General features: G+C 52.2%; 84 protein-coding genes across 84 annotated transcripts; 46 read left to right on the forward strand and 38 right to left on the reverse strand.

Moving 5' to 3' along the window:
* Positions 1-5,965: 5,965 nt before the first annotated feature.
* Positions 5,966-6,390, forward strand: COCSUDRAFT_58784 (hypothetical protein; the record flags this gene model as incomplete). The annotated part of the gene is made up of 2 exons (XM_005650730.1): positions 5,966-6,136; positions 6,367-6,390. 2 exons carry the CDS (start codon positions 5,966-5,968, stop codon positions 6,388-6,390), a joined length of 195 nt encoding a protein of 64 aa, XP_005650787.1.
* A 481-nt stretch (positions 6,391-6,871) lies between these two features.
* Positions 6,872-12,193, reverse strand: COCSUDRAFT_39389 (hypothetical protein; the record flags this gene model as incomplete). The annotated part of the gene is made up of 12 exons (XM_005650731.1): positions 6,872-6,934; positions 7,239-7,349; positions 7,663-7,779; positions 7,946-8,027; positions 8,319-8,401; positions 8,604-8,655; positions 9,055-9,182; positions 9,875-9,965; positions 10,546-10,706; positions 11,159-11,308; positions 11,710-11,810; positions 11,995-12,193. The coding sequence occupies 12 exons, from the start codon at positions 12,191-12,193 to the stop codon at positions 6,872-6,874; spliced, it is 1,338 nt and encodes a 445-aa protein (XP_005650788.1).
* A 297-nt stretch (positions 12,194-12,490) lies between these two features.
* Positions 12,491-14,481, forward strand: COCSUDRAFT_39390 (ThiJ/PfpI domain-containing protein; the record flags this gene model as incomplete). The annotated part of the gene is made up of 6 exons (XM_005650732.1): positions 12,491-12,594; positions 12,776-12,930; positions 13,064-13,186; positions 13,392-13,573; positions 13,892-13,975; positions 14,329-14,481. 6 exons carry the CDS (start codon positions 12,491-12,493, stop codon positions 14,479-14,481), a joined length of 801 nt encoding a protein of 266 aa, XP_005650789.1.
* An 8,835-nt stretch (positions 14,482-23,316) lies between these two features.
* COCSUDRAFT_26915 (pyruvate dehydrogenase) lies at positions 23,317-28,066 on the forward strand (the record flags this gene model as incomplete). Its single annotated transcript, XM_005650733.1, has 12 exons — positions 23,317-23,418; positions 23,618-23,698; positions 23,866-23,985; positions 24,254-24,437; positions 24,666-24,745; positions 24,926-25,039; positions 25,267-25,430; positions 25,636-25,831; positions 26,133-26,348; positions 26,610-26,792; positions 27,117-27,227; positions 27,553-28,066. The coding sequence occupies 12 exons, from the start codon at positions 23,317-23,319 to the stop codon at positions 27,739-27,741; spliced, it is 1,740 nt and encodes a 579-aa protein (XP_005650790.1). The 3' UTR covers positions 27,742-28,066.
* Positions 28,067-28,357: 291 nt separating this feature from the next.
* On the reverse strand, positions 28,358-30,944 carry COCSUDRAFT_39392 (PMSR-domain-containing protein; the record flags this gene model as incomplete). Its single annotated transcript, XM_005650734.1, has 6 exons — positions 28,358-28,504; positions 28,785-28,976; positions 29,268-29,444; positions 29,717-29,925; positions 30,201-30,375; positions 30,939-30,944. 6 exons carry the CDS (start codon positions 30,942-30,944, stop codon positions 28,358-28,360), a joined length of 906 nt encoding a protein of 301 aa, XP_005650791.1.
* Positions 30,945-31,279: 335 nt separating this feature from the next.
* COCSUDRAFT_21583 (hypothetical protein) lies at positions 31,280-34,065 on the forward strand. Its single transcript, XM_005650735.1, has 6 exons — positions 31,280-31,409; positions 31,635-31,856; positions 32,095-32,192; positions 32,520-32,695; positions 32,999-33,159; positions 33,449-34,065. The coding sequence occupies exons 2-6, from the start codon at positions 31,741-31,743 to the stop codon at positions 33,543-33,545; spliced, it is 648 nt and encodes a 215-aa protein (XP_005650792.1). The 5' UTR covers positions 31,280-31,409; positions 31,635-31,740; the 3' UTR covers positions 33,546-34,065.
* An 11-nt stretch (positions 34,066-34,076) lies between these two features.
* On the reverse strand, positions 34,077-37,302 carry COCSUDRAFT_26921 (HAD-like protein; the record flags this gene model as incomplete). The annotated part of the gene is made up of 6 exons (XM_005650736.1): positions 34,077-34,927; positions 35,210-35,374; positions 35,756-35,959; positions 36,240-36,395; positions 36,690-36,833; positions 37,171-37,302. The coding sequence occupies 6 exons, from the start codon at positions 37,300-37,302 to the stop codon at positions 34,841-34,843; spliced, it is 888 nt and encodes a 295-aa protein (XP_005650793.1). The 3' UTR covers positions 34,077-34,840.
* Positions 37,303-38,596: 1,294 nt separating this feature from the next.
* COCSUDRAFT_58791 (hypothetical protein) lies at positions 38,597-39,838 on the forward strand (the record flags this gene model as incomplete). The annotated part of the gene is made up of 4 exons (XM_005650737.1): positions 38,597-38,796; positions 38,884-38,930; positions 39,156-39,386; positions 39,675-39,838. The coding sequence occupies 4 exons, from the start codon at positions 38,597-38,599 to the stop codon at positions 39,836-39,838; spliced, it is 642 nt and encodes a 213-aa protein (XP_005650794.1).
* A 1,566-nt stretch (positions 39,839-41,404) lies between these two features.
* COCSUDRAFT_58792 (hypothetical protein) lies at positions 41,405-42,656 on the forward strand (the record flags this gene model as incomplete). Its single annotated transcript, XM_005650738.1, has 3 exons — positions 41,405-41,636; positions 41,947-42,177; positions 42,508-42,656. 3 exons carry the CDS (start codon positions 41,405-41,407, stop codon positions 42,654-42,656), a joined length of 612 nt encoding a protein of 203 aa, XP_005650795.1.
* A 516-nt stretch (positions 42,657-43,172) lies between these two features.
* On the reverse strand, positions 43,173-44,662 carry COCSUDRAFT_32118 (hypothetical protein). The gene is made up of 4 exons (XM_005650739.1): positions 44,617-44,662; positions 44,327-44,381; positions 44,014-44,198; positions 43,173-43,860 (listed from the first exon to the last, which is right to left on the reverse strand). Exons 1-4 carry the CDS (start codon positions 44,620-44,622, stop codon positions 43,816-43,818), a joined length of 291 nt encoding a protein of 96 aa, XP_005650796.1. The 5' UTR covers positions 44,623-44,662; the 3' UTR covers positions 43,173-43,815.
* An 856-nt stretch (positions 44,663-45,518) lies between these two features.
* COCSUDRAFT_46011 (hypothetical protein) lies at positions 45,519-51,117 on the forward strand (the record flags this gene model as incomplete). The annotated part of the gene is made up of 13 exons (XM_005650740.1): positions 45,519-45,590; positions 45,853-45,931; positions 46,083-46,255; positions 46,601-46,678; positions 47,118-47,271; positions 47,587-47,683; positions 47,798-47,921; positions 48,175-48,240; positions 48,634-48,804; positions 49,070-49,147; positions 49,415-49,509; positions 49,823-50,033; positions 50,262-51,117. 13 exons carry the CDS (start codon positions 45,519-45,521, stop codon positions 50,484-50,486), a joined length of 1,623 nt encoding a protein of 540 aa, XP_005650797.1. The 3' UTR covers positions 50,487-51,117.
* A 2,514-nt stretch (positions 51,118-53,631) lies between these two features.
* COCSUDRAFT_32119 (hypothetical protein) lies at positions 53,632-56,880 on the reverse strand. Its single transcript, XM_005650741.1, has 4 exons — positions 56,855-56,880; positions 56,070-56,654; positions 55,366-55,566; positions 53,632-54,928 (listed from the first exon to the last, which is right to left on the reverse strand). Exons 2-4 carry the CDS (start codon positions 56,493-56,495, stop codon positions 54,818-54,820), a joined length of 738 nt encoding a protein of 245 aa, XP_005650798.1. The 5' UTR covers positions 56,496-56,654; positions 56,855-56,880; the 3' UTR covers positions 53,632-54,817.
* Positions 56,881-57,390: 510 nt separating this feature from the next.
* On the forward strand, positions 57,391-60,080 carry COCSUDRAFT_64407 (hypothetical protein). Its single transcript, XM_005650742.1, has 6 exons — positions 57,391-57,619; positions 57,777-57,899; positions 58,083-58,218; positions 58,505-58,707; positions 59,055-59,339; positions 59,662-60,080. Exons 1-6 carry the CDS (start codon positions 57,461-57,463, stop codon positions 59,896-59,898), a joined length of 1,143 nt encoding a protein of 380 aa, XP_005650799.1. The 5' UTR covers positions 57,391-57,460; the 3' UTR covers positions 59,899-60,080.
* Positions 60,081-61,744: 1,664 nt separating this feature from the next.
* Positions 61,745-66,603, reverse strand: COCSUDRAFT_52284 (hypothetical protein). Its single transcript, XM_005650743.1, has 10 exons — positions 66,268-66,603; positions 66,063-66,130; positions 65,866-65,888; positions 65,641-65,757; positions 65,040-65,200; positions 64,491-64,614; positions 63,945-64,059; positions 63,337-63,598; positions 62,699-62,826; positions 61,745-62,046 (listed from the first exon to the last, which is right to left on the reverse strand). The coding sequence occupies exons 1-10, from the start codon at positions 66,504-66,506 to the stop codon at positions 61,949-61,951; spliced, it is 1,335 nt and encodes a 444-aa protein (XP_005650800.1). The 5' UTR covers positions 66,507-66,603; the 3' UTR covers positions 61,745-61,948.
* Positions 66,604-66,834: 231 nt separating this feature from the next.
* On the forward strand, positions 66,835-71,751 carry COCSUDRAFT_12339 (putative endosomal protein; the record flags this gene model as incomplete). The annotated part of the gene is made up of 13 exons (XM_005650744.1): positions 66,835-66,968; positions 67,118-67,232; positions 67,307-67,426; positions 67,709-67,915; positions 68,187-68,333; positions 68,793-68,913; positions 69,181-69,287; positions 69,619-69,876; positions 70,193-70,332; positions 70,494-70,558; positions 70,660-70,727; positions 71,238-71,385; positions 71,558-71,751. 13 exons carry the CDS (start codon positions 66,835-66,837, stop codon positions 71,749-71,751), a joined length of 1,824 nt encoding a protein of 607 aa, XP_005650801.1.
* Positions 71,752-71,787: 36 nt separating this feature from the next.
* On the forward strand, positions 71,788-71,997 carry COCSUDRAFT_12421 (hypothetical protein; the record flags this gene model as incomplete). Its single annotated transcript, XM_005650745.1, has 1 exon — positions 71,788-71,997. The coding sequence occupies one exon, from the start codon at positions 71,788-71,790 to the stop codon at positions 71,995-71,997; it is 210 nt and encodes a 69-aa protein (XP_005650802.1).
* Positions 71,998-72,794: 797 nt separating this feature from the next.
* Positions 72,795-84,526, reverse strand: COCSUDRAFT_52285 (Adaptor protein complex AP-2 alpha subunit; the record flags this gene model as incomplete). Its single annotated transcript, XM_005650746.1, has 23 exons — positions 72,795-73,194; positions 73,660-73,838; positions 74,352-74,538; positions 75,313-75,483; positions 75,928-76,085; positions 76,359-76,728; positions 77,177-77,321; positions 77,645-77,742; positions 78,043-78,201; positions 78,745-78,868; positions 79,076-79,155; positions 79,654-79,789; positions 80,391-80,505; positions 81,131-81,335; positions 82,371-82,530; positions 82,792-82,868; positions 83,307-83,426; positions 83,596-83,648; positions 83,761-83,860; positions 83,972-84,023; positions 84,108-84,213; positions 84,301-84,412; positions 84,494-84,526. 23 exons carry the CDS (start codon positions 84,524-84,526, stop codon positions 73,063-73,065), a joined length of 3,072 nt encoding a protein of 1,023 aa, XP_005650803.1. The 3' UTR covers positions 72,795-73,062.
* Positions 84,527-84,852: 326 nt separating this feature from the next.
* COCSUDRAFT_64410 (hypothetical protein) lies at positions 84,853-87,506 on the forward strand (the record flags this gene model as incomplete). Its single annotated transcript, XM_005650747.1, has 7 exons — positions 84,853-85,164; positions 85,291-85,388; positions 85,522-85,588; positions 85,763-85,900; positions 86,083-86,465; positions 86,737-87,050; positions 87,335-87,506. The coding sequence occupies exons 1-7, from the start codon at positions 85,050-85,052 to the stop codon at positions 87,504-87,506; spliced, it is 1,287 nt and encodes a 428-aa protein (XP_005650804.1). The 5' UTR covers positions 84,853-85,049.
* Positions 87,507-87,652: 146 nt separating this feature from the next.
* COCSUDRAFT_58803 (CCT-domain-containing protein) lies at positions 87,653-88,890 on the forward strand (the record flags this gene model as incomplete). The annotated part of the gene is made up of 4 exons (XM_005650748.1): positions 87,653-87,664; positions 87,906-88,013; positions 88,231-88,410; positions 88,690-88,890. The coding sequence occupies 4 exons, from the start codon at positions 87,653-87,655 to the stop codon at positions 88,888-88,890; spliced, it is 501 nt and encodes a 166-aa protein (XP_005650805.1).
* A 1,549-nt stretch (positions 88,891-90,439) lies between these two features.
* Positions 90,440-95,559, forward strand: COCSUDRAFT_64411 (hypothetical protein). Its single transcript, XM_005650749.1, has 8 exons — positions 90,440-90,530; positions 90,898-91,459; positions 91,818-92,024; positions 92,389-92,487; positions 92,747-92,920; positions 93,347-93,442; positions 93,894-94,031; positions 94,334-95,559. The coding sequence occupies exons 2-8, from the start codon at positions 90,932-90,934 to the stop codon at positions 94,523-94,525; spliced, it is 1,434 nt and encodes a 477-aa protein (XP_005650806.1). The 5' UTR covers positions 90,440-90,530; positions 90,898-90,931; the 3' UTR covers positions 94,526-95,559.
* A 1,240-nt stretch (positions 95,560-96,799) lies between these two features.
* COCSUDRAFT_64412 (hypothetical protein) lies at positions 96,800-110,509 on the forward strand (the record flags this gene model as incomplete). Its single annotated transcript, XM_005650750.1, has 21 exons — positions 96,800-96,806; positions 97,072-97,247; positions 97,772-97,949; positions 98,514-98,738; positions 99,310-99,423; positions 99,780-99,913; positions 100,172-100,248; positions 100,628-100,790; positions 101,964-102,116; positions 102,656-102,851; positions 103,191-103,360; positions 104,011-104,094; positions 104,473-104,702; positions 105,256-105,383; positions 105,854-105,972; positions 106,775-106,999; positions 107,515-107,676; positions 108,191-108,388; positions 108,848-108,950; positions 109,368-109,543; positions 109,757-110,509. 21 exons carry the CDS (start codon positions 96,800-96,802, stop codon positions 109,877-109,879), a joined length of 3,141 nt encoding a protein of 1,046 aa, XP_005650807.1. The 3' UTR covers positions 109,880-110,509.
* A 3,041-nt stretch (positions 110,510-113,550) lies between these two features.
* COCSUDRAFT_32122 (hypothetical protein) lies at positions 113,551-120,014 on the forward strand. The gene is made up of 11 exons (XM_005650751.1): positions 113,551-113,648; positions 114,110-114,255; positions 114,564-114,716; positions 115,272-115,397; positions 115,493-115,588; positions 116,041-116,169; positions 116,645-116,797; positions 117,050-117,195; positions 117,866-117,992; positions 118,526-118,680; positions 119,117-120,014. The coding sequence occupies exons 2-11, from the start codon at positions 114,175-114,177 to the stop codon at positions 119,244-119,246; spliced, it is 1,296 nt and encodes a 431-aa protein (XP_005650808.1). The 5' UTR covers positions 113,551-113,648; positions 114,110-114,174; the 3' UTR covers positions 119,247-120,014.
* A 248-nt stretch (positions 120,015-120,262) lies between these two features.
* COCSUDRAFT_64414 (hypothetical protein) lies at positions 120,263-125,421 on the reverse strand (the record flags this gene model as incomplete). The annotated part of the gene is made up of 9 exons (XM_005650752.1): positions 120,263-121,016; positions 121,232-121,356; positions 121,680-121,902; positions 122,137-122,306; positions 122,571-122,753; positions 123,207-123,297; positions 123,751-124,221; positions 124,530-124,628; positions 125,206-125,421. The coding sequence occupies 9 exons, from the start codon at positions 125,419-125,421 to the stop codon at positions 120,675-120,677; spliced, it is 1,920 nt and encodes a 639-aa protein (XP_005650809.1). The 3' UTR covers positions 120,263-120,674.
* Positions 125,422-125,495: 74 nt separating this feature from the next.
* COCSUDRAFT_58808 (hypothetical protein) lies at positions 125,496-128,025 on the reverse strand (the record flags this gene model as incomplete). The annotated part of the gene is made up of 6 exons (XM_005650753.1): positions 125,496-125,995; positions 126,128-126,250; positions 126,403-126,601; positions 126,840-126,948; positions 127,222-127,702; positions 127,863-128,025. 6 exons carry the CDS (start codon positions 128,023-128,025, stop codon positions 125,496-125,498), a joined length of 1,575 nt encoding a protein of 524 aa, XP_005650810.1.
* A 2,640-nt stretch (positions 128,026-130,665) lies between these two features.
* On the reverse strand, positions 130,666-136,802 carry COCSUDRAFT_39407 (hypothetical protein; the record flags this gene model as incomplete). The annotated part of the gene is made up of 9 exons (XM_005650754.1): positions 130,666-130,809; positions 131,224-131,420; positions 132,055-132,135; positions 133,042-133,250; positions 134,336-134,460; positions 135,372-135,518; positions 135,747-135,939; positions 136,371-136,462; positions 136,545-136,802. The coding sequence occupies 9 exons, from the start codon at positions 136,800-136,802 to the stop codon at positions 130,666-130,668; spliced, it is 1,446 nt and encodes a 481-aa protein (XP_005650811.1).
* Positions 136,803-137,473: 671 nt separating this feature from the next.
* COCSUDRAFT_58811 (hypothetical protein) lies at positions 137,474-141,460 on the forward strand (the record flags this gene model as incomplete). Its single annotated transcript, XM_005650755.1, has 7 exons — positions 137,474-137,492; positions 137,716-137,873; positions 138,159-138,269; positions 138,629-138,793; positions 139,459-139,684; positions 139,954-140,163; positions 141,318-141,460. 7 exons carry the CDS (start codon positions 137,474-137,476, stop codon positions 141,458-141,460), a joined length of 1,032 nt encoding a protein of 343 aa, XP_005650812.1.
* A 1,248-nt stretch (positions 141,461-142,708) lies between these two features.
* Positions 142,709-155,820, forward strand: COCSUDRAFT_58812 (hypothetical protein; the record flags this gene model as incomplete). The annotated part of the gene is made up of 23 exons (XM_005650756.1): positions 142,709-142,886; positions 143,188-143,320; positions 143,620-144,411; positions 144,681-144,789; positions 145,145-145,343; positions 145,795-145,917; positions 146,485-146,587; positions 147,644-147,798; positions 148,346-148,457; positions 148,887-149,067; positions 149,411-150,283; positions 150,501-150,709; positions 150,904-151,142; positions 151,385-151,473; positions 151,863-152,000; positions 152,567-152,656; positions 152,902-153,022; positions 153,253-153,443; positions 154,018-154,062; positions 154,226-154,306; positions 154,549-154,813; positions 154,997-155,154; positions 155,428-155,820. 23 exons carry the CDS (start codon positions 142,709-142,711, stop codon positions 155,818-155,820), a joined length of 4,977 nt encoding a protein of 1,658 aa, XP_005650813.1.
* A 3,717-nt stretch (positions 155,821-159,537) lies between these two features.
* Positions 159,538-160,201, reverse strand: COCSUDRAFT_58813 (hypothetical protein; the record flags this gene model as incomplete). The annotated part of the gene is made up of 2 exons (XM_005650757.1): positions 159,538-159,905; positions 160,108-160,201. 2 exons carry the CDS (start codon positions 160,199-160,201, stop codon positions 159,538-159,540), a joined length of 462 nt encoding a protein of 153 aa, XP_005650814.1.
* Positions 160,202-161,409: 1,208 nt separating this feature from the next.
* On the reverse strand, positions 161,410-163,357 carry COCSUDRAFT_35003 (DUF1014-domain-containing protein; the record flags this gene model as incomplete). The annotated part of the gene is made up of 5 exons (XM_005650758.1): positions 161,410-161,566; positions 162,248-162,390; positions 162,728-162,820; positions 162,931-163,050; positions 163,190-163,357. 5 exons carry the CDS (start codon positions 163,355-163,357, stop codon positions 161,410-161,412), a joined length of 681 nt encoding a protein of 226 aa, XP_005650815.1.
* An 811-nt stretch (positions 163,358-164,168) lies between these two features.
* COCSUDRAFT_12080 (DnaJ-domain-containing protein) lies at positions 164,169-167,524 on the reverse strand (the record flags this gene model as incomplete). The annotated part of the gene is made up of 7 exons (XM_005650759.1): positions 164,169-164,303; positions 164,740-164,833; positions 165,243-165,441; positions 165,866-165,945; positions 166,370-166,497; positions 166,918-167,064; positions 167,420-167,524. Coding segments are annotated over 7 exons (888 nt in total), but the record flags the coding sequence as incomplete, so codon positions are not given.
* A 1,201-nt stretch (positions 167,525-168,725) lies between these two features.
* Positions 168,726-169,735, reverse strand: COCSUDRAFT_32123 (hypothetical protein). Its single transcript, XM_005650760.1, has 3 exons — positions 169,408-169,735; positions 169,179-169,283; positions 168,726-169,068 (listed from the first exon to the last, which is right to left on the reverse strand). The coding sequence occupies exons 1-3, from the start codon at positions 169,560-169,562 to the stop codon at positions 168,975-168,977; spliced, it is 354 nt and encodes a 117-aa protein (XP_005650817.1). The 5' UTR covers positions 169,563-169,735; the 3' UTR covers positions 168,726-168,974.
* Positions 169,730-171,268, forward strand: COCSUDRAFT_26933 (hypothetical protein). The gene is made up of 4 exons (XM_005650761.1): positions 169,730-169,841; positions 170,072-170,187; positions 170,561-170,637; positions 170,917-171,268. The coding sequence occupies exons 1-4, from the start codon at positions 169,802-169,804 to the stop codon at positions 171,089-171,091; spliced, it is 408 nt and encodes a 135-aa protein (XP_005650818.1). The 5' UTR covers positions 169,730-169,801; the 3' UTR covers positions 171,092-171,268.
* A 68-nt stretch (positions 171,269-171,336) lies between these two features.
* COCSUDRAFT_26936 (hypothetical protein) lies at positions 171,337-175,187 on the reverse strand. Its single transcript, XM_005650762.1, has 8 exons — positions 174,846-175,187; positions 174,443-174,651; positions 173,996-174,106; positions 173,493-173,590; positions 173,031-173,165; positions 172,540-172,692; positions 171,942-172,185; positions 171,337-171,640 (listed from the first exon to the last, which is right to left on the reverse strand). Exons 1-8 carry the CDS (start codon positions 174,953-174,955, stop codon positions 171,516-171,518), a joined length of 1,185 nt encoding a protein of 394 aa, XP_005650819.1. The 5' UTR covers positions 174,956-175,187; the 3' UTR covers positions 171,337-171,515.
* A 242-nt stretch (positions 175,188-175,429) lies between these two features.
* COCSUDRAFT_58817 (hypothetical protein) lies at positions 175,430-176,621 on the forward strand (the record flags this gene model as incomplete). The annotated part of the gene is made up of 3 exons (XM_005650763.1): positions 175,430-175,558; positions 175,787-175,982; positions 176,449-176,621. The coding sequence occupies 3 exons, from the start codon at positions 175,430-175,432 to the stop codon at positions 176,619-176,621; spliced, it is 498 nt and encodes a 165-aa protein (XP_005650820.1).
* Positions 176,622-177,042: 421 nt separating this feature from the next.
* Positions 177,043-182,783, reverse strand: COCSUDRAFT_26939 (hypothetical protein). Its single transcript, XM_005650764.1, has 9 exons — positions 182,460-182,783; positions 181,547-181,838; positions 181,059-181,226; positions 180,510-180,677; positions 179,983-180,123; positions 179,531-179,676; positions 179,051-179,177; positions 178,367-178,465; positions 177,043-177,817 (listed from the first exon to the last, which is right to left on the reverse strand). The coding sequence occupies exons 1-9, from the start codon at positions 182,750-182,752 to the stop codon at positions 177,677-177,679; spliced, it is 1,575 nt and encodes a 524-aa protein (XP_005650821.1). The 5' UTR covers positions 182,753-182,783; the 3' UTR covers positions 177,043-177,676.
* Positions 182,784-184,532: 1,749 nt separating this feature from the next.
* On the forward strand, positions 184,533-190,068 carry COCSUDRAFT_58819 (hypothetical protein; the record flags this gene model as incomplete). Its single annotated transcript, XM_005650765.1, has 11 exons — positions 184,533-184,563; positions 184,718-184,905; positions 185,107-185,160; positions 185,314-185,412; positions 185,853-185,957; positions 186,260-186,479; positions 188,188-188,375; positions 188,660-188,713; positions 188,907-189,005; positions 189,350-189,454; positions 189,832-190,068. The coding sequence occupies 11 exons, from the start codon at positions 184,533-184,535 to the stop codon at positions 190,066-190,068; spliced, it is 1,380 nt and encodes a 459-aa protein (XP_005650822.1).
* Positions 190,069-191,136: 1,068 nt separating this feature from the next.
* Positions 191,137-192,264, forward strand: COCSUDRAFT_58820 (hypothetical protein; the record flags this gene model as incomplete). Its single annotated transcript, XM_005650766.1, has 4 exons — positions 191,137-191,151; positions 191,364-191,441; positions 191,714-191,824; positions 192,199-192,264. 4 exons carry the CDS (start codon positions 191,137-191,139, stop codon positions 192,262-192,264), a joined length of 270 nt encoding a protein of 89 aa, XP_005650823.1.
* Positions 192,265-193,514: 1,250 nt separating this feature from the next.
* On the forward strand, positions 193,515-195,014 carry COCSUDRAFT_58821 (hypothetical protein; the record flags this gene model as incomplete). Its single annotated transcript, XM_005650767.1, has 4 exons — positions 193,515-193,610; positions 193,864-193,965; positions 194,311-194,527; positions 194,863-195,014. The coding sequence occupies 4 exons, from the start codon at positions 193,515-193,517 to the stop codon at positions 195,012-195,014; spliced, it is 567 nt and encodes a 188-aa protein (XP_005650824.1).
* Positions 195,015-195,941: 927 nt separating this feature from the next.
* Positions 195,942-198,774, reverse strand: COCSUDRAFT_21604 (DNA-binding protein). Its single transcript, XM_005650768.1, has 7 exons — positions 198,565-198,774; positions 198,130-198,260; positions 197,827-197,947; positions 197,446-197,509; positions 197,140-197,237; positions 196,658-196,724; positions 195,942-196,324 (listed from the first exon to the last, which is right to left on the reverse strand). Exons 1-7 carry the CDS (start codon positions 198,654-198,656, stop codon positions 196,274-196,276), a joined length of 624 nt encoding a protein of 207 aa, XP_005650825.1. The 5' UTR covers positions 198,657-198,774; the 3' UTR covers positions 195,942-196,273.
* A 501-nt stretch (positions 198,775-199,275) lies between these two features.
* On the reverse strand, positions 199,276-208,938 carry COCSUDRAFT_12506 (Clavaminate synthase-like protein; the record flags this gene model as incomplete). Its single annotated transcript, XM_005650769.1, has 17 exons — positions 199,276-199,680; positions 199,942-200,036; positions 200,246-200,403; positions 200,697-200,781; positions 200,968-201,047; positions 201,214-201,319; positions 201,594-201,798; positions 202,038-202,193; positions 202,581-202,711; positions 203,147-203,368; positions 203,612-203,887; positions 204,082-204,363; positions 207,691-207,832; positions 208,101-208,276; positions 208,449-208,497; positions 208,537-208,705; positions 208,847-208,938. Coding segments are annotated over 17 exons (2,829 nt in total), but the record flags the coding sequence as incomplete, so codon positions are not given.
* A 1,357-nt stretch (positions 208,939-210,295) lies between these two features.
* On the reverse strand, positions 210,296-214,484 carry COCSUDRAFT_32127 (hypersensitive-induced response protein). The gene is made up of 13 exons (XM_005650770.1): positions 214,463-214,484; positions 214,115-214,154; positions 213,910-213,975; positions 213,750-213,798; positions 213,581-213,632; positions 213,373-213,433; positions 213,151-213,231; positions 212,951-212,995; positions 212,630-212,713; positions 212,021-212,166; positions 211,415-211,538; positions 211,012-211,119; positions 210,296-210,769 (listed from the first exon to the last, which is right to left on the reverse strand). Exons 2-13 carry the CDS (start codon positions 214,115-214,117, stop codon positions 210,710-210,712), a joined length of 879 nt encoding a protein of 292 aa, XP_005650827.1. The 5' UTR covers positions 214,118-214,154; positions 214,463-214,484; the 3' UTR covers positions 210,296-210,709.
* A 1,808-nt stretch (positions 214,485-216,292) lies between these two features.
* On the forward strand, positions 216,293-220,760 carry COCSUDRAFT_12194 (FAD/NAD(P)-binding domain-containing protein; the record flags this gene model as incomplete). The annotated part of the gene is made up of 10 exons (XM_005650771.1): positions 216,293-216,397; positions 216,657-216,771; positions 217,029-217,211; positions 217,540-217,715; positions 218,114-218,357; positions 218,717-218,817; positions 219,033-219,233; positions 219,728-219,890; positions 220,167-220,325; positions 220,648-220,760. Coding segments are annotated over 10 exons (1,560 nt in total), but the record flags the coding sequence as incomplete, so codon positions are not given.
* A 1,055-nt stretch (positions 220,761-221,815) lies between these two features.
* Positions 221,816-223,240, reverse strand: COCSUDRAFT_58826 (hypothetical protein; the record flags this gene model as incomplete). The annotated part of the gene is made up of 1 exon (XM_005650772.1): positions 221,816-223,240. One exon carries the CDS (start codon positions 223,238-223,240, stop codon positions 221,816-221,818), a length of 1,425 nt encoding a protein of 474 aa, XP_005650829.1.
* Positions 223,241-224,574: 1,334 nt separating this feature from the next.
* Positions 224,575-226,068, reverse strand: COCSUDRAFT_39420 (hypothetical protein; the record flags this gene model as incomplete). The annotated part of the gene is made up of 4 exons (XM_005650773.1): positions 224,575-224,787; positions 225,154-225,253; positions 225,657-225,803; positions 225,971-226,068. The coding sequence occupies 4 exons, from the start codon at positions 226,066-226,068 to the stop codon at positions 224,575-224,577; spliced, it is 558 nt and encodes a 185-aa protein (XP_005650830.1).
* A 1,959-nt stretch (positions 226,069-228,027) lies between these two features.
* Positions 228,028-234,621, forward strand: COCSUDRAFT_12244 (hypothetical protein; the record flags this gene model as incomplete). Its single annotated transcript, XM_005650774.1, has 13 exons — positions 228,028-228,231; positions 228,547-228,707; positions 229,017-229,197; positions 229,582-229,720; positions 230,092-230,177; positions 230,691-230,885; positions 231,329-231,442; positions 231,674-231,789; positions 232,100-232,225; positions 232,431-232,500; positions 232,735-232,860; positions 233,696-233,839; positions 234,349-234,621. Coding segments are annotated over 13 exons (1,935 nt in total), but the record flags the coding sequence as incomplete, so codon positions are not given.
* A 5,136-nt stretch (positions 234,622-239,757) lies between these two features.
* Positions 239,758-304,832, reverse strand: COCSUDRAFT_12377 (gamma heavy chain subunit of outer-arm dynein; the record flags this gene model as incomplete). Its single annotated transcript, XM_005650775.1, has 92 exons — positions 239,758-239,916; positions 240,575-240,841; positions 241,505-241,713; positions 242,357-242,522; positions 242,747-242,860; positions 243,407-243,490; positions 243,868-243,963; positions 244,524-244,685; positions 245,373-245,537; positions 246,287-246,463; positions 247,097-247,275; positions 247,932-248,082; positions 248,370-248,454; positions 249,418-249,527; positions 249,897-249,974; positions 250,572-250,760; positions 251,994-252,149; positions 252,438-252,503; positions 252,965-253,123; positions 253,980-254,132; positions 254,585-254,719; positions 255,527-255,694; positions 255,952-256,136; positions 256,743-256,911; positions 257,388-257,579; positions 258,410-258,571; positions 258,845-258,893; positions 259,549-259,724; positions 260,206-260,355; positions 260,868-261,027; positions 261,360-261,460; positions 261,709-261,805; positions 262,317-262,455; positions 263,115-263,257; positions 263,651-263,771; positions 264,800-264,999; positions 265,345-265,500; positions 265,931-266,136; positions 267,183-267,338; positions 267,980-268,124; positions 268,923-269,017; positions 269,457-269,567; positions 270,095-270,241; positions 271,056-271,250; positions 271,964-272,219; positions 272,571-272,629; positions 273,409-273,600; positions 273,954-274,138; positions 274,776-274,995; positions 275,391-275,550; positions 276,345-276,520; positions 277,385-277,588; positions 277,888-277,889; positions 278,014-278,249; positions 278,586-278,658; positions 279,220-279,360; positions 280,117-280,291; positions 280,811-280,992; positions 281,972-282,050; positions 282,561-282,822; positions 283,255-283,397; positions 284,275-284,403; positions 285,596-285,807; positions 286,353-286,488; position 286,538; positions 286,896-287,027; positions 287,613-287,734; positions 288,150-288,308; positions 289,223-289,330; positions 290,111-290,188; positions 290,540-290,635; positions 290,975-291,163; positions 291,545-291,691; positions 292,326-292,424; positions 292,759-292,938; positions 293,348-293,486; positions 294,413-294,603; positions 295,152-295,304; positions 295,883-296,043; positions 296,564-296,679; positions 297,431-297,496; positions 298,372-298,529; positions 299,240-299,386; positions 299,902-300,060; positions 300,425-300,535; positions 300,897-301,125; positions 301,699-301,856; positions 302,284-302,451; positions 302,785-303,015; positions 303,935-304,148; positions 304,447-304,575; positions 304,753-304,832. Coding segments are annotated over 92 exons (13,626 nt in total), but the record flags the coding sequence as incomplete, so codon positions are not given.
* Positions 304,833-306,389: 1,557 nt separating this feature from the next.
* COCSUDRAFT_12451 (hypothetical protein) lies at positions 306,390-310,582 on the forward strand (the record flags this gene model as incomplete). The annotated part of the gene is made up of 9 exons (XM_005650776.1): positions 306,390-306,456; positions 306,863-306,978; positions 307,379-307,546; positions 308,223-308,383; positions 308,772-308,865; positions 309,350-309,481; positions 309,708-309,764; positions 310,028-310,158; positions 310,372-310,582. Coding segments are annotated over 9 exons (1,137 nt in total), but the record flags the coding sequence as incomplete, so codon positions are not given.
* A 1,052-nt stretch (positions 310,583-311,634) lies between these two features.
* Positions 311,635-314,293, forward strand: COCSUDRAFT_35012 (hypothetical protein; the record flags this gene model as incomplete). Its single annotated transcript, XM_005650777.1, has 6 exons — positions 311,635-311,739; positions 312,143-312,313; positions 312,659-312,927; positions 313,245-313,352; positions 313,609-313,745; positions 314,121-314,293. 6 exons carry the CDS (start codon positions 311,635-311,637, stop codon positions 314,291-314,293), a joined length of 963 nt encoding a protein of 320 aa, XP_005650834.1.
* A 135-nt stretch (positions 314,294-314,428) lies between these two features.
* COCSUDRAFT_21612 (transcription factor Tfb4) lies at positions 314,429-317,392 on the reverse strand. Its single transcript, XM_005650778.1, has 9 exons — positions 317,137-317,392; positions 316,937-317,055; positions 316,705-316,784; positions 316,303-316,436; positions 315,746-315,936; positions 315,366-315,497; positions 315,070-315,162; positions 314,874-314,927; positions 314,429-314,722 (listed from the first exon to the last, which is right to left on the reverse strand). Exons 1-9 carry the CDS (start codon positions 317,156-317,158, stop codon positions 314,630-314,632), a joined length of 918 nt encoding a protein of 305 aa, XP_005650835.1. The 5' UTR covers positions 317,159-317,392; the 3' UTR covers positions 314,429-314,629.
* A 1,898-nt stretch (positions 317,393-319,290) lies between these two features.
* Positions 319,291-320,923, forward strand: COCSUDRAFT_21614 (Fcf2-domain-containing protein; the record flags this gene model as incomplete). The annotated part of the gene is made up of 3 exons (XM_005650779.1): positions 319,291-319,364; positions 319,606-319,784; positions 320,194-320,923. The coding sequence occupies 3 exons, from the start codon at positions 319,294-319,296 to the stop codon at positions 320,376-320,378; spliced, it is 435 nt and encodes a 144-aa protein (XP_005650836.1). The 3' UTR covers positions 320,379-320,923.
* A 2,082-nt stretch (positions 320,924-323,005) lies between these two features.
* On the forward strand, positions 323,006-326,512 carry COCSUDRAFT_46027 (hypothetical protein; the record flags this gene model as incomplete). The annotated part of the gene is made up of 9 exons (XM_005650780.1): positions 323,006-323,157; positions 323,337-323,411; positions 323,593-323,706; positions 323,907-324,191; positions 324,613-324,735; positions 325,011-325,074; positions 325,431-325,582; positions 325,867-325,990; positions 326,340-326,512. The coding sequence occupies exons 1-9, from the start codon at positions 323,116-323,118 to the stop codon at positions 326,510-326,512; spliced, it is 1,152 nt and encodes a 383-aa protein (XP_005650837.1). The 5' UTR covers positions 323,006-323,115.
* A 170-nt stretch (positions 326,513-326,682) lies between these two features.
* On the forward strand, positions 326,683-332,116 carry COCSUDRAFT_35014 (dihydroxy-acid dehydratase; the record flags this gene model as incomplete). Its single annotated transcript, XM_005650781.1, has 11 exons — positions 326,683-326,748; positions 327,357-327,464; positions 327,761-327,985; positions 328,309-328,483; positions 328,915-329,119; positions 329,430-329,679; positions 330,204-330,279; positions 330,472-330,575; positions 330,883-331,026; positions 331,343-331,546; positions 331,925-332,116. 11 exons carry the CDS (start codon positions 326,683-326,685, stop codon positions 332,114-332,116), a joined length of 1,749 nt encoding a protein of 582 aa, XP_005650838.1.
* Positions 332,117-332,578: 462 nt separating this feature from the next.
* Positions 332,579-336,427, forward strand: COCSUDRAFT_26953 (hypothetical protein; the record flags this gene model as incomplete). The annotated part of the gene is made up of 11 exons (XM_005650782.1): positions 332,579-332,710; positions 332,823-332,910; positions 333,057-333,178; positions 333,377-333,500; positions 333,809-333,928; positions 334,140-334,254; positions 334,538-334,672; positions 334,890-334,994; positions 335,235-335,391; positions 335,628-335,784; positions 336,248-336,427. Exons 1-11 carry the CDS (start codon positions 332,610-332,612, stop codon positions 336,425-336,427), a joined length of 1,404 nt encoding a protein of 467 aa, XP_005650839.1. The 5' UTR covers positions 332,579-332,609.
* Positions 336,428-341,019: 4,592 nt separating this feature from the next.
* COCSUDRAFT_58836 (hypothetical protein) lies at positions 341,020-342,176 on the forward strand (the record flags this gene model as incomplete). The annotated part of the gene is made up of 3 exons (XM_005650783.1): positions 341,020-341,079; positions 341,342-341,653; positions 341,937-342,176. 3 exons carry the CDS (start codon positions 341,020-341,022, stop codon positions 342,174-342,176), a joined length of 612 nt encoding a protein of 203 aa, XP_005650840.1.
* A 5,153-nt stretch (positions 342,177-347,329) lies between these two features.
* COCSUDRAFT_39428 (hypothetical protein) lies at positions 347,330-350,979 on the reverse strand (the record flags this gene model as incomplete). Its single annotated transcript, XM_005650784.1, has 7 exons — positions 347,330-347,428; positions 347,695-347,889; positions 348,497-348,616; positions 349,118-349,211; positions 349,537-349,673; positions 350,300-350,396; positions 350,828-350,979. The coding sequence occupies 7 exons, from the start codon at positions 350,977-350,979 to the stop codon at positions 347,330-347,332; spliced, it is 894 nt and encodes a 297-aa protein (XP_005650841.1).
* Positions 350,980-351,742: 763 nt separating this feature from the next.
* On the reverse strand, positions 351,743-353,276 carry COCSUDRAFT_52292 (hypothetical protein). The gene is made up of 4 exons (XM_005650785.1): positions 352,929-353,276; positions 352,748-352,786; positions 352,507-352,586; positions 351,743-352,272 (listed from the first exon to the last, which is right to left on the reverse strand). The coding sequence occupies exons 1-4, from the start codon at positions 353,196-353,198 to the stop codon at positions 352,230-352,232; spliced, it is 432 nt and encodes a 143-aa protein (XP_005650842.1). The 5' UTR covers positions 353,199-353,276; the 3' UTR covers positions 351,743-352,229.
* Positions 353,277-353,469: 193 nt separating this feature from the next.
* Positions 353,470-361,970, forward strand: COCSUDRAFT_46029 (peptidase C19, ubiquitin carboxyl-terminal hydrolase 2; the record flags this gene model as incomplete). The annotated part of the gene is made up of 16 exons (XM_005650786.1): positions 353,470-353,738; positions 354,039-354,138; positions 354,304-354,398; positions 354,537-354,645; positions 355,064-355,185; positions 355,572-355,676; positions 356,230-356,467; positions 357,041-357,250; positions 357,584-357,767; positions 358,189-358,506; positions 358,780-358,934; positions 359,579-359,766; positions 360,087-360,289; positions 360,546-361,080; positions 361,269-361,472; positions 361,827-361,970. The coding sequence occupies exons 1-16, from the start codon at positions 353,631-353,633 to the stop codon at positions 361,968-361,970; spliced, it is 3,018 nt and encodes a 1,005-aa protein (XP_005650843.1). The 5' UTR covers positions 353,470-353,630.
* Positions 361,971-362,336: 366 nt separating this feature from the next.
* COCSUDRAFT_52293 (hypothetical protein) lies at positions 362,337-364,721 on the reverse strand. Its single transcript, XM_005650787.1, has 6 exons — positions 364,634-364,721; positions 364,274-364,428; positions 364,005-364,100; positions 363,578-363,711; positions 363,191-363,389; positions 362,337-363,050 (listed from the first exon to the last, which is right to left on the reverse strand). The coding sequence occupies exons 1-4, from the start codon at positions 364,692-364,694 to the stop codon at positions 363,595-363,597; spliced, it is 429 nt and encodes a 142-aa protein (XP_005650844.1). The 5' UTR covers positions 364,695-364,721; the 3' UTR covers positions 362,337-363,050; positions 363,191-363,389; positions 363,578-363,594.
* A 2,222-nt stretch (positions 364,722-366,943) lies between these two features.
* On the forward strand, positions 366,944-368,915 carry COCSUDRAFT_58841 (hypothetical protein; the record flags this gene model as incomplete). The annotated part of the gene is made up of 4 exons (XM_005650788.1): positions 366,944-366,950; positions 367,230-367,975; positions 368,085-368,297; positions 368,463-368,915. 4 exons carry the CDS (start codon positions 366,944-366,946, stop codon positions 368,913-368,915), a joined length of 1,419 nt encoding a protein of 472 aa, XP_005650845.1.
* A 599-nt stretch (positions 368,916-369,514) lies between these two features.
* On the forward strand, positions 369,515-372,841 carry COCSUDRAFT_58842 (hypothetical protein; the record flags this gene model as incomplete). Its single annotated transcript, XM_005650789.1, has 7 exons — positions 369,515-369,532; positions 369,846-369,938; positions 370,158-370,354; positions 371,051-371,230; positions 371,282-371,372; positions 371,857-372,094; positions 372,684-372,841. 7 exons carry the CDS (start codon positions 369,515-369,517, stop codon positions 372,839-372,841), a joined length of 975 nt encoding a protein of 324 aa, XP_005650846.1.
* Positions 372,842-372,863: 22 nt separating this feature from the next.
* COCSUDRAFT_58843 (hypothetical protein) lies at positions 372,864-377,800 on the forward strand (the record flags this gene model as incomplete). The annotated part of the gene is made up of 9 exons (XM_005650790.1): positions 372,864-372,930; positions 373,227-373,450; positions 373,836-374,149; positions 374,430-374,584; positions 375,228-375,415; positions 375,737-375,939; positions 376,196-376,730; positions 376,918-377,121; positions 377,657-377,800. The coding sequence occupies 9 exons, from the start codon at positions 372,864-372,866 to the stop codon at positions 377,798-377,800; spliced, it is 2,034 nt and encodes a 677-aa protein (XP_005650847.1).
* Positions 377,801-378,116: 316 nt separating this feature from the next.
* COCSUDRAFT_52294 (cytochrome P450) lies at positions 378,117-388,953 on the forward strand (the record flags this gene model as incomplete). Its single annotated transcript, XM_005650791.1, has 10 exons — positions 378,117-378,469; positions 378,571-378,665; positions 378,778-378,931; positions 379,196-379,335; positions 379,727-379,982; positions 380,252-380,522; positions 380,895-380,989; positions 381,389-381,465; positions 381,520-381,709; positions 388,933-388,953. Exons 1-10 carry the CDS (start codon positions 378,335-378,337, stop codon positions 388,951-388,953), a joined length of 1,434 nt encoding a protein of 477 aa, XP_005650848.1. The 5' UTR covers positions 378,117-378,334.
* On the reverse strand, positions 382,584-389,908 carry COCSUDRAFT_83568 (hypothetical protein; the record flags this gene model as incomplete). The annotated part of the gene is made up of 14 exons (XM_005651496.1): positions 382,584-382,724; positions 383,192-383,290; positions 383,993-384,190; positions 384,577-384,708; positions 385,029-385,232; positions 385,688-385,906; positions 386,448-386,652; positions 387,160-387,307; positions 387,645-387,739; positions 388,291-388,475; positions 388,700-388,780; positions 389,106-389,236; positions 389,491-389,641; positions 389,804-389,908. The coding sequence occupies 14 exons, from the start codon at positions 389,906-389,908 to the stop codon at positions 382,584-382,586; spliced, it is 2,094 nt and encodes a 697-aa protein (XP_005651553.1).
* Positions 389,909-390,600: 692 nt separating this feature from the next.
* On the forward strand, positions 390,601-407,187 carry COCSUDRAFT_58846 (hypothetical protein; the record flags this gene model as incomplete). The annotated part of the gene is made up of 31 exons (XM_005650792.1): positions 390,601-390,726; positions 391,008-391,232; positions 391,632-391,792; positions 391,997-392,058; positions 392,261-392,996; positions 393,187-393,510; positions 393,745-393,919; positions 394,291-394,447; positions 395,250-395,377; positions 395,594-395,746; positions 396,084-396,269; positions 396,576-396,779; positions 397,163-397,406; positions 397,718-397,866; positions 398,434-398,554; positions 398,919-399,088; positions 399,423-399,624; positions 399,895-399,987; positions 400,123-400,169; positions 400,568-400,705; positions 401,091-401,217; positions 401,715-401,880; positions 402,379-402,463; positions 402,732-402,938; positions 403,234-403,517; positions 403,769-404,153; positions 404,465-404,623; positions 404,859-405,308; positions 405,655-405,836; positions 406,099-406,253; positions 406,574-407,187. 31 exons carry the CDS (start codon positions 390,601-390,603, stop codon positions 407,185-407,187), a joined length of 6,615 nt encoding a protein of 2,204 aa, XP_005650849.1.
* Positions 407,188-409,205: 2,018 nt separating this feature from the next.
* Positions 409,206-409,541, forward strand: COCSUDRAFT_58847 (hypothetical protein; the record flags this gene model as incomplete). Its single annotated transcript, XM_005650793.1, has 1 exon — positions 409,206-409,541. One exon carries the CDS (start codon positions 409,206-409,208, stop codon positions 409,539-409,541), a length of 336 nt encoding a protein of 111 aa, XP_005650850.1.
* A 340-nt stretch (positions 409,542-409,881) lies between these two features.
* Positions 409,882-413,475, reverse strand: COCSUDRAFT_26959 (class I glutamine amidotransferase-like protein; the record flags this gene model as incomplete). Its single annotated transcript, XM_005650794.1, has 7 exons — positions 409,882-410,484; positions 410,985-411,057; positions 411,673-411,756; positions 412,278-412,459; positions 412,816-412,896; positions 412,993-413,147; positions 413,396-413,475. 7 exons carry the CDS (start codon positions 413,473-413,475, stop codon positions 410,405-410,407), a joined length of 735 nt encoding a protein of 244 aa, XP_005650851.1. The 3' UTR covers positions 409,882-410,404.
* A 1,031-nt stretch (positions 413,476-414,506) lies between these two features.
* COCSUDRAFT_21624 (glycoside hydrolase) lies at positions 414,507-420,134 on the reverse strand (the record flags this gene model as incomplete). Its single annotated transcript, XM_005650795.1, has 13 exons — positions 419,937-420,134; positions 419,309-419,474; positions 418,907-419,015; positions 418,465-418,642; positions 417,834-418,002; positions 417,332-417,427; positions 416,849-416,981; positions 416,557-416,605; positions 416,266-416,331; positions 415,936-416,040; positions 415,431-415,626; positions 414,925-415,057; positions 414,507-414,606 (listed from the first exon to the last, which is right to left on the reverse strand). Coding segments are annotated over exons 1-13 (1,635 nt in total), but the record flags the coding sequence as incomplete, so codon positions are not given.
* A 1,629-nt stretch (positions 420,135-421,763) lies between these two features.
* On the reverse strand, positions 421,764-422,960 carry COCSUDRAFT_12315 (hypothetical protein; the record flags this gene model as incomplete). The annotated part of the gene is made up of 3 exons (XM_005650796.1): positions 421,764-421,989; positions 422,534-422,664; positions 422,880-422,960. Coding segments are annotated over 3 exons (438 nt in total), but the record flags the coding sequence as incomplete, so codon positions are not given.
* A 1,110-nt stretch (positions 422,961-424,070) lies between these two features.
* On the forward strand, positions 424,071-425,163 carry COCSUDRAFT_26964 (ubiquitin-fold modifier 1). Its single transcript, XM_005650797.1, has 5 exons — positions 424,071-424,175; positions 424,318-424,374; positions 424,466-424,523; positions 424,633-424,672; positions 424,777-425,163. Coding segments are annotated over exons 1-5 (279 nt in total). The 5' UTR covers positions 424,071-424,173; the 3' UTR covers positions 424,899-425,163.
* Positions 425,164-425,531: 368 nt separating this feature from the next.
* Positions 425,532-434,905, reverse strand: COCSUDRAFT_58850 (hypothetical protein; the record flags this gene model as incomplete). Its single annotated transcript, XM_005650798.1, has 22 exons — positions 425,532-425,572; positions 425,764-425,938; positions 426,196-426,305; positions 426,596-426,767; positions 427,160-427,294; positions 427,612-427,840; positions 428,111-428,298; positions 428,543-428,687; positions 429,203-429,389; positions 429,838-430,072; positions 430,361-430,633; positions 430,919-431,017; positions 431,349-431,527; positions 431,759-431,984; positions 432,150-432,317; positions 432,593-432,721; positions 433,107-433,224; positions 433,615-433,819; positions 434,113-434,206; positions 434,337-434,430; positions 434,573-434,646; positions 434,798-434,905. The coding sequence occupies 22 exons, from the start codon at positions 434,903-434,905 to the stop codon at positions 425,532-425,534; spliced, it is 3,384 nt and encodes a 1,127-aa protein (XP_005650855.1).
* Positions 434,906-435,893: 988 nt separating this feature from the next.
* COCSUDRAFT_58851 (TRAUB-domain-containing protein) lies at positions 435,894-439,102 on the forward strand (the record flags this gene model as incomplete). Its single annotated transcript, XM_005650799.1, has 9 exons — positions 435,894-435,955; positions 436,067-436,198; positions 436,376-436,485; positions 436,700-436,899; positions 437,205-437,463; positions 437,672-437,826; positions 438,004-438,099; positions 438,476-438,640; positions 438,917-439,102. 9 exons carry the CDS (start codon positions 435,894-435,896, stop codon positions 439,100-439,102), a joined length of 1,365 nt encoding a protein of 454 aa, XP_005650856.1.
* Positions 439,103-442,403: 3,301 nt separating this feature from the next.
* On the forward strand, positions 442,404-446,702 carry COCSUDRAFT_52298 (hypothetical protein). Its single transcript, XM_005650800.1, has 8 exons — positions 442,404-442,614; positions 442,976-443,139; positions 443,271-443,401; positions 443,674-443,848; positions 444,275-444,378; positions 444,687-444,796; positions 445,311-445,535; positions 446,329-446,702. The coding sequence occupies exons 1-8, from the start codon at positions 442,444-442,446 to the stop codon at positions 446,476-446,478; spliced, it is 1,230 nt and encodes a 409-aa protein (XP_005650857.1). The 5' UTR covers positions 442,404-442,443; the 3' UTR covers positions 446,479-446,702.
* COCSUDRAFT_52299 (DUF778-domain-containing protein) lies at positions 446,701-448,920 on the reverse strand. The gene is made up of 5 exons (XM_005650801.1): positions 448,682-448,920; positions 448,432-448,589; positions 448,060-448,171; positions 447,790-447,915; positions 446,701-447,567 (listed from the first exon to the last, which is right to left on the reverse strand). Exons 1-5 carry the CDS (start codon positions 448,718-448,720, stop codon positions 447,355-447,357), a joined length of 648 nt encoding a protein of 215 aa, XP_005650858.1. The 5' UTR covers positions 448,721-448,920; the 3' UTR covers positions 446,701-447,354.
* Positions 448,921-456,733: 7,813 nt separating this feature from the next.
* Positions 456,734-460,136, forward strand: COCSUDRAFT_11899 (hypothetical protein; the record flags this gene model as incomplete). Its single annotated transcript, XM_005650802.1, has 9 exons — positions 456,734-457,063; positions 457,523-457,609; positions 457,734-457,885; positions 458,023-458,130; positions 458,497-458,622; positions 458,817-458,961; positions 459,080-459,223; positions 459,489-459,632; positions 459,942-460,136. The coding sequence occupies 9 exons, from the start codon at positions 456,734-456,736 to the stop codon at positions 460,134-460,136; spliced, it is 1,431 nt and encodes a 476-aa protein (XP_005650859.1).
* A 1,367-nt stretch (positions 460,137-461,503) lies between these two features.
* Positions 461,504-463,549, forward strand: COCSUDRAFT_35026 (organellar elongation factor P; the record flags this gene model as incomplete). The annotated part of the gene is made up of 6 exons (XM_005650803.1): positions 461,504-461,538; positions 462,000-462,076; positions 462,242-462,408; positions 462,714-462,909; positions 463,219-463,262; positions 463,466-463,549. The coding sequence occupies 6 exons, from the start codon at positions 461,504-461,506 to the stop codon at positions 463,547-463,549; spliced, it is 603 nt and encodes a 200-aa protein (XP_005650860.1).
* A 1,658-nt stretch (positions 463,550-465,207) lies between these two features.
* On the reverse strand, positions 465,208-466,838 carry COCSUDRAFT_46035 (hypothetical protein; the record flags this gene model as incomplete). Its single annotated transcript, XM_005650804.1, has 1 exon — positions 465,208-466,838. Exon 1 carries the CDS (start codon positions 466,057-466,059, stop codon positions 465,208-465,210), a length of 852 nt encoding a protein of 283 aa, XP_005650861.1. The 5' UTR covers positions 466,060-466,838.
* Positions 466,839-466,938: 100 nt separating this feature from the next.
* COCSUDRAFT_64433 (very-long-chain 3-ketoacyl-CoA synthase) lies at positions 466,939-473,547 on the reverse strand. Its single transcript, XM_005650805.1, has 12 exons — positions 473,412-473,547; positions 473,002-473,111; positions 472,561-472,638; positions 471,995-472,159; positions 471,569-471,650; positions 471,209-471,324; positions 470,690-470,857; positions 470,127-470,263; positions 469,514-469,603; positions 469,155-469,281; positions 468,612-468,827; positions 466,939-468,256 (listed from the first exon to the last, which is right to left on the reverse strand). The coding sequence occupies exons 2-12, from the start codon at positions 473,107-473,109 to the stop codon at positions 468,137-468,139; spliced, it is 1,407 nt and encodes a 468-aa protein (XP_005650862.1). The 5' UTR covers positions 473,110-473,111; positions 473,412-473,547; the 3' UTR covers positions 466,939-468,136.
* A 551-nt stretch (positions 473,548-474,098) lies between these two features.
* On the reverse strand, positions 474,099-477,701 carry COCSUDRAFT_64434 (flagellar associated protein). The gene is made up of 10 exons (XM_005650806.1): positions 477,477-477,701; positions 477,125-477,235; positions 476,881-476,990; positions 476,546-476,701; positions 476,163-476,312; positions 475,879-476,011; positions 475,555-475,668; positions 475,142-475,273; positions 474,735-474,860; positions 474,099-474,427 (listed from the first exon to the last, which is right to left on the reverse strand). Exons 1-10 carry the CDS (start codon positions 477,546-477,548, stop codon positions 474,353-474,355), a joined length of 1,179 nt encoding a protein of 392 aa, XP_005650863.1. The 5' UTR covers positions 477,549-477,701; the 3' UTR covers positions 474,099-474,352.
* A 941-nt stretch (positions 477,702-478,642) lies between these two features.
* Positions 478,643-484,292, forward strand: COCSUDRAFT_12515 (PDT-domain-containing protein; the record flags this gene model as incomplete). The annotated part of the gene is made up of 5 exons (XM_005650807.1): positions 478,643-478,917; positions 479,240-479,455; positions 479,832-479,997; positions 483,569-483,710; positions 484,135-484,292. The coding sequence occupies 5 exons, from the start codon at positions 478,643-478,645 to the stop codon at positions 484,290-484,292; spliced, it is 957 nt and encodes a 318-aa protein (XP_005650864.1).
* Positions 484,293-485,121: 829 nt separating this feature from the next.
* On the reverse strand, positions 485,122-486,402 carry COCSUDRAFT_64435 (hypothetical protein; the record flags this gene model as incomplete). Its single annotated transcript, XM_005650808.1, has 4 exons — positions 486,175-486,402; positions 485,861-486,094; positions 485,565-485,711; positions 485,122-485,345 (listed from the first exon to the last, which is right to left on the reverse strand). The coding sequence occupies exons 1-4, from the start codon at positions 486,269-486,271 to the stop codon at positions 485,122-485,124; spliced, it is 702 nt and encodes a 233-aa protein (XP_005650865.1). The 5' UTR covers positions 486,272-486,402.
* Positions 486,403-491,312: 4,910 nt separating this feature from the next.
* Positions 491,313-495,755, reverse strand: COCSUDRAFT_58860 (hypothetical protein; the record flags this gene model as incomplete). Its single annotated transcript, XM_005650809.1, has 12 exons — positions 491,313-491,500; positions 491,800-491,960; positions 492,134-492,293; positions 492,503-492,798; positions 493,054-493,202; positions 493,461-493,562; positions 493,836-493,985; positions 494,120-494,281; positions 494,616-494,762; positions 495,178-495,372; positions 495,518-495,586; positions 495,714-495,755. The coding sequence occupies 12 exons, from the start codon at positions 495,753-495,755 to the stop codon at positions 491,313-491,315; spliced, it is 1,821 nt and encodes a 606-aa protein (XP_005650866.1).
* A 3,517-nt stretch (positions 495,756-499,272) lies between these two features.
* On the forward strand, positions 499,273-504,929 carry COCSUDRAFT_39444 (hypothetical protein; the record flags this gene model as incomplete). The annotated part of the gene is made up of 15 exons (XM_005650810.1): positions 499,273-499,376; positions 499,513-499,667; positions 499,813-499,898; positions 500,042-500,486; positions 500,588-500,730; positions 501,185-501,286; positions 501,485-501,887; positions 501,972-502,102; positions 502,204-502,496; positions 502,597-502,688; positions 502,814-502,946; positions 503,257-503,356; positions 503,681-503,770; positions 504,067-504,204; positions 504,729-504,929. The coding sequence occupies 15 exons, from the start codon at positions 499,273-499,275 to the stop codon at positions 504,927-504,929; spliced, it is 2,616 nt and encodes an 871-aa protein (XP_005650867.1).
* An 801-nt stretch (positions 504,930-505,730) lies between these two features.
* Positions 505,731-508,774, forward strand: COCSUDRAFT_64436 (Metallo-hydrolase/oxidoreductase). Its single transcript, XM_005650811.1, has 4 exons — positions 505,731-506,112; positions 506,235-506,453; positions 506,672-506,788; positions 507,033-508,774. Exons 1-4 carry the CDS (start codon positions 505,884-505,886, stop codon positions 507,284-507,286), a joined length of 819 nt encoding a protein of 272 aa, XP_005650868.1. The 5' UTR covers positions 505,731-505,883; the 3' UTR covers positions 507,287-508,774.
* COCSUDRAFT_58863 (hypothetical protein) lies at positions 508,639-511,396 on the reverse strand (the record flags this gene model as incomplete). The annotated part of the gene is made up of 6 exons (XM_005650812.1): positions 508,639-508,791; positions 509,090-509,281; positions 509,764-509,930; positions 510,307-510,508; positions 510,869-510,979; positions 511,229-511,396. The coding sequence occupies 6 exons, from the start codon at positions 511,394-511,396 to the stop codon at positions 508,639-508,641; spliced, it is 993 nt and encodes a 330-aa protein (XP_005650869.1).
* Between the last annotated feature and the right edge of the window lie 7,316 nt (positions 511,397-518,712).

Here is a 518,712-nt window from a genome sequence, read left to right on the forward strand (position 1 = left end):
CAGTATATAAACAAATTTACAGGCTCAGCCCAGCTGAGAAGGATGAAGTTCAGAAACAGGTCACAGACCTTCTGAGCAAAGGATTAATCAGGCCTTCTACTTCACCATTTGGCAGTCCTATTCTTTTTGTCAAGAAAAAAGATGGTACATTACGAATGGTCATCGATTACTGGTCGCTGAATAAAATAACTATTAAAAATCGATATCCACTGCCAAGGATTGATGATCTTTTCGATCGTCTTCATGGTTCTAAATATTTTAGTAGCCTGGATTTAATGTCAGGTTACCATCAGATCAAGATCAAGGACTCTGATGTTCCTAAAACCGCATTCAGGACACCGGTGGGCCATTATGAGTTCTTAGTATTACCTTTTGGACTCTCAAATGCCCCTGCCACTTTTCAGTCGATTATGAACAGAATCTTTGCTGATCTGGATTTTGTCATCGTTTATCTCGATGACATCCTGATTTTTAGCAAAACTTTAGAAGAACATGAGGAACACGTTAAAATTGTGCTGGACGTGTTGAGGAAAGAGCAATTGATTGCTAAGCTGTCAAAGTGCTCCTTCTTTCAAACCAGCCTGCCTTTTCTGGGTCATATAATTAGTGCCGAGGGCATCTCAGTAGACCCTAAAAAGACAGAGGTAGTCAGGGAATGGCCCAAGCCAGCCAGCACTCATAATGTGCAGCAATTTTTAGGCCTTGCTAATTATTTCATTGATTTTGTCCAGGGTTATTCAAAGCTGGCTGCCCCTCTCACTGACTTGACTTCCAAAAACAGACCTTTCAAGTGGGGTGATCAGGAACAGGACGCCTTCGATGGGCTAAAGTATGCTCTAACGCATGCACCTTGTTTGGCATTGCCAGATTTCTCAAAGCCATTTGAGATTGTCTCAGATGCTTCAGGATTTGGTATTGGTGCAGTACTAATGCAGGAAAAGAGACCCATTTCTTATTACAGTAGGAAATTATCTGAGTCCGAGACGCGCTACGGCACCAGTGATAAGGAACTTCTGGCTGCTTATATGGCACTCGTCCATTTCAGGCCATATGTAGAAGGCAGACCCTTCAAATTAATTACAGATCACAAACCCAATACAGGAACCTTTAGGACTATGACTCGCATGCAGATCAAATGGTCTACACATTTAAAAGACTATGAGGACAACATGCAGTATGTCTATCAACCAGGCAGGACAAATGTTGCCGATCCCTTGAGTCGCAACCCATCTTTTTTGTCTGCACTGTTGACACGTCGGGCTAATCGCTTGTCACAGCCCGCTTCACCGGCACCTCTGCCAATAGGCCCACCTGCTACTTCTGAGGGGGAGGGAACACTGACAAATTTTGCTGAGCCTAAATTGCCTCCACCTCCACAGATTTCTCCAGAGTTGGAACAGCAGATTATAGATGGCTATAAGGCAGACCCATGGTTTGAGGACACTAAGAATATAAGTGAGCTAGTACAGCAGGGTGACTTCTGGTTCCGTAATGAAGCCTTAGTCATCCCTAATAACAAGGACCTTAAAAACTCTATCTTGTATGAGTTTCATGATATTCCTTCTGCTGGCCATGTTGGTGCAGAAAAAACACACCATGCTGTAAGCAGACATTTTTGGTGGCCCCGCATCCGCAAGGAAGTTAAGGAATATGTGCAGGCATGTGAAAAATGTCAAAGAAATAAAACAGTTCCACAAAGAGCTGCAGGTCTCCTGCAGCCTCTAGAGATACCAGCCCAGAAGTGGACTGACATTAGCATGGACTTCATAGTCCAGTTGCCCAGGACTAGAAATGGATTTGATGCCATTTTGGTGGTAGTAGACAGGTGCACTAAAATGTGTCACTTCATTCCTACCAAAACTACAATTGATGCTGAAGGCACTGCCAGGCTATTTGTTGATAATATTTTCAGGTTGCATGGTATGCCTGACAGTATTGTTTCTGATAGGGACCCCCGGTTCACAGGAAAGTTCATGAGGACCCTTTGTGAAATATTAGGAATTAAACAGAGAATGTCTACAGCCTTTCACCCTCAGACTGATGGTCAGACTGAGAGGATGAATAAGGTACTGGAGGACATGTTAAGGCATTTTGTAGGACCAGATCAGGATGACTGGGACATATTCCTAAGTCAGTGCGAGTTTGCTGTAAATAACTCGTGCCATGAAGGCATGAAGACTACCCCATTCATGTTGAATTGTGGGTTTCACCCTAAAGTGGCTTTAGTAAGCCATTCTCGAGGACTTGATATTGCAGGAAATCCAACTGCAGAAAGGATGAATAAGGACATGCAGCAGGCATTAAATAATGCCAGAGACTGTCTCAGGCAGGCTCAGGACAGGTACAAGGCTTATGCAGATAAACGCAGGCGAGAAGTAGAATTTGAAATTGGAGACAAGGTACTTCTGAGCACTAAAAATATTAAATTCAGAGGTAAGAGTGTCTCCAAGCTGATGCCCAAATATATGGGGCCCTATGAAATTATTAAGAGGGTTGGAAAGGTAGCTTATACACTAAAGTTGCCAGCCTCTTCAAAGATCTTTCCAACATTTCATGTTGCTTTGTTGAAGCCCTAGCACAGTGACCCTAGCAGAGGGCAACAAGAACCTGACCCCTTTGATCTTGATAATGATGATGTCTTCAAGGTAGAGAAAATCCTTGACCATCAGGATAAAAAGGTGCCAGGCAAAGCAAAAAACAGGACCAAGAGATTCTTTCTCATACGATGGGAAGGCTACCCGCCCAGTGAAGACACTTGGGAGCCTGAATCTCATCTTCACGATTGTGGAGATGCAATAGAGGAATACTGGAGGTCAGTAGCTTCCAGGGGACGCCCTGTTGTAGCACAGACTGACTGACGGTACAGGTACACAGGCCTCAGGTACAGGCTACCGGTTTCAGGACGTCCATTGCGGACAGCACCCCAGTTGTTCTGGAGTAGTGCAAGTTTCTGAGTGCATTGCAGCAGAAACATTACAGGATCTAGGTCATAGGTGTATTGATTGCTTTGCATCAGTATATCTCTCAGGAATATGCATGCATAGGATTGACAGAGTTCAGTACTAGGTCTTCAGGGTGTTACCATCCTTCCTTCTGAGGGGGAGGGATGTCACAGATCACTGAGCTACTACCTTGTGTGTTTATGATATGCACAGTGCAGCCTATATAGGTTGTGACCATGTGTCCGCTCGAATGAAGCCCGAGCGGACCAATTGTGAGGGCGACTATTAATGTAATAAGTTCACACCCAAAGACCTAGACAGTGACAGTGTGGGCCCCATTGCATGCCTCTCCACCATACCATAGGCCCCATCCCAAGAAGCTAGAGCCAACCCTATGCAAACCCTAGCTTGAAACCATGTTTGAGGCCTTATAGAGAGCCAAGGAGGTCGAATTTTCAAGTTAGGACTTCATAGGCGTGATCAGCACATCAAAATTGCCCAAGATCACCCTTAAAACCGGGGTCCATTTTTGGACACCCCAAACCCAAAACACTAGGTGTAAACGCTAAACGCTAAACCCTAAAACCCTAAACCCTAAATGTTGGTTGAGGAATGGGAATCCTAGGGGCGGCACGCGGCGGCAACAAGAAGTGGTCTGCCATGCATGTGTAGGCAAGCCATATTGTGTGAGGCTAGAGTGCTTGACTTGGGACTCCCAAGGGGCCAACACGGAGGTCGCGCGGCTGTCACGGAAGCGGCGGAGGTGGAGGTGAGTGCGGCGTCGCCCCCGGGTGCAATAATATTCTTGCACGAGATTGCGGGAGATGTGGGGAGACACATTTCATAGTCCCATGCAGAAGGCCATGTTATGGGTTGCCATGGGTGTCCCAGAATTTTTGGAGATGGGTGTGAATTTAAATAAGGGTTGCAGTGGCTTGCAGCAAATTGCAATGTCTAGCATGGGCCTTGTGCTGACCCATGGTGTGCCATGTGCAGTGGGAACAATTGGTAGGAGGGAGCAAGTTGTGCACAGGGTGTGTCAAGGCCATGGAAGCTCCAGAATGCCCTCCTGTGGGTCCCTTGAGCCTTTGTCATGAGAGCGACTTGCTGCAGCATGCCTAGGCTGAGTGTTGCCAAGAGTTGCCAAGTGTTGCCAACAAAATTGCCAACATGGGAAAGTGAAACATGGGGATATGAGCCATTGGGAACCAAGCCCTTGTTGCCACCACCTCACATCCCCTCAAGGGGCATACATACAACTTAGCTAGAGGGTGCATGACATTGCACACCTTGTTTGCCTTGGCATGGTGCCCTTTGAAACATGGCAAACCCCAACCTCCCTGAAAAAAAATAAAAATAAAAAAATAAAAAAAAAAAATATAAAACTGGGTTGAGGCCCAAGTCAAAGATGATAGTCGGGGCCAAGCATGAACCCTGCGATGAATATTTATGATGGTCAGATGATAGTCAGTGATGTTTAGGGTTGAGGGCCAAGTCAAAGATGATAGTCGGGGCCAAGCATTAACACTGATCTGAAGATTTATGATGGTCAGATGAAAGTGAGTGATGTATAGGGTAGGAGGCCAAGTCAAAGATGCATTTATAGAGAGCTACTCATGAACCCTGAGATGAAGATTTGTGATGATGATAGTCAGTGATGTTTAGGGTTGAGGGCCAAGTCAAAGATGATAGTCGGGGCCAAGCATGAACCCTGCGATAAAGATTTATGATGGTTAGATGATAGTCAGTGATGTTTAGGGTTGAGGGCCAAGTCAAAGACGATAGTCGGGGCTTAAGCATGAACTCCGAGATGAAGATTTATGATGGTCAGATGATTGTTAGTGATGTTTAGGGTTGAGGGCCAAGTCAAAGATGATGGGAACCCTTAGATGATTATTGCTGATGGCCTGTTGATAGTCTGTGATGTTTTAGGGTTTAGAGCCAAGTCAAAAATGATAGTCGGGGCCAAACAAGAACCTTCATATGAAGATTTATGATGATCGGATGATAGTCAATGACAGTGTTAGGGTTCAGGGCCATGTCAAAATGATTGTCAAGTCCAGTTCAAACCCATATGAAGAAGATTTATGCTGATTATAGAGCTCCTGAGGTTTTGTGGTGGTCTTGTTAAGGTTTAATTCAAGAATTTGCATTTGGAGTAGCTTGGTATGTCTCCTGACATACGATGAATGCTTTTGTGAATGTTGAGCTTCAACTGATAACGCTGAACTGGAATATTAGAGATCTGGGACGATGTTGTGTGACATCCCTCCCCCTTTAATTAATTTGCTCTAGGATCTTGTTTGACACCACCACTCTGATGCTAATCTCATCATGATCTTATATTCTCAGCTCTTGACTTTTGATCTCTCACAGATCCACAACTTTCTTAGGATCTCAGCTCTGAATTCTACTCTTTCTCAAATCCACAAGTCTGCTGGGATATCCCGATCGATCTCAGCTCCGAAATTTTTGCTCTGGGTTCTCAGCTCTACCTCAGATCCACACATGTCTTTTGTTCTTCGGCTATGGCGTCTCGGCTCTATCTCAACTTCTGCTCTGATCTGTTACGTGACATGCTCCATCGATTTGGTCCCATCTCAGATCTCAGAGTCTGGTTGCCAGTATGCATATGCTGGGATGTCTGGTCTGGTTGGAAGGCCTTGGGGGGTTACCATCTCTCACTGGATACTTTCTGATGGTGTGCTGATGGGATTGCGGTGCATGCACAGCCTGTGGCCGGTGATGAACTACCCCACTTGGTCAAACCGGGTCATGCAGAGGTCTCAGCCTTGTGTGAATGCCTAATCAGGTGTCGCAGCTTGGGGCGGGAGTGAGAGACTCCAAGGCACACCTGGTCGCAAGAGGCTAGGTGTGCTTCAACTAACCTTTGCCAATCTCGTATATGTGTCAATTAGCAGTTCTGAGCGGGGCATTCTATTCCATGACATTTCAATCAGGGTTTTTTGTAGACACATAAAGCATGCGCTTCAAGTGCAGCGCTTGCCAAAATCTAAGGGTGGATGAAGAGTGAGGCTGGTGCATTAGGTGAGGGTGAGCCACTGCCGCTCAGCCCGGCCGACCCGGCGTCGGGCATTCTGGAGGCGCTGCTGGCGGTGGAGGACGAGAGGGAACGCCTGGAACTGCTGCTAAGCGCGTTCGAGCCCCCTGCAGAGGGGGAATTGTTGCCCGAGGTCACGCCTGGAGTGATGCATCTCAAGAGTTGGGGTCTGGTACTGCTTCTCGCTCAAAGACTCTATTGAGTAGTCCTGATTTTTGTTCTGGGAGATAACATAACATAACATTCTGGGCGACAATGGATAATTGCACTGGGTCCCTATTTGGCGCACCATGTGGTTCTAGGAACAGACATCACTGATCAATCAAAAGCAGAGAAGCACAAAGTGTGCTGGTGGGTGTGCAGTTTTGGCTTGGCAAGTCCATGTGAATCACACGATGTGATGACGGGAAAATTTTGAAACAGCATTGCTAGTGTTACTTCTGCTACTGCTTAAAGTTCATTGCAATGTGCTATATGCCTTACAAGAGCTGGCAAGTACTGTATCAAGGCATGACTACAACTGCTCTCTGTAAGAAGAATGACTACTTCTGCAATGAGTCGCCTCAAAACATGCGAGTGGCTAGTCATTCTTGCATGGCGCCATACAATATGCCAGGCGACGACGTCTAGCAAGACAATGCATATCGAGGAAATATTCACCTCTGGCCACAATATCTCTTGCCAGATTTGCCACAAATCATCACTCTGTACAACCCCGGCAGATCACTGTGGCCGCTTCAAGAATCCCTTATGTACTCGTCAGGATTCCCAGCCGATACTCTTTGCAGAGCGCTCGAGTATGCATGTGATGTTGGCTGCAAGAGCGGTATCTGCTGCTGAGGGTGGTATGGATGCTGCAGGGCTGTGCTCAGTCCTCCCCATCGTGCTCAATGTCCTGCAGTGGCCGTGGTGTCAGCTGCTCGCCCGCCCGCTGCATGCAGAGACCGTTATTTAAATCAGCGATGATATGCAAATTGTGCAGATGTGCACTGAGCTGGTCTCAATACATATGCTGCATTTACGCTAACACTGTGCACAGCCTGCTCGGTTGACTCTGAGCACGCCATGTACAGGGCTCGAGCTGACACATGCAACCGACAAACGTTGTATGCTGTCAAGCAAGCTGAACAATGCACGCTGGGAGAAACTAGTGAACACAGCGCAGAGGCGCATAGTTCCTGTATGCAGACTAGAGGGATTCTAGCACAGGTAGCAATGTTGGAGGGGGCGCGCACCTCGCGCTCAGTGGAGACCAGCGGCGCCTCCAGCTTCTCGGTGACGTCCACCACGAGGCGTTCCTCCTCCGCACCCGCCTCACGCGTGCGCTTCCAGATCTCCACCTCTTTCTGCACAGCAGACAGTGCATAATAAGCATGCCGTATAAGCAGTAGCAAAATCTCACGGAGCAAGCTTTTGTCTGGCCAAACTCATCAGTTAGGTACACTGCAGGATCATCCAGGAGCATGCACCAAAACCCAAATGCAGAGTCTGCTCTGGTGTTGTGTGGGCAAGCCACAGGGCAACAATTGTCTTCCAGAGCAAATTGTTGCCATCTGGGGGGGCATTGACAGCAGTGCTAAAACAAAGGAAGACAAGTATGCTGCAGTGCTTTGGTGACATCCAGAGTATCACTGAGGCTGAACACACGACAGGAATCACCTGTGCAGCCTCCTGCGCAGCCTTCTTGGCCTCATCCCACTCATGCGCCAGCTTGATAGACTCGTTGCGCTTCTGCTCCGCCTCCCTCTTGAGCGACTCCGCAATCTTCATGTTGCGCTGTACACAGCACCGAGCATGCATCAGACATTTTGCTCTTCCCTTGTCGCAATTCATCACTTTGGATCAGACATTAGCTCGTAGCAGCTGGCTTGCAGAAATAATGCAGTCTGCTAAGCTTCCAGGAAAGAACGCAAAAGGGCAGGGTTAGTCAGCAATGACTCACCGCAACCACAGCGTCTGCGGTCTCGTGCTCACTGACTGCGGCGCTGTACTCCTGCGCCAGCTGGTTGATCTGTGCGCGGATCCTGTGCACAGCAGCAAATTTTCAGGTCCGGCCGGAAGCCCACTCGGCCAGATTACAATACATTCCTATCTATATACAGCACACTTTGAATCTTCTGGAGCCTGAAAAATTGAATCTGAGGAGCTATGGTTGGCACATGCTCTAAATATGACAGGGTGCATTCCGAGCAAGCGACAGGCATGAAACCCAGACATTGACGAGGGTGCCCTCCCACAGGAGCAAGATTGTATTACTAGACGGACACGGCTGCAAAGTACTGCAGGCATGGAACAATTGAAATGGGGAAGCGTACCTGTTCAGGTCGTCCAGCTTCTCTTCCAGCGCCTTCTGCTTCTCGTTGAGAATCTCCACCAGGTTGCGAACCTCGACGCTCACCTGTTAGGCACGCATGCAGCTCGAAACTATGCTTAATAATGCCCTCACAGCGATGCGAGCTGTCGAGGTGTCCAAACATGGGCTGTCTCTTTTCAAAGGACAAGAAACAGATAATCCTCGGGTGTTTATTTGTACCACGTCAAGCTGACATATGCAGAGTCACATGCAGTTACCCGTTTCAGACTCGAGGGCAGCTGCACACCTGGTCAGCGCGCATCTCAGCCTCGCCAGCCTCCCGGCGCACTGTCTCAATCCTGTCAGCAACAAGCAGAGAGGGTTCAGAGGTGAAGGGAGGGCTTGGCAACAACATCCAGGAGGGCCATGACTGATGCCCAAAACTCAAGAGACTCCCACCTGTCTAGCACCTCTGTGCACAAACAAAGTAAATGGTCTGGTATGACCAAAGGTCCATCAAGGACGATCCCAGACGGTCCAGGCCCTTCCCAGGACGATCCTGCCAGGGGTGTCAAGCCCTGACCCCGCTGCCTACATTGCCAACAGGCAGTGCTCTCCCATAGGAGAAGTATGTGGCTCTCATGGCAGCACTCAGAAAAAAGCCTTCATCTAGTACAGCACAGGGAACTACAGACTACCTCGTGCACCCTGAGTAGCGCTGACACAGTCAGTTTGAGCTGAAACAAGGGAGTGCTCACCGTGCCAGCAGGCGCTCGAGGTCATTCAGTTCGGCGCGTTTGATGCGCGCGGCTTTGGTGACCACCTTGGCCTCCTGCATCTTGCTCTCGCGGTCGTACTGCACCTTCTTCAGGTCGTCCTCAGCCGCCTGCGCGGCGCAGCCATGCCTAATATAATACACGGATTGTTATTTACTATTACTAGACGCGTTTTCTACCATGAGGCAAGGTGCGTCTTGCAGACAAGCCGCAGTTAAAGGCTGTCATAACCCTACCCCCAGATGAACGCGCCAGATTCAAGCAAGACCCAAACAATTGTGGGCACGGTGCTCAGCACTTGGACAGACCCTGCCCAGCCGGGGCCAATGTGTAAGATACTGCAACGTCCAGTTCCGTTCCGTTCCGAAGTGCCATGCATGATCTTTCCAGCTGCCTCCATCCAAGCAGGTTTTGACAGCGCCCAAGGGCACCCCAAGGGACTGGCCAAAATGATTCAGGCCTGTGGGCAAGATTTTATGGCAGCCTTGGGAATAGCTGAGAATTGAAATTTGCTTCTGGGCAATGTCACGAAGCCACATGGCTTTTAGAAGGGGCACCTTACAATTTTAGAATTGGGCCTTGTCCAGGCCAGATTCAAGGTAGAATGTGCATCTTCCTCTTGGAAAATTCAGGAATGTCCCGGAGTCTGAGCTACTACCGAGGCAGCGCCCTTGACCCTACAAGCTGAGATTTTGGACCCTGTCAAACCCTGCCTCCAAGTGAAAGGTGATGCATGTGCAGCAGGGTTTCAGGAGCACTTGATATCTTGCAAGGATTAGTGGCTGAGCAAGCGTGCCTGCACTTCGCGCGTGCGCTCGATGACATCGGCTTTGGCGTCCGCCAGCTCCTCCTTGATGCGGATGACTGCAAGCCGTGCCTTGCCAGGCGTGTCCCTGCACACAGCATAATTTATCTCGTGCCAGCGCCTTATCAGAGAGTGGTCAGCATGTGCTGCAGAGCCCCTGTGGTATGGCATGCAGACATGCGATGACAGGGGTGCTCAGCACTCGGTGCTAGCCCATGCAAGTGTGACCTGTGAGTGCGCCGCAGGTACTTGTCTTTAATTGATACTTGCATAATATAATTGCAGAAAAGGTAGACCTGTCAAGTCCTGGAATGATTTTGTCAGACAGGACCTGGCTTCTCTTGGTTTATCTCTGACCTGGTGGAGGAAAGCCCAAGATAGAGAGGTTGGAAGGCTGTCATAGAAACGCTGCTGCAACGCATCTGATCCTCATGGACTGGAAAGGCATGTAATAATAATAATGATAATAACAATATCCTTGTCCGGATCCTACAGCCTGATGTTTGTGCAATCTTACTCTACAGTGACAGCCTTCACCTGCAGCCTGTCAAAGGACGAACCTTGCCTCTGGCATGTGAATCGTGTAACTGTAACGATACCTCTACATCCCCATAAGTGCTCCAGGTGCAACAGCCGGATTGGTAGCAGAGGGAGGGAACGCTGCCGACCTGGCCTCATTGCGTGCCTCGACCTCCAGTTGGCGCGCATTGTCGGACTCGCGCTTCAGCCGGTTGCTGAGCGACGCCTTGTGCGTGGCTTCCTCCAGTCTCTCCTGCACAATCTTGCCCAGCGCCTCCGCCTCGTGGATGGCGCCCTGAGTCTTGACCCACTGCACAGCCACAAACTCAGGTAAGAATGAGACACGTCCTTAGGTGGCGCAGCACGTTTGGACAGGGCCTCTATACAGGGCAGAATTCAGGGTTGCATATATATCACCCTTTAATGTCTGTGGGCAATCTCACAAATCCATGTCTTGCCCAGCAAAGGGCACGGCAATTTGGCAAAAATGTTCTAGGCGGACAAGAATGGCGCCTCAGAACCCTGAAATCACAGGGGGGATGCCCCCTGGGATGGCAAGCCTTGGGCCACAGGGATGCACAGATTCTCATAGCGTGCTAAGCATGGCCTGACCTCACATTGCTGATCTCTCATCTGCGCCAGCAGCAGCACGTTTCTGCTCTCTGCTCTAGATTTGAAGGAGAACTTTATGGTATTGCGCATCAAAGCTCCCAGCTGGGAGACAGGTGAAGTAAGCAGCAGGACTGGCATGCAAGCGCTCACCCATTTCTGGACAACCTGGGTGGTCCCCGCTGGCTCAGCGGGCGCCGTGACGATGTAGCGGTCGGCCGGGGGCGTGGCGCGCTGCAGACGCTCGCGCACCTCCTTCTCAGCGTACGCCGTCAGGTAGTCGCGGCTTGGCTCCGAGCTCACCTGCAAATAGCTGCATGCACCCTTTCTTCTCAGCTCCTTAATATATAACGAATCATCTCTGTCCCTTCATGGAGCACCAAGAACGCCTTTCTTTTGCGTCCTAATGGCGACACAGCAATAACTTGGACTCGAGGAAAGCCTTTAGCAATGACAGGAGCGGGATAGGGCACACCTCTCACCCACGGGGCGGGGTGTCTGGGGGAAGCCACTGGGCGCAATGTCAATGTCCTGCACAAAGATCAGATGTCAGCACTGACACTACTGTTGAGACACAGTGCCTTCCAGAATGTCTCAATGTTTGGTCATTTGTTTTGTACAGTCCTGTGTATAAGGTTGCAAGATCAAAGCTGAAGAGGCCTTGCAGCTATGTTGTTGTGGCCTCCTTGACTGCTGGCACGCACCGGGTCGTTCTTCTCATACAGGTACTTCCTCTCTATGCGCGCCAGGCCCCTGCTGCCCGGAGTGCGTGGTGTGATAGTCACAACGCCCTGCCGCGGAAAGCCTGCACCATATCAACCAGGTTCTTCAGTTGCCTGGGACTAATTCTCCACCCTCCAAGAAAGGATCCTTGCAGACAACAGCAGCCAGCTCTGGTGCTGTTCTTTACGCCTTGCACAATGGCTGTTGTGCAGCACAGGTGCTGTTGCGACGAAAAGAATTCTGGTCGAGTCTCAAGGACTGCGTACCAGAAGGATAAGGTGGGACCCCAGTCTCGTAGCGGGGCTCCTGCTCAGCAAGCTCCTTGCGGATCTGTTGGGTGATCGAGCGATCGGTCAGTGCGCCTTCTCCAAGGATCCTGGGCGACTCACGCGTGAGCGGAAAGCCCGCTGGGAACGGCGCGTGGTGCATGGGTGGGTCGAGGTTTCTCAAAGTCGCTGTCGCCATCGTTCGCCTGTGTCCTTGCTCTCTGCCCAGTTGCAAATGGACTTTCGGCACCCTTCTCTGCAATCAGGAAGTAAACAGTTTCTGCAATATTCGTCAAATGACACAGTCGACGTGAGGTCGGAGATGATTATGTTCGTCCAAGGAATGACTGGACTGCTGCATGAGTGGATTTTGAATCAAGAGAATCTCTGTTCAAGTGCACATTTTCAAGTTGCTGCTTTCCATCGATCGATAAACGAGTTCTTTTCTGAGAGTTGGGCAGGACAGCACCTTTGCGAGGCAGCTGCAGGAGACGCCATGGGCCGGCCAGTCTTTTCAACCCGCGGGGGCAGCGACAGTATCTTGATAGTGGCGACCTCAGAGACAACACTAGGCGAGACGCTGATTCCAACAGGCGCATGGTGAGATGCAGCACTCTAATATAGCGGTTTCTAAGAAGCTGAAGTCAAGGGTCTGTCTGAGGAGTTTCTCGACTGAATTCTGTGCTTTGGACCTATAATAGGCATGGCAAGTCAGTTCCAGTGCTGCAGTGTGGCCCCTAAAGCAGCTTCGTCTGACAAGGACACTTTGGTGCTGTTCCAGGGCAGAGACAATTGCAGAGCCGTACTACACCTTCAGGCGCAAGGGGTACAGGGTGGTCATGGCCTCCATCCGCGGCGGCCCCATCCCCATCGACCCAGCCTCAGTCGCCCCCCAGAACGTCAAGACCCACACCGTCAAGCTCTTTCTTGCTGACCGTGCGCCCCGCTCCATCATGCAGAGATTGGGCCACATGATACAATGAAATTGTCATGCAGTGGCAGGCATAATTCTATTGTGCAGAGAACTCCCGTTCAGGGGTCAACCTAACTGCATGGTGGTGTGGTGCAGCTGAGGCGCAACGCCTGATGCATCACTCCCTGCCGGTGGCGCTGGTTGACTCCCAGGACTACGGCGCAATCTTCATCTCAGGCATGCTCCTTTGTTTTCTTTCTTTGAGCTGTAGAATACCATGTGTTTTACATCAGCATTACAGTCGTTCTCGCTGTGAGGTACCTGCGCATGCAAAGAATAACGGCAGCAGATTGTCTCTCAAAGATATTGCCAGCGCTTCATGACAGGTGTGGAGGAGGCAGTGATACTGGTGGACCACAACGTCTGCTAAGATGGTCCTGCACGGGAAACATGGATGACCTCAGCGTGCATGCATGTCATGCAGGCGGGCATGGCATCGCGTGGGATGGCCCCTTCAACAAGGAGCTGCGGCGGCTGGTGGAGGAGGCGTACGCGACCGGCAAGATCATCGCCGCGGTAGACCATGGCCCCGCCGCCATCGTGCACGCCAGGAACATCAAGCTGGGGGACCCGCGCGAGGGAACGCCCCTCGTCTTCCGCAAGGACGTGCGCGCACCTTCCGCCACCTGCTGCCCTGCTGCTTCTGAGTCTAGCATTGGTTTATCGGATCTCAGCGGCAGGGCTTGGGGTGGTCCATTTGTGCTCCCACAGCTTCTGACGGTGTATGAGCCCCTTGCGTTTTGCTCCTCCTGCAGTGAGATGCACATGCTGACTTGCAAGAGGCTACGCACATCGGTCGGGTTGTGACTTCTAGCGGAGCGCTCAGAGGGCTTCACAGCCAAGGGGACGGAAAAGGGCACGGTGAGGACATGACAGTTGAATAACAGTTGGCAGTGAGTGAACAGTACTTGTCCTGTTGTGCAGGTGACGGGCTTCAGCAACACAGAAGAGGAGGCTGTCAGGCGCGCAGCGCTGGTGCCATTCCTGCTGGAGGACCGCATCCGCGATGTGCGCAATCCTGCCCTCCTTGTGCAGCGAACTAGACAAGAATGCCCGTACTTGGACCTGCATCAGCTCTTCCAGCTCTGCACATGGCCTGGGTGAACATGAGATCACCTGTGAAAGCCCACAGTGAGCAGAATCATCACTGCTTTGAAGACCTCTCAGCTCTGCACATTGCCTGAATTTCTGTAGATTGGATGTTACTTGGTTCTGGCGAGTTCATTACAGGATTGGATATCTGGCAGCCTTTACTGCAGCTTGTCTGCAGACGCACCTTATTTTTGGCAGGAAAAGCGTTTGACGATGATGATGATGATGACAGTACAAATCCCTTGAAGCTGCTTAATTCTCGTGCACAGGAGGATGGCATCTACGTGCGCGCGCTGCGCGATTTTGACCCGTACGCGGTGCGCACCGGCCAGCTCATCACCGGCCAGAATTGGCAGAGCTCCAAGGCCACCGCCGACCTGGTCGTGGACGCGCTGTCATTCGGCGTCCGCAACATGCCCTGAGCCCAGCCGTTTCAGGGACTCCTCCAACAGAATATGACCCACAGAATTTAACGCGTCAGGAGGGATGACGTCGAGTCAGGCTGTGTCAGTCCTCCCACACGTCTTGTACTACTGCTGTATGTGTCCAATGCATGCGTTGACAAGGGCTGCTCAAATGAGGCTTGCAAGTCCAATTGGCTGGTTCATGGAAGCCCGGCCGGCCGCGGCGCACATGCACCTGAGTGCAATTTTGGGAATTTCAAGTAATGGGTCCTGCCTGCCCTTCTCACAACCTGCTATGCCCCTCCCTCGCAGCCTCAATAGGCATGGCGGCCATGTCGAACGTCAGTCCAGTGTGTTGACTCCCACGTGGGAGCTGCTTTCAGTGTTGGCGACTGTGAAGGTTGTTGCTGCAAGAAGCATACGACTGATGCTCTGGCGACCCACTCAGTGCTTTCCTCAATGGGTTAGTGACTTTTGCTGCTGTGCAGTTCAAAGCGATTGGCTCACAGGATTGGGGTTATTGTCAAAAGGTGGCTTGTGTCCTTTGTTGAAAGCTATTGGAGCACCATATAATGCATGTGGATAGTCTCTGGATTTTGGTATGTGTTTGATTGAATGCAAGGACTTATTGTGCACGGGTGTCAGGCCATTGTTCACGGGATTGGTGTGATGACAAAATAATGTTAGGGGCTAATTGAAGGCCCGCAGGTGCAATCTCATCTGTGTTTGATTGGTGTGCTTTTTCAAACGGGGCTTGCCTGAATGTTGCTGACAGCTAGACTGTCCGATTACTGGTGTACGCGCCAAAATGGCAGGGGGTTTGGAATGCTCTTTCTGCGTGACTCTCGGTCCTAATGGATACTACATGTGAATTCTGGGTAAACTCTCAGGCGGCTTTTTTGTCAATGTGGGTGTCTCCGACAGGAGTGTCACAGGACCCCATGGCTGAATCACGGCATCATGTTCATTGCATACTACTGTGCATGCATGCACCTGCTTGCATACAAGCCATAGGACAAGTGACCTCGCCGGCTGTCTCCGAGGAGGAGAGAGCAAAGCAGATGCATAATAGTGTGCAGAGCATATGTCACATGCACATGGATGAGAACCGCGCGGTTATTGGTTTGAACTCTGAGCTCGGCGCCGACAGACCGATTAGCATGCATGCCGCGCAGCGCTGCCAGCAGAAACACTGTCAAGACCACTCAAAGACGTATTGAACAATGCAGCAGAAATATATATATATATACAGCCAAGGGGTGTAGATGAAACGATATTTACGCCACTCTCCCAGGTCCGATCCCCAGGAAAAACACTGGGACTTTTTTCGGAGCTATCTCCGGGTACATTCGGCGATGCGACCGCTCCTGAGACACCCGCATCGGCGCTGTCGATATCCGTCCCGAAGTTTCGAGCCACTCATAAAGATTATTATATTTAGAGGATCTCCAAGAGGGGAAAAACGGTGCACTACAACCGCGTCACGCTACAAAATATGTGACAGCAATGCAACAATAAATGGCCCTATCTTCAGCATGCATGGGAAGGTGCTTTGTGTGCCAGGCTGAGCTGGAGGGGCCATGTGGCGGATTCGGTGACGTTACTTGCGAGTCGGGCTCGACGATGGGTGTGTTCGTGCTGTACTCTGCGGCCCCGCGATCGCCCAGTAAGCTACCGTAATAGTGAGCATGCACGATATCATGGGCACTGTGCTGTTTTCAGCTGCACATGCGCCCAGTATCGGATAGCTTCCAACAACCTCGTTGGATTTGGATCATTGGACTATTGGCTCCAACGCAGGCGGGTACAGTACAAAGAGAGCGCAATAAAGGCACAGCAGATCCCCAAAAGTACTTTTCACCACTTAGTTGTCAATTTGCACAGCAAGACCGCGACAGGACCTAGCACAGAAGCGGTCAGGTGTGACGCAAGCTGCCGCCATCCGTGCTGTGGGAGCTGGGCAGCAAATGCTGTCAGCAACTGTCAACAGGCTGTTGCAGCGGCCTTTTCAGCTGAAAGTCGGAGTCGCGGCTGTCGTGGCCGGGACAGCGGGAGTGCTCTCGATCTACGGATGCTCCAGTGTCTGGGCGCAGGGGCTTTTAGGGTGGTTGGCGGTTGAAGCGATATTCTACGGAGTACAGTGCTGGCGGTACGCTCTCTCATTGTTCTAGCTTGTTTCGATGTTTTTGAAGGTAGTGGGCGGCTCTTAGAAGGGGATTGGTCGCTGTCAGGAAGGGATGTGGGGAATGGTCCTTTCAGTATACAACCTTCTGTCCATTGTTCCCTGTCTTCTAAATAGTGAGTACTGGGTGATGGGACTCCCACGAAAGGTTTTGGATCATGCTATCTGTACAAAGCTGCCTCGTCATGGCCTTTGGGAGATAGTAGGGGAGCCTTTAGGCTTAAAAGGCCACTCTTGGATCGCACGTGGATATACGTTGTTTCACGACTTTGTCACATATCAATCATCTCTGGCATAAGTCACCAAAGGACACCTTTGTCTGCTGGGTATCCATCCCCTTTTCTTCATACCGAAGGGATCTTTCCTGATTGACAGAGTCAGGCAAGATCAGTATCATCCAATCACCAGGAAGCGGGCCCATTGGGGTTCCATCCTGTGAGTCCTGGCGCCATTTGGGTTGACGAGCCCCCTGCTCTGACTGAGGACTGCTTGTCAAACTTCCCTCAGGACGTTTTGTGAAGCCGCACAGGCAGCAATAAAAGCACCCTGCCACTTTCCCACTGTACGCAAGTTGTATTGATGGCGTGTCTTTTGGCGCTTGCAGGTATGGCCACACGAGCAGGAATGTGATCACGGATGCGGCCATCGATCCGGCATTCCAGGGAGTGGTGGAGAAGAGGCTGTTGGAGCTCGGCAGCATCTTTGGCATAGACGATTTCTTGTCGGGCTGGTTCCATGGGGCGCCGTTTGACGAGATCTTGCGCGGCAATGTGCTCGACTTCATTGCCTACGGCTTCTACTGCAAGCGCGTGGCCGACTTGACACCGGAGGTGTGTGGCCAGTCTCAGAGATTATCAGAATTGCGTTGAGCCATTGCTGCTTCATCATGAGCACCTTGATTGGCGCTGCAAGCCGCCCTGTCAGCGACAGAGGGTTGTCTCAACATGTCAGGGTCCTGGAGGTCTATTTTTGCACCGCATGTACTTGCTCAGCTCAACTTCTGCTTTGCCCATGTTCTGGCGTACGGGCGCATGACAAGATACAACACTGGTGCAGCAACTGGAGCGATCTGAGCGGTACATTGACCTCATTGAGGTCAAGTTCGATGTCAAGTTCGAGCTGGGCCGCAATACTAGCATCGAGTTCATGGCGCACCTGTGGGAGCCGCTGCGCTGGATCCACAAGCCGCTGGTGCTGTTCCTGGGCGCAGAGATGATGCTTATCGCCACCGACGCGCTGCTCTACGCGCAGGGCTTCCGCTCATACCGCCAGCAGGTGACATGCCGCTTGGATGCACATTCACACCAATGCCCCTTCTCATATGGGCAGATAAGACCTGAGCTTAGGGATGTGTGTGGTCGCAACTGAAATAACAGTGATGACCTCATTTGGAGTCTTCAACAATTTCGGGCGAGTTGCACGAGCCTCTTTGAGGTTTTTGCAATTGTGTACACATCGTTACTCACATGATTGAGCTTTCCTGGTGATCTCTTCCGGCGTCTGTAGGATGAAGCGGGCGGAGAAAGTTCAGGGATTTGTGTGGTGTGCTGCAGGGGATGCGCTACTGGGTGCTGCAGCCGCTGGTGGTGCGCAAGGGCCTGGCCGCCCCAGCAGCAGCCGGCACTGGCAGTGGCAGCGGAAGCGCCAACGGCAGCAGCCGCAGCAGCGCATCAGGCAGCAGCGGCGGTGGCTCCAGTCGATGCGCCTCCCCTGCGCCGTTGTCATTTCCCACCGGGGCTGGACTTCCAGAGAAGTTGGTCAGCCCTCGCACCGGGGCACCCCTCACCGATGGGGTGGTCCCCCAGACCGCCTCGTCTCCTGTGGCGAGAGTTGCGCAGACCCTGCGGCGGCTCATTGGCAACCGCGAGGCTGACCTGGAGGTGCTGCTCTCTCCCTCTAGCTGTGACAAGGAGAGTGTTGCATAGCTCCATGTTTCCTAATGGCACAAGGGGCGTGCCGATTTGGAGTGTGCCAAGCAAAGTAACATGTCAGGTGGGAGTCGACCTGCTGTTCTTGCAAGTGTGTGAGGATTGTTCTTAATTGCAGGTGTGGGACTCGGTTTCGTCGCTGCCCATCCCGCGCCTTAACAGGGAGACGCCCGAGAATTCACCCATTTTCTTCATCCACGGCGTCGGCTTTGGCCTGGTGAGTCAACCCTATATCGTGCAACCCTTGGTTTCTCCTTGCAGGCTGTCCTTCTGAGTGGCAGCAAGAAATGTGCAAAAGTAGTCACCACCCTTTGGCTGCGTATAGCGATCTTCTGCTTTAGGGCCGCTGAACCTGCATGCCGCCATTTATTTTCTAAGTATGACAGATTCATCTCTTCTTCCTGTGTGCAGACGCCGTACCTGCACTTTGTGGCGGAGCTGACGCGCGCGTTCCCTACCCGGCCAATCATCCTGCTGGAGGCGCGCCACGTCAGCGTCTGCCTCTCCTGGCGTGCCTTCTCCACCGATGTCATGGCTGACGCGGCCATGCACATCCTGAAGAGGTGCCTTTTTCGGGCTTGTGAGCAGAATGGCACTGTTGCTACTGGTGCTTATGTTGCCCTGTACTTTTTATCCAAGATATGCATTGATTATGCCCTCATTCTTCATGTTGCATTTACCTGGGCATCCAGTCCTTGTGTGCTGCAAAATTTCAGACCCCTTTCTCAATCCGTGAAGAAGGTTTCATGGGCATTTTTGAGATATCTGAAGTCCTCTCCTAATACTTATGTTTGTTTGCATGCAGGCATGGTTTCAGCCAGGCGGCGTTTGTTGGGCACAGCTACGGCACCTTTGTGCTCAGCCGCATCATTCAACGGCACGGGCATTCCGTGCAGTCCATGGTGCGCTCAATTGCCACCTGAATGTCCTCAACACCCAGAAATGAGCAGGCAGCGCAAGGCTTCTGAGCCTGCCACCCACCTCAAGTGCCCCTGCCAATCACCTTCTGATATTGACGAGTGGGGCTTGCCAGGGACTGGCTCAAATGGCACGCCATGTGTGTTGCAGGTGCTGATGGATCCAGTGTGCATGCTGACGATCTACCCGCAGCTGCTGCAGAATTTCGTGTACAAAAAGCCACGCATGGTCGCCAACGTGCTCGGCCTCGTCGACTCGCTGCGCTTTGTCTTCTCGCGCGACCTCCTGGTTGCTGAGGTATGGCCGAGCATTGACTGTGTCTGTTGCTCTTAGCCCGTCCAAAGTGTACAAAATGTAGAAGTGCGCACGATGTAAAATTATATAATCTGAACTGCTTTACATGTGACCTTTGTAGAGCGGAGGTGGGCCAACGATTTCTCGTATCATCTCCTGAGTGCTTGCTGGTAATTTATTGGTTCCCGCGAGTCATGAGCATGAGATTCCTTCTTACTTTTCAAGAATAGTAGAAGTGCTGACACGCACAATGTGGTGTGGTGCAGTCTTTCTGCCGCAAGTTTGTGTGGCACCGGGAGTGCCTGTGGCCTGAGGAGCTGCCAGAGCCGTGCCTGCTGGTGCTGGCCGCAGAGGACGACCTGGTGCCCTCCAAGCTGCTGCGTCAGCTGCTGCAGTCCATCAACCACCCCTGCGAGGTATGATTCCTGTTCTTTTCCGCCACTAGAAGCCAGATTGCCTCTGGGTGGGGCACTCTATCACAGCCTGAAAGCAGGAACAGACAGGCCTGGTGTTGGCAGAGGAGTACTACAGATGTTCGAGTATTGAGAGACAAGACGTATAGAGAGAAACCATAAAATTAGCATTCCCTACACCCAGACAGTAGCACATGCCCCTCTTAGAGCCTGCAGTTGGTTCATGTCTTCCTTTACCCCTTGTGACGGTATTCATGCATGGTAGCGTGCTGCCTACGTCTTTCCCTCCATGTATATATGTGGCCCAAAGCATTTGCGGTGATCCACCTCTCACCAAGTGCTTGATCTTTAGCTGTTTGATGTGTTGATTGCAGGTGATGTATCACCCACAGTTGGGCCACGGCGGGTTCCTGCTGAGCAATAAGTGGAGGCGCCAGATTGTTACCCAGATCAAGGTCATTGTTGCCACTGGGGCCGACATGTCCACAAAGAGCCAGTCCACATGAGGGGTGCCTTTGGCAACTCCTCTGGGATAAGATTCTGCACATGCATTTCCTATGTCACTCTTGGCAGGACTGCCAGCATTGGAACGGACGAGTGCGCAGGCATTTGTTTCTGCAGACACATTGCTCAGGTCTGGGTTAGTCGACAGCTACATCCTCTTCTGAGCGCTTTCCGAGGCTGTCGCTGCTTGCTCCCTCAATTGTGTGAATCTGCAGATTGACCCCGGCAGAGTTCTTCCCTCACCAAGGGAGATTCCATCAGCCCATACAGCTCTCAATAGAGCTTGCTGAGTCCCCAATGCCCACTTTTGGAAGTTGCAGACTGATGCTGTCTGCGGACTGTTGCGGCCAACCTTTTAGAATGTCTGAGCTGAATAGAGGCCAACCACCTGAACCAGATGAACAACCATGGAACCGAAGAAGCGTTTGAGGAGTCTTTTTGCAAAGAAATGGGTATTTTGGAGCAGCCCATGCCTTGCTCTTCTGCTTTATCTGGTTGTTGTTTTGACGGATTGTGCAAGGGAGAGTTTCCATGCCAGGCTTGAAGCAAGCGTAGCCTTAAGATGCTACATTCAGATCCTGAATGCAGCCGATCCGGCAGAAACTTTTGGGCGCCAGGATTGACTTCAGCTGCTATGCCATGATAGAGCTCCAGTGCTGCTTTGGATGTGGAACCTGTAGGATTACAGCGATGTGCAGGGTGGTGCAGCTGATGCTTTGCTGGGTAAACCTGTTCTGGATTTTCCAATGTGCCTCGGCATGCACCTGTTTTGGAGATCCCTTCCTCTGAAGATTTACGTGTGAGCTATGGTTTAGTCAGAACAGCTGCTGTGGCGGCGATGCTAGATGCGTATAGCATGGTTTCCGTTGAGTTTCTTTTCTGCTGCAGATGAGTCATTTGCCACAATTATTGGTGCTCTAGGAACCTGCTCGCAGATTCACCTGCACAGGCAGACAGGTACATTCAATAGCATTGCTCCTGTATTATGATGGATACTGCGCTTGCCCTCAGTAGACTGGTATTGGGGGCTCTACAGTGTTGGTGCCTTAGAAGTGCGCTAGATCAGGGCTGTGCCCAGTAAAAGGTTTTCCAAGTTCTTAAGGACAGGTTGAGGAGCTGCTACCACTATTGGGAGCAGGGCTTGGCAGAAACGATGTGAATAGACGGAAGTGATTTGATGGAATGGAGTGCTCTAAGAAGAGACCACCTACGTCAGCGATTTAGATGCTGTTGTGGAATATGATGGAACCTCTGCGCAGACCAGAGGACATCATGTGATTTGTGAAATGCTTTGTACTATTGTGCAGATGCTGCTCCCACGCAAATTTGTGGTGATCACCATGATGTTATATTCATTGATCAATATATATTGGAGGCCAGTCAAGGCTGTGCGTATATAGGACAAGTGGTGCATACTCCGATGCCCTCCCTGGCACACTTTGGAACACTGAAATGACCGAAGCAGATCATGTTGATGGACATTCAATGCAAGTTGCAGAATATGGCCTGTGCTGATGTAACCAGTCTGTGCAACCTTGAATCTGTACTGCTGAATGCTCATGCCTCCAAATATTGCTAATCAAAATCGAGACCGTTGCCTTGTTGCACCAGCCCTGGCATCAAATTATATCTGCAGGCATTACCTCAACAGCCATGCAAGCATTTCTTGGAATTTCCTGGGCCAGTTGGTCAATTGTAGCCTGCCTTTCTGGGAAGCCCAGGCGTTGGTGGTCTTCTCTTGTGAATGTTCACATTGCTGACAGCCCTCCCCCGAACATTACAAGTGAAAGACGCGATCAGGAGAGCTCTTCCGGCCTACGTTACGACAGGCAAGGCCACTGGCTCTTGGGATGATCTGTGGCAGCCTACCCTAAATCACTTTACAGACAAATTTACCGTTGTGAAAGACTCTTTATATGTTCGTTGGATCCTTAAAATGTCATTTGGCTCGCACTGTTGGAGTTAGGCATGTCCGCATGTAACTCAACGTCTGACCTACAGGGTCAGAAAATTCATAAAGGATCTTCTCACGGGGCGATCAAGCCTTTCTGCCGATTCATTGACCAAAATCACTTCTTGCAGGCATGTGCTGCAAAGAGAGAGCGTACGGTCCTAAAGCTTATCGGTAGGTGGTTGGTGGGCTCGTTCTGTTAGATGCAAATGCTGTAGTTCACCCATGAGACAGAGGTCCGTTTTAACTTGGCTGTGGAGAAGATCAAAATCTTTGCAGATGCATGTCCTTCGCAAAGGTGCCTGGAGAATTGAAGGATCTTGCATTTATGCTTTCATGATGCTGCAGGTGAGAAGGGTCTCCACTAACCAGGATGGGGCTGACAAGGCGTTGTGCGGTGCTCCTCGCCCGCACAGCGTTGCAGAGAAACTACAGTACGAGTGGAACGGCATCATGGATCAGCGGTGAGGCAGCAGGCCTGCTATGGGTGGCCCTTCATCCTAGCATCCTTCTTTACAGCGTACCACTGAACCAGCTGTTCCTACTGTTGTTTAGAGTTCCCTGTTCTGACTGAGGGTTAATTCGACTGCAGGCATGGGCTGTGCATCCGTATTGGAAGGCAGCATGTTGCCTGGGAGCCTTCACAGGAGCACAGGCGCTCAGATGCGATGCACATCGCTCTTGTTTCACAGGGCTTTCGCATCCGGTGGACTTCCACCCCATACCGTGATGGAAATGCCCGCCTTGTCACCAACCATGTCACAGGTGAGCACTGGTCCTCCTTCTGGACATCAGGACGAACCTGCAGAGAGTCCCGTCCCTCCAAGGCTGTGACCAATCATCACCTTGTCGTTGCATTGCCAGAAAACACTACAATGCAAAATGCACCAAGTGTTTGCCTAGTCATCAAGCAGACATTGCCATGCCTGGAAAGCTTATATGAGGGATCTTGCACTGGGGCCAGGGAAATATAGCTGAGTGGAAGAAGAAGGAAGGGGAGGAGTTCGCTGCTGGCGATGTGCTGTGCGAAGTGGAGACAGACAAGGTGAGCCTGTGAATAGAACGAACAGGGGAGAAGCAGCACAGCCATGGTGGCGTGGAAGTCCTGCAAAGGAATGAGATTCTGAGGCATTGGAACAAGCAATGTGTGAGTCTTGCAAGGGGAATATGCTCTTCTTGTGGCCTCCCACAAAAGAAAGGGTGTGTGCACAGGCGACAATGGACTGGGAGGCGCAGGATGAGGGAGTCTTGGCTAAGATTCTGGCCCCGGACGGGACAAAGGACATTGCTGTGGGAACACCTGTAGCTGTCATCGTTGACGATGCCGGCGATGTAAGTTCTCTCTGCCTCTCCCTTCACAATAACCTCCGAGCCGGTCTTGCCTTGCTGACATGCCTGAGATGTTGCCCCGTCATCACATGCGTAAAATTTGCCATGATTTAGCACAAAGGGCACAACACTGAGACGCAGTGGCCTCAGCTCTTCGTTTCCCTGTGCATGCTTGTACAAGTCAATCCAGTGCCTTTGGACAAGTCAATGGAGTGAGCATGTACTTGAATCTTGAGGATTTGCATCATATGTCTTGATGACTGCACAACAGGTGGCGGCCTTCAAGGACTTCACGCCAGGCTCGGGTGCATTAGCAGCACCCGCGGCGGCGGCGCAGGAGGAGCCTGAAGAGGAAGAGGAGGATGACGCACCTGCTGAGTCATCTGGCGGCTCCGGCAACTACCCTCCCCACACTGTCATGGGATTGCCGGCACTGTCCCCTACCATGTCGCAAGGTAAGCGCAGTGTTGCACTCCTGCCCTAGTGTTATTATCTCAGCAGGCTAGAGATTGTGGAGTTCTTGATGGTACCTTTCTTGCCATGCCGGTCTTGCTTTTGACCCGGTGTGCCTTCTTCATCGAGGTTGCAGCTGCTGGCTGGTGAGCAAAGAACAGTGTGCCTTGAGAGGTGACTAACATTGTTGAAGCGGAAAATAGTGACAAGATGTCTTGGTGAGCTGGCAGGGAACATCGCGGAGTGGAAAAAGAAGGCGGGCGATGAGGTGGCAGCTGGCGACAGCATAGCAGAGGTGGAGACCGACAAGGTGCGCTGCACAACACTCACTGCAGCTTGCGCCGCCTCTAGTGTGTCCCTTTTTCCCCAAAGGAAGCAAGAAATGTAAGAGTGGGCCTTGGCCCTTAATTGCCACAAGTGCGTACCTGAGGCTGCTTTTCCAAACAAACTATGAGCCAATCTGAATCACATTTCCTGGAATATGGTGCAGGCAACGATGGACTGGGAGAGTCAGGATGACGGCTACATTGCAAAACTGCTCGTGCCGGATGGCGCCAAGGACATCCCTGTCGGCTCCCCAGTGGCTGTCTTTGTGGAGGACCAGGTTCGTCACTGTCACTCACCTGGGTTGCCCTGAATGTGTCAACAAAGATTATGACCTCTAGGAAACCTTTTGAACAGCAGCTCCTGCATGACACAGACCTGATCATGTGCTTTACACACATCTTCCTTTCCGATGAGGACAGGCAGTAGAATGCCAGGCACTATGTTGCTGTGGTATATATCTAGCGGTTACCAGCCCTTTCCTGATATCTTGTATGCTTGGAACAGGACGCCATTGCTGCCTTCAAAGATTTCACTGCAGAGGATGCAGCTGGTGCTGGCGCGCCCAAGAAGGCGCCCAAGAAGGAGAAGCCTGCCAAGAAGGCAGCACCTGCGCCATCACCTGCACCCTCAGAGCCCAAGAAGGCCGCTGCACCACCCACTCCGAAGCCGTCCTCTGGTGCGCGCTGCTCTCTCGTGCCGCAGAGTTGTAAATTTCTGCGACTTCCCTGCCTTGAACCCCAAGAAGTGTATCCTAAATTTTGGCTCCGTGTCCGCACTCGTTCAAGGAGAGTTGATAGATCAATTTGCAGCATGTACCTGTACGCAATAGGCAGTTCATTTTTCACCCAAAATTATAATCCATAGCTGAGGGAGAGGGACTGCATGGGCAGGCGGGCGGGTTGTGGCGAGCCCATATGCGCGCAAGCTGGCGCGCGACGCGGGCGTGGACATTGCGCAGGCGTCCGGCAGCGGCCCCAACGGCGGCATTGTGGCAAGGGATGTGCAGCAGCTCATCTCCAGCGGTGGTGGCAAGCCCTCGGCCGCAGCCGCCCCTGCCCCCGGAGGGGAGGTGCGCGCTGATCCCTGACCTAGCCTACATCATGCAATGCACGCATTCTTACGCACCCCACTCCAATATGATTGCCAATCATTGAGAGGCTGCTTGTTGCTGCAACCTTTCGTTAAGGGTTCTCGCTGGTACTTACTTTGCCTGTTTCACCCAAATCAAAGACACTGATGAAACATTGTCAGCAGGATCCTCTGGTCGAGGTCTTCAGGATAGGGTACAACATAGAGCATGCTGCTTTACCCATTTGCTGCTATGTGGAAGCCCGCCTCTTTTGCGCTCACGCTATCGCATGCATGCACAGGCCGAGGGTGACTACACGGATGTCCCCAACAGCCAGATCAGGCGCATCACAGCGCAGCGGCTGCTGGAGTCCAAGACGACCATCCCGCACTACTACCTCACCGTCGACCTCAACGCCGACCGCCTCATAAAACTGCGCGCTCAGCTCAATGAAGCCCTTGCACCCTCCGGCGGAAAAATCTCCGTCAACGATTTCATCATCAAGGCTTCCGCTCTGGTGTGCTGCACCTTTTTTCTCCATCCATGCACCTACCCCTGATCTTGGGAAGACCCTGCATTGAGTTTGATGCTCTCCTGCTGGGAAGCTCCTCTAGCATGGGGCCCTGGCCCCTGTTCAGATGGCATAAATTTTGTGCAAGAAGTGGCGCGCTTGCTTAAGAGCATACCTGACGCAGGGCACCCGTGGGGTAGCAGAGGTTACTATTCTGCCATGAGGCATGTCACGGCAGCGATGACAATTTGCTGTGAGCTATTGCAGGCGCTGCGCAAGGTCCCGGATGTGAACGCCTCTTGGAACACAGACTTCATCCGCGTGTACCACAATGTGGATGTGAGCGTGGCGGTGCAGACGCCTAATGGCCTCATGGTGCCTGTCGTGCGCGACGCAGACATCCTCGGACTGGCAGAGATCTCTGCCACTGTGAAGGAGCTGGCCGCCAAGGTGAGCTTTTCTCAAAACATGAGCGTGACAATTAGCTCTCGAAGCGGTGCTAGGAAATGATGTTGTCATATGGTTGACCTGGGGGACAGGTCAAAGTACCCTAGATTTGAGCGTTTGGTCAATGTAGCTCTGACGGCCTCAATTCTAGCTCAGTGTCTTTTGATATTAGCAGCTGCATATAAATTTGCAAAACTTGCTTTTCAGATCCATGAGAAACTAGTGCGTTGCAGCAGCGTTTCTGTGAGAGCCTTCCTGCCTTCTATATCTTGGGCAACCGCAGATATACATGTGTGGTTGAGCCAACCGTGGATTCTGTGCGCACAGGCAAAGGCGGGCAAGCTGAAGCCGGCTGAGTTTACAGGTGGCACCTTCTCAGTGAGTAACCTGGGTATGTACGGCATCGACGAGTTTGCCGCCATCATCAATCCTCCCCAGGTACATTCGCAAACTACTTGTCCAGTGACATGTGAAGACTGCATCCCACTCACTGACCCCAGTCTAGAGGCCAAAGAGACCAGCAGCTGGAAATTTTTGTGCGGCGTGGTTTTTTCAGGGTGCGCTCTTGACAAGCTGTGCAAGTGTTCTAAGTGCATGCCTGCTGGCCCTGCATGGGGCAACCTTCCTACAGGCGTGTGTAATTCTGTCATGCCTGGGTGCAAGTCTCAAGATTACCACAGAAGTAAGCCTGCCTGCTTCGGCCTGGCTGTACGAATCTCTCTTGAATGGGGTCAATCAAGATGCGCTCTTCTATGGTGCGCAGTCCGCGATCTTGGCGGTGGGAGCTACAAAGAACAAAGTGGTGGCGCAAGCGGGCGGCGGCTTTGGTGAGTCAGCGGTAATGAGCGTCACCATGAGCTGCGACCACCGGGTAGTGGATGGCGCCCTTGGGGCTCAGTGGCTGCAGGCCTTCCGTGGCTACATTGAGGACCCAGCCACCATGCTGCTCTAAGTCTGCCCTGCAGCATTTGCAGCGCTTTTTCCAGGCTGACTCGTGAGCGAATGGTTGCAAATTATTCAGACATCAGTCTTGCGCTAGACAGTCTGCCAGAACGACGCCCGCTGTCAAGATTCATAGACCCATGTCCTGTGAGTGAAGGAATATCTGAAGCATGGTTGACTTGCAGTGAAGTGCAATATATTGATAGTAGGCACAAGCTTGAGGGCGTTTAAAAGGGTTACCTTATATACGATATTGAGTTGGAAGTCAAACGCAGAAAATGATGTGTTTTGTCTGTGCCAAAGTCCAAAGTTATGTAAAACAATCTTCTGGTATCAAATGGCTTGCCATGTGGCATGCATGCTTGGCCAATAGCTGCTTCGCACATTGCCACTACAATGCATCTCCAAGAGCCTTACAAGCTTGGCAGTCCAAATCCAATTGATAACGTTCAGCTCTCAAATCAGGAACCCTTCTCTATATGCAATGAGAGTACCCAACGTTATTAACATGCATCAAAGCTGCAAAGAATTCCGTCTCTGTACAGCGGGAAAAGATCTATGCAAGACACCCAGGAAAATAGCGCAGAAAAACAGAGAATACATGCTTGGATTAAGAGCTGCAAAACTCAGCCATAGCAGCGGATGGGGTCATCGCAGCCCTTGGAGGGGTCTTGAGGCCGCCCAAACCTGCCCCCCTTGGCCAGGTACTCCTGATGATAGTCTTCTGCTGCCCAGTAATTCTGCACCTCCTCTACTTCTGTTGCAATTGCTGCCTGCACAAGCAATCCCCGTATTTTCCTTTCCTGATGAGACACCCTCATGCCCGAGATCCAAATTTACGCATTGTTGGTTTGTGCAAAAAGTGTCACCAAAGGAGCTCTGCTTCTGGGCTGCAACAGCACCATCCTAAACATGATGTGCTTATCAATCACTGCGGCATGCAATATCTTCCCTTGTGCGAGCTCAACGGGCATGCATGGACTCCAGCATGCTTGATGGCGGACTTGCATCTTTGCAAGCATGAAAGCGGCCGCCGCAGATCAAAGCTCGCACCTTTAAATCTTCTGCAATCTTGCTCTTGGAAGCCTCTGCAATCTGCAGCTGCTCCTCATTGTGGGCATAAATTCCTGTCCGATACTGCGTCCCCCGGTCTCCCCCCTGCCCGTTCACCTGTGTGGGGTCTATCTGCTTCCAGAATGCCTCCAGAAGGTCCTCATATGACACCAGGCCTGAGTCATACGTCACCTGTGCAAAGAAACAGCAGCTCTCATGATAATTTCCATTACTCTGAAAAATTGGGCCATCATTGAGACATGACGATGTCACTAGGCAGCAGAAACAAGCATCTGAAGATATGCACAGGCAGTAAGCATAAGGGATCCTGTCTTTTCACAAGGAGACCAAGGAAGTCAGCAGTTCATAATCAATATTTCCAAACACCAAGTACCATATATCTTGTTTCTTCACTTTACGTTCAATCTTCTTTAGTATCCGTGGAATGTATCTTCGAGGCTGACAAGTACGACTGACGCACACCTGGACAGCTTCCGTGTGGCCGGTGTCTCCGCTGCAGACGTCCTCGTAGGTGGGGTTCTCTGTTTGGCCCTGCGAGTAGCCGACCTCTGTGGCCACCACGCCAGGGATCCGCTGGAACATCAGCTCCGGGCCCCAGAAGCAGCCAGCAGCAAAAGTTGCCTTGTGCAGATGAGACGCCTGCGCGCATGACAGCACCAGAGCATCAGATATCATCCTAGCAGTGCAAATCAAACAACAATTAGCCACGGCCTGACCAGCAAGCACGCATGCATATGCATAGCAGCTCCAAAGGCATCAGGGAGCAGTGCCCACAGAAAGCAAGCCCACTCTCCGTGCGAGTCATTGTAGCGCCTGTGGGACTTCTTGAATGTTCCCCGATTCCCACACACATGCAACACTGCGGCTGAAGGGCAGGAAGATATGAACAAGCAAGTACATGTTTGTGGCACCTTTGTGAGTTTGACCAGCTCCACTTCAAAGGTGAGGGCTTTGCCGGCCATGGGCGGGTTGAAGTCCAGGGTGAGCGCATCGCTGGTCATCTCCTTGACCACTGCGCTTGCCCCATTAGACAGGCGCACGTTGTCACCCGCCTTGAAGGAGGCCCCTTCCGGCAGCTGCGAAGTGGGGATGCTCGTAGTAAGCTCTGAACGCCACTCGCCTGCACCACCATGTGAATTTCAGAGACCTATCCCAGATGGGCAGTTTGATGTCTCCTTTACAGACACTCGCAGTGATTTATCCTTGCCTCTGTCTTGCAAAGTGCCTGTAAGACTCTCTGCTAAACGGCCTTCGCACCCAGGATCGCGATAAGGATGTGTGATTTGCAAGATATTTTTTCCAGAGCATGACACCAAGTAAGTAGCTAATGGACACATTTGCAAGGACGCACAGACACGCAGGCAGAAAAATGTAAATCAAACGTAAAAGACTCACCATAGGCGTTCTCTGGTGGCACACGTTCCTTGCGCCGCTCGCCCTTGGACAGGCCAATGACGGCGTCATCAAAGCCGCGGATGACTTTGCCGCTGCCCACTATGAAGCCCAGCGGCTCGCGCTCGTGGGAGCTGTCAAAGACAGTGCCGTCGTCCAGAGTGCCCTCGTAGTGCACCTACACAGCCATGTGTCTTGTGTCTTTCCAGCCATGATGGCATCCAGACATATGTAGGATAACCCAGCCCCGTTGTGGTCAGGCATTCCCTGTGCAACAGACCAGACCTGCTCCCAGTTGCAAAAAAGCCTGTGTGGCTCTGCCAAGAGGCCATGTGATTAATTGAACTCAAGGATGATGCATGCAAGGGCTTTTCCTCTTGGATGTAAGCTCTTTCTGAGGGGTAAAGTCGGCCAGTGCTGGCAGATCACTTGCATGTAACTAATGGCAGATGTCAGCAATAGAGCACACCAGCACATAGTCGTGAGGGGCCGCCACATTCTGGGTCACAAGAATGTCCAATGCCGTGGAGGCAAGTGCAGTACGTGATCTGCCTGCCGGCCTCCGTGGTGCACTGAAAGAGCTGCAGTGCTCTGCACGATCGCTCTTGCTCGCAGCAAAGTTGCATCGCCTTCAGACACAATGAAGGTTCGATAAAGAAGTTTACGCTTTGCAAACTTTACACATGTGTATGCCTGCTGTCTTGCCCATGCAGATCAAAGTAAAAAATCTTGAGGACCCACCTGCATTGTTGCCTCACTGGCCTTCTCGCCAAAGTTTTACTTTTAAAGGCTGCCAATTGTGGGATAGCAAGCCGAGCAGGCTCCCTGACCAGGGTATCCGGGCAAGACAGAGACATCGCTGCTTTGATTCGCCTTGTGAGGGCAGAAAATATGTAATGTGCGAAGAAGAAAATTCTGATTGGTCACAAATGAAGTCAAATGCAAGCTTCCCTTCTCAACTCGCAAGCAGAGACAGCTAGTTTGAAAGGAATTGCTCTCAGTGCACCAGCTTCCGGCTAGATCGCTGTACAGCTACATGTAGGGCCTGCAGGCAGCTGCTGCCTCTTCCACTTAGGGTTCCCCTCTCCTCTCAGACTTTCTTGTGAGAAGATCATCATTTTTTCTTTCATTTGCAATCTTTTGGCTGAAATACAATATCTCATAGGTGAGCAGCGACTGCAGGTGCTAGGGCTCAGGTGTCGGCTGTGCAAGGTGGGTGCACAGTGCTATCCTCACATCCTTGCTGCCATTTCCATGTAGCCTGCTAGTTTTCGATCCTCTTGTTGCATATCGATACATTTGCGGTCGAGTTCTTAAGGCAGAGATGCAATCAGTGCCCTGGTCGTTACGGATCATGTGGTCCTTCATGTGCCTTCCTAAGAGACATCACATAAATAGCCTCGACACGGACCAGTGACATCACTGTGCCACTGACAGGACCTCAACGTTCGGCGAGCGACTGTATATCACGGGCGCAGCGCCATTCGCTGGGAACGTGTAGGTTGCTGAAGAGGAAAGGCAGCAGGGAGAATCAGCTCCCTTCATGTCAGGAGCCCTGAAGATCTTGGGTAACAGCCTTCGCAATGTTTGGACGGCCTACGAGCACCAGCTGCACTCGCACCCTGTCAGGACACAGGCCATCACAAGTGGAGCCCTTTGGTCAGTGCCCTGGGGCCTGCAGGACCAGCATGGCTCACATTCTACTTGCATGCTTTCTGCTCTCCTATCGGAATTTCACAGCAGCCACCTTGCCGCATCTGCATGCTATAGTGACTGCTGCACTTCTGTGCTTTTCGTGATCTGTACCTTTGCACTGCCATGCATGGCTGCCGCGTAGTACACTTTTTGTATTAGATTTGCATGGTGGCATGGTAAAGTACCAAGAATACACCTGCAGGGCCCTCGGGGACGTCTTCAGCCAGAAGATAGAGGGGCGCAAGAAGATTGACTTCAAGCGCTCGCTGGTCACGGCAGGCTATGGCGCCGTCTTCATAGGTGAGCATACTTCCTGTTCCTTTCTGCATCTCCATGCCAGGAGACAGTCCAATGTTTCTGTCTGCATTGCAGCAACTGCGTTCTTTCCTGTGCATGCAACATCCCAGACATCACGGGGATTCTTCCTTGCTCTGCTTAGTGCAGCTTCTGCGCGCTGCAAGTCACTTCTGCTTTTATCTGTGGGGCTCTGCTCAGGAGCAGAGCCCCGGCAGTCCTCATTCTAGATACTTGCTGGGCATCCCGGCTCCCAGATTATTGACCATGCGGATGGCATGCTTATGATGCCATGCAGCAGGAGATGACTAATTGCTGATGTCACGCGCACAGGGCCTGTGGGCCACGGCTGGTATGTGGCGCTGGACAAATTTGCGCGCGCGCGGTTTCGCATCGGCTCGCCGGCATTCATCGCGACCAAGGTTGTCCTGGACGAGGGCCTTTTTGGGCCCATCCACGTGCTGGGATTCTTCGCTTACATGACCCTTGCTGAGGGCGGCTCTTGGGAGGTCTGTACACCCCTTTTGCCCCTTCTTTGTGAAAGTATTCCGTATTCTGGGGATTGTAGGTCCCCTCAAAGCAACACTTGCTTGTGCTGCCTGCCTCTGCGCTGCAGCAGTACCATCGCCTGGAATGCATGCACTCGGGTAAATTGAATAGGAGTGCAAGGTATAGAAGAGAACACGGACATCTGTAGGAATGAAAGGTGTTGGAGAGCTGCAAAGCAAGAAATCAGCAGTCTAGATTGTGTGGCAGGCACAAAAGACTGTTTGGAATGATGAGTTCACTGTGCGTTTATCCATTGTATGCAGGATGTGAAGAGGAAGTGCAAAAACGACTTCTGGAGCGCGTACGCTGCGGAGCTTGTTTTCTGGCCGGCCTTCCAGGCGGTGAATTTCTGGAAGGTGCCTGTGCGACATCAGCTGCTGGCTGTCAACCTGGCATGCCTGCTGGACGCCACCTTCCTCTGCTGGTGCGACCAACCTCTCTGCATGCAGGACTCAGGAGATATGTACCCCTGAGTTGCTGTGCAAATTGTCCTCAGTCACATGCGGTAGATTGAGAGAAGATCTGAGGGAGATGTGCATGTGCCTGACCACCCTTAATCAAATCATCCAGAGACAAATTATGCCAACAGGTCTCAAGGCACAGTCAGGGATTACCATGTCTGCTTGCAAAGCCGCATAACGAATGACTCAAAACATGATCATGCGCCCATGTGTCCGTGCATGCAAGTAAGAGGGGCTTGCTCCCGCATGCAGGATACAGCAACAGGACGACTGGACAAAGATTCTTCCAGGGTGGCGAGGGAAGGAGGCGACCACCAAGAAGTTGCAGGATGCTGTGTCATCAACTTAAAGCCCTGCAACTTCCTCATCTTACCTGCAGTAATAATACGTAGAATTGTGAACCTAAGCATGCTGGACCCCTGTGCATAGTAGCGGGCTCACCGTTCTTTACAATGGTCTGATTGATGCTGAGTTCTGTCTATAGGAAATGCAGGGCATGAACAATGTGCTGTGAGCCACGAAACCTCGATGAGTAGTCGAGAAGTCATATGCATGCATGCGCGTGGAAAAGAGATAGACAGTGCCAGTGTATGATCCTAGATTGGGAATCTCTGGTTGCTTGCAACTGCAATTGCTTTGTAGGGAGGAACAGCCAGTCCTATGACTATGTCTGCGGATTCTACAGTGCGAAATGGAGCGGGCCATTTGATACTGTAGCTATGAGCGCTTACTAAGTATGAGTTATCAATGGAACATATGTGAGAGCTTTAGAACTATCACAGCCAGTGTTTTACAAGAGAGACATTGCGGGTAAATGGTGCCATGGTCTTGTCAAAATAATGCAACAGGGCAACAAGCAATTGAACACAGACAGAGTGATACAGTGACTGTATTACACTGTGCACTTGCACACTTATTCTGCAAATGAGGGCACAAGAAAGTCACCCTGAAAAGCCTGGGCCCTAGCGCTCTCGACATAAAAATGGCAGCTTTGAAAATGAAGGCATTTGCTTCCCAGAACCTCAGGTCTTTCGCAAATCCTCTTTAGTACAAAAAGATATAAAAGTCCCTGACCTGCGCTATTAATTCCCTCCCTTAGCGCTCGCGCTTTCTGTTTTACACATGTGCTCACCAATGCTATCTAAATCCTAATGCAGGCTGGATAATTTCCGAGGCTGCAACCCCGACCTGGCCAAAGTAAGCAAAGTCTGCAACCTGGACTCCATACTCTACAAGGGGGCATTAGTACAGAGTGGCAAGGGCGCTGAGCAGACCCCATCATGGTACAAGAGTAGCCCCCAAGCCTTTAATCATTTGTATTCGTCCGAGCACCGCCCGCCTCGCGCACGGGTAAGAATGGTCCGGCACTACCAAATCCCTAGTTGCGTCAAACACTCATTTCCGCGATCAACTATAACACTGTTGCATCAAATCTTCCACTCAATCACAAGCGCATGCCTCTTGGCAACAGGCAGCTGGACAGGACACCTTCAGGGCAGCGACCTGCTCTTCTCCGTATATCCTTACAAGGCTATGCTATACTAATAGCAATGACAACCATTGCAGATTGGCTGACCGACCTGTGCGCTGCACTCTGCCCTCTCAGCCAGGCAAAGCTTCTGCATCTCAGCACCTTTGACGGTGTCACTGCGGCCAGTAGTCCATGGTCATGGTGGGACGTGAGATTGCCGGCTCCTCTTCCAGCTCAGGCTCCAATTCTGGCTCATCACTCTGCGAAAAACCCACCACACTCTCTTTCAGCACAACTTCCTCTTGAGAAGACTAGTCAGGACAACATCCATGCCCAAGAGACATACAACTAGGACATTACAAAGTACAACAGATTGGAATTCACGTCTGCGTCCCCTAAGCTCTTGTTCAGGAAAGACTACACAAGTTGACAACCCACCCCGAGAGACTCAGATTGAGTCAACATCCTGCAAAACAAAGAGTGACTTGCTTTCCTGCAGAGCAAGCCGGATTAGAGGTGAGGGCTGCACTATGAGTGCGCACCTGGGCCTCGACGCTCTCCTCGTCGCTGAAGAGCTGCTTCAGGTTGATGAAGGACAGCTCATCCAGCCCGCGCACCACCAGGTCGGCTGCTCCCAGCTCGTACAGCGGCTTGCGCCCCGCCACCACCACCGCGCGCATGCCGCACTCCCGGGCCGCCTCCACGCTCTGCAGGCAGCACGCGCACAGTTCACCTTCAAGCTCTGACAAGGCGTTTACAGCCTCCTCAACAGCCACAAAAAGGTGCCATCTATTGAGTGCTTTTAGCAAACCTGACAATTAATATTGTACCGGCTTCCAGATAGGCCAAAATGCCAGCCATCAGTTGGGTTACTCCCAGCGGTGCCATCGTGTATTTTAGAGCACGATTGTCAAAGGCAAGATCATAACCATCCTTTGGGGACTGCTGCATGCCGCCAAGTGGGCAACTTGAGGCAGACTCGAGCAAAAGACATAAGCAGTCCTTCACAGAAAAGCTGCCATTGAAAATAGGCATTGGCAATAGCAATAGGCATAGCAGAACGCAGGACATTGGTTTAGCTTCTGCACCTGGTTAGAATTGCCGACCACAACGCAGCGAACAGTGGGGCGGCCCAGCTGCTGCGCGGCGAAGAGGTACGCCTCCGGATCCGGGCGCCCCCGGTACACGTCATCGCCTGTCACCACGGTCTGGAACGCGTGTTTAAGCCCGGTGGCGGCCAGCGCCGATTGCATGCGCGCCTCCGGTGCCGATGACACCACTCCCGCCGGCACCTGTCAACCATCCATCGTAGGCATCAAATGCTCCATCACCTTTGTTTCAACAAAGTTCTGCCACTGGAGTCTCAAATCGCATCTTGACATCGGGCACAAATCTCCTCACAGTGCTGTACCAGTCCCCAAGTCGTCTTGTTCAACTTTTCAGCAGCAGCTCTGTGAGCACAAGAAGCAGTCAAGCCTTGCTGCTCGTCTCTCTTCAGACTCAAAAATGGTCAGATACATACTGAGAATGCCTTGGCATACAAGGCCATGGCACATACGGGAGGAGGCTCACATTGTGCTTGACGAGGGTTTCCAGGAAGAGGGGCACGCCGGGCACAACAGGCGGCTTGTGGTTGCCGGCCAGCGCAGCGTACAGCTCCTCCTTGCGAGCGCACAGCCGCCGCACCTCCATCGGTGCGCGCGACCAGCAGAACACCTCCTGCACCACCTGCGCAGTGAAAGGAAGGACATGTCACAAGCGAGAGCATCAGAAGCTCAAGACAGGTGGTGCATGTCCAAATGCGACATGTAGCACAATTCATGCAGTAGAACAGCTGCAAGATGCGCCAACAGGACAAGGTATGAGCAAGCACGCGCTGCAGTTGCTGAAGAGGGATGCGGTTGCTTGCGCACACACATTGTGCTGAAGATTGTAAGAAGCCAACTGAGAAGCCTTCGGACTGGCTCCTGAAAATGCAGGGACGATGATGAGAGGCATGTGGGGCTGGCAGGAAGGACGGACCTGCTCGTTCTTCATACCATCTGCACGCTTCAGTGCGAACTGCAAGGGCCTCGACTTGCCCTCCTCATCTGCTAGCTGCAGCCAAGCTTTGATGTGCAGGTCCGAAGTGTCCTCCACAACAACGCCATCGAATTCAACCACCACCTGTTCAGACACACAAAGTGATCAGGCGATACTTCAACAACACAGAAAAAGATCACCCAAAAAACTACAGAGACTGAGGAAGGGAATGACAAGTAGGAACAATCACATAGGTAGCTCCATTTGAACGACATGCTAGGCCAAATAAGCGGGATTTGCCGCGCACAGGAACGGTCAAGTTGTGCAGATGCTGACACAGCTTCTTGTCCAATATTGCTGACTTTCTGCTTGTTTTGACATGCACGCATCCGCAATCAACCCACGCGGCAGTATCTTCATGTGACAGTATACCCTGTGATGCCCAAGCTTCTCCAGGCCAAATTGACTGGAGTGTGCTTACCCCGAACCAGCCTGTGCTCAAACGTTCCTGTCGCGCGAGAGGATTGTGCAAGCTGGGATCGTCCGCGACATTCTCGACGGCCCGCGGCAGTGGCTTCAAAACTACACGCTCGCTGTCCTCTCCCGTGGGCATTGGCAGGCTGGCGGGCAACGCTGCCAAGCTGCTTATTACTGAGTTCACTGACCTTCTGTTGTGGGGCCCACCGATTCCAGCTGTGTACGCGTGCTCCAGGCCATTGCGATACGCAACAGGCCTCTCTGCGGTTGTCAAACGAAAGTCCACGCTGATGCTGGTCGCGGTGCTCTCCTGATGCTGGAGATTCCCGAAGTGCAACCTTCCAGAGGGAGATGGCCCAACTTGAGCAGGGGCCGCCCTATGGTGCCGGCTGTGATGCTGCCGGTAGTGCGTGGGACCGCCTTGGGTGAGGACAGACCCGGTCTGCATGACTTCTACCGCCTCAAAACGTTGACGAGGCAAAAGTAATATCTAACGAGCTTAAGCGCAATTTACAAGCAAGGTCTTCCTCTCAGGGCCTTAAAGATCCTTTTTATGAAGATTCTATCTGCTGGGTCAGCAAATTGGCGCAATGAAGAGTGTCGGAGCGCCCAAAATGATGGAAACTGCCACGACCAGAGAAAACATCTGCATCACGTTATTGCTTGGCACGTGTAAAAAACCTGCTCGCACGTGATACGATCGGGCCTTCTTCTCCACGCTGCTGAAGCTTTGGCGCAGGCACTGACACAATTCTTGCTCCTGTGGATTTGTTGCTAGCTGTATACTGGGTGCTGAGAAGTGGAGATCCATCCAAGCCCCCATCAGAATTTACCATCACTTGATGCTCGAACTTAACTAGGGGCCACAACATGCAGTGGAAGCTTCTCACACTTGCAAGCATCCTTATTGCACTCCTGGGGGTTGCCCTGTACTCCAGACTGCAAGCTGTTGATCCGAGCTATGTACCACAGGGCACCCAAAATACTGGCTTTGATGAGGTTGCACCTGACCTTTACCGACTCGGTAGGACATGGACAGTGCTCCAAAAGATTTTGGAGATTCACATCTCGGTATTTCTGATAAGAAGCGGCAAAGACTACATTCTGGTCGACGCCGGAGTCCCAAACACAAACTACACAGACCTGCTTGTGGAAGGCGTCAGGGCTGCCACCAAGAATGGGAATTTGCGTATAATTCTTCGTAAGTGTCTGTTTTTCCCATTCCATCACTTCTACTTGTAGGGATGAATCGTTTATTACTGTGATTGTCTCATTTAAGTACTGCAGATCAGGCATCGGTTGTCCAGTGCAGTGAGATCTTCTCGCAAATGGGCAGCTGCATTCGGGCCAACACCATTCAATCATGACATGCAATGATACGCCGTCCGGTAAACGGAGCAACATGTTCTGCTGCAGTGACCCACGGACACATGGACCATGTGGGCAGCCTGCCAGCGCTGCTTGAAGCCTTCCCTCAGGCTCAGGTGGCGATGCACATCTTGGAGGCGCCCTATGCTGTCGGCGGCGTCAGCTATGCAGCGGTGCCTGCCGACAACTGGGCATACACCATCATGCACCGCCTTGCCCCTGACACCCACCTGCATCTGCCGGTGCACCGCCTGCTGTTCCTGTCAGGCATGTCTTTCTGCCATGTTATTTTGCTCCTGTATATCAATTAGACCACAGAGCAGCACAGACGAAGGCGCGGTGCATTCAGTGCCCTGAAAGAAGACAGGACGCGCCTAGAGCTCACCAGCTTTCTTTGTAGGTCCAAAAAGTCGATGTGGCCTGAAAATCTCGGTGGTTGCCATGACCAAGACGAATTCAATATGCCAACATAGCAGCAGAGGAGGGTCTTGCATGCTTTGTGTTGCTGAAAATTTAGGTCAAGCAACAAACAACGCTGCTGTTGTGAATGTTCATTGTTGATACCTATAAGCCACTGTATTCCAACCATGCATAAATGTATTTTTTGTGCATGCGGCGCAGGCGAGCGTGGAGATGTGTCAGAGGCAAAGGGGGCGGCGGGACAGGCGCCAGCGTGGGTGCCGCCTGCGGGTCTGCTGGAGTATGTGCACGTTCCAGGCCATTCCCCTGGTCACGTGGCGTTCCTGCACCGGCCCTCCTCCAGCCTCCTGCCCGCTGATGTCATCGTGAATATCGGTGGCGGTGGCTACTTCGGATTACATACCCCTCCAAAGCTCGGACTGCCTCCTGCAGGTGCACCTGGCTCATCTCTTCAGATATCTGTGTCCCCTGAAGTAGCTGCTGCACCAGGTTGTGAATGATATCAGCATCACAATGTTGTTCCTGATATCATTCACAACATTGGGATCTTTCCCTTTGGTACTGCACAAGGAAATCAAAATTGCCTCGGTCTTCTGCATATCTGTTGTGGGAACGTTCTGCTTGGTCCCTGATTTCCAGGTTGCTTTGGGCATCGGGGATCCTGCACGTGGCATCCGCCTAACATCTGGCTGATCTAACTGGGCTACTATTGGTTTGCAGGCAGCACGTACAACTTGACGCAGGAGGCGTCGGACTGGCGAGCGCTTGCAGAGCTCGATTTTGCCACGGCATACCCCTCCCACGATGTGGGGACTGGCGTGCCCAAGGCCGCGATTGTGACGTTTGCGAAGAAGCTTGCTAGCCCTGCAACTTTGATCTCCTGAAATTTTGTGAAGTAAGGACGGCCTGATGCTGCCATTTCTGGGTGCTTATATGCGGTCAGAAGTAATATCCTAGATGGAAGTCCAGTAGAAAAAGGGATTCACTAGGAACAGATCTGTATGGCTTGGGGTAACCTTCGGGCCTGTTGTAGACTAGTTTCCTCTCAGTTTGCAGCTTTTCTCAGCCTCAAAGGAGGTTTGTTTCAGAGGAGCTATAGAGATTTCTGCAGGTCATCCCAAACCGTCCGCTGTAGACTTTGCAGCGCCCATGGTATGTTTGCGCATCCCCACTGAGCCGCTGCGCATTCTTGCGGCTTGCTGTAGCTCGTCAGATCTGTCTCAATAGGTTCGGAGCTGAGTCAGTTTCCTCGTGTATAGGCCTTAGTTTCATTGCTGAAGCAGAATGCAGAACGGGAATCCAAACACTCTGAACAGGTCTCCTTGAGAAGGAGGGAACAGCCTGCAGCTGCCTCCATGGCATATACATGCTTACTAGAAGAAGTAGGTGAAGTTGATATCTGTTGTTCGCTACCTGTACGCCTGGTGACTGTGTAAATTCATGGGTGTGGTCTTTGATGCCAGAGCTTTTTGTGCCAATAGCATCACCCTGCTATGCGCATGCGCAAAGGTGCACGTGATGACAGGTGCAGAGCCGCGGAGCTGCTCTCCGAGAGCTCGGGTCGAGCTCTCGAGAGTCCAGGCATGCCCAGTCTGCGCAGCTGCATCCAGCTGATAAAGACACAAGGCCTGCAGCTACTCATTGCCTATGCCCAATCCATCATCGCTTTTGCATTTTCTGGACATCAGTTGATCATGGTTTGTGGCAAATCTGATCCAGGTCCAAAGTGGAAGCTTCCGTGAAGCGGGTATGAACTCTTGAGATCACATGTGTGCCGTGCTTGCACGTGCGACTCTCTGGACGTCCACCTCACATCGCCGCAGTTCTAGGCCCAGCAGTGTTGCTCAATTAATGTCGGAAGCCTGGGCGATCCGTAATTGACAATTGCCGTGTGAGTGAAGGCCCAACCCTGTTTCTTGGATACATCAGATCTCGTTGTTTGGTCTTGACAATATGAACGGGAAGATCCTGACCATCCTGAGCGTGGCAATTGCAATTTTCGGATTTCTTTTGTATGGACTACTCCAATCTGCCGATGAGAAACATGTCCCACAGGGCACCCAGAACACCAGTTTTGACGAGATTGCCCCGGACCTTTACCGCCTCGGTAGGACGTGGGAATTAGTGAAAAAGTATCTGGAAGTGCACATCTCTGTGTTCTTGATCAAGAGTGGCAAGGACTTCATCCTGGTTGATACCGGAGTCCCAGGGACGAACTACACAGACCTCATCATAAGAAGCGTTAGGGCTGCCACCGAGCACGGGAAATTACGCATGATCCTTCGTGAGTCCCTCTTCAATTAATGTTAGATTTCTAAACCCATTGTCTGCTGCGAAATCTGTGATCCAGTGTCGTAAATCGTTCAGGAAATCCTCAGGCATGTCAACGGCTCAGTCGCGTACGTCACGAGATCCCCATTGTATTATTACCGATCAAATGCACCCACACAATGTCTGAAGCTCCAACATCTTTTGCTGCAGTCACCCATGGGCACCAGGACCATGTGGGAACTCTGCCAGCGCTGCTTGAAGCCTTCCCCACGGCTCAGGTGGCAATGCACATCCTGGAGGCGCCCTATGCTGGCGGCGGTGCCAGCTATTGGAAGGTGCCCACCGACAACTGGTCATATGCCGTCCTTCGCCGCCTCCTCCCTGACACCAACCTGCACCTGCCAAAGGAGCGTCTGCTCTTTCTGTCAGGCAAGCACATGTTCAGCCATTGCCCCCTTGATCAACACATGTCAACAGCTAACAAACGAGCTGCATGTGATCCATGCACCGCCTTGCATTGTCCATGCACTGCCTTGTATTGTTGCCCTTGAAATGTGGCCAGGCAAATCGGCTGCAAGGACAGCACGCCCAGAAGCACAACGGTCGGACTATCCAGCTGCTTTGGCCCGCGCGTTTCAGTATAGCCACGAGAGAATTTGACTGAGCATATAGTATATTCAAAATACCAAGCATCAACCTTGCCTTGGTGCGCATGGCGCAGGCGAGAGTGGGGATGTGGCAGATGCAAAGGGGCCAGCGGGGAAAACGCCAGAATGGGTGCCGCCCAGAGGGCTACTGGAGTATGTGCTTGTGCCAGGCCATTCCCCAGGCCAGATTGCCCTCCTGCACCGGCCGTCATCCAGCCTCCTGCCCGCTGATGTCATCACCAATTTGGGCGGCATCAGCCTCTTTGGAAAACCTGTCCCTGCTGCTCTGGGATTCCCTCCTCCAGGTGCTCAGTACAGCCCTGTCTCCTTTTGCACACACTTCCTCATCATTTTCTCTCTCAAAATCGGTGCTGCCCAAGCAGGCATATGCATATTGTAGCAAGGACACCCAGCTGTTCGTTTGCATCCGCTGCACCTGAGGTCACACTGGATCTCATAATCTTCTCGATTACTTCCTATCTCTGCAAGTTGCATGTGAAGGGGCCCATCCAGTTTGACAGAGGTGTATAGCTGATCTGTTTTGAGAAAGTTTCTAATGGAGAGGATGCTTGCACCTGAGACCAAAGGAAGGCAGGTGCAAGGCAATCTCACAGGTGGTCTTTGTGGCGTCGCAGGCAGCTCCCATAACTGGACGCAGCATGCGCTGGACTGGCGAGCACTTGCGCGGCTCGATTTCAAAACCGCATTTCCTTCACACGATATCCAGACCGGCGTGCCCAAGGCCGCAGTTGTGGAGTTTGCTGAGAAGCTGGCCAGAAGCTGATACGCTGGAGCACACTTTGAAGTCATTATTCCTCACTGCGCCGCAATGCAGTCAGAAATAGTATGCAACGGCGGATGCCTGACACAGAATGTACAGGTACAAACTGCAATGGAACTGCTGGTTCAGAATCTTGAGATGAACTTTTGAACACTTGAAATTATGAAGTGAACTCCTTTTGAATTGGTGAGCATTTCGCCTGTGAAATGCCTTAATGTCCCTTGGTGAGCTTTGTCTTTCCTTCACTGAGTACTATCAATGCAACATTGGATCGCTTGCCATCAGCTTGGCTGCCTAAGAGCTTCTTAGATTCACTGTTCATGTACTGGCAGACATTGTAATATGCAGTGGTATCTAAAAACTGTTGTTTGGCTGCTGAGTGCGCTTTGTTTAGGACCTTTGAGAGTCCTCATTGTGCATGCTGGCATGCATGGTAGTTGCCATAAATTATTTTACTGAGGATGTTTGTAACTCACTGTGAAAGGCTCGGTTACGGAATCAGCATTAGGGGGGAGGTCTCACTTCAAATGTACTTACACATACATGTACTTCTCCGGAACCATGGCAGCACCTCAAGGATTGGGCCTACACATGTGCTTAGCCACATATGAATCTGATGCTATGCTGGTGAAAGAGCAACATTCCCATACAGTGTCACATATAACCCTCTTTGTATAGCAGGTTCAAAAGCGTAATGAAGCTGTGAACTGCTTGTAAGCAGCTTCCCTGTCACTGAGCTCTCCCTCAGTCACCTCAGGCAAATACCGGTATACTGCCTCTGGCTCTGAAAACGCTTGCAGTCCTGGCGTAAACAAAATTGGTACTTCTGGCAGGAATAGGCACCAGAGCCAAAAACCCCATAAATCAGAACATTGCAGTACTTCAAAGAAACCCATTTCAATAATTCTCGTTCAAAAGCAGCACAAGCGATTGCAAATTTGGGCGTGGTAGTGGGAGTTTTCGCAGCGTTTGGAGACCATCATGTGGATGATCCACATAAGTTCCATTTTTGGCGATTGATACAAAATCAATAAAGTACAGCCCCATGCTGATAAGAGCCGAGGACCCAGACACGCAGCTCAAAGCCAACACCACCTGTCAGTGTCATGGCGTCCTTATATTTTTGTATTTTATACTAGGTACACAGCGCTGCCAAGGCGGTCTATCCATGCATATTTATGCCCGCTGTCATCTGCAGCACACAGAACTGCCGCTCTTGATGGTAGACCAATTGCAGATGTAACAAAGGTTGAAGATAATACTTTTATTACCTAAGCCAACATGTGGTGCGACAGCTACGCATGCGCATGCATGCATACGACCCTTTGGACGTTGCAATTGCTTGAGGGGAAAGCCTCACCAGTTGTTTCCGCAGTTCCTGAGCAATTCTGTTTAGGATGGCTCCCTGGCCGACGCCTGCCAGGCCAGCAAATGCGCCGCTCCAAAATTCAGAGTGCGCTTTCTGGTCTCTGTAGACATACTTTGACCAAGCCCACGCCCCTGCTGCAATCCCTAGACTGTATGCCACTAATGCCAGCTCCGCATCTGCAATCAGTCCACTTAATGTTGAGGAAGATCAATCGTATTCTACTTGAGATATACTGCAAGTGTTGAGTCAAATCAGAAGCACTGGAACTCTGCAGGGATGACTGCAAGGGAGCTAGGTGCTGCACCGTCTGGGATAGGCTTGACGTTGCGTTTCGATTCAGTCCTGACTTGTTGTAAGCCCTGTGAAATAGCCAAATTGTTCTTATGCAAAGAAACTTCCCAAATTCGGTTTGCACAGTCATGAACAATGGGGCAAGGGCAGTGACAAACTATAACTCGTGAATTGCACAACACTTAGTTTACTCTTCTTGACAAGGTGCCTGCAATAAAGACTGTTTCTGCTTGTGACTTCTCTATCAAGCGATCGCAAACTACAATGGTAGTGCAAGATGCACAAATGTAGAAGTGCGATCACCATCATGGCTGATGTCTCGGCCGATGGGGGGTCCACGATGCTCCTCTTGATATAAATAAGAATGACAGTGAATGTTCACAACGCTCGAAAGCAAGCAGGTGCCGGAAGGTTCGCGCTGGGGGGAAGTTGCCAGGTGTGCACCAGCCAAATCTGGCAGCCCTGAGTCTGAACTTTCCTAGCGATGAATGTCGACTGTGTTGTGCATCTTCCCGACCGAAAAGTTGCTGGCAAGGGCGGCTTTCTAGCTTTTGACTGGCAAAAACATAGGATATTAACAGAGGTACATTAGCTGCTGGGCTCGAAATGCGAAGGTCGGTCGTGCGATCTCAGGCAACGAACTCTGTTCTGTGATTCCGACGGGAGCGCACAGGCGCGATGCGCACGACGTGATATCTTCCTATTGCATGGAAAGATCCCACGATTGTGCTGGTGAGCGTAACGACACCATCAGATGCCAAGCACAGACGTACTGTTTTGCTGTACCGTGCTCAGGATAACAGCTGTTTGACGTTTGAAGCACATTGTGGGGTCCTTACCTTACAAGATATGCAATACCGTATCTTTGTCACAGCAATCGGTGTCAACGAATTTTCATCCAGTGCAAGATTTTGCATGAAACCTACCCCAGACGATGTCTTGTGTTGCACGCATAAAATGGCTTCTTCCAGCAAATTGGATATCTGCGCCAGCAGAAGTGCTGTAAAATGAAATCAAATACCATCGCAGGTGCGAGTCGGAGCACCGGGGACGTGCATCTCAAAAACAGAGGCAAGGCCAGGCATCCCCAGACCAGGGATGTGCACGCCCGCGCTGGGCACGTGAAGGGGCAGCCATTGAAAGTGCAGCTGCCTCCATGCTTGGCTTCGCCCGAAGACTCACCCGTGGCAAGCACCAGTCAGCCAATGTCTGTAGTGGAGGCCTTTAGTGGCGCCACAGTGCTGGTCACTGGTGGCACCGGATACCTCGGCAGCCTGGTGAGATGCCGAGCCCCCTTCTCTTCCGCTCCTCAACGCAGTGAAATTATTATAATCACCTCCAGAAAAGCTGTTCTAACAACGAGCAAAAAAGCGTATACTTAAGTGTTGTACAGTGGGTGGAAATTTTTTGCAATCTGCCCTGCAGCTGCCAGTCAGTGCAGTGCACTCACAAGGTCCACTAAAGCAGCGAATATGTCATAAAATCAGATGAACAACTTCTGATTGTCTGACTGCTGACCATCAGCGCGAATGCTTTCAGGTGATTGAACAGCTTCTCAGAGCAATACCGGGCGTGAAGCGAATATATGTAATGATCCGAAGTAAACGAGGCGTTGCTGGTGAGTAAGCACTGCTATGCCTAAATCGTACTCGAAGCTTTGCTGGTGCCAAAAACTGTGTTTCCCTGATTCACAACCCTTCCAATTTTTAGGCGTCACACACAAGAAGCTACACAGGGATTACTGGTGACAGTGTCATTTTGGTGCACAGCCGAGGCGCGCCTGAATAAATTGCTGGAGCGGTCTATGTGGCATTTGCATAAGGAAGATGGCCGCATAGCATCGGAGACTGCTGCAAAGTTGACAGTCATCCCGGGGGACCTTCTCCTGCCGCACTGCGGCGTCAGCGGCCCAAACAGGCGAGCGCTGACCTCAGCCAACTATGTGACATCAGCAGGCAGCATTGAGAGCTAGAAGTCTGCAACGCATTGAAACTTCCCTTGCCCTTTGCATGGGATTCGGCTGCATTGATAGGCAGATCCATGCAGGAAGAACATATCGCAGAAGGAACGAACGCGCGCAAAACCTGACGTGCGAGGGAAAGGTTGCATGGCATTTGCTCAGTGCAATCGTCTGCTCAATAAGCCATGCAGCCAGCATGTCTGTGCAGTATGAAAGAATAATGCATTGCTGATTGCGTTACAGCAGAAACACAGTTGGATGATGTAAGTGTATGAAATGCTCGCCTGAAGTGAGATACTTCTTTGCAGGAGGCGGCTGGCTCGGGAGGTGGATTATGTGATCCACTGCGCGGCGTCCATCTGCTTCGAGGAACACATTCACACGCTGCTCGCTAACAACTACCAGGTGGACATTTTTGCCTGCCATACACTCTTGGGCACCTCTTGCATTGCCTTTGACAGCCAGCAAGTCACATGCGTTCTCTTCGGTTGGCATGCGCCAGTAATGCTGAGCAGTAGTCAGTACTTTTATGGTGCTCCTTGCCAATTTCTCATTGCAGACGCTGCTGAACAGCAGTCACGGGCAAGTTTACTGTCCAAAAAGGTGGAGTGCGAAATTCAATGTGCAGGTCATTATTCCACCTAAATTGGGCCCCGGCTGGTGGGGGGCGGTAGAAGTACCGAGCACCATGCCCACGGTTGATTGGGTCTTGCTTGGACCTTGCAAGTTTAAAAAGGGGCAGGATATTGGCAGCCTTTACATGCAGCCTATCTGCTGACGCACCTTGCCTCTGGCAGGGAATGCGTGTAATAATAATAGTGATAACAAAAATAACAATGTGCAGGCGACAAGGAATGTGGCGGATCTAGCGGCGGCTGCGGGGAAGCTGCGTGCATTCGTGCACCTGTCGACAGCGTATGTCAACTGCGACCGGCCGCACGGCAGCCACGTCGAAGAAACACTGTACCCCTTTGACCTGTCAGCCTGCCGGCCCAGAGGTGGAATATTTCATTCGGAAAACCCTGTTCTAGCTCAGGGGTTGAGAGCAGGGGGCTGCAGCATGCTTGCTTAAATCTGCAAGGCGCACCCATATGCAAGATATAGGCAGCCTACAACAACAGCTTGTGTCATATTGCATCTTGCCTGTTAGCAGGAGGGCATGTTTAACTGCAGATATGTCAACAATGGTATATGAGGATCTTTCATGCAGCGATGTTTATCGCTGGCGGAGTTGTGTAATTGTTTACTTGTGCAGCACTCAGCTCAACGCAAAAGTTCAGTAGTGAGAATAAAAAAGTTTGCGTGCTTTGCAGGCAGCAGTGCAGGCAGCAGCATGGACGGCGACAGCAGCTGCAGCAGCAGTGGCTCGGAGAGCAGCAGTGAAGGAGGCCACAGCAACAGAAGTAGCCGGTGGGGCTTTAATCAGAGCTGGTGGGGAGTTGGCACAAGTTGGAGCATCCGGGATTTGCTTGGCATCAGCTACAGGGGCAGAACTAATGAGGGCGGTGAAAAGAGTAGCCTCAGGATGGAGGAGAGGGGGGCAAGCCCCTGGAGTTGTGTGGGGGACCCAGAGGGGGGCACCCTGGATGATGTGGAAGCGCTGGCGGCCGAGCTGATGGCGCTGTCACCCGAGGCTGCCGCGAAGCGGGTGAGTGCCAGTAAAATCAAAGTCTGCTTTCATGTAGGTTGAGAAAGAGCGAACCTGCAGCTCAGCTTGAGCCGCTTGATTGATTTGATAAGTCAGTGGGTGTCCTCTCAGCATCCTAAACTATTTTCCTGTTGGATTTTCATTGTCCAACTCCATGTGGCACCCTCTCTTCTAGAAGTAAAGCGTGTCTGGAGCTTGGAGTTTATTAACAAAGCATACATATTATTGAGCTCACTGTGCTATCGTCATTCAGGTGGCAGAGTGTCTGAGGGCCACCAACATGCCGAATGCCTACTTCTTCACCAAGCGCATGGCTGAGGTGCCTCTTCAGACCCACTTTTACTGGGGTTTAGATAAGCAGTCCACGCAGTGTTGCCTTCTTGTCCTCAGTGCAATTGTATTTTCTGGGTCAGGGTCTGTGAAGGCCCGTAACTTGCACTGCATGAAATGACAGAATGCCTGATATGTTTCTGTTTAACACCTTGGAAGGTGCTGGCACAAGAGGTAGACCTGTCAAATCCTGGAATGATTGTGTCTGGATTCTTTTGGTTTATCGCTTTGCTGCTGGAGGAAAGCCCGCAGTAGAGAAGGTTGAAAGGCTGTCAAAGAACGCAGCTGCGACGCACCTGATCCTCGTGATTTGGAAAGGCGTGTGGTAGTCATAAATGAAAAGAAAATGACAATGATGTGGCTGAAGTCTACGTTGGTGCAGGTATTGATCTCGGCGCGCCATACGGCGGAGTTCCCTGTGGCCATCGTGCGCCCCTCGCTCGTAGGCTGCACCGCACGGTCCCCCCACCCCGGCTACTTTGGCAACAACGCCGGGCCGACCTCCATCGCGCTCGCATTCGCGCTGGGCATAGCTACATTCACATCGCACAAGGTGGGCATCTGCACTGTGTCCTCCTTCAAAGAATATGTTGTCTATGACTGGAATCAGGACGTCTTGTGCAAGGTGGCTCTCAATTGTGCAAGTGCGTGCCGGTAAGGTGGGACTATAGGCATGGCCCATGAAGGCAGCGGATAGTTTGCATGGCTATCTATATATGCTCAAGACCATGCCGGAATCACCAATCCTGGGCCATTGTAGCTTAGTCATTGTGTACATCCTTGCGGTCACATTGGCTAACTCTTCTTGATTGGCGCAGGCTGCCTCGGTCTTTGACGTGATCCCTGGGGACGTCTGTTCATCCATCGTCCTGGCCTCCGCCGCGGCTGTCTCCCAGGTGTGACGACAACTCTGCAGCAGATTAGATTGCTGAAAAATAATATAATGTTTTATTATTATTATTATTCTCTGAGCAGGACGGCTGCATGCACCTGGCCCCAATATACGTGCACTTGGCGGTTTGCGCAAAATAGTAAGAACTGCTAATAGCTGCAACACTTATCTCTTCTGGTACAGGGTATTAGGGAGAATTGTCAGACGCAGCACTGACCTGGACAGACCTTTGGGCACTTTTAGTTGAAGTCCATCTGTGTCTGCTGTGCAGAAAGAGAACCAGGGGCCTGCGCCGATGGTGGTGCATGCCTGCTCCTCAACCACCAATCCTGAGACGCTGTACGGCTGGTGGAACATGGGCTACCGGTGAGGCCCCCTTCTCTGTCTTTCTGTCTGTGGCAAACTTATATTTAATTACTGGGACTGGGCAGTGAAGACAGCAATTCCTTGAGATATAGCATTGCAGTGGGTGCCATAATTACAGGCTGCTCGTGTTTGCTGCACAGCGATCTTAGATGAGAGTGAATGATAGATTGTATCTGACCAGCTGAATCTGTTCAAAGGTGAAAGACTGTGCCAACGATCATGATGAACTTCATGCAGGGCTGAAGGGGTGGTGTTTTGGTTGTCCAGATAAGTTTTTGAGGAAAATGAGCAAAGAAAAAGGGTGTTTGATCAGGTACTGGTCGGCCAGCCCGCCGCCGGTGCGGCTGACGCTCGGGAATTACCCGAGCATGGACTGCCGGCGGCCGCCAGTGGGCATACCCGATGACTCACTCATCTTCAAATTGTGCACAGCAACGGCTCAAGCCAAGTTCTGGGTCATTTCTGCGGCGCTCCGGCTGGCAGGCTACGGCGCGCTGTCATCCAAGCTGTGGTCTGGCTGGCAGGTGCTGACTCACCTGCTGGGATAGTCAAGACTCTGCTCAGACCTGCAGTTCAAGGGAGTGAGACTTGCAAAAGTTGTTCACACCACACGGGTCAAGTCGCCTTTTGATAGCATGCAGAGCAACGATCAAAGGCATCTCAAGTTGCTTCTTCGGTGCATTCTGCCAGAGACATCAGTGCCGTGAAGTTTATGCATGAGCCTTGCATAACATACCTCCCCATTTGCGCAGGCGTGGCGCACCTACAACCGGAGCGCGCTGGACTTCAACCTGTTTTTCTGTTCGGCGATGAGTCAGCGGCTGGAGCGGCACCTGCCAGCATGTGAGCGCAGCACGTTCCCGCTGACATGGCGCGCTGGCGAGGATGCATGGGCCCCTTACTTGCGCAGCCACTTTGACCAGATCAGGCATCACCACTTCCAGCAACCCGGCTACGCGCCAGCCCTCAAAGGCTAGAGTAGTGGTAAAACTGAGGGATGCGAGCAAGCACATAAACGTAGTCAGACGCTTTGATTTTTGACGGGCAGATGCAAATGCATGCACGATAGTCAATGTAGACACCAAGTGAGAGAGTGCAAAATGATGAGGTGTACTCTGCCTGCTCGCTTGTGCAGAGATGCTCCATGCCCCCAATTTTGACATTGGCAAATATGTATCGGTACTTTCTTATTTGCAGACCTGGAGCATGATGGATTCTTACTAAATACGTGGAAGGCATTGCTGCATGCACACCCTGGCACAGTTATAAGATATTTGACGCAAATCTAGCGGTTGCCAAAATGTGTGACTGTAGTTTTAGCTCGGGACTCTTATCTAAGCTTACTCTTACAGTTCAGCAAGCTTCTTGCCTCAGCAGAGGAGATTGTTTTCTGTCACGAAATGACTTCTGCTTTGGCTGATTTGACCTTGATCTTAAGTTCATGTTAATGGCGTTAATGCCCGAGTGCAGACGCTCTGAGGACCCCATATCAGGGAACACATCAGCTCTTACAGAGTCGTAGAGGTCAAAGCCGTTAGCTGGAAGTCTTTGAGGCATAGGGCATCAGGCGCGCAACAAGATCCTTCTTGGTACCAGAGATGTGCAGCTTGCGTGATTTGCACATCCGCCTCAGCTGCTGCTTTGAAGCCTCCTCAACCGCCTGCATCCATATTACCACTTTAAACTCGAATTTGACATCACACCTTTTGGCCAGCATCTCCCACAAGTGGCTTTGTTTACGGAGGTCCATCAAACTGGCTGGATACTTTGATCCAAGAAGGTCCGTGGGAGGATCAGGCATACCACATACCTGTTGCGTCAGGTCTACCCTCTTGTATTTGAGGTTGAATGTCTTTGCAATGCACTCGAGTGCATCCACTTCGTCAGGCATCAGGGGGCAAGTGTGCAATGTTATTTCCCAATCCCATCGATCCGAAACTGGCGTGTCCATATGACACAGCGTTGAGTACATAGCGTCCAACCTGCGCACAGCCAACTATTGCTCCAAGTCAGACCATGCTTAATTTAAATCTCATAAAGTTTGCGCACAGCATTGGCCGCTGCCAGCATGTCAATTACATATGGTGAAACAAGTAGGTTTTGCCCACACTCCGCAGTTCACAATACAATTTCTGCGAAAGCTCAGTTGGTCAGGCTTGTAAAAGTCATGTACCTGGCAGCAACACGCTCCGGCTCCCACTTTGCATGTTGGACTAGGGATTCGCTCAGGCCATAGATTGAAAAGAGGACATACTCCCACACAACTTCTCCCTCGCTCTTGCCCTTTTGCTTCCATTCTCTGATTTGTGTTGGTAAATATGGGAGTCTGTAAGCCTCCTGAACGTGCTCTGCAAGCCGCAACACTGCTGTGAGCTGTGCTCAGCCAACCGAACTGGCCACACACCATTGTCAACTTGAAGACGTACCGTATTGCACACTGCTGCTGCTGGAGCTGATGATAAGATAGTTGTTATTACCGCTTTACTGTTCCTCAGGACCAGAAACTTCAAGCAAGACATATGCTGCTGCTTTCCAATCTTCTCGGTTCTTGCATCCTCTCCACCATTCATACTATGTAGGCATGACGTACGTCGCGATCAGTGTATCAAGATATTTTCGGACATAACTTCCAACTCTAGAAGGGCCTGCCCCTAGCCGCATTCCCCGGCATCGTTCTGAACATCTTTTGTAAGGCTGAGCTGGATGTACGCACCCATTATCCCGCGCATGTGCAGGCGGGAACACGAGCGCATACATGTCATGCTGACGCGTTGAAGGATGCCACCAGTTTGCACCATCTTCAATTGAGTCTCCAGGACCTTCTTCTGTTCTTGCAGGACCTCCATTTCTGTACTGGAGATCTGCAGGGAAACATGAATCACCGCACAGTGTTCAAAACAGATGATGCAGTGTATCGTGTAGCAAGCAAGCATCAATTCCCAAGGGCTGAGCATGCATGACCTTGCCTACACATCCAAAAAGAGTGACTTGCCTGTGAATCCTTGCCCCGCATCATGTCTATGGCTTTGCAAGCTATGATTCTCAGATCTCCGCTCAAAAGCGCTGCCACCATGCAGGGCGGGAGTCCTCCTCCTTTGAGAACCTCCTGAAAGTTCAAAGGTGAATACAGCTGTCGCACATAGGAGGTAAAGGCCAAGCAGAACAAGCGGGGTCCTTGGATAGCAGTGGCAGTATGTCACCTCGTCGATTGGTGCCCAGAATTTGCTATCAATATCAGGCCTCGATTCCGTGCTCGAGTCCCCCGAAGAGGCACATCGTCTTTGCTTAGGCAAGATGCTGCTTGGAGCATTATCCAGAAGCCTTCTCTTGACGATAGCAATTTTGGGAACTATTACAAACGCCAGTAATCTTCGATGCATTCTAAGGAGGGCAGCTTTTGATGTTCACGTAGCAACTGTCGAGGAGTTAAGAACGAAGGAAGTCGACTGGCTACAACCTCATGTATCGCTGACTCAAGCTGGCTGCAACTTGCAGCTTTGTGAATGGACGGTTCAAACAAACTAGCGTAAAAAGAAATGTTTGCTTTTCCAACTTGGCTTTTGGTTAGGGAGCATCTGTAGGAGAGAAGGCAGGAAATTATCAGCTTCATGGTCGTGCCACAATCCTCGAACGAGTAAAATGCCATCGATCTGCAGGTGTTCCCTGATGCGCAGCCTGACCCTCTCAAGCTGATGTTGACATAACCTGCTGGTTAAGTCGTGCATAGTTGCACGACACCTGACACGCGTGTCAGGTGTCGGAGTGTCGCGAACGTTCGCAAACGCGTGTCCAAATTTTGGCCATTTCCGACACCGCTCCGACACCGGGTTACGTAAGGGTTACGTTTGACCGTTTCTGACCGTTTTTGGCCGCTTGGACGCCGGGAAATGACCCAACAACACCCCAAACACATATAACATGCTTGTAAAGGTGTTTAGAGACATTTCCGATGTGTTTTGATGCGTTGTCGGGTCCGGAAACAGCTTTTTGAGGTTCCGTCAGCCTTAGTAACCTGTAGTCATCACCCAATTGCATGGTTACTAACGTCCTCAGGTCTGGACACGCGTGTCGCGGTGTCGCGGTGTCGCGAACGTTCGCAAACGCGTGTCCAAAATTTGACCAGCCGTGTCGTGCAACTATGAAGTCGTGCATCATGATTGCTTCAAATATGTGCTTCAGTGAATGTCTTTTCAAGTGCAGCATTCATGATCATCACGGTTGAGTGGGTCAAGGAAACAATGACTCTAGATCTGGAGTGTGCTTTTAGCTAAGCTCTGGAACACAAGCTTTGGAAGCAACCATTGAAGAGACAAGTCAAGTGGCACTTTTCATACTTCTCTGTGTCCTACCAAGCCTCAGCATCTTACCTGCGCTGTGCACACCTGACAAGCAGGTCAAGCATGAAGTCACTGCTCAGACATAATTGAGTCCATGTCCAAAAGCAGGGACAGCTGCAGTGCAGGCGTTGATGCCAAGCATTTTTGTGATAACTTTGACACCATCGACACCACAAGTTTAAAAACACTTGAGCTTTCAGCTGCAGCAATCAGGACCAAGGACACTTACAAGTTCACACCAGCTGTGTTCGATCTCAAGCATCAGGAGTAGTAGAAGGTCTTCCACAACTCATCTATGTGGCTCAGCAAGACCACGTGCGCATGAAGAAAATGTATGCACCCATCAGACAGAACTTATTGGCTTGTAGCCTGCAGAAATTACAGTACATTTTCACCAGCCTGCTCGCCACATGTGTACAGGCTGCAACAGCATTTGGTATACCCCCTTTCCTTGCCTTACTCTTTGACACTACCCTTTAATGCGCAGTGCTGAAGTGCTGCAGGTCTCTAATCAAATCAACAGGGGTCGGGTCGCTTCTGGGCTCAAAATGTCGCAAAACCCAGCCACTGCATGCATTGACAGGAATGTGTTCTGCTGCCTATACACTGCAAAATGCAGGGCTGTCGCTGCTCTAACATACACGTTCTGCTGGCATCTTGAACCTTGCACAGTAAGATGGCAACTGGAACATCATGCCAGCATCAATGTACACATCCCTGTGCCACCCCATCCAAGCTGCTCTCTCCATTCCCATCACTTGATATTGCTCCTTTCCTTTCACAATAATTGCTATGAAAATCACAGGCCACTCTTAGCCACTGTTGCTTAAATCCTCACCTATTTTCAAATAACCCCTCACAGCAAAACCATGCTGCCTCACTGCAGCTGCCAATTGTCACAATTGAAATCGTTGCAGCTGCAGTGCACAGCAGGACGAAGCCACGCGTGGTCCAGAAGCTACTGGAAGCTGCTAGATGCTGTAGTCCAAAACTGGCGTCTTGCGCTCGGCCCAGTCAGCAATCGCGCGCGCAGGGCCGCTCACTGCATTGTTCGCCATGGGCGCTCTCAAATAGCCATGGCTCTGCGCAGCAGCACAGGACACACTAGAGCAGATGGCAATTCAAAAGCGAAGCAAAGTAACCTTCATTACTAAAGGCCAAATCTTGAGCGTGCTGGAATGCCAAGAGATATAACTGAGCAGCCTGCCCGCAGTGCTCTCTGCACAATAGGGCCAATCCGATCCTTCAGGTGGCCGCAATGGCAGGAAGACAAGCCAGTGTCATCGCATTCACCCAATTACAACGGCTTCACCTTCCTCCATTTTGCCCACACACAGCTGGCTATGCACCGGTTTGCAACAGATGCGTCAATGCTTTGATCCTGCTTGGGAGAGCACAGACCTTGCCTTGCGCTGCTTAGATACTGTGGATCATTTCTGCAGGCAAGCCCATTCTCATTCTCTTAAATCGATGGATGCATCAATGCTTTGTGGGGCTACACGACTTGGATCTGGCGCACCTCCAGGTAGGTAAGAATGGTGCGCGCCATGGACTCGGGGCACTGCGGCCGGCCGTCGGCGCTGCAGGCCTCGAGGGTGATCTCCGGGTTTTCAGGGGCCTCATAGGGGTCGTCGATGCCGGTGAAACCCTTGATCTTGCCCGCACGCGCCAGCTTGTACAGCCCCTTTGCATCCCTCGCCTCACACATCTCCAGAGGAATCTGCGCAGCAATTCAGTATTTATTTCATAGATATCAACACTATAAAGGTACTGATTATACCACGCGTGTCCTGCCAGAGGCAAGGTGAGTCTGCAGAGAAGCTGCAGGTAGAGGCTGCCATATTTCCTGCCCCTTTATAGACTTGCCAGATCCAAGCAAGACCCGAACAACTGTAGGCACGGTGCTCGATAGTCATACCCGGTCCCCGGCAGCCGGTGCACCAGCAAGCTTGCCTGACATTGGGCGCTGGGTGAGATTGACCTGACATTTTGTAGTAAACGAGCCTTGAATATGCACTGCAGCAAGAATACTCACTGCCTACAGCCTGGCAGTGAACTGCCCACAGGACAGTGCACAAGCATTCGATACACGCATGCCCAGACACACAGAAGCTTTCATTTGTGGCGGTGTGGCATGGATCAGACACATCAGAAGGGCGGGGATTTAGGACAGGACTGCTGGAGAAGTTGCTTTGCCGCAAATGGAGAGGGCTGGATGTGCACCTTCAGGTACACCTCAATGAAGTCCCTGGGGCCCAGCCGTGCGCGCACGTTGTCCCTGTCTCGACTGTAGGGGGAGATGAAGCTGGCCAGGGCTATGAGGCCGCTGTCCACGAAGAGCTTGGTCACCTCGCCCACCCTCCTGATGTTCTCTGCTCGATCCTCCTCACAGAAGCCCAAGTTGCAGTTGAGGCCGTGGCGGATGTTGTCACCGTCCAGCAGCGTCGTCAGAACGCCACGGTTGAAGAGGGCATGTTCCAGGGTACACGCCACTGTCGACTTGCCCGATCCACTCAAACCAGTGAACCAGATGACGCAGCCTCGCTGCTGCAGGGCCCTCTCTTTCGCCTCTCGCCGCACAGCTCCTTCTTGCCAGGTGATGTGCTGATCCTTGCCGCACACTGCCTGGGCTGCTATGCTGTTACACATGCTCCTGACCTGCGCCCTCCGTAGCCCGCGGGTCGCAAGTCGGAACATCAGTGGCTTGGTACTGCTCGCATCCCTTGATCTTACATTTCTTGAGAATCCGTAACATGTCCAGGACGCGCGATCACACGATGTTGTGGGCCCTATCAACATTTCTGACACCTGCAGAACAGCAAGCAAATCCTCAGTACAAAATGCTCGCAATCCAGGCATACAGTTTCGTCTGAAAAGCAGTCACACATTCCTTAGCTACAAAATATACTTGTAGGAGTGTGTATATCGTTGGTGATTGATTGACTGGTCGCACAGGTGGGACAGCCCTTTCCCCTGTGTTGTAACTGGTCTAGGAACAGTAAACTCACCCTGAGGCATCTGGACACACCATTGCAGCTATTGCTACTCTTCTGTGCAAGAAACCAGTTCCAGAGAAGCTCTGCTGCAAATAACGGAGCTTCAAACCCAATTTTACCGGGTTGGAAGCACGTGCGTGTTGCTGCGGACTTGCTGGCTCCACGAGAGGAAGCGAGACAACGCAAGAAAGCTTGCTGCCTTCCGTTATGCTCGATACCAGACCATATGCCTCAATGTACCTGCTAGAATGTTCTACTATCGCTTCCGGTCAACAGGGGTATCGAAGGACAGGACATCCCACCTGGCACAACAGCTGCACATGTCCTCGCTTGCAATTGGTCGGCTGCTTGTTCTCCTTGTGTCATACACGGACGAGTATCTAGCGTGTGTGCAGACCTGGCTTGCTGGAGCTGAAGATTCGCAAAGTTCAACAACGCGCGGCATCTTCGGTTGTCATGTGATAGAAAGCGTTCTGCAGAGGCGTTTCTGACTGCAAGTTCAAGCCAAATAGTGCACTGAATGGTGCAGAAACCAAATTCACAGGACAGTCTCAAAGAAGTCCACTTATCGCTGCATGTGTGGTATATAGCTTCCCTTCTTTAGGTCTGTGTATCGAAATGACTACAGATAGACCTCCAGATCGCCTGCTCCCTTCCCCACAGTGGCCGCAGTCCTATGGGAGCGTGTACAGAGACTGCATTCCTAATGCATTGATGAGCGACATCCTAAATGATGCTCCTGCTGTGGCCAATTGTCCCAATTTCTGGACGCCAAAGGTACAGCATCCTGAGGTCTTGATCTGGATCAGCCCGTGCCAGAAGGGTGAATAGAAGAGTCTGTACCTCCAAAGTGGGAAGTACATGTATCAAAGATCCTATGAGATTGCCAATAACCTATCAGGATGTGCTCACCAAAGCTGCTCTGTACTGCCAGGCTAATGTAGAGGCGGCAGGGCAAGCTTGCACTGCATGCGAGGCAGCTATCAGCATCCTCTACGAGAAGGTCATGCGGCATTGGCTGCCACATGACTGGGCTGGTGCCGAGTGGTGGGTGCAAGTGCGCTATCATCAACCATATCAGCCCCGCACCAATGTATGTGTATATGTGTGCAGTTGTACACATTGGCATGCCTCTATCCAACATTCATCAACTACATTGCTTGACAGCGTGCTGCTGTCTAAGCAAAGATGGCGACATGGTCAGTTTGTGCCCCATTATGGTAACGGTGTGGCCTGGCAGGTGTACGAGAGAGGCAAAGGGCTAGCGTTTCACTTTGACAAGGACGAGCATCTCTTCAAGGAGGACCGCCGAATGGTGCACCCGATGCTCTCCTCCATCCTGTACCTCACTGGCAGCACCTTCCCTAAACGCCTAGGTGACCAATAATCCCTTTGTGTCCAGATGGAGTTTCCTGCACTTTCCCGCCCACACCTAGACCTACCAGTATTCCCACAGCCTCTTGTTACTTGCTATCTGGTCGCACCATCACGCAACAGCATGCTTGTAATCTCCAACATCTTTTCTTCCTTGCTGATCTTGACATGCAACTCTAGTGCTCTCAACTCCCCTTGGATATTTTCTCCAACCCCGACATGCACCTTATATTTCTCTGATCTGACCCTGGCATGCAATCTGAACCGTTACTCGGATCTGTGCACCAGGGCCGACAGTGGTGGTGGACCAGAGATTTGACAACGCCAAAATGCGCGCGTGCCCTGATGATCCACAGCGGTGCGCCATGATATATCCGCGCCGCGGCGCTTTCGCGGTATTTGACGGTGGTCTCGGCCACGGCGTTCTCGGCAGCGCGGCCCCTGACCTGCGCGCGACGCTGCTCATCAATTGGTGGCCGCACCAGCCGCAGGTGCAGCAACAGCAGTTTGTCACTCCAAATAGTTAGGGTCCTGTTTGCCAGGATGTTTTTGCCGAAAGGGATCTGAAGACGCGGCACCTAGTCTCGCAGCAATATGTTGCCTCACCGGATGTGATTTGTTCACAAGGCACCTGACGCTTTCCAGCCTTCTGAGTTGGAAGGGGGGGCAGCACCCTTGGGCAGTGCTTTTATGCGACCATGCACTTTACTAGTCTGGTGGGATGCTTGTCCCTGGCCTGGCATGTCCGCACAGGGTGTGGTAGCTACAGCACAAGAATTTCGCTCATGTATCCTCGCTCAATGTGTCACTGCTAACTCATGCCCTCCCAGATGTGCAGGGAGTGAATGCCATTACACCAAAGGAGGCCTCCGAGCACTCGCTCTCCATCAAGCGCTGGCCCTGCAGCACGAGCAGCACAGCGTCCAGTGGAGCCATCCCTGCGACAGCTGGCAATCTTCCTCTCCAGCAGCTGTCGCTCGGGGGCAGCCAGCTACCCACTGCAGAACCTGCAAGCCAAGCAGCACAGGCAGGAGCGCAGAGTGCTGTGCCGGGCCGCCCAGACGGCAGTAGCAGTTCAAGTGCGGCCGGGAGCAGTGCAGGGGAGCAGGGCAGTGAGAGAGGGGTGAGCAAAGGTGCACCAGAAACGGGGAGGAGTGAAGTGGGCAGTGGCAGGGAGAGGGACGGCAGCAAAGCAGACTTGAGTGTACTGCCTGCACAGCCGCTCCCCGTCTTGAAGCTTCCTGCGGCACACAATGCCTCTGGCGTCGTATCGGTGGGGTCCCTTTCAGCTGTCTACAAATGGACATGCTGCAGCCATGAAACAGCAAGTAATGGCGGCATTGTCCGCGATAAACATTCGCCATTGTCTGCAATCTTCTGAAGTTTCACAATACTGCCATGGTTTGACGAGAATACTGAGTGTTGCTCCAATTGCATGATTACAGGTGGATGGTTTGCTGTACAGCAAAGGCCTTTCACTGGTGGGCTCTAGTGCGGTCAGCTCTGTGGCGATTGACCACTCTGGCTGGGCGCTGTATCCTCTGGGTGATGAAGCACAAGAGGAGCAGGAAGAAGGAGAGGCTCCCATGCAGACAGCAGCCGTGTTTGTGCCGCTCCACATGATGCCATCCCCCTCTTCGTCATCAGCATCTGGCTCAGACCGCGAGGAAGAGGGTGCATGAGTCACTCATGATGAGTGTGAGCCACACTGTGAGCACATGGTAGCCACATGTGAAACGTTTTAAAGGAGGGCATGATGTTTGCTTTGACTAGTACCATGGGTTTTGTAGTTGTTATGGAGTATTAATCTGAAGCCTCCACGGTGCGATGCCAGGTGCATGCTCACTAAATCTAAAAAGTTGCTAAATAAACAAGCGTGACTTCACTTTTCTTCAAGCTCCATGCCCCATCCAATGTACTGATTAGAATCTGATCCCTGATCTAGAGAAGGATTGCGTCATACTTCGGGGTAGGCCACCTTTGTGCTGACTCATCATACCTGCTCACTGCCAACTCTTGACAAGACATTGCTGCTACCTCCTATAGTAGGTCACAGCCTTCCAAGTTATTGTAGAGCACCATCAGCTCATGCTTGGACAGAGATATATGAGGTACGCAGAGTTCCCTCTGACCACAGAGGTGTGACAGGTGCTGCAATCCTGCCAAATCAATTTCCGGGCAATCGGCCACTTAATATCTGTGCATGCGCTGAGCCGCGCCCAGCCACAGGGTCTGCAACATCTGCAACTGATTGATAAATGCAAGCACCTCTGCGGAGTATGTATGGCTTGCAAGTATGAGGTGCTTGAAGTGTTGACCGAGCGCCACAGGCAGTGCGATCCTGTGCTTGATGGAGAGAATGCGCAACACAGGAGCCTCTGCTACCAAATGATTCAAGAGCGCGGCCGCCGTTGGGTGTCCTTTGTGCATGCCTGAAAATTTGAGATACTTCAGGAATGGCAAGCTTGCAGCTGCAGCGTACTGGGCCAGGACGCGTCTTTGACATTCCATGCAAATTCCAATCGTCTGGCCTGATCCCAGCGTTGTTTTTGCAGCCAGGACCCAGCTGGATCCGTCTCAACACTTACTCTGATGGCGTTCAGCTGCACAGAGCTCGTTGCACGGCATGTCCCGCTGACTCTAGCCCATTGCTTGATGTCACGACCATCATCAGAGATACACTCCACTCTGGGAACGAGGATGAGCCTCTGTGAGCCCCCAAGACGACCCAAGAGCCCCCAGGGATGGGGGCATGTTGGGGGATTTGAGCCCCCAACAGCCCCCATGCATCGCTATCAGAAGGGGGCTGTTGGGGCCTCATGAGGGCTGCAGAGTGCTATTGGGGCCACATAGGGGCTAACCCGTGTTCCCAGAGTGCTCGGCTATTTGCTTGCAGAAGAAAATTGGTCAGACTGGGTAGTGCCAGTGCCATAGTTGCACGACACGGCTGGTCAAAATTTGGACACGCGTTTGCGAACGTTCGCGACACCACGACACCGCGACACGCGTGTCCAGACCTGAGGACGTTAGTAACCATTTAATCGGGTGATGACTACAGGTTACTAAGGCTGACGGAACCTCAAAAAGCTGTTTCCGGACCCGACAACGCATCAAAACACATCGGAGTTGTCTCTAAACACCTTTACAAGCATGTTATATGTGTTTGGGGTGTTGTTGGGTCATTTCCCGGCGTCCAAGCGGCCAAAAACGGTCAGAAACGGTCAAATGTAACCCTTACGTAACCCGGTGTCGGAGCGGTGTCGGAAATGGCCAAAATTTGGACACCCGTTTGCGAACGTTCGCGACACTCCGACACCTGACACGCGTGTCAGGTGTCGTGCAACTATGGCCAGTGCTATTCCACAACTAGTGAAAAGGCTCTCCATGCAAAGTCGTGTAACCTTTGGCTATCTACGATGCGGCCTGAGATCACGCGCGCGCGCATGCAAATTCAAACTTAGAAATGCCCCTGCATTTGCAAAACAGTGAGCTCTGTATTGGCCCACATCCTCTGAAAGGGAACAACTTGCAACAAGCACCTTCAGCTTACACAGCAGCAGCACAGTATACATGGTTGACTTCTTCATATGTCACTATTGCAATAAATCAAGGACGCGGCTTCATGAGACTTTACATCAATTTTCCAACAGAAGAACGGCAAGATTGCCTCACACAGTTCAAACATCAGCAAATGAGAGGATGCTCGTAGGGGCCACTTGCTGGGTGCTGCAATCATTGCTTCTGCAAGCTGAAGCCTGGGGAGCCGGATGAGTTGGTGTCAAAGGGAGCCCAAGCATCTGCATCGCCAAATAGGGGCGCCACTGACGGACCTGAATTCCACACACATGAAATCCTGCTCAGAGAATTGATTCTTAGTCCGCCCAACCTAGACACCTGACCATCCAAATCAACGGGCCGTGGAACCTGTTGGGGTCTGTGGTGCACGACGTTGACCTCAGCCCCCGATTGGTTTTAAACCTGGGGCCCGATCCCTCGGTTGGCCACCAGGGGTGCTTTACGGTAGCGTTCCGTGCCCCTGAGAAAATGGGGCCAAAGAGATATGGGCCGCCCAAATTTTCAATCGAGCTGCAACAATGAGGGGCTGGGGAGCTCAAAACAACAAGAGAATCACAGATAAGGTGCGATTGGACCTGGGAACGCTTAAATAAAGCTCCTATGCGCGGACCACTCAGTTCAGAAGTTTGAGCACTGATCACCAGGAGAGCTCCGGACAGACAACCATCAGAGTCATGGGACGACCATCAATCTCAGATCCGAAAATGTCTATTGCATGTTCTCACTTTATTGTGACATGCTTATTCTGCCAGAGGCAAAGTGCACCTGCAAACAGGCTGTTCGGGCTGCCATCTATCCTACCCCTTGATGCACTGGCCAAATCCAAGAGAGACCCAGTCAATCGTGGGCGCTATTAATAAAAGGGTCTCCTAGAGCAGTCTGTCAATGACTTTCAGGAGGGGGCACCTGCTGCGCGTGTGCTCCTGCTGGGCTCAGGCTTGCTCTCATTCCTGGGCGATGTGCTGCTGGGCTGCTGCGGGCTCTGCTGCTGCTTGGTCCCACTGTCCCCACTGCTGTCACTGCCAGACGAGGGCCTGCGCATGCACGCATGCAAAGCCTTGAGTGTGTTCTTAACTCCAGCACTTGTGCAAGCTACAACCCTTGGGTGAAACCCGCTTTGCGGGCAATGCGCGCATGGCCCTACAGAACGTCAGTGGGAATTCCCATGTAACACCTGTGCCACAAAGACACATTTGCCAGTTTCAGCTATGCCGCCAGACGTGGGCAGTCAAGACATGCAAAGCAACACTCGCACAAAAGCGGTGCACCAAAAGTATCATCGGCCAAGAGAATATGCACCTATAACTCTACTGCTGTTTTGTGGTGCTGCTTCAAGCTGCCGCCGGTGCCGTCTCAAGTGCCTCTCATATTTACCCACACTTCAGGGGTTGAATTTCAGGTTCGACATAGGCAGGGCTGACTGATCTGACTACGGCATCAACACGGCTAGTTGATATGTTATATGACATCAGCACGACTGACTAATGAAAATATGAAATCAGCGCGGATGACTAATGAAGAGTCGACATTAGCGGTGCGCGCACCCCGGCGGCAAGGACCGGTTCTGCGCGGCGACGGTCTTGTAGATGGACATGGCCTGCGCGACCATGCCGGCCGGGTCGTTGGCGGCAGCCGGCAGGAGCAGGGTGTTGCCTTCTTTGGCGATGTTCGAAAACGCGTTCAAATACTGCTCCGCCACACGCAGCGCGGCTGCCTCTGAGCCGCCCGGGCCGGTGACGGCCTCCGATACGATCGCGATGCCCTTGGCCGTCGCGTCCGCGCGCCGGTAGATCGCCTCGGCCTCACCTATGCGCGTCGGATGGCGGCTCAGCACATATACAGATTCGAAAATTCATCATCAAAAATGGAATTCATGAAAGATAATATGGTTGCGCTGCTGACCAGGGTGGTGGTTTTGTTTGGGAAATCACAGGGAGTTGCTTAGGAGGCTTCTGCTTGCAGAGGAGTGCAGCTCAGCGAGAGCTCATCCTCAATCGTGCAGTTCTTGTTTGGCTTCAACTGACATCCTTGGCACATGACAGTCATGTCGATGCAAAGCACCCCAGCCTATTTGTCATTCCCAGGGACACAGTGGAGGTTTCTTCCTGCGCTGTGAGGTATTTTGCCAGAGCACGATGGCAGGGCATCGCACCTGTGGCGCGGTTGATGGCGTCTGTGCGCGCGGCCTCTGACTTGAGTATGATGGTCTCCTTCTCTCCCTCCGCCTGGTTGATCTTGGCCTGCTTGGTTCCCTCGCTCTCCAAGATCTGCACTCGCCACACTGCAAGCTCAGACATGAGACTTGTTGCCATGCACACGATTGACCCAAGATTGTGCCTGCAGGTCCTCATTGCAGACACCCTCATTACACACTCAAGCCCCTCAAAAGTCTCTGAGTATCATCAACGGAAGTGTGCAGACCCAATTTTCATGGATGTACAGTACATACATGCAACACATACGCCAGCCCAAAACCTCCAAACAGCTTGACATTGACAGGGCTCCTCAGACCACCCTCACCCAAATGCAGCACATGTAATCTGGACTCAATGACAGAAGTGGTCCATGACCAGCATGCATGCACTAAACGCTGATCACATGCATGACCAGATAGCAACAGCTATAAACCTCTGAAAGTGTTCACAGGTCGCACTGAAAGGCTGTCATGACGGCATAGGACGGAATGGCAGGTGCTTGCCTGCGCGCGCTTCCTGCGCTCTGCCTCGGCCTGCAGCTCCATGGCAGCCTTCACCCCTGGGGGCGGCGAGATATCCCGGATCTCGTACCGCATGCACTGAAGGCCCCAGTCAGTCGCCGCCTCCCTGCACCCCAGCCACAGCCCCTTCAATATTTCAATTGAGTTTTGAAATTCCCAGCATGCTCCAACTCCTGTGCATCGTCTGCATTCATAAGAGCTCACTGACGCCAAATCTCATCAAGCTGCTTTGCTGCGCGCACGCCTCATGACTGCTCATCTAAGCCATGCCAGCTTCGCCCTCAACCGTACAGACTGCCAACGTTCTGGAGACACAACTTCGACCTCTGATTTCAGCTGACGCAGAATTTCTTTTCCATCAAGTGCAAGTGAGCGCAACATCTACTTCCCCATCACAAAGTCTTAGTCTATAACGTAATTGAACATTTTCACTCTCCACCACCGCTCTTCCACATCCTGTTTTCTCTTCAGTATTCCCTAGCTCCATTGTGTCTAGGTGGAATTCAAAACTGGGGGTGCATGCATGCGCACTGGATGGATCTGACGATGTTCTGGTTGAGCACGGCGCGCTCCTCGAATGTCTTGTCCAGCGTTATCTTGCCCAGCTCGCTGCGCATGGTTGTCTGCGCCAGTTGCACTACCGCAAAATACGCGTCCTCCACCCCGTACGACGCGCGCACCGGGTCTATTACCTGCGCCAACAAGGTTCAATGCGTTGGCATGATCCACGAGGCATGCACGTGCTGGGAGAACAACACATTGGACGCGGCATGCTTCCTGCCCTAATTTTTGGACCACTGCTCCCTTTGTGGGCAGAGGTGGCAGAGCGGCATTAGTCACCGACAGCCTGTATCATTTAGCAAGGCCCGTCCTGCTTGATGTGGTCGGATAGGGATCCTACAATTGCTGGCACCGGCCGCTTTGAGGCAAGCATGGCTGCATGCGCATGAAGCAGCTGAGATGGAGCAGCTTCCTCGGACCTGGGACCTTGTTACTGTATTGCTTGGTAAATCGGCATGCCTGGGAGCTAACGTCCAATGACCAAGCCTGTGCTGTCACGGTGTCAGGGGAGGCTGGAGCAGACTTTGGGCTAAGTGAACAGCATAGCAGGTGTCACTTTGGAGGGCAGTACCTTGACAAAGAGGACGCCATCGATCATGAGGCTGACGTTGTCCTTGGTGATTGCGCTCTGGTTAGGGATGGTAATCGCCATCTCCTTGAGGCTGTGCACATACGCAATCTGGTCCACCTGCACGAGAAGGATGACCCCTGTAAACCTGCCTGAGACCCAAGGAAAAGCGTGCAAAATGTTCAATTCTCTAAACAGATGCCCCAGGTGTGAATTTGGATGTCTCACCAGTGGGATGAGGAGGTGGATTCCTGCGCAGGAGACACACACATGCCATCAGCTAGCTGCTTCGTGAATAAACTCCGTGCTTCATCAGAATTTCTCGCAAGTAGCTGTCCAGCGATGGTGTACTGAGCAGGAGATATCAAGGATACAGGGCATCTACTCGTGTGCAGCAGTCTGCAGTATGTTGTGCGGACATTTACCTGGAGTCAATGTCTTGCAGTACTTTCCAAAACGCTCCACGACGAAGGCGGTCTGCTGCGGCACGATCCTGCAATGCTACAGTTGCTTGGCAGCTAGTTCTGGGATTACTACAGCTGTATTTGACTGTGCTTGTCCACATTGTGTCGTTTCAGGCCCTATACAAATGCAGCAACTGATCCACCAGGGAGCCTCTGTCTTGCTTACCGAATACCATAGTTGATTGGAGGCACCCTGGATCGGGTGTTTGGGTCCACCAGACCTCTGTATCCTGACCCGCTTGCAAAATTCGCTCTTGAGGATGCTGTCAGAGCAGCAGTAGGCGGAAAAGAGGCTGCAATTCCAGGATGCAAGAGATTCTGAGTTTGTGAGAGAAGAGAGGACCCCAATGCCCGCTGTGCCCCTCTCAAGCCCCGCAAGGAATGCCTCGCGATGCTGGCCTGCATGCTTAAGTGTCCAGATCGATCTACTCTCTAGGGCCTTTTGAACTTCTGATCCTTGGTCATGCACGAAGTCAACAAGTTAAGGTCGTGACAGAGTGTCATCCTCAGGCGAATTGCATCCCAACTCGTCGAAACGCACACCTCAGCACTTGATGACGTTTTGCCACGTGAGGATGCAGGCAACTTTCTTGGCGCGAGCTTCATTGCGGAACCAATCTTACAACGCTCTTTGGATGCCATACTGCCAAAATTTGAAAGAAAGCAGCAGATCAAGGAGCAGTCATTATGATAATCTGGGCGAACTTTACCTGAGCATTTCCAACACATCAAGATGAGAAGCTTCTCAAAATTACTTACTGTGCTGGTCTTTGCATCTATACGACTGGCATTATGTGGTCGAGCGTACATGGAGGGGGACAGAGTCAAACTGTACGCGAATAAAGTTGGCCCCTTCAGTAATCCCAGGTGATGCACCATCCTTTGCAGGACCAGGCAGTACTTGCAATCCCATCAGGCTCTGCATGAAACGAGAAACCAATCTATGACAATTTATGCTAGATTCGTGCTGCATCAAGCTCTTTCTGCTCGTCTAATGCAACTATGGTGCCTTGCAGCGAGACCTATCAATATTACGACTTGCCTTTCTGCAGACCACCTGATGGTCTTGAACACAAGCTTGAGACATTGGGAGAGGCGCGAACAAGGCTGATCTCCAGATGTGCCACCATTGTGCCATGCGCATGATGTATGCTGTTGATTGGATGTTGTGTCTCAGGCACTGTATTAACATTAGCCTGCCACAGGTGGTGGATGGTAACAGGCTGATTGTGACCCCTTACGATCTCAGCTTCAGGAGGGCGCAGGAGCATGCGGTGCTGTGCACCAAGAACTTTGACAAGAAGGAGGTGCAGCAGTTCAGGAAGGTGCGTTCATACAGGCCGCTTTGCTAGTCCAGACATCATCAGCATTGTTGCCCAGAGATGCTTTGCATGTGTGATGGTCGGGCAGCAGACATGCAACTGCTGTGCCCCATCTGCACTCAAAGCAGATATGCGCCCAGCAGATGCTGATGCTGCAATCCATGCGCGCATGCATTTGGCAATATTCCTTGCACGTTGTGCTCTGCCGCCCTTGACGAACCTGTATGTCCAACAATGCCATGACCAACAATGCTTGTGTGAGATTCTGCGTCACTGCAACTGCAGGCAATTAGGGAGGACTACTACTTCCAAATGTACTACGATGACCTGCCGATCTGGGGATTCATTGGGAAATTGGAGAAGGAGGTGGTTAGCAACAGCCCAGGCGACTCTCACCTGAAGCACTACCTATTCACCCACGTGCATTTTGACATCGCCTACAACGGGCAGCGCATTGTGGAGATCAATGTGTCCACCGACCCCGCCCAAGTGGTGAGCCCTTTTACACAGGGCTGAGATCCATGTGTAGAAATAAAACATGTCAAACAGCTTATGCACTTGATCAGTCTTGCATTGGCTCATCGCCCATCTCATCCAAAGCTTCGAGTAGTCTTTACCCGTTTACGGGGCGCCAGTCACTGCTCTGAGGGAACCATGATGCATATCAATCCAATCTGGGGTGTGACATTTATGGCAGTCAGGTCTTCTTTCACCCAAATAGACAACTTACAAAGGCGGACTATAAGCAGTCGGATGTGAACAGGTGGACCTGTCTGAGGGTGTGGTAAGTGATGACTCAGCGGTGCCTGCGGAGTTCACCTACAGCGTGAAGTGGCACGAGTCGGACATCCCCTATGAGAAGCGCATGGACAAGTACCGTCGCTACTCCTTCCTGCCTCAGCACCTGGAGGTCAGCTGTGTTCTTTGCCAACCTCTTACTTTGGAGTGGACGCAAGATGCCGTCAGACCATGTGTTCAAGATGCATGGATTGTCCAGCATGTTCAAACATCACACCTCTTGCACCAGGCAATACGCTCTTTGGGCACCTCTCCCCTTGAGAAAGGGGCCGGATGCCCTTGAGGCCTGTATTCCATTCTTGCATTGGCCCAGCAGTTTCAGACATCTCACCTCTGGCATCAAGCTTGGCGCCTACTTGGGGAATATCCAGTGTCTGACTTGACAGAACATGGTTGCCAGGAAGCTGAGATGCTTGATCAAGATGCATGCAAGCTGCTTGTACTTGCTTTGCCTAAGGAACAAAGATTGAGAGCTTCCTTGGGCTTGTGAGATGCTCTGCATCTGTACAAAATGTGTGAGTTGAACGCATGATCTAGATTCCCTGAGGGTCAGATGTTGGCTGTGTTTCAGATTCACTGGTTCTCCATCATCAACAGCTGCGTGACGGTGGTGCTGCTCACTGGGTTCCTGGCCACCATCCTCATGCGCGTGCTCAAAAACGACTTCATCAAGTACACGCGCGACGATGAAGGTGCCTCTCTCCTCTGCCTGAATCCTGCAGCTGCCTTTGCTTTCCTTTGTCCAATGCCCACCCACTGCCTCCAGTATTTACAATCATTGCCATGTTGCCAGCATTCTGTATGCAAATTAGATCGCCGAGCTGCCATGAAACTTAGCCATGCTTTGAGTGTCCTATTCTGTCCTTGCAGCCTTATTTTTGTGGCTAGTGTCCGGCTTTGCAGCACAGCAGGCCATAGCACTAGACTTTGGTGACTAAGTCTGAAAGTCCTGGGTGCAGTGCTAGAAGACATGGAAGAGAGCGGTTGGAAGAACATTCACAGCGAGGTGTTCCGCTTCCCGCCCAACAAAAATCTCTTCTGCGCCCTAGTCGGCAGCGGCTATCAGGTGCCCTTTCTTTGCCCTGTTCACACACACAAGTTTATGCCAAGCATCTTGACAGGAACCGTCTTGTGATCACTGCAATCGTCATTCGCCTGGATCATTCTTGGGCGTCTGTTCCTTGGGCACGTGCATGACGTAATCCAAGCTTGCTGCATTAAATTTCTGGGAGTATGTGCGGTTGCGCACAGCAGCTGAATCAATTATCTAGTTCATGGCATGCAGCACACCTGTTGCGCTGCCTCTGCCTCCCAGCTGCGTGAGCATATTCTGATCTCTGATCTTACCCGAACAGACGGCTGGAGATTATGCCCGGAATTGTTGTTTTGCTGTTCAGCTGGTGGCGCTGTCAATCTTCATCTTTGGGCTGGCTTGCGTGGGGGTGTTCTACCCCTACAACCGAGGAGGCCTGTACACGGCGCTCATAGTGCTATACGCGCTGACTGCCGGCATTGCCGGGTACACAGCCGGGAGCTACTACAAACAGATGGAGGGGGCCGCCTGGGTCAGAAACATCCTGCTGACGTCCGTGGTCTTCTGCGGTCCGCTGTTCCTCATGTTCTGCGTCAACAACACTGTCGCCATTGTCTACCGGGTGGGTTCTCTTTTTAATGCTTGGGAACAGCAGCCTTCAAGCTTGTGGGTACTGAAGGCACATGGCACTTGCTTATTGTCATGACAGAAATTAGTGTCTCTCGTGGTTGTGTCTGCCGGCCACACAGTGCCAAAATTGCCAGCCCGAGCTGTGCCGCTGCGCAGCTGGCAAGAAGTGCTAGAATTTGCATCTTTTGTCACAGGGTGTCCATGTGCCTATGTAATCTCAGTGTCCTGTTCTGGGATGAGCATTGATAGAGTCCCATGCTTGTGACTGCAATGGCTTGAATAATGACTAATAACGTGGTATGGTGCAGTCCACGGCGGCGTTGCCTTTCGGCACTATTGTGATTATTACCCTCATATGGGCGTTGATCACAATCCCCCTGACCATCCTTGGTGGCATCATCGGCAAGAACACGCGCACAGAATTCAAGGCCCCCTGCCGTACCAACAAGTGCGCATCTTCGATCTTCTTAGTGGCTGTGATGTCCTGATGCTTCCAGTATGATATCGAAGCAGGCTTTGAATTTCATTGCTTATTGATGTGGGTCATGCAAAGCAGGTTTAGGCTTGGTCATGCAAGCAAGGCTGAGAACGGGGATTGTGCTGATGCAGATATCCAAGGGAGATCCCAGAGCTTCCATGGTACAGGAACGCCATCCCACAGATGGTCATGGCAGGTGAGAAAAATTTACATGCAGTGCAACGCAGAATTATCCTGAACAATAGACTATGCAGAACTTGACTTCGTTTTCAAGAGTGGTGCATTCATTCTACGCAGGTTTCCTGCCCTTCAGCGCCATCTACATCGAGCTGTACTACATCTTTGCCAGCGTCTGGGGCCATAAGGTAAGAATCACACTGCTGCCTTTCAAACCTTTGATTTTTTGAAATATTAACTCTTCACCAGGTCACAGCCAGCCAAAAGTCTGCACCCAGCATGAGTGCATTATGATCAATGACGATACTCTTTGTAAGCTTCCCAAATCACAAACATTTGAAGCAGCAGAGCACATTTGAGATCTCGAATTGACCCCTTCTTATGTCTGAAGTTTGCTTCGTGTAGAGGTCATGGCATGCTGTAGTAGTCATTCTAAAACCCGCAATAAATAACTATTTTGGCAAGAATTTTTTTGGGTGGATGAATCCAGACCCTTTCTCCCAAACTCCAAAACCTCTGATAATTTTGAGACCAGATTCAGAATGCTCTCGACAAGCCCAATCCGCTGGAGCAAGGCACTTGCATACTTGATAACACGAAGACCCCTAAAAGTTGCTTCGAAAATTCTCCCGCTTCCGCGAGGGTGCAGATTTTAGAATGACTTCTACAGTGTAATCCGATGGGCTGCATGCGCGCAGGTGTACACGATCTACTCGATCCTGTTCATAGTGTTCCTGATCCTGCTGGTGGTGACTGCGTTCATCACAGTGGCGCTGACCTACTTCCAGCTGGCCCTGGAGGACCACCGCTGGTGGTGGCGCTCCTTCATGTGCGGCGGCTCCACAGGTGCGCACCCACTCTTTCTCTTATATACATGTTTATCCTCATCGTTTTAAAAGGGCTAAGTGTTCTGCAATCTGACGCGGGACGAGTGCACTTTAGATTGCGAGGCAGCCCTTTCTCCCCACTTAGCCCTCCCTGTCACGTTGCATGAGTGGGCACTACTGTGGGTGTTCAGGGCTGTTCATCTACGGCTACTGCTTCTACTACTACCTGGCGCGCAGCGACATGGGCGGCTGGATGCAGACCAGCTTCTTCTTCGGCTACATGGCCTGCGTCTGCCTCGCCTTCTTCATCATGCTCGGCACCATCGGCTGGCGCGCTTCGCTCCTCTTTGTGCGCCACATATACCGCGCGATCAAGTGCGAGTGAGGCGGCGTTTTTCTGGCAACGCGGCGCCCGGAAATGATGGCATTTGACACGGTGTTGCCTCAACTCATAGGGGGGAGCTTCCTTGTTTACAATGGCAAGATATATGCCCCAGTAAAGGTCTCCGAAGAGATGACTGGTCACAAGTTCCGGGGGTTTGCAACTACCCGGAAAGGGCCCACTCACCAGCTCACTGGGACTCTGACTAGCCTCGGCCTCAAAGCTGATGGCCTTCGATCCTGGCCGTGATCCTGAAGCCTGACCCCCACTGGAGTGTCTGGCGAGGGCGGGCGGATGAGAGAGATGGACAGAACCAGAAACCGTGTGTTGTTGGTGATGACAGGGGCTCTTTTGACGGAGACTCTTGACAGGGACTGTAAACATCAATTCTAGAGACAACTGTGTGAGATAACAAGCTTTCAGTCAGAAGGAAGTTTAGGCTTGTGCGCGCAGCAGGAATGACCAAGGCTTTTCTGTGAATTTGCCCTGGCTGCAGAAGAAGAGTGAAACGCTTTTATGACCAACGAGAGTGGATGCCACATTTTGACGATGTAGCACCTGTGCAATCTCAAAAAGGAATCGGACCTAAACATGACACATCCGGAATGATGACCTGTACAGAGATATCGATACGCTTGAAGATGATGGCTTCAATTGATCAAGTTGAACGATGTTCAGTGAGATTACAGTAATGTTATGGGGATTGTACAGCTTCAACATTATTGAGATGGCTGGCCAGATCTGCATGCTTGCCACTGGCAGTCACCCAAGAGAGCATCTGCAACGGCGATTTTGTGCTCTTAAGATCTTCGTGTATGTTGATTGATAAATAAGATTGTATCATACGATGACATGAAGGCAGAGTCTTTGAACTAGCGGGGCATCGATGCTGGCCAACAATGTAAGTGATCTTGACTTGATTTGGCAGCTTTTGTCACAGAAGTATAGTTTGAACACATTGGTGTGAAGCCACATGAGAGCAGCGATACAAGTCATTCGCTGAGCAAATGTAATCAAGACAAATCAGCTTGAACACCGTCGAGCTTCACAGTCTGTGCGATCTTACAATGCCACATGGCCCCCGGTAACACGATCACCGTAACAATGCCGCGACCCCACAGTTATACACGCTCGAAGCCCCTCAGGCCTACAAGTTCTTTTAAGCGTCGCTGCTAAGCTTGAGAACCGCTGCTAAAGCTCACAAGATGCATTGCAACATCTGCACGCATGCATAGCGGCAACATAATCGTTGCGGGCACTATTCTTCTTATCACAGGAGTTCCCAACACACGGCTCACACAAACATCCTGACACTCATAGCTTGGCAAGCAGCTGGCAGATGATGTCCTTGAGGGAAGAGGTGGTGTTGCCGTCGGTGGATGCCACGGTGACCTGAAATTGCAGCCGCTGCAACTTCTCCACCTCAACGCGCACCATCACCGGCACCTGCACAGAAAGCTCTCGGTTCTCCAAACACCGTCTGCAAAATATAAAGTCAATATCCTGAGAGCGCCCCACACCTGAGTAGACATGCTGCACCCTCATTGTGGACGCAGCAATCCTGCAAAGTGCAATGGCAGCATGCAAGGTGGCTATTGCTGGCAAATTCAAGCATCAGCACTTTGCGAGACGTGTTTAGTGGCAAATAAGCACGCGGACTTTCATATCCGGAGTTTGGTCCAAGATAGTGCATACTTTTCCTCTGTATCCTCGCACCACAGCAAACTCGAGGCGGTTCCACATGCTGCGCCTGGCTGCAAAAATTCCTATTTCATGCTCAATAAAAATAGTGTGCACCATCTGGAGGCGGTGTAAGCCCCAGAAGGATCCGCCAGCTCCTTGTGGTTGGTTGCAGCTCTTTTTAGCCTCTGTTTCAGGCTCCAATTTGAAAGAAGGAAGGAAGCGGCGCGCCTGCTGCGGCTGGCCGCCTGGGGCCGTGTAGGAGAAGGTTGCAACGGCGACGAGGTTTTCCGCGTCGGGGTCGATGCCGGACTGCACACCCAAATTCAGCGATGACAGCAGAGCCTCCAGCGGCGCGCGCGTGACGGGAGTGATGCGCGAAACCCGCTCGCCCATCTTCAGCGGCGGCCCTGCGAGCAAGGTGTGCACACGAGTCTCAAGCAACATGCATCGGAAGAAGAACCAGCACTCTGACTGGGGCGTGCAGGCCGGTCAAGGCACGGTGCATGCGGTGCAAAAGATGGCAGAGACTCGGCCGTGCTAGCGTAAGTGGCTTGGATGCCGCTCTTGCAGTGCGCGCAAAACAGCAAGCGCCAAGGAGGCCCAATACTGTTAGCAGTCATTGGCTTGCAGTACTTGCTATTGCAATAGCACAAGCCTTCCTGGGCATTGGCAAGCCCCCTTTGTGCTAGTGACACATACATTGCTTCAGATCCAACAGAACAAGACTTCTAGCTGAAGAGGAAAGAACATTTGGAACAGGTGCAGTTCATTGTTGAACCTTCCAGTCAGCCGCCAATATTTCATGCAACTTTCTTGTCTCTGGACATACCGCATAGACATTGGTCGACATGAAGTTTGGACAGTGGATCTCCAAATGCCCGCCTCCGCCAGACACAGACATAAGGCGTCAATCGGCGCACCTTCGACGGCGCGCCAGCGTTGAAAGAAGGCCTCCTTGGCCACGGGGGCGTCGGGCGGCGTGCAGAACTTGGGCGCGACTATGGGCAAAGCCAGGTTCTGGCTGACACTGCGGCCGCCCAGGCTGTAGCCGACCTGCGCGCGCGGACCCGCCAGGAAGGGGGCGATGCACGCCACCATCAGTGGCACCTGCGCGCATGTGCCGGCACGGTTACTCATCCCTTGACTGTTCCGAGCGGACATTTGCCTGGCAAAAATCAACCTGTTGAGGGAGCGGGCGCAAATGCCCGGGCTGAACACGCAACCAAGGACTCAGGCTTTTTCGGTCAGCCTGCTTCCCAAGAAGGACCGTGTGAGGCGCTGCAGCCGCAGCCAGGTTGCCTTTTTGCATAGCCAATGACACGCAGCGGCTGGCGTTTGCCTCTGTATCATTGGCTTATTAAGAGGAAGGCCACTTGAATGCGGCCTGCCTGTTGCCAGGACTAGAGTTCATTGCATGCCCTGTGCTGTGCAAATGCATCACCCAAGGTGCCCTCACAGCCACCAAGTTGCCAAGCGTGCACGTTGCCAATGGCGACACAGAAGATCGCTTTGCCTGTGTCCCACTGGCTACGCGCAAAAGCTGGCAACCGGGATGCGACCTGTCGCACCGCCTACTACTAGAATGCCACCTCTTTTCATTGCATGCTCTGTGTTGTGCAAATGCGTATCTTACTCTACAGCACAACTGGGGTTATAGTCATTGCTGCAGACATCTTAAAACAAAATTAGGCTTGCCATTTTCTTGACGGACTGCAGGCACATGAGACATTTGAGGATGGGCAATGACAGACTGCCTACAAGACCAATGAGCCTCAGGTGGCTCCTAAAAGGCCCTAAAATGCTATTACAATAAGTAGTTATTACAATGATGATAAAGATAATACTGTATGGAAAATAGAATCGGCTGCACAGAGCGCGCACCTGGATCTGCTTCTTGGGCTCCAGCAGCGGGGGGACCGCGCCCTGCTGGAAGGCAAACTGGCCGGCGGGGGGAACCACAAAGATGAGTCGCTCCAGGGCAGACGCGCTCTTGTTGCCGAAGAAGAACATGAGCTGCCCCTGCGACCCCTGGTACTGCGCCTTCACACCCACCTGCACCGCGCATGTATGCACATTTTATTGGCGTACTTTCTGACGTGCTGATGGTAATGTGCTACACAAAACATCTGCATGTGCATTGATTAAATACGCATTTTCTTACCAGCGCATTTTCTAATTTTATTTTTCTAAAAAGAAAAGGCTTGCAAGGCGGCTGAGGCAATGTTTCAAGAGAAAGTGCATGCATCTCGCCGGGCATTCTCCCCCCACAACACTCCAGATCAAATAATGGATTGTGTGACTTGCAAAGAACACAACACAAGGCAAAATTACCAGCTGTTTGTCAAGAAGCTACCACCAACGATGCTGCTGCTTCTACTGAGGGACTAAACGCCAAAGAGATCGGTGGAGCTGCAACGAATCTGATGGCACCACAGGATTTGCTTGTAGCATTGCGTTTAAGAGATGTGTCAACAAAATGTCAAGACATGAGCGCGCCTGCAGGTTGGAGTCTTCGTACAGGACACCGGAGGCGGAGGTGCAAAGCTTTCGGAACCAGGCGCCGATGTCGCCGAGGGGCCGCGTGTCCGGGGGGGCGCCGCCCATCAGCGCATGCGCGTCGCCGCTGACACTGAATGGGTCGTACGCAGAAGGCGCTGCCGCAGCCATAAAAAATAACAATTAGTCGGGATGTTGGGGTCCAATCCTGCTCTGAATGAAGATCCAATCCGAGAACATCTGCAGCAGAGATCTTTTGACAATGGGAGCAACATGCATGTTCAAACTCCTCGTGACAGGGTATACATGACGATCTCCTGCGGAAGCATCTCTCCACATGTGTACCCCATCACAAGTTGATCTGAACATGCGCAGACTTCCCAAAATCACGAGCAGCTGTTTGTGACACTGCAGAAAGCAGATGGCCCTACCTGGCTTTGGCGGCTCAGCCTGCTGCGCAGCCGACAGGCTGAGCAGGTCCTCCAGGGGGTCCCGCGCCGGCGCCTGCGCCGCAGGCGCCGATGCCGGTGCCGGGCCGGCCGCGGCCGCTGCCACGGCCGGCGGCGCCGGCACGTGGCCATTCCCGTTGGCATACGGGGCGGCTGCCGCAGGCGGGGCGGCTGGGGCGCCGTTGTCGAGGCCGATGAAGTCGGCGGCGCCGTTAGAGGCGGCGCGCTCGTGCAGCGAGAGGGCACCCACGCCGGCCGCGGCGGCTGCGCCGCCGTCAGCCGTGGCGCGGTCCTCGCTGCCGTCTTCCTGCAGCCAGGCCGGCTGGTGCGCCACCTCGTCCACATCGTCACCCTGCACGCCAGCAGTGACGTGAGTGACAAAGAAGGAGTACTTCTTCAGACATGACTAAGCACCAGGTACTCTATCAGCTTACACGCATGTCAAACAGTCCTCTTCGCATTGACAGCCATACAAAAGGTTGAAATCCGACGTTCAAATGGTGGTCGTATGTACATCGTCAAGACGGTACTATGACCACATACAACCGGTGATTGCGACCACATGCCGCGGCAATGGTGAAGGCCTCAACCCAGACGCTGCGCGCGATGATTCCAATGTGGTTCTAGATGGTGGTGAGGCATGACTTGGACCAGGTCAGGTCATGGGTGGCCATGCATGAGATCAGCAGCCCTTGCAGGAAAGCACCACCTCTACATGCATGGCCTGATGTGCTAACATGGGCTACGGGGGATGAAAGGCATTTCAAGGCAGATTACGAGAGTCAGCGGGCAGGCCGCACCTCGCGCTCGGCCATGCGGCGCAGGAGGAGCGACTTACGCTTCTCCCAGGGCGGCATGGCGGTCACATTCGCGCGCGCCAGCTCTGGCTGCCTCTCCAGGCTCAGGTACTCCACCGCACGCTGCTGCAGCTCCACATCCATGTACCTACGCCCATGCGTCTCCGTGTGAATATGATAGTGACCATGGGCAGTCGACGTGCCGTACTTTGTATGCTTGAGCTGCAGACGAAGAGCAACTTCTCCCAGACTCTAGCAGTTCAAATGGAGCGGGATCTGCCTGCAGCAACAAAGGCAAGATTGAGAAGTTGAGCAAGCAATGCATACTATGTGTGCTCGTGGGCTCGTCAGACTTTGCAGGCATGCACTGGCAGACAGGCATGCCTGCCTGTCCGCAGCCAATCATGCAAGTACCTAGTGATCTGAGACTCAAATCCCGCGTCACGGATGGGGATGGGAATTTGAACTCACTTGGAGTATCTGTTGAAGACCTCCTCGGCCAGCGCCTTCAGGTTGGCGTCGCCCGGGTCAGCGATCAGGAACTTCAGGTATGTCGTCAGCAGCAGCCCCTGCAGCCGGACGTATACCAAAATCGGGCACAATGACTTCGCCATATGACAGCAAAGACAATTGCATGAGGACTATGAAAACTACTCATGACAGGCAGATGACCACAGGTCACATCGTCGAGGCTCCTCTGTTACCACCCATGAGAAGACCAATCAATATAAGTAAGAGAGCAGACACCAAGATACAAACTGTGTCCATCTGATTTGCTGGAAATGGGAGGCTAGAGAGCGCCAACTCTCGACTCAATCTCCTTGAATTGTGTCCTACTTACATAATGAGCGTGAGAAGGGCAAGCCCACCTTGGTCTCGCTGCTGACGGACAGGAAGCGCTCGTGCAGCAGCGCAAACTGCACATGAGTGGGCACCTCTGGCACCAGCCGCCCATACTCGCCAAGCACATAGCCCGCGCAGCTCACCAGCGCGTCGTGGGACGCGCCATCCTGCAGCGACTCCAGCACCTGCGCGCATGTGCCGATAAGCCGTTATGGCACGCGCACGCATGCTGACTGCACGTCAATGCATGGGCGCACATGCCGACAACATGTTGCGGCGGCGGAGGTTAGAAAGCATGAGTCCTGGGTGTGCCATGCACTAGAGCAGGCAGGCCAGTTGGGTGGTGGAACAGTGAGGCAAAGAGAGACATGGCTGTGGGGTGAATCGAATTGCAATGAAAAGTTAAGGCACTTAGTGCTCAAGAGATGCCCAAAAGGACCCGCCACAGATAATCCGCGATGGGCTCCAGATATTTTGCCACATCTGAGAGATAGTAGCCCTATTGTTCGTGTTGAGCTTGGCCGCTTCATGCCCATCATTTCGACAGCTGCCCGGTGCTGGATAGCTTTCAATGCCCAAAAGCACATGGTTGATGCCTAACTCTAGACAATGCACGAATGCCATAGGGTGCTTGGAGCAGTCGACCAAATGGGCCTCAGCCCCCCTCATGCTTCTGAACTCATCAGGCTCCAGAATGACAGCTCTGTTCAGGCATGCAAAGTGCCCACCTTGCGGGCGGCGTACTCGTGGAGGGCGGGGTAGTTAGTGATGAGCTGGACGGTGGAGTGCCAGATGTCCTTGCTCGCCAGCTCACCCGCGCGCTCTATCAGCTTCAGCATCGAGTCCACGTACCTGCAACAGCGGCCGGTTCTGATAGTTGAATTTAAGTAAGCAGTGCACGCATGACAGACAGTGCGGGCGCAGGAGCAAGAACAAAGGGCTCCTTTGCAGTGTGAGTTGTTGGTAAGCACCGGTGCCAGAATACTCCGGGACGTTATCTGATCCCAAGGAAGGGGTCATCGTTAATAAGGTTGATGTACTTAAGTAGCATGCGCGCACCAGTGCAGGTCGGGGTAGAAGCGCTCGGCCAGAACCGCCGTCTTCAGCACCAGCTCCTCCCTCATGCCAAACTCCGCGCCCTGCGCAAGTTTCCGTGGTCCTATTAGAGGTAATCAAACCATTGCGCCATGTTTTGATCAATAAACATCCATGTTCCATGCATGCCCATCAGCGCTGGCTTGGCAGTATATTTGAGGTTTAGGTTTCAGGGTTGCCAAAAATGCAGTTGGTACTCGTTCTGGGCAAGAGAAACTTCTGCTGCAATGGGCACGTGGAAGAAGCCGCACAACTGTGCTCGTTTCAAGCTGGCTGATCCCACATCAGTCTCTGGAGCTTGAAGTCCCAGCAAGTGTTGAAGGAAAGCCGTGAGCACCACAACGGGACGAAGGTGGTATTTCAATGGTACAATAATGCCCACAGTTGATCCTGTCTTGCTTGGATCTGGCGAGTCCATCAAGGGGTAGGATTGGAAAGCCTTCACTGCAGCTTGTCTGCAGACGCACCTTGCTTCTGGCAGGAAAGCGTGTAGTGATAATAACATTAATAATAAGAATGGCCATAGAAAGAGGGGCCCTGACCTGGAGGTAGGTGAGCAGCTCCCCCACGATTTCGCGCACGTTGCCGGAGTTGCACATGGCAAAGAGCAGGTCAAGCGCGCGGCGGCGGATGGAGATGTCCGCGTCCTGCAGGCTGTTTATTATGCTCTGCCGGTGCCTGCCACACCACACCATATTATTAACATTTTAGTACACGCTCTCCTGCCATAAGGCAAGGAACGTCCTACTTGCCTGCAGACAAGCTGCAGTTAAAGGCTGCCACAATCCTACCCCTTGTTGGACTCGCCAGATCCAAGCAAGACACGATCAACCATGGGCACGGTGCTAAGGATTGTACCGCCGGGGCCATGGCCCACCTTTCATCATGCATAATTCGCCATGCATGCAACACAGTGGCCAACATCCCATGGGCAATGCTGGCTGATCTTATGGAAGACCAAGCCACACTAGACCGACCTTATGTGAGCTAGTATGAGGTCTTGTGCCCGATGCATGCAATGGCGCAACCTCCGCGTGGGAGGCATTGCCTTGATTGGTATCTTCGCTCTCTTTGAAGATTTGGAAAGGGGGGCAGGGCATGGCAGGAATTGGGAATTACTTGCTTATTGATTGTGTTGGTTGGATTGAAAGATCCTAATTCTAGAGCTGACTTTGGCCGTCTCAGCTCTCTGGTGCAGATTCGAGGTACAGAGGAGAGAAGGCATGATGGGATGGGTCACCTGAAGACTAAAAGAACAAGGTATGGAGAGGGGAGTCACCTATTTATGGTGTCTGCGACAGCTGGCACCTCTGCCAGGCGCACCATGTTCTCCAGGCCCAGGTACTTGATGTTGGGCTCGCGCACGCTGATGAACTTGCCCAGCATTGCCACGCCTGCACCGTCAGTACAGGCAGAGTATTTCAGCCAGGTCTTTATCTTTGGACCAGACACCAAGATGGGGATGTACTATAGTAGACGGGCGCGCCCTTTGCGTTCACCAGCGAGCTTGCCAGCTCCTTTAACATCAGAGTGTCATGCAAGCAGGGGCCTGTCCTGCAAGTGGTGACAAGCACGGGAAGCGTAGCCTGGCAGGGGGCCTCTTTGGGTTGTTGGACCTTCTGCAACCACGCCTGACGTATGGAGGAGTCAGATCTTTTTGCAGATGAAACATACCTCACGTCCGTGGCTTCATACCCCAAACTTGTGCACACCAAGGGCACATCCCCGTGTACATTCCTGAAAACCAGGAAGATATGCACTTCCAACACCCCGGCTGTGAAACTCATGAGAGACAGTGCCCCATTTGAAGGTCATCTGAGGCCGTCACGTCCAAAGATAAATGAGCAACAAAGGGGCATGCCCGGAATAATTTGAACTTTCAACTTCCAGAGCCGTAATCTGACACTCTATCCAATTGAGTTACGAGCACATGTGCCTGCTTGTGCTGCGCTTGCGCCAGGTTGCAATGCACGGCCTTGCTCCGCACGGATGGCCCTGGAACCCCCCAGATGTACCCACCTGCAGTGAGCAGCTCGGGGTCGGCCTCCAGCGCCAGAGCGAGGGCGATGGCCTCGAAGACGATGGCGTGCTGTGCGTTGTTCTTGTTGACGTTCTTGGCCACCTCGCTGCCGGTGATGACGCGGCGCAGCACCTCGTTCAGCGCGCGGCCCACAGCCGGGTCCTCGGGCGGCGGGAAGTACTGCAGCACGCGCAGGCACTTCACCTGCGGCGCACATATCATTATCATTATCATTATTGTTATTACTATTATCATCATTATTATTACTATTATTATTATTATCATTATTATTATTATTATTATTATTATTATTATTATTTTTATTTTTATTTTTATTTTTATTTCTATTATTATTATTATTATTATTATTATTATTATTATATAGAGACCTGTTGGGAGCCACCTGAGGCTCATTGGTCTTTGGGCAGTCTACAACTGCCTATCATCATGTCATACAGTTCTCATGTGTCTGCACTCTGTCAAAAACTTTGCAACTCTTAGCACATAGTCTGCACATAGCAAGACAGACGTCAGCCTGTTACGAAACTGGCAATGTCTCTGCAAAAGGCGTGTACATCTGAGTTCAAAGGGTGATCTGCAACGAGAAAGGTCCATTTTGTCGTAGATTGGTCAAATGGGAAAGCTACTGATGAAGCTGAACATGCAGCACAATTGGCTTCACAGCGCCATGCTATGCAGGTAAGAGCCTTGTGTGACCATTTGGATGCTGCTGGTACATCCGATCTGCTCTAGACAGATCTTTTGGAGTATGACTGGCCTAGCTACAGAGTGGGCCAACGCAGGGGCACTACAGCACTGCACATGAGAAGAGACAAAAGAAATAATGCAGGTCACCAATTGGCATGCATGGCATTCGGTGTCCCCAGCAGCGAGTGCCTGTTTTCCAAGCTCTGTATCGCCCTCTCTCATACCTTGCTAACCCCTGGCTTGAAGACCAATTCCAAAAACAATGTTGTTCAAGAACACCAAGTGCTAAAATCAGCGTTGAGTGCAACTCAGAAAATGTCTTCCACCACGCACCAACATACACAGACACATCACAGCCTAGAGGCGGGTCGATCAGAATGTGGGCGCTGGATGAAACCTGGACATCCCTTGTGTTTGTCAATTACTTGACGTCACCAGCTAACTAGTCATGTCCAGCTCTTTTGACAACTCCAGTAACAAAATAACCCCGCTTCTCAGAATTGTGTCGGGGGTCCAGGGAGGCTTCGTCACCTGCAGCCAGGGGGAGGGAATGCCGTAGTAGGCGTACTCCGGGGGCACAGACGCGCGGTCGGGCAACACGGTGCGGCCGGCCGAGTCGCGCTCCTTCTCCGGGTTCAGCCGCACCAGCAGCTTCACTATGCGCGGAACCAGTGACTCGTACCCCTCGTAGCTGCGCGGCAGTTACGATACGTAAGCATTTCACCCTTTTCAAGCGTTCATGGCAGCCAAGTTTGGCCTGTTGGCCCACTGCATAACTCAACCACCGTCACGATGAGCGCAGGATTGTCCTGCTGCTGGACTGCATAACCTCCATGATGAGTGCTTCAATGCCGAATTCTGGGGATTGCAGGACCTTTCAAAACCACCTTCAAGGGCCAGGCGGGATCCAGCAGCACTTTAAAACTCCATGCGAGTTTTGTATTGGTCGTACCTGCGCGATACAATCCCCAGGAGCAGCGTCACCAGCGACAGCAGTACGCCCAGATCACGCTCCTCCAGCAGCGCCGCCTGCGCCAACACCGACAGTGCTTACTTTGGTGCTTGGATGGGTGAATTCTAGGGTGACATGAGTTCATGTTTGCCAGGCGACACTTCCACCGACTGCTTTGGCGCTTGAATGACTAGGGTCTGAGATGACACAACAAATGGTGCCCTGTGCCACAGACACGGAGACATGCTGCTATGCCGCTTAATCAAGTTGTTCGAGATGGGTTGGACTAGCATGGTATGGAAAGCAGTCGATGCCTAGGGATGTTGACAACATGCAGAAGGACGCCATGCCTTCATTGCTCGTTTTCAGTATTTATCCGGACCTATGCATTTTAAGCACCGAGGCACACGTAGTCACAGGTTTACTGATTATTGGTGGCCATTCCTGGCCTGACACATGTCAGTATGGGTGTCACTGCATGACTAGAATGGATTGTAGAGTTTAGGGATGCGCACCAGCTTCACTGACCACAGCTCCGGCGGCATGAGCTCTGCCTCGGGTGGAGACTTCCTGATCAGGCGCAGGAGGCACGTGGCTGCCTTCTTGCGCACTATCGGCCGCACCGCCCCGTTTGTCTGCACCCATGACACCCCCTTCACTCCACCGATTTTTAAATATTGCACCGGCAGCATTGAAGTCTTCCCAAGGGGACCAACAAAGCTGTGCATGCTTTGCAAGGGGCTTCTGCTCGCAGGTCTCATGACCAGCTGCCCCTCAATGTACGGCAGTGGCAGGGAGACTCACCAGCAGGTTCATCACATCGGTGGTGAGGAGGGATGCCATCTCCTGGCCTCCGACTGCAGCAAGAGATGGTTTCAGTCGCAGCATGCAGCAGGCGAAGTTGTGCAGAGACAGCCAGTATTCACTGAAGCGATCACCAATGCCAAGGGGAATAGTGTGGATGCGCACCATTGCCCACAAAGCCTAGCGCCAAGCACTGGAAGGCCTCATTCCTCGAGATGAGGTCATTTCGCACTGAGTTGATAATCAGCCGCAGAAACTCGTCTTTCTGCACCAATCAAGACACCCATCATTGCATTGCCATAAGCTGCAAAAGATTTTTGAGCGCACAACACACAGATGCAGAAATTGAAGTGAGGATGGAGGACCTTTGGCGCACCTCATTGAGGAGGATTGCACACGCCATGTAACCCACTTGCTTTTCTGCATATCTGGACGACACAGTCACGCTCAGCCCTTGCATGTACAACAAAGGGAATACCTGGGCATGAAGAGATGGGCAAAGTCGAACTTACTTCGTTGCAGGAATAAGGTCTGCCGCCTGCTTATGCCCAAACTCCACCTCGTACCCCAGCATGAATATGTACAGGAGCTTCCAAACGTATTTCTTCCTGTCGTATTCTGCACAAGAAGGGAACCTCAACGCGTCTTGTCACACATCCAAGGTGCAGAGCATCAGCCTGTGCAGGTCGAATTTTAAGCTCCTACCTGTGATTGCGTTCCCGGACGCAAACTTCTTCCTTATTTTCCCAAGCTCCTTATCAACCCGTGTCTTCTCCTGTTCCTTGCTCTGACAGTTCCTGATGTCCGCTATGAACACCTGCAATGCGGGCAATCGTCGTCATGGATCAGGCAGAAGACATAAAATACATCGCATGCACTCACATAGCACAAACAGTACCTGGAGCCCACGCATGTTGACGAGCTTGGCCATCTTGACCAGCTCCTGGGAAGATCCGCTGGTCTAGGCCACACTATCGCGCACAGAGAATGTCGGGTAATGGCTTAGGACCCCAGAAATGGATATCGTTCCGGCAACGAGGCCAGCCTCGAACGCCAGGTGTGATAAACGCACAATGATGCATTCTTGACTACTTTTTTTTAAATTGAACGCCGTCTGACAACGTGGACAGAAAATGCATGCCCTTGCACGGGTTAATTCACTGGGGCACCCGTGACTTGGCCGCAAAGTTAGATTTGCCCGAGATCTTCTGCTCAAAGTATCTGCGGAGGGCAAATGCAATCAGCTGGCCCATCTCACTTTGAACCTGCAAAAGCAGCCAGGCCTGTACCCCAGCAGCAAGCAGACGCGGTTGATTTGCAGCCGTGCACCTCAAGGCCACTGGTACATCCAGCAGGCCCCTGGTGATATCTAGGCGCGCTACAATTTTGGACGACGTCTTGTCTCGAGGGAGAATCTACGCTGGTTATCTGTTACCGCCTTGAGCAACTTCAGAATGGAGGTTTTGACGGAGCGCACCCGCAGCTTTTCTCCTCACGTACTCCTTGCCGAAGATGACGATTTGACACTGCGGATCGTGGAGCAGCTGCTGAAGCAGTGCAACTACAGAGGTGATTAGTGATAGTTTCTTGCATGCGTAAGGTATTTTTCGTACGTGCATCGCACTGTGTGCTGCCCAGAGTTGCCGCACCCGCAAGACGCGTGCCCACCGCTGACCGTGTCATGATCCCTTGCAGTCACGGTGGCAAGGAATGGCCAGGAAGCTCTGGATATCCTGCAGCACAATGACAAGCATTGTTTCGACCTGATTCTGACAGACATAATGATGCCAAAGGTGTGCGACGCTCCCCTTCGTCTGCAGAAGGGTCCGCTTGACAGATGTGTGAACCCTCCTCTTGGGGTTGTATCATTCCCGAACGAGCTCAAAATTATTACATGCCTCAATCCAAAATTTCTTGTGCTGGCAGGTGGACGGCATGGATTTGGTTTGTGAGGTGAACCAGCGCAAAGTTTGGAGCCATCTGCCAGTCATAGGTATGCCAAGGGGGCAAAGCTCTCGAGCATTCTGCGGCGCTGTAATGGCCCAGGGCAAGCTGTTAATATTTTGCGTACAATAGTGAAAGAATGGGGCCTTTGTTGCCTTCTCCTTTTCTAGCCGCCACCTACAGGTCATGTTGCTAAAAGCCTTGGTTGTCTCGTATATTGCAGTCATGTCGAGCGAGCAGAGCCAGGAGGCCATCTGCAAGGCCTTCACTGTGGGCGCCGCAGACTACCTCATCAAACCCATCAGGAAGAATGAGGTCGCCACGCTGTGGCACCACATCTGGCGCAAGGTCATGGCCGCAGGTGATTCCGATGATCATTCATGCTAATTATAGTTGGAGTGCCATGCGCCAGGACAATGTAGTCTGCAAGACTGCTATGTGACTGGGTCGCGTTCCATCATGATAGTTGCATGTCTACCAAAGAAGCGCGGTGTGATCGTCCTGTTGAACTGTGACCTAAAAAGGCACTGTTCCATTGTGCAGGAACAGAGAACCTGGAAGGCCATGCAGCGGGGTGGATCAGTGCAAAGTACCGCCACGATGTGCTGTCAGCCGCATCGCTGGACGCAGCCAGCATACCTCAGCAGTGTGCCACAGGCACCGCTGAGTGCGACGCACAGAGAGCAGCCCTGCCGCCCAAGAAGCGGCCGCGGCTGTTGCATGACTGTGGCAGCTCAGCGGTGCAGACAGCAGTCATGTCTGCCATGAGTCAGCCTCAGGCATCAGTCATGGAAGCTAGCACAGCGGCGCCGCTAGAAGCCACCCTGAAGCGCGCGGAGAGTGAAGCCTCAGACAGCGGCGCCAGTGAGGGAGGGCAGCTGCGTGGGAGCAGCTACCAGGAGGCTTGGGCCGGCGAAGCCATGCAGGTGCAGTCCTCTTTTCATCTGGTGCCAAGTTCTGTTATTGAAATGCACTGCTGGCCGCCGGTGCAAGAAGTGCACAATGAACTTCTGGGACGTTGATCCCACTCCCTAGCCAGTGGCAGCCCGTGTGGGGTGTGAGAATTCAGGACTGATATTGCTATTGCGCAAGCAGTCGGCATGACAAACCTGAAGTACCGGCATGCCTCTCAAGCTGGGCCAATATATGTGCAAGGTGTCGGTGTCAGCTTCAGTTAGCTTCTGCTTAATCCCACAGGTGTCCTTCGTGCGCCCACATGAGGCGCCGGTTTTCGGCAGCAACGCGGGCGCGGCGCGCGGCGGGTGGAATTTCCTGCCGCGCATACTCTCGGCCCCTAGCATCCTGGCAGTGGAGCGCCTGCACTGCGCGCAGCTGGACACTTCCACCGCAGCCACCAGCGGCCACAAGCGGCTGTGCATGGAGGACAATGGTTGCGATCGTCGGGAGGCCGTGTGCGCAGTCAGCGATGACTCAGGCGCCAGTGAGATGACCGGGGATGCTGCCGCGCTGACGGACGGCGCCGCAAGTGCCGCGGCGTTCCCTCTCAACGGGTGCGCCTGTTCTGGCCACTTGATTTGCGCAGCATTGGGTGCAAAAACGGTGTCATATTGCATAACCATTATTGCATGGGCAATGCTCAGGATGCCTGCCAGGCGGTACAGCATGCGGATATCAAAAACATGGCAGCACATAGTGCTGGGATGATGTCCTGTTGGGGCGGAAGTCCCGTCACGCAGTCTTGAGGCTCTCAGGCGCTAAATTATGGCAGGGGACCTGCGTGACGACATCATCCAACGGGGTGAAGAGCATTGAGTCGTTTATTATTGGCGTGCAGGTGTGAATCACTGGGAGTGAGTAGTCGCATGGTGGTGTCAGTTGACCTGGAGATTGCGCCCCTCAACCTGGCCCCCTGGCCCTCCACTGCCGGTCCCCTCGTTGTGGAGGGTCCTCCAAGCAGCACCGCCGGTTCCACAGACCTGGGCCAGATGCAGGCGCGCTCCTACTAGGCCTGTTTTCTTTGCTTTTTTGGGTGCAGGCCATCAGACGCTGATTGACGCTGTTCATTCTGGGGCTCTAGTGCAATGACTTGAGAGTAAGTTGTGGATCATATCAGTCTAAGCTGGGGCCTGACCAATCCACCTCTATGTTTTGAATGCTTTCAAGTGTAATTGCGTGACAAATCAAAAAAATTGTCCTGGCTGGCGGGGGGCGGGATAAGTTCTGAGCACCGTTCACGGCTGGATAAATTCGAGTCTTGCTTGGATCTGGCGAGTTTGGATCTGGCGAGTCAAGGGGTAGGATTATGGCAGCCTTGAACGGTAGCTTGTCTGCAGGACGCACCTTGCCTGTTGGCAGGAAAATTAATTAATTTTAAATACCACTACTAATGATAATATGACGTGCAGGCTGACGAGGCGGCAGCTGCCCTGTGCGTGCTGGCGCGCTCTTTCACTGCTGTGGTGCCACGGCCATGCGCCCGCGGCAGTGCTAATCCGTTGCCCGCACCTGCTGCGGTATCTTTCCTGGCCTCTTGCCTGTGTCGTTTATGTTTGTTCTGTTCTCCAGAAGGATCTACTGACTTGGACGCTTGCAGTTCTTTACTTGCATTGCACCAGTGCTATTACCGCTGCGGGCTGGTTACTGACATGAGCCCTATTTAAATGCTGCGGCACTTGGCCGTGTTATGCCCAATGCACGAGGGCTGACGGGCGATGGATTTGTGTCGAGCAGGAGTTGAAGCAGAAGCTGGCGGCATCTGGTGAGAGCGCTGCGGCCAGGGCAGGAGGCGGCACCAACATTGTAATGGGCGCGCCGAACATCGTGGTTACTCCCAAGCAGCAGTTGCAGCAGCAGTTACAGCAGCACTCCTTCTGCCGGGCCCTCAAGGTCGCCACTGATCTGCATGCAGAGGTGAGGTTATCAGATTTGGACAGTGTATTCGCTAGGCTTTGTCCGTCTGGTCAGTGTGGAAAGCAACGCTGCTGTGACTTCTCTGCGTTACATATTTGCCGCTCACTTGTCCCACAAATTAGTTTTTGCTTTCTTTGGCGCCAGCAATCACTCTGATCTAAAAATGTGTCGATGGTCATTGAGCCTTTCTTGCAACCTCATGTTGCACAAGGGCTTGAATGCAACGTGTTCTTCCTGTGACCTATTCACAAACTCACTCGAGAGTGTGATTTTGTGCAGATGGTGACTAAGGGCGACCCGGCCACCTGGGCGGCCAACCGCAAGGCAGCTCTGGAGAAGCTGCGCGAGAAGAAGAAGCTGCGCAACTTCAAGAAGAAGGTCCGCTACGAGAGCCGCCGCCGCCTCGCCGAATCCCGGCCGCGCGTGCGCGGCCAATTTGTCAAGGCATCTGTGATCGCCGCTGCCTGCCCCGCAAGCTAGATGAGCTACAGAACACCTGTGCCGGGGGATGTTTGGATTGCCGACGACCTCCTGTTTAGACAGCGAGGTAGCCCTTGGTCCTTGCTGGCGCTGACAGCTGACTTTGTTGTATGTGCTCTTGGTGAAAGCAGTGAGTAGCAGACCCCATTGTAGGTAGCAAGGTGCGCTGCCGTCACTGTGAGGTCAAGGGTGTGTCTCCTAAAAGGGTTGCGCCTTTTGTGCTTGAATTGGATTACTTGCATGCTGAAAGGCTTGGTACCAGCACCATACGCGCATTTGAGTGCGCACAATTTTGAAATGGGGAGCAGGGGTGGTCGAGACTTGACACTGGAGACTTTTTAGGTTGCACACTATGTGAGAGAGCTCCTGGGTATTGTCTTATCGCAGGTCCTGTTGCAATTGTTTGAGCCTGTTGTGAAGGTATTTGTTTTGGCAGGTGTCGACCTGCAGTGAGCAATGGTGATTGTGCTGCTGAGTAAATTTATTTGTAAAGGTGGCTCATATCTGGGGCAGGGTCGTTGGGTGGCACAGGAGTCTTTGTGCGGGTCAGTAAGAATGACGGCGCGTTTTTTTCGATTATTGACTAGATGACATGCTTTGAGATTGTCTTGTCAGGAACGATGTGCCTTTTGGAGAAAACTGAGTGTGCTGTTGGTGGCGCTGTGTATATTATGACACCGCCTGCCTTTCTGATGTTGACCGTTTGCTCTCGGTCAAGCTTGGTATGTTTCAAGCACCTTTTGCAAGGGACAGGCTTGCGGCCCTCGAGCAGACCTTTCTTGGAGGACCTTGTTTCGGTGGCGGTTTGGTGCCCGACTCAGGGCCCGGGCCCAAGGTGCTGCAGGGCAGGGTGCATTTTGAGAGCCTGATTAAGAACATGTTCAGGAGACAAAACGTGCTGCGGGCTGCTTTTAAGGTGTGGTGAGGGCTGGCGTTCGTACTCAACAGTGGTCCAGAGAAGAGCTTGTCAAACCTGCATGCCTTACTTCTAAAATGTGTGTAACCTATCCGAGCTCTAGCCACCAAGGCTTGTGACTGTCGATCAATTGATGCAATTGCAGTTGATGCGTTTGAATCTGAGGCAATGCCGGAATGCGATTATGATCACGGGTTAATGAGGGCGTGGGCACATAGATGTAGGTACACATATTGTACCGGTGTTTCGTGTTACCCTGAGAGCACTAGCTAGCAACCACTGCCGGCCAGACGCGGCGGTACTGGGGCAACTTGCTTGAAGCCAGATCTGCATTCTAGAATTCATGCATGCAGCTGCAGCGGCTGGAGCCAGTATCCGCACGCTGCCACTGCATGATGACAGGATCATTGAAACCAGGACACACTCTGGTGTCTGGTCAGGTGTGGCGGTCCAGTCATGTACCACACCCGTGGATATCAAACCTGCGGCTCGTCTTCCATCGGCTCAGCAGGCGCACGTGCATTTCTCCACGTGACGGGTCGTCGAAGCCTCAAATCCCTGCCCGAATCTGAGCACTTTTGGGCGCATTTTCGCTCGAAGCTTCCAGAACGAGAGAGGCAGAACCAAAAGGCAGACAGGAGCACCCTCACGCGCACACCTCCTGCTGAAGCACCCAGTCTCCCGGGGTCTCTGGTGCGCCTGCGGCTGTCGCTACTTGTCTCAGGTGAGTCTGCACCTCCGGGTCCTGCACCTTCTGAAACCCCAGAATACGTGTCTCCTGCCTGCACATGGGCTCTGCGCATATGCATGTGCACGTAACAGAGAAGCTTGTGAGTTTCTGAGCTTGTTTCAATTGCGAGCTTGCACAATTTGTTGATTTTTCTATCAGCAGAAGCAGGCCATTTGGTCAGGAAACCGTGGGTGCTGTGCTGCAATGTTGCAGATCCTGGCAAAGCATTGCGATGAGCAATGTAAAAATATAATATCTTAATTATAAATTGCGAAATTTGTTGGGGAGGCGATGAGGTTTTCGAAAAGCCCTGCCCCGGCATGATGCCTTGTCTGAAACACCTTGGACTGCCCCTGTGCAGGCTCTCCGAGGGCCACGCGAATCCAAGCATATCAATGCTCGTGAGAAGAACCACCAAGGCCTCCAATCCTCCCAACCCCTCCAAGTTGACGACGACGCCGCTGGATAGGGAACCTGCACTCAAGCGCGCGCCCGTACCGTTACTGCCAGTGGTTCTACTTATATGCTGTGGAGTGGCCGCATCTCGGCTGCTGCCAGGCACCGCTCCTGGTGGCTTGCTGACCTCCACGCCCGCGGACATCTTGCCTCGTCCGTCGCCCGTCGAGCTCTCGCTTGCGGAGCAAAGTTCGAGCCTCGCTGCCGGTGGCACACTGCAGCCAGAGCTGCAGAGCTTGCTGCAGGGAGATCTGCGATGCCGGAGCTGGTGCCTCGACAGGGCGGATCCTTCGGCGTCCCCCCGCAGCCGTCCCCCGCAGATCGACACCTGCTTCGCCCGGTGCCTGGCGCATCCTGAAGTGATGGGCTTCCTGCCCGCATTGGAGGCTTCCGGCGCCCTCCCAGAACCCTCCGGCCGCAAAGTGCTCTTTGCAGCGTGGTATGCAGAGGGCGAGCGCGGAGCAGAGGTGGGCCTCGAACCCTCTTGCTCTTGATGGCTGATTTGTTGTGTAGTACAGCTGCGTTTGCATGCATTCCGCTTGTGCTTGTGATGTATATGAAGTTTTGTAGAGCTCACTTGCACGTTTTCATGCAGACATTTTGGAGCAGGGTTCTTCCTGCGTCCGCTGATAAAAAGACTGGTCTGTGCCCATCTGCTATCCTGCCTTGCGCCTGCCAGTGACAACGCACCAGACTCGTCGAGTGCTGCAATGCATTATCTTACTTGCTCTGATGCATATGCCTTTTCCATGATGCATGCATGTAGAAGAGTCTAGCATGCGTGCGCTGACCTCAAAGTGACTCAGCAAGCCTCTTCCTGCGCAGGGCCATGACAAGGACCAGCTGTCCAAGCCGGACACCAGTTTCATCTCAACGCTGCGCCGGTCTCACCCGGGGTGCACAGTTGCAGTGCTGACTGATCAGGCCACGCAGATCGATTTGCCAGCTGATGTGCGCCTGTTCAGGTTCACAATTGATCGCTCCAAGCTTGGCCGCAACCCCTACGCCAACTACTACCAGTACCTCGCCCAGGTGCGCGCAATATGCAGCTTGAGGATCTCCTCCCTGATCAGCACAGATGCATAAAGTAGAATGCAAAGTGCAGAAGGAAGTGCACCCTATTGCACCCTCGTTGCACCCTTTGACGCCACTTCACCTCATCTCAGGCGGATCCGCAAGATAATCATGTCTTGTGCATGCGGTGCTGCAAAAGTCCCAACAGCTGCAGTGGCTTCTGATGCAGCAGCAGCCTGTGATTCAGCACTGAGGCAATGAGCTTGTAGCTCATTTTCGAGGTGCTGGAAATTAGCGCAGCAAAGACAGGCTGCATTGATGACATTTTCAGTCACATGCACAACGTGAAGCTGACAGCGCGCTGTGTACTGTTGTAATGCAGATTGCATTTATGAAGCAGCTGGCGGCAGAGGGCCTGGAGCATTCCACTGACGTTGTCTTCCTGGACATGGATGCACTCGTGGTTGACTCCATTGCAGAGGTGAGCTCCCCATCCTCTGCCAGATATGTCGCTTTCATGGCCTCCTCACAGCATCCTTGACTTTGGGGAGGCATGCACATTCCACCTGGGATAGGGGAAGAGAGAGGAAAACGTTTTAAAAAACACGCATGTCCCCCTGGGTAGCCAATCGTGCTGTGGGTGGTCATGTGCCCTGATGTTCCAAGCCGCATGCACCATTCACGGTAATTAAGGATCTGACACGCATGCGCTGAGGGTGGATTTGTGCTGTGGTGTGCAGGTCTTTGGCCAGGGCGCGCAGTTTGACTACGGGCTGACGCTATCGGACGCCACGGACATGCCGGTAAACATCGGCATCCAGTTTGTGCCGCGCGGCCGCTACGGCAGCGCCATTGCCTTCCTGCAGGACGTCATTGCCATCTACCCCTTCAACTCCACCTTCACTGCCGGCCAGGTACACTTTGGCAGCCTGTAAACCCAGAAATTTCCCCTGGACTTTCCTGTAGAGGTGCATGTATGGACATATTCACCCTGCAAGAAGCCATATCTGCCCCCAGTGGTTTCTTCTGATGTACATATCGTACTCTGAGGCTGTCACTGTGCTGCGAAGCAGCCTCTCAACCACTATCCTGCCTTTCTTCTCCAGCGGATGAGGTTACCCTCTGCGAAGAACTGTGCGGGATAGGAGTCAAGATGCTGCTAGTGCCCAGTGCAAGCAAGGTTGTAGGAGTAGCACACAATAGGCAAGTGCATGTGTGATTTAGTGGTAAGCTGTCACCATCAAAATTTTAAACCGAGATGCCCAAATTTTGCGGCGTTCAGGCAGAAATGGCGTTCTTATATAGTGGACTGACATGCATGTGTTTTTACTTGTGCACAGGAGGCTCTGACGGACCTGCTGGGCTTCAAGGATGATCCGGAGGAGGTGCTTTCTCGCGTTAACATCAGCGTGCAGGAGGGACGCACCTGCCAGCAGGTGTGTACTTGCCTTAAGTCTCCTGACAGTTTGGAGGCAAGCTTCTGGATCTGCCTGGTCTTGGCATACTCCAGTATCCCATTTTGCATTGCCTTTTCAGATTGAGGGGCTAAGATTACTGCATTGATGAACCCTTCTGGAGAAACTTCTGCCCTTTCTACTTTGCCTGCATCAGCTTGTAACAAGGGGTGGAATGATTTGTGGCGATTTGAACAACCCGGTGATAGCGTGCCTAGAACAGTTGCAGCAGAAATGGGATAGATACCAATTTCTAACGTCAGTGCCTGTACAAGCTGGCAAGCAACCAAACAGACAAGTTCACACATGACCAAAAAAATTAACTCGCAATTGTCCCAGTTGTTGGTCAAATTGGGCCTTGGACTTGCCCTTGCCCCTTGCACTTGACCCTTGTCAAGCGATTCAGCCTTTGAGGGATCACACATGTGTGCAGGTTGGCGGCAGGACGGTGTGCCTGTTCACGTGCATGCGCTACAACTACTGCCACGTGGACCAAAGCTGCTGCACCGACCCGGCCCGCCTGCCAGTTTCTCTTACCTCATTTGACGACCTGGCAGCCGCCCGCGTCAAGGTGAGATGTTCTCCTGCTACAGGGGAACCGATGCTCCTTTGAGCTCTTTCTTTCCTTTCATGGGCCGGCAAATATGTTGTGTGCTTGAAGCTTACAAAGCGTTGGTCGCTTTGTTTGTGATTTGCTTCGTAGTGCTTGCTGGCGTGTGGTGGCACAGCAGGGCAGATTGTTGAACGGTCCTGGGCATCACGTTTGCTGTCTAGCCCAGTGCCATGGAAGCAGTGCATAAATATTCAAAACTACAGTAAATTCGGCAAGTGATGGCGTGATTAGTAACTGACAAAATGTGTTTGCGCGGGCAGGTGCTGCACTTTGTGGGCCACAGGAAGAAAGCACTGCCACTGGTGCACAGGGCCTTCATGGCTGGAGGGGCCGAGGGCGCCTACAAGGCACTGTCCATACTGCCGCATGCGCTGTCAGACTATGACAAAATCGACCTGGCTGCCCTCGAAAAGACCCTGCTCGGCCCCTCACAGCCGCTGGCCGATCTTTGACGGTCCTTGGGGATGACTCGCTGCTGCTTTGAATGCATGTACCCCAAAGCCTGAGATTGCCAAGGGTCTCAGTAACTACAATGCGTATCTGAATGAGGAAAGCAATGCCCTGACTGAGGGTAAGGCAGTAGGGGATTCAGTGGAAAAGGGCGACGCCAAGATAGGGAATGAAGTGCCGATGCCTTGGTAAGACAAGGCGAATGATGTAGTAGTTGTTGGGTATGCTTCAATACACGATAGTGCATGTTTGCAGAACAATGGCTTTGAGGAGCTTGTCGCCTCCAAAGGAGCTTGCTGCGGCTGCTTCTGAGTCAGAAGCAGCCAATATCGGGAGCCCCAAAGATTCTTTTAGTTTGCGGGGCTGCGCCCTAACTTTTGCTGACTGCTTGCGTTTGACTTACACTGCGCGCACTGCATTCTCCACTTATTTATTTCCATCCCAAAAGCTAGGCACTAATTGCTCTGTGCAGGCTTTATTGCTGCTCTATGTTTTGCACTTTGACAGAGCCCCTGTGCGGCGATATGCCATTTACTGTTTGTGGTAGGGGTCTTCAGGTTTAGTGTGTGAGGAACTGTTCATGGGGCGGAGAAGCAGTCAAAGACTGGAGAGGGACAGCCGGTCATTAGATGCATGCATCCGGTGGCTGGCATGTCAGTGTCTTTGAATTTGCCTGCACGGTCAGGATAGGACGAGTCCATTCATTCGCTTGGCAGTGTGCAGCCAAGCTGAACGAGAGGTACATGCAAACACTGGAAATCAATGTTAGACTCTGCGATTTGAGGACCAAGCTGCTTTGGATTGGCAGAGATATTGGATTGAGAGGATCGTTTCTAAGCAAGGCAGAACTTCCTAACTGCCCTGTGGCACTGCATGGAAGAAAACGGGCTGCAGTGACCGCATGTTTCCCATGACCAAGCGGCTAATGGGAGCATGCATGATCAGTGGCTCACTGTGCTTCTCGTTGTCAGGACTTGTAGGTACCATTTTTCTGGCCCTGTTTAGACTGTACTACTTGTAATCAAGAATTACAACGACGGCTGGGTTCATATCTAAGGGCATGCTGTCTTTAGCGCATCATGAAGCTGCAGCATCAATTTGTGACACCCTTATCTTTGAGTGTGGCGACCATTGTCTCCACTGCTATGCCATGACAAGCACCTCATGCAGATGCTTAAGCTCGGGCTCTGATCATGCAGAAAGTTGATGCATGTCAATGCCAGCTGGTCTCGGCTACAGCTAGCTAGCATCATTCACCCGGCTAGCAGCTTAAGAGCTAGAATTTAAGAATCAAATCTAAGAATCGACTGAAACCCCGATATTGCACGTGCAGCACCGCGCATTGTTGCCGGGGCAAGCATAAGCCAGCAGGCCTAGGCCTTCACTATCAACAGACGTGGCCATTTAAGATTTGGCTGTCGCGACTGTCGGCTGTCGATCGACAGCTAGACATATGTACATCTAGCTAAAGGGTCTACAGACAGATCTGCAGCATGGAGTCTTGATTGATCAAACGCATGACAGAAAGAGGGAGAGGGACTACATCATACCAGCACACAGCACTAAAGCTTAAGTATTGCCTGCTTGTTTAGAAAATGCCAGCTGCATGATCCAACGGTTGGATCTGGGAAAAGCCTCACGTGACAAGTTTGCCAAATTATGCCGCATGCAGATACTGCCAAAACTGTTTCGCCTCAACGATCTAGAAGATGGCCAGGCCAGAGGTCACTTCCGTCAAAAGTGAGGTCAAATAGCGGATTTTATTTCTCCGAAGCTTCTTAACCATGTGCTTGATAGTCGGCGATGTGCGTACCTACAGTGTAGGCTGTGTGTCTTGATTGCAATGCGCTTTGGCGCGACAACGTTCGTCCTCCTGTGCTTCTTGGTCGGTGTTCATGCTATTAGCTTCCTAGAGCCTCCCGAACCAGGAGCTTGTGACATCCATGGGCCCAGGAAGGACTGCGGTACGCGGTCGTTTGCTAAATGCACTGTACCATGCCATGGCCCTGACACATACTTATCACGGTCTTGCGGCCATTTGTATGATTACAAATGATCTCATCTGGCTTGGAACTGATCTTTGCAGTTGCATCCTCTCTATGAAGGGACCTCTTTGCGCGAACGCGGTCCCTCCCAAGCCCTAGTCCCATCCTGTAACTGACATTGGCCACGTCCTCTGTGTGCCTTGGAATCTAACGAACTCTGCATTATACTATTCCTGCTGCTATCCTAGCCAAACCCTCGCGCTTTTGGACCATCTTAGCGTGCGAATAGACATGGGCAGTAGGCGCCACAATACCTTCTCCTCAGCTGCAGCCGCTGGCCATAATCATGTCATTACTGCCTGGGGCGAAACTGCAAACTGCACTGCCTTGCACATGATCTGTGCTGTCCAGCCGATTGCAATGTGCACTCTTTTGAGCACGATCTGCGCTGTCCAGTCAACTGATTGCCCAAGCGGGTAGCAGTATGGCGCCGGAAAGGGGCTGGCGGATTGCTGTTCATACAGTGTAGCCGGCTGTGATCAGATGTGCGCGTCGCTGCGCAGGTTACGCGGGCATTGACAAGAAGGCATGCGAGGGCAGAAGTTGCTGCTGGCACCCGTTCATCGACGTGGACAACAAGGGAGGCCCCAGGCTGGAGCAGCCCTCCTGCTTCTTCACAAACACAGCACAGAATGCCTACGCCGTGACCGATGTCAATGAGACCGCCGCCGGCGTTGAGGTGCGCTGCTGCCAAGTTTTTTCTATGTCCGATCGCTTGCGCCCCTTTGGATCCAGACCGTGACATGCTCAAAGAGTCGCACTGTGCACGGTCCCAAATCTCCTTCTCTTAATTGCCAAGATGTGCGGGTGGTCATGCAGTCATGGGAACCTTGCTCGGTGTCATCAAGGCCGCCTCCAGACAGGCACCAAGCTGTGTGTGTACCTGTCCATAACAGGAGCACGAGACAGGCACTGGATCAATTAAGAGCTTGAGACAGGCTATACTCGGCTCAGTTGTCAGCTCTGGGTTGCTGTGGTACCGATTATAAGAGTAGTGTAGGGCAAGGGACCGTTCTCTTAGTAATTCATATTATGAACTGCTCTGATTCCGTAATAGGATTTCAGCTCCAAGACTGGGCTTAATGTTGTGCAAGCCCTAACACCATCGGTCATATTGACAAGACATCCTGTGAAATGAAAGGAGCTCATCCTTTGCACCCTTATCTTGCTTGACAATAGACAGCCTAGGCATGTTTCTCTCAGGCGCTGCTGGAGCTGAGGAAGGAGGCCTCCCCGGAGCTGGGAGTAGACTTGAAATACCTGAAGCTGGAAGCGGACACTCGCATCCCGGACATTCTGCGCGTTCGCATCACCGACCCCCATGACAAACGCTGGGAGGTTCCCCGCGAGCTGCTGGCGCAGACACCCGAGGAGGTCGCAGGTAGACATCTCATTTATCATCTGTGTTTTCAGCGAAATGGATGCTTGATAGGCTTTAGGGGGCTCTCAATGTGTAAAGGATGAATCCTTGCCGTCGACATAAACGAAATATCGTTAGCTCACAAATTCACCTGAGGCTCAAGAGGGCAGGACAATGGCACAAATAAAAGTACCAAGTGCTGGCATTAGCAGATGTCCTGAACTGACAGCATCTATTTGATTGTTGACTGCACGCTATGCTCTATGACGTCGTGTACAGTGCGATGACCTGCCGAGAGAGGCTGTGTCTGCTGGCGCGATGGCATGCTGAAGTCCACAACAGCAATCAAAGCTGACTTCTGACGTGTCGTCATGTCCTCAGACACAATCCAGAGTCTTGCAGGCTCAGGCCTCATGTGCCTTGGTGGAACGGCACACCTTATAGCCAAGTGGGATAGCCTCAAAGATCTCATATGCATACAGAGAAACCATGCTGGCATACCTGGGCAGGGGCAACAAAGTTGCCTACTCACTTTACCGTACAACGTGCACAGGCATGATAAGAATGTATCCTGCTGGTGCGCAGACGCCAACTCCAAGGCGGAGCCGCACAAGTACCGCTTCGACTACACGCCGGAGCCCTTCAGCTTTGAGGTTACGCGCACGGGGCCTGCCGCCGCCCCGGGCGAGCCTGCACTCTGGAACACTACCGGGCTTCGCATGCTGTACAAGGATCAGTACCTGGAGCTGACCTCATGGGTTCCTCCCACTTCCACCATCTACGGGCTCGGCGAGCGCATCTCCTCCAGCGGTGCGCGCCCCTTTTTTGCCCCTGATCAGGGGTGAATAACAGTGTTATAGGGGTATACTTACTACCGGTGTTTGGAATCACCCACAAGACCTGGGACATCCTTCATCTATGGGCTCGGCGAGCGCATTTCATCCAGCGGTGCGCCCTTTTTTACGCCCCTGACCAGGGGATTTGCAATCACGAGAAGTACATTACAGGTAGAAGGTGAGGACTGTTGTATTTGCCCTGCATACAAATCTGTGCAAGCACATGCTCCCACATTGCATACCTCTGGCAATGATTTCGCTGCCTTTCAGACTGCACAAGCGGGTGACTTCTTCGGTGGGGGCCTCCTGTGGAAACAGGACATGCAGATTCAATGTAGGGTGCAAGATGTCGACACACATGATCAAGTTGCCACAGCAGCCTGCCAGGCAGGGTGAATGCGAAGACGTCTGCTTTTCGAGGATGTATGTGAGACCTGAGGATGCGCCGAGTCTTTTCTCTATGCTCAGATTGTCACATGCCCCTATTGTAATGTGAATGAGGGGCCGTAACGATGAATTGAAGCGTGCGCGCTTTTACGGTGCAGGGCTGAAGGTGGGCCGTAACGGGCGGCCGCTGGCGATGTGGAACCGCGATTGTACGGACTACCCGGACCTCAACCTCTACGGCTCCCACCCATTTGTGCTCGAAGTTCGCGAGGGTGCGAACCCTAAACCATACTCACTTGTTTGTTTACGTACTGGATCTCGTCCATGTGTGCTCAGACCAGGATTTCTGGAGCTTCCAATTTTTGGGCAGGGCATCTATGCATGCTCATTGTTTTCTAGGCACCAAAAGCATCGCAGCAGTGCCAGCGACGGCCGTGATGTAATGCTGACAGGTGGGAAGGACATCTAACACGCATGCCCGTTTTTGTTCTGCTTGCAGAGCGGTATGGTTATGAATCTGGTGTTATATTAAGGCATGCATGCGTAGCAGCAAGAAAGTGACCGCAGAGGCATGCATACGGCCAGGTCGTGCACAGTAGAGGTGAATGTTTGAAGTGCGTGACTGCAGACGGGAGCGCGCATGGAATGTTACTCTTCAACTCGAACGGAATGGATGCGGTGGTTACTGAGGACAAGGTCAGCTGGCGCGTCACCGGGGGCGTCCTTGACATCTTCATCTTCCCAGGGCCTAACCCCATGCAGGTATATCTCCCCTTTTCTTAGCACAATGTATTACTGATCCCCCCTGATGCGCATTCCGCATAGCTACCACAAAGCAGATAGCCTTGAAGCGTCCTGACTGGGCCGTCACAACTCAGTTCCTGGCTGAGCGACTGCATCACGAGGCTGCATGTGGATATCTCTGGGCATCTCTAGAGCTGCCCCACGGGTTTCAGACACCCTGCATCAGGCCCTTAAAGAGTGTCCTTTGTCCGACACGGTACCACTGCATGTGTGCAGGTCCTGGAGCAATACACCCGGCTGTTTGGCCGCCCCGCCATGCCCCCGCTCTGGGCGCTCGGATTCCACCAATCGAAGTGCGCACCCCTCTCTTGAATTTTGATCAGATGTGCCATTTCCCTGCCAGCACACATATCAATCCCAAACTGCGGCGAAGTAAGCAGCAAGTGGAAGTGTGTCCTGTGCTGCTAATGCCCGGGTTCTCCGACGCGGCTGCATCACTTTCTTGCATGTCGGGGGCAATGCAGAGGGCAATATGCCCACGAGCCCAAACAAAAGGCATGCACTGGTGGTTGCTGTATGTCGACGAAACCACTCCATTGAAACATCATTGAGGGAAAGAAATTGGTTGCATGCTTGACCCCTGTCTCCCCCAGGCTTCATCAGGGTGTCTGTTTCATTGTACTTTTATCTAATCTAAATCACTCAAACTTGACAGCATATGGCGGGGTGCAGGTACGGCTATGCATCCATATGGGAGATGCAAGAAGTTGTGGACAACTACACGGCGGCGGATATTCCCCTTGACACCATGTGGGGGGATATTGACTACATGGAGCACCAGCGAGACTTTACCTTCGACCCAGTCAACTTCCCCCTGCCAGCTGTGCAGGCGCGCGTCTTTTCATCACAACCTCTTGTCAAACCCTACCCAGGGGGTAGTAAAGACTATTTTGTATGTTTTAGTACCCCTGCCGCCAGCCGGCGCAACCCTTCATGGCCCGCAATCTAGCACCGAGGGTTGCATTGCCCCTATTCCTTACCAGTACTACCGCTTTATCCGTCAAGGATGGCAAAATCAACACCGAGGACTACTTTTCCCCATGGTCAGTCCTGGCCTTCTACAGCGCTACCCTTGAAGGGTGGCAAAACAAGAAGAGGGCTGAAGAGCCCCTTGAGAGACTCTTGCACGTTCCCGTCAAGGTCTGGAGCAGGACAATTCATCTGCATAACTTGCCATCTGGTTGTGCCTCGCTCCGAAACTCTTGGCGTGATTTCCATGTGTGTTGCCCTGCTCTGGGTCTTATTTTGTGCATGAGCCTGTCGAAAAATTGCGACACGCGTGAGATACAGACATGTGGCCATGAAGGCGCACCTTTCTGTCCCCCCCTGCCTCTTGACATGGTTCTGTGTCATTGGGATGATGGGTACGGCTGTATCGCCCCTTCAAAAACTCCTGCATGTCCCTCGTAGCTTTTTAGATACGCTTTCCTACAAACGTATACTATGTGGTTGCGTCTGGTTAGTAACCGGTGGGGTAGATAAGCCATAGAGGATACGAACCGGAAGTGCATATCTTGATTTTCTGGCACTGTGTTGTTGGGTTCGTGTATATACCGTGTGATCTATTGAGTATACGTTAAAAGGCGTCGATTGATAGGTATTTTCACACGTAAACGTGATTTATGGACGTGGATCGAAGTGGTCGTCCTCTGAGGGTGAATATGTATCGATATCTGCACGTATCTATCTAGCAAACCTCTAAAGCGTATCCATTGCCGAATTTTCGGGACTTGTCAGAGCACTGAAAGCAAGACAAACCCAAACCACTTGGGGACTGGGCCATAGGAAGCACAATCTGCATCGGTCTTCAAACGTGCAGTTTTGTGGCAAAATATCTATTGTGCAAGGGATGCATACCTCTTTGCTGCCACTAGGAGTACTTCATGATTTGCACTGTGCCAATTGCTGCAATTTCAGCAAGTTGTTTTGTGAGCGCCTCAAAATGCAAGCACACCTTTGGATGTCGTGCAGCACACAGATTTGCCGACAGTAATGTGTGAGCATGCAGGAGTTTGTAGAGCGCCTGCACAACAACAGCCAGCGCTTCGTGCCAATTCTGGACCCGGGCATCCCCCTGCTGCCGGGCTTTCCCGCCTACGAGGACGGCCTCAAGCGCGGCATCTTCATCACTGATGTCACTGGCCAGCCCTACATCGCTGAGGTGGGCCAGATTCCCACCTTTGCCCGGTCTGTTGCACTTAATTTTGGCTGTTGCATGCTGCGTTCTTTCCATGCATGAATGGTTTCCTTGTGTCCGCTGATGTCACCGGCCAGCCTCGTATCGCTGAGGTGCCCAAATTGACCTTCTCTGCGCATCATTTCTTCTTCTATGTGCTCCGTAAACATCAAGTTGTGCTTGCGCACGCGCTGGCGCATCGTGTTCAGCGCCCTGGCATTTATGGCGGAAGAACCTTGCGATGAAACTTTGTGCATGGCCTGAAGTTGGTGTGCATGCATGCATCTGTTTGATCTGGACCAGAATATCTGGCTGACCAGAGTGTCCACCTTGCTGATGTACCCAGATTTCAAATTAATACTGGGTACACGGCACACGTAGTCACCATGGTCAGCCATGCACAGTGACATAATCTTCAAAAAGTACGGGAGCCTTGCCTCTCTCACAAAGATGCATGTCTCAATGGGTCTAAGTGCAGACCTAGTGAGCAGCATTCATGCTTACTAATTCCCACACTTGCGCAGGTCTGGCCTGGGGCGGTGCATTTCCCCGACTTTATAAACCCTGAGGGGCAGGCGTGGTGGTTGGATCACATCCGCGATTTCCACGCGTTGGTGCCCTTTGATGGGCTCTGGGTGGACATGAATGAGGTGTCCAACTTCTGCACCGGCCACGTGTGCGAGCTGCCGCCCGATGGCATCTTGGATTTCGTCGATCCCAGTGCGCCTCCTGTCTGCCTGCTTTGTCACGCTTCTGATTACTATTGGGGCTTGCTCAAAGGGTTCAATTCAATCCCCTTGGTTGTGGGCATTGCCTGACAGCAGAGGTGAGCTGGCTGTGCTATGAAATTATTTCCGCTTGAGGCGCCGATAGTTTGTTATAAGTAGGTGTGTGCGCTTTTCTTTGCATACCTGCAAAAGCAAGTCCTTGGGAAATTCTTCACATGCAAGCCCCAATGGGCAGACTCCCTTAATGTGTTGCATTTCTCCTGGTGCGCAGCCATACTTCTGCAGTGAGACATTTGGATAACCCAATTCAGAGTTTTGTGCTCTGCCACAGGCGTGGGAAAGCCATTCTTCACGTTCGGGACGGAGCCGCCGGCGTGCCGCCTGCAATGCTGGTCGCTAGAGCCATACCTCAAGCAATGGCTGCTTCAGGAGCAGTCGACGCGAAACATGCCGGGCAGCATAAACGGCAATGCAAAGAAGGGCGCCTTCATCGGCTCCCTGGTGCGCACTCGCCCGTCCACCCTCTGCCCGGGTGCTATAAGTATTCTTAAACGCTCTGGCTGAGAAGCTGATGTGGCACAGCACCTGCCGCTGCAGCTCGCATTTAAGGCATATTACCGCATTTCATTTTCCAGCACTGATGTGAGCAGTTTGTCGCATTTAATTTTGGGGATGATGGTGACCCTGATTATTATCATAACACACTTGTTCCAGCCCTCAGGGCTAGTTCCCTTGCAGCAACCACTCATCAAATCCCTCCAGCCTTCCCTGTCTTGGCGCTCTCTCCACCAGGAATGCTTTGGTATCTTGTTTAGTCATGAATATCAGGCTTCAGGGATTGTCATGATCCCTTCCCTTTTCTTTTTGCTCATGGCAGTGCTTGAGTGAAAGGCATGCCTGGGTTTAGTTTGAAGCCAATGTGCTCCAACCAGCAAGGCCTCGTCGATAGCCACGCGCATCGAACTCTTTGCCTCTCGAGAGTAGCCTTCTTTGACCTCTGACATTATGGAGTCTGCCATCGTAAGCCACCCCAGACGAGGCAGAAGCAGGCTTCATGAAATAAGAAAATCAGAGAGAAAATGCTGCTTGTGCGATAATGAAATCAGAGAGAAAATGCTGCTTGTGCGAGCGGTGTCACTTTGCGCTTGCAGGTGAAGGGTGTGGCTGAAACTGTTGGGACACGCGCCTGGCAGGAGCCCGAGCTGGAGCGCGCTGCCTGGGAGATTTTCCTGAAGGTCAGTTGCAAACTTCTTTGCTGGGCGTATTCAATTAACATGAAGTACCTCGAACAAGACATCGAAATTGGGGTTGACGTCTTCTCGGGTGGGCTTGACCCTGTTGAATGTGTGAGCCAGCATCTCAATGGCACTTGCTCTTTGGTAGGACATGGGAGCGTGTCTGGAGGGCCATTAACATTCAAGCTATTCTTCAGCTGTGCCCCTAGACACATCCTTTACCCTCTACCCAGTTGGAGCTTGCTTCTTCTCCTGGCAGTTGTTTGACGAGCTGTAATATTTAGATGGCATTGCTGCGGACACTTGTACAGGGCCCTTGGGCAGTATTGCAATAGATGATATTTAAGGGTGCTGACCAGACTAGTGGTTCCACCCCAGGTGGATGCGCCGCCCTACTCGATCGCAAACAACAACGTCCGGCTGCCGCTTAGCTTCCGTACAATGCCCGTTACGGCCCGCCACTACGACGGCTCCCTGCAGTACAACACCCATAATCTTTACGGACTGAGCCAGGCGGCCGCCACTGCCCGCGCGCTGCACACCCTGCACGACGGCGCCAAGCGGCCATTTGTGCTCACGAGGCGCGTTACCAATCTCTGCTCTCGCTTGTCTCTCAGCATTAGCCTTGGGGGTGCACCGTGTGGGCGGAACGCAATGTCAGCATGTGGTTTTGAGGCCGTCATGTCACCGAATATGCCAGCTGTAGGCGCGCTGTTTCAAATGTCCTAGGTATGAAAATTCATCTGTTAGTGGGCATGTCAGTATTGGAGGTCTTCTCTGGTGCATGTCAAGTAGCGCCCCTTCTAGGTGCCCACCTGAAGAGTAACATCCAGAGGTTGTTTTGATGACATTTGAGACTTGATGCCATCGTGCGCGAGCTGCTTTTCGCTTGATGTTGCCCGGTGTGTTGACAGTGGCCAAGGTCAGAGTTGGAAATCCCAAGAAGCGTACGTTTTTGGAACTCCAATGTCTGAAACCGGCCACTTTTTGCTGAAGTCCCTGAATACCTAAATCCCAGCATGGTAGCATTCATGCCAGCACATGAAATTCAGGGGTCGTGGGTTTGAAGCAGATACACCCACTTCTAAAAGAATGGGAACATCACAGGGGTTGTGCTCTGCTTTTAATGATATCTGAGGTACATGCTGCTGATGCGCACAGGTCTACCTTTGTGGGATCTGGGGGCTATGCGGCGCACTGGACGGGGGACAACGCCGCCACGTGGGATGACCTGAGATGGTCTGTAGTGGGAGTGCTGGAGGCCGGCATCTTGGGCATGCCCATGGCAGGTGGGCAGCAAATTTTCCCTTCCTATTTCACGATAGGAAAGAGTGATTTCTTGCGTGGAGGAAAGTCTGCTCATCTGGCTGTCGAGACCGTCAGTGTCTGAGTGCAGGCTCGAGGTTGTATGCCCAGACAGAATGCGTATCTGCGGGCTCGCAGGCACCTCTGGGCAGGGGTGGAGAGGGGGTTAGCAAGGGCATTTGTGTAATATAATGAGAGGGAGTGCCGGGGTGTCGTCATGCAGAAGTGATCACTCTTTCAGCTGGCAGGCCACCTTGCTGCTCGTCTTATGCAGCTCGTTGCCATCAGGGCACCCAACAAGTCTCAGCCTGCATGCCTGCGGGGCTTTGCACCGCTCCTGCGGGCTCTTTTCCTTTTCAATGCAGGACAATGCAGGCGCTGTGCAGTACTGCACAGCCATCCTGGTGGCAGTCCTTGATGCCCATTGAGATTCCTGGTGTGTCAATCTGTGTAGGGGCGGACATCTGCGGGTTCCTGGGCATTACCACGGAGGAGCTCTGCGCTCGGTGGATTAGCGCCGGTGCCTTCTACCCCTTCGCGCGATCCCACTCCGATCTCACCTCCGGTTACCAGGTGCGCACACGTTCGAATCTCAAGCTCGCTCTTTTTTGCCGTTCCTTTCCTTTCCTTTCTGAGACCTTCTTGTGCTCCCCACCATTGCTGTACGAAGCTGCTGCACAATGGGACTCTGCTGCATGTGCAGCATGCCAAAGAAAGCATGGAATCAAAGCACGCGTAACGAGAGAGCGTCATTGGAAGCCAGAGTGGCCATTGCTGCTTGGCTCACATTGGCTGATGATTTTTAGGAGCCTACAGGGCATCTAGGTTCGGGCGTTGATGTCACTGTGTGGTGTTTGGGTTCCGTCATGATGGGCATGCATGCGTGCCAATCATGCATGCACAGCCTGAACAGGACCTGCAAAGCATGGCATTTGATCTGGCTGCCCCTAAAGTTGTACAGGAGCTTAAACATGAGAAGCCCATGCCTTGCAGCGCAACAAAGCAGAAAAGCAATTGAATTTGCTTTGTCTAGGCGCATGCATGCTTGCAAAGGCCTAAATAGGCAACTGTGTGACATGCCTGCTCCTTCACCTGTCTCACGCAAGGCACTGGCACTGACAACAAAGGACAAGCATCAGTTCATCTTTATTGGCTGAAGGCAATTGCGCAATATTATCGAGCAACTGACCCAAGCATCAAACATGTTCAGAATGGCTGAATGCAATTTAATTGAGCAACTGACCCAAGCATCAGATCATCTTTGGATTGGCTGAATGCAATGTTACTGGGTGACTGACCCAAGCTTCAGATCATCTTCTGATTGGCTTGATCCAATGTAAATGAGCGACTGATGGAGAGTTTAACGCACGTGCAGGAACTCTACCGCTGGCCGAAAGTGACGGAGGCCGGCCGCAATGCGCTGGGATTGCGATATCAGCTCCTGCCGTACCTCTACACCGCGTTTCGTCACACCGCCGGGCACGGCTGCCCGCTCGCGCGGCCGCTCTTCTTCGGGTGGCCGCAGGACGCCACCGCACGCGACGTTGATTCGCAGTGGCTCATGGGCGATTCCGTGCTAGTAACCCCCGTGCTGGATGAGGTGGGTGCGGCTTGATTTATGGGAAAGCTGGGATATGCAGCTTCCACCACTGTGAGACCGTGATACTGCAGCAAGATTGGTCAAAGTGCATTTCAGGTCTTCATGCCTTCTAGGGCAATAGAGGACTGCACTTCCAAAATCTGGCGCCCTTGCTGATCCTGCGAGGCCAGGTCTGTTGGTCGGCAGTGTGGCTGCTACAAAGGTAGCCGCTTAACACCAACATTGCTACCGATAGATATGGCTTCACCCGATCAGCTGTAGCGCCAAATTGTGCGAAGATCACACTGCCTGAAGAGAGCGCTCATTCCTCTGGAACTCTTTTTTTTTCCATCAGACTGAGCCAGGCACACCTGTCCGCTGTTGCCATCGTTGTGATTCATTTCTATTGTCCTGACCTGTAATGGGATTGCCTTATCGTGGTCGGAATAGGTACTCCCCACTATTCCTTACTTCAAGGCAAGACTCCAAGAGCGGACATGGCTTGTTTAATCACCCTCGCCCTTCCTTGCGCGCAGGGGGCGGAAAGCGTGCAGGGCTATTTCCCCCAGGGTGTATGGTACGACATTTCCGACGAGACTCCGGTCGACGCATCTACCGCCGGCCGCTTTGTGCGCCTGCCCGCCCCTCTCACCCACCTGCCGGTGCACGTTCTCGGCGGCGCTGTAGTTCCAATGCAGGTGTGTCTCAATTGCATTCACTGATTGAATAAAATTTGGTTGCTACTGAGTTCTCTCGCGCTCATTTGGAAGCAGGTTTTAGTATAGGAACCTGAGCTTGCTCAGCTTGTGGAAAGGGCATGTAGAGAGACATGGGAGGGGGGTAATGCATGGGGTCTTGCATACCTTGGAAGGTGTAAGGTGGAACTCAGAAGACATAATAACGGATGGAAAATGGAAATCCCCGGCATCTGGATTAGTCTCAGTGCCAGTGGAATGCTTCCAAAATAAGGGATATCCTTGCACAGCAGAGCTGAGGGTCAACATAAAGAATTTCAATAGATTTCGGGACATTCAGCAGCTATTGACGTGACAAATGTCTCTGCAGGTATTGCATAGGACGCGCTCATGACCATGGCTGCACCAACAAGCTGCGGCTGTTTAAAGTGGTGCATCTGCACATTCTCTGCAATGAAGCTGCGCCTGTGAACCACGAGCTACACAACATTGAGATGTGTGAGTGTGATTCTCGCAGGAGGCCAGGATGACTACGGCTGAGACCTTGCAAACGCCGCTGACGTTGCTGGTGGCGTTCCCCCGGCTGCCGATGCAGGGGGCCCCCCGGGAGGCGCTGCGCTGTGGCCCGGCGCCCCCCGACAGCGCCGCCCTCGGGGGAACCGCCAGCAGATCACTCGTGGCTTGGGGCCAGCTCTACACGGACAGGGGGGACCAGGTGGGGGACCGTGTGCTCTCATAGCTTCCCCACCTCCTAAGCACAGTGCACGGTGAAGCTATTGAAGCGGCACCAGGGTGTTAAGTGCAATGCGTGGTTTGGGTGTATTGTGAGGCGGCCACAGTGTTGCATGCATTGAGGGGATATGATGGGAAGGGCGCCTATCATCTCTATGTGTTTGGGCGTCTGAGCCTCAAGGCCCAACTGTGAACATGTGATCGCTGTCCATTCCTTTGGTCAGAAATCGTGGCTTCTGGGTAACATGGTTCTTTTTGAATGTCTTTCACCCATTTGCAACAAAGCCCTTGACCGAGAAGGTCGCCAAGTGCACAGCTGCTCTGATGGGACGTGCCAGTCTAGCAAAGGAAGCTTTGTTGAGCAAAGATGATCTTGTGCGCAAGGGAAGCACTTAAAAAGTACAAACATTGTATGATGAAAGAGAGGGAATGCTGCGCGCAGGTGCTGGACGTGGCGGGCGGCGTGGACTCCGGGTTCATCAATTTCCGGGCCAAGGCGCAGCCGGACGGCACCGGCATCCTCTCCGGCACTTTCAGCGCCGACGGTGAGAATTTTCCAAAGACCCCTTACAACCTAGCTATCTCCCTTCCATTTCGCTCAGACGCGGTGGTGAGCAAATCGCCTGCAGAAGTCACAAAGCACCTTGGACCTTGTTCTTCCGCATGCCAAGTGCCAGGCGCATGTCGGCTAGACAACCTGCCCGCAACAGGAGCTGCAGGCTGTCCTTGAAGTTTCCCTGTGGTTTTTAAATGCAATTTTCCTTACCTGTGTGTGCGGAGGAGGTCAGCTCTGCTTTGTTACTGTCAGGCTAACAAATAAAGCTGCACAGCAGATACTTTTGAGTCTCGCTGCGCATGCAAGGATCCTCCCAGCAGCACAGCCGAAACCCCCCTCCTTCCCGTGCTGAACGGCTATCTGCTCGCAGAATTGCTGAGATGATGTTATAACGTGCGCTGCGCAGGAGAGTGGGATGAGGCGCACCAGGGTGAGTGCGCGGAGGGGCTGCCCTGGCCGCTGCTGGACCGAGTACGTGTTTTGGGCCTGCCCGGCCGCATCGACCCGGCATCGATTATATTCGAGACCCTTGCCCCCGGCAAGATCCACCCCGCCACCACCCAGAAGCTGTCGCCCTCCCAGGTGCGCTAGGGGGGTCTTGATGGTTTTGTTTACAGAGTGTGTGTCAACTGTGAAGGAAGGCATCAGGCAGCCACAGGAACCTCAACCCAGCAGCCAGCAATTTCAGAGCAAAGAGAAATGCAGTCCTCATTGCAGAGCGAGCGCATGTGAAGGAAGTGTAAGCACTGATGGCTAAACGGCACAAATGACTCACCCCCGCTGTGTGTGCGCCAGGTCTCGCAGGAGGAGGGGCGGATCGGCCAGGTGGACATCACAGGGCTCAGTCTTGAGCTTGATTGCCCCCTCGGCTTCAGGCTACTCTGGATGCTGGAGAAGCCTCACAACGATGAGCTCTGATAGCAGCCGCACCTAGGCCTGCAGAGCAGCCTGGAAAGGACACATGAGACAGCATGAAGAATGAGCCGGCAGCATGGAAAATGTGAAAAATGCAATTGAGGGAGCAGTAGCCGATGCGTCGCAAGCACCAAAGCAGTGTTGAGCGCCCTCAGAATCGGATGCGGAACATCACAGGACAGTTGCTGGGTTGAGGAATTTGGCAGCATTGTAGACACGGACCCGCTGACAGGAACCCTGTCAGCGGGTCATTGTTTCCAATGGGAAACCAATGGGAAACCAAAAATTGCAGAGTAGCCTGCATCCACAGTAATGAAGGGATACACATGACATCAAATACCCTTGAGCCCTCTTAGAGCGCCATCATTGCTGACATGGGGAGGGGTTCTAGAGATTGGACTCACATTTGTTGTGAATTGCATGTGGCACTGCATGCAGACCATTTGGATGCTCGTTCAGAACATCCTGCTAGCAGAATTGGCTTTGTGTTGCGTTGTCATTGGTGGGTCCAGAAACAATGTGTTTCATTGTGTGTGCAGAGAAGCCTGCATAACGGACAAACATGCATGGTCCGTCTGAAGGTGAAGTATAATATTAAGAAACTCGCGGAACTTTAAAAATTTACTTTATAAAGGGCTGATACCCACATTTACAATTGCCAAAAGCTTGCTCTGCTATACAGAGGTCATAATTGCTGCATTTCTTGCCACAGCGTTGCACCCTCGACATGCCTGCAACTCACAGCTTCTGACATTTGTATAAGTTGCCACAAATGCATCCAAACAGTGCCAGCTGTTCTGGTCATGTCAATGGACCCTTTGTGTATCAAACGTCTGTACACTGTCAGACAACCAGTTCGTTTAGACCTCCCGCAGTGCTTCCCAGGCATCCAGCATGTGAGGCCTGGTGTCCAGATCATGCATTATTCTGTGTCAAGCATGCCAACGTTGATCTCACGCCAGCTCAACGGCTTTGAGATCCCTTTCAGCACAAACAATGCTATTATGCCGCTGAGCTTCGGACTGCCTGGAGGGTGCAACACCGGTAATGGGCCCAGAAAAGGACCCTGTGCACCACCGGCTGCACGCTTGTTCAAGCTCACTAGATTCAGCTGCAAGCATTCATGAATCGTGGAAGATATCTACTTCCAGAGCTGCTCGCCAGACTAAGTCCCTTAAGACTCGCTGGCACCTGGCACAATCCTTAGCAGCCGATGAGAAGGGCATCTTTCAAGCAAGGCAGCGCCGACAGATTTAGCAAAGCCAACGAGCAACGTCTGACAGGATCATGCAACATCAACCGCACGTGCGATCTCAGAGCATGCAGTGGCAGCTTCTTCATGCTAGCAGAAAGATTGGCACGGCGAAATAAGGTGCTTACAGACGGAGCCTGCTGCCCATACTTGAGGAAACCTTGGGGAGTGTTCTGATGCTCCACTCTGCTCTGATCCAATGTGAGCACCTCTAGCTGGTATGCATGCATGTCTTTCTCCCAAGTCAGGACCGCGCAGGAGCAGTTAAGGCTCTTCGGGGCGGGCGGCAGCACCCCAACATCTACTGTGAACCTCTTGGCAGTGATCATAAGATGCGTCAGCTTCTTTAGAGCGGCAAAGGGCCATCTGGCCGGGGCACGCTCCAGGGTGATGCAGCAGCTGACAAGGTCCGCCAGCGGCGGAAAAGAAATGGTACACGGGCGTGACTATTGTAATTTCCAGGGAATTTACGTCCGGGCAAGTCTGCCACAACGCATCAAACACACTTTGCGTAAAATTCTTCACAAGCCAATGGGAGGACTTGAGCCTTACAGCATGAACGTGAACGTGAACGCCATATCGCCGAAACCAGTCTCCCAGCTGCATGCAGGCATCGCTGGGTTCTGGTTTGGACGTAAGACTGTCCAGATCAAGGTCTTCGCCCACTGAAAAGATGCTTGTGCTGAGGAAAGACGCCGCGCGCCACTGGCGGCACACGCAGGCTGCTCTGGCCGTTTGCTCGCTGGTGTGATAATCATAAATAAGTGCCAGAATGTTGTCTTGCAGATGTACCACTAAATCTCCAGTGACACAGAACTCACAAAATAATGAGGTTCATCACCCGCAGAAGCAGAGGCATGACTTTGATGAAGGAACGCTTCAAATGTATGCTGTATGAATGTATGTATTGTATGAATGCTTCACAGGAAGTGTGCGTCTCAAGGGCTCACCTGGACTACTTCTGCTGCGTTTGGAAAGTGATTCTTTGTTTGCCATTCCTTTTGTCACGACAACGCCATTCTTGAATTTTACACTGAAGCGGCTAAATGGAGGTCTCGATTTCCAGCCCTTATCTACAGGGGAGTATGGATTACTCACCTGATGAACAATTGAACACTGCCTGGCTTGAAACCCCGTGTCAGATTTGGCTTGCTGCCTTGCGACCTGTGACATGCATATGCATATGCACGTTCACTCCTGGCATTTCCAGAGGTGTGGGCAGAGGAAGTATTGTGTGCAATGCATGTAAGAAATAATCCAGGAGCTGTGGGCCTCCTTGCACATGCGACCAGATTTCGCATCTGGGTGGTCACACGCATGCATGCTTGCGGCTTGCATGTACGGCAATGTCTCTACAGGGTAGGCATCTTCACCCAAGGAAGCCATCATTACCTTCCTCACTGCTCAAGCCTCTACTGTGACTTCCATTTTCAATTTCCTGACGACAATCCAGCACCTGACACATTACCGCTGCATGGTCAATGCATATGCAGGAGCAGGAGACAGGAGCCAGAGAAGGGGTCTGCGAACGCCTGTGCTACTGACAGGCCTAGCTCACACACATGAGATTCTCGGTGAGGAGCAGAACTGCATGAGCTGTTTTTCTAAAGGATATATCAATTCCTCCAAGAACAGCCAGCACCTGATGCAGGTGCTTTTTGCCACAGCAGGAGGTGGCAAATCTCAGAGGTGCCCTTGCTCAGTAATGGTGTTGATTGGGATATTAAAGCAATAGAAGGAGCGGAGATCACCTCATGCTTCAATGGAGACGTCGAATCGCCGTTCTTCTGGACTGAACCAGCGCCCCCTATTGAAAGACAGCTGGGAGAAGGTCTGGTATATTTTTGTTCCAAGTACCTGATCAATCGGCAAAATCATTATTGATACGTAAGGAAACAATCGAAGCGTGAAGGAGCTGTCTGAGCTCGAGAATTGGCTATCAAAGGCAAAGCTGGTGGCTTCAATATTGAACATCAACGGCGCTTTCCGGAGTTGTATCTGCTGCAGCTCACTTGTCTACAGGCTCCCTGGCGTCAAGACGGTTCCTTCTGCAGGTGGCAGAAGCGTGTTGTCTACACGAGCCACCGGAAGCCAGGCGGATTCGGGATGCGCTGCTTTGACTTACCATGCTACACCGACGAAGCCGCTGTTCATGAGATCGCGAGTTGGTTCTCCAAGTTGCTCGATTGGAGACATAGTGAAGAATGGTGCTTATTCGCGCATTGCGGCGAGCTTTCGAGCCGTGTCGTGAATCTTGGGCACGATGCATGCGCCCAATACACCAACGACCCCAGCTGGTTACGGGAAATGCCAGAGAACACCCTTTTTCGAGATGACTGGATGGCCCTACATCTCTCGAACACGAGCGTGGAGGACAATTGAAGCTGAAAATCCCTGAAGGGTCTTGTTCCTGGTAGATGATGTGACTTTGCCGTAGCCGAGGGGGCCGTCAACCGCCGACTTCAGTCGAAGAGCCAACCAAACCTTGGAACGTAGGTTCGCGCACAAGCGTCAGGCTAGGTGCGTTCCGTGTGGTGTGGATTGCAATCCTGGTTGATTGTTATTGAGAAATCCTTAAGTTGATGAACTGGATCCTGCGATATCCCTCCCAAGTGCCTCCACTTGTCACCCGGGACAAGCACGATGTCCATCGGGCTTCCTACAGCGCTGTGAAGCTGCGGCTTCCATCATATGTTGCCTGTGATATCGAAAGGTGGCTAAAAATATAATTATAGCTAGTTGACATTGCAAACACAGTTCACTGGGGACCTGCCAGCCTCTTAAATTGATTGGGAGGGTTGCACACTTGTGGTGGACTGGCCACATGGACATCTCATTTAACATCAGAAGTATCTGTATCTGCAGCGCTCATGATAACGTCTCGGATGTCCAAGCAAGAGAAAAATTCCACCAATACAACCAACACCATTGCACACAAGGTAGATCAAGGCTGTGGTTGAGTGCACCCTCCTTTGCTGCAGGCGAGATGTGCGTTCCAAGCACTCCGGGCATCACTCCTGCATCTACAGTAGTCTGTGATGGCAAGATGATTGCGCATGTGGAGACTGCTGCTTGGCCTGCAGAGGAGCCTGCCATTAAATGGCGCACTGCTCTCCCCGAGCCGCAGGTGTGCATTCTTCTCTCAGAGAGTTTATCCCCATCACATCCTTTCGTCGTGCCTGAGTTGGAAAGCATCTGCAGCAATTAGCCAACTCCATTCAACGGCAGGCATTGCTGCTTTTGGTAATCTCGGGCACGCTGGCAGCACCGAGCAACGGCAGAGATCGTTAGCTCATTACACAATTGCTTCCCGCATGGGGAGTTTCCGTCCTCTGGTGTTTTAAGCACATGTCATAAGCTTTGGTGATCCAAAGACTGATGCACTACAGAGTCAATCGTGTGATCGTGGCTGACCACCTGTGGAACATGATGCAGGAGCCTCTGAGGCCATTCAGCCTCTGGCAGGCATTGAAGGATCTCATCGGCAAGGATATACTGGATGCCCCACTGCCGATTGGGCAGTACTGCCCCCTGACTGAGCTGCAGTTCCGCGCAGAAGAACTGGAATACACTGAACTGCTGGATCAGGTAGTATCTCCTCACCATCGCATCACAATCCTACTATTTGCGCGTCAATTCTGAGTCCGCAGCCTGAAAAGAATTCGGCTAGAGCAATTGATGCGAGCAGGTTTGACGGAAGTGTCAATGGGAGCTGAGTGCAGGTGTAAGGCTTGCAGCAGGGGTCATGTCCCGATCTTCAGCTAAATAGAAGCCTGTGATTAGTCATGCTTGTCTCTAGGGTCTTTTGCTATTCAACGGGGTAATCAAATCAACATATGGTCGGGGGGGCAACTGGCGGCCTCAATGCCAGCAGTGGTTTTCCAGAAGGCATTGAAGGATAGATTAGGCATCACTGCGTAGCCCTGTAATTTTATGTGTGCCCCGGCTGGCACGGGTCAACACAAATAGCCCGTAAGCCCGCGCCCACGGTTGACTGGGTCTCGCCTGGATCTGGCGGGGCCCATCAAGGGGTAGCATATGTGGCAGCCTTTGCATGCAGCTTCTCTGCAGCCGCACCTTACCTATGGCAGCGCATATTATGATCTTTATTCATAGTAATAATAACAGCCTCCCATGGCGCAGGCAGCAGAGCTGCCTAAGGGCAGCATGGAGCGGCTGCTGCTAGTGGCAGCGTTCGCGCAAATCGGATTCTCAGCCGGCCTCCGTCCTTACAAGTGCATGAACCCTGTGATGGGCGAGACTTTCGAGGTGGCTCACCTTTTCTCCCTGACTCTCATAGCCTGCACACAGCATCCCTGCGTAGGTTCCAAATGTCGGAGAGTGACTGAGAGTTATGTGATCAGATTGTGAGGCCTGAGAAGGGCATGCGGGCAGTCATGGAGGCTGTGCACCAGGACTTCAGGGGATCCACTCGCATTATCAACGCCTGGCACGCCCAGGTGCGAGTCTTCGGCCCTGCAGACAGATGTTGTGAAATTTCTGAACGAATGTGAATTGTGGATTAAGATTTCAAAAGCGCTAAGGCGTGTTGGAGGGCTGCAGAAAGACCTGCAACTGGACTGAGGCATCCAGTCCCCAAAGCACCTGCACTAGACCATTCAGATTGGTCTGATTCTTGCACTGAATCAGATAAGTGTTTGTTAGTTTCTTCTGGCATGCGTCAGCTCGCTGCATGCTGATCTATTACCAAATCAATAACGCAGATACCGATCATATCGAGCCTGGACAGTCCAGGGCTGCTGCAACCCTTGAGTATAGCAGTATTTGGCTCTGCATGTTATGAAAGAACCGGCCATGGGACACCACATTTTTCTTATTTATTTATTTTTTACTCATTAATTTACTCAACTCTTACAAATCAATTACTCATGGCAAAAGAACCCCTCTGCAGGGGGCTCAGTGGGAACTCTCTGGAGAGGATGAGCCACGAGTCCGCTTCTGGGGATCGTCCGTGGATATTCATCTGAACTGGACAGATGTACTCACCTTCTCAGATGGCGACACCTACTCCTGGCGCAAGGTGTGCTCATTTTGAAAATTATTCCATTTTTTCATTTCTTTTTCATTTTTTTCATTTATTTTTGTCGTGCATGCCGTGCCTATCTGCCGTGCAGTCCTCTCAACAAACCCCTAACCTAAAAGTAAGTGAGGATCTCTAATTAAGTGATATTTTCATCTGTAAGGGAGCGGGGCTGCTGGAAAGCTGGAATGCATTCCAGAGTGCGCACTTAGATCTCTGCCGTCAGCACGTGTGTCGGTCACTGTCCTGATAAGGCTCTTGCATTTATTCTGAAATCCATGCTTCCTTTTGCCCAGATGTTTCAAGAACCAAAAGGCTGCACTTGCTGTCCCGCTAAACCGACCTGCAGCAAGTGCTACAATGCAATACTTCAAGTGCGACGCGCCAGTGCAGTTCCTTTCATGGCAGTGTCATTTCAACAAAGGCAGAATTTTTCAGATCCATTACCAACCTGCTGACTGTGCGCTGTGTCCAGGGGACCTCCAATATCAGCGGCCTCATCAGCGGCAACCTGGTCATTACCCACAAAGGAGTCTTGTCAATCACCAGCCACACAAGTGGTGCTACCGTGCATTTGACCTTCAAGGAACCCGGCATGTTCAGCGGAAAGAATGCCCTCAAGCATGAAGTGCGTGACTCGTCCTACGGAGTTTTGAAGAGCCTGCACAGTCAGCTTGCGTGTGTGTCCTAGATTAGAGTTGGGACAGAGTACATTCAGAGTGAAAAACATGCAAGGCTTGTGCGTCAGAGCTACGATTTGAAGCTGTAATTCAGGCTCTTCATATTTCGCCTGCATGCATGCATGCAGCCAGGAACTCTGCTTAGCAGGACACGGCCAGGCGGCATGGCAAGTCTGCATGTGTTTCTGTGCTGAGTGCAGATGACAGGAGTAGTGGAACTGAATGGGAAGAAACTGCCGGCGCCAACCATCAGCGGTCATTTTGACCAGAAGCTGGTCGCCAACATGGCTAATGGATCCACAAAAACACTGTGGGAAAAGAGATACCCACAGGGCGGCCTTGGCAGGTGCTTTCCACTTCCTGTTATAGCAGCAATTTCAAAATAGAATCTTAAATGCTCAGTTCACGGAGTTGAATGAAGCTGTTGCAAGCAGAGGGCGGCCGTTCAGCTTTGCATGCAAGTACGCTTGAATTTGAAAGCAAGCACTTTGCGTGAAGGGCAGCTCCATATCAATGCAATTTCTGATGTCTTCTGGAGTTCAAGAGCGGAGGCATATTGTCCTTGTTGATCTGGAAGCCCTCAAATCAACCAGGCACCTGTTCAAGGCGTTGGCAGGGGACTAATGATTCTGACTGGCTTTGAGAGCCCATGAGATATTGATAATTGCTGCATTTGATGCAGTCTGTTGAGGGCTAGTCAATGTTGCTCTGTATATGTGGTTTGACTGTATTTGTGTTCAACCTTTGCTTAAAAATACCGTAGCCACCAAAAGTGGCTAAAACAGGAGTGTGAATGGTGCATATACAATAAGGGCCCCGGCTGGCGAGGGGCAATATAAATAATGAGCACCATGCCCACAGTTGATTGGGTCTTGCTTGTATCTGGCCAGTCCAATAAGGGGTAGGATTATGGCGGCCTTCAACTGCAGCTTGTCTGCAGGACGCACCTTGCCTCTTGGCAGGAAAAGCGTGTAATAATAAGAATAATAAATAAGTAGCCCTGCGCGCGTGTGCAGGTGCCAATTCTCCGAGTGGACCGCGTCTCTGAACGAAATCCCGGTTGGTCAACGCAAGCGGCTGCCGGCGTCGGACGCGAGGCTGCGGCCGGACATTCGCGCGCTCGAAGACGGCCGCTACGGCCAGGTGCGCGCAGCTTCCGTGCCCTGTTTCGGATGCATTAGTACTCGCCTGTTCTGGTGCTGCATTAGTACTGTAGTCGCCTGTTGTGCACTACTTAAGTGATCGCCTGTTTTGGCTATGGCCTCTCCTGGCTGCATTACACAATAAGCCCACATTTGCTGCTGCCTGTATCGGCAACCTACTCGGTTGCAAGTCCTACGGCAAGTTCCGGGCTGCACTGTCGGCTCTCTGTTGTCGCTGCAGCAGGAAAAGGCCGCAGCAGAGCTACCTCTACAGGGCAGCACTGTGCCAGGATGCCCTCTTTTCTGGGGTTATCTACATTATAACACCATCCTGCACCTTGTTTTCACGACACCTCAGAGCTCGTCCCTGAGTTCTTGTGACAAGTGCTGCACTTTTGGTACCGGGTAGCTGAGAGGAGTGCCCCCAGCAGGACCTTGTCTTCTGCAGGAAGGTGAACCTGCTAAATTTCTACTCTTCAATTGCTTCAGCTGAAGGCAGCGAGTTGCGCCGTAAATCGAAATTATCTGGCGTAGGCGGACAGCCTCAAACGGGAGCTGACCGCGCGCATCAAAAAGAAGGTCCTGGACGAGGCGAAGAAGGGAACGCCGCTGCAGCCGCGCTGGTTTGCGTTGACAGAGCCCGGCGCGCTGACATCAGGATTGACCACCGGCACTGTGCAGCGCTACAAGTGAGTCACCCATCAGTCACCTTATGAATTGGTCACTTCATCGTCACCTCATGAGTCACTGCCTTGAGAGTCACACATGCAAAGGATGTAATTTGTACCACACTGCAGTGTTACTGTGGCGTCTGCATTGGAACTTCCAGTTTGGGAGATCCCAAGTGTATGAAAGAATACTATCAAATGAGTTTTGTCGCGGAGAGCTCTTAAGAGGAGCTTGCAAGGGAGCTATTCTGTGCGCGGTTAGGACGATTTTAGGCCTTTATTTTTTTTAAGGATTCCCACATGGCAGCAGTAATTATCTGGCAACGCTGCTAGCCACCTCCTGTCACAAGAGGAACATGCAGAGACCAGCAGAGCACAGCAGCATCAGCAAGGATGTGTATCTTCCTCGCAATGATCCTGCTGCAGGTTTTGCCGAGACAGCAGAGTGTGCATGCAGGTTCACCGGCGAGTACTGGAAGGCACGGCGCAATGGCAGCTGGGACAACGTCCCTGATCTCTTCGAGTGGAGGATCAAAATTCGGAGCGATGCCACAGGCTCAAGGAGAACTCTATTGGCCGTAGAATGATAGATGAATAGCCGCAGTATTGCAAACTTCACCTCACGGCAGTGGCTCTGCGGGATGGGCTTCAGAACAACACTCGGGCTTCAGAACAAAGCTCTGGAGTGGGATCCAATTTTGGCACGTTCAGAAGCTACATCAGATGCAAGCAGCCTTTCAAGGGTGTGCACGGCGAGTAGGAAATGGGTAGGACTGTGAGCAGAGCAGATCCTTTCAAGTGCATATATGCGGCTCAGCGCTGCACAGCGGCTGCAACTGATGAAGTTGACAGCCAGCTGAGCGGCAGCTACAGAAGGAGTTATTCCCAGGCGCTCCTTAGCTTAGAACTGCACTGGAAGTACTCAGGAGAATGCCTATCCAAATTGGCACGGTACAGGGCAGCAGATGCTTGTTGTGGGGCTGTGGCGGGACCATTCTTGTTGCTTGCCGCAGGCAGTGTCACAATATGAGGTTGAACATACTTGCCCCACTTTGCAACACCCAGTTGTTATGGAATCTACAGCTGCTGACATAAGATAGCTGGGGCCCGAAGCAAATCATTGAACTTGAGTCAAGGGTTGGGTTGCAGGCAGGCTGCCAAAGCATTCTGTGGCCACAGGTTAGTGGGAGGCCATATTCTCCATCTGTGATGGTCTTTGGACCTTTTCCATCTTTCATCAAGATGAACGAGCTTTACACTACTTTGACAAGCAATGAGAGTTCTTTAAAGCCGTGCAACACCTCCAGATGAGGGCCAGTCTGCTGTGGCTGGTGTAACGCCCAATCCATCGTATCATCTCTCGACAGCGTGGATCATGCCAAGAAAATGCGCATATGCAGCAAGCGCAAAGAGTACACATGGCTTCTTGGGAGGGAACGCGCTCGTGTGGCATGCAGATCATCATGCATGCAAATTTTGCATGCAAGGCCAGTCCTGCCGTTACTGGTGCCTCGCAGTTGCAAAGTGACCCGCATATCTCATCATTATTCTTGTAAGAGAGCCCAGCATATTTTAAGTAGCTGCATACCATAAACACAAAGACTTCACAATTTGTTGACGTTTACAGCCGTTAACGGCGTCGCGGCCGAATCTGGAACCACTTGATGAACGAAATATTGCAATGGAATTGCAATTGCATGACAGTTCGTAGCCATTGATCAACGTGTAACCATTGCATTGCTCAGCTGAAAAAGCAAACGTCTGCTACACACAGAATCAGAGTGCCTACTAAGAATAATCAATTTTTACCTAAAAGAAAGGGCAAGGCTGAGGTCACCCTTCAAAAATGCCTTCTGGGCATGTGCTTGTCCACGCATACTACTCTTCAAAAAGGCAACCACACAAGCCGTAGAAAAATACACTCCCCGAGGCGGTCACCACAAAACCAGCCAAAACAAAAGGATTTCACTGTACAGTTTGCAGCCCAAAAGCATCCCTTCAGCGTGGCCTGCTGCTCAATCCGAATCACTCAGATCAATAACATCCCCCATGTTTCTGCCTGACACCAAACCTCCTGGCACATATCCCCTGCTAGCCCCCTCCTCTCGCTGCGCCTCCCCGGCAGAACCGCCATCGCCCGCTGCTCTCTGCTGGTCCCGTGAGGCACCGCCATTCCCTCCCGAGATCCTTCTTTGGCGCTCAGGCTCACCCAGTGTGTCTGCCGGCTGCTGATCCGCAGGAAGGCCCGCGCCGGGCGCTGGTGCAAAGTGCTCTTCTGGCTCGCTTGTGAGCCGAGGCCGGCTCTGACCCAAGGCGGCAGCGATCGCAGCTTCAACATCCGCCTCGGAAAATCCTGCCTGTTTGACAACCCAATATTGCGGAAGGTCACGTGACAGCGCAATTGGCTACATGAAACACGAAGGACTTGATGGTCCAGGGCCAGAGCACGAAAGGCCAGGATTAGGTGACTAAGATGAGGTGTTTGTCTTTTTGCTGTGCTGCACCGTGCAGTATCACTTCTGGAGAAAAGCATGGATGCCGCAGGGCGCTAATGTTGGGGACGCGCCTGAACAGGCTGGCCGCCATCTGGCGCTGAGCTGGCGGCCGGAGCCGGCTGCAGCCGCGCGCCCGGGTCGGCTGAGGGGAAGCTGCTGCGGCCGCGCTCGGCAGCTTCAGCCGGTTGCAGGGAGCCAGGACCTGCACACAGTGACAGCATGGAAATTCTTAGGAGCCCTCATTTTGCAGATACGAAGGGGTTTAAGCATTCAGGAGCGCTTTCGCCCAACACAAGCCCGAACAACAAATCCAGCTTTGCCGGCAAGCAGCTAAAGATTGCATGACACAGCCGTACTTCCCGATACAGGCAAAAGCAGGACTGCGCTGTGATGCATCACGCAACCCGGCAGATTCCCACATCTCAATGTTGATGCTGACATAACCCCCCGCAGGCTCCTTGATCATGCGTCGGCATCAGCAGAGCGTTTGTACCTCATGCGAAAATACTTTTGAGAAGGCTGCACCTGCTTGTGCAGCGCTGTCTGCACGAGACAGCGCATGCAGGCGACCTTCCAAGTCTGTGATATACGCTATCGCATGCAACTGCAGCTTGTCCCTTGCGTGCAGGGAATGCTTCAAGTCGCCCGTCACAGCCGCCAGTTGCACTTCCAGCTGACTCACTTTTGCCTCTGCGGCCGTGCGGCGCTTCTCGCTGTCCTGTAGCATTACGGTGAGCCAAGTCTGTGCCTGCAGCCATCGACAACCCTTTTCCAGTGTGTAGCTCGGAGAGCCGTCATTTCCCTCAAACGCGCCAAATGATTAGCTCTCTGCTGAGTTTCAGTCAGGAGATCCACCCTTGCAAAATGCCCTGAACCCCTCGCGCAGCATCTCTATACATGCTTCAAAAGCAGCTGTATGTTAAAGCCTTGAAAAATAAAAAACGTGCCTAGCGTCTCAGGGAAGGGTGAGTACACTGCACACCTGCACAAGCACCTCGAGAGCTGCATCAGAAGCGGTGGCCGCCAGCTGCGGCTGTGCCGGTGTGGCCTGCCATTGGGCGAATGCAGCAGGTTGTGGTATCAAAGGGGCCGGCAGAGAGGCTGCTCCGGCCGAGCCACTCGCATCTCTCCCTGGGGAATAGGTTCTCTGCCCTGCGCAAGCAGCCGAGTGTATATTACTTGTTGCTGCTGATTGGGGCATTGGGAAACGCTTGATAGGCGGGGGTCTTCCAGTGTTACACAAACCCGCTGTCTGCTAGGTGCTCAAAATATTCTGTCCTGGTGGGCTCTGCATTCCTTGAGGATGATTCCCAAGTGCACAGAACATCAGGCAGCAAGTAAAGAATGCACCAAAAAGTGGACTTCACAAGCAGCGACGTCTCAGTGCTGTGTTGACTGCCAGCAGAGCAGATGTACCTGGTATTGGCTGAGGCTCTGCAGTGAAACTTGTGGGAGCCTTTTGTGATTGCCCCGGTGCCGGTGTGGGGTGCGGTGTTTGTGGCTGGGAGATTGCAGCGGGGTATGGTATCAATGGGCGCTGGTGAGAGGCTGCTCTGGCGGCGCCAGTTCCACTTCCACCAAAGGAGGAAACTGTCCTTCCTGCAGGAAAGGCCAAGCAGTCCACGTTGCAGACCGGACGTTTTCAACAATGGTAGGCATGCATGCCAAGCACAGGCTTTGGAGGTGACATCATCTTTATCACATGCCTGCAGACCCTCTCACATACAACACAGGCGCCCCTCTCTGTGGCTGCCTTCACACATCTCCAAAAGGACGCCTGCCAAAAGGTGCACGGCTTGCGCAAAAACAGAACAAGAGGCAGTGCGCCATTTGGAGGCATGGAGGCATGGACATCGGCTGGAACCAAACTATTGAACAACACATCTGCTGGTTGCCGAACGAAGGTCATGCATGTGAGCTTCATTCCTTCAGGATCTTGTGTACCTCAAGCCATCACACTGCCGGTGATACTGCCTTGAGTTGTACACCTTCAAAATTAGCGCAAATGGTGATTTGACAGCACTGTTTTACCTGTCAGTGCTGCAGAATTACCTGGGATGAGTCGCACAGATTCTGCCTGGGCCGGTCCACTGGAGGTCTTTACATTGGAGCGCCCCAAGGAAATCACTTGCCCCTTAGAGACCTGCATGTCACAAGCAAGCACGGCCCTTCAACCTGGTGCAGTGTCGCTGAGACTGCAGAGACACGTGTTGGGAAGGCAAGCAAGAAAAGACAGGGAAATGAGGGCTCTTGTTTTGCGCAGCAGAAATAGCCATCAGACAACTTGGGAACAAATGCTGTGAGTAATGCGCCATGACCAGGCGGTGTTATCCTTGCTATTATTATAGTTATTATTCTCTTATTGCTATTATTATTTTTATCTTATATTATCACACGGTTTTCCCTGCCAAAAGGCAAGGTGCTTCCTGCAGACAAGCTGCAGTTGAAGGCCGCCACAATCCTACCCCTTGTTGGACTCGCCAGATCCAAGCAAGACCCAAACAACCGTGGGCACGGTGCTCAGTCCCCTTGCGGTACAACATGCAAATTGAAATTGAAACCCCAAATATGAACTTTGGTTTGAATCAAGGCGCACCATCGCAACACCATCTCCGGCGGTCCCGTCCATCCTCGCAATTTTGGCGGCCGGCTCCGCGGCGGCCGTGTCGGCCGGCCGCTTGCCCGCGGCGGGCGCCCGCTGCGCCGTATCCTCGGCAGCTTGCGCTGTTTCCGCCCTATGCCCCGGGGTTCGAAACACAAGGGAGCGGGGACTTGGATATCCCTGTGCGGCTTCCGCCCCTTGCCCTGGGGGTGGACACCCTAGCGCGGAAGACCCTATGACTCCCCGTGCGGCTTCCGCCCCCTGCCCCGGGGGTGAAAACACAAGGGAGCTGGGCCGTGCAAATTCGAGTAGATCCACTGGCGCCACCTGTTGCATCGAGGGCCCACTTTGCAGCGCCGCGGCCGCGGCCGGCAGAAGCTGCCCTGCAGGCTGTGGGTGGCGCGCGCTTGAATTCGAATTCAAATTGAAGTGCTGCGGTGCTGCCAATGGCTCAGGCCTCTGTGCCTGCAGATGCAGTGCCACAAGTTATAAGTCAGCCGCGGCTTTGAGCCTCATAAACTATAAAAAAACAGTTGTTGTGCTTTGAATGGACTGCCGCATCATGTAGAGGGTTTATGATTACACCCCCTAACCCTTAGAAATCAATATTATATACGCCCAGGAATGTCTTTGTCACACTGCAACGGCCAATCTTTTACTAGCAAGAGGCCTCCATTCACACAAGTAAAGTGTTGCTGAGCTGAAGCAAGCAGAAGTTTTGTGGGCCAATTAATGTGGACGTCTGACAGGGGAGGATGGAGCAAAGTGCGCACCTGCTGGCATGTTTGCTGAAATTGGCTGAGAAGCTTGGGGCCCACAATGCTCCTGAATTTGATGTTCCACAGATGCTTCTCCTCCGGTGTTCGGCAGACCTGCTCAAAGAAGAGCAATGGCAAGTTCACGTGAGAGAGTAGTTATTTTGCTCTTGCAGTACTGCTAAGCCTGCTTCGCACTGCCAATAAGAAATTGCTCCATGCAGGGCTCTGCTCAACGCAGTATTTAGGAATTCAATTCAGGCCTAAACTCTGCATATATCGGCAACAGCGCGCACCTTAAGTACCCTCAAGTGGTGTTTCAGGTGTGCCATTTGCCAAGGACGAAAATGTTGTTGCACATAGGCACATAGCAGGTCTGTCATTGTCTGGGACTGCTGGTGTGCTGGCGGACCTCGCCCACTGCACCACACATGCAATCGCATCCTCATTGCAGGCTGATCAAGAAAGGCGTAGGCCCCGATGTAGAGTTTTCAAGAACCGTTGCACATTGAAACAATCTTGCAGCGAGTTGTGTGCTCCTTACGCACGTAGGCTCAGCCCCTTGGACCTGTCAGTGTGCAAGCAGCAAGTCCGCCAAGCAACGCACTGCTCTTTGAAACCAGCATGCAGTGTACCTTGTTGGAGCAGGCAGGTCCGTTGTGGCCCCCAGAGCAGCCCCTTGCGGCCTCTGCACCGGCCTGGTCAGCTGCAGCTGAGCAAGAGCTCCATCCTGGCTCGCTCGCACCGCTGACACAGCTGCAGGAGGAGCACTTGTCGCAGCAGGGACTGCCCGCTCGGTTGCCTCGCCGCTCTGCTGCACTGTCACTGAGTTCACTTGGTCATGTGCTGCATGATCTGACGCAGGCGGCCTTTGCAGGTCCTGCGCGGTGACGCCGCCGCCTGTAGGCATCGACCACGGATGCGCGCCATCGGCTTGGGCAGCCCAAGAATCCTGACCGGGCACGGCTGCGGGCAGCGGCTGACTCATCGAGCCGGCTGGCGTGGCGCTGGCGTTTTCTCCACCCCAGAACTTTGGGGGATTGCCGGAGCTAACCCCAGCGGCTGAATGAGATCGTTTTGAGGGACGGCATTGGCATCGCTCGCAGGGGCTGGCTGCTGCATTGGCTGCGTATGCGCAGGAATCAACTGGGCGGCTGACGGCTGCCGCGGCTGCAGGCCGCCTGGCCCCCCCGCTGGGACCACCGCCGCGGGGTCCTGCTCACCCGGGTCCCCCACCGAGGCCTGCCGGACCGCGGCGCGGCGGGCGGCTATGAGCTCCGAAAGCGGCACCCCTGACCCCTGCCTTTGGAGCTCTGACCTCTGGCACCCCCCTGCCAGAGCGGGGGGCCCTCCCTCAGTGCCGCTGGGGGGCCCTGCAACGGCAGCTGTGCCGTCTTGCTGGTCAATGTCCTGGTGCTCCCTTGCAGCAGAGCTCTCATCTGCGCTGGTGTTGGCTTGCATGCTGCCGGTGGCGCAATTAGCCACTGCAAGCAGCACACTCCCGAGATTGAAAACCTTCAAAACGCAGCAATTGCTGATGGATAATGAGCTGACTTGCAAATGCTCTTTATGCACGGCACAGTAAGTTTGCTTCAATGCAGAGAATAGCCACTCACCGATGTTGACTCCGCAGGCAGCCTCTGGGGCTGTCTGTGCAGTCAAGGCTGCAAACTGAGCAGCGCGCAGCTCAATCTCCCTCTTCACAACGGACAAAATTGTCTCTGCATCTTTAATGATATCTGCAGAGCACAAAGAAATTAGCGTGTATTGTCGACAATGGCTGAAAGGCACAATGTGCTAAATTTCTGAGAGGCCAGCACCAACTGTGCAGATAGACAGGAAACATTACAAAACAAAGAGACAACAGTATTTGGGTATGAAGAGGGCTTACCAGTGTCGCCCCATCTTCCCTTGCCGGGCGTGTTGTAGATTCGTGCGTTGGCCGCCATCTGCTCAAAGTCCCTTACTAGGGACTCGAGCGAATAGTGAGTGCCATTCTTAGCGCGCTTCCTGATCAAGCTCAACCACACCTCGTCGGTGGCCGCCACATGGACGCGATAGTCCGGCACACTTGCCGGACTGACTCGTTCCTGCAAAGCGGAAAATGATATCAAGCCATACATACACTGCCATCATTGGAGCAGCAACACTCAAGAGTCCAGCCTGGCTACCATCCTTTCGCCTGCCTGTCTGAATGCAAGTCTCGAAATCCGTCACATTTCTTCGATGTCTTGAAGGGCACTTGACAGACAATCTGGAAGGCATACTTTGATAGGCTGTAACATAGAACACATGACTCAAGCCCCTGCAAAACATGCGGGCACTCACCTTGAACACTTCAAGAATGTCTGGGGTTACCCCCTTTTCCAACGCATCCAATACTTCAACGAGAAGTCCGCGCATCTCGGCGCACGCTTTTGGCTGCGTGGCACATTCCCTGAAGCAACGTACCGCAAGGCATCATAACATGCATAATACTTTTGCTGACATCAGACTGCACTACTTCCATGTAAGACATTCTGCTCCAAGCACACATGTCCCACATGGACGCTGGCTGGCTTTGAAGGCGGTGGACAGCGCGCAACACAAGCAGAACAAACACCAGGCATTTTTGGGGGGTGATCCGTGGTGTGCGTGCCTGCTGTGACGCCGTTTGATCGGAGATTGGGAGCGCCTTGTACAGGGAGCATTGGAGCTGTCTGCCCGGCACGGCCAAGTGTGCTGCTTCGACAGCAGTTGGCGCGCATGTTTCTCCCTTTTGCTGGGCCCAGGGCGATCTGGCCCTCCCAAATAGTCTGCATCAGTGGGGTCATCACCCTCGGATTCCTCACCCTCCTCATCACTGCCATGCTCTGAAAGCCTCTCTGGCTGATTGGCCCGCGCCTTGCACTGCTGTCGGCAGTCACCGGCCAGCACATCCATTCCCCCGCCGGCGGAAAGGACCCCCTGGTCAGCACGCAGGTCCTCCCTGTCCTCGCCAGGACCCCCCATCAGGACACTCCGGACAAAAGACGAGTCCTCCGCCTCGGTGGCAGGACCTGCCATCGGCGCCTGACGCGCTGACAGCACAGCGTCGCCGGTTGTCATATCAGCATCACCTGCCGCAGGAAGCTGCTGAGCAGTTTCTGCATGGCTGCGCCAACATGGGGCCTCTCCGCTGCTAATCATCTCCCACTTGCCCTCCTTCAAGCCTGCACACACAACACTCCTGGTTTCCACATCATGCCATTAAACTACGAACACGCATGACTGTGAGGCGACAATCAGCAACATCTCAAACTCTGATTAAAACAAAAAAAATGCGCTGCTTGTGCAGCAGTTTGCTTGAGAGAGAAATACTTCCAGACTCACCGACAATATCTACATCCTCGCTGCTCTCGTCTCCTGAACTGGCCATCTCCTTGGGCTGCATTGCGTCGGCAGTGGAAGAAACAGCCGCCCCGCCCTCAAGCTTTACCGGCGTGATTGGATGCTGTATTAGCAGCTGCGGCCAATGCCGGTAGGTGGTCTCCATAGAACCGATGCGTAGGGCCGCATACTGCACAGCACAGACAATGGGCGCTGTCAGGAGCAGACAGGCATGGCCAACATGCATTCCACCAAACACAGAGTAGTGCTGCTCTAGCTGCCTGTGAGACTGCCCTTCTTTTAGCTGGCACAATCTTCAGAGCACTTTTGAGGGACGTGGTGAGATGGGTCAGCAATTATTTTGCCGCTACGGGTGCACTTAGGCTTCCGGCTAGTCCCTTTGAATATTTTGTTTAGTCATCATCATCAGCGCATGTGCCCATTGTCTAGTTAAGGCCGCTGTGAAGAAGCTGACAGGAATTGCAGCTTGCTGTGCTCATTGGAACACAAGCCACTGGCGACGGAGGGGCACAAGTATGGCTGTGACAGGCAAGCCATTGGCAGCAGGTGCCTTGGAGCAGCGAGTCAAAGCACACGCAGCAGTGCTGGCGCATGAAGTGATAACAACTGGTGTGCCCCAAAGCTGTCTTCTTAACGGTGGAAATGAGTCTAGAGACGCAGGCCGTCGTATTGTTGGGGGCTGTGGGGCAGAACCCTCTGTAGCAGGGTCTCGCACCAGGACTTGGTTTCAAGATGTCAGAGGTTGCGCGAGGCGAACCCCTTCATCCCTCCCGAAGATCTGTTTCTACTCAGCAGCTTTGTAGAAGTGCTTTCGCACCAGCTTACGCTTGCTGTGGGTCACGATCTGGTCAAGAAACGGTATTCTGTTCGAGAGCTCCTGTTCGAGAGGTCAACTAAGGTGCTGCCCAGAATTGAAGTGCTGATCGATAGAGACATTTTACCTTTCAACACGTCATAAACAACAGCCTGAAAGACCTACGCCCGCGACAGGTAGAAGAGATGGGAATGCGAACGTTCAGTGTTCGCATTCCAAAACTTTTACAGCTCGATCATTAGAACCCGTGAGACAACGAGCCTTCTGCACTGTTATGGGTACTATGTGTGGTAAAAGTTTGGTGAAAACCACCGTGAATCTGTATTTAAAGTGAATAGGTCACGTACGAGCCTTACTTCCCACAGAGGGCAGGGGGTCTCTGAATCATTTGGATTTGTGAACAAATCACTCTTTTCCCAGTAACCCCAGGGGGTTAGATATACAATCCCCCAGTAACCCTACCAGGTCACAATCCAGCAAGTAAAGTTGATGCTCCTTCCCAGAACCTGTCTGATTACCACGAAGTGCAGTCTCTAAAGTCCATGGATCTCAACACATTTGTATGCAGGACAAAATCTTTTTCTGCGTGCTTCTCAGGCACGCTATACTACCGTACATAAACTGGGAATGCAAAGGTTTCCAATCTTGCCCCTGAAGCCAATGCCTTATCGATGCTCAAACAGATGACTGTTGGCTCTTGATCCCACATTGAAGGGTTTTAATACCAGGCGCAATGAAATATTAGCCGCAACGTGCAACTTGCTTGAAGCCGTGTGGTAGCCGCAGCTTGCATGATAGCCAGGGAAATGCACATCTCCCTGATTGCCTTGTCCATGCAGCGCTGAGTGCAGGCCACATGCGTTGACACACTGTAGTGCAACAGATCCTGAAACCACACGGAGACACTCATCAAACCTTGCATGCGCGCAAGACCGGAAAACCATAGCCATAGCGGTGGTCCTGCATTTGCTGCAATCACATAACCATGCGATACAGGCGGCAGCAAGAGGCTGGCACTCTGCGAAAACCCAATTTGTGCAGGCTGCAGCCGCAGCGGGCTTTTGATTGCGGCAGCTTGTGACCTCGCCTAGGAAGTGCCAATGTCCTCAAATGACGTGACTTGATTGCCCACGAAATATGATTTATTAGCCCGCAAGAATGGCAGACACTCACAAGGCTCCTGGGGGGATCTGATTGAACATGTTCACGTACAAAGGCTGCTTGACAAGGCTGGCTAGCACTATTATTACTGGCTCAGATGATGTAATCATCATGAGCTTGCATGCATTCTTGATGCAGGCCTGCCGCGCACTCGGCCCCGAGACGGTCGGCCAAAGCCAGGGCAGATGGTGGAGCCCCCGACAGTAATTTTTACAACAGACAACAGGCAACATGACGGCTCAGTGCCATCAGCTCATGCCGCTTAGGATGCGACTACTCCCAGTACGACTCATGCAGCTTATAAAGACGCATGTACAGCTTATCAATGGACTTCAATGGATATGACTTCAGGTGGACAAAGGTCACGCAAAGTGCAGCCACCTTGTGTTGCTGCTGCACCCTTGCCAGCTCTGCATAGCTAGGCTAGCTCTGCATTGCTTCCCCGAGCAATACCACAAGCACTCCATGTGCTTCAGCGCTCCATTGGAGGAGCTACATGCCCACAGAAAGAAAAAGAAATCACATGATCCGAAGCAACGGCTGAAGGTGACTGCTGCTACTGCCACTGCAGTGAAAACTCCCTTCATAATTTTGACAGGGCAGGTCCGTTGCTGTCAAATTTCAAAGGCAGGAGCTTTCAACAACACAAGGGTCAAGCATGGTGGCGGTTGAACGTTGCTGTCTGCTGCTACTGCCGCTGCCTTGACCGCTCCTTGAAATTCTTCTGCAGCTTTTCAAGCAGCAGGGACACCGCCCCTAAGTCCTCACCGAAAGTCCTTTCAAGGGCACAGAGATCATGTGATGTGGCGGTTAGAAATCAGCTGTCGGCTGCTGCTGCCTCTGGCGGGACCATTGCCTGTACGCCTTAGTCAGCTTGGTGATCTGGGCGCTGGCGTAGGGAACGCCCTTCCACCGCGAGCGCACATGCGCGCTCACCATCATGTCCAGCCGCAGCTGCGCGCACATGCCCGCACATGTTTATTCTTCATCCTTCCACCCTAAAACCCAACCCTAAAGCAGTTGTGAACGCCTGTTGGCTCAGAGACAAAGAGCTGCACGGAAGCCGATCGGGTGAACGGAAGGTGCTGTGATGGCTTGCTTTACATTTGCTGGCTGGCACTGGAGCTGAACTTATGGCCTAAAAGACAACACTGGATCACAGAGCAAAGAATTTTTGACAAGTGGCGATTAAAGAATCTTGACACACCTCAGGACATGCCATCTGGTGTTACACAAGCCCAGATGCAAATGCGGTGACTTTGAAGATTATTGGTGACACCAGAAAAAAACTGCAGCAAGTACTGAGGATTGGCGCCTTGTGCAGACTAGAAAAATATAATTTCCCTAAGCTTGAAGCAGGATGCTGACCTGGCACTGGTGGTCACAGGATCCAGATTTGGAGTCCTCCAGAGCTCGCATGATCCTGGCCTCCCCATCGCTGTCGTTCCCCCACTCCCATTGGAAGGGGTCGAAAATGCGCGCCTCGGGGTTGAACACTGAATAGCCGGGGTCCGTCGGCGCGTAGCCTGCCCGCCACAGGCAGATCGTGAAGAATGCATCTCCTCCTGCATCCAAGCAAAAAGCTTATTTTCATGCTTTGACAGAGCACACAGTTTCTCACCAAATTTTGACAAGCCCCAGAAGAGATCCAGGGCTGCCTGTATGGATGTCTCTGACATAATGTCTGTGCGCAGTGCTAGGGAGTTATGGCCTGCCTAGTAAGTTTGGCACTATGATGTGGGCGGAACAGAACCCAGAAGCATAAAGCCAATCCCAGGGAGGGATCACACAAATTTGCGTAAGTCCAATTTCTCTTGCGGTCTTTAACAGCACCGGAATCGATTCCATCAAGTTCCCACGTCAGTGGATGTCAAACATTGCTCCTCTCATATCCACAGCACATTATTATTATTATGATTATTTATTATTACACGCGTTTCCTGCCGAAGGCAAGCTGCGTCTGCAGACACGCTGCATGTAAAGGTTGCCAAATTCCTACCCCTTGTTGGACTCGCCAGATCCAAGCAAGACCCAATCAACCGTGGGCACGGTGCTCAGTATTTGTACCGCCCCCCGCCAGCCGGGGCCAAAGGAGATCCACAGCACATAGCCGCCCTTTAATTTGCACTGCAGCTTTATGCAGCAACCACTGCAGAGTGGCCGTCAGAAAAAGCAGTGTGTGCCGTGCATGGGGCGTACCTGTGGATTTGAGGGAGAGCACACAGCTCTCAAACTGCGTCCGGTTCAGCCGCCTCATGAGCCCGACGCTCAGTATGGCGCCTGCACACCAGCATTGCCCATCTCGAGACAGCTTGCTGAAACAGTGCTCACGGAAATCACAGCATGCTGCTGGCACAGAAACAGGTAGAAACACAGAGCTTCCCATCGAAACTTGCACGTGCTATGCTATTCAGGAAGAATCACAGCCTGCTCTGCTGACCCAAGTAGCTTACATCAGCATACACTGACGAGCAGATCACTCCCTCGCATACCATTACACTTCAAATGGCGTCTTCTGCCAACAAGGAAATAAAAAAAGAACAAGAAAAATAAAAAAGAACCGACCCTTGCCCCTCAAACATTATACTCTTCCAGATCTCGGGCCTTACATTGGAAAAGGACTGAGGCATAGTGGCAGACTGAGAACACATCACCCGCCCCGTGGATTGCATAGCTTGCGGCCTTCGGCGAAGGCGATTCCCGGCAGTCGCGAGCTGCCACGCCGTATAGAGGCCTAGAAGGGTGTGACATCCCTTGGTAGAAAAAATTCCACCAGGGAACTTTCAACTGCCGCTTACCCCACTGAGACGTTTTCTTTCTCAAGGAGGCAGCACCTGCTTTTTTTGGTTATTATTATTACTACAGTGTCGGCAAACCCAAAGCCCGAAGGCCATAGGGCATACACACAGAGTGTCTGCAGCCACATCTGTGGGGCCTGAAGGTCTGGTCTGCAGCCCATATGGTATCATACTAAAAGTCTAAGTCATAGTTGCACCATACGGATTCGGCCATTCGGCATACGGTGTATATTTGGTCGTATATTCGGTGTTTTGGGCCAAAATAGGCCGTTTTTGACCGAATTCCGTATGTTTTCAGACCGTATGACCGAATATAGGGCCGTATATTCGGTCCCCAAAAATATTCGACCGAATGGTGCAACTATGGTCTAAGTCCAAGTGAGAGCACCTGCACCACCGTGGATTGCGTAGGTGGCGGCTTTGGGCGGAGGTGGGTCGGTGCAGCCGCGAGCGGCCACGCCGTAGAGGGGCCGCTCCGACTCGGCAGCGCAGAGCAGCGTGGGCGTGCAAGGGCAGCCGCGCGGCGATGCAAAGTTCCACGCCGCCGGCTTGAAGGGGGAGCCAGGCGGGTGGAAGCCTGTCATATGCGCAAACAATCTGTCGATTCGGTCAGAGATCGTTGAGGATGTCAGTTTGATTCTTCATTCTGGATCCCAGCCGGTGCTGGCATATGATAGCAAGGGGTGAATGCCACTTGGCCGCAAGATGCAGCCAGCCTGAATGGCAGACCTGGTGGGTAGAACCATGACCTTGGCAACATCACCATTGATGAGTGCCTTGCCTTTAGATGGGCAGCTTGAGGGATGTTGATTAGAGGCTTGCAAAGCCCCGGTTGGCACCAAATTTCACAATCGGCTGGTGCGCATGACGCCATTGAACCCGAGAGGATACAAATGGTCTTCAAAATCCCCTCAAATAAGCCACCAAGAACACGCAACATAATGACCTGCAAGGATTTGTTCCTGGCAGAAGGTCGGGTGGATGCCCTGTCAGCACAGGGCCACAGAAAGCTCGCCTGTAAACATGCGGAGGGCGCGGGGGTCGTCGATGAAATGGCAGGGGAGGCAACGCGGCGCGCCGGCCGCCGGATGACGGAAGGGCGGCTGTGCGACCAAGCTCTCCTCGAACCTGTCACCGTGGATTTGAACTATAGTTCAGCAGGGTTTTAGTTTTTTATATTTGGGGTTCAGGGTTAATGTAATTCAGCAGGACTCACACTAGCAGTTCAGCAACACTCACGGCCACTGTGCCCTGTTCCCACCCATCTTTGCAGAATGCTATCCATTACTCCTTTTCCTGTCCTCAAGGACTAGGTACGTCAAGCAACACCTGGATTATTGCTCTCCAGTCTCTTGGTTCTTGCACTTCTCCTCCAGTCATATGGATGCCCAATAGCGTCAAGGTCATCTCTCACATAGTCATTCCTGCTCCCCATTCCAGTTTCCAGCTGGATGCTATGAGTTTGTAGAGTTTTATATTCGATACCATACCAAATTAGTGAAGCTTGCTGCACTCAGATGATCGTAACATCATATTTAATGCCACTTGCACCGCTTCAGGGCTATAGCATCCCAGACTGCAGGGATTCCAAATTTATAAACCAAGGTGGATGTGACAGGATGTGAGCAGCTGTGACCAATAAAAAAAAACCAAAAAAAAAAAAGATGAAAGAGCTGTACCACATGTTGTCAGTGATGGCGTAGGGAAGCTCCGGGTCGAAGCTGGCCAGCAGCTGCATGGCAGCTTCCGGGAAGAAGACAGTGTCATCGTCGCCGTAGAGCAGCCACTTGTAGGTATCTCCAAGCGCCTGCCATCAAAGCATCAAAATCTTCAAATTCCTGCAGCAACTTCCTGAACGCCGTGCTGGAGTCAGTCGTCATTAATTCTATCCTAGTCGGCCGTGTCCCTAAAATCACCTCAATGCCAGCGCATAATGCACGCACAGCCGTTATGGCTGCGTAAATCAGCCAATTAGCTCCCATCTGAGCTTCTAAGATTCCCAATCCTCCGCCATCACCAATGCACATTGCCTCACAACTGCAGTATCACCGACCGCACACGGCCCGGAATAGCGGTGTGTTTCTTTTATCATACTTTCACTTCTGCCAATATGGCGCCGCGAAGGGAGTCCCAATTATTTTTCCGGTTGCCACGAAGTGGCGACCGGGGGACCCGGAATTTACAGGGGTTCCGCCAAATTTGAATGAGAGTGACAAGCCCCATTGAGCTTCATCAAACCCATGACGTCCACCCCAGGAGGGGAAAAAAAAAGGGGCCATGTTCAAGACAGGTGCAACGGTTCATGGCATCCTCATGCGCTTGCAGCCTCTACAACTGAAATGCTTGCTTGCTTGATGTGCTGTGCTGTGAGCCCATCAGTCTGCCAAAGACCACTTGCGTCTTTGCGTGCTGCCACAGAGTCTGGCCTGACTGTTATCGATTAAATGGGGGCTCTTGCTGCTCAGCATGCTCTCTTACAGAGAACATCCGGAGGGGACTGCTCAGTCTGAATTTACTCATGCTAGCGCAAGGGCGCTTGAGGAACAGCCACTGGCAGGTGCAGACACAAGGTACTAAGTGCAGGGACAGAGAGCAACTCACTAGGACGGAAAGGGGGCAGCCTTTTCTTAGACAGCTAATTGGATCCCTGCTGCAATGTTTGACGGAAAGCACATCAATGTCATGTAGAGTGCTTGCCTGGTGTGCAAGTAGAGGCACCATGGCAGCGCGAGAGTCCCCGGCAAAGAAGGGGCTGCGGCGGGGGCTGTCGTCTGGATAAGCCACCCACGTCTCATTTGCCGCCGCCGCCTCTAACTGATCTTCCGTGCTCGGCTCCTTGGCTAGTGCAATTACCGCCCGCATACCCTGCACGTCAAAACCTTTGTGAGAAACCTCAATGAAACGTACAGGAAAAATCCTCAGCCCCACAGAGAGAGCGACAATGTCCAGTGTCAAGGGTGCTTAATGGTAAGGCATAGAATCCGGCTAGGTCGTTGTAATAGCAGTTTTGTGAACTGGCAGAAGTGGTGAATGCATCTAGCCAGTTCACCGCATGGAAGCGTCATTAGTCATGTCTGTGGCTAAGGCCCCCACCTGGCGCCACTCTCGGCCAGCAATGACCAGGGGTAAATGCGCGCGGTTCGAAGGGACAGCCGCCGCCAGGTCAGCGACTGTCAGCGGCCGTGTCTGACGCGGCGCTCCCTCCTTCTGCCCTCCGCCCACATCCTCAGGCGTTCCCATCTCAGTGAGATTCACCGCCTCCCCCTCTGCTGCTCGCGCAAGTAGCCTGCATGGCACATCGATATTTTCAGTGTTGTGGTATCCCATCTGTCCTGCCACAGGGAGGGCACCGGTGCGTACAAAAACAAGCTGCATGTAAAGGCCACCAACACTCTACCCCTTGAACAACTTGCCTGTTTCAAGCAGGATTCAATAGACCACAGGCTGTACGTGTACCAGCCTTTGCCAGCCGGAGGTGCCAAGATCTGACACCAGAAGGTAAGACCAGATTAAGTGATGCCCAACAGCTTGGATCCAAGCCTGAGGCATCCAGCTCTATATAAGAGGGTCGAACATTCTCCCTACTAACCCATTGAATGATGGCGGCTCTGCGGTTTTCCAGAGATCTCTATATTCAGCGAGCTACCAGTGAGACAGGCGGGCATTTGCGAACCTGGTGAGCTCCTCAATACGGCGTTTGAGGAAAGTCACATTGACCTGATCTCCTCCAGAGAGCACTTCTGCGCTGTGCTCACTGAGTGCACCCGATTGTAGGCGCTTGTCACGGCCCCACTGTATTTTGGGCGCTGCTGCGCGCATTGCACCAATGTGACCATTGCTGCTGAGGCCAGAAGGTGCGCTACTGTGCTCTGGATCTTGAGAAAGGCTGACCTCAGTTATCTCATAGGTGCTGGGAGCCTTAAAGCTCAGATCTGCTTCTGCTAGGATCTCAGCAGGGTCCCTATCCAGATTAAGTTGGGACGCAAAGTCCACATTTCGGTGAGAGGCTGCACCACCGCTGTGCTGGTAGTGCGATTCAAGAAGTGCGGACAGTCCATCGTCAGCGTGGATGCTGATCGCCCAGCAAAGGCCAATCAGTGCGAGAGCTGCGAGGTATCTAGATAACCCCTGCCAAATGCTTCGAGTCATGGACTTTGCGAAGGCTACCGTCAAGGGAACATTGCTTTGATCGTAGCTTAGATCGCCAGCATTGCTCGCACTATCGCGACCACTTCAACATTCAAGCCTGGGCCTGCAATGATGCGTCCAATACATTGACAGAAGCAATAAATTGACACGGTCCTGAAATTACAGGAAAAATGCGAAAAGAACAAACATCTACACCTCTGATCTCAAACTTGTGAAATATTGGCGAAGGGCGAACAGGGGCATGCCGGTGACGAGGACAACATCCTCGATCCAGCGCCTGGGCACCACGTGGGCATACCTCTCGGACGGTCCAAGCCTGGATAAACAAATAAGATTTCGGAAATTATGTTTTGATGTCATCATAGTTCATTGGAAATTGTGTTGACATCAAGGCCTTCTTACGTCGGCTTATAGTGCTAATGAATTTCGAGAAAGCTATGCATACGGAACCTTAACTTGACTTTTCAAATCGAGCGCTGAAGAAAAGTGGTGCACTTAAAAACAAGATCTAGAAAGATCAATCATTGGGTAGTAAAGGCTAAAGCATGGGCGGCCTGGCTGGAAGGCTGTGTCCAACAAGAGAAAAACCACCGTGTTCAATTATAGTTTTCCTAGTATTGGCTGGTGCCCTCACGGTGTTCTTGTCAAGTGGTCCAAATCACAATATAGCGATGTTCAACTGGGGACAAGGTGAAAATGTTATCCACCACTTGCTTCCTGCTTTGCCAGCAGTGCTGATCAGCAAGTAGGATTTTGGATAGTCTCAAGTGGCATAGCTTCTCTGCTACCTCTGTCCTGCACAGCAGCTGGCTCCGACTTCTATTCAGCTCAAAATTCCAAACAGCTTGGCTGTGAAGCAACAATCTGAAAAATCATTTGTCCAGTCCTGCTCACTTGCTCGTCTTCTGTGCAGACTCGCTCCTCAAAGCAGATTTGTCCGCCCTGGAGAAGCAGCAGCAGGAGCATGTTTGGAACAGCCAGGGGGAGGAAATGCGTCAGCTGACAGCGCAGCTAAGACACCTTGAGAGCCGAGCAAGGGCCGTGATGGCAACCCAGCGCGCAGCATCAAAGGTGGGCTCACAACCACAGGTAAATCCATTACAATTGCAAAGAACTCTGGTGTGGAGCACAAGTCTGAAGCCATGGTGACAGCCGGTCACAGGCCCTCGCCATCGGGTCATGCCGCATGTCAATCTGGACATCGCAGCACTCCTGTAGCGTGCTGCTGTGCGCTATGAGCAATTCACTTGGCACAATGCATCACTCCGGGCACATTGTGTGCAAATTGCCTCGACGCACATGGTCTGGGCATGTCTGTGTAAAGAGCTCCGCAGACTTTCTGTGGCGTGCGTGCAGATCATTGAGATGCCGGCTGCGCAGCGGATCTCCAGAGAGGACCTGGCGGCCGCTGTCAGCGCAGACATCACTCAGCTCCCCCTTGTGAGCGCTGGCCGGCAGCTGAGACAGGTGTGTTACTCCCACGAACTTAGTGAATGAAGGTCAGCAGTATTTCATGCCTCGAGCGGTTGCAGGGAGGAGATGCCCATGGCATGCCAAGCCCTGTAACTCAAGTTGAGAGCCAGTTGGCCTTTACTCATGTAGCCATGGGTCTTGTATGCCTGCCCCTATATTCATTTGTCAACACACAAGAAGTGTGCGCACACAGCACACAGATACTGTCTACAGGGTCATCGGCACGCCCAGATGGGCTCAGCAGATGGGCTTGCTATGTCTCCTGCAAATGTCCTGCCCATGCAGCATCACAGAGACATTGTGCGCTCCCTTGAAGTGCCACTTGAAGGCACCTCCACATGTGATGTGTGCAGTGGATCCGGACAGTAGTGTCACTGGACGTGCTGCCAACAAGCAATCAACAGGAGGAAGCCACTGCGGCAGGGGAGACCTGGGTGTTCTACCCGAATGATCTTCCGAAGAGGTCTGCCTACTCTGGCGACACGCGCTGGGCGCTGACACCCTTCCTTGCCCACCAGGTATTACTTTTCTATCGCCCCTGCACAGCGGAGAATGCTGCATACCTGAAGCAACACTTCCAACCTGGCTTATGGGCATCCCTCTGATATGCAAGAGACACTTGTGTTCGGACTGCCAGCAGCGCATGTTGTGAGAGCAAATGGCCTCTCACCCGTAGATTAGGTGAAGCTGAATAGTGCTGCACACTTGATGTGGCGGTTCCTGTACGGGTCCAGAGCAGCCCACTGAAATGTAAAAGCCACTAGAAGGCCATAGTATTTGATCTGCATCCGCGGATCGTGCTCTCAGAGAGCAGAACAGCCATCGCCCCCATTAGGTGGAGATGAGAAGAGCCGCGAGGCAGCTTACATGCAAACGTAAGGCCACAACGACATAGTGCTTGGGAATGAGGTGACAATACTTTTGTCAGTGTGATTCTTGGGCAAGATTTTTTGTGCATGGTTTAAGATCGAGATAATCCAGTAGGTGGTAGCGGTTAAGTACCACTGAAGTGCAGCTGAAGATGCTGCACTGAAGGGAACGCCATTGGACGAGTCCCTGCACCTGCATGACACGTCACTGGCATGTATGCATGCAATCAGTCAGTAGTAATACCTAAGTATTATATGTAGTGAGTGATCAAAACTACACATGGTGTGCAGAGTTTGCTGTCTGTGTGGCCCAGGCGCTGAATGGCACCGGCTACAAGTGGATGCTCTTTGGCGGCGCAGACACAGTCTTCTTTCCAGAGGCAGTGCTGCAGATGCTGGATGGTTTTGACCCTCAGGTCCCCTATGTCATCACCGACAACCTCTGGTGGGGGGGCCAGCATGGGGGCCCCTACAAGAGCGCCCCCCGCTGCCTCCCCTGCCACACAAAGGACCACCCGGATCTCCTGCTCCTCACTGCAGGTGACTATATGTCTCTGTGGACCTGCCTTCTAATAGGTTGAACTCACATTGCTGCTTCTTAGATCAAGCCAGGCCTGTCTTTGCATACGTAAGCCCAACCTAGAGGTCTGGCTGGTGTGAACGTGCAATCTAACTTCTTGTGCCTTGCCCTGCTCTTCTCAATAGGTCAAGTGCCTGACTGACTGCTTGGGAGCACGATCAGGTCTGCACCAAATGCACAGATCACAGCAAGGAAGAGAGCTCAATGCAAAGTGCTTGCCTTCGCGCAGGTTTCCGGGGCGATCAAAGCAATGACAGCGCGCCAGTGCGGCCTCGGGAGTGGAATTTCACGCCACCTTACGGCTGCCCCTGCACGCCGCAGCTGCTCTGTGACGCAGCGCCAGATCTTTTTGGGGACCAGAACGATAGCACCAAAGAGCCATGTCAGGGAAGCATTCCCTTCCCAAGCAGCAAAGGCTACAGCATTCACGGAGGGGCAGGTAGGGAAATCTCTGACCAATAACGGTGCTTGGACTGGCAGAAATGAATGGTACATGTTGCACCCTCAGGCTGACCTGATTGGGAATCTGAATTTATTGTTCAGTTGTTTATTATGTCTCCGGGAGCTGTGAGCTGCTTGGATTGTGGATGCCATCTCTGAAAAACAATGCTATGCATGTGCACCTCATACAACACGGCCAAAACACAGCAGCAAGCTTTTGTTCTTTTTCCATTTGGAATGTACCTCGTTTTTGGGGAATTATGGTAGATATCTGGCAGATATGCCTGATGCGCTGCTGCATGCTTCCAAGCTGCACATCCAGTCACAGTCCAGTCAGGTACCGACCATTCACCAATTTATGCATGCATGCAGGCGTGATCCTGAGCATCGGTCTCTTGGAGCGCTTGAGCTTCAAGTCAATGGAGGAGTGTGTAAGAGGAGTCAGCTCGGGTGGAGGCGAGACATATCTCACGGAGTGTCTTTGGCGTATGGGATTTGCACCGACAGACCCGGGGTTCTCGATTTACCGACCCTCGGCGAGGCTTTTTGACCCCTTCAAGTGGACTGGGCATGATGATACTTCCCAGGGACATGGCGCATGGGAGATGACAAATCGGATGAAGTGCGCGCTCTTCCAAATCACTGCAGTATCACTCACTTGATATTTCCCGAGCCAGATGTCCTAGCAGACGTTCTGAGAGTGCAGCCATGGAACATGACACTGTTCAAACAAGCCCCTGAGAAGCCTCAAGCATGCGAGTGTCTGCCATTGTGAAGGGCTGATGGAGTGGCGTTGATGGCAGGTGGGACATATCACCTGAGGACACCTGCAACTTGGAATGTCAGGTGCTGCTTCTGCCTTCTTGAGCCAGCTTCCACATAGAATCTTTGCTGTAGCGCACTCGCCTGCGCTATTTCTGCAGCTGCATCCTCCAAGAAATGCACTCGCGCATGCATGCACCCTTGTTGCCCTCTACAGCAACTGCAGCAGCACCTGCAATGATTTCGGTTTGGAACTTCTAAGTTGGAGCACCTGCATTTTTAGATGCAGGCGCTCCAAGCAACCAGCTAATTAGCTGGTTGCTTACAAGGCTTACAGCGCCGATGTGTCATTCCAGGATCTGCTGCATTATATGGTTTCGGCGCATGTAGCCTCCAGCGGCCAGCCCAGTATGGAGGAAGCTGCCAAGGAGATGCGGAGGCTGTCATCTAAATATGCATGGTGGTGGGATTCCCACAAGAGGGACGCTGAGCCAACCACCATCTACTGGAGCATCGATGCAGCCATCACCTAATCAGTCATAGTGGTTTTGGAACATGTGCATCACTTGCCTGGACACCTTACAGTTTGCTGATAATAATGTTGCTGTGATTTGAATATGTCGGCAGTGCTGATGTGCGCAGCACAATTGTTTTTGCCATGTGGCTGTACATGTAAATACTTACAAGATTGTACATCTCTTAGACCTTCAAAGCCATCCATGTCCAATCATGGAATTCTGCGTAGGCATGCAGAAGAACAAATGCATGCTTGATGAGGTGCCAGATCGTTGCAGTCAGGCCCACCAGGCCATTGCATGCAACATCAAAGCCAAATTTGGGAACTGTGGAATTGTAGGGTCCCGATTGTAAACCTGCAGGGGATTTGTCTCTCTCAGCACGCATTCTCTTCTGAAAGCAGACGTCGGATTTTAACATTTACTGTTTTTCTGGCATCATATAAAGTGCATGTCCAATGTGGCAGGTTTTGATCGGCTCTTCTGTGACCGAGCAGCAATTGACTCATCGATGGGTAGATGCATCGGTGCTAGGCTAAACTTCTCTTGGTCGTTGTGCCTCTCCTATCTAATTCCAATGTCAATCTGATTTTTCCTAGGTCCCAAACTTCACTTAGGGCCAAGCAAAATATGATGACCCACCTATCCAGATCAACTGATTGCCAGCGATCCTGTACAAGCAAAAGGGCTGCGCCTTGAGGAAGCGCTGACGTTGGCGGTGACAAGCAAAGCTGCCTAAAACGCCGACAGCGGCCGCCTCCAGCCGCCACTGCTTCTGAAACCCCCAAACCCAGGTGCGCAGCCGCGCCCGCACAATCTCCCAGCTGCGCAGTCCCCCCGACACTGCAGCACCCACTCCTAGAATCTCTTCTGGAATGATCTAAGTGCACAGTGCACGCGGGCACTGGTCCCTGCCAGTCCAGCTGTCTTCTTTGACCTGCGGGCCTCTGACGCAGTGAGAGCATCTGCACTTCTGCTGGTTCCGGAATCTTTATAGCAAAGCGCAGCAAATGATTCCCACGGCCGACCCAGCCATGCAGCCGCCCTTGGTGCTGATGCGCTTCTTGAGCTGGTTTCCCCTGAAGTGCATATTGCACTGGGAATTCAGCCCTCCTTTCTTCTGCCCTCAGCTGGCTTAAGCAGGGGTGCAGACAGCAGCCAGGGTACTTGCTGCATGTCTTCGACTCAACCGAATTGCAGCAGGGTGAACTCCTCTGAGAGCTTTATGCGTCTACAGTGCGAAGAGGGCCGCTATTTGCTCTGTGCATGGGCAACGCCGAGTCCGGCAACCAGCCGCCGCAGCTGCGGCTGCGCGGTGGCGCCACGTCAGCATTGGACCCGGAGAGAGGGCGGATTCCCTCTCCGGAGGTCCCTGCCGCTGCTTCTCAGCCAGGGCGTGGGCATGAGACAGATGAGGAAAGCAGCCCTGAGGTGGATATCATCGGTGAGCCTGACAACGCTCTACTTCCAAGAGATTTCACGATATCTTGCAAGACCGTACCGTGCGCCTACAAAGAGCTCATTTGTGTGCCGGAATTGAATTTTTGTGCAGAACACCTGCACAGGTGCAAGACTCCTTGTTTTGGACACCAGCCTCAAGCAAAGCATACAGTTCTATGGCCCCTGTTCAGTGCTTTGCATGATTGGCATTTCAAGCCCTGCTCTGAAGCGTTCTCATGATATGCAGGGCAGCTTGTGCCCTTTGGTTGTATGGGTGGAGAGTGATCAGGGCTTGGTGGGTGCAGGCTCCACAGAGGTGGAGTCAGGGGGCAGCAAAGGGAAAGATGATGAGGACACCGGGGCATCTCAACCTCTAGAGGAGATGCCAAACGGCAGCGGAAGGGACCACGATGCAGTGCATCCCTCCATATCACTGAGGTAACCTCCTGCCGCATTGACATAACCAATAACACCGCTGGCCAGTTGGCCTCAGGTCAAAATGTGCATTGTGATCATTTGGTTTGGACCGGCTGTATCATTGCTTCCTAGACCTCTAGGATTGATGACGATGATTGCAAGATGCCCAACTCATGTCTGAAGCTAGCAGAGGGCGATGTCTAGGAGAGTACATCTCTCTCGAGAGATTGCAAGACGATTCAAGGACTTGGTCGTGCCACTCATTGTGATGCCATGAGAGCAGGCAAGTGGAATGCTCAGCCGGCGCTTGTGGCTTGCAGGGGCGGCGACACAGCATCGGAGACCGATGCAGAAACGGGGGACGGCCCCTCGGGTGCGGCCCCCAGCAGCGAGTTGCAGGCGGCAAAGCAGAGCCGCGGGCACAGCTGGGAGGCCGCTGCAGTGCAGCAAATGAGCGAGGGAGGGAACGTTGCAGAGGAACGGCAGGATGAGTCGTCGGACTCGCAGGACAGCGGCGGGCCGTCCCCGTTCATGCGCGTGACAGGCGCTTACTCACCGCGCGCGGCCGCCGCTGAGCTGGCGGCTGAGCTGGCGGTGATGTCAACCGCTCCCTGCCAGGAACCTGCACCCCCCTCCCGCGCTGAGGGGCCCGATCAGTCTCCCTTCACCACAGCAGATGCCCAAAGCCGCGAAGCAGAAAGGCTGCAGTCCGCCACGGCAGATGATCCAGGGGAGTCGCAGCCTCCCGCAGCAGAAGGGACAGCAGAGGGGGATGCCGGCGCGGAAGGAGGCATGCAGTCAGGGGGTGAGATGGAGGAGGAGGGTGGCATGGGGGACTGGGGAATACCCTCCGATGTGGTCCGGGGTGAACCCTACGTCAGCGAGGGAGATGATGAAATTGCGGACGATGACGGGCAGAGCTACGGGGTGCCCCAGTGGCCGTCGGAGGGTGAGGAATCCGATGGGAGCGAGGGTGGATTATCCGAACAGGCGGACGATCCGGCGGATGCGGACTACGAGGCTGGGGTGGATCGTCCGGGGCCCAGCCAAGAAATGGTGAGGGGGGATGATGCGTCAGACCTGCAGCCGCAGCAACAGCTGGCGCTCTACAAGTGGCCCAGCCGCTCTGACATGGGGAAGCCGCCTAGGGGCAGGCCAACTAAGAACCGCCAGAATGGGCGCGCACTCTGCTCTCTGCCTCTGCTCCACTCGCCTCTGCTGTCAATGACCCTGCTGCTTCTGCCAAGATAAAATTCCTTTGCGGCCGGTGATTGTGGATGCATACACCGTGCTTCCAACTGCATGTTGCGGAAGAGCTCGGCAAAATAAAAGCTGCATGCATGACAGCATCTCTGATTTTTCAAACGCGCTGCTGCTGCAGGGGAGCGGTCGGTGGGCTGAGTGCGCATGAACGGATGCGCGATCTGCTGAGGGATGTTTTGGACGCACTGAACAAGCGCGTACCCAGGCAGAAGCGCTTCATCTTCACGGTGAGGACCTGTGTCACCATCTCAATGTACATCGGAGATTTATCTGAATTCTTACAGTGCAGATAAAACCTGCATTGGCTCTTGTTTGTGCCTGCATGTAGGGACTTCGCAATAAAGATCTAGTTTAGCGGCACTGTGCTAAGGTGCCGTTTCAGCCGTTCAATGGCCTTGTGAGAATGCATGATTGAGCCAGGGTTTTGGCCAGAGGCATTTGACAAGCCTGATGATGCCTTTCATCAATGATGCACCCTTGTAATTATTCATGTCTGATATCACAAAGCTTTTGCTGTCAATATAGCTCCCTTATATGTGAGCGTGGGGTGTATATTTGATGTGCATGCATGTAACTGCGCAGGAGCGGGTGAATCAGGTGATTGTGCCCGATTACGGCAACCACGTCGAAGCCAAGGACGAGGTCTGGCTCAGCCTGATCCGCAAGCGCGTGCGCGAAGGCGCGCACAAGTCCCTGGCATCTCTGCTCAAGGACTTTGAGCAGCTGGCCGCAAATGCTCGGGCCTACAATACCCCCGGCCACGGCAGACTGGGCTCCCCATGTGAGCCCCTTCCTTTCCTGCAAGCAACAGTGAAAAAAGCAACCGAAAACAGTCCACAACTTGGTATTTAGATAGGTACTTGGTGTTCGTCTAGAATCCTGCACCCTGGATCTCCACCTCTCTTGTCCACCTCCCACCTCTTGTTGTCCTCACTTGCCTTTTCCGAGCTCGTGTGACCGATTTTACTGTTGCTTCCTGCATCCTGATTCCGAAGAACGTGCTGCCTCTGCATTGGGACTGGCACTGCAGTGCTTGCAGGCTTTTGGCTGCCTGTCTCTCCTGCAGCAGAGCACAGCAGGCAGCATGGCATTATGTTGCTGTGCATCGTGTTTTGTGGTGATGTCAACAAAGCATGCACGTCTCTGGGCCCTTGTTGACTGGACATTGAAGGAATTCTGTGTCTTCTTTGATGTGGTGACAGCACTCACAGACGTTCTGTGGTCCTGTGCAGTTTTGATAGACGACGCTGAGGAGATCCTGCGAGTAGTCAAGGAGGAGGGCGACCTGCGTGCTGCGCAATTTGCTGAGCTGGACCCTCTAGTGGCCGAAGAGGCAGTGCGTGGCGTCAACCTGGGTGGGCTGCTAATCCTGCGCACGCCCATTTTTGTTCCTTATGTTCATCTCTAGACCCGCAGTAAGACAAATTCACAGGGTGCTTACAATATTGTTAAGCGTCGTCTTCACTCATCATGGCAGTGCAGCGTGGCTGCAGTACTGTGCGAAAGATCTGGACAAGGTCGCTGATGGCAAGAAGTGGGAGCACTAAATGGAGGGTGGCCTCTGATCGTGACAGTCCCTTCTGCTCTGCTGGGCTTGGTACAGGAAGCCAAAGATGTGCTGCATGGCAAAAGCCGGCTGTAGGCAAGACGTGTTGCCTTGCTGGCTGGTGTTCCAGCGGTTTGTGGGACACCAAAAGCTTGCGGGGGTGCACGCCAGCAAGGCCCATGTCTAGGTGGCTGCCAAGCGGCTTCACTGCTGGGCGTTGTCTTATTCATACCTCAAACAAATGTCCTGCACCGGTGGAATTGGGGGCCTATGTAGCAGCTGACACAAGAAGCTGTGCACCATCCATTTCCTGCCTTGTACCGATTCTGCTGCTCTCGCGTTGTAGAGGATCAGCTGAGACCTGTCTTCTGCGCAGAGGCGCCGCGGCCGGTGCAGCATCGCGCGGGGGCGGTGGTGCTGCCGGCGGGCTTCAGCGTGCGCGAGATTGTGTCGGCCGCCAAACCACGAGGCTACATTGAGTATGTCGCACAGTGTCCTGTGCACGGCTCGGGCAAGCGCCTGGACCGATGGAAAGAAGTCGCCGACTTCTTCAGGACGCACCACAGCTGCAGGCAAGCCCCCCAGATGCATTATGACCCTACCCCAACTTCATACACCCATATTTCTGCTTGTTTGTGTTTTGTATGCGCATTTTGTGGCGACGGCTATGGCTAGAACTGTCAAAAGTTGCCACGCAGTGGGTCTAGGGCCGCTATCTTTCTTCCGTCCACTCTATTGCCTTGGCACATCATGGACCTTCACAATAAGAGTCCCACCACGACTCATAGCTTGAGACTTTGGGTAGCGAAGTATCAGTGGGTCTAAATCACGGCCTAATTTTGAATCACCAAATGGCTGGCACCTTCCTGCCTTTGGTCATTTGATGTCAGAAGATCTTGCAGCTCAGAAAGCAGAGAGCAGCACAGAGCTGGGTTGTGAGGCAGCATCCAAAGAAAGGGCGGCGGACAGACCCCCTGTTGGCTTTTATGAGTTTTATCCTCCTTGTGGTGCCATCAAGCAGCAGTCAGCAAGCAGCATTGCACAACGCCAGGCAATGCCTGTGCCTTCATTGAGGCAGCAACAGCAGCGGTCACAGACATTTAAATGCAACTGGGATTGGGGATTCACAACATCCTTGCCTCAGCACACAGCACACATGTAGATGGTCCATGGATTTTGCCGAGTTTTCCCAAGACATCTGCATGAACCACGTTTTGAGAAGTCCTGATCCATATCACCAACAAAATCAGGGAGAATATCTGCTTGGTTTTGATGACACATCCGGCTGTGAATCTGGCTTGTTATGGGCCCCGTTTAGCCTCAGTATGAGCAGCAGCGGCCGAGAATGACAACTGGCTCAGTTTGATGCAGCGGACACCTCAATAAGCCCCTACTGCAGTCTTGGTGTGACCCCTGACTGTGATTATAGTATATATATATATGTAGAGGAAGGCCTAGAGGGAAAGAAGGTGCAATCCTATTACATCAGACAGGGACTGCCAAACCAAAACTCACACAAAATTGATTGTTCACAGGGAGGACTGGCTGGACTGGGGACAGCAGAGCGGTGAGAGCGAGGAGGAGTACTACCTCCGCGTAAGAGACACCTTTCACTTCCGGCGCAGCGAAATGCCAAAGGGCAGCGTCGCCCGCGTGCATGTCACCGGCCAATCCCGAAGCCAGCGCCCAGGTGCGGCCTGCCAGGAAATATAGAAAGTGGGGAAACCAGTAGAGTGCTTCCGACTGGAGGGCTTCACCATTGTGATATGTCACCGGTCTCAAACTCTGAGTGCTGGCCAAGTTTGCAACGGCGCTGAAACCACTAGTAGATGGCGCCAGACTGGTGCAAAGCATGATGGATCATCTTTCCACGGTCGTGCAGAAATCTCCGCCATGACAACCCCAAGTGGAAGAGCGGGGCTTGCACGTTGCGCCAGAGCTGTGTTCGAACTGCTGCCGCACTCTGTAGGTCACCACTATGAGAGATCCAAGCGAAAGGACGATTGAAATGGAAAGTCGAAATTGAGCCGAGCCGTAGGACAAGCGTGGACCGAAGAATTGTCCCAAAAAGTCTTCCTCATGCTCTCACTGCTCTCCTCTGGCGTTTGACCTGCCCAGAGGTAGCTTGGAGCACCTGAAGGGATCTGGCCAACATGTCAGTGTAGTACTTGTTTCTTGACCGGACCCGATGACTTGACAGAAAAAACCTCATGCATTAGGTGTGACCTGTTGTGCAGGCCAGAGCACCGGATCTGGCAGCTCGCGCAGTAGCGTGCCCATGCAGCGTCCCCCGAGGACATGGAACGCCGACGCAGACCACCCCGCCCGCACCGCCACCCTCGCCAAAATGTGCGCCACGCTAGATCACCCTTGAACACATTCTTATTTTGCTGGTGCCTTATGTCATTATTCTAGAAGATATGTAATTGATTTCCTGTCCTCACACATCAGCAAATTTGGCCTCCAGCACCGGCATTCGCAGGTTTTTAGCCAGAGCAGTATACAGTCCAATATGGCACAGTCCTATGATGTCCACGCAGCAATTTGGCCGCATGGATCGTGGCAACTAATGCCGACATCCTGACATGACCACATGCCCGAAGTCTTGTGAGTGCGCATGTTTAACATTGGCAGGCATGCAAGGCAAAGCCTGCAGGTCCAGAGCTAGCTGTGCACAGGTCTGTGAAGCGTGCAAGCTGGCCATCGGATGGTTGCACAAGCTTGCTTCTTGAGGAGCGGAGTTCAGGCGGGATATTAGATCTCTCGAGTGCTGTGCAGCCGGGATAGTGTGGCGCGGATGAAGGAGGCGTTCCCAGGACGCAGCTACGCGCCAGAGGCAGAGCTGGAGCACAGCCTGTACTGCGCCGCTGGATCGGAGGCGGATTACAGCCGCGCAGAAGACTTCGATGAGCGCCTGCAGAGGGCGATCGGCCTGGCCCGTCGCCGCAGCCATACCCAGGTTTGGGCTAAGAGCACTGCCGTGAAGTTTCACTGACGTCAACAAATTGCTCATATCGAAAAGCCTCAGCAGGCACACTCGTGTATGACTGGTGCAAGTTGGTTTGTCCGCTGTGAGTGTGGGCGCCACTCAGGCAGTGTCCTCTGCGAGAGATCATGGAGACATTATGGAAGACATCCTTTTCATCTTGAACCTGTTGGCAGTGCCCACATAAGCATTACGCAGTGCGTACACCAATTTCTTCATTGAAAGGGTCGCGTCCTGGGTGAAACAGTCAAAATGATGCTAGAATCAAGCTTGAGAAGAGGCCACTCAATACTGACAAGGGCAGTCCCGGCTGCAGGGAGGAGCAGCGTCAACGCCACTGTCGCCGACGTCAGCCCACCGCAGCATGGCGACCAACTGCGACATGCTCCTCTCAGCCGCCAACCTTGTGGATGAGAGCGAGCAAGCAGACCCCAGTCCCCCCGGCGAACGTCCTGCAGCTTTCAGCCATGAGCCCCAAACCCAGCAGGGCCCTGCAGAGGGCTTCTCAGTGCAAGCCACAAGCGGAGGACCCCCTGCTCAGAACGGGGGGTGGCAGGGGTCCGGCATTGCCATTGGGATTCCCGTAGCCGGTAGCGTTCCAGGGGGGCCCCCGGCCACCGCAGCCCGGCAGGTCCCCCCTGCTGGGGCCCCGGATGCGCAGGGCTCCCTCGCGGTGGCCACCGCGGGATTCCCTGGCCCGGCAGCAGCCGCCGGCCCTGTCAGGCCGCCGTCAGCCGGCCCCTATGGAATGGAGCATTTGCAGGGACTGCTGCTCCCACTCAGGCGTTCGCAGGTGCCGCCGGCAAATGGCACCCCCACGCTGAGCCCCCCCGGAGGGGGCCCCCATTTCCCCGGGGTAATCACCTCCATTCCGGTGGCAGGTGGTATCCCCGCGCCGGGCGCGTTCTCCCCGCCGCCCACCAGCTCATCCGCTCAGAAGCCTCTGTCCTTGGCCCAGGCGGCCGTCAGCCGCCACCCGGCAACGCCGTCCGTTCCGATTGTGAACGGCGGCATGGGATCACAGGCAGCCCAGCAGCAGAAGGAGCCGGCAGCTCCGCAGGCAAGAGCGAGTGGCGAGTCCAGTCAGCGTCCGCGCATCAACTACTTCCTGTCCTCAAACACGGGGCAGCCGGCGCAGCAGCCGCCAGCACTGCAGCAGTCGGCAGCCCCCAGGCCAGCTTTGCATTCGGTGATTTTCTGCAAGAAATCGCTCGTGTATTTACACAAATTTGACAGCAGACATAAGGGCTGTGTCTTGTGAAAGTGGATGTCTGGAGCGGTGCTGTTAAACATTTTGATCTGAAATAAGTTCGCCTTCTGCTGCCATGAAAATATCCATACTGCGCGGTGTTATCCTTTTCGAAGGGCGGTAAGCCTCCATTACATGATGCGCACTTCTCTTGTAGGGTGTTGAGGGGGTTGACAAGGCCCAGGGCCAGTCAGGAGAGGAGAGCCAGGCTGCAGCGAGCAGCACACCTCCCAGCACGGTCTCTGTAGTGCGCGCAACCCAGAATGCAGCCTTTGCACAGCTGCAGCTGACCAGGCCGTCGCTAATGCGGCCACTGTCTGCTCAGCCTGTTCAGGCAGCCGCAGGAGACTTGCCTTCTCGTGCAAGGTGAGGTGTATTTGATTGAAAGACGGCGGCTGCAATTTGCAGTGGTGGTCTGCCTGTTTGATCCGCATAGGTCTGTGTGTCTGAAACAAGCACTTCGAATGTGAATTAGAAATGGGGTGGTATTGATATTCCTTGCGGTAAGTGGGTCATGATTATGTCCATAAAATCTTGTAAGAAAATTTGGGTTTTGGCAGCTTCTCCGGGACGGCGCCGCAGCCGCCGGCGCGGCAGGGGTCCGCAGCGACCGTAACAACGGGCGCACGTCTGGGATCCGTAGGGACTGCAGTGCGGCAGGAGTCCGTAACGGCGGTTCCTGCAGCGCAGCCGTCTGCGGCTTCGTACCCCTGGAGCTTGCCTCCTCAAGGGTCGCTAAACAAGGCACAGGCTTCTGGGCAGCTGCCTGCGCGGATCGGCCCCGGCTTCTCAACTTCCCGTGAGCACTCGCACCCTTCACTCAACTTCACTGCTGCCCATGTAAATTCTAGGATTGCACTTCCCTTTGCTCACCCGGTAAATGCCAGTGGTCTGCGATTGCATTTCAGGCAGCTCGTTGTCTGGCCAACATGTGAGAGGCTAAAGCTCCTGCCGTGTATGATGATACCTGGGATGCAGGCATTTAGCCGACAAATGACATTTAAGGCAACGTTTTTTCACGTGTGAAGGCTGATTATACAGGAGCACCGAATGACATGGCACGGGCTAGCACGCAGCCCCTACAGCAGCCGCAGGCGTCCGCACCTACACCAGTGGGCATGCCACCACAGGTGATAATCTCAACTCTCATGCACTCGCATTTTTCTTCCGGACACACTGCTGACCCCTCAACCCCGTGGGTTTTCACCCCTGGAGTCTGACCTTGCCTATCCCCTCTGCGCCACAAGTATACATGAATATCGAAGGCAACCTCTGCTGGACGCACCCTTTACTGAAGGCACTCTCTAGGTGGGTGCAGAACCTCTGCTCTCCTGACAAAGAGAATGGGAACACTCAAGTAAAGCACTGATGTGTGATGCGCCCAAGCGAATTCACAAAAAACCAAACCTGAGCCGTCCCATGATCGAAGGGTGTGACATGGAGGTCAAGATGGCTACCTCTGCCACTGACCTGCATTCCTTTCGCAGCATTCCACTTATGCAGTGTTTATGCTTTGCAGGGGCTGCACCAGGTGATGGGTAATGAGCCTCTAGGTGGACATGGGCAGGACAAGCTGCAAGATCTTTGGGCGTGTGTACATCCACTTCTGCTGCCGCAAGAGCTCATGCGCTTCAAGGCCCACTTTGATGCGTACCAGGTGAGAGACTCCTGCTTCCGCTGTCAGCAATCCAATCTGTGTCGACTTTGTTCCAGGGAAGGATATTTTGAAGACCAGAGCAAGGCGTTGGTCAACATCTGGCACCCTGTGACACTGGGCCCTGCAGTTGAGGCTACGGAATCTGCACAGTCCAATCATTCTAGCTCTGCTTGCCGCCTCATGACACACTCTGACTCACATGGGGTCCCGTGACTTTCTAAATATTAGCTGTTCTTCTTCTTCTTCTTCTTCTTGTTATTGTTATTGTTATTGTTATTACAATTGTTATTTTCAATTTTATTTTCATTGTTATTAATGTTGTTATTATATTATTGTTTTTATTGTTATTGTTGTTGTTATTGTTATTGTTATTGTTATTACTATTGTTATTTTCATTGTTGTTATTATTATTGTTATTATTATTATTATTATTGTTATTATTATTATTATTATTATTATTGTTATTGTTATTGTTATTATTCTTATTATTATTATAGAGATCTTGTGGAAGCCCACAAAGGCATTGCATTTTTTGAAAACCAAAGCTAAGTGCCGCGTCTTTGCAGGGCCTGGCTGCAGAGGAGCGGCGCAATTGGGGGTTGGATCTTCACGCGATGATTGGATCGGAGAGGTCCAGAAAGATTGTTGAGCTCTATGTGAGGGCCCACGCCCGTTCACTGCAAGCTCTGCTCAACATAACACTGATCTATTTCTGTGTTGCCCATACTTTCAGTGTTGCTCATCAGATAAATTAATTATTGGCAGCAAGCATGTCTAGTTTCGGCCAGCACTAGGGGTGTCTGTACGGAGATGTATCGGCTCATTTGTGGGGCACATGGCTGCAAAATGGAGAATGCTCGGCCCTGAATTGTCCTATCAAGAAGTGCGTTCATGCTTGCAGGATTCGCAGCAGAGATCAGCGTCTGGGGGGCTGCAGGGCTCAGCAGCTCAGCATTCCCTTGGGATGCTGACTGGACAGCCCACGTCCAACACCCCTGCACCCCTCACAGTCAACACAGCGCGTGAGCTCCTCTTTACTTACTCACCGATCACAATATCCCGTTATGTCAACATTCTTTAGGACTTTGGGATCCTTCTGTGAAGATCGGATGACAAGTAAAAGGAGACTGCCGCGGTCTGGCTTCCTGTGGTTTCATATTTGTGTAGGGCAGCACATGGCTTGGCCAGGCAAAGTTGTGCATTGCACGATCATGGGATGACGGGCAATTAGTCATGCTGTGTGAATCTGCAGGGGCCCCTAATCAGGCGGCGTCTTTGGTGGGCAGCCCCCTTGCAGCAGCCAGGGCAGGCTTGCAGCAGTCACCCCGGGCAGTTCCATATTTCCCTACCAGGTCCCCGAGACAAGAAGCGCGCGCAACCCCGGCTATTGGCCCATCGCCCCTTGGCAACCCACTTCATATCCCCCCTGCAGCCATGCTCCTGGTGCGCAACCCTTGGCAGGGATTTTCAACCGCTGGACACACAAATGCCGAATTGTCCTGCAAGCTAGAATGGTCCGCACATGGGTCTTGTCTATGTTTAATAATAGAAATCTGAGTGTCTGTGATTCGTCGCCTCGTCACAGTTCTAGTCCTCCGAGCTCCCCAGCCTCGATTTCGAGCCCTCAGATTCGATGTGGGCAGGCCATTTCCAGGCGCTCTCACATTGACGAGCAGCTCCCTAGTATTGAGCGGACTAATTCATGTGTCAGGCCAGAAAGGCATGCAAAGATAGGCCTGGCCAGGTCAGAGTGGACAGGGCAAATTTGTTTCATGATGCAAAAGGCAGTCCAAACACTGTGCAGGGGGCAGCTCCATTTGACGTTACCCTTTTTCCAGAAATATAAATTAGGCAAGGGAGTGCTCCATGCACTCTGGAGAGAGAGAGAGAGTATCGGAGGGATGACAGGGGCCTGTCATGATGTTTTGAATAATACCAGGCAGCAATGCAAATGTCGAACGATGACTTCATACTCTCGGTGCTGCCCAATAAGTGAGCTCTCATGCTGCTGGTTCAGGGGAACCCTGTGAGCTCTCAGCACCCTTTGCAGCAGTACACGCAGGTGAGCAGTGCATTTGCCTGATCTGTAGCACATTTCAAAAGTATTAAGATTGCACTCAGTACATGATAGCCCTGATTCCCTAGAAATGCACTGGTGCCCACTTGCAAAGTGATTCGGATGCTGACACTCGAGAGTACCAAAATAAGTGTTTGTGGTGTTTCAGGGGGCACAGATAGCTGCAGCCAAGGTGAAGGCGTCCATGAGCTGCCTGAGTGAAGCCCTGGACGCCATGCAGAGCATCGAGGTGAGCTCTTCTCTCCGCGGCTTGCTTGTCTTTGCCTGGCCCCACCCTTGCAAGTGCTGCAGGTGGGCGTTTCTTTGGCCTTACGATAGCACTGGAGATGCACTATTTCAAACTGATCTGTAGCATAGTACTGCATGCAAATAATTCATGTGTGCAAAGGATCCAATCAATGAAAATCTGCTTTAAGTCTTTATTGACAAATGGTACTTGAGAATTGACAAAGTTGTGGCGCGTACGTGCAGGCAGACAACGCGCGGCTGCAGGCAGCTACTGCGCAGCTGGCGGCGGCGCTGCAGGAAACCGAGGCGCGCCGCATGCATGCGGAGTCGGTCATGGTGCGGCAGGCAGCGGAGCTACAGGCTGCAGCCCGGGAGCATGCAGCTGTGCTTGAGATGGCGCGCAAGGAAAGAGCGGCGCTGTCTTTCCAGCTGGCCCAAGCACGCAATGCGAATGCGAGTCTGGAGGCGCGGCTTTGCAAGCAAGCGGCGGCCGGGGCAGTGGCAGCAGGTGGGGGCCATTTGATGCGAATTATCGTGTGAGCACGAAGCAATGCTGGATGTTGTTTTAATTGGTTTCAGCCAGCGCATAATGTCCAGATAATTGATATTTGCCAATGTAATGTGAAGCTGAACTCGGCATTCTGTTGGGCGCAAGGCTGATGATTAGTGATAAGACATACCTGATTTGCAGGATCTCCCTCTGCGCAGCCTGCTGAGCACGCTGTGCGCTCCCCAAGCAGCTCACCAACAGCCGCTGTGGCAGCAGCTACTGCAAAGCTGCCGCCAGCGCCGGCCGCCATGTCAGCGCTGGCTGCCGTGTCAGCGCCATCTGGCAGCCTGCCAATTCAGGTACTTCTGCCGGCGCCAATTTCATACTTCTGTAACCCCCTGGGCCCTGCTGTGTACCATCTAAACGATCCTATGTACAACAAGAAGAGTTCACAGCCCTCTCTACCACAGATCTTTAACTACTCTGTCAGTGTCTGGCCGGCGTGCATCCAGGCTTGCTTTCTTCTTCTTGATATGCACTTGTCACACATCTGCTGCTGATGAGCGTACAACGCCGCATGCAGCTTGGTTTTCTGGATTGTGCTGCTTGACATGTGCTTTACGTGGAAACAGGCGGCTGCAGCGCTGAATGACGAGGACGTGTCTCGGGCGATAGCAGCAGCACTGAAGGGGTGTCAGCGCCAGCTTGGCAGCCAGGATGGCGCACGTGTGGCACTCATGTCAGCAGTTCCTGGGCTGAAGACTGAGGAGCCAGCAGCGAGTGGGGATGCTGAACCGCCTGGACAGAAGAGGAAGGCCAGTCAAGAGAGGGATCTCTCGAGCCCCAAGCGCATCAGGGGAGCTGGCAGGGGAGATATCACAGGGGGGATGGGGGGTCTCGAGGGGAGATACAGCGAGGATGGAAGCCAGAGGAAGGTGGCGGCACCTGCGGCGGAGGTCATTGATCTGAGCGACTCGCCAGAGGGGCCCGGGGTCTCTAGAGGAAACGAAGGGGCTGCGCAGTGATGCAAAATATACCACTGATATGCACAGCTTCCAAGAAACTAGCAAAGGTACTGCTTAGCGTTTGGCTGCAGTGGCATCTTCCTGTTGAGCTGTGCCCTCAATGCCCAATTTCCGCTATGAGAAGGTTGTCTCAGGACCTGATATAGTTCAATTTGCACAGAAATTACATTCATGCTCACCTGCGTGCTGTGTTTTGGCTCTTGATGTGATCATGCAAGTTCCTCACATTTCCCATGGCTTTTCTAAATGCAGCACTTGTTCTCTTGATACCGCTCAATTCCTGTATATGCGCGTTGCCCCTGAGACAGCAGTTTTAGTATATAAACTTCCAAGAAAGGATCAACCTCTGAATCAAATTACCTCCCTCCTAAGAGCACCCCATATTTTTTTCACACATAAAACATTCAAATGCTAAAATGACTGAGGTTGTCTCATCACCAGAACTAAAGCATGTCACAAGACTGACTCAACCTTAGTCACCGGAATTTATAAGTTGAGTTGGACAGACTGATGCTCGTAAGAGGTGAAAGGCGGGGATCTCGATCATGATGGAATCCAAAAAAAATGTGCACTTCATCTGATACTGTTCATGTCTGGAAGGCGCTTTGGCAGCATCGAGTAAACGTTTCAAAGGGCACCGAAGGAAGGTTGTTGACTTGCCGACATGAGCCTTTGATCTGGGTACGCGACATCCTCAATAAAAGTGGAAGAAGGGTTTGTGCATTTGCAAGTCGTAGCTTTTGGATCGGCCAGCAAAACGCAGGTATCAAAAGAAGCGCTGGTGTCTGTCGCAGGACCGCCAGAACCCCAACTTTCACGATGACGCAGGGCAGAGATTTGTCCTTAGAAGACAAGAGAAGCAGAGGTCATCCCTCTGAAGCACTGTTCACTATTCACTATTCACTACTCCTTCCCAGTGTCAGCACACAGTTTCTGCTTCTCACGGCTCCCTCTAATACTCGGGTTTGATCACAGATGAAAAGACCTCAAGCTTAGGTCGACCGTACCTTGATGCAAGTCTTTAACGATATGTGTGTCTCTCGGGCATCTTGCAGAAGCGGCACAGTTTTATCAGCAAGATAGATTGAGTTCTCTGTGCCTGGGTGCCACAGGCACAAACGAAGGGCAAATGCCGATTGACACACTGGAGCTAATTTTTGGCCAGCTCACCACTGAACACCGGGCTAGGGCCGCCTCCGTGTGCAGCCACTGGCGAGCAGCCTCCTTGCTGGGTGCACGTGTGATGTCTTTTGGGCCGGACTTTGTCCCTCCTCAGAGATCCCTGGACCTGTCCTTCTGGTTTGGTCGGTACGGCAGTGGCTTGACCGAAATCCAGCTAACTCAATCAGCAGGCCCACACAGCACTCTAAGCGGTGCAACAATTCATGCATTGCCCACGTGGTGTCCAGAGCTGCGAATCTTGCAGATCAAACTGGTTCCTGAGCAGTGCTACCTGCTCGAGCCTCTCACAAACCTTGTCAGCTGCAGCATCACCTTTGCGCATCAGCATGCTGAGACTTTGTGGCCCTTTGCCAAACTGCCGCACCTCACCCACCTTATTCTGGAGGCCAAGCAGCCAGTATTATATGTGGGTGAATTACCTTCTTCCCTGAGGACTATAGGTCTTTCCGGAGATGTTGTCAGATGGGGTCATCAGCCGAGGCCTCCTCCACAGCTTCAGGTGCTGACCTTATCCCAGGGCCATAACAGCAGAGGTGTGGGCCTTACAGGCTCGGTCGATCACGTCCCGGAAGCAGAAACTGTGCTCCTTCGCAATTTCCAGGACCTACTGGAAGGGGCCCATTTGAAATGTCTTGTGCGCTTCATGCTCCTCGATCCCTGTGAAGATGATGTATTCACTCGCATTGTAGAGTTGTCCGCCTTCAATTGCCTGCAAGATGCAATCGTTGTGGGCCCTTTCAAGGTGACCAGCCTGCCCCCAAGTTTGCAGAGGTTGGTTTTGGCGTGCCACAGAGACCCAGTGCATGTGCCATACCTGCTTGGCTGCCCGGTGTTGAAATTTATGAGCCTGTCAGGAATCACAGCAAAGGAGCATGTTGCAGTGCCACGTGGCTGTGTTGTCTTGAAGGGGAGAGAAGCATTGTTCATGGGTGGGAACAAGTTGAGGGTGGTAGGCAGGCCCATGGACTTGACTGTCTTTGAGACTGTGATGGGGAATTTGGGCGCCAGATCGTACTTTGCAGACGCTTGGGAATCGCTGTGGCATGCGCAGAGTCTTCCTGAGAGTGTTATGCTGTATCGTGCGCGCTGAGCGCCGCATGCCTATGATGAGTTTGGTGTGCTTTGCGAGCAGTGAAACTGGCAAAACTCCTGGGGCTCTGTTGATACACATCAAGTCACGCAGATTGACAAGTGCTGGATGAAATTGTCCTGCAATGGAATTCAAAGGCCTTACAAAGCTATCAGCCGTTTACATCCGGCACCCATACATGTTTTGGAGGGAGTGCAGCGGACGAACAATATCCCAATGACCACACCCGTTCACAATCCATTTGGTTGCCCGCGACTCAATAAGATTGTGATCGATGTTGGGCTTAGAAAATCAAGCGCACTCTCAGGAGGACAAGTTGCAGGAATTACTGATGTTCTGATGTTGGACTGAATATGTTGTAATGCCAAGAGGGTCAAAGGTTGAAGCTGAATTGACCCTGCCAATCTGACCGCAGCTTTCGATTGTGGGTTGCATTGGTATCTGGTTGAAGTCTATGACGTCATTTTAACTTAATATGATGATTGGGGGGTTTTTGGTTTATTTGCGTGAACTGATCCTATATGCAATTAATGCAGACACTTAATCCCAATCCAAACCTTCGCCCTTTATCATACAATTGTAAATCTGATGCAACCGTGCGATGAGAGCCATACACCAACCGAACGATAACAGATGGTCATCAAATGTAACAGACGAACGAGGCTGCCTCCACACTGCCAATGCCCTGTTCCCAATTGAAAAGACGAATTTAGAGCCTGCAGAGTAGTGATGACGATTCCTGAAAGGGCGGTGATGACGTCATAAAGCGTTCACTTTAGTTTGCACGACAGTAGTACGAATTGTAACTCGGCAGAAATCAGCAAAGGACGCTGAGCCGCAATCGACGCTTCAGGAGATCTGGGATGCCAGCCACATAAGAAGGTACCTACTGGAGTCTAGGGGATCAATATGGACGATGAGATCCTTTGTGCATCAGCAGTACTGCTGACACTGCGAGAGGCAGTCGGAGAACGGTCCACAGCTACCACAGTCACTGTCGCTGCGGTAGAAGCTTTTGACGCGCAACAAGAAGAACTCGCATCTAAACGTGGCAGAGGATGCTCCGGTGAGCACCCTTCTAGGCGTCTTTATTGACCTTTTTTGCAACAAAAGAAAAATAATTACATCTCGTCTCTATTCCATCACCCTTTCGAAGATCTGATCTTCTGAAAATATCTCAACTGTGACCAATGATGCGCAGGTGCAGGCCTTCCATATTTGCACGATGAGATCTTGGAGCACGTATTTGCCAATCTCACAATCGAAAATCGTGGAAGGGCAGCTTGCGTGTGCCGCCAGTGGCGCAAGGCTTCTTTTGCAGACATAATTGCCCTATCACTTGGAGGCGAATTTGTCTTTCCATCTTTGCCAAAGGCGCGCAAGCACTTGCTGCCATGGCTAAATCGCCACGGCAAGAAAGTGCGCGCGATGCAAATCGAGCGATCTCACTGGCCGGCAGAGGATTCCAAGCTGCTGCTGTTGAACGCGTTGCTGCGAAAGTGCCCGCTGCTGAGGTCACTGCAAGTCACACTGACCTTCCCGATCCGCAAGTGGCAATCCACATTCGCACCCTTGGCAAACCTGGTCAGCTGCTCTGTCACCCTTGCGGAGTCGCGGTCGAAGCAGATATGGAGGCCGGCATTTGGCTTTTTGAAGAAACTTGAGCATCTCATGCTGACCGCTGAGGGGGCCACAGTGTTTGTGAAGGAGCTGCCTCCGGTGCTGAAGACCTTTGGATGCACTTGTGCCGGCGTGGCCTGGGATCCCAGTGTGCGAGCCACGAACTTAGAGGTCTTCACAGTGGAGCAGAGCCCTGCAGTTCAGCCAATGATCAAACCAGGCTTTACAGGTCTGAACACAAGCGCCCCGGCAGTCAGCACCCTATGTATTAAAGCCAATCTTTCAGAGACAATCGGCATTCATAACTTGCAGAACTTGAGGAGTTTGAAGCGGCTGGTGCTGCATGAGACGTGCTGCAACCAGCCTCCCACGATCGTGGATTTATCCACGCTCACGGGCCTGCAAGACGCGATCTTGCTCGGCCCATTTCGGCTGCGCGGCGTGCCTGAGAGCCTGGAGAGGCTTGCCATGGCATGCGTCGGGGGACATTACTCTGCTTTTCCGCTTATTGTTGACCGCCCGCGGCTCAAGGTTATCAGCTTGAGCAAAATCTTGTCCCAGCGCAAGCAGCCGTCACTGGCGCAAGGCTGTGTGGTGCTGAGAGACAGAGCGGCATTGTTTGTGGCTGAGGACAAGGGGCAACAGAGAGGCCAATCGGTGGATGCCAGGCCAGTTGACAAACTGATGCATGACCTGGACCTTCAACCAAGCTACCTTGATGCCTGGGAGGCACTGTGGCACTCCTAGGTGCAGTGCATTCCTTGATAGTGGTGTGTATCAATTGCTGTGTCCGGCCACAGCACAGGTGATGTGTGACCATCTATCGTAGCTTTACGCATATTGCAGCCTGGTGTTTTTGAGTGTGATACAGCTGCAAGCCTAAACCAATCCACGAGAAAAATGTCTCCTATGTAAAATGCCAAGAATAAGAGGCACCTGACCTGATCTAACAAAATTGACTAAAGATGACTCACCCTAGAAGGCCTTCTCAACCGTCCTCGGCTTATATCGAGAGTAATAATATCTTAGTTTATGCCCCCCTGCATCTCCTTTAAGGACGAGCGAGGTTGACTGCAAAAGGTTTACCACAACATAGAACGCCCTTTGATATGCTGATGCATGACATAACATCCTTCCAAGGAGCCTGGGACGATGTGGGGTGCCTTGCTTGACTGGGTTGTTGGGGCCGTGTGTTTGTCCCCTGTCATATGCTATGTTGCGTCGGTTGCAGAAGCTCTGCAGAAGGTAGCAGTTGTTTTGAAGTGTGTGCAGTTTTAAACTGCGTACGCTTGTTGTGCATCAGATGCTGTGAGAAATCTCAGAGATAAGGTGAACGCCCAGAGGCAACTGTGAAAAATTTTCACCATTCCTTGCAATAGCTAGCCTCTCCTGAGTATGATTGGCATGCAACGAGTAAAGGGAGACAATCCAGCTGTGTTGTTCAAGGAACATGCTCTTGAGCAGCGCACCAAGTGCAGAGTACCATTTGACAATTGGCTGCCGCTTACTCACATCAAATTCTGTCACAGTATGGAGATGCTTGATAAACGTCTGCAAGTACTTGCTTCCTCCCTTGAATACGTGACAACCGTTCAACCAGAGATGCCGGCTTGATTACAGATGCCAGCTATGCTTGTCCCAGTGTTTTTAAGGAGGATCTGTAACAGACGAGCTGATAATATAAGATTGCTGCAAATCTAAGTGGTGGGCGGCCGGAGGAAGGGGTTTTCTGGCGCCTTCTGCCACAGCTTCCAGACCATGTCCTTGTACTGGCTCTGCTTGAGGCCCGGCTTCTCCTCTTTCAGTTCTGCAATCATCCTCTCTGAGTAGGCTGCAAATGCTGCGCGCGCTCGCCTGCAGACATATTCAGGCATGTACTCAATTCCTCCTGGTCAATTGCTCATTCCATTCTGAACCAGCTACCGCTGATGGGACATCTGGGCAGCCTCACCGCAGTAATAATATTTTACTGAAGACTGCAGCAGTTTGGCATGCCTTTGGCATGGCAGCTTCCATATGGGCAGGCACAAATGGAGCAAGCAAGACAGAACACGCAGCAGAGAATGTGGACCGCGATTCCATGCAGAGCCTGATCAATGCTCCATCCCCTATAAGACAGGTGTGATGCACTTCTCTTGCAGCCCATGCTGTATGCTGCCGATGCTTATTTTGACCCATTTAGGACGTCAAGCCCTCACAAATTCCCTGCCCTAGCCCCTCAAGTCTTCATTGCCATGCTGCAGACCCCTCCTGCGGTGGACTGTTTGGAGTGTTTGTTCCATCAAGGCCCGCTGCTGAGCCCTGGTGATTATTAGTACTTCAATATAAGTTTTTCCTGCCAAAAGGCAAGATACGTCCCGCAGACATGTTGCAGCTAAAGGCTGCCAATATCCAACCCCTTGTTGGACTCGCCAGATCCAAGCAAGACCCAATCAATTGTGGGCCCTGGTTATGCAGGGGCACAAATCTTTGCCATCCTGGAGAGGGCTGCAAATGCAGTGAGCACCCTAAAAAGTGCATGGTCAATTTACTCACCTCTCAGGATGCCTGTCCTCAGGCGTTGCCTCTCCCACAGTCAGCGCTGACAGTGCAGCTTCCACACTGCGCGCTTCGACCGCATCTTCTTCCCGGTTCGGATTTTCCACCTCCACTCTTTGCGCGTAGTCATCCTCTGTCACCTGCACAGGTGAGTCAGCCTTCCATATATCAAATAGCCCCATTTGCAGCGCTGCACATCTTCATCAAGATGTCAGCACAATTAGTGCAAGTGGGATCCCCTGTGCTGGATTCTCCATCTGAGAATGCGGCTGTCTAGCATTCCTGCTTGCTTGTTTGACCATCCTTGCATCTACTCAGCTAAAGAGATGCATAGTACAAAATTGTTTGTGTGCATAAATGTGGTACGCATCCCTCTGAGCGTGTTGAAGACTGGATTCATACGCAGGTATATGTACTGCAAATGGTCTGGTTGCAATTACTTCTTCATGCATTGCAAGATGGCATCAGAGGCCTCACCATTCGCTTGGCCTCTGCCTCCCTCTTCTTGGCCTGTTCTGCTGCAGCCTGTTTCTCAATCTCCTTCTGCGTCCTCAGCTGATGCGATGTCACCTGTACACATCCACAAATCGGCTTCAAATGTGACGCACCCAATAGAAGCAAGTCTCCAGCCAGGAACACAAAGCTAAGTGTTTGCACTGCAAGGAAGAGTATGGGTGAACCTTAGACCCAGTTTGCTTGCTGGGAGTCTTCTTTGCGCTTGTTGCTAGCTGGGCTTCTTCCTCCTCAGCCAGTTTCTTCGCCTCTGCCTTCTTGGCAGCTGCCTCCTGCCGCTTCTTCTCCTGTGCTCAAAGCGCATTGTTTTCTATATTGAGAAGCACTGTAATAGCGTTCCATCAATATTTTTCATTTTGCCACGGAGGTGATTCAGTCGTGGGAATTGGCAGAGGAATGGCTTTAGCCAGATCAATGGGCCAATACCTGCTCGTCCTTCTTTGCCTGGGCCTTAGTCTTGGACCCTTCGCCGGCGTCCCTCCATTCCTGATCTTCCTTTTGTTTTGCCTCAGCTACAGCTTTCCCCTTCTTCGTCTCCTCCTTCTTTGCCTTTGCCTCCTCTGCCTTACTGTTCAACCCCACTTTCTTCGGCATCTTGCCAATTCAGACGGGCCCGATCGCAAGATGGGAAAATTCAGTGATTAAGATATTGCTGAGATACGTTCTTATTTGTATCTTCTTCTGCGTAAACTAAATCGGAGTGGAGTTGATCTGAGGTAAGGAACTGTCTGAGCACAACGCGTCTTTGTGTTGTCGTGTGTCTTTCCACAAAAGTGAGGTTCCCACCCGAAATCACGTACACAACGAATGAGCAAGTAAATGCCTGACGATTTTGGAGCGTGATGGACTCAATTTGTACCCCCCATAATTCTAGCCAGGAGTCCCCCCTGAAATTCAGGGGCGATTACTCATCTGTAGTGCAACATCCTGAAAGGATAGCCTACTCTGAGAGCACTATCAGGGCTAGCTGTTGGCAGGCAAAACCCCTGGTTGTTCGCTAGTAATGTTGACAGTACAAATTACTCCAAATATTTGGCAGACATGCATTCCAGACCCGCACTTTGGCACCTTAAGGCTTGATAAAAGCTTGATCAATAGTTGGCACAGTGCACAACAATGTTGTGACAACATGTGGTCAATACAATATATGGCTGCTTATCCAAGAGCATACACGGTCTTCTCTTGTGCTAGACTCACGCCCTTCGGCCACAAGACATAGGCAATTTATGGCCACCAATCAGCTCAAGAATTCTGCCTGCCGAGGCTCAGGCAGCAATTCTCGATCCTCTACGTTTAATTTCTGCAATTTAAGTGTTCAAATCCGTCAGGATGCACATCTGCCCCCAGGTTGAGGTGCTGATACACCGGAGCCTAATGCAACTGCACTGAGACCAAAGCAACAAATTCAAGCGGCTTTCTTTTTTCGCTGCTGCTCCTCTTCCCGGAAGTTCTCCAACAGCCGCCGCTGCTGCTCGTTGACTTCTCGCGGCAGCCGCACGTTCAAGACAACATACTGATCCCCCTGCACACCAGTAACACCCTGCATTAGAGCGCGACTTACTGCAAGCACAAGAGTGCTCTACATCCCCCTGGAACAGCGTTAGCACATTGAGCGCCGCCCACTGCCTGCACAGGAATCCGGTGCATCCCAGGCATTGATACATTACTGCCTCCGCTTTGTAAGAGGATGCCGAGCCTGGAGCCCTCTTGGGATTGTGTGCTAGAGGTGTGCAGCTGCTTGCTTGTTGCTTTTCTGGACTCTTTGCTAAAAAATGTCCCGTAGCTTAGACAAAATGCATTGCAAAAAATGTAAAAATCAGGGCAACCCATGCAACACTTCACGCCTTACTCCCACATGGATGAAGCCCCACAGCGCCCCACCTAGGGGTGATCAAATACTCCTAGGGTCTAGGGGTAATAAACATCCGTTGAGGGTCTCTAAAAGGGGCGCGCACCTTGCGGGAGGGGTTATGGACGTGTGGAATGCCGTATCCGCGCATGCGAAGTCGGTCGCCCGGCTGCGTGCCCGGCCGCACTCGCACATCCGCCTCGCCCTCAAGCGTTGGCACCCTGCGCGCCGTCAAAGCAACGGCATGAGCGCAATATGCAGTGCACAGTTGGCTTGTGACATATGAGGGTTGCCAATAGAGCGTTGCAGAGTCAACTCCTGCTGATATATCCGAAGCTGCCATGCACGGCCGGCCAGCACTGATGCACTTGTTTCTTCGAGCACTTTCCATCTCCAACCAGACTGCAGATGAGGGGGGCACCGCATGCCAAGTTGAGTCACACATGTCAAGAGAACAGGTACAACAGTGTGAGCTTGGCAGGCAGGATCGCCACTTGAAATGTCAGATGAATAAGAGGCATCGGGCGGCATCTTGCAGAGGTTGGCACAAGCCAAGCAATACTCGCTGGCTGGCAAATGAAAGGCATTGCAGGGCTACAAAAGGAACCATCGCCATTCTGTGCTGGTCACCTGAGATCTCGGCCCAGGATGGCGTCCGTGAAGTCGATGGAGCGCTGCACGCTAACGTCATTGCCTTCCCGCTGGAAGATCGGCGACGGCTCAACTTCTACTTGGAGCAGCAGGTCCCCCGGCTCGCCAGCACCGCCAAATTGCCGGGGGACCGGTCCCCCCATCCCCGGTACCTTGAGCATGGCCCCGTTGTCGATGCCTGCACAGCACCAAGAAACATCAGCTCCCAAGCCTCAGGAACGCGACTGGTGCTTCTGAAAGACTCTGCAATATTTCCCTCTTCAGGCGTCCAAGAGGGGTTCAGACATCGTTCGAGGCATGTGGAACGATGCTACAGGGCGTGTGTGCACAGACAGGAATGCAGGAAGGTGGGGCATGCCAGGAGAGGGCTTCAATGCACCTCAAGCTTGTATTTGAGAACTAGATTGTACTGACCATGCAAAGGTTTGTCCACGGCGATGTCACGGCTGTAGATTTCTCCGGGATACCACCGTGAACCAGCTCTGGCATGGTAAATATCTTACCAATACTACGCCCCCATGGGCTCACACCGCGGACACAGCCTAATCTACTTATCAAGAGCAAATAGCTCAAAATTTTTCTGTGCAAGCGGCAGTGCTCACCTGCAGGTATGTCAACCTCCATTTCGCCCTTGAGATTCGTCTTCACCTTTGTTCCCCTTACAGCATCCATGAATGGCACTCTGCAGGGGACCCAAGAAACACTTCAGCCACGCCAGTCCAACCAGAACATGCACACGGCATAAGCATGTGCATCGAGAGATGGCCATCATAACCAAATAATTGTGGCTTGACAGGTGCATGGTCCAGCATGCACCCACTCAGTGTCCAGAAGTCACTGCCCCATCCCGCGCTACTCAATATACGAGACGTCCCAGCGATGCAGGTGAACGTCCGGTAAAAACTGCAATTGTGGCCGAGGGGAGAGCTGACAAGACGTGAACAGTGGTACGGACAACAACGCCATCTCGGCATGAAGCCGGTAAGGCCAGCCAGCTGGGGCCTTCACCTGTAAATCTTGTGAAACCTTTCTTATGGGAGTCTTCAACCCTGTACCTTTGCTCTGCTGCAATTACTGAGACATCCATAAGGGAAAGAGCCGCGCACCGTATTCGTGCATGCATGTCGGGGCCCTTCGCCCGGAACCCTCCAAAGCCCCCTCCAAATCCCCCTGCTGCACCGCCGCGCGCATACGCGCCCCCGCCGCCAAAGAACTGCGAGAAGATGTCCTCAAACTCCTGCGCCTGGTCCCAGTTCTGCTGGCCCTGCTGCACGCCCAGAACACAGACCTCAAAATTATGCCCACAGCTTGACTCTGCGGCCATTTAGACCAAAAGCATTTCACATAGCAGATGTAATTTAAGCGGAAAATCAATCGCACACAACATGTTTCCCAGCAGTCAGACTCAGCAGTTGCAGAGGGGAGTGGCACTTTCATTGGAGAGAGTTGCACAGGAGTGGGTTCTGGTTGGAGAACCTGGGTGGCTCCCTTATAGCGTGCATCACATGGCAGTGGAGCTATTTGGTGTGCCACTTTGGTGTGCCAAGCAACCGCGATCTTCGCATGGTCTCACTTGATGTATTGTAAGACAAAGATGATCTCAGGACGCCCCACTCGTGCGTCATGAAGCACCCACATGTAAGCATTTCCTCACCTGGCTGTAGCCGGCGCCACCAGACTCCGCCATGCGCTCATAGCCGTCCGCGCCCATGCCGTCGTACTGCTGCCGCTTCTGGGGATCCCTCAGCGTGTCATACGCCTTGCTGACCTCCTGGAACTTGGCCGCAGCCGCGTCGTCTCCCTGCGCGCCAACCCCGGATTGTCAAGTGCAAGGGTGGATGATGGAAACGCGGCACAGGAATACATCTGCACCAAGAACTTCATTCATGCAAAGCAAGGATGGCGGCAGAGGAGCTGGGTCAGTGCAGGTACAGCAGTGCTTCTGCTCTTGGGGCAAAAAGAGACTCTCAGGTGTATCTGCCCCCACTCAGACACATATCCCACAAGGATTGATTCATAAGTACTCAATCCGGAGCCTCAAACAACCATGGGATGCTAGCAGAGAATTACAAGGCCCCCCTGCATGCAAGCAGACACGCCAGCAGGACAAGGCTTTAATGTTAATCTGCATTGGGGAATGGCAAGCAGCTGTGCACCTTGTTGGTGTCGGGGTGAAACTGCTTGGCCAGCTTGTAGTATGCCTTCTTCACATCCCCATCTGAGGCATCGCGGGGCACGCCCAACACCTCGTAGTAATCCTTCGCCAGGCTGGCTGCATGTCACATGCATTGAACATGAGTCCAGACATTCAATCCCAGCAGTGACAGGTGAAAGGGTCTGCTACTTGTGATCCGTTGTCGAAAACATGTTGTCATCATTCTGCGCTAATGGTTGGGAAGTGAGGTGGATCAGCATGGCAAAGGAACGTTGGGATGGTTGCATGTGATAGCAGGCTGATGCAGTGTGTGTGCTAGCCATGCAGGCACAACTTTATGTGATGCTGAGACCGAAGGCAAGGCTGAAAGCACCTGACGATGTGTGAAAGTGCCGATGAGAAGGTGTAGCATGAAGGTGGCAGCCACTTCCTCTGCTATCGCCTGCACAGCCAAATTAAAATACTGTTTTCGTGACGAACGGGGAATACACTGAATTCTAAAGCCAATCAGTATTGACAGCGCATAGACACACGCATGAGAATGCATCTACTGTTTACTAGGGCTTTCCAGAACATTGCTGGGCTGCATACAGCAGTGGCCTAGAGAAGCCTTGAGTGAGGTGCATTGGGGACATGAGAGTGTACATTTACGAGGATCATGTGCAACTACCACAAAATGCAGCCTGTAAGCATTGGGCAGCTTTGGCATGGACTCACGTGTTGAAGAGCCCGGATGGAGTCCCGATGGCTGATCACTTTGCAAAAACGGGTTGGAATGTAGACTTCGACTGGCAAGATCACTTGCGTGCAAATGATCAGGCCCCGATCCTGCCAGCAACGCAGTCAGAGCACATTGTAGCGGGCCTGCGATGCCAGAAGCTCTTTTCCCTAGCCCAAAAAGGTGTCGCGCATGCGACAGATTTGCCATTTATCGATTGATAATAGAAAAGATCGAGCAAGACTACGCCATAAACTGGGTGTAGAACTTTGTAGTTGTCAGAGGAAGGCTGCTTTCCACGATCTGCCAAAGGTCAGTCAACATTTATCACCACCAAATGTGCCTTTTGTTTGCACGGACATGCATGAACTCTTCTTTTTTGTGAGACAACTGTGAGATACCATCGACTAGTAAACTGCCACTTCATGGTCGAGAATGAGGTCCTGGGCGGATCGCCGTTGCACGGGCCCGTGCAAGGACAGCTTCCAATTGCTCGGAAGGTACTGCAAGGGACAATTGAACGAGAGTCCTTCCGTCAGATTCCTCTTCATAAATTGGACCCTTAATTAAGGATCTTATCTTTGATCTGGACGAGCCCGGTGTCTCGTGTCTCTTGCCAATAGTTTGTCGCATTGACCTTTTAACGTTCCTGCAATCGACTCTGTTATGCCATGAAAGCCTCTGACAAAAGGATATATTCTGCAATACGGGAATATCACCATTAACTTAAGTAATAACTAGATAAACTAATCAAATCTTCTTGATGAAAATTTTGGATTTTCATTCAATACGATAGGTCCTTAAGCCCCCAGCAGGGCCACCACATGCATCAGTGAAGCTATGAAGCTTGTTGACTTTGACCGGCTTTGCGTGGGGCTTGTGGTTGCTTCAAATGCAATTCCGCACATTGAGAAAGCTTCAAAGCAATGGGGGTGCGTTCCCTTCCCTTTAGATTTTTACGAAATCAAGGTGAAGCAAGCAGTGGTGTAGATGCAGTGCACAGACACAGATCAGCAAGAAAACTATTCACCTGCTGGCGCAGGATATCCTATGACGAGCTTTCAGCGGCTTGTTCCCAAGAAACCCAGGCCCTGGTGATCCAGTCGCATGGCTGGGTGCGCGCCAACACTGCCATCTTGGTGGACAGGTAACACAAATCGTACCACCCTATGCAACCCCCTTCACGCCCCCGTTGCCACTGTTTGAGCTTCTGCATTTGTATCTTAAGAGGCAGGCAAGCATGCCAGACAATATCTAGTACGTGTTGACAGGAAGTGCCTCCCTGCATTCTTGCAAGGTATTTGGCAGGGGAGAGCTTGTTACAGCTGGCGTGCTGGGCCGAGTGCCCTCCATGTCTGCTGGCTCGTCGCCTGTTAGAAAACATCCCTGGCCTTGACAGCCGCCAGGTGCCCCTTCTCAGCCACATATTTAACTTGCAGAAATGGAGCTTTGCTAATTTCTGTGACCTTGGGCATACTCTCATGCATATGCGTTTTGCCGATGAAGCTGAGCATATCCTCACAGAAAAGCACCAAGGTGCTTCGCACTCCACGAATTCTGGAGTGTACCAGAAGCGACCTCAGTACCTCGGCTCTGGAGGAGAGCGATAATTCTCTAATTGAAAGGCTGCGGGCGGATATCATTGAAGCTTCAACAGTCGACACCATGTATTCGCCGCAGTCGGACATTGTCCGCCACGTGCATGGTGATTTTACCCATGCTCCTCCTTGCTGTGCTGTTTTTGAGTTCCCTTGGCCTGCTTGGGAATTTCCTCATGCTCAACAGCTGGCATCTTCTCTGCGATTGCTTCAGAATTTCGTTGCTGCTCTTCCCTGGTAGGCTTGGCGTTACGGTCGATGCAAGCACTTAAGACACGTGAATTATATGATGCTTATATATTGAGGTGCCCAACGTGCTCTCCTGATGCAAGCACAGGTATCGAATATGAGGCTCTACTGTGCGAGAAGCTGCGTAACTACGGGATCCCTTTCTTTTCAGAGGATGCCTTGCGGGAGCAGGGGTTCTACAAGACCCCTGATGTGAAGTTGCAGGTGAGATCGCACTTCTCAGACGCTGCCCCCTTATTGCTGCTAGGCTGTCTCTGTCTGCTCTCCTGGCACTCCCGGCACTGCGCTGCCTGTGCGATTGCAAGTGCCTCAGATACCTTATTGTTATTGTTATTGTTATTGTTATTGTTATTGTTATTGTTATTGTTATTGTTATTGTTATTGTTATTGTTATTGTTATTGTTATTGTTATTGTTATTGTTATTGTTATTGTTATTGTTATTGTACACGCTTTTCCTGCCAAGAGGGAAGGTGCGTCTGCAGACAAGCTGCAGTTGTCAGCTGCAGAGTGACGTGCCAGGTGGCAATTGTTTTGAGGCGCATGTACTGCTCTGAAATCACTCTGTTCACGGCGCAGGTTCCAGTCTTGCTGTGCGGGCGTATGGTAAACTGGATAGACAGCAAAGCGACCTTTGGCAGTAGGCGTACGCACATGTGCGATCCTTGCTGTCTGTACCGCTTTTGAAGTGCCACTTATCAATTCCCCAATGCCGAACGGTTCTGCAAAACTTGTTGACCAGCAAGCCCGCCGCAATCCCCCTTGGCCTCATTTCAAATGACACAAATTTTCACACTTTTTGTGTATCATTTGGAGGCAAGATGTACTGCAGAGCTGAAGCGGAAGTTGCAGAGTTTCTGCTATTTGAATAGCATCTTGAGGTTGCAGCTGTGCTGACATCATGCTGAGCTGCTGAGATCATGCTGATGTGACAGGCCGCAGAGGGATGCGCAGTATTTGAAGTATGTCAACCGTTTCGGCCCGGGTGCTGTCATCTATTGGTTTGGTTTCGTTGAAGACCTGGCGGACTTGGATCCAGACATATTGCTGCTGGAAAGATTTCCGTCCTCAGAGGAGATCCTACAGCTGCGCAGACTGCCTGCTTTGTAGAGTAGTATTAGTGGGGCCGTGCCACCTTCCTCATTTGTTTGCTTCAATATTGATGCAGTGAAGATGCGCCTTCAGTGAAGTTTTGTTAATGTGTTGCTTTTTGCTTCGTTGTTATCTGTATACTGCTGAACAAGAAGGAATGAACATGTTGGAACAGTAACCACAGAACTTGAATATACATAGGACGCAGTGATGCAGAATGTCATGCAGCACCAGATGTGTAGCCACCAGGTTTGCAGATTAGAGAAAGACAAATGTTTTACACACTGCTGATGGGAAGCACGACAATCACACTGTGATCAATATTCGTACTCACATACGATCTGTTATGTGTGCCCTTCCATAGTTCATAAACAACATGATGAACACAAGTTTGTGCTGATGCTGATGCCTAACGAACTAATTTCAGATTTGCATATTGTGATCATGCCACAGCCGTGGTCATGTTTGCAACTCTCTTGCCCAGCTCCTCAATGTCTGCTGCCTTGCCAGCGCTCTGGCCCCCACAGCCCGCACCGCCCTGCTCAACCACCAGCTGCCCACATGCCCCTGCAAAATTATTCAAAGATCTAGATTCAGCCTTGAAGTCACTACTTGACGACAACAGTCAATAAGTTTTAACTCCAATTTAGGAGTACACTGGTGCCAGCTGCCAATATGCCATGCAGCCCAGGCAGAAGGAATGAAGGAATGATCTCCGGGATCCCAGAAGCATGCACGCAATAAGTAGCTGCTTGAGACAAGCAGGCTAACAACCTCGCAAGCTGCAAGTCTGCTTTGCATGCAGGCAGCTGGACATCAACAGTTTGATTTACAGCAGCAAAGCTGTGTGTTGGGCATGGAAGATTACCCGATATGTCCTGCCCCATCTCCTGGCGCACGGTGCAGAAGACGCCGTAGTCCTCACGCACGATGCGCTGGAACGCCGCGACACGGGTGCCTCCAGGGGCTTCGAAGTGCATGTCGGGGGAATATATAGGGTTCCAGGGGATCAGGTTAAGAATCATGTTCTTCCCCCGCAGCAGCTGCCCCAGCTCGTGTGCCGTCTCCGGCGCATCGTTCACTTGGTTCAGCATAACATATTCCACAAAAATCTGCGCATCCATATATGACTTCACTTCTAAGACTGTAATATTGATGCTCTTTCTCCCAGTTTGGCGCCCCTGACGCCTACTTGCCTTGCCTTCTCTCTTTTCTTGTTGGTGACAGACCCCTCACAACATAGGCCCGATGGGGCTGCTGCGCAGAACTTATCAGACTGCAAACGGGTTGACAGGTCACACGTGGACATCAGAAGGTTTACGGAATATATCCTGTGCCTCTTGCAACCAATGAAAATATTGCAACAGTTGTTGACATGCATGCAGGTGCCCTTGAAGGCTCTTGCATCAACGACAGATGCACAGTACACGCTTCCAGGAAGATTTCACATGTGGACAGAATCCCACCTTTTGGCCGGTCTTTTCCCTGTAGGTGTCGATTGCGGCCATGAGCTTGTCCAGCTTGTAGGCGCGCGCGGAGGGCACAATGGACTGCCGCAGCACCTGATTTGGCGCGTGCAGCGACAGCGCCAAGCTTACCCCTGGCAGGTCCTCCACCAGCTGTGCACACGAAGAGCTTTGCTGATGACATGTGCTAGTCATGCTTTGCAAAATGCCGTGCAAGCACAAAACTCATCAATCCTCCACAGAAACATGTTGCTTGAGCGTCGCCTGCCTGTCTGCTAATGTTACATTGCGGTCATCCTGAGCAGAAGCAAGCATCATGTGGTGAAATTCTGTCATGCAAACAAACTGCCACAGCGCGCTTCAAAGAGACTGCAAGCAAACTGCCAAGGTCTGACCCTGCCTTTGGCTCGAGTTCATTTCGAGTGGAGGTCCCATTGGCAGTAGAATCCAGGCAAGGGATGCTGATATCAAGAGAAGCAAATAGCTCCTACCTGAAGGATGCGTGGCACGATGCCGACGGTTGAGATGGTGACCTTGGAGCGGCGCAGCGAAAACAGCGAAGGATCGATCATTAGCGCTACTGCCGAACGCACCGCCTCATAGTTATTCAGAGGCTCCCCCATTCCCTGCACACGATGAGTCATCAAGGTTAGCATTTCAATCCCGTCAGAAATCTCTCCTCTCATCTCTTCTCTGCCTTTCCAGTAGCAAAGACAGGGAAAGATAAACAATACCCATTTCCATGTCCTGTGTCTCACAACCTGAACCCCTAGCAGCAATTGCAGGACCCGGCAGAGACACCCATGCGACTCAAATGCTGGCTAATGGTCATCCATTCCCACAAGTTAATAGGCCAGAGGTGGGCATGACTTGTTTCATCCATGTACTGCATCCCGAAGAGCAGGGCAGCAGAACAGCAGGGGCGATCTCGTCATGGATGGCAGGCAGCTCACCATGAAGACGATGTTCTTTATCCGAGTGACCCGCTGCGCATGCAGCAGCTGTTCCACTATCTCTCCAGCCGTCAAGTCCCCCTTGAGTCCCATCGTGCCTGCAGCACAACAAACCTTACAGGTCTGCATAATTGGCCAGATGGCAAAATTAGCTCCTAAGATGGGCTGACGAGATGCCACAGACATGCAGGGATGTCAAATTCTTCATGAGAACCGGGATCTAGCGGTCTGGGTGAAAGGTCTTCAAGAGAAATGCGGATGTGCCATGCAGAGTGTATGAATTTGGTGCAAATCAACAGGGCAAACTTCACAGGCGTGCTCTGTCATCACGCATCTGTCCCAGATGAATGCAGATATCAGAGAGAAAGGCAGATGCGCCATGCAGATTGTAAGAATTGGTGCGAATCAACAGGGCAAGCCACGTGTGTGCTCTACCACCAATCACCCTTCCCAGACGAATGCAGTGGTCTGCGTTGTTGTGAGACTCTTGGGATGCCAAGTACCTGTGGCACAGAAGGTGCAGCCCATCTGGCAGCCGACCTGAGAGGAGACACACAGCGTGGACCGTTGCTGCCCCAACACAGCATGCCCATCCTCACTCTCACCATCTCCACCTGCGCATCATGGCACAGAACACTTTGACAACCTAATAGGCAGGACTCATTTATAGTTTATGCTGGTGAGAAGCCGGATCTGCAGGATCAGGATAGAAGCACGATTGTGCTCAGATCTGCCAGCAGGATGCCATCTGATACCTCGGCAGGGGTTGATGTGTGCAGATGCACCCGTCTAGATTCCTCCGGTTGGACCACCCACACGATGCGCTTCCAAGGCAGAAAAACCGCACTCGGAAGCAACTGGCTGGTTTTGTTTCCGGTGCATGCGCACAAAGAAAGCACGCAGGAGCACAGAATGCCAAGCAGAGTAAAAGAGATCCATGACAGCCGCACCTTCCTTGTCGTAGGTCATCACCACTGCCTCCACCTGCATCCCATCCTGCAGCCTCACCAGCAGCTTGCAGGTGCTACCATCTGACGACTTCTGTTCCTTCTCCACAACAGACGTGCTGCGCACATACTCCTTGTCCAACAAGACACACGCGGCCTTGGGAAGGTCCGGAACATCGTGCCAGGTAGCCTCAGGGTGTACGATGAGGTGCCTGTGCGCCAGCGGTTTCATCAGTTTCCAGCGAAAGAAGCACACGCCCCATGCTAAGATCATCCAGATAACTCTAGATTGACAGTCGTACTCAAAATTAGCTGCAGGGAATTCGTTTGCAAGGCACTGCATTGGTATATCTGATAAAGATCTGCTGCGTGTGGTGGTCACGAGGTGTATGCTGGGAAACTGCACCTGTACAACCTCCGGATGTGAGATTCCTTAATGCCCGCCTCTCTGAAGGCATCTCGGAGATCCGCCTCGTCCCAGACTGACTTGGGAGACAATTTGCGTTTCTTCACCATATTCCTGTTACTGTAGGTGGCACGGCAGTGCTGGGTTCACACTAGACGATCACTCAAGTTGCCTCAGATTCAAATGGATACCGAATCAATTGCACTTACTGAATACTAACACTGCCGTTGGATGCGCCTTTCAGAAAAAGTAAGGATTTACTAGACAACGCCTTGCTTCCACGCAATGTCCAATGGTGCCAAACCAAAACACTCGATAACAGCGCCCTTATTTGTATTGTTGTACACTTTGCAGGCTTGCAGAGCTGTATTTCGACATCATCGACAGAACGGCCCGAGCCGCTGCCGCAAGGTCACATGATTAGCACGTGCTGCCCACATGCTTTCGGGCGGGCGTTTCCTTGAAAGCACCGATCGCGATAGGACAGATCTGCGTCGTACTGCGGCATTTGGTCTCATATAACATTCCCAATCTATCTGACAATTCCTTCTCCCGGTAAGTGAGCCTGTACCGAGCCAAGTTAAATGACGGAGCTCAAAGCCATCCAACTTGACAGCCTGCTGGATGAGCTGAACAGAATAAAGGACCAGCAGGTTGCACTACAAGATGCCATTGAGAATGACAAGGCAATCGTCATCCACCCTCGACGAGAGGTGACGGCCCAGCTGTAAGGGCCTTCATCTCTGGAGGCCCTTGGAAAGTCCGACAGCTGAATTGCACTGTTCTCCTTGGTTCGGTTTCGGAGTCATCATAGACTTACCTTTCAGGTTGACTTGTGAACCGCAGAGGCTTTATCGTAGTATTTGACGAAGTGGCTTGCCAGATTCCCAGTCTCACCACCACTTGTGCCAGCCCACTGAGGCTGTCAGATGAATTCACAGGAGCTAGAAGATGAGGAAGACGAGAAGCCCAAGAAGCAGCCTCCGAAGTACGTGGTGTCAGGTGGGCTTACTGGCTTCGGGGTGGCCCAAGATCTCCTCCACTTGGACTTCAGCGCACCGGAGGAGGCCCCAAAAGAGTTCAAGGCCATGGCTTTCAACGCCAAGCGCATCACCACTCTCAAATCCGGCCTCTCAGGTGTGTGTACATTGACACCGACCCTGTGTTGTACCAGACCAGCACTGCAGCAATAGGTCAGGACACCACTGCAGCCTCTCTTGCATTGGATGCAGCACGGATGGCATGATTTTGAATTAAGGCGCACCCTGCTGAGATCTCAGTTCTGGATGCCAAGTGAACATTCTTCATCTTTGGAACATTGCCAAGCACATGGTGTTGCAGATGTGTTATCTGTTCAAGCCAAAGTTCTCATCAAGAAGGGACTTACTATAAATTTATTGTCTTTACACGCTTTTCCTGCCAAGAGGCAAGATGCGTCCTGCAGGCAACCTACAGTTAAAGGCTGCCATAATCCTACCCCTTGTTGGACTCGCCAGATCCAAGCAAGACCCAATCGAGCGTGGGTACGGTGCTCAGTGTACATACCGCCCCCCGCCAGCAGGGACATCAAGAAGGTATACTAATACCAAATGCCATGTCACAGGCACCTTTGGGAAGGTGGATGCTATGTCTGAGATCCTGACAGAGTACCTGCAGCGGCTGGAGGAGCAGCAGGAGAGCGTCATGCAGCTCATCAAGAACCAGCGCCAGCTGCTCAAGGAAGGCAAGGCTGGCGCGAATCTGCAGGCACTCAAGAGCGCTGCTGCCAAGGTGTAGCTAAGCTTTGTGACTGCTCATTTGATGGTTGAAGTGCGTCATTGTGGGGCCTTCCGTTGTGTTCCGAGCAAATCTGCAGTCTAGATGGGGCCTGGGTCGCCTGACAATTTCAGCCTGAAACCAGGTGCCAGGTGCTTGATCATGATCATCTTCACATATGTCGCAGTGGTCCTAAGATGAGCGCCCGTCGAGCATGAATATATAAAATTAGATTATATTGACATTGGAGAAAATGGCTCGGATGGTGTTTGAAGCTCTTAATGTTTGAAGCTCTTAGTAATGGCGGTGCAGGACTCTCAGGGGCTGCAGGACTTGGTGGCCAAGCAACAGCGGCTTCTTAGCAAATGAAAATCAGTCATTGAAGCTGCATTGATTAGCGGGCCAGCCATAGTGGTGTGGGAATGCATTCCTTAAAGGGTTTGCAATGAACTGTATTACATCCTACAAAGGTGTCTTAAGGGATCGCTAGAAGCAGGGACTCTACTTGATTACAGTCAGCAATACGCCTGTCTTGGAACGCAAATAAGAAATCCTAGTGATCGCATCATTTGCATGTTTAAAGAATTGATTTGAGACATGAAAGTTCCTTGACACTCCTCATTCAGGCCAGCTCTGGCACCGGTCCTGCTTTCTTGAAAGAAGGGTCGGTCATTGTACAATTGTCCAATATTTGCCAGGCCACTGCACGGCATGGCCTGAACGGCAAGATGCTGCCATGACAAGGAGCCTGGAGCGATCTGTGCACACAACCTGTACAGAAACTGACTGTAATCATAAGAAAGAGGAGTGGTAGCAAGCAGCAGTGCCCACACGCCAAACCGAAAATATAGAGGGGTCTGAAAGCAGACCCCATGCAATCTACCCTACAATAAAGCCTCATCCACATACTTTGAGTGGATGCACTGGATACTTCTGATATCATTTGAAAGTTGTGTAATTCCATCATACAGTTAGTGCCTTTACAGCACCATTCTGCATCACGCCTGTCTGGGATTGTCCGCCCGTTTTCTGTGCTCATGAATGCACTGTTACTTCATTGATGCCAGAAAGATATTTCAAAGAGGGTACTCGGGCGGCATTTCTCCCTTGGGACCCGGGCCGTAGATATTTCTGCACTCCGCCCAGTTGCTTGTCTCCCTTGCCTCCCAGTATCCACCCTTGTACCGCCAGGTCTCAAAGCCCCGCCTGCTCGGCACCTGAACGGGCAGTCACAAGATCATCAGTAGGCAAAACACACTGCAGGATTGTGTTGCACCTTGAACTGCCGCACATAATTGCAGACCGCTACACCACATGTGTATTTTTCTGTCTTCTGTAGTCTTCTGCAGCACTGCTGGCTGCACGCCAGGTGTCCAGCTATAACCCATCCATCACGGCAGGGCATGTGACTTTTGAAGCAGCCAAAGCACTAAGGCAGAGCAATCCTCAAAGGTTTGTTCCATGCAGGGCATTCGATTAAGATCCAAAGGCATGCAACGCTCAAGTGAGTTCTTGCCAACCATAGCAGGGTTGCTGCACAAAAAGGTTGCTGCTCAGAGAAGGCTGCGCTCAGATGCACTCTGGCAAGAGCGGTATTGGAGTGGATAGATAGCACTGCCAACATAGCAGAGGGATTGGCGCAGCTCTGACGGCGCTGCAAGGGGCGCGCATGAGTACGTCGCAGAGCGCGCCCCTGAAACCCAGTAGGGCAGCACAGGGATATGCGATGCGCGCTGCAGGGGGAATGTAAAAGGAACTGTGCGCACCTGGACAAACCAGCGTGGCTGCCAGGGCTCGCCGGCCGCCTCCACGGCGTTGCGCTCCTGCCTCTGCTTCTCCTCCAGCCGAAGCTTCTCCTCATTCGCCTGCAATATGTCACCCACCGTCAGCTTATTGTGCTGCGTGCACCTTGTGCTCGGTAACATCTGCACCTTGTGCTCATCTGCCTGACAGCAGATCAAACAGCGTCAGAGAATGCCTAATCAGAACAGCAGGCACTCTGACAACTATAATTCCTCGCTCTGCCAAATGGATACAGCTTCACCCTCAAGACGATTCGTTCTGAACTCCCAATTCCTGCCAGCTTGCTGTGCTGAAGCGGCTAGCAGAGGCACTAGATCAAGCACAGCTTCAGTGTGATGCAGCATAATGGGTGTCAAACAATCCTTGCAAAGTCCCCTGCAATAGGGCGGTCTGGATCTGAATCCTTGCAAAGTCCCCTGCGATAGGGCGGTCTGGATCTGAATGTTTGGCAGGTGCACCACAGCCAGACCGAAGACACTTTAATCTAAAACAAACCAGTCAAACCTCCTCGCCGGTGCACACCCAATAGCAATATGGGTGAAAGATGCTTGAAGCCACAGATGCCACAATCATGTCCAATTTTCAAGGATACCAGCACAGGTTGTACAGAGGACGAGAAAGGGGAAAATTTTGAGGAGGGCGCTCACCTCGTGGTAGAAGCCATGCTCAAAGAGGCGCATGTCTGCGCGCAGGCGGTCGTCTGTGGGCGGCAGCTTCTCCTTCAGCTCCGGGGTCAGCTCGTTCAGGTGCAGCGCCCACAGCGAGAAGGGGTGCCTGTGATGAAATGGACACTTTCAAAATCAGTTTTGACATGCAACACCTGCGACGTTATGGCAGCTGCACACAGGCGCTCGCTCGCATGCAGAGCTCTGGCGGCAACCTCCTAGCGGACAGACCCTTTGAAAAGAAGGCAATGCTTTGGCAGACGTACTTATTCCTCAGTGCTCGAAGTAAAAGTCCTCTCAGCAGACCAGCTGACCAGAAACAGTGCATGTGTTCCACTGAAAGACTTGTGAGCGTGTGAGCTGTTCCAATGGACACCACAAAGACCACATGCTTGCTGTCATTCCAATGAGTGCTAGCAAGATATCAAAAATCAAAACACAAGGAATGGGAAGGGTGCGCACGTGGAGGGGTGGACATGGGGTGGATTGGCGGTCCAGATCTGGCGCTTGGAGCCATCGGCAAACTGGGCTGCAATGCCTGCATCCCATTTGCCGCTGAGTTGCACGCCCTCCACCCTGTTCCCCTTCTGCTCCAAGTACCCAGTCACCTGCGCTCGCGCACAGCACAACCCTTGATCTCCCTTCTCTTCACATGCGCGTGTCAGTCACCGCATGCACCCTGCATGCGCTTCACTCTCGACCTCGTGTCAAATGCTAAGCCTATGTTTTAAAAGCCAGTCAGAAGACAACAGAATTCGCCACCTTTGGCATCACAGGTAGAGAGCAGCACAAGAGAATGGGTAAGAAGGCAAGATGAAACAGCGGGCCAAGTGAGGGGGACACAGCAATTGCATGGCAGAGCGTACAGCATGAGAAAAGTGAACAACAACAGTTAAGAGAAGGCAGCTGCGCACATCGTGGTGGGCCTTGCCAAAGATGGGCTCCTTGATTTTGCAGCGGAAGCAGTCTCCAGAGGTCAGGCAGGTGACGTGGAAGGAGCCCCGATGGTCCAGGCAGCGCTTGCCGATCAGGATGTTGTTGATGTAAGTCGGCACCTGCGCGCACACGCCCCCACATGTCTCCGCACGGCTCCTTGACTCAATGGAACAGGACACCTCGTCTCAGGATCACCGCGCCACTTGTCTGTTTGTGAGAATCCCCGCGATCGACATACTGGCATTTTGCTGATTGGATGCTCTCCAGGTCAGCGATAAGGTGCAGGCACAGAGTGTGGATGGATTTCTCAAGCGTCAAGGTCATGCAATGCAGTCCTCCTGGAGATGCTCTCAGTTGCTGACTGGTAGGTGAATGTCATCAGCATCTGGAAACTGAATAAAAACCCATACTGATACACCCATACTGATAAAAAAATATACTGAGGTCCTCATGGGATGCTGACTAGGTTACAGCACTAATTTGATTGAGCACAAGGGGCGCTCACCGTGCTCCAGCAGTACTCATCACCATCGTGGAATTTGACATAGAGCTCGCCGACTGGGCGAATGATGGCGTGGTTGCCCCAGAGCTCCATGGAGAACTCGTCGTTTGCGTCAAACTCCCAGCCGCGGCCATCGCAATGGAACACGTGCACCATCGGCACATGCTGAATCTGTAACAAACACCAACACCTGAATGCTCAACTCAATGAACAAGAGTGCGCCAGCAATCAATCGTTCATGCCCTGCTCGTGTAGCACTGCCGGTTTGATACCGCTCACTCTGCCTTATCCAGGTGCGTTCATTTTTTTAAAGGACTTCTGTCTCATAGACACTCACATGCAGGCTGTTGCGAAGGTCAAAGAGATGGCTGCAGTCTGCAACCCAGGGGCTCTTCATTGGGATCAGAACCCCGCAACCTTGCATTGTACATCAAGAGGATCCTGCCGGTTGTTAATCAGTGCCCTGCAATGAAGCTGGTTGCAGACCTCCTGCTGTGGTCTAGCAGAAGGGTGACTAATAGACCCCAACAGACCTCAGGCAGGGTGGCTGACCTTTTCGCCAATCGCGCGCAGCCCCTTCTCAGGGTACACTACCTCGAAGGTGGAGTTCTGCAGATTCTTGAAGGGCTTCTGGACACGCTTGATTGTGTTGTACATGCTGATGGCAAACGCCGCCACCTGCACTAGCCTCTCCAGGCTCTGCGCTGGCATCTTCGCTGCCTGCAGCAAGAACAGCAAGATATTAGTATCTGTGCCAACAACCTTGCTGGCCGCAAATTGAGGCTGAGGTCAAGCTTTCAGTCAAGGCCACTGCAGGGCCAGGAATGCTGCAAGTGCAAGAGCCAGAGCACATGCATCATTGAGCAGGTGCTGGCTGGGGCACCCAATGCAGGGCTATGCCTGACTCCAGAGGATCCTGATGTCCAGTCCAAGAGCATCTATGAGCTGATATGGCTATATATTCCAATCCCCAGTATTAGGGGCCGAGTACTGTAACGAAAACTGCATGCGCGCGCAATGCTGCAAGCTGTGCAACTCACCTCGTCCAGCAGCTCTGAGGTCTCAAAGGCCTCAGCGCGGCGTTGCAGGTCGGTGAGGGGCTCATTGATGTGTGTGGGCAGCGCCAGCTTGTGGATGTCCTTGCCAATCCAGTCCTTGATTAGGCTCCACAGGTTGATTCCCGGCAGCTCTTGTACCGGGTCCGGCAGCCGCGTGCGCCGCTGCGCCGGCGGCCGGCCGAGATCCGTTTCTAGCCACTTCACATCCCCAATCGCCTGGGATGTTGATGCAATCCCCTCCGCTGCACTCACCGCCGACGACGTCCTGTATATCCTGCATGGATGGTGGCGCTTTTGTCAGCATACAGGCTTGCAGATATGTATGAATCGGGCCTTCTGGTGCTCCTTTCATCAGCTCCAATAAGAAATTCGTGCAACACATTTCTTATGTATTTTCGAATCTGAAATCGAGAGATTCAAATATCGTCTGAAAGTGATGCGCCCCTGCAGGAAGCCTTGCACCCTAGGATCCTGCTGACTGCCAGTACTGGGACCGAATTTTAGATAGCTCAGGCAGCATAACCGATCAAGGACTGAATCAATGGAATGTCGCCGCTAATGCTCCGTGCCAACAGAGGGAGCCACTGCTGGGCTCCTGCACTGGGAGACACGTGCAATGGCTGCCTGTGCAGCTTCATCTCGTAAAGAATGAATATGTGCATGCCTTTCTAATCTCCCTGGATGGAATATTAGTGATTGGTAATCGACAAAAAACATCCGACAGTCACATGCCTCTCTTTGGTTGGAGCTCCAGCAGAGCTTCCCTCCATGACGCCCAAGTGGTCATAGCTAAAGCCCATCTGCGACGGGTTCGCGGTTTACCAACAAATGCACCTCTGACCTGCGATTAAATGTGGATACATAAAGGCAATTGGAGCTCAGCGAACAGACGAACCTGGACATTCCACTGAGGTCTAACGGGTCTTGCTCGCTGAAGCAAGTCTGATAGCTGGAGGCCGGCGACGCGAAATCATCGTCCGCGTCCTCCATGCCATCACCATCGGTACGGATGGGACGGCATTGCAAACGGGCAAACAAGTCCGCGTTAGCGCTGTCCTCCGTGCACTTATCCTTCTCGACATCGCGCAGTTCCCCGCCCTTGCCCGGCTGGACGATCTCGCCCACCGGCGATTCGCCCTCAGCCACCTGCGGCCTGAAGCAGCATCGCCAGGATGCGCGAGGAGCCATGGTGGGTTTTGAGAGAGCACTTGTGCACAGCTGCACGTCTGATCGGGCCTCATCAGAAGTTGCGTGACGACCGCAGAGGGGTTCTGCCAAAAACTCCGGCGGCCCGATTAGGCCACCTTCTGAATCCAAAATTCAAAATGCCACATGTAACCTATGCGGGCTCTCCCTACTGGGGAGCTGAGCCAGGACACCTGAAGCCAACAAGATTGAGAGCGGGGTGCGCAACATGGGCACCCTGTCCATCATTGTGGCCTGTATGATACCAGTGCATTATTCGACATGTCCCTTGCCTGCAGCCCACAAGAATTAGCCCACCTTGACGACTACGTAGGTTTGTGTGATTACAGGTCATCACTGAGGTCCCCATATGGGCAGACAAGGAAGGGATTCTGGGGCAAATCTTGTATGCACAGTACCAGCAGTGTCACACGAGGTGGCGGCGAGTGTGCAAGTTGCTAAAAAACGCTGCAGACCTGCGAATGGATAAGTTCTTGCCAGCGTGCTGCTTGTGCTGTAACACAGTGTTACTGGTTGTGCTGAGCTGCAGTGCTTAGTTAGTCTTCTACAAAGCACAGTTGCTTTGTGCCCTGGTCAGTGTGCACAGATCGATGATCATGGTTTGGTGAAAGCAAGTGCCGTGCTCAAAGAGTGTAAATCTTAAAAGACCCTTCCGAGCGTCTGGTCAGTAGTAGGTCTGGCGTGTGAATGTACATTTACCGCGGTGCCTTGACACTGCCCTTTCGTGCATACATGCTTGCGATCTGCTAAATGCAAGGCACAAGAGACATACTAGTCCCACTTGATCTGTCAGTCACCATGCCAAGCAGTATCCTTGCACACGCCTTGCACAGAAATACAGCGGTTCATGATATATGTAAGACACACGAAACCGTGCTGCCCGGCAACAACTTTTAGTGAGAGCCTCCAGCATCCTACAATGCAAATGATATATCGGAGGGAATATCTCTGAGTACGGTCCTCATTTGAAAAGCAGATGCATGTCAAGCACAAAGCTTGCTTTACTTTAAGAGTGCACCAGAAAGTTAGAAAAGGCAGAGACAAATCTGCAAACATCCTTATCCTTTTCCTTTGCAAATAGATGCTGAAGTCTGCTAATCATGACACACATTAGTGATAGTGAGTCATCCTTGGACTTGTACTGATCTCAAGACCTTTGCTGGGATATCTGCGAACGTTCGATAGCAAAAGAGGATGTTCCCAATTCCGATCATTTGGCATGCCATAATGCCGATGCACTGTGATTTGCTTCCTGCTTGATGAATGGCGTGGGGCAGACGTGCTGGTTCCATAAGCTAGCTGTAGAAAATCTTGCGTTGCAAGCTGGCTATCGATATCTCAGGCCTTTCAATACTAGCAATTTTAACGTAGGACTGTCCCGCCACCAGCAAAGCTTGCAGCTGGTGATTGTTTTATTTGAGTTGCTTTCCCTTCATGTGTCTCTTTCTTCTCGCAGGTCTCGGTATTTTGCGGAAGAAATCGTTAAGCTTTCGAGCCTGGATAAGTATCACTTCGCATCATGGACAAGACAGTACTGGATCCTAGCAGTCCGAATACCAAAGCTGCGAAGTCCAATGAGAACGTCAACCCAGCTGAGAGCAACAAGCAGTCAGAGAACGATACTGCTGCAGACAAAGATGGTATGACCTTCTCTGCACTTGCTTGCCTCTAAAGCATGTCCCTGCCTGAAGCCTGGTAAACCACCACGGACAGGAGCCTGACTGCTTCATTTCACAATGCAGGCTTTTATGTACCTCCCAAGATGGCCGCAAAGAGCCCTTCAAAGGCTGAAGGTAATGCAATTTCGCAGCAGAAGAAGGGAAGTTCCATACATTGATGCATCTGCTTTCCTTGTGTCACTGTGCAAGTCCTGCTGCAGACATCACGTTCATGCATGTCGCAAAAATGTGCTGCAACATGTTTGCCAGTCATCGGGCCTGCATGCAGGTGTTTCAGAGGGACCGCGCGCGCCCAAGACAGCTTTGGAGATGTCGGCAATTTGGACCCTGGACTCCACTGGTGTGCAGCAGCGCATGTTGGCTCCGTCCCAGGCCCTTGGCACACAGGCACAGCCCAATATGGCCCCTCCTCAGACTTACGAGCCTCAATCCTTGTCGCCAAAATTTCTCTTTCTGGTGCGCTGGCTTCTGGATTATTCTGTTTGAAGCAGTCTAGCAACTGCATGCATTCCAAACCCAAACAGCATCTGGCAAATACATGTATGTGAAATAGCTGTGGTTAGCTTTCAAGTCTGCATGCATTCATACTAGATGCAACGCATTTGAGCCTTCTTTGATCTGATGTTCCGTATCATAAGTGTGTGTATGTCCATGCAGGTCCTGCGGAAAGCAAACCAAAATGCAGTGGATGTCATCAGAAACCTGCTGCAGGTGCATGTGTATCCACTGCGCACAAATGACCTACCAAGTTAGTTGTAGCTACCCTACTTCACGGCTGCAGCTTCTTCATGTCAGGTGTCCCGTGCACACATTCAGCATCAACCAAAACCAGAAGAGTAACAGCAGCTGTGCTGAAATGTCCAGGCCTTGAAATATGGCACAGGCATGATGGAACTCGAAGCACAGGCAGAGCGCGCTATTGCTCTAATGGAAAAGGGAGTCGGCCGCCTCAATCAGTTGGAGGTGTGGCCAAAATGCTGCATGCATCGGTATTGCTGTACATTTGCAGACAAGCGGACTCTGGAAGGGCATCACACCACCAGATGCATGTCTATACTAGCTCCTGCATGAGATGCATGGGTGCCCTCTTTGGTGTGGGAGACAGCCCATACGCATGTGAACACATCAGGCCATGCATGAAGCAGTTAGGCAAGGGCCGCTGATCTCATGCATGATAATGTGCAAAATGTTGATGCCGCAGGTAATGCATGTAGCAGTGATGTGCCAGTATACAAGGAACTTTGATATCATGCATGATCATGTGCTAAATGTTGCTGCTGCAAGCATGCTTGTAGCATTGATGTGCTGGCATGAAGGGCTCCTGCTCTGATGCCTGATGCCTGATCACGTGAAAAGCAGTGCTGCTATCATAAGACACGCTGACAACTGTCATGTGCATGCAGGCCTATCAGATTGGGGCGTCCAAGATGCTGCATAAAGTCCTGGCAGAAATTGCGGACAAAGAGAGGGAGCTGGCAGGTGCATACCAGGAGTTGGGCGTGCTGCAGGTAAGAAGCGCGCAGGAGTCCGGACTCTCTGATCGATAATGCGCACAAGCTTGCCTTTCATGCCTGCTGACATCCGCTGAGATTGTCCAGCCACCCCAGCTACATCTGCAGGCCTCTGAGTAGCTGCTACTGGGCAAGATGTTGATGTCAACACTCTCCTGATGGCAGATGTTGCCTTGCGCAAGTGACAGCTGAAAGCTATTACAGCACAGCACCTGAGCTCGCAGCATGCCAGCAGTCTTGTGACATTTCAAGACTTGCATTTTGTCTGATATGTCATCTCTCTGGCATGTTGTATGCAGGAAGACTTGCAGGACAGATCCCATGAGCTTGAGGGTACTGAGATGAAATTGGCAAGGTACGTGCAGCAGCTGAAGAAGTCCAAAATGACAGCAGCGCGGCTGGATGGGCGGCTCACCTTCCTGATGAAGGCTTTTGAAAGCCAGAATGCCTTCAGTAAGCAAATCCCAAGCGCGCAACAGGCGCCAGCTGCCACAGAGCCTGCCGATGAGGCCACCGAAGGTAACCCACAAGCCCATTAAATGCTGCAGGAGTAAGCTTGGGATGTTGTTTCATGAAACAGGCGATGGTCATTACTGCTAATGCTTACTGGAAGTGATGCATGCACGGCTGTTTCAAATATAAGATGCATGGAATGGGGACGCCTCGATGTGGAGACTGACAGGCACCTTGTGCTTGCAGGTGCCGAATTTCGAGAACAAAAGATGAGGGAGCCCACAACCTCTGCTGGCTCGCCGGGCGATAAGACGCCATCCAGAAAGTCAAAGGAAGGCGAGCAGTGCTGAGACCCGATCAAATCTCAAGTAATGGGAGGAGAGCTCGTATTGCCACATGACTACGCAGATTTCCTGTGGCTGTGCCACAATCTAGGAGACCTCTTGGGACAGTCCGGGCTGCACTCACAACAAGAATCCTGCTACAAAATACAGGCTGAGTGCTCTTAAAAGCAGTCAAAGAATCTTGGTCACCGGAGATTTTGGGATGTACTGGAGCATTGTCTGGGCCAGGACTTGAAGACTTGATAGAGTGCGCTGCAATGGCGCTTCAATTTCTTGTGCTTATATCACCCAGTGCATTCAATGGTCTGCATTATCCGCGCTTTGCTCCGGTGTAAGCATGCCAGGCGCAATAGGCATACATCTCAAAGATGCTCCTCAAGGATGCTTGCCGCCTTTGAAAGATGCAAGCTCGGTACATTCGAGCATCTCTGATTGCAATGCGCAAACCATTATCAAGATCTGGTCCTTAGAGACTTCTTCTTTCCTTCATGCTCGCAGAAACATTTTGGAAGAAAAATATTTCCTGAGGTCATGAGATGCGAACTCTTATCCTCCTTTGGTGGATGTCCACATCATACTGCACAATGTCGTGATCATGACACAAATCAGTAATGGTGAGTCATTCTTGGACTTCTGCTGGGACCTCTGCTCGCTTTCTGAGGCAGATCAACCGCCCCTCAGCAATCATCCGATTTTGACATGTTCCAAGATCCTTGCTTAAAAGCTCATTCTCTTTGATCTGTCTCTTGCCTGGAGGATGGCATGGGGTAGAAGTGCTGGTAACGCAAGCTAGCTGTGGACACCTCAGCCTTGCAGGCCTGTATTTCAGGCCTTCCAACACACACAATTTCATCGCAGGCGTCTGGTACGAATTTCCCGACGTCAGCACAACTTGCCGATGCTGATCGTTCAAAAAAAAAACCTTTCCTTGTTTATCTGTCCTCGCAGGTCTCGAGTTTTCACGGAGCAAAGCTTTCTCGAGCCTGGGAAAGGAGCAGTTCTCATTATGGACAAGACGGTCGTGGATCCTAGCAGTGCAAGTATCAAAGGTGCAATCGAAAACGTCAGCCCAGCTGAGAGCAATAAGCAGTCAGAGAACGATGCTGCAGCAGACAAAGACGGTATTACCTTCTCTGCAAAGGCTTGGTTTAAAGCTTGTCCACTTCAATCTTCCTCGATGCACATTACCACAGCTAAGTGCCTCACAACTCCAGATTGCATTGCAGGCTTCCCTGTTCTTCCTAAAAAGATCCCAAAGAGCCCTACCAAGGGAGCAGGTAATGAGCCTTCACAGCAGAAGAAGGGCAGGTCAATCACTGCTGCATATGCTTGCCTTCTCTCAGTTTGCAGTTCCGCTGCGGAATATAAGCTTCATGCATGTTGCACACACCATCCTTTACTATTTTGCCAGTCATCTGACCTGCATGCAGGTGTTTCAGAGGGACAGCGGGCGCCCAAGATAACTCTGAAGATGCCGGCCTCTTGCCTCCAGGACTCATCTGGTGTGAAGCAGCGATTTTTGGCTCCGAGCCAGTCCCTTGGCACACCAGCGCAGCCCAATGCGGCCACTCCACCAACTTATGAGCATGAACCCTTGTCATCAGAATTTCTCTTCCAGGTGCGCCAGCTTCCTCATTTATCCAGTCAGAGCAATCAACTGATTGCATTCCAAAACCAAACAAATGGGTACATGCAGCTTGAAGCAGGAATGACAGCTGGATTAATTTCGACAAGCGCCACATGTGACCCTCTCTTGCCTGGTTGTGCACTTCAAACCCAAAGACATGCATGATTGCATGCAGCATGGAAAACCAACCACAGATATTTTACACACTAGATGCAACACATGTGAGCTGTGTTTGACCACATGCGCAGTCTCATGTGATTGTGTATTTCATGCAGGTCCTACAGAAAGCGAACCAGAACGCAAAGGATGTCATCAAAAACCTGCTGCAGGTACATATGACCCCACTGCGCATACACACGCCCCCTGAAAAGATCTGGCTACCTTGCTTCATGGCTGCAGCTTCTTCATTCAGGACTTTGATGTCATGTGCATGCATTCATGGGCTTATACAGCATCACCCTACTGCTGCAGCAGCATCAATCAGAAGCTAATGTTAAGAAGCACCTGTGTCCAAATGTCCAGGCCTTGAAGTACGGCACACGCACGGTGGAGCTTGGATCACAGGCAGATCGAGCTGTTGAGTTGCTGGAAAAGGGAGTCGACCGCCTGAATCAGTTAGAGGTGACCCCCAAAGCTTAATCGGTTTTGCAGGACACTCTGCAACTTTTTAGGCGTCAGCAAAGCTTCATTCTGCATGACGCATGCCAGCATGTGCTTCTGCATTAGCTAGTTTGCATCTGCATCTAATAAATGCATGGGTGCCTGCCTTGGTGTTAGAAGCCCCATGTAGGCACATCACGTGCACGCCATGCATGCAGCAGTGATCTGCCACCATGCAAGTGCTCTCATGCAATACCATCTGCAAAATATTGCTGCTGCAGGCAATGCATGTGGCAGTGATGTGAAAAGACCGCCGATCTCATGCATGGCCACATCAAATATATTGATGTCTAGTGTGCGTACAGGCCTTTCAGATTGAGACGTCCAAGAAGCTGGATGAGGTCCTGGCAGATCTTGGGGACAAAGAGGGCGAGCTGGCAGCTGTATACCAGGAGTTGAGCATTCTGCAGGTGACATCCTCGCAGCAGCCTGGCGAGTCTGAGCCTCATCGGCATGTTGCATGCCATCTCGGATTCCATTTTTGTGACTTCAAATGCACGAGTCCTGCTGCAAAATTCATTCCATACCAAGTAGGTTTGCGACGCTCATGGCAACTGCAGCAGTCCTGCCACACCTGCTAATCTTGCAGGCCTCTTAGCAACTGCAGCTGCACAAGATGGTGACAAATTTCATGACGGCATATATTATCTCTCGCGAGGCTCTTGTCTCAGCTGCATGCAATGCGCAGCACACCTGCTGAGTGAGCAGCATACCTGCAGTCAAGTGACACTTTAATACCACCATTTTTACTGTCTGAGATGTCATATGTTTGGCATGTGATGTGCAGGAAGACCTGGAGGACAGATCAAACGAACTTGAGGACTCTGAGGAGAAACTGGGAAGGTACCTGAGCCAGCTGAAGAAGACCAGACTGAGAGCTGCAAGGCTGGATGGAGACTTCATGTACCTGATGCGCGAGTTCAAGAAACAGGACGCCTTCAGCAAAAAGAGCACAATTGCGCAGCAGGCGCCGGCTGCTTCCAAGCCTGCAGATGAGGCCACTGATGGTAATAATCTAGTTTAACTAGCTAGCTAGTGGCACAAGTACGTTTGGTAGCATCCAAAAGCTTCTAAAAGGCCACAAATTGGCAAAAATTATATTGTAAAAAGCCACATTGTCTTCTAAAAGCCATTTAACCAAACACTGCTTGGTATGCTGATCCATGCAGTTGGGAATAGTTGTGTCTGCTTTTGCTTGCAAGAGATGACGCATGCACAGCTACTCTTGAGGTGAGATGCTTGTTGCTGGAGCTCTTCGATGCAGAGACTGACAGGCACTGTGTGTCTGCAGATGCTGAAGAGCAAAAGAAGAGGGAGCCTACCAGCTCTGCTGGATCGCCTGGCGATAAAGCGCCGAGCAAAAAGTCAAAAGAATGCGATAAGGCTAGCAACGCTGAAACCTGATGCAGCCTCGAGCTCTGGGAGAGGAGCATAGCAATGCAGTTGTGCCTTGTGCGGCCAGGATACCTCCTGGGAAATGCCATACCTTGCTGACAACAGGAGACTTGCTGTGTGTGTTTCTGAAGCGACATTTTGATCTGTGAGGGTTGAATAGAAGCATACTTTCAGTCAGTGCTGTGAGACTTGACACAGCGCGTTGCCATGGCGCCTGAACTGATATCAATTGATGCATTACAATGGTTCAGTCACTCTCCATTTGTCCCGCAATTTAAGCATACCATGGCATGCACAGAAGACAGATGTGATTGATATCAGGAGTGTGTGCGGGTCAATTGCTGCATTTGGAAGATGCGAGCTGAGCTTGGTACCATGTGAGCAGGCTCATTTCCAGCAGATGGATGGGTTGACAGGGCAACCGCAGGTAGTTTGAGTGGGATGATGATGTCAACATCTGGCAATTACGTAGAAGGGAAGTTTCAAGTCCTCTAGAGGGCAGCAGGGAAATGTATGGGATGCATGCTTCAAAGCCTGTTTGTAATCACCACTCAGGGGATATGTAATAATACCTTTGTGCCCTCTGCCCTGCTCGCACGAAGTGTTGGCCTCGCAATTAAATACCATCAGACTGTTCAGCGCACAGTTTCTTTTTTATTCCTGCGCTTCCTTTCTTCCTCACTTTATCAGTATCGTCATGAACGGCACGCAGGTGAACGTAACCATCTTCTTGTCTCAGGCGGGAGCTACTGCTTTGCTTCTGGGCTTATTTCCAACAGAACTGAAAATAAAACCCTCAGCAATGAGTGTGTCGACTTCTTTTGCACGTCTGTGCTATTTGCAAGTTTGCTGGCCTCCGCGTGTTGTCGTCCAGACTTGTCAAGCTTGCCAGTGCCTTGCTGATTAAAGGGTGTCCCTATGCAGAAGCTTGATATGTCCGCCCGCTGGCTTGAAAATGCCAAGGCCCGTGAGATCTTCACGGATCCTCAGAAAGGCATCGAGGTAAGCTGTGCTCTCGTCGTCCCAGACGGTTTGCAACTTTCCAGCTGCTGCTGCAACTGCTGCATGAGGACTTGATTTAGCTTTACTTGGTGGACTGCAGGAGATTGGACAAGTCCTCCAGGAAGCAGAGTGTGTGCTGGAAGTCTTGATGCAGGCGTGTCTTTTTCACGCCTCATGCTCAGGGATGTATCATGTTATGCATCTGGCATCCCTTGCTGCTAGAACATGGAACTCCTCAGTGTTCTGATTGGGGTTCACACATGATGTCGCAGAAGACAGAGGTTGGCGCCCCCTTCAAGCTGACAGCCGCTGAATTTGAGCTAATGAAATCTACCCTGAACAAGCTGCGATCGGCGGTGGCAGACATTCTGGAGCCCCTGCAGGTACCTGCAGTCCATCTTGATTGCATGGCTGCATTTGAGGGATAATGGATATCGCTGCATGCGCGTGCAAAGGATCTGCAGACAGTGTTGGTGCACAAACTAATCGTGTTAATGCATTTATCATGTTAGCAGTCGAGGATGCATGCATGCATGTCTCTGTGTGTGTGCGCTGGTAATCTGTTCATGTAAATGCATTCGTGGCCTTACACATATCAACTGGGGATGCAAGCAAGCGTGTGCCTGTCTGTGCGCGCCAGCAATCTGAATGTAAGCCCTGCAGGTCTCATTCTCTGTGGCGCTTCATTTAAAGGCATGTGCATGGGGACGGCGTGCTGCCCGCTTCTGTGAAGACTTCTTCCTGTGTGCTGGATCAGGCTGCACTGGAGAACAAGCAGCAGGAGCTGCACAATGGTGGCAAACCAAGCAGCGATGACAAGTGATTCCAGGTCAGAGATCACCCAAAACCATAAAGTTTCTTCCATGCAGGACATACCCAGGGAAAAATGCACCAAGCTGGTTATTGTCTGCCCTGTTTTTTTGGCCATGAGAGCTTAATGGCCTGCAAAACTGTTGGCAAATGGCCAACCCATGTGAGGGCGCTGTGTTCCTGCAGGTCTGCGAGGCGCCTTGGCTGTGGAACAACGTCCCATTTTTGAAAGAAACATTTGATGCATGGCTAGTAGCAGCGGGCCAAACCTGCGCAGCCAGAGTAGCAGGAGATTACCTCAGTGCCTCTGTCCAAAGAGGGATTGTGGGTGTGTTGCTTAGTACAGGAAGGCTATGTAGAGATTTCTGATCATGGTATATTTGATGCATATTCTATGTACAGAATCAGCCAGACTGGGTGCAGTGTTGCCTGTTCTGCTTTGATGTCGGCATTCTCTTCCTTAGGCAATGCATGATCCGTCTCATTTTTGAAATACCATAATTGTGGAACAACAGCAGTGCAGGGGGTTTCCTGGGACAGATCGTTGTGTGCTGAACTTTCCGTATGTGACATGCCGAGTGCTCCAGAAAGCAATGGGTATCATGATGGCAAACCAGATCACTTGTTAAACAGGACCTGCAGCTGTAATATGTGCCATAACGCCTGAATTGATAGGCCAATTTGATGTTAATCCCTGTACATTAGAACTGACAATGGGGTCAGGCACTTGGGGTGCCCTGTCCGCTCCTGCAGCGTCTCGGCGTCAAGCAGAGGCACCCAGCACATGTGACATATACCGATGAACCTTCTTTTTGCAAATCATTGGGTGTAACAAACATGTCGGCCAGCACTGTGCAGCCCTCATGTTTGAGAGTGCACTGCGGTGCTACAAGAGACATCACCATGTTTCCATGAAGACCATTCGGAATTTCTTGAATGCTTGAGCAAAGTAATCGGACTCCTGCACGCAATTTTGAGGTTACGGGATGACTTGGCCATGGGGTCACGAGGGTGCACATGACATCTCTGATCACCGTTCTTGCTTGGACTTACAGCCATCATATCAGCCTCGCTGAGATCCAGAATGACCCTTGAGGCTCTCTCAACAAAGATCTGCCTTTCATGAAGATTCTGGCCGTCTCCTGCAGACCGTCCTCTGTGGCGAAGAGAAGCCGTGGATTCACCGAATACGGGCAGACAGTGACGAATTGACAACAGAGTGATCAAGTGTCTGACGAGCTTGAGCGTGCAGGATTATTGACGATGTCACCGTCCCTAGACTACTCATCAGCTCAACACGGCATGGACCCTGATGATGTGCCATTCGAAGGTCCAGTGCAAACTGAGGAGAAACTCAAAGTACGCACACGTTTGCCGTCCTGGATGCTTGCTGATCATGTTGTCTTTCAATGAGGCTCAGCTGTCTTGAAATGCGTCGTTGAGCAGTCTTCCTCTCGCTGCAGGATGTGCAGAGGACCCTGCACGACTATCGCAAAGTGCTATCTATGTACAACAAGGTACTGGTGGTTCCTGCATACTTATTTGCCGATATATACACCTACTGCGCAATGTAGTTGAGCTTTAAAATCTCAGCATGGGATGCATGTGGCAGGCTTTGCCTGAAGACCATCCCGACAAGGAGTGCCTTATGGCTTTGGTAAAAAAGCTGCACCTTGTCTGCAACAAAGACCTGGACTACATTGACGAGCTGCAGGTATCTCCTTTCTCTCACAAGTCTTTCCCTCAACTTTTTACAACTGGAAGCGGGAGCCAGAGCTGCCATTCTTGCATTTTGCTCTCCGAGGCATGGTTGCAGCATGACAGCCACATTCCACTAATTTGCTCTTGCCTGGCAGCAAGTATCTGCATCCGCGTGTGCGCTGCCTTTAATAAAGACAGCTTTGTGTCATCCTTACATACTGATCTCTAAAGCACTGATGCAGCAAGCACTTACAGCAACCGATATTGTTGCCCATGCCTGGCAAAATATGGTAGCCAATGAACACTCATCACAGCCTCACAGGGCCTTGCAAAAGGTACTATCTTGGCTGGTGTGCAGGAAGAGTGGAATGCACTGAGCTGCGCTGTGACCATGTCTGAAGCCGAGGAGAAGGATCTCAAGCGGCAGATCGGGCGCCTGAAGGAGCAGGTCAACATGCAGGAGGGAGTCATGCTAGATCAGCAGGATGACATCAGCGGCCTTCGCGCTGAAATCAGCAAGCTGACAGCGCGAATTCAGGAGCTGGAGCTGCAGATCAAGGCACTGAAGCAGCAGGGTGCGCTCTAAATTTGCTGGTAGCATGGGCGTGGCTTGCTTTTGCAGCAACAAGAGCAAGCAGCAGCAGCTTGCTGTTGTGCATGTGCGCTTCAAGCTGCCGTACTAGTACACACATGCTGCTTCTGCGCATGGAAGTACTGATGCAATGAGACAATCACTTTCCAACCCATATTGTGTTGTGCATTGACCTTCCCCCGATCACATCTGTTTTTTTCTTGTGACGGAAATCTGCTCACACCGCGTGACATGCTGCTTTCTGCAGGTGGGGGAGATGTCAGGGACTGGTGCAATATTATGAACACGCTCAGAATGCATGGTTACTGGCGCATGCAGGTACTGTGGAGATTGCCAAGGAAAGTACAGAGCACAAAAACACAGAGCCTGCGGATGCAGAGGACGCAGCGGTACCCTTCAGGGCAGAGGAGAAATTAAATGCGGCAGAATGGTTGCCGCTTTTATTTGTAAACGTGATGACGCTGGTTTGAGCCTAAGGAATCGAACAGGCAATGAACTGATTGAAATGAAGCCAACAGTGAGACCTCAGAAGTCCAGGAAACGGTGTAAATGAGTTGTGGTTCATGTGGTGGGATGCTGGTGAGACCGAGTGAGTTTACATGTGGTTGAGGATCACGGCTTACAGTGGCTGAATGATTATCAAACAGTCTGTAGCCTGCTGAATGAGGCGGTCACAAGAACATGCGATGGCCCGGTAAGGAAAGGAAAACTTGCTTCTAGACTACTCAGACTGCTGGTTACCCCACAATTGATTGGACATATATAGATGGTAGGGCGGTACACAATCAACCGGTATGGGGCAGTGGTACTCGGTGCGTTAGTTGCAGGCTGTATTAAGGCGGATGCGCAAAATGCCGGCCATTTTTTGTAGCAGTGACGCCTGGTAGCAGACTTGGTCTGTACTATAAGAGTATTTCAGGAGCAGCCAAGAGCGCATGATCAGCTTCGTTCCCCATGTCACAGGTCTTGGTCAGATGCAGACTAAGGAGAAGTGGCAAACACCAACTTACTGCTGCCTGCAGCTGATCGCGCCGACGGTGCGATTTGTATGCAGTCGTGGAATATATGCAATCTAGCAATCTAAGGAATAGCATAACTCTCACCAAGACACTTGTTCTTCCTCTGAACATCCTTTTGATGCCGCATGAGTCCAGAGCCAGGAGGCTAATCAATCTCTTGCAAAGGTGTCTCAATCAGGGCCTCCTCAGGTGATTTATTTTGTACAAGCAGGATCTGAATTCTAGGAGAACATCTTGTCATCAATTGTCCCTTGCCTTTGGGAAACATAGCACAAGACGACTGCACTTGTGTATACGGAAGATAGGCAAGAACATGCAGAAGTTGAATCTGTTGCTGAACCGCTACGGGTGCCCACAAGCTGAGAGGACTAGGCTCTTCCACAGGTCACTGGTTTTAAGCAGGGCACCCTGTTCATTATGAGTTCACTTAGTGAAAGGAAGCAGAACTACAGTGTGCATGGGTCTAGATCTGTGCAGGGGCACTTTGTGGATACTGGATAAATAGAGGATAAGGTTGCCACAAAATCAAAGTCTTCACTCATGGGCACAAAAAATTCAGGGAATGCACTGTACAGTAGACTTGTTACGGACGCTTCAACAAACTGATCTCCAGCTGAGAGAAACAATTACTTTTCCCCCACAACACGTTTGCCATGCTTTGGGTAGGCTCTCCTGTAGACATGACAAGCAAATACTTGCAGCGTCAGCAGCTAACCCTCTGCATCTGCTTTGTATGACACAAGTGCATCCACCTTGTGCACCTGCACCCAGCAGCAGACCTGACTGAGCCCGAGATTCTCTTTTTAACTGGTCGTGGTGCGCAGCCCAATACATCTCCTGGTGAGCACCGAGACTCAAAACAGCAAGCAAGCCCCCTGTCTCCCCTCCACCCACGCACGTTTATCTAGGTGGGCCTTTTCGAGAAAACAGCCATGCGCACACTGTGTAGTAGCAAAGCCGTATATACGTGAAAGTTGCTTGGCAAGGCTCAGTGCGCAAGTAGCTGCAATGGAGATGGATGGTGCAGGTAGCACCTGCAAGGAGAAAAGCAAGCATGCACATGCAGGAATTGAGAAGTAGGGGAGAGCGCTTGCCTTGGTGGTGAAAGACCGCAGCTTGACATCTGCTGCGTTGGTGATGTACCGTGCATCTGACTCCTCCCTGCAGGGACACCACAAGCACAGAGTAAGCCTTCGCATGCACTCTGCTGATGTCAGCGGATCCCCCTGCTTCACACATCTGACACGATTGAGACAGACACCGCAGGGTGTGCAGGGCATCTGAGATAGTATACTGCCATCCATAGAAAAGGCTTGATGCGAGTGGGTCTTTAGCCTGTAGCGCAGATGGCAATATAATGGCAGGGTGCAGATTTAAGAGCTGCTTGGGAGAGTCGCATGGCCCATAAGAAGCAGCCTCAGCAAGATCGGTCTCTGCTTTGGGCCAGTATGAGGATCTGCGGCAAGCTAAGCAGCTGCCCGGCTGCTGCATAGACATGAGGTGCCAGGAAAATATCTAGTGACTTCAGGCAGTAAACCCAACTCTGTACTGCTGGCCGGATGTGCTAGCGACGCACCACTCGAAAGGGACGTCCGAGGAAGTGTCTGTGTACACCAGCAGGTCGAATGTGCAGGGGTCGTTCAGCAGCGGCAGAAATGTCACACTCGCTGTAATCTGCATCAGCAAATCTTATGACTTTTGGTCCGTAATAAAAAAAGGTTGCTTGACATGCTGCGGAATAGCTGCACAAGACGGTTGTGTTGTGTTTGCCCAGAGCAGAGACTCAAAGAATGCCACAGCATGGGACAGACATGCAGTGCATACATGACAAGCTTTCAGTGTTTGCTCATGCATCATCTGCAGTGTATTATATGAGCCGTACCTGTCTCACGATGGCCTGGATCTCTGAGGTGATCTCGCTCTCTGACTTTTCAGGCGCTGGCTGCCTGCACATGCGCGCACATGTCAGCTGAGCGCCATGTCACCGGCGTGGCACATGACTGACAGCTTGTCCCACGACTCTTTTGGCATCTAGCCATGCACGCCGGCCATGCATGTTACACCCCTCAGAGAAGTGTTGGACAGTGTTAGTGCCCTTTCATGAGCAGGCCCTTTTTGGCTTGCTTGCCATGCGCGCAGGGCATCCATACTGCTCCCCTTGATTGCGGGATTAGCCGACAAGCAATAATGGTGTGCTTTGCAATTTAGTTCTGACATCGGCAACTTTTGTCCTGCAGGGGTTGTGCTCAAGGAGGACACGCACTCGCCAGAGAGGACTGCCTTGTCTGTCTGGATGTCAAACGTCCATCGTTCCAGGACCTCCTTTGTTGAGACACTGGTGACTACTAGCACCATCTTCTGAAGGGCGCCAGTCACAAGCCAATCTGTGCAAGCACGTCTGTGAGCTGATCTTTGCAAACTAAATACATGGACATGGTCCAGCTCAGCTGGCTTTGTTCCAGCGACACTTGGCTACTCCAGACCTGCTGGTGTATGCAGCATCACAGAAGCAAGGCAAATACCCAAGTCCCTGCATGCTGAAGCATATTTGTCGCAGAGACAGCACCTGACATCTGCTGCAGAACGCTGGTGAGGTATTTTGTCAAGCCTGTATCTGTCGTGACCATCATTGTGAGGCCATATTGCTTCTGTGGCTCAAAGGATTCTGCAGAATAGATGCCCCGCTGGTAGAGGATACTGCAGGCACAGGGCACTTGTTAGAAGGGTGTTTGACATGTATGGAATTTAGATGGGATGCTATCCTTATTTGCTTGTCCAGATGGAAGCTGCAGGGTTTTGAAGCCATCAAGGACATCTTGCAATATACTGTGCTTTAATGCGTACAGGACTCTGCAAAGGTAGTTGCCTCCCATCAAAGCACGGCCAAATGTGATTAATTTGCCAGAGAGGAACAATGACCCTCAAAGGACGTCGTGATTGCTCAAGGCTTGTCAAAGAAATTGTGGTCTTCGCATTGAACATCACGATGTTCAGCACCCACCTGTTGACAGCATAAGCGAAGAACTCTGTGACTACTTTTGTAGAACCTTTCAGCGTGATCGTATTGCGTGTGGCCTGTGCTGTTTTGGACATGTTGCCCAAAAGGCAAGGAAGGCAACAATGCGAAAGCTTACGTGGGCTCACCAGCCACTGAGAGGATGTAGAAAGGTGGATATTCGAAACTCAAAGCTCTTGGAAATCAAGAAAGCTTGGATGAGAAATGATGCTGGACGTTTCCTGCACTGGGCCAGCTGGTGTCCAGTTCCAGATTTGAAACTCGCCTCGGCTGAAATTGCAGATACGCAGAGGAACATGCCATGCAGAAACTTCAAGTGTTCCAATTCAAGCCTATTGCACGAAAAAATATGCATTGCTTGATTCTGACGACACGATACATGTTGTGCAGCATTTTGCAGCTCTGATGTGCGAAGGTGCAATTGCTAAGCGGGCCGCCATCGGTTGATCTTGATGCCTGCAACAATTGTGTTCACACTCACATGTCAAGATTTGAGGTACGGATTACACTCATGATGCTCCTCGATAGGGCAAATCAACGGAATGCTACATCCAACCATATATATGCAGTCACAAGATAAGATACAACAGGCCGACCGGTTGCAACCTCCTTCAACTCGAGTTGAGCTCAAGATTTCCCCACAGCTATTCCCCCGGCCGCGCAAGCAAATGCCCCTGTCTGGTAGGCATCCTTGTGCTATTCAGCAAAGCCTTTCTCAAGGCTCTCAACCAGCCGCCGCACGCACCGCTGCCCGTAGAAGCTGCGGTAGTGGGGCGGCAGCTGGGCGAGCGCCTTCGCGGCAGCTTCCACCGCAGCCGCCGCCGCGTCGGCCGCCGGGGGGTCTCGGTTCCCATACAGATCCTTCCCAGCATACATTCCCCTCTCCATATCCCTCCAGAACACATTCACCGACACAGACATCCCGCTGTCCTGCTCTGCCAGCACATTGTGGTGCCAGAGTGCTGGAATGTACAGCACATCTCCCGGACGCAGCATGCAGTCGAAGTGCACTGCGCTGATGAATAAGGGGTACTTTTTTGGGTCCGGCTGGTCAATGTCGGTGACCTCTGAGGACGAGCCGGTCATGTACAGCTTTGCCTCCTGCGCGCATGCATGTGCCGACATCGGGCATGACTAATGCAAGAATCACACGCCACGTCATCCCTTGACTGACCAAATCCTAGATAATTTCTGATGTGTGCAGTTGGCTGCAGCTGACATGGCAGACTGCACAAGATAGCAGCAGAACATGATAATGGTCACCAGCTAATCATAAGATGGCTGAAACGTGGGAGGCATGTTTGCACATTTGAAAATGTTCTGCAAGCCACACGACGGGTGTTTGTCTGTGGAAGCAAGCACCTCTGGTGGCGGCCACAATCTCACGCGTTTGGTGCCCCTGACCTGGCACAGTAGGTTGTCCATTACATCAAAGTGCGTCCACAGCCGCAGCCCACCTACAGTCACCATAGTAACATTGTCTCACACTGCCCCATGCATCTATAATTCCCCATTACCGCAGGGCCTTTCTATGCTGAGAAAAAGCCATATGGCACCTTTCAGGGAAAGTGTGTGAAATTAGCAAGGGAGCTGCATGCCTGAGCAGATAAGACTCTTCCATGCACGGCTGCTCTCAGGCTGAGGAAAATTGGTTAAGAGTAGCAACAGTGCTGCATGCCTGAGCTGATGCGCAGCACTGATGAGAACAGGCGATCAGGAGGGAACAGCGGAGGCAGAGACAGGTCGGCAGCGAGGTCTGGGAAGGCCGCGGCGATGTCTGACGGCTCCTTCCTGGGGTTTGTGCCAATGCTCCTCAGATAGTACCTGCAGCACAGCATCTAGGTTTGTTCTCCGTCGTAACTAGAGTACAAACTCAAAAGCCCGACTGTCTGTACTGGTCTATGAAGCACCTCCTATGGAGTATTGAGGAGCAGAGGCTGTCTGGAGAAGGGCATGCATGAGAATGCACTCCTCAGTAATGGCGCCCATATAGAGAGATGGGGGAAAGAAGTCGGCTGGTAAACGCCATGCATCATCGTGCATGTAGGCTTGATGAGTGATGTCAGTGCATGGGACAACAGGCACACCTCTCGCAAGGGGAGATGAGCGGAGGGAACTCCTCTGCAGACTCGCACCTGCCCACCAGCTCAGCGAGGGGCATCGTGCGGAACTCAAAATTCTTGTGCACAAAATGCAGACGGCCTGCATGCATGCCGCATGCTTGTCACATGAAAGCAGACTACTCACGAATTCCTAGACATCATATTTCTTGGGAAGAGCAGGCCCCCAGTGCACCATAGTTGCACTTATCAGATGGAAGCTGCTTCTATTTGGACGTACGGTAACAGCATGATGCGATGCATGCAAGATCGGAGAGCAGAGGATTACCAGTGGGGTCAGGGCAGACGTGGACGCTAACAAGGGTGGTTGAGCTGCTGGGAAGGGATTTGAGGTAGGCGCCGGTCCACCTGCAAGCATACATCCTCCTTTCATGCACCTAAGCAGCACTGCTCGGACGTTTATCCTGAGGGCAGCAATGCATATAATTCATCACTGGCAGTAAACGGTATGCTTTCAAGGCGCTTTGGGACTGCATTTGTGCAGGTTACAGCCTTTGCAGCCCCTGAAGATTACCCGTCAACAGCAATCCCCAAGTCCAGTCCCTTGAGCACTGCAGGCTGCTTCTCCCTGCTGATCTCCACAAACCTCTCCCTTGTCATACCCCGGTACTCTGCCACCTCTGCGCAGATGCCTGATCTGACAGTAGAGCTGTCACACGCCAGAGCTCCACCATTTCCATCTGCTACTCCACCTTTTGCGCCTGTGTCGCTTATCCTGCCTGCGCAGAAATGACACCAATACCAATCAGGAGACATGCATCAGGCATTGAAAATAAACTGGAAAAAATCACTGCACATTGTCTACATGCACATGTTGCACTCCAAGCAGACAGAAAAGGAGCTCAATGCATTATTGTGTCATACTCGTCATACTCATGTCATGCGCTGTCATACCAGGCAGCCGTGTCGTCAGCGGCGTAGTCATGTCTGTGTCAGCGCCGTTACTGATGGCTGATGTGACGGCTGCCTGATCTGGCCGGCACTCCACGTCCAGGACCAGGTGGCGCATGTGTGGTGCATACCACTTGACTCGCTCCACATGCCGAATCAGAACGCGCCAGTTTCTGCCAAGCTCCCGGGACAGCGTCTCCAGCTCCGCCTGCATACATCCCATCTATGAGCTCATCTATTGAAGACATTTCAGCATACCATGCACAAAGAGAACTGTGTGAAATAAGCATGCAGCGACTTTGATCAAACACCAGAGCGTGGCCCCAGCTTGGCATAGCATCTACGGAGGAAGCCATAGACAGTAGTCAACAGCTTGGGCATGAAACCGAACTCAGACTTCAGAAGAATCCAATTCAAGACGGCCCCTGGAGAAAGACACATACAGACCTGCGTGCTGGCAATCCAGGCAGCCTCCTCGCTGTCCTTCACGTTGTGGTGTAGGTGCAGCCATCCGCCTGTAGATGGCTTCAGAGCAGCCAGCGCGACCGGCCAGCCCTCCCTGCTGGACGGCAGCAGGCCCAACAGCACCCGGTCCGCCACTCCCTGCATATCATATCAAGCGCCTCATCAATTCAGCATCATACAAAGTCATGTGGATTTATGAGAATCATCATGGCACCTTGCCCCTTGCCCCAGGGGGAACATGGCATAACATGTGCAGAACAGCCGAGAGGGCTAGAATCTCTGTCAGCAGACGCCCAACAGAAGGAACAGGCATGTCAACCAAATAGTGCAGGTTGTGAGGGTGCTGGGTGGCATGCGGCTGTGGCTGGTGGCTGTCAGCCATGGAAAGCGTGGTCGGCAGATGCATGACTGACCATTCAGGGCTTGAATGTTTACTTGTCCCAAGAGCCATGGCAGCAAGTGCAGATGCATGACTGGTCACTAAGGAGCTTTAGTGTCGTTGTAGCAGAATATTACTGTGCACACCTTGGGCGCCAGCTGGCGGCAGTTGCCCTGCAGAACCTCGCAGCGGTCGGCGCATCGGTTGAACGCCAGATTGCGCTGAAGCGCTTCAATGGCTGCCGGGTTCCACTCGCACGCCAATACCTTTGCCGCGCCTGGGAACCCACATGTGGCTGATTGGAAGGGAGGTAGAAACAGCAGGCACCAATCCTGCCGTGTTACATGCAGGCCAGCCTTGGCAAACAGGCTCGATCCCCTCAGTTGCAATGTCCCTAGAAAGGGTGGATGTTAACAGAAGACCAGTCCGATCTGCCATACGCTGGAATGCAGCCAAAGAGTAGAGGAGAGCACCAGCTGCATGTGCACAGGCTCCTTTAGCACATTAAGAACAATGCGCAAAGAGTTTCTTGAACTCTCAAGACTCCATTTCCACAAAGAGCAAGGGAGCAGACACCGTCTTCAGCCATCCCACACCGTCTTCAGCCATCCCTGCCTTGCAATGTCATTTGATTAAACAGCCCCAATTACAGGTCATCCAGGCCCCAGGGTCCAATGAAAACACATTAAAAGGGGGTGGGTCGGCCGCGCACGCGAATGCACCAGCAGCGGCAGGGTATAATAACCGATGCCGGCAAACAGGTCGACTACAGTCTCGCTCGCGCAGCGCAGCCGCCCCATGCGCGCGCGCTCCGTCACATTACCGGACGAGAACATGCAGCGGGTTACGTCCAAGGAAAAGGCAACGCCGTTCTCCAGATGCCGGGTCCATCCATCAGCGCCCCGAAGCAGTCCTGCCTGGCTGTCACGCGTGCCTGCAGGGCACCACACGAGGAAGGTTTGGTAAGTCTTAGACTTCAAAACGTGATTAGCTCATTGCATCAGGTAGACGTGGATGGTCTAATTTTTGCGCTTGAACAATGGAATGGACAGTGCAGGAGATGGCCGCTGGAAGTTAGTGCATAACAGCAAGAAGCTCAGGAATGAAGCCTCTTCACAGACACACAGGAGAGAAGCCGCTTGACTCTGCATTTCTAAATATGGAATACAAGCCTCACCTGTGTTGGCAATGGGAGCCTGACGAACAAGCCGGTCTGCCCCCAATGCAGCATTCACCGCGGCCCAGAGGGCCTCGCCTTGAGCTGCCCACTCAGGTGCCCGGAATGAGTCAGCGGGCAGCAGCACCAGGTCTCCCAAGCGTTCCCATTTGCTCGGCACCTCTGCCATGAGGTCCTCTGTGCGCTCGCTTGACAGACCTGCACGCAATCGCCATTCAACAGGATAGCATTCGCACGATACCAGGACCTTACTAGAAACAACACCATTGTCTGTAGCTGATCAGCCGCACTCAAGGGCTCTGCAAATCAATGAAAACAAGCAGTTCAAAATCGCCAAAGTGGGATGCAAAGTCACATGGAGACAATGTGCCAGCTGGGATTACCTGATGTGGAGAGGAAATCCCTTGCCGCTTGCACCAGCGCCTCTCTCTGGGACTGTGCCACCTTCGCCTCTGCCAGAGCCATCCGACAGACCTTCACTTGCCCCTCCGCCACCGCTGCTGCCACCATTCTCAGCGCCTGACCCTTCTTGTCAGATTTGCTCCCTTTGCCAGGGAAGGCATGTAGACCCTCGGCGCATGCGTCGGTGACCGGGAGGGCGACGGAGACACCTCCGTCGCAGACAAGGCTGCGGCGGTGCCTGTTCAGGCCACCTGCCTGCTTGAGGGCGTCCTTGAATATTTTGGCGTCTTGCTTCGGCACCACAAGCGCCCACGATCCCTTCTCACCAGAGCCGTTCTGCGCTGTTATCTCTGCTGTGCCACTGGGCTCATAGCTGCCATTCATTCTGGGCGCCTCCATTGTATGCAGCATCCCCCTGTACTGGCAATTGCTGTCCCCCATGGAGCCACCTCGTCTCTGCTCTAGGGAATGTCCGTTGAGATCCTGGCTGGAAGCGACGCTGCTCTGTGCATTACCAGAGCTCCGCTGTGGACCTGCACGCCTGCTGTCTTGCCTCCCCAAGTTGCTGTCATCGCTCTGCCTGACACTGCTGTCCTGGCATTCCGCTGGAAAATAATTGCCACTGCTGCCAGGCCTGTCCGTCCTTGCTGCTACATTATCTGTCACAGCTGCACATGGGCCATCATCTTTCCTGGCAGCGTTCCCGCTTGAGCTCATGCTGGCAGCTTCCTGACTGCGAGAAGCTGCAGGACGGCTGCGCGGCAGGTGCAGCACGCACGGCCGGGAGAAGGTGGTCCCGAAGCTGAAGCATTGCGCGCCGCCGCCGATGACTACCATTGAGTCACCTGTCGGCGCGACCACCGCGCAGTGCCGCACCGGCACCGGCCGGCAGTCCGCCGCTGCAGCTGCTGCTGTCAGCATCCAGGTTTGGCTCTGCACTTCAAACATGTGCACTACCCCTGCAGAGCACAACAGAACAGTTCCTTAGTCACAGAAGCATCTGTGTATGCTGCCGGCTTAATTCAACTTCTTTTTTTTTTCATGTCGAAAGATGCTATTCTGCAGAATGTCTGAAACAAGTTATTCAGAAGCTGGCAGTGCCTCACACTGATATTGTGCTACTGGCAGTAATCAGCGCAGCTTTAAGAGCACGTGATGACTCTCAACTCTTGCCAAGATGAGCTGCTCTTCGCACCTGTGTCCTGCTCTGGGCAGCCGCCAATGAGCACAAGCAGGTACCGGCCGACAGCAGTCAGTGTGTGGGAGAACAGCGGCGGCGGCCGAGGGAGCGCATCATCAAAATTGATGCGTTGCCAGATCAGGCGATCCAGGTCCAGCACATGCATGGCGCCAGTTATGGTCTGCCCGCAGTCACGCACGCCGCCGTAGACGTACATGCTCTTGCCTGTAACGGCTGCCGCATGCGAATGTCTGGGGCCGGGCAAATCGCCTGAAGAATTGCAAAGCTCACTCATCAGGGGCTGATACATGCTTCATTGTTATTAACAAACAATGGGCACCATCGAGGCGTGCAGATAAACATGAGTGGCAGCAGATTTGCCCTGAAAGGGGAAGACTCCAGCTGATAAGAAATTGGGTGACTCTTCATGCCAGGCTCTTGCAGTCTGCTGCAAGCAGTGAAGCCAAGGATCCGCTGTTTGATCTCATGGAGGATGATTCTGTACCCGTGCATGTCAGCTCGTGCCAGTGCCACCTCTTTCCACGCAGCCGCAGTTCCCACACATCTTCCAGCGCGGTCCCATCAGCCATGCCGCCATACATGACTATTCTCCCGCTCTGCACCGTGTAGGAAACAAGCATCTCAGCCTGTAATATATGGCCAGGCCTCCAAGGAGGCCTGTGAGCACATAGCAATCAACAGCAGTAGGCACTTTGCCTACCCAAATCAGTAGCTAGAGGATGCAAGAGCTTTTCGCACTGATAAAGCTGCAGATGCTGGTTGCCATAGAGTTTACCAAGTTTGCATGCATTCAGATGTGCGACGGCAACAGCTCCACTTGTCTTTTGACATACATGACAAAAAAACGTCATCGTGCCACTGTGCTCGGCTTTAGCTGCCGCCGAAATCACTGCAATTCTCTTTGTCTACTGTTCAAGTCAATTCTACCTTTGGAGGGAAGGCTGGGGGAAGTGGTAGAAGAGGCAATGTGATTTACCCGGCACTGGTGCTCTGCCAAGGAGCTCCCTGCGCACCTTTAAACTGCCGCCAACCGACACAGCCGAGTGGCGATGGCGCGTCGCAGGCGGAGTTCCCTTCGCATCAACGCACACCCATCGCGCGGCGTCTCCGGTCCCCGAGCTCTCTCCGGAGGAGCTACGCTTTGCAGACAGATCCAGGAGCCACAGATCCCCCAGCGCCTGATCTGGCGCGGTGCGCCCTCCGTGCACCAGCATGCTCCAGCTCAGCGCTGCCGCCACGTGGCCCACGCGCGCAGCCGGCCCCGGACCTAAACAAGAGGTGCATCGTCTGAGAAATTTTCTAGCCTTCTAGCTTGTGGGAAACATCGGGATTCACAGCACCACGTGCTGTACATCATCTTTCCTGCCAATGGGACTTCACACGGATGATCAGGATCCGCAGTGCCCAGCACTCTGCTTGGCGCCGGCATGTGTGCTTGGAGGAGTCCCACCTGGTGCACCCTTGATGGTAATCAGAACTTTAGATCACATCCGTGCATATTACCTACCGGGAGGCCACTCTTATACGGGCATGCCAGTCAATGCTTTGCCCCATCCAAATTTCAAAGAGCATGTATTGCAGCATGCTACATGCAAGGGTAGCACACCAGCGACGGGCAGCTGGCGCACAATCCCAGTAGGAATATCATAGACAAGCACGTCGTCCAGGCGCCTGTGCGCGCCGGCCCCGCCATACCCGCCAAAGATGATGAGCTTGTTGCCCACAATGACCATGGAGTGCCCCCACCTGTGCAGTGCCCCAGAGGGAACGCCCTGTGCAGCAGACAAGGACAGGGCACGACTCAATCTCCTTGTTATCATGGCAGTTTCCTCCATATTACGAGTGCCTGTCAGGCATCTCCTTGCCCGATCAACTGTTGTGACACTGCGAAGCAGATGCAGTGGTTGCAGAGAGCTGTCACGGTGCAGCACGTGCTTCGGTCTGCCTTGCCTTCAGGGCTTGTGGGAACACTGTGTAAAGGCTCGACAAAGACCATTAGTTGTATGGGTGGGTGGAAGAGGTACTCACATGGGCATGAAGTGGGGCAAGGCGCCAGAAAGGGCCCTCAGAGACAGCATGATCTGGCTGGTCACCCACTAGCAGCCGCAGCTCTTGCAATTGGGCGAGGCGCTGGCGGCTGCGCAGGGCCAACAACCGCTGCACGCCCACTCCTGTCTTCACATCTTCATCTGCACGCATAACAAAAGTCAATGTGGGAGGGTTATCCAGGGCGTACGCTGGATGTGCTGCGATCAGACTCTTCTGCGGTTGCTGGGTGGTCACACTCTCGCAACACTGTCTTCCGGTATCACATAGTAATTCTCACCTGCAGCAGCCTCTGCAGCTTCTGCATCAACCACCGCCGCAAAAATTCGCTCGCTCTGCCTCTCAGTCGAATTGGAAGACGCCATATGGCAACGCGTCTTTTTGCGCAGTCCAATCCCATGGCTACCAGAAAGAAGCGCAGCTGGCTCACCGGCCAGGAAGCGCTGTTTGAAGAGAGCATGGAAGCGCTCAATGCGTGCCCAGTTGAGCTCCATTTTCTCATTGGCCAGCTTTGTGAGGTGGCGCAGATACTCTGGGGAGACCAGCAACAGTCCTCCATCAGTCACTGGCACCTGTGGCCACGCAGAGAAATTGATCAACTGGTCATGCGTTCGCTTAGAGGGCACGGTGACTGCATGGTCATGGTCTCGAGATAATCCCGGAAAAGTGAAGGCCTGCCCACTGCAAGAGAAGAGTCAACCATGCAAGATGTTTTTACGTCTTTTAGAACCTGCAAGCAGCATGGCAAGGCCAGAAAGGCACCAGACCACTGCAAACAACATGCATGCCTGAGGGCCTATTTTTCAGCCTGGCTTGGAGGATGGAAACTAAATTGCTCACCTCTAACCGGATGGAGCAGCGGATGCCGGCGATGACTCGCGCTGACTCATCCCCCGTGACCCCAGACTCCCGATATCCCGCCTCCCTGGCACACCTGATCAGGCGCTGCGCGTCGTCCGCCGTCCGCGCTTCCGCTGCCAGAATGAACGGCTCAAAGCGAAATACCAGCGGTGCACCTGTTCAAATTCAAATCCAAATTCCTAAGCCTCCATTTCAGACGGCTGAGCAGCAGATGCTTGCCAGAAGGAGTTTGAGAATGGCCCAAGAAGCTACATCACATCGCCTAACAATGACGACAAACCCAGCATTCACACGGTACAAATGTGCCTATTGACAACCATATTCAACCTTCCTCAGTTCCTGCTCCACGTTTTAAGCTGCCTGGCTGGGCCAGGCGCTTGTTTACATCGATGAAAACACCAGGAAGTCATCAAACGGGCGCACCGTTGCTGCAGCATAACAGCACTCGGGATATAATCTCCTCCGCATCTGCATGGCCATGGGTCACATACACCCACTCTCCGCCTTTCTGACCCGCTGCGCGCGTGGCATCTGTCGGCTCCGCAAAGACGCTCACTCTCCCTGTCATGCACAGCCGTATGATACTCCACAGCAAAAGCAATTTCATGGCATTGTCACCAGTCTTTTGCGGCGGGTTTGCTGCAATCCTTCCATGATATGAAGCTCTGCAAGAAGTTGGATCATGCAGAAAAGCTGGCGTGATGGGTTTGGGCTTGCCTGAGCACGATGAGGTGGTGAAGATATCCGGCCACGAGTTGAGGGAGGCCACAAGATCTGCTATAGGGCCATCCACTCCCCCAGCCCGCGATTTGTCACCTGCGCAATTTCTGCATGAGCATTAAAAACGTACACGTAATGCCATGCTTGTCAGATGCCGCTCTCTGAGATGAGGATGTGCTTGCTGCCTAGTCCGTGTGTAAGCTGTGCATTACCTTGGTTTTGTTCCAAGAGAGGCAGCACGTGGCTCCGCCTTTGGTCAAAAGCTCCGCTGCCGCTTTCACGCCCAACCTTTCCCATCCTGGAATCCAACTCAGAATGTTGGCTGCCCTGCCTGTGATTAGCACGTGTACTGTATCCATGAGAGAGACAGACGCTGGGCAGGCCATTCAGGTTTCGACTCGTCTTACTATTGAGAATGCCTATTTATTAGTCTATCGGGATGTACGAAATCAACGTCTGGAAGGAGATAGGCCCACATGAGCACCTGGACCATCAGTGTCGCATTCCCAACATGTCCCTGAGCTGCTTCAGCTGGACACGCCCATTGCTCAGGCTATATTTCATCGCATATGAATCTTTTGCCCCTCGATCTCTTTCGAATCCGTGTCTGATCTCCTTCTTAAGTTCACCTGCCAAGTGCGGAGGCCATCAGTGATCGAAAGCACCTAGGAGGATTTGGCAAAGCTAATAATCTACATATGAAGCGCACATATTTTACACGCTGTCTCGAAACCTTGCCGGAACAGTGTTTAATCGAAAACGTGTGCATCTGACATATCCCAATCAAATTTGGGCATCGATCTGTGCTGAAAGTCTGAAGTAGAAGACTTTCCAGAGTAAATAGAGAATTCCACCTTGAGAAGCAACGGGAGCACCCTTCACCGCCCTCAGGAAGGATCTATACAGGTGGAGAGCCTGGGTTTTAAAGATGAATCCTTGAAGTTCGGCCATCTTCAACACAGTTGCCGCTCATGCTCACCGAGCATCAATCGACATATTACCGGTAACATTCATTCCACTTCATTCTTATAGCAGCGGAGGTTACAAGGATGCTGGCAACCACAGTTCTCAAACCCATCGCCTCCACTTCTGGCTTCCAGGAAGCTGGCAGCTGGCTTGAGTGATTTTTTATCACGGAACCTGGAATTGCCGTTTACCGCCAAATTCGCTGGAAAACATTTCAGCTGTTTGGGCCAATTTCGCTCAAAATGTGAGCGTACAGGTGGGCGGCAGCCATCTGCCAGAAGCAGATTGTCATGACACTATCAAGCTCTTCTTCAAATTTTTGGGGAACTAACAAGAAGATTACACACCTATTGCCATGTACAACTGCAAATAAAATAAAAGGAATGCGACGCCCAGCGCGCATGCACAAAATGTCACAACAGTCTCAGACAGGCTGCTATATATACTGTCGAGTCAGGACTAGGTTCACAGTAAATCACATCATCCCTGAAACCTTCTAGTGTTTAAAAATAATCAGCTTTACATACAACACGCTGGTAAAGAAGCACACACAGAAGTGTAACAGCAGGATTCCAGAGGGATCATCTGTACACAATATGTGCATTGTATGGATATCCACTCACAGAACTGTCTTGACTGATACTGGCGCCAACGAGAACGAGCAATAGTCACAAGCTGCTCCCAAAATTGCATGTTTTTAAAACCAACATCTTATCATCAACAAACACATGCCTGAACACCAGACTCAACACCAAATGTGGCAGACATAATCTCCCCATTCCCAAAGTGGCTCGCACGGGCCATCTGTACTAGTCCCTTAATTCCAATCTTGCATGCATTGTGGCTGCTATCTCCCAGCGCTCCAGCTTATCAACAATATCGGTGCGTGCAGCGCTCCAAGCTTACTCGCGCTTCATCGACTGCGTGCGCCCAGCCATGGCCTGCATGAAGCCGTTGCGCAGCTGCACACATATACCCCAGACATGTCAGAGAACACCTAGTAACACGCATGACCAGAACCGGAACCCATGTGTTACAATAGGGTAAATACATGATCTACAGGTTGTCCTGGTGTGATCCAAACGTGCTGGAGACAAGATCCGCAAAGAGCAAGATGCAAGATCTCTGTAACACGGTGTTAAAAGGCCCATCGGATAGCGAAACTGGACAGCACCACGGCAAACAGGAAATGGGGGTCACACACCTCGCCGGACATCTCGCCGATGGAGCTGGGGGAGTGATTGAGGAAGACGGTGGAGTTGCCCTGGGTGGAGCCCACCTCCTTGAGCATGTCAAAGTACTGCGTCATCATCTGCGCGCACAGCAAAACATATGTTTAGATGTGCTTAATCTCATGAAAAAAAAACAACACGCAGATCACAGAAACAGTGCTGGGGCACTCATGGCACTGGAATAGAAAATTCCAATGACACATTCTCTTGACAATGCCGAGGTTGATTTGGTATGCACGCTGCAGCTTGTTGCAGTCTCAAGCAGAAGAAATCCAGACATGTCCGCCTAGAAATACACAGACATTTGCGACACATCAACGGGTCCAACAAGGTCAGGGAATCCAGACACATGCAGATTACGGATCCTAGGCGCACCATCATCTCAATGACATCACGGCTGTTGACATCGGTGACTCCGCTCTCAAAGTTGAGGACACTGTCCTTGAGGCCGGCAATGATGGCCTGCCGCTGGCGAGCGATACCTTGACCCTCCAGGAACCTGCACAGCACAAGATGCCCTAGGTTATGATTGAACGCTTCCTAATCAGACTTGCACTATCTGGAAAGCGCACAATCGCATTGCAATGTTGGCCAGCAATTTTGACCTGGCGAGTCTGAACTTCAGGCTCTCATCTTCCTCAATGACCTGCCTTTGACGGATCAGCTGCAGTGCCCAATGGCAAATGGAAGAAGAAATGCAAAAGCACTCGTGCCCTGCCAAGGGCCCACCAAGAACTCGCGCACAACTTCCCACAAAGTCACGGAATCTCGGAATGACGACATGAGTAACTTTGCATGTCCCCACACCATGGCATTACATGTGCAGAATGGCATGACAGGTGTCTTTGCATGCCCTCAGCATTCAATTCTATAGCGGGCAAGGATGCAAAAAAGCGGCGCTGGCAGAACGGCAGTGTCAATGTCTGTGAATGTCCTTGGGCACACTGGTAGCAGGCAGGATGCAAGAGAATAATAACTCACTTTGCCTCAGCGCTGGCCTCGGCGCGCTTGACGACCATGACCTTGTCGGCCTCGGCCTTCTGGATGGACGCCTCGCGCATGCGCTGCGCAGCGTTGATCTCGTTCATTGCCGCGCGCACCTTCGGGTCCGGCTCAATGTCTGTCACCTGCACGACCCAAATCCCCCACGTTCACCCTTTGCTATAAACCCTGCTGCCCTGCAAGCGCGCCATCACTCTCCTAGGAACGGAGCCGAGTCACCTATTGTCACTCGCACCCTTGTCTGTCTTATTTGCTGGCCAGCTTATACAGGCCCTGACGGTAGGTTCTGCTTCTGATCCTCTTCCTGCTGCACGTGATCTACGCAGCCTATCACATGCTTGTACACAGCCCGCCATCGTTCCCCTAAACTCCACAGTCATCCTTTGCTATACACCCTGCCGCACTGCCAGCGCGCCATTGCATGGCCTGCCGGTTTAGACAGAATCACATGCAAAGGAAGATGTGGTGATTGATGGCAATGCCTCTGCAAACCCGTACTAAGGATTCAGCATGCAAGGCAAGGTCCGCGTGCCTGGCAATTAGATGCATCAGTGCAGAAGAAGCAAGGGGAAGGAGAGAGGGGCTCACCAGGGTCTCGATGATCATGAAGCCAAAGCTGGCCATGGACTTGGTCAGGGTGTCCTTTACTTCCTTGGCAATCTCAGTCTTGGCCTGCACGAGCACAGTGAACATCAGGCCCCTTGACGAGTGGGTAGATTGACCAATACCCCTATCTAAACCACACGAAGTTCCGCACATCTGCGATTTCGATGTCTTATCTTCTACTTGCCACCTGCACTCTCCCAATCCTTCTATACAAGCAGAGTAGTGGGCGAAGCTAGGAAGATAGCCCTAGTTATAACAGAGAGACCAAGATGTGGCAACGCTTGGGGCTTGAGGTAAACTCACCGTGAACACATCGTCCAGCAGGATGTTGGGCACAATGGCGCGCACCTGCAGGCACAAGATGGGATTTAAAACTGACAGCAAACTGCAACAGAAAGCATTTGCTGCTAGCTTTTGTCTGCAATCACCGACAAAAAGATCCATGTGACAGCTGGAGTAGCACTCGATGCATATCAAGGGACTGTCAACGAACACATGCGCACCACATCAAACACGTAGCTGGTGATCTGGCCGTTGGTGTTTGTCAAGCGGTAGAAGGCGTCATAGAGGGCATCCTCCTTGACCTGTCGTGCCAAAAAGCCTTCATTTCAGTCCCAAGGGAAGACACAGTAAAATGCCATCCTGTGCCTTGAGGCCAGAACAGTAATGCATGTGCGGGGGACCTGAAAAGCAATTGTGAGCTGCCATAAAGGATGAGGTCACACCTGGTACTGAACAGAGACAACAATTCTGACAAAGACATTGTCCTTGGTCTTCGTGTCACACCTGCAGCATGGGAAAACCAACAAGCTGTCACTTCGCTGTGAATGCGGGTGGCAACAGCACTCGCACGGCAGTGACTCACGTTGAAGGTACTGTGCAGCATGTCCTCCGGCAAGCAAGTTGCCAGCGCAGATAGAGTAGGGCACTCACCGAACATCAAGCTGCTTGACACGCAAGCTCAGGGATCCAGCAACACATTCGCCTGCAACAGTGACACATAGGCGCTCGAGATAAGAAGAATATTATGGAAATAGGAATGACAGCAAATCGCATGGAACTATGTAAACGCATCGGCCGCCGTGAGCATAGGAAGACTCACCAAGGAAGCAGTTCACAAAATTGCATCCACTCTTGGCGACGCGGTTGAACTGCATAAACAGAGCAAGAGTCAGCCTTTGTTACAAGAGTCTGCTTGCGGGACGCAGGTGTAAGAGCCAAAAATTGCAGCACCGCAAGCTATTGTGAGGATTCATTCATACCTTTCCAAATCTTTCGATGACCTGAACAGTGGACTGCGCAGGGCAGCTGAAACAGCCAGCGGATACCTGCACGTCACCAGACGATCAACACTAAGTCCTGCATTGCATGGCTCTCGTGCATGGCTGAAGCAACATGCCATTCTGCGAACACCAGATCACAAACGTACAAAAGCAGAAGCAATCACAACAGGAAGCAAACACGTACCATCTTGTGTGATGACTAAGTCTCGCAGCAAAGTGAAAGCCTGCGCAGCATATGAACCTGTTGCTGCAAAATTTGCGGTCTTCTTTACAGAAGGAGACACATAATTCCAATTCTAGCAAAAATATCGACAGCCAGGTCGCCGTGTCAGCTGCAGTCTAGCCACGTCCCATTCCCAGTCGTCTTTTCGGCACTTAGTCAAAAGACAAAAGACAGCACATCGCAGCAGCAAACTTTGTTTCCGGCTCCGTACTAGTGAACTGACTGACAACTGCAGCCTCACAAAGGGCACTTCTGTCTCAAAAAACCCCGGGATTGTGATGACGACATCCACAACCAGGGCAAACTCACCCTTATAGCAGAAGGAAGGTGCAGCTGGAGATGATGGTGGACCTCGTGAACAAACACGGAAGTTTAAAGATACGATATCTGCGACGGGATCGTCTGCTTCCCTTGACTTCTGCGTCTGTTTCGAAGTCCAGTGACGTGGAAGCCCTGCCTGATCAGGAGCACTGAGTCACCTTGCTTCCAGAGCAAAGAAAGGGATAATCAAGGGTATAAAGCGCTGGTCGCTGTGATTAAATAATCCATGTTGTAATCGTATTGTTATATTGAGGTTGCAGGAGTGCCGGAAGATTTCTCCCAAGGACAAAATATAGAATCTACATACTAAGATCTGCCGAGGTCCTGTGAAACACCTTTATTATTCTGGGCTTGCTGGCCTCTTTTAAATAAAGAATCCGTGTCCTCGTTTGGACGCGGGTTCAAGATTGATTGCTATATATCTATTGAAGGATGGGTGTCACCGAGCCTTACAAAGATGTACTAGCTGCGCTTTTGGAGACATTCTTCCCAGTGTTGGATCCTCACAGATATCAGAACTCTTTCTGCACGGATACGTGTTCGGCTGCCTCGCTGCAGCTGCCAATTCACAGTATTCCCGAGGTAGTCGATGAGGTAAGTACGACACCGCCTTGGATGTCTAAAATACCCACCATGATCTGCTCCAGTCCTTGAGATGACTTTCAGTGCTCCATTCAAGCATGATCCCCTACAAACTCTGCTGGTGCATAATACTTTGAGGTGAATAGTCGTGCTTAACCCCTCTCAAGAGAAGTTTGGTACCTGTCAACTGGCACAGGTGCTGCGGAGCATCAGGGTCCTTCCCCCCGAATCACAGCGCAGCTTCTTTCTGTAAGTAGAAGTCAGCCCTTGCGCCACGCACTTTGCTTGCACCACATGCCCTTCATGCAGCTCCGTTCATGATTCCCCAGCACATCCGGCCCACCTATGAGGAGCCGGTTTGGATCCTGGCAAAAATGATGTAGCTAGAAAGCATATGAGACGGATGTACAGTTGGGACAAGGAGAGTAAAAGAATGCCTGCACCGATGCAGTGTTCTGGAGCTCTTGAAATGGAGACTGGGGACGTTTGTTCTCGGAGGCACTGCAGCTATTTCGCACAGCTTGCCATTTGTCCAGCCTTTCACAGAACTGAGCCTGGCTTCGCGCGAGCGCATACTCCAGGGCTGGGCTCATTCCAGCATTCCAAAGTTCCTGGAGGTGTGAATCACCATGCCTGCATGCATCGATGTTTGTTTTGGAATCGTTGTTCAGGCAAGTTCGGAAGACTGTGAGTGCTGACACTGTGCATGTTGACCAGGCATTCAAAGGAATGAAGGGTGTGCTCATGAGCACAGTGTTCTCCTACCACGACAGTAAGGGAAAGAATCCCCTCTGGCCTGGAATACAGTATAAAGGTGACTTCCCCTCGTCTTGGCCCAAAACTGCTCCTCTCGGCCGCCTCATGCACTGGGTTATGTCTAAATTTTAATTGGCCATCTCTGCAGGTCCAGATCCCAACAGGCCAGCGAACTTGGAAGACAGCAGGGCATCTTCGGAGGATCTGCTGAGTGCTGCTACACTCGACCTGAGCGCCAGCTATAAGGATGCAGCTGAGCTCCGCACTGCCCTCACTGATCTACCCCTAGCCAGTTCTTTGCTGGTGAGCATCACCTACGCACACTGCACCCTTCCAGAACTGTCTTCGTGTGACAGAATTACTATTGGATTTGCCAGGACGGCAAATGGACACACCATTTTGCATTTTGTCGAGCTGAAGCCTCAGGATGTCATGTACTACGAGTTACTGGGAGCTTGAATTATCCCGTCTTCCCAGGAATCCGGCAGCGAGTGGGACGCTGTCATCGAGTGTGACGTGGTCATTGTGGGCTCCGGGGCCGGCGGCAGTGTGGCTGCCGCTCTTCTTGCAAAAATAGGCCTCAAGGTACATTCCAACGCTTGTGCAAAGGGTTCACCCTTGGCAGCTCCAGCCATGATCTGGCACGGACACCTGTGCGCACTTGAACATGCAATATGCCATCATGCGGCAACAGGAAGTCTGCAACATGGGCCTGCGTTTCCTGGCATGATGATCGTGTCATACGTTTGTGCGGGTGTGGATTTGAACACGTCACATGTGAGTGCTCTGCCGTACTGAAACGACCACCAGCTCATGCGCTGAGACAGAGCGCCCTTTGGCACAGGTGCTGGTTGTGGAAAAGGGGACGTACACCCGGGCACAGGAGCTGCCGCTCCAGGAGAGGCAGGCTTTTGGAACGATGTACGAAGGCGGCGGTCTCATGACCACTGACAATGCAGGTATGTATTCTCACCATGAATTGCCACATGCTCATTACCCCTGCCCTTGCAGAAATCTACCAGAGAGATGCAAAGAGGAGGTTCGTGGCAGTCATGTAACCATTGCTTGGGCCATACTCCTTGTGTCCGGCACAAGTTTATGATGGCAAGTGGAAAATAAAGATAGCTTCTGTCCTGGTGCATGCCGGCCTGTCTTTCGCATGCATGCATGCACGGGTTGCTTGATTTGGACAGACCCATGGCTGCTGCCTGTTCAGGAATCAACATTCTGGCAGGCGCCACGCTCGGAGGAGGTACGCGCATCAATTGGAGCGCAAGCTTTGCGACGCCGGACCATGTGCGGAATGAGTGGGCGCAGGAGCACGGTCTGGATGTGTTTGCTAGCGAGGAGTATGATCATGCGCTGGCCGCTGTAACTGAGCGCCTGGGTGTCACCACAGGTGAGTAATGGCACATGTGGCAACATAAAGTACTCGGCGCATAAATAACACGGCTGAGGAGGTTGCACATCATTCCCTGGGATAAACGACCCCAAGGGCTTAGCCGTGATAATTGTGCAATGAAGGCCAGGATGTGGACAAATTTAATTGTCGAAGGGCACATTGCCTGCTCCAATCCTTCTGAGCTTGCAGGAAGCAAAAGTTGGGTGCCTGTGACAACATAGGCATGGCCTTAAAGCATCTGTTCGCTACTGTTAAATGCAAAATGAAGCAATTTCTGTAGAGTGTGAGAGCTTCTCTGCTGAGAGCACTGAGCATGCCTGTTCAGGTATCCTGGAGCATTCGAATGCAAATTCGAAGCTGCAGGCGGGCCTAAAGCAGCTGGGCGCGCACTGCGGCGAGATCCCGCGCAACACCAGCCGGGAACACTCCTGCGGCCACTGCTCATTTGGGTGCCCCTCTGGAGAGAAACGCGACACCACAAGCACCTTCCTTACTGACGCTGTCCGCTGTGGGGCTAAGATCCTCACAGGCAAGCCACTCCTGTTGCTTCATAACTTGCTCAACGTCCCAATTCTTGCGCATGTGAGAACCTGATTGGCCGGACACAGCTGCAAGGAGTCACGCTCTTCCAAAATTGCATGCTTGAATGAATTTACTATGCTTGAATTCATTTTCTCCCCTTCAGATCTTGAGTGCGCTGGCGAGCTTCAGCAACAGTGCTAGCTTTGATGAATCTTGACATTCATGAGGCTAAAACACCACATGGCTCTACAAGGATTTCCATTGTTTGGAGATGGGCAAGAGTATCATCTGAAACGGTGGACCCATCTCAAATTGCAGGTGCCTATGCGGAGCGTATTCTAACGTCTACAACAGCGTCCACGTCCCGGCCGCGCCAGGTCAACGGCGTAGTCATTGCTTCGTCACCCCCGGCTGCGGCGGCAGGCGACGATCACCCCGCAGGCAGCCAAAACAGGCGTCCATGGCGGCTGCTGCTGCGCTGCACACATGTGGTGGCAGCTGCCGGGGCGCTGCACACTCCTGCGCTGCTGCTGCGCAGTGGCGTCACCGTGGCCGGGAACGTTGGCACCAACCTGCGCATGCACCCTGCCACTGTTGTGACCGCTACCTTTCCCAAGGCGCGTCTCTTTTGGTCGGAGCTCATCTTGATCACACTGCTGATGCATACAGACTTGACAGGGACAGTCCTCATGGTGCCCAAAAGAAAAAAACGGTGACACCGTTGACTGCCAAATGTAGTGCTTGATGCATGGAGGCGCTTATAAAATTAAAGGTTGTGCCCACAGAAAGGAATTTCTTAGCATGGCAGAAAGGAATATGGCACGATGCACAACTTGAATGCTGGTATCTTCTGCAGTCATCTCTGGTGTATGTTTGCTGGCTGCTGTAGTTAGGATGCAGCTGTGCAGCTGCCAGTTGGACTTCTCGAGGAGAAATGAGAAGTCCCTGAGATGCTTATGTGCATTTTGTACAGGAGCAAGGGCCGATCTTGGGTTGGGAGGGGGCAATAATGAGCGTGTTCAGCAGGGAGGCGGCCGACTGGGAGGGCTCTGGCTATGGACCACTGCTGGCAACTCCATCGGTGCGCATGACGCTCTACTGAACAGCACATACATGCTCAGCTGCCATGCTGGCGTTTCACTTCTGGAGCTCTGTCTCCTTGCTCAGAAAGTCAATTTAATCAGTCTATTATAGCCATTAAGACCAGAAAAGATTTTCGAGAATGCATAGAGTGTTCATTGACACAAACCAGTGAAAAGTTGCATATAATTAAAGTGTATCTGCTGCCGTGCGCAGGGGCACCCGGGGCTGACAGCTGCGTCATTCCCCTGGCCCTCGGGGGGAGAATACCGAGCAAAATCCCTCGAGTTCCCCTACACTGCGGGGGCGTTGGTGTATGTGCGCGATAGGGACTGTGGCCGAGTCTATTTAGGCTCGGATGGGCAGCCAAGAGTGCAGTACTGGCCCAGCGCCCGTGACAGGATCTCTATGGTGAAGGTGAGAGCCCATTGCTGCGGGCTTCAGTATTGAGAATCGAAAGGCGGACAGCTGTGGCTCTCTGCCGGATAAGTGTCAGACGCATTGCTCGCATACCTGCAAAACCGTATGCATAGAATCATTTCCGGCAGGAGGTCTATTCAACCATGCACTTCATGAGCGCCATGGCAAGCTCCCTGATTCCGCTTCTAGATTGCAATGACGCTAGTGCACTTGCCCCACAGTTTCAAGGCATACCAATGTCATGTCAGCGCTGGCTAGCCTCTTATGAGGGGGCATGAAAAGTCACCTCATGTGGCAGATCAAGGCCAAAGCAGCAGCAGTTCCTCATCACCGCTTTCCCCGTCATGATAGTCTTCTGCGCCTGGCCTACATTTAAAATTTGAAATCATACACGCCGACCGCCGCGCTACCGATCTTGCCGAGCAGTGCTCTCTCGCGGAAGCGCGGTCAACCAAAATGCAGCTGCAGGTAATTTTTTTGTGGCATGCCAGGGCATGGAGCTCGGGCTGAGGGCGCTGGTGGCGGCCGGCGCGCAATCAGTCATGACGCTGCATTCCTGCCGCTATTTCACCTTCACGCCAGAGACCGAGGCAAATGGAACGCTGAAAAACAGCGAGGCCCTTGAAGAATATCTCCGGAGCGTGCGCACAGAAGGTGCCGTTTGGGCCTTTTTTACTTGTTCCTGCTTTTGCGGTGCTTTGAAAGCAGTAAGGTCCTTTGCCTAGCAGCACCGGGCCGCTTTGTAGTGCTAGATTGAGCTTGAACTGCCCACCATCTCATGCATTCTTGCAGCCAATTTTTTTGGGAACACCGTGGTGAGTGAAGGGTGAGAGTTCTGCAAGTTGCACCTTCAAACTTGCACATGCTGTGCCTGTATCATGATGTACCAGCAGAAGTTGCAATGCTGAATGTGTTGGTCTGTGCGTGTAGGTGTGCAGCTAAACAGGATGGCGGTACTGACAGCGCACCAGATGGGCTCGGCGCGGATGGGCACCAGCCGAGCGACTTCAGTGGCCGACCCTCAGGGCGAGTGCTGGGATGTGGAGGGCCTCTACATCTGCGACGCCTCTGCCCTGCCGACCAGCACCGGTGAGCCCGCTTCTGCACCCATGAAATATCATGAAAGAGAGAATAGACACCCTCTGCTGGTGCCTACTGTCCAGCATTAACAGCCGCATTGTGGTAGGTCACCCGGCCTTCTTGTCAGCAGGCGGCGAAACTTGCGGTCGTGCAAGAGTCTGCCCAAGAAGTTGCGCGCCTGCAGATTGCTTCAGGGGAGTCCAAGAAATTGATCGAGCAGTGCATGCAGTGCTTCCACAGGCTGCACAATGCTGTCTGCACTTGATGTAAAGAATTGCGGCTGTGCTTGATAAGATTTTGTGGTCATGATAAAACTTGTTGCTGGGTGCAGGCGTCAATCCGATGGTGACTGTGGAGGCTGTGGCGTTTGTTATTGCCAGCAGGCTAGCCAACCGCCTGGCATGCAAGGCTGATGCTTCATCAGCCGCCGACACAGCACCTTGATGCATGCAAATAGATTCCTGGGTTGCTGATCGAGATTTGAGCTGGTACTGGTATTATCATTCAGCACATTGGCTGCGCAGCTCCACATATACAATCGTAGGCAGAGGACTGATCTTTTACCAGGTAATTTCTGGCTCGGTCGCGTTGTGGGCTTGTTTAGTAGCTGCAATAGTAGAGCATGGTCAGTTGCATGGTATGCCATGGCATGGATGATCAATATTACACAATGATTCACTGATGAGGCCATGGTGTCTGTAACATTAACGCAGATGTGCTCTCTGCCATTAATGTAAAAATTACAAACATCCTTCATTCCTATCACAGCCCTCCTCCACGTGAATCGGAATTTTCCTGCATGCCTAGATCACTTGTGAATTGGCACTCATTGCTGCCTTTCTTTTCATGCTGGCTAATTCGCTGTCTCCCATTCCTATCCCATGCCGTACTACACTGATGTCTAATCTTAGCTGCGGCTATGGCGCGCTGCATACTCGTACATCACCACACATCTACAACAATGGCTAAGTAGACTAGGATTCACATGATTGCACATACTTCTTTGTTGCAACAAGTGCACAGACCCTTCATGACAGCTAGAAATGTACCTGACCAGGATTTTATAAGTATGGTTCTTGCTGTGCAAGACTGAGTCTCGTTTTCTAGAAGAGAAGCACGAATGGAAAAGGTAAAGCCTACAGCGTTCCAGGGGGTTTCATACTTAGCATTCTACTGCGTTCTGCAGCTTGCATCTTGCTCAGCATCATGGGTTCTGAATCATTCAAACGGCTGATTCTGCTCTCATTTCTCAGCTTTGCCCACAGAGGGCCAAACAGCTGTGCTGTGATTCCCTTGGATTCAAATGCCCTTCTGCTGCTAAGCAAAAGCTCTGACAAATCACGGAGGGCTGCAAAATTCTGTGCAGCTGCCTTGCATGCACATGCCTTCAGCTCACTGTCACAGCTCTTGCGAGTCACAGAAGGACAGATTTGCCACCGGTACTGATATCACAAAGTGCATTCACCCGCCTTCTGCCCACATTTCACAGCTCTGGCAAGTCAGGGAGGGCCAAACAAGCCCGGGATGCCATGCTTCCCCTGCAAGCACATGCCGCAAGCGCCACAGCCCATGCACAGCTTGGCATCCTCCACCACGGCATCTGCGTGGAAGCTGGCGCGGAACCTGCTCCCCTGGCGGCTTCCCTGGAAGCTTCCCCAGTAGCTTCCCAGCGGCTCCTGCTCCGCCTCCACGCTGCAGCGCCGGCCTGTCTTCTGCAGCGCGATCAGCTGCCGCCGGAGCAGTGGGGAGTGCTCTGACTTTGCCGCCCAGAACAGATCCAGGTGCTGTAGCTCGCTGACCGCTCCCTCCAAGTCCTCCTCTTCGATCTCCAGGTGCACAGCCTTCTTCGCGTCGCAGCGCAGGCTCTGCAGCCGCAGCTGGCCACCGAGCTTGAGGAAGATGTCCCACGCGCGGCAGCGGAAGGCTCGCAGGTTCGGCACGTTGTCGCCCAGCATCAGGGGCTCTTTGAGCACTCCCAGCATGTCCTCGGGGACCTCTATGCGCAGCGCTGTCAGGTGCGCAGCCGGAGGCGCAAACATGTCCACAAAGAAGGTGGGGTTGACAAATTCCCTGGCCGGCACCAGCACGCTGCATGCGGTGGCTGATGTGCTGTAGGTCTCTGCCCAGGAAGGCTGCAGTGACACATGGTCGGTCCAGAGGGTGACCGAGCACTGCCGCGGCGCTTGGAAGTCACTGGGGATGATGTGGAACAGGCTGACTGACTGCAGGTGCTTGCAGGCTGAAAGGTCCAGCGGCGGGGCCGTGTGTGCTGGTGGCATGTCCGCGGCTGGGCTCTGCTCCAGGCTGAGGGTGCGCAGGCTGGGCAGCTTTTGCAGCCACTGGCAGGTGGCTTCTGACAGGGGCATCCAGCTGATGAGGTTGAGGTGCTGCAGTTTCTCCATGGGAGGCAGCGCAGGCACGTATGCCACGTCCAGCCTCAGGACCTCCAGGTTGCGGGCTGAGGCCAGGGGCTCTGCCAGGGCTTCGAGCCACTTGCTGACGCTCTCGCTGGGCTTTGCTGGCCAGCAGAAAGGTGCTTCTGGCGACTTTTTGGCCGGCTTGGCGGATAGAGTAAGGCTCAGCTGCTGAAGGTGCTCCAGGCTGTCAACCTCCTGACCCCAGAGCTTCTTGAAGAGCGCTGTGCTGCAGCCCGACGTCCTCAGGGCGGTCAGGTCCAGCCAGAGCGTCTTTGCGTTTAGCACGTCTCCCGCCGCCCTAGCCAGCTGGTTGGAGTTGTGAGGCCGCGCTCGCACCACCTTCACTTTCGCCTTGTGCATGGCTGGGCAGGCGCATCTGGCTCGGGCCCACTCCTTAGGCGTCATCTTGCTCGCGATCAGCTCCCAGAGCTCGGGAACCATCTTGTTCTTGTCGCTGCTGCCATCATTCTGGATCTCCTTGATATCGATCGATGCATTCAAATCCATCCTACATATCAAAAATGATGTCAGCAATCTTATGGCGCTCAGGTGACACGAGGCATCACAAGCTCAGCGCCCCATACTGGGTCGTAATATGGCAGGTGCATAAGCAGAACGTATCAGAGAAATATCACTTGTTATGTTTCAGGGTGAACTTACCCCATATAAAGCTTGCAACGCTTGGTTCCAGAGTCCAAGGCCCAGGCTTGCTCAAGCTGCGAAGGGACTGTCAGGTGAGCGCCTTCGCCGGAACTCCCCTGGAGAAGATCAGCGGAAACTATTCTCTTCTTTCTCCTTTGAAAGATCTTGAAGACACCCCCCAGACGATCCATTCTGCGAATGCCGCTCAATGGCAACCTCCACTGTTCGATGGCGTTTCTTGCCCTATGCTAAATTTAGCGCTCTCGCCAAGGTCAGATATCCTGGGCTGTTTGGTGCAGACATTGTGACGATGCAGCAATTCATGTGGCAGTTGGACATTGTTGGTGTTGCACATTTTGTGATGGATTGTTTTGATTATTTGGATGCTGCCAGTTCATCAAATCAGCCCTAGGCGGCTGGGAGTGATGTAATCTTCCTTCCTTCCTTCCTTCCTTCTTCAGAAGGAATCCAGGAGTCATGCACAAAAACAATCTGACAACGAGGAACCATCTGTTGTTCTCCTTTAGTTGTTCGAGCATAGACTATGCTGCATAGTACACACGCGTGCGTATGGCAGCTTGGCATCATATGACATCATGCATGCATCACCGGATGATCCAAAACTATAGTACAGTAGCTACAAAAAAAACGAAAACCTTATATAAGCTATACATATATGTATAGCTTATATCAGTGGCCCCGGCTGGCGGGGGCGGTACAAATACTGAGCACCGTGCCCACGGTTGATTGGGTCTTGCTTGGATCTGGCGAGTCCAACAAGGGGTAAAAATTTGGCAGCCTTTGCATGCAGATTGTCTGCAGACGCACCTTGCCTTCGGTAGGAAAAGCGTGTAATGATAATGATGATATGTATTGCTAGCAATCTTGCAGTTGCACGCTATATATACTATATATCATATAGCGTGCGCGAATCTGGAGGGGACAATCCATTCTTGCACGTGTGTGCAATACTGATTCTAGAATTTTATTGTGAACTGTGTGTTACGATTCTTCAATTCTGTCTGATGCCAAGCTGCAGCTACGCACCCAGCACAGCGGCAGATGCCAGTTACTACCAACTAAGGAATTCGAGTCTTTCGATCCGAGCTAAGTTTCAGCAAAGATCTGCAAGCAGCACTCCAATGAGGGCCTGCAAGATCTGCAGGCAGCTGGTGCATGTCAGACCAAGTGCAGCCGGTTCAGTGCTTGGGGCAGGACTGTAAGATCGTATCAAACAACTTGGAGCTGATGCCAAAATTTGCGCTGTGATCTCTGAAGTGGTGGTTCAGGTGGGCCTTCTTCAGATCGGCAAACCAGCTGCTCCCCGTCCGCGCATGATGGATTGCATAATGGACACAGTCATACGCCAGATATCCCAGCAGCACTCCAGAGAACACCGGCATCACCGCCTCCTGCACCAGCAGAAGACATGCTTGTGACATGTCAATCTGCTGCATTATGATCTGCGAGAAAGGTCGGTCCTCCTCTAGGCTCTCAGTCTCCTGCAAGCTGTCACAGCAACCATGCAACAGCTTATACAGGCAATGGGGGAATGCTTCAGCTGTGCAGCAGCCTGCGAACCTTGCTCCAATAATGTTCAGAAGCATTCAGCTGAAACAGGTCTCCGCGTAACAGCAGCTCGTTTGGCACAATCAATGAGGCCTTCCACATCGTGGGAAGCATTGTGCGCAGGTCAGATGGCGTGCCTGGGGCAGGGCGGCTGCCAGCAGGGCGCGGATGGCGGCAGCTATGAGGAAGGCGGGCAGGGGCGGGAACACGAGGCGCTCCCTGTCCTGTGGGAACTTGTGGTGGCAGCCATGAAACCCAAAGTGCAGCGTTATGGCCCAGTAGCTGCGCGGCTGCGCGTGGAAAATGTGCCTGCGTAGAGCGGCATCAGCAATTCTTTCAAGCACGCATCCTCAGCCTGTTCTGCACTCCCTCGGGAGGGTGACACGCTGTTCCTAACAGAGGCTAGGTGCGTTTGCAGACAAGCTGCAGGTAGAGGCCGCCAGATATCCTACTCCCGGATGGACTCGCAGAATTTAAGCAAGACTCAATCAAATTCTGGCACGGTGCTCAGTATACAATCCGCCCCGCCAATCGAGTGAATACAAGTGACAAGTGCACAAGCCGTCTCATCCCCTCAACCTCACACTTTGGCGCTGGGCTCATTGATCTGTACAGCCAGGCATCTCCCAGCATCATGAGCTCGGCGTGCCTCATATTAGAGTGACACTCTGCAAGGAAGTCTCATGTGGCAAGGAGAAGGTCAATGCCCCACCTGTGTATACAGTACTCTAGCAATTGCCAAAGGAGGACCCCAGCGGCCACAAGCAGCGCCAGCTGGGGCCACTGCAAGTGCGAATCCAGGAAGCTCCGCCTCAAGCATGCCAGTATGATGGGCACCCATATCAGAGGCACCACCCACCTGCACAGCACCCATTATTAATTATAATTATATAAATATTACTTAAAATTAAGACGCAAGGGATAAGCTGGTCGTCCCAGTTGCCTCAGGACCATACTGAAGCCTCTGAAGTCTCAATTGAAGGTAGTGTGTGATGGGAGGCAATGCAAGCAAGTGGCAGGACTGACCAGGGTGTTTTGGTGAGGTACTCCACGACTGGGCTTCTAAAAAAGCGAGGCTGGCCGGGGGCTGGCCTGTGCACCCACCGCAGATAGGAGCTCCCCATTTGCCCAACCTGCAGGCAGTCAGTGAGGTGTCCAACTCACGTCAAGCAGACTCCGCTGCATGGCTGCGAGTAATAGCGACGTCAAATCTCAAGAGCTACACACATGAGCCAGGGAATGAGCTTCTCTAATAGTCCCACCTTGAATAGAATGGGATCCCTGTTATTGAGGTCAAAGCACGACCGCCCACTGCTGCAAGCACTGTCTGCAGCTTCCACTGAGTGGCACCCCGCTCTGCACATGCTTTACTTGAGACGCCAACCAGCGCGCGCAGACCCTCCAGCTTCCCTGCAGGCCATTGGCGATCAGCAAAAGGCTACATCGGTGTGCATCTCGAAGGAAAAAGACAGTTCTTCCTTCACAGCAATCCAGTGCACAGACTGTTGGGGAAGATGGGGGTATCCAATACTCTCACAATCTGCTGAATGCAAGCTTAGGTGCTTTGAAGATTCATAATTATTGTTACACGTAGTGACATAGTCATTTTTTGACCAATCTCACCTCACAATACAGGAGCACAAGCAACGTGCAGTGCAAGCATATTGAATCCCCAGGAACTGGCGACTCTCCACACAGCCTCTTAAGCTTTTAATAAAATTTTCTTTATTTTGGCTAATTTTCTGTACAATCTAGCTGCTGGTATGAGTATATTTTGCACCCTGTACACCTCTGGATACCACCAATCAAAATGTCTGGAAATAAAGCTCCAGCCAATTACTTCCGCAACGGTATAGTTCAATGCAAAGAATCGCTGGCGAGCATTATATAAATACGCATAGCCGGTCGAACAATGAAGCTGCGAGCGGAGCATTTGAGCTTCATCAGATGGACTCGTCGACCCCTGTAGGGTTTACTCTGTGCGGGTTGCAAGTCAGGGTTCGGAGGACTGGTTGCACGTCCGAACCGTTTCTCAAGGTTTACCAGCAAGGTCCCAACGCATCTTTCAGTCATAATGGGATGCGTACTGTAAGATGACTCGATAAAGCCTGACAAATTGGCAATTCGACGGAGAATCAGAAGTACATTGGATTTGGAAGTAGTATTCATGCACACAATGATTGATTGATGCTGCGATCTCTCATCGAACAAGACGTAAATCATGCGGCAAATATCTGGAAGAGATTGGTCTCACCCGGGAGTCTTTAGATATCTTGGTATCATCTTTCAAGCTTGACAACAAAGCACAGGAAGGACGCAAGTGCAGTCATGCCCTTGGGCCATCCCATGCCTGCTTACAATACTGAATTGCAGGGCTCAAACAAAGCACAACTTACCAAGTTTGGGAGAAGATCGTTGCATCTGGCACCATGCAGACTCCCTTGCAGGCACAGACTGGCCTCAGGCAGATCGCTTCAGCTAAGGCAGCTCTTGCGAGTCACCTGCAAGCAGCAGTCTGTGTCTAATGCAGCCACTGATACATCGAAGACCCGTGATCGTGGATCGCTCCATGCATTCCTCAACCAGCTCCTTCACAAGGAGGTGCTGTACTCTATCACTTGGTTGCTTGAGGGGTGGCTGACTCACCTCTCAGAGAGACACTAAGACACCCTCTGTCTGCAGATCACGATTGCTGTGAATGATCTTGCGCTGGGCCCCATATTCACCAGCACCATATGACCATGAAATGCGCGCAGGCGGGGAAGAGCAGTGGCGCTCTGGGAAGCATCCCTGCGCACTGGAAGAAGCACCTGGAGACCCTGGCAACTGGGAAGCAGCGGGATCTGCAGAGGTGCTGCCCGCGTTCTCCCACAGCACAATCATGGAGACTGCTCATGATCATGCCATCAGCATGGCACCTCACTCTCACTCCTAATCACATGGCGGCGTCTTCAAATTAAAAAACCAGCTGGGGCATGAAGACCTGCCTGATTGGAGTTTCATGTGCATTCATGTGCCTTCTCTTCACGCATTTGAACTGATAGCAGTGATCAGATGACTTGAGAGTCAGCTGCATTTGCAGGTACATGCAGAAGGTGGCGGTGATCAACAGCTTGGAGGAGGACATGAAGGCGTTGCCTGATGAGGCGCTGGCAGCCAAGACCAGCGAGTTCCGTGGGCGGCTGCAGAAGGGAGAGAGCCTGGACGACATACTGCCGGAGGCGTTCGCTGTCGTGCGCGAAGCCTCGCGCCGAGTTCTGAACATGCGCCACTATGACGTCCAGCTGGTAAGCATGAGGCTTGCATCTTTTATGACAGCAGAACTCAGCCTTCGTACTTATTTATTCGATGAGCACTGCAAGATTGATGAAATGGCTGGAGCTTTGTCTGCTTGTTGTTGTGTAGGAGATTTCGCCGTTGTCACCAAATCTGCATGATGTCTGGTGGTAGCTGCAATTTTTACTTCAAGAACGTCAGGTAGTCGTAGTGTTGACTCCCAGCTCAAAGTACTGCATGCAAGGAAGGTTTGCCTTAGTGCATGCTTGCATGTTGCTTTTATTGCAAACAAGCAAGGACTTTGATCACATCTGTGTGCTATGCAGATTGGCGGGATGGTGCTGCATGTGGGAGCGGTAGCAGAGATGCAGACCGGTGAAGGGAAGACACTGGTGGCCACCCTGCCGGCTTATCTAAACGCTCTGGAGGGAAAGGGCGTCCACGTTGTCACTGTGAATGACTACCTGGCCAAGCGGGACTGTGAGTGGTGGGGTCCCCCCTCGTGTAGCTCTTCGTGTAGCTGTCCATGCCGCCTCCCCCCGACATGCCATGCAATGGGAGCCTTTTTCACATGCACCTGGTCTTGAGATGACATAGCGTACGCCTCTCGCGGAGGGAGGTCCTTCCTCCAGAGCCATGCAGCTTCCAGAAGGCCGCGAACGACCATGCATCACCTCCGGCCAGTCACCCAGTCTTATCCAGTATATTTTTGAACACGGTAAAACGTGGTGTTCAACCAGTGTGCTCCTATCTGGTGATGGGGGCATTGAATACCGGCATGCATGTGCTGATGCAGGATGGGGAAGCTGTACCAGTTTCTGGGCGTCTCAGTGGCAGTAATACAGGAGGGCTTTAGCCAGAAGCGCAAGCGTGCGGCCTTCAATGCAGACATCACATACCTCACGGCCAACTCGCTCGGCTTCACCTTCCTGCAGGACACCAGCACTGTGGACCGCAAGGATGACCTGGTGCGCCTCGTCCCGTACTCTGCTTTGCTTGAGAGGGAAGGGAAACCTATAATTCCAGCATCTCAGCAATGTGTGGACTGAATTCGACACCATGCAGCCCGATTTGTGCATAAACCCGGCTGCTTTGCATGAGAAGGCCGAAAATCGGTCATCCTCCCAGTACAGCATGGGTTGCAACATCACAGCACTGTATGAGATTGGGCTTTCACACAATGCAGCCGAATGGATGCAAAAAATGGACTGGTTTCCACGTTGCAAGTGCTGCTGCAAATGATCCGAGCCTCATAAATACTTTGCTGCATGGGCACAGGCTCATGAGCAAGCATGGGTGATGCCTTTTCCACATGACAGTCCTTCATAATGAAGCTCTAAGTCATGATTTTGTTCAATCAGGCCATCACGCGTCCCTTCAACTATGCAATTGTGGACGAGGCCGACTCGCTGCTGATTGATGACTGCCGCAACCCGCTCATCATCTCTGATGAGCCAGACACCGGCGCCACCGAACGATTCCTACTCGCCCACAAGGTGAGTCAATTACTACACTGCTGCTTCCTTGTCAGCAATTCCCGCAGTGACCCGTTGAAGCGGTATGCGCCTGAAGTTTCAATGTATTTGTAATCTGTGACATCAGCAGTTGGTGCTACTTCCCATGATGTCATACGGCTGAGAATGTCAGCCTTGGTCTTGCGCGATATACACCTTGGTATTAGGGGCCCTCACTTTATTGATAAGTGGAGACCTAGTAAATTTGTCTGTCCTGTACCGCAAAGGGCCATATGTTTGTCTTATATGCTACCGCAGAAAGGAGACTAAATGTGGTGTGCATCTTTGGTTGTCAGGTGATCAACTCCAAGGTGCAAGGCGGCAAGCCCTTCCTGTGGGAGCAAGAGATGGAGCCAGAGACAGAGCGGGTATTGAGGCTGGGTCATTATGTCATTGACCGGAAGCTGCACCGCATCTCACTCACCCGGGATGGCATGCTGCGCGTCCTTGCCCTCCTGGGTGCGCCTCTGCTTTACATCGCTTGTGCATCTTTCTCTCCGCTTCCCTACTTCAGTTCTGGGGATGTAGCTGTCTTTATCACCTTGTCCTCATATGGTATTCATTTTGACCGGTCCAAGTGCAAGACTTCGGAAGCCAGCATGGATTGGAAGCTGCATGGTTTTCTGAAGAATCATTGTTATACTTTCTATTGAAAGCAGTAGGCAAGGCAGCTTTCATTAAGTTTTTCATGTCTCAAGTCTACACGTTCCTTCTGATAAATTCTTTGTCTGGTTTCTATGAGTAGAGAACGCGTGCCCATTGGTACAGTTGTGTAACAAATCATGGCTGTGGACCTCCTGTCTTGATTGGCTGCTATCATGCATTTCCTGACGTCGATCTGGGAGAGGATCCCCCAAGGATCCTCTAAAAAAATAACCATGATGCTCTGTCCCGACTCTGATTTCACTCCTGCTGCAGTTGAGATGGGAGAGGACTTCCCCGAGGCCCAGCGAGAGGGCCGGCCGCCCAACATCAACGACCTGTGGGAGGCGGCCGTGCCGATGGGGCCGTACATAATCACGGCGCTGCGCGCGCGCGAGCTGCACCGACGCGATGTGAACTACATCGTGCGCGAGGGCGAGGTGAAGATTGTCAACACCAGCACCGGACGCATCATGCCCACCAGCCGCTGGACTGATGATCTGCACCAGGTTTTTTTCTACCTCTGATTGACACCGTGTAGAGAGATTCGAGCTTGTTTGCAATTTCATTTTGGAGAGGTATTTGTGCCTTCCTTCGATTGTCGTTGTGCGCCGAGATGTGTGCTCTGCCTCAATTGTGAGAGAAGCGTTCTGGAGATTCTCAAGCAAGTGTTCCTGTTTCTTTGAGCACATCCTGCGTTTGTGCAGTTGATGTTTCAGTGCACATGAAATTTTTCTGGGTCGGGCCTACCCTGCACTTGTAGGAGCTGTTATACCGTCTCGGGACAAGATCAAGCAATGCCAAAGCTCATTTGCACGTGGGGTTTGTCCTGGGATTGTGTAGCAGCTCCCCCAAATATACAGCCCCATGACCGAAAAATTCAACTTGAATGCAATGTGGGCGCACTGACTGTATATGCATGTCTCATTGGTAGACCTGTACTATGTTGCAGGCGATTGAGGCGCAGGAGTATCCGGAGGTGGAGATCAAGGGCAGGACCAAGGTGTCTTCCAGCATCACCTTCCAGACCCTCTTCAAATACTACTCCAAGCTCTCCGGCATGACGGTGACTCGCACTGCTCTACTCCTTACACCTTCACTTCTCAGTTGCTCAAGTTGCCTCACTTCATGCATTCTGTTGTGCAGTTTAGGGAGGTGCTCTCCTGAGGTGCCATTGTCAGACATGCATGGCTTTAGGCATGCGACACTGCATTGCGTGAGCATAACTGATGGAATTAGGAATGTTTAGGGTATATGGTTTGGGTTTTACTGATATTTTGCCCGTGTCAATTTTCAGGGCACAGCAATAACAGAGGAGGAGGAGTTTCATGAGGTGTACGGACTGTCGGTGACTGCCGTGCCAACACACAAGCCGCGCCGGCGCATTGACCACGAGCCTCGAGTCTTCCTCACGTGAGCACAAACATCTTGAACATTATTTTGGAATGACGTTATTTGAAGTATTCCAGAGCCGGTGTTGCAGTGCTGCATTTCCACTTCCTGCAGGGACACGGCCCCTGGCCACACTGGCGGCTTTGTGTTTGTTTGCTTGTGAGCATGTCTTCCACTTTCAAGCATGGCCAAGCATGCACTGTGTCTTTTTTGCAAGACAGGGGACATGATTGCAAGAGAGGACACTTGATGAGCAGGCATTGTGGCGGCATCATGTGGCACTCAGTTGAAGTAAAGCTGTATCGTGTCTGAGGAGGCTTTGTTGGATCAGGGAGAATCACATGTTGCGCACGCTGCGGCTGCTGCTGACTAAGGCGCGTAGCCAGCTGCGGCCGGTGCTGATCGGTACTGCCTCCGTGGCCGACTCGGAATACGCTGCCGCCAACCTGCGTGCATGGTGACACCAATCTGATGTAGTAATTTCCCTTGGAATATTGATGCATGTGACATAATCAGGCATTCGGTGTCCCAATCTTGGTTGCTTTACCTTCGTCTGCCAAGCACTCAGAGCAGGCCACAAAATAGAGAGTATTGCTGCGTTTGTTGTGCGTGCATGTGCTGGGATTTAGGTATTGGAAGTTGATGTGTTGTATATTGCGCAGGGGCATCCAGCACCAGATGCTGAATGCACGGCCGCAGTACATCCGCAGGGAGGCCAAGATCATCGCACAGGTGACTGCTCACCACAAGGTTCCACTGCACAACCGAGTCAGTGCTTCCACAATGCATGCAAATGTGGGTGTCCTTCCTTTAACGTGTGTGTGCTTGGAAGCCATCAAAGCCTCAAGCGCTGCTGTCCACAAGAAGCACCACGCTGGCCTTCCAAGGACCTGACTGTGGGCCGATTGAATGCTCTCTGTGTGGGGTGTACACCTTTAATATATCTGTGTTTACTCTGCTGGGCAGGCGGGCGTGCCAGGCTTGATTACGATTGCCACAAACATGGCAGGTCGGGGGACGGACATCATTCTGGGGGGCAACCCAAAGGGCCTTGCACAGCTGGCGCTGGAAAACACCGTCCTCCCAGCCATGGTCCCAGGTGGGCCTACCCTTTTTATTCTTCCTTTCGCAGGCATGTTGAACAAGTCGTGCTGTAATCGGAACGTGCTTGTACCTCTTTAGGCAACGGACCCTGAGCAGTTGTCAGGAGTGGTGGGACGGCTAGTGCAGGAGGGCAGTCCTGATCTCATCTCTCAAATTTCAGACATCTAACGCTATGCTGACAGTACCTCCGTGCCATCGGCCTGGGGATCATCAGACAAATCCCCTGTGCTTGCTTATTTTTAGGGTTTAGGGTTGAGCTCCTGTGTTTTCTGCCCCACCATCTATCTCCCTTGCTTGTCTCCACGGCCACTTCCATGCTTTACGGGGGCAAACTTGCCCCCATTATTGACAATTTGTCTTTATTTGAACCAAATTAGAATAAGCAAAATCTGCACGTTTTGCAGAGGAAGAGTGGGAGGTGGAGCGCCACGAGATGCCCTTCATCTTTGACAACTTCCAATCGGTGGCGGAGCGGCAGGGCAAGCTGCCGCTCGAGCTGGCCGGTGCTCTGGAGCGTGTCAAGGTATCTTCCAAACTTATTTAGTATTGTCCATTCTCAGGGCCCCAGAACTCTCTTATTCTCTCTTGTTCTCTCTTGTTGTGTCTTTTCTCAACCCCATTTAAGACCAAGTCCTGCAACCGGCGTGTCTCCTCTGACAAGTGCAAGGAAGCCCGTTACCTTATTACTGTGTGCTGTACATGGCCAGAGAAATCAATGATTGTTTGAATTTGAATTTGAATGCAGGCAGTGGTGGCCACGGTCTACGACGGCTCAAAGATCCCCTGCGCCAAAGCCGACAAACTGGTAGAAGAGGCGCTGGAGGCAGCAGAAGGACTGCACCAACAGCTCGTCTCATCACTCCCCCTGGCGCAGAAATCCTGGCCGAAGTTCGCGCAGTTATTTCCCCGGCTGAAAGCTGTGGTGGACGCCAAACTTGGCGCGCATGACACCAGCGAAGGGCCAGATGTTTGCGGGGAGATGACGCGCGCGCTCGCGTACCTGTGGCTCTACTTTGACGAGGAGTGCGCCTACCGCGCCCAGCAGGTGAGATTCTTTGTAATCTTTACATCTTTAGTTAACATTTAGGTTACAGTTTGGCAGCCTTCATTCGTTTGCCATACATCACAGAAAGAGGATAGGGGATGGATGTCATGAAATTGGCACATGATCTGGAGGCATGCATGCATCCCGTGCATACAGAAGAAATCCGCTGGATTGAAGTCAGCTGTGAGGTCCATGATCACATATGTATTTTGCAATTACTGATCCCCGGCAGCACTGACACAGAGGACCTTCGCCACAGTTTTTGGGGTCTTGCTTGAATCTGGCATGTTCAAGAGGGAGTGGGAATTTTACAAGGCTTCATTTCACCTGCAGATGCACTTTGCCTCTGACAGGTAAACCGAATTACATATGTATCTGACGTAGAGGAATAGTAATAGTAAACACTGACCATGCCTCGGCGTGTGCTGCAGGTGAAGGATGCGGGTGGGCTGCTGGTGCTGGTGCTGAGCATGCAGGAGAGCGAGCGAGTGGCCAAGCAGCTGCGCGGCCGAGCCGGCCGCCAGGGCGACCCGGGCGAGACATTCACCCTTGTAGATCTCAACGACCCCCTTGTGGAAGCTGCCGGGCTCACCTCCGGCATGGAGGCCGCGCGGCCCTTCCTTCAGAGTGCGCGCCGTTATTCTTGCCTTCCAGAATTGAGTTCTTTGACCCAAGATGCAGTGGAGCGCACTTCCGGCATGTAGACCATGCGCCCTTCCAGCAGAGTGCAGGTTTCTTGGAACGCCATGTCTTCCGCAACACAGCTGTTTTGGATTGGGTGTCTTAAGTAGCCCTGCGTTCTCTATGGTGCACCACGTTTTGAAGAGACTAGAGAGCTCTGGCACCTTGCTGAATTCTTATCAATGCGGAATCCACTTTGGAAACAGCAGCCATGGTCCAGCGCGAAGGCAAGGTAGCTGCATTTTGGGGCTGCCTTGTAGTGAGAATGGCACATGGGCGTCCCCCCATGGCTCACGACTCATGTTTCCGCTGACGCCTTACGGCTGGAGGGGACCTATTGGGAGGTTGCTGCAACGCACTGAGCCCTGAGGGGGCTGGAATGAGCATGTAATATTACTGATGTAGCAATACACATGTGTCACGCAGAGGTGGATCAGGGTGCGGGCTTTCTGCCGGACCCGGCAGGCCACATGTACATAAGCGTGGTGCACGGCGCTCTGAGCGAAGGCAAGCGCGCCGGCCGATTGGCGTTGCTGCAGAGCGATGCAGTGCTCGAGGTGTTCCGGCGCCACAAGACGGAGCTTCGCGCGCAGCTTCTTGCCGGCTCCGGGCCGCAGCGCACGCGCATCCTCCGCGGGGCGTTCCTGGTGCGCTCCTGTCTTGGCTCCCTGGGACGGTGTCTGTTTTGGCTGCTGCCTGCTTTGGCTTCCAGGAGCAATAAGTGTAGTGTCCCATCCTGCGTGCTAAAGTGCAGGAGGGAGGTGCAGGATAGCATGTGCATACATGACACCTGCAGACATCTCACACCCGACTGGACTCCCAGTGTTCTGTGCTCTGTTTACCGCCCGCCTTTCTTTGTGTGCATTGTGTTGCACCCATTAGCCATTTAGCCTGCGGTTTGATATGAACAATGGCTCTAGTGTTGTCAATAAAGAGGGCAACGTAATAGTTATCGTGACTCTTTGCTTCTGTCCGTCTGCAGGATGCGGCAGAGTGGCTGGTGAAGGCAAATGTCGATCCCAGGCACCCCCCCGGCGATGCTTCGTGGGACTTGGAGAAGCTTGTGCACCAAGTCAGGTCAGCTATTGCCTTTTCATGCACTTTTTAGCAGGACAGTGCTTTCCGCTCTGTAGGGCTGAAGCCTGGGGCGCTTTTCTGGCTGACATACTGTAGCAAGCTCAGAGCCGCAAGCATACTCGCATAGCTTTACGCAAGCATACTCGCATAGCTTTAGCTCACAGAGAGAACATATTGCGAAGATCCTGCTGTTGCATGTCAGCATTGTATGCGTTCCTGCCGTATGCTCTTTCATAGGCATGCATGCCGGTGTCCCTTTGTGCATGCGTAGGCATTTCGTGGCATAAGTTATGAATGCAATGCAGTGTGAGACTGGGGTTCTTTTAAAAATGTAGGTACATGGTAAATCCCATGTCGGTGGCAAAAATTAAGCTGGAGATGCCTCGCACGCCCCAAGCCGCCAGGGTCTGGAAGGAGGTCACAAAGATGAGCGAATTTCCCATCCAGATTGTAAGCTCGCAGCCTCCTGTCTGTATCATCAGCATGCAGAAGATACATTCACCTTGTTCTCTTTATAATACTGAGATGATAATCAGCTCTTTTATATGCCCAAATTTGACCCTTTCCTGACAGCTGCAAACGCCGCAGTTTGAAGTGCATGCAGTCCGATCATGTGCTAGCATCTGCCCACGGGTTGGCAGAGAATGATGGCGTGATGGTGTTTTTTAAATGTGGTATACTATGTATAGGTAGGGGAACGCACAAAAGTCTCCAGCATCTGACGTGGCCGCTTTAATTATGCACAGGGCGATGCTGAGGGCGTGCTGGGCCCTCTGGACGACGAGGAAACTGCGCGGAAGCTGCGGCGGGCGCTGGCTTCCCGGAAGCCGGCAGCTGCGCTGCATGAAGCTGTCCCTCTGGACGCGCCTGCATCTCTGCTGGTTTGCTTGCTTCGCACTAGTGGATGCTTTCTCTGTTGGATTGATTGACGGGTATAGCTAGCCGCCAGTACACTGTACTCTACCTTTGCAGCACGGATGCTTGCTGCGGGTGTGTGCGATGCTTGTGATGTTTGTGACTCCTGCTGCCCAGGCGAATATTGAAATTAAGTTTTCTTCTTTGGTTTTGCAGGAGCAGCTGCGTCTGCAGCTACCCTTGCAGCGGGAGCGGGCAATCCTGGAGGGCTCAGGTTTCCAAGGCCGGTGCGTCTAATCCCCTTTTCCTTGTATATCCCCAAGCATACGTCCTCCAGGCAATCTTGCACGATGCAGCAATATCAGCGTTTGCCTGCGGATTCTGACATGCATGCTGCATATTCTTCCAATGCTCTGCCTCGCAAAGACCTTGGGAACAGCAGGCTCCAACTCAAACCTTCTATTTCGCTAGATTCAAAAAAAAAGGAAGGATTTGACAAGAATATCGCTTGTGCCGATCAGGTGGGCGAGGGCAGCAGAGGCGTTGTCAGAGCACATCGGCCAGGCGCTGGTGGCAGGCTACGAGCTGCGCAAGCGCGCCAAGATAGGCGACGCATTCGGCGAGTACCTGGCCTTCTGGAAGCACGCGCAGGGGAGCGGAGGCGCGCTGCCTGCTGACCTGGCAGAGCCCGGCAGCATCGCTGAGAATCTGGAGGCCTTCGAGCGGGTCTACATGGTCAGGGTGAGTAGAATATCTCAAGGGAATCCAAACATTGACACCCCTCCATTGTGGTTTTTCTGGGTTTTATTGAAGACTGTCAAACATCCACTTTGGGCCTTCATGTGAAAAGAAGGTGCATCCTGCAGTGATGTCATCTTGTTCAGGCTGGCAGCATGTTCTCGACAGCAAGGATGCTCTGTGACCTGCGCTGTAATTCTTGTTTGTGCCTCTTAGATTCCTGTCTCTGAAGCACGAGTTGGGAGAGGCAGCGCAGGTCGCAGAGCATGGTCCTGCGGATCACGCACACCCCAAACCCACGCCGCAAGCCTCGAAAGTTTTAATTTTATTACCTTGAAACTTTCCAGAACGGTATTCTTGGGCTGGTGTTGCAAGGATCATTGCCCGTCTTTGAACTCCTAGAGATACAGGGTCCAGCAGCATGTGTTTCAGATATTTTGGACTGGCATATTTAGTGGCCCCGGCTGGCCGCGGCTGGCGGGGGGCAATATAAATACTGAGCGCCGTGCCCACGGTCGATTGGGTCTTGCTTGGATCTGGCGAGTCCAACAAGGGGTAGGAATACGGAAGCCTTCAACTGCAGCTTGTCTGCAAGACGCACCTTGCCTCTTGGCACAAAAAGCGTGTAATAATTTAATAATAATAATAATAATATTAAGTGGTTTGTTCTGCTGGCAGGTGCTCGACACGATGTGGTCTGAGTTTTTGGAGGACATGAAGAGCACCGATACGGCGGTGCACTTGCGCTCATTCTCCCACCTCAACCCCCTGGACGAGTACCGCCTGGAAGGCAGTGCGTCCCTCCTCTGCCAGCATTGCAATTCCTCTCAGCTGGGCAACAACCTATGCCCTGGACGATCAGAAAGTGCCTGACTTTTTGGTTGGCGTGTAGAGGGGATGTTGTACTTCTGGTTTTTGCGCAGGTGTCAGCATTGCAAGCAGTGAGATCCCAGCAAGTGTCAAAACTGTCCAATGCTCGCGTGATTGACCAGGATTGGACACTTTTTGGCTGTTGCTGGGGTCCTTCTGGTCAAATTTAAGGCCATTCATCACTGTTGATCCTGCTGGGATGCCTTCCTCATTTGCTCTGCAACAATACTGCCCCTTTAACACAACTACCAATATATCAGCAATTTTTTAGCATTGCTGTAAGTGTGCTTCACTCCGATGGTTTTGTTGCTCCCGCTGCGCAGGCGACCTATTTCTGAAGAGCCTCAAGCGGCTGCGCCAGCAGTGGGCCTGCGACATAATGCGCGGCCCGGTGCTGCCAGTCGACGTGGACGTCATCCTCGACCAGGAAAACTCCAAGAACCGCCCCAACCTGGATCTGGAGATTGGTCCTCCCCTCTACGATCTCAATGAGGGCATGGACAAGCCAGCAGCTGCGCATGCAGACAGCAGTGTGGGGGAGTCAAAACAGGCAAAGGATGAGTCAGCGGCGGGGCGCTCGGAGTCTGCCCAGGAGGATCGCCTCCGGCTTGAGCTGGAGATGGATCCTCACATCACGGATCTCAGCGAAGCCATGGATGAGCGCGCAGCTGAGCACCAAGCTAGCAATTTGGCGCAGCCAGAACAGGCAGAGGATGAGTCATCGGCGGCTGCTGGTGACTCAGCGGCAAGTAGTTCCAGCAGAGCGGTGAGGGCAGGAGGTGCTGGGGTTGCATATGCCAGGGAGGGTGTGGGGCTTGCCGCGGGGGTGAATGGTGCGCGTGTAGAAAGCGCCAATGGGGTTGCAGAGGGAAGGGGTAGAGCTGGGCATAATGTCAGCAATGGCAGCAAGGAGCAGGGGGTGGAGAATGCAGGCACGGCAGGGCAGCACAGCCAGGCAGCAGAGGATCAGTCAGTGCGCTCATAACTGGCTCTGTGTCATCTGTGTCATAGCTGGATATGGCGCTGCGTGATGGCCTCTGTGCGCTGCATGCGGCCTTGAGTGATGGATAGCAGGAGTTTGTTTTAGCTGTCTGTTTCATGGTGTATGATGCCAGCTGAGGACCAAATGTAGGGGGGCAATGTTGACAGAGAACTCGGTTGATGCTAAAATATATTACATCATAAGCTGGAACACCCGAACTTATACAGAACTTGCAGAAGACATGAATATAAGGGTGACAGACAATGCATGAGGTGCCTGTAGGAGTGGAAATATCTCGGAGAACTTTTAGGCTTTGGATGAATTGTATCCCAAATGTAGCATACTCAGAAATCCGATCGTAACTGAAACTCTTGCACACAATAAAAACTGCGACTGCGCATCTCTGCGTGTCCATTCAAGTACAATTGTCAGCACCACAGCATGCCCCCATGCATGCCACTTTATCAACGAATATTGACTGCAAACTCTGCAAACACTGCAGAAGGTGCCAAGATAGGCCAAGTTGGAAGACATCATAGAAACGCTGCTGCGACACACCTAAGCCTAATCTGGCATGGATAGGCATGTAATAATTATTATAATTGACTGCAAACACCCGCCCAAATATTTGCCCTTTTCAATCGACGGAGCACAGCAGCGCGACTCCGCGCAGGATCCATTTGGAGGAGGGCTCATCCGTGCGCAGAGGGAAGCTGGTTATGTAATTGAGCCCCGTGCGTTTCTTGACCCGGTACACCGGCGCCTCAAACACACCGCTCTTCTTCTTGTCCTTTGCCTGCATTCAACCACACGAAATGTGCATCAGGCAAAGGCTTCGCAAGGTTTGGTATAATGCTGTTACAACAAGCAGCACTGCTGAGGCCAGCAGCTCCACTGCTTGCTGCTTCTTTTGCCTCTAGCTTTGGCACTTGTTACTTTCCATTTTGAATTTGTACCTCAAAGAGATCCCCCGAGAGACGTGGGGACCAGCCTCATCTGAAAATCAAATCTCTTGGACCGCTCTGAGATACTCATCAGGGAAAATCCCCCGCCATCCTCGACTTGTAGGCCTACAGATGTGCCAAAAATAGGCATGGAATATAGGCATGCCAAAACAACAGCATTTGCAAACGCTCAGGACCTGGACTCTAGTACTTCCTACTAGTGAACCCTTAGGATGCACCCCGTGCATATCCTAAATCCACCCACCGATGCACTGGCACCTTCTTGGTCTGTCCCCAGCTCGCACTGAGAATGCTCCATCTTGAACCCATATGTCAGGCTAATGTCTGCAATCTGACTTGCAAACCATATACCTGAGACACTCATCAGGGAAATACCCGTTGCCCACATCGCCATATATGCAAAAAAGTAGGGAAACTGGGTTGTCTCTATGCATAAAATCTTGCTTCAACCTTAGCAATTCCCTTTCCCACCACAGAAGATGTGCGCACCTGCACTCCGGTGACGTACAGAACTGGTAGCGGGTTGAAGAGTTTCTTCGGCTCCGCATCGATGAGCCAATTTTCTTTCGCGCTCCAAGCGCAGCCATCCAGGTAGAGGCCGTACACAAAGACTCCCTCCGCGGGGGCCTCCTTGATGGCGTCGGCGTCTAGTCTGGCGGGGTGAGTCACCTCGCTAGTCAGCACGACGTCATCCAGCGCCCACTTGTCGCCCGTGTGGCGCCGGTTCACCTCCTGCTTCACCGCCGTCAGGAATCCCTGCGCGCATGCATCACGCGTCCTGATCAGGCTCTTTTTGCATGCATGCATGAAAATTTAGCCGTGAACAAAACCAGTACTACATGCTGCTAACTAGATACGCTAGAAATGAGCCCCTGGGCCTTGCACACGATTCTGCTGTTACCCAAACGTTGGCTCATACATATAAAAAGAACGTCCCAGTGCAGCAGTCAAAAATTGCGGTGAGGTCATTGCTTCAATGGACCACCTCAAAAGGGGCGGATTGCTTGTCGCCAAGAATGACACCGATGCCCACTGACTACGGCAGTGGGTATGGCCTGCAGACTTGTTGCGCTTGTCCCAAAGTGAGATAAGAACACGTACTGGCTGTGCTGGCTGGCAGGGGATGCCATGGCAACATATTCTATCATATAAGCATGTGCATCTGTCAGGGTCTGAGACACATGAACCCCCTCCCACACTCCCTGAGCGAGACAGGCACACTGACTTCATACGCCTAAATCTCACCCCTCTTTTGTGCGGCCCCCGTCGAAGCAGAAAAAAACGGGGGCGCCAAGTCCTTCCACGATCACGCAATCCTGCAGCTTCAAATCCTGACAAGCAACCAGGGGTACTATATATACCTGACTTGATTATCAGCACCCTTTCAAGCAATGTCCTGGGGGTCATTATAAAGCATACCTGGGGGTTGAAGAAGCCGGTGAGCCAGTAGGCCTTGGGCCGGCCGGAGTTGAGCCAACGCGACAGCTGGTCGTGGCGCGCGAGCAATCCTGCAAACCAGCTGCCGAGGGTGGAAGCTTCCCAGCTTTTGGCAAGCCAGTCTCGGGGTATTCGCGCGTTGTAAAGAGCCTCGAGGGACTCTGTAAGCTGCGCGCTCAGCGCTATGGTGCCTGCGGTGTCACATCGCATTGCATGACAAATGTAGCGTGTGCTGTGAAGACGGGCATGCTTGAAGGGCAACGTAATAAGAGCATGCTTGGCATGATACCAACAAGGCTTTGTGCCCAACGATATGGGCCCTCCGAGCAGATTCTGGTCCATGCCTTCGGGATTGCAACCTGCCTGCTTGGAGAACCACATCAATTCCCTACCCTTGCAGGCCATGCATTGTGGCATTGGCAAGAAGTGTGAGTTCTACGGCACTTTACTAGAGGGCTGCCGTTTTGGGTCGAACTGCCTCAGATATTGCGGCCTGCCCCCACCCAAGGACAGAAACTTCCCGAGTAAACAGCAAATCAACACATGTGCACCGCTGCCGTCTGGCTGACTTCCCAAGCAATTCTGCCAGTGGTTGGGGATGTAGTGTTTCCTGTCCTGCCCCTGTAAGATATGGTTTCTGGAAAACTCCACAATATTAATGAGGCTCCTTTCAGGGCATCTTCATCATCATCACCAGGGCAGGGCATTAAAGATGCCCTGGAAGGAGCCTCTTTGTCTGTACCAAACGGGCAGGGGCAGAAGGAATACCTCGTGTTTCAATCCAAATATAAACCCAACGACTATTTTGGCATGTGCCGGCACATGCGCGCGCACCTGCCACTGCGAGGCGCAGATTGCGCAGCGTGGCGGTGGTCAGGCCGATGACGGTGTTGATGCGGTCGATCTCCTGCCGCAGGTGCACCGTCAGCGGCTGAGACGGCCCTCCCGGCAGCCGCCGCAGCTTCTCCCGAACCTCCTCCCGCTCAAACTGCGCCGGTGCCTGCGCGTGTGCCACTCTCTCTTCTGTGTGCGCTTGTCAGCTTTACGATCAGGCAGCCGCTGGCCTATATTTTATTGCTAATGATCACCTTGAATCGTGTTTGGATCTGGCTAGTCCGTGCAGGGGTAAAATTGTGGCAGCCTATACTTGCAGCGTGTCTGCAGGTCTTACCTTACCTCTCGGCAAGACAAGCGCGTGATAATACAGAAAGAAACAATGCGCACCTTGGAGAGCAGGTCTTCGCAGAGGCGGTCGATGGCGTCTTCGCGGCTGCTGCCGCCCGCGGCCGACCCGCCCTGCGGCCGCGTCTCTAACACCAGTTGCACCGCCGCTTGCACCTGCAACAGCCACAGTTTGCTTTCCCCCCCTATTTCTTGGGGTTTAGGGGTACATAGGAATATATGTTTTAGGGTTTACGCCGCCTCAATGCCTCTTAAAGTTGGCAGCTTCTTAAAACGGCAGCCACACAGGGATATTTGGCTCTTCTGATGCCGCTGGAGCTCAAGTAATTGTGTGGCATTTGGTATGACCCCTTTTGGCCACACGGCTCTGATAGCGCTCAATTGTTTGGGCTTCAGCGACCCAGACAAACCAAAACGTCTGTGCATTGGCCCTGGATGGAGATCAACTGTCCTAATTTTTGAGACGTTGAGCAACCCTAGATTATGGGACAGGATTCCAAGTCTCGGGGATATACTTGCTGAGCACAGAGGAAGCCAGCAAGCACCTGCATGCTGCGGTTGATGGCTTGAGCTCAAAATCATCAACAAAAGTATGTCGTTGCAGATGAGCAAAGCGGAAGCCACGAACCGCAGCATGGGTATCATTTGGAAATGCAAGGGGTGAAAGGGGTTGGCTCAAAAAGGGTTGCTGAGGGGTCAAACCTGGAGGGTTCGGAAGGTGAGGTCTGCGTTGGGGTGCAGCCCAAACAGCTCCGGGTTGTCTTGGCTGGGAACCTCCTCAATTGCCTGCGCGTTCAAAATTGGCCATTTGTCAACAAGCATGCTTTCGAACACAAAACTGTATAAATAGCGTTGGCACAAGCTCTTATGATAAGAGCTGGACAGCACATCATTTGGCAGTCAGACAGCATTCTGCCTTGTCGACTGGTCTCTGACTATCAAATTGCGCTGAGCCCTAATCCCAGACTATTGATATCGTAGCTCTGAGCATCAGAGGCATCGTCTATATTCAGGGTTTAGCCTATATGACCCTATATATAAGCCTAAACCCTTAATAAACCATAAACCCTAACTCTTGCAAGCTCCTGGTGTTGGGCAGCCGGGTTCTTGAGCATGTATTTGAGCTGCATGCGGTGGTCATGTGGTCAGAGGATGAGTCGCACCTTCCGGTATATCTCAATCTCCGTCCCTTGGGGGACGGTGTATGAGACCCCCTCCTTGATGTCCTTGTGTAGCACGTAGTTTGGCAGCAGCGCACCCTGTGCAACCACCTCAAGCAGCTGAGACAAGCAACACGCTAAATTGGAGAGGCGTGTTTCACGAAGGTTAGGGAGAATGCTGCAATCGCCACAAACGCGACCTGTTATTGCAGGACCCGCCCGTCACAAACGTGCAGGTCCTGCCTGAGTAGGATGCGCATGTGGAGTTTGCCATGAATGTCCTAACCAAAACTGACTTGAACTTCACAATGATACGATTTGGTGCTATGTAGACACCGTGCAGATGACACCTTGCCTCTGGCAGGATAGCGATTTATTATTGTTACTATTATTACAAGCTTTTCCTGCCTAAGGCAAGATGCGTCTGCAGACAAGCTGCATGTAAAGGCTGCCAAATTCCTACCCCTTGTTGGAATTGCCAGATCCAAGCAAGACCCAATCAACCGTGGGCACGGTGCTCAGTATTTGTACCGCCCCCCGCCAGCCGGTTTATAATTATTGACAATATGATTGTACAGAATTTAGATACTGTGCTTCATGTGACGAGTGCATGCACCTAGTCCCAAACTTTTTTGTATACAACTGGCAAAGGAGGGAACGCCGCGCGCCTGCTGGAAGTATTTCTCGGCGTAGGTGTCCATGAGGAGCTTGTCGAATTCGTCGGTGATGCGGCCGCCGTACTGGATGGCCGACACCATGTATCGCACCGTCTCCCAAGTGGGTGCGCTCGCGCGCTTCGCCTCCATCTCCAACAGGTGATTCTGCGCGCGACACTCGCGTTAATTTTCAGGCTTGAATTCAGGCTTGACTTCAACAATTTCAAAAAATTGAAAATTAAAAACTTGGAAAATGAAAATGAAAGAAATTTGAAGGTTGAATTTTCGGTTTTTTGAAATTTGAAAGTCGAAGTATCCAGAGGAAGCCATACTGGGTATGCAGGAATAGCCAGGTTGCTTGCCAACGAGCTGGATATCTGAGGAGTGGCTTCACGCTTTGTTGCGCCATCAGGTGTGGCAGAGGAGAGAGCATGCATCTTGAGTAAGGTCGACGCAGATTGCATTGAAGAGCTCACGCATGGCTGATCCCGACAAGCAATTTGCACGACATACAAACAGCATTTTGCACAACACCCCATTGTGGAGTCTTTGTGCGTTGTCTGTCGCCATTGTCTTGCAAGATCAGCTCTGTGTTGAAGCTCTTCGATGCATGCTGTGTGCCTTTATTGGATCTATAGCTTGAGGAGCAGAGGAGGTGCTTGCCATTTGTGTGCTTACCATTCAATGCAACCTGAACTTTTTTGAGAGCCAGCATCCTTCTGGCAGCCAGTTACTGTACAATGAAACGCACAATGACATGACAAAAACCTTCCACAGCCCTTTTTTTTATTCTTCAGGGTTTATTTTCAAGGGATTTATGTGTAGGTCTAGCATTGGTGTGAAGATCAGCACCTGCAGGAATTGGACGCATGCGGAGAGGTCGGACTGGTTGAACTCGTAAGGCACATTCCATCCGATGGGGCCGAATTTGCGTCGCTCCTGGACCACGCTGTGCAGGAACGTCATCACAAAGAGCAGCTGCCTCCACTCGTGTCTGTTGACCGCATCCAAAATGTCCTGCGTGGCAGAGCAAGAATTTCACGCTTTAGTATATATCAATCAACAAAATATGTTAGTACTTTCTCAGTAATTGTAAAAAAAATTGACTCTTTGCAAGCGGCTGGAAAGTTAGTAAGACAGTCATAACGCTCTTGTCATGGGTCTGTGGGACTGCAGTATCAGCAATGCATGTCAAGCATTCTGGGCCCCCAAGCAATTTAAGTACGGAGCACCCGTCTTGTCCTGAGCGGAAGGGTCATGGCCTGGCATCGGCGATCAGATGACAAATTCTGCTGCAATTCTTCCGCTGGACCGTAGGGTTTCATTTTCTATTCCAGTATCACCCAAACCCCTGAATATATAACCCTTGATATACTGGTATCAACAGGGCACAGCCTCCACGCTTGTACAAGAGCTTGCATACTGTCATCTCACCATTTCCTTCAGCCCAATCAAAGTACAGGACGGAGCCCACAATTTCAGTGTGCACTTGCACAGATGCCGTGAACGGCTAATACTCAGTAATGCTGTCAGAGATCTGAATGTGTCACAGGCATGACAACACGCCAGCACAGCATGTTTAGCAGTGCTTCACAAGGGAGCTTCCTAGTCAAGCTGTGCATGTCCAATCGCAAGGTTCCTCACCCCATGCAGAGATACCAGTGCACCCCGACCAGGCTTCATCCAAAGCACTGAAGAAATCTGACATCCCCTTGTCACAAAATGCGAAGGAAATTCACTCAATCAAAAAATCACAAAAATCACACCTGATTGACCCACTGGTAGGAGGCGCGCAGGCCGGCTTGGATGCCGACGGGGGCCTCATTAGTAAGCTTGATGCCCATCTGGAGCAGGCCGATAGGGAACGCCGCGTGAGGCTCCGCAGTGATCCACAGCCTGAAGTTCTCGTGGACTCCCTCCGTCTTCGAAAGCACGCCCTCCAGCTGCTCGCACAAATCACCCATTACTCTTGGCTTCCTAAATTTGCACATACGGAGGCTCTGCAGGCTGCATTGCCAGAGGCGTGTTTTAATAGGGTTTAGGGTTCCGAAACCCTAGAACCCCTTGAAAATAATGAGAAGGTTCTATGCTGCGTGCCTGCTGCAGATTTGGCAGGCTTAATGGTGACTGAAGACAACATCCTGTCCGCTCTTACCAATGGTATCATCGTTTGTATTGTCCTGACTTATGATAGGATTGCATGATTGTGGTCGGAATAGGCACCCCCCACTGTCATTCACATGCTCTGTGACTGGATAGTGTCTGCAGCCACCACGCACTTCAATTCAAGCCCCTTCCTGACCGGCATGCCACGGTACTGTCTGCTGCAAGTTGGTGAACCGCTGGTGTGAGCTTCCTGATGCAATGCTCCTCAGCAGGTTTTCTTGGGAGGAGCAATGCAGGTGGGGTCACAGTACCGCAACCATAACGTGCTGCTTCTTCTTTTGCCGGGCATTCAGACGCCTTCTCATACGTCCACATTACTTCTGACTCAAGACTGATACACCATACTCTAATTCTCGAGAAGATTAAGGCTGGCGTGATGCTGGTGCATGATGACTCAGCTGGTGACTAACCTCTGACAGGTAGGCGAGCCCCAGGTGCGCGTTCTGCAGCAGAAGCCACTGGCCATCGGCGCGGGCGGCGGTCAAGAGGTTGTGTGCGATTATTTCCTGCCCCTGCCCCATTGATACTCCCATGGTCCGGATCTTCTTGCGCTTCGCCAGGTCTTCTATCAGCTTCGTGGGGTCCGCGCCTGCGCAACAAATTTTCTATTCACTCTCTGGAGTAAGTTGAATTTCTCGCCAAAGAGCCAGGATGGAGTCCCGATGGCTGATCACTTTGCAAAAACGGGTTGGAATGTAGACCTTGACTTATTCTGCAGAGCTGACAATGATTGAGTGGCTCCACAGACAAAGCCAGGAGAGCCTTCAACCATCCCTGCTCTGTAAAACTCTCACTAGATTGCCCCATCACTTAAGAGTCCATCGCTGATGCCACAGGGTCTAGAGATTCACATTTCTGCCTCATACGCTACCTTACATCCATGTCACAAGGAAGTGTTCACGTTTATCATGCTCTTGAATTGCCACAGTGAGATGCTTGTCTGCTGTTGAGATATCCGAGCGTTGGCAATCCAGCCGTCACATACCACGAACAGCACACAAGCCAGTCACTGGCAGTCCTTATGAAACCTCCCGAAACGGGGCAAAATTTGTTTGGCGGCTCTTGTGCACTTCACTCCTAGGGTACATGCATTTCCTTTCCTCGCCAACCTCACAGATATCCCAGATCTGTTTTGTCAACAAATACTGCTTCTATCTGCAGCTTGGCCACATCTCAATAACCTTAATAACCCAGGCTGTACCTTAGCTTAGATAAGAGCTCAAATAGTAAAAATAGATTGCTGACCTGGCGAGAGCAGGCAGATGAGGGGCACGCGTGGCGATGACTCAGCCCATGCCCGCTCCATGTTCAGCGGCACGCTGTCCACGAAACGCTGACCCAGCGCATCAGCGATGACATCAGCAGCCGCCACCAAAGTGCGATCCTCCCTCCACGCCTGAAATCAACCAAGCGTGCATTTTTGGTTAGCAGCTCGAAACTCGGCATGGAAAAGTTTTCAAGGAAATTCAACAAATACTAGCAAAGGAAGGGGTGATATGTCTCAATGCACAAAGTTGGAGGCAGAAATCAGGACTTGCAGCTCTGCTTGCCCACATGAGACTGCCATGTCTGCCGGTTTAGTTTTGCCAAAGATGTTTCGATCAGCTTTACCAAAGCGGCCCGGCACACATGGCAGCTCAAACTCTCAATCCAAGAAAACAGGTTGCAGCTTTAAAGGCCCACCCGCACGATGCACATGCGCTCGAATTTGGAAAGCCGATCTCCGTACTCCGGTACGGGCGCCCTCTCCGGCGCTTCAGCATCGTACCTGGCATCAACACATTTCTCAGCACCTTCTCTTCGCCCACAACAGGCTTTCAGGAACGCGCCTTTCTTCAAACAGCGCCTTTCCACTTAGTGCTGTGGGCACTGGGGAATCCAGATTGTTGCTACCCATGCGCAGACTGCTGGACATGCTATAGACTGCAACAGCATGTCCGCAGAAGTGCATGAGTTGCAGATTTTCTGACGTCCAGGGTGCGCACAACACTAGGATCTCTGACCCACATCTTATTATAATAATTACGGGTTCAAGCGGCATAAAAATGGCCCCTTGCTGGCGGGTGGCGATTCAAAACTTTAGCGCCGTGCCCACAATGACTGGGTCTTCCTCAATTCAGCAGGTCTGTCCTGTGAAAGAGGGGTTGTCTCAGCTTTTACCGGCAACTTTTTAGCACACACACACCTTGCCTCCAGTAGGATTACCGCGTACTAATCGTACGGATAACACATAACATTGTTCAATTCAGCATGGCACACATCCGTGAACACATGGGCAGTTTGGAAGCCGTGTCTGTAGATGACATGGGAATCCATCTGCATGTCATCTATCGACCACAGCTATTCAGCTGCCTTGCTTCCAGGATATGCACCATGCTGGATTCTCAGGCCCATGCCTTATCTCAATATGATCGCAATATCTTGGAGCAGTGAAGGTCTATTTATATGACACTGCCATTAATTTTTCATGCCTGTTGACTTGTAAGTTGTGCCAGAGGGGCTTTATATGTGTGTTACTTTGTTGCCCCGGCTGGCTGGCCCCGGCTGGCCGGGGGTTGGTACAAATATACTGAGCAGCATGCCCACGGTTGATCGGCCCTTGCTTGGATCTGGCAAGGGGTAGGATTGTGGCAGCCTTTAAATACAGCTTGTCTGCCTAACGCATCTTGCCTGCTGGCTGGAAAAGCGTGTAATAATAATAATAATAATATTTATTCTAAATACAACGCACCATCGGCGCCACTGCCCCTCGGCGCGAGTGACTGCCTCGACAATGTCTCGGAACGCGCCCATGTCTCCAAGCGCCACAACGCCCAGCCACACCGCATCCGGAATCCACTCCTGCGCCAGCCAAAAAAAACACTCTGCGTTCTCGTTAGGATGTTTGGGGTTATAATCTAGGGTTCCCAAAACCCAAAACCTGAATACAAGCCGATGACTAGATGACACCACAGCCAACACCTTGCATCTGAGTTTTGAGGTGTCACGGACATTCCAAGACTCAGAAGATCCAGGCAAATGCGGTGGTATCATCCCCACTCCTACTCACTGAGAATGCGTGAGGACAGTCAGAGGGTTTAGCTGTGATATTAAATGCATCTGCAGGTTGTCTGCGGACGCATCTGGCCTCTTGGCAGGACAAGCGCGCAATACGGTATCATTTTATAAAAGGAATATAGAATTATGCATCGGCTGAGGCAGAATGTGCACCTTGGGCTTCTTCTTGACGCTGTTGATATTGAGCGCGCCGCCGCCCTTCAGGAAGATGTCCACCTCCTCCGGCTTTATCTGCATGCATGCATGCACACGCTCAGGACACTTGCATGCATGCAAACCTGCTTTTGAAGCTGTTGTTCATGCTTGATGGTCCGAGGAAAGTGGCGATCACGGTGGCGCATGACTCTTTTCTACAAACCGTGCAGCATCCTGGTACAGACTGGGCATTACTTGTTACGCGGAAGGCAGTCATGCGAAACCAATGCTATCTGCCTTGCATGCATGCATGCGTGCACATATTGGAAAAGCAAGGGCTGTAAGCAGGGTTTTCTTCAGTGGCTTCATGAAGCCAATGTGGTCATGAACACATACACCAGACACTTTTGTGGCGCATAAACTGACTGAGGCTGTCCCATTCTGAGCCACCCATTGGCTTCAGAAAACCAACTCACTACATCAGGAAGCCGCAAATCAAGAGATACGCCCGAAGACCCTGACTGCAGGAGAGACTTTCTGAAACTTCAGCCAACTTTAGCCAGATATCAACAACAAACGTGACTTGACTTTCCCTGATCTTTAATCTGGCATATTTGTTGGCTTCCAGTGCGAATTCTGATGTAAGCCATGGTCGTAAGGAAAGGGGAAGATGATGTCGAGAAGATGACTAACCTTGCCCGCGGAGGTCAACACAGAGATGGCGAGCAGCAGGGCAAAGATGATCTTGTGGCGCTCGAATAGGCCGCGCTGAATGTAGAGGTAAATCTCATAGGTGAGATGGTCTATGATGTTGTGGATTCGCTTGGAGGAGATGGCTGAGCGCTCGGCTGTGTCTATGGCCACCTCGTACAGCTGATTGAACTGCGCAGAACAGGAAACGTTTTAGCAAACTCTCACCAGAGGAGTGTGTACGTTTCAGTATGTTCCAGAATACATGGCACAGAGGAGTGTGTACATTTCAGTATGTTTCAGAATACATGGCACAACCGCCGTTCTTTCTGGTTTAAAGAAGCAATGCAAGGCTTGAGGCCTCCACATCAAGGGCACATATGGTATGCATGACAGGGATCTGCATGGCAAACAAAATTACATAAGCATTCTTTGTGTAGGTGCTCGAGTAAAGCAGCCACTTGAATCCTGCAGGAAACCCACAGGAGTCGATCTTGACGTAGGAGGTGCCAACAACACTCAATTCAGCATGCACAGCTCTGGTGGGAAGGCTTGAGAGCCACTTCAGACCTATTCCACTCTCTTTCTCACTGCTGTCTAGAAAGACACAGCCCAGCTGAACCCCACTGCAAGGTCTCCCGCAAGATCAGAGCATGAGGAGGGGCTTGCTAAAAGCACGCACCTCGCCTTGCTCAGCTCTTGTGGGGAAGCTTGGCAGCTACTTCATAACCTGTCAGACCCCTATCCCCACCACAGCTCAAACAGAAATAGCGCATTCAAACCTCGCTGCAAGATCTCCCACAAGATCACACCACTCGCAGGTGGTTGCCGCAGGGAGTCACCCTCCCGAGCTGGACCTCTTGTGAGAAATCTCGAAGGCAACACCCACCCATCTCCTCTCTTGCTTATTCACCTCAGGGTGTACAGACCCTTGAACCCTGGTATTATAAACCCTCAGAAGGAACAAGCTGCGGCCGCGTGTACAATCGACTCAGTGGAATCTCTGTCTTGTATGTCGTAATCCCAAGTGATCTTCATGACCCGGGCTCGCTTTCTGTTAGGTTTTGATGAAATTGAGCGTTGCTGCGACGTTGTCGCTACATCATTCTTGTCGGAGTTCCATGGGAAATATTATTATTATTATTATCATTACACGCTTTTCCTGCCAGAAGCAAGGTGCGTCTGCAGACAAGCTGCTGTAAAGGCTGCCAAATTCCTACCCCTTGATGGAGGCGCCAGATCCAAGCAAGACCCAATCAACCGCGGGCATGGCGCTCAGTATTTATATCGCCCCTCGCCAGCCGGGGAATGTGATAGTGATATTCAGGGGTGCCAAGTGATCGCAAAGGCAAATCGACCAGGGGATCGATTGGCCAATAAAGAACACTGTAAAAACTGACTGAAGCACACTAATGTCGATCGCACCTGCGCGAGCGAGGTCTGATACATGCAGTTGACGGTGGAGAATTGCGCGATCAGAAAATAAATGATCTGCGCGCGGTGCGCCACCGGCCGGTACTCTTCGCAAGCCTCGCCGATGCGGCGGCGCGCTTCGGACGCGCCTGCCAGCTTGGCGTTTACCTGCAATCAGGGCTAATCATTAGTAATACTAACCCTAGACTCAAACCCTAAAGGGTGCCCCTTACAGAGATGCAGTATATGGGAGAGATCACACATGTAGGGCAGGCTATGTTAATTCCCAGGATTACGTGCAGACGGGGTTGTTGAGTGTATGGATGTCAGGCTGAGCAATCGCACTGAGATATAGAGGTAAGCATTGATGAAGAGTTCAAGCGACGGGAAGCAATGTGATAGAAAGATAGTGACTAGAATAGACTAAATGACTAGATAGTGAAGATGGTGACTGACCTGCGCGGCCGTGGCTTTGGTGACGGCCAGCACGCCGATGAGCTCGGTGTCGTCCAGGAGGTTGCCCTGTTGCAGCAGCAGTATAAAAATGTCTCAAATTATGTAAAGTTTATTATTATTATTGTTGCACGCTGTTCCTGCCAAGAGGCAATGTGCGTCCTGCAGACGAGCTGCAATTGTAAAGACGCGAAAATGTAAAGAATGCGGTAGGATATAGGGCTATGTCTGCACGCCAGATCAGGCAACCCCTTCTTCCGTGCCGTTCGAGGCATCCCTTTCAGCGCTCAGTCAAGGACGTATGCTACTGATTTGACTATCATCATTATGGCAGGCAAACCGCCGCTGTGTTCTGCAAACAATTGTACATTAAACCTCTATTTTCCAGCTCCGTCAGTGAGGCTTGAGATCTCATCGTGCAGAGCAAGTATTACAAGCGACCCTGTCAAGAGCGGGTGGCCCAATCTATATTTTAGGGTTGCCCTGAACCCTAAACCCCTAAAAAACATAAGCTGCAGCAAGCCAGAAACATTTGAGATTTGCAGAAGACATCTGGCAGGGCAGAGGTAGCGTGCCTGCGAGTTGGACAGCCTGAAGAGGAGGTCGTCCTCGAGCTGCTTGATGCGTCGCCGGTAGCTCTGCACCTCCTCCATCAGCGCCAGCCGCTGCTCCTCAAGCTCCTGCTTCTCCTGCAAGCAACACAACAAAAACCACTTTCACAGATCTGCTCTTTCTTTGACACCGCAGGGAAGCGCAGTGCTTTGGAACGCCGCTCTTCACAAAAAGACAAGATTTCTGGCAGGGCGGGGAAAGCCTGACTATGGCATTTTGCAAGCCACTGCACTGTGCACTGTGTGACAAGCTGTGTGGGAAGAAGAGGACATTAAAAAAAGGCCAACTTGGACGCCCAACGCCAACAAGGCCAAATTTGGTCATACAACACTTGAGGACTGGTGAGAGGTCCACCAGGCAATAGAGTCGCTTGCAGGCCCAAATAGATGACCTACATGCGTTCGAAAAGCACCTCTTACCAGATCTTCCTTGGCCACATATAACTTACTCTTTCTCTACCAGGTCATGCATGAAAAAATGCTGCACGTAGAAAAGCAATGCTTTGCCTTGGTCAGGAAATAGGCCCGCTCTCTTCAAGAGGTGGCAGGCAATTGCGATGCTCTCCTCAACTACTGCGGGCGTAGAGGCTAGTTTGCAACGTCTGAGGGGTCACTTTGATGTCATGAACCGATATCAGGCCCCCTAGACCCTAAAACTTATAAGCAAGGTCCAGCATTGCACAGTTAAAAGAAGCGGAAAATGGCTCGCCTCGACTGCGCCAAGTCATGCAAGACAGGATGTTGTCAACAGCTTGCAGCCTCTGATGCCATCAGGCTGGCCATTTACCACTCCCCTCAATGCTCGAGTAGAACAGAATTGATCATCAAAGACGAGGAAGCATTTTTTTCTTTTTCCCCCTTTTCTAAAATTTTATAATATATGAATCAGGGTTTAGGAAGGGTGATTAGTATGACGAGGAAAGGTGATTAGGACCTGGAGGATGAGCTTGCCCAGCAGCTGGTCTTCCAGGCCGGCTTGCGTGACAGTAAAGTTGACAAGTGTCACGTTGGCGGATAATTCTGGTGTGTAGTGCGGCCGCGGCAGCCGCGTGGTACAATACAGCCTGAAGCCCTCGTTGTATTCCACCTGTGCACGAATTCAAACTCATATCTGTAGGGTATAGGGTAAGCAACACATATTATTAATCCTCGACCCTCAAATGAATGCAATGAAGCTTCTAACGCCCTGAAGCAAGGCGACTGGCTGTGGGCATTCATAGCAAGGATATCCCATAGCTTACATAGTGCATTGATAGGGAGTGTCAATGCGCAAAGAAGCTGTGGTATATCCTCACTATGACCCTCACAGTCGTTGCCGAAGGGAACGTCTAGATAGAGGGAAATCAGGTTGCACGGTGCATGCATGAAATATCTGCGCGACCATTAGCCATTGCCTAATTGGGTGCGGCACCACTGCCTTGAACATGAGAGACAGCTGAAATGAATCGTTCAAATTGCAAGCTTCTGAGCTTTGACTCAACATTGCCAAGTCTTTATAAAACCCCAATTTAGGATCCTAGGGTCGAAACGAACTGGCACCTCTTTGTCGTTGAGCTGCAGCGTCAGGCCGCGTGCCTGGCGGATGAATCTCTTTTCGAGCACGGGGTCCAAAATTGGGTCCAGCTCCTCCTCTATGTTCTCTATCAGCAGCGGCTTGCCATTCGACAGGCAGTCCTGCAGAGCACACCAGCAGTTTTAGGGTTACACTATATATGTTGCAGCACCCTAGTTTAGGGTCTAGGGTCTCAGGTAAATCCCAAAGAAAAATTGTGCGCATATCCATAATTGTTCACAGTAGGCAATGGGATTCTTGAGGTTTCCACAGGGGAATGGGTCGCAGTGTGAGCTACATGTCAAAGGCAGTGCGGAAAATCACATGGCAGTGAAGATAAGCACCACTATGGCACCCGACAGATTACCTCATTTGCACGTGGTTTTTCTTGGGGTTTAGTTCTTTACGGCTACCCTAAATTAAAAGAAAAAAAGCCTAGGATCCTTCTCCAGGGAATGTTGCAACCCAGAAAACCAAACAATCGAACGGCGATAGTGGAGACTTCTATGCATGTCACAGCCAGGGACTGCGATCATTGTCACACGCTTGGTCCAGGCCTCAGGACTAGGGCTGATGAAGCAAGCTATCAACAATGTTTCTCCAGCCTTTGCTGTCTAGCCACTTCCTGCACCATTGGCATGTCACTCCAGTGGAATGCACCACAATGCACACCACGGTGGAACTGGTGGTCGCCGATCATGTCACTGGCGACACAGTAGGTCAGAAAGAGGACGTCCAGTGACATGATGTCGTCCATCATGTCTGGCAGCTCATAATGCACCACTCGGCGACCACCAGTTCCACCGTGTGGTGCATTATGAGATGCCAGACACGATGGACGACTTCTGTCAGGGATTATTTCGTAACACAGACATCACCGTAGTTTAAAAACTGAAAGGAAAGCTAGAAAGGGTGCGCGCCTCGAGCACGGCGCGGAAGTTTTTGTCGGGCAGGTGACTGACGCGCAGCCCCTTGGAAGCTTCCCGCTGCAGCAGCCAAGCGCGTCCCTGCCCCTGAGGGTCTATAAGCACGGGGAATCGAGACGCGCGCGCCACAAGAATGCCATTCTGCACGCTCAGCTCGTCCGTCGGCAGGCCCTACGCACACAACCATATCCCCGATATATCAGGGTTAACACCAATAATTTCATGTATTATATAATATATTTCAAGATGGCACAACCCTGGCTGGCCTTTCATCCCCTTTCATCAAACGAAAAGAACATTTCCCATTTGACACCAAGAAATGAAGAACCCACCTGCACCCTCCAATCCTCATCCCAGCAGGCACAACCCTATCGTTTTGTTCATTTTAACAACCCCAAAACCATCAAATTTAGAATGCAAAAACTCACCTGCAGCGTCCACTCTCCAACCTCAGCGTCATCAGCGAGAAAGCTGGAGACCTTCATGTCCTTCGTAAATGGGATGTTGAGTTTACGGCAGCCGGCCAGCAGGTCACGCGTTAGTAACAGCTCCCGGAACTCGCGGTTGAACGGGCCGAGGTACGACACAAAACTGCTCGCAATCGCGCAGTCGCCTGCGCACAAGAAATGTAGATCTCAGGTTCTGCCCAGTAGTTGGTCTCTTCTGGAATGGGTAGACTTTAGAGCTGCCTCCAAACACTGTCATGCGGGAAGTATCCAACCAGTCAGTGCCTCTCAATAACGGAATGGGTCCAATTGGATCTTCCTATGATGACATTGCTCCTCCGCACCGTGTCTGGCATCCTCACTTCTTCCACGAAGGGAAGTACTATATTGCTGCAATGTTCGGTTGAAACAGAGTGGTGTTTTCACATTTGTTGGGCTCTAAACTAACACTGCCACGAGGGAAGTTCCAGAACAGATGCATGCCTCATGTCGCCAAGCACCTGACGAGAAGTACCCACATGACAATGTTATTGCGAGCATGCCGAGCAGCTTCACTTTGTTCCCAGATTTGGGATATCAACTTGAACGGACAAAAAATATTCATTTCCAGAGTCTTCCATGCAGGAACTAGGGAACGTGTGGGAACAGCAAGCTGTAAATGTACACAACTCATCCTTTCTTAGTGCACAGCTGATGGATATGGCGTCACGGGCAAATCTGAACCGGAGGATAAACTTCAGGCGGCTGTGATTCCCAGCAATAATACAGCGCACCAGTCAGGCGTTGGATCTGGTCGTCGAAGGCCTTGGACTGTTCGGTCCAGCGCCCTTCCTCTCCTGCCAGCGCTCCTAGAAGAGCGTTTGCCGCGCACATTCGCCGCTCTGTGGCCGCTGCATCCTCCTCCAGCGCTTGTTTCTGCGCCATCGCCGCATCGAACTCCGCCTGCGGTAGAAATAAGCAAGATTCCTTAGCCACGTGTGTCAAAAGTTGACAGTTTTATCAGTCTGTGCACATGGGGGTACACAGCACACTTCTGCCCTTTCTGTCTTGACTGCCATTTTTCTTGGAAATTGATGGATCCGGAGACAATGAAGCTTTGGAAGACCTGGTATTGACTGATTCTTTGCTTTGAATGTGCATACTGCCGACAGGAGAGATCTCCAGAAGTGCATCAAGCACAGGACAGGCAGGTCTTCTAGCGTCAGAGCTGAATTGGAGATACTGTAATAAGCCCGATTTTGTCCCTGCAGCTCAGGTTCAAGTGCAGGGTGATTGTGAGGTTTGTATCAGGGTGTTTCCCAGCTCTATGGTGTTCTTAGGGGCATTCCGTGTGACTTGCATGTGCTGCATGCGTCATGAAGATATCATTGCCTGATCTGGCAACATGATCACATGCACATGCATGCACATGCACGAACCTGCATGACGTCCAGCTTGGACTGCACGATCGCCAGCTCAGCGACAGCCTCGTCCTTCTCCTTGGTTGCAACCTTCAACTCACTCTCTGCCCCACGCAGCGCCACGATTTTTGGCTCGACCACCTTTGCCACGTCATGGTATGTGCACATGGCCTCTGCCCAGTTGCAGAGTCCCGCCACGTTGCCGCTTGCCTGTCAAGACATATATCGTCATCATTAGTACACTTTTCCAGTTCCTAGGCATCTAGGATCTAGGTAAGTCCAGCAGCACGTTTATCGGAGATCTCCGTTCTGTGCGGTCATGGCATATGTATTCCAAGTCTGAAAACTGCATATTCTTGTCAGGATTAGTGGAATGAGCCTGCAGCCGGGGAAAATTGACGGCCGCAATTGCATCGATTTGGACACATCCACACAGAGCATTGCAAGCCTGCGCACATCGTTGCTTGCTGCTATAAGCTGCGGAAACATCGCTGCTCAGCTCAGAACGCAACGCAAAGAAATACACACAAAGCAAAGCTCGGAGTTGACGTGCCCACTTTTTCAGCTGCACCGAAAGTCCTACACGCTTCCCAGCATGCATGCAAGGGGCGATTCTAAGACATGTCAGGCGCTGTAACTTCACATTCCCCGCTGGTACCAGGAAGATGACCTATCTTGCCAACCATATAATATCAACACTCACCTCACATCCCGCCCGGAACAAGGCAGCCCATGCAATGTGTGCTTGTATTACCCCTAGTATATATTAGATTCTTAACCCTAAACCCTAATTCCCGCTTGCATGCCTTTCGCGGTCAGGAAGCAAGGGAAAGCCCGTAGGCATGCCGTCTCTGCCCTTTTGGCATAGTCAACCAAGGCAGGGTCAAATTACAGACAGGGCCAAGCCAGTTGTAGGAGTCAAGCATGCCGTATCTGCCCTTTTGGCATAGTCAACCAAGGCAGGGTCAAATCATAGACAGGGCCAAGCCAGTCGTAGGAATCACACACGACAGAGCATGCAGTCCAAAGCTGGGGCACACCTTTTTGGCCGAGTCAAAGTTGAAGTCGGGCGCTCTGAAGTAGGGCCGCAGCAGCTCAACGGTCTCGTCGGTGATGGCCTCTTTGGGGAAGTTGATGAGCGATGACAAGAACGCTGTGTCGCCCATCATCTTGACTGCTTCGTCATAGTTTCCCACCAGCACCTGTGCAGCAAATCACAGACGAACGCTCAGATATTCACAATCTTTTAAATTTCCACCAGAAGTTGCGGAACATTGCAAAACCAAAGTTTTTTTTAAAGAAGCAGCCCATCAGGAAATGGAATTTGTAGCATGATAGTGCATCAGCACCTGTTAAGTGATTCATTTTTGCTGCATCGTGAGAGGCCGCTGTGAAGTCTCAAGTCTAGCTAAAGCACCAGCAGAAGCACAAAAGAGGAAACGAGTGCGGTTAGAAATGTGCAAGGGTGTATTCACCTGGCTGCCCTTCACCTCCTGCCAAGCAACCTTCTGCACCGGCAGATACCTGTGTGACACAAGACACCACAGAGGATAGTCAGAGGAGTCCCAATACGCCAATGCTGATATCTAGCAGCAGCGCATGGCCAACACCTACAGAAGTAGATCCCACGCCTGAAGATCAACAAGTGGCTTCTTTGATTGTCTTCAGATGGTCGATGCCACCTCTGTGGGTGATGCCGGATTTGGAATTCTGGCTGCACTCTGGTCTCACTCCATATCTCTCATGCTCTCTCTCTTTGCCCTTTACCCTCTCTTAAATCTGCTCTATACCCGGCATGGCTACTGCCATGTGACGATGGATGCAAGCCCCAGATGCTGCCAGAGAGTCTGGGTCGCCGCTTCCAATTCCACATGACAGTGGCCGCAGAGTCTATTTCTGGCCTCCCCTGCTCAGTTTATCTTGTCATCACAACAGTCTTGCATGCGCAACACCGATTGCTGGAGGAAGGCTATGCAAAGCATAGCTTCACTTCCATAACCATGTAAAATGCCGAATCTTTTACTGACCTGGTTCTCTGAGCAGGATCCGTTTCACACAAAGGTGCCAGATCAGGCTGGGTAACGAGCCAAAACAGGATCTTACGCGACTTATTTGTCTCCTGCCCAAAAACCCAAAACCCTAATGTTTTGAACAGAAAAGCCAGATCAGGCAATCGTACCTCAGCAGCAGCACGCAGTCAAAGATGCGCTTCACGATGTCCGGCGGATTCTTCAGCGCCTTCAACGCAACGATGTCCTTTGGAGTGATGCTGTTCAATGCAGAGAGAGCAGCGTCCAGAGCTGGCTTTGCCGCAGCCAGGTCCTTCTCTGCGTCGTCCTTCACCGCTGCGATTTCCTGCAGCAAGAATGCACAAGCTCTCATGAGCAAAAACCATAAACCATAAACCCCAAACCGTACGTAAAATAACAGGGGCACTGACTTGGTTGGTGCAGCGAAGCGAAGACTGGAGCTGTGCAAAGAAGAGATGTCCCACCAAGGCGCCTTCACAGAAAACATGCATAACTGCAGCACTTGCTATGCAGGCTTTCTTGGGACATATCCCTTTGCAGGTCTTGAACCCTTACACGTGCACGCTGAGTCATATGCTATTTATTGCTTGGATAACTTTGATATCCAACGAAGCAAAGTAACGGTCACATCAGGCTATGCATTGCAGCTGCAGCCCTGCTCTTCACTTTTGCGCGTCCGGTTTTCTAGGAAGAGGCATATCTACAGACAGTTATGTTCCTTTTTTCCCCTTAGATTTAGGAATCCATCTGTACTCAGAGAAATATAAGGATTTTGTTTGAGGGCATCTGGGGTTTGCAGGGCGCACCGCTGCGGTGGCTGACACTTGGTCAAGAATGACTGCGACTTTGGCCTTTTCCTTTTCTGCGATGGCCGTGCTGTCGCTGATGTCACGCAGCAGCTTCTCAGCTTCCTGGCTGGCCGCCGCCAGCTCGAGGTTCTTCACCGCCAGCTCACCCTGCCACATCAGCGCCACGTCAGCTGGTCACTTTCGTTATGAAAACACCGCTCGGGGATCCAAGAAACCAGCACTTCAAGTTATCTTGAATATTGCCTTTTTCAGGTGGCATGTTGCAAGCTCATCCTTTCAGTTCATAAGCCCGTGCCGACTGCCGTGCTCCCCCGGAAAGGCATGCCAGCACTTGTTGCGGCTGGGGAGCAGATAGCTTCATACAAAAAATCCTTTGGATGCCACAACGGCGAAGGCTGCCTGGCTTTCTTGGCCCCGTTGAATGTTGACTCACAGGGAAAATGCAAGGGGCGTTGGAATGATACACAGCTGGGCCCAGCTTCAACAATCGAGGCATGTGCCTCAATGGCTGAAGATGCGTCCAGTCATGCATCAATACTAATACATTGCAGCTCGCAAAGTCACATCTCTTGCGATAAATAGCTCTGAGTGCTGTTACAAGCAACACCAAAATACTCCATCTAATTTTATCATCAAGTCGGCCGTCCAGATGCGCGCACCTTCATGCGATTGACATCCACTTTGGCGCCGTCCATTTTCTGGAGACCGTTGTTTATTGAACCCGCAAGTTCGCGTGTTTCAGCCAACTTTGAGGCGTAGAGCGTCCGGAATCCGTCCAGGAATGACATGTAAGATTTTGGGGTCACATACACATGCCGCCTGCAGGCATAGGCAATGCTCAGTAGGGCAACACGTTCCACGTTTACTGATATTACTACCTTTACTAACATGTAAAGCCTACACTAAGATGTGTCCGGGAAGTGCCATGCAGTTCATCGATTGTAATCAAAGTACGGAGAAAAGAAGATGAGTGCAGCTGCTTGGTTTGTTGCCTCATCTGGCTCAAGCCTCAATATTCCAGCATGCACACAAGACACTCAAAGAAAAGCCACAAATGGGAAGGAGAGAAATGGGATGTGCAAGTGGGTAAACCACAGGGAGCAACATATATAAGCCAAGCTACAGCTATTGTTGAAACTAAAATTTGGAACTGAGATTTCGAGGCGTGCCTGAATCGCTCGTAGTACTCTTGGCATGCGGCGGTCACTCCCACATGCACCGACCCCATCAAGCTCTTGAGAGACGCCTTCACCTGCACATGGCATGTATTCCGAATCCCTTTCAACCCATTGCAGCTGCATCTCACCTAGTAACCTAAGCGCTGATTTGAAGGCTGTGCGGATGCACCATTAGAGCTCTGCAAAAGCCTAGAGAGCAGAGCGCCAAGTGCGAAGAGCACAGTGCAGAACTCTAGGGCATGCGCGTGTGTTTAGAATTGCTAGCGAACTCTGTGTGAGTGACTCATGCATGAGGAGATGAGGTAAGCAAAAAGGTGCGCACCGGGTCTGGGCAGGACATGGGGAATTCGTCGATGTATTTCCCCGCCACCTCAGTCAGCGCCTCTTCAGGCCACGGCAGGAACCAATCGATCGTGCACCTGCAACACAGCGATACACCCTACCTGATCCGAGCCATGCAAGCGGCTACTGGCCTGTTTTTTCTTTTAAGGGTTGAGAGTTCAACCAGGGAATCCTAAACTTCAAGTAGAAGATGCCAAGCTACAGGATTGGTGTAGGGTGGTTTGGCATGAGCAGTACAGCTGGCAACTGCAGCAATGGGCCCCGAACGCCTTATGCAAGGGTGCATGAAAAGTTTGCCAATGGTTTGCACGGCACGATTGCTCACTTGCCAGCTGCTCGCTTTAAAGGCCAGCAGAACAAATGTAGAAAATGAAGAGAAAATAAACACGCATACATCTGCAGGACTGGAACTCAGGGGCAGCTTGGCTTTGCTCTTGAGCTGCCCTGTATTTACTTTTTAGGGTTTAGGGATTAAGGTTTATCACAGGGGGGACTTTGGGCGCCGATTCAAAGAGCTCACAATACAATCATCGTTGCATGCTGGCGGGACATGCAGGGTGATTGAAGGCGAGAGAAGCTTGGCCGCACCCGTTGATGAGGCCCGGGAACTGTTGTGCGCGGCGCGCGAATTTGTTGCCGACCGGGCTGAAGCAGAGAATGACATGCAGGCGGTCTCGCACTCGGCCCAGGAAGAATGCGTACAAGTTGTCGGCCGTGTCCGGGACGCCTGATTCGGCAGTACATATTAGTTCATAATGCTTTGGGTTTAACCCTAAATCCTTAACCATGAATAACCCTAAACAAATAAAAAAGTAGAGAAATATAATAACTTGTACACCCTTTTCTTGCCGAAAGGCAAGTTGCGTCTGCAGAGGAGCTCCATTCTAAAGGCTGTCACAAATCTTGTCCATGTTGGACTCGCCAGAGCCAAGCAAGAGCCAATCAACCCTGGGCAAGGTGCTCAGTATTTACACCGACCACCGCCAGCCGGAGCCCTGATTAGGCACTACTTGCATGTGCCTGGCATTATCTGTCCATTACGTGCCATGTGATGGCATCAAATGTCCTGATACTTGCACAAGGCAAGCTACAGAAGAGACACAGTCAGGCGCGCACACCTTCTAGCATGAATCTCCAGCACATGATTTTTTGTAAGAAGCAGCAGCAGCTACTACAGAACGGGGAACTTTGCACCCTGCATGTGCCTGATAGCAAACCAATGGACATCTTGGATATGGTGTCATTTGATATTTGTGATGCCACCACATACCAGGAGTCAGCGGCATGTTGTCAAATACAAGCCACCATAGCATGGGTGTATTTGTACCGTCCTTCTCATCACGCACATTTAAAATTTCAAATTTGAATTGAACGAAGGATGCGCACCCATGCACTCGCGTTTGAAGACTGGCCGCACGTCGTTCAAAATGGCGTCCAGCTCTTCCTTTGGAAGCAAGCCCGCCACCTCACCGGTCATTAGTAATTGGTTTATGTATTCCAGCAAACCCTCCTCTTTGACCTCGGCATCCCTGGCCACACGAAAGCTGTATATTAAGATATCACATTCACCCCTGGCAACTCAGCTTCTGAGCTCATTATGTGAAGATTACTGGAGATGTCTGATTTAGCATCGGCTCAAAAGCAATCTGTCCAGTGGTATGTCAATTTGATCAAACTGCAGGCAGCTAGATCATGCAAGCATTGCATCGGTAGTATTTGCATGCATCACACTTGTACGGAAGAAATTGCATCCTCATGTCTGACTGTGCATGGCAGCTCACATCCTCCCAGCTCTGGTCAAGTAAATACACATGCAGCGTCCTTGACCAGAGTTGAAAGGATCGCTGATCTGCCATGCTTAGTCAGAGTTTGGCAAATGAGTCACAAGTGAGCACAGGAGAAGAGCAGATGATGTCTCTCACGTGAAGATGAAGGCGACCGGTTGTCCCTTGACTCCGGCGATTTTGTAGAGCGCCTTGAGGTCTTCAAACAAGTTGGAGGCGTTGTAAGTCTTGGTCAGCGTGATTTGGAAACAGTAAGCGCCTGCACAAAAATATGCCACACTTCCAAAACCCAATTTGCATGTGAGGAACCCCCTCTTGTATGTTTGAGTCGGTGGACACTGGTCTTGCAAATTTGGGTGCACGTCTAGCACAGACGGTGAATGGCATAACAATATACTTTGATCAAACACTGTTGAGGTGCAACTCGGTGGAAGTGCGAAACATGACCACATGTACTTGGTGGACAGCAGAAAGCTCATTAGCACAAACTCGGTGTTTGTGGCCCAACATCATCCTACACTCCCATGACACGTAGGCTGAAGCCCAGATTTCACTGCCAACTTTTGGAGCTAGGACTTAGTATGGAAGGGCAAGTCCACGCTACAGCAGAGGCTCGGCCTTCTACGGAAGCATGGTGCGGATGTCTCAGCACCATGCAAAAAAGAAGCTCATGCCCAGCGTTTCTGCTATTGGAAATAATCTCACTGGGAAACCTGCAGATCTATGATGCTGTCGCACACTGTATGGCCTTCATCTTGCAAGGAACAGTCCGTTCCTCGACTACTGAGCTAGCGTGACTTTGCCAAGTCAGCAATTAGAGCAGCGGAATATCCCCTGTGAGATGAGCGCCATACAACGTGTGACATAGCCAGATGCCCACCGGCGATAAAAATGGCTCAACAGCAACTTGGTCCAGGAAGTGGGACCCAGCATTGCCCTGGCCTGACCACCAAGGGTCTGGGGGTCAAGTCATCTAACAAAATGCAAAACCTATATCTTTGGTCTGAGGAAAGTGAGTTCTGTTTTGACACGCAACACAGGCGGTCAGGAGCACGGGCAGCCTGGATCCCAAGCAAGTGCTTGTTTGAGCCAATTGACTTGAATCCACATTCGAAATGTATTCATATACAGAACATTATAGATTGTCACCAGCATTGTAGGTGGGCAGGCAGGTGTGGGACTGTTTTACGGAGCTTGACAATCTTAATTATAAATTGAATACAAAAATGTCCAGGGCTTAGGGGTTAGGGTGGAGTCAAATGCTACGTTAAATCTAAAAATCCCTACCGGCGATGTAGGCGGCCAGGCGCGCGAGTGACTGTTTCCCGGAGCCGCCGACGCCGACGAGCAGAACGTTCCCTCTCTCCATGGCCAGCAGGCGACTAATGCGCATGAGGTGAGTCAGCGCGTCCTGGAACAGAACCAGCTCCAGCTTCTGCCCGCGGCTCTCCTCGTTGAACCGCCGCTGCAGCGCCTCCACGCGCTTCCTGCATTTTCGAATTTGAAATTTGGGAGGGTCTAAACCCTAATCCCAAAACTTTAAACCCTAATTTCAGCATGCGCGGTTCTCTTCGTTGAACCGCCGCTGGGAAAAAACTGTTCATATTTACATATAAGGCACTTGTGCAATGATACTTGTCCCCACACAGCACAGAGCGTGCTGTCTGCGCTAAATATTTAAGGAGCGGACAGCAAGCTGTGTGCGGCATGGCTACAACAATGGTTGCCTTATTTTTGTTACAACGATCCTTGAATCATATCCTCTCCAGCATTTTAGCACAGCCATGCGGGTTTCTCTCAAGCATGCACAATAATAAACAAAGAGCACTCACCTGATGTCCGGCAGACCGCCAACTACGGACTCGTAGACGGATGGATGCGCGTCGATTACTTCTCCGGTCTCCGGGTCCGTAACGGGCTCGCGAAGGAAGTCCACGAAGTGCAGTGGCCGCTTCAGCTGCGCGGCAACTTCCGGCGGGAAGTGCTGCCTATATAGCAGTGCACCATAAGTGTTGCAATCAGTAGACTTCCCTGAATTGACAGTGTGTGTTGTTTCTTTCCGCGTTTTGAAAAATCTACAATCGCTTGTCATGGAGCGTGGTCCGAAAGAAGAAGGCAAAAGAGTGTCCAGACAATCTGGCACAGTCTGTCTCCTTGCTCTCTTGGACCATGCAGCAAGACCGCATGGTGATGTCATGCTGTATTCTGAGGATGTAGTCAAAGAAGCAACAATAAGACACGCTACTGATGGCCTCAGCTTGCCGGTCTTAATAGAAGTGCCGGCTCAGCTATTTCAACATAAGCAAGTGTACGACCGCACAACACACAGCAATCTGCACCCTGGCAAGGGTGGCATTGCAGTGTGCAAACGGAGGTCCAATTGCAAAAGTTGAAGCTTGTCCGGCAAAAATGACTCACTTGGCCAGGTCTCGGATGGCGTTGTCAACCCAGGCGCCGTCCTCCTTGGTAATCATCTTGTCGCCGAAGACTCTGCCGCATTCGTGGACCCAAAGGGCTGCTAAATATCCTGCAGGGGTGGTTACATCGCCGCCAAAACTGCCGGCCGCGGCCGCCACCGACCGGTCGAAGCGGCTGCGATCCGCCAATAGCAGTCCTTGGAACACCTGGATCAGCAAGAAATTAAAAAAAGCACCCTCTCAAACGTCTTGGAATTGTTCTCATCTTAATCGCCCAAACCTCAAGTATGACACGACAAAGAAGATTGCCAACTGCCAAATGTTTTGATCAAGCTACAGCAAGGCAGCTTCATGTTCAGCAAGTCTGTGTGGAGTCTAGGGCGGGCAGCGATGGAATGCCATTGCAAATTGGAAATGCTCAGTGAGGCTGCTCCTTCATTCCAAATAGGGAAGAAGGTGCATCCCTTCCTATCGTTTCCACAGAGGGATTGCTTGCACCAAACATTCCCTTCTCTATGGGAACCAACATCCCTAGCCTTTTCCAGTGGCCGGGCATAGGTGGAGTTCCTGGGAGAAAGGCGTGATTCTTGTGCTCATCTGGGCTGATCCTCTAGGATGAAGGATGCCCCAGATGGACACGTTCATCGTCTTGCGGTGCTCACAGGACGATCCAACGCTACCATCTAGAGATACCCGCCCACCAAATTTTCCCACTTGCATTGCCCACAGAAAGCAAACGCCAGGGCATCACTCTTCAACCAGCAATGACCCTTTCCAGTAAGCGCTTCTGTGATATGATTAAAACCAGCTATGGACATTACAGGATGCCTCATATGGGGATCTTCGTTGATGTGTGGGGATCACACAGCTCTGAAAATTCCCATATGAAGCACCCGGTCCCAGTCAGATACTTGAGATCATTACATGGTTTCCCGCCGACATATGCCAGCATCTTCCCATCACTCAAAACGTCTCCAAAGATCAGCAACTCGCCAAGATGTACGGGCTTCAATAAAAGTCTTGGGTTGCAAGTCTGGAACCCCGCCGGCAAATCCAGGGATTGTACACCTGCCGAGTATACATTATTCGGCAGGAAACGCGGCGAACAGACCTAAAATTGGGTCCTTGAACCTCGGAGCTCAACCCCAACCCCCAGGAAAAAGGTTCACCCTGCATCCTCCACCCCAACACTGGATGTGTGGAAGGGAACAGCCCTAAACCCTAAACCCTAAAGGGTAGAAAAAGCTGCGCACCTTGGACAATTCGCGCATGTTGAACAAGTAGTGGAACTTGGCTGGAGTTGGCAGCAGTTTGGCGGCCACTTTTCCCCACAGCGCCAGCGTGGCAGGAACCAGTTTTGAAGCGACGTCAACCACATCTGTAGAGAATCTAGACGCGTCGAAGCGGCCCTGCATTCACGCACCGCAAGGTTTATTCCTAATTATATGCGAAAAGGAAAATTACCTGAAGTGTTGCGCATTAGTTAAAAGGGTAGGCTGATGATATCTATTGCCGTAGTCTGATGCTTCTGGGGTTGGCAAGCAAGTCAATCTTCTGATTTATTCTGCTGATGATACACGGTTCCAATCCGGCCGTAAAAGAGATTCAGGGTAAAAGTGCTCTTGCGTAAAGGTATATCAATCTGGTCACTCTGTAACACTACTACAGCTGACAAACTCTGCCTTCTCTCTAAAAGGTAATCTAGTGAGGCACAAACGCCATGCTTTGCAGTCTGGGACTGCTTTGGCCCTCATGCCTCCAGATAGCTTGTAAAAGGATATCAGAATTGTGTCAGCTGAAAGAACTTGTGCCCTTCAAATTAAACTCTCAAGGGGGTACTTAGTACATTAGCTTATTGTCTATATTTTTAGATTTAAGATTTAGGGTTAACCCTTCAACCCATATAATGCCGATTCACAGAAAGTTGTCACACAAATGCAAGCTTTCCCAGGCTTGCAAGGCTAGCTGCATTCCAGCAAAATATATAAATAAAAATATAAAATACAAGCAATATCTCCCTGCCAGACCTAAATTGAGGGTGGATGATGACAGGGCTTGCCTGCACGAGGGCTCCAAAAATTGTGTTGACTGCGACTGGCGACGGCGGTGGCACATAAAAGATTGCAAACTGCCGCTTGAGTCGGTTGGGGATGTCATTCTTTCCTCCCCCGGGTACATTCATAGCCGCCACAAACCTGCCATGCATGGTTATAATTATTATTATTATTATTATTAATTATTATGCATGAATAGTCTGAATAGCATGAATATGCATGAATAGACATTCGGTAAAGCGAGACTGCAGCAATGCAGAAATTAACTTCTCCGAGTGTGGCGTGGCTTAACAGTGCATGCCAAGCTATGGATTGCCGGGATTAATTATTATTATTGTTGTTAATATTATATTATTAAAATTATTATTATTATTATTATTATTATTATTATTATTATTACTATTACTATTATTATTATTATTATTCGCTTTTCATGCCAGAAGCAAGGTGCGTCTGCAGACAAGCTGCAGTAAAGGCTGCCAAAATCCTACCCCTTGATGGACTCGCCAGATCCAAGCAAAGGTGTATTATTACTGCTAAAAGTTTGTTTAAATATTCGATGTCCTAGCATAACCTTGTGACCCTGTCCTGCAGATGCATTGGCCACGCATCCCTCTCGACTTGGTCACAAGGGTGTGCTCAATGTCGACTGCTTATTAAGGAAGGCCAGCTCTATTTTCGGAATTTAAAAAAGCCGCTTGCACTGCTGTTGTCAGCATCAAGGTGACCATATTTTGCACCATGCGTCACCCACTCTCATTTTCAGGCAGCTGCCTCAACACCCGCGGCTGGTGGCCTCCAAGCTAGGATTTCTTGCCATCCCCGATGCTTACTTTGGATGCTTAGTCACCAGGTGACTCGCGTGAGCTTGAAATACAAAACCCTAAAACCCCTTCAACTCTAAACCCTATGAATACATGGGGTGGATAATGCGCGCACCGGGTGTCAACGATGTAGCGCATGTCTCCGATGGGTTTCTCCAGCGAGTACATGCCGCCCTGCTCCAGCAGCTGACGCACTATCTCATTAGTCACCTGCGAATCCAAGGGTCCTAAGTCAGGGTCTAAGACTCATACAATAGGGTTCAAGACTCATCATACTCAGGTATCGCATGGCACATCATTGGTGAGAGGCGGTGTAAATACTGAGCAACGTGCCCACGGCTGATTGGGTCTTGCTTGGATCTTGCCAGCCCATCGAGGGGTAGCATAGGTGTTGGCCTTTCAATTGCACATTCTGTGAACAGACCCACACCTCACCTTCGGCAGGAGAGGCGTGTAATACTTCATAAGATGGGCAATTCGAGGGGCAATTCAAGGTTCCGATGGTGATATGTTGAGGTCCCCTACCGAGGTGTCAAAAGCAGAGTGAAGCACAATGACAAGCACAATGCTTCCAGAATCTGCGTATGACACCTCGGAGGCGCTTTCAACATGTCAGCATCCTTAGAGGAAGTCCAGCACAATAGCTCACCTGGTCTCCCCACTCGTTGACAGCTGGCATGGACAGGTCGTCCACAAAGATGGCCATCGTTTTGCCGCCCACCGGGCCATAGGTGCGCCCCTGCCTCTTCTCCACACACCCCTAAACGACAACTAGGGGTCAATTGGCGTTGTGTTTCTCTGAACTTCATAAGAGCTGACAACCCCAATTTAGCCGTCTACATTGAAGGGATTGACAATGGACCTTAGCTGCTATGAGCATCTGATTGAGATACTTGAAATTGAACAGCAATTAGCAGCGCCCAGCAGAGCCTTGGGGAGGGGTTTCAATTGCGTAGCGGGAGTCAGCAATGATCTCAAGGCGCAGTTTTGGGAACCTCCGTTTTGCTCAGTACCGCAACTTTCTTCAAATTCCTCAGTACCGCTAGGCAGGCCTCATTCATCATCAAGCTCTTAAGGACATCATTTGTCGAATACTCGACAGTACTACACCATGCTGCAAAGACACTTCTTGTGCTGCTGCGATACTGCCAAATTGTACCAGGTGAGCACTCCGAGTCCCACGTATTTAGGAATCTGAAAAATTTTGGGTAGAAATTTACGATATATACACCTAGAAACCCTAAACGCAAAGACCCTGGGAGATGCAACATGTAAGCAAGGACTCACCTCAACGGCTGTCTGGAAGATGGCGGGGGTTGTGAGCGAAGAGAAGGTCATGGTTTTGGAAGTCGCCTCGTCTGGAGGAAAGCGCAGCAGAAACTGGTTCACAATGGAAGTTTTGGCTGTGCCCGGTCCGCCCACAAGCAGAGACGCCTGCACAGCAACACATGTGTCATGTGAGGGCACGCTGTCGGCAGGTGCCGTCAGATGTGGAGTTCTTGACATGCAAGCCATATTCACAGCTGCTAGAGCACGCCACCAAAGCAGACCACTTTCTGGAGGAGAGACTTGCAGCAGCAAATACAGCCTGCAGATGTATGTGAGAGTTTTGGCAGCTTAAGCAGAGCCATGCATGCACAATTCGGAAATTCTCAGTATCTGTTTCCAGAACCAGATCTTGCCAAGGCAAGTTAACTTTCTCAATAGGATGAAAATTATATTGTGGCGATACAAGCAAGTTAATGGATTATCCTGGACGTGGCAAGGGGCTCTGCGTCAAAACAAGAGCCAGGGACATAGGCTTGCAGGCACAGCAAGAGGGGCCAGGATGCCATGCGCGCAAGCTTACTGTCCGAAGAGCTCATGCTTAGGTAGCACCCAAGGTCACGTCCAGAATATAGCTTTAGCATTCCAATGCCAAGCATGGCCGCAGCAACAACGTGAATTCTGTAGCATGCATGCAAGACTTCATATACCCAATGCAGATGGCGCTCAGGGCAGCCATGCAGTGTAAAATCAGCAATATTGAGATTCCGACAATCTATTCAACATTAATTTAGTAAGCCATTACTGTATTTCCTCTGTCCCCAATCCTCGAACTCACTTGCACTCCATAGCATGCGCCAGCTCTGCCCATTGTGAAGACGTCATGTGATCGCCAAATCGGGCATGGCGCCAAAACAGGCATTGCCTCCCTGCCAAACTTGGCAAGAGATGCAAAATCTGAAGTGCGAAGAGAAGCACAAACCTTGCCGACGGAGTAGACAAGATGCAGAAGGTGCTCGTAGCGAACAGAGTCGAGCGTGGGGATGAGCATCTGCGCAAAATTCGGACGCTCCGCCTCCGAAGGGTAGATCCACTGGGGCACCCGGTCTCGCCAGTGGCGCCAGCCGCCGCCGTCTTCCCGCACCATCCACTCGTACATTGTGTCGCCTTCATCCCCCTGCGCGCATATTAAAGACCCCTGAAACCCTAGTTATCACCCTCTTATCAAGTGAAAACAAGCGGGGAGTACCTATTCCGACCAAGTGCATGGTCTTGTTCCTTCTTGAGCTGGCATACCGGTGACTCATTGGCAAAAGACTATGGTCACACGCAAACACATTTTTTAGGGTTTACTTCACCCTAAACTCTAAATTCATAATAGAGGTCGAGCTGCCACTGAGTCACGGGCATGTCAGATGCCGAAAGCAGTAGCATCTGTGCACTGAGGCCATGACTAAACCTCTGCTTTGCTTCAGGGTGCATAAAGCTTGAGGCCCTGCCCGTTGCCAGGCAAGCAACACATATACAATAATTTGAGTCGCTGCAGGTTGCATCTCCGCAAATATCCCACTGCTGACGCAGAACCGCTAATGTGGTTCCATGCTCTTCCCATGGCTTCCTTGAGATCTTTTGGCAGCTCAGATCAGCAGATGGACGATTGTAGAGCAATCTAGACACATGATTTCTAGCGCCAGCTGTGTCCATCTCTTTGTGATGCTCAAAGTTTGCCTCAATTTGCATTCTAGTGCCCTATACCCATACAGGCAGAGACTCTTTGCCACCTATGTGTCTATGCTTTGTAATGTAGTAGTCATATCTCCGGATAGATGCCTGGTGACGGGAAAACAAGTAATAATAATACCTCAAGATAATGCCAAATGAGGAGCACACCTTGGGGGGCATCAGGTCTGCAGGGGCGAGCCTGCGCAGCTCGGCATCGAACGCCGGGCGATCCCTCTCGTGTAGTAATCCACCCAGGCTCCAGGTGAGGCAGAAAACAAACACGCGCTCCGCATGCGCGGCGGCCGCTGCCGGGGAGGGGGGATCTGCCGGGGGATCCCCTGCCGCCAGGGACCCCTCAAGCAGCGTCAGCAGCGTGCTGACCTGGCAGGCCGCCTCGTTGTGCATCACCGGCTTCAAGTTCGTCCTGTGCATGCGCAACACAGAAATTAAACGAGAAAAAAAAACATTTCAAAATACACAGCCAGGCAATACAGCACATCGGAGATGGCTAATACAATCTTCCAAACCTTGAAGGAAGTCAAATGGCAAGTGCAGCACTATGCTGTGCAGGCAAATCTCCGAGGCAGTTCATGTAAAAAATTGCAATAGGCCATTTGTCTTACACGAGTCACACATGGGCCACCGTCCAAGCTGCATGCAAGGCACCAGCTGCGCTAGAAGAAGCTGCCTCTAGATTGGGGCAGGGTTAGCCACTTTGCTCCAATGGGAACTTGAAATTAACTGGGGCTGAAGGCATAGAAAACATCTGGCGCACCTGATGAAGTCCAGCATTCGGTCAACGTAGCGGTCAAAGCAGGGCTGCAGCAACATTGCCTCCGCCGCCTTTCGCCCCTGCAATCGGCCAACAGTGATTTCAGGCCTTCTATTCTATCACACTTATGTTTTTTCCCTCGCAATGGACAATGATAGAATGCATAGAATGTTTCTGCTCAGTCAAGAATGATTTTAGGCCTTCTATTTTATCACACTTATGTTGTTTCCCACGTAATGGGCAATGATAAAATGCCTAGAATGTTTCTGCTTAGCACTGTGGAAGGTGCTGGCAAAGAGGTAGACCAACCTACACCTGGAATGATAATGTCAGACAAAACCTAAATCCTCTCAATTTATCTGACCTTGTGGAAGAACGCCCAACACGGAGAAGGCTGTAATGCTAACCCTATACCCTAAACCCTAAACCCTTAAATCGGATGCTGTGACGCACCTGGTCCTTGTGGATTTAAAAGACATAGTAATAGATATAAATTCTCTTTCCAGAATTATAGCTTTCAGATCGACGTCGCCAAGAAAACTCAAGGTTGGGGTTGACGGACAGATGCATGCATGACAAATCAGCATCCTCTTGCGGCCAAGGTGGGCTCAGCAAGAGCAACCGGGGTGGTGACCTTGGTGGCAGCTCAAACAACAAGAGCAGCATAATTCCCCCATGCATTTGTCCCCTGACAAGTCACCACAGAAGAACAAACTGCACATGTGTTGACATTGTGCTAACAAAGCACAGCCGTGTGGACTGTGAACACTAGAGGAACAAGAGATGCTAGAGGCTAAGACACCAAGAGACACTAGGGAAACAAGAGAAACTGTCCGTAAACAAGCATAAACAGGGCGCTTGCCTGCAGCCAGGAGGCTACAATGGGCTGCCAGCCGAGCTCGGAGTCTGAGACATAGATGATGCCAGCGCGAGAAACCGTGGCCGGGGATGCATTGTTCAGATTTTCGGGCTCGAAGAAGGCCTTCATTTGTCCCGTCATCAGAATTCGGTCGCCGTTCGCCAGCGTCAGCACCTGCGCGCGTTACGAGAGGGCGTTGCCTTGCCTGGGAATCAAATTTGAATGTGACAGGTGAAGAAGGTCGTGCAGTCAAATTACAGGGCGCTGGCTTGGTGTATAATGCATGCATGCAAGCAACCAGGAAACAGGCATGCATGCAGGACACCAAGAAGAGCAATCAGAGGCCACGCAACTCCCCAATTTGGTATAAAAAATATGCAGGACAACATTCTGGGTCCAAAAAGTTTTGCCAGGTGGCTTGGAAGAGCCATGCAAGCTGCCACCTGTGCACGGCACTGCTGTCCTAAACCTGGCAGAATGCCAGAGGAATGTGCCAGAAGAGGCCGTGCCTTGTTGTCGTCCAGAACAGTGTTGAGGTTCTCGATCCAGATGGCGTCCACCGGGCCGTCCAGAACAATCCAGGTGTTTTGATTCTTATTTTTCGCCGCACGCCGCCACAGCACTGCAAAGATCCCGTCGGTCCAGTCGCCGGTTGCTGCGTCCATTCTCCCAAACATCTGTGGCGCGGTCACCGCCTGCGCAACAAAACAGCCTCCTTGAATCAATTGCGGAAATTTTTAAAAAAATGGCCAATTCATGTGTTACCAACATTTTTTGGTTTAAGGGTATTATAGGTTACGACTTTGGATACAGTTTTGAATGCAGGCTCTGAAAGGACTGGCAAGAAGGGCATAGCCAGCGCTGTCAAGTAGGAATATGGCAGTTGCTCAGTCCTGCACATCCCTGTGCACAGGATTAGAGCCATGAACCATATCCCCTCAAGACCACTGCACCTATGCTCTATCTGCCCCTTTCAAGGCTGGTCAAGGCATAAAATCAGTTGCCGTGCCAGGCGACGATCCAGAATAGCATACCCGCATGCTAACGTGAGCCGGACATCTCTATTTCTGCCCAGAACTTCATGCAATCTTACCACAGCACCGCCAAAGCTGGCCAGCGCAACACCTTTGACTCTCTTCCAGCTGCCTTTGCAAGACTAGCGATCAAATAAGAGTGTATCCGTCAAGCACCGCGCCTGAGGTCTCATGCGCCAGAGCACGGTCATATTGCTCTCCCAGCATGTGCCAAATTAGGGGGCCAATCGGCCTACCCAGTATTGTCATTCCTGTACAATATCTCAGGGTTTCATTCGCATCCCCTGAAACCTAAAAACCCTGCTTAGAGCTGACAGCATGCAGCGGGTGTGCGCGCCTTCGGGTTCATGCGCCAGAGCACAGTCTTGGTCCCGAGCTCGGTGAGCGCAGCAGCGAGGCACTCCATGATGGTAGTCTTGCCGGAGCCGGAAGGCCCCACGAGCATGATACCATGGCGAACGAGGTAGGTTTCATAAAGCTGGATGCACTTGTTGAGCCAAGATTGGTGCGCCTGCAGGCCGCGCTCAGCCACCACCTGAGCAGTAAGCAAAATGGCGAAGAGTTCAGGTCTTTGTGAATTTCTCCTGTGGTGTGGTGGTGGCGTGCGATTGGACAGCTGACAACAATCTTCAAGGGCTGATCATCTCAAAGAGATGGAAATCTCAAGGTAAAGCCCGAACGAGCTGATTGGACTGCACTTAGATGCAGTGCTTCCAGTACGGCAACAAGTGCTGGCACAAAGCTTGCCTTGCCTTCGTGAAACCTATAAACAGCCGTAGGGATCTGAAGCAGCCAGCAATTTTGCGTGCTCAAATCGCGCAAACGAAATAAGGAGCCAGATCTGGCGCTGAGGAAGATAAGACAACGAGCCAAATTAGGTTACCGCCCAAAATAGGCATCACAGTCACAATAGGCACACATCTTAGTCACCTTTTTGAGGGCGGCGGAGATGTCTGGAAACTGGGCGCGGTCGGCCTTCTGCGCGGGAAAAAGATCTTCGATGAGGCTGGTGAACAGCGGGACGTCCTCGGCCACAAACTTGCTCATGTTCATGTCGCGCAGCGTGCGCATCATCAGAAACACCTCGCTCCTGCATGCATTCCATGTTTTAAGAGTATTAGGGTTATCTCTTAGGTTTTGTGGTACTTATGTATAGACCCATTATTCTATAAACCCTGAAGTGTATGCCACAGCAACCTCAGATGGAGCTTGTGTGCTCTTCTCAAGAGGGTATGACCGGATTATATTCCCTTCAAGGAATGTGTACTGCAGCTTGCACCAAATGCCTTGGCCTTGATCACACCTGCATGCGGGCAAAACCTTGTGATAAAAACCAATGCAAAGGCGAAGCAGCAGAACACAAAACCTTGAAATTGCTGCCAGAATACCGGGAACTCAAATCACACCGGCGTGGTCTAAGCGAGCGCGGCAGTGCGATGAGGACAGGATACTTTGAAATGAAATGATCTTGGCGCCGATGAGCTCGTTCATGCGTCTTTTCGGCATCCGGAAACACTGGGTGCTAATATGCCCAGAATAGCACCGCACCATCCTGGCCAGAGCAGTGATGTTGACAGCAAAGCGCGGCACGATTGCTACACTTCATCGCAAACTATAGGGCGCCTTTTGCAAGCTACCAACGCTGTGGCTTTTTACAATACACACATTGTGGTCAGCAACAGGGACTTCTTGATGGCCCAAAGCCTAGTCAAGAAGGATCGAAGGTGCAAGCATACCTTAGAGTCCAAATACTTTTCTCCCTACGTCCCAGACATCTTTATGATCAGGGGCTCACGTGTAAGGGTTGACATGCTTGTTTGCAGTGTTTTTGCACCCACAATTAGTCAAATCCTTGAAATTTTAGAGTAAATAAAAGGCGCGCACTTGTCGGGGTTGGCGCGTTTGGAGGCCCCGGCGGTTCGGAGCACGGAGAGGATGTTGCGCAGCCCAAAGTCGTAGTGGGGCTGTTTGGACAGCTGCTGCTCGCACAGCCCGTACAGCACATGGAACTTCTTCGCCAACACCTCGTTCTCCTGGTAGCCGCACGCCGCCAGCTTCACCTGCACAGGTGCACCGGAGCTGTCGCCTATATATTTTAGGGGTTTTAGGGTATACAAAACCGCAAAAACCCTAAAAATGAGTTCAAATTCGGATTGGAAAAAGTATCCACGCAGGCCACCTGAGCAGCCCCCCGCTGAATTCAGCACTGAAATGACACATTGTAGATTCTTTTGCTTTAGAGGGATCTGTTATCTGACTACGCAGCCGTGACTAGCGCAGTCCGCGTTCACCGCCGTGGCCCCTGACTGCGACACACCCATTGCCGATCGGGCCTGTTCTGAGCAAGCAAGCATCCGAAGCATTGCACCTTTGCTCCAGGGCCGTGACTTGACCTCTCGTCAGATAATGCCTTTGGTACGAAAGTTTGAAGAGGGGCCATGCAGTCGAACCAATGGATGAAGTGATGAGCTTCACACCACGTCAGAAAGTACATTCTTCACTACCAAACTGGAAACATTATTGCAGTGGCTTGGAAACTCATCATGTTATTGTCCAGACTCAGATGGGGGCGACAGCATTTTAAGCTCTCGCCCTTTTTCGGAGGACGATAAGAACATGAAGAGGCCCCGTCCATGTCTTGAGTTCTTTGCATACAACAATTGTGATGCCGGCAGCAACATGTCTGCATGTACCAGGCTGCCAGAGAGGAAGGCAAATTTGGCCATATTGCCGGTTCACATTACAGGTGCAACACAACAAAGCATTCCCAAAACAGCCCCTTTCGAAAAGCCACATGGCTACTTCTGACTTTGCAAACAGCACAGCTTACTTTAATTTGTTGTTCATTTTTTCATCTTTTATAGGATTTACGGTTGAGGGGTTGGTAAGCTTGAAACGTAAAACTCTACAAAAAAGCAGCGCACCTTCATGATGATCTGGCGGTTGGGGACCATCATGGTGACGCCCCTGAAGAGCGCCTTTAGGTTTTCCGGCAGCTCCTGACGCCCCGCGTACCCCGGGTTCATGGTGATGAAGAAACCTACCCTAGGGTCCAACGAAACCGACGAGCCATCCGTGAATGTGAACTGCTTTCTCCGCTCTCGTATGGCGCTCAACACGCAGTAGACCTGTGCCAGAACAGGCGCAAAGGTGAGTCATTGTAAGGTGAGTCAGCAAACGGAGGGTGAGTCAGCGCATGAGAGTTGCCAAAACAGGCACGTCCACAAAAAGAGATGCTGCAAACATCACGCAAGCGGGTGCACAAGTAAGGACCTGATTGTCAGAGAGTTGGCTAGTCTTGATCGACCTTGATGCACTACACGGACTGTGGTTTGGACCCACATTAAGCCAGTGCGCTTGTATGAATGCATGATCAACTGGTCATTCTGGCAATAAGGCGCCTCAAGGTTTACGCAGGCAAGCCAACTCCTTGGAAATGTAAGCTGAACTGCAAAGTAAATATGATCCCCAGACTGACATTGCCCAAATCCCCATCAACGCATCATTCGACGAGCAACCGCGCCAAAGCATGCAAGGATGACTCAGCGGTGACTTGCCTGCTGCGCGCAGACGGAGAGCACAGAGAGGTCTATGCGGTTGAATTCGTCGAAGCAGCCCCAGAGGCCGCTCTGCGCGAGCCCCTTGTATATTTTCCCCATGCCCTTGTAGTCCATCTGGTCGGAGCAGTTGAAGACCACCACGTACTTGCCCAGAGTGTTGCCCAGATCCTGTGCGAGTGTGCAGGCATGACTCAGCTCTTGACTTCCCGTGAAATGCCAGACCTGGCATCTCAGCAAGAAGATAACGAGCATGAATGGAAAGGACACTAGCAGTTTGCAGAGATAGGGATGACAGATGCCACCCATGGATTCGCTTCTGTCTCATCTTGTATCATTGCACAAAATGAAACAGAAGTGAATCAATGGGTAGGATTGCCGCTTCCATACTGTGGCCAATTGAAGAACTTGCAGGCATGGTTCCTTGCATTCTCAAGGCTGCCTTCTGCCTGCTCTCCTTAGCTCAATAGCAAATTGCTTGTCGAAGTGTCATGAGAAAATCAAGCATGCCTTGGTGGTCTCGGTCTTGCCGGTGCCGGCCGGGCCGGCCGGGGCGCCGCCGAGGAACATGCCGAGCGCCTGACTGAGGGTTACGTAACAGACATCCGTCAGCGGCGTGATGACGAGGCGCTCCTTGACACCTGCGCGCACATGCCGCCACGCAACCTCACACTCACTCCCCCTTTTTTTCAGCAGCTTCAAAACACATTACGCAATTTTAGAGCAAGCAATCTTGCTGGCATGGCAAAGAAGCCAGTGGGGTCATTACTGCACAGGCTGCACATGTGGCAGCACGGCCCGTATCATGTTGCCATATGAGCCATGTTGGCACAGGTTTTGCCTGTGCAGAAGCAGAGCCACAAGAATCCGCCTTGTCTTCCACAAGTCCGCCCTATGGTCTCTGGTTTTGGGTTTGCCGAGCATGTAATAATAGCAACAAGAGCATGCAGATACTATCAGCAAGGCAAGGCAAAAGAGATGAAAGAGCTCCTTTATCAGCAGCCGGCCCAGGATAGCTAAGAATTACAAAGAAGTGGCACACGCACCCGTCAAAGTTCTCTTGCGAAGGTGAACGTTCCGTGAGTGGACTGTTGAGAGGCCTTCGGCATTTCTGGCGCACACTCCAGGTATTCCTCTAGGGGGCTTTCATCGATTGGTACCTATGGTTTGTATTTATATAAAAGGGTAGAAGAAGCGCGCACCCAGGTATTCGAAGGAGTATTCGAAGTCGACGTCGCAGATTGAGATGATGACTGTGTCGCGATCATCGCGCCAGTAGAATCGGCACTGCTTCAGCCACTCGAAGTCCGTCGGGTCCCGCACCTTCTTCCGAACCAGGTCCTCTGGGCACAGGACACAGAAATAAGTTAGTCATCGGTCATCACGAGATAAGCAATGAAAGGGGAGACAACTATCAGAGAGGGAGGACCTGGCTGTGTTTGATACATCTGACTTTCTGTGCATGTCGTCACATGAATGGGCATGTTTGTAGATCTGCCAGAAGGCATTAACTGCGGTGAAGGGCGTGTTTGAAAGAAGGCAGGTGTCTGCGCATGGCACACAACAAAACAGGCAGTCCTCGGTCAGTAATTCTGCCGCCTTGAGGATCAGACTGGGCAAAACTTCCAGGGAGGGAGGGGCACTTCTTTGCTTGCATGCCACGGACTCTGGGCATCGGTACACAATATCATAAATTTTCCTCAGCTCCTGGGAATTGTTGCCGTACGCAGCAAACGGTGCACAGTTCTCATACAGCAAGGGCCAACATGGGTAAATGGACAATTGCTAGTAATAGGATTGGCACCGCTGCCCTGAAACAAGCACACGCTGAACACTTGTCCTGTATGACTGCACTTGACTGTCGCAGCCGACAGCAAAAGTGTTATTGTTATTTTTTACACGCTGGTTCCTGCCAAGAGGCAAGGTGCGTCCTGCAGGCAAGCTGCAGTTGAAGGCCGCCATAATCCCACCCTTTGTTGGACTCGCCAGATCCAAGCAAGACCCCATCAACCGTGGGCACGGTGCTCAGTATTTGTACCGCCCCCCGCCAGCCGGGGCGGAAGTATAGGAGGAAGAAAAAACAAACATTTCAAGCGCACCGGAGGTTTCCTTCTGGTGCATGTGGACGGTGATGCAGGTCTCGAGGTTGGTGCGCTGAATGCGCGACAGGTCACTCTTCAGAGTTATCGCAACCATCTCGCGTAGAAGACCATCTGCCTTCCTCGCCGCTTTCACCATCGCTGTCTTGTCCGTCTTGGCCGCCACGAGCGCCGCCTGAATTAGAGATCATATTCAAAGGTATGACTGCACCTTGGACAGATCAACCCCTTGTTTAAAAGTCGTGCGGCAGCCGCCAGTGGAAACCGGAGCCAGAGGTCTTTCTTCAGCCCTCTGATATACTGCAGACTTTCAGTGTGACACAGGGATGCCATAGAAGCTTGCCTACGTGTCAATGGTTCACTGAATCTTCAGGAATTTCAGCGCTTTATGGCCACATCTAAGTGAGGTACACTGAATCCCACCCCTTGAAGGTTACAACCCTAAAAATGGGGACTATATAAAAAGCTTCACCTGCCAATCGGCGGTGTACTGAAATTGCAGGCCCAGCAGCGCCATCCTTATAACCACCCTCCAATCCCCAAAACCATCAAATCTTCATACTTGCCTCAGTGTCAACGGTCCACTGAGATTGTAGGCCCAGCAGCGCAACACTGGTCTCGCTGACTCATAGCCCTAAAATAACCCCCTAAACAACTCCAAACCCTAAGAAAAGCAAGGGGATTGCTTGAAAACACTTGCCTGAGTGTCGGCGGTCCACTGGAACTGCAGGCCCAGCAGCGCCACCTGCGCCGGGTGCGAGAAGATGAAGTCCTGGAGTTTCATCTCGATGACATTTCTGTGCGCGCGTTTTATTATCGCCTTCATCGTTCCCTGCATACCGTCCACCAGCCGCTGTAGCCAGCCCTCCACCATTCCTGCGCATGGATATCGAAATTAAACTTATTGACTTCAAGTTTACATGCCAACAGAAACAGTTTGTCTGGCATTGGACTCCTATGGCCAGGCCATGACCATGCTAGCGCGGATCTGAATTTTTAATTTTGTAAACTTGAAACTTGAACTTCAAAGTTCAAACCAGCGATTGCAGTGGCAATGACTGCCCCGGCCAGGTCCCTATATCTACTAGCTTAATCGCATGGTGCATAGTATTGTGGCCATTGGACATCTGGAAAGTACATCTGGAAAGTAAATACAATTGGGTATGTTGAGCGGCCCAACAGCCACCAAACCACCGGAAGCCGCTGCCAGACGCATGCAGAAGACAGCATGCGCACATCTGCGGATTCAGGTGGTCCGGGTGAAATAGCCATTATTTTTTATATGCGCTCGCCAGTACAAGTCGGGTCTGACGCTCAACCAGGTGATATGCCGCGCATAAAGGGCCCTACAAAAAGTGGGGTCCCTCACGAAAATGAGAACTCTGAGTATGATTTGATCTTGCTTGGTCCCACCATCCCTACCAGCAGCAGGGATACAGCCATGCATGACAGGAACAAATAAGACGAGCTGCGATGAGCCATGAAGATTCTCGCGACCACCGGAACCACCAGCAACCCCACCTGGAGATGTGCTCAACCCGTCACACCACCGGATGAAGACTGCGGGGGGTCAAGGTGAGCAAGGCATGCTTCATTCCAACCTAACCTATATTTTTAGGGTTCGGAGTTAGGGTTTTTTAACACTATCCTATATTAAATAAATAAGTCAAATGCAGGGCCCATACTTGGCCTCCACTGGGTGAGTGCAAAGCTATCACCACAACTACCAGGAAATCCTCGGACTGGTGTGCAGAAGACTACGCACAAACCCAAGGCATGCTTTGATAGTTGAAACGAGCAAGCAAAAGGTGGACTTGGATGACGATAAGTCATCATGAGTCAGTTCAGCGCTCACCCTTGGCCTCCACTGGTTGCTCCAGCTCCACCTTCTCGCCCTGCTGACTGTACATCTCCAGAATTCTACCCTTGTCAGCCTGCGCATTAAATCCCTCAGCAACGTGAGCTTCAAGTCAGTCATTAATAGTATTGTTATTATTATTTTATGCTTTTCCTGCCAGAAGCAAGGTGCGTCTGCAGACAAGCTGCAGTAAAAGCTGCCAAGATCCTAAAAGTCAGTCATACACCAGAATATTCAAGCCAAATGCACACGTCAGGACATCAGCTGATGTGCACTAACTATCAGGCCTTCCCCAGATGCAACAAGCTTCAGACAGCCCCGATCATGCTGAAGGAACCACACAATTGACAGCAAAAGGTAACTCTTCAGGGCCTGCACAGAATGCACTTGTTTGGCTCTTTGAAAGTTCGTTCGCTGCCATATAAAAGGCAGCAACTGCAAGAGCAACACATGAGAAGTTTTTGACAGGTGGGCAGTGACAGACTGCCTACAAGACTGATGAGCCTCAGGTGGCCAAAATGAAATAACAATAACCAGTAAGACACTAATTTTGTACTTGGCCTGATGTACAAAAAGGAGCTCGCACCTTGTCAAAGGTGACGTTGGACAGCGAGTCGAACAGCCCAGACTGGAAGTGGGGCACGACAGATGGCGGGTCACTGCCAAGGGACAATATCTCGAGCAGAGTGGGGTCGCTGACGAAATAGAAACGAGGGAACTCCGCCCGCTTGGTCTCCAGGTAGGCGCTGAGTGATTTCTGGCACAGCTCCAGCTGCTCCAGTAGCGTGGGCAGGAGGGAACGCAGCATGTCCGAGCTCACGCAGACAGCCAACACGTTTTGTGTCTCACTGGCAAACGCCACAATCTGCAAAATGTAACCAGCGGAGAGAGTGTTATTCTCTTGCCGCATGCATGTACGGACCGCTGTCTTCAAACAATTTTGTTGCACAAGGAATGTACGTTTTTGCCTGTAGAAGCGAGAGGTGCATGTTGCGAGTGCTCTGCTTCAGGTTCAAGGGGTGATACAAAAGAAACCAGGATTGCCAGCATCACACAGGGCATGCAAGCACTGACTCCTCTCACCCAATAAGCACCGCTTGCTGGGGATTGGGTGAGAAGGAGAAGATGCTACATGTCTTGAGCAATGGACTCTAGCTGGCCACCAACTAACCCTTGCATGCTTGAAACAAACACAGCAACCACTGCGCGCAGAACTCCCAGAGCCAACGGCCCGCTTCTTAGAAAAATAGGAAATGGACAAGGTAAAATAGTGGGTGGACAGCAGGAATCGAGCCTTCATGAAGGACTTGTCGATGTTTTGGAAACGCTTGGCCTCGAGCGGCAGCTGCTTGACAATGTCTCCGCCTGAGAAGACGGCTTCAACGTACATCCACAGGTTCTGAACCGCCAGCCACTGCTCTATCTGCGCGCACCAACCACCCTTCTTTGTCATGCTTATTACTTAATCTCGCAGTAAATCCCTTAGAAGGTAAAAAAAAGTCCCCTCATCCCCGTGCCAGTCTATGGGACCACTCCCGTCCGTATAATTTGCAACGCTCAATCAAAGCTGGCCATTGTCAGCCCTCTGCACGCCGTGTGTATCTGTCTTCTGTCTGCCTCGAAATCTACTGCGCTGTTTGCGTTGCCGCCTTCACCAACAGCACAGCAGGAAATGGACAGAGCAGAACAGCGCCACACGGCGACCAGAGGCCCGATATCCTGAGAAAATGCCACTTGGTCTCTCAACTCTGGCTCACAGGCCAAAGATTGACAATATACTAGGGTGCACCCTTTTTAGGATTTTCTGTGAGGAAGTATATCAGGGCTATCTGGATGAAGCATGGGTGACATCAGCGCTGACTAAGCACGCCCGGCTTGCTGACAAAGCACATTCTCACGTAGTCATGCAGTGAGTGGGAGCTACAGACCAATCCTTGATCACAGACTAAGTACCCCCGCTCTGTGTTCTCAACCCACAGGAATCGTCCCGGAAAGGGAAACAAGCATGACAGAAGATAAATTGAGCGAGCTTGTTCACTGACAAGGCCTTCATACGTCAAACTTGTGGACGGCTGTCTTTAGGGAACACTCTGCTCAGTCCATCATCACACCCCGCACTCCCTTGCTTGCTGGGTGTAAGGTTCGGGATTTAGGATTACACCCTAGTTATACCCTGCTAGTTCACACACATCACATCACACTACTTATACCCTGACTACACCCTACCAACCCCAAATATATAAAAATCCCCAAAAATAATCAGTGATCTCAGCGGTGAATAAGCGCGCCTGTTCGCTGACAAGGCCGAGCTTTCCGAGCCAGGTGGTGACCTGTTCCCGGAAGGGCACCGCAAATCTGTTGGTCGCCATGGAACCGAGCGCCATCTGCGCATCCTCCAACTTCTCCACCAGCTCCGCCGTCTCGCTCGGCTGCGCGCATAACATCAGCACTCTCTATGTAGGCTTTAGGGTTTTACTATTACCCTATATGACCCTGTATGGTCCTAGAAGACCCTAAACCCTAAAAACACTGAAGATGTTACCTTTGCCCGTTGATGTTCTTGATTTAGTGGTACGTTAGCCTATTGAATGTGTTTTTGATTGTGCTGCAGCAGACTATGTTCCCACATATAACAGAACCAAAGTCCTACATATTAAACGATGGGGATCAGAAGACTGCCATCCGCAAGGCATCCCTGGAGGGATCTTGACCAGGTGCCAGTCTGGACTTCACTCAGTTCAGTAAAGTCGAAAGAACACTTCAGCCAGGGTTTCTTTTAGTGGCGTCCTGAAGTCAGCGTGGCTCTTTAACAAATAAACCTGGCATTTTTTGTGGCGCATAAACTACCTTAGAGTCCTGCTTTGAAGCGACCGATTGGCTACTAAAGATAACTCACCAGCGCAGGAATCCACATTTCATCCCTTCTCGGCAAAAGCACGCCAAAAATCACCGGTTCCAGGAGAAAATTTCTGAAGAACCCAGCATTTTAATTACTCTTGTGGCTTCAAAGTTCAGGCAATCTAGCATATGCGTGTAGCCACGTTTTCTTCCACCCAAAATTTTTGAAAGAAACGCTGACGTCAGCGCTTCTCGAGGGTGCAACAGGGTGATATCAAGGATGTGGCCCCTTAGCCAGTAGCCTAACATGGGAGCGGCAGAGCACTGCAAATGACAGGTCTGTTTAAAAGTATCCTCGGCATGAGAGGCGAGCCATCTGCTGTTGTTCAGCCACAGACATGAAAGGCTACGACCTGAGGGGACAGCACAATCCTTCTGCCGGCAAGCGCACAGAGATAAAGGGCAGCAAGGATCTCTACATCTGCGGTAATCCAAGAGCAAACGTCTTCCCGCTTCTTCCTTTCCACCTTTGATCTCGAAGGAAAGTGGCTTAGTAAGAAAATAGCAAAAGAAGGACAGACTGATTGCTCTTGAAATGCCGCTTCATCTACCAAGAATTCTTCTCAGCTGATCGTGCCCTCAGAAATATTGTGCGCCGGTACTTACAGAATATAGGCTCGCAAACGCGGCTTCTCCCTGCCCTTTATGCATGCCTTTTCCCGATAGATATCGACCACAAGAATCTACAAACCACAAGAGAACGAGCGCTGCGAGATGCCTCACCTTGAGCACGACGGCGCCTCTGGACTTGTACTCCTGGAAAGTGAGCGCCATGTCACCCCAGTCGAGAGCGATGGCCGCCAGCTTGGCCTCGATGGCTTCCTCTTTCAGCGCGGCGGAGGCCAGGTCTTCGACGGCGTCCCTCCTTGCCAGAATGTTGGCGCCCAGCAGATGGCCGAGCTTGAAGACGTCCTCGGATAAGTCCAGCTCCGTGCCTGATCAGGCGCACAATGACTTGTGCATTGATCAAGAAGGGTATTCAAGTGACAGCTGGATGAGTCGGCATCATCAGCAAGGTGACCCAGCTTGAAGATGTCCTACGACAGATCCAGTTGCACGCCTGAACAGACGTGAGTGATGACTCATGTGTTTGTCACTCTCTTCTAGATATGGGAGAATAGCGTGAGTCAGCATTATCGAGAGGGCACCAGCTGGCCATGAAAATTATGTACATTGTGCATGGCAAGTAAACAAGGTCAGTCTTTCCGTGCAGTGCTGATAATATAACTATTGGTTGACAATTTTGCAGTCGTTGTATTAGCACATGTCCTCAGATCTTGCAACTCTGTGCTGACCTGCCCGCAGTGCAGCATCGCACTTGGAACAATACTAGCCAAAGACGGCGTAAAGCCCAAGAAACACAGCAGGTCTCTCCGGGTATTTCATCATCCGTGCTCCCAAACCTCAGCCATTTTTTCAATGTATTACGGCTGGGAGGAGATTTTGGCATATAAGAGACGCCGGAAAAGGAATTACTCACCGGTGGCGCGCATTATCTCCTGCCAGTGCCGCGGGCGCATAGCTCGGCTGGCGAGCGCCTTGAACAGCGGAAGCTGCTCCAGGAAGTCATCGATCGTCCGCTTGCAGTCATTGAACGCCTGCCATTCCCGCAGCGCCTGCGCGCGCCATCATCCACTATTCGTATTTCTATTTTTTGCATTACACGCTTTTCCTGCCAGCAATCAAGGTGCGCCCTGCAGACAAGCTGCAGGTATTGCCTGTCATAATCTTACACCTTGATGGACTCGCCAGATCCCAGCAAGACCCAATCAACCGTGGGCACGCTGCTCATATATTGTGCTAGTGAACCTTTCTAGGGAATATTTCATATTGTGGCCTCGAAAGGGACATTCGAAAGCCTCTTAAAGGCCAAAAATCTGCCTCCTTCATTTATACAAAGCCACGTTGGCTTTTGAAAGACACTAAATAAACCATGCAGGCATACTTTCTGAATTTGGTCAAATAAAAAAGGGCAGTAATTGGTGTGCTGGCAGGCCATTGTTAAAAGCCAATTGAAGGGCACGCCTTTGGCAGCTTCTTGGCCTGCGCTTGGAATGCGAGCACGGTGTCATTCATGGTGTCCATTTGGGCGACCACGTCCGTCCAGAGGAGTTCCCCGAACCCGCGGATCGTGGTGATGACCGTAACGTACAGCCTGCGCGCATAGTGAGTCACCCGCTGATGTCATCAACATTAGGCATGCTAACATCACAAGAAATAAGGAAAGCGTGACACACGCAGCCAGGGATGATACTTTATTTCGGCAAAATGGAGAACATGCAGCGTTTTGGTAATCACAAAAGGTAAGCCGCTTTGTAGCTTGCGGCAAATGGCGATCCTTGAACTGCGTCAGAGGTTGCCTGATGCACTGCCCAATTCCAAAACAAAGGCGGTATGCTTGGACAAAGGGCAATGGACCAAAATCCTGTGACGCAGTATCCAGGGATTGCCATTTGCTGCAGGCACGAGGCTCAAGCAGGCACAGCTGAAGGATGGGTAAGTATTTGCAGTGTGACAAGCGACTGGGCATCGACAGTTGCTCTTTGCCCATCCCAAAAGCAATCTTCGTCGGAGCCAGAAGACACAGTGTTTCGAACAGGAGAAAGAGCCCCACGTGTTGCCGGCTGATGGTTTGCATGTACAGATTAAGGGATTTTGAAGGGGGTTTTTAGGGTTTTGCCTAACCCCGTAACCCTAAAAAGTGAACCCCTAAGAAGAGAAAAATTTAAAAGGGGCGCACAAGTAGAGGCGGTTGAGCATGGAGAGTTCGCGCTCGGTGTTCTCGAGGCCCGGATACAGAGTTACGGGCAGGCCAAAGAGCTCCTCGCCGCTCGCCAGGCTGTCCCACTTGCGCTTGCGCATCTGCACCACCGCATATCCTACATTGTCAGCACTTGAAAACCCACCCCTGCATTCCCTATACTTATAGAGTTTAGGGTTTATGCTTCAGGGAAATAACCTTCTAAAATATGATACAGATGGGGACATGTGTCATCCACTTTACAAGTCCCATTTCCGGCTGCTGGGTTGCGCTTGAGAGTGCTGCCGACACACTGCGGTTGGCGCCTTGATGGCAAGATGTGAAGCAACCGCTGGCGTGAGCTGCGTGCATGTATTCCCTTAAAACACTAATATAAGCAGAACAGATGACAAGATGCTTTGCAGGCCTCAACTGCGGGTTAGCATCCCAGCCACGCGCAGACTGCCCTTGCAAATTACTCCCCGAGCTTATTTTGGGTGCACCCATTTCTTAAAAAGAGGTAGAAGGGTGTCACACCTCGAACGGCTGCTGGAATTTCTTCAATCGGTCCACGGCCTCCATGGGGTCTAGGCCAGGGAGCATGGGTCCGTTCGCTTCCCACTCTATGCGGAAGCTGCGCGCATCTGCCACGAAGCTGCCCACGTCCGCCGCCAGCTTCTTCTGAAAGCCCGCCTGCTCCAACAGACACAAGCCATTGCTGCAAACTCATATATTTCAAATTTGAGTATTTGAGAAGAAAAATGATCTCATCTGATCCGTCAAACCTGCAAACCAGCTTCTTCTGAAAGCCTGCCTGCTCCAACATTCACAAACCGTGATAGCAACTGGACTGGTAAACAGTTGAGGGACGCTGGACTACTTCTGCAATCAAGCTTCCCATGGCCGTTGCAAGGCATGGAAAAGTATTGAAGGCAAAAGCACATCGGTTTCATTGAGAGCATTCAGTGACAACGGCTGGATAGGAGTTCAATTGGGCAGATTTGTGGTGCATAGACATGACTAGAACTCAAAGATCAGCACACAGCTAAAGCACAAAAAACGCTTCAACGCTAAACGCCCGTGCTTTAGCTCCGTGCTGATCTTCTGAGTTCTAGTCATGTCTATGCACCACAAGCCTGCCCAGTTGAATTCCCATTCCGCTGTCGTCACTGAATGCTCTCAAGCATGTGGCTCTTCAAGGAAAGTTTCTCAGGCTTTGCAAAAGCTGCATGACTCTAAAAAAAGCCTAGATTTCCCCCTTGCAGAACCCTAGGAGCAATGCAACCCAGAATCCAAAATTAAAATCCCAGAAAAACAGCCAAGCAAATTCCTACACCATGCAGCTGCGCTGATGGCTGAGCACATAATGCCATGCCGGCATGTGCCGGCACATGTCCGCACCTGCAGGCGGTGCAGCTCCTCGCCGGCTATATATTTTATATTTTAGGATGTAGGGTTTACGGTACTCCATCGCAGCGTACACATATTTGCTTACCTCTACTTCTGTTTCTGATGCTAGCACGCTTTGCTGAATGAGTCACATAGCTGGCAGTGGAATTCTGAACAGTTTCTAGCATGGTCCGTCGGCATGTGCCGGCAGATGCGCGCACCTGCAGGCGGTGCAGCTCCTCGCCGGCGTCCTTGGCACGCCGTCGCAGACGCTTCCATCCCTGCCGCAGATCACTCACCGAATCCAACTCCTCCGCCGGCAGCTTCACCTGCAGCGCACATTCATTGCCATCACAAACTAAGATTTGAACTTTTGAAATTTAGGGTTTGGGTTTCAGAAGATGAAATTTGGAAAAGTTGGCAGAAGGTCTTGTGACGGATTAACTGTCATGAATGTACATGTCCTTCAGTGTGCTCTTGCTGTCCTGGTCAGGGATAAGATTTACAAAGACTGGAAATCTGCAAGCTTTTTACTGCAATGTTCCCTGCCGTCACAGCCTCCTTTTCACGCAAGGCCTGCTGTCTTTGTCGCATGGCAGCGGGAATGGCCGGGTCCACAGATCACATGAGCCTGAGTCACCTACTTATATTCCTATCTAGGGTGTAGGGCACACAAGATGAGGCGATAGCCCTTCGCTCACATGATCAGTGGACCAGGCACTCACGCCGCCATGAAGCAAAGAGGATGGCGTAAGTCACATGACTGATGTGGTGGGGAATAAGCTTTGCACTCAAGGCTGGTTGTCTCAGTCTCATGACAGTGGAATTTCTTGTGCCACATATCACATGAGCCTGTGGCCGCTCACTCACATGATGGGTGGACTGAGGAATCACGCCGCCATGAAGCAGAGAGAAGTACAATTACAGCTGAAGTAACAGAAGTTGGTCTCCGGTGCGACTGGTGGAGAAAATGCAAGGACGTGGAAGAGACCCACAAAAGTGCTGCTGGAAGGCCTGAAGCCTTGGAGGGCTGTAAAAACGTTTGATTACAGTTATCGTAATGTGGTAGTTATGAAAGTGCAGAATATCTATGCCGGGAGATGAGTCACCTCGTAGCGAGCCAACAGCGCGTACATGTCCTCAATGGGTGCAATGTGGGCATCGATGTCCACCTCCCGCTCGTTTACCTGAACACGACACGACCATGCGTATTTGCTGTCACTTTTGATAATCGGCGTGTTTGCTTTTGCCTAGCACAAACAGGGTTGCTTCTAGATGGACAGAAAGACTCAAGCTGCCGGACAGGAGAGCGTCATGCTAATCGGGGACAAATTCGCCATCTGCGAGCTGCTCGTGCTAACCTAACACAAAATTTAGGAAAGCACGAGCGAGCTTCAGCACGAGCATTCATCCCCATATTCAACATTCCACTTCTGCGGAGGCAAGCTCATTTGGTATTTCATTTCGTCCCGTCTGCTGCAGGCATACTGAACACCGCTGTGGCACCAAAGTTTTGCGCACCATGTAAGACGGCTCACCTCTTTGATGGTGAGCATGACACTGCGCACATCTTCCAGATCTGCCACTTTGTCACTCAGCTTGGCACTCGTTTCTCGCAGGTACGCCTCAAACACCTGTGCGCATACTCACTGTTGAGTCACCCTGTCCTTCATTGACAAGCTTCATTGGAGATTAACGCAGCGCCCAAGGCCAAACGTAACTAGCTACAAGCCTTTTCCTGAATACCTTGCTCTTTCATCAACTTCTGACCCTTGGAAACCCCCGATTGCAGCTTGACTTGGCACTCTGTCGCTCAGTAAAACAAACCGTTCCAAGCAAGCTTATGCTGAGCCTCATGCATGGCCATTCCGAGTCCTAGTTTCATGAAAAGATACACATCCACGTGATCTTCAAGGTTTGTGCAACTTGAGAATGATCGAGAAGCAAAAGAATATATGACAGGGCAACCCCACCCGCAGATCTTCAGCACCCTTTCGGTGCAGGTTCCTGGCGAATGCGGCTTTCCAGGCGGCAACTTCCGACTTGAGGCTGGCGCGCAGCGGTGAGGTGTCCAGCATCAAGGTGCCCGCTCTGTACGAGGGCGATGCCTCTGCCACCGCTCTTTCTACCGCCAGGTATTTCTTCAGCTCACCCTCGAAATCCTGAGCATCCGCACAATCGCCCTTTCAAGAAATCCGTCAAACTCACCCCCTCAAGTTTTGATGAGGACACACTCTATCGTGCCTTTGTTCTTTCTTATGGTCCTTGCTCCGCAGCATACTTTGGGCATCCAGAGAAATCTTGCCAGAAGGCCTCATGTGTTGGTAAACACACTGGAGAGGCAAGCATGTGGATTTGTTCATCTGGCGCAGCTTTTCATCAACCTTCCTGGCATTGCTCCACCGGAACCAAACAGTCCCCATCACCGAGCATTCATGTCCCAGTAATCAATGAAAAGTAGTAAAAAGTAGTACAAAAAGGTAGTGAAAAAGTAGTAAAAGTACTAAGTAGTAAAAATTAAGGAAGAGGCACTGGATAAGTACCTCTAGCTTGGGGTTGCTGGTGAGGAATTTGGCGTGCTCGGTGGCGATGTCCCGCTGCCACAGGAAGGAGAAGCTGTCAAAGCCGCCCAGAAACGCAGCCACTCCCGCCGTGCTTGCCTCAACCGCACCAGCCAATGCTTGCACCACCTGCAGCAGCAAAAGTACCTCGAATTGGAACATTGAAACCTTGCATTGAGCAAAGCATGTCATTTGATGCAAGTTTCAACCTGCGGCAGGGTTGCTACATGTCTCTGCCAAGATGATTCCTGCAGGGTTTGCTTGTAGACATGAATTCTGTTGTTATATCATCACACTCTGACGCATGCGGACGCACCTTGCCTCTTGGCAGGACCAGCGTGTTAAAATAATTATTGTTATTATTATTATTATTATTATTATTATTATTATTATTATTATTATTATTATTATTATTATTATTATTATTATTATTATTATTATTATTATTATTATCATTACACGCTGTCACCTGCCAGAAGGCAAAGTACGTCCTACAGACAAGCTGCCCTTCAAGGCTCCTATAATCCCACCCCTTATTGGACTCGCCAGATCCAAGTTAGACGGAACCAATCGTGGGCATGCTGCTCAGCATTTATACCGCCCCCGCCAGCCGGGGCCAGGGACGAGAATATGCAGATAGTATATTGCAAATTCAGATTCTGCGGAATTTGCTCCAGCCACAGCTGAGGTGTTGGACAGGCCAAACAGGAGAGCAAGTAGCTTGAGGGAAGATATTTTGAAACTGCTGAGCCAAACTAGGCACCTGGGTGATGTCAGCATCGCGGGAGATGAGGTCACCATAGGACTCAGCCGCTTGCTGCCCCCCCGCCCACACCCTCAGGGCCTTCGAGCAGTGCAGCACCTGCAATAGAGTGTCAAGCACTATAGAACTCGCCAGCACCGTAATAATGTGAGACTGCGGCACAAGGCAGTACTAAAGAGGTATAGATCTGTTATCCTGAAGTTGGAGGAGCCCACCACAGCACCAAAGTCCAAAATTCATTCAAGAGCCGGAATGAGTGTGTGAGAGAAAGAATCAAGAAGAGAATTAATTGCAGGTGTTGCTTGATGTACCTAGCCCTTAAGGACTGTAAAACGTGCAATTATAATATTACAAAAACGTAGAACTTACACCAAATCTTGAAGGCTCGCAAATTACAAAGATTTAGCAGAGGAATAAAAGAGTATATAGCGACCTGTTGTGCTGCGGTGTCTATGGAGGCCTGGATGGCGGCAGGTGATGGGCTGAGCCCCACGCTGGGCACGCTCAGCTCAACCGCCACCTGGAACAGCGCAGCAGGAACGCCGTTGCAGACCGGACCGCTGACTCGCCGCTGCAATGCGCGCAGGCTGTCTCCCGTCGTTGCCAGGACAGCCTGTTCAGGCAACACTCATTGAATAAAAATAAGAAAAGGAGCTTGCTGCTACAACCCTTGACCGTGGCAGGCTGTTATCTGTCGCCGCAAGGATATCCTGTTCAGGCAACGGAATTTGAACTCAAATTATAAATGGAAGGATGAGGCATGAGATGGGCTGGCCAAAAGTGCGGCAGCAGCATTGCTGCTTTTGCAAGAGGTACATGGCCCCTTGAGGAGCATCAACTGCCAAAATGTCCTGAACCTTGAGCTGCACAGGAGGATCTCTACTATGTGCTTCAACTGCCCAAGGACAAGTCAGTCAGTTGCCACGAGCTCAAGAATTCACTTAATTTGCATTTGCCAGAGCAACACCCCTCCATCATTGGATTTACTTCAGGGAAAAATCGCACTACTGATTTGTATTCACCTGGTGCATGCGTTGGGAGTAGTGTTGCCGGAACGCCCCCTTGGCGCTGTCAGGCAAAATGACTCCCTCCGCGTCGCCGCAGGGGCTGTGCTCCGCCAGTCGGATCACCTCATCCACGCTCCTCTCAACCTCCTTGTTCCTGCAATTCACATCAATCCAAATGAGAAATCTCAAATTTCTGGCCCAAGTCGGCCACTGGCGGACCAAGCAGGCAGCAAAGAAGCTACTTGAGGTGCTGACTTCCCTTCCGATGATGCCCGTGCCATTGTTTCTGATGACATCCGCTTTCCCAGCGAATTGCCACCAGCTTCGCTTGCCTCTCACCAGGCGAGAACAGCACTGGCTTCAACGCAAGTGTTTCTCCCAGGATAAAATATCACGTCATTGCAGGTGCATGCATAACACGACGTTCTTTCTCTGGAAATGGAGATTTTGCACTGGTCTTACCGATGCGACCAGTGTCACAGCTGCGTGCCAGTATCAAGCATGCTATCACTGAAGCGCTATGACTAATCACCCAGGGCCAATGCTTGATACAAGCAGAGAGCTTTGACACTGGCTTCACCGCCTCAAGTCTATTGGTGGTGCAGCTATGCAGGCGCCCGCCCTAAATAACATTGTGTCTTCAGCAATGGACAATCTGCACTGGCTGTCCCGATGAGGCACGTGTCACTCCTTCCTGCCGGGTAGGAAATATGCTCCCGGCAGAAAACACTGAAATAACCGCATTTCAGGTTCTTTGCTTGGCGCCCGCGGAAAACTAGACACCGGCCTCACCGCAGTCCTTCTATTCAGAGTGCCCCAAGTGCACGTGCCCAAATAGAGCGGCATTGTCTCGTCAGCAATGCAAAAAGTGCCATTTTGATAAGGGCCAGTGTCCCCGATGGGTCCAGCGTTAAGCATCGCTCAAGTGAGTTCCGGTGAGTAATTGTTTGTCACCAGGCAACCGGCAACACTGGCGTCACCGCAACACTCCTATTTTGTGCACCATACATCCATGTGCCCGCAACACATGCGTGATCAGATCTTTGCACTCATTTAGGAGCACACAAGAAGCATGCAAACCTTATGGAGAGGCGCTCGGTCTGGCGTTTGGTGAAGCCGCTTTGGTGCGAGGCGAATTCATCGGCGGCGAATGTCCGCTCGGGGGGTAGGTCCACTAGGCGGGTTGCTTGCACCGCGCGCAGATTGCTGTCTGCTCGACTGTGAAGCACGTCCGCCACCTTGGTCACCAGTCCTTCCAGCTGCGACAACCCCTGCGCACAGCAATTTTGAATCTTGTACGGATTTGAGTTACTGCACAACAAGCTGTGTCTTTGTATGGTCTACACAGTAGCTTGACCGGCAAGGATATGGAGAGGCATCAACACTCTGCAGGTCTGTCGCCTTTGTTACTAGTCTCTTCAGGTGAGACAGTCCCTACAAGCAACAAAATAACAAATTGTGAAAATTCGGTCTGCTGTAGGACAGCACATTAAGGACAGCACATCTGCCGACATGGAGTACAAATAACAGGCCCGTGTGCTAAACCCTACACCCTAAACCCCAAACCCTAAATATAGGCTGCGCCTAGTAACTGCAATGGCATGCTGTCATCCAAGAGAACAGCGGACAGTAAAGAGCAGCTCTTGCGCCTTTGGTTTCCTCCTAATGCCTTCACTTTTTCCTCAGGATGTCTCGAGATGACTCTTCAGGCGGCAAGTCTCCAAAGTTGACCCTGCATACATGCTCCCCCTGCAAATTTTCCCCCCCGCGTTTATGTATTGTTTGCATGCACGGGTGCATGACTACACAGATGAGTCACCTGGTGCGCAAAGTGGAGGTAGCCGTCGATGTTCATGCTCGCCCACGTCAGCACTGTGGCACCCGGCCTGAGGCGAGCCTCCATCGCTGCCAACTGAGGTTCAAGCAGCGGCAGCGCAGCGGCAGGAACGCTGCTCACAACCCTCTCATGCTCCTGAGGGGACACAACAAAGAAAACTCGGATTTTGATATTGCACAGTGATGCGCACAGGGCTGTGATATGGCGCAGATTTCAGGAGTATCGGGGCATCAAAGGTGAGGGTAGAGATGCAAGTATATGGTCACGTATGCCATGATGACATGGGTATGGCCATGAATCTTTTATATCTGCATTCAGCTTGCATACCCTTGAGTGCACCCACCAGCATGCGAACGACGGTGTAAAGGGTTGTGAATGTAAGAGCGGGGCTCTCAAGCCGTCAGCCTTCCAGCTGTTCAGATACTGCTCAGCATGTTCACGGGTCCAAGAGCGCCGAGCCAAACGGTGAAGGCAGGGCTGTGACTGGGCTTGATCATACGTGACACCCAAAGACAGCCTGATTCAGCGGCATGGAATCAGGTCTCATATGAGGCCGCCACATAGGAAAAAAGCCATTTGCAACAAGTGCCCCCAGCTTTGGCACTGTCCCTCTACAGGTATGAATAATTTTAGTCCTATGTCATCAGTGACCAACGGGTGACATAAAAAGACAGAAAATATATCCAGTCATTGGTGAGTCAGCGGTAACTCACCAGCAAAAGGTGACAAAGCCGGTCGTAGTACGCCCGGAACTTGTGCTCCTGGGTCAGCGCCAGCCGTGCAGCTTCGGGCACTTCTATGCCCAGCCGTCCGAGAGAACGCGCCTCGCGGATCAACTCCAACAAAGACCTCTGGAAATTCACGTGGTGCCTCCCTGCGAGGTGCAATTAAGAGGGGCTCTTTGGAAATGGGAGATCACAAAATCCATGAATAGAGATACATGCATACAGAAACTGCTGGTGCCTCTCTGCAAGGTGCTAGAAACATTATTTCTCAGTAGTTGTGCAGGGACATGAAATCTGAGGGCAGCTCCTCTGACTACAATCTGGTAACCTGCAGTATGTGCCATCATTCGCGAGTACGCACGAACTCATGAAAAGCTGTTCTTCTCACGGAAAGTGTGCCTACCAAGAATGGCTAGCACATACATGAGGTTTATATGTGCTCTGTGGAACAACTTAGCTTGTTCTTGAACCCATTTCCCCGCCTCTTGCTTACCTTGAGCAGAGCGTGCTGCAGACAAGATGCTTTGCTGCAATCCTAACTTTGACAAGCCGGTGCCGCATGCTCCATTGGCGAGTCATCGCGCCATGACTGTGTCATGATAAAGATGCCCATTATAGTTACATGACCCAAGAGCAACCTTGTCAAAAAAGATATTCTGAGCTGCGCACCTGAGCTGGGGTCCTGGCAGATGAGGGTGCATGAGAGGCCGCCCAGCGCTGAATCAACCCCCTTGAGCCAGCTGGCATGCCACACAATCTCATACTCCACCAACGCGCGAGCAACCCTGTGTCAGCAATCAGACACCGGAGGTTGCACCTTTTTTTGACATGAAAGGTATCAAGAGACTGCAGAGAGGCTGGTCGTTTCTACGATTGCAATAAGTGTGGTGTGGATTGACTATCATGAACGGCTGAGAGCAGAGGGACTAGACAAGACTGCAGCATAGAACTTTTTGACACCTTTTTCCTTGGCTATTATGGCGAGTCCAACAAGGGGTAGGTTTATGGCAGCCTTCAACTGCAGCTTGTCTGCAGGACGCACCTTGCCTCTTGGCAAGAAAAGCATATAATAATAATAATAATAATAATAATAATAATAATAATAATAATAATAATAATAATAATAATAATAATAATAATAATAATAATAATAATAATAATAATAATAATAATAATAATAATAATAATAATAATAATAATTCGACAACTTCCCCGCACAGAGGGCAGCGAGCGCCTGATATGTGCCAGACTCTTTTGAATTCAAAGAATTCAGTTCCAGCACACATGAGGCACATAGCAACCCTCTATGCAGGGGAGTTGTCATGCTTTTCAGTCCGCCCAATCTAGAGGAGCACCGTAGAAATGCCGGTTCTCCAGAAATCATGGCCTGCCCACGTCCAGAATGGGCTGCAAAACAGGGGCTGGGGACTTCCAAACGACAGCAAACTCACAGATTAATGCAGAATAGAGACTAGAGAATATGCCGAGCAAGTGCCTACGTGTGGACCACTCTCCTTGGTCAATTCGGCGACTCACCTGTTGTAGAGTTGGATGATGGGCCTGCTCTCTTTGGCGGCCATGAGTTCCTTGTTCCTGGCAAACCTGCACACAACATATACCATTTTCAAACTCTTCATTTCCAAAGAGAAGCCCCCACATACTGCCAGCGCCTCAACAGACACATGGCACCACCATCGCTGCATGGCAACGATTGCTTGATCTGTGCGAGTTCGCTGACGTTCACTCTTTGGCTCAATATTCGTTAGTCATAACCTCCTGTTGCAGGCCCTGGGCTCAAGATAGTAGAGCACAGGAAAGGCCGTTGGGATAGGAGTGAGTCACTGGCGTAGCCTCTCAGGTAGTTTCTACGTTGCACTTGCTTATATGATACGGGGGTCGTGGCTGGCCTGCCGTCAGCATGTGGCTGAACCCCTATACGGCAATGCACACGCTGCAAGGACCCTTCATCAGCCATTGCAACGTGCGCTTTGGGCAACCCTTTATTCATCCACATGCCAGAAAGGGCAAGCGCTGCTAACATTACCAAATGTGCACATTAAGGTCCACGACGAGTGCAGTTGCCTAGCATAAAATATTCACACTGCATTTGACAGCATGCATTCTTACTGTGTTGCTCTGGCTTTGGCATGGCCATGACCCAAGAGTCAGGACCACACGCACATCCAAGGTCACAAAGAGAGACTCTGGCCATCAAACAACACCAAACCGAGTCCAACTCAAGCCTCCAAACGGGGAGTCCGGGGTCCTGTCAATCACAAATGAGCGCAGATAGGATACGATTTGAGGATGTGTGTCAGCCTTCATTGCAGCTCGCCTGCGCGCACACCTCGCCTCCGGCATGAATATTATTTAATACCAACTAATTCTGGGGGTTCACCCTCATCCCTGAACCCGAATTATACCAGAATGGGTACATGAATTCAAAAAAAAACAAAAGAAGAAGAGCAGTCGCGCACTGGGCCATGGGGGGCTCGATGCGGCGCAGGAGCTGACGCGCCCACAGGATGTGCCCGGTCACCGGAGGAGTTCCCCTCGGAAGCATCGGCCGCCGCTTGCCCCTCTCATACATGCCCTGTACCGCCTCCAAGTCTTTTGCAAAACGCTGAAATATCACCTGCGCGCATGGACCAACACAAACACTCTCAAACACTGCCTGCCTTGCATGCATGCATGGATATACGTAGGCAGGTTAGCAATTAGCAACCCTCAGACACCGGAGTGTCACCCTTACGCATAAAAAACACACGTGCCCTGAAACACTCGGAAGTGTGAAAGAGAATTCATGGTGCCCATGGTTGCAAATGACATTCCAGCGGTTTGGGAAGGCGTTGCTTGTATGCATGCAGGCAACCAGGCAACCAATCCTCACCGCTGCAATATCACATGCGCCCGAAAAGAAACGCGCCACAGCTATGTATTGTTGCATGCATGCCAGACATGAGTTTTGTCAACTCAAAATGGCCTCTGCAGAGTGGCACTCTTGGTAGCTGCCCGCATGCATGCATCCTAGCAGTGTTGTGGATCATGGCATCACATGGGAGCCAGCGTGCATGCATGCGCATTGAGACATGGTGCATGCAAGCAAATACGATTCCGGATGTTGTGCAGGACCCAAATCGGGAACAAAGCGCTTGCATGGAAAGACAAGTTGCATGCTTGCGGATAAGTGCCCAGCAGGCGCTTTATGGCTCCATGTGTGCTATATGTGTGCTAATAAGCAACTGTGTCGACAGATCAGTGATATACATTTAAAACATCCGAATGTGCATGCATGCAGTGTACAAAATGCAAATGCGGAGCAGGAGTGAGTCAATGCCAGCTCACCGAGTACATGGCGTCCAGGTCAGCCTTCAGGGAGTCGCGCTGCAGCACGCTCCTGAACTGCCGCAGCAGCCGCAGCGCAGCTTCCGTGCTCTTTATGCCCTCAAACGACGCATGCACAAAGCCCTGCAGGACACTGCTGGTGCTGAGCTTGGCTTGAGTCATAAAATCTGTATTTCAACCCTCGAATAATGCATGCGCAAAGCCCTGCTGGACACCAACTGTGTGGATTATGTTTCCAGCAGCATCTGACTTCGGTGGTCTTCCACATGATTTCAGAGGCTCAAGCTAACGCTGCATGGGCCCAGACTCTATACATCTGCTTTGTGAAAGACATGACTTTCAAGTGGGACCTCTCAGTACAGCAATCTTGAGATGACTATGCAAGACGCCCCCGAGAAGTCATGTCCTCCACAAATTTGGCATCGTCTCACACGACCACACAGATTATTCAAACCTTTCTGAATGCTTGGGGGAATTTTAGCAATGCATGTAAACGCCAGGATGGTCCTAAAGGCCTGGCAAGCTTTCTCGGCGGAGAAATGAACATTGAGCCATGAGCAGCGCGTCTCAGGATGTGGAGAGTACATTTTGAAACTTGCTGCAAAGCATCCAGAACCAAAAATTTTGGAAGATATGGAAACATGGTCAGAGCGCGCCTGGACGGCGATTTCGAGGTCGTTGATGTGGACGTTGAATTCGAGGAAGTCTCGGTCGAAGATGTTCTTCTGCGCATCCAGGAGGTCGTACGGCTTGCGGCGTACCTCCTCCACTATCTCACCGAAGCGCCGCATTATTGCCTGCAGACCCTCTATGTGCGTGTGCTGCGCAGGCAGCAAATACAAATACGAAATTAAATTTGATGAATTCAAACATGCCAATAAGTCTTCACGCATGCATTGGGTTTTATTTCATTTGATTTTTTTGAACATGTAGTGCATGCTGAGGTACTAACAAGCACACCGTCATGCATATTTTTCAATGTGCCGGAAGGGCTGGGTTGAGCCACTGCTGACATTCTGTGGCGAGAGCATGATTCACGACAAGACTGAACATTGTAGCAGCGGGGTTCCAATATTTGGCATCACAAGCAATGTGTACTTAAGAAAATTGCCTTCAAGACATCATGCATGCTTCCCCAAGGAGTGGATCTGCAAAGCTGCCAGGACAGCAGAGATCTTGGCGCACCTTGGCCAGCTCAGAGAACTGGTGGATGATGGTGAAAAGCTCTATGAGCTTGCGGCAGCGCTTGGCAAACAGGTCCATCTGTCCAAACACTGCGGCCTCATTCGCCTCGAACTTTCCCACCGCGGCGGGGTCTGCTTTGCCCGCCCCCTCCCTCACTTTCCTGCAGAAAACACATCCAAGAACATTTCTCAGATGGGAGATCAAGTAATGTGCAGTTTGTCAACTCAAATCGATATGAGCGTGGCACCCATCTCAACTTCAAGCACCAAGGAGTCTGAGCAGAAGAAAGCCTGATGCCTGACAAGTAGGGTAGCTTCTCCAGGAAGAGCAACCACACTCATCTCAACCCTCCCTTCTTGGTCATTAAGAGAAAGAAGGAGATAGACCAAGATGCAAATCAGAATGCACACCAAGTTGCACGTCATACCATGCCCTCCATGTTTTGGCTGAAAGGGTGAAAGTTTTCTAGAACCCAGAATAACGGCCATGTCTGGAATAAATTAGTCAGGATTTTAGTCAACCTGTAGGCGTCCAGGTAGGCGTCTCTCAGGCCGACGGCGGCGCCGAGCTTGGCGATGAGCGCTGTCTTGTCCTGATCCCACAGCTTCCCGGCGGCTCCCAGGAAGCCGCGACAGCAGTCGATCAGCTGCTGAGTCACGCTCTGCAGGAAAGCCGTCAGACGCTCCGGCAGCGCATAATACCTGCGCACCCAAGAAGCAGTGTTCGACCAGGTTCGCATGCCTTTCCAATTTTTTGTGGCTAGAGGCTTACCAGCAGCAGTCATATGGGTCTAAATTGCATTATGTCCCTGCGCACAAACTTGAGACCGACCTGGCCTTGACGGGACCTGATAGCAGCAGCTTCTCGTGGCTCTCAATAATTCCAGACAATTTGTGTGAAAATCAGCACTCTCTTATGGCCAGTCCAGAACAAAATCAAAGAGCCCACAAGTTGTTGGTCAATTCCACGAGATTCCCCTCTGGGATGTCGAACACTGCCCAAGAGGAGCCTAATACGGTGCAACATATTCCAACCACAATTCCGGTTGAGCTACAGCACATTGTGTTGTTGCTGAATGCACCAACAAGACAGGACCAGTGCTGTAGTCGGAGTCAGTAGCTGCACGTTGTCGGCATGCACCGGCATCCCGAAAGACAGTGATCTGGGCAGCAGCGTCATTGTTGCAGTTCTTGCCTTGTGGCAATTCTGCTTTTGGTAATTTTGCTTTCGGCAGTTCTACAAGCTACTGCAGGCATTGCAGTGGGTGAGCATACCGTGAGATTGTGTGCATGGTGTAGATGTTGGCGAGCACAGCTGGCAGGCAATTGTGGACGGCTGCAAGGCTGGACTGCTGATAAATCGGCTCCCAGCTGGCGTCCAGGGCTCGAAGGTATTTCAGATTGTCCCGGGCCTCGTTCACCGCGTCTGTCAGCTGCGCACGCCAAGAAACAAGCAGTGCGAAGGATTGGTGGCTGAGCATTGCGTTTTCAAAGAAATGACACGAGGTAAAGTGTCTTACGGTCTGGAGCTGGTCACAGAACCAGGCGATCTTCCGATATATTGGCGTGCATAGGTGTCTGTGAGAGCATAGGACCGGCCGTAGAGCTTAAAATGGATTTCTATATCTGTGCTTGACCAATGTCAGGAACAGGCAGGCAGAAAACAAACTGATGCTCTGCAGCCAGGCTTCTCCCCACTGCATATTTGAGCAAGCTGTAAAATCTAGCTTAGCAAATTCAACTCTTTGCACCATTCCTCAATGTCTGGTGGTGAATATTTGCCCATCTGGCCTAATGGCATGCCATGTCAAACTCTTGCAACCCAACAGAAGAGAGTGAGTCCCCATGCCACGGCCCCACCTTGGCTTCGGCGTCGCGCCACGCTTTGTGCGCTTTGCACCGGGCCGCGCCGGCGATGCCGATGGCTAAGCGACACTCGCGGCTCCTCAGCCGTTCCGTAAGCTGAGTCAGCGCCGCCAGCCGCGACCGCCACTGCTCCAACTCGGCGCGCGGCCCCGCCTGCGAACCCTGTTGTTCCACAATCCCCACACACTTGCTGGGTTTTGCTAATGGCTTCTTTGCGGTTATTCAATTGGCTACACTGCTGAGGCATGACATCTGGCATGCCAATGCCAGCATCAAGGAAAACTGGCAAATGCCTGCCATATGTCATGCATGGCCGGCGCCTGTCCCTTGCATGTATGTAATGGATCCACCATGGCATCGGTCCATTTGCAAACCACTTTCTCTACTTCTCAATTCTCAATTCGGATGCCGCCTTCAAGGTGCGTAATAATATAGACTGTGCACAGGCCACCTGAAATGCACAGAGTGAAATGCGGCGATGGGAAAATAGCTCACCTCGTGCTGGGCGGTCTGCTGCTGAGTCAGCGCCTCGTCCACGCTGGCGCACCATGACATCAGCACGTCCGCGACGTGGGCGACAAGTGAGTCATCGGCCGCGGCCCGGCCCAGAGAGGCCGGTTTGGTGTCTAGGCCTTCCAGCAGCGCCTGATCTGGCTCCTTCAAGTCCACACTAGCCGCCATTGTAGCCACCGCCTCTGTGAGCGTACTGGTTAGCTGCGTTGCCATCTGCATGGGCATAACAAATGCGGGGTGATCAGGATGCAGAGTGAATGTTAGCAACACCTTTCAAGCTAGAAATACAGATCATATGCCCGGCGTTTTGGTGCCCTGGGAAAACACCACTTATGCATGCAATCATTTGGAGCTCTGATTCTGCACTTAACCACTATACAATGCAGATTGCACTCTCATTGTGCTCTGCATTGATAGTCATTCAGAGCAGAAGCAGAGGACAACTGAAGACTTGCATAAGTTGCTGTTAGGTAGCTCTCAAGGCAAGGTACGATCTGATTACTGTTCCCAATGCATTGCTCAGCAGCATGAAGTCAAGTGAAAACTGTTCTTCTGACGTTCCCTGGCGGTCCTAATCTCTGTATTGGCCTGGTCAACGGCGCCCTGGGATTCAGACTGCTTATGCATGTGATGGCTTCAGAACAATCTGATCTGCACTCTGGTGATGTGCGCAGAGCAGATTCTGTCCTGGAAGTCACCACATGCATGAGCCACAAGCTTGACGAAGTCAAGCCGAGAGAGCAAGGCGCGTCTGGTCGATCTTCACGCAAGTGGACTATGCGTTTGCCTGGTACTTCACTTTGCCTCTGCTTGGTCACTGCACATGCAGTTTGGGTGAGCTGAGCTTGCTGGAAACGGTGCAGACAAGCAGCATGACAGCAACTTTACATAGCACATCCAAGTGTGACAGCCCCGACCGGCGGGGGACGGTGCAAACCCTGAGAACCGTGCCTTTGGTAGTTTATGCCTTGTTCGGTCTGGTATGATGTTCTACAAAGGGTGGGCTCTTGGGACTCTTAAAATGCAGCTTGTCTGCACATGCCCCCTGCCTCCGTCTGGAGATTTTTGTACCAATGATGACTATGAGGAAATGTAATCCTCACAGCGGTAACAGAAGAGCATGAAGCTTCACCTTGAGGAAGGTGTGGGTCTGTTTGTCACTGCTGCGTCCCCAGCTGCCGCCCTCCCTCAGCACAGGCAGGTACAGCTCAGACATGAGCGCTCTCAGAGACTCCAGAGCACCCATGGGCACCTCTCCAACGGCGATGTCCGCCTCGCATGACTCAGCGCTCACCCCCTTGGTGTTGATCCGCACAAAGTACACCGCCTTGTTGGCCAGCGACTCCCTCTGCAGTGCCACACAGCATACATATTAGTTTACTTGGGACATGTAAAGAGAGCAGTTCTGGCTTTCAAATTCGTCGCAAGGGCATCTTGACACGGATCTTTGAAGGCTGTGGAGCACTGGAGCATTATGATCAGTATGGTGACAACAGCGCTGGCAGTTGCCACACATTATTTTGAGGATCTGTGCCAAGCTCAAGTATCCGACACATCGGTCAGATGAGGGCATGCAAAGGAATAAATGAATGAAGATCTTCTTGCAGCGTCTGAAAAGCTGTCCACAAATTGCGGCAGGTGCACGCCTGGGGGTTGCCAAGGAAGAGCTGGGGTGGGGAGGCCACAGGCTTTCCAGTCGGGGTTTGGTAGAACCATGTCAGTGCCGCTGGGCCTTCGGGTTCGTAGAAGGTTGAGACAGCTTCCCGCCTTTGCCTGCACATCGTCCTGGCGTCAAGGCTACGGGTCCTGCAATCAATTGTGTTCTAGCGCGGTTGACTGGGACGTGACAAGTCGGAACCAGGAACGTGTATATACGTTGTGTTATCGCGACAACTTATGTTTCAAATCAGCTTTAGGGTCTAAAGCGGAGCCGGTGACACGGACACTTACAGGATGGCCTTCTCTGCGGCATCAACGGGAACACCGTACGCCTCCGCAAGCTGCGAGAACACCAAATCATCGTGATCGTCGTCGTGATCATTGGAATCGTTTATTCATGAGATAACGCATGGGCAGGCTTCACGATGGCGTTCATGACACTGCACGTACTGCCGCTTTACTGGGCTTGCAGCAACGGTTACCAGCAAGGGCTTTCTGAAGAAATACTTAAATGCTTGATAGTCATGGTGCAAAGCATCACTACAAAACCAAAAGAAATCGGGATAGGGAAATATCTTTAACGATATCCACCTTTCTGGCTATCCACTGATGCCTTTCGTCCAAGGCCATTCCGTCCAAGCAGCCCGGCCGCTATAGATTATCTTGCACGGATGATATAGCCCTGAAATGTTTCATTATTTCACATAAAGTGAAGTGTGCTTAGAATGTTCATTGATTGAAGGAGATGATCTGGAGAGGGGCGATCTTGCCGTTACTGTCTGCCGTGGCACGTGAGCTCTTCACGTGGTCTGGATCCGAGCTACTTTGCATCCTGCTCGCTGGGAAACACCGTTGTAAGAATCGTCGGCGGTATGCTATTGTATATATGAAAGATGATTTCGGTGAGCGTCTGCTAGAAAACGCTGTGGCAGCAATGGGTTGTCTTCCGTGACATCCAACTTTTAATTCGTCCAGGAACTGAGCCCAGTATTGTGTTTTTTCCGCTGTGATGTAGCATTCGACCGCCTGAAATTGTGTATGACGGGAAAATGCATTACAGACTGATCCAGTATATGGTGTCAGCGACTTGACGTAAAGGTATATAGTAAGATTCATCGAAGCTGAAGGAGTGTTTATTCGCATCAGAGACGTGCCTTCTGGAGACAATCTTGTACGCATGATATTGTCTGCCTGCCAATGCTCAGAGTTTCTAATTTCTCCTGAATCACTCTGACCTTGACCTTACAGCCTCAACAGTTTTAATTCATCTTGCAGGGGACGTGAACTTCGTCTTTCATCTGCTGTCGGGCTCAAACATGGTGAAAATAGGGCAATTTCAATCTTTATGGACCTGGGGAAACAACGGGCAGGAGATAGTTCTCAATCCGGTATGCATTTGCCCATGCTCTGGCAACTCTTGCCTTGCTCCAAAGAGCATCCAGGTTCAAAAGAAAGCAAGTGTATGAGCTCCGATAAATCTTTGTGTGCAGGGTACCATGCTTGTTTTCATTATTGTGGCAGCTTTGGCAGTTGGCTCGTACTTGTACCAACGCCGAAAGTGCTGCTATCTTGTGGATTTCCACGTATTCTCTCCTTCAGAAAAGTGAGTCGGAATGCTGTAATCTTTGAGGTTATTCATCTAAAGTGGTGCTTGTAACTTTCCCTGGACCTGTGTCTGGATCTGATCAAAAACATGCCCGCCGCCATTGATGTCTCAAGGCATGCTGTTGCAGGACTTGTGTCAGCCGCACTGAATACTTGGACCTTGCGCAACATTCCAAGGTGAGACAACTGCGACGTAAGAAAGCATTCAATATCCCGCACAAATTTTTTGACAGTCTCCTGGACGGCCCTGTGCACATCATTGGCTGTCATGCAACATAGGAGCCTGAAGAGAGGCGACTTTTAAGCAGGTGCACACAGCGGACAGCCTGGACTTCTTGAATAAAGTGCTGGAGCGCTCAGGTCTCGGCAACGCCACCAGCATCCCAGATGGTGACCCCCCTTTTGAATTTTTGAATATCATTGAATTGTCGTCTTGCATGTCACGATCATGAAGCAGCATGCATGATTACGCCTCCTGGCAGCTGCACTTTCTCATGCACCTAATGCTCAGCGGCTTGGGGGTTGCAGAGGGTCATGCACCAGTCAGGACAGCCAATGGGTAGTATTGAGGGTATATACATGGTAGTTATTATTGGCCACGGCTGGCCAGGGACGGTGTCAAGCATGTTTGGGTCTTGCTTGTATCTGGCGAGTCCATCAAGGGTGAGGATAAGTGGCAGCCTTTACCTGCAACCTGGCGGACGCACCCTGCATCTGGCAACCGCATGTATTAGTAATATATCTAGTATCCCCTGGCAGAGAGATGACAAGGGGTGATAACGTATAGGGCTGCGAGTGCCGGAGAACGGCGGCGTTCCCTGTTCCATGCAGCAGGCTAGGGCAGAGGCGGAGGCGGTGCTCTTCGAATGCACGGAGCAGCTGCTGCAGAAGCTGAAGCTGCGCCCGGACCAGGTGAATATGCATGCTCTCAATTAATACCAGTCCCTGGCAAACCTCCAATGGGAACTGCGGGAAAATGTTCTATTGCAGTAAGCACAAGTTCCCATGGAGGCTGTTGCACCCTTGTCTGAGTGATAGCACCTATCAGTGCTTCCAACTCCAAGTGGTTGTTTGGGGCATATTGAAAGAGGGTACTTATATTTGAAGATGCAAAACGCAGCTGACTTCCGATTTTGGGAGAAGGCTCCCATGCAAGACAGAACGATCATTGTAATTTGAAGAATACACATCGCTCTGGGCGTGGCCAAGATTGCCGAATCAGAACTGCCTGCTCAGCCAGCATGCCACAGAGATTTGGGTACTCCACAAATCCACGGTAACGGGTCAAGCATTGTATTTGCCTGCTTGCCAGGTGGACGCTGTGATCATTTGCTGCTCGATGGTGGCCCCGACGCCGTCACTGGCGGCTGCGCTGGTGCACCGGTTTGGCATGCGGCCGGATGTGATCACTTACAATCTGGCCGGCATGGGCTGCGCTGCGAGCACCGTGGCCGTCGGCCTCGCGCGCGAACTCATGCAGGTGAGATTACTGGAAATGGAATATATTACTATTTTTTTTTATTAAAACCATTCTTATTGCTATCACACGCCAGTCCTCAAGGACTAGGTATGTCAAGCAACACCTGAATTATAACTCTAATGGTATATGTACTTTGAATTAATTGGAGGGCTCTATGCCGGATTAGTCAAGGTGCCTGGCGGGAGAAGCTTGTGCAGACTTCGGCCCTTTATGCTGTGACAAAAGGACTAGCAGAATGTCTACACTTGCAAACGTGACTTTTGCCAAAAAAGCAATTCTAGCGCCCTTGCATGTTTGCAAATGCATTGCAGATTGAGTGTTGCGCCTTGATTGTTACTGGGGTCTTATGGGACAGAGTGTCTGGCCATGATGTCCGGGGCCACTGTTCGACCGAATTGTCACCAGGACTTTTGGCAATGCAGAACATCGTCAAGCAGGAGGTAATGTAGGGGTACCCCTACATTACCGCTAAGTTATAGAACAATTTCTGTTATTACCCCCTAGGTAATGCTCATGGTATAAATACTGAGCACCGTGCCCACGATTGTTTGGGTCTTGCTTGGATCTGGCGAGTCCATGAAGGGGTCGGATTTCGGCAGCTTGTCTGCAGACGCTCCTTGCTTCTGGCAGGAAGAGCGTGCAATACTAATAATAATGATGCTCGTGGCATGTGCAGGCGTACACAGGCATGCGCGTGCTGGCAGTCATGACAGAGCCGGTGTCTGCCTCGCACTACCGCGGCAGGAACCGTTCCATGCTCATCCCCAACGCACTATTCCGACTGGGTGGCGCTGCAATTCTGCTGTCCAACCATGCTTGCGAGCGTCGCAGGGCAAAGTGCGCTGCTGATTGTATCCCCTGGATTCTGTGACCCACTGCAGAAGCCCTCCCTTGGCAGTTCGACCATCTAAATATCATGAAAACTAGTTGACAAGGCAGGAATGCAATTTGCTGCGTGCCAGCTGGCGCGTTTGGGGGACCTTAAATGGTTGTAAAGTGCCTCAAAAGTAAGCACATGTGGTATCGAGGGGACATCATCAAGCAACGGCGTCGAAGCCACAAAGCTTTTCTTGTGCAACGAAAGGTTCCACGCGAAGTTTTAAGCTTTCTTCTTCACCTGTTTAAGCGTTAAGGAGGTGTCTGGAGCTTCGTATATCAGCATGCACATGAAGTGTGACTAGTCGCAGCTTCAAAGGCTAAGTTTAGCTGTGGCTGTGGTACACAGGTACAAGCTGAGTCACATAGTGCGACTGCACTTCGGCAGCAGCGAAGCGGCCTACCAGAGCATCTATAGGGAGGAGGACGAAGACGGGCACCTGGTGCGCTGCTTTTCATATTGGAATCACCGTAGAGAACACCTGCATCGCTCCAGGCCTGAGAGATTCTCTCACCCAACCGGCACAATGCGATGACTGTCCTGCCCTACCCTCTGGCATTGGCATGTGATTATAGCAAACCATGGCCAAGACATACCCTCCTCAAATTTCTGTATGACAGGGCTTTAGAATCAGCTTTAGAATTCGCAACTAGAGTGGTCCCCACGAAGGCACTTGCTTGACAAATTACCAGTCTCTATTCTTATCAATCTGTGAATTTGCTTTTCTTTCGAGCTCCCCAGCCCCTGTTTTGCAGCTCATGTTGATTTGGGCAGGCCATAATTCCCGGAGGACCCGCATTTCTCCGGCGCTCCCCTAGATTGGGCGGACTAACCGACCGGGAAGGTTTGCGCGTGCAGAACATGCATTGGATGAGTAGGTAGCGGGGGAATGGTCAGTCTGGAAATACTTGGTTGTGAGCCTGCAGGGCATTCGGCTGGGCAAAGATTTGATGGAAGTGGCGGGACACGCGCTGAGGGCGAACCTGACCTGCCTGGCACCGCGCGTGCTGCCGTGGGCCGAGCAGCTGCGCTACCTGCATAACGTCCTCCTGCGCAAGGTGATTGTTTTGGAGTTGTTGGGATTCCATGAGACAATGCATTGCTATTTCGCATATGTCCAGTTTCAAGAGGTGCTGCACAAAATAACGCAGCGAAGAGCGGTTGCCGCGTTTGTCGGTTATCCCAAGCAAGACCCTGTCAACCTTGTGCGCGGTGCTCAGTATTTATACCGCCCACCGCCAGCCGGGGCCAGTGAGCCTGGTTAGCTGGTGATAATGTTATCAGGTGCTGGAGCGCAAGGTGCTGCCCTATGAACCAGACTTCAACCACGCGTTCCAGCACGTCCTCATCCACCCCGGTCAGCCCTCTACATGCCATATCTCCCCTTGCACTTCTTCCCAATGCCCAGATCAAAATTATGGCAATTTCGAACGTGTATTTCTGTGTCTATATAGATACTGGCCTTCGAGGAAGTTGTGGAATGGGTGCATGGATGCTGTGAGTTGCTCTGGCACTCCTTGCCATTCCTGTGCCATTCAGCCCATTTTCAGTGCCAGATCGCATTGGGTCTGTGTGTCTTTGTGAGCGGCAGCGTTAGAGGAAAGCACAAAATGCATGCAGGTGGTCGGGGGGTGATCGGGGAGATAGAGAAGCAGCTGCACCTGACGCCTGGCCTGGTGCAGCCCTCCAAGGACACGCTGTACCATTTCGGCAACACCTCAGCAGCCTCTACTTGGTGAGCGCTTTGGTTCACGACCTCTGCCTGAGAGTGAAATGGAGCTGCATGCATCAACACTTAATTTGGTGTGAGGCCATCACAGCGCGCGTTATATGTGTAAGAGGCTGATGTGTGTTCCATGTATCTCCAATAGTAGTGGCCTGGTCCATGCTTTCATTGAAACTTCATGCTGCACTGCATGTTTCCAATATGTTATGCATGCATGCGCAGGTATGTGCTGGCGCACATTGAGACGTATCAGGGGATGCAGAGGGGAGATAAAATATGGCAGCTGGGGTTTGGGGCGGGGTTCAAATGCAACAGCGCAGTGTGGCAGGCCATGCGGCCTGTCAGGGACCGACACCGAGCCTGGATCAGAAAGGATGGCAGCGATGGCGTTGGTGTCAAGGATTCAACTGGCAGAGCTTCGAAATGGGACTGATCTGCTTTGCATCATCTTAAAAGCTTCTGAGCTGGACCTGTGTCTTGAGGAAGGCTGAAATGTACAACATCTGTACAGAGGAGGTGAGATAAGGGGGAAGCTGGTGGAAGCTGCACTCCGCATGTCTGCGCTGGCGACCCTTATCGCAGTCCGGTTGGTTTCAGTTGTGGATTTCCTGAAAGGAATGGTTTACAAGTCCATAAAATTGTGGTCAAGACGTTTACAATATTATTGAAAGATTTTTGTGGGGATCATTCCTTGCGCAAAATGTAGATCAATACGTGAATAACTGTAAAGTAGTCTATCTGGACAGCTTAAATATCCCTTCTACAACAAATTGTATCGATAATGCACCTATTACCATTCAGCTCGCTTCCTGCATCGCCCGCAGCAGCTTTCCAGGTTCTGGTTAAAGGAGTGCCCCGATGGCATTCCCCTTTGCTCAATAAGCACAGTCATTACCAGCATCGATGTCAGTTTCTGAGACTGCGTCATAAATCGTTTTCGAGCTATTCAGAACAGTCTGAGACCAGGAATGGTGAGGCTCCCATCTCGCTTGGCAGTTCGATGCCTTTGTCCTGGCCCCTGTGAATTGACTATTGATGACCTGCCCTTTGCATGCAGGAACGCTGGAAATATTCCACGACCTGTTGGAAGAGATTGGAGAGCTTTCCGCTGTGGAGCTCAGGCGTGGTCCCCATGGCTATGGCCTCTTCCTGACCCGCAGTGTCACCAAGGGAGAGGTCTGAGCTTGCACCCCAGGACATCCCACTCAATCTAGTCTGGCATATACTCTTCAGCAATGTCAGCACGCATCCATTCGCACTGTTGCAGCCGCTGGCACTCAACCCTGCATGAACCAATCTGCGTCACACAAATGTCCCGGTTTCACTGGCCTGTTTGATGTTTCTACTGGGCCTGTCACGACAGACATAGACACCCTAGGAAGGCGCACAAACTTGCAATTCAAGCAAGCAGCGGCTGGGACAGCGGCGAGACTGATTATCTCTGCGCTGCAGGTAATCCTGAGGATACCCATGGACTACTGCTTGATGGTGGACTATGATGGAGAGGGGTTAAGCCTGCCCAACTTTGCCTGGCCGCGGCTGCGCGACGCCGTGGCGAACAACCCGGAGCTACCTTGGGACATCCTCCTGGTGCGCAGCTCGCCTTTCTTTTTGGTTCTCTTCTGTGGTCCTAATGCGTGTCTGGATCTGCGATTTTGGCCCTTGTCTTGCAATGCTGGCATTTTGCTGGCATCCCAATAGCGAGTCAGGCTTGTCCTCTATGTCCCTGTATTAATCACATGCTACAGAAGATGAACTGATCTGGATGAAAGCGTTGTCAGGTGCCGACAATTGTCTGGGGTGAGGGCTGACATGCACCTCCGCCAGCTCAGCAGACAGCATGGACAGCTGATCCAACCGGATGCACTTGCCTCTTCCCCTGTTCTAGGGCGTGTAAGCCCACTTGTGCACGTAGGAGAGCAAGCAGGGAACACGCCCTCAACTAGGAGACACAAGCTTGCAGCTGATTGGAGGTGTTCCACTGATGTGGCAGGCAGTGGCGTTGCTGGATGCGCATGCAGGCGAGGGGGGAGTATTCTGGGAGGACTACACGCGCGAGCTGCTGCCCAAGCCTGGGCAGCTGTCGCTGCCCTTCTGCCTGCCTCCAGAGCTGCTGGAGCAGCTGCAGGACCCGGAGATCATCAGAGGGGCCCAACAGCAGCAGGTGGGGGGCAGTAAGGCTTTGCTGGGGCGATGTGTGGTCATGGACCCTCTCTTAGCTGCCTGGCAGATGCCGCCAAGAACCTGTCTGCAACAGTGGACTGGTCGGAGAGTAGCTTATCCAAGTTCTAGATTGAGTGGAGCTTGAATTACATATACAGTCTCACAAGCGATGGAAGTGGGAGTTCATAGCAAAAATACTATCAAATTGAATGCAGCTCTGGCGCCACCGAGCAAGACATAGAGAAAGACAGGGTCGGGGATAAATCGCCCAGCGCAGATCTCACGCTGAAAAGATCACCACACTATCAATACCCGGTCAGCCAAGGCCATTTTTTTTGCTGTGCAGGCACGGCTGGCAGAGATGCTGCCAGAGCTTGCGCAGCCGATCGAGCCCGGCATTTGCACGCGGATGCAGTGGGCCTTCGCGTGCGTGCGCAGCCGCACGTTCCGGCTCGGCCCGGCATGCCACGCGTTCGTGCCTTTCATGGACATGACCAATCACTCGCTGCCACCTGTCGCTGCGTTCCGGCCGCATCAAGGCGCTGTCGAGCTTTTGGCTGTAGTGGATGCAGATGAGGGAACCGAGGCCACCATCAGCTATGCCCTGGCCGACGGGTGCGTCAGAGGCTTACTCTATAGTGAGGATATCATCGTGATTTACGGATGACTTTGTGGGATTTCCTCTTGCAGTGTGGAAATTATCGAGTGGGTTTATGAGATATATGAGAAGCTCAAATAATAGTAATAATCTGCGCGATCTGGTCTGGGTGAAGCAAAGCTTGTGTTGGTGATCACAATCTTATGCTATGGCCTGCCTAGGGGTGTGTGGTGCTTGGCAGGTCTGTGTTGCCATCGTTCATGAAACCCATCCATCTGAACGTGGCTGTGTGTGTGTTTCAAGACATCTGAGATGTGAGCATGTTGCTGTGCAGGTGCATCAATCAGCGGCTCATGCAGGTGTACGGGTTTGTCATTGAGGGGGGCAACCCTGCGGAACGGCTGCCCTTTGGACCTGAATCTGACTCAGACGCACCAGACAGGTGATCTTCCCCTTATGTTAATTTAAACAACTTGTTTTGACATCGAAAGCTTTTTCGCGGGCTTGATCATTTGCTTATGGGGGTAAAACAGTCCTCCAGCTGACACTGTCTATGACAAATAAGCCTCCGTTGTGTTGCAGAAAATTCTGCCTCTCTGTCATGCCGCATTTGTTGACTTCCTGCAACCACTTTTGTGCATTTCACTTCCAGCGTTGCGCTTGAGTTTGAATCGGCTTACATTCCCCATTGCGCACAGGCCCTCATCCTCTGGAGATACGCTCAGCTTGCAGCGCATAGAGTATCTCCTGGGGGACCAGGTGTTTCTGGAGATGCTGTCTGGGAAGCACCCCTACCTCACAGCCGCCATAAAATCTCTACCGCTGGGAGAGGGGGGTCCAGTGAGGGTCCTGCCAGGGGATCCAGTGCCTGATCAGGAGCGGCGGCTGGCCGAGCGCCTCGTAGGAATCTGCGAAGGCATCATGCAAGGCACGCGCCTTGGTTATGTAGCTTGGGCATCAATGCACAGTTGTGATGTGATTTCCTTTTCATGGCTGCGCTTCATGCAATCATTGCATTGGCTGGATTTCTGCTGCCTGTGATCATAGTGCCAGCCTCCCAACAAGGCATTTCGGGTGCACGCATAGTCGTGATCATGATTACGGTATGTTATTTGACGGCTCTTGTGGAAATCTGGGCATTATACGTGCCGTGTCAAAAGTGAACAGTAGAGTACTTGCCAAATATCAGAGTGTTCAGATTTATGTGCAGGTGGCGGCACTACGTTGGAAGAGGACTGTGGTCTCAGGGATGCAGCCTCAGATCAGCGCCGAGCAGCAGTGCTAGCGTATAGGATAGAGCGGAAGGCGCTCGCAAAGACAGCACATGCCTTGCTAAAATCTTACATTGCCGACAGGGGCGATCAACGACAGATAAACAGCTGAGCTGTTACAAGATGTGTTCCCCTGTTGGGCTATCGTAGGTACCTTTGTTTGTGATGTCAAATATGCGCACAAGGCCTTGGAGACCTCCTAGGAGATCTCTGTAAGGTGCAGTTGAATGGGACCGTTTGGCGTACCATGATGTAGCGTTTACAGCAATGCTGGCATGATTTAAATCCCCAGAATGAAAGTAACACCACCTGCAAACTTCTTTTGCTTGTTTACTAGTACTCTGAAGCTTGGCCATCAAACTAACCCATCCAGCTTGCATGCTGATGTTCTGCGGCTTCAAAAATTCATTGCAATGCACTCTCTCGACTGGCATGCTTGAGCCTCTCTTTACACTGCGGCTGCAGAGGCTTTCCGCTTGGTGGCCGGCGTTCGAGCAACAACCTTGAAAGTTGTCCCGCATGTGCTGCACTCCGTAATACTCTGCATCGCAGCAAGCGAACCATCAGCAAACTCAAAACCCAATATCAACGTGAGATTTATTGGCCTGCATGTTCAACATCTGCAGATTTGAGCATGTTCCCCTCTTGACCAATAAAGCACAGGAAGAGAAGACGAGATGCATGGTTCTCACCTCACAGAAGATGGATAAGCAAACGGAGCATACATATCCCAGGTCGATGGCCCGCTGCAAAGAACACACACCAGACTTCTTTCAGTTTTCCTCTCTCGTCGCCAACACTGGCAGGGCTTACCATGTTGCTGGAAATGGAATTAGCTAGAATGGGACTATGCATCAATAATTTGTTGCAAATGATTTGAAAATGCACCCTGTGACAGAAGCAGGCCGCCCGGAAGTCCACCCCAATTGGACGCGGAAGCTGCAGGAAGCTGCGCGAGAACGCGTCTCCACAAAAGATTGTCTGCGCAGCAACAAGCTCCAATGCTATGACATTGTCTGCATGTAGAGCTCTGTACATGCAGAATAACGACTGACTGCCCGAGTCTCTCCGGGCGTGAGGGACCATTGCAGGTGGAGGGAACATCCTGAACCTTTGCAGATGCCACACGAAAATTACTTTGGTGCCGTCATTGAAGGATCCGAAAGGTTTGGAGGGGTGCACACCAGCAGGTACTGCAGCAGTGCGTCCTTGTGCTTGGGTCGCAGGTATATCCCATTCGTCAGGTGGGCTGCCTGCTGCAGGAACGCCGAATCGCTAGCGCCCAGCATGCACGCATCGATCACCACCTCGCACCGCTGCAGCAACAAATAGAAGCACATCAATATTCAGTAAAGACCACTGATTGAACAGCATCCCTTCCTGTCTCAATCCAAAGCATTCTCAATTTTCCACCTCTTAAGCTAATCACACCTTCTTGCTGTGAGCCAGCGTTTGAATAGCACCCAAGGAGGCAATTGTTGGCAATGTGCTTGATCCCAACAAGCTCCTCAACTGTCCTACGAAGAAAGCTAGATGGGCTCAAGATGACATTTGCTCTATGTACCTGGGCGGCAAAGATGGCATTCATCACAGAGATGTACTGCTCGGTTGCGTCCGGCGAGCCCTTGAGGCAGAGTAGTCGAGGCTGCTTGCGCGTGCGGCTGCCGCCAGCAGACGCCAGCTGCGCCTTGTTGATGAGGCACAGCGCCCGAGACAGCGCCCCTGCCAATACGGCTGGCCGCGCATGGTCCCCGACTGCAGGCACATGCCGGCACATGTTAGCACCCCATTTGCTGTAGTCTGCACTCGCCCTTCTTGTCCAACAATGTTGATATCTCAGCTCTTGATGGCTGCAACACGGCTTGGCACCTCGCTGCTCCTTCTGGTCTTGCAGCAGTAGTTTTAGATCCCTCCAATGAATATTGCATGATTGAACAGGTGTGAGTCCTTCCATCTTTAGGCAAAGCTGGCAAGCTGACATACAATGAGAATAACTATGCGTCCTGAAGCCCACTGGGTGTCCAACAAACAGCCCCTGAGGGAGGCTTAGGTAATGAAGGAGGCAACTCGACCAGAACAATCGTGATTCGGTTTCTATTTTGCAGGTCTCAAATTCCTCACCAGGCAGGGCAGCCTGCTCCTGCAGCAGGGCATGCAGCTTCTTCAGGACCTCCTCTGACGCGTTCCCTGTGACGGCCCCGTGTTTCGGCCCCTGCCGCTCCCTGTGCACCGATGGTGATGTGTACAGCACCTCGCTGCAGTGCGCACCACACTTTATGCGTCAGCCCCCCCCCCCTCATCATGCGGCCCATATGCACCCTCTTATGCATCATGTCAGCGGTGCTGACTCAGCACCTCATATGCACACATGATTCCCAGATTCCCAGGGCCCCATCAACCTGTTGGTGTGCCAGAAGAGCAGTACACCAGATATTTCGGTTCAGCACAGCAAGAAGCAGCAGGCTACCATCTTCAGTGCAATGTGTGAAAGGCACAGCCATTCCTGTCAGAACAAAGGACTACCTTTGGTCTCCACATGCAGCGATCACCACAAGCTCGTTGGCCTCGTTCAATGCGAGGAACGTGTTGAGGAACACCAGAACCTGCAGGCACACAAGATATGCCAGGCTGTGATTCATGCAATCCCCAGTGAGATATGTACCACCCTGCACGCACAGACACAACAGGTGCATAGGTAAAAAAAATCTGAGGGAGCCTTCTGACAGGTTTTCTGGTGGAAAGATCACGTTCGCACCTGCTGAAGCAATGTCGTCAAAGAGAGGTTGCCAATCACAGGTGACTCGCTCTCATCAGCTAGCGCTGACCAGAGGTCCTCGTGGGTCTCCAGAACCACCACGAGCAGGCAGCTATCATCTGACGACGACAAGCCATGCATCACTAACAGAAATATTCTGAAAATCTGTGATAAGAGATATCTGGCTTTGAGCAACTCACCGTCCTCATCACTTGGAGCCATCAACTCCTAGTAACAGGAACCCATTTGTGGAAATACGTTCGCGTGATCCGACACGGTCCTCCGGTATTACAGCATATTACTGACAGTTTCCGGCACACTAGTTCACCAGATTACACAGGTACAAAAGTGCTCCTTGTGAATCAATTAAATCTGGAAGTGTGAATCCAGTGCAGCATCTACATAGCGACGTCGACTGTCAAGCGGTCATCTGCACAACTCTGATCTTCTCGAATCAATTTTCACCCATCTTTGACTGCATGTTTCACTGAATTTGTGTCTTTGAAAGATTTCAGGGCACGTGAAAGCATGTGCGTTCGCACGTGCAGCAGACAGCCCACTTCTTCAAGACTTTGCTCAGCCTGCGCTGGCTCTCATCAGCCAAACACGGTGGTGACATATCTTGAAGCGCAACACAATTGGTCTAGCGAGGTAGCTGCAGCATTTGTTTACCTTGACCCAGAAGAATGTGATCCTAGTAAATAATACGCAGGTCTCGTTGGGCAGAGTCAGGATGGTAAGCCTGAGATCTGGGAGTACGACCGGTAACGTGGACATTGGAGGTCCAGCAGAGGTCAGCAGCAAGCGAACAAGCCGTCGACCTGCAACGAAAAAGGACAGCCGCCTGGCTGTGACGAAAAGCAACGAGGAAACTCCAAAGGAAGACGTCACCGCCTCTACTCGCAAGATCACGCGCACGAGCCTCAAGATACTTGCACCGATAGCAGAAGCTCCACAATCCGAGACTTTCGCTGGTGAGGTCACCTCGCTGCTACTTCTATAATGAAGAGACCTTCATGATGCTACTCTGTCATTAGGGTCGCAAGTTTCAATATTTGCAAGACCTTCATCATATTGCAGATGCAGGAGCTTCAGCAGACAATGAGACTGTCAGAACGCCTCAGCAGAAACCTGCTGCACCATGTCTGCCATACCTGACTAACCAGCAGTCCTTGGACACGCCAGCCAAGCACACACGTGCAAGGAGCAGGCAAGAACCACATGCCTCAGCATTGAAGCCCAGCAAGGGAACTGCAGCATCTACTCCCGCCAGACAGGCAGCTCCAGGCAGCAGTAAGAAGCCTCTCCAGTCAGTCAGGCGGGTACACAAGGAAAGAGACACTGCCCCCAACTCAGCTCAGACATCAGAGGAGCCTGGCACGAGCTCTGGCCATAATCTTCGATCTGCAGATGCAGCAGCGGCTGTGATGGGCCCTGTCCGTGGTGTGGCACTACACAACGGTGATGGGGAGGCCTCGTCAGCAGACAGCGAGTCTGAGGAAGCAGAGCATGGATCAGCCTCAGAGGCAGCAGGTTCAGGCGGCAGTGGAGACTCAGAAGGCAGCGACGAGGCGGACTCTGCCAGCAGTGACTCAGAAGGGAGCGAAAACGTGGGCAGGGGTGTACGCCTGAATGCTGAAGCTGCAGCAGAGTCGGATGAGGATGAGTCATCTGCCAGCTGGTCCTCGGAGGAGGGAGATGACGAAAACGAAGGGGATTTGAATAGCATGGCGCAAAACATGCTTGCAGCGCTGCAGTCCATGGATGGCAGGCGGCCTGCAGCTATTGGTACTGCACTGGAAGCTGCACATTCAGGTCCGTCCCTTTACATGCTTTTCAATCTGGATCATATGCTCCTTGCACATCTGTTTGCACTGAGATGGCAGAGTCTTATTCCAACGCAATCTTTGGGTTGCATTGGATGATTTGAAATATGGACCGGCAGCTGCATATTGTAGTCTTGAATCTGGATATGATATTTGCTTCTGTCCAGGTGGCGCGCCAGATCTGGCTGAGGAGGATGTTGAGGAGCTGCGCTGGGAACCTGCCGTGAAGCTTCCTGAACCCATCGCCCCCGGAGACGGCGCTGGCAACGGCAGTGGCTCTGTTCCCCTGCACGGAGCCATACCGCTTCTTGGAAATCAGGTGCAGGCCGTTCTTGGTATCCCATTCACCTAAAACTGTACTGCTTGCAGATTTGACACCTAAATTGGGCTCAAGAAAGCATAGTATGTATCTGGTCGCAGCTAGAGCTGACTGTGCCTTCGTGACATGACATGCCTGCTCACAGCTGTGACTTTTTGGTAGTGTTGTGTCGTGTAATAGATCTAACCGGTGTCAGTGCGTGCCTGCAGCTCATGGCGCCTCCGGTGGATCCTCGCAGGCGCGCGCGAGAGGCCAGGAAGGCCGCCCCAGACACCGCCGGAAAGTGAGCCACTCCCCTTTTCATCCATGCAGTTCTGTGCCTGGCAATCATGCGTGTGATCCACGCATGCAAACAACACGCATGCTATTCTGCAATCACAATGCGTGCAGACCTTCAGGTGCGCTGTTTTCATATCTGCAGGTGGTGTGAAGGCTTCACACAGTCTTTCCAACCTTATTGGTACTGAATTTGATTTAGAAGCTGCATCTGTGCTGACGGGAGGTTTGTGCTGTGATCCACACAGGGGCTGGTTTGATCTGCCGGCGCAGCAGATAACGCCAGAAGTGAAGAGGGACCTGCGGCTGATCCGGCTGCGAGGAGCCATGGACACCAAGCGCTTCTACAAGTCGCTGGACAGCACCAAATTCCCCAAGTATTTCCAGTTCGGCACCGTCGTGGAGGGCCCCGCCGACTTCTATGCAGGTGCCACTGCACTTCCTTAATGACTCATTATGGTCTCCAAAGTTACAACTCACCTTGGGCAAATCTGGCAGCGTCCAACTTTGCAGAAAATTTTAGGCAGCCTCCAACTTGCTGGACGATGCTTGCCATACTTTGTATTGTCACCTGGGGTCCAGTTCTATATGCCAGTGCCCAGCATGAATTCTGTAATGTTACAACCGCATGTCTCGGCTTTTTTCCCCTCCCTTGCAGACCTTGTTGTGGTTGTGGAGCCTGAAATGCCGGTGTGGTCAATGCCGAGATCGTTCAGTGACATGGAGTGTAATGCAGCCCTGCGTATCACACTAAATCTTGTGCCATGCTGGTATCTGAGATTCGCTTTTGATATTCATGGGTCTTTTTGGGCTGAGCCTGCTTGTGTGCCTGGCAGGGCGCATGACGAAGAAGCAGAGGCAGGGAACACTGACAGACGAGCTGCTGGCTGATCCGGACCTGGCCGAGGGGCGCGCCAAGCGCTATGGCCGGCTGCAGGAGGAGCGCGGCAGATTTGCACGCAAGAAGAAGCGGCCCACCGGCAACGAGCGCAAAAGGGTTGTCAAGAGGCCGCGTCATTGATCTTCCTTTTGGTGGACGTGCCCCTGTGGTTGTCTGCCACAGCCCTGTGAGTGCAGAAGTGCTGTGGGGGCGCAAAAAGAGGCGGCCGACCGGAAACGTGCGCACAAAAGTGATGAAAAGGCCGCGCCACTAATGGGCATGGCTTGGCAGACGCTACCTTGTGCTTATGTTCCACAATGGTGGCAGTTGCGCCGTCGCCACCCGCGCTCGAAAAGAGGCAGGCGACCAACAAGAAGCCAAAATAGGGCGTTTTTACTTGTCCAATGCAAAGTGCCGCGCTGCTGCTATCATCGGTTTGCATGCATGGCCAGCCACGTGCAGCAAAGGCATGCTATGACGTCTTGCAGCCGTGTGATCCCAGAAGCGCTGGACACGCATGCGCGAATGCAGCGGCGTTTTGGGAACAAAGAGCACAGAGAGCTTGCCTTGTGGTTTCAGGTTGCGTTGCTCTCTATCAGTGAACATTTGCGTATCCCAAAGTGGGTTAGATTGTCAGCTGCATGCTGTCCTGATAGAATGTGTCATGTAAGGTCTAAGGTTGAGGCAGCAGTTACTTCACAGCAACGTACCAAATTTGCTTTAAAGTGCACATTTCTTAGAGACGCTCGCCGTTCAGCAAGTCATGATTACACGTTCGATTGCATGCTATAGATATGAGTTCATTCTGTAGCAGGTGCCAACACAAATACATGCGCGCATGCAGGTGCTCTCTCTAACCTGCATGCCGTTTACAAACTTCATGTTCTTGAGATTGCTGTTGCTTGGCATAGCGTGATGGGGAGAGTTTCACTTCTTTCCAGATTTTTTGCTCCCACCAGACTGAGTCTATCGACCTCCTTTTGAAGCTAAATCTCGGAACGCCAGTCGTAAAATTGCTCTCCTTGGGACATGCACGGCTGAAGTACTGTGTGCATGCAATGCACTTGACCACAAAGCCTGCAGCTCTGCCCAATCACTAGTTAATAAGAGAAGAATGTCACTAAGTTGATGTCAGACAAAAACTAGGATTCCTCTTCGTTGTTGCCTCAAAAAAGTGATCACTACCTGTCTACATCTATTATACAGTATCAGGGAGGACCTCATGCGCAAGCCTTCCAATCGGAGCAGTCATTATAATTAGTTATTGTACTCAGTCATTGTAATTACCTCTGTGACCAACTCGCTGCCTAGGAGCAGAACTGCACAGGTACATTTCTATCTACAACCAACATGGATCCGAGTCCGGACTTCAACCTAACTAGTAGAAGAACAACCTAGCTTTGCCTATCAAGTTACAGTTGCAACACCCAGCTGTGTACATGATCTTGCTGCTGCTTGCGCTGCAGTACACACCAGCTCGCTCTCGTGCTCATCATATTCGCACAAACTCACATTGCTGGAGCCACTGACTCAGTAGCCGCCTTGGTGACTGAGGTTCTTTTAAAGGCTAAAGCTGAAGCGCTGCAGCAAGCTAAGGCCTCAGCACAATGCGGCAAACAGCAACTTTGCTGATCCGCTGCCTTCCCAGCTGCGCTCTGCCCCAAAACACCTTGCTGATGACTTGCTGCCCAGCGCTCTGATGTGTAAAGAAAACCCCACATGCACATGGGAGTTATAATAATCGGACAACACCCTCACCGGGTGTCACAAGAACAAGTAATGCAGGGCTGCGGAGTCTTTGGCCAATGACCAATCAGAGGCATCCGTGGCGACCTCATGCTTTTGCTGATATGGGTGCATGATGCGACGTGCATATCATCCCAATGGGCTTCATCAAGTAGCTGATATTGCAAAGGCATGCATCAGCGGTGCCTAAGCGTGAGATCACTGTGAGGGAGGTGAGGGCAAGCTCCAGCTAGTGTTGTTGAAGAGAACGAAGGGGTTGATTGGCGGGGCAGGGCGGAAGTCATAACTTGAGTAGCGGATGGGAGACTGCCAGCTCTTGTGGCTTGCACTGTCCAGGTCGAAGAACTCATGGACCAGCACTCTGCAGAGCAGGCATATGGTTCAGGCCAGATTTTAGTCATCGAGTGTTCTCGAATGCCAGCAAATGGACTAGATACAAGCTCTTCAGCTTTCAACCGTTGGCTGCCACCTAAAATCATTTTCGAAAGTTAGCATGCGCATGCTTTGATCCTTTCGTGGATCGGATGATGTCAGATTCTTTGCAACATAAGGATAATGTTTGTCCTCGGTAATTTCTGTCGCCAAATGCAAACGCACCTGCCCTCGAGCCAGAGGCCCTCGACGGTGCCTATAAGGGCTCCTGCAGCATAGTACAGCTTTGGAACAGCATTGTGGAAGCCATCATTGACAAAGACGACGGCTTGCTGCGCTGGTTTGGATTGCACCAGTCTCGAAGTAGACGTTTTTGAGGCATGCACGATGCCCTTAATGGCATTTGCGACTGCACTGATGCAGCGGATGGGCAACCTCAACATGCGTTTTGGCATGCCGCAGACATCTCTACGGCAATTTACTGCATGTCTGCAGCCGATTGACTCGAGAGAACGTCCGTATTTTGCATGTGCTCCATATGTAGCAGGGGACTCTACTTAGGTTACAGTCCCCTGTATGTAGGCCCTAGAGGGTGAGCGAAGGGTCGAGAGTTGAGCATCGCAGGGCTTTACAGAGACGGCTTGTTTGTTCCTGACGACAGCTTGATGCGTGCTTGATAACATCAAGCGACTCATATTCTATCGGATCAGCAATCTGACGTGAGCACTATTCCTGGAGGCGGTGCAAAGGCTGGATAATCATGGTCGTCTCTGACCAAGCCAAGAGCAGAGCCAAGAAGCAGGTGAGTGTCATTTGCTCGCCAGTCCAATCTAGCAATTCAAGCTAACGATTTATAGTACTGTGCTCCAGATTGCCACGTTTGCTGGCTGTGTCAACTGTGCACCGCTTTGCAGATTCTTGTAGTAAATCTGAGATACAACAAGACTGCAGACCTTGAGCACGCGTTTGCCTCTGTTGCAGATAGAGTTCTATTTTAGCGACAGCAATCTCCCCCGGGACAAGTTCCTTCGGGAAAAGATCGCGGAGGACCCTGAGGCGAGCCCCAACTCATGCCTTTCTCCACTCATCTACGTCCTATGCCTCGCCTGCCAGGCTTCAAATGGTTCTCACATAAACAGTGTAAATGCAACGGATAACCCTTACACGCCTCTGGCATGTTGGGTCGAGGAGCTGACTTGTGAAGGTGCCTCCATTTCCTGATGTGCCTTGTGCTCAGGGATGGGTCAACCTGGAGCTTCTTTGCACCTTTACTCGCATGACAGAAGCCCTTGGAATTTCCAGGAAAGGCAAGGATGGAAAGGTGGAGGTCAGCCGTTTGATTCTCAGCCAGGTTGGTGCCTCTTCTTAGTATAATTGCCAGGTGGCCTCAACGCGTATTCCTACGCTCTGCCAAGCATGCTTCACGTTCACATCATCAGCAGCCTTGACCGCGCATCAACGCAAAGCAAAACGACCTCATTCCTTTTGAGACATTTGCTGTGTGTCGTGAGTGGCGCAATGTGGCAAGTAAGTTCCCCTGTGCCTGTTCAGGTGGCGGAGGCGCTGCAGGGCTCAGACAGCATCACAGTGAGCGAGGACGGCAGAAGCGTGCGTCGCACAAAGCCGATCGAGTCGCCAGAGGAGGTGTCAAAGGAGGTGGACGCGCGCAGCCTGTTTGCATCCCCCTTCCCCTATGACACCACGCTGGACGCAGTCACAGCCTTCTTCAACACAGTGGCACCTGTCAACTGCGTTCGCATGCGGCGCCACCTGAACAGCAGTGACTTCCGGGGTTCGGTCTTTGTGGAGTTTGCCTGTGAGGAGCAGGCAACAGAGGTGTGCCCTGCGCTCTTTGTGTCGGGCTTTTTTGCAGTCACGTTTTGATGCATGCCGGCCTCGCTGGGAAGGTTGAGCACAGCATCACTGGTGAGGCAGACAAGTGGCTGTTCTGCAGCAACCATTCCTTCATAACCCTTGGACATTTAGCCTTGCCTACTGACCACAAGCAGCGTGCCAACGCAGCAACGTTCAACGATGGTTTCTGCACTCCATAAGCTAGGCAACCCTTGACAAGTGGGTTCAGAAGCCTGCCAACATGGTGCCTTTTGGTCTGTGCTGGCAGACATGACGCACGCCCCTGCTTGCATGCTGTAATTGCCATGCGGGCGCAACAGGTCAGATGAACCAGTACAATCAATGCTGGACAGGGATATGTAGAGTGACATGATCTGACATGCATGCATGCGTGCGCATGCAGGTGATGAGCAAGTCGCTGGTGTACGAGGGGGCACCACTGCGGCTGGAGCGCAAGGTGGACTTTGTCAACAGGAAGCAAGAGGAACGAAGTGCAAGGGGTGCTACTGGCGAGGCGCACTCTTTGGTATGCACCTTCCTGACACTTACTGTGGTGCCCTGGCTTGTGTGAAGAGCGCTCTGGCACTATCTTCTTGCCCACCTGCCCAACAGTTGATCAAATCCCATGGCATCTGTAGTACAGCATGGCAGCGCTGGTTCCCTTGCGCACCTACCTAAGAGTTGATCCTGGCCCACGGGAAGCGTGCATTGCGAAGCAGCAACTGCTTTAATCTGCGAGACGCAGTTGGTTTCTGCATCTGCTCAGCCAGCTAGTTCCTTGATGTATCTGTGCTGCCTCAGGCTGCCGGCGAAGAGGCCTTCTTCACTCAATTCACTGGCGGGTACCCCGATGCCGTGCCAGCAAGTGCGCTGCTTCTGGAACAAACATCCCATCTCTTTACCTTTACCCAGCCCAATCCAAGGCTCCATTCAAACCAATACAAAAACCTGCACCCTCTTTGTACTGCCAACTTGTCTGGTTTGCTTGATGTATAAGCGCCAGTCGCACCCCAGTGCCATGCTCCGTTCAGGGCTATGCCAAATCTTGCACTCCCTGTTCTGCCTTTTCTTGCTGTGCCTGTTAAGGGACCCCTTCACAGTTCAGCGCCATGCCCCACTATGACCATTGCAAGTGCTTGCACCCTTCTGGAGTGCACTGGTGTGACTTGTGCCTGAATCAGCGCTGGGAAGGGGTTTTACCTGGCACGGCATGCAATGCAGGCGGAAGTGAGGAGGAGGAGGGAACGCCAGAGCCGGCAGAGCCGGAGAAGCTGGACTATGAGGAGGGCTGCCTGATGCGGTTTGACTTTGTGGACGCCAACCACGAGTTGGCCTACACAGACATCAGAGACACCTTCCAGGACATCGCCTACGTGGAGTTCCAGAAGGCAAACACTTCAACTTGATTCTCTTGGTCATGACTGTTGCTGGTGCTATTTCCATTGACGTGCTTGATACAATTGCTTTTCAAGGCTGCACCGGTCGGCAGAGGGCTGTTTAAATATGCAACACCGTGCGCATGGCTGATACGGTCCTGCTTGATCAGGCGAGTCCATAAACTGGCTGGATTTTGCCCAGACGCACGTTGCCGCTTGGCATGATAGGGGTTTATGTATTCTCATTGCTTGCTGATATTCAATCAAACTTGTGGGTGTAGGGCGCACCGTCAGGCATTGTCAGGTTTAAGAATAAGAATGCTGTGGGGCCCAACCTGATGCTCGTGGGCGACGATGACACGGTGTCTGTGTCAGGCAAGAAGGCAACACTCAAGGTTCTTGAAGGTGCGTTACCCCTCTTCAGCTGGAACATCTGATGACAGCAATCTCTGCACATGCTTGGTGCAACCGTCTCTGCTCAGCTGTCTGCAATGATTTGTTGCTCAGGGTGGCATGCCTGCTTGTGCAAGTAACCGGGGTGACATTGGCAAGAGCATGCTGGCAGTCATGCACCAGTCTAGGAAGCAGACAGCAACATTTCCAACAAGAGGGTCAGGCAGGGAATAATCTGGAGAGACTCAATGCCCTGCTCACATCAGCCCGCAGGGATTGCATGGTGGGCCCGGGATACTGCTGCCTCGGATGAAAATGTGATGATAATGTTTGATGAAGAATCTGCATGATCTGGCTGCAGGTGAGGAGGAGAAGGACTTCTACATGCGCGCAAAGGCTGCAAGGCAGGCGGCAGCCGAGCGGGGAGACGGCGGCGGCCGGGGACAGAAGCGCGGCCGCGGCGGTAGCGGCCGCGGCCGCGGCCGGGCCGGCGGCGGCCGGCGCGGCGGCCGGGGCAAGCGTGGCCGGCACTGAAGAGTCTAGTTCAATTCAGGTCAAATATAGCATTCCAGTTCTATGCAGTCTGTACATGGTTCAGCCCGGGACCAAAGTCCAAGCCGCACGAGGGGATGCATCCTTAAAGGGGCTGCCTGATAGATTTCCCATTGAGTGTGGGCCAGAGTAAGAGTGGGTCATTCGGTAGTATGACTCTGTACCCCCAACGGCACAGCTGCTTCATCTTAGAGCAGGAACCAATTGTCTGTTTCACGGTGATGCCGGAGGCTTTGTGAAGGTTTGGCGAGAAAAGCCGATCGACACAGGCTGTACATGTGCTGTCACTGGAACAGTTCCTTTTGTCAAACTTTTTTTGGAACCCTGGGCTGGCCAATTGGTTGCAACTGCCGTTTGTCTCTCCGTGAGTAATCTATATATTGTGTCCGAATGAGTGAAGCGATCCAGAAATGGCCTTTATAGCTAAGAAGTAGAACTTTAATCCTCAAATGTTGTCAATCCTTAATCCTTCAGTCCTCAATTGTCTCTCAGCAAAAAGCGGGGGGCCCGAAATTTTTTAGGTGACGTCCGGCTGCGGTCCCCCATGACGTAAAAGCCAACCTTATGTAAAATTCAATCTTTCCAAGGAAGACGGATCCAATAATAGTTGTTGAACATTACAAGTGTTACTATGGCGAGCGGGATGTACTGTTCGGGGCATTGTTCATTACTGCCATCGCCCTGCAGTCGTCTTGCATCACCTGACAGGAACGGAACTCAGCACATCTGCAGGAAACGTCTCAGGATTAGCGCAATCGCAGCTCCTGAGAGGCAAGCGGAAGTTTTGGAACAGTTGTACAGTGCATCGAAGACAGCGGTGCCGAAGGGTCTGAACAAGTATAGCAGCCATGTGACTCAGCCAAAGTCGCAAGGGGCATCCCAGGCAATGCTGTACGCAACAGGCCTGAACGAGGATGACATGAACAAACCTCAGGTATAGTTTGATAGAACACCCAATCTGCATTACCCTGTAACCAGTACATTGGAATTAAGATCTGCGGAGGCTTTGCACATTCCTGGACACCTTTATTGCTGTCAAGATCATTTTGGATCAGAACTCTATGTAATTATACATAGACACTGCTGAGGATGATGGATTGGGCTTCCTTTTCAATCTACAGGGTATGACAGTGCAGCATACAGCGTTGAATGTGTCTTGCAGGCCTCTTGCAAGGACAAGTGTGTAAGTTTCTTAAAGCATTCGACACAAATGAAATATGTCCAACGCAGGTGGGAATCTCCTCGGTGTGGTATGAGGGCAACCCCTGCAACATGCACCTGATGGACCTGGCAGCAGATGTGAAGGCAGGCGTTGAAGAGGCTGGCCTGGTGGGCTACCGCTTCAACACCATCGGTGTCAGCGACGCCATCAGCATGGGCACTGATGGAATGTCCTACAGCCTGCAGAGTCGTGACCTCATTGCTGACAGCGTGGAAACTGTCATGGGCGCTCAGGTACAGTCCATCATGTCCTCTCAGTGCACCGGCATCCTGTGTGCAGCAGGCCCTGTTCTTTAGCAGCTTCTGCGTGGGTCTGAAATACCGAACCCTGGCGCAAATGCAGAAATGCACATCTTCACACTATCCTCTCCAGAGAAGAAAGTCAAACGGAGTCAGTGAAGAGGAGTCTGACATTCCTTCCCAGGGCTCATTGCTGCTATTAGGACAGATCCTGAGGGGTTCCTATTGCAAGGAACAATGTCTGCTCATTGGTACATTGCTTCACGTATGCTTCACACTGCGAATAGGTTTCTGAGATGAACTTCGTTGTGCTGCAGTGGTACGACGCCAACATATCCCTGCCGGGGTGCGACAAGAATATGCCGGGGGTGGTTATAGCGATGGCGCGCCTGAACAGGCCCTCCCTCATGGTCTACGGGGGGACCATCAAGCCCGGAGTCAGCACCACCACCAACAAACCCATCGACGTCGTGTCAGCCTTCCAGAGCTACGGTGTGGCCATGCCCCTTTTCTGCTTTGTTAATCCCCTGGTTTCTTAGCCGCATTGCAGGAGAGGGCGATTTTTACATGTTAGGCATGCAAAGTGGGGCTGCTGAATATCAAAGCTGTTCTGAAAATGGATAGGATAGTGCGCAAATTTCAAGACATTGCACGGCATGAGGGCGGAACTGAAGATTATCTCGTGCATGCCTTTCAGAATGCACTGAGGGCTTGAAGATTTCGAGAGAGCGCAGTCGTTTAGCCCCTGCACCCAGTGGCACCTACTGTTGCAGCACCCTGGCGTCCTGCGTTATCATCTCACTGAATCATCACTCTTCTTGCATGCAGTCTGGATACATTGAAAGCCATTGGATAAGCACACGCATTACCACTCCAAGGCACCAGCTACTTTGCCGATCCATATGTGGCTGTGCATGCTGCAGGCGCGTACGCAGCAGATCTCATGTCGGAGGAGGAGCGATTTGACGTGGTGCGAAATGCATGCCCGGGACCCGGCGCATGCGGCGGCATGTACACGGCGAACACCATGGCGAGCGCGATCGAGGCTCTGGGCATGAGCCTTCCCTATTCATCATCCACCCCTGCCGTGGACCCCCTGAAACGATTGGAGTGCCGAAAGGCCGGCTTGTGCGTCCGGCACCCTCTCTATGCAATAACTGTCTTGAAAATCAAATACTTGTAGTGTGTAGGTACTTCATGAATGCATGTGAACACATTTGCAGCGATTGCAGCCCTGTCACTTGTTACCCAATTGTGCCTCTGCTCTTGAGAAGTGGAAGACTGACAATGCCTCGTGATTTGCTATGCCTTCCTGGAGATTCAGCGTACATGGGTGGTACTTCTTTTTGGGCGGAATAATCCCTGAACAAATGCATCCAAGTGCATGCATGTAGTGTCTGCAGAGGCTGGCAGTGATTGTTTGTCTTTCATCCTGCAGCACTGTATTGGAGCTGATGAAGGCGGACATCAAGCCTCGGGACATCATGACGCGGGCGGCCTTTGAGAATGCCATGACCATAGTCATGGCTCTGGGCGGATCCACCAACGCGGTGCTGCACTTGTTAGCAATGGCGCGCGCATGCGGCGTTCCCTTGACCTTGGATGACTTCCAGGCCTGCTCTGACAGGACCCCCTTCATCGCCGACCTGAAGCCCAGCGGCAAATATGTGATGGAGGACGTGCACAAGGTGGGGCTACTTGGTGCTAAGTTGGTTTTGTTTAAGAACATGTATCCGCAAATCCTTCTCAGCTTACCATCATAAATTGGACGGCAGGGTCGACAGCCGGTAGTAGCTGCAGTCTCTTCTGCAAAGCAGTTTATTCACATCAAAGTGCATCAACAGATGCTTAGATGGACGCTTGTCTTAGTAGTTAGGATTGAGCTGACCTTTATGTCTGTTGATTTGTTGGGAGTAATCGATCTTTCTCTGTACACCCCTCTCGATCGTCCTCTTTGGGACCTCTTGTAACACAAATTGACCTACAGAGGGAGAGCGAGGGGGAGCTGCAGAGTGGGATGGAGGGATCTTTTTTAAGTTAAATGACGTGCAATCCTGCTATTGGCCATTTGGGGCATGGCAAGCTCAGCGTGTCACAAATTGCGCTGCGGCATCTGCCACAAGGGCAACGTTCTGGGGTGTAGCACCTGCGCTTTGTTGCAGCATGCAGAAACTTATTGTTTAGTCATAAATAGATTCGGTTGCTGCTGCAGGTGGGAGGTACGCCAGCCGTGCTGAAATATCTGCTGCAGTACGGCTTCATTGATGGCAGCTGCCTTACAGTCACAGGTGAATGCTTCTTTGAGCCCTGCAGACCCCGAAGAGTTCTGTCCTCCATTCAAGCCTTGCAGTCAGCGTGCGGGTCCCCGCATGCTACTCATGTTGGTGTGGTTTGTTACAAATCTCTGCTGTGCCGCGTGATCTGCACAGACCATCAATGGGGGTCGCCCATGTCATGCCGAATGTGAAACATACGTGCAGGGAAGACACTGGGAGAGAATCTGGAGAGCGTGCCTGACCTGGCCAAGGGGCAGCAGGTCATCATGCCCCTGGAAACGCCCATCAAGTCCAGCGGACACCTGCAAGTGCGCCTCTTGCCTTTTACCCCCACCCCCAATCTCCCACATCGTATAACATCCTTTAATTTCCTGTGATATTCATGGCCATGTCAGCCGTTGAATTCTGGAAGCAAAACCTGTGTCAAAGGTGACTTTGGAAGCTCTGACGCCAGGGTTGAGAGCTTCCTGGGAAGTCCTCGGTAGGTTGATGTTTATGCATGCTATCAAGGCTCCTGAACGGCGGCAATAAAGGAAGTTTGCAATTGCATTCTCAGCTCATATCATCTCATTCTCAGCCATGTGTCTTCTAATTGCACAAATTTTGTGTGCGCAGATACTGTATGGCAACCTGGCGCCTGAGGGGTGTGTGGGGAAGATCACTGGGAAGGAGGGGACAGTGTTTGAGGGGCCCGCACGCGTGTTCGACTCCGAAGAGGCCATGCTGGACGCGCTGTCAGAGAACCCACAGGCGCTGAAGGTGAGGTTTTTAAATTCACCCCTGGTGCCCTCACCTTCCCACGGAAGCATCAGTAGAGCTTGCAGCCTCGCTGTGGTTGGCGACCCTGCAGTCTGAAGTCCATCCCATGGGATCCTAATCGGAAGTATGCGCCAGTCAAATAAGGCATGGATGGCCTTTCATGCTGCAGGATCTTGCAAAAATAGGCCATGCACACTTCCAGAAGATGCAGCAGCAGGCTTTCATTCGCATCTCGTACCAGGCATCCAAACATCAATTTGTTTCATTCTCAGGAACCTGCACTCCTAACGTGGTGGTGATCTGTGTGCGCGTGCAGGGCGCGGTGATAGTGATCCGTTACGAGGGTCCCAAGGGCGGCCCGGGGATGCCGGAGATGCTGACGCCCACCAGCGCCATCATGGGCGCCGGCCTGGGGCAGGACTGCGCGCTACTGACCGACGGCCGCTTCTCCGGCGGCTCGCACGGATTTTGCATCGGCCACGTCGCGCCCGAGGCCCAGGACGGCGGGCCCATCGCGCTGGTGAGTCACCCAATCAGTAAACCTGTTTGTCCATGTGTGAGGGGTCACTCAATACATTCAGTATCTCTTGCATGCGTGGAGGCCCATTTTGCTGGTGCCCAACCATCCACCAATGCTCCCACCCTAAATGGTGATGTGAGCTATGCACTGGGCATGTTTGCTGAGACCTTAAAGCTTCAGTGGCAGTCTGGCGGAGTTCTGGGGACCCAAATCATGCTGACTGATAAGGCCTCTGCTTGCTCTGTATTGCAAGCAGCCACTGGTGGCCGGGCGGTTTGAGCCTCTTCTGCAGAACCCACCGTGCTGTCTTGGTTTGCTTTTGCTGGTGTCATGTCCCAGCAGGGTATTGGCAAATATTGGGTATGCCCTGCTGCGCAGGTGAAGGACGGGGACGTGATCAGGATAGATGCGGAGAAGCGGCGGATGGATGTGCTTGAGATTGACGAGTCAGAGTGGCAGCGAAGGAGGGATGCCTGGACTGCACCGCCGCTGAAGGCAACTCAGGGGACGCTCTACAAATACATCAAGGCTGTCACATCGGCCTCCACTGGATGTGTCACCGATGCCTAGATACTGAGCAGCTCGGTGCTGCTGCAGTGCTCGACAGATTGGTCGGCATTTGTTGTGGCTGATAGGCTTGCAAGACGAGTGCATGGGATTGACCCTTGCATGCCACGTCGGCGGAATGTGTAATGAGGGAGGCATGCCTGGGTTGACCTGCCTGACTACTTGATGTAGAGTGTATCTAGCTAGGTGATAGCCAGGTCTCAGCATGTCCCCATGCAGGGGTATGTATAGGCCTGTAATCGGCTCACAACATCGCAAGGGAGAACTGCAAAACCCCTTCGAGTGGAAGAATAAAAGTGCCACACCGGTACTGCAAAAGCAAAGGGAAGCTGAAGGAAGCCGAAAGAAGAAAACCGCACCCAACGGCGATGCCTCAACCATGCGACATCCCAGTCCTCTCACCTCTCTGATTTCAAGAAGGAGTAGCCAATTCGTTGACTAATTGGATCGGTACATGAACTGATTGAATTTGACAGCGGTGCCAGGGGCTGAGTCGATGCAGTCTTCCTTCACTCGGTTGCACGCACCAATTATATTCCTGAATCATTCCAATATATGCAGATTATTTCCACAACGTACGGCATCTCAATCACTAAGGTAATGGAGCGCATAACGTCAATTTGTCTCACAGAAGTTGTCACATCTAGTACTGATGCACCTCAGCTTGTATCATGAACACAACGGTGGTGCTGAGATAAGTATGTTGCAGATCCAGGGTTTTTGATAGCCGCTGTACTGCCAGCACATCGAGTCCTGATGCAGTTGGCATCGAGCTGTCAGAACACACTCCCAGAAGGGTGGGTCCTGAGCAGATGTCTTCTGCAAGCTCAAGCACAATGTGGACGGCAATTTGCTTTAGCTCAGCATAGACTCCTCCTGTATATTTGCGTGTCACCGAGACTCTGTTAGTCCCTGGAATTTCGACACGCTGCTCCCTTGGCAGGGGAGCTGCTACGGCTGCGGCGCTGCCCTGCAGACAGAGGAGGCGGCTGCCCCTGGGTATGTATCTGTGGAGAAGTACGAAGAGAAGCGGCGGCACCGCCAGCTAGGCACTCTGGTGTGCAGGTACTTCCAAAGACCATGTTTGCCTAGCACACCATTATGTGGACATCGCCGTATCAACATTTTATCATGCATCCACAGGCCTGCTTGCTGCAAATCGCAGATCTTCCGTCACTTTTCAATTTCTTTGGAGTAATTGTGCGCTACAAAGTCCAGAAATAGCAGTGTGTTTGGAAGTGTGCTGAAGAGTGTGTCTGTCAGGCGCTGTCAGGACCTCAGCAATGGGGCAATGGTGCCGGGTGTGGCGGATGTCTGGGGCAGGGACTCAGAGGAAGATTTGAAGGTCTTGGTCTCGCCTGAGCAGCTACGGACGCAGCTGGCGCGGGTGAAGCTCACGCGCATGCAGCCTTCAAAATTGATCAAACATTGTAACAAATCAAAGGAGTCAATGCCACTGAGCTTGTCTATCCGTTTTGCGGCCCTGTCGATCACCTGCAAAACAGGGCAGGAAACCCATTTTATGCGCGCACTGCACAGCAGCCAAGTGTTCCCCCAAGTCAGACAGGGGCAGAATCAAGTCCCGCAGCTCGGTCAAACAGAGCTGTATTAGCTTCCCTGATCTGGGACAAAGTCAGCTGGGCATGCAGATATGTTTCAAAATTTGAGCCTTGGCCACTTGTGCTATGTGTGCAGGTGAGAGAGGAGAGGGCGGTAGCAGTCCTGCTGGTGGATTTGCTGGACGCTTCAGGGAGTTTTCTTTCACGAGTGCGCGACCTTATTGGAAAAAACCCCGTGTTTCTTGTGGGCACAAAGGTGCGCACAGCAACAATGTTGCATGTGCTTTATGTGGTGGTTTCCTCTAAATCTTATGATGAAACGTATGCAGTGTGTTTTGCATTTTCTTGCTTGGCTGCTGCTTTGCCAAACTTGTTGTCAGATATTTTCCTCGTTTACTTTGGCTGTAAAGTCCATGGGATTTGAATGGTAAGCTCAGTTATTTTAGGCATGCTGTGTGGCCAAACAGGTGGATCTTTTGCCAAAAGGGACAAACACGGAGGAGGTGGCCCAGTGGTTGGAGCGCTCTGCAGCCCAAAAGCGGCTCAGCCCCATCGCCACCTTCCTCGTCAGCAGCCGTACAAGTGCGCTGCTCAACCCCTGCATTTCAGAACACATTTTGAATACTTACAATGTCACTCTGCTCGACGATGCTGTGCTTGGAAGTGGCATATTGCCGCCCTTACATCAGCTCCTGAGGCAACAGGGCAACAGCTGCCTCTTCTGCCCAGCAACGCCTGTGCTATCCCGAATGCCATTGCCTCAGGTGACTAGGGGCTGGATAGACTTGCTGCTATAGTTTGCATCATGGCGCTGCATTTTGGGAGATCAGGGACCATCTTTGTTGACCCCTGTTTTAGCGTGCAGGGGAGGGTATCGCTCAGGTGGCGAAGGCCGTGCGCATAGAACGGCGGGGCAGGGACGTTTACATCATGGGATCTGCCAATGTTGGCAAGTCTGCCTTTGTAAGGTGCGCAGAGTGCCAAATAATCGTCCTTGAACGTGCAACGCTTCTGCATGCGGGGATTTTTGGCATGTCCTGATCTGTCCCACAAACATTCTAAAGCCTGAGCTCCGATTAGAACCATGCTACTATATGTAAAGGGCTTCATGTTATGCCTCATGGTATTGATATCTGGGTAAGCATGCTCGTCGTGGGGTTGCTGCAGGGCATTTGTCAGGGAGATGAGCGACGTGAGCTCAACACAATTCGACCCAGCAGCGATTGGTATTGCTGGGCACCTGCCAGTGGAGTCCGCCATGCCAGGAACCACACTCCAGCTCATCGCACTCAACACCTTCGAGGCTGGCGGCACACTCTTCGGTGCACTGTCCTGCATGCGCTGCATTAATACAAACAAATGCCATTCCATTCACTTGATGATCACGGGCAAGTCAGCGCCGTTGATAAGTGGCATGCTTTTGGCTCACTCGCAAGTCTAAAAGGCAACTCTGCCATCGATTCCTGATGGCGCCTCGATGATATTTGAATCTAATCTGGGCTACTTGCGGAATAGAATGGCACGAGTGCAGTGAGAATTGATGATGGCTTGTCCCTCCGCAGATACTCCGGGAGTGCACCTGCAGCATCGGCTGCAGCACCTGCTTGAGCCGGCCCTGACTAAGCAGCTGCTGCCAAAGGGGAAGCTGAAGCCCTTTCTTCCCCCAAGTCCCCAAGAGCTGGCATTCCAGGCACAGCTAGGCACAAGCAGCCCCACAAGGTTAAACAATCAAGCTTGTTATGTAGAATCTCTTTCTTAAGCATTTATAACTGTCGAGCTATTGCAATGCACGAGTGTAATTCGTCATGCCATGCATTAATTGGAAGCGACATGTAGGCCCAGTCAATTGGGTAAGACTGAGACCCACTAGCTTGCAGATATTCAATCGGGATGAATGCTTTGGGATAAATCTGAAGGCAGATGATGCACTGCAGGCGAGTGGCAGCTGCAGGAAGCTACTTCTGGGGCGGTCTGGTCCGCATAGACATAGTGGATGCGCCCGTATCGACCAGCCTTGCTTTCTACGGGCCAAGAACAATGCGCGTGACATCCTCGCCGCTCCTTGATGACAGCAGCGATCACCTCAGCGCCGTGTCAGCAAAGAGCGCTGATGTCAGCAGCGGTGAAAGCTCAGCGGTGGGACCTCAGGCGGACAGCGCAGCTGGCAGCTCTGCAGAAGCTTCCAGGAGCAGCCAGCGCACAGCAGATGGCGAGGCTACCAGCTCATCGGGAAGGGAGTCAGATCCAGAAGGGCTCTTCGGGATCAAGGGTGTGCGCACCAGAGGCGGGCTGCGGGTAGTGAAAGAGGTACGGCCGGGAACTACATGTGAGAGCAACATGCTGTATGGCCTTGAGGCTGGCAGACTGGCTGGCTCAGTATTTTCTGGCGCTGACACGAAGCATACCTGAATTTATTCCTGCTCCTTGCTGTGCAATGCTGCTTGCCAAGCTGCAGACAGAGCCTCGATAGGAAACCTCTGCATGTCATTCAATTTAATGCTCAGCAGGGCAGACAAGCTGCCCTGAATTGTTAAGGATGCCTTTGCCGCAATCAGCTCATTCTGCTGTGCTGCAGGTGACTCTGAACCTCAGTGGGGCCGGTCCTGTGGCGGATGTGGCCGTCTCTGGCTTGCCCGGGTGGGTGGCGATCAGAACCGAGCAGAATGGCGGACGCTTAGTGCTACGAGTGTGGGCACCTGCGGGAATTGAGGCCTATGTTCGGCCGCCGCTGCCAGTGCCGCAGATTGTCAAATAGCATTGTGGAATTAAACGCATATGCGTGCTACTGCATGCATGCTGTGTGGTGTAAGGGATTCCTTCTGAAATCTGTTGCCATTGAGAACCGCAAATGCATCTGTAGGGATCTCGTGATGACGTAACAGGATCTTGTGTCCATGAGAAGTACTAGTGTAACTATTGATGACTCCTCGGAGGGTTGCACCCTGCAATTATATGCATGCGCACTCGTGTCGACATCTGACGTCTGATCTTTCAAGTATTCAAAGAACTGAGACCTGTGCTGTGAGACAGACTAAAGCAATTTGCTCTTAGCTGTTGAGAGACTGCTCCAAGCTGTTGAGAGTCACCCAAACTGGTGTGCCATGTGTGTCTTCTGCATGTGCACGTCACGTGAAGACACGGGCAAGACCTCATGATGTTCGCCACAAGGGCTTGCAGCTGGAGAGGGCCAGAGTCTTCTTGTTACGTAGATGCTTGAGATCGTATCTCTTCCCCTCTGTTCAATGCTGTAGATCATCTCCTTGCTGGTTGATGAGCAACGCATTCTAGCGTAAGTTGACCAGCCCATTTGTTGAACCAAGCAATCCCCACAAAACATTGGACCTGAAGGTTGCATTCTTTATGGGACATCACGATGCGCAACTTCTACTTCAGGGACAGTCGAGGGTCCAAGACAGGTTTCGAGCCCTCCAAGCCAGGCAAGCAAATCCACCTTCTGGAGTGCGATAAGAGTCATGGAAACCCTCATGCACGCTAGTTAACGCCTTTTATCGCTGACGGAATTCAAGAAGAGGTATTATTGTGTTGCCACGCTTGTATGAGGCCGCTATGACTACAGCATCCCTGCGTTGTGGGTGAGCCCAGGCCGTGACGATCCCTACCTGCTGCAGTACCAATACGCTCCGGGTTCAATATTTCCATTGTGGAGAGGTGGCCTGTGTAAACGGACGCTATCCCCGCCTTAGGATCTTTTATATTGCAAGATGTCCAGGGGAGATCCTATTTTGACTGGGCCTTTCCTCAGGTTTTCGGAAGAGAAGTCATCTCGTGTGGCCCTCATCGATTCAGCAGGCCTTCTGCGGCTATATGGAGCTTCCAGCAAGGGCGCTTGGAAGCTGAAGGCAGCTTTCCAGCTTCAGGCAATCCTCCTAAGCCTTGACCTTCGCAACCTGATCATCAGGAAGCCACTTTGCCGAGTTGTTTTAGGTTTCTTCAGCTGGATTTGCCACAGGTCCAAATCTCCTCCACCGTGTTGCAGGGTGGCACAGAGCTGCTGCCTGGAACTCATGGGAAGCTGCAGGAGGAGCCAAAATGGCTGACCACTCCCTGGAGGCACTTCAAAGTCTTCCCAGGTGCTGGTAATGACATTAGACATAGTATTAGGTATCGACATGTATGATATCCGCCTAGGCTTCTGCATGCCAACTTGTACGGTGACTACAGCGCTTGTGCTCCACAGGGCGCCCAGGCTGTATACTCTTCTGTCAGTACCGTTCAACTCAATTGCTGACAGTTCAGCTGCCCGGCGATGGCCTGCCAGCCAATCCTGTGCACATCTTTGCTTCACTTCCCAGTGCGCAATTTCCAATGCCACCGCGCACTGCATTCACCATGCTCTTGCAGCACAGTCTCTGCCTCACGGGATCAAAGCTCATTTTTGTATGCACACACTCTTAGACAAAAGGAAAGTACCCGAGATCTTAAAAATATGGATTTCAATTCATGCAGGCGAGGTGACATGTTTTGACTTTGGCGGAGGCGGGACATTTGTCATGTCCGGGGACGCGGGCGGCGGCCTGCGGCTGTGGCGCACATCTGACGGCGTACCTCTGTGTGCCAGATCAGGCGCACATGCCGGCGCAGTCACCTGCTTGGCCTCCCTAGATCCTCACCAAGTAAGAGCTGTTCGTTTTGTGTCTCCCACAAGACCGATGTGTACAGACCTTCTCACTCTTGCGATGCCACAAGTCGCTCCCAAGGGATGCTCCTTGTCAAGAAGCAAAGGAATTCCTCAGCCGTTCCACATATTTGCAAATGGCAGACTGCAATCCCCTTCAGGTGCAGTAAAAGTTGTCGACCCTTGACTCTGAATGGTGATCAAGGCATTGCTAGAAAGGGTGGATTTCTCTTCGTCAGGCAATAAGCGGCGGAGAGGATGGACGAGTCATGACTTGGGCAGTGCATGCTGGGCGTCTGGTGTCACACCGGATTCTGCATGCAGCAGAAGCGCCCATCAGTGCGCACCACAAGCTATCTGTGAACTGCATGCTCTAAATCCACTAGGGACGGTCACAGCATGAGCTTTTCCTGTGCAGCTACTTTGGACATATACTGCACCTCCCTGAGGCCCAAAGGGACTCTGTCTGGGGAATATCTGAATAACTACAATGAACGTCTGATTTGGCATCGTGTGCATTCTGTGCAGGAAGCTTGGCTGTGTATAACCCACCGCGGCTCTTGCATGACCAGCCGAAATCGCTGGACATGCAAGGTATGCTGTCAGCAAGGCTGCATGACAGCGGTGGAGCATTTCTCGCTGCGGGCTCTTCAGTCGGGGAGCTGTTAGCATGGAGGATGGACGGCGGCCGCATCGAAGGCGCAGTCTTTTCTGGGACGCTGGTACGGTGCTGATACCGTTTGTTGCGCTGTATTTTGGGTGTCTCACTAGGAATCACTGGCTGTTTGAGATGGTCTGGCTGACTTCTGTATTGGCTGAGCAAGATGTGGCTGCTGAAAGGTGACTAATGGCGCCATAAGTGCGCTCAGCTTCTCTCCGGACGGCAGCAGGCTCTGTGTGGGATCAGGTGGGTGCCTGCACCACATCGCTATGCTGCAGTAAAATATGCAAGCTCATCTTCAAAGAGCTCATGCTGACTGTCTGACTCTCAAGAGCATGTGCAACTCACACGTGCACCACAGATTCTGTGCTACTGCCAGCGGTTTGCCTCAATTTTCTTTGATGGAACGTGCAGGACAGCACAGTGGTAACGTTTGGGTGTTCGACACACAAAATTGGAGCAGCAGGCGGCTCAGAGGCGGCTTCTCAGCGGCAATTTTCGCCTGCCACATGTCTGCCGGCCGGGACTTCTTTGTCTGCACCACAGAAGGTGCGCAAATCTCTCATTCTCAAAGTGGTGCCAACGAAATTGACTTATGCAGCCTTACCATGGATGGCTTTTCTTCTTTATGCCACACAGAAGAGGAGGGCATTTTTGTACCTAATGCCTTGTCCCAAATGCAAACAAGTAGGAAATCTGTTGGTAATATCTTTTTGCTGTGTTTGTGCAGGCCTTCATCCTTCCAGGCTGCAGGTGCCAGCATGCCTTGACAGCGCCTCCTCAGGAGGCCGATGGACCCAGCATACAGCTCTTAATCAGATTCAAAGTAGCAATGGCGGCTGGATCGAGACGCTAGAACCAAACAGAGCAGTCAGCCGCATGGCGCCCCCAGTGCCAGACTTCTTGGGGCCCTTCAGGAAAGAGGCGCCAAGTGTACAAGGTGGGCATCGCTGCATGCTATTCCGCATGCTTTTTTTTCGAAACCTGTCATATCTGAACGGCGAATATCTGGCCTAATATATTCCAAACTGCTGGAAAATTGCCCCGTCAGGTCACATGTATGCAAGAAGATATTGACGTGCACAATTCATGCATCCAGCATCATACGTAATCAAATATATCGTCATATGCAAGATAAAAGCTGCTCTGCACTTGTGTTGCAGGATGGGAAGCAGTGGTACCGGCAGCTGCGTGGGCGCGCAGCAGCGCGGCAGGGAACGTTGCTTTAGACCCGGCTCCCAGGGATCCCTTCAGAGCAGCCGCCTTGACAGCGCGCAGCGCAGCTCCACCCTCAGCTGCCCTGCATGCCAGCTCAGCCAGCTCAGATCCAATGGCGACCAGCTTGAGGGTCGGTGAGGCGAGAAAATATCTGTCAGGCTTCGGGAACGAGGGAGAAGAGCCATCCCCGCTGCCGCGGGCCCTGCAGGCTCTCGCCCTGAGAAGTGTGGGCCTGCACTCTCCAGCACCGAGCAGTCCTAAACAGGATGACTTACATGCAAATGGGGGCTGCACAGCTGAGACTCAAGGAGGGGTCTATGTGCCAGACTCTCCTGCGCAGGCTGCTATGCAAGGGGATCAAATCACCAGGAGTCATGCGGCAGCTAGTGCAGCTGACACGCAGCAGCAATCGCCAAGGGCAAGCTCCAAACAAACGCCTGTACAGCCAACTGCAGGTGCAGTTAGTCAGAGCCAAGCAGAAGCACTTGTTGAGGCTGATGCAGATTCAGAAAGAACTGCAGAGCAAGGGCATCCCTGGGACTCGGTGTCCAACTCAGCTGCCAGCTCAGCCACCAGCTCAGCACCAAGCGAGTCCGCTTCTGCATGCTGTCGCTCTGAATCTGTCTCATGGCATGATGACTGCGATGCAGCCAGTCAGCCTGTGGCAGCACATAATGCGCAGAGCACCGCAGTCAACAATGGTTGTGAAAGACCCCGAGTACAGCGTTCGGACGTGCTTGGAGGGTCGCAGCATTCCTGCGTTCCAGCCAGGGCTCTTGAAGCGTGTGAGGGCAACAGACCTCCACTAAAGCCACTGCAGAGGAAGGCTGCAATGGCAGAACTATCAACACAGCCGCCGCTGCCTGGAGGGACAGTGCAAGAGAGGCGCCAGGTCAGCACTGCTGCATTCCTGTTTAACGTTACAGTCTAAAACACTCTGCACAGACGTGCTGGATTGAATGCAAGGCTGATTCCCCTTGCGGGCAGTCACTTACATCCGAAAACCACCTGATGCTCATTGATGCGTCCCTGGTCTGGTGTGAAAATCTCGGTGAAAGGAGCTTGTGCCAGGTTTTTTAGGCCTATGATCCTGCAGGTGTCTCTATTGGTGACACTCTCGATCCCTTCCGCTGAATTTTGTGTGGTGCTCACAGTTGCAGGAACGCACTGCAGCGTGCACAGCCGAGGCGAGCGCGCATCTGCAGGAGGCAGACTCTGTCAGAGAACGCATCGAACAACTGTGCGCCACCGAGTCGCCACCACTACCTCTGCGGGGACCCGCGGCCGCCAAATCTTGCGCTGCTGCCAAATTAGTCACCGCCGATAGATCCAGAGCTGCGGCCAGATCAGGCGCTGTAGCCAGGTCAGGCGCCGAAGCCAGATCAGGCGTGGGGCCTTTGAATGAAAAGGAAGTTAAGGAGCGTGCGCGGGCGTATGCAGCTGCTGCAGCCAATCTGCCCAAAGAGGTATGCTGACACTGTATAGCTTTTCTGGCTACTCAACTTTTACTTTTTAGCCCTGCCATTCTAGCCGCGCAATATTCTCTCCTCCAGTCTGCCATGGTCTGTTACGGAGCGCCTGCCTGTCGTCAAAACTTGGATTGTGTGTTGTGTGCTGCCGTCAGCCTCAATCCAAGCCGGAGTTCTAAATACGGTGTTATATTATTATATTAAAATTGGCAGAGTCAAGAGGCAAGTGAGCTATTTCAAATTTTTATTGATGCTGATGCTGCTTCTGGCATCCCTGCAGGCACACAAGTACCATGACTTGGTGAAAGTAGAAGCTGAAGAGCCGCCGGTCCATGCAGAGCGACTGGTGCGCAAGCAGCTGCGCCCGGGGTGGCAGAAGCTGAGGGCAGCACAGCCGTGCATTGACATTGCATGGGCCGTGAATACACGCAAAGCCCTCAGTATTGGGACTGGCCAAATGACCCCAAGGTTTGAGATCAGCGCTGTGGGTGTTGCCGAAGCTGCTCTGAGGGCGCTCTGATGGTGTTCAACGATTTGTGTGAAGTCTGCCATCTGGGCAAGTTAACAACTGTAAGAGAGACAGGTCTTCTGTTGGTCAGGGGCGTGTGTACTGCTCAAATGGGAAAGCCAGGTATTCTATGCATAATCAGATGGGCATATACCTGATTGCATGGCTGACTATCCGTCTCACAGATCTTGTTGACCGAAGCACAGTTGACCACTTGAGCTGAAGCGCTGCAAGTTCTCTGATTTAAAGCCCATTCATGGGCGATAATGCGCAACACAGGGTATTTTGTGCATTGACAAAATGAGCCATGATCTTCACAATGTTGTTTTTCATCCTCAGCATCATAAGACATTCAGGGCCCCACACTGGGTTCCAAACGTTTGTTTACAAATACAGAAGTGAGTTTACATATTGACTCCACCAAGTTTCAACCCAAATGTACAGGTTGCCAATCCAGCTGCTATCAGTGCCTCCACAACGAACTGCACATACAACAGGTGTGCAAATACTGAAGTCCGCTGCAATCCCAGTGAAAACACAGGAAGACATTGTTCATGGTCCGTTTTGAAGTTTCATTGCCATGCAGGTCTTCATAATTGGTCAGGTATATTTTTACTCACAGGTAACATTATTGCCTTCCCGCAATATTGGAGAGTGTGTCTCACAAGCGCTCACTGAGCCCTTTCCCCAAGACTGTGGCATCAGAAAACTCCTGGAAGAAGCTTCCAATAAGGCGGCGCACAGCCTTGCGCTTGCTAAGAGACGGTAGCGTTTCTGGGGTAAGGTCGGGGCCTACATTTGGGAGAAACCGCCGGTCAGGAACCTTCTTGTCATATATCCTGAGCGAGACTGGGTCCGTAATGTAGATGTGCAGCAGTTTGCGTGGATCAAGTCTGCCTTCAGAAACATCCAACAACTTTCGGAGCCAAGGGTGATCGATGCGTTCCCCTGCACGTGCACCACTCACTTCCTGATGTCAGAGAGCAGCAGATATACAATTTTTTGAACCAGATACGGAAGACTGTCATGCCTCAAGACTACCGGATAGGTTGTTGGTTGCAGATCACCTGTCTTGTCTGCTAAGTAGTGAGCATAATCTGCCAATAAAGCTGCCTTCAGCATCTGCTTGGCAGACTTATGTTCTTGCCGAGCATGCCTCCTGCTCATCTTCGCCCTCTCAATTGACGCGTAATACTCCAGAGGTGCTCGGGTCTGCATGAATAGTGAAACTGAACTGGTGCATTGTAACATTTTTATACTGCTCATACCCCCATCAGGTGTCCACGAAGATAATCGGTGTGTAAAGGTCTGCATGCGCCGGGTCACCGAATGACTATATTGCCTATTCACAAACGTGATGGATTACCGTATGCTTGATCTTTTGAAATAACGGATTGGATAATATTTGGTCCAACGGCAATTCTTCTAAGCGACGAAGTCCTTTCATTGCAAGGCTGTTATTCTGCAGCACCAAGAACCTGCCTCATCGGCAAAAGTCAATCCTTTCGAAGCCAACATATTTACAGCAGCTGACAAACTCGACCTCAATTTTTGGTAAAAAACATTCGACGCAAGGTGTATTTTAGTCTTCATGTGAAAGTCGAAGAAAGTTCTCCTCCGAGGTCGTTCGTAATGTGCTGTAGAAAAATCTTTTCAAACTGAGAAAAGGTCCCGCTTCAGAATCGTGTCCGGTCTGAAAGTTCAGGACAATTATTCACTCCTAAAAGAAGAGGCGAAATGACAGATGACGAACAGTCTCGTGGTAGGTGACGAAATCTATTGCACGTGCACGCACTTGATCGTGGTGTGTCATCTTTCCTGCAGCTCTGAAGAGTCTGCCCACTAAAGAGCTAATGTAGAACAGAAAGGTAGCAAGACTGTTCCTTGGAATTGCTTATCTGTGGCAGCTACACTCAGAGACTATAAAGAGTATTGCAGCAGCCCGGCATGTTTCAAGCAAATTCTAAAGAGGATATATACCAGGTCGATACTCCACCTCAAGAGTGGCACTAAGCTTCCTTGTCCATTATTCGCGACCCACGCTCTCTATGTGGGGAAAACCCATGAAGAACTCCCTCAGGCCAGACTATCAATATACGGCGAACGAGCTTTGTTCGAAAGTTGCTCTTAGATTCAGTCACATTGAGCTGTGCACAAATGAAGGATGAAGTCATTCGTCCGTCCAACATACTGGCGAGCAAGGTGCAAGTTGTCGAGCAGAAGTTTTTACCACAGAGTAGCATGTCGATCCTTTTTTTCCCGTACAGTTCTGAGGAGACGTGTTTTGTCCTACAGATGGTTACATCGGTGAGGAAGGACCTTAGGCGCCTGGAACGACTGCCATTCTCAATGATCCTGCCTTCCAGAAGCTGAAGCACAAGGTAAGTCCATACTGCCTTTTGCTGACTTCCTTGGAACCTACATTAAGATCCTTAAATCACATGGATGCTGTCATAACATGCTCGTGCCTCACGACACTTTTTGGTGTGCTGTCAATTGCAATTGGAGCCCTCAAGAAGAGAAAGTGGCTGCAGTTGCTTCTTGCATCCATTGCAAGGCGGTAAATTAAGATATGTGAACGCGAAGGGGGTTTTCTGCATCTTGAAATCCGTAAAACTGCATCTGCTGAGTCTCATGTTATGGGTGCAGGCATGAGCCTCACTGGAGGCAGCAGTGTCCAGAGACAAGTGTTTTCAGTAAATGCACTCCAAAGTCAGCAAGATTTTGCAAGAGATGGAAAGCTCTGCAGAGGCTCAGGCTGAGGAGCGTGTGGCTGCGTTTGTCAAGAGGCTTAGCGAGAAAACAGGCGCCACATCCTCCAAAAATGAGTATTACTGGTGGTTAGTACGGTACCTGTTGACAATAACATGCTACAGGAGACTGCCTGCGTGATCATGGCAGGGGCATGATGAATGCACAAACCGTTAAGGGTCTAGGGTTGCTATCCATTGTTTCTAAATCTTGAAGATGATTTTGTACTTCCCTCAATAAAGCCGTGATATGTTTTCGGCGCTTCTTCAGTTGACATGCCTTTCACCCCAAACCATGCCATCATTGTAATTCTAATTATATGCTTTCCCTGCCAAATGGCAAGGTATGTCCTGCAGACAAGCTACAACCAAATGCTACATAATCCCACCCTTTGTTGGACTCGCCAATTCCAAGCAAGACGCAATCTACCGTGGGCATGGTGCTCAGTATTTACACCGCCCCCACCAGCCAAAGCCATGTTAAATATTACAATAACAATCAAAAATATTGTGTGCAGGGGCGCCTGCGGACCATCCTTGGGTTGAGAAAATGCATGCAGCGGCTGATGGGGAATTAGACCCGCGGGATCTGTGGAACATATATTGCAAAGACCCTTGTTCGCTCACCATCCGATATCAGAGCAACCCAAAGACGAAGGTTTCAGGCTCTGCAGAAGCTTGTGCACTGTCCAAAGCCCCGACCAGCCAAGGAGAGCGTGCTTGCAGACTTGCAGGAACAGACTGCCCACTTGGGATTTGAGCCTTCCTGCCAGCAAGGACACTGAGCTGCAACCTTCTGTGTCTCAAACATAATACTTAATTTCTTGCAGCGTGGACTGATAAGAGAACTGACAAAAGAATCGCAAAAAACAGCCCAGGGTCTGCTGCGAATCAACTTCTTTGCTTTTGCAGTAGCAAGTTTGCCGTTGGTGCCGGAACAAAAGCAAACTGCATTACTACTGCGCGTGGGCTTCTCTCTCAGATTGCAGATTGCACATTGCTGTGCTTTGCTCTTGGTCCAGGCTGTGTGATCCCAAGCATATCTCTGCAGCAGAAAAATTGCACTCGATGCTCTGCTGATGGAACTCTTGCAATGCATGGTGCCAAAGTTGACATCAACGCTGATGCAAGAAGGCGTGTTTTGCCCTGGCTGTAATACAATTCAATGCAACGGATGGTGTCCAGGTGATTCATACTGTAATATTACATGACAGTGTCACGATGCCACAGCACCACCATGCAGATGCAGTACACACTTCATCACCGCTCAAGACTGTACATAATGCTCAAGCCAATTGGCATTGCCTGCCTACAAGAATGACCTGAATGTCTGGAACCAAGCTGGAGTTGCCAGATCATTCACTGTGAAAAGGCATAGTCTTCTGGAACAGTGCTCAGTACTGGAAAGGTGCCATCTGTAATGATATCAACCGAGTCAGATGAGATCATTAGACCTTGACAACGTGAGGACTTCTGGCATCAACAAAGCAGCAGGGCGCTGTGTCAGCAATCGCAGAGATACAGTCTGGCGGCCTTTGTTCGTTGTCCATTTTCATACGATACCTGAGGAGCTAGGCAGGCTACCTGTGCATGTGCCTTGCAGCAGTCACATGACATGCAAGCAGACAGAAACTGCTGAAGGCAGATGCACAGGTGATCACTGACCTCAGCATGACTTGCAAACATGAATGCTGACTGGGCAAATGTCTCTGAAGACCCTGCAAGGATTCCCTCACAGGTGCAAGCAACAATTGGAAAGCTGGACCTTCCTTTAATCTATGTACATCCTTCTGGGCTGTGTCTTGATCCAAAATACCTCTCTCTGTATCTGGGCCTTTCAGCCTCTCAAAAGACCATGCTAATTCAGACTTCAACGTGAAATCTGAAACTTGGATACAAAACAAAATGGTTCCTTTCACTCCTGCTCATGCTGCCGCCAGAAACCCTCTGTTCCTTCCCCTGCTCCTGATATATTCCGGACCTGCTCACCCTAAGGGATAGTGCAGTACATGTGCTCCCGCTGCATCAATCACTCTCAAAGAGGGGTTGTGCTGCGGCTGGCACTCAGAAAATGGATTCCCATGCGCACATAAAAGGTTGCGCGCTGCATGGCTTGAACGCAAGAACCTCTTTCCATTGTTTTATGTCACCCGGAATATTTTCTTCTAAACTCACTCCTCGGAGTATTCCCTTAAATGCACAGCATATGCTGCGCCTTCTGGAACTGCTGCAGTTACAGTCTCTGTAAAGTATCTGATAAACTTATGACGCTGCGCTGCCCCTCAATCTTGGCTGCCGCTTTGCTGACGACTTTGTTTCACCGTGCTGCAGCGCCACTTGGATGTCTCGCTTGTACTCCTATGTCCTTGTGCCACATCAGACGCACGGCACATCACTGCACAGAAAATCATCAAATCAGCATTCCACATGTGAAACGCGGATGTCTCCAATTACCGGCAAGAACTCCAGAACCGGCACTGGGCAGGCTTCCACATATTCGTCAACAAGATCGCACTCCAAGTGCCAGCACAGATCTCTGCTAAGCATCCTTCAACTCAAGTGTGACTGCAGCGACTAGCTCTTCTATAATTACACAAGTGAATGGCCAAGCTGGGCCAATCCCGCAGCAAAGCAGCCGGACCTATGAAAGCACAAGAAGAACCTGGAAACACTGGCAAGTATGCCGCATACCAGGAAGTGCCACAAGAGGGGGAGCTAGCAGAAGCACACCTAAGGCCCTTGAACCTTGCTACAGAGAGGACAAGGGTATTGTTGCGCACCGGGAAGGGCCAGACGGGTGAGTCGGCGGGCACAAAGAGCTCGCGGCGAACGGCATCGAAGTCCATGCGTGAAGTGGCAGCGCTGCTGCTGCCCCCGGCCTTGGCGTTCCCTCCCCCGCCCCGGCCCAGCAGCGCCTCGGCTGCGGCTGACGCTGCCGCCTTCCCGGTAGCGCGCGGCAGAGCCGCCTCGGCCACCTGTCGGAGATGACAAAATTGATTCTAATTCAAATTCAACAAGGAACCTTCTTGAGATATTTGAATAGAACGGGGCAGCCGGCTCAGCATCAGCAGGGGAGCTGAGGCCACCCAAGTTGGTTTGACATGAGTGGCCAGGGCTCGTGGTGCAGAGTGCAACGGCAGATGTGCAATGGCAGCAGAGCACCAATCAGCCTGCCCTTTCAGATGAGGTGATCTGTGTCAGCGACCAGTATTCATGGCAGCTGACAAGCCGACGTGCCAGGTCCAAATTTTTTGACCTGGCGGCAGCATTTCGGTGTGCGGTGAAGCCAATGCAACAGTGGCACTAGCTAGCAAATCTCACGAAGCTACTAAGAGTACTGAAGAGAGCGGGCAAACAATCGCAGCTATAAGGCCTGGCGGGCAGTTAGTGTTACTCGCACTGGCACGAATAAGACAAGGGCGCAAAGGCTGAGGATCTAGGCTGGACAGGCGAGAAAGCAAGGTAGGAAGCACTCTGGTCACACTCCAGCGCTCTCGAGAAGCCACAACGCAGGGTCTTGCACAGTACAGATTCAGCAGTTTTCACCACAGAACGCAAAAAAAAATTCCAATTCGGCCGTACCAGTGCAGAGGTGCCGGTCTGAAGGGCCTTGAGGCGTCCGCGGAGGTCCTTGTTTTCAGCCACAACAGAGCGCGCAGAGGCCGCCAGCTGATAGATGTGGTTCAGGTACACCAGCCGCTCCTGGAATAAAACACACCCACAGCCGGTCAGCACCCCGAGAGGTAATTATGAACATGGCCTAGCCTTTGAACATTGGACGGCTTGGCAGGCCAGCCTGTCTGACCTGCTCTGCATGCAGAGTCAGCGCATGCAGAACTGCAGGATCTTATCTTTTAGTCACCGATCAGTCATCAGAAGAGCCTAATACAAGCACCTGAGGCCCCATGCGGAAGTAGACGGTTACCAGCAACGCTTGATTTCAATAATGGCAATGACATCATGATAAGTGCCAAAGTGCATGTTGTAAGAAGTCACCCCGGCATGCCCTGCTGTCAGGAGGCAAGGTGCGCGTGCCGGTTTCCTGGAGGTGAAAGGCTGCAGGCAGGCCAAAGGCCGACACATATCCTAGCACTTCTCAGCTCGCCAGATCCAAGCAAGACCCAAGCCGCTATGGGCACAGTGGTGAAATTTTGCACCGGCCAGTCTACAAGCTCAAAGGAAAAACACCCGTGATAGTCTCACCTGTTCCAGGCGCGATATTTCTGTCTGCAGGCGGGAGACCGTTTCCATGCGCCGCTGCCGCAGCCGCTGCGCCGCGCGCCGGTTGCCCTCGCGCCTGAACAGGCAAGACGGTTACTGATTGTCAGACTTATCAGTCAGCTGCGTAGCAGCTCCTTTTGGGATTCTGGGCAGGATCTAGAAATGCCCAGCACAGAGGTGCCACCTCAACTCAGCAACATGCATGGTGTCTCTTGCTAGTTGAAAATGCGGCAGACTTAACAGAGCAACATTGGCAGGTGATGAGGCTTGTAAGCCTGTCCACACCGGACAGCCCCCCACGAATTCACTCCCCTCCAGTATGGCTGCAGAGCCTGCAGCATCAGAGCTGCAAGTGTGTGCACACACATTGTGATAGGGCAGGGAAGTGCAGCTGCACACACCTGCGCTCAAGTTTTTCTTCGTGGCTGAGCATGCGCGCGTCGGGGCACTTGGGCCGCTTGGCATCGTCGCTCGTTCCCCTCTCCTCGCCCAACAGACCCTCCAAAACGTCCGCGCTGCGCTTGCTGCCCCGGCTCGTCTGCAAAAATACCCACATTTGCAATGTCAGCGCACTTGTGTATCAGTGAATCAGTCACTCAGTCATCCAGTGACTTTGTCAGAGCCAGAATAGCCACCAACGCTGCCCTAGCTCGTCTGCATCGGCTGCAATGTGAGAAGAGTTCTTCGAGGCAGTTAATCATGTTCTCATAGCTTCCAGCCAACCTTCCTGCACAGATCCTGATTCACTAGAACCTGAGAAATAACCTGCAGCAGCCCACCGGACCATGACATGGCGCTTCTTATGAATCCAGAAGATGGAGAATGGAGAGCAGTGTGCAGGCCTATAGCTGGTCCATTGTTTGACTGTGTCCCGACAGTGCACAGCATGACACCCAAATACATCCTGGGTGAAGGCTGTGCTCCAATGGGACTCTGATGGAGAGATTGCTTCTTTTCAACGCGCACTGAAGGAAATCTAAAGGCCCGGATGTGATATTGGGTGTGTATGTGCAATCTGGAAAGGCATAGAAGACGTTGGGTTGCAGCTTAGAAGGGGACCCTTGCTTCGCAGCCACACATGTAAGATGGCAAACCACCTCAAATCCAGGGTTAATTGCATGGCATGTTTGCTTTTCCAGATAGATGCAGCTGGCAACAATTCACCTCTTCGTTGAGCTCCTCTGCATCGTCGCTGGCGTGTCTAGCACTGGCGCTGTGAGAGTAGCCCACTCCTATTGATGCGTCAGATGAACACTGGCCCCTGGGAAAAGCAGCAGCCATGGATAAGGGAAGTTCATTTAAAAAATGCCGATATCAGACAAATGATTGCATCTGACTGCTATTAAAATTGAGATTGACCGTGGACCAAAACTATTTGTTGCTGGGCATCTCGAAGCAGGCGACCCTTGGGTTGGTAGGTGAGCATGAGAAACCGACCCCAGGGGTTGGCACATTCCGAAGGATGCATATAACATGAACCCAAAGAAGACTTGTTATTGGAAGCTGCTGCAGTCGTTCCCCGAGATAGCACAGGCAGTGGCCACATCTTGGGATAACGGTGCGTCTCCGGGACGCAGGCTCAAGCCACAGCTGAGCTAGAACGGTCTCGGTTCATGCGATTGGATTGCCCTACAGGTTCTTAAAGGGACAGATCCTCACGAAAAGCACAACAAAGATGGAAGCAGTCCGTACTTGCTCTGTTTCGGAAGGGTGGTGCACATCTGCGGCAGTGTCTGGGCGATGTCGGCGATAGCATTCTGGAACTGGCGTGCCACTTGCGCATAGTTGTACTTTGACATGTCTCCCTGAGTCAGAAACACAGACTCTGCCTCCACCGCTGCCATGGTAAAGGCTTCTGCGCGAGCAACGGCTGATGGACCTCCGTACACAGAGAACACCTCGAAAGGGTGACTTCAGCTAAAGGAAGCGAGAGTACGGAGGCTGCGAACGGGTGCTTTCTTTATGTGCTTATAAACAAGCTTATGATCAAAATGTACCAAGCGACCACCGTTGATGTGCTCCCACCTGACTGACGATTTTGAAAGAAGTTTCAGATCACCCGTTCCAAATATGTCATCGCGAAACCCGGAAGAACCCAACGGACACATTGACCCCAACCCAAGGGTGCATTACAAGGGTTGGAGGTGCTCCGAGAATCTTGCGTTCTTGGAAGTGCATGGGGGCCTCAACACGAGCCACTGGCAGCTAGTGTGGAACAACATCATGTTAATACTGCATGTGATGCGTAATTTGATCATCATTGGTCATGTCATGTCATCACACTTATGCCATGGCAGTCACTGCATGCCATGATGGCACCGTGCCTGCCGGGCAGGCACGGTGCCTTCCAGGCGGACTGATCACAGGATTTAACACAGCTGAAACCGACAGTCCTGGATAGGGCCTAAGGAGTGTGTACACAAAGATGACTTGCAACCTCAATTGAGGAAATGCACAGAAAGTTTGGCAGAAAGATTGCATGCATGGCGGCCATGGCCACCGCCGCCGACGGTGACGGGCCGCGAGAATGCTGGCATGCGGATCATCCATGTGTGATTGGCCCTCAAAATAAACAGAACAACAAGCACATCTTCCAAAACAGTCTCTGCTGGGCAAGGGACTCTTTTACAAATGCTATGGCCAGTACATAACGATCCAAGACTCTCCAGAAGGCAAAAATTCCAACAACTTGCTTAAAGACCGTCAGGTGACCCTCGAGTTGTAGTCTCAGTTCAAGACCTCTCAATCCATGCCACACATCACAGTTTTAATGACCTCCAAGCTTCTGAAGAGTCTGTATACCAGGCTCAGGTTTGGGCTCAGAGCTACTGAGCTAGTACAATCTTGTCTCTAATGGATGCCAGCTGGGCAACACCTCTTGAAAGGAGCACCGCCCAGTGTCTGCAATGGTCTTCTTCAGTGTCAGCAGCGCAAGCAGTAACAGAATCTTATGAGGTTCTGATCAGTAACGAGCTCGTTAAGAACTCATGTAAGCGAGCTCGTTAGGAACTGATTACCGGTAAAGCAGCAGAGCCTCCAGTGCCATGAGTCTGTCTGCCCCCACTGACCCCACTGCTCGCTTCCAAAACATTTCTCAGCGGTACAGACCGCCAAAGCCAGCTGCCACCATCTTGTTCCTGCGCGCACATCCACACCCCATGTTAGTACCAAGCTGACAAATCACCTATTCAGTTTCAGTACCCAGGGCCACTGCTTTGACTGGTAAGAGAGATTATGGCCAGCTGATTGCACAGTATAGGCTACTATGAATGTGTGGGCACCAATCCCTAGATCCACATGTGCATGCAACCTTCCTAATGCTAGTATGCATGCAAATTGATTGGCTGACAGGCTTGAAAAGGGCGGCTTACTTTGCAGTCTTGCGGGCCTGGCGCAGATTGATGCCCTGCTCAATCTCACGCTCCCGCGCCAATGTCAGGAGCTGCGCAATCTGCAGAAACCGCAGTGACAGACATCAGTACAATTTGACTTGATCCGTGAATTATTTCAATGACTTGTACTTATACAGGCAGCTGCATGAGAAATTGAGAGTGCAGAGCACTTGGCAAGGTGACATCTGTACTCTCAGCAACGCAGGGGAGCTAGGCTCACCTTTCTTTGGTGGAAGGCGAAGTCGCTGGGCTTGAAGGGCTGCGTCAGGGCATCAAACCATCAGAAAGCTGTGGCAAACATTAAGAGGCATCCAACTTAAAAAGAAGCATAAGATGCAGCTTGCTGCAACAAGCTGTTCCCTTCAAAGAAAAGACAGTGGAACTTCCAGCAAGTCGCCCACCTGCTTCGTCTTCTGCGCCATCCGCAAGTCAAAGAGTGACCTCTTTGACTTTTGCACCTCCTCCTGTATTTGACTGGCGTCCAGAGATCTGAACTCTGAGGCCTTCGTTGGCTTCTTCTTTCCTGCTGCATCTGCCTCTGCTACCACGGGTGTTGCCCTCAACAAGGGTAATCTGAGCAACGGTCTGGGTCTGGCTGACAGAAAAAACGCTGCGTTGCACCTGAAGGAGCTCTGTGAGCTAGCTAAAGAAAATGAGGTTGCTGGAACCATCGCACCCAACTTTGCGACAGGCACAGAACCTTGCCGTAAGGTCTCGCTTCCCTTCTATCAAAAGATTGTCCTCTTGGATCCGAGTTTCGACTGCATTCACTGGCAAAGCGCTTGTTGGCATCATGCGGCTCACAAGATTGGATTAAATTATCGTTCCCCCTTGAGACCCTGGATTATAATCGCCGTGTTGAGGGAATAAAATTTAGGGCTTGCACTGGCTAGGCGCAGAGTCTGATTTTGGCCTGCATTCGTTCGAATGATCTTGATTCATGAATTTCATTAGTTATTAGGTTGGTTATAAGGATCCAAGATACTGGTCGCTTCGAGGGCAAGTTGTTGACAAGAAGAAATTGTTGCTCACTTCCTGTCATTGCCTTTCTTGCTACTCGCGCCTGAGCTCATTACTCGATGTGAGTCTCATACAATACAGAAATGAAGGAGAAGTGTATCCATCACAATGCATGGAAGGAGCGAGCAGGGGGCGAAACCGCCTATACGCCCATTCAGCGGAGCCTTCGTGTTTTGTGGGTCGACAAATTGGTACGTTAATGTCACATGTTCTCTTTTTCTTTGATCTAGGACGTTGTGCGTCCCATACGGATGCGTGTTGGATGCCTCTTTCGAGCCTGACGTATCTCGGTGCTCGTCAAGAGCACTTTACGAGACACCTCCTCCCCAAATCGGCCGCAGATTGTTGCATTCAGGGCACCAAATAGGACAGTAATTTGATCTTGTGTGTGACTGTGTGCGGTCGCCCCACTGTGCACAAACAAGATCTCCCAGTTTCTGCAAATAGCCACCTGAGCAATCGGGTGAAGACGCCTCGCATTGCCTTCGCAGGACCCCACAAAAGCTTCCAAGCGTCCAGCAGTTGTCTGCATGCACTGTGCAGCAGTCGGGAAGGGGCTAGAGAGGCACTGCAGCGAGCATGCCTCAACTGGTGTGTGTGCACTCCGCAGACTGTGCCTCCTTCAATCATCGTGACAGCATGGACATCTCTACGTATTCCAGTGTATCAACTTTGGTATTCAAAGCACAATAATCCCTCTGATCAGTGCTTTACCAACGTGCCCGGCCCATCTTACAGTGAGGATGCTCCTTGCAGGGCACCCCCTGGCGCTGGATGTGCAGAGGTTAGAGCTGTACTGCTGCGCCTGCCGCGATAACATCTATGACCCAGACTTTGACCGCTGCGTGTCGGTGGGACACCCTTCCTTCTTTGGGCCTTACCCCCCACACTCCTTGCAGGGACAGACACCCTTGTTGCCTATGCAGGATCTAGCGCTGCATGCATCAGGCTACGTACATAATGATGTGTGTCTCTCCTTTTTCAAACAGGGTGCTGCGGCGTTGGCCTTGTCAGTGGACAACAGCAGTGCGGCTGCCAGTGGCGCCAAAGCGCCGCCGGCCGCCGCTGCGAACGGCCACAAGCGGAAACGCATTGAGGGTGAGTCATCCCTGTTAGGGCTGATTACTCATGTGCCCGTCCACTACCGGCGCTTTCAGGGTTCCCATGGGGGACTTTGTGCCCTGGAAATATATTGCATAGCAGCAATGCATGCACGCAATCAGGACAAAGCATGCAGCTTTCTTGCCAGCGAAGGGCCGCGCAGCAGAGTTCCATCCTCAGGGGCCCAGCTTACTGACAGAGATTAGACAGCAGCAGTTTGCAGAGTTTTCTGTGTCTGGCAACTCTGCGAGCAGCTGGCAGTTAATATATGGCTGAAAGAAGCTGCTCAGACGGAAACTGACAGGGATGCAGTGGATGGGGCATGCCTTTTCGCCGAGCGACCTGCAGCTGATCTGTGCCTGAAAGAACCTGGTCAGTGGAAGATTGACGGGGATGTTGTGTCTGTTGAATACAGAGTCTGCGAGCGGCCCGCAGCTGATGGCTGCCAGGGGTATCAGCCGGGCGCATGATCTGCCTTTTGGGCTTCGCGGCCTCTCCAACCTGGGCAACACCTGCTTCATGAACAGCGTGCTGCAGGTGCGGCTCTCCTTGCCCTAGCTCCACCTTTCCCACGAAAGCACCACTGCAGAGAGATACTGGAGAGACGGACATTCTATTCCTGACATGCTGTTGTCACTGGCCGTCCGTGTGCAGCTGTGCTTGCCTTTGCTCTAATTTCCATGTTAGCATCCCTGCAGAAGCTTTCCACAGTTGGGCACACTTAGCAGTCAGGACCTTCTATGTATCACATGCGGATGTCAGCGTGCATTGTGTCCTTGATCCTGGTTTGCTTACTGCTCTCGAGGACTTTCCGTGGGTTGCCTAGTACTATAGCTGCTGGTAGACAGTGATATATTTGAGATCCTGCACACAATTGGTTCCTTGATACGGTACCTGAGAATTGTCCGTTGCCGCCTGATCAGGCGCTGCTGCATGCACCGCTTCTGCGCAACTTCTACCTGGGGGGCTCGCACTCGGCTGCTCTGTGCCCCCACCGCCACTCCAAGCCCTGCCTCTCCTGCGAGCTGGTGAGCTCCTTGGAATGTGTTTACCGTTGGCTCCTACCTCTTTTTGTTGTCACCTGATTGCGCCTGCATGTGTTCCTCCATGTGGGCATTGGTCTGCAAGGGACCCTGCAGCCCAGCAACCCCATTATTTGAGAAGCTGGAGAAGCAAGCCAGTGCTATGGTTTCGCGACTCAATCAGCTGACTCCAAGAAGCCTGATAATTGCAAAAGGCCTTGTAGGCTTGTCCCTCTGGAAAGATAGCCCATGAAGGAATCTACTGCCGCCAGTCCGGGGCGCATGGCAGCATGGTCTGTTCTTGTTGGCGTACCAGTTGTGTGTTTGCTTTGATATGTTTCTTTTACTGCTTGATAGACTCAATTTGTTGAACAATTTCTGAGATGCCCAAGGGTCATGCTTGGTTCTCTGGCGAGTCCATCATCAAGGGGTAGGGATCTTGGCAGCCTTTATTGCAGCTTGTCTGCAGACGCACCTTGCTTCCGGCAGGAATATCGTGTGTCTTTCCTATTTCTGAGATGGGGGTAGATTCTGAAGGCAAGCCTGGGGTGCACGGCAGGATGGGCTCTTTTCTGCAGCCTATTCGGGTGCGAGCTCGCCCTTCAGTCCGGCGGCGTTCCTGTACGCGTGGTGGTGCCACGCGGACCACCACCTGGCAGGCTACCAGCAGCAGGACGCACACGAATTCTACCTCTTCGCGCTCTCCGGACTCTCGCATTCTCGCCTGCCCAGCGATTCAAGCAACGAGCTGACAGCTGCGGCTGCCTCCGCTGCCGCACCTGCAGAGCGCCAGACAGGTGGGCCCCCGATGTCCTGATATCTGCTCCGCCTGAAATGTACAGAATGATGTTGTTGTCACGGCATCATGTCGCGACTGCGGAGCGCCAGACGGGTGGAATCTTGATATCTATTGGATCATGCAAGGCACATGTGCCCCATACTGCTGGGCCGGGAGCAGTGTACATTTTCAAGCACAACATGCACACCATGCAGTCTCTGTGCAACTGTGGGGAAGAGGAAGCACTCCAACATGTGCACAGAATGGCTGCATCATGCGCTGCTGTCAAGCCGGCAAATGATGGTACGCTGGCAGTTTGGGTTGCCATCGGCTACGCCGACCACGACAACCGCAAGAATCAAAGCTCGCATCACACATCAGTTCCCCATGCAGAGCATGCACACGCCGAGAGTTCCGACAGGCAGCTGTCATGCGTTAAAAGCTTATATGTATGCATGCGTTGCATGTAATGCCAGGCGCCCTTCCTCATTTCATGGCGCTCGCGCTGCCTTGTATGTCGTGCATCCTTCCTGGCGTCAATGGTGTGCATGAAGGAAATGCTTGTACTAGTCAAAGTGCCTCTTGCCTGCAGGCGCTCTGGAGGCTCCCAGGCCGGTGAAGCAGGAGGCGGGCAGCGCCGGCTGGCAGGTGCCGGTTACAGATTTTCTGGACCTGACCTCTGACCTCGACAGCTGCACCCTGCCCAGCTTCTTCTCTCCGTCCCACAACCAAGAAGAGGCCAAGCCCTGCGCAGACGACCGCACTGCCTCAAATGAGCGGGCTTCCTCCTCTGGCGGCTCAGGTGCGCTGCTCAGTTGAGTTGCACGTTCCTCTGCAGGGTAGGGATGCATCACCAGGGATTTTGCTGGCCTGAAACGCCCACTGAAGCTCCTGAAAAGAGACCACCAGGGCGGTCGCCGCAGAATGTGCACAACCGAAGAAATTTTGTGGGACTCGGCGTGTCAATTCTCATACCTTACACCCTGATCCTCGGAGCATTGGGCGGTCAGGAGGAAGGCCTTCCCCCGGTGGGGGCATATCCGCAGATACTGCATTGGTGACCATCCAGGTTGGCGCAGCACATTGAGGTCTTCTGAACAGCTGGTGACTGTGCTGTGTACACATGCGTTATTAGGCGCAGAAGAGGCCGAGAGCGCGCTGCAGCGCATCTTCGGGGGCCTGTTGCAATCGGACGTCATGTGCTGTGCGTGCGGCCACACCTCCACAGCACTCGACCCTTTCCTCGACATTTCCCTGGACATCAAGCCTCCCCCGCTGCCGCCCGCGCCCCTGCTGCGACCGCCGGGGCCCATGCACAAGTACGCACTTGCATTCATACCACCTTTTTGGATACTGTCCGTGCCACCCAGGGACAAGACTGAAGCAGGACTAACACGTAGATACCATTGTGAAGTTACCAGGGCTCATGCAAAAGGGCGCGCACGTTGCCTTGTCCTGTCTCGGGGCTTCTTTACACGAATTGAGCCCTGAGGACAGTAGCAGGCAGCAATGGCGACTCTGCATTGTGGCGTATTTTGGGCATTAATGCATATTTTGACGTGGCAGAAGTAGCTGAACACGTGTCCTTGTGGGTGGAGGAATATAGGTATCAGATGCTTGTTGAGGAGTGAAGACTTGTCATTTGTGGGTTTGAAATATAGGATCCTACTTCCCGCCCTTGCTATGAGGGCAGGAAGCACGTTAGCGCTGTATTGAGTGAGCGTCATGTGATGCACACAGGCAGGCGAATGCGCAGCGGAGGCTCTCAGGCGCGGCGGCGATGGCGGTGGCGGCAGCGCAGAAGCGCGCGGCCAGCGTTGCCGGCGCCGATCCTTCGGTCGGCACCTCCGGCGAGACGGCTGCGCCGGCCGGGGCCGGCCCGGCCGCGGCTGCGGTGGCGGCGGCTTCTGCAGCAGCTGCCTCGCAGCTGCCAGACGACCGCGCGTCGCCGGACACGACGGCGACGTCCGCCGTTGGCGAGGCGGCCAGCGCGGCGCCCGGCGCAGGGAACGCCGTTGCAGGCGGGGACAACAGCAGCGAGTCATTGGACATCGTTGGGTGAGTCACTTCTCCACTGCCTCTTGCACATGAATCCCGTCTACGCAAGTGCTCCTGTTCCGTGAGAGATTGTTGTCTTACTGCTGCATGATGCCCATTTGCGAGGCAGCCCTCTCCTCTCACCTTTGCCACTTGCTGCGCCACGATGGCTGCATGACTCTTTCATAATGCTGCTTAAGCAGTGTTCATCTCAGCACTTGCGCGTCGATACCTTGAACCCACAATCCGTCAGACAGTGCTGCTTGTTGACAAGGGGTACATGTTCATCTGCAGATCGTACACGAGGGAGCCGAGCCCCCAGGGGACAACATCGCCCCTTCTGGAGGCGGGCGGCAGCGGCGGCACCGCCCGGCGCGGCAGCACAGAAGGTGACGGCTACCACAGCAGCGCGCATGAAGCATCGGCCCCTCCTGCAAGCACTGCCAGAGGTAAAGGTTGTTTGACTATTGGCACAATTTCACAGAGTGGTCTTTTCTCTGCAATCCGTCCGGGGAGTCTGCCCCTACTTCTAAAAGGCCAACTCACAAGGTCAGCAAGAGGACCAGACAAGGAAGGCATGTGCAAATGCAAATGCGAATGCACCCGCAAGCACCACCAGAGGAAGAACTGAATCCTTCCTGGGCTCAGATTGGCACCCAAGTGCCCTTGCAGTTGAGCCAGCCTGTATGACCTGGTGCCTAAGACCCAAGACAGGGCTGGCTTGATCAAATCGGCTACTTTGTTTGCAATAGCACCTGATTTTGGGCCATGGCTTACTCTTAGCCAGGCGTGTCTGCAGTGCTGCCTACTCTTTCAAGTGCCTTCATATTGTGCGGGCTAAGCTGGCATCATTTTTACATATAAGTGTACTTAGGGAATTGGGTCAGTCCAATAAAAAAAACATTGCCGTGCCAGAGAAGTAGTTGTAGCTGTTCACAAGCAGGGAACGCAGGAAAAGACATACTCGCGTGCCGCCTGCGCGCTTTCCTATCATGCCTTCCAAGTGCCTGCTTCATCTACACCACACATGCTCCTTTCAGTCCACGGCTGTGCCACGTGTGTACTGAGTGCTGACTGGACTTCACGGTGACAGGCGCACTGAGCTCTGAGGGCGCCAGCAGCGGCATCATGGGCGACTCACAGGCCGGGTTACGGGATGAGGTTCTCACCTCCCCTGCTCCAGGGGGCGATGATGCAATGGACGGTGGCCAGTTCTGGCGCCCCACCTCTGCCCCACTCCCCTCCTCCACCCAGCGGCCGCCGTTTGCCCCAGCTCCAGCTGTGCGTTGTCCTGTCCTTCCTACCCGCAAACAATGTTGCGGTTCTGGGCATTGTCTGCAGTGTTGTGATTGTTTGCATTGCCTGCGGGCCTCTGAAATGAGCCTTGCTAGCCTTGCCATCTGCAGGAAGTGCTCTAATGCAGACAGTTATGAACCTGCCATCTCCTTGGGTGCACTTGTTTTGCTGCAATTGCTGTCTTAGCCTCTTCTTGCAGAATTATTCTCTAGGACTGCTTGACCACAGCCACCTCTGTTGCCCGTGCACACAATGTCAAGATCCGAATTCGCACTCCGGAAATGTTGATTGTCTGGTGGCTGCAGCCGGTGCGGCCGCGATCGGGGGGCACGGGCAAGAAGCAGCGGCCGACGCGCTGCATGAAGTGCGCGACTTGTTTGAAGCCGCAGCTGAAGAAGGCGTGCCTGCGCAACAAGGCGCTGCGCTCTGCAGGCAACCTCGCCGCACTAGACGAGCCCCCGCCACCTGTCGCTGACCTGGCTCTGCCCGCCTTAGCTCCCTTGAAGAGGTGCGACTAATTCACTAATGATCTTTTGGCTGTGACCACCCTGAGTCTCATCTGAAGCGCCCTTTTCCCCCTTCAGCTATCTGTTTCTGTTGGCTTTGATCCTGATGAGCAGTCCTCGTTGAGCCGGCACGGTGCTGCACGAAAGCACTCCAATCCTTCAAAAGGAAACCACAGTTGTGCATCTTTCTGCCCTCCCATACCGTGCTTGCCTTTTCTGGGGGCGGTGTACTTAAGGAGAGTTGTGCATGCGGCGCAGGATGCCAAATGCAGAGGAGGAGGTGCAGGGCGGGATCAGCCGCTCCGGCAGCTTCACCTTCCCGACACGCGGCAGCCTCCCGCTGCCGGTCACGCCGCGCAGCCCGGCCCCGGCTTCCGCAGCCGCCGCCGCCCTGGCACCCGCCGGTCCCTCCCTGCTGACTCACCGCTCAGTCACCGCCGACAGCGCCGCAGCCGCAGCCGGTAGCCCGGAACTGGCTGCCGCCGCGCCGCGCAGCGGCACGGCCTTAGAGTCTGCGGCGGCGGCCGCCGCCGCATCCAACGCCGGGGGGACTCCCGCCCCCGCCGGGGTGTACGGGGCCGCGGCGCCGGATTGCCCGGGCCCCGTAACGGCGCAGTACGGGGCGGCGAGCCTGGTGGGCTGCTTGCACCGGTTTGTGCGGCCGGAGAGCCTTGGGCCGGGGGAAAGGTGGACGTGTGAGCGGTGCCGGCTGCAGCAACGCGCGGTCAAGCAGATGTCAATCCGGCGGCTGCCGCCCGTGCTTTGCCTGCATGTTAAGCGCTTCGAGCACATGGTGCGATTGTTGCACTGAAACAGCCTTGGCCATGACGTGTACCTGTAGTTTTGTCTGTTTCCCTTGTGATCCTGGTGAAGTGACACTTTCAAGCATACTTGTCTGCTTTTAGGACCAGTACTGTGCATACAGGGGTGTTTCTGTTACTGATTTGTTTGGCTCTATAAAGAGGCTGTGCTGTGGTGCAGGGCGTGGGAAAAAAGCTGAATACGCCCCTGCTCTTCTCAGCACACCTGGACGTTCGCCCGTACCTGTCCTCGACCGTGCTGCAGAAGCGGTTCACAGTCAAGAGGCCGCCAGAGCGGCGCAAGAACGGCCTCTCTGATGACTCCGATGAAGTCAGCGTCATCTATGAGCTGTACGCTGTTGTGTGCCACCGTGGCAACCTGCAGGTGCGCTGCAATTATTTTCTGCTCCTTTCTGGGTTTACTGTGGGGTTGCAGGGATTTGGCTGGGTCAGTGTATCGGTGCTGGCAGTGCCTTCAGCTTGCACGCCCATGTCGAAGCAAAACGCAGTACAAGTGTGTGCCATGGGCGTGGCTTTTCATCCCAAGCCAACTGGGCCATCTCCTTTGCATTTGCTGCAGCTGTCAGCTGTCAAGACACTAATCAATAGGCCTTTGTTTTGGTGGCATCGGAAGGGAAATGTGCAAGGGACACTCGCTGTAACTTGAGTCTTTTGGGCAGACAAATGCGGACATGTTGAGCACCTGTCAGACTTTACAAATAAGGCTGCTGGTGTGCAGGGAGGACACTATGTGGCGTATGTCAAGTGCGGCAACTCCTGGTACCTGTGCGACGACGGCTTTGTGCTCGAAGTGGATGAGGCAACCGCATGCAGCCCCAACGCATACATGCTATACTACCGGCACACCTCTGTGCGCGCTTGAGTGGAAAATCTGGAAGCGTGGAGCCTCCTGAGTCGAGTACAAACAAGTGACAGCCCAAGGAGAAGACATGCAGGAAACCAGGATGAGGAGAATAGATTTGGCTAGTGCCAGTTAATCCGTCAGGCAGAAGTAGTGTGTAGAAGATTATTTATTTCTGGAATGACATACATGCGAAGAATTCTAGTGGCAATCCAAGATAATGCAAAACATGGCTCTTGCTGATTGAACATGCTTCACGGCATGTCCTGATGCAGATCAATTGGAACTCCTTTCTGTGATCATGGCACGGCAAATTGCAGAATGGAGTGAAGGAGGCAGCATATGCAAAGTGGGAAGGATGAGTTCTCGTTATGATCGCACTTTATTATTATTATTATTACACGCTTTTTCGCACTTATAGCTGCTTTAATCTGCTAGACTGCTAAATTGCCAAGGCAACCATAGGCACCCTAGCTAGCTTGACCCGTACAAGTGTAGCACAAAGCAATGCATCTTCACTGGCTATGCTGCAAGCATCTATTGCAGTGTTGCACTTGAAATCAAAATTGGAACCCTCACAGCATTGGTGCCGCATCAAGATATGTTCCGCTGCCATTGCCAAATGTGGATTTTAGGGGCGACCAAAGAAGTTTAAGAGACTCCTAGGAGGCCTGTTTCAGATGCAAGCAATGCTGCATGCCGCAATGACTGTACGAGTGCAGCAGCTAGCTGAACATCTAGTTAAATGGGCAAAGGAAAATGGCCCCCTTCAAGACTGTCAGAAGCAATGTGGAAAGGAGATCCGACAAGGTCACTGAGGCCACTGCGGTGCTGGCTGCTCTCATCAGTGCACTTTATCAATTTTCATATCCAAAGGGCCTTCCTGCTCAGGGAATTTCATCGTCCGAAGTTGAAAGTGGAGCAATCACCAAGCTCAGATTCCTATCAGGTGCAATTGCCGGTGCCAGTGGCGGCATTTCCTCAAGTTGCCTGTCTGCCCGCAAGCGCTCCTACATCTCCATGCATGCACTTGAAGGTGGTCTGCGGCACTGCAAACACAGCCTGGACTTGCTCCAAGTCTGCCTCTGTTGAAGACAAAGCCTGCGACCAATTTCACGGCTGCTATATTAGGATCCTGTCAAGAATATATTCTGCCGTGCAAGCTTCATGCGGTGACACAGTTGTCCGCAAAATGACATGGTCATTTGCTGTGTCCAGTCAGGGGAGGGGCATTTGCTCACCACGCGGAAGAGCACGGCAAGGTCTTGCACCCTGTCTTGCATGTCGGCAAGCTTGGCCTGCAGTGCCGGAAGCTGGGATTTCTCATCAATGCCACCTTCTGGGACCCACTCATAGAGGACATCTTTGCACCCTCACAACATGCGGCGCAATGAAGAGGAATGTGTACTGCCGGCCAGCATCCTGTCCCCCTCTCATGACCTGCAGAAGGACTCACTGCAGTCAGCGCTAAGAGCTCGTGTCAGACGGGGCTGACAACCTCAATGCATAATGGTGCGGACTGCACTGTGCAAATGCTTGCCACTGGCATGTGCCAAACACTTGTCCCTAGATTGACCAGCCTGTCAGCAAATCAGCTTGTCAGGGCAAGTGTGCAGAGAGAAGCAAACCTTGTCCAGCAGCAGAGTCATTTCCGTGATGAGATCCTGCTTTGTCTTGATAAGTCCCAGCAGGAGCAGTGACTGTTGCATGATCTTTCTCGCCTCTTGTGCCTCAAATATATCTTTGACATTGTCCACTGGCCCTGCCGAAGCATTCAAGGATGTGCAGTGTGGCAGAGGCAGCACAAGAAGGAGCACAGGAAGGAACAGTGGCAATGAATATGTTCATATGCCATCACATGACCGCACATGGCGCCTGGAGGAGCACATGTGAAGGTGCAGAACCCCAGCCAGCGGCTGCCATCTAAGCGCAGCTTGATATCCCAACCACATGCAAGCTGCATTCTGGCATGCATGCCCCGCAACATATCCAAAGACTTCATGCCAGCAACACCTCCAGGAACTAGCTGTCAAATGCAAAATAAGATTTACCTACCTGAGCGGACGCCCGCCCCATCAAGGGCCTAATTTGAGCGGTCATCAGCTGTGTGCGTTGCACTGCCGGTCCAGAGTCCGTAACTAATGCTGCGACCTGCATATCAGGATTAATGTCATGAAAAGAACATTGGATTATCGCTTTTCAAAATTTGGCCACAAAATACCTGACACGCAAGGGTTGAAATGCAGACTCGATCCATCAGAGCACAATCCTCTCATGTGCATGCATGAAGGGTAAAAGGGAATGGCTGACATGACAGGGTGTACCTGTGAAGAGAGGCTCTGATTGAGGGCGCGTAAGTTGTTGCGGAGAGCGCCACTGCCTGTCATCAGCATGGTCTTCCGGTGCCACCTGTCCATTGATGCGTCCCGGAAAGGAGCGAACCTCCCATATACCGCATTCATTCTGGCCCACTTGGTCCCTGCACAAGGAGCAGCAGCGCGAGCTCAGCAATTCCCTTCGACAAAGCCCATACTGACAAGAGCATTACAGCCCGCGCGAGAGATAGAGCATGGTGTCCTTTGTTAGGCTTTGTGTCCATGAACCATCACAGCGGATCACCCAGGGTCCTACGATGGGCTCAGAAGAGCGGCATGGCGCAGTCGCAGGAGGCGGCAGATGCTCACCAGACAATAAGTCATCCCCGGCAGCGCCGTCCCGGCCGCGCTTCTTCCCGGTGTTACCCATGATAGCTTCTGCTGGCGTCTCGGTGGCGGCGGCCGCCGCGCGGTCAGGCACGCGCTCAAGCAGCTCGTGGTGCAAGTCCAGGAGTGAGTCGGCCTGGCCGACGGCGCAGCCCGTGGAAGCCTGACCGCAGCTCTGGTGCCACCGCGCATGCCGCCGCATGCATGTGCGGCCGGACCAGCCTGTTGGACGCCTGCACGGAGATCACCGCAGTGAGCAGAGTCTTTATGCAATGCTGTTCCATGAATGCTGTCTGCAAGGAATAAGCGAAGTGCAAAGGGAACTGTCATGCAGGCAAGATGGGTCACATGTCAGCACCAGATGGAAGCTGTCCCCTGCAAGAAACCGCCTACAGACTGTGCTTGGTATGCAGGTGGGGCCATGGCAGAGTGCCATGCATAAACCAAAGAAGCCACTCACCTGCAGGCAGCTCTGCAGGAGGATCCGCAGCTCGAGCGCTGGTTCTTCACCGCTGTCCCCTTTGCCCTTTCACGCGCCGCCCTGTCCCGGTTGATAATTGCCATGTCAGCGGCGGTGGTGCCGGCCCTGGCCGCCTCAGACTCGCGCTCCAGCGCAGCCGCCTCCTCATCGACCTCATCCTCTGTGGGTCAATAAGAGCTCTTGCATTAAACATAGTGACGGTGTGAACTTCCAAAGCTGAACATGGGAGTCTTTCAAGCTTGCACATGGGATGCTGCATATGAAATTAATTTTTATGTACACATAGCTGAACATGTATTCTGCGCATGGGGATGAGGCCACTGACCTGATGTTGGGCCTTGATCTTGATCGTCACTGTCCCATTTGTGACAGCAGATTCTGGCTCTGCTCTGGCCCCCTGCTCGTCCCCCAGCTGCCCCTCATACTCCTCAGAACCTGCCTCCACGTCCCTACAAAATGTGCAGTGGATCAATTCTACTACCTCATCCACGCCCATCCCAGTCCTGCCAGCATCAATCAATGAGGGCGATGTCCCGAAGATCCGAGCAGCAACTACTTGGTGGAATTTCTCACTCAACAGATGGCCCAGAACGTGGGCCCTGGCCAGCAGCATGGGAAGGGAAGACTCACTCGTCTTCTGAAATGGCGTCCTCGGATTCATCACCAAAGACGGCGTCTCGGCTGACCCTTCTTCCTTCATACTCTGGGTCATCCAAGTCTATGCCTCCCCTAAGCGGCAGCCCCTTCTCTCCCTTCCTTGGCCTGCACACATGTGAACGCTAATTTTCCGCCATTTACAGGATCATATCAGATCCTGAATGTCTATGCCTGCTTCGCCGCCTCAAAAGTAGGCAGTTCGACGTATCACCTCACCTGTGGTGCCCAATTTTGAGCTCATCATCCGTCTCTTCCACCACAGCCTCCTCACCAAAAATCCCCGCTTCAGGATCATGCTCTGTGCACAGGAAAGCCGTAGTTCAAGACACGCAATGAATTACACTGAGAGCAAGAACACCAGACACCAGGGTGGAGGCAAGGTGAAACACCAGATGGTATTCATCATTGATGCAACATTTGGTCTCCATTGTAACAGTGATCTGGAGCATTCTCCATCAGACTACCTCTAGTGGGCGCAGTAGTCGCCACTCTTCGAGGTCTTCCGCTAGAGTCTTTCGCACCATGGTTGTGCGACCTACAAAGAAACCTTTAGATATTGGTTTTTAACCTAAACTTCTGAATTGAAAAGTCCGAGGCCTTTCACGAGGGATTATTGTGCTGGCTAGTAAACCGGATGTTGCCCAAACAGTAATTAAACAGGTGATTATCAGTACGAGATGCAGACGTACAGCTTGCTAGTAGGCAATCTTAGGCACTTTGATGTTATATATATCTTTAGTCTGTCAGTTGCATTGGCACAGAAAGGGAAAGTATTGCTCGCTCAGCTGGGTAGGCGTAGGGCTTGGACGCCAAGGGTCTATAGCTATAGGCCTAGGGTTGGAGGTCACTGGACGTCAAAAATGATTCCACGAAATTTCTCTAGAGGTGATCAAACTGAGCAATATCCCCCAGGGCAGCTAAGGCTAGCTGGCCAATGGCGCGTCGAAGGCTTGAACATGCCGAACACTATCTGTAGTTGACCTGACTTGGAAGCACTTCAGATGGCGATGGTGGACCCCCTAGAGACAGAGGCGAAGGCCTTGGAAGATCAAGCAGAAGCCTTTGAATTGGTTGGACGTCCCATTGCAGCGCAAGCTAGACTTCAACAAGCCAAGTCAAAAAGGGACCAAGCACAATCTCTGCGCAGTGCAGGTATGTTTCGTCACAGCGTCTTGGCACACCGTGTTGGTATGACCCCTGTTGTTTTGACCACAAGTTTGTCTGGGATAAGGCCATCCTGGCACAGACGTGACCTTCCAGCACAAATGCCATCTGCTTTAGTAGACTTGCACTCTGGGCTGGTAGTAGGATAGGGGTTTAGGGGCAACGGCTTCCCCTAAGACCTGACTGAGCCGAGTACTGGCAGTCGTTGCGCAAATTTTATTGCTGCATGAACAAGGCTGCCACCAGACTTACTCAGCTGACTGATCCTCCTTGCAGGCAATGATGACTTCAAGGCAGAGCTGTTGGCCTTGATCGGCACACCTCCTCCCTTGACTACAACCACGTTGCGAGAGGTTGGGGAGCATGTGAAGAAGCAGGCACGGGTGGAGCTGCCGCTGCCCCCCCTAGCAGCGAGTTTAACCTGGAATGACCCTCTGTGGGACGAGGTTGCAGCTCCAGAAAGCCACTTGCTTGAGGCAGGAGAGCAGGGGCTGCAGAGCAAGTTCTGCAGGCTGCTGAATAGCGCCCCATCCAGCATGAGCTTCGAATTCCATGATGTCCACACGGCACCGTCCGTGTGTGGCAATGACCTAAAGCCTGACACTGTCATGAAATTGCGCGGCAAACCTGTGTGCCCCCTCACCACAGCGGCAATCCTTGATCTGAAGCGGCAAGACGGCGCCTATGACAACGAAAAGAACGTTGGCCAGGCTGTCACATATGGCCGGACCTTCCTGCAGCAGCTACCCAGCAGTCTGCGCAACACAGTGTACGTGGCATTGACAGACTTGCAGCGCATAACCCTGATGCGTGTGAGCCTGCCTGCAAATGGCCAGCTGGAGGTGGCCATGAGCACTCAGCTCGCAGATGTCAAGTCCATTCTCTTGCAGCTGCTTAGCTGCACGCCGGCGTCATTGCGAGTGCAGCTGCCAGACCTGGGCCCCTCACTGAAGATCACAGGATTCCTTGGTCATGGAGCGACCAGCCACGTCTTTCAAGGGACAACCTCCAATGGCGACGAGGTGAGCTTTGCTGTCATGCATGGAGTGCCGGCACAATAGTTTTGTGGTTAAATAATTGGCAGCATTGATCGTACAGGCAGGTGACTGCCCACTCTATTGCTTCCTGTAGGTGGCAATCAAGGTGCCGCTGGCGAGAACCTTGGACCATGAGCTGGAGATGCTGCTCGCTCTGAGGGGCTTGATAGGTGTGCCATCCCTGGCATTTGACACCCTTGTCAAGGGCGCTATCGTCTCGACGCCTGTCCTGCAGCCGCTAACATTGGCTGCCATCTGGCGTGGCCGTCTCCACCTTGCCGTCCCTGCCCTGGTCTCTACCTTCAAGGTGTGTGTTTGCAAACATGCTGCAGTGTGGATCATCTTGTCCTCATGTGGTTGTGGAAAGTCTCAGCACCTTGAGGCTTGCACACATTGTATTGCACCTGTCGCAGTGTTGCTCTACTTGCGGATCCAAAACGCTTTGCGATGCTTTCCTTCTGTTGGCTCACAGGAGGCGCACAACCTGGGCTTTGTCAACAGAGATGTGCGCCTCAGCAACTTGATGACTGACACAACTGCATCGGTGCTCTGGCCAATTGACTGGGGCAGTGCCACACGCGTGGGGCTGCAGCAAGCGCCGTTTGAGGGTACCGTGCACTACGCATCGAAGGCCATCCTGGAGCAGGTCATCCTGGAGCAGCTGCTGCAGCCTGGACAACATCCCAGTGTCCGTGCCACGCCTGCAGATGATCTCGAGTCGCTTGTGTGCACTGCCTTCTGCGTGACGCACCCAGACATGCAGGTGGAGCTGGAGAAGCTGCCCAAGCATCAGTTGGGAGACATTGTGTCATGGTGGCAACACACTGCCTGGGCCTCTCGACCTGCCTGGACGGAAGCCCTACAAGCTGCGCGCGATTTGGACTACACCGGTGTTGGAGTGCAACTGCAGCGCTTGCTGGAATAAAAGACGACGAGGTCCCCTGATGTGGATACGCATGCATCTTTGCTGAGATGAGTCTCACTAGCTATTCGTGGCCAACGGATCTGGCAGAGCATGATGGCAGCCTGCATGATGCATGCAGCGCCCAACTCGTGTGTTGTAGAGGTTGCAGCGAGCAGTGTGCTCTCATGCACAATTGAATGGCTAGTTGTGGAGAGTGATTTGCTCTGTAAGAGAATGTTCGCAACTGTTCATCTTAGGGTTTAGGGACTGCAGTCATTTCCAGTGCATTTCCACTAAGTTCAGTGACAGCCTGCTGAGCACTCTCTCGCACGCAATTGCAGCCGCTGCTGTGTGCGAGGGCATTCTTGGCAGTGCTTTTGATGGATTAAGTAATGGTGGGCTCGTGAGCGCGGAAGTAAAGTGTATCATCATGATGTGGAGCTGGTGTGGAGCACCCTGTAGGCTACTAGCAGGGAGGCCTCTCTTGAGGGCTGTTTGGACGTGCTGGCTATTCAACACGAAAGCAGCAACAGAAATGACAATGCACACACCAACACTGCGTTCTGAAACACACATTTCGACTATTGGACAAGCTGACTGCCAAATGCAAGGAAAACGTGATGGCAGAAGCTCGGCACGTGCGACGAAAGTCCAAGATGAGTCCAGACCAGGAAGCTAGAGGAAGAAAGCCAGGAATTTTTTAACACCAAGCGTCGATACTTTCGAATCGTGCCCACTGGAAGTGGACTGCACTGCATTGGAAAGCACGAATACTTGACGCAACTGACAAAATCCCGTCTATTAGAAATATTTTGTAGAAGCTTCTAAGCAGACAGGCAGCCTTCTTTAAGATTTATAATTTGGGAAATTGCAAGGAAATTGACAGGCCTCAAGGGCGTAAAGTACGGGCTGCAGCCTGGTGCAAAACCAAAACCCAAACCTGCTTTGCAGAAGCCCATCAACGTCTTTGGGGATGATGATGACGATGGTGCCATCGGACAGGACATCGCCAGACATGCAGAGCAAATGCTGAATGACAAGAAGGTGAGCGTCGGCCGCACGCTTCAATGGTCTAGCTGCGATAACTAGCTTCTTCAAAGCCAGATTCTGCACAGCTCCTCTTTCTCGATACTGGAACTCGGTAGAAGTCCTGAAACAGGGATGTATGCTGTTCAATTTTAGAGGACAAGCGTACAAGACTTCACCCCGAGAGCCAGGTCTCTGGAACACCTGCTCACACATGGACTCTTGCTCTGCACGCAGGTGACACAGATGCATGCAGCAGCACTTGCAGAGGACGCATCAGTTTTCGACTACGACGGCGTCTATGACAGCATACAGGAAGCCAGGGTGCAGCCGCGGCAGCAGGAGAAGCTGGCGCGCAAGTCGCGCTACATTGAGGGCCTCCTGGATAAGGCCAAGGAGCGCGAGAGGGAGCAGGACATCATTTACGAGCGCACGTGCGTCCCCTTATTCAATTTTGGGACATGCCATAGACTGGAAGGCCATGGTTACCGGACCATTCATCCCAAGCTCCTCCTTGTGTTCGGGAGAGCATGATCAGCTTGCCTGCCGGCAGCCGTGGCAGGTCACATGCATCAAAATATCCATCTTTGGACTGCACAAGATGTCTGTGTAGATGACTCTGAGAAGATTCAGCTTACCATGCTTGTTGCTGTTGCTCCTGGCCAGCAGTAAGTGCGATTGTCTGACAGGCAGCTCCCTGCTGCCGGTTATCAGCACTCTCATTTCTGACAAGGAAGCACGAGCAGCAACGCTGGCACCCTGCGTGGCAGGCACTCTATGCTGAATCCATCTTCTAATCACGAATTTCTTTGCACCTGTTTTCCGATGTATTGGTTGCCTCATTCCTGACCCGTCTGGCGAGGGGAGGTAAAAATAGTGAGCACCATTCCCAAGGTTGATTGGGTCTTGCTTGGATCTGGCGAGTCCACCAAAGGGTGGAATTCGCCAGCCTTCGAATGCAACTTGTCTGCAGACGTACCTTGTCTCTGGGATCCTAGATGCTGATACTTGTACTTGTACTTGTAACTGTAATTGTAATTGTAATTGTAATTGTAATTGTAATTGTAATTGTAATTGTAATTGTAATTTGTATCAGTAGTCCCTGACCATCTGTTGTGAATTTCTGCCAGGCTGCTGAAGGAGCGCGCTGCGGAGGATCACCTGTTTGGCGACAAGGACAAATTTGTCACGGCCGCATACAAGAAGAAGCTGGAGGAGGACCAGAAGTGGCTAGCCGCCGAGCGCATCCGCGAAGCGCGCGATGCAAAGGCCGACGTTGTCAAGGCCGGCCACATGGGCAACTTCTACAGGTGCGCAGTCCTGAAGTGTTGCTGTGTTTCTGTCGGCGCTACATGACATAGGGACCAGGTGGTCTCCGTTTTCTTGGAAACTGAGATGTACGTGCCCCTCTGGCCCGGCCTGGCAGCGCATGCTGTAGTGTTGGATCAGCAAGTAAGGCTTGCACTGCCGCATGATATGCTATGCTCTTGGTGCTTTCCTGGAATTCTAGAACAGTGACCTGCTTGTAAGAGGGGCTATTGGCCTTTGTTAGCGATGAGCGCCATGAGGTGCAAGCCTGCCAAATGGTGAGCGCATGCAGGCCGTGACTCATGGGTGCTCACTGCTAGCAAAAAAAAAATGTTTGTGCAACGAGCACTCCATTGAGAAAGATCTGTTCTTGTTGGCGTACAAGTTGTGTGTTTGCTTTGATATGTTTGCTGTTTTGTTTGATAAACCCAATTTGTTGAACAATTTCTGAGATGCCCAAGGGTCATGCTTGGATTTCTGGCGAGTCCATCATCAAGGGGTGGGAATCTTGGCAGCCTTTATTGCAGCTTGTCTGCAGACGCACCTTGCTTCCGGCAGGAAAAGCGTGTGGCTTTTCTATTTCTGAGACGGGGGGAGATTCTGAGTGCAAGCCTGGGGTGCACGGCAGGATGAGCTCTTTTCTGCAGCCTATTCGGGTGCGAGCTCGCCCTTCAGTCCGGCGGCGTTCCTGTACGCGTGGTGGTGCCACGCGGACCACCACCTGGCAGGCTACCAGCAGCAGGACGCACACGAATTCTACCTCTTCACGCTCTCCGGACTCTCACATTCTCGCCTGCCCAGCGTTTCAAACAACGAGCCGACAGCTGCGGCTGCCTCCGCTGCCGCACCTGCAGAGCGCCAGACAGGTGGGCCCCCGATGTCCTGATACCAGCTCTGCCTGAAATCTACAGAATGATGATGTGTCACGGCATCATGTCGCGACTGCGGAGCGTCAAACGTGTGGAATTCTGACATCGATTTAATCATGCAAGGCACATGTGCCCCATACTGCTGGGCCAGGAGCAGTGTACATTTTCAAGCACAACATGCACACCATGCAGTCTCTGTGCATATGTGGCGAAGAAGAAGCACTCCGATATGTGCACAGAATGGCTGCATCATGCGCTGCTGTCAGGCCGGCAACTGATGGTATGCTGGCAGTTTGGGTTGCCATCGGCTTATGTGCCTTTCTTGACCGCGACAAGCTCAAGAATCGAAGCTCGCATCACACAACAGTTCCCCATGCAAAGCATGCACACACCGAGAGTTGTGACAAGCAGATGTCATGCATGGCAAGTTAAAATCTTGTATGTATGCACGCGTTGCATGTAATGCCAGGCAGCCTTTCCTCATTTCTTGGCGCTCGCGCTGCCTTGTGTGTCTTGCATCCTTCCTGGCGTCAAATGTGTGCATGAAGGAAATGCTTGTACTAGTCAAAGTGCTTCTTGCGTGCAGGCGCTCTGGAGGCTCCCAGGCCGGTGAAGCAGGAGGCGGGCAGCGCCGGCTGGCAGGTGCCGGTCACAGATTTTCTGGACCTGACCTCTGACCTCGACAGCTGCAGCCTGCCCAGCTTCTTGTCTCCGTTCCCCAACCAAGAAGAGGCCAAGCCCTGAGCAGACGACCGCACTGCCTCAAATGAGCGGGCTTCCTCCTCTGGCGGCTCAGGTGCGCTGCCCAGTTGAACTGCATGTTCCTCTGCAGGGTAGGCATGCATCACCAGGGATTTTGCTGGCCTGAAACGCTCACCGAAGCTCCTGAAAAGAGACCACCAGGGCGGTCACCGCAGAATGTGTACAACCGAAGAAACTTCGTGGGACTCGGTGTGTCAATTCTCGTACATTACGCCCTGATCCTCGGAGCATTGGGCGGTCAGGAGGAAGGCCTTCCCCCGGTGGGGGCCTATCCGCGGATACTGCATTGGTGACCGTCCAGGTTGGTGCAGCCCTTTGAGATCTTCTGAACAGCTGATGACTGTGTTGGGTACATATGCTTTATCAGGCGCAGAAGAGGCCGAGAGCGCGCTGCAGCGCATCTTCGGGGGCCTGTTGCAATCGGACGTCATGTGCTGTGCGTGCGGTCACACCTCCACAGCACTTGACCCTTTCCTCGACATCTCCCTAGACATCAAGCCTCCCCCGCTGCCACCCGCGCCCCTGCTGCGACCGCCGGGGCCCATGCACAAGTACGCACTCGCACCTTTACCACCTTTTTGGATACTGCCCGTGCCACCCAGGGACAAGACTGAAGCAGGACTAACACGTAGATACCATTGTGAAGTTACCAGGGCTCATGCACAAAGGCGCACAAGTTGCCTTGTCCTGTCTCAGGGCTTGTCTACACGAATTGAGCCCAGAGGACAGTAGCAGGCAGCAATGGAGACTCTGCATTGTGGTGTATTTTGGGCATTAATGCATAATTTGACGAGGCAGAAGTTGCTGAAGACGTGTCCTTGTAGGTGGGGGAATATAGGTATCAGATGCTTGTTGAGGAGTGAGGACCTGTAAATTGTGGGTTTGAAATATAGGATGCTACTTCCCGCCCTTGCTATAAGGGCAGAAAGCACATTAGCGCTGTATTGAGTGGGCCATATGCGATGCACATAGGCAGGCGAATGCGCAGCGGCGGCTCTCCGGCGCGGCGGCGATGGCGGTGGCGGCTGCGCAGAAGCGCGCGGCCAGCGTTGCCGGCGCCGATCCGTCGGTCGGCACCTCCGGCGAGACGGCTGCGCCGGCCGGGGCCAGCCCGGCCGCGGCCGCGATCGCGGCGGCTTCCGCAGCAGCTGCCTCGCAGCTGCCTGACGACCGCGCGTCGCCGGACACGACGGCGACATCCGCCGTCGGCGAGGCGGCCAGCGCGGCGCCCGGCGCAGGGTACGCCGTTGCAGGCAGGGACGACAGCAGCGAGTCATTGGACATCGTTGGGTGAGTCACCACCCCTCACTTCCCCACTGCCTCCTGCACATGAACCCCGTCTTTGCAAATGCCCCTGTTCCGTGAGATTGGCGTCTAACTGCTGCATGATGCCCATTTGCTAAGCAGCCCTCTCCTCTCACCTTTGCCACTCGCTGCGCTGCAATGCTGCATCACTCTTTCATAATACTGCTTAAGCAGTCTTCGTCTGAGCACTTGCGTGCCGACACCTTGAACCCACAATCAGTCAGACAGTGCTGCTTGTTGACAAGGTGTACATGTTCATCTGCAGATCGTACACAAGGGAGCCGAGCCCCCAGGGGACAACATCGCCCCTTCTGGAGGCGGGCGGCAGCGGCGGCACCGCCCGGCGCGGCAGCACAGAAGGTGACGGCTACCACAGCAGCGCGCATGAAGCATCGGCCCCTCCTGCAAGCACTGCCAGAGGTAAAGGTTGTTTGACTATTGGCACAATTTCACAGAGTGGTCTTTTCTCTGCAATCCGTCCGGGGAGTCTGCCCCTACCCGTAAAAGGCCAACTCACAAGCTCAGCAAGAGAACCAGACAAGGAAGGCATGTGCAAATGCAAATGCAAATGCACCCGCAAGCACCACCAGAGGAAGAACTGAATCCTTCCTGGGCTCAGATTGGCACCCAAGTGCCCTTGCAGTTGAGCCAGCCTGTATGACCTGGTGCCTAAGACCCAAGACAGGGCTGGCTTGATCAAATCGGCTACTTTGTTTGCAATAGCACCTGATTTGGGCCATGGCTTACTCTTAGCCAGGCGTGTCTGCAGTGCTGCCTACTCTTTCAAGTGCCTTCATATTGTGCAGGCTAAGCTGGCATCATTTTTACATATAAGTGTACTTAGGGAATTGGGTCAGTCCAATGAAAAAAACAATGCCGTGCCAGAGAAGTAGTTGTAGCTGTTCACAAGCAGGGAACGCAGGAAAAGACATACTTGCGTGCCTCCTGTGCGCTTTCCTATCATGCCTTCCAAGTACCTGCTTTCACTACACCACGCATGCTCCTTTCAGTCCATGGCTGTGCCACGTTTGTACTGAGTGCTGACTGGACTTTACGGTGACAGGCGCACTGAGCTCTGAGGGCGCCAGCAGTGGCATCATGGGCGACTCACAGGCCGGGTTACGGGATGAGGTTCTCACCTCCCCTGCTCCAGGGGGCGATAATGCAATGGACGGCGGCCAATTCTGGCGCCCCACCTCTGCCCCACTCCCCTCCTCCACCCAGCGGCCGCCGTCTGCCCCAGCTCCAGCTGTGCGTTGTCCTGTCCTTCCTACCCGCAACAATGTTGCACTTCTGGGCATTATCTGCAGTGCTGTGATTGTTTGCATTGCCTGGCGGCCTCTGAAATGAGCCTTGCTAGCCTTGCCATCTGCAGGAAGTGCTGTAATGGAGACAGTCTGAACCTGGCATCTCCTTGGGGTGCACTTGTTTTGCTGCAATTGCTATCTTAGCCTCTTCTTTCCCAGGATACCTCTCAAGGACTGCTTGACCACAGCCACCTCTATTGCCCGTGCACACAAGGTTAAGCAAGAATTCGCACTCCGCAAATGTTTGCTTGTCTGGTGGCTGCAGCCGGCGCGGCCGCGATCGGGGGGCACGGGCAAGAAGCAGCGGCCGACGCGCTGCATGAAGTGCGCGACTTGTTTGAAGCCGCAGCTGAAGAAGGCGTGCCTGCGCAACAAGGCGCTGCGCTCTGCAGGCAACCTCGCCGCACTAGACGAGCCCCCGCCACCTGTCGCTGACCTGGCTCTGCCCGCCTTAGCTCCCTTGAAGAGGTGCGACTAATTCACTAATGATCTTTTGGCTGTGACCACCCTAAGTCTCATCTGAAGCGCTCTTTTCCCCCTTCAGCTATCTGTTTCTGTTGGCTTTGATCCTGATGAGCAGTCCTCGTTGAGCCGGCACGGTGCTGCACGAAAGCACTCCAATCCTTCAAAAGGAAACCACAGTTGTGCATCTTTCTGCCCTCCCATACCGTGCTTGCCTTTTCTGGGGGCGGTGTACTTAAGGAGAGTTGTGCATGCGGCGCAGGATGCCAAATGCAGAGGAGGAGGTGCAGGGCGGGATCAGCCGCTCCGGCAGCTTCACCTTCCCGACACGCGGCAGCCTCCCGCTGCCGGTCACGCCGCGCAGCCCGGCCCCGGCTCCCGCAGCCGTCGCCGCCCTGGCACCCGCCGGTCCCTACTTGCTGACTCACCGCTCAGTCACCGCCGACAGCGCCGCAGCCGCAGCCGGTAGCCCGGAGCCAGCTGCCGCTGCGCCGCGCAGCGGCGCGGCCTTAGAGTCTGCGGCAGCGGCCGCCGCCGCGTCCAACGCCGGGGGGACTTCCGCCCCCACCGGGGTGTACGGGGCCGCGGTGCCGGGGGGCCCGGGCCCCGTAACGGCGCAGTACGGGGCGGCGAGCCTGGTGGGCTGCTTGCACCGCTTTGTGCGGCCGGAGAGCCTTGGGCCGGGGGAAAGGTGGACGTGTGAGCGGTGCCGGCTGCAGCAGCGCGCGGTCAAGCAGATGTCAATCCGGCGGCTGCCACCCGTGCTTTGCCTGCATGTCAAGCGCTTCGAGCACATGGTGCGATTGTTGCACTGAAACAGCCTTCCATGACGGTGTACCTATAGTCTTGTCTCCTTCCCTTGTGTTCCTGTTGAAGTGACACCTTAAAGCATACTTGTCTGCGTGTAGGAGCAGTACTGTGCGTACAGGGGTGTTTCTGTCATTGATTTGTTTGACTCTTCAAAGAGGCCGTGCTGTGGTGCAGGGCGTGGGCAAAAAGCTGAATACGCCCCTACTCTTCTCAGCACACCTGGACGTTCGCCCGTACCTGTCCTCGACTGTGCTGCAGAAGCGGTTCACAGTCAAGAGGCCGCCAGAGCGGCGCAAGAACGGCCTCTCTAATGACTCCGATGAAGTCGGCGTCATCTATGAGCTGTACGCTGTTGTGTGCCACCGTGGCAACCTGCAGGTGCGCTGCAATTACTTTCTGCTCCTTTCTGGGTTTACTGTGGGGTTGCAGGGATTTGGCTGGGTCAGTGTATTGCTGCTGGCAGTGACTTCAGCTTGCAGCTTGCACGCCCATGTCGAAGCAAAACGCAGTACAAGTGTGTGCCATAGGTGTGGCTTTTCATCCCAGGCCAACTAGGCTATCTCCTTTGCATCTGCTGCAGCTGTCAGCTGTCAAGACACTAACCACGATGCCTTTGTTTTGGTGGCATCGGAAGGGAAATATGCAAGGGAAACTCGCTGCAACTTGGGTATTTTGGGCAGGCAAATGCGTAGGCCCCGGCTGGCGGGGGGCGGTACAAATACTGAGCACCGTGCCAACGGTTGATTGGTTCTTGCTTGGATCTGGCGAGTCCAACAAGGAGTAGGATTGTGGCAATGCAGCTTGTCTGCAGGACGCACCTTGCCTCTTGGCAGGAAAAGCGTGCAATAATAAAATAATATTAATAGGTGTTGAGCACCTGTCAGACTTTACAGGTAAGGCTGCTGGTGCGCAGGGAGGACACTATGTGGCATATGTCAAGTGCGGCAACTCCTGGTACCTGTGCGACGACGGCTTTGTGCTCGAAGTGGATGAGGCAACCGCATGCAGCCCCAACGCATACATGCTATACTACCGGCACACCTCTGTGCGCGCTTGAGTGAGAAATTCTGGAAGCATGGATCCTTCTACTAGACTTAGTAAGTCGAGTACAAACAAGTGACAGCCCAAGGAGAAGACATGCAGGGAAGCAGGATGAGCAGAATAGATTTGGCTAGAGCCAGTCGAATCCGTCAGGCAGAAGTAGTGTGTAGAAGATAATATTTTGCTGGAATGACATGCATGCGAGGAGGAGTCTAGTGGCTCTCCAAGATTGTGCAGATCAAGGCTCTTGCCTTCTGTCCTGAATTTAAAATTGGAACCCTAGCTTCCGTCAGCTACCAACGGCTGATCTCGACCAATCACCAATTCAAAGACGCTAAATGGCATTGATTTCCAAAAGTCCCCACGTCGTGCCATAGAACCAACTTTAACATTTCATTGATGGGGAAATTTGAAAAACTCTCGAACCTATTGTGTGATACGGTCATTGCACGTGATCAGGGCATTTGGTGGGGATCGGTTACTGGTGGTGCAAGAACGCACCATCCGAATGTTGCGATTTCAAGTAACTTAAATATAGATACTTGTAACAATGCCAGCTTTGCCAATCACTCAAGGATCCCGGAACTGCTTGGGTCCTGTACCATCAAGGCATGTTACTTTCCTGCATTCAAGGACTGTAGCTTTGGGGAGGTACAAAGCGTGTAGATCATCGCCGGAAATCCAGGTAGACGAATACGACTTAATGCAACATGTTCGAGGGACAAAAATACAGCGATCTGTTGTCTGCATCGAACGCATCTAAAGATGGCTACATTGTGAATACAGGGCGATCTATCTCAGATGGACCTTCCAGAGGGAAGCTTGGGACTCCCAATAGTTGGAGAAACTCTAGACCTGCTGCTCAAAGGCGACAGCTTTGGGCGAGTGCCCTTGCTCTCTTGTACTCCGCCCTCAGCGCCTTTGTTCCTCAGCACACAGCGGCACTTCCTGCACCTGTCATTGCGGCACCAAAAAATCTGGCATGCGGTGCAGGGCTGCCAGAAACGCGAAATTCGGAAAAATCTGGAAGACGAGTATATTGGGAAGTCCAACAATCATGGTATTTGATGAGGCGGCATGCAGAAAGGTATTGAAGGAAGAGGGGCGCCTTGTGGAGGTGATTTGGCCAGATGTGACAGCAGAGCTGGTACGCTGCTCAACTGTGGCTGCAGAGAGAAATCCCACCACTCTTAAAAATTGGCCTGCATTTTGCATGCTGAGGTTCTGCCAAAAATCCTCCCAATGTCACTTGCTGGACAGGCTAAGAACTAATTCTCGCGAACTGAAGCCAAGCAGACCCTTGTCTACCAACTACGACTCTTCTCCATTGGACGATGCTTTCTGCACTTCCGTCCTATTCCTAGAGAGCAATGCCAGAGTCACATTGTGACAGTGCAGTGTGTCTGTGCAGGTGGGGCCGAGTTCTCTGAACCTGCTGAAGGGGGAGGAGCACCTCAAAATGAAGCGCCTTCTGGGAGAGGCATTCAGCGAGCAGGCAGTGGTCGCGCTGCTGGCTGAGCTGGAGACCTGCGCACAGAACTTCTGCCAGCGGTGCGCATGCTTCAAGCTTGGAATATTTGATCCTGTGCTCTAGCCTAGTCCAGTGTAGTGAGTGGTTTGGCAAGGGAGAAGCTGGACAATAGAGACATGTAGTCAGACTGCTGTCTTGCACTGGCAATGCCGCCGATCAAAGGCATGGATGCAGTCTGTGACTGTCTCGTAGCGTCTCCTTCAAGTGGTGCGGCTTGTGCTGTGTCTGGGGCAATATTACGGTAACATTACCACATGCCTGTGGAAGATCTGGTCTTGCTAGGATCTGGCGAGTCCATCAAGGGTTAGGGCAGGTGGCAGCCTTTACTTGCAGCTCGTCTGCAAACGCATCTTGTTTCTGGCAGGAAAAGCATTCGATATCAGTAACAATTATAATAATACCTGCCTGCAGATGGGCGCAGATGGGCAGCTTCTCGGGGTACGAGGAAACCAAGTTTTGGGCGTGGGCCATGTTTGGGGCAGCGGTGCTGGGCATGCCGGGGCAGCTTCCCACCGGGAGGAAGCTGGCGCGGCTGATGGACGACCTGCAGGGCGGCTTCCAGACGGTGCCGGTGAAGCTGCCGGCCTCGCCGTACAGCCGCGCGCTGTCTGCCCGGAAGGACATAACGGATCTGATCAACGGGCAGGTCGATGCCATGCAGTTACAGGTTCATTGCTGCACCTCTTTTGGATGATCACATTCAGTCACCTCCTGGTTTTCTCTACGCCTGTCCCTTTGAAGGGATGTGTCTTACTATTCACAATCTTTGACCATCCTCAGCTTGCAGCATTGACATGCCTGAGGCAATTTGACGACTGAGAGCTTTCCTTTTTGTGTCCTCAGGATCCATCAAAATGCAATGTTCTCTAATGCCGGCCTTAGCCCGCTGGCATCTATACATTATTGCGGCTGATAAAGCTTGGTGCTCCTTTGCAGGACAGGGGCACCTCCTGCCTGGGCAACATGCTTGGCCTTGAAGAACCTTCCACCTCAGGGGGTTCACCGCTGTCCAATGACCATATAATTGACAACACCTTTGCCGCCGCGTTTGGCAACGCGTCTGCCGGCCCGACTGCAGCGAAGATCCTGCAGTACTTGGCAGCCGGCAGCCGAGCGAGGGAATTAGTCAGCGCTGAGCTGGCTGCACGTGGGTCACGTGGGCCCCTCACGGCCGCTGACCTGGACAACCTGCCCTACACCAGCGCAGGTGCACGAGTAACCATCTATCTTATCTCAACTGATCTGATTGGAAAACAAGTCTTTGACAGACTTCAATAGGCTCTGCATTGGCAAGACCAAACGCTGGGCGCCTTGTGGGCCTGCATGCAGTTGTGTACTGTACAATTTTCTTTGCAACCATTGCCGACACCCTTTCTAAAATCCTCTACAAGGGGCTAGGCATCACAATGCATGTTGTGCGCTCTTCTGCGTAAAGCTTAAGCTCGAGCTTCTTTGCCAGAAGTTTAGTTTAGTCCCGGTTGCATTTTTTGGAAGCAATTGCAATGCTGTGCGCAAGAGGATGCACTGAGTCAACATCCTTGCAATCTTCTGACATTGAACTGCCTTGTGTGCTGTGCAGTTGTGCAAGAAGTCCTTCGCATCACCCCAATAGTGCCAGCGCTCTTCAGGCGTGCCCTGCAGGACTTCGAGCTCTGCGGCCGCCGTGTTCCCAAGGTAATATAATGTTATTATTACTATACATAGTACTGTATATATTACTATTAATCCACAGTTAAGCATGCTGAGTGCAGCTCTGAGCAGGCAGGATTGCTAAACCTCCCAATGTGTTTGCATTTGTGCTGCGGATTGCATGCGCATGTACCGGCCAACAAGCTCTAAGAGAAGCTTTCAGTGAGTCTACGCGCAGCCTGCCCTGAGTTGCAGGGATGCACAAGCTGTCGTCCTGCTGACACTCGCTGTCAGTGTGAGCCGAGCAGCAGTCATGCAGATGCCACTGCCGAAATTGCGCATGCAGCCGGCAGGATATTGCCTTTAAAGAGACTTTGGACGCTGAAATGGACTCAGTGAGAGTATCGGCTGTCTTGATGGATGCTGGATGTGTGCTGTTTACAGGGCTGGAGTGTGTACGTCCACACGGGGGCATCGACGCAGAAATACAACGACGACAGCTTTCAGCCGGAGCGCTGGCTGCTGGGCCGGGGAGCCGGCAGCTTCCAGGAAGCTGCCGGGGAAGCTGGCAGCAGCTGCCCGGCGGCTGCCGAATACACGCTGCCGTTTGGACTCGGGCCCAGGATGTGCCTGGGGAGGCATCTTGTCAAGGCTGCGCTGACGGTGCTTGTGATTGTGTTAGTAAGGGATTACTCGTGGGTGATGGAAGATCCTGGGGAAGAATGGTCTGTATTTCCCACTGTGCTGCCAAAGCAGGGTCTTGCGGTGACATCCTTTCAGCAGAAAACGTAAAGCTCTACTGAAAAGCCTTTCTCAACGAGAAGGGTTCCTTGCTAAATGCTTGGGGTGCAATGGTCAGAAGAAAAGAAATTCCAGAAGCTTGCTGGCTGCTTAGCAAAAGCTTGGAATGCCAACTTCATGAATGGGCCCTGTCCCTGTCATTACCGTTCATGTGAACAATTTGCAACGCACCCACAGCAGGCTTGATGCTCACAAAGCACCCTGTCAATGGATCATTGTGGTTGCCAAAACCACAAAAGGGGAATCAATTGGGCAAATGTACAAGTTCCCCTTCGGTCAAGATCAAGGGGAAAACCATGTTCTGGTAAAACCCTCCTTTTCTCAACAACTCCCCTGAGTTTCTTCACATTCGAACATGATGATGCCAGGGGGCATATGAAGCTCTCAATGAATCAAGTTTACCGCTGTGGTGTCTTTCTGGCGGACTCTGTTCGGAACATACGATGGGCATAGTCTTCTTGGCCAAAGTTGACAGTCACATTGTGCAAAGGCCGTGTGAGAAGTTGCTACATCCATACCAGTATTGGATTAATCGCCTTTGCAGTCATATGACTGAGACGATAAACTTCTCAGCGCAAGTGGTGCGCCTGAGAAGCTTGCACCCCACACACTAGAAGACTGCAACAAATCAAAGATGGTCATCGAAACGTTAACGCTGTTGATTGATGCAGAGCTCTCATTCTCAAGCAGCCACTGCTCATCTGTGTTTAAGTGTAAGTGTTCATCACCGCACTTCCCATGCCCTTCACAGAACTGCCACCATCAGACACCCTTCTAGCAGGGTGAGCTGGGGGATCTACATATAAATTGATATATAGAAACCCCTAATTTAGCCACATCAGTCCACTCGGTCTGTGGAGCGCCCCTTTTTGGTCCTCCCCCGCTCTGGTCCTGCCTGCTGCGTGAAGTACACCACTGCCATCGCCACTATGAGGCAGGCGATAAGCACCGCAAAGGGAACTCCCCCAGGATGCCGCACCTGCCACGTGGCACACACATCAATCTCTATTGTACAGCTAGCACGCTTCATCACCGAGTCTTGTATCTTCACAATCAAACACCGTCTTGTGTGGCAAAAGGATGTGGCAGGATTTGTTGGTGTTGGGGCCACGCCAAACACCTCTTTGGTAGACATTCACTACCAGAAAGAGTGCCCTGAGGTGTTTCAGACCGCGGAAGACAGCTTATGAACACAAGGATCTCAAGACTGGCACAGAACACTGCCACAACGCACAAAACTTGCTGCTTTGACAGCTGGCACCGATGACATGCACGGGCAGAGAGGTCAAGTTGTGCAGCACGGTGTTGCAAGGCATTCCAGGAACCCAACAAGGGCCCTGCAAACTGCTACAAGGGACAAATCTTGCTGCTGTTATTTACCAGCCAAGAAAGCCCGTGTGGTGCAGAGAGAGAAATTGGGGTTGGAAGCAGAGAAGCAGCACGCACCTGTGCCCAGCCATAGAGGCCATCGTGTGACACTAGGACTATGTCGTTCAGCCCATCGCCGTTGAAGTCCAGTATCTGCAATGGCAGCGCGGGCAGCGCCTGCACCAAGCCCCAGAAAGAACCAATCAGTAAAGGAGCACTAGTGCCTAGGTGATTTTTCTGAGCCATGTACGGGTGCTCAGATGGCTTTGTCACATGGCAAAGATGAAGGAAGACAGGCTTCGAAAACAGTTGATGTTTGGTACTGTACAAGGCAGGCCGGCCAAATCCTGGCTTGATTGCGCCAGGGATGACCTGGATTCCACGGGAGTCATTTTATTTGTGGGAAAGTGCCAAGACAGGGAAGGCTGGAATGGAATCATTGAGGGGTTGCTGCAACGCACCTAGCCCTGAGGGCTGGAGTAAGTGTGTAGTAATAATGAAAACTGCAGCTTGTCTGCAGGACGTACCTTGCCTCTTGGCAGGAAAAGCGTGTGATAATGATAATAATAATGAAAATAGTAATGCATGGGAGCTAGCGCCTGTGCTGACAGTATGGTCAGGGTCCAACAAAACAACAAGACAGGGACAGCAGCAGAAGGTGCAGGGCGCAGTCTCAGACGCCACCCATGATTGCGGACAAACTCTTAACCCAAGATCCAAGAATATTAGCAGGAGCATCAGCATAGCACATCAAGCTCGGTGAAGAGGCCCCTTAGCAGTGAGGGTGTTACACACAAATTGCCGCCCAGAATGCCAAAATCCCAACGGAGAGGCTGCTGCAGCGATCTGCAGAACACTTGTGAAGCAGGAAGAGCGCACCGGGAACTGCAGGGTCTCTAGGCGGTTGCCGTGCTCTGACAGCACAACAGCAGACCACGATCCAGAAGCCAGAATCGCGGCAGGGATCGCCCCTGCACGGAGCGGAAGAGCTTCTAATGTGGGAGCCACGCGTCGCGCGGCGTTGCCTCCTCCGAGGCCCCCCGGCCTTCTGTTGGACCACGCCAGACCCATCGCGTGCTGCGCAGCATCAAGACAGAGGTTAGTTGACTTGTTGATCAGAGCAGAAAGAGACTCTTCTTGAGCCAACTTCAGCCTTTTTGCTGCTTTGCTGGCTGCAGAGACTGCAAGGAGGACAGTGTTGTGAACATGCCCGTTTAAGAAATAGGAGAACAGGCTTATGTACCAACACATCCAGTCATTTTTCCAGTATGGTACGCTCTGGCAGCAGGTCTACCACCCGCTGTATGGCTCACACCGCGCCTGTCATGGAGTACAAAGCATCTTCTACTGCTGCCAGGCAGCCAAACTCATGACTCTTAAGAGCACACTGCACAACTGCAGATCAGGCCCCGACATGGGGAGGTTCCCCTAATGATTAGGCCCAATTACTAAGCAATAGTCACCTGCCAGAGGCGCTCGCCGTGCGCGTTGTAGGCGGTGACCTCACCGCGGCTGTTGAGGAACGCCGCGAGACCGTGCCCCTGCTGGTACAGGCCCCGCGGCCCCGGAACCGGTAGGAAAGCAGGCGGCGCCACCTGTGCAATTTCAGCGCATTACAACCGCTTGAGCAACGCGTAAGCTGCAATGCACACCAGGGTGCAGCCCTTGTCTGGATGGGAGGCAAAAAGCCTGCAAGGAGGTTCCTCCATAGTCAAATAAGTTGGTTGAGACAGCGAAGGGCAGACCTGTGCTGCCGGCACCTAACCAACAGCTTTCTGCATGCTCGTGGGCTGAGAAAATGTGGCGGTGTGACAGCCCAGTTCCCAAGTGACAGCTTGCCTCCAGCCAAGAATGGCAAGCTTGCTTGGTGGCTGGAATGTTATGTAATATTCTAAAGAAACCGGTGTGCACTGACCTCCAGAGGCACGACACCGCCGTCGGTGCCGAAACTGAAGGCGCGCGCAGAGGACTCGGCGCCCCACTGCCCCGGGAAACGGCATATCGTGGCGTTGAATAGCGGCTCCCGGGGAGGGATGCCGGACTTCGCAACAGCCCAGCAGCCCGGCGTGTGCCGGTGGCCCGGCGAGCCGCCGTCCGGCGAGCCATGGCCGCCCGCTACCTGCGATGAGATGCAACTGCTTGATTAGGAAACATGACAAAATAGGCTTGTGAGTGACAGAATGATATCCTGGGAGCTAAAAGTGTAGAAAAAAGTTCGCGAGAGGCTGTTGGAATAGAGGACTTAGCGTAGCTCTTCACAGAAGCCAGCAGGAACCAGCAAGACTTGGCAGGGCAGCCTTGCACAAGCACCATTCTCGACAAACTGTTGTGCCGCAACATCCACTCTGATATCATTTCACCCTACAATAAGTTTTGCTTCACAGTTCATTGCTCAGCTTGCACATGTTGCACCTCCCCAGCTGGCATGCCACTGAGATGCCAAGCATTGGAATCTCAGAAGAGGACTTGATGGAAGCACATGTTTGGGCACCCCTTGCTCCATTAGCTCATGCGGTCATAGACCCTGCAGCTTTCCAGGCTAAACTAGAAATCAGATATTCATGATCATCCCACCTGCACGTGGTCGAGCACGCCATCGCCGTTGAGATCCGCGTGCAGCCCCGGGGAGGGCAGGTGCAGCTTGCACAGAGTGCGCCCGCTGTAGAGGTGAACCGCCTCTATGCCCTCCTCCAGATGCGCCACTAGTACATTGGGTGCCACGCCGTGCACGCTGTGCTGCGCTGCGCCCGCCGCACCGCCGGTGCCTCCGCCCAGGACCGCCCGCTCCGCCACCTGTACAATGAGTCAGACAAGTTGCAAATTTCTTAGACAGAATCGGACAAGAAAAACATGAGGAGCAGAGCTAGATGCCTCACATAATTCTCAAAGACCTGTGGAGACGTTACAGTGCATTCAACCAAAACTAATGTGCCCATCAAAATTGCAATTCTTCAGTGCCTCGCACAACGCCGATGTCCATTGACCAGCACTTTCGTCAGCATGCCAAAAAGCTTGCACACCAGCATCCACAGTCACTTCAAGCTTCTGGATAACCTCTCACCGCACTGACGTCTCCCAACACTTGGAATCTTCAATACCATACTTGCCCTAATTGTTAGTCAAAAAAGTAAGTGATTGGAAATAGGGGGCAGAAAATAGTTTTCATCCAAAATTGTAGAACCTCAATTGTTTTGATGGCAGGTATGGAATGCTCTCAATGAGTGAATTCCACTGGACATGGTACAAAGCATTGTGGATGTAGTGCAGTACCTTCCGAAAGATCTTGAGGCTAAGAGGCATCCAACTTGAATCAGGACGAGTAAGTAGCAGAAACTGGGCACACCTTCCCCAGGGCCTTGGCTACTGGGTTGCTGTGGTGCACGCCGGCGCGGTCGGCCTGCCGCCCCGGCCGCCGCGGCTTGGGGGGTCCCCCTGAGGGGTCCCCCCGGTCGGCAAGCCGCCGTTTACGGTCCCCCCCGTGCGGCCGGTGGTGCACGAAATGCGCCAGCTGCAGCCGCGTGTCCGAACGCCGCGCCCACCTGCCCGCAGAAAACAAGACTGAATATCCTCTTTCTACTTATCTTCGTCGGCCGTAAGTCAAAAATCACCACTGCATCTCCCGTGAAGCTGTTATTATATAGGCCCCTTCCCTAAAGCCCCATTCCCTGCTTCAGCTAAAAGTGCTTCCTGCCCCAGCTATACACCCAGGTAATCACCCACTGTCAGTGTGCCAAAGCAGGCAACCAGATCTGGACCTTGTTGTAAGGGTTGTCACACATCGCATGCGAGCCAGAGCAGGGCAGCGCATGATCTGCCATGGAAAATGTCTTGAGAGTCATACACAGTGTTGTGCACGCCACCTGGACAACTGGAAAAACACGAGCAAGATAATGCAGCCTGGGAAAGCCTTTGCTCTGCAGCCAATTATCCCCACGAGTGAGCTCCAGCCATGGGAACAGCGCGTTTCAGCAGGAATTTTTTTGAGAATGTGTCACAGCAAAATGTTTCAACCAATAGTAGCAAGACGTTAATTGTGCAAACAGCACCTGTGGGGCAGAACGGCAAGCACAGATTCCCGGAAGTCCCGGCACGCCACCTCGCCAAAGTGGCGCGCCTCCAGCGCAGCCGCGTCCATTCGGAAGTCCAACGCTGGCAACAGCTGCTGGCTCAGCTTCTCCGTGTCTCGGTGGAAGTCTGCACCCTGAAGTTTGCAGAACAGACATGAGCATTGCTACCTTTTGCACCTGTGCTGCAAGGGAGAACATGCGACAGCCCTTGATGAACCATGCAAGTCAGATTTTGCTCAGCATCCACAAGCATCGCTAACTGTTGCACCTTTGCAAGTAAGGAAGCTTTGTGCAGCACTGCAATGGCCTTTTAAATGGGTGCGCGCTGACCGGGGCCTCAGAGCCATGCAGAAGCAACAGGATGACGAGTTGCGCTGAGGTGCAATGAGAGGCAGCTTGCTCATACATGCATCACAACAGTGATTGTAATGCAGAGAAAGGATGGCTCTGCAAGGTGCAGGCACTCGCCTCGTGCTTCCAGCGCAGCGCGCCGAAGCCCCCGTCAAATGCATAGTAGGAAAAATGCCGCGATATGTCCACCCCCTGATGTTTCCCTCCCCTGCACAAACCAAAGATCCATGACACAAATCCAAGTCCCCGTCTCAGGGCAATCCACAGTAACTGATCCACAGAAGACTGGGTACTTGCAGGATTGGGTGTGGTGTATACAGCTGGCCATGCATATGCAGCAAGGAGAGACGCTGGTCATAGAATGTCCACAAAGGATAAAAGTGATGCAAGAAGGCCAAGGCAGGTCACCTGTCTAGGTCCTGCAGCTTCTCGCCCGCTTTTGCAGAGGCATGGAAAGCCTTCTGAGACTGCTCTGCTGCTAATTCCCTCTCCAACACATCATCATCCGACACATTGCCTGCACATGGGACACCTGGATGTGGGCAATTCACTTGCATATGGCAAGCGTCCTTCCTTTTGATGCATCTTGTAGGGGCCAGATAAAAGAGAGTACAAGGCATGCTTCTGCTGGATCTCTGCCAGACATGCGGGGAAATATAGGCAAGCCAATTGTGGAAGAGAGCAACATCAACAGTGCTGTGCCAGACACTGTCAGATCTTCTATCAGATCACTGCTGAAATGCCTATGTGCGCTGTGACATGCCAAGGCAGGGCCGGGTGTCAATAAGGTCAGACTCACCTTCGTCCCCCTGGTGTGCAAGGTCCCCCAGGTCTACGCTGCCTCCAATCACTACAATCCCCCTGTCCCCCACTCTGGCAGTGTGATTAGAGATGTGTATTGCCACCTCCTTAATTGCCATGTGGGCCCCATGCGGCACATCCTCCTGCGCAATCCATGTTCTTGCAGTCAATACTTATATCCCTCACACGTCACTGTACTTTCAAACAATTGCGTGGCCGCAGCAGGCGACCTCTGGCTGAATTGTGCAAGAGGTTTGTTGCTTGCAGGCGGGAGTTGTCAAGCTTGCAAATATCAAATCAACAAGCTTTCAGGTGACGAGCTGGATCAAGTCTAGTGAGCATGAAGGCTCTGAGGGCTTTGCAGCACCTTCACTCTTGCTGTCCACTGCAGGCGCAGATTATGGTCGAAGCATATCACGTCCCAATTGGCCGTAACAACCACCAGCACCTGCAGAGAGACCACAACAGACATCTTCATAGCAGCAAATGGGTGGCAACGGCACATGCAACATTTCTAGTGCTGTTCCTTTCTTTGCCAAGATATTCTAACATTTTGCATGCAAACAACGGGTTTCCTGCCTAAATGCCATGTCGACACAGCCAATCCACCACAACCTCTAGATCAATATATAACGGGGTGCGATTCTGCCTGAGCCTGTCTACAGGCAGGCCCAACATCCCAAATCTCAGCACGGTCATCTCTCCTGTACAACCACCACGCCGTTCTTACTTCAGAATACCAAAGGACTTGCCTGCTTTCGCAGAGCGCGAACGAGCTCATCCCTCTTAGGGTCCAGGTAGCCTGCGGCCAGGGCGACAGCACGATGCATGGACAGCGCCTCATTGGGACCATCCGGTGCAAGGGACACCTCAGCAAGGAGAGCGGCTTTCGCAAAGCCCTCCCCTGCATGGCCGGGCCTCCTAGGACCCAGCACCTGCACCAGGACATGGGGAACTTGTGACGAGCTGGGACTTAACAGGTAGTGTGAATCTCAAAAAAATCCAGCACCCAGTGTCGTGATCCAAGCAGATGTCAGATGGCACTATGGATTTGAAGAGCAAATTGGCGACACTGCTTCTTTAGAGCGAGGCGTACTCTAGTTCGACTGATGAAGTTGGTTGTGCTGACACATGGACCTGTTCTGCTGAGACCAGCACAAAGAGACTTGCCTGAAGGAGGATAAGGTGTGTATACCTGTAGCTTGGCGTCGTGTGTTGCTGTGATGACCTCCACTCGGCCATCGCCGTTCAGGTCCGCTGCCACTGGGGGTGGCAGCACATCTGTCGACTCCAGCAGAGCCTGGTCATGCTCGAGATGGTGATACCTGTGACATCAGCACATTTTCTCGTAAGCACAAGACGTTTCCTGACTTTTAAGCACGTTGGTGATCTGTAAGCAGGTTCGATGGTCCTGAAGTCCATATAATAAACAAACATCAAAGCGTGGTAATATCCAGAAGTCTATTGGTACGAGAGTATACCAGGCTCTTCGGTAGGAGAAAGCGCCCTCATGCTGGATCGTAAAATAAATCGCAAAAGCTGACAAGATCAGCACAGCAAAGTCCCGTTTATACATGCTTTGATAGCATGTCACACACTCATTGCCCAATCCATTGTTGAAGGAACAAACCGATTTCTTTCACTCAACATTTAAGGTCTTGGCTTCCAGAATCTGTCTATGAAAGTGATGCTTCAAACACTAATCGTGCAGGCAAGGCCCCGCAATATGAAACTTGCAGATTCGGCCTCCAGATGTGTGAAGATGTCCAGAAAGAATGTTAAAACACATTCGAGCGAACTGGATTAACGATAGAGCAAGAGCAAGAGCTACTCAATGCAGAATGTAGGCACGTGCAAAGGGTGACCTCACGTGCCAAGTTCACATAAAACTTTTCGGGTCACGCAGAAGTGACCAAACAGTTCCCTTCTCAAATTATATGACACGTAAGAGACTGTCCGGTTGAGGCCTTGAGCGGCACTAAGATGAGCTTTACAGCAACAAGATAGCAGTCGATCACTTTCACTCCATCGGCATTATTTTGCATTGTGCAAGCTCTGAACATTCTCTTAAAATGACTTATCTTTCTATCAAACATGAAGCATGATTATCCGTGGCTTTGGCAAGGGACTTGTCAACGTTCTCGGCAGAGCTTGTTGCAACATAGACCGCCAGAGCACTTCGATGATATCTATTTTTTTGGTTCACAAGCATTGAGGAACTTTGACTTCGAAAGGATGGCTTTTGTGCGACCGTGAGCCAGCGCACCTATGGTGCGGCTGGCTTTTGCTGCCATCAATGCCTCGCCCGATACTGATGGAGAGGAACAAAATGGGGAGACCTTGGAGGCGCAAGAAGCACGCGTGGCAGACTCATATATGCGAGCACTGCAGCTCGTACAGGATGGGAGGACGACAGAAGCACAAGTTCGTAGCGTTTTCCTTATCTTGCTGACTCACAGCTGGAGCCCCATCAAGTGACCCTGTCGCAGTCTAACAGCCTCCTTTCACTGTCAAGTACACTGATATCTGCCAAAAAATAAGTAAGGTCTCAATTCGAAGCTTACTTTTGTGAAGGGTGTGGAGACAATGTTTACAGTTTAGAGGAGCATCCTGCAACAGTTCAGCAGAAATCAGTGCCTCATATTGACATATTTGGCACTTTTGTGACTCCTCAGGATGCTTTTGAAGCACTTCTTGTGGAGCCGCTGCTGGCAGAGAGCAACGAAGGCGCCGGTCTGTCCATGGCATCTGCCAAGCAGCTGAAGCATGTGATCTTTAAGAACCTGGCTGCGCTGCTGGCTGAGTCAGATGAGAGCGCTATGCGCGCCTTGCAGCTCTACGGGCAGGCTCTGCTGCTGGACGACGGGGATGCTGTGGTGTGGAACCGCATGGGAACTCTGGTGAGCGTGCACTCCCTGCATGCCTTCTTTTTTATTGCGCAATGCCTTTCAGGAGTGTTGGAATTGAAGCAATCAAGAGCTGGCATTCAAAGTTGACACCAGTCTTCTTGAGGTGGTTGATATGCTGCCACTGCATCACTGTCTATTCATGCGCTTGGACCCGGGCATTCCCTGGAACTTTGTCAAGTGCCTGCTCGTAGCATGTGAGCTATAAGCTCTTCTTCCAGGTTTGCTGCTACCATGGGAGCCGTCAGCGACTCCATGAAAGCAGCAAAGCGCTGGTAGAAGGTTCTGTCTGTGGCAGCGGAGAGGCGGAGGCAGTTGGTGAATGTTCAAGACCAGCCACTTTCTGATCTTGATGCGTACAATCGCATGATTCAGTTAGTAATACTTTTGCAGGCTGCGGAGTGCGGGCTGTGGGGAGTGGCGCGGAATGTGTTTGAGCACGGCCTGGCACGCCATCCTAGACATGCGCTGATGCTGGAGAAGCTGGTGGAAGTTGTGCTGCAGCTGGGCGACTGGCATGCAGCTTCGCCACTCATCAAGCGCATCCTGCACAGGTGCAGCTGCTGCATCTCCTCTCACAAGTCTCAGCTGCCTTGCTTTGAGTCACGTGGCTCATTGCTAAAAGTTCCTTTTTTTCCTACTGCAAGCTTGCTCCTGCAAAAGTGAAGGTGTGTATGCAGACAATCTGCACATAAGGGGCTGAGCAAGAGCTAATGTGAAAGGATACTGAATTTGTTGCTGTTGGCTTTGCCGTGAAGGGATCCAGGTCACCCTCGCGCTCAGAAGTTGTCTACAATCCTGGAACATCCTTCTGCAGCAGGTGAGCATGTGCAGAAATGGCCATGCACTGGCATGCCATGTGAGTGCTGAAGCTCTGGTGCGCTTCGATTATGTCAAACATCAGGCAACTGATGTCACTGACGATCCAAACTGATTGAAGCCATTTATCAATATTGTGTGCATGTGACCATTGATAATTTACAGTATCTCTTATATATGACAGACTTTCTTTTGCAACACAGGCCCAGATGACAGCGGTGAGGCAGATGCAAAAGCTGTGCTACAGCCGCGCTTCAGGCAGAGGCTGCAATTGGAGCAGCTTAGACATCCAAACGGCCATACAAAGGGCCATCGCCAGGTCACACTACAGAATGCCACATGGGCTGCCCTGCTGCAGACACTCACAGACCTCATTAAAGGCCCCAACAGAGGCTCAGAGAACGCAGCGCAGCTCAGCGCCGGGGAGTCAGTCACACTGCAGCTGCCTGCAGAGGAGATGGATGCAACCAGCGCAGCAGAGGAGACAGTTGGAGAGCGCCTGCCAGAGCTCAAGTTGCCGGGGGGTAGTATAGCGGGTGCACCAGGGGGAGCGATTGATGCAGAGCCAAAGCGGACTGCCGCAGCGCATGATCAGGCCGAGAAGCTTCCGCCTTCACCGCCCACAAGGCGCGGCCGCCGCGACCCCAAAGTGGCGCGGAAATGCATCCCGGAATTTGTGGATCAGCCGCCTTCTCAGGATGACTCAGCGCAGGGGCAGTCAGAGCCTACCCAGGCAACAGAAGGGGCCTCAGGGGCCGCACAGGAGACAGGTGGCACAGCACAAGAGAAGGGACATGGATCCAGCGCGGAGGGAGCTGCAGAGGTGGACCGGGGAGGTGCAAACGGCGAGAAGGGAGTTAAGGCAGAGGAGACCGGAAGGACGCCCAGAAAGGATGCCCATGTGCCAAGCAGAGCATCCAGACGGCTGGAGGCACGCAGGTGCTTTATCAATCCCCACATGCATGTCCGTCTGCCTCTGTCTTGAATTTGCAGGGTACAAACCTGCCGGCATCAGCTTTTACGCTGACTTTGTTTGAATAGCCTGTCTGGTCAGAAACGGACATACTTGCACCCATTTGTGGCATTCATCGTGGAGAAAGCAGTACATGACGCTGTGTTATTGTTCCAGGGAGGGGCGAGGAGGCACAGATGACGAGGGCAACGGGGGCTCAGAGGCAGTGAACATCATTGCAATGCTTCTTCCCTTCCTGCCAAAACGACCACAGCCTGACATGGCAGCCGCTTCAGGGCCGGCCGGCTCGGGCGCCCAGACGCCCGGCAGTGCCGGGCCGGCAGCTGCGCCGCAACTGCCGGCAACGGGAGGCAACGCCGCCAAACGGAGCCGGGAGGAGGAGCGAGACGTGAGGGCGTTCCTGCTGGCGCGGCCGCCGAAGGAGTCCCTGCACAGCCTTGGCGCCGCTGCCGTCCAGGAACTCGCATCAGACCCAAGCAGGTGCGAGCAGTTTCTTCAAGTCCCCAAGAAAGAGAATTTTGCAGCTGCATTTCCTGTGTTGTGCTGTCCCTCACTGCTGCGCCCCTTCGCTGGGCCAGGGCAATCAAGTGCTGCATCTAGGATGCTGCGTTGTGAGCATCCTCATTGTGAAGCTGACGCATGCAGCATGACAACAGCTCTCAGGGATTCCTTGATAAAAGGGGTTCACAGCAATCCTGTCCGATCCTTGTGCAGGCGCATCCCACCAGAGGCGCTGCCAAAGCTGATGGAGCTGGCGGCCGCGCTTGGCAGCGGCTGGCGGCCGATGCCAGCTGTCGCGCTGTCATTGGCCGAGCTGCACCTCGACCGCGCCGCGCTTTTCGGCCCGTCGGCCGCCGTCGTCCCACCGGCCGATGCCACTGCAGCCCAGGTATTGAGCCCCTGTAGGCTAAACACTGACGATTGACATAGGAACAAAGGTTTGAGAGTCAGTCAGAGGCAGCGAGTCAAGCGAGAGGAGAGTGCCGCCGTCTGCAGGCACTCGTCAGGTCTCAAGCAGGTGCACTCACACAATGGCTTCAGATATATCACCTAGATCATTAGGAACACACGTTCAGAAGTCAGTTTTTCAGTGGGTCCAGAGGGATGCGCCTGCAGAGCAAGCTGCACCTGCGTTGGGAACATGTGTCATCCCGCTCACATGTATGCATACAACTGTACATGGCTTGTTCATCAGGCAGGATACCAGAGGATTGAGATGTTGTGCAAGCTTCAGTGAATTTAAAGGGTTCTACATTGCAGGAGGGCGCGCAACCAACGGCGTCTGTTGCAGTGTCCGCCAAGGGGCCGGCCTCCAAGCGCAACAGGGCGGCTCAGGAGGCGGTGGCTGCGGCGCACGTCCGCGCCTGCGAAACTTTCCTCGGAGCGTTCCTCATGGATATGCTGCAGAGCCCCGCAGGTGAGGCCTGTGCTATACCTGCTACATGGACGTCTGCTTTGATCCATCTAAGCCCCCCATCGGCCTCAAGGAGGTATTATAGGTTGATCAAAGAAAGGGTGAATTCTTCACCAACAGATTATGCCCAGATACAGGTGCAATTTGCAAAGTCAGTCACTCTCGTTTTTGTGCAACAGATGGTATCTCTGTGCGCAGGTGATAGAAGCTCAGCTAATGGAGATGACACTGCGCTGCAGCGGCCTCAGTTGGCAAGGCATCAGTGGGCCTTAGGCAGGCTTGCAGAGCTGCGCAGGTGCCCAAAACATCTTCCATTCTTGGTCCCTCCTTCGTACTTTTTGTTCCTTTACTTGTTGAGTAGTGTTCAGTACCAGGCTGCACAGTGTGCAGATAAGTCCAAGTCTGGTATAGAGCTGCATGTGATGCCATGAGAGTGATAGTGAGAGATGACCTTAATGCTATCGGACGTGCATATGACTGGTGGAGGAAGTGCAAGAATCGAGAAGACTGGAGAGCAATAATCCAGGTGTTGCTCAACGTACCTAGTTCTGAAGGACTGGAAATCGTGTCATAAAAATAACAATTGATTTCATTGCAGGGATTTTGCTGCAGCTGCTGGACACTACTTTGCCTGCCAGCATCTCTGTAAAGGTGTGTCCTGGCTTGCTTTGTTTAGCTGCCACTTGATTGTTTTCTCTGTCCAGACCTGCTGAATTCTCCAGCCACGGCGGGCGTTGGGCAAGTAATTCTGGAACTCCTGTCACTTCTTGCAGCGCATTGAGTGCGGTACACCATGCTTATACAGGCATTGGCGCATCAGAGGGCAGCTCAGAACGGGAGCCTTTACAGATACACTGCGTCAACCTTGAGAAGGACGGACAGATCAGCGCCACGGCCGCCGCTGCAAAAGTGGAGGGACTGCAGCTCTTTGAGGTGTGCACGCCGTCTTGTCAATTTGCATCTGCACATGGAGGAAGCCTGATATGGCTCAGGAATGTATCTCCCGTCAATGCAGGAGGGAGAGTATATTATGATGTTGTGTTGGGGTTCTCTCTCTGCGTGGTATGTTTGAGTGTCGTCTTCATTGTGCCCTCTGATCCAGCGACATCTGGCAAGATTCCATTGCCCCTGATGTGATGCATGTTTCAGGTGTTGGAGTCAAGCAAGCGCAACTTGTCAGAGGAGAGGCCGCAATCAGTCATCGCCGAGCTGGCTCCTGCCCTGCTGGGCGATGACGTGGCGGCCAGCCGGGCGCTGCGCAGCGACCGGAAGACATTTCTGGACGCTCTGCAGATGCTGCAGGTGAGAATCACTGCAATCTTCATCAATATCATGTTAGACAACCATCATCAATCCTGCGTGGGAGCCTGCACTTTGTGTCTACTCATCCATGCTTATGGATGAGGCCATGGATCCTTACCATTTTTTTCTTGATAGCTGCATCTGGTGGAAGAAATTGGCAGACCCATGCTGATCACATAGATCTCTACAGATAAACTTGTTGGTTCCGAACTCAACACCTCGCTATCTTCCTAAATGCAGCCGGTGAAGCAGTGCTTGTGCATGGCAGCATGGGGCGCTGCTTTTTCTCGCCAGCTATGTCGTGATTCTGATGCAATGCAATTTCTGTGGGTTGCAGGACGCCGCGACAAGCGTGGAAGATGCGCCGTTGGAGCTGCGCTGCCGCTTAGTGGCGCTGACTCACCTGCTGCCGGCGCTGTCTGCTGACCTGGCGGATGAGTCCGCGCACACGGCGTCCGCCGCCGGCCCCCCGCCAACGGCTGTCAAGGACGCCGGGAAACCTGTCAAGATCTTGTTGACCCAGGTGCGCATGGATCACAGATACTATCAACAGATCTCGTGTGAGTCATTTAATTGGAGAACGATTATGTACACATGGATGCAGCCAGGAAGACACAATATGGACTGCTTGTGCTCTTTGGCCTGTTTTATGGCCCCTTCATGTACCCGATATATGATCCCCAGTCTTGTATCTTGCAGCCCCTGCAAGCATATGTGTTCTGCTTCAACCTCTATGTGTGCACCCAGTTGCTGAAGAGGCCTGCCACAGAGCACAGCTCTCGGGGACCATTATGTCTGATCTTCTAAGATCAGTCACTGTGTGCTGCAGGCCCTGACGGAGTTGGCCGAGTTTGTCAGCACGCATGCGCGTAGTGAAGCTGGGCTGCAGGCCCTAGCGCCACATCTGGAGGCGCTGAAGTCACAAGAGCTGCCTCAAGTGCAGTGGCGGGTGGCTGTGCTGGTAGAGAGGTACTACTGGTCCCTGTGCCAGGCACCGGCACGCGGCGCGGTTGGCCGCAGCCTTAGTGGCAAGGTAAATATGATAGCCACCTCATTGTGAAGTGGTTGATTGATGCATGTATACATGCATGCTAGGTACAGGACCTTTTGAGGCGCTGTTGGAGTGAGGCGCCTGCTAGGTGCCTCTTGATGATTCGTGATGAGTCTAAAGTCCCTGCATGCAGTCCAGTAAGGATAAAAGATGTCTGTCTGCATTCAAAAGGCTGATCGCTCATCAGGACACCCCGAGTGTTGCCTGGCACACACCCCACTTTACCCAACAGCTAGGAAAAGCAGATGGTAATGTAATGACTGTGACAAAGATTATGAGGTTTTCCAGCACCCTTGCCAAATCTTCAGCAATGCACTCAGCTGCAAAACATGATTGCGGTCTTGAGCTGTGCATCTTACGCGCAGGACGCTGGCAGGCAGGCAGCGCTGCTGGCGGCGGTGTCAGCGCTGTGTGCGCTGAGCACGCTGCGCATGTCAGCGCGGCGCCAGCTCAGCCGCGCTGACATCAGCGCTGAGGAGGCGCTGATGCGCGCGGCCAGCGAGATCCTTGCCGCCAGGCGCGCGCTGACTCAGCAGCATGGCGCCTGGGTGAAGGCATGCCTTACGCAGCTCGGCGCTTTGCTGCAAGCCCTCAAGGAGGTCCCTGCAGGTTGGTACAAGCTTCTATATTTCTACTGGCCTCTCACATTGCCTCTACGGGCTTCCAAATACCTACATTCTATGGCCTTCAGCGTGACACTGGCCACCTTGGTATGATTATAAAGCGAGTCACTCCACTCATGTGCTCTATCAGCGTGACACTGGCCACCTTGGTATGATTATAAAGCGAGTCACTCCACTCATGTGCTCTACGTTTCATGCATGCTCGGCCAGCAGTTCTTTGAGCGCTTTGTCCCCATGTCAAATTATTCTCATCTTCCATTGTATTTCTCAGCAATCAGGCATGGACTGGCTGTGCAGAAGGGCATATGGATCAGGAAGGCAATTCTGAGGAGGCGGAGGGAACAGCGACGCTGGATGCGCGGGTGGAGGGCGCTCTGGCACAATGCCTGCATGTGCTCTACGGTGTCGAACTGCCTCACAGAGACCCCGATTGGGGCAGCATGGAGGTGAGTCATCCTAATATGCGTTGCCCCCGACCATGCCTTCCATGCGACATTGCACCGATATCGCTGGCTTCTGGCCATTTGAATCAAAGCATCCGATTTTGAGAGGGTGCATGATGTGGGTGAAGAATTTTTCACACCATGATTGGTGTTGACTGTTTATATCAGGGATCCTGATAATGCTAGTAGCCAGATCTTGTCCAGTTGGTGTCTGGGAGAGGCTTAGTTTGCCACGGCATTATCTGGCCAAATCTTGACAGGGATCTGGTTGCACGGCATCAAGATCTTCCTTGCTGCTGCTTTCTCAGCCTTGTCACCATTCACCGCTGTCAACATCTTACTCATAGAGGAAAAATTTTGTCACCCCTTGGCCCCTGCCCGGGTGTCACTCGGGGGCGTCGATCTCTGTTGCATAGAACCAGGCAGAGAAGCTCGTGCAGAACCAGCGTCAGGTTTGGGTGATTCACCTGTGCGCTTTCTGCTTTTCCAGCACCACAGAGGCGCAGACGTTGCTTGTTTTTGTGATACTTGGGATTGGTGAGAGGGTGTGTTTATGTGGCATGCTATCAGGACCAAGTTGTGGCGCGGGTGGCAATGCGGACGCCGGAGGAGTGTCTGGATGCCTGGCGCTACATCCGCCCCTACGCAGAGGGCATCGCGCATGACAAGAAGGCGCTCGGCCGGCTGCAAGGTGCGCAGCCTCACTTTCGTGGCATGGATGCATTCCGACATGTCAGTCAGAAATCTAATTGCATGAAATTCTCTCACACACGCAAGCGAGGGTTGCCTTCTGCAGCCCTTGTGCAGCTGACATCAGGAAGCTTCCTGTCAGCTTCCTCACGCCAGCTCACTGCCTCTCATCATGGACACCTTTTGAAGGATATCCACTTTTCAATGAATATAGTCCGCGTATGGCATGCATGGCAGGCTTTACATCAGGCATGCCAGCTATAGGGGTGCTCCGAGTGGACAGGCCAAAGTGCCAACGCGGAGTTGCAGAATTTCCACACCTTCAGGACAGACACACTGAGACAAGGGGACTGTATGAATCGCAGGGGTGCTGCAGGCGATGCAGAAGCATTTCAAGGCACCGCCGCAGGCTGTGTTGGACGCATGGAGGCCAGATGCCCTGCTGGACAATATGGGCGAGCAGTACCTGCTGCAGGAAGCCCGGCCGACTGCCGTCCAAAAGCTGCTTGCACCGCCGCCCGAGCTGCAGCAAGCGGTGCGTTTTCACGCACTGGGAATGCTTGCAGTAGTGCATGGCCGCAAAGTCAATGAGTTGGTTGTGCTTTGGCAATGTTCCTTGTATCGTCTTATTAAGTTGCTTACATGCCTTCTCAAATGCCTGTGTTCGGAGACCCCTGCAACTATCATGTGTGCAAGATTGCCCCGGTCACAAGTTCTTGCCGCGCCACTTTATGTTCATGGCTCAATTTGCTTGACAAGCATGCATGTTTTGAGCTAGACATTCACCGCGCTTATCAGGGATATCCGTCATGAGACAAAGGCACTATTTTCAGCAAGCAGTCTGACGGCTGCATGCATGCATCTGACAGGTGGCGGCCGATGAGCATGCGGGCGTGCACGCGATCCTGCACCACCTGCTGCTGCGCCTACAGCCAGATCTGGACGTCCTGCTCAAGGAGGACTTTGCCCTTTTGCCGGCCGGTGCCGCGGCAGTGGAGAATTACATCGAGCTGGCCTGCTTCGACCTGCGCTACAACCCCCTGCGCTACTTTGCATGGGACCGCATCGCAGGTATCTATCTCGTCTTTTCTGCTCTCTGCCCCTTTCATTGCATGCACAGTCCTCCATGTTTCTTTTGGTCCTGGGGCCAATACTCTCCGCCGTGGCATGTTCAAGAGTTTCTTGGCCTTGGTGAATACTGCAAAATTTGCAAACGTGCTTGAAAACTGTGATGCATGTGGGAGAAGTGTGAACTGGAGTGAGACGTTGCTCCGGTACAATCAATTCAGTTGCCACGTAATGAGGCGCATTGACTACGGTGTGTACATGGCGTCAATGCAGTGGTGTACCGGGAGGCCTCGGAGGGGATCCTCAAGATGGCTGCCGAAGAGCTTCCAGTGGAGGAGTGGCACGCAGACACAAATGCCGACCTCCGTGAGCGCTTTGAGTTGTATCAGGCAAGACCCTTTTGATTGCATCTCTCCATAATGCCTTGCCTTTGTTGCTTGATGAGCTTGCCACCTGCCTGGGCATTGGAATAGCTTCATTGTGGGGTGATGGCTCGTCTAGTGCAAATGGATGTGTGGCTGGACATGATCCCATTGCGCTCAGCACATGTACTGGTCGCTGTGTGCCTCGCGCCTTGTCCGATCAGGCATACACTTTTGTTTTCACCAAGCAGACCCATTCAAGAATCCATGCCTTGAGAGAGGAACAGCGTCCATTCTTTGGGTCTCCTTAGCTTGGCCTGGCCTCTGACGGCGCCTTTCAATACATGGGCAGTGCAGTGCGTTCCCTTACCTCTCCCTGGACCCTTGACATCATCGCATGCATGCAAGTGGATTGAGCTGCTTTGGGATGCAACACTCAAAGCATGTGCCATGTGAAATGATGACAACCCCAGCTTTACTTTTTACAGAGGGCCAATTGTGAGGGATCTGACAGACTGAAGTGTTCTTGTCAGCCCAAGTCGTTTGTTTGATTGGGTGTGATCCCGGGCATGTGCTGTGCGCAGAGGCGGGCTGCGCGGGCGACGCTGGTGGCTCGGCAGCTGTGCCCGGCGGAGGACGTTGTGTTCCAGGACGAGCAGATCGCCATGGTGCTGCACGAGCGCCTGCAGAACGCACCGCCCCTCTACGACCAGCTGGCGCGGGTGGGGCTTCTTCCCAAACCCAGCAAACAATCACTTCAATGGTATATGCTCAGAAGCTTGTGCTGCAGGACACACAGCTGAACGCAAAGTTTCCCTCTATGGTCCCTGTTAATCTGTGAAGGCAGCGCGTACGTGCGTTGCAGAAGGAGCTCTTGAGTTGCTCTGGTGCCTGATGAGATCTTTGAAATTCTGGTGATGCACGTTGATCACAAGTGACACCCAGGGATCTTTCGTGGAGGTCTTCTGAAGGTTGTTTCCTTGCATCGCTTGCTTGCAATGCACAGCTGCTCGCATATGGCATCGCTGTCGTCAGATTGCTCCTTTTCAGGGGCTAGCCCCGCTTCAGGGTCCATCTCGCTGTTCTCAGTCATTCTTTGCAATGCAGGTGCCGGACAGAGTGGTTGTGCAGCGGCTGGCGGCGCAGGCTGCTCAGGCATGCGAGCGCGCGATAGAGGGCCTGCCTGACGAATGGATGTACCACATGTTCCTGGGCAAGATGCGCGCCAAATGCGGTGTGCAGTGATCTAACCGCACATGCCCCCCTTGGTTACATACTTTTCTCTGCCTTGGTAAATCATTCAACCACTGTTGGCCCTTAGAAAGGATCCCACCACACAATGCTTGGGCCGTGACAAGTCAATTCAAAAAGCACCCATATTACATGCAACATGTTTTCAGCTTTTTTGTTTTCTCCACTCTCTGGCTGCTGTCTCCCACAGCACCTGCTGCCATGCATTTGGCCCACCCTGCTTGCTTCACCAGGTTACGGCTTACTTAAGCAAGTCTCTCAAGCAAAGACAACAATTGAAAAACCACATGGGAATATACACTTCCAACCCCTGAGATAGCATTACCAGGTATTCACAAGATGAGGCCCCGGTTGGCGGAGGGCAGTGTAAATACTGAGCACCATGCACGCGGTTGACTGCTTCTTGCATGGACTTGGCGAGTCCATCGAGGGGTAGGAATTTATTTAGCTGGATAAGTAAGATACAGAATTTGTCTGCAGCGTTCCCTCCGGAGCAGTACCTGCCGGACATGGCACGCGCATGCTCGCTGGCATCGGTCCATGCTGGCGGCCTGGTGGAGCCCCTGTACCGCCTGCACGCCACCCGCCTCAAGATCCTGCAGCAGCCGCAGTCTCTGGAACCTGCCGCCCTCGCCCTGATCGCCAGGTGCGCTGGCCTGCTGGAGTTTGTCCATGCCGGTGGCGCGGTTGAACAGTTGTTCTGGCTGCATGCTGCCCACCTCACATAGCTGCACCACCCAGAGAACGCCCTCGCTCTGGTCGCCAGGTGCGCTGGCTTGCTGCTTGTGCACTGCTCAGAAGAAGTAGTACTCAGTTGAAGGGGCGGGGCCATAGCCAGAGGCCACAGGGTATACTCACAGGGAAAATGCAGGTTGAGCGCCTTTTGTTGTCGCTAGCTGCTCTTGCAATACTGATCTTGAGGAATACAATCGTGTTGAGTCAGGAAGCTGAGATGCAGTGCCGTGTGTGTGGGGCATCTTGAGAGGTGGGCAGCAGGCCGACATTGTTCTGCGACTTGCGGCCTCAGGTTAATGCATTATATAACTGATAAAAACGTACAGGAGCCCTTGCGAAAGAAAGTACCGGTCTGCGAGCCTGTGCGTAACAGAAAAGATATTTGGAAATATTGTTATCTCCTGCGCAGGTACTGCTTTGATGAGGAGAAGCAACAGAGGGCAGCTGCGCTGATGCAGCAAATCACTGCTGGCCAGGGAGCACCTTCTGTTGGGGTGACCTCTTCACAGAGCTCTTTGGTGTCATGCATGTTCCTTTGAAAGTGCTTCAGTCAGGTCAGTCTGCCCGTGTTCTCAAAAGCAGACCAACAGTCTTCAGCAGGGAGGAATGATTTTGTCACATTTGCCTTGCTTGCATCTGGCAAGTCCAGCAAGGGGTAGGACACGTGGCAGCCTTCACCCGCAGCTTTTCTTCAGACGCACCTTGCCCCTGGCAGGAAAGACTGTTCTCACAATATTAGTAAAATGAATAATGTATTCGCAGGAGCTGGTGAATCTGCTGGTGGCGGACTGCGAGGCGGCGCTGCGATGGTGCCTGGAGAAGGACAAGGGGTTCCACAAGGCTCACCACGCGCTCGCGCGTTCCCTCCAGGCGCGCGGCAGCTTCCGGGAAGCCGCCGAGGAGCTGCGCCACCTCTTCACCACCCCCAAGCGCAACTTCTGCATCAGCATGTGGGAGATCGGCGACAGGGTGTGCAGACTCTCTGCTCTGCAACGCCCAGTCTGAATTACTTGTGTATATTCCACGTGAGCTGCACATATTGGAGATCTGTATCCCTGGTACATATTTAAAGGGTTCCGGGAGCATGCATGCACCAGCAGAGAGCGGTGCAGGCAGGTAGATTCAACTGGATGACAAGGTTGTGCTCCTCCCCTCAGTAGGCCTGATCATGGGCCATTTCTAAAATATACTACTAGCAAATATTTTCCACATTTTCAAGTCTTTCTGTGCACGTGAGATCTTGTTTCGTGCTTGATGCGTGCAGCTAACCAAGGCGGCTGGTGGAGAGGTGGAGAGGCAGAGTGATGAGGGTGCCAGCTCAGCGCTGACTGACGATGAGTCATCCTGGGGCCGGCAGCCGCCGCGCACGGCTGGCAACGGGCTCGACGAGTCGCACCGCAAGTTTGCAGCCTGCCGGCGCAAGTACCTGATTAGGTACCTGGACCTGCTGGCCAGAACAGGCAACCACGCCACGCTGGCAGCTGCGCACAGCTTCCTGGCCTCGCCCCAGCAGTGGTCCAACCCCTCCATGATGGCTGACCTGGCTCGGTGCGCTTCTGAGCACACATCAGACTGCTCCTTATCATAATTCTAAGACTAGACAAAAAGCGTAGTGCAGAAGGGTGGCACTCTGACACAATGTGTTCTGCCCTCTGGCGTTGTTTCTGTGGATCTCTGTAAGGCTGATAGGACAGCAAGTCGTGTGCAACTTCTTCGAGAGCAAATCTCAGATGACGGATCATCAAAACGGCAGGAAGCGTGATGTTAAATTTTGAAGAGAAGACTTGTTCTGCCTGCAGGCTTGCTCTGGGCCGCTGCATCACAACACTGGCAAGCCAGCTGCGGCAGCACTGCCCTACGATCGCGCCCCCTGCATTCCAGAACCCTCCAGGGGAGCGCACTATACAATCTGGACAAATCCCTGGGCTGGTCCCTGGGCTCCTGCCGGGCGCAGCAGCCGGCCCCTCTGCCCCCTTTGGCAATGGGCAAATGCCACTCTCCTTCTTGGGAGTTCCGATTGGGGAGCAGGCAGGCAACAGCATGCCAGCTCAGCAGCTGGCGGTCAGTGATGAGGCGTTGCCTGTTCTGGAGGCGGCCTACGGGCTGTACATGGACCACTTTGTGCTGGGCGGGAATGAGCACGGTGCCAATCACTGGACTGCAGCACTCGAGGCTGTCCAGCCGGTGAGACCCTACCTCTTTGTTTGCTCCAACTATACACTCTTCCTGATAGAGCTTCACAGGCCTCCCTTGCATACTTTGAGAACGCCGGATCACAGTTCTCCGGCAAAGGCAATGGCGGCAAGCTGAGGAAAGTATGGACCAAAGAAGCAGGTCTTGATCGGGCTTGGTCTGGCTTTTCAGGTGCACCATCTGCAGCGCACCAAGTCTACAAACAGAATTCAATCTGTTTGATCTTCTTTTTGATCCAACAAACAAGGTGACCTTTGCAGATGGTCAAAAATATCATTATTATTTCTGGTCATGCTGCGCAGGTTGACACGCCGTTGGTGGGGTGGATCACTGAGGCGGCCCTTGCGCGCGGCGCGTTAGGGTACATCGATGAGCTGGGCCGCAGGGGCAACCTGGACGAGCTGCAGGCGCGCCTGGCAGCCGTGCGCAAACGCTGCAAAGTCCTGCGCACTGCCAACGAGGTTTGTTTTTGCCGTTGCTGCTACTCTTTGTGTACTCATGCGCATCTGATGGAACGTGCTTCTTTGGTGCTGGTGATGGTTTATGGAATGTTAATTCATGCATTTGTGGTCTTGCAGGTCTCGGCCATTTCTTGCTGAGGGCAGGGCCAGGATAGGGTCTGCACTGACAGTTTCTAGCAGACTGTTGAGTGTCCTCATGCTTTGAGATCCCTGAAGGTCATATGGTTGCGCGCAGAAAGTGCAGGCTCTTGCCGCCCGCATCGCCTCGGCAGCGGCCGCAGCGCTCGCAGCAGCGCTACCTGATCTGGACCGCCGCCAGGCTGGCGCCATGCCTAGTCAGGCTTCAGGCAGCCTCCAGCCAGATCAGACGTTCTCTGCGCAGCCGCAAAACCAGGCAGCCGTCAGCCTACTGCCAAATCAGGCTATGCTCAGGCAGGTCACATCTGGCCAGGCACCAAGTCAGTCAGCGTTCAGCTGGCCACCAAATGTGGTGACCTCTGGACAGCCGCCAGTTCAGGCGTGGAATGCTCTGCCTGGCCCGGGCAGCCCGAGGGCGCCCTTTTGGGCAGCGCCGGCGCCGGTGCGAGTGGCAGGGTGGCAGCCTCAAGTCACAACGCCAGCCAAGACCCTGCCAGGTGCTGCCATGGAGCACAGCCTCCAGGAAGCTGCCACACCGCCTCCCCAGGTAAACGCACGTCTTGATAAATTGCACCTTGTCCTGGAGAGCCCCTTGCCAACCAAAAGCAGATTTTCTCCTGTGGTATGTGCTGCAGTGGCATTAACGATCCCATGTATGTCATCTTCTGTGCATGCAAGAGGGGAAAATTGCTTGTTATCTCCAGGCAAAGCGGGAATTGTCCAAAACAGATCACCAAACTTTTCATTACTGCCTCTAGTAGAAAGGTTGATCTTTTTGTGGCGACCCTGAGGGCTTGGCCGCTTGCCTGTGGATTCAATCCAAAGTTGTAACCTGACCTTATATCCAATTTTACCCATATTTACTGTGTAACTGAGTTGTTGGAAAATCGTAGGCGGCTGCAGCGGTGGGACATGCGCCGATGCATACGGATGCGGTGGTGCAACAGGCATCTTTGGAGCTGCTGCGGCACGCACACTACCTCTACAAGTCTGGAGTGGCCCGCCTGCCCGCAGCGGGCAGCAGTGGGCTGCCCGGAGCGGGCAGCTTGTGCCGCCTCGACGAGCTTCTAGTCAGGTGCAGCCGCTCTCTCACTCACTGTCCTGTCTTCTTCATGCTTATAATTCATTTGCAAAAGAGAAGTTGGCTGGATCATTACCAAGTCAGCAACATAACGCGCAGCTTTGGCCCTGCCAGGCACTTTGATGGGTCCTGCAGCAACTTTCGCGCCGCTGCAGCTGCCAAAGTTTGAAGGATGCAAGACTGCAGCTCAATGTTTGATGTGATCCATCCATGCTTTCTACAATGGGAATTCATTCCAAAATTGATTCTATTATAGGGCATATAAGCTGTACCGCGGGCCACAGCGGGCGGGCAGTGCGGTCGTGACAGCGGCAGATGCAGCGGCCGCGTATGATGAGCTGGCGCGCGCTACAAGGCGCTCCTCGCCGGCGGGGAAGGGCTCTGGGCCGGCCACCCGCGCAGCTGCCGAGGGTGGGACTGCCTGCTCACTATGAAGCTCTTTCGTTTTTGCAGTTTGCATGCGGCGAATGATTCAAGCAGATCCGATTTCCAGATGGCCATTTTCATGATCTACAGACATTGTTTATTCTCCTAGATCACTCGTTTCTGATGTCACCACGAGAAGAAGTGCCTTTCCCGCAGGCTTATTTTCTTGTGCTTTGTCCCGTCACTGCAGCACTTGGAGCAGTGAACTCGAAAACTCTGAACACCAAAAGCAGGGCATCATTGGAGGAAGGAAAGGGCTGCGGTGTCCAATGAATGCTCCTTTAGGTCTGACTGTCGTTGCGCAGGGTCGAGGCTGCCGCTTTCAGCACCAGAGATGGGCAGAGAGCCCGCTGCGCAGCCGATGCAGGCAGCACGCATCGGCGGCAAAGATGCTTTGCAGGCGCCAGAGAAAAACGCGCAGGGCAGCGAGGAGGGAACAGCGCGGGAGACTGATGCACCGGTGCAGCCGGGGACGCCGCTGACGCGCAAGCGCAGCCGCCAGGAAGCTGACGTGGCCGAGGCCGATGCCAACTTTGGCGCGGCCTCACGCGGCGCGCCCACCCTTGCCGACCCTACCGATGATCAAATTGCCCTGCCACATGCGACGGCCGGAGAAGCACAGGGAGACTGGCCCGGTGCTGCTCAGCCGGCCTTGAACGGCGTGTCTGCTGATCGACAGGCGGCCGGAGATGCAGCAGGGGGTTTGGTGCAGAGCTCTGCTCTGGCGGTGCCAATCGGGGGTCCAGGTGCATGGGAGGCAAGTGTGTTCGGGGCGCTGCCAGCTGGCGCCCCGCTGGCGGCGCAGCCGTCAGACGGCGTTGGTGGAGCCGCCCAGAGTGGGGGTGTGTCAGTGGGGGTGGATCTGATGGGATCGGAATTTGATGCGCCGGCTGCGAAGCGGCTGCGGCCCGATGCCTGACACCTTCTTTCGTGCTTATTTCTCCGGATTGCAATGAATATGACTGCAAATGACAGCGGAATGGAAGTGCTTGCTTGCACGCCAAAATGGCAAAGGCGGCTGCAGAACATTGAAGAGTGATGAATGGATGTTATTGGATATTGAGGCATGGCTTGGCCCGTTTCACTCACATAAAGAGTGCAGACGCGGGGGCAGATTTGTGCAGGAGGGTGAAAGACTCTACGCATGCGCTGTGCTGTTGCGTGCCAGACACTGGGATGAACCTGGGAAAAGTGATACTGACTAAGTCATGATGTTGCTTGATCATATACTGTGAAGGAAGTCAAACACCCAGAGCCCTGTTGCACATACTGTTGTAGCTAGTAGCAGTTGACCCTATGCACTGGTGCTAGCACTCTACGATAACCAAATGAGCATCAAATGCGGTTGCCTTATCCTGCTTGTGTTTCTCCACTGCACAAATGGCACTCAGAAAGTAGGGGAGATTATGACGAGCAAGTCACTCTCTTTGCCGGTTATGTATTACTCCACAACACCAGCCTTCTGCAAGAGAGCATGCATTGCAGCTTCCACCCGTCCATCAAAACACCGGATTTTGCCTTAGAAACCACGGATGAAACCAGTTATCTTGATGAGCCATTGATGAGCAGATTTGGCAGCATTGTGTATTATGAATCGGGGTTGTTTTCAGGTCCCTGACGAGGACCCTAAAGTCCTCCACACTCACTTTCTCGCTCAGGGATTTATGGAGCATCGCAAATAGGGGCTGCAATGTAGTCCCTACATGATGCCTCTGCAATTCAGCATGGCAGATGCGTTGCATTTGACAGCACCGAAAGGAATGAGGTTGACAAGCAGTTTGATGTAATGGAGAATTCACAGTAAGCTTGAGAACAGTGCAAATTTCTACTTTTGATGAGCCTCAAAGACTCAATATTGCTTGCTGCCTTCTTGCATTCAATCTTTTGCGAGCTCAATTCGGGCTTTTCGTTCTTACCGCTCTATGCTGGTAATGCCTTCTGAAGGATTCAAGTGCTTTCCATTTCCGCAGCCATAGACAAAGGCGTTCGGTATTCGTCTAACTGTTCAATTGCACGTTCGTTCGTCCAAAAGTATGGAGAAGACATCGCTGGGAGGATGTTGAGTGCGAGTGCAAAAATGTAATACCTCGCTCCGTTTCTCGATGAAAATGGATCTTTCAAAGCAAAATAGCAGCACACCTGTTTGCAGGCTGATCGCTGCATCTGCCAGGTCCAGTGCCGCAGCTCGTTTGGAGGGCGTACCTTGAGCATCCCCTAAAGAAGAAGCCCCATATTGTAGCGGGATACTGCGGAAAGGAGAGCCTCTAGGTGGGCATGAAGCAGCTGTTGTTCCGTGCCAAGGAGGAATCCGAGGAAATTGTGCAAAGAAGCATATCTCCTTATTGCTTGCTAGCATCGTATAGATGCTAGCATGGCATGGCCTGTGCATGGCAGGCCGTATATTATGAGGCGCTACACTCATCAATTTGGGCGCTCGTTCTCAATACCCGTCCTCTTCTGAGACACTGACACACGAGATACTTAGTCAAGACATTACGTGACCATTATGCAGCTCCCTTCGCTTGGGTTGTGAGGAAGCGCTCGGTGCTGGACACTGTCCAGTGGACAGGGTGGTGGGCTTCAAGGCATGGCGTGAATTGTTGATCTCTATCAGCACGATCGCTGCCAGGTGCACAATCTTCTTCGCGAAGATTTAATGAAGTGAACATAGTCATCGTTGTTGTATTCTTTTGTTTCTGTAGTGAAGCAGAGCTCCACACGAACAATTTCTAGAGTCCTGAGTGCTCTACAAACATTTGGGCTGCAGCCCACTGCTGAGAGTAAATCGTGAGAGCAAAGTGAGCTGCACTTCTGCCAGGATGTGAGAAGACAAGCTGGACCCTGCCGTTGCCACTGTTAACGCTGTGCGAACAAATTTCCATTGTGTTTCTTTTTCTTTGAAAATATCAAGACTTGACTGCTTTGGCTGCAGGTGCCATGGTGCTGACGAACAAGGGCAGCTTTTCATATCTGCAGGACAATGTGAACTACCTGCAGATTGACGGCGCCCTGAGCATCCGGATTGAACGGATCAACAACAATGTGGCCAGAGTTTATATCGCGAACGCAGAGAATGTCCAGCAGCCCGTGCCTCCACACATCACGATGGCAGACTCAGCAGGCGCTCCTGTGCTTCCCTTCCTGGAGAATTTCCTGATCACATGGTTCGGCAGCTACGTCCTGTCAATCAACGGGCAGCCTCACATGATCTTGAACAACCAGAAGCGCCAGTCTATCATAGGGCCCTCCTATGCTGCCAGTGGAGTGGTGTGACAGGTGAGCTTCCTGAAAGATGAATCCATGCCTACCGCAATGCCATAATACTCATTGCAACAGAATCACAGTGGTTGATACATTGGTCTGCACGGGCTATGTACTTGGCATAACCCTGTGGCAGTAACGGGTTTGTGCAGAAGGGCTGTGACTCATTGATTTCTTGTGCAGTATTCAGCCTCACTCTGGCAGGCTACATGGGCAAGGGATACTAGAAGGCCAGAGGACCTTCCTCAGGGACTCTTGGTAGCAGTCGGCCTCATATTGAGCGCAGGCCATACATCCACTCTGCAGTGATCCGCTGGTGGTTGATTCAGACAAGGCCAATTCAGACAAGGCTGACGAATGCCAGCTTTGAGAATGGAATATTTGCAGAAAGAGCTTTTGCCATTCAGTGCCTTTGACGCGGGAAACATGCTGGAACAGGCAAGAAAGCACATCATGGTGCAATTAGCGAATGAAAGGGGCAGTCATGCTGTCCTGAGACCTGACTGGCAGCTTTGGCTGCACATAGAGCATGTGTCAGACAGACCTTCCTAGAAGGTGGTTGCCATGCTCTGCTTGGTCACAAGAGGTAGTGGCAAGCTTCAACTCAAGAAACTTTCAGATTCTGTGCGAAACACACTGTACATACCCATAGCAGGATGCCCATATTGCCAGGGTTCTTGCAGGACTGAGAAAGTACTCAGTCTCCCCTTTGAGAGTTGACATGGAGCTATTGCCTCCTGCGGTGTACAGCCACATATGATACCCATGCATGCCCTGCGGTTTCTACCCACTGTTCCTTTGCTTATTGCCTCCCTTTGAGAGGGCTTAATACAGAGGGCTAGACATGCTGTGGCTGCAAAGCTTGAGGAAAGAACTCATGGGGTCAGCCGGACGCCAAAGGACAGCGCCTCAATCACCAGCTCCGCAGTCCTCTTCGAGCTCGCCGGATTCTGACCTGCACACAACCAGCCCTGAATCACAAGGTTTGAATTTGCATTTTAGTTTTGTATTCAAGCAGACATGTGGGGTTTCTAATAACACTCAGAGGCTTCCTTCACAACAGGGCTCAAGGATTGCTCTTGCGTAATGGCCGGTGTCAGACCTGTCATGTCCTGTGGCGAGGGCCCAGAAAGACGCAGCAATATTGTAGTAGTCATTCCTAAAACCCGCACCCTCGGCGGTGCGGGATACTTCTAAAAGCAACTTTTGGTGGTCTTCCAGAATTCAAACGCACCAGGGTCATGCTCCATTGGATTGGGCTTGTCGAGAGCTTTCCGAATCTGGTCTCAAAAGAGTCTTATACTTTGGGAGTTAGGGTCTTATTTATCCGCCCTTCTGGCCAATAACAATTATTTATTGCAGATTCTAAAATGACTACTACAGGAAATGTATTGGCCGCTCTTACAGGGTGGCACCTCAATATTCCAGGCTGTCACTTTGATATGAGGAGCACACCTGTGATGATCTGGCCGGCTCTGATGGCGTACGGGCCGAGGTCCCTCACCCCGCGCACGTACACTGCACCCACCTGCTCCACCCACCAACACGCCAATCACTGCCAATCATTCCCCTCGCGCCATTACAACAATTGACATCGAAGCCTGCCAGTGCCGGTGAGTCTTGCCAAGAGCCGTGCATTATTCGCAGGGAAACACGCTCAGCAGATCTGTTTGGACTTTTCAATTGCGCAGCATGCCTCATTGTGTGATCTGACTTCAACCTTCACAGCCCCTTCCACCCAGCCATTAGGGTACCTCTTGCCACATGACAGCTTTTATAGTGTCAAGATCTTTGGCCGAAAGCCAATTTGGCTTTGGAGATTTCTTTGAACAAACTTTCTGAAGCCACAAAAATGGCTGAAGATAGGAATTTTGAGAGATTTTGGCTCAAACTTGTGATATCAGGGGCATTTAAGCTGAAAAAGGGCAAAATGTGGCTTTTTCACGATTGTGAATTGCTTTTTCAAGGCCGACTTGTGGCTTCCAAGCAGACATCCAAAAACCCCTTGAAGGCCACAAATCTGACCCCTTAATCTGTCAAAAGCCACATTGGCTTTTGAAAGCCACGAAAGAATCACTGCTTACAATGTTCTCAGTATGAACAGCCAGTGTATGCATTGCGCTGTGCTGCGTGGGAAACCGACCTCCTTTAGCTTGTCCTCCAGCAGGAAGGGCACAAGAGCGGCGCGGCCGGTTGACTCCTCCTCGCTGTTGCTCAGCCCCGTCACCTGCCACAATATTGCACATGCACAAAGCCTGAGAAGCCTGCTCTACTGCTTTGCTTCTTTCGCCAACATGCACCTTGCTTGAAGGGTTGACACAGAAGATTGCATTGCAGCAAGGCCCATATGGCCTGCTGCAGAGTTTGCACCTGCTCTGATGACAAACACGCCACCACTGTGTGTCCAATCCAGTCACCCCTATTCCAGACACTTCGCAAGGACACAGAGACCTTCACACCCTAAACAAGAATGCAGGATTTTGCAATTTCAAACAGGATCTTTTGTCTTCGATGGGAAATCCCTGGGATTGGCCTCAGTCTTCTGGCTGCTGGGGATCGATATGTGGGCCGCACATAATAATTCCCCATTCTGTGGCAGATCTCTGGGGTTTCTCGGAGACTTCTGTTGCCTCTCCAGAACTATTCGGGCTACTCTACAGAATATTTTGAGGCCCTATCACAACCATGGTGTCATGGGTGTGACTGGCGCACATCACGAGCAAGTACTGTTGAGGTCAGTGACTGCACCTGCTTGTCGGTGAGGATGGACTGGCCGTAAAGAGGGTCGCCGGGGTCAGTGACTTTGGCGCCAATGAGGCCTGCCGGGCCGTGGCAGACAGCGCCAATGACCTTGCCGCCGGCATAGGCGCTCTCCACAACGCGCATCAGCTCCTTGCTGAATGGGCCATCCCACGCAATGCCGTGGCCGCCTGCGCGAACATGCCGGCAAATGCCCCCGGGTTTAGAAGTGCAGTGCTATCAGCGCTAATTGTATGTGACCACAGGAGTTCAGATGCCCGCACATGCCAGCACACCCCGCAGGCTGGGAAATGATCAGCAGTGACAAGTGCATGGGCCGGTAGGTCAAATTGAGCTCAAGAAAATGTCCTCTATGCACTGGTGTCACAGATGGCAGTAATTTGGATGTGTCTGTGATGAAGGGCGGTTGCTGCATCAAGCATAAAGAGCTGGCAGCGTGTGCCTCAGACAATCTGTGCAGAGTAGGGTCTCTTGAAAGGCAGGTGTGAAGTGACCGGGCGTTGCAAGATCCAGCAAGACACCGCACCAGGGATGAAGACTGCAACATAGGGCGCTGGGTCGACGTAGGCAATAGACGTGGTGTTCTTGAGTTTCGTCTGCAGCTCCACTGCACGAGAGAAAACAGCGATTAGAAATGCTGAGCCTCAAAATTAAATTGCACTGAGTGGCACTTACAAACCGGGAAAGTGAACGAGCACCGCACCGTCCTCGAGGAAACGCCTGATGGCTGCATTTCTGTTGTATGGAGGAGCCACGCTCAGGGGTTCAATGGGAACTTTGTTACCGCCGATGGAAACGATGTCCACAAGGTAGCCTTTCTTGAGTAAGAGATAGTACGGCACAGCGAGCTCCTCGGCCCTGCGGAGTGCAGTGCCTTTCCTTTACCACCTTGCGAATTCACGATAGCGGCACAGGCAAAGGCAGATTTTGTTTTCTGAAGGCGTGCGGAGGCTGTTTCGTAATCTTGATGTGACGGAACAAGCGTCCAAGGTTGCTCTTACTAAACTGAGGAAATGGAATCACGTTCGGAACGCGTGCATCTAACACGACAGTGTCTGCCATCAACTATCGCCGTCACCCATATTCACGGTCAGCAGAGCTCGTACCACACTCCCGTTTGCTGATCGGTGTCTCCCAAAATTCCCGTCGACGTGCATACTATCAGGATTCTGTCGATCTGCACCATGTTTAGGCAATCGCCTGATATTTGGAGAGAAAAGGGATGATACGAAGTGATCCGCGGACCGGCAAAGGTCCTTTAATCACATTCCATGTCCAAGGTTGAATGCATGAGGACGAGGTCTCGCTGACGTCAGCAGGGTGTTTTCCGTAGAACGGCACGGCAACAAGGTATATCGGACATGCTATCTCTTCCCGTGTGCAAGACATGATCCCAAGAGTAAAGAAGTCCAGCAACGAAGCATGCGCTATTACAGGACATTTGCATTTGCAGACTGGTCACCTTCAGCACATTAATTGCAATTGCAAACCTTCAGATCGATATCGATATACAGATATCTGCATACGCAGTAATGTTAATCCTAGCTAGGATCCTTCCATTGCACGCACGGCTTGAAGTCTCTACTTGCAGGTCTGTCAGAAGCTCAGGGAAGCACAGTTGAGATGATCGGTCTAAATTGGAAGTGGCTGCCTAAACGCTAATTTGAATGGCTTCAACACGCAGTCCTCATGATCATGTAAAAGGCGAGGAAGAATACGGCAATAGAGCAAATGGTGAGCCCTGCAGCTGCAAGCTGCCCCTACCCGGCTCTCTTAGATTGGGTCCAAATCATGAAAGCGGCATGAAAGAATGTTGTGCATTAGTTTCAGCCAAAGTGTTGAAGCAAACCAATCCAAGCGCAGTGGAAAAATTTGGCGGATTCAGTTCTTGGTAACAATTCTAGCAGTGCTAAGCAGTGCCAATGAAACCCTGACATCTTGGATGCGATGCATGCAGATCCCATCTGCCCTGATACTCCTTCATGCCGAAACCATCGTAGGCTCCTTTGCCTTCACCTGCATAACACAAGACACGCCTTCAGACAGCTGAAACACACTCTACCCTGCACCCTGAAGAAGACATATTCTGAGCCAATTCACTGATCAAAATCAGCGTCCCAAAGCACCACATGAAAGTGAGACGATCAGGTGCATATTCAGCATGGGTGCAGCGTGCTCAGAGATCGGGAGATGAGAAAGCATGCGTGCCTGCCTAAACTTTCCGAGGAAGCTTGCGAGAGGCTGCTTGACGCGCATGCCAGTCTCTCCCTCCTCATCCGGCTCAAACATGTACGGCTTCAGCCGCAGCAGCGTGATCCTGCACACACAAGCAGAGCATGTTAGAAACGAAGCTCCCACACCCACACAGCAACTAATGTTACCCAGGCCCGTGGTGTGCAGCAATAGAAAAGAAGCAGCATCAATCACTTTTGTGTCCCAGCTCACAAGCTTCGGTGACATGCACACACTTGTGTCTCTCATGAAAGTACAGGCCAACGGCTGAACCAACATGCAGAACCAATCTTCTTCAGCTGCGTAAGGGTACAGCAGTAGATCTGTACAGTATGACTCTGTTGTCATGCCTGCCTTGTCGGTAGGTACGAGCTCAAGAGAAAGGAGGAAGGGGAGAACGCACCGCTGGAAGTGCTTGGAGTTCTTAAGCATGCGGTTGAGGGCGTCTGCGTTGTAGATGCCTCCCTCCAGCGCGTTCTCTGCCAACACCTGAAGCCCCTCGCCCTCCCCAGCAGCGATCACCTGCCTCACCAGCTCTGCGCAGCACAATAAGGTTCAGAGAGACCAAGTCAAAAACCCAATGCTTGCAGTGGCTGGCAGAGAGCAAAATCGGCACAGCTGAATGCCACGCTAAGCCTCACTTGCTCTGCATAATGCCCAGGAGCACAAGTACACCACATGCGCGCACAACACTTTCAAAGTGCATGTGAGGCCCGGACCCGAGGCAGGACATTGATAGCAGGCGCTCAACAGTTCATGCCCTCCAATGTGACCGTAATCCCATAATGGAATATCTTGGCCCGTGGGGGAAGTGCAATATAGGAATTGCACGCAATGCAACAGGCTTGTGCATGAGCTCAGAGACCTGCACATTCTATACATCATGAAGATGTACACAGAGGAGCGCACCCTCTGGGCTGCAGTGGCGCGGGTCGGGATTCTCATCGTCGGACATCTCAATGCAGGTGAAGCTGAGTCCCACGCCTTTCTTGCCCAGCATCTTGGCGATCGGTGCGTAGCCGTCGCGCTTCAAATGGTTGTAGTAACCTGCGGTCATTTCCGCTGCATGCGAGCGGGACTTGTACCACCAGTGAATCCCCGCCACCTTGATTGCCACATCCACCTGCGCATGCATGATCAACCATGGTTGGCCTGGAGCCAAAAGTGATCAAAGGTTGATGAGAGGCTTTGTGACTGCAACATTGCACATACAGCACTTGGAATGCTAAGGATGACTATTTATGCTGGGCATGCTTGTTATCTGTGTGTGCTACATGTGCATGTTGTGTGGACCCCACTCAACAGAAATAAGTGCACCTGAAAGAAGTGAACTCTGAAAAACTGCTGCTTCTGTACTGCCCTCTGGTATATAAAGAGAGTTGTTCCAGGCGTTTCTATGCTTGGAGCAAATCACCGTGGGGGCGCTGCCATTGTCGGATGAGTTTGAGGCGCGCGCGACCGGCAGCACAGCATCCAAGATATCAGCGCCGTGCTGTATCAAACGCCCAGAATACCACTCCTGCACCAGCATGTCATTGTTGCTATTTCAGCTACTTCTATGCAATCACAACATGCAGGGAACTAGCAAATGCAGCAAGCTCTCTGCTGGGAAGTTGCTCTCGGCAGGGTGTGCTCAAGTGTCCTTGTGCTTTCAGAAGAAGAGGAAACTTGCGCAGTCGCACACTCAGCCGGACCTTGAATGAATGGCACAAGACAGGGGCCAGAGAGATGAAGGGCAGCTCACCATGAAGAATTTGCCATACGGCTGCAGCCAGCCTCCAGAGTTTGTGAGGGCAAAGAACTCCGTCTCCTGCCGGAAAAAAGGACACTTCATCAGCCAGCCAACCACCCCTTCGGCCCCAATAGGACAATTTATCCCAGGGCAACACATGTGCTCCTCTTCAGATGCACCTGGCAGAAAAAGCGTGTGATAACAAGAATACATGAGCACGTCCTGGCAGTTCCAATATGCCACATCACAAGCAAGAAGACATGGGAATGAGTAGAGAAGAGCGCAAGTAATGGGGAGTCTCACCCACGGTGCTGAGTTGGCAGTGCCGGCGCCCTCCCTCGGCGGGTCACCCCTGCAGGATATGAGATGATCTTAATTCCGGGGGCTTCTAAGAAATCTCATTGCTGGAGGGGCATTCCCATACTGATGTTGCAGACACCGAGCTGTTCACAAGTGAACTGAGATATAGGCTAGAGAGAGGCACGTTCTGGTCACCAGTGGTCTTTCATGGACCCAAAAGCCAGCCATTGGGGTCAATCTGTGGCACAGCAGGTCCATCTGAGGTAGGCATAGAGGAGGTGATCACAGCGCGCACCATTCTTCTTCATTGACCTCTTCGGCCGCCTGCCTGAGGCTCTCCATCATGAACTTGTCGTAGCACTGGAACTCGCCGATCCCCGGCAGCCCCCTCTGCACCTGCAGGTCTCCCATGCCGCCCAGAGTCTCACCTGCAAGCCGAAGTCAGTAGAATTCTGAGATATCTCTCATTGGGCGACAGTAAATTCTATCTCATGATGGCTGCAACCCTAATTTATGCCTACAGCAGGTGCAGCTCCCATGCAGGAGCTATAGAAGGCAAAACTACAGTGCACTGGCTGAAACGGGGTAGAGATCTATGCTGCGGGAGGGATCAATCAGAGTCTCTGAGAACACTGGGACGATGGAGATAATGTAATCCACAACAAATTGCAAACACGCTGCAAGAGCCGTTTCTTGTCCAATCTCAGGAAGAAGGGATCCCTTCGCTCATGCCACAATGGTGTTCCTCATTTCACAGGACGTGATCATAATTGCTTACCGAAGTAGCTCCACTTGCCGTCCTTCTCCTGGTAGGAAGGATACCGCAGCTCGCCACAGGGCCCAGTGCCCACACAGATCTCCGTCACTGTCGACCCTGCGCAGAATGCATGCCCAACCTCAGCTCTTTGGCACTGGTGCAAACTGCTGCGGAACTTCTGCACTCCGATTTACAGACAATGCACCAGCAAGCATGCCCGCCAGATCAGCAACGCCTTAGAGCTTGGCTGTACGCGCTGCTTGCTGACGGCCAGCTCTTGGGGCCCTGAGTCATGTGATTACTCCAAACAGCAGCAAACACAATTTGTGAAGTGCCACACGCAGCTCAGCTGCCAGAGTAGCGCACTGCTTGTCAGCGAGCACTACTGTCAACTTTTCCTAAACAGTGTCAGGTTGATAATCCGAACAGCAGCAGACACACTGTGTGAATCACTGCACGGCTCAGGTTACAGGAGTCAGCTCCTTGGCAGTCACATGGCATGCGAGTTGCAAGATGTGCGCACCCCAGAGGTCGTTCTTTTTACAGTGCTCGGCGAAACCGCCGACGAAGTCGGCATAGGTCTGCAGGGGGGTGCGGCCGGCCAGAACAGGCTCGTGGTCGCAGCCCAGTGACAAGCACTCGTGGTCGCGGCCGCCGCGCTTGTCTGTGTAGAATATCTCGTCATCCACCTCCTCCCCGGCCTGCGCTCATGCACTGCTTTCTTGGTACGACAGCCACTTCTGTGACTGTAGGCTACACGTAGTGTGTATACAAGCGCTTATTTAATTACATTATCTCATCGTCCACCTCTTCTCCGCTTGCCAGGTGCAGATTGTGCACTTCATGGACTTGCTCCTTGACGTGCACACATGCCGATTGATCTTTCAAACGTGATGCACATTGGCGCCGTAATTTCCATGACCCATAGGATGCAGCCCTTGACAACCTGCACCCCTTGCCTTTGCATGCAGCACAAGCTGGCATTCTCTGATTCGGCACTTTTCTTGAAATAGATAGCACCAGGATGCTTTTCCCAGTGCTTGATCCTGGCTCCGTATGATGTCCATAGCTTGCATTCTGGCTTAAATGTTTGCTGTGCGGTAAAGTGACACAGCGCTGAGCCAGCGAAGAAGGCAGCGCCAGATCAGGCGCACCTTGATGACCCAGTCAGGCAGGGGGATATCGCAGGAGCCGTCCCCAACGTTCCCTCCGCCCGCATGGAAGCTCATCACCGCCTGCACCTTCAGCCCGTGCTTGCGCGCTTTTTTGAACAGCTCCATGTACGCGCCAAAGTCATACTGCTTTGGGCCGTGCCTCTCGCAGATACCCCACCTGCGGAGGGAAGATTCAATATTAACCACCACCACGGTGTGACAATGGAGTCAATTTCCTGTGATTGCCATTTGCATACAATGCCGGATGGATGCAAGCAGGGAAGAGCGCTGTCCTGCATTTCTTTGCTCAAAACAAGCCAATATCCTTGACTGCGTGCAGACAGATGCTCTTTGATTCTATGTGGTTCCTGGTCGCATGTGTTGCATAATGTTCCTGAACTTGAGGAATAGCAGGACTGACTGCACATAGAGGGTGGCGCACCAGACATCCAGCATGACGCCGTGGGCACCGGCTTCCTTCAGGGTGGCGAACTGTCTGTCCAGCAGCTTGGCATTGTGGGAGGGGGCATGAATGAACGAAGTCTCCTTCCCTGCATATGTACAGGCCTGAAAATCAGTGAGAGACAACTTGTTCACCGCAGGATTAAGCTTTTTCCAGACGGCTGGGCTCAGGATTGGAGACACAAAAGCACCGAATGGTCACTTGAGACCCTCGTACCATATGATAGGCTGCATGCTCCACTCAACATCTCCATAAACTTACAAGTACAGCATATCAGCTTTTGGCAAAGATCAACCCCTTTGCAAGTGGTTTCTGCTGAGTGAAAAGGGAACATACAAACTGCAGCCTGTTTTGAGACAGTGGAAGGTGCTGCCACCCCACCTTCCTCAAGCTCGCCCACAGCAATGATGTCCAGGGGAAGCATGATGAAGATCTCTGTGGGCTTGTGCTCCTCATCAACCGAGGCTCCCACTGTCTTCTTCTTCAGGTTCTGCATCTCGTTGAAATTCCACCGCCGTGTTTCACCGTGTAGCTGTGCTGCTTTAGCCTGTGAAAACACCATCAATGCTCAATATGTGCAATTACTCATGAAGTAAGCTATTGGGAGTATCTCTGGCAACTACAGACATGCCCTTCACTCTGAACTTTATTGGGGATGGTGGGCGACTGTGTAAGTCTGAAAAGTAGCACCACCCAAGTGCTCCGCCAAGACCACAAGAAGGGATCAAGATTCACATCTGGCTAATTGTTTCTGGCCTCTGAATGCGTAAACTGTCCTGCATACTTCACTTCTCTGTTGGACTGTACTGCCATGGACGAGCTGATGCTTCAACGCACTGCTTCGGTACGTGTCAGGGACAGAGCTCCGAGCATCCCCATTTAATAGGCACGCAAAATAACAATAAATGCAGGGTACTCTGCTCTTCTATTTCCTGGGACTGCACAGCACTTGCCGTCGCTGCATCTTTGAACCAACGCTTTTACTGTTGCTCCACGACTGGTTAATCACCTGGACTGGCGTGTAAGTTGTGGTGGACCTCTTGGATTCCGATGGCCTGGTAATGGTTGATCTGCTAAGCCTGGAAGTTTCACAATGCCGCCAGCCAGCGCTGCCCAAACCCTCTGCAATCCTCAGGCTCTTCATCCGATATACCAAGTCGAGGGAGCGCACGCCACCCAGTATACCCTCAGAAAATGTGGCTCTGAGAGCATCCCAAGCTATTCGAGGTTTCAACCAAAGGAGGGGCGCCCAATCAAGGAGGAGCAGCTTCTGGCCAGGCTTGGCCGATGGGAAGCTGGGGTGAAGCTGCCTGTGCAAAAGCTCTGTTTTGATGAAGTGCCATCTTGGTGTCATCTTGGTTATTGCCTCAATTGCCACAGGAGCAGATTGCTTTGTGCATCTGCGAAAGGGACATGCATCTGCTCCAGTGCTGCAGCTGCTAGATAGCTGCGTCTACAGCTGCAGCGGTCGCGGCATGGCACACACCTGTAGGTATGCAGCTGTGCTCCCCTTACTAGCAGAGCACCAGCAGTGAAGGTCACCCTAGACATCCACAGAAGCCAATCTTGTTACAAGAAAGCTTTGACGTGCACACCTTATGCGTACAGACTCTTAGAAGCTTCTCAATATACAGAATACCGTATATATTTTATAAATATTCCCTGCATGCAGACGTTTTGTAACACTCAGACCACCAATTTTATGGCTGTATTGCACAAATGAAAGTTGTCTCTCAGTTTCTATTCTCCCAGCATTTATGTGCCGCAGCTCCTTGCCTGCATGCAACTATTCCGCGAGCTACCATCGTTCGGTCTCTCAAAACTTGCTGGGCATTTTGAAACAACAGACAAACTTCTGCAGATACCAATTGCACCAAATAAGAAACGCTACCAAAATTGTGCAGGACCAAAGGATCCTCCTGGCTGCCATATCTTGGGCCCACCACCATCTCAGAAGCCTTCCGGGCTAGCCCAGGTGCCATCAAGCTGCTGGATCATCAACATCTCTGTCCAAGCCAAGAACACCTTCTTCTTATCAGTAGCCCCTGTGGCCAGTCGATACATGCCTGGTGCCTGAGGTGTTCCTGGTGCTCACATCTCTGTTTTGCTCACTCACATTGCATGTGCACTCAGCACCATGCAATAGTGGCAGGTCTGCAGATGCACAGCTCTCCTTGTCGCTTAAGTCTGTGGTGACTAACGGATTGTGTGGTTCTTTGGCAGTACTGATGATATGCCTGGGTGCGGGCCGCTCGAAGCATAGGTAGATGAGGGAGCCGCTATTGCTCTGCCAATTACACATGTACAGGTGGAGCGGGTGAGTCATCCATGGGGCTGCATGGGCATGGATCCCTGCAAGCCCATCATGCCAGGGGTGCCCATGGCCATGCCTCCCTGCATCACCATCCCATTCGCCATGGGCATCATCCCCTGCTGCATGCCCATCCCATTGGGCATCATGCCTGCGCACAGAACACACCATCACTGTCAGAGAGCGCATCCGCAGGCTCCGGTACAGGGAGTGTATGAGGGTTTGGTACTTGAGACTTGATGAATTGTGATATAACACCAGGCTGCAGACTTTTGTAGGCCCCGCAGACATGGCTGCAGACGCCCTGCGTGTATGCCCTACAACCGTGGCTTTGGGTTTGCCGACCTGCAGTGAAAATAATCCGCACACTCCTACTTGGCACTGCAGCTGGCAGGGAATCACTGCGGTGTCTGCGCTGCCATACAAGATGTGCTCCAATTCATTAAGCATGATGCTCACTGCTGGTGGTAATCTGCCATGGATCCGACATTGGCCAAGGTGGCCAAGTGGTGAAGGCCGCAAACATCATCTGCCCCCACCTAGGAGAGGAGAATAGGAAGAATGGGAACATGCAAAGGATGGCAGCACACCTGTGACATCACCGGAGACGCCGCCAGGGTTGGTGATGTCGTGGATACTGGACCGTCGCTTGTCCTTCTTGTTCATTGAATTGAGGCGGATGAAGTATTTCTGCGCATGACTCGCCACCTGTCCAAAGAAAGCACACCGCGTCAGGCCATGCATGGATAACCTTTGGCAAATCTATACAGAAGACATGCAGGACATTACTCTGATCTTCATGCTTGCTTGTATTTTCTTCATACTGAAGATACTCTAGTAAACATTCTAAAACCCGCAATAAATAATTATCTTTGGCCAAAAAGGGTGCATAATTAAGACCCTATCTCCCAGAATATTAAAATTCATGATAATTTTGAGACCAGATCCGGAAAGCTCCAGACAAGCCCAATCCGATGGAGTATGACCCTGGTATATTTAAAGTCAGGACGACAAGTAAAAGTTGCTTTAAAAAATAAAATCCCGCACCGCCAAGGGCGCGGGTTTTAGAATGACTACTACAGTACAGGCCAAGGATGGCCATGCAGGCAGCACTTTGGCCTCGATTGAAGCCCAGGGCAACTTAGAGAAAGCCAAATGCAAAATTGAGGCAGAGCAAATGCCAGAAGGAGTTACAAACAAATGCAACTGCATGTCCCGAAAACTTGGCAGTGTGAAGCTACCAAAGCTAGTAAATTTAGGCCGTTGTGGGGCGTGCCTGCGTGGGAGTTCTTGACATGACGAAGCTGCGGGAGATGCTGCGCCAGTCGCCCTTGCCAAACTTGGCGAGGCCCATCAGGAACAGCCTGTGCTCCTCCTCTGTCCAAGGGATGCCCTTCCGCCGCTCCTGCTCTGACGCCTTGGACTTCTGCTCACAGCAGAGATTTCTTAACAATGTTATACTAGAGCTATATATGCCGGCATCCAAGGACACCAGCTGGCTAGAATGCCATCAAATTCTGGCATAAATCAAGCCCCTCTGAATCTTTCCACAGAAGGATAGTGCTGCATCACATCCTGCTTTTTGAGAGAGTAACTTTTGTGGGCCTGCTGGAAAGGATGGAAGGACTTGCTTACCCCGACTGCTGCGCTGGCAGGCTCTGCAGAGGCCAGGTACTTAGGAAGAGGAACCTTGCCGGACTCAATATTCCTTACATCCTCCTGGAATCACCAGCAACATCGACCGGGTCAGTTGTAAGGGCGGAGAGCCTCCCTCAATATGGCCAAGTTCCATGTCTGATCCACCGCTGATGTCCTGACAGGTTTCTCTTAGCATTCAAAAGCCTCACCTCCAAGAGATTTATCCTGTGCTTGATGAGATCCTTTGTCTTCCTGGGAAGCTTCAATATGATCTTGTCCACCCTACAGAGACGTGATTGCATAGATCAGCTACAGGGGGCCGCCGCATGCAGCGATCAGAGGAGTCAAATCATGCAGGTGATCGAATGCAGCTGCTCTTTGCATAAGAACAATGGAACGATCTTCACCTGTTGTCAACATCCCAGAACTCCGCAAGTGCGCTCTCCAGGATCTTGTCTTCCTCCACACTGAAATTGCACACAAATCAATTTGATATCGTGTCAACTATTTCAAGATGCATGTGGTGACTGGAAACCAGACTGCTACGTTGCAGCTGTATGGGCACACAAGTACCTCCAGTCTGTAGACCCCAATTTGGGGGCTGCAAGCCCCGCATTTGCTGGGGCTGTGCCGTTCGCCGCAACGCCCATGCAAAAGCGACGACAGCACCGATATCTTTATGCTCCCTCCGGTCTATTGTTGGAATAACCAAGTATGTGAACTCGTAGTAATCGACGATTAATCGAGACTCCTCAGTATAAGGAATCAATCTATAATCAATAGGTAATCTTTTTGTTGGACTTCACAATCCGATGCGCTTTCCAACGGTTGATTACGTTCTGTAATTCCACTTGTACTGATGGGTGACCTTCGGCCAACAGACAGCAAATGAAGGCGTGGGGATAATTACTTCTCAGAATATTTATAAGTAATTCAAGGCAGATATGACTATTATTGAGTTTAAGCAGGAATGTTCGCCTTGCAGTGCAAGGCTTGCACTGATCTGGACAAGGTTGCCTTATCTTAATACGTCACCAACCCCCGCAAGGGCTAGACTTCCAGGGTGTTGCACAAAGGGCTTCCAACTTGGGACCCACAGATTACAAAACCTCATTGGTGCGTAGGCATATTATTGCAAAGGGCAAAATTGATTGCATCTTGCTTCACTCACTGAATCCTAAACCTCAGGACGCGGGCATCACAATATTGCTACTTGTTCATAGTCATCTTGCTGTTTGAATAGGCAAGGAGCGATCAAGCAGCTGTATACTGTCCATTATTTATCTGATCAAAGGAAATGTGAGTATCTTTGGACACTTCTGGAGGATTGCCTGGGGTCCCCCATATCGTGACTTTCCCTTTGCACAGTTGTGCTATGGTTTAATTGTCTCATGAACACCACCTGTGGGATCAATCTGAATGACTTGGTGGCTTATGGCAGGTCTAAGGTGACATTTAAGGTCACGTTGACATCAGATCCTAAGCTGCCATACCGAGTGTGGGTCTCTACATCGCTCCGCTGTGCTGACTCTTGCCTTAGAGACACTGGCCAGCTCGCCCTTTACTTAAGTCTTCTATCATATTTGCAGGTTCAGTGTCCCTGAAGAAGCGCCGTTTACAGCTGTGCTCAAATTCTCAGCAGAGGAGGTGCGGGGTGTTCTTGACAAAGTGGAATAGGTGTCTCTCTTGTGTCTGTGTCACCTCTACGCCTTTAATGCCTGCGTGATCACTGATCTCCAATCTGTGATGGCTGCAGTTCAAGGTGCCTGCACAAACAAGCGCAATCATCACAAACGGTGAGGCATTCAGGCCCATTCCTAGTCCTATTCTTTGAAGCAATGCATGGCATCTGAAAATTCTACTCGGGCTCTGTTTATTAGCCAAGAGAGTGCAACTGCAGATGGCGTTGGAATCAACCCCTCGCAGACAGCTGGGAATGTCTTCCTCAAACATGGATCAGAGCTGAGGCTCATTCCCAGGGATCGCGTCGGTTGCAGCAGCGCAGATTTGAGCCGTGCTTAAAGCAGGAATCTGCCGTGGAACCAACACACTGTATCCAGAATGCAGTGTGGAGCAAGTCTGTGGGTCAATCGCAATGTTTGATGGCAGCAAGTTGCCAAATGGGAGAACATGAGTTTCTCTATGCTGGAGTTATTTGCTCTTCAGTAGCTCAACATCCATTGGTTTCTGTGATTATGAGGAAGTGGTTGGCAAGCTTTGTGCATTACATGGCTGTGATGCTTCGCATGCATTGTTTAAATCAGGAAGTGTAAGGAATAATTCAAGCATCTGATCCGCAAAATATATCGATGGCTTTATTCCCGGAATGTGCCTTCTACAAACAACTGCACTAGTCTAAAGCTTGATTAGGGAATGTTCTTCAAGACCTTGAAAGTCTTCAGGGAGGTGCAATCTCCACTGAAGTTTGGATGATTTTCATGGAGAAGATTGATTGGCTCTGAAAAGCCTTGTGGATGCAAGTGTCAGGGTCATCCCACACAGTACCTGTTTCATTCTTCATCACACACCATTCTGGAATGAGTGCATTGTATCACACCATACTCACAAGAGCAGCTCAGTACTGTTCTTAGTTCAGCTCGACAAGACACTCCCGACGGCTATTTTCTTTCTATTCTTCTCTGGGGGATCAGCAGGTCACATGACATATGCCGCGGCCGCGGCAGACAGCAGACTGCCTGCTGTGCACCACGCATGCAATAGGGTCCATTTAGGCTGCTTCTAAATTGTATATGGGCCCCCACTGCCCTTATGCCAATCACCAAGTCCCCCGGGTGGGCGGCCAGCCGGGGGGAATCCGGGGTGGAAATCTTTTCTGCGGCGGCTCAGGAAGCCGTATGGAAGCTTCCGCGGAAGGTGGACAGCAGACCGGCGGCGCTGCGGTCAGTGCCGGAGGTGCCGAGCGCTGACGTCAGCGCTGATGGCAGCGAGATGTCACCAAAGCTCTGCTGCGCCATGGCCGTCACTTCTGCGGCCTTGTCTCCCAGCATCGAGCCGAAGACTCCAAGCCGCTGGCTCTGGCTGGTGATCTTACTCTGCAGCGCCTGCGCATGCACCAATAGCGGCATTTTGGTTTTCGTACAGTAGACACAGAGATGCCCACACAGAAACTGCATACCATGCAAGTGCCTGGATGTGCACGGTCCAAATCATCAGCAAATCGCAGAGATGACATCGCCGAGTCCTTGGGTTTGAATGGATTGCTAAATGAAGTATGGGGACAGGCCTGACTAAATGCGTGGAGCCCAACATGATGTTTGACAAGCCAGCAAGTACCACCATTATTGCGGCCAGTGCTTACCTCGAACGTTGAGGCAGCGGCGCTCTGTGCGGCCTGTTCGGCAAGGCTGCCCTCCTCGCCCCTTGTTGACAGCCCGGAGAAAGAGTAGTCGCCCAAGTGCTTCTCCATGCCTGCATGCATGCACCAGCCAATCAGCATGCAAGCATCAAGCCGTTACAGACATAAAGCACCGCCCAAATCCCTGCCTGTCCTGTTTCAGACGACCAGAGAGCATCCGATATTGATGAAGGGTCAGCAGGGTTCGTTGAAAAGCAAAGTCTCAAGCATCCAAACGCATTATGCCCAAGCAACTCTGACAAGGAGGACTCTAGCATGGACTAATACTGGCTCCTGCTGCATCTCCTGCCTGGCAAAATCCAACTCATGAAGACATGGTGCACTGAGGAAATCGTTTGCGCACCCGAAAAGGTGGGGGTCCCGGAGGGGAACGCCCCCGGCCGTCGCGCCCCAGCAGCGCCCCCCAGCGAGGGGGTGGAGATGGGGAGATACGCGAAGCGGGGGGCCTGTGGCGCGGCCGCCATCACATTCGCCTCCCCGGCCGGCGCGCCGCGGCCGATCCCGGGGGCTGCTCCCTGTTACAATGCATGATCTGACTGTTACCTTGCGCACTCATTTTGGTGTGCCCTTACCCTCATCCAGCCGCACTTGTATGCAATGCGGTCATTTAATGCTCCTGGGCCGGGGGGGCATTTTATTGTTGTTGCATGGCGTGCACTTGCAAGGCAGCCCTTCTCCCTATTCTCCGTTGCTCGCTCTGCTTTGATGTCCGCATTCCTATTCTCTTAAGCAACTACACTGTATCCCAATCAGCCACAGTCTGGTGTATGGCCTGACAGCCCTGTCATGCAGGATGGGTGAATGACCATGTAAGGGAATGCGCATATGTCTCCAGTCATGTCATACCGCCGCATGAATGTTGTCATTGACGGTCATAAGTCACACGAAGTCGTCTTTTGCGTCATACCGAGGGAACGCTGCCGTCAGCGCGCGCCAAGCGAGTGATCGGCCCAAAGAGAACTGCTGTGCGCGGGCGCAGCGTGGCCTCGTTTGCCCAGAGGTAGGGCTCATAGGTGGCCCAGTCGATGGGGTCCAGACGCTCCTGCAAGGTGTCAGAGCTGCATGTTGTGGCGCTCCGATTGAGATCTTCTGAATAAGTAGATTCCTATGAAGGAGGTTCTAAGGCTGGACATGCACGTGAAGATTGCAGTGCTTCTGGCTTTCTGAAAACCACTGCTGCTCTTCAAGTCTCTTAGATTGAAACTAAGAGCAGGCAAGGTTCCTGGCAAGCCAGAACCAGTGTACAATGTATATGCATGGACCAGGCGCACAGAGGGCATTAACTAGAGTAATACAGCCGAGCTGCCACAAACTGCCTGCGCACATGGCACAACATGCATACGGCTTTGCAGATCCCACCTGCAGAGCGCTCTCGATGTCGGAGAATGCGCGCTTGCGCTGCGAGAGGGCTGCGGTGCTGGAACCGCCGCTCCTGGCCAGGCGCGCATTTGCAGCCGGGCCGGCATCGGCCGCGGCGGGGCGGCCGCCTGCGAGGGAGTTGCGCAGGAATCGCAGGTCGAACAGCAGCTGCAGGACGCCCTTCTCTGTGATGGCCCTGTCCAGGGAGTTGCCTAGCCGCAGCACATCCCTGCAGGCAAGCGGGTGGTGGTACTGTCGCTCTTGACCTTTGGTATGGTAGAAAGGGTGCACCCAGAAGAAATCAAGAGGAAGGCAGCTGTCTTCTCGCGAAGGAATATCCAATGAAGCTGGCTATATTGCATTCAGCTCAAGTCTCCATCCAGCTGAGGACCACAAAATAGGAATGGCCGCTGGTAAAGGGCTGCAAGGACAGCGCTGTGTCTACGCAAAGAAGACCACAGAGAATCTCAGTACATGGGCAAAAGATCTGTTCACACACCTGAAGGCAGCAAGGACGGCGTTCCCGAGCTCCCATGCGAGCAGCGCAAGGGCAGGCTCCGAGACGGCGTGGCCGCCAGCGCGCGCGACTTCTCGGCAGGCCGCAAGCAGCGCCGCCTGTGCGACCGGAGATGGCGCGGCCGGCAGCGGGAAGCGCATCTCCTCCGCCGGTCCGCCCAGCTCATCCTCCTGGATCGGCACAGATGGATGAATAATACTAGATACGTAGATATTAATGCTACCATCGAGGCCCTAGCAGCGCACACACTGTGGCTTCTGTTGGACACGCGTTTTAATTCCTTCTAGCTGATCCAGCCAGCCTTTAAAATTGCGCATCTGCCTCACCCATGCCCCTTCGCAAATTTCAGAGCATACAATTGTTGACATCACGAATAAGTAAGAACAAGATTATGCTGGATGTGGAGAAGCTCACATGTTTGACGACGGTGTCCGCCCAGTTGCGCAGTGGGGTGTGCGAGGTGAGCGCTGGGTCGTGCTCCATGCCTGTTGCCAGCTGGCGCCCCAACGCCGACGCCGCCCACTTGGCCCAAATGCTGTGCGCCTTCAATGCCACCGATCTGTGGGTCAACAAAGGGCATTCGTCATTCTCATGCTGTTTGCATCACTTGAGCCACCATTTTGTGAACCAACACAAGGCATTGTCATCCTGCTGCTGTTGGCATGGCTTGAGCCACCGATTTATTAATCAACACAAGGCATTCGTCATTGTCCTGCTATTGGTATTACTTGAGCCACCTGGGTTGCACTCAACGCAAGGCATTTGTCATCCTGCTGCTGCGACTATGACTTGAGCACTGGGAGTCCCAAGGGGACGGGCCAATGTGCGTCTCTCTCTCTGCCAAAAATGCATGCATGCGCTTGTACGGCCTGAGATACCCCGAGAGCACAAGGCATTCATAATCCTGCTGCTCTTAGTATGAGCACTGACCAATCGTAGGAGTTGAGCTGGTCTGAGAGACTCATATCAGACAATGCATGGGTGCAGTACTAAGTCTGCGCAACTACAGTGACACGCCAAAACAAGAGGGCTCTGCGCGACGTGCATTGCGTGGCATGTTGGTGTGGGACAGACCCAAATTCTAGTTGCAGAGACTCAAGGTGCTGCGCAGCAGTGGCAACGCTGCTTGTGGCTGCACGCTGCTGCAGTGCGCCTTGTTTGGCTGAGGCGGAGTCTGAGAGAGCGCCGCGCCAATTTTCAGGTGGGCCCAGGACCACAGGCAGGAAGGTGCTGTGCGCGCCAAAAGAGGCGCTCAGGCGACCTGCAAAACACCCCGCATGCACTCAGAACCTGCTTACCATCCCTGAAGACACGGGGAATTTGCTGATGATCAGGAGGAAACTCCCGCATTAGGATATCTCAGGTGCATCATCCTTTTAGGAAAACTTCCTGTGTCACGGGATGGGGAGGATTGAGAGTGAAGCATGAAGGCAACTGTGCAACATGCATGTCCCCGCCATACGAGTCCTCATGATGTCACTCTTCCGGCCTTGGCATCACCAAGTAGCCAGGGAAATAGGCCATATGTGCTTGGCCATGCGGAGGAGCATTCTTACATAATATGGATGCGAAAGGAAAAAGCTACGGCATATTGCCATAGTCAATTTCCACCATGCATTGTATTAAGGATCTGCTGCCTCCTTTACAATCCTCTGCCTGGAGGTCAAGCGCTTGCCTGAGGGTGACATACACAAGCAGCAGGGGCGCACCGAGTAGGAGAGCTTGCTCCACAACAGCGGCCCCGGCGCCGCCGTCAGCGGCCGGCGGCAGCGCGCCGAGCCGGCCGTCAAGCGCCGAGGCGACGGCGGTAGACGCGGCCGCGCATGCCTGCTGGATGTGCGGCTCCAGGATGGCGGCGCGGCCGGTCGGCGCGCGCGCGGCTCGGCCGGCACCACTGGCGCGGCTGCTCCACTGCTCCCACCCGGACCGCTGCTTCTCCTTGGCCTGCCATGCCAGAAACCCATCAGTTGATTGCATGCAATACTGCATATGCAGCAGAGGAACCCAAGCTAACTCTTCACAGAGGTCAGTTTATTATTACTGGGAAGGCAACTCGGAGTGTGGGTACCAACACCAAGCATAATATGCCTCCCACTTTATTTGCAATGCAGCACGTTTACGAGCCAGTCAAGCAACCATGCATGCATGACTTCTCCTTCTCAACAAGCACGCAGTGTCCCATGAGATCCGTCCTATTTCTGCAAGATGAAAGGGCGTGTAAGGGCTCCTCACCGGCTTCTTAAGCAGGAGCAGCGCTCCGGACAGCGCGTCTCTCAGGCCGCCGTCCATAACTGTCTGCAGCTCGCGCACATGCAGGCGCCAGTTTTGGCTGGCTGCTGTGTCAGCCCCGCTTCCCTGGCTGGTCTGCGCTGCGCTTTGATCTGCTTCATCGTTTGCCCTGTCCATGCGCAGGCGCTTTCGCGGAGCTGACCGCGTGGGAGTTGACGGCGCGAATGAGGGGGCGTCCTCCGGCCAGGAAGGTGCCTGGAATGCTCCGGCAGGCGCCTGTATTTCAACACGCACTTCTTTCAAAAGAGCTACCTGCCTTGAGGCTTATTTGGGAACTCAGGGAGGTCTGATGAACATAATATATGCCATCAAACGACAGCAAGATGCAACTCTGCACACCGGGATGCGCACAGCATTAGGCTCTTGAGGTTCATTGAGATTCGATCACAAACAGGCACATTGACACAAGAAGATGCAGATGTCAAAATTGCTTTGAAATTTGGCTCATTGACACTAGGGTATCCAAGTGAACAGAGTAAATGGAGCAGAGAGGCCTCTCACCGCATGGGCCTGCTTGGCTGCATCGAGGCTGCTGGACAGTGGAGCTTCCATAGCAGCAATTATGCCATGGAAGGACTCCTCAATCAACTCCTTAGCCCTCTGCAGCCACAAAGCAAACATTCAGCACGGATTTACTAGCATCAAAGCCCAATTGCAGCAGCATGCAACCTCGAAAACAAGCGCCAACAAGAACTTGTAGTGTAGTGTCTTTGCGGGATGGCCAATATTGGATCATGCTCGGTTGCAGGGAATGCTATCCCCGTCAATGTCTAAATAGGTTTCCTCGGTAAATCACTCTCAATCTAAGCTTGTTGCACTGTATCCTGGAGCTGAACAAGTGTCGTCATGTGTAGGAGCTCAAGCTGAATCTCAGGGTCACGTCGACTGCAATAAATTGAGAGGGGCCAAGAAAGCTTGCCTGCAGGAAGACTGGCTCGAAAACGGCGTCCCAGAGGTCCATTCGCTGCCCGAGCACCCACTCGCAGACCGCCTCCCAGGTGTCTGGCATGGTGCCTGAATTGGCGCCTCCATCCAGCTGCACGGCTGCAAAGGGGCTGAAGGCGTCGCTGCGCGCACTGTGCGGTGTCCGGCTGGTCGGCGATAGCACATCTGCATAATAGCAGCAACGGCACCATTTTCATGGCCGCCTTCATTTGAATGTCAATCTGGTAAAGCCGCCTTCCTGAGATATTGTAGACTTTGACTGAAGAAGTGCAAAAGTCTCCATGGGGTGGTCCCCTGTTTGTTGAATGCAGGCGCCGCAGAGACAAGTGCTCATTTATTGATCGGAAATGGGAAGTAATGGGTCCGGCAATCTGGACATTGAACATATTTATGTACCTGGAATTGGATCCTCTGCAGGAGCTTCATGCCGCCAGGCCGCAATGGCTGCATGCAGGGTCTGCTCGGTACTGGACAGCGCAGCAGCAGCTGTGCAGCCCTGAAGCAGCCGGCCCAGTGCCGGCCGCGCGTCGGCTGCTGCGCGCTCCAACCACCGGCTGCACGCCGCGGCCGCATCGGCAGCCGGCAGCGCCGTCAGCCGCGCAGCCATCTCGCTGCTGCGGGCCTGCTTTGGCAAACACACCATTTACATACTCACATGGTTGTCATCTCATTAATACCTTGCTGCATAACCCTTGCTGCATGAGGCTAACTCAGACCAGACAACCAAGTTGATCACACTTCACTACCAATCGCCACATAAAGAGAAATACTGAGGCAGAAGGTGTACCTGCCAGGCTTTTGCATCGGACTGCCCAGTCTGCCCGCTGGGCACCGGCCCGAAGAGCAGCGCTGCACCGGCCAGGCCGTCATTGGCCGCCGCCTGTGGCAGCAGCGGCTGGCGCTCCAGTCCTGACACTTTCGACAGGAACACCTCACCCACCGTGCAGATAGTCTCCTGCAGGTAATCATGCACCAATTTCCTTATATACACTATCACTCATTCGAAAAACTCAGTGCAGGCATTGCTTTTTTCCCACACAATGCAGAAGTGTGAATTTGCTTGGCGCGCAACAGGCCAATGGTCCTTTGCTAAAAGAGCAATTGTAGAAAGAAGAAGTCTGTGCCTGCAAGAGACTTGTGAAGAGTAATCAATAAAATTGTTTGAAAGAAATATCCCGGCAGGAAAGAGCTAGCTCTGGGATTAATTAGTGGGTCTGTGTGTGAGAAGACCTGGACTTGTGCTGACACTTTTGCCAGGTTGTGGGAGAGCTCCTGAACAGACAATGGCCCCTTCTCAAGCGCTCTCTCCAAAGCACTGATCACCCACGCTCGCCTGGCGTCAAGGAAAGACTCCAGCACCTGTCGACACATGAGCCTCAGACAGCTGCATATATTGAATATCGTTGGCCGTCACATCTCCATAATGCACAATACGTGTTGCAATATGAAGGAACAGGTACCATCTTCAACCCCCTGTCACATGGTTGCAAGACAAGCTTGGAGTTGGGTCATTAAGACTAGCCTCCAAAAAATAGCCATAATTTCAGATCAATGCATAGTCATTCTTCCTTGCATGGTAATATCTACGACCAGTACCCCATGTCCCCCATGAAATTGTGGAGAGCTACCACAGAGAAAGCAGACAAGGTTTCTGTCAGTGTCTGTCAGTCTGTCACATCAAGCGGGTTTGGGAAGTCCCTGGAGAGTGTGTGTGCTTCTTCTTTAAAGGTGACAGATAATATACCTGGGTGGTGTCAAGGTCTTGCAGAAACGCCACAGCTGCAAGAGTCGTGGCAACCTCAGCGGGAGGGAGCACGGCCTCAGACCGAAGCCACTGACTGGCCAGTTCCAGGATTTGTTCCCTGCAGCCACATGCCACACATGTCACATTACAATGTGATGCATCCGAGAGAGCACCCTGCATGTCAGCTAGCTTTAGCATGTCCATCGTTGCTTGATGCTTGTCCAGATGGGGTCGACATTGGGCTCCCACTGAGGCATGCATGCACCAACGACACATGCAGAACCATGCGCCTGTCCCGATGCAGGAAGCAGCAAACATGCAGCATGATTGACATGCTGACATGCAGTCATGACATACAGTCAGCGTGAGCCAGGCATGACTGGCAACTTCTTAGCAGGCATGACTAGACAGTACACCAATTGTGATAGTCTGCTGAAGAACAGATTATTTGCTATCATGTCCACTGCAGTAGAGACAGAGCAGCATACAGGAAAGAACTTTTACTCACCTGAACTTCCGGGCATTGGGCCACAGATGTGCTATTAGTGGGAAGCGGCGGTCCACAAGGGACCTTTGAGGCCCAGCCATGAGAGTGGAGTGTACATGGGAGGCGCGCAGCAGGCGCCGGGCAGCTGCCAGGAACTCGCGAGCGTCCAGGCAGCCCCAGATAATCTCCGGGGTGTCCACCAGGTACTTGACCCGCCCGCCCAATGCTGCGCCCACACGCATTGGAAATGAGCTCGGCAAGCATCTTTAAAAACAGCAAGCTCTTTACACATGCAGAAGCTTAGCATGCACTGCAAACATGCGAGCCTGCAAGATCTCTCGCCATGCATCGCTGAAAGGTCGGCATACATGGATTGCAATGTACTGCATGTATGAGAGATACAATGTCCTTCCTGGATGTATGGTGCATGCAAAGAAGCAAGAGCCAATGTCCGCATACTGTAACCACCCTTGCATGCAGGGCACTTGGTGGTGATGTGGGGGAGGGGGTAATACGCACAGTAAAGTGCAAGGCGTTCCTCGCTGGATGCAGAGGTCTGTTTTTCGTTCTGCTCGCCGTGGGACACATCAGCCTTAAACTCTGCAAGTCCTCCCTGTGTGACACAAGAATCATTTAGTAACTCAGTCTGATCACATTTCTCCGAATACAGTGCAGACTAGCTCAGATAAGAAGTCTAAAGTCGGGGATTACAAGCTTGAGGTTCACTTTGGAATGGCAAGGACCAGGAAGGCCACCTGGATCTCCTTCAAGTTGGTCACCACCCCATTGCAACAAGTTGTCATGTCCAGAATTGTATCGGCACTGGAAATCAAGTCCCTGGGCAGTGCACCAAACTCCAGTTGGTGTACCAGTGTTAGCCATCCCAAGAACCTGCTCTTTCACATGGAAGTAAAGAAGGATGCAATTGTGTGCAGACTGTTGTGAAGCCTTCAGCCTTGGTGCTATAAGGAGGACTCACCTGTAGGAGTTGCCCACTAGCAGTCGGAGCTGCTTCTTCTTGTCCTCAATGTCAACCTTGGTCTTTGTTTCCACCTGCGTGACACGTAAGCAACAATAAGTGTTTTTCCCCATTTCTTTTGGCCAGTGAAGACCAATCAGTGTCTTCTTCTCCACTGAAATTTTGCAGGATGGGACTTGGAAGATTTGGAAGATTGATTGTGAGACATGCCTCCCGTATCTCCACCACCGTTTGGCTCTCAAACAATGCCTCAGCATTATGCTGTGCCTCACTGATCCCCATGCCCCTCCCACCTCCACCGTTGGAGGAGGATGTGCGATACGCCGAGACCATCTATTCAAGGTGGCTTCTTCTTGTTTACAAAAGGTACCTGGTAACACTCGATATAAATGACAAAATACAATGAGCAATCATTGATCGCAATGTTGAGTCTGCAGCCAGCTCCTCACCTCACATCAAGTCGTCATTAACCATCAATATGCTCTTTCTAACCTGCCTGAGGCAGCTTTGCCTCGGTCAATTCAAATGCGATATAAATAAGCTTTCGCATGACTATTGTCCATGATATTTTTTACCGATTGAACGCTTTACTGACGTCGGGAATCAAGATATACGTGGTATTTGATAGCTATCCCTTTCGTTGATACTGCACACATACATTGTTTTCATGGTCTATCTTCGGGATTTCTGAGTTCATTGGGCACGACTTGCCATTGCTGGGAAACTTTTGCCACACTTGATGGAGAAAGCCCCAGAACGACCCTTCAACGTTTATCTCTACCCTTGGCGTCCAAGCCCTATGCCTACCAGCTGAGCGAGCAATACTTTCCTTTTACCGTGCCAGTGCAATTGATAGAATATTTCTAAAGTATAACATCAAATTGCCAAGATTGCCTAATAGCAAGCTGTACGTCTGCATCTCGTACTACTAATCGCCTTTTCAGTGACTCTTTGGGCAACATCCGGTTTACTAGCCAGCACAATAATCCCTTGTGAAAGGCCTCGGACTTTTCAATCCAAAAGTTTAGGTTGAAAACCAATTTCTAAAGGTTTCTTTGTCGATTGCACCACCATGGTGCGAAAGAAGACTCTAGCGGAAGAGCTAGAAGACTTGGCGACTACTGCGCCCACTAGAGGTAGTCTGATGGATAATGCTCCAGATCACTATTACAACGGATAACAACTGTTGCATAGATGATAAATACCATCTGGTGTTTCACCCTGCCTCCACCCTGGTGTCTGGAGTTCTTGCTCTCAGTCTAGCTCAATGCCTGTCTTGAACTTGGCTTTCCTGTGCACAGAGCATGATCCTGAAGCGGGGATGTTTGGAGAGGATGCTGTGGTGGAAGAGACAGATGATGAGCTCGAAAATGGGCACCACAGGTGAGGTGATACGTCGAACCGCCCACTTTGAGGCGGCGAAGCAGGCGTAGACATTCAGGATCTGATCTGATCCTGTAAATGGCGAAAAAATCAGCGTTATCATGTGTGCAGGCCAAGGAAGGGAGAGAAGGGGCTGCCGCTTAGGGGAGGCATAGACTTGGATGACCCAGAGTATGAAGGAAGAAGGGTCAGCCGAGACGCCGTCTTTGGTGATGAATCTGAGGACGCCATTTCAGAAGACGAGTGAGTCTTCCCTTCCCATGCTGCTGGCCAGGGCCCACGTTCTGGGCCATCTGTTCAGTGAGAAATTTCACCAAGTAGTTGCTGCTCGGATCTTCTGGACATCACCCTCGTTAATGCTGGCAGGACCGGGATGGGCGTGGATGAGATAGTAGAATTGATCCACTGCACATTTTGTAGGGACGTGGAGACAGGTTCTGAGGAGTACGAGTCAGAGGGGCAGCTGGGGGATGAGCAGGGGGCCAGAGCAGAGCCAGAATCTGCTGTCACAAATGGGGCAGATATTTTTGGTGACAATCAAGATCAAGGCTCAACATCAGGTCAGTGGTTTCATCCCCATGCGCAAGTATGATAGAATACCATGTTCAGCTATGTGTACATGAAAATAAATTTCTTATGCAGCATCCCATGTGCAAGCTTGAAAGACTCCCATGTTCAGCTTTGTGAACTTCACACCGTCACTGTGTTTTGTTCCACAATGCAAGAGCTCTTGTTGACCCACAGAGGATGAGGTCGATGAGGAGGCGGCTGCGCTGGAGCGCGAGTTTGAGGCGGCCAGGGCCGGCACCACCGCCGCTGACATGGCAATTACTAACCGGGACAGGGCGGCGCGTGAAAGGGCAAAGGGGACAGCGGTGAAGAACCAGCGCGCCCTGTGGGAGCGCATGCTCGAGCTGCGGATCCTCCTGCAGAGCTGCCTGCAGGTGAGTGGCTCCTTTGGTTTATGCATGGCACTCTGCCATGGCCCCACCTGCATACCAAGCACAGTCTGTAGGCGATATCTTGCAGGGGACAGCTTCCATCTGGTGCTGACATGTGACCCATTCTGCCTGCATGACAGTTCCCTTTGCACTTCGCTTATTCCTTGCAGACAGCAATCCAGTGCTGTCAAGGGGATTGAGAAAGGGCGCAGTGAATACGATGCCCCACATGTCTTCATTGAATTAAGAGCCTGTGCATGGAACAGCGTTGCATAGAGACTCTGCTCATTGCGGTGATCTGCGCGCAGGCGTCCAACAGGCTGGTCCGGCCGCACATGCATGTGGCGGCATGCGCGGTGGCGCCAGAGCTGCGGTCAGGCTTCCACGGCTTGGCCGACGGCGCAGCCGCCACCCTTGACTCACTCCTGGACTTGCACGACGAGCTGCTTGAGCGCGTGCCTGACCGCGCGGCAGCCGCCGCCACCGAGCCGCCAGCAGAAGCCGTCATGGGTAAAACCGGCAAGAAGCGCGGCCGAGACGGCGCTGCCGGGGATGACTTATTGTCTGGTGAGCATCTGTCGCCTCCTGCGACTGTTCCATGCCGCTCTTCTGAGCCCATCGCAGGACCCTGGGTGATCCGCTGTGATGGTTCATGGACACAAAGCCCAACAAAGGATATCAGCATGCTCTATCTCTTGCGCGGGCTGCAATACTCTTGGCAGTATGGGCTTTGTCGAAGGCAATTGCTGAGCGTGCGCAGCTGCTCCTTGTGCAGGGACCAAGTGGGCCAGAATGAATGCGGCGTATGGGAGCTTCGCTCCTTTCCGGGACGCATCAATGGACAGGTGGCACCGGAAGACCATGCTGATGACAGGCAGTGGCGCTCTCCGCAACAACTTACGCGCCCTCAATCAGAGCCTCTCTTCACAGGTACACCCTGTCATGTCAGCCATTCCCTTTTACCCTTCATGCATGCACATGACAGGATTGTGCTCTGGTATATTGAGTCTGCATTTCAACCCTTGCATGTCAGGTTTTCAGTGGTCACCACATTTTGGAAAGCATTTTTCAATTTTTTTAAATATAACATTAATACTGGCTATGCAGGTCGCAGCATTAGTGACGGACTCTGGACCGGCAGTGCAACGCACGCAGCTGATGACCGCTCAAATCAGGCCCTTGATGGGGCGGGCGTCCGCTCAGGTAGGTCTATCTTATTTTGTAATTGAGAGCTACATTCTGGAGGTGTTGCTGGCATGAAGTCTTTGGATATGTTGCGGGGCATGCATGCCAGAATGCAGCTTGCATGTGGTTGGTAGATCATGCTGGGCTTAAATGGCAGCCGCTGGCGGGGGTCCTGCACCTTCACATGTTCTCCTCCAGCCACCATGTGCCATCATGTGACGGCACCTGAGAGCATGTGCATGCATTGCCACTGTTCCTTCCTGTGCTCCTCCAGCCCTTATGTTACAGATCGCCGATGGCCTTTCGGGACCACCGGTATCCAAAGTGGACTAGTCTGGTCTATATACCCGTCACATCTGTGCCGTCATGTGACACAACATGCTTCTAGATGCAGGCAGACCAGGACGAGGATGCAGATGATGAGGACGAGCCTGATGAGACTGTGTTGGACGCGCGCGATGCCGAGACGTTTGATGATGGAGAGTTCTACCAGCAGCTGCTGAAGGAATTCTTGGAGGGCAGCGGGGTGGACGCTGCAGCGGTCAACGCCTCCGCACAGGTGCGCATGCTAGGTCTCCTTCAGCTGAGATATAGAGTCATCAGCATGGCATGTACATGTGTCGCTGTTCGTGCTGTCGCGCGCAAGTGTCCAAGGCGGTGCGTTGGGCTGCTGCATGCCTCCGTTTGCTACTATGGACGGGCCACAGCGCTGGGCTGGCAGAGAGTGCTGCACTTTCTGTGGAAGAGTGCTCTGCTGGATTGTGTGGGTCTTAGGAGACTGATCCAGCCTGTCTTGTTGCAGCACATCTGACCTTTTGCGTGTTGTCTATCGCAGGGGGGCAAAAAGAAGCGCAAGAAAGTGGATCGGCGCGCCTCCAAGGGGCGAAAGCTGAGGTACCAGGTCATGGAAAAACTTGTTCACTTCATGACACCTGTGGAGCGTGCAGAGGCGCCCACGCTGGCAACACAGCTGTTTGCCAATCTGTTCGGCCAGGGCAGAAGCATGGCAGGCGGAGCATGAACCACTGTTGCTTACTGTGAGGCCAGAAGGAGTAAGGCCAGATTGTCATGATTGGGTTGAATTGACCTGAAAGACAGAACGGTTTTCAATCCTTGTCTGTGCCCAGGGACGTAAAAAGAGCAAGTCTTGTGTTTTTTCTGTGAATGGCATGATGCCATTGGCATCCATTGGCTGTGGAATGGACCGGGGCATTTCCAAATCTGTACAGCCAAAGCAAATAAGCGTGACAGTTTGCACTGTAATGTCATACTGCAGTCCCTGGGAAAGATAAGGCGAAGCAGGTCTTGCTTTTCCAGGCACTGTTGATGGACCTTTGCTCAGTAGGATCGGTAAAATTCTCTTCCCCGAGTTGCCTGCAGGAAGAAAGATTAGTAATTGCTGCATTGCATTATAAGCTGAGTTGGACACTAGCAGGCCCTGCCCATGGGCCCGGGCCGGCGGGCACAGTACCTTGTTGTTGCTTCTGAGGCTGACCAGGAGCTCATGCCGCATGAGGCAGCCTCGTGTACATTTGCAAGGCAATCAGTTGCAATCCGACCTTTGATTCACCAAGTCATACATAATATGATATTATAATTATATAACGTTAGCAAGAACTGTTAACAGTGTTGCCAGTGAACCTTGACCGGTCGGTATCTGCACAAATATGATTATACCTTCCTTACGCAGATTGAAGACTGATCGTTGCTGTACTTTGTTGGTGGCATCTTATACCAACCCTTGCTGAGGATAGTAGGAAAGTATAGCAGCATAATCTTGAATTTGCATGATGCATGCAATCAGGACTCTTAATTAGGCGCCCTGTTCATCTCATGAGCACCTGCAATCATATCGGGCTCAACGCAAGCAGGATATGCAAACTGATCCAGTCAAGCTATTTCAACACGAGTTATACAAAGAAGGTCACGCAGCCAATCCATTATGCATCCAAGGTGAAGCAGCGCTGGTACTCGATGGCAAGTTGTGAAATGTTCGTCTTTGGCCTGGCCAGAATTGTTGCGATGGCGTCCGATAAGGACGTGTATCACGGGTGAGTTTTTCTACGTCAATCACTGTTTCGGGGTATCAATCACGGTGGGAGTCCGTGCATCAGACTTTAAGGGTCTGTGCTGTATGGCGGGATCGCGGAGCGTAAGAAGTGGACGTGCACGCTTGCCATGTGCAGATCCTAGAAATGCAGTCTATCGCTTAGTATTCCTGGAAGGGAATCCACTCTCCTGGAAGGATTTCACTCTCAAAGTTCGAATTCAATGCATGACTTCGCCATAGGGGAGGAGGAATGGAGGCATTACCGGAAGTACCACCAAGTGCTTGGCGAAGCAAGAGATGTCGCACACTGGTTGAACGATCAATTGAGACATACTTCCATGGTGACACTGCAACGACCAAATATCCTGCCAAGCTACCCGCTCAAGTGAAATATGCTTTTTGCCTGCGCCATGAAGTGGCTTCAGAGCCCCTGATGTCTTGTGCTGCCTCTGCCACACTGCACATCCTTGAATGCTTTGGCAGGGCCAGTGGACAATGACAAAGATATTTTTGAGGCAGAAGAGGCGAGAAAGGTCATGCAACAGTCACTGCTACTGCTGGGACTTGTCAAGACAAAGCAGGATCTCATCAAGGAAATGACTCTGCTGCTCGACAAGGTTTGCTCCTCCCTGCACACCTGCCCCGACAAGCTAGTACGCCGACGAATTGGTCAATTCGGGAACAAGTGTTTGACAACATGCCAGTGGCAAGCATTTGCACAGTGCAGTCTGCACCATTATTCATAGAGGGTTATCAGCCTTGTCTGACAAGAGCTCTTAGCACTGACTGCAGTGAGTCCTTCTGCAGGTCATGAGAGGGGGACAGGATCCTGGCAGGCAATACACATTCCTCTTCATTGCGCCGCATGTTGTGAGGCGGTGCAAAGATGTCCTCTATGAGTGGGTCCCAGAAGGTGGCATTGATGAGAACTCCCAGCTTCCGGCGCTGCAGGCTAAGCTTGCCGAGATGCAAGACAGGGTGCAAGGCCTTGCCGTGATCTTCCGCGTGGTGAGCAAATACCCCTCCCCTGATTGGACACTGCAAATGACCATGTCCTTTTGCAGACAACTGTATCACCGCATGGAGCTTGCACGGCAGAATATTTTCTTGACAGGATCCTAAATCAGCAGCCGTGAAATTGGTCGCAGGCTTTGTCTTCAACAGAGGCAGACTTGGAGCAGGTCCAGGCTGTGTTTGCAGTGCCGCAGACCACCTTCAATGCATGCATCGAGATGTACGAGCATTTACGGGCAGACAGCCAACTTGAGGAAATGCCTCCACTGGCACTGGCAATTGCACCTGCGAGCAAAATCGAGCTTGGTGATTTCTCCATGTTCAACTTCCGGACGATGAAGTTCCCTGAGCAGGAAGGCCCTTTGGATATGGAAACTGATAAAGTGCACTGATGAGAACAGACAGCACAGCAGTGGCCTCAGTGACCACGTCGGATCTCCAATCCACGTTGCTTCTGACAGTCTTGAAGGAGGCCATTTTTCTTTGCCATTTAAGTAGATGTGCAGCTAGCTGCTGCACTGCTGCAGTCATTGCGGCATGCAGCATTGCTTGCAATCTGAAAGAGGAGTCTCCTAAACTTCTTTGAACGCCCCTAAAATCCATAGTTGGCAATGGCAGCGGAACATATCTTGATGCGGCACCGGTGCTGTGGATGCGCATGAGGGCATGCCTCAGCATCAGCAGCTCGCCATGTCTCAGCCTCAGACACTGGGCATTTGTTGTGCTAAAGGACCATGTGAAATCCAGTTGGTAACCGGGTCCAATTCTGTGTCACGATGGCTTGTTTGGTCCATCCTGAGCAGAATTTTTGTGTGAATTGGGGCACCACGGGGGCCTTTCTTGTAATATATCTTATCGACTACACCCTATATGTGTGGCCAATCAGGGCCACTGGCACTATGCATTGGCCACTGGCAGCCTCAAGATTTCTGAACTGGGTCCTGGTTGGATGCATCATGATCATCGGATAATCTCCTGCAGGCCCGGCCGGCGGCCCAGCGCCGGCCGGCCATAGCAAGATTGAAAAAAAGATCAATTACTGCACTCCTTAATTTTCATCTGCCAGGATCCCACATCGTTTGTTGATAAGCAAAAAATTGACTCCTGAAAGATCTCTGATACAAGAAAGCCACATTCGCAGCGGGGCTGGAAGTGCTGGGAACCTGCTCATCTGCATGCAAATTGTGTCCAAATTAGGCGACGTTCAGCCCTAGCACCCAAGCTGGAAGACCTTCTCTGCCCCGTCTTCCAGCTTCATAAGGATCGACCCTGTCTGAGCTTCTCAGTGAACATACGTGATGGCTTTACCCCGAGCGTTAGGGGCCACCTTGCTACCACGCTGCGCTGGGTTGTTACAGCAGTCAGGCAGAGCATCAGCAGGTGTCTTATCGCCGCTCGCCAATGGTCTTTCTTCCAGAACATTCGCTGCTGATGCAGCTGAGGCAGGAGATGATACAATAACAGTGGAGGTGCGCTGCATTTGGTCAAGAGCCTGTTTGAGGATAGGATCTCTCTTGCTAGAACGTACTGCTTTGACCAGATGCTAGTGTGCGCGATTGCCCTTACATCTGAAAGGGAACTTTCAAAATTGATGTCGGCGATAGTTTTATTCCTTCTTTGCCACGTTCACTTGGAAGTTGCTGCTTGTGCTTTTTCCAAGCTCACCTAGGGTTGCAGGCTTGGAATCTGTCTTTTGTACGCCTGGCTTGCTCTGTGGCGGTGTAGAGAAGATGTGAGGTGATTTCAAATACTGTTTCCCGTATGTGGAGCTTGATACCAGGATGGATGGAGGCTCAGGCAGCTGAAAGTGCCTGCCATGGATGTCTGCAGGTTCGGGAATACCAGGCCCATCACATTGAGGCACCTGGGACTACTGTGACCACAACAAAGGCTGAGTTAGTGCAGTTCTTTGAGAGCATGTACCGCATGAGGCGGATGGAGATCGCAGCAGACATGCTGTACAAGTCCAAGCTCATCAGGGGCTTTTGTCATCTGTAAGTGTTCTACTTTATCTTCTTAACTTCATTGTCTCCTGAAAATCACCACCATGTCTGCCACACATGCTGCGCGCTATAGACTTGATCTCAGTGCCATCTTGGAGTGATCAAGAGCTCTTTTGTCACAGATACGATGGGCAGGAGGCGGTTATTGTGGGTTTGGAGGCAGCATCTACCTTCCAGGACTCCATCATCACCTCGTACAGAGACCACTGCACGCACCTGGGCCGGGGAGGCACAGTCTATGATGTCATTGCAGGTGCAGCTGATGCACATTTGCCGAATGGACACCACCACTGAAGGAGTTCTCTATGCCATGTTGGTCCATGCAGTAGGCAGATCTTTTCATAGCTGAGTGTTATGGGAAATGATGGCAGCTTGGCAAGGTCAGTCTCAGCACACCCAATTTATGGGCTTGGGATTTTACGCAAACAAACATGGCAGAAAATCTGGATGCATGAGTGTGGCTTCTCTACAAAGCAGAGACTGACCAGTGGGGCCCAGTTCTGAAGAGTTTCATCTGCGCTGCAGAGCTGATGGGGAGGGTAGAGGGAGCCACGAAGGGCATGGGCGGCAGCATGCACATGTACAACAAGGCGCACAACTTCTACGGAGGGCAGGGCATCGTGGGCGCGCAGGTTCCGCTCGGAGCCGGCCTCGGCTACGCGCACAAGTACCGCAAGGACGGCAGCGTCGCCTACGCAATGTGGGCGGCCCTCTCTCTCCCACATGGTTGTGGGTGCTCACAGGCCAATCGATCTTGAGGAAATGGGTCAATTGACCTTGGGGAAATTTCGGATTGTGACAGATCTTATAGATTATCTTCATGACTTCCAATCTTAGAGTCGATTCCAGAAATGCAGATTGCCGGTACATTCTAAATAGCAAAATGGAGGTCCCCCGGGGTGGAATCCTTTCTTCACATGAAAGGTGGTTGTAGCATGCATGCCGCTGGAAGCTTGAGCTGCCTCAGTAGAAAGCCTCACTCCTGTTAAGACGGTGTGATGGAGATTTGCCCGGGTTGCCAGACATTATGAATATTTTTCACGCCAGGGAAGTGAATCATGGGTGCACCCCAGGGACACCCACTCAAAGGAGAGAAGTCATGTAAGGGTTCACAAATGCTGTGCAGGTACGGAGATGGTGCAGCAAACCAGGGGCAGATCTTCGAGGCGTTCAACATGGCGGGCCTGTGGGAATTGCCTGTCGTCTTTATCTGCGAAAACAATCACTATGGTGCGTTGCGCCCTAGATGTCTTATAGACAGAATGCTTGAAAATGTTGTGGTGGTGCAATGCTCATGTGAGCACTGAGCAGGAGGCTGGCAGCCCTGTGGCTGCTTATGGACAGCATGCAGGCAGTTTTCTTGTGCACTGCATGCCTTCCCTGCTCTGTTGTGCCTCACAGCCGTTCTTTTTGATGCCACACACCTCACCACATGCCTGCTTTCTATCAAACAGAAGCGTGGGTCCTGAGCTGCTGTAGTACTTTGGCATTCCCAGCGCTCTTTCTGTAGTTGCAGATGTGCTGCTGCTGGGGTGCAGGTATGGGCACAGCAGAGTGGAGGGGCTCCAAGAGCAGCGCGTTCTACACTCGGGGAGACTACATCCCAGGCCTCAAAATCGATGGCATGGATGCACTGGCCGTCAAACATGTGCGCCCCCTTTGCTCCGGTGCCTTTTCGCATGTGCTGTGCCACACATTTCTAGCAGCAAAAGATCCAAGGCATTGCCCAAGTCTTTGGCAGTCGATTTTGACGGCAATTCCCTACTGGATGCATGTTGATATCCTCACATGTACCTGATGATGAGGCTACCCCTGGTCCACCATGACTCGTCCAAATAAAGCCCTTCTCTGCCTGCATCTTCCCTGAGTGGCGGAGGGCAATGCACCTGGGAAGCCTCAAGGATCTATCCATTGGGAGATCGCCGCTAATCTCAAAGCAGGACGATCCTGAGGACAGTCGGTCTGGCCCTGACATGGCCCCGCGCAGTTTATGTTTATAAATACCGGGCCCAACAGCTGGCTTGAGCAAGTACCCGCACTGCAATTCCAGAGATTATGATGCGTGCAGTTTATTGCCCCTTGCGTCATGTAGTGGAAATTTCGCCTCCCCTGTGTGAGCCTCCTCTTTTATCGTACTCACATGGCCCCGCGCATGCATGCAGGGAGTGGCATACGCGAAGGCACACGCGGTGGAGCACGGGCCGATCATCCTTGAGATGGACACGTACCGCTACCACGGCCACTCCATGAGCGACCCGGGGTCAACCTACCGGACGCGCGATGAGATCACCCAGATCCGCACGCAGCGCGACCCCGTGGAGCACGTGAAGAAGCTGCTGCTCGACCGCGGCCTCGTCGACGCCGCCGACATTAAAAAGACCGAGAAGGTGCGCTGCCCTGCATTTCCCCTGAAGCCTGAAGGTTGGCCGGGGTGGTTACATCGATGTCAAAAAGTCCGAGAACGTGTGCGGTCTTGCATCACCCCTGAACCCTGAATGAAGCCTGGGATCTCTCCTCCGATTGGTTTGAGCATGGTGGATGCCACCGATACTAAAATTCCAAAAGGGTGCGCAGTCCTGCATTCGCCCCTGAACCTTGAATGTAATCTTGAATTTGGCGTTACTTGGTGGGGTTAGTATGCTGGACTCGGCAAGAAAATGGAATCCCAAAATGCGAGGATGTGATCTGTGAAAGTGGGAGTGCTCAGCGCAGCGTAGCGGGGCTGGCTGCTAGGCTGACAGCCCTGAGTGAAGCTGTGCGCTGGCGGCATGACAATAATCAAGGCTGGAGTATTAGGGCTCTGCTGGTGGCCGGTTTACTGCTGTGGCGGAAGCACCTTTGATGACAGCAAGCCCCCCTCATCAAAGGTCCAGCAGGGAGTTGTGCTTCAGCAAGGACTGGAAGAAAGCCTAGGTGTCAAAGGCCCTGCTTCGATTGGCTGTGCACTTCAGGGGAGACAAGGGAATCTGGTGCAGAGAAAGTTACTGAAGATCCATGTGACAAACTGCTTGTCTGCTGTGGGCTCAACACAAGCGAAGTGTTGACAGCATGATAGCAAGCACAAGAAAATGAGGGGTGTTTGGCACGTCTCTTTGATTGCTGCCTCGCCAATCTGCAGCTCGCAGCATTTCCGAGAGCCTGCATGCATGCGCTGACGAGAGGAGTGGTGCGCTGTTGCAGGCCATCAAGAAGGAGGTGGACGAAGCAGTGGAGCGCGCAAAGCAGGGGACCATTCCCCCACCAGAAATGCTCTGGAAGAACATCTACGCAGACCCCCTGGGCTCTGTCATGCGTGGAATGGACTCTCAGACCAAGATCAACCTGTCCTGAAGCCTTGACGAGCACAGCTCTGCGTTCAGGCACAGCTTGCACTGCAATTCGTGCTGTCAAGGCATCTGAGAATTGTGGCATTTGTTCAGATTCTATTGGTTTATTTTTTCGCATTGCTGGTGGGCTTGAACATTGTCAGCAGTTTTGCTGTGGTTCTAGCCAAGGAGGAACACTATTCTTGAAAAGCGCAATAGTATGGTAAATGTAAGTCCAGGGTTGGATACGGCTGAATGTTCAGCTTACACATTCCTCTCACTGTCAACTCTCAGCCTCCAAAGAAGTGCAAGGCAAGGCACCTTAAAGCCCCTTCCTTCCTTCTGCATTGATGACTCTTGAGAGATCTTCACACACTTATTTCATTCCTTCCTCACTTGTGCAAACGAGTTCTGGCCGCCTGGGGGTTTTCGATATCAACGGGTCAGGGCCCTGCAAAGGGCCTTCAGTAACCAGATGACCTCTAGGTGGCGTCACCAAATGACTGACGCAGCACAGACATGCTCTTTGCTGTGCTGCAAGACTTCTTTCAGCGCAAATTAAGTTACACATCTGAAGAGGTACTAGTGCAACAGTTCTGCTGCAGGGAGGGCAGCAGTAATCATTATGCCACAACCTGAGCACTGACAAACTTATGGAAATAAAATATCTGCCACAGAATGCATCATGATTGATTCTGCTCAAGCTCCATCTTCAATTTCTTTCGTCCTTGGCAGTTCACACAATGCTGCTGATGGAACTACCTGCTACCAGGACGGTGTCTAGAAGTATGATCTGTTCATAAGATCTGCTGCCAGTGGCAGGCCCCATGCACTTGATTAAAATTCATGGAATCATTTGACCTCAGCAGAGAAGCTACAAAGTCTACTTCCTCTGCGCAATTTAAGGCTGCTGCCTCACACTCGGACCTTTGAGGAGATACAGTCGGATGACAAACCAGAGCACCAGAGGCAGCACTAGGCCGCAGGTCCATGCCAGGGCAAAGTACCAAGTCCCAAAGGCTAGCCCAATTGCCATGATGGTGCAGAAGGGCAGCCATGTCTTGACTGCCCCCCACCAGCCCACATACCGCCCCTTCAGGAACACCATGACCGCCTGCAATTGCATGCAGGCTTGTAAATGTCTTAATTCATGCATCCTATTTTGACTGAGTCAGATGCACTCTAACATGGCCTACCTTTTCCTGGCCTCTGCAGCTGAACATGCACAGCATAAACTGAACATACATAGATTTGCCAAGGCATGTAATGATCTGGCCAGAGCAGATGGATGGTTTCCATGGGCCATGTAAAATCCTGGAGTTGTCATGAGACCCACCAAGCAGACGGCACTCCAGTCTGAGGAGCCCCCATAGCTCAGCTCGTTGAGGAAGTGCGCCACAAAATTGTGGCAGTTGTCGGTAAGAAAATTGTACATGCGCATTTTGTATTCCTCTGATGCCGCCTGCGCACCAGTCAAGCAGGTGCCTCCTGCTCAGATTATGCAATGCAATCAGATGTCCCCGTCAATTTCAAGAGCACGGTTGAACCCTGCTGCGCCTGCATGGCATCTGCAGCACATGCAGGAAGCCACAAGCATTAGACAGACCTGCAAAGTAGTGTCCCATTGAATGTCTTCGCCTGCGCATGCCGGTGCTGGCCTGGAGACCGCAGGAGCGCTGGCGGCGGCTGATCCCTTGGCAGGATCCAGGCGTACATATCTGTGCACAGCATACAGGTGAAACCCGGCATGCAGCAGCGATTGATGTCACCTTTTGGGGGATGAATCATGGATAAAACGGGCCTCAGGGCTCTGCGACAGTCTATATATGCTCCCTTGCCGAGCTATCACTCACTACTGTAGCTATTTGCCAGGCACCTTTGTGATTGAAAGGCTGCGCGAGACCTGCAGAGCTTGAAGTTGCTCCAGTACATCAAGATCAAAAACTCAGCGAGGGGCACAAGAGGCATGAGATTATACCTGGCAGGATTTCCAAAGGCCAGGCTGTCCACGCTTATGAAGTAGGGCCCCGCAAAATCCAATATCACACCCTTCGAAGTACAGATGCCCATGTGGCCCACAAACGGCAGGAGCCAGGAGATGACAGGGATCGGAGTCCACACAACGCAGAAGGGAAACTGCACCAAAAATTAAAGTCATGATTACGTCCAAGATTGCAATGGCATAATAGATGATGAGTCTGCTTCGTGACTCACGGCATGCAAGCTACCTGCTTTGGTGGGACGATAGGAAGAGGCTCCTGGCACATTATGTCAGATGTGTAGGTCCAACTCGTAAGTTACAAGGGCTAATACCATTTTAGGGATACTTTTCTGGGTGAGTCGAAAAGTACTGACCCGATCAGATCACAGATCAACTGCTTTGCGAGATCAACTGCCCTGCTGAGAACAAAAGGACTTCAAAAGTCATTAATAGCGTGTTTTTAATAGGTTTTATTTTTCACGAATTTGCAGATCATCCACAAATTTCTTTCTTGGTTCCTCATTTCTTGGCATGCCATGTTCTGGTCGGGCGTTCCCGCTCGAGATGCACTCCTCACTGAGGAGTGTATGGCATGTCTCAGGACAAGATCTGTTCAAGTGTGAAGAGGAAAGTTGCATTACAGGTGCATATGTCGCAGTCTTACAGGCTGGAACCACATAACTCAATTGACGTTAGCAACCTCAGAGAACAACCGTGCGCATGCGCAGTCTCCACAGATGGAAATTTCCCAGTGAGCAGGGACTAGTTAACTACTAATATTAGTTGCAGCAACGTTGCAGCATCCTGCATGTCAAGCCACAGCACCCCCTGATGGCAAGCTACAATGCCCTTGTACAGCAATGTAACACCTCTATACTCTTACATTGGCTTCACTCCCCACTTCCTGCGGCAACGGACCGCCGCGGCGCGAACTGCGCGCTTTCGGTCATCGACCGCCTTTGACAGGGCCGCCAGCACCTGCCGGCACATGCCCGTCACATGCTCAGTTCCTGCCCGTTGACATATTCTCCCTTGCATGATTTCATTCTTAGGCGAACACCCGCTTGGCATGAACCAGGGCTCGACAGCGAGCCGGAGAACACCCGGATGTAGGCCCCTTGGCTTAGTCAGACTACCAATATATAGCCTCTCTGCAGTGGGCAGCTGGGAAAACAGATGTGGTCACTCCCGCACTGCAGGTAATATTTACCTGGGGCCTGAAGGGGTGCAGCAGGTGGTAGGGGTAGGCAGCCAGGCTCTCAAGGGCACGCACTGCATTTGCTCTGTGCGCCGCCGGACCTGTGGAGAGCGTGCGCTCTGCACACAGCGGGATGAGCCGATCCAGCTCCCCTTCCAGCACTGCCTGTCCTGCAGGAACGAGAGCACAACAGCAGTCAGTCAATTGCACGCTACTGTTGCCCTTTGAGCCAAGAAAAATTGCTCTGATCAAGGCAAGACAGAGCGCAAGCCAGTGAAGAGCAGACGCCTCAAAGACAATATCGTCAACCACTTAGTCTTGTGCAAAGTGCAATTTGCAGCCACCGCAGCCTCATGGAAACCTGCTGCAATTCTTCATCAAGCCCCGAAGCAATGAGAGGTATAAGACAAGCAGACCATAAGCTTACACTGAGCCTTTGCCATCAGAAGGGATGAGCAGAATGGCCGGAGAGAATTATACCTTGAGGGGTGGCGAGCGCGAGCTGCACTTGCTGCAGCAGGGAGTCGGCGGCGCCGTCATCGCTGACATCACCGAACGTGCTCAGCGCGACAAGTGATGTCAGCGTAGCCGGCAGCACGCGATCGTAGCCTGCCCTCACCACCGCAGGCGCGCTCCTGTTGGCGGCAGACAGCAGCCGCTCCAGGCAGTAGATGGTTCCCCTGGACGGCGCTGCATTGCCCTGCTGCATGGCCGCCTCAAACACTTACACTCCCCAAGCCATGCAACCTTCAGCTTTCGACCATGATACAAGCTGCTCTGTGGTGCATATTAACTTGCATGGGATGCATCCCTTGCAGCGTGCTATCTTGTACCAACAAAAGTCCACATGTCCCTTGGTTTTCTGGGAAAAAATAGCTGCTGGATGATTTCAATTTCCGAGACCCTGCAAAGAGCACAAACCAGGGAGTTCTCTGGTTACTGACATACAGTCACCACTGCAGAGACGTACCTGGATGAGCAGATCAGCTGCTACGGTGAAGGCGCGCTGCTGCCATAGAACTCTCCCCTTGCCAAATATTTGCGAAGGCCGGTTCAGCTGCCGGCTCTCGTCGATCTCAAGCAGGCTCCCAAAGACCTGCGCTGCCTCTGCTGCAGTGGCCTCGCCTGTAGGCATCGTAATGTCCGCTGACGCCGGTTGTGCAAGGGTCAAATCATGCGACAGCTTCAGGGCAGCTCTCAAGATGTCCTGGAGGCGCCAAAACAAGTTAAGTCAGTACAGTGAAGCCATGTGTCATATGACATAATTGTTTACCCCAAAGTGACAGGTGCAAATGCGTTGTAAGATACCAACAGGTGAGGAGTGCATGAGAAGGTGTGCATCACCTGGAAACGGGCATGGCCTCTCATGACCAGGGCTTTGGACAGCTGACCTAGGCACATGAGGGCGCGCTTGCAGCCTTTGCCCTTCTGTGCTATTTGTGGGAGCAAGATGTCATCCAGAGCCACAGCCACAGCTCTGTCGACCTCATCTGCAGCGCAGCAGCAGCAGCAGCAGCAGTCATTATTGCCGTCCACCAGCATAGCAATTTAAACTGTTGTAAGGTGAATTAGCAGTAAATGATTGAGCTTTCCAGGATATCATGCGGGCAACTTTCAGACGTCGCAGCAAGCTGTTCCACGCTGATGAGATTTAAGTGTTAATATCACGAAAGCGGCATGTAAGGGGAGTGGGCAACAGCAATGCTTCTGAGCACCTTTGGGAGTCTTATTTATGGCTGACGCTGCCGCAGCAGCAACTGTGGACGCAGCAAAATTATCCTCCATTCCCAGAGCTAACTCCAGCAATGCTCGCAGCATCTGCAGGCGCGCCTCTTCTGCAGCAAAGGCTGCCGGCAGCACGGCCAGCGCTGCTGCTGCAGGAGCAACCTCCTGTGCTACCTCCGCATGCGGCCCTGGAATGCCACGAAAATAATCATGTACAGCATTAGGAGGGCACAGCATGAGAGCTAGGGCTGCGAGCCTTGTGAAGGTCTTGGGAAAAGGGGGCTATATTCCAATTTTAACTGTAGTATACTTCTATTGACAGAAATGTTCATCATTCGAGCATACTCACGGCTAATTACATGTCCCAGAGTATGAATGCAGTACACACTACGTAGTAACATGCATGAGGTCTGCATGCCAGGTATGCACGTGTACTTGCAAGAGGAAGAGGATGATCACTCACGTGTGGCAAGGGATGCAGCGCCAGACGTGACAGTGCTACAGGCAGCGCGTGCAATCTTTGCATCCCTTGTACCGCTGCAGACGCTGGTTGCCACCTGAGACAGGGTGGCTGCGTCGTGCAGGGCCGCGCCAGAGATGCTGCTCTTTGCCTGCCACAGAACAGCACAGCGGCGTCAATCGCTGCAGGCTAAGCAGGATGCTTGCGCCAGCACATGAATTGATGCTTAATTGTGTGCAATATTTGGAGCATACATTCATGCAGATTCATGAATCAAGAAGCAATTACGTGACTTGTTAAATCTACTGATCATCATCTTATGAACAGCTCACCTTGAATAGAGCATTGACACCCTTGAAAAGCTGCAGCACTACACGTTCAGCGGCTTCGTTGTCCCCTGCCAGCAGCTTCTCGTCTGACAGGGTCATGAGTAATGGGCTATGATGGGATCCTGCATGCCAAACGACCACCTTGACTAAATGTTCACAAATGCTCCTTCCATGACGCACTACATGACTTCCAGCAGGAATCAATTCAAGGAGCACAGAGCCTTGCAGCCCTCACCATCCTTTGCGGCAGCTGCAGCAAGAGCTGCAGGTATACCAGCAACAAAAGCAGCCAAGATCGGTGTCCTCAGCTCCCTGGAAGCCCTGGCAACGCTGGCCAGAGCTTGCAGAGCCACGCTATCTTCTCCAGTGTGCCTGCCAGAAGAGTGTGACTGTGCTGCTCCAGCCTCTTGGCTGCTACTAAGCTCGGATCCTCTCTCTACTCTTGGCACTGGCACTCCAGAGATGGATGGTTTAGGTTCGGGTAGGCTGGCTGCAGCATAGAGGCACGGGAGTGCAGATCCAGCAAGCAGGTCAGCATAACCTGCTCTGGCCATGCCCTCCAGTGCTGAGCACACCAAGTTGCTAACTGCTTCCTGATTGCCTGTGCTAAGGTGCTTCAGCTGTGCCTGTGCTGCAGGTGTGCTAGACTCTGCCACGCTGTCTGCGTAGACATATTCAAGCAGCCGTTGCAGAGCTTGCTGCTGGTCTGTTTGTGACAGAGGGCTGCCTGCCTTGGGAAATGTTGCAAGCTCTGCCAGCACCTGCAGGACACATGGTACATTGATTCAGGGACACTATCACCATTACCTCACATTATTCTGGATAAAAGTTGTACATCATGGCTTTCAGCCGTTCCATGGGGGTTGTCATGCACATCCAGACGTCATCTTGATTCAGGGTGACATGCATGAGCACAAGCTTGCCTGGCACTCCAATATTTGTTTGCACATTTGGAAGAGCCCACCTGCAGTTGCAGCGTTAAATTTTCTGTCTCTTCACCAGCCCTCTCTTCAGAACCTGGTGCGCCACCAGGATCAAGCTCTCCTACCCCAGCTTCCTGCGCGCTCCTTGCTACATCTCCTGCCAGCTCATCATCTTCCATGTCTTCTGAGTTCAAGGCTGCTTGCTTTCCTGCTGATTCAGTGCCCAGGGCAAGCTGCAGCACATCGGCGCCCCTGCCTGCCAGTAAAGAGGCAATGTCCCTGCTGTCACTTGTTGAACTGCCAGGCTGACTGGACACTGAGACAGCAGGCTGACCATTTGCATGGACAGATGCAGATAGTGCCTCTGCAGTGCCTGTCCTTGGCGCCCTAGCATGCACGTCTGTAACGGCATCGCGCGTGGAGCTGACTAAGCAGAGCACAGCCCTAAGTCCCAGCTGCCGGCTGTCACTGGACTGCGCTGCTGCAGTGAGCCTGATGAGGCTGCCCAGCAGCCTCTGGCTCACCCTGGTGCTCCCTAGCAGCGAGGACCCCGCCACCTGCATGCACAGACAGTCATTACAATACATACATCATCAAGCTGCACGTGGAATAATCAGCAGCAAGTCAGAGAGTCTGCATGAAGACAAATGAGAATAGCAGAGGGAGAAGATAAGAGGTGGGACTCACTGCGGCCAGAACAGGCAATGCGGCCTGGGAGCGGCGGAAAGCTCCCGCGAAGCCGCCGCGCTGCCCGGCGTCCGCCACGTCATCTAGCAGGTCGCGCATAATCCCATCATCCAGCACAAGATCCACCAACTGCGTATTTCCCTCTGTCGCCAAGCTGCGCGCGCACTCTCGCAGACATGCTTGCGCCTTCCCTGCCAGCTCCTGCACCTGTTGCAGCGGGTGAATTACCCTTCAAGCATTGTGTGGCATGATGAGGGCAGCACATATATCTCCAAGGCTGCTGCACAATGAAAGCGTGGGCATCTCTATATCCATGGCAGGGAAGGACATGGGCAGTAAAGGATTGGGGGCAATATGGATAGCAGCATGCCTTGATGGCATCTTCGGCAGCTAGATCCGGCTCGCCAGGGGCAGTGAGGGTGCCTCTCAGCGCTTCCCAGATCTTGGGCAAGTGCTGCTCCGTGGCGGCTGCGCCGTAGCCCGTTGTGCACACCGCCAGAGCTGACAGAGCATCTTCTTGTGCCTGCCTGCAAAATGATGACATCTTGTTGGCCCTTGCCGCTGTTGGCCATTGCGGCATCCAGTGAAAGGCACGCTTGTGATGGTTCAGTGGCCTTGCGTGCGGGGCTCTTGCTGTTCTTCTTTACAACGCAACTTGAGGGCTAGCAGAGTCGTCTTAAAAAATGATGGCATGTCAGCCCACTTGGTATAGAGATTGACGCACAAGCTAGTGCCATTTATGTGGAAGACAGAGTTAGCCCTGGGCGGTGAACCTTTGCCATGGGAGGGGCAGGGCAGCACCTGAGGGAGGACGAGAGCTTCTCAAGCAGCATGGGGATGACATATGGCGCAAGTGCAGGTGCGGCCGAGAGGGCACGCTCCACTCCAGCCACAAGCTCCCCCCGGGTGACCTTGCCCTTTGTGTCGGCAGGCGGCGTGTACACAATGGGGAAGTAGCAGCCCAACACATCCATCAGCTCCTCTGCATGCTCCTCTAATCCCTGCATGCGCCCAGAATGACGTCAACTAGCATCACCATGTCAACAAGAACATGACAGGATACCCTCGCATGCGCTTGGACGGCCTTACAACAGCTGGTATACCAGTATGCAGAGTGCAATGCATGCATGCATCTTGGAAGGCCTCCTTGCATAGGAGTGCATAGGAGTGCATAGGAGTGCTCCCAGGATGTCACAGCAGCGCCACCTTGGCAGCTGCTTCTCCAGAGTGCGCATACAGCTCGGCAAACGCCTGTATGGCGCTGAAGCCTGCTAGCAGGCATCGAGGGTCGCGCTCTCCATCCAGAGCCGCCGCCGCTCCCTCCAACAATTTCAGAGACGTGCCCACCAAAGTTGTTCCATAGCCCTGGGCACGGCATCACGACTCACATGCTGAGCAGGACTACGCCACATTTGCTCCCAGATACAAGCCCTCGACGAACAGCCATTTTGTGTGAGGATCCTGCTTGAAAAGGCCGTGGCATGTCAGAGAAGACGATGCAACATTCAAGAAAGAAGAATGTGAACAACAGATTCAAGAAAGTTTTGAAAAGCTTTACCTTGGCTAGGGCCAGCAGTAGATGCAGGCAGAGCTGCCTGTCCACCACTGTGAGGCTCCTGACATTGACAGCCAGCAAAGCTCTAGCGATCTCCACCGCGTCAGCTGACGTGCATCGGGCGGGAGACTCGCCCCTTTGCTGTACCAATGCCAGGCAGCCTTTCAAGGCTGGTCTCAAGGAGGGCCTGCGTGCCATCCAAACCTCCTCACGACTCATTGCTACAGTCTTTGGACGATCCACACCCTCGAAAATAGAAGGGTGCATGCTACTTCACTGCTGAATGTGCCATGCGCCGTGGTCAAGATAGAGGGCTGAAAGATGCACCACGCCTTTGGCAAGGCAAAGGTGCTTACCAGTCAGATACGCGGCTTGCAAAGAAGACAGCCAAATGGTGCGCATCCTGCACTGAGTCCAGAGCCGCAGGGACTACGTCAATGACCTGGAGGCCAGAAACAATGCTTCAGTACAAGTCAATGCAAAGCAACACCATACCAGACATGGGAAAGCAATTGGAAGTGAATGCATCTGCTGGCAATGTGATGCACCTCTGCCAAAAGAAGTGCTCCCCGGGTCCTGGTGGAGTCATTGGTGCTGGTCAGCACATCAGCAAGCGCCTTCACCTGAAAGTGCAATCCATTACTTTAGTTTATGTTTCAACGAATGTGACACACTGTCAATGATATAGATTGTTAGAGCTGGCTGTGCTGAGTAAGTCAAGAGCAGGTGATCTGAAATCTACCAGATCTAGGATAGTGAGCTGGGATCCTCTTAGCTGCTCAGAGACAGTATTAAGGCTGTCGTTGTATTCAATAGAGCCTTCATCGGATGTTAGGAAACTCTGTACGCCTGCTGGAGCACTGGCAGGCGAGGCCATCGGTTCCGAGGTGCTTGATTGGCTGCTATATTTGTAATTCAATCGCATTAATCGAGCCAAAGGATACTATTTATATTGTGACGCTGATCTCCTGTGTTTACTGTGGCAAAATTTGTATAAGTAGGAGAGTGATGATCCAAATGTGCTTCCAAGTTGGATTGCAACGCGCACACCACAGAATGATTGCTGCCGTCTCTTTCTTTTGATGATCGATCGTAATGTGTCCTGGATCGATCTCTGGCTTCCATGAAGCAATTGAGGCATGTGCCACAGGTGATGAGTCATCTTGCATTCAGAGCCTTCCGACTTCAGGTCAATTGCTCAAGGCTTGAGGCTCAAACACTGCATCCCACAAATTTACAACCAGGATTGAAATAGAGTACTATAGATGTGCACTTCTTGTAAAGCAGGCATCTTGCTGAGCAAACAACGTTTATTTCTACATCCGACTCAGCGGCAAACTGCCAAGATTTGAGAGGATCCAGCATGCATTTGCCTTTCTAGGTCTTGTCATATTCAGTATGTTCAAAATCTCTTTCGTTCTTATGCCGACATTTGTGCCGTCCTCCATTGGCGGGAATCTTTGTCCTTTCGGACATGATGTGAGAGTGACCAAGCACCCAGGGCTGTCTGCCCACCTCCCTCTCAGAAACTTTGTTGGACAGAAGTACCCTTTTCAGCCATTAAGACGGTCTGAATCCTCCTCATTGCAAGTGTCGAGCCCCACAGCTTCAGCAGACGTGAAAACATCCAAGCAAAGTAATGACAGCCTCACTAGCTCAATTCTTTCGGATCCTGACATCGAGGGGGATCCAATCAAATTTCTCCGCGTCTCTGAGGCATATTGGCAGGCGTGCCCCCCTTGCGACATATTAGTATTCATGCTTCTTTTGCTTGTTCTGCCAAGCTGCACTCATAGGTGCAGCCTCACATGTACTTGTGCGCATTATTTCGTCATTCATCTGGAATTCTGCAAAAATCTTGGTTTCTCTTCGGGTGCATGCAGGCTATGAAGAGTGCGCCTCCAAAGAGAGGTCCCGCAGTGGTGCGCGTGCGACATAGGCGGTTGAATGATGCTTTGGACTGCGATGTGGCGGTTTGCGGAGGCACTCTTGGCTTGCTGGTAGCTCTCGCTTTGCAGGTGAGTCGCTGCATGCATGCGTCTGAGATTGATCATGCACCTTGCCACGCTTCACGCAATCATGCCCGATTTTGCCCCTGCCATCATGCACACATCCACTTTCAATACCTGCAATCTGTGTGTTGATGCTCTCATCCTCATGTACTGTTGCCAGGATGCACAGATAACTTGATTGGGCACTTCTGCTCTGCAGCTGAGGGGTCACAGAGTGAGCATTATTGAGAAAAGGAGGGTGGAGGGGCGCATACAGGAGTGGAATGTGAGCAGGCATGAACTGCAGGTACACACTCCATCACTGGATTTTTTATTCAGACAATGTTCTTTGAATGATAATCACACTAACTAAGCTGTACATTTGGACTTCAGTCGTTTGATGTCTGCTCTAACAGCATGCTGTACTGCAGGACCTTGTGGAGCTGGGACTAGTGACCGAGCCCGAGTTGTCCCAGTCAATCGCCACAGAATTTAACCCAGTCCACATAGGTTTCTATGACGAGTTAAAACCTCAGCCGGACATTGTAGCACATGATGTCCTCAATCTGGGCGTCAATCCAAGGTGCGTCTATGACGACCTGTTATGAAGTATACTTCTTGGAGAGTGACTCTTCCCATGGGTTTCTCACCACACATCAACCTGTAGCGGATGCTTCAATGCAAGGCTCATCAGATGACTTTTCCTGTGTGCATCCATAGGACACTACTGGGCTTCATGCGGGCTCGTTTCCTAGAGCAGGGTGGCATCATTTATGAGGGCGCCGCCTTCCACACAGCTGAGGTGTACCCTGAAGGGGTAAAGATCCAGTGAGTCCCTGAGCCTCCTGTGCTACAGCTCATTGTGCAATTCTTCTCAATTCACTGGTGCTCAGCTGACAGATCCTGATCGCTCCATTCAGGGTGTCAAGTGGCACTGAATCGCCCATCACAGCAGGGGATGCCAACAGGCCCCTGGCAGCACGTGGCGTGCCCTCAGAGGCTTCTAGGGAAAGCCATGCATCTTCCAATGGTGCAAGTCCAGGGAATGATAATGGAGAGGTCTCTTGCAGCGGGCGGCCAGAGCAGCTCACTTGCCGCCTGCTCATCGACTGCATGGTATGTGTTTCTGCTTCCAGGTATTTTTAATCTTCCCGAATGCTCAATCTCAATTTCTGTGAACACTTGAAGACACAGACAATGTGGCAATGTGCAGGGGCATTGGAGTCCTATTGTACGCCAGATGCGAGGGTCTAGCAGGCCGGATGGCATGTGCTTGGTGGTAGGCTCTTGCGCTACAAGCTTCCCAGCTGAGAGAAATAAGTAAGTACACCATCTTGCTCTTGTGTATCGAGTAAATTTAATTGGGCGCCTCCGGCTCTTCTAGTCATATTCATAGTCATTGGTCTTCTGAGCATATGAGGGAAGCCATGCTGCACACTCAGAAAAGGCCCTGCCGTGTGCTTCTTGCGAGCATCAGGTTGACTCTGTTGCTGATTTGGTGTCGCGCTGTGCAGGTCAGGGGATTTCATGCGCACAGTCACAGACGCAGAGGATGACATGCAGTTATTCTGGCAGGCATTCCCTGCACAGGGCGGCGCTGCACGCACCACCTACATGTTCACATACGCAGACTGCGCAAAGCAACGACCCTCTTTGCAGGTGAGGTTCCTCATGTGACAAAGTCAATGCAGCAGAGCTCGGGACATGTACAGCCTTTGATTTCTTTGCAGAGCAGCTCAGAGGTTGGGTCTCCATATGTCAGTGTACTGCTGTGCAGGCACTGTTGGATAGATATTTTGAGCTGCTGCCAGGCTACCAGGGAGTTCCCTTGTCCTCCCTCAAATTTCAGCGGGTACTGTTTGGCGGCTTCCCCTGCTACAGCTCCAGCCCTCTGCAGCCTCAGTTTGACCGCATCCTGCAGGTACCTTGCCACTCACCTCACTCATTTGGGAACCCTTACCATTGCACGTGGCATTGCCTCTTCAAGACCTGTTTGGCCGGCAGCAAGTTCTCTCGAGGTCACACGTTATCTTTGAAAGACTCTTGTGGATTAAACTCCAGTGGTCATGCACTTGCAATTCTTTGGTCCCTGATGTCTCAGGTGATGGAAATGTTCTCCTGTCGGCACAGTCCCACGCGAGACAATGCCAAGCCTGCATATCTAAACGGTCACTTGCTTCCTGCAGGTGGGCGATGCGAGCTCATCGCAGAGCCCGCTGTCCTTCGGCGGCTTCGGCAGCATGCTGCGCCACCTGCGCCGGCTGACAGAGGGCCTGGACGCTGCCCTGCAGCAGGACAGACTTTCCAGGAAGGCCCTGATACTCATACAGGTGAACAACCGCCTTATCCTTATCATAGACTGTACCCTCCTCATTGACGGATCTCTTCAATTTAGCAACTCGGCGCAGCCCAGCATTGCTCATGTTGCTGTTGCCTTGCCATGTTGTAAAAGGTCTGATTAGCAGACAACTCGTCCTGAAAGAGAGGAGCCCACAGCCAGCATGCATAATTACCTCATCTTTGCTGTTCTTATCCACAGAAGCGTGATCTATGAAAAGCCTTGCCCTCTCAAGGCATGCAAAGGCATCCAGCGATCCTACAGGAGCAAGAAGAGATCAGTTTTGTGTGTGTGCACGCAGCCGTATCAGCCGTGCCTAGCAGCGGCGTGGCTGTTCCAGCGCAGCATGGCCCTGCAGATGGGGCAGTCGCGCGCGCCACGCGGGCGCCGGGGCCAGCTTAGCGGCTTCCTGCCGCCTTCCCATATCAACCGCCTGCTGCGTGCCAACTTCCGCGTCATGCAGGTGGGTACCTTTGTTTGGCCACGGATGGCTTGAACAGCAGGAGAATGCAAACAACATTGCAGACAATTGCATGGTGACCTTGCACAGCTTAGCTGTGCTCGTGCAATGCTCGGGTAGACAGCAGTGACTGCATACAGACTCTGCCTCGGCACATTTAGCGGTCTGGACTGCTCGCCTCTAAAGCATACATCATGGCACCAATTCTTGCCCACTTTGAGGATATATGTGTGCGGTCTTTGCAGCTGCTGGGAGACCGGGTGCTGCGGCCATTCCTGCAGGACACAATTCAGTTCTGGCCCCTGACAGCTGCAATGACCGGCACCCTTCTGTTTGCCCCCGTTACCATCGGCCGAGTGGTTGTCCAGGTGCGCATGCAGTGCACTTCACGGTCCTCTGTCTATCTGCGTAACCCCAAACTGGCTATCTCCAGATGTAGCTGCATTGATGATTGATATTCCAGGCACTGAGCAGGTGTTCCTGGGGTTCTGTCTTTCTTTAGAAAGCGTTATTGACAATTGCTTCTGCAAAGCTGCGTATTCAAAGCTGCGTGGTATGGCATGCGCAGGTGGGCCCAGCTGTGGTGCTGAACTGGTTGAAGCACTATGTGATGTTGGGGGTTTATACGCTGCTCAACTTCATATCAAAGCCCTTTCGAGGAGTCTTCAAAGGCTACAGGGCCCAGCGCATGTTTGAGGCTTGGCAGTGGGGCTCTGGGAAGGACCACACCTACAGCCCACAGGGGTCGTGAGGCAGCCTTCAGGCAGCCGCTGTCTCATCAGGCCAATCAACTATGCGCAATGTGGTCTTGACCTGGGCTGTTCTCAGTCATGACTGCCAATGCGGCAACTGCCAAGGATTGCCGCAGTCCAAGGACTGCGGCATGCTTGCGCAAGCAAACGGAATCCTTGTAATGATATCCCTGGTCTGGGTTGGTAATTGATATCAAGCAGATACTGCAATGTTCCAACTAGTTCGTCACGCAGTCCTTGAACACCACGTGCACACGTGAACTCAGGCTAGCCAGGCTACTACAGTTAGCTAGCTACCTATAGGTTCAACCGGCTATAGCTAATTAGCTAATTAGCTAGCGCTAGCCAGTACTGTGGCAAGATCTATTATGTTGAGGCACACTGCATGTCACACTGTAGTCCTTCCATTTGTGTCTACATGCCCCAAAGAATCAATATCATACTCTTTCCTAAGCCTTGTTGCCAATCACTGCTTGGCAAAAAGTTTAAACCGGCTCGTGGCCAAAATTGGCGTTTCGGAGAAATGCCTATCTGTTGAGCGTCACCGTTGAGGCACTGAGTTCCCAGCAAGGAAAATCTTGTGCGAATTACATCCCCTAGATTGTATTTAACGTGTCAACATATTGCAGTAGACATTCCGAACTGTAGAAGATGTCTGGTTTTGCGGTTCACGGAAGCTTCTCAAGGTGTGCAGTCACTTTGCAGCAATGACCTGCGTGCCTTGTGATCCATCTCTTCAGATGAGATATCTTATTTGATAACACTGCATTTCTGCAGGGGTACTGATGTTGGATCGCAGTTTGAACATGGTGCAAAAAGCTGTTTCACCAAGCGGCTTTCGCAGGTAGTCGCCCAGATCTGCCCCCTGGCAATAGTGCATGCCGACCCTACCTGTTGATTTCCATTCCGTTGAACTTTTCGGTATTTTAGGGTTCGATTTCGAATTCTCTCCTACTGTGGTCCACACCATGCATGCTGTTCCTCGAGCCTTGGATCTCTGGCTCCGTAGTACTGGACGCTTAAAAATTTACATTTGAAAAATGCATTGCACTTTTTCTCATGGTTGACCGCCCCACTGTCCTGCTCTGGCTTACATTAGGTCCCTGTGACTGCAGCCACTCAGAGCGCGAGGCGGCCTCTGTGTGAGAGCGTCTACTATCTCGTCCAATGACTTCAGGCCTGGCGTTGCCCTGGAACTTGATAACGCACCCTGGAGGGTACAAGGTGATAGCTTGCTGGCTCTTCAGAAAATTTTGAGGACCCCCCAGTGCCTGAGATCCCTCTCTGAGTCGAGGAGGTTGGGAATTTACAGGCAGATCATAAGTGCTGGCAATGGCAGCGGTGGGTGTTTCTGGTGCTGATGAGGTGTGTTGCGTGTGCGACGCGCAGAGTTTCTGCACGTGAAGCCAGGCAAGGGAGCTGCGTTCGTGCGAACAAAGCTCAAGAACTACATCACAGGAAACGTCGTGGATAGGACCTTCCGAGGGGGCGAGACAGTCCAGCAGGCCGAGCTGGAGAAGAAGGAGACCCAGTTCACATATGTGGATGGCGATGATGTGCGCATCAAAACACCCTCGCTTGATTATTGTTTGGCAAAAGGAAACCACTCTCTACACACTCTGTAATGTTTGCAGCAGTGGTGTGAAACACCTGTGTTGTTCCCTGTCATGCAGCAGTGGCAAACAATTTTTTCATGTCCAGCACACTGCAGCCACTAGTTTTAGTCACTTATACCACTTGACTCCGTGGCTGCCCTCCAAACAGGTCATCATGCCAGAAATGGAAGCATCATTGGAAGCCTTACTTGTGGTTGATGCGATGTCGGCTGGCAGTGTTTTCTGACAGAGACTTTGCTGCACAGTATGTGTTCATGGACAATACAACGTATGAGGAGACGCGGCTAAAGAAGGACGAGAGCTGGTCTAAATACCTGAAGGAGGGCGCTGAGGTGGCCCTGCTGGTGTGGAACGGAAGAGTCATCAGCGTTGACTCACCATCCACTGTGGAGCTGGAGGTAGCTGACACAGACCCTGGCCTCAAGGGGAACACTGCAGCAGGTGGGACCCTACTCCGATGTTGCTCCACTTGTTACTCAAGTTGGTCAGACTCTTACCTCAGAGACTGGTTGACACCTTCACTCATTTGCCAGCTGTTCTGGTTGGCATCTTGCTTTTCTCGTTTGGCAAAGCTGCCCGCTGCTGCAGGCCTGCTTTGTAGTGACACCAGGGCAGGTACTTTCCATTGGTTTCCCGCAGAGAGTTCTTCAGTTGAGAGAACAATAGATAATGCAGAGCGGCCAATGCAAGGATTGGTGCTTCGTGGGAGCCTGATCCTCAGGGACTGACAAGCATCATGCATGCTGGCAGGTGGGAGCAAGCCCGCCACTTTGGAGACTGGAGCAGTCATTCAGGTGCGCTGCAATGACTGCCATGCACACCAGACGTACCCTTGTTTCCCACACTGCTTGCAGAGATTCAATCTAATCGGCCTTTCTTTTGCAAATGCATGTTGGTGTGGTATCAATCTCTGAGCAGTACAAGCTCCACAAAGTGCGGCAGTGACTTCAAGGCAATGGGGTGTTGTCCAATTGAGAGGGACATTGCCTGGATGCAGGTGCCTCTGTTCATCATCCAAGGGGAGAAGATTTTGGTGGACACACGGACAGACACATACTTGGGGCGTGGCTCAAAATCGTGACAAGGCAGTCTGTTTGAACCCAGTACGACGCAGTCTTGAAATAGTACTTTAGACTAGTCCTTCTAGTTGCATTGCTCCCGTGGGCTCTATGCTTGCATTGAGTAGCCACAAGCAGCCTTGGATACTTTGAGTGGATTGGGCCGGACGTCCTAGTAGCTGAAGGCTAGCTAGACAAGCATGTAAGCATGCGGCTGTGCACACTGCAGTGCTGAGCATGGTGCCAAATCACCCAGGAGGGCCTCGGCAGGAATTTCAAGGTGCAAGCTTGAATCTTTTCGAATTTGAATTAGAATTCAAGCTACCGGTAGTTGTGCAAGTGCGCAGTATATGAATTGCCCCAAGAGGACAGCATACACTCGCCGCTTTGGACACATTCAGAGAGGCAAACTGCACAGAATCCAAGATGAATGTCAAGCTTGGACCTGGCATGTAATGGCGTGTGCATGATCTGTATTTATTTCCAGTAAGGCTCTGAAAGGAGCGCGCTAGCACATCCTTGGTGGAGGTAGTAGGTGTACTGCGCAGTACCTTGCAACTTACTGATCGATGAGACCACCTTTTTACGGATTTCCATGAGGATCAAAATGCACGATCAGCAAGCTTGTAAAGCTTCCTTACGTCACGTTTCCCACTACCTCCTCCCTCAAAAATCAAGTGTTTTCGCAATCTCTGGAAACGCATCACTGAGCCCACGATCTGGATCCCATTCAGTGGCATCTCCCGTAGCTCATTTGAACTAGTTTGTGAGGTGTGCCCGTGCGAATTGGCACTCCTTTCCTGCCCGATATTTGGTCAGACGGCGCCTTAGCTCGATGTTCGTGTTAAGTTCTAGTATGATGATAAATCATTTGGGTTTGATCCCTTGCATTTGGATTTCTTATGAAAGAGAGCTGGGGTACTGTGCAGGCATTTCTTGACTGGAATGTTGCGACGCAGGACGAACAGGTGCACAAACGACCGTCGCATCAGACCGTTGCCTCTCGTCGCAGCGTCGTGGGGCACAATGAAGCGCTCTACAGCGGCAGTGTTTCTTTTAGTGGGTCTTGCCCTGGTCCTTGCGTCTCCGTCGGTGTCCAGCAGAGGTGAGGCGCCTTATTGCTGCTCCGCTGACAAACTCAACGACGCGGGTTGGTCACTCAGCTAGGCCAGGGTTCCGACAGGTGTGGGCGCGCCACGGGCCTTCGCTATCTTGGATTTTTGTGTCCAGTATAGATATTATTCCGTTGATTTATTGATTCAAAGCGCTGTAGACATGTCAAGTTGGCCAGCGGCCTGCCAAGTGATCTCTGGAAAGCTAATTCGTCTCAGTCAGGTGCTGCTATCTGGGTTGTACCCGATGATGGCATCTAGGCACTTCTACAGCTTCAATATTGATTAAGTTCAATGATCGCTGGGGTTCGCGCTCTTTAGGCGCTTGTATACGTATCGAAGGGGCTGAGATTGTTGACCTATGGCGCTCTGATTGTTGCAAGCATTACTGTTTCAAAACTGCGCTGAGCAGCTGATTGGATCTAATAATATTTTGCCTGCATCGTATGCATTTATGCTTCGATAGTGTACATTCTCTCCAGGGACATCTCATGACACCACAGTAATCAATTCACCGCTGTGCTGTGGTGGCAGTACGGAAGACTGTATTATTGCTGCGAATCAGAATCTCACCATGCTTTGTGAGTTGTGTGCTGCAGTGTTGCTGCAGTCACCATCACCAGACGCCTCACCAGCTGCTGACGCGTCCCCCGCCGCTGCTCCCGAGGCCTCCCCTGCAGCGGCCCCTGCCGCTTCCCCAGAGGCCGCACCTGCCGCACCTGCAGCGGCTCCTGAAGCTTCCCCTGCTGATGCACCGGAGGCAGCCACTGCCGCCCCGGCCACTGCTCCCGAGGCCGCCACTGCTGCGCCTGCAGCAGCTCCGGAGGCCGCTCCTGCCGCGGCTCCTGAAGCCACGACTGCATCACCAGCAGCTGCCCCGGAGGCGGCACCTGCCGCCCCGGCCGCTGCTCCTGAGGCATCTCCTGCCGCCCCCGCCGCTGCCCCAGAGGCGGCACCTGCAGCTGCTCCCGAGGCAACCGCGGCTGCTCCTGCTGCGACACCAGAGGCGGCCACTGCTGCGCCTGTAGCTGCCCCGGAGGCTGCGACTGCTTCCCCCGCCGCTGCTCCCGAGGCGGCCCCCGCTGCAGCCCCTGCAGCGACTCCGGAAGCTTCCCCAGCAGCTCCGGAGGGCGCCCCTGCAGCAGCGCCCGAAACCGCCACAGCTGCTCCTGCTGCGGCTCCGGAGGCAGCGCCCGCAGCAGCACCCGAGGCCGCCACAGCCGCACCTGCAGCAGCTTCCGAGGCAGCTGCAGCCACGCCCGCAGCCGCCCCTGCAGCAGCACCGGAGGCTGCAACTGCTGCTCCTGCTGCGGCTCCCGAGGCCGCCGCAGCAACACCCGCGGCCGCCCCGGCCGCTGCGCCAGAGGCTGCGCCTGCGACGACCCCTGAAGCTGCCCCAGCAGCTGCACCGGAGGCCGCATCTACCACCCCGGCCGCTGCTCCCGAGGCGGCTCCCGCCGCTGCCCCGGAGGCTGCGCCTGCAGCAGGCCCTACTGCCGCTGAGGCATCACCTGCTGCCGCGGAATCACCTGCCGCCGCGGAATCACCTGCCGCCGCCCCGGAGGCTGGTTCCTTTGCACCTGCTCGGCATTAAGAGGCTAAGTAGTCTTTCACTGCTGGTTCACACCGCCTCTGCCGGGTTCCGTGTGCTGGCCCATTGGGAGCGCTGAAGTACTTGGAGATATTTGCCGTGGAACTGCCGGGTCAAACGTGGCAACATGTCTGAAGGCCTGCAGCTTGGGCTGCAGCCTTTAGCCAGTAGAGCAGCGAGCAATGATGGCAGGGTGGCAAACGGTGAGCTGCCCGCTTATAGTTCTTTGTCAACAGATGTTGCAGTCTAGAAACTATTGTCTGATTTGCTGTTATACCAAAATGCACGAGAGTTTCTGCAGACAGTGTATGCTACTACCCCTGATTGGCGATCGTCCCTAGCTTGCTTGGTGTTCCATGCGGCAAATTCTTTGCTCAAGTGATCTATTCAATAGAATCTTTTGTTTAGTCCCCGAGTCCACAAACTTCACTCTGGCACTGCGCAAGAGCGCCTACTGTTCAGTGGAAAATGCACTTGTTTGAGTTCAGGAACCTCATTTGATCTTTGGGTTTTGAGTTGTATGTGACGGAGGTAGTGGGGGATTTGATTGCTGTCTTTTGAGGATGTTCAATTTTCATCACACTCTAGTGAATATGTAATTGCAGAGGTATAAGCATACACATATAGCGTGCATTGAACCTTTTGCTGTCACATTTTAACTAGGACAACGTATGCTGCTCATGACATCTTTCAAGTAAGGGGCCTCTTTGGCATACATTTCTCACAATGGTCCTTACAAAAACGAAGCTTGCATGAAAGGGCAGTATGCTGTCAGCACTCGAAAACAAGCAACAATTCTGGCATAGTTTGCTGATGCCAGAAATCATGTTCACAATTCATCAACCTTATTCAACCAGTTCTACATCTTCCTTGGATCCAACCACTCACACAAAGCCTGTCAATAAGACTCACTCATCAACGCAAATGAGCGTTGGTGCACACATGAGAAAAATCAAAGTATGCAATGCCAGACTGATCACAGCTTGCTCCCTACACATTCATGCCACCAATTTGCAGACTGCGCAATTTTGCACTTTTGAATCCGAGTCAGGCGGGCACACCACTGACTCACCTCTGGCATTCACACTAATGCTCTATGTACTCTCTTGCTCACCGGCAGTGTACCACTGAGCAACTCATGCGCATCAAACCAACAGATTTATTCTCTTCCATGCCATCAGCTCAGAGTCATGCCAGCCAGCGAACACTCTCTTGGGGTCTCGAGAGAACCAATTTGGTCCCCTCAAGCCCAAAAAGACAGAGCTATACAGCAGCCAGGCTTCTCAAACAGCAGCCCACCAAACAAAACACAGTGTCTACACCTGAGCGCAAAATATAAGTGCAGAGACCTGCTGCTGCCAGCAAAAAATGGATATACCACTACTGCCTGAACAGGCACACTCAAGTTCGAGCAACCTGCTTTGAGCTGGTGCCTGCACTGAGTACCTTTCACATGTAAATGTTGATGCAATAAGAATGTTTTGCACATGCCGCTCACTTAAGTGGAGGTTTGGTGCAACAACGCATCTGCTGCGAGTGTTTGTGGCTAATGCAGCAGCTGCCCTGTTAAGGGCACAATGCATGACACCAATATGGCTGCTGCTGATGAGACCACAGGCAGCTGCAGGCGCAGCTTCAGGCTGGGTGGAAGTTGACGGATACAGCATAAAGCTGCCAACACTATCAGTCGCCTGGTGTCTCCCCCTATGGTGGACTTTCTAGCTGGCTCTAGCTCGAGCTGACCCTTGCTGCTGCACTGCGGAGGCTGGTTCTCGCCAGCGGTGCCTGGTGGGGCCATGTATGACATCCTATGATGTGCTCATTGGTGCAGTAGACTCTGTGGAAGCTTTCCGGAAGCTTCTGGGAGCTGGCGGCCTGATCAGGCCACATGCAGGGAACGCCTGCGCTCAGGTCCATGACTCGTGCACGGTCTTCACGTCGCGCAGAGCACGCAGCACAGCGCTGTTGCACTTGAAGCCCGTACCAAAGCCCAGCATCCACACGCGCTCGCCCTTCTTGCAGCCCACCTGGAGATCAACACATGCCCACATCATTCCCTGCTGCAAGGATCTCCGATAACATACTATCTTGCAGTGCCTTGCTTGTTATGATCTCTGGCGGGCTCAAAAGGACACAGTAAACACACAGGACCACATCATCCTCAGAGCTTTTGGACCTTGGAGCCCTCACGCAGCGTCGTATCTTAGACCCTCTGGACGGCAAATGGAGTTTATAATGGACTATCAAACAGCCTAAAACACCTGCACCTGCACATCTTTGCAAGCTAGCAAAGCTGTTGAGGGTGTATAATGGAGGGGTGTAAATCAGGAGTGTGCTGGGTGGATCGCAGAGTGCAGCAATGGGAAGGGAAAGGTGACTCACCCGGGACTCCATGTTGGTGAGGACATAGAAGACGGCAGCGCAGCAGGTGTTGCCGTAACGGAACAGGGTCTCCTTGGAGGGCTGCACATGCGAGGGGTCCAGGCGCAGCTTCTTCTCGACTTCCTCAATGACCGCACGGCCGCCAGTGTGCACCAGGAAGTGGTCAAACGCCGTCCTGAAGTTGGGGATGTAGTCCTTGTCCATCACACACTTGATCTGCGCAGGGCAAAGGAGCGCCGTCAAGATTCTAGTTCATGAGGACACATGGCTCCAAAAAAAAGCTATCATCAGACAATCTTGTGAAGACATGTGGCTCTTTATCTACCAATTCATTACGCAGTTCAGGATCACATGCTCAGGACCCTTGAAGTTTCCTTTCACAACACGACTTTAGACCTCACCAAGGAAGACAAGCCACACACATACAAGCCTGGCAACATCCTTCACGACTGTCACGGCTGAAAAGGGCCGGCCCCCTGCCAGATGCAGCACTAATGCAATGGTAAACTCCCATAGAAATAGGGCTGGTGGCTGAGCACGCACCAGCTCAGTGAAGGGGAGGACGAGGGGTGCGAGGGAGGCGATGTTGGTCTTCAGGGCGAGCGCGGCAGTGGGCACCACGTTGCGCTGCAGCAGGATGCCGCGGATTCCGTCCTCGTCCTCGCGCTGCCTGTTAAAATTTCAAACAGTACCTTTTATTTTCAACTCCAAAAAATCCAAGTTGGAGAATTTGAACGACCAGACTCACTGTTGCCATCTCTTTCACACAAAGAATTTGACCCACCAGAGTCACTGCTGCTGTCCCTTCACAGAGTAACACAGCAAACCAATGGGGCAAAATACCGCTTTCCCTTCCTTTTTGAAGGCATCCAGCAGCTATTATCAGATCTTAGCATGCGCACCTGATGGCGTTGAAGGCGTCGTCATCAGCGCCGATGTGGCTGCGCACGCAGTGCACAATCTCGTACTTGGCCACCGCGCGGTCCTGCGGCCTGTGCAAGCAAACGGAGCCATGAGCGTCAGAGCAGTTCTGAGAATTAGGCGTGGTATGGATGCCAGATCAGGCGCCTAGTTGCCCATTTGTGCCAGGTCAGGCTCCTCACAGCAATGCTGGTGCCCTTAGTGTGCATTATTATTATTATTATCATTGTTATTATTATTATAAATTATAATTGCATAATAAGCAATCATTAGCGGCTTGATTGGGTCCATGATCTCAGATGTGACATCAGAGGTCAGATGTCAAGCTTGTGCAGGGCGAGGGTGAAGTGCGCTGCTACACATGACACGACACATGACAAGATGCAAGATCGGAGTCTATGATGTCCTAACGTGCTGCAACCCCGCTTGCAACAGCCACAACATTTCAATCTCATTACTGAAAGATTTGAAAGCCTCGATTCGTCCCCAAGACAGACTCATCGGCAACCATGGAGCTCCCTTGACCTGCTGCATGCTGCTGTCCTCGAGCGGCGGCAAGCAACAACAGGAAAAGCATCCGGTGAGGAGAGGCACCTGTTGGACAGGAGGCAGGCGGCGCCGCCGACGCGGAAGAGGCAGTTGGAAACGAGGCAGGAGCGGTTGTTGCCCGGGTAGTAGTTGTTGGTAATGTTCTCGTGGGCCACCACCAGAGCGCGCTTGTTGGGCAGCGCCTGCGCACACAATCCACCAACCACGTCAAAATTCATCCCAGCAAGCTCACCAACTAGTCTGATCAGTTCTACCGGCTAGGCGGCTTTTTGCATTGCTCCCACCACAAGATATCCACAGCCTGCTTGATCAGTAGCTCTCCTGTACTCAACATGTCATGCACTGATGAAATCAGAGGCCAACCCGATACTCCCTGCCATCCCCGCGAGGTAGGGTGTACCCAGGGGCATTAGTGGCCGAGACAGGTCAACGGATCAGCTCAGCAATGCACCATGCTGGTTATTCACTACATGGCGGCAGGGAGGCATCAGGACGATGAGTACATGAACAACCAGAGGAAAGGGCCTGTTTGGGTGCAAAACAGATTCTGCCTTGAAGTTTCAGGTTCCCTTTTTGAATCGTGGAAAGAGGATGAGTCAGGCGCGCACCTGGAGGTAGTGGCGCGCCACGTCGATGCCGATGACGCCGGAGGAGCAGCCCATGCCGGACAGGTTGTGCGACAGGACGTCCGTGCGCATCTTGAAGTGGTTCACCACCATGGACGCCAGCGAGGGGGTCGGCGCAAAGCAGGAGCACACCACAATCAGGATGTCGATCTGCAGCGCATTAACAATCCCACCTTGTCAACCCAGCAACAACCTTACCATGTCAGTCTAGCCCAGAGCAGCAGGCGCTAAATCTTGCGAACCTTGGCAAGCTTTCAGGGCTACATGAGACACTGCAGGGGCTGCATTGATCCCAAAAATTGGTCAAAATGTTCATAATGAGGAGGATATTGACGTGGACACTGAAGGCTGCATGGTATCTGCATGAATTGATTAGTGGCCACAGAGCCTTGTCATGCCGAGTCCAGGACAAACATATAGATGCCAAGACATTGCTGTGCCACAAGCACCTTGCAACAAGACAAGAAAGGCAGAAATATTGGAGGTGGAAGGGATTCTTACGTCCTGGGCGTCGATGCCGGTGGTCTTGAGGAGCTTGTGCACGGTCTCAAACAGGACCATCTCGGTCTCCTCAAGGGCCGCGTTCCAGGTCAGCTTCATGGGCTCCTGGATGATGCCTGAATGCAGCAACGGCACACCCCAGTATTAACACATGCCCGCCACAAACATCCAAATGAATGCAGAGGTTTGTTCCAAGCCATGTATCCACTCCATCGCTAGACTGCAGAGCTATTGCTAGACTGCAGAGGTCGAGCACGTGACACCTGCAAGGACTTCTCAACTAGCTCGCAGGCGCGTGTTCATGCAGCAGCGGTAATGGGCGTTTTTCAGGATTGAATAGGGGTGAGGGAGGCTGCTCACTGTCTGGGAAGTAGGTCTCATCGCCCAGGCCAGAGCTGTTGAGCAGCTTCTCCTGGAACTGCAGAGCCTCCTCTCCCCAGATCTGCCCATCACCACATCAACTCATCAGCGCGCACCCAGCTACCAGACAGCTGCAACACAAATTCTGCGCGCACACAGCAGACCGCGCTGCCAAGAGATTCTAACGAGCGATCCCACCAACCCCAGCCAGTCACCACCGTTGCAGAGTCCTTCAGGTTAGTAGGCACACGTGAACGGAAGCAATGTGGCTTTGCCCCTCTGGCGAGACAGGCGACACATGGATTTGCTACGAAGTGGGGAAGTCCTCTAGGTTACTATGGCACACGTGAACAGAAGCAATGTGGCTTTGTGCCTCTGGCGAGACAGGCGACACATGGATTTGTTAGTGTGGGAGCACAAGCACACCTTGCGCATGCGCGCGCCGCGGATGTAGTTCTCGCGGGAAACCTTCATGCGGTCAGGCGGCTTGTAGGTGTAGGTGTCGATCAGGAACACCGGCCTAGCTAGGCGCGGCACGTACTTCCGTGTGAACCACCCAATCACCAGAATTGCGGACAGCACGGTCACGATCTGCGTGCACACAATTCCCTATGTCAGGCACTACTGCTGCAAGGCCCCCAGTGAGAATAATTGGCAACAGCAATAGTGAGGTGGCGCCTCCCGTGGCGCTGAAACAAGGCCTGCTCTGGCCCCTTTTGACAGGGAAGGACACAAAGCTTTGCCCAGTCTTGGCTTTGATGCAAAGGGGGGCCCTCGACAAGCCAGGACAGGTGTTGTGCGTTGAACTGAGTGGAGCTCTGTTCCTCTTGCTTGTCACTCACTGGCTGACGTGCCTAGCATAAATCTGTCTGAAAAGGCTTGCATAATGAGTTGTATGAAATGCACAGGGCAAGGTCTGGCATGCAAGCTTGCCCAAGCATTGCCAATGTAGAAGAGTGACATAAACAAAACAGGGTGAGTAGAGCATTCACCAGGGCTGAAGGTGCAGCAGTCCACGCCTGCTTCGACAAGTCGAGTAGCTGATTGTACTCTGCAGTGTTGGCTGCAACCTGTAGACACAAGAAACCAAGCCACCTCAACCATCCCTACTACACAGAGAGTAGCGAAATGTCGCGATGCTTTGTCGTCACTCCGTAGCATCATGCGTGAACACCTCAGTACACTCATAGCTCGGAATTGACGTCCTGCAATGTCTGCTATCGTTGGTAATCCCGACTCGAGTGTTGAAGCCGTCAAAGCCAGTGCGTCTTGATCTACGAAAGCTCCCAAGAAATGTCCGCTCTGGACCTAAAGATTTCGCAGACAATCCTCCAAACTATTCGGTTTATACAACCAGACCAATCGACCGCCCGTGATCCTGGATCGTCTCAGGTGAATGAGCAGATCAATCTGTATGTAGGGAGAAGGCTTACCCAGGCATACCGCCCCAGGGCGAGGGCCGCGAGACCCGAGAAGACCGCTCCGTTGAATACATAACGATTGATGAGCTTCTGAGCCGGGGAGATAGCCTCGCGCGCCATTCCTGCATAGTTTGCATCGTCCCGTGAAACTCTCAGATAAGACGGTGTAGCCCATCCAGACGCAGGAACTGCTGCTGCCGCACATGCAAGAGCTCCTAATATCAGTCGTGTTTGATGCGACCAGATCGGAACCGAAGAGCTTGCAAGAGAAGACTGCTGTTTCTGTCGCTCCGCAACCTCAGCCGGGTCGAGCGTCTCGCTTCTTGAACAGAGCTGGGGCGGCTTCATCGCGCCACCCAATGGCAAATTCCAAAGTATAGTCTTCTGGCTTGTTTGTGACCAGGCGTGAAGTTACTTCTCACCTAATGATGCGTGAAGGGCCGCTCTGGATCGGGATTGCCGACCTCGAATACTCAAGCCGGGCTGCTATGTGTTTCCCTCAAACGGCAGCGTTGCCCAGTAACAAGACGATCCTACGGTGAAGACCTAGGTGTGGTGGTATGCGGTGAACAAGCTCTCGATCGTTTGGGTCTGCCAGAGTTCACCAACGCTTTACTCACAACATGGAATCCACACGCTACGGGCAGGGCACAATCGCCAAAATACGGGCCAGATAGAGACAGCTGGAGGCCTTGGCACAGGAGAGTATCCTTGGACGTCACAAAAGCCACTTTCTAGGTCAGCATTCTTGGAGAGCTTGTCCGAAAGTCGTGTGCTGACTAAACACAATCTTGAAGACGCTCGCATGACTATCCACAGGCCTAGGCAACGTATACGTAATGGTCGTGATCGATCATGATTGATATCATCAAAATCTTCAATTGGTCCAATGCATGATCATCATGATAGTTCAGTGAGCCAAGATCAACAAAGAAAGAAAGCTGGCTGGTCATTGGCGCTCAGTACTTCTGGCAACGTCATGGCCCTCCCATGGTGATGCCTGCAATATTGTCCAGTAGGTGTCAAGAAGGTACCATTGTTCTTATGAATTACGTTGGGCAGAATTTGGAGAATCAGGTGATACTATCAGGATATAGTATCTCGATCTTGGCCAGTATGCCTTACAGGCAGTGCCCGCTCAAACAAGAAATGATTTCATGAATGCATACCGTAGCTCTATTGAACTTGCCATACCGCCTTCCCCTTGCTTACATGCCAGTACATTTCCCCAACAACCGAAAGATGCTGTGACTGCTATGTCTGCAAAAACTGGAAAATCACATGATTTAATACCGCTCCATGCCATCAGCACAGCAGGAAGTAGGCACTCCTGCCGCTGCAGGCACTTTTGGCCAGGCAGATCTCACTTCTTGCCAGAGGCTGTCACATTGAATTTGAAGTAGATGACATCCCCGTCCAACACCACATAGTTCTTGCCCTGCGCCACACATACCAATGAAGTGATCAACGCCTGACATTGACACCAGCCTTGCTGCACATTACGCTAAAGGCAACACACTTCCAGGCTGATCAACATTGGCACACTATGCCACCAGGAAAGTACTTCAGAGTGGCCTTAGTCCACAGCATTTCCTCAGCAGCCAGCAATGCCATGCTGACATGCACAGGCTGACGCATCCACACAGTCTAGCCATCGGGGCGCTGGTTTACCGACATGTGACCGCATCATTGCATGCGTTCTGATCTCTAGGTTGTGGGCACACGAACTGGGGTGCAGAGCTCACCTCCTGCCTGTACTTGCCGGCAGCCCTCGCTGCAGACTCAGTGCCCAGCTCATGCAGCTCGTCGTAGTGCATGACCTCCGCGCAGATGAAGCCGCGCTCAAAGTCCGTGTGGATGGCTCCAGCCGCCTGCGCACCAACACAGGTTGCATCAGAGGGTGTCCACATGACGAGGTGCCCAAACATGCATACAACAAATGTTTGCAGACTGCACTTTGCGCCGCCTTTCCTGAGACTACTGACCCACCACACTCTTGTGACAGTACTGTGGCTAGCGTTCAAGCTGCCAAGCATATGACGCCCGATGAGAGCCTGATTGATAAGCAGAGTCCTTTGCAGCAGGGGTTGACTAGGTAGGAAAAGAGAGTTTGTATGTCGCTGATGAACAGTGGGGTTGTCTTGTTGCCCACCTGGGGTGCCTTGGTGCCCTTGCGGATCTGCCAGCACTTCACCTCGTCCTCGCCAGCGGTGAAGAAGTAGATGAGCTGGATGCTCTTAAAGCCGGTGGTGATGATCTTCGGCAGGGCACACATGGCCTCATTCTGCACAGCCAACATCTCCAGCTTACATGCCAAGCTGAAAGTCGTCCAGAGGACAGCATTAATCCCCTTAAGACCTCATCATCATGGAGTCTCCCCCCTTTTTCGAACAAGACCAAAGCAAGGTTCACAACCTTGGTGAGCTCAACCGTGCTCCCTAGATGCTGCAGTGCACCCGGACGGCCTGCTCTGGCCATTGCGAGCCATCAGGTAAACTTGCAGTGCATGTCAGTTGTTGATTTAATGTGCGCATGATACTCCACAAGGCTCTGCTGAGTGTGTACCTCTTTGAGGTAGGTGGCCTTCTCGTCATCGGGCATGTCAAACAGCTTTGACTCCAGCACGCCGCTGAAGGGGATGATGGGCTCGCCGCCGTGCTCCTTCACCCACTCAAAGATCTACAATGGGAACAAACAGCAAAAGTTTGATGTGACAGTTATGCGCAGCAGTCCTTGATGTTGTCAGGGCAATTGAAACCTGCAGCGGGGGATGTGTAGGCACGCTCCAACGTAACATTGAGTTCATGGTACCTATTCGAAGAAAGGCAAGCCAAGATCTCATGTCCCCTGCTGGATACTCATGCCAAGCCAAAGGGGTGCATGGCGCACCTTTGGCAGCCACTTGGACTTCTTCTTGATGTAGGCCTTCTCAGTCAGGTTCACCAGGTACACCACAGGCTTGGCTGTGATGAGCTGCACTGTGTTCAGAAAGTCCACCTCCTTCAAATTCCACTCGCCAAACCTGCACCATGACCTCTGCTTACTGCTTCTAAGCATTGGAACTGTACTTGTCCCTCTATTTTGATCGTGTGTATGACTGAGTACTGAGATGGGGAGCAAGAGCACAAGCAGAAAGATGGAAGGAGCTGGATTGCATGGGGGAGGATGCTGACCTGACATCGACACCCGTTTCAACAAAGTCTTTGACCTTTTGGGCTGCGGCCAGGTCCTCCTTCTGGTCCTTGGTAAGGCCCCGCTTCTCCTTGGCCTTCAGATCATCTATAAAGGTGTTGAGTCGCTCCAGATCCTTCGCTCTGAGCTCCCTGTGCACACCACCAGATTGTCTGCTTCACTGCTAGCATGCACATAACAATTGCAGCTATCCTCAAGTCTGCATGAAATATACCCCAGTGCTTTCAGCTTGCTGTTGTGCATTAGGCTACCAGACAGACCCAATCATGGAAATCTGAAATGGTGTAGGGGCCATCAGCATTGCTTATGCACTGTTCCAGCAACAGAAAAGAGTGTGTGCATGCATGCGGCAGCATCCTCGCACCCATGGATGATCTCTAGATCTGCCACTGGGTCCACTCTGTCTTCCACGTGCACCACATCCGCATCTTCAAAGGCTCGGCACACATGAAAAATGCCGTCCACTGCTGCAATGTGGGACAGGAAACTGTTTCCCAACCCCTCACCATCCGCCGCTCCCCTGCAGCAGAAATTCCAACCAATCATGACACATGCATTGTGACTCCTGAAGGATGTTGCCAAGCTTAGTCAGCTTGATTAGATGCCAAGACAATGCAATTAAGCATGTATCTATCGATACTTTGCTGTCCTTGAAGATATAAAAAGCTGACAGAACAGGTCATAGAGTGGAGCCCTTGCCTGACAAGCCCAGCAATGTCCACAATCTCAAGGAATGCAGGGACCTCGCTCTTGGGCTTGTAGAGATTGCAAAGCCACTTGAAGCGGTCATCAGGAACGTTGACTCGAGCCTGTGGGAAATAAGGCCAGTGTCATACCAGGACTAGCCTTGTGGATTCGTAGGCAATCAAGCCCTTGAATGCCACGCTTGTGAGACTAATAAGTTGATCATGCAGGAAATGCACAGATACAAGCAAGGACGTACGTTGTTGGGCTCGATGGTGCAGAAAGGGAAGTTCTCTGCTGGGATGCCCATTTTCGTCAAGGTATTGAAGAGTGTGCTCTTCCCAACATTGGGAAGTCCAACGATACCAATCTGAACAAATAACTATCTCAGACTCGTTTACTAGGGGAATTTTTCTTACAAGCAGACACAGATCTGCCTTGCCCATCAGTACACAAATTTTCTGATCTTCTAAAGCCAACTCAATCCGCAGATCCCCGTCATATCACAGATCTACAACTGCATTTTTACTTCCACGAGATTGATCAAGAGGAATCAGCATAATAAGAATGAAAGCAGGAAAGCATGCAGAGGAGGAGGAGGAGAGCCCTGCCTTCAAGTTGGTTCTGAATCTTCCAAGGATAGGTCGTTCTTTGGGCTCTTCTTTAGCCTTCTTGGGCGGCATGACGGGTCCCGATCTACGTCTATTGGACTCCTACTCCTGCTACCTCTTCACAGTACTGTCGATCAATAGAGAAAATTTGCCGCCACAAATATAGTTAGGAGTACAGTCGTGCAGTAGTGCCACAAGACTTCAGAACAAGTGAATTAACTGCTGTTTATTGGTAAAGTTGATAGGAAAGAGACATTCGGGGGGAGCCGTCCCTGTTTGAGATTACACTTATGCCCTGCCTGATATCCCAGTGGGGGAAGTTTCTCATGTAGCTAAGTTTCTGATCGGGCAAAGAATTATCGCGCTTACAATTACTAAGAATGGCCTGCATTCAATTGCGCTGCGAATGATGTGAATTAGGCAAGGAGCCCCTGGGCTCGTTGATTTTATTTTTTCATGGCAAGCACACTCAATGCATGCCCGCACTCGAGCGTGCAACAGAGACAAAGCAGTTCCAAAGCGATGCAAATGAACTGTGGTCTCAATTCTAACGTAGCCATCAGACGGTGTGCGGGATCGAATCCTTCAGGAAATATTCTAGTAAGGCACTCACCACTGGCGGATAGGTCCCCGGGCACTATTCAAAGACTGGCTGCGTCTGGCGGAAACTTAGTTATGATAGGCAGAGTTGCAGAAACTCAGACTTGCACTGCCGAAGACGCCACCAGCGTGCAGGAGCTGGATGTGTCCTTGCACAAGAGAGCACGTGTTGAAGGGTTTTCCACCCCCCTTCAGCAGCTGCGTCGACCAGGTAAAATTATCTTTCTTACGTCTTTCCCACGATTTGTGCTCAGATCTCTGGATGGCCGCATCTCGATACATGCTCACGTTACATGCCTGACGAGCATTAGGGACAAACCACCCCGAGTTGGTATCTTTGCACATCCAAGCAAGCTGAACAAATGGACTTGTATTTATTCGCAGGGTCTGTAAGAGGCGTGGCTGGAGTGCCTGTGCTGACGTCCCTGCTTATAGCCCAAGCAGTGAACAAGACTGTGGATGAGGTGCCCCTTTGTGCTCCTCAGACTGCATTTTGAGCATGCTAACATTGATTCAGGTTGTCCTTGCTTGTGCAGTTGACACATCTGCTTTGCAGGCCACCTTCAATGAGAGTGTACCCCAATAAGGTGGGGCTGTTTGGTGCTCCTGCGCAGATACACTCGCCCAGCCCAGTGCAACACAGGGTGGCGTACCAGGGCGTGCCGGGGGCATACAGTGAGAGCGCAGCGCGCAAAGCGTGCCCTGACGCCGAGCCTCTACCCTGCGACCAATTTGAGGTGGCCTTCCAGGCGCTGACTCAGTGGCTGGCGGACACCGCTGTGCTGCCCATTGAAAACTCCGTCGGGGGCTCCATCCACACCGTCTTCGATCTGCTCATAAAGTGAGCCCTCCAGCCCCTCTGTCATGTGAGCACATGTGCAGTCAGGCCAGTCAGGATGGTAGAGCGAGAAGGAGCAACACTCTAGTCTCCTGTCTTGCCTCTTCTGCACCTGTCATCTCGAGAAGATTCCTTCCATCTCACTCACTTAGGCACTCTTTGCATGTATTTTTGGCATCCTGCCTGTGCTGGATTGAGACATGCAGCTATTGAAATCAAACGTTTTCATCATGGCACGCCCATGTGTTGATAGACTGCTGCTCTGAAGCTGCAGCTGCATGCAGTCTGGTCCATGCTGATAAGTGGCACTTTGTTACAACATCAGGTACCGCCTGCACATAGTGGGGGAGGTGTCGGTGGATGTGAGGCACTGCCTGATGGCGCTGCCGGGAGTGAGGAAGAAGGATCTTCGCCGCGTGCAGAGCCACCCGCAGGCGCTCAGCCAGTGCGACCTCTACCTGTCCTCCATGACCGGCGTCGTGCGCGAAGCCGTCTCCGACACCGCCGGCGCCGCGCAGACCATCGCGCAGAACAACATGAGGTATTGAATCCCTGCACCCTGTATCCACACCATGCGCGAGTCTCAGACGTTCATGCCCGTGTGATGGCTGCCCTAATGCTTATCCCGGGGGCAATTCGCCTGCCGCTGCATGCATGAGTGCCAGGGCGGCTGTGCGTCGGCAGCGACGGCGCTTCAAGATTGACAGAGAGCTGTCTATGTTGAAGAGTTGCCGTCATTGATGCACATCCGCTGGATGTGGGCTCACTCTCCAGATCTGCACTTGCCAGCTGCAAGAGCATCTTTTGGCATGTACTGCCCAGTCTACGCGACGTGCAGCTGTCAGGACCTCTGTATACAATAGCATGCGCATGAATCTTTCGGGAGAGGGAATTTCAAGTGGTTTGGCGCTGTTCAGGGACGTAGCGGCCATCGCCAGTGAGAGGGCGGCGGAGTTGTACGGGATGGATATTCTGGACCGGGGCATTCAGGATGCACGAGACAATGTTACGCGCTTCATTGTGCTGTCACGAGACCCCCTCATAGCGCTCCCCGACGAATCGCGCACCTTCAAAACCTCCATCGTCTTCTCGCTGCCCTCGCGGCCTGGGGAGGTGTGCTATTGGAGCCCTTCCACGTCTTGCAATTGACCTGCCTAATTGCTAGGAGTTCCAGAGACACAAATCATGCGCTGGTGCTGTGCGCATCATCTGCAATGGACTGGTGGCTTTGATCTGATGGGGTGGTGTCCTCTTTGCTTGAAATGCATTTTGCATTCTATGATCATGTCTGCTGCCCTTTGTCCCGTCTGCTGGACCATCTTCTCCAAGCTGCATGGATTACGAGGACAGCAGCATACGCCTTAGCAGGACCATCCATGCACCTGAATTACAAAATCTGCAATGTATGAACTTCAATGATGGGCATGAGTGTGACTTGCCCTGTTGCGCTCAGGTGCCGGGCCCCGGGCAGCTGTTCAAGGCGCTGAGCGTGTTCGCGCTGCGCGAAGTAGACATGACTAAGATCGAGTCGCGCCCGATGCCCTTTGGGTTGGCGGCCGCCGTGGGGCCGGAAGAGTCAGCGGCCGAGGCCAAGTCCTGGCACCGCTTTGACTACCTCTTCTATGTAGACCTTGTGGGCGGGCTAGGGGACCACGTAATCCAGAACGCCCTGCGCCACCTGCAGGTTTGCTCGCAAGTCTGGACAGGTCCCCATACAGAAAACAGAACACAAGCACAAGGCAGAGGACAAGCAGAATGCAGGGCTGAGCTAGTAAGCAAACCAGCCCGCCTCTGGAGCTTCGCGCATTAATGTGCAGCCTCCAGCATGGGCTGTCTTGGTCGTTTTGAGAACAGGAGAGAGAGACAGCAGAGCTGTCTCTACTTGCCCAGCATGTTGTGCAATTAGCATGAGTGGCAGATCATGGTGGACATGTGGGAGGATACTACCTTTATTGATTCAATCCTGAACAATACAACTGCAAATGCTCCCAATCAGTCTGCAATGCCAACGCATTTGACTCAATCAGGGTCTATGGCAGGCTTCGTATTTCCTCTCCCACACCTTCACTGTGATCTCTCGAGTGCAAACTGCAATGGCCATACTAGAGATTTTTAGCTTTGAGCGGATGTCGCTGATGTAAGATCTCTCTGTTGCACGGCAATGGCCTTCTTGCATTCCTGTCTTCTCACGAGGGAACCATGCAAGACCAAGGGATATATTCACTTCTCGGATAAGGAGGACGCACAGGAACATGTGCATTTCCTGCAGGACTGATGGTGAGTGCGTTGTGCGCAGGAAATAGCGCCCTTCCTGCGCGTGTTGGGCTGCTATCCAATGGACCTGGACGCCGGCGACTTCAGGGCAGCTTCTGTGCAGCAGGAAGACCTTGGAGGGGACGACCGCAGCCTTAATGGCAGCGGCCGGCAGGCCATGCGCACAGACGACCTCCTGATGGCTGTCACCGGTGCTTCAGTGCGCATGCCGATTATGCAGGTGCATGCTACTACCATCCTTCAGCCATGTGCCTGTGCGCCTGGCCTCAAGGCAGTGGTAGCGATGCATGCATGCATGCTCGCGTGGCATGCATCTATGGTGCCAAAAGATGTGTAAGGCAGCAGTGGCAGCCAAAAGGCACTGCTGCTCATTGCTTCCATGGAGCTCACTTTCTACTACCACATCTTCAGTAGAGAGCCTGCACATGTGTACCAAACCAGCTTGTGCTTGCCCGGTGCGGTGGGCTGTGCTGCCGTGCACTATCCAGGACGATGTTCTTTTTTGCCTTATGCATGGCTCCAATGACTGAATGCCGGCATCCATGACCCGGGCCGTGGGGTTGTAATAAAAAATGTCAGCGCCTGATCAGGAGCTCCATAGGGTGATGCAACCGCTAGGCCATGCATGTGGCTGAGGCTCGAGGTGGTTTCTGGGTGCAGACACAGCGGGTGGCACCAGTGGTGGCATTCCAGGGGGTCTATGGCGCGTACAGCGAGGCCGCTGCTCTGGAGGCCGTGCCCGGCTGCCAGCCTCTGCCCTGCGAGCACTTTGAAACGGCCTTCCAGGTGCACAGAATGCTCTGCTCCCTGCATGCAGTATCTGACCTACCAATTCTGTCATGCATTGTCAGTCTCGACTCTCCCTGCGCAGGAACGGTGAGCAGTGTTGTCGGGATCCTTCTGCTAGTTTCTGACAGTACCATACGGTGTTTCTGCACCGGTTCATTTATTGTAGTTCAGGCAAGTGATGGGCGCAATTGCTGTCAGGGTGCAGGACTTGAGAGTATTGGTGCAATACGTACAGGTGCTGTCACAGTGGCTGGCGGACAAGGCCATCCTTCCCATAGAGAGCAGTGCGCACGGCAGCATACATGCGGTGTATGATCTGCTCATTAGGTGCTGCCCTTCTTCACTAAGTACCACTAAACTTCTACTCTTTGCAAAGCGTATAGTACTATTGCCCCAAAATATACACTGAAAGTGATACATGCACGCCATAGTTGTCAGGAACATCGCCAGCATGTCAGCAGGACTGCTAAACAATGTGCTACCCCAGCTTGCTAAGGATGCCATGAGGATGACAAGCAGAGGACTGAATGTCAGCTGCTTGTGTGTATGGCTATTGTGTACGACTAGGGAAACATCATCTTGACTGTGGCTGTGCCTGGTTAGGTACCGGCTGCACATAGTGAGTGAGCGAGTTACAGAGATCAAGCACTGCCTACTGGCGCTGCCGGGGACGCGGCGGGGTGACATAAGGCGAGTCATCAGCGACCCCCAAGCGCTGACTCACTGCGACTCCTTCATCCGCGGCCTGCCCGGCATCGTGCGCGAGGCCGTCGGTGACACTGCAGCCGCCGCCAAAATGATCGCTGACAACGGCTGGAGGTGAGAATATGTTGACATTGCTTGCCATGTGTCATCCTGATTACATGTCGGCAACACTTGTGGGAAATACTTCTTCAGAGGGTTGAGCTGCACAGCAGCAATCGCCCATTAGAGATTGGTCATTATTGATTGCAGCGCAGGCGCAGAGGCAGTGGTGAAGTCAGAGATGTGCAGACTGCATTGCTGGCATTGCACGCACGTGCAAGCTGGTCTGCAGATGAGAAGCCCACACATGCTTACACACCTGTGCTCTCTTCATGATCTTGTGGCATAGATATAGACACTCTATGGTTGTCGATAATAAGTGGTCTGGCTTTGGCTCTGCGCAGAGACGCTGCGGCGATCGGCAGCGAGCGGGCGGCGGAGCTGTACGGGCTGCAAGTTTTAGAAAGAGACATCCAGGGCAACTCACCCAACATTTGTCGCTTTCTCGTGCTGTCCAGGGATCCCCTCGTCACTGGTAAGGCCACTTGGCACCCAAATGTTGACTGTATGAAAAATGGTCCAAGATGCCTGTGCTGGCATTGTTTATCTGTGAGGCCTTTCTGCGCTACCAGCTGATCACATGTCCTCTTTGTCTTCCTTTCGTAGGCAAGCACTTACATAGAGTTTCCCTTCCGTTCCTGTAGCCAGGGCCATGAGGTCTGGAAGAGTTGAGAAACAGCCATTGATGCTCTCTACTCAAGGATTTGCCAATGAGCGCCACTGCTGCCACCTGACATCTTTGTGCACTTGTGTGCGTGCAGCCCAGTCGTCGGAACGGCAGTTCAAGACGTCGGTGGTCTTCTCGGTGATGGAGGGCCCGGGGCAGTTGTTCAAGGCGCTCAGCGTGTTTGCGCTGCGTGACCTGGACATGACTAAGATCGAGTCGCGCCCCATGCGCAGCAACCCCGTCCAGCTCGCCAACGGCACAGGTGCGCGCAACACGCCGCTGCTTGCTCCATGCATGCGCTCACATGCTGCACTGGGAAATGTGATGGGGGCTCGCAACCAACAACTTTGATGAAGTGGCAGTTGAGGCCAGCAGCTGCTATGGCAGGGCCCCTGGGTGCACAGGCTCACCTGCCTGTGCGTGACTCTGCAGCTGTGCACACGATTGAGTGGGTGCAAATGTCACAGCAGGAGTAGCATTGCCGCTTCCTGGTGCTTGGGGGTGCATTCTGCCCTTTAGCATATTTGAATGGCGTGCATGGGTGCCATGGGGGTTCTTTCCGGAGTTCATTAAGCCATATGTGGGGATGCTTGTAATATGCATGATAACCCCTGTTCTGTCAGGCAGGCATTAAATTAGCCCTAAGTTGTCTTTAAGAAATAACATAGTGAGTGTCTATTGTGCAGTGGGTGGCCGCCGCTTCCGCTACCTCTTCTACGTGGACTTTGTGGGCAATCTGGCGGACGACCTGCCGCAGAACGCGCTGCGGCATCTGCAGGAAGTCACTGACTTTATGCGCGTGCTGGGCTGCTACCCCATGCACGTGCAGGCCTCCCTTCCTTGAGGGCTATTTATGTGCTTGCGTAGATGTGCTGCAGCATAACCGCGGCCATTTTTGGGGGAAGATATCAGGGACTCGTATGCAGGCATGCGCGGCCCGGCTGCGGCTGTGCCGGCTGGATTTGGGAAGCTTGGGTTGGTAAGCTGCATTCACATGAATGCATATTGGTATAGGCTGGGCTGGATGGCAGTGTGTTGGATGTTCAGTGCTGTTTGGTGCATCGTGCATCGTGCAGGGTCCGGTGAGTGTTGTTACAGTAGCTTGTATGAGCAAATTACCATTTGCGGATTTCTGACAAAGGCAGACCTAGATATTGAGCTGATAACAGTATTTTGCAACCCTTGAAGGCCATCGTTATAGTCAGATACCGAATTACCAAACATCGTGGTAGGCAAATTAAGGGTCAGTCTTGCAAGTCGTCAATTGAAGCCAGGACTTCAGAACAGAAGTCCGGACTGAATCCAGTCTTAGACAATCAGATGTAAATTTTTAAAGTGAAGACAAATTGGCAGGAGTTTTTTGCAATTCTACACTCATATACCTCTGCCCTTCGACTTTTGGTGCAAAAGCGACCCTCCCGTAGGAATAGCAGCACCTGCAATTTGTATTTTGTGAAGCCACAAGAGGCCAGTACTTCACTGTTTCGGACCTGTGCTTCAAAGTCATACGGTCGGGAGGCAAGACAGCCTGTGATGTATTTGACTTTGCCGAAACGTCAATGAGCCACTGCTCCTCAAGCTGTCTGAGCACATGTACTGGAAGAACATACACACACGCTCACATCACTTTCACGCCTCTGCTGAAGCATCATCTCCCCGCGCCCAGAAGTACTTTATACTCGTGCATATGCGAGGGTCCCAGCAAAGACAAAAATGCTGCCAAAGACCAGGATCGAGGTGACGCTGCCAAGAATGAACAGGTACACCCCAAAGGCATTTCTCCTCGAGAAGCCTGTGGCTCTGCTGATGGCACTGATCCCCTTTTCAAACAGCGGCGCCATTGCCAGCGCCACAGAAAATCGCAGGGGTCGCACAAAGTTCTGAATCGTCCAGAAACCTGAGATCAGCAAGCAAAGCACACTGTCACTCACAGCACACTCTCGTCCATTTTCTTGAGGAGAGCTCTTCTCAACCTTGGCATCAAATAGTGCCCAACAGGTGATATCAGTCATGGCAGCCATTGGTGAGACCCATTGATGGCAAGAGCTGCTCTGTCATCTGTAAACGGCGTACATTTCTGCAAGAGGGCTGTTGAGCATGTGGGATTGTGAGCCACCTGCATAGAAGGCCAGGAAGGCTTTCCATTGGCCGGCCATGAGCGGTGACTTGCCCACCTGCCGCACAAAGGCTATCCAAGCCACTGCCAGGCCGGTGCCATATGTCAGATTGCTGACAAAGCCATAGGAAGCTACCGCTCCAAGCCCTGCACACAAGACAATGCTTTTCACCGGACAAGCACAATTTGGTCCTGAGAGTTCTCACCGGATGTGCATCTGGCATGCACTGTGTATGCATCAAAGGGAGGCCCAATGATCCCAGATGGCTCAAGTATCCAGAGCTGCAGGGCCTCACCAAGCGCTTTGATGCGCTCTTTGTCGAATCTGTCTCCCAGGAAGAACCGTTTTATGCGGCCACCAATGCCCACTGACTGTGCTTCATCTGCTGAAGCTGTCTGATCTGGCACTATTCGTGGCTGTGATCCCTGCAGTGGCTCCTGTGCTGAGGCAGGAGTACCTTCCCCAGGGGGTTGGGAGAGGCGCCATTCTGGCGTGCCGCATGATATATGAACACACCGATGCTGCCCTCCTGTGGACAGGAGAAAACTTAAGCAAGGCAATTAAGTTTCTCGTGAGATACAGCATTCCCCCTTCGAATAAGAAAGTCACCTGGGTTCAACCGGTAGTGAAGAGGTTTTCGAAGCGGGATGCATGATCTGCGGTTAGACCATGTGATAAAGTGATTTTGCTGCACCAGAACTTCCATATTCGAGCCTTCTGCAGGAGTTTGACGTATGAAGTACTTGGAAGAGCTATGATACCCCACCAAAAGAAGAGATTGTCGGGTACTATCGATATGGTCAGAGGAACTAGAAGTGTTCGCTCGATGACATGTGATGGATTATAACCCACTATGCTGCAGCAGAAGGATGAATGCAATAAGCATTCGTCCCATGTTGCACTGACATGATCTGGTTGGTCACCTGGGGGACCGCAGGTTCACCCAGCTTCCGACCGGGGGAGCGGACTTTGATTTCTGGACCACACTAGATCATTGCCGTTTTGGTGAGTTGACGATTGGCGCCCGTCTTTGTCCAAAGCAGTGAATTCTTCATAATGCTGACCATATAATGCCAGTGGTTACATTGAGCATCTTGTGAAAGCTTTGATCAGGTTGACGGGTTTTCAAGATTGAAGTTGCCCAATTGGTGATGGCTTGCAGAAAGTTGGTGCAGCAGAGCTAGACACAGCCGAAAATTATGAGCATGTCTATCATAACCCTGTATAGTAATTTTTACATTGCAAATAGTTGACTGCCTAGTGCTCTGGCTTTCAGAGTTGCAGTTTGGAAGATTGATCATAGCAGCATACACAGTGCCGTGCCATTTGCCTTTGGGACGAGGCACGCATCAACACGTAGTGCAGTATTGGGCACAGATCCAGCTAAAAGCCGCAATCTCCAGTAGATCTGGCTAATAGCCAACATCTCCAGTAGACCTCTGTTTATATTGGTGTCTACCAGCATAAAGCTGTAATGCTGTCGCGCAAAACTATGTATGAGCTCACTTCCTGATTCTTTCACCGTCATCCTCCCTCAGCAGCTGCTGCATGCGTTCCAGATCTTCCATGACAGCTGCACGCGCAAGCTGCAGGTAGATGCGAGCAATGCACTTCTGGCCTGCCCGATACACCACGCAGTCCCGCAGCCGCCCAGAAAGCTTCCCGCCACCTCCACACAGTACAGAAAACACCTCACGCGAAGGACTGCAGAGCACCAGACAAGCAAATCTCCTGGTTGACATGCAGCAATTGTGGGGCATGACTTTCGCAAATCCTCAGGGGTGCGGTGATCTATGGAAATTCATCTGTGAAGTTTGTCTTTCTTAACTTTGCTGGGTGTTGGGTCTCGAAGGAGCCTCAGCCTGTCTGGTATGCACCAAAGTCTCTAAAACAATACACAGAGGGGCATCCCTGGCGGATTTGAAGCTTGCCTCCAGCAGAGAGATGTGCCTCTAACAGGCTCACATCCTCCTCCAGGGGCCCAGTGCCCTCAGGTCCCTCCAGCTCCACAAGCTTCACCTCCAGTAGGCGGACCAGAGTGGTCATGACTGCCAGCCTGAGCCCGGCGGCCTCCACTGCGCACATGCCAGCACATGCCAGGATCGGTCAGTCATGTGCTGAGCATGGGCTTGAGGATGTCATGCCCTGCTTTTATGAGGACTGTAGTCTCCATCTTTGGCGTGGCCGCTGCTAAGCAGGCTTGCAGCAACCTCAAGAGCTTCAGATGACAAGCAATCAAAGGCATGAAGAGCATGCAGCTAACCTGCACTGAATGGCTGACATACCATTGGACATAGAAGGCGCAGGACCCTGACTTCCAGGCTGCTCAGCTGCCTCTAGCTCCTGCAGAAGCTGCGGTGGCTCCATGACAAGCACCTCCAGAGTCTCCCATGCAGCTGGAGGCAGCAGCCTCTGCAGCCTGTCACCAGCATTCCCTTTCTGGCCCTGCATCAACACAACAGAGCAATATTCAGACTTTACGTTTGGACCACTTGCTGGCGAGTGCTTAATCCCACAGTGCAAATGGGATGGCAACAGCAAGTGCATTCTTAGTAACAGTCGCAACTCTATCATTGCATGTAGACAGAGCCGTGCCATCTGCATGGCCGATGTAGGTCTCCAAAGCAAGGGAGTTAGAGAGCCTGCCTTGGCATCCTGGGTGCCTCGGAGGCTGGCAGCTGGCAGAAACAACTGTGGAGAGAGGCCTCTTTGCTGCAGCAAGGCTGCTCGTGCCTTCAACAGCTCGCCCCATTCTGCTACTGGAGGCAGTGGACAGCGCAGCATGAGCATGTCATGGGGATTGTCATCCACTGTGAACCCTGCAATGTGCCAGGCACCTCGTTTAATTTTCGTTGCAACCTCATGTGCATCAACAAACTTTCACGCATGATGCGAAGTCTGAATTAAACTGAAAATGTTGGCATCTGTCAACAATGCTACGAATGGTAAAAAAGGGCTCACCATATAGTAGCAATAGCTCCTCATTACTCTTATCGCCATAATTGATGCTGACCTCCTCTCCAACTTTGGGAACATCTCGCCGCCTTGCCACCAAAGAGATGCTACTTGGTACTTCCTCCCCAGCCTGCACACAGGCATGCTTTGCATCCTGCCGTCTGTAACGCCAAATCCCATGTGAACAGCATAACATACATCGAGTTAGCGTCATGACTTTTGACTGCTTGTGAAGTCCATGGCACAGGGAGATCCACACAGCATTCTCAATGGACAATACCATCATGCATGCATTTATGCAAGCATTTACAAGAGGCAGAGGTGCCAACTCACTGTGCGCGCACCAAAGACCGTCCAGCGGCAGGGCGCTGAGAAATGATGATTGCAGAAATCTAATCCTGGCACAATGCCCTCCTGAGCCAGTCCCCTCCCCTCTGGGTCAGGGTCGGGGAATGTCTGCGCTCGCGACCTGATACACCATGAGCCAATCTTTATGCATGCATCATTTAGACATCACGAAGCCTGGTAATGCGCTGCCAGCAGCAGGCATGACAACCCTCCTTCCAGGATATATCATTGAGATGTCCATGTCTGCGACAGAGAGTGTGACAGAGCCGGGCAGGTAGCTTAGGGGCTGCACCAGAAGACTGAGTAGGCCCATCGGAAGTCAGAGATGGATCCCAGGATATCCTTGGTGCCATTTTCCTTCAAGATCTCCTTGCATAAGGGCTCCAGCCGCTTCCACGTCAGCTCAAGGTTTTTATTGAGGATCCTGCAATTTGGCAGAGCTTCAAGCCAAACATACGCCACATGGCAGAACACTCTTTGTAAGGCAGCATCGCTTGCTTGATTGCAGGGTACCAGCATGACGCAATCTTATGTGTCTACGAGTCAGGCTGCAGGTCGCCCATACATGCCGGTTACTGCCATTTGTCAAATTTCTTGTCAAACAAAAGGATTCATTGTCTCCAGCTAAATCCATAGACTCGCCTTGCTGCATAGTGCAAGGTGGTTCCCTTGAGCTGCAACAGCTCTTCCTCAGAGTAGTGCAGAGGAGTGTCGAAACCGGGGGGCAGCAATGCAAGCCACGGTGCCAGTGAAGACGCCTGCTCAGCATACGGTGTTATTCAGAAAAGCCCCCTGCCATTTTAGGCTCCCGAGCAAGTGTACATGGCAGTGAAAATCGGTATAATGTGCTCAAGAGGTAAGACATGATCCACCTCTCCACGCAGCTTCTCCACAACAAGAAAGAGCATGATCAGCAGCCGCTCATCACATGCACCGCTTTCCAGCAGCTCACCATATATGGGACCAGTTCCTGTGCACCACCACTGCCGGTCATCAGCTAAATTGACTGAGAGATGAACGTTAGACATCAGGGAAACAACTGACTCTATCGCTCTGCACATGCTTCAGATGGCCATGCATGCAAGCAGTACCTGGCTGGGATGTGACCGAATTGGGAGTGATGGCAATGCTCAGAGGAAACCTGGCCAGCACAACATCCTGCTGCGGTCTGAGGAAACTCCAGATCCAATCCCGCCATGAGCGCAGCTGTGCTGGCCTACTTGCCAGCTGCACGCCCAACCCCGAACCCTGCATGCAGACCACCGTTGACTTCTGAACACTTCTTGAGCAACGCCATGACCACATGCACAGACAGTCCTCACAACGCAGCATTGATGGCCTCCTCGGCCTTTGAGTCTTTAGTCATGGGGCTGTGCTTCGTGCGGGATTCAGGACCTGTACAGATACACACCTCTGACATGGGTGCAACGTCAATGTCATCAATCTGGGCTCCAAGGCTTCTCAGCCATGACTTGAGCTGCTGGCGGCGCTCCTCCTGTGAGTTTTGTTCCTTGGGTGATTCTGCAGCATCGCAGTAAGCCGGGCTAGTGCTACTCATCAACAAGGCACTGCCAGCAGTTCCCAGCATGCCTGCTACAAGCATCCACCTGCGCATCAATCCAAGCTACCTGCAACCATCTCTAAGCAAGAGATCTGAGCATGTTGTTTGCACTTGGTTCATCGTCGATAACATGGAGCAGTTGATCTAGGTCACCTCAGCATGGATGGATCTTCCTCATGGAATATGCTGGATCCTGAGAGGGCTGCGTAACAGTGCTTCTGTGCTTGTCTGATGAAGTTCTCCCCCTTTGAACCTCTCAGTAGAGCAGATCCGCGGAGGACTGCCCTCCTTGCTCCAACGCTCATCGTGTTTGTTCCTTCTCACTGTCAACCTGATCGATCACAACATCTCATAATATGTTTTTGTAAGTCTCTTAAAGATGAATTCCAGCCCGAGTCGTCTCTTATCAAGGTGCTGAGCTCGGTACTGGCGTCGGTTTTGATATGTTCGACGGCTCCTCGGCAGGTACGAGGTATGAATTTGGACAGTCTTTGCCTCAAGGCGTCCAAAGGCCCATGAACTCTCTTTACCAACGCTTTACGCAGAGAGTGAAATGTTCAGAGCCAGAAAGAGTTGAAGATGTTGCACGTGTGGTCATGTGACTGCACGTGTGACCCTTGGGGTCTTTGGGGTACATGGGGAAGGGCAGGTTCTAGCAGTGCAACCTGTAACAATATATTTTGGACACCACACACCTTTGTGAAGGTGCAGGATTTCGCAACTCAACTTCAATCAAGCGCTAGCGGTACTGTCAGCGCTGCAACTTGCTTGAAGCTAGCGCTCCACACAAACTCAGGTCGACCTCAGGCTGTGCCTGACTCGGACATTCATAATGAACCGCAACAGTTTCATGAGTTCCTGTGCCCCGCTTTAACGGGAGTGCTCAGATCAGGCTCCCATTGGATGCTGGCTCAGGGTCAAAGGAGCTCTTAAAGTCTGTCTGCACAGGTAACGGAGGCCCCCGGTCGCCGTTTACTGCAGGGAATGCATCAAAGCTGCCCCCCAAGTTCCCGCTCGCAGCAGCACTCGCCGCTGGCGGTTGTGCAGCAGCCTGTGCTGGCAACGCTGACCCTGCAACAAAACACCAGAACACCGGTGCTCAGACGTAAGCCCATTAAAGGCCTTGAAGCAAGACAGAATACGTCAAATTCCCTTGTCCTCAACATGACCTCCCTTCCTATCAGATTCACAACCTCTGCAACCGCAGACAGAAGCGTGGGACAGTGCCTGAAGCAATAACGAGCTGCTGCCATGGCTACAGCATGCGCTGCATGCCAATGGTAGGTCACGAGTGGAGCCTCGTCATACTCGCAGATGTCGTCCAACTCCAGTCAACACCAGTTCAGCCGGCCAAAAACCAAAGTGCTCACCTTGAGCAGTGCTGGCAGAGGGCGCAGGGGCTGGGGCCGCAGGGGCGGTGCCACTGGCAAGCTTCTTCTTGAGCGGGGGAGATGCCTTGGGAGGCGCAGACTTGAGCCCAGTCAGCTCCGCAAAGGGATCGTGCAGCGATGCCTCCTTCCTGTTGAACGCCCTGCATGCGCCACAACACAGCTTGAGCATTACTGCCACAGAACCATGCAACAACCTTAGATTGAAGAGGGCGGTCTGTCTCCTTTAAGCTAATGACAACAGTCAACGGTTGCAAGACAGTGCACAACAGCCAGTAGATGAGTTGCAGGGCAAGAGGGGTCAGAGTGAAGTTACCCTGGGACAGGGGCAGGGTTCTGAGGCAGTGCTTTGGGAGGTCCCAACGGTGACAGAGCGCCCGCTCCGTTGCCGAAGCCGCCAAATTCAACCGGGCCCGAGGGCGTGGGCGCAGGTGTGTAGCTGCTGGGTGAAGCTCCTGAGAAACTGGGGGCGGCTCCTGCCCAGCCATGAGGAAGCTCCATGTCAGAAACACCTCCATAGCAGGGGTCTGACATCACCGTCTGCAATCTCAGTTCTAGTACAGCACCGGCACAGTTGAAGCAGCGGTTATGTGGACAGTGTCCTCAATTGACAGATAACACACAGAGGAAGCATTGATGCTGGCTGGGATGCCTAAAAAGGCAGATGCCGCGTGGCACAGCGCACCTGAGGGCACCTGCTGGAAGGACGCGGCGCTCCCAAAACCGTCACTCGCGGCCGGCTGCGCGAATGCGCTGCCGCCAAAGCCGCCACCGCCGCCGTTGCCCGCCGACGGCCCGAAGGGATTGGCGCTCGGGCCGCGGCCGGCGGCGGCCGGGGAGGGCGCAAAGATGTTGGCCTGGCCGTTGGAGGAGGCTGCGGAGGAGCGCAGGCCGTCAGTGGTGGTGCTGCTGAAGGTGGAGGGTGCAAAGGGGTCCGCCGGTGACGGGCTGGCCGATGGGAAGGTCGGCGCGTCGGACAGGCTGCATGCATATCCCACAGCTAGTTATTCTTTTGTGTTTCTGGGGTAACAGCACATCTTGAGAGTCCCTCCTCTTCACTGGCGGAGCACACTGCTTGCATGTAGTTGGACGGGTGTGGACGGGTGAATCAGAAAGCACTTGCAGGGTTCAGCCGCATCATCATCAGCGTTGTGTCACTACATTTTGCAAGTTAGATTGGTAATAGATCCAAAGTAGTAGAGGTAATGATATCGACTGTGCAGGGAAGGGCGGCACCTGGAGAAGTAGTCGGGCTGCTCCCCAGGGGCGCCGTTGGAGCTGGGAGTGGCTGCAGGCATGGGCGAGGAGGAGGCCGGATCGATGGACAGGTCCTCGAAATTGAGCAGGTCCAGCTGCGGCTTGGACTTGGCTGCAGGGTCCGCCGCCTGCATGCAACAAGCGTTGAGCATATTGCAGCACCACGCAAGCATCAAGCCCATGCATGGATGGTGCTACGATATTTTCTGGCAATAAGCATTTGATGGGAACAAGCAGGCATCCATCAGGATTTAAGAACACTCGCCAGCAAAGCTCCGGCATGCTCAGTGAAGTTTAGCCTGCAGACAGGATCAATGTAAAATGGGACATCAGAGCAAAATATATGGTTCCGGGAAATGCATGCATGCCTTATCAAATGCGACCACCATGCCCGGGTCGGCAGAGCGTGCGCTCAAGCGGTCATGGCTGGCATCTGCTCGTGTGCGCGGGTTTGTCACCTTGCTCCCTCTCCTCAGCGGTGGGCTCCTCTGCGCAAAATCAGCACAGTGGCAATTGGCATGCTGTGACGGCAACATCCCCTTCATAGACATTCCCAGCAAACCTAATACCATGTGCCAGATTCTAAAGGAACAACCCCAGATTACCTCCTCCTTGTTTAATGCTTTGCCGCTCTTGGAAGGACCATGCTATGCCTTGCAAGATAAGCTCTGTCAATCTTATAACCCGAATGCATCTTGCATGGCTTGCACGACCAAGCACTGTTGCGAAAACACAGGTGTACAGCGAGGTAGTGTGGGCACCTTCTTGGACTGGACGTCATCCAGGCATCTGGGGGCCTCGCGGGCGTAATTCTCCATCTGCACCAAGAAATCTGCAGGCGGGGGCTCCAGCTTGGGGAACTGGACCACCCTCTTTATGCTCTCTATTTGCTCTACCTCCCGATGGAACGTCTGCAGCACAGACCCCATACGCTCAGCACTGCCATGCATGCATGCGAATGTAGATAGCCTTGTCCTGTGCAGGCGCGCATGCCTACATAGAAGCAGCATAGACTACACTTTGTAACAGGGCTGGAGAGTAGTACCTGCAGGCGCTCGCTGGATACGATGGCCTCTTTGTAGATCTCAATGCCCTTCTGGGCGGACAGGTAGTCCATCTCAAAGAATTTGTCCGCCAGGTTGATGAGCCCCTCGCTGATGGCTTTGTAGATCTTGAAGCTCTCCTTCAGCACGAAGAACAGCGACCCCTGCTCACAGCCCCATAACCTTCAGTCCACTTCCCATATCCAGATTTCTGCCTGGGCACAGACCAGCCTGGGTTGCACAGGCTTCGGAGGACCTCGACATGAACAGCTTGAAGAGGCAATACAACGCATCCGCTGTCTGCTTCTATTTGAGTGAGGCGTTTGTAACAGCCTCCTGAACACAGACAAAATTCTGGACAATGATAGACTGCCGAAAAGACCAACGAGTCTCAGGTGGCTCCCAACAGGTCCCTAAAATGTAGCAATGATGACATGACATGATGGAAGAGAGGTGAGAATGGAGAGAGCTAGCGCCGCAGCACAGTGGGTACCGCACCTGGACAACAGGGTCCAGGGATGCAGCTCCAGTGGGGCGGCAGTCCACAAGGCGACCCAGCAGCCGCTGCAGCACCGGCAGCTGCCGCAGCAACTCCGCCGAGCCCAGCGTCCGCATGCGCGACTGCTCACCGCCCTGCTCTTGCTCCTGCGCATGGCCAGCACAACACACCCGTCACTTTCTAGCACACCCTGGAATGAAGTGATGTGCATCATGGTGGTACCAGTGATTGTAGCCTGCCCAAACGTGACATGTCGGACACTGGGACAGACCACCGGCAACTGACAACAGCAAAGTGGCAGAGGAAGGATTTCTCATAGCAAAATTTCCATTTATCTTCAACAGTCAAGCCCACCCTCTGCAATTGTCTGGCAACACTCCTTTTGGTCTTCCAACACATATCCAACAGACAATCAGAGAAATTTGTCTTTCGGCACCTGAACTCTGTGCAGCTTGGCAATGATATGCCAACACGCTTCTGCTGTCAATTGGGGCAAAGAGGGGTTTTCGGTTGCAAGAACCAGGGCAGACTTGCCTGGTAGAATTTGATGCTGGCAAAAACCTCCAGCTGCTCGTCCAGATACTTGCCATATGCGCGCACATACTCGCTGTATTCAAAGCGACCCTCGATGTTGGTTGTGTCGATGAAGTTGTCCATGTCCAGTATCCGTATCCGCTGCTGCGAGCCGCGCCGCGGCGGCGTTGCTGGCCCGCTGGATCTGCCCTCTTGCAGCACTGCCATGTCAATCTTGAGGAGCTGCAGGCAGCCACAACATTGTTGCAGACAAACTCGAGTCAAGAGGATCGCCGTTGTAGCACTGTAAGTGAATCAAAGCAGAGCAATGTTGCAGAAGGCGCGGAAGCTTTTGATTGGGTGAAGGCACATGGTGCGATTGTCACACCTCTTCAAGCCATGAGGTGTCGGCGTCCCTCATGAGCTGATGGATCACCATGAGTGCCTTCAGCGCGGTCTGCAATAGGCAAAGCCGGTTAATATCAAGAAGAGAGGAGCGGCTAAAATAACACTGACTATTTGAGTAGCATGGAGGATGGAGAGATCCCAGATTGAAATCTTGGCACCACCAGATTGGAGCGCACCAGCCAATCTGTTGCCTTCCTCAACCGCTTCAAGAGTTCCATCTTGACATGCGCTACATCCTGTCTGCTCCTCGAGACGTGGACTGCGTGCTTCAGAGCTGCACAAGTGCAAATAACCCGTGAGTCAGGTGAGGCTGGAGAATTGTTTTAGCAGGGAGCACACACGAAGTGATTGGGACCAAGATGGTAAAGTAAGGGGTGTGCACTCACTCCTGACATGCTTCTCTTTGGGGACAACGTGAAATTGTGACGTTGTTGCCTTGATGATGGCCACATCGAGATCCTGCAGAGTTACATAACAGAGCAAATCAACTTCTGGCCCTTGGACAAGGCAAATCTGTTGGGCTCAAGGTCACCCTCGTGACATGAATACGTCTTGCCAAGGGTTGCAACGAGTGTCACACATGTCTTTCACACAATAGTCACGCATTTGGCCCTCTGCATAGAAACAATGTTACCACACATAGTCATGCCGTAATCCTTGTGCAAAGTGGGTGAGACTTTGAGTGCTCTGTGACACCATCTCACAAACATCCTAAAACTGTCATCGGACAGTTGAAGTAGATAGGAGGGCCGAATAGCGCCAAATCTGACAATCAACCGCTGAAGGGTGTTCCCCCTCGAGTCCTAGAGATGTGCGTAAAATCGCCAGCACCCAGGCAGGCGTCACTCACATGTGTTTCTCCACGGCTGACTGAAGCACTTGCGAGAGCCATCTTATCGTTTGCGACCGCCATAAACTTCCGCGTCTCCTGCTTCACCGACTGTATGGCTGTTAAGTTGTCCATACTGCTCAGGCTCTATTGTCCTGGACAAAGGCTGCGATGTATTTTTTAATATATGTTCGCTCTATTGATGCACTTTACTGGAGCATCACTCGATGTTTCTGGCGATGTCCTGTGGGCATCAATGGTCAATGATGACTCTCTTCAGGGATTATATTATATCCTGCCAGGAATGCAAGGATCGCCAGGTCCACGTCATCATCATCATTGCTCTCATGTTCCTTCTTTTCATCCAAACTCCCTCTTCCTTCAGTCCATTAAGTATTCTCACGAAGAATTAGAAAGACGTCTATAAGACACACGAAGGTGCGTTTCAAAAGCCACCCATCCGAAACGAGATCGTCCATTGTGAGATGTGCCCACTTCGCAGATTGTTTCTCCAATCGATTTCAAGATGTCGATAAAACGATCATTGACATTGGCTTAGTACACCCTCTTCTTCATTTTTTATTTTTCTTTGTGCCTAGTACTGAGGACGTGTAGCTCATGTCCCCAAGGACTTGCCTTGTCTACACACAAACAGCTTGCCCCTGGCAAATGTTCCAATGTTTGTACAGGCGATGCTGGGAGTGGTAGCAGCAATCGAAAGCAGCACGGCAGCCAGACTGTGCTCGTGCACCCAGGCATCCTCTAGCTCTAGCTGCTCCCTGGTGTTTCCAGCTAGGCAAAGCTGTTTGTCAGCTGTCAAACGGCAGATGAACAAAGGAAGACGAGCTGGTAGGGCCAGCAGATGCCCCAGAGCCAGCGCAGATCTGCAAGATGTCATTGTGGGAGGTGCAGTTCTCACCGCAGTAAGCGCGGCACTGTACAACGGTTTAAAGGTCAGTACCCTGCAGATTATTCTTTCTTTACCCTGTCCTGATCAGCTCTACCTCTTGAAGTCGCAAGACGTTGCACGGATCACAGGGCGCATGCTAGTGCATGGCTATGTGGCGAAACACTTTTTGTATCCCTTGGAGTGGATAGATCCGTTGCTTTGTGCTTGACGGTGTATGGGGTGGTCGAATGTGCTCCTAATCTCAGCAGGATTGCATGTGCTTCGTGGCAGGGAGATCCTCAGGTCTGTGACTTGTGCCAAGGCGTTGGGGGAGCCAAATGCTTTGCATGCGAAGGTGCAGGAACACGGGAGGTGAGTCCCCATGCATGATCTGCTGGATTTCTGTCGTTGTGAGCTGTCAAATTACTACGTCGGTCTGTGGTGGCAGTGCATTTTATCAACGGGATGAGAAATGCGGCTCAAGCATGTGCATGTGCTTGCCAGAGTCAGGAGAAGAAAGGAGTGACGGGACAGAGACGAGATTTTGTTGGTCGCGTTGCCAATCCAAGCGCATGCAGAGTGTGTGGGGGCGCCGGCATGAAGTTGTGCAGCAAGTGCAAGGGTAGCGGCTACATTTGATAGTTGTTTTGGCGCTGAGTGGGTGGGAGAGTCAGAGGCGAGCTTGCTGCTAGAAGATCTGTGATGATGCGGTAGGACCAATATTTTTCCTAAGCAGGTAGAGGCTGGCGAGTCTAGTGCACGTGACTGCTGAAGAGCTGAGAGAAGAGAGACATGTGAGTTTGTTGCAAAGAGCCTTGTTGAGATGCTACGGTGAGATGGATGCATAAGCCAAGATCAATGATGCCATCACAGTGGCCTACAGTAAGTGAAACGACAAACCGGTAGCTTTGGTGGCAAAATAGATTAATGACAGAGTACTATCGTACTGTCTATTGTTAACATGCAAGCATGCTTGACTTTGGTGGTCTGGACATGCATTGTGGGAGAGACGTATTGGCAACAGAATGTTGCGGAGCAATCTTAGATTGCAGGATACTATCATATGAAGGGGAATTTGCAAGACCAAATTTTTGGAGATTGTTGGCGTCTTGGAACCTGTAAGTATTCACATCACCTGATTTGCATGCCAGTGAAGCTGCCTTTATGGAGTGAGATAAATGGCATGCAGGGTCCCAGCTGAGAGCTCGAGCTCCCAGCCAGGTAGCAGATGTAGTGGCTGCACGCATCATGCGTCAATCTGAGAATGGATGCTCTTGATCATTTTACATGCCATGTCCACATGTGCACACTGCAAGGGTCCTACTCAGGTTAGGCACTAGCCCCAGGTGGTCATGATATGCCTCACAGCACCATCACATCAGTTGTTACATCTTGTCCTCTACAGTAGGATAGGAGTGGTAGAGGAGTTAGGTAATTTACATGCACTGTCTCTCTGACCATGCATGCCTTTTGAAGTAGGGACCTGAAGAGGCAACTAAGATTTCAAGACTTGCCGCGCTGATGCCCCAAGCGTTCAAGTCGGTCTCGTCGTCAAACCTGACAATGTGAACTGATACCTTTCAGAAAATGCACGACCCTGTTGATTGTGACGATGGAACGGGTGAGCGATGAGGGCTAGCTGAAGAAGCTGCTGCGGCAAAGCCTACCAGGAGCCCCCCAAAGAGCTGAACCAAGAGCACGCCTGCGTTCAAGATTGCCGAGTCAACTGAGAAGGGACCGAGGCAGGAGCATCTGGAAATTCTGGAAGCCTATTACGGTTGGTCCCGCAAGCACCATCGTAAGCTACGCTCTGCTTTTTCACCCCTGTTCTTGACGTCGTTGCTGCAGTCAGAAATCAGTGCAATGACAGGTTTGGTGCGTTTATCTGACCCGATCGTGCTCGCTGACTGATCATACAGGAATTCCTACAGTGAGACAAGCATGCTTAGCTTCTGTGCCATCTCGTAAAGCTTCATCTTTTGTTGCACTGCAGCTCGGAAAGCCAATCGGGGCAGCCATGGGACAGGACTCCAATGCCCGCATCTTGACAGGAATAAGCCAAGATATGGTACTGGAAAACACCCCAATCAAGCAGCCAGGAGCCAGGCGGAAGGTGTCCTGGTGAGCAAATCTCAGCCGCACCAACAAAGCCTCAACTTAATGCATGCATGCATCGTAATCATCTTGCAGGACAGCTCTTTGGACACAGGATCGGAATTCATATTTGTATTATAAGTCGTCGTTTGTCTGAGAGCAGGGGAATTCCTCATTATGTGCCGCTGCCAATGGAGCCGACAACCATTACCAACAAGATCCGGCTCTCTTTGAGGACAAGGCAGAAGCAGTCCTCTTTGCTGCAGCCAGTTTGCCCAGCTGATCCGGAGGTGGTCATGGATGCAGCAGGAAATGCAGGTGAGCAGGCCTGTCATGGCTGGCAATGCTCTTCGTTCCCTGGCAGAAAGGCAACATGCATCCCATGGTAGGATTGATATTCAACATGGTGTGAGTGTCTTTCTTGTCTGCAGCATTACTATGGTGGCTTGTGTTTGATGCCCAGGCAAGAAGGGAGGAAAGGGGTGTGCTTCAGAAGATCACCTGTTGAATGATGCTGACGCATTCAACTCGCCTCAGTGCGCTCAGCCGGTAAGAATTATCTTGCAATTTGAGGCTTGCATGTTTTCCCTTGATGTGCATATGACCTATGCATGGCTTCAATGGTGCGGCGCATCATTGGTGACCATGCAATTTGGGGATATAGCCTCATTATATGTTGGTATTGTGTGCAGGAGCCTCTGTGGACAGCAGACCAGGAGAACACTCCTCGCCTCGCAGTGACCCCTCCTGTACAGCGCAGGCCATCCAGCCTGTTCTACGCCCAAGCAGACAGCACCCCCCCAAAAACAGGCGCTGCAGCCCACCTTGGCGGCTGCCAGGCTGTCAGCAGCCAGCGCCGCGCCACTCCTCCGCCTGAAGCAGCTCAGCAGCAAACCACACCAGCAGTCCTTGCTCCTCCTGCCAGAAAGCCGCGGCCTCTGCTGCCCATTCAGGAGGACGCAGAGAAAGAAGCAACCTGCGGCACCCCGCATGCAGGCGATGAGATGCGCGGCCGGCAGCTGCACAGGCCCAGGCCGAAGGCTGCCAAGAAGCTCTTCAGCCACATGTCAGATGCTCCACCGGACGCAGCACAGCAGAAGCTGCATCGCCCTGGGTCAGCCGGACTGCTGCATGCTGGTAAGATGCCAGCTTTTGGTTAGATGGCTTGTTGCACCATCCGATCTTAATCAGAATCCATGCTGATGCCACATCTCATAATTGACATGGTTCTGATGCAGGTGGTGAAGAGGCGGTCGACGAGAGGGAGGATGAAGACATTTCAGCCCCCAAAGCCACACCCTGCAGACACACCAAAGAAGAAATGAGCATTGCTGGCAAGAAGGCAAAGCGTTCCAAGCAACGAATAATGCAAGCCTTGCAGGTACGAAGGCTAATCGTACACATCTTACCTCTTGTTGTCATACTGTCATCTGAATTGTTGGGTTTACAGGGAGCTATTGTTGCAGGAGGGCGGAAATGTTTACGAATTCGATGCTGCTTCCCCGAAAGCAAGCAAGGCAGAACCAGACTGGCTGGTTGCCCCAGCTGGCAAGAAGGTATTCTTCTGCTGCCTCATTCTTGATCTGTTATCTTCACTTCTGCATGCAACAAAATATGCATCTGAAATTGTCATCAATGCAGGCAAGGCAAGGCGAGCCCAAAGACAGGCTTGCTGCAGCTAAGAAGGGCAATCCATTTGCTCCCAAATCTGCTAGCAAGACACCAGCAAAGCGGACCACTCGCTCAAATGTAGGGGGTCTGTTTGCTCGTGCACATTCCGCTTCTGACATGCATGCTTCAATGTTGGACACTGCGAACTGGATGCGTTCCTGCAGGCCAAGTCCAAGGCAGAGCCCTCCAAGGATGAGCCCATGCCTGTGCATGCTGCCGCTGGGCCACGTGCTCACCAGACAGTACCCACATGGGCCAATGACCAGGTGTGTTCAATCCGACAGTTACCACATCTCTTCAACCTGGTAAAAGCTCACATCACTTGTGCAGTGATGTTGCATGCAGCATCTTTCATGCCATGAGAAGCAACACCACAATGGAGTAGCAGCCTGCATCTTGAATTAGGAAAGTAATGATTTTATAACGAGCAGAAGTTCATGTTAATGTGCAACATGTGCATTCAGGGTGACAGCGACGCCAGCGAATTTGACAGAAGCGACGGCTTCACCCAGGCCCTGCAGAAGCTGCAGGATGCTTCCCAGGCAGTCATGCGCCCGCCTGTCTTGGCCGCACAAGCACATGAGCAGCCCACATGCATGGTACAAGGAGTCAGCATGGCGCCTGCAGCGTCCACAGAGGTCCCCAGTGGACCTGGTGCCAAGTCAGGCACTGATCAGGCGAGGGTGAACGGCGACACAGCAGCTCGGAAGAGGACTGATGATGTCAGCAAGGCAAAGCAGGCTGCAGCAGAGCATGCCAGAGGTGCAGAAGCACAGACAGAGGCCGAGTTGCTGGCTGGGACGGACAAGAGAGCCAAGGCAGGGGCTGGCAAGGGCAGCAAGGCAAAGGCCTCTGGGAAGAACAAAGGTGCGGAGCAGAAAGCAAAGGGCCAGAAGAAGCAGAAGGCTGCCCCAAAGCAGATGGCTGGCGGCGGGTCAGACATGCATGCAGATGGAGGCAACGCAGCAGAGCCGCCTGTGGACAAGCCTCCAACCCGCAAGCGCCGCAGGCAGGCTGCAGCACAGGCCGACAAGCCAGAAGATGTGGAGCAAGATGAGCCCAGGGCACCCAAAAAGCCAAAGGTTCAGTAGACCCCTGGCAGATTTTCACTTGATATTTTGATCAGCATTGGAACGTCCCTCGTGCAATGCATGGCACTGATCGAGTATCACCTGTCATGCAGGGCCGCGCTGCCAAGCAGAACGCCAAGGCGGCATCAGAGAGCGACATTGAGATTGACCTGGCATCAAGGGAGAATGTCATGCATGCAAACGGCAGCCTTCCTGCAATCCTGGGCCATGTGCCACAGCTGGTTGATGAGCCAGAAGAGGCTGCAGATGACAATGATGCTGACGAGGGCTCAGAGCCTGAGGGCGAAGATGAGCTGCTCAGCCCAATCCCAGACCTGCCAACCATGAACCAGCCCTCCAAGCCCCAGAACACACCTCTGCTTGCCGCGATAAAGAACACAGCCAAGTGAGCCCTCTGCAGTGTCCTGCAAAATGATGTCGTCATTGCAGCTATAAAGCAACTCTGAATGAGTGCATTTATTTCAGACAGTGTGATGTGCTTGCAGGGGGAAGGGCAATGCTGAGACTCAAGCTGCCATTGGAAAGGGGATGCAAGCCAAGCCAGCTGCAAAATCGCGCAAGTCGGCAAAGCCTGCAGGTACTTTTGGTAGCCTGCCTGCCCTCACACATTTGAAGCTCCAATGGGGGCTGCTTGCAGTTGAGGTGACCCTATCCTTTGTGTCTTCCACTGTCTATCCTCATGCTCATGTCATGCGCTGGCAGGTGGGCAGCGCAAGGCAGCCAAATTTGCTACATTCGAGGAGGGAACTTCAGATGAGGATGGAGACGGCCTGTCTCTGAAAGCCGTCGCGCAGCAGATGACAGCTGCCCTGAGCCCTCAGAACGATGCTGACAGGTGCAGCTTTCTGTAACCTTCACCTTCATGCACACTCCCATGGATGTTGCTCCCTCTGAGTGGCATACCAATGATCTGAAGCTCGTGATTTTTATCGCTACCGGCAAGATTCACTTTCCTGGTATTTTCATGAATGCTGTTGTGTGACTGAGTGGCGTTTGCCATGACCATTTCAATCAGAGCACAATCATGGGTGCTGCTTTTTGTGGGTATAATCCTGGAGTTCCTGCAGTGACCAGCATTGGATTATGTGTGGCTAATACACTTTCCTGAGATTCTGATGAAAGTGGTGTGATGTTGTGTGCTGCAGCGATGAGGAGGAGGGCATGGCAGAGGTGCAGCTGCTGCTGAAGCGAGTCATGGCCCACAAGAAAGCCATCAGCCGCAAGAAGGAGATGCGGATCCTTCAGGTGAATAATTTCCCCGTGAAAGCACTGCGCAGTGCTCATGCATGTCGCTCGTTTCGGGTACATCCCTCACTACTCTCAGAAATTTGCTAGTAACAAATGTGGAGATCACCTACTCCACTACCCTGTGATTGAGAGGGATGGCTATGCGGAGGGGCCTGTGTTAGCGGTGGCCAAGTGCAAGCAGGTCACAGCAATTTGAACATGGTCGGCAAGATAGGTAGGTACAATTACAGCAGCTGCCATAGCTACAGTGAGCAGATTAAGAGCAGCTCCCGGCCAATCCTGGGCTACATGACTGACGAGCGTTCTTGTGCCTGCTTGCAGGATGCGCAAGCAGAGGTGGACGCAGCAGTGCAAGGGCAGCAGGCAGCAATCCTGAAGGAGGAGAAGGCATCCGAGGCAGCCATGGCAAGGGTACATACCCCTTCATTTCCACCCAATCCCCTTCAATATTGAGTTATCCTAGTACAGAGGAGACAGTCATGCTTCTGCAGGACATATAGAGTCAACATGCCTTTTACCATAAGCGGACGCACAAGAATAAATTGCCGTTTCAGGCGGACAATGGAGGGAGGCACTGGCAGATTGGAGACCAGGCCTTGTGATTTTCAGTCGGCTCCTGCTGGCTCATGTTGGGCCGTGAGGATTCATATCCAACTTTCGGCAGGTGGCTGTCACATCTGAGTTTGAATCTGCCGCTGTGCTGGCAGGGCGCAGCGCAGCACAGTGCGGCCCTGGAGCGGCACCAGCAGCGGCTGCGAGGCATCCACGCCGCCTTTGAGGCCGCAGTGTCCGCGGAGTGGGCCGAGGTGCAGAAGACCGGCAAGCACCAGGCTGCATTCCTCAAGGTGCGATCCCCTTCATTGTATTTCTTGAGGATCCCTAAGGCCTCAGATGACCCCTCATCTCTAAGTTGCCCATTGAGGTGGGCAGCCAAGTGGGGCAATCACATCACATGCAAGGCAGGAATCAGTGCCTCTTGAAGTTGCTGCAGATGCCAAGCCCATAACCCATGTGACTTTGCATGAAGGACAGATGGCATGTGCTCGATCATCCCGCCAATTGCCAGTCTGTTGCTAGGTTGACGAGTAACATTTTTCTTGTGTCCTTGTTCTACTGCTCTGCTTGTTGTGAGGCAAGCCGCTAGCGCGTTAATCGGCTGTAGTACTGTATCAAATGAGGTTGGCATACAGAAGGCTTGTTTCTTTCAAACATCTATCTTCTCGTCTCTGCTGCTTGTGCGGCAAGCGGATTTGCCTGCAAGACAGCTGATCAGATATCTTGGGGGCTCACTCTCATCTCATCGTATCGACATCAACTTCCTCCCATGTACACTTTCTGGAAGACTCCTGATGAGCTGGGTCCCATGCAGGAAGCGCAAGCCGCACAGCGCAAGAGGGCGGCGGCTCACAAGCGCCAGCTGGCAGAGCTGGAGCAGCACACAGCGCAGATCATGGCGGCCACAGAAGCCAAAATCAAGGCGCTGCGCAAGAAGGCCGGCAAGATGACCAGCCTCGCACGCGTGTTGCAGCCGTTTGCCAAGGCCCAGACATCAGACACGCCCTCTGTGTGACTCTGATCCTCTTGAGGTTGGCCTGTTAGCCCCAGCGCATGATGCTTACTACAGCATAAACGGCACGCGATTAAATTGTGATGAAGTCCTGCAGCGGTTTACCAAGGCCCAGACATCAGGCACGCCCTCTGTGTGATCCTGACAGTGGCAAAACACTGGTGTGTGCAAGCTCTTAACAGCGAATAAGGCGTCAGCATGAGATTTCCTGGCCATCTGGTGCTTGCCAGCGCTGCTTTCAATTTGACAGTGTGCATGAATGTATGGCAAGAATCAGTGTGCAAGGACCTTGCCAATCCGTTGCCAGATGTCTGGGCCGCCTAATGATGCACATGTGAACAGTGCAAATATTTCAAACATGCAAGCTAGAGCAACCCTGAAGAACACTCTGCCAGGGCCGTGGTTTTAATTAATGTGTGATAGCTGTTGTGACCAATTTACAAAGTATCAAAGTGAGCTGCAGTTGATGCTGCAGCATGAATATGCATACCCCTGGTATTTCAGCCAGAGTAGTCAATTCCCTGCGCTGTCCGACTTCAAGTTGTCGTGCATCTGCCCTCGAGCTCGCAAATTCACGATCAATATTGAGGGTGCCATTGCAGTTGGATGGGGAAGTGCTGTACAAAGAAACCTCCCTTATAAGAGACAGGCACGACCTAGCCAGCCGCAAGTGAGTGAATTTCAAACCCAGTATCCTAGATGGCTTCCTCGGCAGCTGCCTGCGACTCCGAGGAAGCTGCCCGCCACGTCAATATTATGGAATGAAATCGAAAGGACCTAAAATTCACGTGTTAATTGGGCATTGTGCAATGCATTGAGTAATGTAATTCATTACGTAGGTGTATTTGCGAGCTATGCCTCCTCTAACAAGTGCCGTGAAGGCAGTTGCACGGGGCAAGCTAACAAACTCAGATCGCATCAGCCGTTTCAAGTTGTAGGTCATAGCAGTCTTTCTTAATGCAGGTCTGCGTGACCTGTGGGGCCGAATATCCCGGACCGTGGAGTTGCTGCAAGATTTGCCAAGATGAACGGCAATACGTCGCAAAGGGTGGTCAGAAATGGGTGGACAAAGAGGACCTGCTCAAGCAGCACAAAAACATTGTAAAAGAGGAAGAACCTGGTCTGATTGGCATAGGAACCAACCCAACGTTTGCCATTGGCCAGAGGGCGCTTCTCGTACAAACAGGCATGTGCCATCCCTCTGGTGTCTGAAACTGCTTGCTATTACATAATCATCCCCAAGGTGCGACACAAACGCTGGAACAGACGCTGTAGATCGTCATCTGTAACAAACCTCTTCTGTCACAGGGGAAGGCAACCTGCTTTGGGACTGCGTCAATGTTCTGACAGATGAGACCAAGGAGCAAGTGCGCAAGCTCGGGGGAATCAAGGCTATTGCCATTTCGCACCCCCACTTCTACACTGGCATGGCAGACTGGGCAGCTGCATTTGATGCAGTTGTCTACGTCCATGAATTGGACAAGGAGTGGGTCACTACTCCCAGTGGCCGCATACACTACTGGACAGGTGCATCCTGCCTCGCTTGACCCTTGTCAATGCTGCGCCAATCACACAAATTGCTCTCTCACAAAGCATTAATTTCTTGCTGCAGGACCCTGATGCAGATTCACAATTACAACAGGCTTGCTTTGACAGCATGTGCTAGGGACCCTCCCTTTGAAGTCCCCCTAAGAAGGATCCTTTTCTTGGCAGCAGGATCCTTGTGCTGAGATTGTCTACTGCAGGTGATAAGCTGGAGCTGTTTGGAGGCCTGACAGTGCTGCGGCTGGGCGGTCATTTTCCGGGCAGCGCTGTGCTGCACTGGGACAAGGGGTGTGAGGGCCGAGGCATCCTCTGCACAGGTGCGCCGTCTCCAGCGTGCAACCTGATCTTGGGCAATCATTCTTTCCCCGTTTGGAAACCCTGCTGTAATGTTTGTCCATGAATGGCAGGCCATTGTCATGCTGACAGCCAATGTGGGTGTCAATGTGAGAGGGGTGTGGGGACAGTGCCCTGACATGCAGGTCTCATTTGCGTCAGGTTGTAGTTGTGCCACGCGTGTGCTGGTGTTCTGAACTTTTGTCACGTGTGTGCTGGTGTGCGCAGGTGACACAATACAGGCCACTCCAGGGCAAGGGTGGGTGAGCTTCATGTACAGCTACCCCAACTTAATTCCCCTGCCAGAAGCACAGGTGGCGCGAATAAGGGACACTATCCAGTCGTGGCCATACCAGTTTGAGCACCTGTATGCTGGTTGGTTTGGCAAGGCAGTCTCCTCAAATGCGCGGGCCGTGGTGCTCAGATCAGCCGATCGATATGTGGGGATTCTTAATGGCACCCTACAGAAGCGATTCTTCTGAGCGTGCTGTGCTCAGCAAATGCGAAGAGGTGGGATGGCAAATTGACATGGCTGCAGAGGCAGACGTTGTGTGCAAGACTTCCAACTCATGCACAAAAGTGGGGTTTTTGGCTTCAGGGCCACATGACTGGCTGTGACCTGTTCATGAAGATAGGCACAGACATGCAGGGAGAAGAAGTCGAAATGTCTCCAGAGCTTTGATTGTGAAGCTGCAGGGAACAATTTACACAGCTAGATATTGCAGCCCGGAAGTTCATTATTTGAAATTGAAACTATTACAGCTCCGGTGTAATTCTAAAGCAGGGTGGCAGCTCGCGAGTCTGGCAGATGCCACTGGCAGAACCATGAATAAGTCTTGAAGGCAGAAAAACAATCCACCCTACACCGTCGTGGGCAAGACATATCTGTACAGTGATGCCAACACTTTCTATATTAATCAACTGGCATGCAATGCAAAAATCTTCATGGGAGCTTTAGCTCCAAATCCGACAAAAAATGGTCTGGCAAAAGCATGAAATGCGCTCTACTCTAAATCTACAGAGATACTAGTTCTGCTTGTGTGTATTCGGTCGGATGCCTCTGAAGCGTCCTGACCCAAGTCTGCTTGGTCTGCAACTCTCATCAACCCACTGTGCAATGCACTGTTGACTTCCATGCAGATTGCAGTTTCCCTTGCCCTTCCCTCTGTATTGGCATCTATGTCACTTCTGTTCTGACAAGCCCGATGCTATTCCACAAGCTACAAAGCTACAATTTATGCTCATGAGAGACAGTGCATTCTCATGCCAGCTCGCCCTCTCCAGGACTCTCCCAGCAATCGTATGATCCTACATTGTGATGACCTGAGAAACATGTGTCCGGTAAGTGATTTTTTGCATAATTTCACCGTTCCCCAATCCCCCTGAAGCCCAGCGCGCATCAGGGGATCAACCCAGCCTTGCACCTCAACGGGAAAGGCCTTAGGGGTATCTCTATTTAAGAAGTCACATGCTGCATATGAACTTTGAATTCTGCTCTAATTCTGTCGACTGCACACCCAATGCTGCACTTCTGTGCTTGCATGCCCACAAACCCACGGTTGCATCATGTTTCACAGAAGACTGCGCAAGCCTGCAGCGGCAGCAGGGGCAGCTCGGCTGATGCAAGGACCACCTCTGGAGACCGTGCCCAGCCACATCAAACGCGCAGCCGAAATTGCACTCCCAGCCAAATCAGGCGCTTTGACCAGAACCGGAATCATTACCAAATCAGACAATCCACCATATCAGGCAGAGAACCATGATCAGTCCAGATTAGGTGATCCGCCAGATCAGGCAGACATCCGAGGTAAGCCAAATCAGGCGATCAGACGAGTCAGCCAGAATGCTGGTTGGCGGCGCTCTTGTCCTGCAACGAGGCGACGTTTGCCGCCGCCGGCTGGCTCAAGCCGCCGCCGAAAGCCGCCTGCGCAAGCGCGGAGCCGATGGCTGCCAGAGGGTCGGCGGGCTGCGCGGCCGCCTGTGAGCCCTGCACACCAATACCACCAGCAAGATCAGCGGTGACCTCCCAAGTTTGCCATTAATGCCCATGTACAAGTGCTTGCTGATACAGAAGGATTGTACACTCCTCTTGGATGCTTGGCAGAGCTTGCGATTAGCAAATTTTGCCATCTCAAAGTGCATATCGTGGTGACTGCCTTGAAGATGACAGATAATGCATGAAGTCTCCTGTTTAGAGCTTTTTACTCAGCAGTTTCATCGCTTTGTTTATCACAATAGATCGCATATAGAGGATTGGCATCAAGGGTTGAGTGGGGGATGCACACCTGGGTGGCAGGGGCAGCGTAGCTGATGCCGGGGGGTCCCTGGGTTCCCCCGTTGCCCCCGAGGCCGGGAACATTGATGTTAACGGTGGGCGGTGAGGGGGTTGCCTGGGGAATGGGAGATGCCACGTACGCGCCGTTGGTCTGGATTGACTTCTGAGCGTTGCCCACATCGCCTGCTGCCCTCTGCACCGCCTGTTCCAACACAAAGCGTTTACATATATCAGGCTTAGACTCTGTTCAAGATTTTTTTTGGAGGCCATCCGATTGCATTCTGTTCCTGACATTTTAAACCGGCATGCTTGGTCTGGGGGGCCCATGCGCATGCCAGGGCCCACCAGAAAGACACCACGTCATTCGCAAGCAAAACTTCTTAAACATCTTCAGAATTGCTGAAGAAAATTGCCCACTCACCACCTCTACACCCTGCGACCCAGACGAGTATATCCAGTATCAATCCATCAAATCAGAAATGCCAAAGACAAGCCTGGCTCAGTATCGGGGGCCAAAAGTTGAAAAGAAATGAGAAAAAGAGCTTCAGCTGGAATTGAACGCGTGCAGCCCATCTGCATGGCCTGCGCGGCCTGGCCGACGCCACGGCCGCCTTTGCATTAATGGCCCAAAAAGGAAGGAAATAAAAGGGAAAAAACAAGAGGAATTGAACTCGGGCAGCCCACCTGCATGGCCTGCGCGGCCTGGCCGACGGTCTGCAGGATGTCGCCGGTGCCGGCGGCCGAGCCGGCGCTAGTCAGCGCCTGCTGCGCGCTCGCGAGGCTGCCGGCCGCCTGCACCACTGATCCGATCGTGTTGATGGTGCCCTGCGGGTTCGGCTGCTGTGGGCCGTCTGCGAGGAAGCAGAAAAAGGGGTCAGCAAATTTACTCGCCGTTCTGCTCTCCAGGCTGTGCGGCAAGCCCTCCTGAGGGGCAAGGAAACGCGCACCGAGAAGATCATTTCGAAGTGATTGTGTCTGGCCTGCAGAATGGGCGGCGTGCCTTCTGCATGCCTACAAGTTATCTATCAATCCGAGATACTTTCCCCCAGAATTGATCAAATGGATCAGGGGCTTCTGGGCCTTGGCTAGCCGTGTCAACACGTCGAGTGCGGACACATCTGGCAATTCTATTGTTGCTCTTGGTACAGTAATCTTGACGCCCTGTCATCATGCTAGTCATTTGCGACATGCGCCATTCCAAACGGTGGTAAAGGAGAGGAGACTCACTCGCGGGAAGCTGGGGTGGCTGGGGTGGCATGTTGGGGTTGCCCGGCTGCTGCGGCTGCTGCTGCTGCTGGGTGTTGGATGATTGCGCAGCGGCCTGGCCGCTAGGGGCCTGCCAGTTGTTCTGCGCGGTCGGCTGCCATGTCTGTGCTGCAGGCGCTGCCTTGGGCGCCCAGTCATTCTGCTGGGCCTGAGAGTTCTGTGCCTGTGACAGGACCAATTTGTGAGCACAAAAATTGGGAACTTTTGAGAGAATTTGTGAATTGTTCGCTTCTGAAGGCTTCAAAAGATAGCAATGTGAAAAAGCTTGAAAATTAAGGTGGACAGTGAAGGATCACGCTGTTAATCTGCTGCAAGCATATTGGAGCAGCGGAATTACACAGCACTGGGCAAAAGAGCATGCTCGTTGACTACGGCTATGCTAAATTCTTTGGGCGTGCTTGCCCAGATACCATACTTGCCTGAGACCTCCAGAATCGTGCTTTGCCGAGCGCATGCTTGAGACTCCTGATTCTTTAAAGTTCAGAATGCCCATGAGGTGATCAATGCAGGTTGGCTCTCTCACCTGGTTTGAAGCGCCATTGCTGTTGCCGGCTGACTGCAGCTGAGTGGATGCCTGGGCAGGCGGGCTTTTCACTGACCCTGGGGTGTTGGGGAATGCTGATGCCTGTGCTACCTGTTCATTACAATCATCGAAAGTGTCAAGTGAGAATGCAGATCAAGTTGTCTTCTGCTGTCCCTCCTTCTTTGCAAGGTGGTCATGCATCCGGTGTCACAGGACAGAATTTGTTGCAGGGCACTCAGGGTCAGTTTATATCCACAGCGGGGATGTGCTACAGCTGGAAAAGGCATTTAAGTCTCTGGGTGAATGCAAGAAGATGATTAGCAGTTAAAAATGACTAAGCACTTGTGGGCAATAGTTTACCTGTTGGGCCATGTTGGTGAAAGTGGTGGCAGGGCCTTGAGCCACCTGCTGCTGCTGCTGCTGCATGTTGGTGAAAGTTGTGGCGGGTGCCTGTGCCTCCAAACAGACCGCCAGCGTGCCAACTGCCAGGAAGAGCAGGCTGAGCACTCCTCTGTATGCGAGGCCCATGCCTGCAAAGAAAGAAGTATATTTTGGCTCACTTAGCTAGACGCACAAAAATCTGGTTGAAAAGTTTGAGCAGGTGCACCAGCACGAGCACTGAGGAGAGACAAGCACGCATTCACGTAATCAGGCAGTGAGCAGGTGAATAAGACTTACTGGCTAGGCTGTGCTTCTTTCTTCTGGAAATATCCGTCAGAGCAGCCGATATCCCTGCAGTTCAGTGGCACCGCAAGGCGTCAGGAGGTGCAGCAAGGAATATATGAAGCGATGTGAAGGAAATCCACTATTGCCGATCTAGTATTGTTGATCGGTTGCGGTAATTCAGTTTACGAGCCAGCCGACGCTTGACGCTAACGCTGTCAAGCTAGGACAATCTGAAGTACGAATTATTGTCCAAGGATGCGCCCATACACCTCGTCGCACGCATCTAACTTTCAATAACATGCCAAAAAATATCCTTATGCATTATTCGAACTCAATTTCTGCCAGGTACAAGCCTTTACGAGCTCGTCCATCCCGGCATGTGCCAGATCTGTCAGCGCCAAGCGCAAAAGCTAACCGATGCCCCTGGCCTTGCGTCTCCCATCATTGAATGAACACAGAAGATTATCGTTTGTTAGATCGGAGGCCTGGAAGTCTCACCTGACACTTGGACGATTGCACCTTAGATCTGATAACAAGATGAGCTGAAAGTCTTCAGCCGTTTCTCACGAGAACAAATCAATTGCTTACTGTGATTGCTTTGTGATATACGATCGTTGCGTCTTGGGGAAAGGTTTGACGAGATCTTAGCAATGACATTTCCCAAAACTTATCGATGGGCGATGGGACAACGGCGTTTCCTCACTGCCTCACGGACTACGGACAACCCCCTTGGCCAGCTGGGAAATATGCATGTAATGCTGAATGAAGAGTCGAGGCTTCCAGATGACCATCATTGCAAAAATGGAGTTGTTAGATCTCCCAGAAGAGTGCATACTGCACATATTTGAGTACCTGCCTGTGAAGGGGGTCATCGCTTGCAGTGAGACATGCCAAAGGATGCGAGCACTGATGCCTTCTAATGTCTTGTGGCTGCCCCGGCTGCGTGATGAATTTGGAGTCGATCTGAAGGTGCACAGCCAATCTTGTACACTGTTTTTGTCTGAGACAGCAGCTCACTCTTGTAATACTTCTTGATGGAATGGTCAGCACTGTCAGGATTTCGACGTCTCCTTAAAGATATTCTGTGTGGTGAAAAGTAATCAAGTTTCATTATTAGTGAGATTCAAGGGCGATAAAATCTAAAGTGTCAGCTTTGCCCACCCATCATAATCATACAAGTACTGTGCAGCTTACTTTGCTGAATGCCTTCCCCTTGATTAGAACTCTTGACTTTGTTTTCGCAGGTCATTCCGACATCTCGACCTGTAGAGGCAAGGACGATCTACAAGGCCGCAAGGCTGTGCAAGCCAGAGACAGCAATCCGATTCTGGGGATGCTACACTGATGGTGGCTGCGATCTGAACAGGCGCCAATATTGGGTATGGGCCTTTGATTAGAGCAGGGTCTGAGCTTGCCAGCACGAAGGTGTTGTTTCGACCTGCAACAAGGAACAAGGAGTCAAACCCATTGCTGTGCCTATCGCAGATGGACCACCTCTTTGCACCCAACTCCTTGGAGTCCTACTGCAGCGCATCAATGGGCAATGTCCACTGCGTTGGTGTCCTAGCGGTAAGCCTCTCCAGCATTGTCACTTCCTGCCTGCTGTGGCATAAGTCTGAGGCCTTCTGCATGCACCGTGCCTCAGATGCATCCCATCCCTCTGGAAATGAGCAAATGAGCGCTTTAGATACGGAATGACATGAACAGACATGCTCATGTCTTTGGATGGCAATGCAGTTGCACACCCCACCTCCTGACCTGTATCTACTCGGGAGCATAGCTCTTGCGCGCGCTCTCATTTTCCTACATCTGTAGCCTTAGGGTCATGCATGCTCTGTGCAGAACCCCAAGGGAGCGAAGGCGCGCGACGAGGAGAAGACGCGATACAGGGAGTATCTGCTGCGGCGGCTGCGCGTGCCGGCCGGGGTGGTCTTTGGGCACGGGCTGGTGGACTTGGCGGTGATTCAGGGGTCAGAGGAGGTGGACTCAGCTGTCATGCAGCGCCTCCAGGCCAACAGCCTGGCCGAGCTGGAGCACCTCTTCCTGGAGTTCTACCAGGAGCTCATGGTGGTGAGCGCCGTTCCCACTCCCAGTGTTCTACCCCTGTGCTGTGCAAGAAAGGCAGCCAGCGATGTGTTGATCAGCACACAAGTTCTGATCGAAGTTCGCTTTCCAATTGAGCTGGCTCAATACCTGCCACAAGAGCCCAGGATGAGATATGCAAGCTGAATCCAATGTTGAGAGAGTCTCTCGGACCTGCCCCCTTGCAAATGCACTCCGTCTTAGGCCAGGCCTCGCATGACTATTTGGAAGGTCAAGCCTTTGCTTCGGGAAGGGCCCAATGCATGCATCCCAATGACGGACCAGGGTGGCGCAACAGGTCGACTTTATGGCATCGACAAGACAGGACTTTGTGTCAGAGCACAGCACAGCACATGACAGCTGCATGCTCACGCAGTGTGTGCATGTGCTGCACGCAGGGCAACACACTTGGCAGGCTGCTGCTGCACGGCCTGGTGGGCAACGCGCGGGAGTCTGAGCGCGTGCGCATGGCGAGTGTGGCTGCCGGGATCGATCAGCACATCAGCGAGACCAACGATGCGCTGAAAGTGACTCCCGAGGACATGACTAGGCTGTTTGACCACTCTGTCCTCCCACACCTCGGCTGCTCGGGGGGAGACTCTGCACCAACTGCTGTGGGTGAGATCCGCCTGCAGCTGGTTTATTGAATCAAGTGTGTCTTGGAAACGTCCCAGGGCATGTATACTTTACCATATGCTGCGCTATGTGCCCTGGCCCGAGGCTCATGCAGCACATGCCACTGCACCAGCATGCCGTTGAGTTGTACTTCACCTCAGCTGCGCTTCTGGGATTGCGGCATGCACCGTACATTACCTGTTGTTGCTAAAGTGCAAATGCGCTGACATCTTATTTGCATGCTACGTGCAGGTGTGCTAGAGAAGCTGACAATATCGCGCGCCGGCCATTTCAGCTGCCCAGTGCTTGCGGGAGTGATATTCGTTGCCAACTGCAATCCCCACATCTGCCGATCTGAAGAGGAGATCCGCCGCAGTATCATGGTGCGTAGCTGAACTGCCAAAAGGGACTTGATCTATCAGGATTCGATCAAATCCGGCCTGATTGAAATCCGCCTTGGTCAGTTTGTCCGAAAGAGGTATTTGTCATGTTTGATGTTCCCTCTTTGTGCAGGAGCTTGCTGACAGAGAGGAGTGCAGGGTGTTTGATGATCTGAAAGACGAGAAAGCACTTGCAGAAGCCGTCAAGAGCGGTGCGCACTGTCTATCCTGCTGGTCTTTCATTCTATATGACCTCCTTGCAGCCATCGACGCCCCATGTCAGTTCTATGATGGCAACTTTGGCACAGAGTAAGCAGACCCAGACAAATGACATTGCACAGCTGGGTTTCATGTGTTCATGGAATACTGTGTCATAAAATCCTTATGCGTTGTCAGGCAAACTGCCACCGCGGAGTATGCACAGAGCCTGCACGGCCGGCGTGCATTTCACTTTCGGCCCTGCTACATCATCTCCGAGCTCAGCAGCGGGCGCTGGCTCTCATGCGGTAAGCAGGGCTCGATCTTCAGGTGCATGGTGCATTTCCTGAGCATGCAAGCGCTGTGAAAACAGTTTTGGTGCGCAACAGAGTTACACCAATGTCCTCTAAAATCTGGCATTCTTGCCAATAGAGGTCTGAGCAGAGCCTGGAATATGTGTCATGCTTGGGTGTGGTGGCCAATACTGATGAAAGAAGGCCACTTGGGCAGGAAAAGTAATTGCCATGCAACGAGCAACTGTCTCTTGGCCGCTTGTCCTCATTTAATGAGCATATATGCTCTCCTGTGTCAGAACTTCTCACTTGAAATGGATTGTCTCAGTAGTTAGTGTAATCACTATGCAAAGGGGACTACATATTTTAGTTTCCATGTATGGTTGCCATAAATGCATTGCACCGCGTTGATAGGCATGTGCTGCATGCAGGTGGGTCCGTTACGGCCAGTGGCCTGGTTCAAGTTCCACACGCGGGCAGAGGCGCGCAGCTGGAGACCGGAGCCCGTTACGGTCTGGGAGGGGCAAGACCCTGATTTGGCGCATTCCTCCAATGCAGGCTCACAGCCGTCGGCAAGCACTGCTCCTGAGAATACCCCTGATGAAGCGGGGCCATCAGGTACTTACCTTCAAACAACACACATCCTGCTGATGGGGGCCATCAGCAGCCTTCTTCTGCCCACTGAGATAATTGGCTGAAAACAAGCAGTACACAAAGAGTATCTGGCATATTTGTGAATTTCCAGGGTCAGTAGAATGAAAGGGATGGCTTTACTGGGCGAAAGTTGAAGGACTGGGGTTGAAGTGCAAATTCTTAAGTGCATGGGCGGCATGTGCTGGCAGGTGCCGGAGCTGACATGTCAGAGGATGAATTTGAGAAGAGAGCTGCACAGGCCGAAGCCTCTCTCGCTGCATATGCGAGCAACAGCGGAGTCGCGGGCTTTGTGGGCGAGATTGGGCAGGTCTGCATTCCTCATTACCCTTGGCCGCCCCAAAACACTGCCAAAGCTCTGCGCTTCGAACCCTTGCAGGATTATGTTTCAAGCGGTGTGGGCCCTATTTTTTTGCACATAGCATGGCAATGCAACGTCAGAAGTCACAAGGTCTTAGGACCACCCGTTTGGGAATGGCTTACTGTTATTGTCAGTTCATGCATCTCTGCCTTCACGCATGCAAGACAGGGACTATTTCTTGTTGTGCAACGAATTTCTCGGGGCAAGAGGCTTATTCTGTTGGGGTTGGCCACTTGCTGCACATTGTCACCCTCTAAAGATTAGACACTAAGCAATGGACAAGGGAGACAATATGAGTTGAAGAATCTTGTGTGACGACCATGCTGACAGCAGCATGTGTGCATGTGCCTGCAGATGGCGGCGGCCTGGTTGGGTGGCGGCCATCCGGCGTCTATGAGCGAGAGCTCGGGGTCAGACTACGAGCCGCCAGAGACAGATAGTGAGGGAAGCGCGGAGATCGACCTGGAGGCATACAGCGCCGGAGAAGAGGATGACATCAGCGTGGACCAGGATGTTGCCAGCGTGGACCAGGATGACGACGGGTTAGTCATGGAGCCGGACGACGACGATGACACTGACATCGATATGGACGGCGAGCCCCGGGGCACCAAGGGACGCAATCTGTAAGTACCCTGCAGCACAAGATTCCATGGTTTTTGGCATCCCTAATTTCACCAGTTCCCCTTGCATGCTCCGGAGCCGTCTTACTGAGTAAAGAGACCATAAAAAATGTTTGCAGAGGAATACACTCCTCTAGCTGCTGGTTCAGCTATCGCAGGACAAAGGACCTCATGGCTCCTCCACACACACAAGCCATGGATTCATCTGTGGGAGACCCCTTGGCCTGAGGAATCCACAGTCATTGAGGGTCTTAGAGGAGAACTAGCTCTATGACAAGGGCTAGGCACAGTGTGAGGGTGCAGTGATGGTGCGCACTGTGGTGTGGCAGGATGGAGATTGAGCTGCCGGCCAGGGTGGCGGGCAACGTGGTGCTGGTGAAGCTGATAGACCAGGAGGACCTGATGCACGAGTGGGACGACCAGCACGACGACCCCAACATTGACATCAACCATGTCATCTTCTCTGGCCGCACCCTGCACCTGCCGCCGGGGGCCGTGCTCAGCACCTGATGACTCAGCTCCCCGCATGAGTCAGCCCCGGCTGGCGGGGGGCGGTGTAAGTACTGAGCACCGTGCCCATGGTTAATTGAGTCTTGCTTGGATCTGGCGAGTCCAACAAGGAATAGCAGTGAACTGCAGCTTGTCTGGTAGCTATGGTGTACAGCAGATGTTGTGCGCTGGTACGATGTGGTGCAGGGGAGATTGTTGGCATGTTTTAAATCCTGCAAAGAGTTGTAATTGCCAACGTGCACAAAGCATTCAGATTTGTGTTGCTTTTGGGTTGAAGAAGAGTTTTGAGGGCAGAGCGCTAAGGAAATGCATGGTCAGCACAGGCTGTCACAGAGCTTAATTGCTTTCAAATGTACGTTTTAAAGTAACCGCGATAGTTTCCAATCTGCAACGAACAATTCAGCTGGGTTGCTGCTCCTGTGATCCCGCAAAACCATCTGTGGACTTTGTTGTACGTTCGCCATGGTGGATCATGACTGCTTAAGTGTCCTTGATGTGAGAGTGTATCTGTTTGTAAATAAGCAGAGCATTTGAGCCTCATAACTATTATGATGCTGAGAACAGCGGCATGTGAGCAGGCTGTCCGATAGAGTCTGTGGCCCGACCTCCGGTAGTAAAAAAAATCATCTTTGAGCATGCATGAACACCGAGCATGCAAACTCTCACTTACTGCAGCAAGCTGACCACAGCTGGTCTGCATTGAGATTTGAGCCCCCCAAGCAGGTGGCACAGCATGTGCAGGGCAAATCTGCAATGGTACTTTTGGCGGGTGCACCTGCTCGCATGACTTCCCCAGCGGCGGAAGCGCCAGCTGGCTGCAGCAGGGCGACCGACTTGCCTACATATTCGTGTCGTCATGCACTCGTCAACCAGAAGAATATCACAGTTAATTTTCAGAAGAAAATTTCAGCAATTGCAACGTTGTCACTGAGCGTGTTGCAGTTTTGTGAGCTGTGCAATTTTGGGAGCGGTAGTCGAGGCCCCTTCATAGCAAGCAGAAACAATCCTTCGCGCAGGTTTCCAGCTCCAGCCCCTTTCGTGTCGCTAGGAACTTCACGGAAGGCTTATTCCAAGCGAGAATCTGTTGTCATCGAGGGTGTGATTTGAAGTTATTCTTACAAGCGAGCCTAGGTGTTTCCTTGGTCGACCCTTTGGCTGCCCTTGGAGAACCGTTTGAAAAACGGCAAGTACAAAACGACTTTCCGATGTTGGCGTCCGAGGTGACATCGTTGGTGTTGTTGCAGGATCAATCCATCGGCACTGCATCGGGCTCGCATAAAGACAGCAGTGCAAGGAGCGCTGCCCTCCTGCTTTGGCAGCATCTGGAGCCCAGCCCAACGTAGTGTCTGGCGGAACGGGACCTTGGACAATCCGGAAATCTTCTTTAATCGCGTCTGACCTCCACTACACAGGTGCGTGGCTCACGACCGCTGCCCTGACGCCCTGGGTCGCACTGAGCGACCAGAAG

The sequence above is a fragment of the Coccomyxa subellipsoidea genome (assembly GCF_000258705.1).
Source record: "Coccomyxa subellipsoidea C-169, whole genome shotgun sequence".
Lineage (NCBI taxonomy): Eukaryota > Viridiplantae > Chlorophyta > Trebouxiophyceae > Coccomyxaceae > Coccomyxa > Coccomyxa subellipsoidea.

Bases quoted from the DNA above. Each gene is read 5' to 3' on its own strand.
- COCSUDRAFT_21583 (XM_005650735.1), top strand. From the start codon at position 31,741: ATGTCAGGAGCCCTGAAGATCTTGGGTAACAGCCTTCGCAATGTTTGG. The intron at 32,193-32,519 runs GTGAGCATACTT...TCACGCGCACAG, and splicing joins CTATGGCGCCGTCTTCATAG to GGCCTGTGGGCCACGGCTGG. The intron at 32,696-32,998 runs GTCTGTACACCC...CATTGTATGCAG, and splicing joins CTGAGGGCGGCTCTTGGGAG to GATGTGAAGAGGAAGTGCAA.
- COCSUDRAFT_32118 (XM_005650739.1), bottom strand. The intron at 44,199-44,326 runs GTGCAGCACCTA...GACTGATTGCAG, and splicing joins CGTCAAGCCTATCCCAGACG to ATGCGGAGCTGGCATTAGTG. The intron at 43,861-44,013 runs GTGAGGCTTTCC...CAAGAGCGGCAG, and splicing joins AGGAACTGCGGAAACAACTG to TTCTGTGTGCTGCAGATGAC.
- COCSUDRAFT_32119 (XM_005650741.1), bottom strand. From the start codon at position 56,495: ATGTGTAACAGCATAGCAGCCCAGGCAGTGTGCGGCAAGGATCAGCAC. The intron at 55,567-56,069 runs GTGCACATCCAG...ATTGCTGCGCAG, and splicing joins TCATTGAGGTGTACCTGAAG to ATTCCTCTGGAGATGTGTGA. The intron at 54,929-55,365 runs GTGCGCCAGATC...GCTGCTGCGCAG, and splicing joins CCATTCTTACCTACCTGGAG to AGCCATGGCTATTTGAGAGC.
- COCSUDRAFT_64407 (XM_005650742.1), top strand. From the start codon at position 57,461: ATGACTACAGATAGACCTCCAGATCGCCTGCTCCCTTCCCCACAGTGG. The intron at 57,620-57,776 runs GTACAGCATCCT...CTGTACTGCCAG, and splicing joins CCAATTTCTGGACGCCAAAG to GCTAATGTAGAGGCGGCAGG. The intron at 58,708-59,054 runs GTGCAGCAACAG...CCAGATGTGCAG, and splicing joins GGTGGCCGCACCAGCCGCAG to GGAGTGAATGCCATTACACC.
- COCSUDRAFT_52284 (XM_005650743.1), bottom strand. From the start codon at position 66,506: ATGCAGGCCAGCATCGCGAGGCATTCCTTGCGGGGCTTGAGAGGGGCA. The intron at 65,201-65,640 runs GTACTGCCCTCC...TTGTTGGCGCAG, and splicing joins ATGGCGTCCTCTTTGTCAAG to GTAATAGACCCGGTGCGCGC. The intron at 62,047-62,698 runs GTGCCCCCTCCT...TGTGGAATTCAG, and splicing joins CAGGAGCACACGCGCAGCAG to GTCCGTCAGTGGCGCCCCTA.
- COCSUDRAFT_64411 (XM_005650749.1), top strand. From the start codon at position 90,932: ATGCTCGTGAGAAGAACCACCAAGGCCTCCAATCCTCCCAACCCCTCC. The intron at 93,443-93,893 runs GTGTGTACTTGC...ACATGTGTGCAG, and splicing joins AGGGACGCACCTGCCAGCAG to GTTGGCGGCAGGACGGTGTG. The intron at 94,032-94,333 runs GTGAGATGTTCT...TTGCGCGGGCAG, and splicing joins TGGCAGCCGCCCGCGTCAAG to GTGCTGCACTTTGTGGGCCA.
- COCSUDRAFT_32122 (XM_005650751.1), top strand. From the start codon at position 114,175: ATGATTGCGCATGTGGAGACTGCTGCTTGGCCTGCAGAGGAGCCTGCC. The intron at 115,589-116,040 runs GTGCGAGTCTTC...ACCCCTCTGCAG, and splicing joins TCAACGCCTGGCACGCCCAG to GGGGCTCAGTGGGAACTCTC. The intron at 116,798-117,049 runs GTGCGTGACTCG...TGCTGAGTGCAG, and splicing joins AGAATGCCCTCAAGCATGAA to ATGACAGGAGTAGTGGAACT.
- COCSUDRAFT_32123 (XM_005650760.1), bottom strand. From the start codon at position 169,562: ATGTGGCTGAGAAGGGGCACCTGGCGGCTGTCAAGGCCAGGGATGTTT. The intron at 169,284-169,407 runs CTGTCAACACGT...GATTTGTGTTAC, and splicing joins AGAATGCAGGGAGGCACTTC to CTGTCCACCAAGATGGCAGT. The intron at 169,069-169,178 runs CTGCGCCAGCAG...AAGGGAACGCAC, and splicing joins AAAGCTCGTCATAGGATATC to CCCCATTGCTTTGAAGCTTT.
- COCSUDRAFT_26933 (XM_005650761.1), top strand. From the start codon at position 169,802: ATGTATTCGCCGCAGTCGGACATTGTCCGCCACGTGCATG. The intron at 169,842-170,071 runs GTGATTTTACCC...ATGCAAGCACAG, and splicing joins CATTGTCCGCCACGTGCATG to GTATCGAATATGAGGCTCTA. The intron at 170,638-170,916 runs GTGCGATCCTTG...CTGATGTGACAG, and splicing joins GGCAGTAGGCGTACGCACAT to GCCGCAGAGGGATGCGCAGT.
- COCSUDRAFT_26936 (XM_005650762.1), bottom strand. From the start codon at position 174,955: ATGGTGAAGAAACGCAAATTGTCTCCCAAGTCAGTCTGGGACGAGGCG. The intron at 172,693-173,030 runs GTAGGAGCTATT...TCGTGTGCACAG, and splicing joins TCGTGCCACGCATCCTTCAG to CTGGTGGAGGACCTGCCAGG. The intron at 172,186-172,539 runs GTGGGATTCTGT...ATGGATGCGCAG, and splicing joins GGGAAAAGACCGGCCAAAAG to ATTTTTGTGGAATATGTTAT.
- COCSUDRAFT_26939 (XM_005650764.1), bottom strand. From the start codon at position 182,752: ATGGCTCCTCGCGCATCCTGGCGATGCTGCTTCAGGCCGCAGGTGGCT. The intron at 181,227-181,546 runs GTGAGTTGCACA...TTCTTGCTGCAG, and splicing joins CCTCAGAGCTGCTGGACGAG to GCAGCGAAGATGCCAGCGCA. The intron at 180,124-180,509 runs GTGAGCGCCCCT...GTGTGCGCGCAG, and splicing joins ATGAGTACTGCTGGAGCACG to GTGCCGACTTACATCAACAA.
- COCSUDRAFT_21604 (XM_005650768.1), bottom strand. From the start codon at position 198,656: ATGTCCAAAACAGCACAGGCCACACGCAATACGATCACGCTGAAAGGT. The intron at 197,948-198,129 runs GTGCTGTCTCTG...GTGCTTGCACAG, and splicing joins CGTTCTGCAGCAGATGTCAG to ATTGGCTTGTGACTGGCGCC. The intron at 197,510-197,826 runs GTGCGTGTCCTC...GCGCATGTGCAG, and splicing joins AAGGCAGTCCTCTCTGGCGA to GCAGCCAGCGCCTGAAAAGT.
- COCSUDRAFT_32127 (XM_005650770.1), bottom strand. The intron at 213,232-213,372 runs GTGTGACCTCAT...TTGGCACGACAG, and splicing joins TTGTCTCTGTTCAGTACCAG to GTCAAGGAGGATGCCCTCTA. The intron at 212,167-212,629 runs GTGAGCCCCTCT...TGGGTCGTGCAG, and splicing joins TCATGATCATCGAGACCCTG to GTGACAGACATTGAGCCGGA.
- COCSUDRAFT_21612 (XM_005650778.1), bottom strand. From the start codon at position 317,158: ATGGCTCCAAGTGATGAGGACG. The intron at 315,937-316,302 runs GTGAGGAATTTG...ATGTGCCTGCAG, and splicing joins GGAGCAGGCTGCCCTGCCTG to TCGGGGACCATGCGCGGCCA. The intron at 315,498-315,745 runs GTACATAGAGCA...TTGTTGCTGCAG, and splicing joins ATGCCATCTTTGCCGCCCAG to CGGTGCGAGGTGGTGATCGA.
- COCSUDRAFT_52292 (XM_005650785.1), bottom strand. From the start codon at position 353,198: ATGGTTCCAGCAACCTCATTTTCTTTAGCTAGCTCACAGAGCTCCTTC. The intron at 352,587-352,747 runs GTGAGCCTAGCT...CGGTTTCTGCAG, and splicing joins TCGCCTTCCACCAAAGAAAG to ATTGCGCAGCTCCTGACATT. The intron at 352,273-352,506 runs GTAAGCCGCCCT...ATGTGCGCGCAG, and splicing joins CAGGCCCGCAAGACTGCAAA to GAACAAGATGGTGGCAGCTG.
- COCSUDRAFT_52293 (XM_005650787.1), bottom strand. From the start codon at position 364,694: ATGGGTAACACCGGGAAGAAGCGCGGCCGGGACGGCGCTGCCGGGGAT. The intron at 364,101-364,273 runs GTACACCCTGTC...CCTGATATGCAG, and splicing joins ATCAGAGCCTCTCTTCACAG to GTCGCAGCATTAGTTACGGA. The intron at 363,712-364,004 runs GTAGGTAAATCT...ATGCTTCGGCAG, and splicing joins TGGGGCGGGCGTCCGCTCAG to GGCCAGTGGACAATGTCAAA.
- COCSUDRAFT_26964 (XM_005650797.1), top strand. The intron at 424,524-424,632 runs GTGCGGGGTGTT...TGATGGCTGCAG, and splicing joins TCAAATTCTCAGCAGAGGAG to TTCAAGGTGCCTGCACAAAC. The intron at 424,673-424,776 runs GTGAGGCATTCA...GTGCAACTGCAG, and splicing joins AAGCGCAATCATCACAAACG to ATGGCGTTGGAATCAACCCC.
- COCSUDRAFT_52298 (XM_005650800.1), top strand. From the start codon at position 442,444: ATGGCTTTACCCCGAGCGTTAGGGGCCACCTTGCTACCACGCTGCGCT. The intron at 442,615-442,975 runs GTGCGCTGCATT...GGATGTCTGCAG, and splicing joins ATGATACAATAACAGTGGAG to GTTCGGGAATACCAGGCCCA. The intron at 444,379-444,686 runs GTGCGTTGCGCC...GCTGGGGTGCAG, and splicing joins CTGCGAAAACAATCACTATG to GTATGGGCACAGCAGAGTGG.
- COCSUDRAFT_52299 (XM_005650801.1), bottom strand. From the start codon at position 448,720: ATGTGCCAGGAGCCTCTTCCTATCGTCCCACCAAAGCAG. The intron at 448,590-448,681 runs GTAGCTTGCATG...TTTTTGGTGCAG, and splicing joins CTATCGTCCCACCAAAGCAG to TTTCCCTTCTGCGTTGTGTG. The intron at 447,568-447,789 runs GTGGGTCTCATG...ATGCAATTGCAG, and splicing joins ACTGGAGTGCCGTCTGCTTG to GCGGTCATGGTGTTCCTGAA.
- COCSUDRAFT_64433 (XM_005650805.1), bottom strand. From the start codon at position 473,109: ATGGCGCGCGAGGCTATCTCCCCGGCTCAGAAGCTCATCAATCGTTAT. The intron at 472,639-473,001 runs GTAAGCCTTCTC...TTGTGTCTACAG, and splicing joins CCCTGGGGCGGTATGCCTGG to GTTGCAGCCAACACTGCAGA. The intron at 472,160-472,560 runs GTGAATGCTCTA...GTGTGCACGCAG, and splicing joins CTGCTGCACCTTCAGCCCTG to ATCGTGACCGTGCTGTCCGC.
- COCSUDRAFT_64434 (XM_005650806.1), bottom strand. From the start codon at position 477,548: ATGCCGCCCAAGAAGGCTAAAGAAGAGCCCAAAGAACGACCTATCCTT. The intron at 476,702-476,880 runs GCAAGGGCTCCA...TTTCTGCTGCAG, and splicing joins GACATTGCTGGGCTTGTCAG to GGGAGCGGCGGATGGTGAGG. The intron at 475,274-475,554 runs GTACACACTCAG...TTGGCTGTGCAG, and splicing joins AGGCCACCTACCTCAAAGAG to AATGAGGCCATGTGTGCCCT.
- COCSUDRAFT_64436 (XM_005650811.1), top strand. From the start codon at position 505,884: ATGCAGGTCTGCGTGACCTGTGGGGCCGAATATCCCGGACCGTGGAGT. The intron at 506,113-506,234 runs GCATGTGCCATC...CTTCTGTCACAG, and splicing joins GGCGCTTCTCGTACAAACAG to GGGAAGGCAACCTGCTTTGG. The intron at 506,454-506,671 runs GTGCATCCTGCC...TGTCTACTGCAG, and splicing joins CCGCATACACTACTGGACAG to GTGATAAGCTGGAGCTGTTT.